The sequence below is a fragment of the Asterias amurensis genome, chromosome 4 (assembly GCF_032118995.1).
Source record: "Asterias amurensis chromosome 4, ASM3211899v1".
NCBI classification, from domain to species: Eukaryota; Metazoa; Echinodermata; class Asteroidea; order Forcipulatida; family Asteriidae; genus Asterias; species Asterias amurensis.
Window position 1 is genome coordinate 24,979,422 of NC_092651.1, and position 576,716 is coordinate 25,556,137.

Below are 576,716 nucleotides of genomic sequence, written 5' to 3' on the forward strand. Positions count from 1 at the left end.
GCATGCAGACCTTAAGATTAATCCTAAGTTAGGACGAGTTACTCGTCCTAGCTCGAGATAAGAGTCCTAACTCTTTGTGAAATCGACGGCAGTGCCTTTAAGCAAAGGCAAATCAACAACCATGTACACAGAATGACTGTAAAGTCAGTTTGATATTAGACAGTCTAACGAACCTATGTGAATGAATATATGTCGAATAACGAAAAAGTAATTATCATATTATTCGCTGCACAAACATACCGGAATATCCAAAATCCATTATTATTATTATTGAAAAAGTAACATTCATATTCGCTATCCAAACCTATTTGACTGTTCAATGTCCAACATTAAGCTACATTTCTTCGAACATGTGATGGGGAAATATGCAATACGTTGTTGCCGTCATGCAAGGTGTACATATGAGGTTTGACATTTTGGCTGTATCCAGTTGTCACTAAAATATTGACGATGATACCTTAGGATGTCACAGTGAAGGAATGCACTCATCTGTCTGGACACATCACCCGTCGCCAATTGTGTTCACTCTACCTTGTTTCCTGAACATATAGACAGAAAATGACAACACGAGTCTTGTGTTTTTGTGCGTATTCTTAAAGACAGTGGACTCTATTGGTAATTGTCAAAGACGAGTCTTCTATATTGATGTATCTCATCATATGCATGAAATAACTAACCTGTGAAAATTTTAGCTCAATTGGTCGTCGAATTTGCGAGATAATATTGAAAGAAAAAAAACACTTGTCACACGAAATTGTGTGCTTTCTGGTGCTTGATTTCGAGACCTTAAATTCTAAATTTGAGGTCTCGAAATCAAATTCGAGGTAAATTACTTCTTTCTCGAAAACTACATTACTTCAGAATGAGCCGTTTCTCTCAATGTTTTAAATAATATCAACAGCTCTCCATTCTTCGTTGCCAAGTAAGTTGTATGCTATTTTTTGTTTTAGTAACTATACCAATAGTGTCCACTGGCTTTAAGTAGGCCTACATGTGGTCCATGTTGATGAAGTGCAAGGATTAATGCAAAGTCAAGTTCGGCCGATATATTCGACTCGGATTTGAGGTAAGAAGTAGAACAAACAAGGTGGTAATGATAATGCCGGATGGTCGAACAATATCAACAAATTGATCTTACAGTACCCATTGAGCTATTATAACTTCAATCCCTCCACATCTAGCACTACATTCGGTGGCATGCCTGCTATTACTAGATGCGGGCATGTCGAGCAGCGAACAGCGAAGCATTGCAGGTAAGTCCACGCGTGTTTAGACTGGGTTGTGATGTTCATCAAAGCTGATTTGCCGGGCTGTGCACCTATTGACCGAGTTTATATATTGAACTTCTAGATAGTACATGTTATTTTTTTTTATTTATTTTTTTTTTTTTTTTTGGGGGGGGGGGGGGGGGGGTTCTGATTACTTCAGAAAATGATGGAATCAGATCAGGCGACCCACTTAGGTCCGCTAGTGAATCTCTGAGTCAATTCAGCCACAAGAGTTTAGGAAATAAAAGAGAGCGAGAGGGGGAGTCCAAACTTTGTTGTTTAAAGAACTGTCATATTCAGATTTGGTGACTAGTACCGAAAGATAAATCCCTAAGGAGGAGATGATAAGACGAAAATAGGTGACAGACTGTAGCTGACGTCATACTAATGACGTAACGTTGCCGCGAAACTCTCATTATAAATTCACGACTGTTCCAAAAGACTTTGTAAGCCTATGTGTTTTTTTGTTTCTTGTTTTACAGTTAAAGGCAGTGGACACTATTGGTAATTACTCAAAAGAATTATTAGCATAAAACCTCACTTAGTAACGATTAATGGGGAGAGGTTGATATGATAAACATTTTGAGAAACGGCTCCCTCTGAAGTGACGTACTTTCGAGAAAGAAGTAGCCTAATTTTCCACGAGTTTGATTTAGAGACCTCATATTTAGATTTTGTGGTCTCGAAATCAAGCATGTGAAAGCACACAACGTGCGACTATGGGTGTTTTTTCTTCCATATTACCTCGCAACTCCGACGACCAATCGAGCTCAAATTTTCACAGGTTTGTTATTTTGTAAATATGTTGAGACGCACCAAGTGAGAAGACTAGTCGTTGACAATTACCAATAGTGTCCACTGTCTTTAAAGGAATACCTTTAGTTTTTTAACCGTTCGATTTTTGTCGACCCTATATACAAATGAAGATGTATACATCTCCATCTTCCAGCAGCAACTTAAGACACACTTGTTCACACTTGCTTTCACTAACACTTGATAATTCACTCTTTTCCATCTTTACCGGCGCCTTTGAATGGTTTTACACCAGATTTAGTGCACCTTTATAAATGCTGTGTAATAATTGTTACTTATTGTTATTTTGTATACAACTCAACTGACATGTTACAAACTCATTTCAAAAGGTGCATGGTCTCGGTTTTTAAATACCGCCGAAAATCCGGGGCGGTTATTGTTCACGCAGTTCTCGGATTCAAATTTGTTGGGCGTAACAACAAATATCTTTAAACACTATTTGGAGGTGAAATGATTATCGAAATGCTTTATACTATCGGAAGCTATTGTACTTCTTACCAAGTACATGTTTTTTTAATCATTGTAATGTCAACCACTTGTCTTTAAAATTGCGGGTTGGTGACCGAATCCAGGATGTAAACACATTTTGGACTTTAAGGTTCTGGGTAATTTTTGTAGGACACAAAACACAATGTCAACAGATCAACATCAAACTCAAACAGTTTGAAGATAATGATAGTGAAAGCTTACATGGTGGTAAAACAAGTCACGAAAATAATTTTCGTCTCAAATTGTTGTAGCATGTAAAAGATATTTCGTAACATTGTTTTACTCATTTCTCTAAAACTATAGCACCTCAGCAACTGGTATTTTAAGGTAAGCTTTCTACTACCATCAAATATTTTCAAACGGTGTAAGTTTAAGGTAAATCTGTGGACATTGTGTTTTGTGTAAAAAAAAAAAAAAAAAAAAAAAAAAGAATCCTCTGAAATAAAACAAACATCGAGCAAAGACAAGAAGAGAGAGAACAAAAACATTCCCAGACATTCAGCTGACAACGAGCATCTTCTAAAAATAAGGTCATCATCACCATCGACAATAAATAACTGTTCCCAGGGGAGAACATGGTTTCCGGTCGAAGGAATCTGGGGCAGTAAGGTATTTAAAATAAAAACATGAATAATTAAAGACTGAATACGTTACACAATGATAATGTTGAAACTATATCAGTTCATGATCAAAGCTATGATGACTTATTGATGGCTTTTTTTATTTATTATTTTAAACAAATCGACAGAGATAGTGGTGTTTCCTTTCCTGGAATATGTTACTGGCCGTCTAAATTTACTGCGTACCTTGTGTCTAGAAACCTCTGAAAGTTGTATGAGTTTGGAAACATGCATTTCAAAAACGGCAGAGAACATTAGTGCACGTGACTCCTTACATTTTTTATTATAATGTTTTCCATTCAGTTCAAATAATTAAGAGTGATACTAAAAAAAAACTCAATTACATTCTTAATGTGGAGAGACGCAAATGAACTAATTTAAACTAATGATTAAATTAAGAATAATGACTGTGTGCAAGTTGAAGTATCATAATGTAGTGCATGTGCAAAAGCAAATTGGTTAAAAGTTAAATGTAATCTAATTCAAAACTTTAAAGCCATTCGACACTTTCGGTAAACAGTATTGTCTAAAGACCCACACTTCGTGTATCACAACTTATATATAAAATAACTAACCTGTGAAAATTTAGGCTCAATCGGTCTTCGGAGTCGGGAGAAAATAACGGGAATACCCACTCTTGTTTCCGCGCGTTTCGCCGAGTCATGACATGTGTTTAAAATAAATCCGTAACTCTCGATGTCGAGAATTGATAATTGTTTTAATGTTTTCTCAAAAAGTAAACCATTTCATGGAATAATATTTCAAGAGAGGTCTTTAACCATTACCTTCTGTAAACCCTGTTATTTGTAAAACTTTTTTTTTCTTTTTCTGTTCCGAAAGTGTGTTATGGCTTTAACGTTACAACCTGCTTGTAAAGGTGAAAAAGAATAATGAAAATTCTGACTTTTGATAACATAAGATTTATTGTGGTTATTCTAGTTATAGGCCTATTTGCAACATGGATCTGTAATGAAACCAAGAAACCCTAAACAAAAGGGGCTGTGTTACTGTTACTGGTAAGAATGAAGAAACATGTTTAGATCAGAAGATGGGGGTATGCTGCCATGCAGTTTTAGATGTGAGAGCAACAACCTAAGAAAAGAAAAAACTCCATGTAATCAGACGGAGAATGAACACATCACATAACCGCACGGAAGTTCCTACACAAGGAGGGCTTCGAACCAGAGACCATGGAGAATCCAGCATGGCAAGAAAACCCCTAAGCCCACTTGTGACCAATTTTATAGAGCTACTAAATCAACAAATATTTTTATCAGAAATTATCTGTAAAGCAAAGGCAGTGTACCAGTCATATGGTACATGTGGAATGCTATCTTGGCGAACGGTTTTATATGCTTAGCAGTTAAACTTAAATCTGGAAAGCATATTAATCGTGCTAAGCTACGTTTGTACTTCTGACCAGCAGCTCTATGAAATTGGGTACTAATATTTAGCTTTCCTACGCGAATACGCATAATATGTGAGAATAGCATCAAGACTTGCACACAAGCCCTATTGTGCTTTGTTTGAACCAACCTCACAATTTACTTTAATTCCACAAAAAAACATAAACGGACCTCTTCTTCAAACAGTCCCACACCCCCTGCGGACAGTTCAAATTGCTTAAATTGTTAACACACATTCGGAACAGAGTGTCATAAGCCTTGCTGAGGTATGGTGATCACTTTAAGAGTGCACAGTTTGGTTTGGGTGTCAACAGACAAGTGTACACAAACCAATACTGCTATAGAAATATGTCCACCATACCCCAAACTGGCTTTATGGTAATGGAATGACACTAGGGAGCGAAGTAAATAATTCACTCCATCTATTCTGCTTACTGATACTGTGTGAACTAGGGGGTTACTTTGTATGATAATGGGTGTGTTAACATCAGATGTAGACAGAAATGGCCTAGTTTGGTAATAAAACATGAACATGGCTAACGAACAAGCCGATGATGAATAATTCTGACCATATTTTGTCACCTTCGTTGACCACACACTGAGAGCAGTCATCCTAGATCCTTCTCCTGCTGCCTCGTCTGTTTTTTTATGATATGAATTTCAATTGAAACACAGTATGGAGATTGCGATGATGCTCTACATAAGGAGTACATTGGAGACCCGCATGTCATTGGATAAACGAATGGTGGCGCTATTCCGAAAAGAAACAGCCACATAACAATTTTCTTGTTATAGTCCATATCTCTGAGGTGTAATGAGAGTGTCGCAACTCGCAACACAGAGCTCCATGTTACGACTCTAGAGGGACCAATTTTCTTTGATCAGGTGGTAAAAATAGTAATTACGTTAAATGGCAGCACAACCCAATGTGCAGTCTAGTCTGGAACTTTATGTGCGCGCATTTCTTTTTTGATAATCTTTTAACCGAAAATAGCTTCTAGTCGTTAGTTATTGCAACTCATTCCACACCCAGCTCAGCCCGTCCACACTACATATATTACCGCCCTCTCTTTTCCTTTTCAAACCTTAAGATTGTGTTAATTGACTGACGTGTTCATCATTCGCAGGGGCGTAGTCTTAGCTTTCCCCACATAGGTACACAAGTGTACCGTTCTATGACCAGCAGTAGGGAGGAATTATGTTATTGGCTTAAAAAGAACAAATCAACTCAAATTTTAAACCCGACAAATGAATACATTTTCTCCAATCCCCCTCTCCTCCCCATCGTTCTCTCGGCTTTCTGTCTAGCGAGTTATCTCCGTGGTTCCTTCAAGAGCAGTCTATCATCCAAAGCGAAGACGCACAGCTGAAAGCAATACTCAATTTTCAGGTTTCGTCGACAACGAACAACCCAAAGAGTTACTGTTCGCAGAGAACGAAACCTGCAGTTTGAGCAGTGAATTTAAGAGGTCTCCTGGTGTTCATGGTCCACGGATAAGACACAAGCGCTGCCTGTAGCTATGTCGAAATAAAACAGAGTCACTTTTTCCTTAGCAGTTAGGTCATTAGCTAAAACAAAGTAAATGAGTTTTGACACGCTTAATAAAATGGTCATTTACAAATGTGAGTTCAACGTTTTTAATTTGCACCGTCGCGACGATACAACAGAGCAACTTGTCTGGTCTGTCTCTCTGTCGGTCTGTCTGTCTGTCTTCTCTGTGTAAGATACACATTTGGGGCGATTTTGTCGACATTAATGTTTTAATAATTAGGAAAAACTACCGAAAAGGAATCATAGATAACACCTGGGGAAAGCCCACAATGTCGCTCTAAAGCACGTCAGACCGTCCGCTCGTTGTATGTCTGTCTGTCTGTCTGTCCGTCTGTCTGTCTGTCTGTCTGTCTGTCTGTCTGTCTGTCTGTCTGTCTGTCTGTCTGTCTGTATACCAACGAAACATCTCATCCTAACCACCTTAATTCTGGCTACTTCAAAGTGTGGTTTGCTGTTCTTTAAGTTGCAACATCCATTTCAACCAAATTTTGAGTAACCCAAATGATGATTTACATGATCATGTTTGTGGCTTAAGATGATTTTGTTATTGAAAAACTACGCTTTGAAGGAATGAACGATGTAGTCAAAGTTAGACAATTACCAGATACATTCCCAAAATATAGATAAACCGTGGGTTTTAAACGCTGATAAACTTACCTAGAATTCATCAATTTTAGAAACCGAGAAGTACAGAAGAACCAGAAAGGGACACCAGTGCTCACCAGAAAATACTCTCGGCAGCAGCTATGATCAGGGAAGAGGACCAACCGCTGCTTTTATCTATTTCCAGAAACAATGGATTTCCCCTTCCAAGGCGAAACAACGGCGACCGGGCCCTCGCTACCGGCATCACCCCCAAGGACACCTCGGCATTGTAACGGGGGCCAACGGTCGGTTTTACGGCAGCTCATCCCATCGCCGTCCCCCTATACAACCACCACCTCCTCGCTGTATTGTCTACAAGATACACAAATTACTACCGCTTGAGTTGTGTTTTAATTACGTGTTAATGAGTTATTGAAATGAGAATAGGATGTGTTGATGGCACTTGCACATAAAATAAGAATTTTAAAGGCACTGGCTACTATTGGTAAATCCTCATAATAATTGTTATAAACTTGCTTCGTAACTAGCAATGGAGAGCTGTTGATATAGAAGTATAAAACATTGTGAGAAACGGCTCCCTCTGAAGTAACGTAGTTTTTGAGAAAGAGGTCATTTCTCACTGACATAATAATTGGAGACTTCAGCTGAAGCCTTTTATTATGCATCTAAAAACCGGAAAAGTGAGGTAAAAGGGTGTTTTTCTTGTATTATTCTCTTGGAAAATTCGACGACCAAAGAGCCAAAATGTCACAGGTTTGTTGTTTAATGCATAATATGTTGGGATACAGCAATTGAGAATACTGGTCGTTGACAATTTAGCAAACGTGTCCAGTACCTTTAAGGGTTGACATTAATTGACAGCGGTATTAACACAAACGACCTCGAGAGCAACCCCCCCCCCCCCCCCATACACACACACCTACCGTACCTACCACCACCACGTCCACAGCCCACCATTAATAAATGAAGATGTAATTAATAGCGATGTTTCAATAACAACGCTAGCTTGTCATATTTGTATTGTCCCCACCCCGGTCAATGAATGACAATCGGGAAAGATAAACAACTGGAAAAAAAAGATATGTATATTTAATATCATTAAGTGGTGTTGTTTACTAGTAAACTGTTATTAAAATTTGAGACAATTAAAACAAAGGAATATAAATATTATCGTGTGGGAACCGAGTGTGTAAATTATACAATGGAAGTAATAATATTCTGTGTTTTTAAACGACTCATGATATAGCTACCGAAGAGTTAAAGGAACACGTTGCCTTGGATCGGACGAGTTGGTTTATAAAAAGCGTTTGTAATTGTTTTTTATAAAATGCATATGGGTAGAAAGATGTTGTAAAAGTATAATACAATGATCCACACAAACATGCCTCGAAATTGCACGGTTTTCCTTTTACCTCGTCGAATAACACGTCGGCCATTTATGGGAGTCACAATGACTCCCATAAATGGCCGACCGTGTTCGTTCGCGCAGTAAAAGGAAAACCACGCAATTTCGAGGCAAACTTGTGTGGTTAATTGTATGCTACTTTTAAAACATCTTTCCAACCATATGCATTTTATAAAAAACGGTTGCAAACGCTCAGTTATAGACCAACTGGTCCGATCCAAGGCAACGTGTTCCTTTAACACTGATCTCATCGTTAATTTAAAAAGAGAAACATTAAGTAGTAGACCTATGTATCTCTAATTTTTGCTTTATACTCAATGATCAGAATATAGTGCTGTTTAGGAAAATAGTTATTTGATTTTATTTTCAGTGTCGTAAAAAATATGAAAACTTGAATCTTGAATTGGACTTTATTTATTAAATAGTCATACACAACAACTTAAAAACTGACGTAAGTTTTAACCCAATGGCCGGTATTTAACGTGTTAGCTGCCACGGAGGGACGATCGATTGATTTGTATTATAGTGCATAAAATATCTTTGTTTAAGTACTTCATGTGCCCGGTAAGGTTCCAGTGTACGCACCGGTGTTAAAGCCATTGGACACTTTCGGTAAACAGTATTGTCCAAAGGCCCACACTTCGTACATCACAACTGACATACAAAATAACAAACCTGTGAACATAAATTTTAGGCTCAATCGGTCATCGGAGTTGGGAGAAAATAACGGGGAAAACCCACCCGTTTTTCCGCACGTTTCGCCGTGTCATGACATGTGTTTAAAACAAATCCGTAATTCTCGACAACGAGGGTTGATAATTGTTTTAACGTTTTCTCGAAAAGTAAACCATTTCATGGAATAATATTTCAAGAGAAGTCTTTCACCATTACCTTCTGTAAACCCTGTAAGTTATTTGTAAAATGTGAACTTTTTTTTTCTCTGCCGAAAGTGTATAATGGCTTTAAAGGCATGGACACCTTTGGTAATTGTCAAAGACCAGTATTTTCACTGGTACATGTGCAACCCAAGTCTTTTATTATTTGATTGAAGCGTTACCTCTTTCTCAAAACCCATGTTAATTCAGAGGAAGCCGTTTCTCACAATGTATAATACTATCACAAGCTCTACATCACTCGTCACCAAGTTAGTTGTTATGCTAATAATTATTGTAAATAAGTGTCAATAGTGTACCCCTATTGTGTTTTTAAGAGAAACATTTACGGTTATGAGAGAAAAGTTTCGGATATCAAAAATTATTTTAGGAGAAGTGTTGGCTCTTAGGGGAGTTCGTATGTAGTTTCGACGTTTCGTACAGTATGCTCTGCTCGTCTGAAAGAGAATTCTCCGCTGAATTAATGTTGTGGTCAGAATAAGTGTCTTGCCAAAGGACCGGGAATCGAACCAACACCATGGTGAAAAAGAAAGGTTAATTGCATGTCCCAATTTAACCCAGGAAACAGCTGCCCATTGGTTTAACTTTACTATGCCCACAGCTTGGCACAACAAGCAAGTATATTCTTGACTTTTTGGTGCTTGCAATGTGCCATTGTGTACCCCTATTGTGTTTTCAAAGTATGCATGTAATCTCAGGAATTCTTTAGAAGATTTTAGTGGAGGGGGTGGGGGCTTCAGTGAGGAAATGGTGTGTAGGAGCACTGGGATGGGAATATCCTCTGTCTCATACAAGGCATGGTATTATTCTGGACGCGTGCAGCAATCTCCTACGAGATTTACAGTGGTTGTTTACTTCATCGTCTTCATAGAGAGATTTGCTAATGAAGCTGTTGGATTCCTTCCTAGTGGCTGAACAGCTGTAAAAGGTGAGCCATGCAACCAGCCCGTACATTATTTAGTTAATAGTGTAAGTTCAATGTCTTCTTGACTACTATCTTTTCAAGCTACGAAACTAACACTAAATAATGTTTTATCCAAATACTCTGGCTAGGGTGTCTCTGCTTAACAGACCACGTAATATTCGATCATTTGTCGGACAACCTTGCGGTATACATAATCATTATGTACGTCGGTCACGGACTAGTTTGCGTATACCATTTTGTTATTAATGCCAAAGGTAAAATGTATGGTCCTGTAGGCCACACCCACTTAACACAAACTGGATCCATCGCCTACTAGAGGCCCGTTAGAGTTGCATTATTTGATAAGGAAGAAAGAACTTGCTTACACGAAATCAGAAAAAAAAAATTCAGAAAAAGTGATTGTTGTTGTTGCTGTTGTTGTTGGTTTGTGTTTTGTTTTGTGTTGTGCAGTGTTCAGAGATGCTAGTAGATTCCAATTTGTACACTGGTCACCATCTAAAACGTTAAATGGTTTTATTGCAATACACTAAATCCGCATAGGTCCTGACCCGTGTCAGCAATACTCTGGATCTGTGTCAAAATGACCCCGACACGGGTCAGAATCCGAGTTAAATCTCTTTTGTTGATCACTTTCCTGGTCACATTGACCCATAAATGGTTTAGGCATCATGTGATTCGAAAAACGGGTCTGGATCTTGGAATTTTTAAGAGTGTAGCAAACCTTGAGTAATCATTGTCTTTAATCAAAATTCAGTCCAACCGGAGTGAAGTCGTAAAGACAACGTATGGCAATCATGTGCCTTCTTGTAGCTAGAAATTCAATTTACAGCCGGGGTTTTGATCCCAATTTAGACCCGGCGCATGCAACATGAGATTTCTGTGAAACCCAAAGTGTGTAAATATTATACTCATTAAAGGCAGTGGACACTATTGGTAATCATCAAAGACTAGCCTTCACAGTTGGTGTATCTCAACATATGCATAAAATAACAAACCTGTGAAAATTTGAACTTGCGAGATAATAATGAAAGAAAACAACACCCTTGTCACACAAAGTTGTGTGCGTTTTGGTTGATTTCGAGACCTCAAGTTCTAAATCTGAGGTCTCGAAATCAAATCCGTGGAAAATTACTTCTTTCTCGAAATTATGGCACTTCAGAGGGAGCCGTTCCTCACAATGTTTTATACCATCAACTTCTCCCCATAACTCGTCACCAAGAAAGGTTTATGCTATTAACTATTTTAAGTAATTACCAATAATATCCACTGCCTTTAACGTTCCATAATAATAAAAAAAAACGAGGCGACGTCGCCTTCGTAACTGTTGTTCCCTCTCTCTCTATCTGACACGTCATCAAGAAAGTAACATTGCTTTCGTGTACAGGAGAATTCTTGTCGACCTTGCCTCATCTGCGATTGTAACCGTTCCCGACGTGGCCTATCAAGAGCGCCATCTGCCGTCGCAAAGTTTAATGGACGCTTCGTTTTTCGAGTACGCCCTCTCGCAAAGGGTTGGTGTACGGAAATCTGATAAGTGTGGATCATGGTACAACACCGTGTCTTAGTTTTGGGGAACAAATCTCTTCATATTTCTCTTCTGTTATAATGAAAATGCTGCCGTGGTATATTGGTTGGATGGTATCAGTTCATACCAAAGCCTACACAAAATCCCCAAAATCCCCAACATCGACGATTTCTTACAAAATTATTCTCAAAAATTATTTACGGAACTTTGGAAGTGTAATCAGTGAAGAATATGTACCCTTGGAAAAAAGGGAAAAAACAACATTACAGCTCCGATGCTATTATTATATTAGTCAGATCACCGGTAGAGGGCGCAACACCAACTGGTCCGAATGCTGGTTCGGCTGAAGCGGAAAAGTCTATGAATTTGGAGCCAGAGGTTGGTGTGATATATCGGCGAATCGCCACACTCATTGGGCAGACCGCAACGTCCGACCTTTGGTTTTGATTCATGGGCATGTATCTTTAGTTTCACCTTCGTTCTAAAATTATGGAGAAAGGAAACGGAAACTAGTCTCAATTTCCTACTGCCTTTATACACTAAAAGCTCATAGTTTGACTCCGGGTCGGGGTCACAGGGGCCCGACTAAATTCTGGATTTGGATGTTGAATAAAAAAGCGCCCTCAGTGAGACTAAATAGCGCCTAGACTGGTCTCCTGTCTTTATCCGCGAGGAAAAGACAGGTCCCTGCCGCTAGATCTGTGATTCCATTGGATACAATGATATGATAAACGAACAGTGACATAGGGTGCGTTCGTTTAGCTTCCCTTGGTCGACCCCGGTGTGTGGCGGGATTTTTGCCCAGGACGGACGTGGGTAATTATCTGCACACGTTCGTCCTGGAAAAAGAAAACGCCACACACCGGGGTCGACCCGGGGAAGGTAATCGAACGCACCCATGGATGCACATTAATAGTCACTGCCGTCAAGTCCCCAATAGAATTTGACTGCGTATCTCTATGTGAAATGACTGAGGTCAAAGGTCAAACCACACGCCAGTTTTTGATGTCGGTCTCTGGCGTTATTCACGAGCCTCGAAGAATGACGTAAGACGTTCAGGCAAAAAAGGGCCCTCACTGAAGCCAACAAGCGCCCTCACCGAGGCCAAATGCATCTTCACTGGGGTCAAAAAGCGCCCCACTTAAGCCAAAGGAGGCGAAAAGACCCGCGACCTTGTTTATTCTATATCAGTTTGACGAACATGTTTAGTCAAAATGTCCCTTGCGACCCGGATACCGAATTAATTCAAACTCGAGACACTTTAAGATTGCAGAGGAAAGACTCAACGTCAATCCATTGTATTACGCTCACGGTCACCTTACAATATTGTTCTCATTTTTGTATATTTTAACGTTTCAAGGAAACCTTTGATCATAATTTGTTTTCCAGCCAAGAAATAAAACACACACTAAAAAACCCTTTGTCGGCACCTGCAATGTGCGATTCATCAGAGATGTTCTTATGAAGGACACCCATTAATGTAAATGGGGCTAGACCATGGACGAAAGAAACTCCGAAACAGTTCATCTCTTCTTGCAAGGTAAGCATTCACCAACTCTGTTTATCTTGTATCTGGTTAATGCAAAAAAAAATGAACGTACAGCTCGCGCGAGACGCACAGACTGCCCTTCCCCCTCCTCCCAACACACAAAAACATCATCTGATTATGATTAAACTGAGACTCGCCACTTCGCTGCTACATCTAAAAACGTGTTCAAGGGGAATAATGTTTGAATAATGGAGGTCAGGGTTGTGACGTTGGCTAAAATAGAGCAGTCTTTTCTGATGGTCTTTTAAACCCTTTTTGACAAATTTGCCATATGTAATAAGGTTGTTTATTAAACACGACTGGTTCTTCCCTCATAATCTGGTTAACACACACCACTAGTGTAAAGCTTTAGTGCTACATATACATTATCTTTTGCTTCCCCAAAAGGTTTTAGAAAAATATTTCAGCCATTTTTTTTATACACCCATGCAATATCGTCTATCACACATTATAATAAAATTGAAGACAATTTCGACAACACTTAAAAATAACAAAATAACAAAATAACCATGAGCAAAAAGTGCGGAAGGTTCTACAAATGAAAACAAAACCGAATCAAAAACAAACTATTTGCAAATTACTCTCAACATTTTTCTCTATTACTACTAAACCTAGTACCATTTTAGGCCAACAGATCATACGTATCAACAGCGCCCTCACTGTTCTGTTCCAATTTTATAAACGAATGTCTTTGTTTTATCATATGGGGTTTTTTTTCATGGAAACTTCCTTTTATTTCACTCGCAAAACGTTTGGAAAATAGTTCCGGAAGTAATTTTCTCCTGGTCAATAGCTGTGGACCTCAGGGTCAAATTTTAGGAAACATTTTAGGGATGGATTACTTTGTTCTTAGTTAAAGACATTGGACACTACTGGTAATTGTCTAAGACCAGTCTTCTCACTTTTTGGGTATCTCAACATAATGCATAAAATTACAAACCTGTGAAAATTTGAGCTCAATCGGTCGTTTGAGCTCAATCGGTCGTTAAAGTTGCGAGATAATAATGAAAGGAAAAACATCTTGACACGAAGTTGTGTGCTTTCAGATGCTTGATTTCGAGACCTCAAATTCTAGATCTGAGGTCTCGAAATCAATTTCGTGGAAAATTACTTCTTTCTCGAAAACTGCTTTACTTCAGAGGGAGCCGTTTCTCACAATGTTGTATAATATCAATAGCTCCCCATTACTCGTTACCAAATATGCTAATAATTATTTTGAGTAATTACCAATAGTGTCCACTGCCTTTAAACAACAATGCTGTAACCATTACATAGGATGAATGTGTCTCAATCGACCCTTTTTTTCTTTTCTTTTTTACTTTCAAAATAAATTTTAATAAGTTTTTGTTAGTATGTTAATGGTAAACGGAATTTCGTTATTCAGTCAATTCTTGGACACACCCACAACAACGTCTTGGGAAAAATTCCTTAAAATTGAATTAATTTACCTAAATGTGTGAATCCATTGCATGACTTGCAAAGCAAAGCATATAAACAAACCAACATCGCAGGAAATGTTAGACACTGCAGTGAGAGCCAATCTCAATAATATATGTGAAAAATGTGTTCCATCAATTCACATAATAATTTCCAAAAACGTGACACGTCTTAATATAAAACCCATTTATTTAATGACAGCATTATATCTCATATCCAAAATCGTAATTTAATAAGACGCAATATCAGTCCACAAACCAATTTTCACGACTAAAGGAAAAAAATCCATTCCAATCATAACGGCGCAGAGCATTAAAGGAACACTTGGATCGGTCGAGTTGGTCTTTGAAAATCGTTCTGTAACAGTTTGTTGTAAAATGTATATGGTTAGAAAGATATTGCAAAAGTAGAATACAATGATCTACACAAATATGCCTCGAAATTGCGTGGTTTTCTTTTTACCCTGTCGACTAACACGGTCGGCCATTTATGGGAGTCAAAATTTTGACTCCCATAAATGGCCGACCGTGATAGTTCGCGACGTAAAAGGAAAACCGTGCAGTTTCGAGTGATACTTGTGTGGATCATTATATTTTACTTTTAAAACATATTTCTAACCATATGCACTTCATAACAAAGGGTTTCAAACGCTTTTAATAGACCAACTCGTCCGATCCAAGGCAACGTGTTTCTTTAAATGTAAAGCTACCTCAAGGATAACATACAAGCTGATCATGGGCAGTGACCGTGTAATATGGAATTTAACTGATCAGAAGTATATGATGTGTGTATAATAGCAGGGTTGTTAACCTCAACCTTCACTGTGTTTAGTGTTGTTTTGGGTTCAACAGAAGACAACATATTAAGAATTATAAATACATAAATAAATAATGTTATCGCGTAGACGATAGTTCAGCGCAGGAACCCCGAGTCAACCTTGTTATTATTGCTAAACACACTGCTGTATGTTGTAGTTGTTGTGGATGCTGGGCAAGCTGTCCCTTTGGGTCGCAAGCTGTCTAGGAATCCGGGCTTGGTAAAATATTTTGGGGCAAGCTGCCCCTGGAATTGCCCTCTTTCAGGTACTCATTTTGCTGAGCTGGTCTTTGACCAATTTCCGTTTGTTAATTAACGCAGTTTGAATTGTGTCAAATTGGGGTCGTGTACGAATAATTTAGTAAAACATAAATAAATAAATAAACAAATAAATACTTAAATAAATATATATTAGTTTTAATTGTTTTCTTTTTTTTTTCGGTCGACTTATCATATAATACTTTTGATTAAACCTCAAGACATTGTGCTATTGAAGGCAGTGCACACTATTGGTGATTACTCAAAATAAATTAGCATAAAACCTTACTTGGTAACGATTAAGGGGGAGAGGTTGATAGTATAAAACATTGTGAGAACCGGCTCCCTCTGAAGTGAAGTAGTTTTCGAGAGAGAAGTAATTTTCCACGAGTTTCATTTCGAGAAACTCAGTTTTAGAATTTGAGGTCTCGAAATCAAGCATCTGAAAGCACACCGTGCTTCGTGTGCAGGGGTGTTTTTTCATTCATAGCTCGCAACTTTAACGACCAATTGAGCTGAAATTTTCACAAGTCTGTTATTTTACCCAGATGTTGGGATACATCAAGTGAGAAGACTGGTCTCTGGCAATTACTGGTATAGTGTCCATTGTCTTTAAATTTAAGCTCTTCATTTTCACTGCTTCATTTGCATTTTCTAATTTGTATCTGCAATATCCATTGTTGGCCGTTTACATTCTTTGAAATTTCCATTGATCTCTCTCGGAATGTTTATAGAAGGTATTACTTTTCACTGTGTTCATTATTCACAGTATGTTGAAACAAGAAGATCTAATCTTATCACGAAGGCCCCGCACAATACTAACGTTTCGTAAGACGATATTATGCAGACATTCTCAGGGACAATCCGTCTTTAGACTTGCGTTGTGTAACGATTGCTTTTGTGCATTTTGTGTAATTGGGGGAAAACAACAGTAAAATTAACAGTTAACTAAATTTTCATTGAAAATTCAAATCAATGGGAGACATTTTTGGGCCGCTTGGTAGCAGCAGACTTACCAGGTAAAATTCATTGATCTCGGTAATGTGCGCATTCTCAGAGCTACGTAAACAAATGAAATTTACCTGGTAAGTTTGCTGCCACCTAGCGTCCCAAAGTCTCCCATTAATTGTTTTTGTACATAAGTTGTAAATTTGCTTTGTCGAACATGCTCATCAAGATCAGAAGAAAAACAATACTTACACGCAAAAATCAACTGTATTTCCACAAGGGGCACAAACAAAACTACTTTGGGGGCTTTTCGCGACCAGTGCGGCATGTCAGTGACCATGAAAAGAGAATTGTGGTGCAGCCCGTGAATGCACAAAGAACTAAGACTCTTCTTCAGATGAGCTTATAATATCACAAAAGTAATTTTTATTGTGACATCACACTTTCCTTATATAGTAGGGATTGATATATGTATATATTATATACTTATATATATACATATAAGCGTGACGTCAGCCTCAACTAATCTGAACACGTCAAGTAACAGTGCAATTATACCAAAGAAATGCTAGGTGTTTTTTTTTTAAGTTTGACAAATTATAATACCACTCATCTCAGAAGAAAAAAAAGTTACTTTCATTTCAAACAACTGATTTGCACAATACAATTATCCGTACACTCTTTCAGTGAAATTTAATTTAATAAACATAAATACATTTCCACTTCCAGAAATTCCTGTAATTGCTTGACAAAAACTATAAAGCAACCACAACAGCCAATCTCAAGGTCAACGGTCAACGTCCAGCGAGGTCCGCAGACCGTGTTCTGCCGTGTACAAAAACAAAACATATGCTTCCACCTTGTTAGTCCCAGTGAATAGGTTAGTTGTTTGTCCATTTAAATTACTAAATTTCTGTCAAAATACAGTCTGGCCATTCACGGTGAATGCGTTTAATACCGTGCCTGCTTCATTAAATGGTGGGTGAATATCGTCGGTTCAACGGCCTACCCAAGGTCACAGCATCAATTGATTTTTACCGCTGCGTTGAGTGGGATGAGATACTTAGGACTATGGTATAGAAGAAGGAGTAATCTCTACGAGTTGAGGCAAATTACGTTAGGGTGTCTCCCCCCCCCCCCCCCTTGGATGGATCGGGTAATGGCAGGCTGCGCCGAGATTAGGCATACAGTTAATCCATCAAGGGCAGAGATCATTTCATTAGTGTAATTAAAATCCGATAATGAGAGTGTACTTGGGTTCAACTATGCCGTCAATCTGAGTTAAATTACGGCATGACCGGTGATGGCTCGCCGGGGACACGGAGATACGGAAAACAGGAGTGGGCACTGACCACCCCAACCACACCCCCCAAGTTCACTAAAAGTCAATGCTGACTGCTTAAAGGCGCGTGTGTGTTTTCTTCCATTATTCTCTCGCTACTTCGACGACCAATTTAGTTCAAATTTTGACAGGTTTGTCATTTTACGCATTATGTTGAGATGAGTGGTCTTTAACAATTACTAAAGATTTTCAGTGTCTCTAAAGCTTTATACTTCTGACTTCTCTTAAGGAAATTTTATTATATAATTACTTCAAGATAATAATTTCAGAAGTTTATTTTGAATCCCCGACAAGCACAGTGTTGACCACGTGACATTTTTATAACCAATAAATTACCATACAGATTAGTAATTAGTGTAATCAAATTTCACGTGCAGAGAAACCCCATGTGTACCTCAGTTTTGGCGGCCATTTTCAATTCCCATAAAGGACTTTAGATACTTCAAAAATTACAAAAAATTGTTATGAATAATAAATCCAACGTAAATAACAAATGAGTAAAAACAAAGGTACAAGGTGAACACAAAATGGTTTCCATGGTAACAGCAATCTGCACAGTCATGTTTTATATCAGATTAAAGGCAGTGGACACTATTGGTAATTACTCAAAATAATTATTAGCATAAAAACTTACTTGGTAACGAGTAATTGGGAGAGGTTGATGGTATAAAACATTGTGAGAAACGGCCCCTTTGAAGTAATGTAGTTTTCGAGAAAGAAGTAATTTTCCACGAATTTGATTTCGAGAATTTTGGGTGTCGAAATCAAGCATCTCAAAGCACACAATTTCGTGAGACAAAGGTGTTTTCTTCTTTTATTATTTTAATAATAAAAGAAAAAACACCTTTGTCGCACACTCTCAACTTCGACGACCAATTTAGCTCAAATTTTCACAGGTTTGTTATTATTTTTATGCATATGTTGAAACACACCAAATTTGAAGACTGGTCTTTGACAATTACCAATAGTGTCCAGTGTCTTTAAATTTATATTATTGCTACCGTGCTGATGGTACTTTGGATGTTGTTTTTGAAGCAAACAGCATAAATATGAGGAATCTACACACGCTCACTGGCGCTGAATAGATCTACATAAACATGGCTTATTTATAGATCTATATAAACATGGAGTTTTTGTCAAGGTTAAATAAGCTGAAAATGTTGCTTTCATAAGCCATTTGCGTGTTAGATTTGAATTGTCTCATACGATGACGTGCTTGGTCACAAGTTGCCATTTTAAATTTGAATTCCTCAGACTATCGATCGAGACAGCTGCTATGTCAGATGATAAGGGGCAAGCAAATACCCACACACAATGAACTAGTGTGTATGGCACAATGGTACCAGGGTTTGCACATCCTGGAGGTTGCGATACAGGGTGCGTTCGTTAAGCTTCCCTGGGTCGGCCCCGGTCTGCCCCGGTACGTTCGAATAGCTTTGACGGGGCTCACCCGGGTCAGCCCCCAGTGCCCTGCTTGTGGAGTGGGTCACTTGGGGTGACCTGAGGTGCATGCCGTCACCACGAGAGGGCGAGTGTGATCGTTCGATTAGCTCTTGTCAGGGGCTCACCCGAGTGAGCACCGCGGAGTACACCCAGGGAAGCTTAACGAACGCACCCACAAAAGGGTTACCCTGAACCATTTGACATAGCAAATGTCTCTATAGTCTGAGGAATTCAAATGTAAGCGGTACATTGTGATTTAGTAAGTCGATGTACCAGACATTATTGAAATCTAACTAGTGTGGGTCTTTGGACAATACTGTTTACCGAAAGTGTCCAGTGGCTTCGGTGAAATTAGTCCCAGCTATGTAAAATCGGGCCCAGATGCCCACCCCAAAACGTGTCAGCCAATTTCGAGCCAACCTTGCGGAACCTTGAGTGTTCCATATTTTCCTATAGAGAGAAACAATCGATCCTTTCTTTGTTCTCTCATCAGTTGGTTTTTATATTTCCCATTTCCAGTGTGGCATTCTATGATAAACAAGTCATTATTGAGTGGCCTCGATGCAACAAAATGAAGAGATGATGACGCGTGAAAGATCGAAGGAATATGATATTTATATTCTCTACAGATCCACATCAAGGTCTGGTGCATGGTAGCTGTAAACGAGTTGTGTTAGGAATGCGTGAATGCGAGATGGGGAACCGTGCAGGGCCATGTGTTGCCAAGCATTTTGAGCGTAATCACCGTGTATTGTGTAAGGGTTTGGTTTTGAAGGGCATAATATTGGATGTCATGTATACCATGGTCATGACAGTATGTTTATTTATATAATGTATTTTGAAAGATGTCCTTAGCTGTCTATCAACACAGGACCTTCTTCAGAGGAATAAACAAGTACAAAAATAAACATATTCATTTATAGCAAAAAGAAGAGCAACTGCATAAAGAATGATGAGCCTTTCCATCCAAAAATGGCTGGAACATTTTGGCAAAAAGACGAATTGTAGAAAAAAAAACAGTACTAAAAAAGAACATGTAATTGTTTTCTCTAATTCTTTTACTACTAATTTTTTTTTAAATTGCTCTCAGAAAAAACAAATTATTAAAAAAAAAAATTGTTTGAAGAGCTTGGTTGTAATTGCCCTTTTTGGTTGCATGCTTTTTTGTGTGTTTTTTTTTTATTAAAAGTAAAAAAAAAACAGTTGCTTTAAATGACCCAACAATTTCTAGATGATTGCTTCAGACTAGTTCTCAACACTGTTGTTTAAATATTACCGCAAACAAAAACAAGTGAACCCATTGAACGTGCTTCAAAATGACATACTGAAACCCAGTGTGACCTCCATAACTTAATCCCCATTGTTTTATCACCATCACGTTACACTGCCAAAACCGGAGTGTCAAAATTGACACCATGGTGTTGTCACATATAGATTGCAAAAAGTGAATCAAAATCTCAATTATTGTGTTAAAATTACACCAATTGGCGGAATTTGGTGTAAATTTTGATTATTTTTTCATGAAAAAAAAACCATGGTGTCAATAAATTGTTAAAGGCAGTGGACACTATTGGTAATTGTCAAAGACCAGTCTTCTCACTTGGTGTATCTCAACATATGCATAAAACAACAAACCTGTGAAAATTTGAGCTCAATTGGTCGTCAAAGTTGCGATATAATAATGACAGAAAAACAACCTTGTCACACGCAGTTGTGTGCTTTCAGACGCTTGATTTCGAGACCTCAAAATCTTATTCTGAGGTCTCGCAATCAGTTCATGGAAAATTACGTCATTCTCAAAAACTACGTTATTTAAGAGAGAGCCGTTTCTCACAAGGTTTTATACTATCAACCTCTCTCCATTACTCGTTATCAGGTAAGGTTTTATGCTAATAGTCAGTTTGATTAATTACCAATAGTCTCCACTACCTTTCAGAAAACTTAATAAATTCACGGATTGATTCAAAGCTTCTAAAAAAGGGTTGTTATAGTAGAATCTTACACGGCTATGTATTCGGTTCCATTTTAATTAACATCTTTTCAGTGAGTTATATTGTCTATAGTCAGTGGAAGGGTTTTTCTGGCACAATTTCCACAGCTGTTTTGGATTCAGGGAAAATGTCAGCCTTCCTTGCTCCGGAATTCCTCTTTCTACCCTCTGCGAACCTCAAGCGATGCTCCGATACCTGATATCATGCGTGGTATATTCATTTAAAGTGTTTTGCCTTATCAATATCAGCTGGGGAAGAAACACTGATTCCATACAAAACAAGTAACTTTGTAGATAGATACAATTTGGAATTCACAATCATGGCAATTTCGAGAATATCTAGAAGTCTTATCAATAGAAATATTCACATCAGTTACTTTGCAGAGCAGTTTTTACCGTTTTGTTTTGTCTTTGCTGGATCTGACAATTAAAGGGAATGTATCGATTGGTAATCACTACTAAAAACGAAATTGCAATAGAAAAAGTTACTTGGTAAGAAGTACAGCTCGATAGTATATTTCATATTGAGAATGATGATTCCACGCCGAAGTAAGGAAAATATATAAGATTTTCTACCCCAAATTTAAATCTGAGAAGCACCACTTCAAGATGCGTTTCTCATATTTTGTTTTCCAACTACCGGATTAGACTTCCTACATGAACATGATTTTCGGCGAACTCTCAAAATAGCTGTCACCTTTTGACATGAAATTTTCAAAGGTTATTTGTATTGCCCATAACTGTAATTATACCTAAAACCAAAGGTATAATTTATCTTTAAAGGCAGTGGACACTATTGATAATTACTCAGAATAATTGTTAGCCCAGCATAAAACCTTTCTTGGTAACGAGTTATTGGGAGAGGTTGATAGTATAAAACTTTGTGAGAAACGGCTGCCTCTGAAGTTATGTAGGTTTCGAGAAAGAAGTAATTTTCCACGAATTTGATTTCAAGACCTCAAGTTTAGAATTTGAGGTATCGAATTCAAGCATCTAAACGCACACAACTTCTTGTAACAAGGGTTTGTTTTTTCTGTCATTGTTATCTCGCAACTTCGACGACCGATTTAGCTCAAATTTCCACAGGTTTACTTTTTATGCATATGTTGAGATACATCAACTGTGTTAAGGCTAGTCTATGAAAATTACCAATAGTGTCCGGTGTCTTTAAATGTTTCTGTATTTACATCTGCTCAGGGCTTGTTCTCGAGACAGTCACTCCGAGACAGTCACCCCGCTTAAGTGACTTATTATTATTGTATTTCCAATTCATAGTTTATCCCTTGGGCCTGAGTTATTTTTAAACCAGTGTAAATTGTTCATTGAGCATGACTACAAAATTTGTGAATTCTATTGAAATAAAAATTACTATAAATTATAATTCAATAAACTGGTCATGAACTTTAAACGAGTACTTATTTTCATGACAGAAGAAAGCACTTTACACCAAAATATCGACTATTTTAATTCCAAGACATACAGTCACCCCAACCGTAAAAATAACCCGGGGACTACACCAACTCAATTATGTGCCATTTACTTACACAGACCAAGATCTTTATTAAAAAAATTCCACAGTTGTAGTGTCATACATGTCTGGTGGGCTTAAATCAATTATGCATACACGAAACAACATACCATATCCGTATTTTTAATCATATTTTGTGCATGTCACACAATTTCAAAGGAGAGTATTCAATTTCTTAAAGAAAAAAAATGGTTTTAAAACTTGTTTACTTTAAAGGGAAGGTACACGTTTGGTAATTAATACTCAAAACAAATATTAACTTAAAAACTGACTGTTGATAGTATAAAGCATTGTGGGAAACGACTGAATCTGAAGTAATGTAGTTTTTAAAAAGAGGTTATTTCTCTCTAAAATATTAAAAGACTTCTAGCATAGAAGTTATTCTTATCTGAAAGCACACAAATTCGTCCAACATGGGTGTTTTTTTCTTTCATCATTTTCTCGCAACTTCGATGACCAATTGAGCTCAATTTTTCACAGGTGTGTTATTTTACGCATATGTTGAGATTCACCAAGTGAGAACACTGGTCTTTGACAATTACCAGTAGTGTATCTTTCCCTTTAAAACAAACTGCTCGAAACCTATCCCGTTCCCTTGCGTGTTCTGTGAAACTCCATGTGGGTCTATATAATTATGATATTATTAATTACGTATTGCAAGAATGGTATCACCTTGATATCATCATTTGCGAATGAAAAAACAAAAGCACACTTTCACATTTACATATTTTATTGACCTTTAAAGAATAAACCTGCTCTTGTTAAACATTAACAAGAGAATCATTTACGAAAATAAGTTTATATTTTAACAATGATATAATACATTTTGTAAGCTCAAAATGATAATTAACATGATGTTATAAATCATTAGCATTGGACAAAACACAATTTCACACTCACATAATTCCATATCTATGCCTAACGAGTTAACATCTTCTAGTCAAACATTTAGCAAGATGATCATCCTACGATAAAAAACACCCCACACTTATACAATGTTACAAGTTAATAACATTTTAAATGATATCGCGATGATGCCATACATCATTTGCATAATGTTACTAAATAAAAAACCGAAAACACACTTTCACATACACTGACGCCTATAACAAATCAACCTTCTCTTGTCAAACATTAACAAGAGGATCATTTACGATAACCAAAAATCACCCACACTAATGCCAGTGATTGCCTCTACTCGACCAATTACCCACCACCATTCTCCACACACCTCCACGTACACTCACGTTGTCAAAGTCTGCGCAGAGCGTCAGCTTGCATATTTTATAGATTTTTGTTCTCTCCCCACCCGCTATATATTTATAAACCAGGCTGTCTAATAATCATTGTGCGAGAGTGTCGGCTTCACTGAGTGACAGAAGTATAGCGAAGAACGAAGGAGGTCGGTTGGGGTTACGCTTCCCCCGTACCATCAGATTGCGAAAGCACAGTGTTCAAACGGCCTGGCGGTATATAAAGTATAGACAACACAAGCGTCAGAAGAGGGTGATGTACTTTTCTGCACAATCTCACACAGCTGTGTCTGTAGCAAATTTATTGAGCAGCGAGTCGACGGTGTGTTTTTTTTTTTTTTTTTTTTCTCGATAACTTTCAATAGCCGGTAGAGGGAGCGCCAGCATTTGTTCATTCTACGTTTTATTGGCGGAGTTTTCTCTCGCGACGTGTGGCGTTATTAAGACAAACATCTCTTCTTTCGTTTCCCGCCAATCGACAAATTAAATGTCACACAACCCAGCCCTTCTTCGTAACCCAAGCTCTAGAACTACTCAAGAGGCTGGACATTTTTATCCAGTGGACGTCGGGTGCTTTTGCTCTGTTCTCCGGAGTCTCCATCACGATGAAAGGCTCGCGGGGCTACGCCAGAGCTGCTGCTACACTCCAACGGGTAGTAACATAGTTTTACGGATACCTTCTGCTATCTACTGAAGATAGCTACCGGCGTTGATGAGTTCGGTGACGACACGCGATTGCCGGTTTGAAGGAATCTACTTGTGCGTTGCCGTTGGTGGATCGTTTTAACTTATCCGACCCACTTCCTGAAGTAAGAGCAAGAGAGGTGTGTGGTTGCGTAGAGACACTTGAGTGACTGACTGCATCGTTTCTCATCGGTGATTTTTATGTGTAAACGTAAACGTGGATAGCGAAACGCATAGTGCAAGAGGATATATAACGCGTTACTGAACCATCTGCGGTGGTCAGTCAGTGTGCAGTGAGCATCCATGTCACAGCGTGTATGCGTCGGTTACTGACAGAGCGGAGATGTGGTGTGGTCCAGCTCTGAAACTTGAAATGCGATGGAGACTAAGATGGTCAAGCTTCTGTGTGCTCTTGACCCTGACCTTGGTGACCCATGGAGAGATATCCGACCCGATGTACACACAATCGGACAGTACAAATGACTGCTGTTACCTGACCACCCCGGCTCGCACGCTGGACGAGAGGTCCACTCACTGTGGGGCGGCCCTGCCACCAGCGATGCAGGGACCAGACGGGGAATATATGGACGCCGAGTCCTCAAAAATCATCTACATCGGAGGACTGTTTCCCCTTTCGGGAACCTCGTTCTCACGTAACGGTCGGATCGATCTCCAAGCTGCTTGTATGGCTATTGATCATGTCAACAAGCAAAACTTCATCCGAGGGCATAAATTGGTCATGTACTACAACGACACCCAGGTAATGTTAAACGATTTGCTGTAATGTTGAGTTTTTCCGGATCTTGTTAAGTTTGTCACGAAAGCTATTGTTTGGTGTGTAAGAACAGGTAGGCTTTACAAGATGAGGCATCAAAAGACCTCTGTATAGACTTTCACCATGGTGTTACCATTTCGTCACGTTCCCTGTCTGCAGTAACGGTTATGGACTCTGATTGTTTCAAACAGCGAAGGAGTCCGACTTTTGGTCTTCGGGCCTTAAATAATTGGTTAACGGGTCTTAAAATGCTTGGATAAAAAATAGAAAATGGCGCCCCAACGATAAATATATTAATCGTTGTGTGTGCGTCTCTTCCGGGTTTCCGAAAACAAATTGATGTAGCTTTCCACTCCACACAAAGGGACCAAACAATTTTTCCGTTCAGCCTCGATTTGTGCACATTTTGTATATTTTGTAATTGAAGAAAATCAAGATTTGACAGAAGTAAAAGAAACATCTTAACCGTTTGAAACAAAAATCTCGACTAACTTACATATTTTAAGTGTGAAACATGACTCAATTATGTACACAGCCTGGACGGGTCAGGAGCCCCTCCCTCCTCTCGCACATAGCTCTTGCAACCCCCCCCCCCCCCCCTTCCTCCCAGCAACCTTCCCAAAAACCTTCCCAATTACGATCCCCCTTACACGAACATGTCTTGTAACGCCACTCTCAGGATATCATGTGACGAGATAAAACGCTCTACTTTTCAAATAACACTTTGTAGTAACCAGCAGACACTCTACGGGAAGGTAGTACACCCCCCCCCCCCCCCCCGTTGTGAACTGCAGCCCCCCCCCCCTCCACCCCCAGCCCCACCCCCCCCCCCCCGTGGACTTCAGCCCCCCCCCCCCCCCTCCCCCGTTGTGAACTGCAGCAGTGGCGCTAATAAATCAACATACACGCCTCGTAGCATGTGTAGCCGAAAATTTGAGAGGAAAACCTGGCACGAGTTAATCCAATAGTTGTATTAGGTTTTTTAGTGTGTGTCAGGGGCACAAACCCAGCGTACATGATTGACTGACGACGTCGGGGCTCAGCCTCGATTATGGGGAATTACTCTTTGTTGTGGCGTTAAAAGCACTGGCCATGTTTGGTCATATTGTTTACCAGGACCCAATGTCATAGAGGTGCTTAAACACAAAAGGACCTAAAAGCAAAACAAAATTATGCTTAAGGTTTCCATCTTAACTGTCATGTCACATGTATAATTTGTTACTGTCATCCTGCTCATTTCTGCTTAAAGGCAGTGGACACTATTGGTAATAACTCAAAATAATTATTAGCATAAAACCTTACTTGGTAACGAGTAATGGGGAGAGGTTGGTAGTATAAAACATTGTGAGAAACCGCTCCCTCGGAAGTAACGTAGTTTTCGAGAAAGAAGTAATTTTCCTCTAATTTGATTTCGAGACCTCAGCTTTAGAATTTGAGGTCTCGAAATCAAGCATCTGAAAGCACACAACTTCGTGTGACAAGGGTGTTTTTTTCTTTCATTTTCACAGGTTTGTTATTTTATGCATATGTTGAGATACAGCAAGTGAGAAGACTGGTCTTTGACAATTACCAATAGTGTCCAGTGTCTTTAACAAACAAAAATGTTTAGCAATATTTTCGCATGCTTGAGCGGCTCTATGAAGTTGGGCGGGCCCTGTATTCTCACAAGGTGTATCCCAACATATGCGTAACATAACAAATTTAAACATAATTGGTCAATTAATTTTTATGAAAATAATAAAAGAACAAACACCATTGTTGCACAGATTTGTGTGCTTTCAGATGCCTAACAAAAGGCTTCTTTTAATATTTGAGTGAGAAATTACCTCTTTCCCCCAAACTGCAGAGGGAGCCGTTTCTCACAATGTTTTTTAGTATTAGCTTCCCTCCATTGCCCGCTCCAAAGTAAGTTTTTATGTTTACAGTTATTTTTGGGAAATACAAATAGTGTCCAGTGCCTTTAAGGATTTCGCTATATTCCATCAAGCTACCGTTCCTTCTTCATAAACCACGTCTGAAAACGTCCTTCCCCTCTGGAGTAGAGATGATGTAAAACTTATCAGCTGAAACGCACATGAGATACTAGCGCCAGTTCTGGAACCTCAGTTGGTGTGAGAAATTTAATTAGAAAACGATTCTGTTTTTGAAGGAATCATCCAAAGAAACATGAAAGCCTTGAATGATATTAGAGTTTTTAGAGTAGACGGTGCCTTAAATTTGTTTTTACATGTGTCGTTGGTTATTTAGTAGTAAGGTTTTGGTTTGAAAATCAGCGAAAATGTGTATTTGAAAGCATGTACACATAGACACATAGACATTAGACAATTGCGAGACATCCAACAAATTGTGTGTTTTTTGTAACACAAGGGTTTCGACAAAACCTGAAATTCATCCGTCTTGTCAATGAATTAAAAAAGTGAAGCATCAATGTCTAAGATGGAAGTAAGTTAGTTGAAGAAACATAATTGTATCGAATGTCTTTTACAAGAAGCCGTGTTCTTTGACAGCATTAGGTACAAAAACTGTTGATGTTTTTTGTGTTTTTTTTTTTTATTAGTTTACATCTGCATGGTTGTGCGCAACGTTTAACTGTTCTTACACGTTTGTATTTGATTGACTGCTCCAGTCTGTTCTGTTTTTTAACGTTGCGGGTCTAAATATCTAAAATAAATAATAAAATACCGGTAAATAAGCTATTTTAAGCCATTCATATCCGTTCAAAATTCGATCTCGGCCAGAAAATACTCCGGGTATTAATATTTTGCTGCTTTTAATTCGTACGTCTTCCGGCGCTACTTTAGTGGGTTTGCCGTTTCTTTTTTGTGTGTAAAAAAAACTGCTAACCACGTATCCGGTGCAAGTCTAATTAATTCCCATGACAAATCATCAACGGAGAGTATTTGCTTATCAGATTATCACCATGGTAACAGAGACACAATGTTCATGATTTATGACCAGTTTTATATAAAAGCAAGTTTTTTTCTCCCCCGTATCCACGAGACAAGTGGAATCGTAAAAATGTCAATGAAATATTGGAGTTATTTTGTAATCAGGAGTTGTGCACGCGAAGGGGGAGGCTGTATGCGTTGAAGGACTAATTGAAACACCTCGGATCTGAAAGACAAAAGAGAGATGTTTGTTATGCACAGTCTAGGAAACTACACTATAAACAACCTGAGTCAGAATTAACCCGGACTCCTGACCTTAATTCAGAATGTTTTACTCAAAGTAACAAAACTACAATAACACCACGTGTCACCAAATTGCAGATTCCTTATTAGGGAGGTTTAGCTGCACGTTCCGCGTGAACGTGAACGTGAACGTCAAAAAATTGTGTCGTTAAAATCTCACGTTTTTAGCATACGTGAAGTTACCATTTTGCACGTCAGGTACGTACGTGCGCGCAGACGTCATACGTGAGCATGCAATAAGCCCAAAGTGGCGACTTCACCCAGAAACAACACAATATTTTGACGTTCACGTTCACGTATTTGCTCGCGTAAACGTGCAGCTAAACATCGCTATTATCTGCCAATGTGGTACCATTACGTATGAAACTCACGTAAAAAACTACCGGTCAGAACTAACCTGGATTTCGGGTCTTAGGGGACCTATTTCTGAGTCAGGTTTACCCGGCCGGGAACTAGTTTATTTTGACTCAGCTTTGGGTAAGTTTACCATCAGTTCCTCGTCTTACTGACACAAAAATGGGTTGCTCCTTGTTACCCGGAATCAGTATCCTGACCCCGGATTAATCCTGACCCGAGAGAAAACAAATTAATGATATGTTTCATAAGTAGACTCATGCTAACATAAATATCATGCAAGTAATACATATAATATGTAGGACATGATGCTGTCTGTTCTATTGCCAATTCAAGAAAACAACATTAAACAAAAACTACAACTCTTCATTGCCTATCATTTCTCTTTATGCAATGTAATTTTGTCCCCGTCACTCACTTTTGAAGACTCTTAGTAAAAACTGAGTACATCGCAACATTGAATTTCCCTTTCTCTTTAAAGGCAGTGGACACTATTGGTACTTACTCAAAATAATTTTTAGCATAAAACCTTACTTGGTAATGAGTTATGGGGAGAGGTTGATATAAGTATAAAACATTGTGAGAAACGGCTCTCTCTAAAGTAAAGTAGTGTTCAGGAAAGATGTAATTTTCCACAAATTTGATTTCGAGACCTCAGATTCAGAATTTGAGGTCACGAAACCAAGCATCTGAAATCACACAACTTCGTGTGACAAGGGTGCTTTTCTTCCATTATTATCTCGCAACTTCGACACCCAATTGAGCTCAAATTTTCACAGGCTTGTTATTTTATGCATATGTTGAGATACACCAAGTGAGAAGACTGGTCTTTGACAATTGCCAATAGTGACCAGTGTATTTAAGTTAACTCCGATACATTTTTTTTTAATTTTACAAATCACAATCATTCTTTATCATTTGCAGTTTTTCTTCTTTTGAGTTCTAGATTTTACGCTCACATAGTTAGACAGAACGCCCATATTATCTGTGTGGTCGGAAACTGAGTATGGCCTAAATACACATACCCGTATAACCTATCACACACCCGTATAACCTATCACATACCCGTATAACCTATATCCAGTCTGACAACAAGTAGGTCTACACAAAATAAAACGGTATCAAGTTCGGTGTGTGGGTTTGAAATAGTTGAAAGCAGAATGTATTTTGGTTCTGCCCTGTGAATAAACATTAACAAATTCGCAGACGGAAACCTTTCTGGGTTATTTCTGATCCGAAGTGGGATGAGGCGAGGAGTTGAGACGATTGCATAGTTCGATCTGATGTAAAGGCACTGGACACCTTTGGTAATGATTCAAACGAATTGTTAGCTTTAAAAACTTGGTAACGAGTTATGGATAGCTGTTGATAGTCTAAAACATTGTAACAAATGGCTCCCTCTCAAGTGGTGTTTGAGAAAGAGGTAATCTCTCACTCCAGCGATCAAATACTTCAGCTGAAGCCTTTTTATGCATCTGAAAGCACGTCGTTTGATTAAAACAATCAAACAGTCCCAAAATCTAAATTTATACGTTTGCTGTGATTTTCACCAATGAAACCATACGTGACCTGTAGTCATATTACGTCTGGAACTTAAACTCAATAGCTCTATCCAGCAATTGCGTCTTTAAAAACGTTGCAGACTCACATTTTCCAAACAAATGAGGGAATATGACTATTAATTCTGATCAGTTCAACAAATAAGAGATACACAGGTGACTGTTTAGCGAATTGAAAACTACCTCCTACGATGATATCAAAATATCAACTCCCTATATAAAACAAAATAGACGTGCAAAAGCCAACCTTGTCAGCGTAAAATTAACAAGTTCGTGTACGGAGGTGTGTTGTATAAGTTCAAATTTGTATGACGTTTTCCTTCTTTATATTAGCATACGGGTTCGTGCAAGCTGACAATGCTTTAAATGAGTCCCAACTTAGAGAAGAGCTCTCTGCCAGGCTGGCTTGAAAAGGTTTACCCATTGTCAGTGACGGGAACAGCTCGGTCGTGCGCTTTGCTCAGGAGTATTTGAGTCTGAAAGGTGACATCCGACACTACTGACAGCGCAAACGTGTTATTATTACGTATAGGTTGTGGTGAAACTGATACCTTTTAGACAAGCAGGTGAAATTGACACTCTGGCTTCTGGTTTAATATCAGGTATTGCGTTTTAGACTTCGTCAAGGATACCTGTGTGTATATATATATATAAAATATATAAATACCCACCCACCCTGTGCTTTAAAGACATTGGACACGATTGGCAATTACTCAAGACAATTGTTAGCACAAAACCTTACTAGGTAGCGAGCAATGGAGAGCTGTTGATAGTATAAATTATTGTAAGAAACGGCTCTCTATGAAGTAACGTAGTTTTTGAGAATGAAGTAATTTACCACTCAAATCATAAAATACTTCAGCTGAAGCGTTTTATTATGCATATGAAAGGGCACAAAGTATTGCAACGAGGGTTTTATTTCTTTTGTTATTCTCTGGCAAAGTCGATGACCAATTCAGGCAAAATTTTCAATGGTTTGTTATTTTATGCATTTAATGTTGGGATACACCAAGTGAGAAGACTGGTCTTACTAAACGTGCCCAGTGCCTTTAAACAGGTTTAGAGTCCACCATATGCTAGTGATTTGGGGAGGGAAACATGGCTCTCTGATTTCCATTTAATCACTTTTTTTCTTTGTGGTTTTTATTTGCTGAGCTGGTTCCAAGTACCTGTAACCAATTACACCCTTTTCTCTGTCCTTTCTTTATCCTTACATTGTATCGCCTGAATGCCGAGCCCGGACGCAGCTTTACAAAGAAGCAAAATTAATTGTCATGGCCGAGGTGACGTTTATTAATGACTTTTCATCGCGTGTGAATTGATCGAATGCATTTAATCAAGTTGCAAATAATAATGAAACGTTATGAATGATATTGCACTTGTGGTATACCATTGCTGTGTTCAGCTTGAATTACAGCTATCAACACAACCTGCTTCCATGGTTATCGATTTTATTTTTAAAAAAATCGTATGTAAGGGCACGGATAGAAAGAGGTAATATAATGTATGACTTTTTCTTGTTAAGAAACACCGTGTGTATATTTAATTTAAAATTGCTCGAGATCAAGCTTGCTCTGCCTTAGCTTCCCAAAGGTAATTAAAGCCTCCGTGTTGCTTAGCTTTCATTTAGAGTAACAGTTGCCAAGTCGAGGCCGAGAGGAAAGTAATATTTTACACCGAGTATGCTTTCTTTAAACATCTGGATTTAGGTTCCGTCTGATGGTCAAAATACCCCAGAACTGGGTCATAATGACGCAGACTCCTGGGCCAAATTTCATAAAGCCCGTAAGCACAAAATGTTTTGCTTAGCATGAAGTTTCTTCCTTGATAAAAACAAGGTATCAGATTTACAAATAACTCACAGGGTTCACAGACATGAAATTTCATAAAGCCCGTAAGCACAAACTATTTTGCTTAGCATGAAGTTTCTTCCTTGATAAAAACAAGGTAACAGATTTACAAATAACTCACAGGGTTCACAGACATGACATTTCATAAAGCCCGTAAGCACAAAATATATTGCTTAGCGTGAAGTTTCTTCCTTGATAAAAACAAGGTAACAGATTTACAGGTAACTCACAGGGTTTGCAGACTTGAAAGTAATGATGAAATACTTCCCTTGAAATATTATTCCAAGTGTGGGCCTCTGGACAATACTGTTTACAGATGTTGTGCGATTGCTTAAACCTTTCAAACAAACTAATATATGTATGAAAATTTCACTTTACATATTAAAGTTTACAGAGTGACACTATCCTCCATCTTCCATGTTTTGCTGGAATGAAATGCTGTTACCGATCCGCTTCGAACTAATCAAATATACACTGAGGGCAGTCAGCAAAAAGTGAAGAAAAAAGGATGGATTATTCCGATGTGTGTCATGTTGCTAATATCTCATCGGTAATGCAACAAGCACGGCATTCTTATGCATTTCTCGAAACACCCTGGTGACTTTCACATTCCCCTTTCAATAATACACCACGGTAAATCAGCCCAGTTTTCACTGACACATTCATCCCCTCGGAGTAACCAAGGAAAGATTTCCAAAATGTTCCTTGCAATGCGATGAATTAAATTACCCCTCCCCGAAGTTGTATTTCATCGAATTGGCGCCTAAAATAGAATCCGCACGTGCCATCAAAATACAACGACTCTCTCGCGGGCTTTTAAAATTGGCCGTCGCTGATTGGCTGGAAGGCATTTTGTTTTCTTACTAGTCAGCAGTGACGTCGATTGCAGTATGACGTCATAGGCGTGTCACCTTATATGCCTTGCTCTGGAATCGTTTCTGGCACCGTTCAAGTGTAACAGTAAACTTATCATGTCATGCCACAAAAAACATGTAATTAATATGGCATTATAGTAAGGCATACTGCATCCAATTGTATAGAACAAACAGTAAAGCTTACTTTAATGAAACTGCGCTCATTTGTATGGTTATGTTATGACATGGAGGAATCTAATTTATTCCTCCATGGTTGTGATAAGATATCCACCTCTTGTTGTGCTTGCAAACACATTTTTCAATTTTGTTTGCTATAGACCTACTTTGAGAGAATCATCCACAGGTAAAACCAGTTTCTCTACCTTGCTTACAAGTAAAACTGAATAAGAATTATCTTTCTCGATTCGCAGTCTAAATCTCACATGTCAGATTCGACTCGGAATTTGGGTCCCATGAGGCCTGAGCCATTTTTGGATCAGGCACACCCGCGAAGTGGTAAATGATTTGTGTTTTTGCTTCAAATTCTGCGTACGTTTGACCCAGTTCTATGTTATAATTTTGACCAGATATGGTTCAGACCCCATGGGAACCGGATCCGGATCAACTCTGACTCAGAAATTTCTAGGGCGTCCTCATTTATGTTATAATCTAGGAATTCTTACCCCAGCTTGCTTTCGCTTTTTCTCTGTCTTCGTCTTGATGATTGTGTCTGTCATTAGTTATTTTGCTCTGCAGACTGTTGCTGGTTTTTAAAATTGTATTGTCCTTTAAAGAAATGCACAGAAGCTTTACAAGAGTAGTTTAGCAAGAGTCCCTTGCTAAAATGTAGCATGGCTGTAAAATTCTACCTCGTGTGAAATGACGAACAAATTATAACTGCCCCCTTTTAAGAATTTGTCAAACGTTGCTACATTTTACAACCATGCGTACATTAAGCAAGGGACCCCAGTTAAAGTGATGTCGTGTGAACAGCGCTTACGTTTCCATTGATGTGGAATAAATGTTCCTATACGCTAAAGTAAAACTCTGTTCGTGATACCATAATGTGCGGTCAATTTCGAAAGTGAAAGGCAACCAGGGCTGGGGTATATTGTATATTTTTTACATGATTCTGCACCTCAGTATAACTGTCAATTAATTACCCGTTACAATCCTTCCAAATGTCTTAGATCATCCACTTCGTCGTTACTGGTTGTTCCCCAATTGGGGTGACAGGGCTTTTTCTCATGCTGGTCCTTTACTTTGGAATAATCTGCCTCTTAATATCCGTAACATGTCCTCTATTCATAAGTTCAAAGAGGCCCTCAAAACCCACTTTTTTATACAGCTGCTTTTTTATTAATTTTGTGTTTCTTCCTTGCGCCATGAGCATCACATGTGGTGGATACCGGCGCACTATAAGTGTTCATATTATATTTGTTTTCAAGAAACAGTTTGTTAGTAATTGATGCGACTTTGTGTCCGGGGATCGTTTGTTTTTCCACTTGTTTGTCCGTTTGTTCATATTCTGTAATGAAGATTGCAACAAGAACGTGTTTCAAATAAAATCCGATAAAACATGAACGGTGGATATGAGGGGTTGTTGTCGGTAAACAAGGCGGCATCCAAAACTGCGACACTTTATGACTGTTGACAAGTAAAAGGTGAAATGTATAATTATTTGCATGCTGGGTCATTGTAATGGGGGTATGTGTTTGGAGAATATATAAATGGCGACTGAATGGGGAATTTTGACAATTGCGTCAGTTTAAGTGTAAATTTCAGATGGAACTGCTGAGATATTTTTGTCCGATTTAACTTCCTTTTTTTTTTACCCTGGCAGTTATTTAAAGCCTATCTGATTATGTTATCCGATAATGTTCAGAAACTAAAGATAACAATATAATGGACAGCTAAAAATTAAATTACTTTTTCTATTTGAAAAGACGGCATTAAAGGCACTGGACACTATTGGTAATTACTCAAAATAATTGTTAGCATAAAAACTTACTTTACTTGGTAACAAGCAATGGAGATCTGTTGATATTATAAAACATTGTGAGAAACGGCTCCCTCTGAAGTAACGTAGTTTTCGAGAAAAAAAAGAACTTTCCACTACAAATATTTTAACTTGATTTCGATTCCTCAGATTTAGAATTTGAGGTCTCGAAATCAAGCATCTGAAAACACACAACTTGGTAGGACAAGGGTGTTTTTCTTTCATTATTGTCTCGCAACTTCGACGATCAATATTTTCACAGGTTTGTTATTTTGTGCATAATGTTGAGATACACCAAGTGAGAAGACTGGTCTTTGACAATAACCAAAGGTCTCAAATCTAATTCAAAGTATTATTACAATATAAAATACTGGAGAATTGATACCTTGATTACTACGGATTCAAAAGTCAACGGTTTGTTGGTCCAACCAGAGTGGTCGACAAAACGAATGCAAACTGTTACAGTAAAAAGGTATTGTTTATTTGTACAATAACTATAATGTTACTTTGGCAGAAATGAAATTGTGTATTGAATGGCTTGCTTGGTTTTCTAAATATTGAAACCGGCTGGCTCCGTTCCAATAATGTTCAGAGGAAACTATTTCTACTGACTGGTGAACTTCACCACGTCGGTAAACAGGATGATTAAACGCCGTCTGAATTAAAACAGCCGCCTTGTATTGAGATCCAATAGGTGAAATACTGAGACGTATACTGGTATATGTGTACGACAAGGGTCCACCTTTGCACAACCTCTTCCGATAGTTTATTTGCAATTTCCACTGTTGTACACTTTTCAAATGGGAAATGTTGTTCTTTTGAATAGATTCAACAAGGGAATCCTTAAAATAGATATCAGAATTTTTTGTTGAGGATGGCAGTTCTAAAGTGCATAAAAAAAGAAATTGCCGGTCAGTTGGGTAATGTTCGGAAGTGTGGTAGAACGAGGGTACATCTGGGCCAAGAGCTGCTAAGCACAGAAATTTGCTTAGCGTGAAATTTCTTTCTTGATTATAACAAGATAATCAACCAAATTTCCACTGTGCATTTTTGCTTGTTTCTGGTATCACGTGGAAATTTGTTGGTAATTCTGTTTAAATTAAAGGAAGACATTTCATGCTAAGCAAATGTGTGTGCTATGACATTCTGCATGTTAAGTAAAAGAACTAAGCCTAACAAATAGACAAAATAAATAATATTGCAAAAATATCTACACACAACATTTTGCATTTTTTACAGAATTAGTTCACGGCAAAATACATGCATAGTCAATCGAGATAACTCTCTCTGCAGGAAACTTCCACAATTAATTACAAAAACGCACAGTTGCGTATCGGTCCTATGGAATGAAGTAAATAAGAAAAACCAAAACTAAACGAAGCAGGAGGAGGGGGAACAGCCACCAGGAAAACCCCCCTAAAGTAAAGGAAGACTGTTTATTGAAAAAACAAGACCTGACGGCTATCTGTTAGGGGTTGCGTATAATAACACGCTCCCTCCTGTAGCCTCAACAAGGGAATTGATTGTGTGTTCCTATTTTAGTGTCCACAGTTTGTATCCCTGCGGTCTGCTTCGGATCTTAATGAGAAAATATTCCGGAGATGGAGGGAGTTAGGGGAGAATGTTGGGAGGGGATAATGTTGAGAGAGGAGGCCGTGTCTTTGCTCCGGCGCTCCTGGTGTGCCCCGGTGGTGCTAAGTGCTCGGAATAACATTGGAGATAGTATTACACCATCAAGGCCAGGGATGAAATATCGTGACGGATTGAGGACGTAAAAGTTTGGCTTTAGCATTTATGTGGAAGTACAAAAATACTCTTGAAATGTGAGTTGCAAAAATTGATTGGATTTGATAGTTGGCTTCGAAGTTCGAACATAACACACCTAAAAATGAACTGTAAAAAGTTTGTTCCTTTTGGCTTTGTTTTTATTTCGTTTAAAATATTTATTTATTTATATATTTATTTTTAAGCATGGTATTGTCATTATAAAACAAAAATATTAAATATTTTGGTATATTGTGATTGTACACTTCACTGGATGAAGCTTAATAATTTAAAATGTCAGTTGCAATATTGGTGAAGTTGTAATAATTAAAGTGACGGCAGAAGTTAACAGTAGCTTGTTTTTCAAAACCTTGAGGTTGGGGCCTATTTTTTAATTGATAACATACCGCAAATTCAGACAAGTCAAATGATCAAAATAACAAACATTTGATAAATAAACACATTACAAACAAATCAGGGATGTAGTGCTTTCTGCTCTACCGGCCAGGCTTCGGACTGATGATACCCAAGCCTACATCCGTATGGACTGTAAAAGGGGTAACCCTGTTTCAGCGCTATAGGAGTAAGTGGCTACGGCCTCTATAGAATAAAATAATTGCAGCCAAACAATGAACAGCATCCCCGTGAAAAGAAACTCGACCAAGTAGCTGTTTAATGGACTTCCAACGATGACCAAATTAATGATAATGACACAAGTCTAGTCCGCTAAATAACTGTTTGTTCTTCTTGAGACTGAAGAGCTAAGCCATGCCCAGGGTTGTGAGAAAATAACCAGTCTTCGACCAGTCCCCGGACTAGTCTCCACCTCACTCAATGCTCCTCCTGAAGGCCACGGCCTACTATCAGGTTCGTCCTCTCCCATCGATACCGGGTAATGGTAAGGGGACCGCCCAGGGCGCAACTTGGTGATGAACCCCCGGTACTCGAAAGCTTCTCTCGTGGTGTAATGGACGAGACGCCGATAGACCGTAGCGGTGTTGTTTGTTGGTATCGCGTGTGGGTTCGCTCTGTGGGTTGAACATTCACTGTGGCTCGTGTTTCTAGTAATGATTATTATAGTTTAAAGAGAAACTGCCGTTTACACAAACGGCTTGTGATTTAGTATATGTAAAAATTTAGTAACTTTTGTGGCGTGTTAAAATACATGTATTGTGACGTCAATATCGTTGTCAAGTTCCTTGTTTGTACTTATGTAATACGTACATGTAGAAATTTGTCATTATATACAAAAAGGGAACAAGGGTCACTACTTTTGTCTTCTTGTATGCTCAGCTTCCTAGTTTGATTAAAGCACATCAACAAAAACAGCTGTTCCATGATGATAGATATTGAATATACTTATATCTCAATATTACATTGTACAACGTTACTATGGTGCGGCCATCTTGGTTTTTCTCTGATTCAACTCATTGTTCTCAAACCGAGGCTCTCTTTGTCGTTGATTATAGTAAGTTGATTATAGTAAGTTATTTCAAAAAGTTATCTAAACTCAAATGATTGATTATTCACTGCAGTATTTCCTTGAAAAAATATGGGGGAACCAACAAATCTACGAGGAAAATAGATTCCTTTTACATTTGGTAATGTTGGTATACATTTAAAGGATTTGGGTACTTTTTCAAAATGTCCATAAATTTACATTAAACTTACAGGGTTTGAAGATAATGATAGTGGAAAGCTTCCCTTCAAATATTACTTACTGAGGTGCTGTATACGTTATAGTTTTTGAGAAATGAGTAAAACAATGCCATGCAAATACGTTTGTAAATGCTTAAAAACAATTTTCGTCTCATGAGACGAAAATTATTTCCATGGACTCATTTCCCAACAACTACAGCACCTCAGCACGTAATATTTTCAGGGAAGCTTTCTACTATCATTATGTGGACATTGTGGTTTTTTGTCCTACAAAGAGTACATACACCCTTTAAATAGATACGATCAATTTTCTGCACAATTTATTGAACATCATAGCCCTCCAAATTAGATACTTTTAACGCGATGATTTGTAGTGTCATTATTCCGACGGCTTCAACCAAACAAAATTCTAGAGGCTTTCCAAATGATCCTGTCAAGCGTGTAATTGCCTAGATGTCCTCATAGGTCAGGTTGGAGTCTTCGCATTGTTGTTTGATGAATGTCTTGACAGGCCTTCCGCATCTGACACCACTTGATCTGTACTACTCTTGCTATGTCTAGCAAATGAAAGTCTAAATTTTCTGAGTCTGGTTGCGATTTGAAGAAGAGCTCCGGACATAACTATGTTGGGGATGTGATAATAACTTGCATCAAAGACTAACCTAGCAACCCGGTGTAGAAACCATCTTGGAACTGTTGAGTTCGTGCAGTTGAACGGAGTACCTTGTATAAAAGATTTCGGATTCTGGGTCCCAGTGGGTCGGCACATTTTCTGGGTCAAGGTGACGCGACAGAACCTTTTTTATAAAATAAAAAATTTGATTTTGACTTGGATTCTGCGTCAATTTGACACATATTCTGGGTCAACTTAACCGAGAAAATGGTTGTACCCCCCCCCCCGGATCCGGAACCTGGGTCAATGCTGACACATACGTTGGTTAAAAATTAGGATTTCGACTCTGATTCTGCGTCAACTTGAAACACAGTTTCCGGGTCAACCTAATCAATAAATGGGTTTGGCCCCATGGGACCGGTATGCCCTAATCTGATCTGAGTCAAATCTGACCCAAGAGTTTTTAGAGTGAGGTAAAACACGTAACGATACGGCCAACAAAAATCGTATCCATGGTCTCTTTAAATCCAATTCCAATTCCATCTCACCGACTGTGTTTGACATTCTGATGAAATACACGAGTGCTCCTGTCCTACATATCATCTCTCGATACATTATTATTGTAACTGATTTAGCTTGGACATCTTTAGCGAGGCTTTACACAATTTAGCCCCGGGACATTCCTTGTTCAACACAGATCCCAAATGTAAATAAACGGTAATGGAACCGGGGCTTGATGTATGTTGTTGGGTCCCGATCATGTCACCAATCAGTGATTTGTTGATACAGGTTTATAAAGAAAGAAACGAAGCCACATTTTGTACAATCTTGTTAGTGGCGAAGTCATGTCAAAGAGCGTCAAACATGTCGAGTGACGTTCGCTTGAGGACTCGGTTTAAAGAAAAGGTATACGTTTGGTTCTCGATCTTAAAGACAGTGGACACTATTGGTAATTACTTAAAATGAAACCTTACCTTAGCATGAAACCTTCTCCGGTAACGAGTAATCGGGAGAAGTTGATAGTATAAAACATTGTGCTAAACGGCTCCCTCTGAAGTGACGTAGTTTTTGAGAAAGAAGTAATTTTCCGCGAATTTGATTTCGAGACCTCAGATTTAGAATTTAAGGTCTCGAAATCAACCATCTGAACGCACAGGGTGTTTTTTCTTCCATTATTATCTCGCAACTTCGATGACCGATTGAGCTCAAGTTTTCACATGTTTGTTATTTTATGCATATTATATGTTGAGATAGACTGGTCTTTGACAATTACCAATAGTGACCAGTGTCTTTAAATACTATGGCAATATAAACTTACTTGGTTAGAAGTGCAGCGGCTTTCGATATTATAAAGAATCTGTCCATTTCGAATCAATGTGTTTATGGAAAAATATATAAATTTTCATTCCAAAAAACTTGATTTTTTTTTTTTGAGAAATGGAGAATAAACATTTCAAAGTTTCGGGGAAAAAGAGAAACCTATTGTTCAGCATAATTTAAAAAGTTGATATTGATTGGCTCGTCCTCACAAAGGCGTAATTCTAGAAGCAATTTTCACGACCAAAGTTGACCTTTAAGACATCCGCATTTATGTTATTTTCCCAAAGGTACGGGTGAAATGTCAATTCATTTATTTGCCCCTACAATATTTCAGAAATGATTGTATTTCAAGTCAAAGATAAAAAAAATGTCAAGTTTCAAATTACCGAGAAAAAAAGTTACTTTCTACCGATTTCTCAACGTAACCGAAAGCAATTTAAATTGTCGAAAAACACAGTCTTCAATTACTGTTCAAATGAGAATATCGCATATATTTTTTTCACACATAATAAATACACACGTACAAAAAAACTTAAAACAATAGGCAGTAATACAATTGATGTTATATAATGCCCTATTGATATTGCGCACTGTTCTATATCATAATCCGTTCAAATTGCCTGTCCAAAATGGATGTATTCAATTCAAGTAGCCTTACCCTAAAAAAATGCAATGATTAGGGAAACTCCTATATGCGTGCTTTATTAACCCCATGCTGACATCCCACTTACCGGTTACCTTTTAAAAACCCAACTCTGAAAGCCTAAGACTTTAAAGGGTTCTGAAAGATCAAGTTTTTGACCATGACATGAATCCCTACACACTGTGAATGAAGATGTTAGGCCTATATAATTTATCTGTAAACAGTTTTTGAGAGAAAAAAAATGAAAATCACAGATGTTTTCAGGAGAGTCGCGTATACAAGTACTGGTAAATACGTCGACATGCTAAAATGATTTTTTTCCCTGAAGCGAAAATTATTTTCACGAACATTATTTACTCATTAATAAAAAGAAAACTACAGCGCCTCAGCAAGTAATATTTTAAGGGAAGCTTTCTACCATCACTATCTTCAAACCGTGTAAATTTAGAGTAAAACTGTGGTCTGTATGGACAATGTGTTTTGTGTCGTACGAAAAGAACCCAAACCCTTTAAAACCCAACTCTGAAATCCTAAGCCCTTGAGTTATTGTTGCCCATCCAAGGTTTAAATTAACTTGACATTGACAAGTCTGACACATCTCGGCTACTCTCTCGTTGACATAGCATAGCTGCCCCGCGAACCTTTAGATTAAGGATTTGGTTTTAAGCCGTCCGCGGGTAGATAAGAGATAGAAAACGATTTATAATGTACGCCTTCACGCAGGGTTAAAGGGCACTGGACACTATTGGTAATTCTCAAAATAAGTGTTAGCATAAAAACTTGGTCGCGAGAATTGAGAGCTAGTGATAATATAAATCATTGTGAGAACGGCTCCCTCTGAAGTAACGTAGGTTTGAGAAAGAGGTTTTAATTTCTCAGTCAAATATTAAAGACTTTCCAGCCTCAAACGTTTTCAATGTGCAATTTTCATGTGTAAATTTAGGGGAGTGGCTTAACTATTTCACATATTTTTTATTATTTAATTTCAAATTTTAAATTTATGTAAAATTGTTGTAATTCAGCCTTTGTGCTGCGAGGACAGTTTTTTCAATAAACCATTTTATCTATCTATCTAACAATTTGGGCGACAAGGGTGTTTTTTTCTTTCATTTTTCCTTGCAACTACGATGACAAATTGAGTTAAATTTTTCAGATATTTGTTATTTTTATGCATATGATGGAACACCAAGTGGGAATACTGGTCTTTGACAATGACCAAGGGTGTCCAGTGTCTTTAAGGCTTTGGTTTGAATCCGTCCGCGGTAGCTTTGGAGTAAGAAACAATTTATAAAGTACGCCTTTAAATATGCGGTGTTTAAGTCATTCATTCAGAAGCGGAAAGGGTAAGAAAGTGCAACTGTTTAAGGATGAAGACTATTTTGAGACTTGAGGCAAGACTACGGGGGTATGGAGTTAGCTAATGCTTGACGCCTTGTTAGTCAGCTGTCACCTGCCTTTATACAGTGACCTGACACGAAACAGTCTTCGCTTCAGCCACTTATTCTCCGGTTCTCACTTACGAGGTGAGAATTGTCGACATCGACGGTAAAAACCGTTCAATAGTATTGAATTGACTGGACCCAGAGCACAATATAATTTCCTACGAAATGATTAATAGCTTGACTCGCAGAGGATATTTTAAGAAATGTTTTTAACTCAACACTTGGGTTTTGACGACTTCATAGCCTGGGGTGTGTGTTGAGAATACAGAAGACGATTTTCGGAAACATATTTCAATGCGCACAGCCTAAGGGCGCGTTTTCATATAATGCGCACAAACAACCATTTTGTTGAAAAGGGCAGATATAGATAAGTAGTATGTCGTGTGAACGAGGTTGATCAATTCAGGATTGGCGTGAAACATTAACCCATTCATTGTGCTTACATTGTCAATGTAGTCATCCAGAACAGAAAAAAAGGTTGATCGAAGAATACGTCGAACCAGACCTGTCGATTGTTTCAATGTAATTTTTGCAAAAAATAGCCAATGACCTGATATTTCGACCCTAGCAGAGATTTTATCCAACGCTTTCTCTGTCGTCCTTCGAGAAAGACTCTGTTTCGGTCGAAACCTCATGCCATTTTTTGTTTGCATTGACACCAAAAGTCATTTTTGATGGTAAGCAGTTTCGACTGATAAATATAATTTCGAATGTATTTTTAAGATGATTTTTACGTAGAAATTGAAACCTTGTGTGGTTGAAGTATAACTAAGAGAGGTTTGCGGTAAAACCGTGTGAATATTTTTTTTAGTAGTGTTGGCTCTGAAAAGAACCGGTAGTTAACGGCTCTTGTTTCCTTTAATAAAGGCAGTGGGCACTATTTGGTAATAATTGTCGAAGTTGATATAATATAATATAATATTGGTAGAAAAAACATTCTGGAATGGAATTAGAAAAAAATGTATTAACAAATAAAAACATCCTTGTCACACAAGGTCGTGTGCTTTCAGATGCTTGATTGCGAGACCCCACATTCTAAATCTGAGATCTCGAAATCAAATTCGTGGAAAATTACTTCTTTCTCGAAAACTACGCCTTATTATCAGAGGGAGCTGTTTCTCAGCTCTCCATTGCTTGTTACCAAGTAAGTTGTTATGCTAATAAATATTTTGAGTAAGTACCATAGTGTCCACTGCCTTTAAACACCTTTGAAAAAAATGCCTCTTTGAACCTGTCAACACCAAACTCTCTTATAAGAGTTTTAATGCGAACTCCATTAAAACTGTTCTGAAGGTTCGCCCATCAGGTACCCTTATATAGTATTTGGAGACTGAAGTTAGTATCTGTCCCAAGTATAGCGCCCTGGGGAAACCAATAGTTCAGATCTATCAACGTAGAAAGGTCAGATTATGCCCCAAGTTCAACACCCCCACTTCACCATGCAGCTCGATGTTCCCCCTCTAACTGCCCCGGCCTGAAGATAATGAAACTTGGGTAAGATGTATGCAAATTGTAAAGGGCTTCTATTGGATTTCGCCGGAGAGGGTTGTTTTAGGTCTGGAGTGGGGTTTAACACAGTGTGTAAACAGGTCACTATGAGACATTGTAAAGAATTTTCAAAATGCACTCGTAACCAACTGGTCTGAACTGATGTATTTTTAATAGGCCAGTTTTTACGACTTGGGATTTTTGTGAAATATTTTGTATGCAAGTTCGCCCTAACAAAGGCTAAAATCCACTCTTTGCAAGAGGCTACAAGAAGAAAAAATATAATATGTAAATATAAATCAGGGAGCTGAAGTTAGGAATTGATATTTCTCTTAAAACAGTCCTGGTTGTAGGATGGAGGGAAACATGTGTGGCTATGGCGAGTACGAAAAATAAGTAAAACCTACTGTATCCGACAAACTATATTTTTGTTATTCGACACAGTGGGTTCGACAAGCCCTGTCGGACATAGACGTTGCAGCATTTCTATATCAATTTGAACCGAAATCTCGAATCATTTTTTTCGACAAGATGAGAGTAGCGTTTTCATTCGAGAGCAATCATTTTGACTTTCGAAGATGGTTGTTTTAAATTTCGAGACTGCTGTTGTTGTTGTTTTTTTGTTGTTGTTTTTTTTTGTTTTTTTTTGGGGGGGGTCCACAATATTTTTGATGGTTATTTTAATACTTTGAGAGCAGTCATTCATTTTTTCAAGAGATTTAAATGGAAGGTTCACGTTTGGTATTTACTCAAAACAAATATTAACTTAAAAACTGACTTGGTAACGAGCATAGGAGAGCTGTTGATAGTATAAAACATTGTGGGAAACGACTACCTCTGAAGTAACGTAGATTTTGAGAAAGATGTAATTTCTCACTAAAATACTAAAACACTTCTAGCTAGAAGTCTTTTATTCCTATATCTGAAAGCACACAAATTCGTCCAACAAGGGTGTTTTTCTTTCATCATTATCTTGAAACTTCGATGACCAATTGAGCCCAAGTTTTCACAGGCTTGTTGTTTTATGGTTATGATGGGATACACCAAGTGTACAGTGCCTTTAATAATGACGTATACTGCGCTTGAGATGGTTCTTTATCATCTTCTATACACAAGTTTCTCCAGGCCTACGGATTACAGTGTGCAGGGTCCCGCAGTTTCAACACCAGAATATAAAATAATATTCATGATGTTTATCTAAATTTACTCGTAGGAGAACACATCCCACATTATTTATTCACTAGCACTAGTCAGATACTGAACTACAGACTAAAGAGCAAAAACAATATGCGATTTTTCTCAATGAAATAATAAAAATAATCGATGGTAACCATACAAAACAAACGTCTAGGTATTATTGCAAGGAAGCTGCACGCGATAATTCCCTCTTGAACACTAAACTCGCCTGACACTTCTCAGAAAACGCTCGTAATTGCCGATAAAAAAAAGGAGAGGAGAAAAAAATGTACTTTTTTTACAATAAGGCTTAAGTCTACTCCCTGTGACGTCATCTTACAATTGATTTTACGTGTCTTGCATACATGTCCAAGTCTCCCCCAATCTTGTGGCCAATTGTTTATAATGTGACAGCGTGACGGCTCCCGTAATATGGATTAGTGCGATCTTCCCGCCATTCAGCCCATCTTTCCCGCCATAAAATATTCAGATTCTTTTGCAGAGCACGATTTTGATGCTGTAAAGCTTTGAGTAATAGAAGTAGGTTTAAAGGCATCAGCTGCCAGGTGTGAGAAGGTGCTGCGCATGAATAGATCTCAAAAGGAAGGGGACATGCGAAGTCGATCAGAAAATAAAGTGTTTATCTCACTGATAACAAACTTGTTTATATGTTTTCATACAAATCTTTGTGGCAAGAGCGAGGCCGAGAGGCAGAATTGTATGGCCGGTTCTTTTAGAATGTACTCTGAGATTACAATGCTATATTCTCGATCGCTTTTATCGACAGCCGCCTTGTTTTCTGCATTACAACTTAGGCCATAGCGAGGCCGGGAGGTAAAGGAAATCTAGCCGCCCCTTTTCGTCAATGCATGCTATACGCTCAAAGCTCGATCACCGGTCTTAGTTCTAACGCATTGATGAAATTGGTTCACAATATTGGGCACTTGTTTCGCCACAAACAGTCTATCCATATTCGAATTGTGTGATAATAATACTCATTTATTGAATTAATATTGCGCGCTCCCCAGGACCAGCCTGTTCGAGCGCGCAACAGTTTTAAACAAATATGTATAAAAAAAATAAGAAAATTGCTTATACAAATTTAAAAAAAAAAAATACAAAAAAGTTCATAAACACCATGATTCTGTGTAAAACAATGCACACTTGTACATTGATTGTGAAAATGTGTGTGACAAAGTGCTTACTTTTTCATCAGCTATTATTTATTTATTTATTTTGTATGTGGGGCTTGTTCGTATCATCTGAGTCATTTTTAATTACATAAAAAACTGTCAAATATTTACGTCTTCCGAAGTCATCCGCGACCCTCCTTAAAATGGGTTTTTATAAGTAAAGAGGAATCACAAAAATGCCCTTAGGAGATTTATGCTGCTTTCGTAATCGCTGTTTTCAAATTATGTGAATCTTTATTTGGGGGATGTCCAAGATGTTACCTTTTCCTAATCATGGGAGTCTATTTGAATGTCATAAAGAACAGTCAAATATTTACGGTCTTCCGGGGTCATCCGGCATACGGTCAAAACGACCGCCGTTAAAATGGTTTTATTAGTAGTAGAAAATTAAAAAAAACACGGTGGAGATTTATGCTGCTTTCAGAATCGCTGTTTAAAAAAGTTGTGATTCCTTCGTTGGTACTGTCGTCGTGCAAGTAAATTTATGGGAGTTTGGAATGGGTTTCTAGAAAGCTCGGGACGAGTTGTTAAGCGGTCGAGACTACCTTGAAATGAGCCACACGTCTTTGATGGGTACAAACTCATTATGTGTGAGGAATATTTAAAGCCATTGGAGTCTTTCTGAACAGAACAACAATTAAAAGTTCACAGATTTACAAATAACTTACAGGGTTTACAGAAGGTGATGGTGAAAGACTTCCCTTTAAATCATTATTGTATGAATTGCTTTGCTTTTTGAGAAAACAATTACCATTCTCGATATCGAGAATAACGGATTTATTTTAAACACATGTCATGACACGGCGAAACGTGCGGAAACAAGGGTGTGTTTTCCCGTTATAGTCTCCCGACTCCGACCGATTGAGTTTAAATTTCCACAGGTTTGTTATTTTATATGTTAGTTGTGATACACGAAGTGTTGGCCTTTGGACAATACTGTTAACCGATGTTGTGCGATTGCTTTCAAGACTCTGAACACTATTGGTAATTGTCAAAGACCAGTCTTCTCACTTGCTATATCTCAACATATGCAGAAAATAACAAACCTGTGAAAATTTGAGTTCAATCAGTCGTCAAAGTTGCGAGATAATAATGAAAGAAAAAACACCCTGTCACAAGAAGTTGTGTGCTCATTATTCTTGATTTCGAGACCTCAAATTCTAAATCTGAGGTCTCGAAATCAAATTCGTGGAAAATTAATTCTTTCTCGAAAACTATATTACTTCAAAAGGGAGCCGTTTCTCACAATGTTTTGTACTATCATCAGCTCCCCATTACTCGTTATCAAGAAATGTTTTATGCTTATACTTGAGTCTTTACTAATAGTGACCACTGCCTTTAACCAATATTGTTTTTTACTCCAATTATCGAAGAAGAGACGAAATCAGTCTATAAAAACAATTTAATTGCCTGATAAATATAGATATACAATACAGCTAACCTGTGGAAATGTCAGCTCAAAAGATGGTAACGTTTTAAAGGGACACTTTAAGGCGATACGTTTAATTTTGCCTATTAAAGTCAGCATTAGTCCTACGTTGCAAAAAACAACGATGACCCTACCATTCGTTTTGTTTCGCTTTAAGCAGCCTCGAAGTGGCGAGTGTTTTTTGGCAATTACCGATTAATGTCCACATTCGGTAATCAAACTACTCATTCTGCAATTTGAGCTCTTAAACCATCAAATCTGCCAAAGAGTAAAATAAAATCAAACATGGCCTCGTCTTTTAATGGCCCTTTTTGACGCAACGTAAATTTACGCGACCTAGACAACCTTTTTGTTTCTCAGTCATCAAGTCCTTATTAATTCTATGATGGAAAGGGGTTTGGCTTCCAATCAAACTACATAGTGCGTTCTAGATGTGTCAACAGCGGCTGACTCGGAGAAACTTGTATTACCCTTATTGGCTTTCCTTTTTGGTGGCTTCAATTTGCCAAGATTAATTACAACGGTTATTTACATTGTTATAGAGGGGCAAAGTACTTTCATTTCTGACAATGTGTATCCTATTAAGGATCTGTTCACTATTGGTAATTACTCATTTACTGGGTAACGAGCGATGGAGGTCTGTTAAGAGTACAAACCATTGTGAGAAACGGCTCCCTCTGAAGTAACGTAGTTCTTGAGAGAGCGGTAATTTCTCACTAAAATATTAAAAGGCTTCAGTCCTGAAGTCTTAACATTATTTGTTGATGCATCTAAAAGCATCTAAAAGCACACATATCTGTGCAACAAGGGTGTGTTTTCATTGTTCTCTGTTCCTTCAATGACCAACTGAGTCCAACTTTTCACATGTTTGTTATTGTATGTTGGGATGCACCAAGTGGGCGTTCTGGTCTTTGACCAAATGTGTCCAGTACCTTTAAGTTTTGTACACTACGTGTCATTTAACAGTGAGAAGGTAAACTATCTTGTCAATCTATCTTTACAAAAGCTACTGTGTATTTAAATAATTTGTAATGGCTTAGTTGATGTCGTGAAGCAAAAGATAAAGAATGAGTACGGTAGGTAGTTGATGAAATTGCGCCTTTGAGGATATAGGCATACCATTTGGAACACAGTCAGGGTGACTCATGTTAGTCATGAGAAAGATCTTGGGTTAAAGGGCCACCTCAGATTTGATTTTCAAAGAAAAAAATACATGTTTGATAGATAGCATAACAAGCAATGTAGCAATTTTGAAAATTTGACTATAAGGTGTCAACATTTTCAAGCAGGGGTTCTAAAATACAATGACATATCTGCATGGGTAAGTTCACAACTGGTACTCGGTGTGGCGTGGTGTGCCTTCCCCCCCCCCTTGTATATTCATTGTATTGTTGGAATCTCAGGGAATTCATTGGATGATTTTGGCTGGTGATCTTCAGCTAAAAATTGGGTAGGTATTACACATTCAATCCGGGAACCTATAAGAAATGAGAACAAAATGGTACACGGTGGTACCAGTTGAAAAAGTTGTACAAAACCAATAGAAGCCGTTCCTGAAAAGAACAAACAAAAGAGGGTCAACATGAGGACCCTGATTGCAAAATACCCCACAAGGACACTCCGTAACCAAACGTGTGTTTGTGGTCTGGGGTGGGGATTCACCATGCAACATTTTTTATATGGTATATGAAAATGTGCTGTAAGACGTGCGGGGTCCAAAACACAAACAATTACAAAATACCCCACAAGGGTACGCTCGTATGACTACTTGTGTGTCTGTGGTTGGGGGAAGATCCCATCAGCCACATATCGGGTATGGTATATGAATTTATACTATAAATCAAAACTCACCCAGACACGTACGCATATTATTTTACCCCAACCCCCTCCTCGCCCACAAACACAAACCCCACCCCCTCGGCCAAATAATGCCCTTTTGCCGTGAGCTGCACGAAGCGAAAATATTGACTTTTTGTTTTATATGAACGGCCCTCTAATTCTATGTATCTCGTTGAGGTGGCTATAACCATACCTTTATGATCAAGTTGTAGTCTACTCAGGTCGATATAATACACATGTTGACAGAGGGGGTTATATCTATCCCTTCTACATTGCCGTCACGTCACACTGCTTTTAATGAAATTGCATTTTTCTGACGGACCCAGTTTGGGTTAGGAAGGGCTGGATGTTTGTGTTGGAAACAAAGCCTTTCAGCTGGAACTGCTGTACTAATGTTAATTTATTGACTTTCGAATCAACGTTTTATATTGAATGGCTCGATTTGAGTTGAAGTCATGTTGCTTTTCGAAACTTGCATCTTTGCTATGGTGCGCCATTTTTATGGAAGAATTTTTAAAAGATGTTTTTTGTTTTGGCATCCTACATTGTTTTAGTAAACGCACCAACCTGAGCGGCAGACCTGACTTCATGGTTGTAGTCAAACTCTCTTTAAGGTGAGCATCAATTACTACGGAGTACCAGGTGGCCGACAAGTACTCGAGTACGAGTACTGCGGTAGCTGAATCGTACTCGAATGGGTCATTGTACATGGAGTTCAAGTACATGTTTGTACTCGAGTATGAGTACAAGTACGGGTACCATCAGAACGGTACTGAAATAGTACTCGATTACGTGTACAAAGTACGAGCAGGCCTACCTTCCAAACGGTACTACAGTAGTACTCGTGTATTAGTACCGAGAACGAGTACTGAGTACGACTACCATGAAACGGCACTCGAGTAAATATCGAATATTAATACCGGAACGGGTACCGACTACAACTACCATCAAACGGCGCTCGAGTAGTTATCGAGTATAATTAGTACCGAGAACGAGTACCGAGTACGACTACCATCAAACGGCGCTCGAGTAGTTATCGAGTATAATTAGAACCGAGAACGAGTACCGAGTACGACTACCATCAAACGGCGCTCGAGTAGTTACCGAGTATTAATACCGAGAACGGGTACCGACTACAACTACCATCAAACGGCGCTCGAGTAGTTACCGAGCAGTAGTACCGAGAACGAGTACCGAGTACGACTACCATCAAACGGCACTCGAGTAGTTACCGAGAAGTAGTACCGAGAACGAGAACCGAGTACGACTACCATCAAACGGCAGTCGTGTAGTTATCGAATTCCCAAAACGAGTACATTTGAACAGTACCCTCGTATTTATACTCAAATTTATACTATCTTTCGACAGTCGGTTATAAAAGTTTCAAGTTTGAACCCATTAAATTTTGTAAATAAAATTTTACAGCGTAAGGGAAAAACTCTTAGTATTTATTCACAATGAAACACACAAACCACACATACACGATCAGGGATAACTTTTCCACAATACTCAGCATGTTGCTCGCTATACGGAGAGCAAAGTCCGAGACGTGTTGTAACCAGGGTAAGGCATTCGTGCAGTCACCCCCGTATCTCAAACAGTGTTACTCTATATTGTGACCCAGACATCATTTGTTTGTTTTCACTTTCACCTTCTATGTACGGATGATCAATAATGATAAGTGAAACAAAGCGAACAGAACTCCTTTTGTAAGTTAAATAATGCTGATAGATCTCTCTCTCTGTCGCAGGCCGGCTGTATATGAGCAGTATCAAAGGTTCACTGGGTGATATTACATTAAAGGTCTTGGAGTCTTTCTCAGTGACCATCTGCACGTTGTACGCATACGATAATGCATGGGTTACAATATGGATCACACTCTGTGGACTCATTTTTAGATACCTTTAAAACAGTGGACACTATTGGTAATTACTCAAAATAATTGTCATCATAAAACCTTTCTTGCTTACAAATACAAGTAATGGGGAGAGGTTGATAGTATAAAACATTGTGAGAAACAGCTCCACCTGAAGTGACGTAGTTTTCGAGAAAGAAGTAATTTTCCACGAGTTTGATTTCAAGACCTCAAGTTTAGAATTTGAGGTCTCGAAATCAAGCATCAGAAAGCACACAACTTCGTGTGACAAGGGTGCTTCTTCTTTCAAATTTTCACAGGTTTGTTATTTTATGCATATGTTGAGATACACTAACTGTTAGGACTAGTCTTTGACAATTACCAATAGTGTCCACTGCCTTTAAGGAGACAAGGACAAAACCAACGAACGTATCATCTTCAAACTATTAACCGTCACATATGAATGTGTGAATGAAACTTCTCCCTCGTACTTTACTGAACTTTTTCACTCCTTACCAGCCAAATCGCACACTCCGCTCCAGCTCAGATACAAGATACAAGATTCTCACTAAACATCAAACCAGATACACCTCATCCTCCAAAGGTTTTTATGCAGCAGCACCAAAAACCTTTGGAACACTCTTCCTTATCAAATACGTCATACTTATTCACTTTCCAATTTCAAAATATCACTCAAAACACACCTTTTTCTTGCTACACAAGGATACACTTTGAAGAACGTCTTGACGTGTTTATGAGTGCAGGGTGGTTTAGGGTTAAGGATGAGGATGACAAACTTATCAACATAAATTTTTGATCATAAAATTTGAGAAATTTGTTTGTTTTTTCATTATTTCTGACATTGTATGAATGCTGTATACAGTTACAATGTTGTACCGGTATAACATTAAAGTACATTTGTATTTTTTGTGGAAAACATATCGGGAGTACTCTCGATTGATTAATATTTGCAATAAAATTATATGTAATGAAATGTAATAATAATAATATAATATAATATATTAATAAATGTAATTAAGATGTCTGTCTTCTGAGACATCCAACACCGTGGAGTCAAAATCCCTTATATATTGAAGGTGGACCACGTCCGTCCCAGGAGAGTAACATAAGACATAAGGAAATTGGCAAAATAGATTACATTTCATCTGTAAGATGTTTGAAGATTTGTCCCGCCGGAAATTTAAGGGGGGAAGAAACTCAAATTTATTATTAGTTTTCTAGCCTGTGTGTTTTTGTATTAGCATCTTCTTTTTGTAACTAGGGGGCAAATGTGTTAATTGAACAGGAAACCCCCCAAACGCATTTACCATTATTGTCATATGATATAGTGCTTACTTATGCTGAGGACTGAGTTGAACTTTTCCGGTTACACCATTATTTATGCCTTGTCTTGTCTTGTCTTGTGTCTTCTGTCTTGTGTCTTGGGTGGAGAGCATGCACGGGAGCAGACCCTTAGGACGGGGTGAACTGTCGTAGCCTCGGGTAGGGGAAGGCAGTGCACAGACCGGTAGTCTTCATTATAACAGACATCCTCTTTATTCTCCTCGTGTGTTCTTCACTGCAGAAGTATTGTGTGGGGGAGGTTAAAGGAACACGTTGCCTTGGATCGGTCGAGTTGGTCTTTGAAAAGCGTTTGTAACCGTTTTTTATAAAATGCATATGGGTAGAAAGATGTTGTAAAAGTAGAATACAATGATCCACACAAACATGCCTCGAAATTGCGTGGTTTTCCTTTTACCTCGTCGACTAACACGTCGGCCATTTATGGGGGTCAAAATTTTGACTCCCATAAATGGCCGACCATGTTAGTTCGCACAGTAGAGGGAAAACCACGCAATTTCGAGGCAAACTTGTGTGGATCATTGTATTCTACTTTTAAAACATCTTTCCAACCATATGCATTTTATAAAAAACGGTTACAAACGCTTTTGTTTTGACCAACTCGTCCGATCCAAGGCAACGTGTTCCTTTAAAGGCGTGTAGTGGTCTTTAAAGGCAGTGGACACTATTGGTAATTACTCAAAATAATTATTAGCATAAAACCTTTATTGATTACGAGTAATAGGGGGAGGTTGATGGTATAAAACATTGTGAGAAACGGCTCCCTCTAAAGTAAAGTAGTTTTTGAGAAAGAAGCAATTTTCCACGAATTTGATTTCGAGACCTCAAGTTAAGAATTTGAGGTCTCGAAATCAAGCATTTGAATGCACTCAATGGTGACAAGAGTGTTTTCTTCTTTCATTATTATCTCCCAACTTTGATGACCGATTAAGCTCAAATTTTCACAGGTTTGTTATTTTATGCATATATGTTGAGATACACCAACTGTGAAGGCTAGTCTTTGACAATTACCATTAGTGTCCACTGCCTTTAACTCCGATGATGACATCAGTTTGTAGAATTTGTCTCTGACAATCGTTGATCCCATATGAAGTTTGAATGAAGACCCTTCCGTGTTTATTGCTTGAACTTTGTTAACTAGATTTGGTGCTCAATAGTGGGATGTGTTTTTCATTCTGCTCTGGGATTCCCAGGAATTATGGAGACGATTTTACTTCAGCAGATGTTCAGTAGGAAAAGACTGTGTTAGAGAATGCGGAAATTTTTTGGGGGACAGCCTCTTCAGTGTATCGGACATATTATCAGCAACATTGGAGGGGGTGTAATAAAAACAAAATTTGAATTGTAAAGTGTGTTTAGAATTATGATAAGCCCATTGCCTCTCGAATGTGCCTTTTCAAGTTATTCGAGGTCATTTGGACGTGGATGTGAAACGAGCACCGCTTGTGTTCGTATAAAATAATGTAAATATATTTCAGAGAGAAGTGTTAATTATTGTGAAGGTAATATAATTTAACCAAAAAGTCCTTATTGGTTCGACATTTTGAAAAGGGTATCTAGTCCTGCCATTAACAACGAGAAATTTTCATCAAAAAGGAAATGCTCTAGAAACCAAACCGAAAAGGGCCTTCTTTGAATATTTGAAAGGAGTTTGCCTTTCTAGTCCTCCCGTTAGCAACGTTCTCTTCCTGGTTCCCCGTCACAGTACCTTATGCATACAGACACAGTGACAAAGTCAACAATGAACCAGCGTAAAATGCCGTACTTAATGACGTGATGTCACGTGCGCTCTATGGATTATGCGTGTCTTTGGCGTTGTGTGAGAATGAGATGGAATTATAGCGCGAAGATTGTGGATTTGGCGGGAACTGGGCGATTTGGACGAATGGCATATGCGCGGTTTGTCTTTATGTTGTTGGCACGTTGAATAATTGCTTTGACTTATAGCTCCTAAAAGAAAATTAATGAGTTGAAATTAGGAAACCTAAACTATGGTTCTGATGTACTTTTGTCGTCTTATCAAATGTAAACAGATTCGTTTTAACCAGGCACAACAACACATTTTGAGTTAGCTTCCCAACTAATATATGAAACGTTCATTATAATAAACGTTTCATATGGACACGGTCATACTATGTTGATGACCCCCGAAAAGAAACTGTGAATGGTAATTTGAATCTGGAAGTTCATACTAATTGTGTAAAGTAAACTTAGATGATAAACTTAGATGATAAATGTTAAAAGCAATCTGCAATATTGTCTGAAGTGTTCCCGTTATTCAGAATTAAATGTCACAAAATAGAATTGTCAAAGATCGCCTGTGTCGACTTTTGGACATTTCCAAGACAAATGCTGCGCTAAATACGACCAGAGATTATTTTGGTACCCGCTGTGACCCTGCTAATTGTGGATGAACTAAATTCTTAATGAAAATTCCATGGCAATTTGAGATGTTATCTCAATAAATAAGGAATTGTTTTCAATCGAAACTCTCACATGTAACCTTTAGTGTATCTTTCTCAATTGTGCTTAAAGGCAGTGTATACTATTGGTAATTACTCAAAATAATTATTAGCATAAAACCTTGCTTGGTGACGAGTAATGGGGAGAGGTTTGATCTTGGGGTCTCGAAATCAATCATCTAAACGCACACAACTGCGTGTGACAAGGGTGTTTATTCTTTCATTATTATCTCGTAAACTCGATTTTCACAGGTTTGTTATTTTATGCATATGTTGAGATACACCAACCGTGAAGGCTAGTCTTTGACAATTACCAATAGTGTCCACTGCCTTTAATAAGCATTACGTTGACGAAAACCAAACGAAAACTTGACCTCAAGGTTCCTTGAATTGAAAGTTCTTCATCATTTGCTCTTTGTTGATTTACCTCCCATTTTCTACCTAAATGGCTGCCGAGTCCGAAATGAGATAAATTGACCTGTCTGACGATTTAATGAAGTCGTATAGTCTTCTCTCCAGTCGTGAAACCATCTAGATACCTCGATGGTGATCAACAAAGCATAGTCAAGTGCATCTTTAAGATAAAGTAAAAAAAACTCCTCGGGTTGAAACCGGCTGACATTGAGATCTACGGGGCGGATATTGCCTCTACACCCCCCCCCCCCCCCCCCTCTTTCCCTCTCTACCTTAGCGTCCGTGTCCGTACCTCATTATGTGAGGCTTTAAACCGAATGTCCGCAGGCTGCCCGAGATGTCTGGCGCCATGCGGTCCAGTACCGAAACACCGGCTGGAAACCAAGTCTAATCAAGGGAAGAAACACCACTGAATACATATTTTTCTTCCGAGGTATTAGCCAAGTATAACATCCCATATAGCTCGGAGGTTTGTGTGTTGTCACGTGGTCTTGTTGGGCGGGAATTGCGGGGGATGGAAAGCGGTGTTTGGTGAAGTTAGAAGTACTCCGATTGTGAATTTGATTATGGCATTTGTATATTGGTCATTGCCTGTGATTACTACAATTCACTGTGATCCGATGCATAGGACTAGCAATGGTTAGTATTGAGTATTCAAGTTGAATTATGGCAGGCCTTTGTCAGAACCAAAAGGCACAAATACAAAGGCGTGATACTTTACTAGTTGTGGCAAATGAAAATAATTATTACGTGAATGCGTTCGAATGGTCTTGTCAAATGAAGCAACTTGGAGGCAACCACTAGGCCGAGTAAAAAAGAAACATGTTTTAGCGTCCGGGTTTCTCATAAAAGGGAAGGAGGAGGGGCTTTTTTATTTATTTTTTTTTTTTATTTCAAGATGGCCGCCAATCTTTTTAAAATGTCAAATATCCAAGGGGTTTTTTTTTCTACTGATTAAACACACAATACATAAATGAAACATCTTGGTAAAGACATTCAACAAATTAAGACATTCAGATTGTTTTAGCTGAGATCGTTTGAAATAACCCTTTTTTGATAATTAAAAAGAAAATCATAAAAAAAAAAATGTGCATACAAAAATAAAGTAAAAATTAAATAAAAATAGAGGCGGCCTCTATCAAAGGAAGCGGGCGGGACGCTAAACATGTTTCTTTTTTTACTCGGCCTTATGCAATGCATGTATAAGACAACTCTGGTAACACAGTACTTTTTCAAACAATGTCTCACGATCCACAAGAAAAGTGAACATTTACGTGAAAGCATTTACTCCTTTGATACCGGTTGTCCGTAAACTGCCTCTACTCGTCTTTAGTCCGAAATTTTATGTTACCAGTATCCATTGCTGGATTAGAAGTGAATTCAATTTAAATATTATTAATCACAAAAACATAATCACAAACTTAACTTTCTGCAGATAATGTACAAAAATACTCAACAAATTTATTGAAATACCATAATAAAGAAACGGCAATAATCTGCCGGTAATTACCAATGTAAAACTTGGTCTATATTGTGTCGGTCAACGATTACGTCACTTTACCACTATCTTAGCTGAAAAGTAAAACAGACCTTACAGTCTGGTTTTCTTTTTTTTTTTTTTTTTTTTTGTATTATGATGCCGAATTGCTTCGTTAACATTGCAGAAATTAGTATCAAAAAGAGAATATGACCCCTAATTGAAAGGATGCACTTTTGGAGTTGCAGAAAGCTTAAAGGCAGTGGACACTATTGGTAATTACTCAAAATAATTATTAGCATTAAACCTCACTTCGTAAAGAGTAATGGGGAGAGGTTGGCAGTATAAAACATTGTGAGAAACAGCTCCCTCTGAGATGGAGTAGTTTTCGAGATAGAAGTAATTTTCCACGAGTTTGATATCGATACCTCAAGTTCGGAACTTGAGGTCTCGAAATCAACCATCTAAACGCACACAACTTCGTGTGACTAGGGTGTTTTCTTCTTTCATTATTATCTCGCAACTTTGATGACCGATTGAGCTCAAATTTTCACAGGTTATTTGTTTTATGCATATGTTGAGATACACCAACTGTGAAGGCTAGTCTTTGACAATTACGAATAGTGTCCACTGCTTTTAACCGCATAACTACACAACTAACAATGTCAAAGTGCCAATGTCAACAAATTATTAAAAGCTGGGTACAATTATATTTTGCAGTTAAGTAAACAAAAATAACAAGGAAGGGAATTGGCCAGCTCAGCAAAGTCCCATATACTACAATTTATTTACAATAGTCAATGGCTGCATGCTGAGATGTTTTCGAAGATGCTCGACTTTATTCCAGAGTTTCGCCCTTTCCTCTCATGCCATCGCCGGTCGTTAAAATTTAAATGGGTCCACTTTAAGAAAGCAAGCGTCGTGGACAAGAGGCTTCAACCATCTCCCTCCGTAGGATCTGGTTACGACGATCACAGTCAGTCAAAGACTTCTCAACAGGCATGTCCGCTTGTCAAACCTCAACAACAGTCAACCCCCCCCCCCCCCCCCCCGCAAGAAAAGGGAGAAAGGCACTGCATTAAGAACTATCATCGCTTGCTAGGCCATAGGCACCATCATGTCTGCCTTGCAGAGATTTTAAAGTTGTCGTCATTGTCACATCTGCTCTACTTAAAGACGAATACATTTTCTTCTTCAAGACAACTTCATTTTCTCCTCCTTTTTTATGTTCAAAATGCCTGTATTGTATTCATTCATTCATTCATTTTTTCGAAGAAAAAAAACAACTGGCAGCACAAACTTAAATTATGTGGCAAATACAAATAATACAATTATAATACAAGACAAAAAATCGCACCAGCGCAGAACGGGGTACCTAAACACATTTTTACAAAGACATTATACAAAGTTTTCGCCTCATTTTTGATCGTGTATTGTTATTACTCCTTTGTTTAAATTTGCATCGGGGATAAAGAATATTCATTTTGGTTTTTACCCATAGACACCGATGTGTGTTTGAGCACTGTATACTCAGTACTTACCCGAGTTCTGTGGAAAAAAAAACAGGCTTACTACTCGGGTGGGATTCGAGCCCACGACCCTTGCAATTCTAGAGCAGTGTCTTTCCAACTAGACCACCGAGATTGCCCAATGGCTAGAGGCAGTTCGGATCCTACGTTTTAGCAGCGGGTACTGCAAACGACTAAATATATGTTATTCCTTTGTTGTGAATAATTGCCCCCAATTAAAGCCCCTCTCGGTAAGGGTCTACGTGAAGAAAATATTTAAGACGAAAATAACTCGGTGGAAGCTAAAGATAGACTTCATATTCCTTTTAAAACAGTCTAGACCAGGTCATGAAACAAAACAATTGCATGGTTGAAGGATGCAAAAACTTAAATACATCTTAAAGATTTGATGGTATTACTATTTGATTATTGTAGTAACGGATATATTTAGAAAGTGCCGCGGCGTTATTTTGGGACATGGTTTATTTATTCAAGTCGATTTCAAGAAAAGTCAATGATTCTAAACTCTGACTAAAAATAAGGAAACGGCGTGAAATTACTTGTTTTAATTTGTTGCTTAAAGGCACCTGGAAATAGATTGTTTTTCTTTTAAACATAAGAGTATATATGTTTATTAACAATAAAACAATTTTTGGAGTAATTGTTTGTCACGATTTATATGTTAAAAAATTAGTTAAGTGCTTGGGGGTTGACTCCGCCTACCCCTTTTGTGACGTAGGAAAAGGAAGACTTTGCCTCGATGCGTAGATAGATAAACACACGTGCAAAAGTACATGTAATTCTAAGACGTGAGTTTGTACGCTGCGAAAAAAAAGTTTTTTTTTCTGGCATTTTTCCGGCAATGCCGACCAGGTGTATTGCTGCTGGATGCAGCAAAACAACTAAAGATGGGGTCAGTCTTCATCTATTTCTTGCAGATCCCAAGTATAGGCGGTTGTGGGCTGCGAAAGTCAGATTAACTAGAGCAAAGTGGTCCGGTCCGACGTCTTTTTCAGCGCTATGCAGCGAACACTTCGAGCCGTCGTGCTTCGAATCAGGGATACACCACTCATTTGACATGACGAGAAGAGCCCTTCTTAAACACGACGCCGTCCCAACAATTTGTCCAGCTAGTGGGAAATCGAAGAAGGTATCTGAAAGACGTAATGTACGGGGGCCTGACTACAAATTTTCTCTTCAAATATCGCGCCTTGAATTACGTCACGAACAGCGCCCTCTCGGGTCGGGGCCTACTCGTAAATTTGTAAATACAATCAAAACTAATATTTTTAAACCTTAGTTAACTTTTTATTCACATTCCTCTCGTAAAAACACATATTTTAGTGACAAAAGCTTTATTTTAAAAAAATACCACTTCCAGGTGACTTTAAGTATGTTGCACATACTGTATGCGTCAGTGAGTGACGTAGATTAATTTTCAAATGATGTCATTGTCAAGGAAGAAATTATTGGAACCGGATTATCTTTAAAAAAAATCGAAACAAACTTCAAATTAACATAAAGCTTTAGATAGTATAAAATTGTACATACAACTGACTTGGGAATTAATGCAAATAAACTAATACATAAAACTATGCTTCGTTTACAACCAATACGAGATGAATGGACCGATTAAATAATGTAGTCATCGCGTCATGTTTTTTATGTTTTTTTTTTTTTGTTTTTTTACCAGATTATTCTTATGACGTCATTTGATTTAGGGCGCCCTCGCCAGGAGGCAAGATGTTTTTGTTTTTTTCAATTCTGCGAGTAGCCTTGCTCAAGGCAGTCGAATTATTCACTCCGAAAAAAGACCGCCGCTGTATAAAAACCCACCCGTATTCACTGTGCGTAACATCGCACGACACGATGCCCCCGTACACTATCCGCAGGCGTCGGCCGTCAGCTGACGGCCTCCGCATGAGGTTAGTGGTACGAGTGCGGATGCCTTTTGTGCACAGTAGTTGTACGATGTGACAGTGTGTATACGGGTGGGTCATGCGGTGTGATCGCACGCACCACACACAGGGTATACGGGTGGGTTTACAGCGGCGTCTTTTCGGAGCGAATAATGCGACTGCCTTGAGCAAGGCTATTCTGAGAGTCATGCATACGAATTTATTAATATCTCATAATTTCACTTTTGGTTTACCTATACAGATGATGGATTGATGAAGTCAATGCTTAATGTCAATTGGGAACCAATAAACCTCAGGAAACGGGGAAATGGTGTTTGGTTTCAAAACTATAAGAAACCTATTTCCCTATCTTTTTTTACGGAAATCTGGATTTCGTAAAATGCCAGAGTTAGATGTAACTTCACCTTTAGTGACGCACACTTCAATCATTCCCGAAGCACGCTATTCATTCCAAAGCACGGTTTCCCAGCTCAGAAAAACCAAAAGACAAAAAAAAAAACGCTCGGAGCAATTTTCCTCGAATTAGAAAGCAGGATGTCTAAATCTTGACGAACAGTAAACCATTCATGCCCCAACTTGAAACTCACTTATAATAAAGCCACACACTACAGGCATTTATTATCCGTCATTTCCTCACGGCAATGGTGAGTTTTATCGCTTGGAAAATGGCAGTAAATCCACCCGTTGATGTCAAAAGACGAAAAGGGATTTAGAATTTCTTTGAATTCTTATAATAGCAAGTTTGTATGTGGGTCACCTAGTAAACTGGAATGCCTCAGCTTAACTGTGAGCCAACTCATCTATTTATATAAGTCTGCGTTTGATAACAAACCGTTGTCATTGGTTTTAGAGAAACTAGTTCTCACTTTTGAGTTATACAACTGTATAAGCTGTTGTAGCTCTACACGGTGATGAAGATGGAAAAGAAAATGTCGGTGCAAGTGTACTTTCTATATATTGAAATAGGCCACAATTTCGCAGACTTCTAAGATTCATCTCAAGATGAGCTTGTCAATATCGCCACGGTGATTTGTGTTGCGACGGCTCACTTTGCTTTAGTAATTAACAGGCCCTTTCGAAGCCATGACTTTGGCTTTTAGGCACCGGTTCGGGCTATGTAAGTGATTTTGGAAACGTAGACTTTCTCTAGGGAACTTTACAGGGGCCTTAGTCCGATTCGTGGTTTCGAAAGGGCCAAAGATTATTAAGAGCAGTAGATATTTGTGAAATCGTGAGCCACCTGGACGAAGAGTCATATTTCGCAAGTTAAAAGGGATGCTGCAGTGAATTCAAATAAAACAGTTAATTTTGCTGTCATTTATTTCCAATGTATGTATTAAACATCAATAAAATGTGTTTTGTTTTTTTCCCGACATATCTGACTTGCGTAATTAGCAAATAAGTCATGCCCCCCCCCTTGTGTGGATTGTTACCGCCCCCTATCATCCACGTCACGTCAGGAATTCAAACATATCGTCGGCAAAAAGAGTCTGGACCCTAACTACACGCGCCTAGGTACCAGGCCACACAGTGTACACGTCTCTATACGCACACAGCCAGGGGGGCCCGGCGGCTCGGGTTACCGACTTGACGTCACGTTTATGCAAATGAAGGCTGCCTTTTAGGGGCGGGGTGGGTTCCTCTAATCTCTTGAAAACCATTTTTTTAAATACTTTTTAAAAGCCACCCTTTAAGTATGAACCGGGTCCGATTGGGCCCTGGGTATGGCTGCGACCGCGTGTCAGACTGCAATCCATCATCTGGCTGCAACCCAGGGTTGAGCTTGAACCCGGGTTACAACTCTGGGTTAGTTGTAGCCCGGGAGTTTTTAGAGTGTAGGCACAGTTGGTGATTTTTGAATTAGGCTGTTATCAGCAATGTAGTCAAAAACTACTACGTTAGAAATATTAAAAAGGTACGAAGCGTTCAATCAGATGTAAAGTTAGTGGATAAAACAAACACCTTTATATTGCATAATTGGCATAAGTTTTAATAAAAATATTTCCCCTTACTCCTTCATAACGCTTGGCTTTAGCAATTTGAAGGAATTAACACACAAACCTTCCAAACAAACACCACTCGACATGGGTCCATCTGACTGAGTAGTTCGACTTCACCCTCCGAATCAGATTGCATTTATTTGGAACATTATTTTCTCGCCAGGAATTATTGCCAATTATTTTTTTTTTTTGCCGAATATACACAAAATTACCTGGATATTGGCACAGGAGGGGACCACGCCAGGCTCGTGGCAGCCATTAAATGGTTCAAGTGGTTGTAACAGGCGCCGGGTATCATCTGGTTTGCTATAATAATTTGAAATGGCTGGAAAATGTTGATTGATTATAATTGGTTATTGATGTTGGATATTTACACATTTATCATAATCATTTTTTGTTTCTCTTTTTTGATTTTGCACCATCATTATTTTTACAAAGCCAGCCTGTGCTTTGTTCAATTTAAAATGTGTATATATACATTGGTTACCTCAACTACTGACAATAAAACCTGTAAAAGCTTCGGGTAAATGATTAAAATATGACTATAAATCTGACTAAAGTGCCGCATTCCAGACGGTCAAAGATAAATTGTTTACGGAAATAGTACCAGTATAAATTGTATCTCAAGTTAGATATTTTTCCCCACCAATTTTATGAAAATGTAAAAATAATTATGCAGCTTTTCTTCCTCAATGGTGTAGAAGACATATGCCACAATTATTGTTCCCATCAGCATGGGGTGGGGGTCGATAACAAAGCAAGAGTTGATTGCTTTCAGTACAAACCGTGATCATGTTTAGTTTGTTATTTCTTAAAGTAACACCCTGTTTAGCGTCTGGAACAGTAACTTATATTAAATCTTAATTGCCGAAGATTATTTCAGAGTGTTTTAGACCATAATAGTCATTCTGTACCTTCTTATCGCAACAGAATGAACGTAATTATGTTATTGCATCGGGGATAAAGAATATTAATTTTGGTTTTACTCTTACTCCCGATGTGTGCTATGCACTGTATACTTTCCAGAGTTCTGAGTTCTGTGAACAAATCACAGACAAATAAAGCACAGGAATAATCTTGACAAAACAAACTATTTTGATTTATATTTAAGTTTTGTTAACATCATTTTCCGCATATTTTAGAATTACCAAAAGGCAGTGGACACTATTGGTAATTACTAAAAAAATAATTATTAGCATAACACCTGACTTGGTAACGAGTAATGGGGAGCCGCTGATAGTATAAAACATTGTGAGAAACGGCTCCCTCTGAAGGAACGTACGTAGTTTACGAGAAAGAAGTAATTTTCACGAATTTGATTTCGATACCTCAGATTTAGAACTTGAGGTCTCGAAGTCAAGCACCTGAAAACACACAACTTCGCGTGGCAAGTTTTTTTTTTTTTTTTTTTTGGTTTTTATTTATTTATTTTTTTTTTTTTTTTTTTTTGGGGGGGGGGTATTATTATATCGCAACTTCGACGACCGATTGAGCTCAAATTTTCACAGGTTTGTTATTTTATGCATATGTTGAGACACACCAAGTGAGAAGACTGGTCTTTGACAATTACCAATAGTGTCTCAGTCTTAAAGTAATGATCCAGTGACAGGAATTATTAATGAAAACTACATTTGAGAAACGAAACCAATGTCCCTTCCATTTCACGAGCCCTCATTGGTTTGTTTACCTGCGTGTCAATCCAGTAACGTTTCAAACCATTGCATCCCACTGTGTGCCCAAATTCGATTCATTAGGCTTGCTGTATTCCGCGCGACCTGCCTCAATTCAGGGGGCAGTTTACGGGTTCTGCGATCGCGAGTAGGTTTATCATTTCATCAAATTAGATTGGCGTGGTTGGCAAATGGGGAAGAGGGAGACTAAAGAGGAGTTCTTAAAGAAAGATAAAAAGGAGGCAGACAGATGATAAGGAGGGGATAACTGAGGAATATTCAAGGGTCTTCGTTTTCTGGGTCCCTCGTGACTGACTCAGAGCGTGGAGGGATGCTGCGCGTGGGCCGGGGTTGAGACACTCTGTGATTCACGGTAGACGATTTTTTTTTTCTTCTCTCTCTTCCTCGTGCCATGTAAATCAGTACAAGAACACACCGGTCTGTGTAGTGATATTATAGCTGGTGATTTTCACCGTGTCACAGGACTGCCACACGGGACACAACAAAATCTCATTCAATCAATTCGTCAGTCACGGCTTGTCAGTCATAATCGCATTTATCAAAAAGGCGGATTCTGTTCCCAAAAACCATTAACAAACATGAAAGATGTAAACCTTATAAAGGTATTACGTTTACTGATACTGTAGAAGGTGGGCGCCCGGATTGTGTCTTATGTGATTATCAGGACTCAGTCATCTTGTTATTTTTTTTTGTGTACTTAAACCCCTTGCTTTAAAGGAACACGTTGCCTTGGATCGGACGTTTCACTTGAAATTGCACGGTTTTCCTTTGACGTCGCGAACTAACACGGTCGGCCATTTTATGGAGTCAAAATTTTGACTCCACAAAATGGCACACCGTGTTTCTTCCCGACGTTAACAGAAAATGTCGAGGCATGTTTGTGTGGATCGTTGTATTCTACTTTTAAATTATCTGTCCAACCCTTTGCATTTCATAACAACGGCTTCAAATGCTTTTCAAAGATCAACTCGACCGATCCAAGGGAACGTGTTCCTTTAAAGGATGTGTCGTTTTCGGTAAGATTGATGGTATACAGATTGTTATGGTGGGCAACATTCCTTGAAAATGGTTTTGCCTAAAATGCTATAATTATTTTTTTGGAAATGAGTGAAACAATCGCGCGCGTCCGGCCAAAACCCATGTTTGAAAAAAGTAAAACCATGTTAAAGAAATTGTTACTGCTTTCCTTATGACTCGGATAATGACAATAACAAAAATCAACTTGCTTTATAGCGTCCTTAACCACCAAAGGTCCTGTGGCGCTTTACAAGTTAAAAATATAAGCAAATTAAGAACATACTGACAAATTTATGATAAACAGATAAGAATGAGTTAGAAAATTACAATCAAAGTTATTCTATGATGGCCGATTGAGCTTAAACTTGCACAGGTTTATTATTTAATGCAATGTTATGTCACAAACAGTGCAGTTACTGGTTTTCGAAAATTTTCCAATACTTGTGCTTTAAGGAAACTAGACCTCATAGTTGTTTGAAGTTCGAGTTCTCACAGCGTATGACATAGATTGCCATGGAGTGTGCCAATATCTTACATCAGATGAAAAAGATATCGCATGTCCAACAAGGGACATCTCGTCCCCGCGTATATTTGTTAACAAGAACCATCCAACCTCATTAACACGGTAGAGTGCAAATCCCTCGGAGATAAATATTTATATCAAGTGTCAATTCCCTGTTTGTCTTTTCCCAAGATTTTCTTTAAAGCATTTTTTTTTATAGCAACTCCTTTAACAGCGTGGTCCAGAGCAACTCGACGTCTCTGTAAACCTCGTTTGGCGTGTGACATTTTTTAGTCGGTTGTAAATCTGTTAGCAATAAATGAAGAAGCTGCGGCAAATGATACAATATTCAGGGGCATTATTGGTAGCTTTTTTTATTGGGTTTTGAGGCATTGCAAGGTGTTGTATATCAATGTATATTCATTTTGCTGTATTACCGTGTATTTTATTATCTTTATCCACGTTGCTGTCTAGTTTGATCTTGAGAATTTGTCTTACCAAGTTGTTTTTCTGGCGCGAAGTATACTTCTGAAATTGGAAGACTACCTATTTAAACTGTCCTGCTTATTAAAGGGAAGGTACATGTTTGGTCATTACTCAAAACAAATATTAACTCAAAAACTGACTTGGCAATGAGCATTGGAGAGCTGTTGATAGAATAAAACATTATGGGAAACGGCTCCCTCTGATTAAGCACAGATTTTGAGAAAGAGGTAATTTCTCACTAAAACAATAAAAGACTTCTAGCTAGAAGTTTTTTATTCCTATCTCTTTACATGAACAGGTATCACAAAGATGCATCTCCCAGGAATACATTTAAAAAAACTTGTAAAGACCCTTTGATGCGTTTTGCTGGGCGTTTTGTGTGGTGCGATGGTATAAAAAATAAACGTTGATAAAGTCTGACCAAAAGTGTTAAGACTTAAAAGCCGTCTGGCTTGCTCAAGTATTATACTTGACACTTAATAGTTACAGTCATGCCATGTATAACATAGCACTTATTGAGCTGTTATATAATATGAAATATTTATAAGAACACCCGATATGTGCAACCAAGTCTGTCCGAAACTTGGAAGGTACAGCGCACTACAGTCTGTGATTATATCGGATTAGCAATACCTTTATTGAATTAGATCGCATGACTGACCAATTTCCTTCTTGAAGATGTTATAAACTACGGACCATCTGGAATGTGACATTCATGTAAGATGATAAATAATTTTGCAGAAATTAAATAACAATAACAGTATGATGTAATTTTAAGACGTTTTTATTGCAAATGAGGACGTTGTTTTTTTGTGTCGAGCGGTCGTTGACTCCAGAGGAGGAAGCATTTTAATTTTGTCCGTTCTTAACCTTTTGTTTTGTGAAGATATATATATATATATTTTTGAAAGAGGTCCTTCTTAATCGTGATTTAATCAATTCTTTTTGCCACTGCCTCAAGTTTTTCTGAAATGTTATCGTCGTGGGCCCTGAAGAAGCGCACGTAACGAAAAGTTACCGTGGACAAAAAGGGCTCGAAGTGCAAACATGTTTTTGTATCAAGAAAACTGAGGGTGGAAGTTGATCAGTTTTCTGCCATTCATTTGTCAATGTAGGAAGGTTTTAATTCTGCATTCGAATGAGCCGTTATTCATTTCATCCCATTTATTAACTGGTTGTGAAGCAAGGACTCGGAGAAAAGCAAAATTATTATTTATACTTAAGCTAATAACCCATAGGAGATAAGAAAAAGAAAAAAAAAATTGGGTTTAGATGTGGAAGGCACACTACAAATAATACATAAACCCACACAATCCGGTAGGGACTAAAAACCCAACCCACATAGTACGCCCAGACGGAGACGAAGGGGGGGGGTAGATACCATCACACCTACCCGAGCTTTTTAGACTTCGACACTACTTTGGTTAAGAACAAAACGAGCTGGCATAAAATGTTCAAATACCATTAGGGCTTCCACACTTAACCTATTAATCAAAGCAACCATGTACCTATCATGTACTTTGTATCCAATCATGTTTGAAATGCATTGAGTTTTCCGAGAAACCTTTATATGAATTAGATCATGGAGGAAGGAATAGAAGGAGCTCGAACGAAGGGACTTCAAAAGTCGAACCTGCGGTACCGCGGTCGTTTAACAACACCTCGTAATCACCGACATACCTTATACAGACAATGGGCGACTTGGCGTATGTGAGTTTGCGCGTGCGCACTTGGTTCTTCACTCAACCATGGTGTCGTATGTCGTATGGATATAATACAGAAAAACAACTTTTTTGAGACCTAATAAAAATTGTGTACACTTGTGCTCACCAAATCGAAAAACACAATTGAATACCAACCACACTCGTGTGCTAATACCCAAATTTTGAACCACCGCTAGTGACCGGAAAGTCAAAAAAAATGAAAAACTATGCCATGATGTTTCAGTGAAACACCACAAACGGTAAATGAAAACGTGTATATTCACAATTCTTGTCTCCAATGATTCAACTTTACACTAAGGCAACGGTGCAGAGCGGCGGTACCGCACGTTCTGTACAAAGAAATCTAATCCTGCTTGTTTAATCGGCCGTACAGCTGGAGGTCTACTATCTTTTTCCACTGGCCAGACAGGGGCATTGTCAGGGTATTCTTTTGTTACTCTGCGGTTTTGTGGGTCGTTCGAGCTCCTTCTATTCCATCCTCCATGATTAGATCAAGTCTACATTCGAAGAGCATTTTTTTTTGTACTGTTACACGGGTATGATCATCGATTCCTTGTAAATCGTTACTTACCACCTGGAAGTGGTGCTTTACAACATTTCATTTTTCCAAGGGTGCTGTTACTGTCATAAAAGCTAGGTTTTTACATTTTTTGTAATGAGCACCAGACGTCTTTTTCCTCTAGTTTAGGCCTGGTGAAAAGGTTAAGGGTACTTAAACATAGTTGGTGGAGCTAACAATGTTCTCGCAGACAGTGTTCAGGTATTGTGTGAGCTACCAATGGTTGGCATGGTTGGATTGTGCGTAAAGCGCTCGCCTTTCACCAAGGTGACCCCGGTTCGATTCCCGGCCAGGGCCATAATATGTGAGTTGAGTTGTGCGTTGGTTCTCCGCTGTGGCTCGAGGGTTTGCCAGAACATCCGGTTTTCCTCCCTCGGGAAAAAAGTCAAACACTTTTGATCTTGGCTGTGGTTTTATGTGGCTGGCGGCTAACGGCGCCCTTGCATGCCTGCTTCTCGAACACGTTGTAGCCGCGTCCTTCGCAATTCAGCTCTTAGCTGCGAGTAAGGATGATTAGTCCCGCGAATAATTATTATTATTAATAACAATAGACATGATACACAAACCTGTGAAAACTTGGGCTTTATCTCTTTTTTATGATTTTAGTTACAAAACTCTGCAAAACCTTTCTATTTGTCAATGGATGTAAACACACTGTTCCTATTGTGAGAGTTTGTTAGAACTGAAATCGGCTGTTGCAGTGTTGTTGTTGTTGTTGTTGTTTACGGAAACAGTTCTCGGATTTGGCTTAGTTTTATTTGAAGATATTTTATAGAAACGAATAGGCTTAGTTCTACTATATAAAATTCATAAATTGTAAGCTTTCAGACTACAAATTAAACAATTATAAGTGTAAACCTTACCAATCTTTAATAATGTCTTTAACTTTTTGGGAGGCAAAAAAACATAAAACATATTTGATAATGTCAAAAGTCTGGAATCTTACGTTGCAGGAGCTTCATTTCACACTGTGAATTAGTAAGCTTGCATGGGGTTTTCATAGCATTGTGCCTCATATTCACCGTACTTTCTGGGCGCTTGAGCAGTGTACAAAACAGAATAAGATCTCAGTCAAACTGTATCCAGACTCGAAATCAACGGAGCGGAAACTTATTCAATGAATAGTCGCTAAACAAATCATTGCCGAAAGCCCTGAAGATTTCCATTCTATCACCCGTTGATATTCGCCTTAATGTTATTATAACTTCATTAACGTCCACATTGATGTATGGGTTTTTCTAACAATATATTTCAGATCTCCATAGGGATATGGTAATATAAAAATCACCATGGACCACAATCATCATGATCGGGTTTTCTGTCCTGTGAATTGGTGAAGTGAACGGATGTTTTTTTTTTAGTTTTTTTTTATACCGATGCCGGGAATTTATAGAAAAGCAATCACTTGGTTATTCGAGCGCTAATCAAAAAGCACCCTAGCGGAAACATAGCGGCATGGCTATCCCTTTAAATGGAAGAGTGACCGAAGTTTTATGACGCTGTTAAGTTCAGAAAAGAATGGAACACAAGAAACGGTGTGCAAAAATTAAATTACTACATTTTTACAGGTTTGTTACTGCTGCCCCACGCCAACCCTCCCCCACCCCAGCCCTACCCTTTTTGTTATTTCTATATAATAGCTCATTCTTGTGTATCCTTAAAGGCAGTGGACACTATTGGTAATTACTAATTCTTATCATAAAACCTTACTTGGTTACGAGTTATGGGGAGAGGTTGATGGTATAAAACATTGTGAGAACTGGCTCACTCTGAAGTGCCATAGTTTTCGAGAAAGAAGTAATTTTCCACGAATTTGATTTCGAGACCTCAGATTTAGAACTTGAGGTCTTGAAATCAACCATCTAAACGCACACAACTTCGTGTGACAAGTGTTTTTTTCTTTTCATTATTATCTCGCAAGTTTGATGACCGATTGAGCTCAAATTTTCACAGGTTTGTTATTTTATACATATGTTGAGATACACCAACTGTGAAGGCTAGACAATTACCAATAGTGTCCACTGCCTTTAATGGTGAAATAAACAGTACCATTTTTGTCTGGTACGGTAGCACTTTCAGTCACTTTAAAGACACCAGGGTCAGAATTTACCGGAATTTCGGGTCCCAACTTATGACACAGATATTGGTCCAAAAGACATAGAAGCTGTGCCCTATTCCATTGCTTTAATAACAGTTTCTGGCCAGCATGACCCAGAAATGGGTATGGGACCCGGAAGGTGGGAAACTTTAAAAGGGCTGAGGGTATTTATTACGTATGTTACATTGAATTGACAATATTACTTACAAGCTTTATTTTAATCTCATTAATTTTCGCCTCATAAGTTGATGCAGCGTTCAATTTCGATAGTGCTTTCTAATACGAGCACATGTTATGGTCCGCTGTTTCAACAGCATTTTTGTTTTACATAATTCAATACATACCAATGAAATGCAGTTCATTTCCCGTCCAGATGGTCCAAAAACATAATTCTTAATATAAAAATATTATTATTCTCTTGCCGAGGCTGCGTCATCTTGCTATTTTCCTGTATTTCCGTTACCGAAATATAAACCACTTCACTTATCGTTCCCGTGGCCAATATCAATCTATTTTACTCTCTCTCTCCATTTACCTGGAGAGAAACTGCCCTCTTCCCGCATCGTATATTCTCTACTCCCCTGTCAATTTCTTATCAATTCCTAGTTTCAATTCCTCCAAGGATTTGCCGTCTGTCTCTTTTTTTAATCTGTCAAACCCTTTTCCCTCCAACTGTCTCTATTCCTCAAGTCCTTCCATTGATTTAAACACTTAACTTGTCCAACCCACTTCCACGTCCTGTTGTTGCATCTTGTTCGCTGTGTCTCTACCCTTCCATTTTGAATTGCCCTGATTTTACTTCACTTTATCCTTCTTGTAATCTTTTTTTGTTCAACTCTATTCCATCGAACCTTTCACCTCGTCCATCCCCTCGTATAGCGATTCCCCAAGGGGTTAGTAATTAGAGACAAGCGACACATCCGATCTTGTTGCTCGCAATACAGGGCTGCAAGGATCACGCCTGGCGTCGTATAGACGAAATTTTCTCCTAGGTAGGAGCGAAATTACTTTCGCTTATCTTTCGAAAGGAGACAAATGCCACTACATTCTGTTGAAGATGTAAACCATAGAGTTAAAAGTTGTGTGGCAATTTGGCACTTCATCGTTGAGAACATTCCAAGAAAATGGCGCGTGAATCAGCTTTTTTAAACTGAACTGAAACTAGCTTTATTTCATTTACTCTATACACCAATGTGTATTAAGCACTTATAAGCACTTAATTGGTCAGGTTCTGTGGGGTTTATTTTCACAGAACTCAGGTCTCAGGAAAGTACTATTAATAATATAGTAACCAGTTTTTACTTAGCGCTTTTCACAGCCGAAGGGCGTCTCAAAGCACTTCCAATTATTACCCCTGAGAAGTGCTAAGCACCAATAGGTGTAAGTGTACAAAAAACTAAATATGGGTTATGGTTAATTTCTAGTGTTAATACACCGTTAGTTCCACATGCCTACCGTCCTGACCGTTGAATCACGAAAGGCATTCTTATTCATGAATTAGTCTGTACACTCGAACGAATTACCAATTAGCCACAATGTCTTGCTTGACCAAACGGGCAATAATTAAGTGCTGAAAGATAGTCCTCATTGAGACAAACAAATGTAATTTTAAAGAAACATACCATATAGTGTTTTAATCAGATTTTCACACCGCCAGACAATCAAATTACAGTGGAATAAACCTATTGGATACCAAAGGAAGAGGAAAGAGTGGGCGTTTTCCCTCCGGGCGAAATATCTGGCAAAACACTTAATTAGTTACCGGACATCGCTTGTATAAAATATTGGTCAAATTAAAAAACTCAATCCAGATGGTCAAGGTCCAAAGATTATTACAGAGGATGTGTATGACCGAGATTGATGGGAGCTTGCATCAATAGGTCTTAATTATCACGCAGTGCCGTTAGGTTTCCATTGGATTTCCATTGGCTGCAATGACAATGGAAGCAATCATAATATTAATTTGTCCTTCCAGCCACGGTTGATGTGCTTACATTATTCTGAAACCAAATAATTTGTAATAGATGTTAAATTGCATCGAGGATAAAGAATATTCATTTTGATTTGTACCCATATACACCGATGTGTGTTATATTGTGTATTCAGTATACTTACCCGAGTTCTGTGCATAAAAAAAATGTCACAGGCATAATTATATTACTCGGATTTTACCGACTTTGCTGCCATGATATACAACAAATAAACAGTATTCGTTATCCAATAATTTATAGGATTGGAAATGCCTCTATAGCTACCGAGCAATCTCGGTGGTCTAATTAGTGAGACACTGCTCTAGAATTACAAACGTCGTAGGTTCGAATTCCACCCGAGTAATATGCCTGTGATTTGAAGTACCACGGTCCGGATTTGCTGCTGTGGTTGGTTCCAAAAAAACTGGTATGCGACTGAAATTTAAAATAATTAAATCGGATATTGTACTTACTTCCTGCTCTTAAAAAAAATCCAGGGTAAAAAAAACCTTAATCCGGGAGCCTCACCTATTGCTGGGTCATGCTGATTCGAAAAGTTGGTCAAATGTTGAGATGTTGACTAGGATAACGTGTCAGGTTGACAACTTTAAGGGTTATTGGACACAGATTCCAAGTCAAACTGACCCAGAAATGTGTCAGGCCTGATGAGACCCGGATCCTGGTCAATTCTGACCCGGGATTTGTTAGAGTGTCTAACCTAGATACTTACAAACAGATTAACTCGCCCATTGTTTGTGGCAATGTGCTCGTCTATCCAGAATTAAGTTATTAAATAAAACAATCAATTGATTTGATTATGGAACAATAGTGAGATTGTAGTTTTCATTCACTGGCTTCAACTGTACGTTTTACAAATAAAATTACCTAGAGAGCTTTCACGAAGACAATAGAGTTAACGCTTATGATTTCTGCGGGATTTGGTTTGTTTGTGTATTTAAGTTTGCTCGCACCTTTAAACTGCAAATAAATTATTCAACATTAAGCGAAAAGATGAAATTAATACCATAGTGTAATACAATACATTCATATTTGTTAATTTCGAGATGCGTAACAGTAACAGCCGGTACTATAAGCATCGACAACCAATTATTACAACACACTTGCTCTAACTGCACAAGGAGAAAATCTCTCATTTGCTGCGAAGTGTCCCCGCTCTTGTAATTAATCAAACATTGACAACTGTCTTTCCTTGTTAAGGACTAAGCATTATAATCATTATAGTTTTGGAGGCCACGTCTTCCTATTGTGTGAGTAGAGCCGTCTGTGTATTAATTGCATTTGTAACGTAGTCTTGTCTCCAGCCGGTTTTTGTAACGAGTCAAGGTTGACCCTAAAAACACAGATTACACGTAAATTCATTTTTTTATAAGGGGCAAGCAACCTTGCTCTACTTTCTCGATGGAGAATCTCCAATGTGCCCGGCCATGAAGGATTTGTTTGACTGCAACCTTCGCAGAACGGAATGTCCGGCAAACCTTTTAGCTAAATACAATTTAATCTATTTGTTCCCCTTTCTATTGTTGTATATTACATGGTCAGTGAGTACAATGGATGTTCATATTGCGTACGAAGGATGTTTATAAATTACTTTCTCTTTTCAAAGCAAACATGACACAACTTTCTTCAAGTGTATTTGTTATTTATGTAAACCATAATGCTTTTTACTATATTATGATAGATATACTTGTATAATGACAACAGACGAATCCTCAACAACTTACATACAATTCCAGATTTACCCAAACGAAAACTAAAGTATAAAAATTGTAATTAAAATGTATGATTTATAAATTTTAAATATGAATATAAGACCCATAACAACTATTATACAATTCGAGTTTCAACCTCGAGTATCATTACAATTGACACTCCTGGTAGGCCTACACCCAAACGTTCCTTAAAAAGGCGTTCAACCAGTTCATATTAAATAGTGTACGAAAGAATACTACTTCAAGTGCTCAAGAAAAATACCTATAACTCCATTCAAATTATTATTAACAATGTGCTAGAGCTATTTCCGATTAAATTCTAAGTAAGTCCAATAATGACGAATAATTGGCCAGCACCCTTTCGCTTTCCAGAGTCCAAAGTAATAATGAAAAACTGCGGCAGTTGGGTGAAAAACAAAATCTCTCAGATAACAAAATACAGGACAGCCTCCTTAATGAAATAAATCCACTGTTGTAATTAGGTGCGCTTCACCGAGTAAAACAGTACACTTCGATGAATGTTGTTTCAATCCATTTATGTTTAAAGGTGTATTCGAAAAGCCCACGGCTGGAAAATGTCTCAACGGGAGAATTTCGAACGCTAGGTGGCAGCAGACGTTTATTACGTAGTTCTAAGCATGCGCACAATACCGACAATCTGAAAATGTGTCACCGTTCAATTAAATGTAATAAATGTATCAGGCTAACACCGAACAAATGTTTTTACAGGCAATAATAAATTGATTGCCAATACAAAAGTGCTGAAAATTACCAAGGAGAGAATGGGAGACTTTTGGGACGCTTGGTTGCAGTTAGCAGGTTACCAGGTAAAATCTATTGTTCTCAATAATGTGCGCCTGTTCAGAACTACGTAAACAATGGACATTTACCTGGTAAGTCTGCTGCCACCTAGCGTTCCAAAGTCTCCCATTGCGCTTGATTCGGGTCCCGTTGGGACTAGAGTATTCTTGGTCAGTGAACCAGAATCTGCTTCCAAATTAACCAGAAATGTGACCTAACACAGGTTATGGGTCAATGTCCCTTTTTGTTTCTACCAGACTCCGGGTCAAACCATAATCCTAAAATGTGTCAGGCCCCCTTGGGATTTGGAATACTGGTCAATTCTGACCCGTTGTTTCGGTGACTCGGTTTAACTCTGTTTTGAAACACGACAAAAACTACCCAATCGAGAACAATTTACTCCACCCACCCACAACCCATCCCTTACAAGAGCACAAATAGTTCGCACTTAAAAACAAATACTAAACTCTAAATACTAAAGAGTTTAATCTCACACTTGAAATAGCTCGGAGAGTGACTAGACTTTCAAAGTGTTGGATACAGCGTTTTGTTAGCGTTTTAAATTTTTGATCCAACGCCAAAAGGGTTAATTCAACAATTAAGGTGTTATTTCAACATTTCTCAAAAAAATTCCTTGGAATTGTTCGACCAGCTTTTTAAACGTTAAAATTGTTGACTAATTACTTTAAAATGCTGGACTTATCATAAAAAAGAGTGGATTCAACACTTTCAAAATGTTGTCACTCTCCGAACTCTTGCCAGTGTTGGATCCAACCTTAGTTTTAAGAGTGTAACAAACTAGACATTCGTGTAAAACGAACGTATACGTCATATATGTAATAACGATGAGATCCTTTAAAATAACGTTACATGTTAGTAATTGGTGAATTGAAGGGTGTTTCGAACATTAATTTATTTATTTCATTTTAAATCTTCGGACGTAAGTACCCATGTACATTTAACATTGTCCTAGTCGAGACAAACGTGTTGGTTTTATTTTTTAACTGTCATCATAGATGTGTCAGACCACATAACCAATACAAAGAAAAATCTAAATGAATAGCTAAATAAATAAATATAGCTATTAAATAAATATAAAAAAACATAGGATTCGAACTGCCTCTAGCTACCGGGCAATCTCGGTAGTCTAGCTGGTAAGACACTGCTCTAGAATTACAAGGGTCGTGGTTTCGAATCCCACCCGAGTAACATGCCTGTGATATTTTTTCACAGGACTCGGGAAAGTACTGAGTATACACTGGTAACATACATCGGTGTATGGGTAAAACAAATATATATATATTCTTTATCCCCGATTCAAACTTAACATCTCTTATAAATAAATATTATTAAATAAACAACAGGCATCTTATCGTTGGGCGAACCAAGTGATTTAGTTGTTGAAGTCAAATCAGGTTTTAAAGGGCGCGTTATGGGACTTCACCTGTATTGCAAGTAGATTGTTTGTCCCACATGAAGTGCTTATGACACCTCAGTGTAAAACGAAAATCATAATTCCTGCGTCATATTTTGCCGTCCAAAGATAACGACTAGCAACCAATGAGCTTGAACTAACGCCAGTACACAATCTCCAACCTCAACCTTGACTTGCATTTTACACGTTTGACTTCCTCCAAAAATCATTTCTGAGTATGTTTTTCCGTTTATTCCCCCTTGTCTCATTTCGATATCATCTGCCGCATTCTGTTCAACCATCTGCCAGATTCAGAATGTTTTATATTTATTGAGAGGGTTCAGCATTTCGCAAACGTGGGACACTACAGCGCAATAAATAATTGTCAAGGGTTGTTTATAGGAGGCAAATGCGAAACGATCGCCCGATAGCGCACGGTATCTTTCCCCCTGCGTGACGTCACGGGTTCACTGCCGGTAGTGGAAGGTGCTCCAGACATGTGGTTACAATGTTTTTCTTTCTTGGAAAAATATTCAAAAACAGGATGTTTTTATTTTGCTCATGTCATCCTTAGACGCGTTATGTTGTGATAGGGTCTTGTTATGTAAGCGATTATTATCTTTATTAAAACTTAGACAAAGTTAATGGCGTAGATCTTTGAAACCTTCTCATTGTTCGACATGACGTAGGTTAATTTCAAAACAGGATGCCTATCAGATCACTTATGTCACCCACGGATGCGTTATTTTGTGATGGGATCTTGTGTTTTGAGTGAATGTTTTATTTATGAAATTTAGACAAAATGAATAGCGTCATTTCTAGTAAATATGTCGGCAATGCAGGAAGAATATTCCCTATTAGGATACAGATCTGCGAAGCGTTTCTCATATTCAAATTTGTGGGCATAAAAAAAATGATATCTTTAACATGACCACATTACCTTGAAGTGGAATGTTTCTTAAAATGCTTTGTACTATCAAAACCTGCTGTACGATTCTTTCTTACCCAATGGTTCTTTGTTTATTACTTTTAAGAGTGATTACTAAATGCACACCTTCCCTTTAAAGCGGTAATGCTGGATACAATTGATATCGTAGGGAGATAGCAAATGTCTCTCGGCTAAAGTTCTACGTCTTTGCCACATCATGGACGGACCTTTGTAGGTTTACGTGAAGTGCATTGCAATTAAAATCTTACTAAATGAAAGATTGGCTTCAAACAGACCGCGACACAATGTGTTTTCTTAATCTTGACGGGCAATTGTGCTTAATCTGATTATACGCCAGCATTCTTGAATTAGCTTTGACTTCAGACAAGCTTTATCGGACAAAAGCCAATCCGGGACTCGGTATAAATCACAATGCTTTAGCTCAGATAAAATCAAAACTAAATAAAAACAGCGACCAATTTATTAAAACTGTTTATGAAGGAAATCTGTCATTTGCTAGGCAAAAATGCATTACCAGCCATTATACTTTGCAATTTACATAGTCGTGACTGGCTCCCTAAGTTTTGCTCGGCTAAGTAAAGTCTTTCAGCAACGTTCTGCTAACCAATAGTAAAATCATCATGTTATAAATTAAGCCAACATGGTTATTATTAAACGTAAAAACTTCGTGATTTAGACCATGGGCATTGTTATAGTTAAAGCCATGACATGTACAGAGCAAGCTATATGATGTTTACAAGTGCATGTAGGTTCCTTATCTTGTACATCTTTAAAATAAAAAGGTCTAGTCACGCATCCTCACTGATCATGAAGTAAAGCTTTACGCGATACAATGTTATCTGTGAGACCGCAGCGTTATGCGTATAAGCCGCTCCGTATATCTACTAATGTTCCGTTAAGTTGGAATGCCTGACAGCTCGCAGCCCACGGTGTGACGACACCACATTAGCCGGTTCCCATTTAGCCATTTAGTCGCTCTACTGCCTCGTCCTATCGCCCTGGAATCTCCAGAGGGACCTAGGGACTGTTCATTAAAGCCCAGCAGGTTTACTTCTTCTCTATGCCTCACGTCAGAGAGGTTTGAAGGAAGGTACTCATGAATTATCTAGCACACAATTCTACTATATACAATCAGAGTAATCAACCGTGAGAAAAATGACCTTGTTTTTCAGTTCACTGCGACAAAAAGGGGTCTTGCGAGTTGACGATATGTATTCTAATTAGTATTAGGGTCTAATTTCTGGACTATTAGCGGAAATGATTTGTCCGTGTCCTTTTTTTATTCTGCATCATGTCAACTTCGGACCCCCTCTAGTGTCAGCAATTAAGCGGACTCCAGTGCCGGTAATTGGTTGGCTAGCAGGGTGTAGGCAGCAGACATACGGCGAGGTCGAAATGGGCAGCCTGGACAGCGATTAGAAAACGAGGTCGGACTTGGCCACTCAATAAAAGCCATCGCATGACCTATCTGACCTCTGACCCACATCATGTATTGACGATTTGGTGCTTACTCAATGGATGTCCACTTGGTGGCTTGTCAGAATCGATACTCAGGTGTCGAGATCAAGAGGGGAATTCGTAAATCAAGCATGAACAGCACATGCTATATTATTATTTTGTACATATCTTTAAAGTGACCCTTGCCTTTCTTGGCCTCCTTTTATCATCTATTTTTAGGGTGCGTTCGTTTAGCTGCCCTGGGTCTAGCCCGGTGTGTGGCGGGTTTTTTTTCCCAGGGCGAACGTGGGTAATTATCTGCACACGTTCGTCCTTGAAAGAAAAAACGCCACACGACGGGGTTGACCTAGGGTAGCTAAACGAACGCATCCATAGTTAGAGTAGCTAGTAACAGCACACCAAATGTTATACGTGTTAACGGATCTAGCAATATGTTTTATGGATGGTAAATTTCCTTGGTACCCATGCCGTAAAAAAAACATTACGTCATAGTCCTTACGGCGTCAATTGCGTCATTTAATTTTGTCCATTTAATTTGTTGCGGGGATAAAGAATACTCATGTTTTACCCATAAACACATAAGAACTACATAATTATTCACCCAAACAATTTGAATCTTAGAAGCGCTTCGGTAGGACGCCTATAGCTCGTGCTTCTGAAAGCACACAATTTGCAACAATGATGTTTTTTCGTTCATTGTTTTTTGCGACTTTGATTACCAATTGACCCAAAACTGTCGCAGGTTTGTTAATTTATTCTGGTCTTTGACAATTACCAACAATGCACCCTGCCTTTAACGAAAATATTGTGTTTATCTTTTTATGCAGTGTCATCCAGGTATTGCAGCAGATGCCCTATTCGATCAACTGTACCGCAAACCCCAGATGACCATGCTGATGGGGAGTCAGTGCTCAGACGTCTCCAAACACATAGCGCAGATTGTTCCATATTGGAACCTTGTTATGGTAAGGAAAGACATTATACGACAGAAAATGCGGCACCAGACTATACAAATAATCTTTACCCAAATGGTTACCCAAGTGGGAATACTGGTCTTTGACCATAACCAAACGTGATAAGAGCATAAGCTATTACATCTGCCACGTTGCTTTTGTTGTTCTCATTAACATAAATTGAACAATCCAAACCAAGTTGGGTAAGTGGACCAAAAAATACAGTCTGGCCCTCTTCTTTGGCAACTGAAACTAGTAATCATTATTACCAATGGACGCTAGGAACAACACAAAGATGGTGACAACAAGGTAGCGGCCTCGAGTGACAGTCTCAATTCAACATCACATTTTTAAAACCAGTTCGTGTAGGATGAAGATGATAATATGTTTGACATTCGATCAGTGCCAGTTCCAATTTACTTTAAGTTCCGCTGGCGACCGGCGCGTCTGTTCCAATTGTCTTTTAAAATGTTGTGACTTCTGTCTGCTCTTGTCTTATACTGCAAGTCTCTATTAATCAATGAGCACTCTCTACCATGACTGTAATAGCACTAATGATAAAGTTAATGGAGCTTCTTACCGTGTCCAGTTCAATTAATAGAAGATTTGAAGACAAACTTGTCGATGGTCAGACAAAGATTTTTCTGGATTTCCTGTCTAGAGGTTCAGTTTGGCACAAACCTGATTGTACAAGTTGATTTAATCCTACTCCTGGGAGACATTTCCGTCGATCGGAAATGCAGTCAAATTTGAGGAAAGTCATGTATGGACTCGGCTTTTATATATTTGGATATCGAAAACACTCATCTCTTTAAAATATATTTTGCGTGACTCAAATTCAACCCTTCCATTTTAAAGGGAAGGTGTCCGTTTGGTGAGTATTCTTCAAAATGAATGGCAATCAAAAGTTTGGTGGAAGAACAGCTGTCGGTATTATTTTGTTTGAACGTGTTTTATGAAAAGTCAAATATTTCAAAGATGTGCGTGATGTTGTGGCAGTATTATAGAACTAAACGGATTGACGACCAACAACCGTACGATTTGCTTTTGCGAGAACTTGGTTCGGATCAGCCTGGTTCGGATAAGAACCAGTGCTTAGTGGTAGAGTCTCAAAGGATTTGGAAACCTGCTCTGGTCGTCTTTATTAAACCTTTTCAATCGAAGTAATACATGGTGTAAAAATAACGTTGGTGCCCTTTTCAGCAGCAACTTTCATTGAAGTGATTTAATCATTTCATTCTTGTTGATGTTGTTTGTTCGGTTTGTTTTGACATATGATATTTTATATTCTGATATTCTGAAATTTGTATCCTGTATATAAACAACATGGTGGCATAATTTTTTTTTTTTTTTTAATCTTGGTTTAGAATTACCGTTCGGTTTCCGGGGCCAGGGGCCCGATGGGCCATTTCAAGTGGGGATTTGAACTCGGAACCGGCGTCATTTTAACATAATACAGAAAAGATTCCAGATTATACCGACCCGGAAAGTGGTCAGGCTTCCTGATGCTACCCAGAGTCAGGGTCAATTCTGACCCCGGATGTAGATAAGTCAGCTGATACCTTTAAATGAAAGGTGGCTGCAAGTTCAGTTGCTGGCATGCACGTATCCAGCCGAGCTGCAACGATAGAATCCGACTTTGATGTCATCTGTCCCGTGTCTTTCGAAACAGCATTAGCCCCCGATGAGTAAAGCCGGTAACAAGACGGAATGCTAACTGAGAGTTTTCAGTCAATACATTGGAATTCAAGATGGTAACATTGATGCACACAGTATTCCCTAAGCCATTAGTGTTCGAATTACTCTAAAGAAAACCGAATATTAAGGTACAATGACGTAGTGGGGGTTTGGTGATTGAAGACCTTGTCGTACCGGGCAATCTTTACAGGTAACTTGGAGGCAACCGACTGTGTTACATGTAGAAAACATTATGTATAAATTTAATAACAAACTAGTCGGGTTGTTTTGGGGTTTTTTGCTGCTCCCCCTTCCTTGTTATTTTTTTAAGGGGTTGGTTTGTCTTATTTGAGATTGCCTGAAACTGGTTACATGTAAATTGTCCAGTGTGATAAGTTCTTAAAGGATGGTACAGCACAGATAAAACATTGTTCCAAAGTCATTTTGTAAATAAGGATTGTTTCATGACCAAGCATCACTGGACGGGACCGAGTGGTAACGAAATTGGTTGCCAAAGAGTATACCAAAACTCTAGATATAATGAAACACCACAAACTGCATGTTTCCAACTTTAAATAAATGTCGTAATTTAGGGCTACAAACCTTGAACCGGGACCTTTCAATCTTCGATTGACATTTTAACCGGTAACCTTTTTTAACTGGTAACCGTTTAAAGGAACACGTTGTCCTGGATCGGTCGAGTTGGTCTTTGAAACGCGTTTTTAACCGTTTGTTATAAAATGCATATGATTAGAGAGATATTTCAAAAGTAGAATACAATGATCCACACAAGTATCACTAAAAATTGCGTGGTTCTCCTTTTACCTCGTTGACTAACACGGTCGGCCGATTATGGGAGTCAAGTTTTTGACTCCCATAATTAGCCGGCCGTGTTAGTTCAATACGTAAAAGGAAAACCGTGCAGTTTCGAGTAATACCTGTGTGGATCATTGTATTCTACTTTTAAAACATCTTTCTAACCATATTAATTTTATAACAAACGGTTACAAACGCTTTTCAAAGGCCAACTCGTTCGATCCAAGGCAACGTGTTCCTTTAAAGACACTGGACACTAATGGTAATTATTAAAGACCAGTCTTCTCAGTTGGTGTCTCAACATACTATGCACAAAATAACAAACCTGTGAAACTTTGAACTCAATTGGTCGTCGAAGTTGCGAGACAATAGAAAAGAAAAACACCCTTGTCGCACGAAGTTGTAAGCTTTAACACAATTTGATTTTGGGACCTAACAATTTTATTCTGAAATCTCAAAATCGAATTCAAAAATGTTAGTGGAAAATTACTTCTTTCTCGAACACTTAAGAGGGAGCCGTTTCTTACAATGTTTTATTCTATCAACAGCTCTCCATTGCTTGTTTACCAAGTAAGTTTTTATGCTAACAATTATTTTGAGTGATTACCAATAGTGTCCACTGCCTTTAATAAAGCCTATTTAAAACGGTAACCTCTAATTGACAGGTATCTTACGGCTCCACTTCAGTGACACTCACAGACAGGGAGAATTACCCGACATTTTTTAGGACAGTGGCCCCCGATTCTTCTCACAATGCAGCCAAGGCGGCCTTTTTGGATCACTTCGGATGGCACGAGGTTTCAAGTCTGATGCAGGATGAAGAGCTGTTCTCACTGGTAAGTGACATCCCAAAGGAGGAGGGTTAAAGGCGCTGGATACCATTGGTTATTGTTGAAGACCAGTCGTCTCACTTGGTGTTTCCCAACATATGCATAAAATAACAGACATTTGAAAAAATTTGACTTAACTAGTCATCTAAGTTGCAAGAGACTAATAAAAAGAAAAAAACACGCTTGTTGCACAAATTTGTGTGCTTTCAGATGAATAATAAAACAATGGTTTCAGCTGGATATTTTATTATTTTAGTGAGAAATTACCTCATTCTAAAAAAACTACGTTACTTCAGAGGGAGACGTTTCTTACAATGTTTGAGACTATTTTTTTTTTTAGAATACATTTATTAAAGATGCTTTGTCAGATTTTCGGCCGATTTGACCCCAAAATGTTGATTTAAAATTCAATAGGTATTTTGATGGGGGTCGAGAAAGTTACAAGCTTTCATTTGAGCCATTGCTCGAAAAAAGTCCGCCAATTATTAGTAACAGTGAAATAAAGTGCTCAAAATGAGTTTTTGTCGGGATCCCGACAATATATCACGTGACCATTAAAAGTAAAAGTTTAAACTTTTTTTCGTTAGAGTGGGTGATACTCTTTGAAATACCATTCACTCAAAAAAATCTATTTTTTTAATGTTTAAGGGCAAAAAATCTGACATAGCATCTTTAACAGCTCTCCATTGCTCAATTATTTTGAGTTACCAATAGTGTATAGTGCCAATAATATGACGCATTATCTACGAACAATGTTCTTTGCCGTAATTCAATTCAATTATTCTGAAAAGGCATTTAGGGTTATTACCAGGAGATCGGGAGTTTAGGAGTTGTTGCCCAGCTAGGAAGGAATGACCAAGGGATTGTAAAGGGCACTCTTTTTGTAAACAAAGGTTTCACGGTTTATTTTGAGCCAATTAAATAACCGTATTTCAAGTTGATTTATTTGCTGTTTATTTTTAGAGTAGAGGGCATGAGGGAAAAATCTAGTAGTTTATCGCTTGATATGCTATTTCGTCTGAGCGGTACTTGCGTGTAGCCCACTATAACATGAGTCTAGCCAGACACCAAACTGGCGTATCATGGCCGAGCGGTTAAGAGCACCGGATTCAAGTGTGGGTTCTAATCCAAGTCGTGACACTTAGTACGTAAAACTGGGTAGTGCTTTCTACTCTACCGGCCAGGCTTCGGGGTAGCCCTGTTTCAGCCCTAGGAGTAGGTGGCAATGGCCTCTGGACAAAAATAATTGTAACCCACACCTTGAAGTGGCCTTCAGGCCTTGTGTGTCTGGCGACTTGCATATAAAGAAAACAAAAAGAAAAAAATGTAGCCCAGACTTTGCACCTCAATAGTCTGGAATCTAAGTGTTGCCCAAACCCAGTACACTTTCCACCGCATTGGGTGCACTGGGCAAAAATAGTGTTTGTTTTGAAATTGGTTGGAAATGTGGTTTTAAAGTAGAATACAACGACTCACACAAAATATCCCTCGAAAGTGTACGGTTTTTATTAAACTTCGACTCAACACAGTTTCGATATGATTTTGTACTAATAAAACATCTTTCCAGTCATATCGGCATCATACGCTCTGACAGCAGAAAGTGTTCAGCCCGAACGCAATGTGCCCCCTTGTAACCCGGACTAAGCTTTGATAAGCTTTGATAAGCTCTTGTACGCAAACAACCGCTCTGAATTCACCAGGACCCAATTTCATGGCTCTGCTTACCGCCGAATTCTGCGCTTACGATCGCGATTCCCCGCTTACGTGCAAGCGCCGAATTTCTGCGCTTGCCTTGTAAGCGTAGAATGCCTAGTAACGTGGAGTACGCACGCGCAGAAGCCCAAATTCGCCGCTAACCCGTGAAATACGCTTGCCGTAAACACAGAATTCCCTGCTTCCTTAAGCGCCGATTCTGTGCCTACGGTAGGCAGAGCAACGAAATTGGGCCCAGGTAGCTTGAACCACACATTGGACGACGCGTCGCGACGGACTGCAAGGTACGGTATGCAGTACCTGATATTGAGTATAGCGTGGGGTCGAAGCATGGTTGTTCAACCTCGTACAACAAAGCCGGAAAACAAATTTGCTTGTACGAAGTTGAAATACCTCGAAAAACTATGCTTCTATCCCACGGTATCAAATGCCGTGCCAGTAAATTTGGCCCTGGTAAATTTGGAGCGTTGTGCTTGCGTAAAGAGCCTTGGACAAAGCTACATGCTACTATGAGGTGGACCTACATTTTTTGCGCTACAAATAGGCTCGGACCACATTAAAAAAAAATCATATGCTCGTTTAAAGTTTCAAAGGAAACAAACAAAAAGGGACAACATCGTGTATAAAGTTAGCTTGCACTGTGACTATTTGCTGTCTCTAAGACACCGTAGCAGTCAACGGTAACGACAATGTTTGACAAGTCTCCACTTTGAGACTCGCGCCAATATTTGCTATGATTCGGTTTCTTTTGAATACTAATGGCGTGCCACGTGTTTAATAGGTGACTATGCAACTACAACATGCAGACAATATTATATGAATGATGGTTCAGGAAATGGGTTGGTGATTGCTTTCGACTCCTAACGGACGAGTTGACAGAGAAAATGAGTGTATTTCAGTCGCCTATGGTGCATCGCGAATTCGGTGGGCGAGATCCTAACGTGCCCAAAAAGCCATGCCATTAGCTAAGTGCAAGCATCTAAGGTGTTAGCTTTAGGTTTTTATTAAGCATTTTTGTTTTTTATTATCCACACTTTAAATTGAATATTTGATGTTCCAAAAATGATTGTTAAAGACTCCAGAACAGGGCAGTAGAATGTTTCAATATACAAATAAATCAAGGGGTTAAGACAACTTCAAAAAATTAAAATTGAAAACCTGTGCAATTGTATTTAAATAAAACCAGTACAGTACAACAGAAAATATTTGACAAGAATAAAACACTTACAGATTACAGCCATAACCTGCGCCCCCCCCCCCCCTCCCCACTCAAACCAACACCACAATGTTCGTGAAACTGGGCTGAAATCAATAGTTTTGTATATCTAACATTTAGCCTGGATAAACCTCTAAAAAGACAAGTTTTGACAATTTGTTTTCAAAATCATTGTAAATGTGTCAGTGCCCGTGCGAATGTTCCAGATAGGAGCAATCAACTCGCCCGAAAATTCCGTTCAATTCTTCCCCCACCTTCTGGCAAACTAAACTGATTGATTACAAAGCACACACTCATCAATAACATCAAAGAGCAAGAAGACGACAAACTACAAGTGATGTCTGATTGGTTTGGCATCAAACCGCTTCCTTTGAGCTTCAGATGTAATTTCTCTGCCTTCTTGATTGGTACCATTTCTCGGTGCGAGGGTACGGGGAAACCACACAAAACAACGACTGTGTATTCACCGATGGCCCAATGGCTAAATCGACCCCGGAAACTGTTAGCGCTTAGTATTCCCACGACGAACGGGTAACCAATATTAACCAAAAATACATCTCTGCCAAAAAAAAAACTTACGACGCAATCATATCAGTTTCTCAATTAAGTCTTAGCCCTTTTTCCAATCTCGAGGGGAGGGAAACAAGGCATCTGTTGGCTTACATACGAGTCGAGTAAAGGAAAGATGAGATCAATCTTTCATTCCCGTTTTGACCCCTGTAGGTATGAAGCTGACGATAGAGGCAATCTGATACAGCTAGCGATCCGTATTCAGAATGGAATTACATGTTGGCTTTCAGTCCTTTAGCGTCGATTCGCGGCCAGTTTCTTCTTCTACTTCGTTTGCAAATTTTTCCTTCTTCAGTCTTCCGTTTTCCTCTTATGTATTTGTCAGAACATCGCATCCCCCTTAGTTTGCTCTCGGGGTGTACTTATTTCGTACCCGACGTGGTGTACATTGCATCTTATCACTCTAAAGCGTGATCTCATTTTGGGCGGGAAAAAAAACGCTGTGTTCTTGTAATAGGGGGTAATAATTTGATCAACATCTTGTTCGAGCTATCAATGTTGTAACAGCATCGTCTGCTATTCAATTGCGTAGTCCCGCTAGACAATCTGAAAGTGAAAGGTGAAATGGAGATTAGAAAGAGGTCATTTTATCCTTTCCACTAGTCTCTGATAATCTTGTGCTAGTGAGAGGGAGAAAGATCTCGGAAATTAGCCTTTTCTAAAGAAGGCACGACGAGTTTGAAACTCGAAACGTGCGCCTTTTTTTATTTGATGGTTGTCTGAGCGTCTCGAACCCGTTGAAACCGTGGATTTTAACAAAAGGGATACTACGGGTGTTTTGACTGAGCGATGACTTGCCTGCTTGGTTATTTTTGTGTACAAACCTAAGAAGGAATTTTATAACAAAAACGTCGGGAGACCAATAAGAAAGCCTTGATATTTGTTATTAATAGGGCCTATTAGATTTTATTAAAAGATTCAACCGTGCCAGACACTTGTCAAAATTTAACTTACTTTCAAATTTAAGTTGATGGATCTTCGTCGTGTTTTAGGTGTCTTCTTATTTTAAGTTTTAATATGAAGAACTATGTCAAAAGCCCAAATTTTGACAACAGATCAAGGCTCAAAGTATCTGGAAGTTATCGTGAAAAGGGCAAGAACTAGTTTATCACCATAAAAAAGTGTATTATTTATTATATTTCCGTTTTTTAAAAGAACCACCGAATCCAAAGTACACTTCCAAACGGTTGGTACACAGGCCAAGTAGAGTTTGGACTGCACGTTAATTGGTACAACTCAATGGGAGACTTTGAAACGCTTGGTGGCAGCAGACTTACCAGGTAAATTTCCATTGTTTACGTAGTTCTGCGCATGCGCACATTTCCAAGAACAATGGATTTTACCTGGTAAGTCCGCTGCCACCAAGCGTCCCAAAAGTCTCCCATAGTATTGTTCTTTTATTTCGAAGAGTTCCTATTGAAACAGATAAGTAAGTTATACCGGTGTCAGATGCAATCGTGTCCGCCATGCCACACTGTCCGCTCCAGACACTTTTGCATATGCAATCGTGTCCGGGGCTATGCAAAACCGTCCGGTGGACATGTACATGACTGTATGTGCGCGCGTAAGCGAGCGTGCATGCACTGAACCTACGTATATGCAGCATGAATATTCACATATTTTATGATTGCAGCGAATACCCAACGGCCGAACATTTCCCATGTCATTCATAACATGCACTCAGCTTGTAAAAAAAATGGCGAACGTGTTCCGTCGACCAAGGGCGTTTAATTTAATGCAAGGACGGTTTTGCACGGGGGCGGACACAGCTGCATATGCAAATGTGTCCGGGCGGACACAATTGCATTATGCAGCAGCGTCCGTGCGGACATGATTGCATATGCAAAACCATCCGGCGGACATTATTGCATATGCAATACTGTCCTCCGGAGAGTATTGCATAGAGGACATAATTGCAAGCGACACTGGTGTTCCCATTGCGTTCTGCTTTAAAGGCAGTGGACACTATTGGTAACTACTCAAAATAATTATTATCATAAAACCTTTTTTGATTACGAGTAATGGGGAGAGGTCGATAGTATAAAATATTTTGCGAAACAGCTCCCTCTGAAGTGACGTAGTTTTTGAGAAAGAACTAATTTTCCACGAATTTGATTTCGAGACCTCAGATTTAGAACTTGAGGTCTCGAAATCAAGTACCTGGAAGCACACAACTTCGTGTGACCATGATGCGACAAGGGTGTTTTTCTTTCATTAATATCTCGCAACTTCGACGACCGATTCAGCTCAAATTTTCACAGGTTTGCTATTTTGTGCATATGTTGAGATACACCAACTGTGAAGACTAGTCTTTGACAATTACCAATAGTGTTTACTGCCTTTAAACAACCACAGCAAATATCGCGTAAAGCCTTCAGTTTTTTAAGAAACATTTCCTCCGGGCTGAAGTATTTGCATGACGTAATATTGAGCCTTACCAGGTGATTTGTTGTGTTATATTTATACATATTATTGTTGTTCAGTATAGGTGTAAGACCATTTGATTGATGTCATCGATTCAGTGAGAGTTGACGATATATATTATTTAGCCCCCAGGATTTTGACTCTTCACACTCTTTTCCGTCGCGATGGTTGTACTTCATCATCTTCGTTTTGACGAAGTGACAAAATGTGTCAAAATCGTCAGAATTTTGCAATTCGCTCGTGGGTAAGCATTGTGCGAAGTGTGGAACCGATAACAGAAGAGGTCCATACAACAATACAGGGTTTTGAAACACTCAGTGGACTTGCATTCGTCCACACGGTGTTTTCCCTGGTGTTTAAAGGGAAGGTACACTATTGTAAAATTGTCAAAGACCAGTGTTCTCAGTTAGTGTATCTCAATATATGCATAAAAATAACAAACCTGTGGAAATTTGAGCTCAGTTGGTCATCAGTGTTGGGAGAAAATGATGAAAGAAAAACACCCTTGTTGGACGAATTTGTTTGCTTTCAGATAGGAATAAAAGACTTATTATTTTAGTGAGAAATAACCTTTTTCTCAAATCTATGCTACTTTAGAGGGAGCTGTTTCTCACAGTGAGAAATTTCCTCTTTCTCAAAATCTGTGTTACTTTAGAGGGAGCTGTTTCTCACAATGGTTTATACTATCAACAACTCTCCAATGCTCGTTACCAAGTCAGTTTTAAAGTTAATATTTGTTTTAAGTAATTACCAAACGTGTACCTTCCCTTTAATAATGTTTTCTGTGTACAGAGGATGTCTACAGAGGGAAACACAGAGCTATGTGTGTGTGGGAGGGAGAGCTTTCGGAGGGCCAATGTAGGGTATTTTTAATAGTGTATTAGATCCAAAGATGTCCTTTGTTCAACTTTGACTCCCAAATTGTTCCAAATATTAGGCTATAGTGTTAAGAAATGGGTTAACTATTTCTGAAAGCATGTATTTTTTTGCAGCAAAAATTTCGCTTCGTAAAAACGAGGGAGGATGGATTCTAAGTAATCTTGACCCCAACTTGGTCAATCTGACACACCTTCTGGTTTAAACTGACCCTAAATGGATCCGGACCCAAAAGAGTCATAACCGGCTCACTTCTGATACGTTTTGTTTTTAAGAGTAGACCTTACTACAACATTTAATGAAAAAAATCATTATTGGTATCTCCATGTGTTACTTCCAGACCAACGGGAATCCGAGCTTGGGACTCGAACAAATACCTCATGGTTGTGTAAATACAAGTGGCCTATAAATAATAAAATATCAACACCAAATCAAAAAAATAACTGCATGTGCAGCACATGAATATAGTATCTACACGGATGTATGCTCTCATGCTGCTGCTTCGGCAGTTATTTCAAGGCGGCATAAATCTCTCGACAAAAAGTCATCCGGAATTCCCGCCGTAACTACGGATTCCCGCGTGCACGAAAGCGGCAACATAAATATCGTCTGCTCATCACACATCTACCTGCGAGAATAGCATACTTGAGTAGGTGCTTTTGGTCGGACCAATCAACCGGTTCACTGGGCAATAAATTACTTCAAGTACCTTCAAATCTAGCCAGGAGACGGTGAAAAATCCACAGAGCTCTCTGAGATGAGCAAGACCCCAAAACAACAAAACATCACAGACATTTATTTCACTTCTGGCGCCGAGAACTCGGTGAAATAGTATTTTGATAAGGGACAGTGTTTTATCCATACACCGACGGGGGAAAAGGGGAATGAGAGAAAGGGAGAATTTATTAGCTGACCTTGACGTAGGATCGCTCAATAATTGTTATGACACGCTGCGGGATCGACGTGTTGGAATCTATAAAATAAAATAAAATAAAAAAAGGATTTCAGAATATATTTTAGGTATTGATTTTCTTGTTTGTTTCTAATTCCCTTGGACTTTCATTTAATGTTTGTCTGTAGTGCTGGTGCAATTAAATGAAATTTCAATCCTCTTTTTGTAACTATTAATATGTAGCACTGGCTGTAACTTTGAACGACTTTGACTTTTGCTCTTCTTCACAGCATAAGCCAATATCTCAGGCGAAACCCATGAGAACTGTGTTAGCCTTTTAACGCAGTATGGTTTACATCCCTTGTAAACTCCCAGGAAACAACTGTTGTTTTTTTTTTTCGTTAAAGGCAGTGGACACTATTGGTGAATGTCAAAGACCAGTCTTCTCACTTGGTACACTGTAAAAACAAGTGTTTAGGTTCTGTAACAGATTTCGAACGCGTCAAAGGGTTTAGGTTAAACACTTAACAGTGTATAGGGCCCATGAGTTGTGTTGTAAAGCAGTGGTTTAAACATCGAAACTTAAACAGTGGTGTTTAGTCAACTTTGACCTACATGAACATACCTAAACACAATTTTAACGGCTGATGCGTCAAACTAAACGCGTCATAGTTAAAACTGTAAACATTTGGCGCGTTTAGTTTGACGCATCAGCCGTTAAAATTGTGTAACATTGTGTTTAGGAAGCGTTTAAAGGTCCTCAGTGCATCAAAGTTTGCTAAATACAGTGTTTAAGTTTGATGTTTAAACCACTGCTTTACAACACAACTCATGGGCCCTATACACTGTTAAGTGTTTAACCTAAACCCTTTGACGCGTTCGAAATCTGTTACTGAACCTAAACACTTGTTTTTACAGTGTATATCTCAACATTTGCATAAAATAACAAACCTGTGAAAATTTGAGCTATATTGGTCGTCGGAGTTGCGAGATAACTATGAAAGAAAAAAAAACACCCTTGTCACACGAAGTTGTGTGCTTTCAGATGCTTGATTTCAATACCTCAGATTCTAAACTTGAGATCTCGAAATAAAGTTCGTGGTAAATTACTTCGTTTCTCACAAGGTTAATGCTATCAACGTCTCCCCATTACTCGTTATCAAGTGAGGTTTTATGCTGATAATTATTTTGAGTAATTACCAATAGTGTCCACTGCCTTTAACAATTTTTTGTTCTGGTTGTTTAGCCAATTAGAAAAACTAAGTTAAAATCACTAAAAATGCTTTGCCACCATAAAAAATTATAATTGTTCTTCTTCAGCCAAAACCCTCATATGGCTCTTTTTTATGTTAACCCATATTTGTAAGTAAACATTCATGTGGGAATGTTTTTTTCTCAGTTGCTACCCCTCTGTCTCTGGAATGCATTGCATTCACAGGTCAAATCATGTTTATCAGAATCTCAATTCTATATTGTTTTGATGGCCCAGTTATTAAAGCTTGTTAAATTAACTTGTACTCAACAGTTTGGCGTTCTCTCTAATGCAGCTTAATCACATCTTGGTGGAACAATGAACGTACCACTGTAATTAGTATTAGTAATGTTAATGAGTTGTTGATACCAATGGTTCATTCGTGAATAAATACAACAAGCGTGAAACGACGAACATGAATGTTAAAATTCACGGGGTTTTGTTTCTGTTTGAATAATGTGTACCTAATTTCGTGCTCTAAAACCAGTTCACAAAATGTTACCATAAATTATGTATCCAATTTCATAGAGCTGCTTAAGCAAAAAACGAGCAGCTAAGCGCAAAATATTGATACTTACCAGTATAAGGCTACCAGCCAAAATACCATGTCGCATGTACAATTTATGACTGGTGTCATGCTCATTTCTGCTAAGCAGATCATTGTCAAGCAATTATTTTCTGCAATAGGCAGCTGCATGAAATCAGGCCATGGTGATCTCCGCATTTTACATTGTTGTGGTTTTGATTCTGAGAAGTTAAATTTAAGAAAATGCTTTTGTGTTTCTTCATGTTTCTTTTAGGCACTGTCTGAGTTTACAAGATATCTACAATCCTACAGTAACATAACGATTCTGACGTCACTCAACATCGAAGATGACCTGCCGTCTAAGATGCAGCAGCTTCAAGTAAGTTTTTTTTTTTCAATTCTCATAATTTGTGTTGTTTAGCAATCTTTGAATTTTAAGGGTGTGTATACGTTTTGTAATGAATCTGAAAATGTATGACACATAAGCTAAAGTAGCAGCCGCAGGCAATTTCCTATACCTTCCGTCTAGGTAGTAGGTTAAAAAGCAGGGCAGTTCTTTTCAGAACTGAGAAGTCTACCGAACAATTCGATAAATTTACTCTGCAGTAGTAGAATGTATAGCAAGACAGTTCTCTAAAGAACAAACTCTACCTGGCAAGTAGAAAAACACATGGTGTTACCGTAAAACAAGAATATATTAAAACAAACTTACTGCAAGAAGTACATCAGCTTTGGATGGTATGAAGCATGTTGTGAAAGTCTTCACAAAAGAACTCCGATTATGAAAACATGTTTACTTTTTTTATAAAAAAAAAGTTGAAAAATGCACAAAAAAAAAGTTAATGGCCTGACGTTTCGACCCTAGCAGAGTCTTTCTCGAAGGCTAAATGACAACACAACAAACAGGAACAGGTGACTTAAGTGAAACTTAAGCAGTGAAGTGGAAATACACGAATGAGGTTAGAAAACATGTAAAAAAAGCAAGGGGTAACAATGAATAGGGGGACAAAAGGGGTGTGAACGGAAGGGAATGGCTTGACCACAAGAAGATGGAAACACTAAGTACAAGATCAAGTGTGGGGAGGTGGAGGAAAAAAGTAATTAATTCGTGAATGAAAACAAAGTGAGGCTGAGAAGCTTTAAGGTTCTTTAAATTTTTCAGGTTCAAATTGTGTACAAATTGTACATCGTATGAAATTCAGATACAAGAAGTATAACGATGTGTTGCGTTTGCCGATGGAATGATGAGTTTATATTTCACACAAAATTCTGAAAATTAACAGAATCTGGTTCACAAAATTGTTCAATCGTCAGTAAATGACGTTGTAGTACGTTTGGGAACAAGTGTTATTTTCACATTTCCTCCTTCGGGGAACTAGGGATGAAAGTTACCGTCATCACGCGTCATCACGCGTCCACTCAAAAAGCTAATCATTCACTGCGGGTAAGTGCTCTCTTCACATCGGGCTACCGTGTTATCAGGGCGATGGTTCCAGGCTGTAGTCAAGTTTAAAGGTACTGGCAGTAATGGACACTATTGGCACCTACTCAAAATAATTGTTAGCATAAAAACGTACTTGGTAACGAACTGTTGATAGTATAGTTAAAACATTGTGAGAAACGGCTCCCTAATGACTTCAACCGAAGCCTTTCACCAAACACCTGAAAGCACACAAAGTAACGCAACAAGAGTGTGTTTGTGTCATTATTCTCTTGCAAATTCGATGACCAAATGAGACCAAATTTTCACGGGTTTGTTATTTTATGAATTATGTTGGGATACACCAAGTGAGAATACTGGTACAATTACTAAACGTATCAAGCAGCCGATTTCGCGAAACGCTCGGAATAATTCTATCGAGTTAGGACGAGTATAACTAGTCCTCACTGAGGATTATTCTTAAGGTTTACATGTTACCGTGCAAGGCTGGGATTCATCCTAGGTCCTAAAATTAATCCTAAGTTAGGAAGAGTTTGGTGAAATTGACAGCAGTGCCTTTAAAGCCATTATACACTTTCTGAAACGAAAAAAAAGTTCACAGATTTACAAACAACTTACAGGGTTTACAGAAGGTAATGGTAAAAGACTTCTCTTGAAGTATTATTCCATGAAATGCTTTACTTTTTGAGAAAACACTGAAAGAATTATCACTTCTCGACATCGAGAATTACGGATTTATAGTAAACACATGTCATGACACGGCGAAACGTGCAAAAACAAGAGTGGGTTTCCCCGTTATTTTCTCCCGATGTGGCGTTTTGTATGTTATTATCTACATTTTTAAAGTTCATGCTTTTATTTTTTGTATTTTTATAAACATGTATGTTTTTTGTTGGAGGGGTCTCGGAGGGCACATCGCTTTGATGACAGTTTTTAAAACTTTTGCCTTACCCTGGACGGCTCCTACCAACAAAGAATTATGTCCGAAGATTTAAAATAAATAAATAAATAAATAAATAATAAAAATATAAGTTGTGATACACGAAGTGTGGGCCTTTGGACAATACTGTTTACCAAAAGTGTCCAATGGCTTTAACAAAAAGGTTGCGTGGTATCTCCGTAAGATCTTATCACGCCGTAGAGAAGCACTGTGTAGCCCGGGAGAGAGTAGTTCCTGTGCACGGTGAATAACCGATCTGCTGTCATTGACGCTCAAATGATTACAAATCTTGCCAGGACATCGACGGAAAATTAAGTACAAACTCAAGGGCCAACATACTCCTGGAGTCAATCGTTTACTTGCAAGCAATTTTCCTTTTTTTACCCGGTACTTTCATCTTAGGCAATTCATCACATTGAATGACTCGAGAGTGCAATTTTGGTTCGGGTTAGTAAGCACATTAGCTCGATCGATTCAAATGTGTCTGAACGTTATCATGTCAATTCTGAGTGTTCTTAAGTGCAATGCATGGAAACATTTTTTACGGGTGTGGATTTAAAAGAGAAAAGTAAAACCTATTAAGAAAGTCGCATGCAATGTTGGCTTTGGTTAGCGGATGTTTTAGACTCAGACCGGGAACGCAAACAACATAGGTCTGGATCCCTGACCGCAATATGCTGTCAGAGGGGAATGTTAAATGAAACTGTTTGTAGTCGGAGAATCAATTTCTTCATCCTGAATTCAGAAGCATTGAACTGGTGATGTATTGTGTGAGGAGGTTACTCCCAAACTTCAAGGGGTCAGAATTCAGCACAACCTAGTTTAGTTCTATTATCATTCCTTGATGAGGAAACAAAGTGACTACCAACCGGAGTTGAAACCAACGGTTCTTTTCAGAACCAACTCATTAGAGATGGTCATTATATGGTGTTACCGCTTACCTTTCCATATTGTATTTCCACCACGCAAAGTTTCAAATCTTACTTAAAGTGACAATAGGTCTCGTTGAATAATTGGACACGGTTGAAAGCAGACCCGTGGTTTGGGACTATGGGATCAGAGTGAAGGTACAATTTAAAAACAGGGGTGTCGAAATTCGACACCATGGTGTTTTCACATATACATGTAGATACTGAAGAGAGAATCCAAATTAACGTCATATGATTTGTAAGGTATTATACAAAACCAGTGTTACAATTTTGGCATAAATAGGGGTTAATTTAACACCCTGTAATAAAAAATCCAGTTGGTATCTACATGTGACACAAAAAAAAAAAAAAACAGTTTTGGCAGTGCAATTCTTTGTTCGGGATTTCTATTTTACAATTTTGCGAGACTGCATAATGGAACAAAGAGAGAGAGAGGGGAGTGGGGGTTAAAGTTGCATTGCACAATATACAAAATACACAGAATCTTTATTGTGTTATTACATTTTTTGCAGGACCTCGATGCCCGTGTGATAATTGGGAGTTTTCAGGAGAGCACAGCCAGGGCTGTTTTCTGTCAGGTAAGTTTGTTCCTTCAACTAAACTCTAAAGACTCGTGGGTCAAAGTTGAACCGGATTCCAAACCTGACCCATGTCTGGGTCAGTATGACCCAGAATCCGGTCAAAACAAGAAACAGATCAAACTTACACAAGATCCGGGTTAAAATCACATTAACACGTTTCCGGGTCATGATCCTGTTCCGGAACCTAGTCAGGAATCATTGATCCGGAATCCGGGTCAATTCTTACCCGGGAGTATTCAAAGTGTGGCACACTCTTATCGTAACATTCTTTGGTCAAATATGAGCAATACAGATATCGGGACCTGTGTCAAAATGACAACAAAAAACGGATCGAACTGACACAGAACCAGAGTTTAAATCACATTCCTATAACGCGTTTACGGGTCAGCCTGTTCCGGAAACGAGTCAAGAATCATTGAATTAGAAATCCGGGTAATTTACGAGTGTAGCCCCCTCAAAGCATTCCGCGGAATCCTTCATCTTGCTCTTGCTCTTCGTGGTCATTCACTTTCTTCCTCTGATGTTAAAGACCTTTTCATTGAACTATGGAACTACACAAAGGTCTAACGAATCAATAAATTGCTGTATTTTCACTGGCAGACTCTTGAGTCTTTTTCAATAATGCCGTTTTCCTCGGAGCATTCAATATTTTAATACAAAGACTTATCGTTCCGTCCTATTGACTTTATACTGTATATCACAATACTGAGATGTGTACCTTTCCAGGGTCAAGTTATTTGCGTCGGATGGGGAAGAATTTGTTTGTATATGACTTTATAAATATGAATAAGGGAAAATCCACTTCAAGTAAACTGGCGCTGTGTTTTACGCCAACTGAAATAACATCTACACTACCACAATTCTTTGATAAGTAGGATTTGAAACTTTGCATGGTAGAAATACGATATGGGAAGGTTTGCGGTAACACCATGTAATGACTATCTCTTAATAAGTTGGGGTGGTTCTGAAAAGAACCGTTGGGTTCAACTCGACGTTTCGATCAGTATGCTCTGATCGTCTTCTGGAGAAAGATTCTTGGAGCTACTTTATTTAGCAGAAATGTTGTTTGTCGAGAAATCAAAATGCAAGAAACCAGAAACGGTACTTGTGATACGATATGCATGGTTACCTTATTCTAGAAAGAACAATTGGTCTGTGCTCTCTATAAAACGTTGCCCTCACGTTGCATAACTTAATCAAGTGATACTGAAAACTTGTATGGTAAAAGCTTTTGGGGTGATTTGATGACTTGGTTACACATGACAGGTTTTATAAGCAACTTTTAGATCACCAACTCCATTGTGTACAAAAGGAATACTGGTGGCATTGTTGTAACAGTTCACCAACAAAACGATTTTAAGTTGAAACGCAAATGATTATTTATTCTAGTTTGAGAATGCCCAGAGAACTGAGAATTGCCTCCTTTGCCTTGGCACTTAGCTCAAACACAATTATTTTGTGGAAGTCGTAAAATATAATTCACATATAACACAAGAAAGGGAATAGTCGTTCAACAAATAAAACAGTGAAGATGAAAATAACTACAGCTCGAAGGTTAAGTCTTGACTTCGTACAGAACAATAAAGCTATTTTGGGGCTGGACTGACGAATATTAACAATTGTGTTGAACTGAATCAGATAACTTACAGTGCGATCTGTTACTAACAGGGTTCTTATCGTGTATATATTATGGATCCATATTTTGCTTTTTGATCCATCTCACCAGGCCTACAAGAGTGACATGTACGGCTCTAAGTACGTCTGGCTACTACCAGGTTGGTTTCAGAGAGAGTGGTGGCGTGCCGAAGACGATACGGATTGTACGACCGATGAATTAGCCAAGACGGTAGCCGGTTACTTCGCCATCGATAGCTTGGACATTAATATAGATAACAGAAGCTCCATCTCGGGTCTTGTAAGTGATGGAATTCAACTATATCCTCAATAACCACCCCACCCCCTTCCCTGCCTGTAATGATGTGGCAAAGTACTGTCTTTAATAATGCAGGCGTTTTGGTCAAACTGTACGGCGTACTTTTGAGATGATGAGGCGACAGAATTTGCAGGAAAAGAGGACTTGCTTGTCAGTTCAAATTGATGCCGAAAATGTGACTTAAAAGATGAATTGCAATGATTAGTCGGGGATCGTCTGCAAAATGAACTATGTAGAAAGGGTAGACCGGCACTAACTTACACTGACATTCTCAAAATCGACACGGGACTTGAATCAGCAGATTTCAAGTCAGCAATGGGGGACAGGAAGGCTTGGGGAACCATCGTGATTCGAGGACATCACTCGACTTAAGCAAGCAAGCAAGCAAAAAAATGGTGTGCTACGGGGCAGGTTACTTCCAATCAACACGGTTTACTATCGATAAACATGATTTACCCATCAATAAAACATGGTTAACCCATCAATAAAACATGGTTTACAAACAATGCAAGTCAACATGGTTTACCAATAATGGTTCACCAGTTATGGTTCAGCATAATTGCAACATGGTTTACTATACTTGCAAAATGACTTCCCATCAACACAACAACATGGTTTGCCAGCAATGGAACATGCTTTACTATCATTACAACATGGTTTACCACCAATCACCATGGATTACTATCAATACAATATGGTTTACTTTCATTGCAACATGTTTTACGATCAGTGCACATCAATACGAAGTTTAGCATTTTTGTTTTTACATGTACATGAGTTCATGTCGTCTGGATTCGAATCTATCTGCATCCCACGTCTATTAAACATAACCAGTTTTTCACGGGTTTCTTGCAGGCAGTGGACACTATTGGTAATTACTCAAAATAATTATTAGCACAAAACCTTACTTGGATAACGAGTAATGGGGAGAGGTTGAGAAACTGCTCCCTCTGAAGTGACATAGTTTTCGAGAAAGAAGTAATTTTCCACGAATTTGATGTCGAGACCTCAGATTTAGAATTTGAGGTCTCGAAATCAACCATCGAATAGCACACAACTTCTTGTGACAAGGGTGTTTTTCTCTTTCATTTTCTCTTTCATTATTATCTCGCAACTTCAACGACCAATTGAGTTTAAATTTTCACAGGTTTGTATTTTATGCATATGTTGAGATACACAAAGTGAGAGGACTTGTCTTTGACAGTTACCAATAGTGTCCAGTGTCTTTAATTAAAATAAGAAACCATTACATACAGAAGAAATTAACACAATTTTTCGTAAACGAGGCTGATTCATGTTTAATGTCATTCAAATTAACTCACATATTAAATAATGCAAATTGACGTATGTTCTTTCTGCATACTCCTAAGTACTGGCAAAGATTAGCACAAAATATAAAACAAAAATTGTTACATCTGGGTTTTTTTTTTTCACTGTAAAACAGTATAGATAAACACACAAGCCTTGTTTACTCACTGTTTTTTCTCAAACATCAGCATGAAACAAAAACACAACCATCTCGACATAAACAAAATACCGTCTTAAGAAACTCTCCAGAGTTAGCACAGGCCTTTGTTTCCACCGAGTCCAATCATGGCATACATTTTTTGAATATTGCTATTTTTCTTTAAGAGCCCAACTCATGCACCAGTTAGCTGCGCCTCGCTCAATACAGCTTATCAAATATTCACTACCCATCGCTCCCAATCCATATTTTACCATGAAAGTGTGAATGCCTTTTCCCCATCACTGGGTCCCGGTTTTTTTAAAGGCATTTCTGTAACGTTATATGACAGGGTTGAGATAATAATATGAAAGAATATGTGCCCTCCGTTTCTACTTGGGCTAACTGTGGCCAAACACTTCCCGCGTTGAAATAAAGTTCCCGCCATAATTTGACGGCACTTTGAATTCGTAGACACTCTAATTAGATAGCCCCGAACGCTATTAAAATGTTTGCCAAATAGAATCACAATGCAGATTTGTGTATACTCAAAGTATATATAATAATATGCCACTATATTTTCCCTCAGTTTCTCCTTATGACAACTGTGGCCCTACACACTTCCCCGTTTAAATAAAGTTCCGCCATAATTTGACGGCACTTTTGAACTCGTCCAATGTACACAGTAAGCATTCTAATTAGATAGCCCAAACACTATTACAATATTCAAATAGAATCACATTGCAGTTTTGTGTTTTCTCAAAGTATAGATAATAATAAACCACTATATTTGCCCTCAGTTTATCCAGTGGCCCTACACACTTCCCTGTTTAAATAAAGTTCCGCCATAATTTGACGGCACTTTTGAACTCGTCCAATCTACAGTAGAAGTGTACCGCTAAACAGAATCACATTTCAGTTTTGATGTATACTCAAAGTATTTGAGTTATATTAAGTATCACATCTAACATGTAAGTTGAGAACTATTTTCGCGTTCTGATTACTACCATTATTGAACTTGGTATAATTAGTATACACTACACGCTATTGACCGATATATTAAACAAACGTGCCGGCAATACCGCATGGTTGACCCACTTTTTAAAACGTCTCGAAGTAGTTTTTGAGATGCCGACTTAATTTTGCTCAGTTGCATTTTATTTTAGTAGACAATTCAATCAATCAATCAATAAAAAGAAATTTATAAAGCGCCAAAATCAAAAGTTTGCTCTAAGGTGCTGATGTATGGGCACAAACAGGAGACACGTTATTGATGATACACCTCCTGAAACAGGTGAGCTTTCAGGAGTGTCATGAACGTATGCAGTGAGGTGGTATCTCTTATAATTGTGGAAGTTGGTCACAGATTCTGGGTCCGTACACAGAAAACGATCAATTACAAGAGGACTGGCTAGCATTGTGGTCTAGTGGTAAGACATCTGCCATAGCATAACCAATTCCATGGGTTCGAATCCCGCCCAAATGAATTGCCTTTGAATTTTTCTTTTCACAGAATTTTTCTTTTCACAAAGCTCAGGAAAAAACTTAACATACAGTTATAAATTGGTTTATTTGTTTAAAAATGCCATCGCAGCATACCGCTGAATTGCGGCATAATTTACAATAATTAAAAATATTACATTAGTTATTAACAAGATTTACAATAGAAAAGAAATAGTGAACATTTGATTAAAAAAATCACAAAAGCAAATGGCCTGCCAGAAACGTACAAACAGGTTCACTACATTTGTATACATTTAAGACCAGAAATGTCATACAGTGCTAAATACGCATCGGTTAAAGGATTTGGGTACTTTTTGTAACACAAAACACAATGTCCACAGATATACGCTAAACTTACACTGTTTAAAAATGATGATAGTAGAAAGCGTACCTTAAAATATTAGTTGCTGAGGTGCTGTAGTTTTTGAGAAATGAGTAAAACAATGTCATGAAAATGTGTTTTTACATGCTAAAATAATTTTTGTCTCATGATCACTGAGACGAAAATTATTTTCTTGACATTGTTTTACTCATTTCTCGAAAACTACAGCACCCCAGCAAGTAATATTTTCAGGGAAGCTTTCTACTACCATTTTCTTCAAACTGTGTAAGTTTAATGTAAATCTGTGGACATCAAGTTGTTTGTCCTACAAAAAGTACATAGACCCTTTAAGGGTAAAACCCAAACTGTATGCGTCTCAGAAGCTCAAAATACTTAGCAACCGAACTCGGTAGTCAAGTGGTAAGACATCTGCTCTGCAATGCAAAGGTCACGGGTTCGAATCCCGCCCGAGTGATTTGCCCGTTGATTTGTGTGCAAATAACTCAGGGAAAATATACACAGCTTAATACACATCGGTTTAAGGGTGAACAAAAAACAAATTGTGTTCGTCACAGAAGTTCAAAATACTTGAAAGTCTGGTGGAAAAGATTTTTAAAACTTTACTGCGTCCAATTTTTTGTTATCATAGACATCCAACGCCTTCGAGCTAGAGATGCTGCGAAGGGGCGTGTCCACAGCTGGTAGTTACGCCCCTCACTCGTACGATGCCGTCTGGACAATAGCACTCACTATCAAGTCGGCCATGGATCATTTAAATAGAACGGAGGGAGCCAATTGGAACTCGAGTTGGATGCACGTGGGGCATCGTGGGAGTGGCTTCACGTATGATAACCAACCAATGAGGGACCTGTATACGGAAATCGTGTCCGATCTACGTTTTACGGGAGTATCGGTTAGTATAGATAATACAGATTCTATTTCTCAACAATTTTAGAACTCTGTTTTTTGACGCTTTTTGGTTCCAGCTAATCCCTTTGTTGGTTGGGGTGTTTAAGCTACATACGAAGTGTGGGCCTGGGAACAAAAGAGGTCTACATCCACACAGTGATATATACTGTGCGGAGAAATACGATTCTCCTAAGTGTATAGAGAAAAAATGAATGTTCACATAGTGACTGCAACACAGATAAGAGCTGTGGGTGTATGTGTGTGTTTGTATTGCCTTACGTCCGAGAACATTTAGCAAAAGGGACAATAGGTCCTCACTAGTCGGTACTTTGTTTTTAGGTGTCCTCACTGGTCCTTTGTGTACAAAACGAATGGGGATTGCTTCAATACAGGACAACAGAAAGTACAATAGGTGTCCTCTAACGTATAAGAGTGCTGTACCTGCGTGAGGGTGTAGGGGGTTACAGGGTATGTGTGGGGACAGACATTCAATTCGTCAAAGGGCCATTTTGAAATGTGATCATCAAACTTTTGACTTCGGCAAACTACGGTAGGGTTAAAAGGGGAACTTTACTGACCTAAGTTTTTTTTAATGTCCAACGCATAACTCCTTGTGTCATTTCATTTTGTTTTGAAGGGACCTGTGAGATTTAAGGGACCGGACCGTTATGGAGTGACGACCTTTCGACAAAATCAGGGTGAGGGACTTGTAATGTTTTGGAGTCCAATATGGATAATTATTGGACGCTTAGCAGCGTCGATAACATGGACAAGCAATGCTTACCAAGTGTAGACCTGAGAACAAAAAGAGGTCCAAGCAATGTAGGTAACTCGAAACACTATGGGTAAATTCGTTTAGCTTCCCTGGGTCGACCCCGCAGTGCTCACTCGGGTGAACCCCTGACAAGAGCTAAACGAACGATCACACTCGCCGTCTCGTGGTGACGACATGCACCTCAGGTCACCCCAAGTGACCCACTCCACAAGCAGGGCACTGGGGGCTGACCCGGGTGAGCCCGTCAAAGCTATTCGAACGTACCGGGGCAGACCGGGGTCGACCCAGAGAAGCTAAACGAACGCATCCATTGTGGATTTACACACGTCCACAAAGTGTTTTTCGCCAATATTGAAGGTCAATTAAATGTCCCCAGAGTGTATGTACACAGAGCTGTCGGATTCTATAAATTTGGATCAATTTAAGGTAATGGAAATTCAGTATCTTAAGCTAATTCATCTGCATTGCTGTGTGTGTTTCTTCCAGGAGGAGAGATGAAACTAGTCGGTTTATACTTCCCAGAGGAAGCAAAGTTAGTCTTCGAGGGAAAAGACCTCACACCCGTTTTCTGGGAAGGTAAGGATAATTTTACTTTAAAATGCTCTTTCTTTACGTTGCGTTCACCGAGCCAGACCTAGAACTCTAGTTGCGTGATAGGTTTGCGGTAACACCATGTAATATGTAGGTTTGTTGTCGATATAGAGTGGAGAATCCAGCTTTTGGTTCATGTGTGTTGCTCTTTAAAACTTCACTGAGAGCTTGGAGGAAGGGCCCTCAACGCTGAGAGTATAGTAAGGTGAACTACTCATGGTGCAACAAAAAGGATCATTCTGTGGAGATGAATGTATGATATTCCTCAATACGGAACCACATAGTTCTGCTTTGGGTCTCATGTGACAAATGATAACTTTTCCAAATTCGTAGTAATTGGCCAAAGTGATTTTCGTGTGTAAACTGTTTGCGTTACCTCCAATTTTCTCTCATGTGTTTTTGTTCGATTTCTTGATAAAATTTATACTTGACTAAATTCCCAAGGGCACTGTCAATAGCCAATTCAAGTTTGTGTGTTTGGCCAAATGCAATTCCAGATTGATATCAGTCTAAAGTTGACTGAGGGAAATTGTTCAGTCTTCCTGTCCCTATAATGTACACGAGTACCCAGCTGCCGTTGTGTTGTCTTAGCATCGGAGTCAGTTTGGTTTGTCTATACGCTCAATCGATTCGTAGGCCGTGCAAACTCGCTAAGTGACGGCGCAATTTCTGGACAGAGCGGCCAGGTGATTGTAGAAAATGTCGGTGTATATATATTATAACAAATTGTGAATGGGGTAAATGTAACCGATGCTCGACCGTGTGTTGGTACTATCACCTGCAGATGGGTGGGGACGAGCTGTTGTATCAAGTTTTGTCCACACATCGTGTTGTATCGGTCAACTTAATATTTTCTTTTACTTTCAAGGCTTTTCAGCATGTTTGTAAAGTGAGAAGAAAACAACAATTAAATAATAAAAAAAAAAAAATCAAAATATTTCAGTAGGATTTGAAACTTTGCATGTTGGAAATACGACTTAGTAAAGTTTTGCGGTAACACCTGGTAATGACAATCTCTAAATGACTTGGGGTGGTTCTGAAAAAAGGTTTATGTCCACACATGCTCATCAACAACGATAACATGACTGAGTCAGTAGAATAACAAAATTAAATAAGTGGGATTTCAACTTTTGTATGGTGGAAGTATAATTAAGAAAGGTTTTCAGTAACACCGTACGAAAAGATCTATTTTGAGTTGTGTTTGTTCTGAAAAGAACCGATGGTTAACGAACAACTTGACTAAGTGTTATCTTCGTAAAGCCCACGACAATTTTATCAAGAAAAACACTTCGCTTGATTTTACCATTTGCCACTCATCCTCTCACTCTGAGTCGGTTTCCGACTGAAAAACAAACAATTAAAATTATTTTTACCAGTAAACAAAACCATGGATTAGGAAATATGTGTTAAATTTCCCAAACAAAATTAGAAGAAAACTCCACTCTGCAGTTTATCATAAAAATGTGACCTTTAAATTCCAAAGTTCTACTCACAACGTAAGGATTGAGGTAATTAATTCAGGTCAGCCAATTTTCGTCATATACAAAATGTTTTGTATGTTTGTATGCGAAGCGCAATGATCATATTTGGGGATTGCGCTGTAAAATTAGAGTTGTTATTATTCATATATTCTCACCTTCATGTTAATTTTTTGTACAGAAATAATACATTCTTGAAATGATATCATAACTGACTTTTCTTTGTCATGGTAGCAAATAATTGAGATCTTAAAGCAGACCTAAAAACACGGTAACACTTTTGTCCATTTAAACAAAACAACTCTATTTAACTCTGTAAGGAACATCTTTTGTATGTCCATCAATTCAGCTAGCGGCAAAAACAATTCACCTCTCAAGGGTTCGTTCGGTATTTGTTTCTTGAAGCCATTTCTGTCTCCACCATCCCCGGGGGAATTGTGAGGACTCTCCCCTTGTAGCTAAGTGTTAACCTCGTACCCATCGCTTACTCAAACACCAAGCTGTTTATATCCAACTCACTTTTCAGCTTCGATTTCTCCCTCTCTTCTTTTGCGTTTTGCTTTACCGAATATAGAACACCCCTCTAGAGAGAGTCGGACAACCCATCGCAGGTATCGATTAATGACACCAAGTGGTTGTTTTCACATTGCACGGGGGTCATGTCCTCGACTCGTAATAGAAACCCTCCAATAACATCGAAAACTGGTTCATTTCATCCCCTCTCTCCAATTACATCGAAAACTGGTTCATTTTAGCACTGGTTTTTTTTTTATTGTTTTGCTTTATTTTAAGTAATGGAAATATTACACGAGGATACGAATGTATGTTAAAAACGTGTTTATTATTACTGTGTGAAATGAGATACCCCACTCTCGTGTGTCTGGATCCCTATGGGGTCAACTCAATGCTTATTTGTTATGAGTAAATATTAGTGCTGGATATTGGGGGAAACTAGCACCAATCTATTCAACTTGTGTGTTTTTGTTATATGCTAAAAACGCTAAGGAGGGTTTTTTTTTTACCGCGTCACGTAAAACAAGATACGCTGATATCACATTGCGCATTCAATATTAAATGAATGCCGTGCCTCGCCCGCAATATAATGAGAATACGGCACGTAAATTAAACGTTCCTTTATTTGCAATAACATGGTTGGTTGCAAATACAATATATGTGCAAATTGCATCTTTTTGCAATATGGTTCTTACAAAATCTCACAGAAGGCAGGTGAGACTTGGCTGGAGGGTGAGAACAAAACGACCTTTAAGCACAAATCACATTATTGATAGTGCAACACAAATAGGAACACAATCTTGTTTTGCGAATGGGTCAAACATTAAAGTAACCAAACGAAGACATACTTAAAGGTAAAGGCTTCAATATAATTGTTTGCATTAAAGGCACTGGAAACTATTGGTAATTAATCAAAATAATTGTAAGCTTAAAACATTACTTGGCATTAAACGAGTAATGAAGAGTTGTTGTTCACAACATTGTCAGAAACGGCTCCCTCTGAAAAATTAGTTTTGAGACTAAAAAGTGGTATTTTCTCACTCAAATGGTATCGACTTCAGGCTTTTGGGCTGTCAAAAGCGTTGGAAGTGCCCGTCTGGATGAATGGTTGGAAATATGTTTTTTTTTTAAATATCCACACAAACATGTCTCACAATTGCGTGGCTGTCCTATTTACTTTGGGTTTGTTTGTTTGTTTGTTTTTTTATTTCCAAATATCACAATAAATAATCATGAAACATACAAGAAATAAGAACAACGAGTGATAAGAGGAGGGCACCAGGAAAAAGCCTAGGCTTGTACAGAGCCTGGACCCTTTATAATGTAAATTAATAGGTTTTAGTTTATAACAATAACAATATTGATTATTGAAATTAAGGTACGGTGAAAGGTATAGTGCAAACAGCAAAAATAACACAATGATTGTTTGTAATTAAACTGTTTTGAAAAAATTTGTTTGCTATGCAGCCATAAATACATATTGAGAGTTGATAACAAAAAGGAAAATTAACAGAACATTATTTAGGAAATTACAAAACTTGATAATTTGGAATGGATAATCATGGTACGCGTGTAGTTACAGGTGGTGTCATTTTAGACGATACTGGTTATAAGTAGGTTTTTCATGTATTTTTTGAAGCTGTGCACAGTTCTAAATGAAGGTATTGGGGTGAGCTGATTCCAGAGTAGGGGGCCTTGATGTCTGACTGTTTTCATAAATAAAGTGGTCCAAACCTTTTCCAATATGATTGGGTTGAAGTAACATGGTCCGCCATTTTGTGGCATCAAACATTTTTGTTTATCAAAATGGTGGACCGTACTAGTTTCCGAAGTAAAAATAAAAAACACACACAATGTTATTGCGAAACGTACTTGTGTCTGGATCATTATATTTTACTTTTAAAACATCTTTTCACCCATATTCGTTTTATTGCAAACGCTTTTTAAAGCCCAAAGAGCCCAATTCGAGGGCCACGTGTTCCTTGAAGAGACGAATCTAGTTTGGCATCGAGCTTGTTATACGATAACTGTTCGTGATTGTTTATAGAGAAACAGATTGGTTCAAAGCGATTTGAGCTGGAGACTGGCAGCTTGTATCTAACCTTCTTCCATTGAAGTAGTGTTAGCTTTTTCTCCAGCAACGATATCTAACAAAAGTATGTTGTTAAAAGGAAACGCATTTGGCAGAACTTCTTGTGTCCGTACTTGAATCGCCACAAAATAAGAATACTTGAGTGACATCTTTCGGCGGTGTTTCCTCAGGTTGTTATTTTACTGTGTTATTTTCCCGCGCAACAGCAACAAAAGACGTGTGGTTATAGTGTGCGTGCTGTGGGCAACGGATTCGTAACAGTTTATGCTTTGGGCGCCAAGTTGCTCAAAAGCTCTTTAGTCTTCGATCAAGCAATTTCACCTGTTACATCGCGGTAGATTGACAAACAAACGTAATAACCTAGTTTTTTTTTTGTTTAAAGGCACTGAACACCTTTTGTCAATGAGCAGTATTCTCACTTGGGCCCAATTTCATAGAGCTGCTTAAGCAAAAAATTCATTGCTTAGTAAATTCAAATTACCGGACAAGACTCCACTCAATTGTAATGCTAAGTAAACAACACCTTAATACTAGTCATAAGCAATGTATATATGGCAGGAAATTTTGGCCAGTAACATGTGTAAAATAAGCGAGCTATTTTCGTGCTTAAGCAAATTGTTTGCTTAAGCAGCTCTATGAAATTGGCCCTTGGTGTTTTTAATATGCATACATGTACAAATCTATGGAAATTTTGGCCTGATTGGTCATCGAAGTTGCATGAAAATAATGAAAGAAAAAAACACCCCTGTTGCACATTGTGTGTTCTTTTAGATACCTATGGCTTTGGGCCTGGAGTCTTTTTCATTTGAGTGAAAAATTATCTCCTCAAAAGCTACGTACCTTCAGAGGGAGCCATTTCTCACAATATTTTATACTATCAACAGGTCTCCATCGCTCGTAACCAAGTAGGTTTTGATGCTAGCCATTATTTTGAGAAACTACCAATAGTGTCCATCCAATACCTTTAGAGCTTACATTAAAACATTGTAAAATCAGTTTCTGAAGGCCCTTTTATATGTCTATTTAAAAATCCCCAATTACATAATAATTTGTAAATCCAATTTTAGGAGATTTCCGGGCATTAAAATAACACGAATAACTATAGTTAACAGGGAGTTTTAAATCAGTATGATAGTTACTAAAACTTAATTACGACCACTCATCATTATCTATACCCACCACTTCTGGCCATTTTTAAAGGACGTTCATACGAGCACATACAAGTCACAAGGGAACCTACCCTTCTCATTAACATCAACAGCTGCAGTCAGAAAGCTCTGATGAACGGCGAGGGTGATGCTCGAACGACTCGCTCGGATAAACAGAGAGAAGCAGAACTAATCCGGATTGAAGAGAACAAATATTACTTTACAAGGAGCTTTTGAGATGGAGAGATGACTGTAATTTGATTTGGGTGTTTCACTGGGGCTTTGCTGAGGTTGATGACACTGAGTCGGTGGGTGGAATTATTGCGTAAAATATATAGAAAATGTCTCACTGAGAACGCTTTCAAAAATCAACATTCAGCAGACGAAATCGGCTGGTTTGTATATAAACTAAATGTTTTTTCTTTGTTCCACCCTAAATTATTTTATATTTACCCAGGCAGTTTCCCATGTGGTTTAGATACAAATTAAGACATAGGAAGAGAAAGCTTTATTGATCTCCAAAAAGAAGAAAATGCATTGCTCACACAAGTATTTATTAGAAGCACCACAAATATAAAACAGAAACAAACTGCAGACAAACAAATTTAATCTGCATTAAATTAGGCCTAAGCATATACATTTTCAGGAACAAATAGCGAACAAAAAAAACATGCACAAATTGTTACCATGTAATGACTTGGTCCTAGTAATTTTAGCTGAAAACCGAAATCAATTGTTGCCCTGTTTGCATGTCTTTAGATACAGTAGCTTTATAACCAGTAAGGTTTTGGACTAAAATTCAACAATTATGTTGATTATTCTTACAAATCCTGTGAAATACATTTGCTTTTAAACCAAATCTGAAAAAAATTATTTTGCACAACCAAGAGATACACAATATTATTTTACATCTTTAATAATAATGTGGCAAAAACCACCACACATTATTTTGTTTAAGTTCACAAAACCAAATTTCAAAGTGTAAAGCTTCGCATTTCTGTTTCTGAGTTATTTTTGGACTCGTGTAACCGTTCCTGCTCGAATTTTCGGTTAAGAGTTCCAAAATTGTTACCTCGCTATTATTTCAAATCATACACCTTTGGGTAGGGTAGGAAATCTAAACCTGAGCAGATAGTGTTAGAATCCACACCGTTGGGTGTCAATATTAGGCAGTCTGCCACAGATAAACACCATCAGGAAAATTAAGTGACACCACGCTCGCACTTTCACCACCCTGGAGCTTTTGCAGATTTATTTTTTAATACTTTTTTTGTCACATGAGATGTAAAGTTCACAACTTTAGACCTTTATCATGGTGCAGCCATCTTGAATTTCTCCCACTGATATCAATGTTACCAAACCGAGGCTGAAAGAACAAAATAGTCTAGTTCCTATTTGCAAAATGATTATTGGCATTCATTATCGTTATTCGATACGAGGAACATGACAAGATGGAGGCAGCATGATAAAGGTCTATATGCCAGTATCTCCAGACGTGGATTTCTTTGATGAAAGAAAATGGAACAAACACCCACTTTCAGACTGCAACGTGGGCAATAGACGCCACTACCTTACCACACACTGTTGATTTACTATTAAAAAAAGGACACCAACACTGACGGAACGCGAGGGAAATTACACTCAGAGATTTTCATCCGAATTAGGCTGAGCATTTTTTGACTTTTTTTCTTGTATGAGGAACTCTCCAGGGATAATTTATTGTCGCAATCGTAGTTTGAGTTCTGTGTTTGAACCTGATTGTACTTTGTCCCCCTTTCCATCAGGAAAGAAAAACAGAGTCCCATGCGCTCTTGCAATTACTACGCGTGTTCCACAGGGATCCGTTTTGGGTCCACCTTTGTTTATTATTTACACGTGATCTATATATTTGCGTCCTATGGGGTTTAGACTGTAACGAATGATGTGTGGGATGAGGCTACCCTTCAAAACCGGATTGCTAGGAACAAATTGGGATAGCTGGAAGGGGAAATGAGCAAATGAGGAATAAGAATATCCTAACGAAAAAGTCATGAGGGCTCTAATTAAGACTTATTGTTGGTGTTTTCGACGTCGTCGTCGTTGTCGTTGTCATTATTCACGTTGTTGTTGACGTTTTTGTTGTCGCTGTTGCAGTTCCTGTTTTTGTTGTTGTTGTGGTTGTTACTAAAGAGCAAGTTCGGGTGGGCGACTATAGACTTGACCAGAAACTGTGACTTCGATATAGTCAATCTTCTTGTGCTCTATGGCCCTTTTCGAAACCACGACTTCGGCTTTGGATTCGGCTTAGGCTAGCTTAGTGCCGCGGTTGTTTTGACAATGAATTGCGCGTGCTTTGCGTATATTTGATGATGAAAAATGGAATGGTTGCATGCGTACACGTTTCGTCAAAATGGTCGTCAATGACGTCATGTGCCATCCATCAATGGGATACTTTGGAACGCTAGGTGGCAGCAGACTTACTAGGTAAGTTTCCATAGTTTACGTAGTTCTGAGCACGACAGATTATCGAGAACAATGGAATTTACCTGGTAATCCTGCTGCCACAAAGTTTCCCAAAAGGCTGCTACTGTTGTCGTCGTTGCTGATTGCCAAGAGTTGAACAATTTACGTGTTTTACACAAAATGCAGTAAACTCATTCTGCCATTTCTCGTCATTTTTACAGGGGGACGCCTACCCGTTGATAAGCTACGGGTGTATGATCAACGTCTTCGTATTAACTATGTCGCATACATCACCACCACTGCCTTGTCAGCGTGTGGATTAATACTGGCCGGTGTCTTCTTATTCTTCAATATCAATTATCGCAAAACAAAGTAAGAATTAAAAGGTCTTCATAAGTTGTTAAATTCCAAGGCAAAGAAAATGGCATGTGTAGTTCGATGATTATTGGTTTTGACAGTGAGGCAGATGATTTGGGGTCTGAGCCATTCTGACCCGGTGTGGCAGGAGATTCTGTCGCCCCCCCCCCCGCCCCCCCCCCCACCTCCCCCATATGGCAAACTGTGTACAAACTTTTGTTTGATAGCGCCCTCTTTTTAATAACCCTTCTCAAACCCACGTTAATCATTTCCCGTACGGGGCCAAACCTCCGGTGGACAGAGTTCACTGGGACACCGGACACTAGTCTAGCTCAAATTCCTCGTTAGTTTGACGACTCATTTCTGGGGCATTTCGACACCTATTTCGGGTCAGCCTGACCAAGCAATGGGTCAGGCTCCGTTGGACCCTGAACCGGGTCAATATTGAATCATTATAACTCAGTTTGGTGGGAAGAGTTAGATGTATTTCGATTTTAGTTTTTACAGTATTGAAAATTAACACGAAAAATGTTTTACGTGTACAACTCAATAGAAAGAGTTTTGACAGTAAAGTGTTTGACTACTTTGATTAATATTTTTTAATTTCAAATTTTTTGTTTTACCAATGATTCCACTCAGGTTTATCAAGTTATCTAGCCCCAATCTGAATAACATAACGATAGTCGGGTGCATCATGGTGTACGTCGCAGTCATCATGCTGGGTCTTGAGTCGGAGAGAGTCGGGTTACCAGTTTTTACACCGCTTTGCACGGTAAGCATATCGGCCGTTTGGGAAATCAAGGCATCAGCTTCGTCTCTAGCTTGACATGATTGGTAGAGCCGACCAAGTAGTTGCAGATAGTATTGCAAATGATGTTTTGTGTGATCAATTCTTTATGTACGTGACGTTACAAACCTGTGAAACTTTGGACTTAAAAGGCAGTGGACACTATTGGTAAATACTCAAAATAATTATTAGCATAAAACCTTTCTTGGTGACAAGTAATGGGGAGAGGTTGGTGGTATAAAACATTGTGAGAAACAGCTCCCTCTGAAGTGTCATAGTTTTGGAGAAAGAAGTAATTTTCCACCAATTTGATTTCGAGACCTCAAGTTTAATACTTGAGGTCTCGAAATCAACTATTAAACGCACACAACTTGGTGTTTTTTCTTTCATTATTATCTCGCAACTTTGATGACCGATTGAGCTCAAATTTTCACAGGTTTGTTATTTTATGCATATGTTGAGACACACCAACTGTGAATGCTAGTCTTTGACAATTACCAATAGTGTACACTGCCTTTAATCCATTGTGTGCAGGGGAAAGCAGGGGCAAGAGAAAAGAGCGAAAACAAGGCACAATTTTCCTTAATTTTTGGTTGTAACAATCGGAATCTTCTCTCGTGTTTTTGTTATGGTTGTCAGACAAAATGTCTTGATCATGACTAAACTTCATTTGAAAATATTTCACCGGGAAAAAAAACGGTTTTACTATTAAGTTCATAATCGGTAAGCCTTCAGACATAAATTTAGCAATGATCGTTTCTTACTAACTAATCATGTACGACGATGATCAAATTTCCAAGCCGAAAGTTTTTATCGTTTGCACATTTTGATGAAAAAGAAATAGAGGCATAAAGGAAACAACTTGTTGATGTGTCAAAATCGCTTAGTTGATTCACAAATTATTTTTAATTTAATTGTATACGCACTTCGGATGAAACGTTCGTTAAAACCAGGCTATGGCCGTGTCCGAAACGGCGACTTCGGCTACAGGCTACGGCGAGAAGCATCGCGTCTGCTAGTGTTGAAGAACAGGCCGACGCGCGCGATCTAAGCCGTAGCTGTAGCCGAAGTTGACGTTTCAGGGACACAGCTTGACTTTGAGACAATACTATGAACCTTTTGGAAACTACGGATTTGGCTTTGGATTCGGCTTGAGGCTCCGTTCTCGTGTCTGAAACACTGGTCGCGTATACGCAAAGCACGCGCCATTGTAAAAACAGCCGAGGGGCCAAACTAGCCTGAGCCGAATCCAAAGCCAAATCCAGTCGTTTCGAAAAGGACCCCCATGACCGTATCTGAAGCGGCTATTATTATTATTATTATTAATTATTCGGCCATTTACAAAGAACAATAACAATACATGTAATTGCAAATAAGATTATAGTTATAAGACAAAAATAAAATAAATGTGCTGAACAGAATACATGAATGCATACATGCTAAATATTGGCAACTAAAGCACTGGTCCTGAATGAAGATGACTGACATAAGGTTTGGATACATCAAGGAACATGTGAAGAATAGATGAGAGATGAGTGTGGATTGGGAAAGGACAGAAAATAGGGTGGGAGAGAGGCAACAGCATGGACCTATAGGGACAAAGCCGCCAATTCGAACACGGTCTCAACGACCCATTTTTAAGAAGCATAGTATGAACAAGTTCGGGTGAGTGACTAGACTTGACCAGAGCCGTATATTTGGAACCAGAAACTGTGACGTAGCTCTCAAATTGACCATATAGTCGACCATGCTCCGGTGCATGGTTCGATATGGTCAATCTCTCCCTCCCCCCCTCGAATTTGCTCTAAAGCACGAATAACACAAAACAAAGAAAGTACCAACCATTGAAGTTAACATTATAAGATCATCACTGAACAACTTCCGAAAGATCATGGGGTAGTCGTTCGAGCATTTGCCGCCCTGTGCTTTTGGAAAAAACTCCCCCAACTCAGGGAAGACATGTGGGACTATTGATAAGTTCAATATCAAATAAAAAAAACTCACCTTTATGACACAACATTTTTAATATATAATTTGCCTTTTTGTTTAGCGCCTTAAGCACCCCTTGTTTGGATTTGCTTTGTGCAATATACATGTCTTTATTATTAATTTTCCCTTGTATTTACGAGTATCAATTAACTGCAGAAATATTTGTGTTCTTCCACAGATACGTGCAGCCTTTTTAATGATTGGGTTCTCATTCGCATTTGGGTCAATGTTCGTCAAAACCTATCGTGTCTACCACATCATTACCCACGCTACCAGCAGGGTTATCAAACGAAAGGTATACCGTGTTCTCTTCATTTATACCCACCCGTTCCCTCGGGCTCCTCCCTCCCCCTCCCAAGTACTCTCTCCAAAAACACAAAAGCCAGCACAACGTTTTATAAAATATCTATATCAAAATGTGTTGTAATTTCGAATTTTGTTATGAGAATAATAGACCTTTCCCGTTAACTATATTAATGGGAGACTTTTGGGACGCTTGGTGGCAGCAGACTTACCAGGTAAAATCCATTGTTCTCGGTCATGTGCGCACGCTCAGAACTACGTAAACAATGGTAATTTACCTGGTAAGTCTGCTGCCACCTACGTCCCAAAGTCTCTCATTGCACATACCACGTCTTGCCCCAAGACGATATTGCTCGCTGGATAGTGTACTGCGCTCTGTAACTCGCTAAAGCGCGCGAGTTAGCGAGTAACAACTAAGCGCAGTACACTGCCCAATATTGCGCAATATCGTCTCGGGGCAAGACTAGTGTGCGCACTATACTAACATCACTCCTTGGTGGGTCTGACGGTGGCATGACGCATACGCGTTTCTGCGTCTGCCTGGGGCACAACTCTATTGCTTTTGCCGACCAATAAGCACTTACAAAATGACGGAGAACGCATTGGTTATGCATTGATATTATGGCTTATTTCCCTAAGCACTTTGATTTCCAACTTCCGATTGTCGGACCACTGCACTCCGAGTAACTTTATTATTAGACAACACATACGTCAAACCTTTACTCCCTGCCGTTTCGCCCTCAGCAGTTAACTCGTGAGTTTTGTTGTTCGTACGTATACATTTAGTTTACTTTTATAAAATGTAATAAATGTAATATTAATACATTTTGTTAAAACCTTTTGTTTCCGCTCTGATGCAGATGCTGCACGAGTCAACCTTGTTCCTCATGATAGGAATGTTATTACTCATAGACGTTATTATATTGACGGTCTGGAGCATCCTCGACCCCATGATTAGAGTGGAGGAAAGACTACCAAAAGAGGTATTGTACACTTTGATAAAATACATCAAACCTTGCCTCGTGAATACGCCTTCAAACACTATGTGGACTTAAAGGCAGTGGACACTATTGGTAATTACTCAAAATAATTATTAACATAAACCTTACTTGGTTCCGAGTAATGAGTAGAGGTTGATGGTATAAAGACACTCCTGGCAGAGATGCCAAGTCCAGAGGCCAGCTATGCGTAAGATTTTTCAAAGCCCAACCCCCCCCCCCCCCGCCCCCGAAAAAAATTGCCAGTTTTAGAAGGCCTTTCGAAATCGCCGCCCAACTTTTTTTTACTATTATTATTATTTTCTTTTTAAATCAGAAATTTAATTGTGGACAAAAAAGTGTTCCAAGATGCATCAAAACTATTATGAGGTACACAGAATATGTTGATGGTTAATGTGGAGGTACTATTGTGTCAGATGATTTCCTTCCAAACTAAAAAAAATGACTAAAAATGATGTCCAAAATCCTCCGCTCACTTCCAATAAGCGTTTTGCGCTCTGCCGAATGTTAGTTGAACCTTCTGGATGAGCAAAAGCGTGCGCATTCTGCAAATTGTACTCTGTTTGTACAAAGTTTGTACAAAAAAATAATGATTCTAATATTAACTGCGTGCAATCTGAAGATTGTGCAAAATTGAAGAATGCGTTTTTTGTACGCACGAGCGCGATTTGGCAATGCATGACGTTAATTTTTTTTTTTTTTTTCCCGGTCTGGCCCCAAGGTGTGAGAAAATGGTTGCTGTGCATGTGAGCGTGAGACAGAGCCCAAATGCGTGAGTTTCACGCCTAATGCGTGAGACTAAGGTCTGCGGTAGGTCTGCATTCCAAATGAGACACTACACAACCATACACACACAAATGGGAAACTACACAACCATACACAAATAACGGGTAACTACACAACCATACACATGTCAATGGGAAACTACACAACCATACACAAGTCAATGGGTAACTACACAACCATACACATGTCAATGGGAAACTACACAACCATACACAAGTCAATGGGACACTTCACAACCATACACATGTCAATGGGAATCGACACAACCATACACCAGTCAATGGGAAACTACACAACCATACACAAATAACGGGTAACTACACAACCATACACATGTCAATGGGAAACTACACAACCATACACAAGTCAATGGGACACTTCACAACCATACACATGTCAATGGGAATCGACACAACCATACACCAGTCAATGGGAAACTACACAACCATACACAAGTCAATGGGTAACTACACAACCATACACAAGTCAATGGGTAACTACACAACCATACACAAGTCAATGGGACACTTCACAACCATACACATGTCAATGGGAATCGACACAACCATACACCAGTCAATGGGAAACTATACAACCATACACAAGTCAATGGGTAACTACACAACCATACACATGTCAATGGGAAACTACACAACCATACACAAGTCAATGGGACACTTCACAACCATACACATGTCAATGGGAATCGACACAACCATACACCAGTCAATGGGAAACTACACAACCATACACAAGTCAATGGGAAACTATACAACCATACACAAGTCAATGGGAAACTACACAACCATACACAAGTCAATGGGAAAATACACAACCATACACATGTCAATGGGAATATACACAACCATACACAATTCCAGAGATGCCAAGTCCAGAGGCCAGCAATGCGTGCGATTTTCAAAGCTCAACCCCCCCCCCCCCCCCAGAAAACAAATTGCCAGTTTGAGAAGGCCTTTCGAAATCGCCCCCGCCCCCCCCCCCCCAACTTTTCTTTTGTATTTTTTTTTTATGGAAAAAAATCAGAAATTTAATTGTGGACAAAAAAGTGTTCCGAAATGCATCAAAAACCTCTTCAGAATAATTAAAACTAACGTGAGTTACACAGAATATGTTGATGGTTAATGTGGAGGTACGATTGTGTCAGATTATTTCCTTCCAAACTAAAAACAAAATTGACTCAAAATGATGTCCAAAATCCTCCACTCACTTCCTCTGCCTGTTGTGTCTTCGCTAGTGGAGCGCATTTAACGAGTTTGCTAAAACGAATCGGGAAAAACTTGTGCGCAATAAGCGTTTTGCGCTCTGCCGAATTTTTGTTGAACCTGCTGGATGAGCAAAAGCGTGCGCAATCTGCAAATTTGTGCTCTGTTTATACAAAACAAATGATGATTCTGATAAACTGCGTGCAATCTGAAGATTGTTCAAACATTGAAGATCGTGTTTTTTTGTACACACGAGCGCGATTTGGCAATGCATGACGTTAATTTTTATTTTATTGTTTTCCCGGTCTGGCCCCAATATGTGAGAAAATGGTTGATGTGCGTGTGAGCGTGAGACAGAGCCCAAATGCGTGAGTCTCACGCCTAATGCTTGAGACTTGGTAGGTCTGTCTTGGCCCATAGAAAAAGAACTTTCCTATTAAGACGGTACCTAAAGCCAAGACAAAACAAGTGTGTTTTTTGGTTAGTTTTGAAGCTGTATTGTCTACTAGTCTGGGGTTCAGTGGAAGAGCATTCCCAAGAGATGGTCCAAAGTGTGTTTAGAATTAGAAATGTTTAGAAGCATATAGTGTTTGATGAGCGAAGCCATCTGGCAGACATAAACAATATCGTATCGAGGATATCTGTACTGTTAGTGTTACCGCATTATTTATTGCAAGCAGTATTTCTGTCATCCAAAACCACGTATTTTGTTATGCTCAGCATCATGCGGCACTATTAAAGGAACACGTTGCCTTGGATCGGACGAGTTGGTCTTTGAAAGCGTACTGATTAGAAAGATGTTTTAAAGTAGAATACAATGATCCACGCAAGTATCACTCGACAATGCGTGGGTTTCCTTTTACCTCGTCGACTAACACGGTCGGCCATTTATGGAAGTCAAATAGTTGACTTCCATAAATGGCCGACCGTGTAAGGTTCGCAAAGTAAAAGGAAAACCACACAATTTCGAGGCAAATTCGTCTGGATCATTGTATTCTACTTTTTAAACCTCTTTCTAACGATATGCATTTAATAACAAACGGTAACAAACGCTTTTCAAAGACCAACTCGACCGATCCAAGGCAACTTGTTCCTTAAATGAGAACAAAAAAAATAAAGTTTAAGTTAAAAAACAAAAAAAACATTTCAACGGAGTCCCTCGTCCTCGTCAAAACAATGACGTCATAGATTGATCTTTGTTGTTCGTTGCGAAGTTTGAATTAGAGTTTAATGGCGCGGAAACTCAAGCCTAAATCCGATTGGGTTTCAACATGTCAAGGCGAGATTGTTTTGTGAAGACAAATTGACAGCATCGTAATCAAACGCTCAACCAATCATGGTAATTGCTCCGTTTGATCTTCCGCTTCAACAGCCGACTTAGTAGTGAAGTGACAAGCTTTGCGTTCGGTACTGATAAAAGGAACACGTTGCCTTGGATCGGTCGAGTTGGTCTTTGAAAAGCGTTTGTTATAATATGCATATGGGTAGAAAGATGCTGTAAAAGTAGAATACAATGATCCACACAAACATGCCTCGAAATTGCACGGTTTTCCTTTTACCTCATCGGCTAACACGGTCGGCCATTTATGGGAGTCAAATTTTTGACTCGTGTTCGTTCGCACAGTAAAAGGAAAACCACGCAATTTCGAGGCAAACTTGTGTGGATCATTGTATTCTACTTTAAAAATTATCTTTCCAACCATATGCATTTCATAAAAAACGGTTACAAACGCCTTTTATATACCAACTCGTCCGATCCAAGGCAACGTGTTTCTTTAAGGACTTAAAGTGAATATACCACTGATTGATGACGTCAGGGCACCATTTCAGTATTCGTTTCAGACGTATTTCACGAAGTAAATAATATTGTCTTAAAGTTGAACACTCAAAAGTATCTTCAATATGGGGACAATGTAGGGAACATTACATACGTGGGCCGAGAGCAAAAAGCGTTGGAACTAAAACACTATGTTGACTTAAAGACACTGGACACTATTGGTAATTACTAAAAATAATTATTAACATGAACCTTACTTGGTTACGAGTAATGAGTAGAGGTTGATGGTATAAAAAATTGTGAGAAACGGCTCCCTCTAGAGTGGAGTTGTTTTTGAGAAAGAAGTAATTTTCCACGAATTTGATTTCGAGACCTCAGATTTAGAACTTGAGGTCTCAAAATCAAGCATCTGAAAGCACCTGACAAGGGTGTTTTTTTCTTTCATTATTATCTCGCAACTTCGATGACCGATCTAGCTCAAATTTCACAGGTTTGTTATTTAATGCATACGTTGAGATACACCTGGTGAGAAGACTGGTCTTTGACAAATACCCGTAGTGTCCAGTGTTTAATAAACACAGTCTATTGCACACAAAGTTGTTCTGTAATGAAAAATAAAAAAATGTACTCCGTCGAACAAAGACAAAGGTCGTTTTGAAACTTTGTTCCACGCACCCAGCTTTGTGTTTCAGACACTCATTTTTAGTTCTACTCTTCAACACTGTAAAAAAAAATAGTGTGTGGACACGTGTTAGTCCACATTGTCTGTCAAACCCCTATGGGGATTTGTTTGTTCACAAATATACACTCGAGATCTCAAGTTCTAAATATGAGGTCTCGAAATCATATTCGTGGAAAATTACTTCTAGTCGAAAACTACGTTACTTCAGAGGGAGCCGTTTCTCACAAAGTTTAAGATTATAAACCTCTCCCCATTACTCGTTACCAAGTAAGGTTTTATGCTAATAATTATTTGGAGTAATCACCAATAGTGTCAAATGCCTTTAAAACTGACACTTTCTCTTGTCCTCTTACCGTCAGTCATCAAACGATACCGTAGCTTTCGTTCCAATCGTCGAGGTGTGTCGCTCTAAGAATCTCTCCATCTGGCTAGGATTGGTCTACGCTTACAAGGGACTTCTTCTTCTATTCGGGCTGTTCTTAGCTTGGGAAACGAGGAAAGTCAAAATTCCAGCTTTAAATGACTCTCATTATATAGCGGTAAGTATCTATGGATTGCGAATCACGTCATTGACCATCATCTGTGGTGTAGAACAGTTGGATAAGCACATTACCTCAGCCAATGTTTGCCTTTCACGCGAGTATGTTTCATCAAAGATAGTGGTCTATTGAAATATTCTAGCCATTTACCGTATACCTTTGTATGCACACAAGCATGTGAAAAATAAGCAGACACTCATTTTTAAAATAGTTCTCGATGATTTTTTTTTCAAATAAGGAAGGTTCTGTAAGCATTTAAGACTGACTAATTACATAACAAACTGCGTGAGCTTTCGTAGCAACAAAAACTTAGTTTGCGTTTAATTCATTGTGTGGGCCAGCTGTTGTGGTTTTTCTTGTTTGTTTTTCAGATAAAATTTAATCGAATATGGTCTCATTTCAGAGGGAAATATTTAACTGACAAAAAATTGTTGTATGAACTTCATACTCAGTAAACGTTAGGACTAAAATTAAACAATGATGTTTTTTTACTTACCAATCCTGCACCTTAAGAGCATTTAGTTGAGATAATGAACTAAAACAACAATAAACCCTTTGGTAGTTTTTTACTTTAAAGGTAGAAATAAAAGTACCGCTTTAACCTCGAAAGAGTACTTCGTTGACAATCAGAATAGGACAAAGCTTTAGTAAAAGCTAACATCCAAAGTGCACATTTGGCAACGACTAGCTATTCACACATAAAACTAATACAATTAAATAAATCAAATAAGTCTTACTGTGTATTGGGTTTTTATTGTTATCAAAAAGGTAGCAGAGTGCAAGTGAGTTTCCGAACCCCAAAAGGGTGCTTGGTTCGAAATCCGGACAGTCCAAAACAAATAATTCTAGTTAGGGCTTTTTATTTTTTACCAAGACCAGATATTATATTTTGTGTCTGTTTTTGGTCATAAATAAAACGGTATACTCGACACATAATTGTTAACCATTCAGAAGGTCACGATTTTAAAAAGGTAATCTAGTGATGGCGTGCCTTTTATTCAAAAAAAAAGATGAAATACGTCACAAAAACTGAGTCATAACACAATGACAAAAACAACAATATAGAAGAATGGCACTTCATCCAAATCGATAAATTGAAGCTTGACTTTTTTTATAACATCTAACGCAAAACATGGACACTACTAGTGGGCAAGAGCAATCCTTGATAGAAAAAAAACGTAATAAATTAATAAATGATATCTTATTTAAAGTAACAGTTAATGGATAAATGTACTAAAGCGTGACTAGAACAAATAACCTCTGTACAAGCGCTCAACCAACTGAGCTATCCAGGCCTATGTTGGCGGTCTCCCTATCAGTCAATATCTAATAGCCACTTCACGTCATTGTTTAAAGACACTGGGTTGGATTTCACAAAGGTAGTCCTAACTTAGGACTAGTCCTAGGCAATGCTAAGAGATAGGACCAGTCCTAAGTTAGGATGAGTTACTGGTCCTTACTTATGACCAGTCCTGTCTATTAGCATTGCCTAGGACTAGTCCTAAGTTAGGACTACCTTTGTGAAATCCACCCCAGGACACCTTTGGTACTTGTCATAGACCAGTCTTTTCACTTTGTGTATCTCAACATATGCACAAAATAACAAGCCTGTGAAAAACTGAACTTATTTGGTCGTCGAAAAAAAAACACCCGAAGTTGAGTGCTTTCAGATTCTTGATTTCGAGACCTCGAAATATATTCTTAGGTCTCGAAATCAGATTCAAATATTTAAGTGGAAAATTACTTCTTTCTCGAAAACTACGTTACTTCAGAGGGCACCGTTTCTCACAGTGTTTTATACTATCAACAGCTCTCCATTGCTCGTTACCAAGTCAGTTTTTATGCTAACAATTGTTTTGAGCACGTACCTATAGTGTCCAGTGTCTTTAAACCCAAACTAATCGATATATTGATCCATTGGCAGGTCTGCGTCTACAACGTGACAATAATGAGCATCCTAGCCGTGGTGGTATCAAACCTAGTCACTCGGGGTGATCAACTCACCACATCCTTCGTTCTAGTCACCGTCTGTATATGTATCACCACCACCATGACATTGTGCTTCCTCTTTGTTCCAAAGGTCGAGTATACTTAACTTCTTTATAATAATAATAATAATAATAATAATAATAATAATAATAATAATAATAATAATAATAATAATAATAATAATAATAATAATAATAATAATAATAATAATAATAATAATAATAATAATAATAATAATAATAATAATAATAATAATAATAATAATAATAATAATAATAATAATAATAATAATAATAATAATAATAATAATAATAATAATAATAATAATAATAATAATAATAATAATAATAATAATAATAATAATAATAATAATAATAATAATAATAATAATAATAATAATAATAATAATAATAATAATAATAATAATAATAATAATAATAATAATAATAATAATAATAATAATAATAATAATAATATTAATAACCAGTTTTTACATAACGGCTTTCACACCCGAAGGGCGTCTCAAAGCGCGTCCAACATTATTACCCCTGGTCACTGTGCCTTAATTAATTCGTTAAACCATCTCAGCTCCTTGCAACATTTATATGCGCTACTTGACTTAATCAATTCCAAGAATCATCTCTGCCCTCACAGGTACCCATTTATCCCGGGTTGGGAGAAGCAATGGTTAAAAGTGCCTTGCTCAAGGACAAAAGTGTCACGACCGCGGTCGAACGGGACTCGAACCCACACTCTCTGCTGAACAGAAACACCAGTGCTCTTATCCATTCGACCACGACACCCTACAACCCGCATAAATCCTGAGCGGCTTTTTGCGATGTTCAAACCTCACTTTGTGAGCAAAGTACAGTTGTCATCGTCTAGGGTAAATGGTTAATCTAAACTAGACAGATTACTAATTATAAAACTCCTACCTGTACAAATCCTCAATGGAAGCATTCCTTCTCAAATGCTGGCATGGTCGAGCAAAAAGTATTTGAATACCCTAGAAATTACCGTGGCTTAGAAGTGCCGCAGTCAGAATGAGGCCGATATGTGAACAAGCTCAAAAACCCAACCAAATCATCAACACGTTCTCGTTAACGGCACTGGCACTGGACACTAATGGCAATTACTCAAAATCATTGTAAGCATAAACACTGACTTGGAAACCAGCAATGGCGAGCTGTTTTTAGTTACAACACATTGTGAGAAAAAGCTCCCTCTAAATTTGTTGAGAAATATAAAATTGTGCAGCAAGGGTGTTTTTTCTTTTGTTATTCTCTCACAACTTCGATGACCAATCCAGCCCAAATATATTCACGGATTTGTTATTTTACACATTTTGAGATACATCAAGTGAGAATAGTGGTATTTTACAATTAACAAACGTGTCCAGGGTTCGATTTCATAAAGAGTTAGGACTGGTTCTAACTTGAGACTCAGGACCAGTCCTAACTTAGGACTAGTCCATATATAAAAACGTATGGCTAGTCCTAAGATAGGACGAGTAACTCGTCCTAACTCGAGATAGGAGCAGTCTTAGCTCTTTGTGAAATCCACCCCAATGCCTTTAAAGGTCGATCATTAACTAACCTTCCTCGACTAATATTTTCATTACCCACTCCTTCTACAGGTGTACACTATTCACGCTGTTCGTCTTGGTGCTGACCCCGTGACGAAATCAGTAGGGTTAGAGATCAAAGGTCGTACGAGACGCTTCGTAACGGACGAGACAACCGAGATGAAAGAGAGTATATACAGAGCTGAAGTACAGATGAGGGCGTTTAGAAAAGAAAGGAATAAGGTGCGTTGGGGCTAGACTGGTGCCCTTTCTTTACAGGCACTGGTCTTACATAACCATTGATTTAATTGGAAAAACGAAATAAATCTTTTTAGTGCACACATGGAAAGCAATTTTCACTTTTTACTTGTAATCTGTGATGAAATAAATAAATTGAATTGAATTGAATTGAAATGTGTGTACAGGGGTAGGGCCCAATTTCATAGAGCTGCTTAGCACATAAATTTGCTTTGCGTATTACATTCTTCGTATATAAATTATGATGACCAACCGAATTCCCCTTTGTTGCATATTGCATGTTACAGGTATTCAGCTGTTGTTTTCTTATCCTGAAAATCAAGTGGAAATTTGGTTGGAAATCCTGTTTTTATCTAGGCAAGAATTTCATGCTGAGCAAATTTTTGTGCTTGGCAGCTATTTGAAACTGGGCTCAGCACCGAACTGTAGCCAGATAAGTTAATGTGGCCCCTGTCCTGTACAACCATAATCTTGATTGGCCAAGTGCGTGTTTTTTTTTCTCGAGACGACAGGTCCAACCTTATACAAACTCATTTTTATTTAAACAATCACCCAAGCCGAAGTTCTAAAGTAAGAGGATAATGATGTGAGTTTTCTCAATTGTGAAAAAAAAACATGCCAAAAAGGCACAACTATTGTATATGATCACATTTTACTCACCTTATAGAAATCCTGAGCAAATATAATCATGAAAAATAAAATTACCTGCTGCAAACTAATTACCACCCAAAGGGTGTCTTTTTCGACAGCAAAATGACATTCATTATTCAACCATTTTTGACAAATATAATCATGGTACGGAGTGCGTTAATTTGTATTTGTAAACTACTTTGCAGTTGGACCAGCGCATTGCTGATCTGGAAGCTCGATTACGCATGGTCAGTAAGCCTGACTATGCGGACAGTAGCAGCGGGGACGAGGTTGAATGGATGGGTGACCTCTGTCAAGAGAAGGACATGTACATGCTTTTGCATCTCCCGGAGACGAGTATACAGGACACCGGACCGTCAGAGCGTCCTTATCAGAACCACGTGAAAACGTTTGAGCACGAGGCAGAATTGCAGAGAGACGATTCCGGTCGCCATTCTTTGGACTCTAGGAGCGTCAGTAATTATACGACAGAACTTCCTGAGAATCACTGTTCGAACGTGGGTGATGACCCAGACTCGAACACCCCGTCACCCTCCCGGTCAGCTAAGCAGCAACACGCTGAACTGTGTCTTCAGAACTCCAACAAATACCAGTATCATTTACAGGAGAACCCGGTAGTAGCGCGCTCGATGAGGAAACACCCGCCATTGATTAAGAGCTTATCCTCGGGGAGTGTCCCTCGGAGGCACACGCTGGTGTCGTCAATCGACGGACCAAACAGATGCATAAAAAATGACGCAATATGCCGGTACTCGTCGCCCGCTCGTACCGTTGGGGGCGGGCCTGCCAGGCGTTCACATAGCAACAGCGAGAGGCGGGAAAGTGCCCGTTTCCATAACGAGGTGAGGCGCCTCGTTGTGGAGATGCGGAGTGTACAGATGAGGTTGCTACAACTGAATGAGAAGCCGGAAATGATTTACTACGTCTGACAAAGGTCAACCCTTAGAATTCACGTCTTCGAGGTCTACCTGTTTGTATGAGCGTCATCGCCAATCTCCAATCTTATCAACCATTAGTCCCTGTTTACGGATCTTCGGGAAAATCACCATTTAAAGCCCGGTTAATTTTCTTGCAAATGACAATTGGCCGACATAAAAAAATTTTTTAAAGTTCCACTTAATTATAAAAATATCAGATTGCCTGATCACCATAATCAAATTGCAACTTGATAATGCCATAAAAAAGAACCATGAACAGAACTCAACTACACAAGTTTGCTATGTTGCTGAATATACGAACAGCGGAACACATTATTCAAAATGATTTGGTTTTGCAGTACTTTTGCGTAACAAATAACATGCGTTTTTTTACTTTATTTTGTTATAGACATGGACACTTTTGGTATTGTCAAAGACAGTCTTCTCACTTGGTGTATCTCTGATGCATGAAATAACCAACCTGTGAAATTTGAGCTCAATCGGTCGTCGAAGTTGCGAGATAATAATTAAAGGAAAAAACATCCTTGTCGCACGAAGTTGTGCTTTCAGATGCTTAATTTCGAGACCTACAGTTCATAAACTGAGGTCTCGAAACCAAATTCTTGTAAATATACTTCTGTCTCGAAAACGATGTTATTTCATCAGAGGTCGCCGTTTCTCACAGTGTATTTTACTATCAACAGCTAAAGGTTTTATGCTAAATAATTATTTTGAGTAATTACCAACAGTGTACACTGCCTTTAGTTTCCAATCCAAAACCTCTAGCTCAAAATTCTTCACTTTTAGTTCTTATACTCTACAGCTTCAGGTCAGGATTTACCCGGATGTTCCGTGAGTCTTGACCCCTCTCTGGGTCAGTCTGATTCTGTACTGGGTCACATCCCCTGAGATTTGGAATCTGGGTCAGGGTGTAGTTTGATTCTATATTCCTTATACATTTTCTCCTTGCATAATTATGTATAGTTAATATTAATGTTATAAAAGCCATTACAATGGGCCAGAATTTTAGAATCTTTTGCGAATTTTCATATTTTTATATTTTTAATTCCAATTTTCATTAAGAACATTGAAGCCTTTATTATTCACGTGCAATTATTACCCTTTGTGATTTGTTTAAAGACAAATCGCAAAACAAATAGAAATATCGATAGTCGAACATAAAGTTGTCTTGATCTTTCAAAATTTTAATCTTTTCTGAATAGTGTGCCTTTTGAAGTATATCTGGCTTAATACACTAGACCGTTATCATACTAACCAGTCTTTGTCTTTCCCTCTTTTCGCAGCTGCAACAATAATTCCGAGTTCCATGAACAATAAGGACAATGCCAAACAAACATGGCTGAGTAATAAACGCAAGCTATAGCTTCAGTAAAAACTGGCTTTTTACAAAATCACGGTAAAACAGTAGCAGTAAATGTTGCTACTCTAGTAGACGATATGCCCTCTGACGTCACTCGAAAACCATAACATGATTCACGCGCAAATCGCCGGGCAAAAACCTTTGTGTTTTGGCAGCCAGATAGAAAGTACACGCAATCTTACCACGACTACGCGTCTTTTTGCCCGGCGAAACATGACGCGTACAGTGTTTTGTCAACGGAGGGCGGTTTGAATGTAAACATAGGTCACATCATCTATTCTGTTATTGCTAATAAGCCTAAAAACCAATGATGTAGACAAGAACGATTTTTTTTCTTCTTCGGGTCACAATTACTTACTAAAAAATCTGTGGATGGTTAGTTTGATATTTACATTTCTAAAGCTATTGCACGAAGTGTATCTCAGATTATGACAGTTTTAATGTAATTACAATAAAATAAAGGTGATGAACACTTTTCAAACTAAATGAATGACCCGTTGATTTATTTATGCCTCATATTATGTTATAGGACCATTGACCCCTTTGAAATTCATGTACGAGTAACACCATTTAGAATACCCCATTGTGTCAAAACAGTCCCGCAATTCGGTCCCCCTGATTTGATATGTCTCATGTTGCCGGTTGCCTTGTAATGTTTCAACCCTAACCCTAACCCTGGTCCTAACCCTATAATCCTTGCTTTAACCCTTAATCCCAACCACAACCATAACCTAAAACGTAGCCCTAACCCTTACCCTAACCCTAAATCATAACCAAATCTTAACCCTAGCCCTAACACATAACCAAACATTACCCTTACATTAACCCTAAACCCCAACCCTAACCATAACTATTAAACCATTACCCTAACCCTAACCATAGCCTAATTCCTAAACTTTTCCCTTAACCATAACCATAACCCTAATTTGTGTGCTCTTGTGTATTATTATTAGGACCAAGGACAAAACAACAAGAAATAACCTTAACCATAGCACTAACTTTAGCCATAACCATAGCTCTAATAACCCTAACCATCACCATAGCACTAAACTCTAACCCTAACCATAACCAAAATCCTAACTTCTGTGCTCTTTTGTACATTATGGAGACCGAGGACAAAAACAACAATTGAAAACAAAAGTACGCCATAGTACATTCTAAAGACCGGAGTGCTCCACATGGAAGTTTTTGTATACAAAGTCTATGTGAAATTGTAAAAGGAACACGTTGCCTTGGATCGGTCGAGTTGGTCTTTGAAAAGCGTTTGTATTCGTTTATTATAAAATGCATAGGGCCTATGATTAGAAAGATGTTGTAAAAGTAGAATACAATGATCCACACAAGTATCACTCGAAATTGCATGGTTTTTATTTTACCTCGTCGACTACCGTGGTCGGCCATTCATGGGAGTCAAATGTTTGACTCCCATAAATTAATGGCCGACCGTGTTAGTCCGCAAAGTAGAAGGAAAACCACGCAATTTCGAGGCAAATGTGTTTGGATCATTGTATTCTACTCTTAAAACAACTTTCTGACCATATTTGCATTTTATAGCAAACGGTGTCAAACGTTTTCAAATACCAACTCGAACGATCCAAGGCAACGTGTTCCTTTAAGTGCAGGGACAAAGGAAAGATGCAATTTTGAGAATGTGGATCCTCTTTTGTTCTTAGGTGCAAAGATTCACGCAGTGTTCAGTCAACACGAATTGTTTGTTTTTTCCACAGTACATGTAACCAGTGAACTAGTAATATAAAAATTAATCAGGTTCGCATTGACATAATATATGGGAACGGCTCAAAAAGGCGTTTCGTTATTTTAGAAAATTTAAAGTGTACAATTTTGCAGTGTAGAACTACCGTATCAAACATGGGCATAAGACGGTTCATTAAAACATACACGAGACTCACATTTCAACCATATAAATGAATTCCTTTATTATCTATAATCCGCAAACTAAAAGTATACACCATTCATGTTCAGTTAAAAAACATATTCTGCAGAAAAACATACACATTGGGTCCGTGTCGGAAAAGCCCATATGCACAACCGCCATCTTAAAAATATACCGCAATGCATCTTAGGAAACCGAGTAAACAGTTTTAAAAGGTTAAACTGCTACCATGCATGCCAAAATCCACTAATCACACAACCCCGGTAACGACTGCAAGATTAGTACAACAAACCGTGTTCGGGTCGGCTTTAAAGACACTGGACACTATTGGTAATTGTCAAAGACTAAGTCTTCATACTTAGTGTATCTCAACATATGCATAAAATAACAAACCTGTGGAAATTTTAGCTCAATCGGTCGTCGAAGTTGCGAGATAATAGTGAAAGAAAAATACCCTTGTCACACGAAGTTGTGTGCTCTCAGATGCTTGATTTCGAGACCTAAAATTCTAAATCTGAGGACTCGAAATCAAAATCATGGAAAATTACTTCTTTCTCAAAAACTACGTCACTTCAGAGGGAGCTGTTTCTCACATTGTTTTATACTATCAACAGCTCCCCGTTACTCGTTACCAAGTAAGGTTTTATGCTAATAATTATTTTGAGTAATTACAAATAGTGTCAACTGCCTTTAAAAAAAAACAATTCAATAAACGAACACTTTTACACTACGACTACTTATCGTATCTACATTATTATTTGTATACGTCATAATATTACAAAGTGTAATAAACAAACAATTTGGAATGTTATCATATCCCAGAAAGACAGTTTGTAAAATACGCGTACACTGCATCTGCAGTAAGGCCGGTTTATAGTCGGTCGCGCGATGGTCGCGCGACGGAAATATTGCGCGCAATCCTAAGACTGAGGCCTAAAAACCGTGTCTTTTTATGATCGCGCGTCAAGATTTCCGACGCCCGACCATAGATATAGAATAGAATAACTAGATCGGCCGCGCGTACATACGCGGGTTCTGGCATGGGGGCTGCCATTTCCTATCTCCCGTGTACATTTTCTGTGCGTTGCCGTCAGCACGTGACTTTTTGCCGTCAGCACGTGACATTTAGCGCGTCAAAGGCCTATCTCTCGTGTTCATTTTTGCGCGTCGCCTTTCGAACGTAAAATTTTTACCGCGTCCATGGCGAACAATTTTATTTTCTACACAGGTAATGGCGCGTATGTACGCGCGGCTGATCTAGTTATTTAATTCTATATCTATGCGCCCGACCATCGCGCGACCGACTATAACTCGGCCTGTAGATTAAAGTGACCTCATGAAATTATTACATAACTTGGTTAATAATGTGGAATGTTATTGAAGAGAGTAAACTCTTAGAATAAAGGTTAGGAATCACCGAATGTGAATACTTTGTCTTGGTTCCAAGACCATTGGTGTTGCGCGGTCACACACAACTAACGTTCCGATCTACGCACGGCAAAAACTGTACACGCTTGTAATGAACGAACGTAGAGGGCGCTCTGTATTTCTGATTTCAGGATCCCACATCGGAACGTTGGTTGTGTGTGACCGCGCAACACCCTTGGAACCAAGGGTCTTGGAACCAAGACTAGTGAATGCTGAGGCTGGGAATCATAAAAAAGTCCAACCGAGACCATGCAAATCGTGTCGTCCGTGTTGGTGGAAGGTTTCACCGACAGTGCCCAACGAAAGGCTTATTGCATGAACACAGAACTATGGAAAAACACATCTACACTTTTTAGAGTTCGAACAAAATAATGTCTATGCTTACGTACAAGCTTTCTTCAAAAGTATAACCTAAAATTTGTTTAGATTCTCGTGTGTTTGCTACAAATCATTTGAGCAGATGTCGAATTGATACGCATGTCTATCCTTTAAACATGTTTGAAGACACTGGACACTATTGGTAATTGTCAAAGACAAGTCTTCTCACTTGGTGTATCTCAACATAATATGAATAAAATAACAAGCCTGTGAAAATGTGAGCTCAATTGGTCGTCGAAGTTGCGGGATAATAATGAAAGAAAAAACACCCTTGTCACACGAAGTTGTGTGCTTTCAGATGCTTGATTTAGAGACCTTAAATTCTGAATCTGCTGTCTCAAAATCAAATTCGTGGAAAATTACTTCTTTCTCGAAAACTTCTCCACTTCAGAGGGAGCCGTTTCTCATAATGTTTTATACTATCAACTCGTAACCAAGTAAGGTTTTATGATAATAATTTATTTGAGTAATTACCAATAAAGTCCACTGCCTTTAAAAGGTGGGAGCAACATATTATGTGTTAAACTCTAAACAGAGTTTGTACAGTGTTAGCATTCACTGGTAGAAAATACTAAATTCGGATTCTCTAACTTAACCCCGCACCTGAAATAAAATCCAATTCAAGTCTAGTGTATCTTTCTAAGTTATAAAATATAAATGTACAGTATATAGTTTTAACTTTGAAATTTGCACTATTATGCTAACGTCAACGATAAGGGCATTTGGTAAAGGCACACTAACCAGTAGACTTGATGACAAATCGTTAGGCGCTGCCTATTTGTCTGCCATTCATGCAACAGTCACAGTGCGATGTTACACATGCAACAGTCGTAGGTAGCGCGAGGCAGGACTGACTCACACACACATACTGGGATCGAGGGTGTGTGTATCGTCCCCGTAGCTACACCGCGTTGTAACTACACACCGCGCTTAACAATTACCGTCTTGACTTCAAGACTTACTAACCAGCGGCTATGAGAACAATTAACACCCGCCGAGGAAGGCCTTGTGAGTTGGCATTAGCACAATGAGGCCCAGAGATGTTAATTCATATAATGCGCTATATAAATGTAAATTATTATTATATTATCTACAAACTACATGTTATTACATTTCGATTGTCATAACACTCATGATCTTCATGATCCAGAATTGGAAAGTTGTATAGTTCAGCTGTATCACCTTTAATAAAAAAAAAAAAGTACGTTCCCTGAATAGTATTAGTGACTTGAAAAGTGCGCTTTTAAAACAATTTACTTTTGTGATATTTCAGTATTGAAACATCACCGCCGACAAAGGGCGATGTTGTTATTTAAGTAGCTCTGCGTAGATATTGAGGAGACTGTGTTGGAAAAGAAATGAAAACAAACTTTTTCTTGAGTACCATATTATTCTTTTAATACAATAATGAATTCCTATGCAAGCCGTACGTTCTGGACTCTGGTTTTGTGTTGAATGACGTTTTTCCGGGGAATAGGACATGTAACAAAAATCACAATGTCTTCCTTTTTTGTGGGGGGTCAGTCTTTGCTATAAAGCACACACAGAATTGCCGTTGAATCAAAATTGCAAGTCGCACTTTGCTTTTCACATTTATACATTTCTGAATATAAAGACCTGGGCCCAATTTCATAGAGCTGCTTAAGCAAAAAAATTGCTTAAGCACGAAAAAATAGCTTGCTTATTTTACACATGTTACTGGCAAAAATTTCCTGCCATGTCAATGCTTGTGACTAATATTTAGGTGTTGTTTACTTAGCATCACAATTGAGTGGAGTCTTAGCCGGTAATCTGATTTTACAAAGCAAAGATTTTTTTGCTTAAGCAAAATTTTTGCTTAAGCAGCTCTATGAAATTGGGCCCTGCTTGAACGAATATGTCAAGTCGTAAGCTTTGCTGAAATTCACTTAAAATGTTTTCAAAGAATAGGGAAATCGAGTCATATGACTATAAAAAGATTTCAATTGTGTAAAAAAAACAATCATTTTGAATGCCCTTATCCAGGGCTTTTCTGAGAGATTTGCGAAAAGCCCTGTTACATAATCACTCTCAAAACGTTATAATGGGAGCTCCAATTTGTAAAACCGCTTTGTTGCAGCGTGGAGGCATAACAAAGCAAGCTCCCAGAGATGACGTCAGCGGCATTGTCCATTGACGCGTGCTCTCAACGGCATAAGTGTTTTTAGTTTGTCAAAACCTTTCGGTTGGGGCCTGATTTTTTAATCGATAATTACGAAAAATTCAGAAATGTACACATATCAAAAATACATTGAAATGGTGAAAAAGTGCATTATAAACAAGTTAAAATACCATTTCCAATGAAAACTTTCCGCTCAGGTAGCTGTTTAATTGTTAAGTCAATGTTTCCCTCAACAATCATATCATTTGACGTTTTCAAGAGGAACTTTAAACTCTTCGAAATTGCCCCTGAAAAAGGGAAACTGGCGAACTTGAGATTCGGTAACAGTAATGAACCTGTGGAAACTTGGGCTCAATTGGTCATCGAATTTGCAAGAGAGATTAATGAAGGAAAAAACACCCTTGTTGCATTACTTTGTGTGCTTAAAGGCTTCAGCTTAAGTGAACAATTACCTCTTTCTCGAAAACTACGTTACTTCAGAGGGCGCCGTTTCTCTCAATGTTTTATAATATCAACTGCTATCAATTGCTCGGTACCAAAGTACGTTTTTATGCTAAAAATTATGCAAGTAGTTACCAATCGTGTCCAGTGTCTTTACATTGACGCGTCTGTGGTGTTCAACCAAGGCGGGACATTTCCCACGTCAAATATCAACACGCCAAGAGTGTTCACGCTAGCATTGGCAACCAACACACAGATGATGTTCAACACGAAGCCGGTCTTTACCTGTGGGAGAGAGGTTGAAGAACGAGGAAAATTATTAGAAATAAGTTGTGTTCTCTGACTGCAATTTCGACCTAAGTATTTTTTTTTTAAGATTCCGATTATTACAATAAGGTCATTATTGCATTCCATATTCGTGGTGATCAAAAGGTCTTTAAATTGAAAATGAGAAAATAGAATTAGCTGTTGCAAACAACTAGCCTTCGAGAAAGACTCTGCTAGGGTCGAAATGTCAGGCCATTAACTAAATTGAAAATGCTTACAAAAATAACATGTAAAACAGTAACCAAACTCAACAAATGAATGTTTTACTTAAGAAACGAGTTTTCTTTTTGCAGTAACTTTATATCCAGTTAACGTCAGATTGAAACAAATCATGCACTCAACAAGCTCCTGATTCTAGGTCCAAGAGTTCTGATATTAGCGGCTGATATTGTACTTACTGCGCGAGTTTCCATTTCATAGCGCTGCTAACCGTAAGCACACGAAAATGCATGCTAACCTTCCGGTGCTTACTGCACGAAAAAAAATGACGTCACAATGCAAATCCATGGTAAACGCGCACTATGGCCGCCTTATTTTGCTGCTTACCTGTGAAATACGCTGCACCATAGCAAACTTTTCTGCAACAGTAAGCACGAAAATTTGCTTATGGTTAAGCAGCGCTATAAAAAAACTATACTCGGATTTTGCATCAATTCCTGGGTCATTTTGATACGCATTCCGGGTCATGATTACCCCGAAATGGGTCAGGCCCCAATGGACCTAGATGCACGTCAAGTTTGACACGGTGTCATGACAAAAAGTGTCCGCTCGCAATAAGTGTCCGCTCATTAGCATACTGCGTTCTGATTGGTCATGCGTCTATGACATCACATTGTTTACGGAAGCTTGCTAAATAGTGCCCGCGGTCATAGCGTGCATCATCATTGCGTGCCTTGCTTCTCAGCTGTCAAGACGGGAGCTTTTTAGAGTTTTTGTCTTAGAAAACATTGTCCATCTTTTACGGTGACCTTCAATGGAAAACAAGGACCCGGCGAAAAGGATCAACAATAAAACGTCAACAAAACGTAGGATTCGGACTGCCTCTAGCTACCGGGCAATCTCGGTGGTCTAGTTGGTATGACATTGCCCTAGAAATACAAAGGTCGTGGATTCAAACCTCATTAAACACATATACCCGTGATTTTTGTTCACAGAAATCGAGAAAGAACTGAGAATACATGTGTTTCACGTCATTGTAAGGCTAAAACCGAAAGAAAACAAACATTTACAAAAACACATAAAACGTCAACAACTTACCATATCCATAACTGATATCTGGCCATTGGCGAATGCAATGGCGTTAGGGGGCGTGGCCACAGGAAGCATAAATGCAAATGAGCAGGCAACCGTCGCTGGTATCATGAGGAGTAGTGGGTTGATACCGATGCTTTCTCCCTAGTAATCAAACAAGAGGAATACTTCAGGTCAATTTCAAAGTTTTTATTTAAGTTCATTGTTCATTGATCTTACTAGATTTAATTGTGTAATATCTGGAGACTTTTGAGACGATAGGTGGCAGCAAACTTACCAAGTGAAATCCATTGTTCTCGATAACGTGCGCATGCTCAGAACTATGCCAACAATGGAAATTTACCTGCTAAGTCTGCTTCCACCTAACGTCCAAAATTCCTTCCAGTTATAAATTCATTCAATTTCGTTGTTGTTTGCTTATTTATCTTTCATTGAGTATTTTTACTTTAAAAGTTGGAGTGCCATGTCAGTTAAATTTAACATCAATCACAGTGAAAATCGATTTAGTTTTCCCCTTCCCCTTTACACTCTTAACTTGTTTTACTCCCGCAAGATTCGTGCTTTTATTAATATTATTTAAATGTTTAACCTATACATGATTTTTATTTATAGGTCATTTGTGTATCTGTTATTTTTTACATAGTTCATCATTTGTATGTAGACCTACTCTATTTAATTAACAACCAGAATTAGGGCAGCTGGTTTGTGGATCACAGGAATCGCCTTAATTGTGTTTCTCAAAGCCCCTCTGAAAGTGTTGATGTGCTGTTTTGTATTGATGTGATGGCTGGATAAATATAAATTATAACATTAACTGGTAATTAAAGCAGACTAAATCAAAAACGTCCCTTCCTATGTGCAAACTATTGGTGGCGCACTTTATTCTCTCATTTTGCCCATGTCTTACCAAGCTTCCAAGAATGGGTAGAAAGATTGTTGCTGTAGCCGTGTTACTGGTGACTTCAGTAAAGGCAGCTATGATGATAGACACGACGAGGGCGATGGCATATGGCGGTAGGACCTTAAGAACAATAAACTGATCACCTATCCACTCTGAAAGACCAGATACCTTAACATAGAGATAAGAAACGGACAATAAGAACTTGCATGTAATGTTGATTTATATGTACGTATAGGATTTGACGCAATTCTCTATGTGGAATTAAATAGGTGAAAGGTGATTATGGACATAGATTGACGTAGGCTCAACGGCAGATCTCTGGCGTAATTCACGAGCTTCGAAGTGTGACGTCAGGTGTTACAGGCTAAGAGAGATACCAACAAGGGCTTCCCTCTATGGAACGCCACAAAGGATCGCTGGATAGGCAATGCTTATCTCGGTAGTTAGAGCAACAAGCTATGACTTTGGGATTTAAACCTAGAACCATTTGATTGCAAGGCCACAGCATACGTATACTTATTTTAATGCAACAATACTGCATTAAATCGTTTGGGCTGGTTTGACCAACACTGATATGAACTCATGTACTATAGACGAAGTCCATCGGTAGCAGCTTCCCAATAAGCATTTTATCAAGGCCTGAAAACTCCTTTTACGAAGCTTAAATGTCATTGAAGTCGTGGACATTGGCAAAATTAACAATCGTTTTTACTTAAACAATCCCCTAGACACAGCACGGACGAGGCAATAAAGCATTGGGCCGTACTTTGAGAACACAGTGCTGCATTTAATACACCTCTCTTAATATTTATGCATGACGTCATAATTCATACCCAAAATGAGGCTATGGGCGCACGTTCCCCATAACTTGCAGTGGCTGCGCCAATCACCTCGTTTTGAGTTAGCATTGTGACGTACCTCATGCATAAATATTAAGAAATGCGTATACAACCGGTCAACGACAAGCAAGAACTCAAACTCATCATTCAATCATACACCATAAAGTAAAGTATGTCCCGAGTCAGTATGGCTCACCAGGCTGGTGTTTATAGCCAGTTTCCTTGGTATTAACCGACTGAAAATACTTCTACCCCCCTGGTTACTACCCAGCTCTTGCCAGTGCCCATTTGTACTCCTGAGTGGAGAGATGCAATTATGATATTAAAGTACCTTGCTCAAGGTCACAATTGTCACAACTGACCAGGCAAGGATTCGAACCCACATTCTGAAAATTACAAAACTTGAGTCCAGCACCCTAAACCATCCAGCTAGCACACCCCACATAAACCTTTAACTTTAACTTTAACCTTTTTACCTTGCATGCCTCTGCCAGGGCGAACCCTCCACCAAGAAGTATAATGACCAGCCAGGCCATTTTTTCATTGATAATTTTCCACTCAAGGAGAGCTGGACACGGACCTTTCTGCTCTTTCTCATCCTCTGAAAAAAATCAAGTTTTTAAGAACAGGCTGTGAGCGTGCGTTCTGTCATGTCACGAAAACATCTTTTGTAGTTTAAAGGCACTGGGCACCTTTGGTATTTTTCAAAGACCAGTCTTTTCAATTGGTGTATCCCAACATAAAATTATGCATAAAATAACGAATGGTCGTCGAAGTTGCGAGAGAATAATGGAAGAAAAGCACCCTTGTCGCACATGCTGTGTACTTTCAGATGCTTGAATTCGAGACCTCACCTGAGGTCTCAAACTCAATTAAAATGTTTTAGTGAGAAATAACTTCTGTCTCAAAAAACTATGTTACTTCAGAAGGAGCCGTTTCTCACAATAAAACCCTACAATTTTTCAACTGGCAATGCTTATCTCAATATACTAAACCATTTACAGAGGGATAAACTAATTACTGATATCAATCCAACAGTCTTCCAGATTGTCTATAGACCATTCCAGGGACAGACCATGAAAATCTGCACGAAGGGGTCAGGTGTGTCAACCAATATTTTACTACACGACAGACTAAAGCTCGTTTGTGTACAAATCAATGGGGAATTCACTTGAGACAGCGGACTAGTCTAAGTTGTGAACAAGTCCAGCGGGTAAAAAACCTTAACTTTAAATGTTAAAATATGTTTCTCAAGCATTTTCTCTTAGAAACTAAGGAAAAATGTTAACCGAATGCAATGAATAAGTAGAATTTGAAACTTTGCATGCATGGTGGAAATACGATATGGAAAGGTTTGCGGTAACACCATGTAATGATAATCTCTGAATGAGTTGGGGTGGTTCTGAAAGGAACCGTTGGTTTCAACTCGACGTTTCGATCAGTATGCTCTGATCGTCTTCTGGAGAAAGCTGGACTACATGCCCTGCTTTAGTACTGCTGGTGTCGATTAAGGACAACCCTCCCTTTAAAGGCATTGGACACTATTGGTAATTGTCAAAGACCAGTGTTCTCACTTGATGTATCTCAACATATGCATAAAATAACAAACCTGTGAAAATTTGAGCTCAATTGGTCGTCGAAGTTGCGTGATAATAATGAAAGAAAAAAACACCCTAATTGTCTCACACGAAGTTGTGTGCTTTCATATGCTTGATTTCGAGACCTCAAGTTCTAAATCTGAGGTCTCGAAACCAAATTCGTGGAAAAATACTTCTTTCTCAAAAACTATGTCACTTCAGAGGGAGCCGTTTCTCACAATGTTTTATACTGTCAACTTCTCTCCATTACTCGTTACCAAGTAAGGTTTTATACCAACAATTATTTTGAGTAATTACCAATAGTGTTCACTGCCTTTAAAAGGGGGTCATAATAGTACGAACATGTAGCGAGAGAACTCGGATTTACTTTGTCACAATTTGAATAAAAGTGAAAATACCCAAACATTGTTTTATTTTGTTTACCTTCTGTACTGTGGCCGCACATGAATTTGGGCATGCGAGATGGAAACATACAGAGCATGAGGGAGATTAACATTGCAGTTGTAGCATCGGACACGTATCTGGAATTGATTGGATATTAATACCATTACTGTTTGTATGTATTGGTCATCTTGCTATTCTGCTAAGCAAATAAATATAGCAAAATAATAACAAGAATAATAATAATATAAAAATAATAATAAAATTCGGTTTTTCAAAAAGCGCTTTATACAACCCAAGGGCGCCTCAAAGCACTTCCGCATTATTATCCCTGGTAACTCTGGCCTTATATCATTCCTTAAAGGAAGGTACACGTTTGGTAATTAGCAAAGACCAGTCTTTTCACTTGGTGTTTCCCAACATAAGCATAAAACAACAAGACTGTGGACGTTTGAGCTCAATTGGTCATCGAAGTTGCGAGAAAATGATGAGAGAGAAAACACCCTTGTTGGACGAATTTGTGTGATTTCAAATAGGACTAAAAGACTTCTGGCTAGAAGTCTTTTATTATTTTAGTGAGAAATTACCTCTTTCTCAAAATCTATGCTACTTCAGAGGGAGCCGTTTCTCACAATGTTTCATACTATCAACAGCTCTCCAATGCTCGTTACCAAGTCAGTTTTTAAGTTAATATTTGTTTTGAGTAATTACCAAACGTGTACCTTCCCTTTAAACCATCTGAGCTCCCTGGATGGGGAGTATAGAGCCCATGCTGTCAAATTATGTAGCGCACTACCACAAGAACCATCTCTCCCTGGATGGAGAGAAGCAATTATAGTTTCTTGCTCAAGGACACAAATATCAAGACCGGGATTCGAACCCACACTCTGCTGAACAAAAACTTCAGAGCTTGAATTCGGTGCTCTTAATCGTTCGGCCACGACACCCCTTAATCCAAACTTATGATACAGGGACAAAACGCACACAAACAAAACCCTTACCCTTCCTCGAATAGTACTGACCATCCAGTAACGAAACCCGGTTTTCGCGTTATCCACAGAGCAATTAAGAGAAGAAAGTGAACAAGAACTCCCTTTTCCGCGAACCTATAAGTGATTAGTGAAGAGAAAATGTATCGTAGTTATCAAACATTTATGAACAACTGATAAATGTTACAAGAAACATCGAACAGGAAAACTTTGCTGAGGCTGGGTCCAGAGACGCTTCCGATAGTTGACGTATAAATCGATTACAGACAACTGTTACACGCTGCGGTAACTTCACACTTCTTTTTATTAAAGTTTACAAGTATGTTTATTGTATAACTTCTAAGATATAAGACACAGTTGTCCATGGCAGACCAACATACATGTAGATTAGTCGTCAAGCGGGACGTGTATTTGAACCAAAAAGCTGCTATACTTAAATCTGCTGGCTATGTATTCACGTATTTTTTCTTTCTTTTTTTAACCGTTTTTTTTTTTTTTTGAGTTGGTATCCCGTCTAGTTTTGTTGCTGGAAAATGTGCATCCTTTGTGGGAGAGGGCTGTTTAGGAATTTTGTTATGGTTTAAAAACCACGTTCAGCTACTTTGAAAGTTACTTTCTAATACTACTAGCTTTTCCTGTGAGAGTGATCTTGGTTTGTTTTGCTTCTAATCGGTTTAATGTACCACCTCCACTGGAGGTTGTTTCCTACACGCATCAGGGCCCAATTTCATAGAGCTGCTAAGCACAAAAATTTGCTTAGCATGAAATTTCTTCCTTGATAAAAACATGATTACCAACCAAATTTCAACGTGATTTTCAGGATAAGCAAACAACAGCTGAATACCAGTAACAAGGAATATGCAACAAATTGAAATTTGGTTGGTAATCCTGTTTTTACCAAGGAAGAAATTTCATGCTTAGCAATTTTTTTTGCTTAGCAGCTCTAAGAAATTTGGCCCTGACCGCCGGTGCATAGGTGTTTTTATATTGTTGTTTTCTTCTTAAAACTGTTGTACTGTTTGTTGTTGTGTTTCCTTTGAGTTGCAGATGTTCAATGTTTTTAATTAATATTTGCTGGCGAATAAAACGAAACGAAAAGAAATGTAACTTAGTCACAACACGTGTATTACGCTGAGTGGATTTGCAGGTCTCACTACCCTTTATGTTATATAACACACATCATTTTGTGATACGCAAAAATGATTCTAAATAAAGAATTTCTTACGACATAGGGCCCAGATTATCATACTCCTTTCTGATGACCTTTGATGCATTTTTATGGTCGATTTCATCGCCTGTCGTCGTACAGCACCTTTAAAGAAAACAACAAATAATAACAAACTTTGACTAAAACACAAATCATGCTTGATTAAAGGAAAAATTATTGGGTGCAATAATTGTGCTACAAATATGCAATAATAATGGCAAAAAGAATGGTATACCTTTGGTCACCTTTGGTCATTACTACAAAAATTAACAATCACAAAAACTTACTTGGTATATAATAAAAAGCACCGCAGCTGTTGGTAATGTACAATATTTTGAAGAAAAATTTCCTTCAATCTATTAAGGTTTTGACCCGATCTGTGTATCACTGTTTACTCAGTAGTTTACTGTATTCCGTGAACAAAATCACAGGCACAATACTCGGGTGGGGTTCGACCCATGACCTTTGCCAATCTAGAGCACTTACTTCATTCGAATAAGGTTTTAGAGAAAAGGGTTCGAAAACATTTCAACCTTGTTTTTAAGACTGTGTATTCCAAGTTTCAAAATATCCCTTCTTGGACATAAACCGCTAACGATTTGCGTCCATGCGTGCTTCACCAGTGATGAAGGATACGTTTTGTTTCCAGAGTGAACAGAAAAGAAGGAATGTTCACCGCGTGTATGTAATGCAGAGCTGTGTGTGCCTTTGAAAGACCGTTCTTCACAGACATGTGGAAAATTTTGCCATCATAGATTTGCAGAGTTCTTTAAACTGGTACAAGACAAAGGGTTGTGGAAATTCGATCGAGTCTCATTTTTACAGAATCGGTTTATATGCACGTTGTAGGTAACGAATTTTCATAACTGTGGCTTTGACAATTTTCCTAAATGCAGACCTTAAACTTTCACGTGTCTGTGTCTGTGTTGTGATGGATGTCTTTTTGACCTCTCTAGAGCAGACTATTGGAGGCGCACTTTATCGTGAATCTCTGGCGGTAAATACATGGTGTCAAATTCGCAAAATGAAAATATTCTCGGGAGATATCAACTGATACTCGTGCTTAAATACTCAGCTATAAGGCAATATCAACCAACTTGAAATTGGCAAATGGTCTGCGCGCGAACTTGGCATGGGATGCAGGCAAAAAGTAACATTATCTAGTCTAAAACTATTTCTGTGACGTCACTCTACTGATGAAAGTGTAGATAATATTTTTCCCTCAACTGTAGATTCGTTACGAACCTACACTTGAATTTAAGTATAGTTTAACTTGAAAATTAAAGTCAGAAGGTAAACTCTAAAGTGTAGGTTCGTGTCAACCATTGTACTCAACTTCGGCTCGTACATTCTGCTCAAGAATCTACACTTTCTCGTCCATTCTCCTCAACAAATAGCCAAACAACAATTACCAAACTACGCCAGGAACTGTCACGTCACTGTTCAAAAAACAAGGATGGCTGACACTCGAAACCAGGAGGAAAGCCAGCAGACTAACTATGATGTACAAAATTCTCAATAAATTAGTAGACATCCCAATTGTGGACTGTCTGACTCCTAATAATCTCTCATCACGGGGACATAAACAAAAACCCCACCCACGCGACGCGCAAGCTAAACAAAAGTTTGTGTGATGTTTCCTTGAAGGATATTTGCCGACTATACAGGGTGTCTCAAAAAAAGGTAATCCTACTTTAAAGGTTTTTTTTATGGCCAGACTACATGTTTACCAGCAGAAAGCATGGCATCATCTTAAAGCTAAAACCTTGTGCTTTCCAATGATACATTTGGTTACATTCAAGGGTCACGCATCAGCGAGCACCATTGTCTTGAAGTTGTGGTTAAAAAATGCAGTTGGTTCACTTTTAAACCCTTGTTATTCTGGCCTTCAGACTGAGTCTGTAAACCTCAGGTTGTCACAATGGTTCAGCTAACGGAAGAACAGAGAATCTTTGTGGTCAAGAAACGGTATGAAACCAGAAGTTTGCAGGCTACACGGGATGTCTTTGGAGAAGCATTCCCAGATCGAGAACCACCAGCAAAGAAAACAATCTGAGCCAATGTGAGAAAGTATGAAGCACACGGAAACAGCTTCAACTGCAACAAAGGAAGTTCAGGAAAGCCAGGACAGCGAGATCTCATGAAAACATCGCTACCCTACGACAGCAATGATTGACCACACCCACAGGAGACAAGTGCAAGACGGAATGAGCCACACCACTTTTAATCGGATCACTCATCTGGACCTTCACTTCCATCTGTTCCACATCTTCACATCCGTCAAGAACTTCTGCTTCCTGATCTTGCAAGAAGACATACTTTCTGTGAGCATGGCTTCTTGAGTGGTGTGAGAGAAATCCCAGCAAACTTCTGGTTTCATACCTTTTTTTGATCACTCTGCTGTTATAAGCTGAACCGTTTGTGACAACCCGAGGTTTACACTCTGTCTGAAGGCCAAAATGACATGGGTTCAAAAGTGAACCAACTGCATTTATGCACCACAACTTCAAGACAATGGTGCTCGCTGATGCGTGACCCTTGAATGTAACCAAATGTATCATTAGAAAGCACAAGGTCTCAGCTTTAAGATGATGCCATGCTTTCTGCTGGTAAACATATAGTCTGGATTAAAGTAGGATTACCTTTTTTTTTGAGACACCCTGTATAATTCAGATTCAAATTCAGAAACATGTATATTGGCTAAGACTTTACCATCGATCGATGTAGAAGATCTGAAGCCATATCCAAGTGAAGAGAAGACAAATCAGCATGCCAGGTGTAGCGTAGATAATCCACTCTCCAAAGCTTATCTCAGCCTCAGATCCGAACAAGCTACGAAAAAAGAAAAATCATCACACAATTCGATTAGTTTCTCTGCTGGGTCGACCCCGGTCTGCCCTTGGTACGTTCGTATAGCTTTGACGTCATTCTAGGGGCTCACCCGGATCAGCTCCAAGTGCCCTGCTTGTGGAGTGGGTCACTTGGGGCTGGCCCCAGGTGGATGACGTCACTGCGAGGGCGGTGAGTGATCGTTCGATTAGCTCTTGTCATGGGCTCACTCGAGTGAGCACCGCGGGTCCGCGGGGTCGACACAGGGAAGCTAATCGAACGCACACAATATTCATCACTGGAATTATGTTCCTCATGGGCAAAAATGTTCAGATTTCGTTCACTTTATGAAAACAGCTACTTGAAACAATCCGTCTTAAAGACACTCAACACCTTTTGCAGCTGTCAAAGACAAGTCTTCTTACTTGGTGTGTCTCAACATATGCACAAAACAACAAACCTGTGAAAATTTGAGCTCAATTGGTCGTCGAAGTTGCGATATAATATTGGAAGAACAAACACCCTTGTCACACGAAGTTGTGTGCTTTCAGATGCTTTATTTCGAGACCTCAAATTCAAGTTCTTGTGTCTCGAAATCAAATTCAAATATTTAATGGAAAATTACTCCTTTCTCGGAAACTACGTTACTTCAGAGGGAGCCGTTTCTCGCAATGTTTTATACTATCAACCACTCTCCATTGATCGTAAACAAGTAAATGTTTATGATATTCAGTGACTACCAAAAGTGTTTAGTGCCTTTATAGTCAAAATAAAAAATAAATGAAAAATCTGTTCAAAGGGACTCATAATAACTTGCTGTTTCCACCTTACATGTCGATCTCACCATTTATACAAAAAAAATATAAGAGACATTGTATGAACTTACCTTTCGACCTGACCTGCCAGTACAAGGTTGGGTGCCGTCCCTGTCAGCGTGGCGGTACCTCCAATGTTAGCCGCGTAGGGAACACAAAGAATAATACCTTTGCACATGAGATCGTACCTTGCTGACTTGTCTTCTAACAGGGAACTCTTCGAGGTTGATGATGTTAATCGCTTTACAGAACTGAAAGTCACAGAGGGTAAAACTACCTTTAGGAAAAGTGTGAGGATTGTGAAGAAAAAATGAAGGAATTTTCCTTTATTATATATAGTTGGTATGTTTAGTTTTAAGGACAACTTTAAGATTGACAACAACAATTTTTTCCCAATCAAAAGAACCTATGGAGTAAATACAAAATAGTCAATGGCCTGACGATTGGACCCTAGCAGAGGCTTTCTCGGAGGCTCTTTAGACTTTGAGTTAAACTCTACTAGGGTCGAACCGTCAGGGCCTTGACAAAATTGGTTGCAATCTGATAAGACAACCATCATTTTAATGTACGTGCATAGAAGGAACGAATAGTCAATTAGTTTTCAAACCAACTGTCAGAACCAATTCCCCCCCCAAAAAAAAAAAATAAATAAATACTAATAATAATAATAATAATTTCAAATTTTTTCACTCTCCAAAAGTTTGCCGATAAGAATTGACCTGGATTCTAGATCCCCAGGAGCCTGATCCGTGTGTGGGTCAGAATGACAAGAAATGTGTCAATGTGACCCATCTAGTGATTAACAGGTAGGTTCCGTACGTGTAACAAGCAGGATATCAGTGTCGTCTGCACGTTTAGCGGATATGCGAGTAGCGTATGACGCCATAATGATGACGTATCCGTCGCATTAACCGTATCCGTTCGCATGCGAAACCTCCCTATAAGATCTAAACCATTGACCCAGATTCCGGATTATTTTGACACGGACTCTGGGTCAAACTGACCAATTATGACTAACAGGCTAAAACTGACACACATAATGGTGCATCAGGCCCAATTGGACTCGGAATTCGGGTCAAATCTGCCCTTGGGTTTTTCTTGAGAGGCCTTTATCGATTAAACCTGATAAGAAAGTGGACAATATTTTCCGTTGTCTTAACTGTTACAAAATTACCCATTTTAAAGGCAGTGGACACTATTGGTAATTACTCAAAAATAATTATTAGCACAAAACCTATCTTGGTAACGAGTAATGGGGAGAGGTTGATGGTATAAAACAATGTGAGAAACGGCTCCCTCTGAAGTGCCATAGTTTTTGAGAAAGAAGTAATTTTCCACGAATTTGATTTCAAGATCTCAAGTTTAGAACTTGAGGTCTCGAAATCAACCATCTAAACGCACACAACTTCGTGTGACAAGGGTGTTTTTTCTTTCATTATTATCTCGCAAGTTCGACGACCAATTGAGCTCAAATTTTTCACAGCTTTGTTATTTTATGCATATGTTGAGGTACACTAACTGTGAGGGCTAGTCTTTGACAATTACCAATAGTGTCCTCTGCCTTTAATGCGATTTCAATATTTACGGTCGGCGGTATTTTGCTGGTTATTAGGAACTGGAAGCTGAAACTAAATTTGCTTTTCAAAATAATTATATGTTATTCCTCATAGTACCATAGTAACAATACCAATATCTCTTTTGTAGGGGTGTGAATTGGTTATTTTTGTTGTGACGCCAATGACTCTCGGAAAAGCAAACTTAAAGGATTTAGTTACTTTTTCAAAATGTCCATAGATTAACATTAAACTTACAGGGTTTGAAGATAATGATAGTGGAAAGCTTCCCTTCAAATATTACTTACTGAGGTGCTGTAGTTTTTGAGAAATGAGTAAAACAATGTCATGAAAATTCGTTTGTACATACTTAAAATAATTTTCGTCTCGTGAGACGAAAATTATTTTCATGACATTGTTTTACTCATTTCCCCAAAACTACAGCACCTCAGCACGTAATATTTTCAGGGAAGCTTTCTAGCTTTCGAACTGCGAAGTTTAGTGTAAATCTGTGGACATTGTGTTTTTTGTCCTACAAAAAGTACACCCTATAATTGCTGTCCTATAGTCAAGAACCTAATGGAAGGAAGTTTGAGATTTAGATATGGGAGGAAAACCCCAGAGAAAATTTTCCTGGGAAAACTCGCGCAGCGCGAAAATAGGGACTTATGAAACATTAAAAAGTTATACCCTTTCTCCACTTTAATCTCTTCCATTTCGAGGGCATCCGACTTCTCCCCAACACGACTTCCATTTCTCTCATGTTCCTCGCCAGCTTCCCCGTCCTCATCGTCCAGCTGTGAAATGACAACATATTCTGCAATAATGGACTGTGTAAGTCTCGCGCGTATCGTAAAGAAAGAAAACAACTCGAACGAGCGCAATCTTTCGAGGAAATCAAATAGTATTTTAATATAACACCAATATAGCACAACCATTATAGCGCCACCAACCGAGTGGTGGTGCTTCGTTCTGAAGATGACAAGTGAGACTGGTCGAAACGTAAACAAAACTGTAAGTAATTGGCTGTGTTTTCTAGAAAACGCATTTACAAAGCAATATAGAATTTTTTTAAGATGGCTACCTGTAGGTTATCTGCTTTGAGTTGGTCCAGCACAGCCTGGGCGATTGGCAACATCATGGCGGTGGTGGCGGTATTACTAATCCACATGGACAGGAAGGCTGTGATTAGCATGAAACCAAACATCATCCTAACATAGACAAGAATTACAGAGGATTAGTATGAATTGCCCGTATGAAGTTTTATTCCTCACCTTTGACCTCTATAAGCATCTGGATTCGAGTATGTGTTGGGCATTTTAACCACCAAATAAAATAAAACAATACTTGATGTTCTTCATGGTTAGACATTTGTTTGTTTAATAAATAAAACACTTAATTTAGTACACTGTTAAAATTTGGTTTTACCCCAAAAGCTTTTTAAGTAGGGGCAATGCTTTTGAACTAATAATAATAATAATATCGAAGTCTTATATAGCGCACGTATCTACCAAACAAGGTACTCAAGGCGCTGAAGTATAAAGAATGTGATGCAAACATTCTCAACCACAGTTCATAAGACCAAAGTTTGCAAAAACTTAGAAGAAAATATTATAGAAATATATATATATATATATATATGAAATAATAAACCACATATATATATCTATGAGATTTAAAGCTTATGGGGTTTAAGGCACTGCGGTAACAACATGTGTTTTCTCTATTGGCTATATTTTACTACTGCGGAGTAGACTTCTGGAATTCAGGAGACTTCTCAGTTCTGACAAGAACTGCCCTGCTTACTAACTACTACATGGGTGCAAGGTATAAGATCGGCCGGGACTACTACTTTAGCTTTGATGGATCAAGGGGACTTCTCGTTATTAACTTCTCTACCGCGGAGAGAGTTCTTAATTGGTCTCAACGTTTCGCCTAGCTTGCTAATTTGCTCGAGTCATTGTCAAAGCTTACCATCTCGGTTTCGATCCTACTAGGACCAGCACTGCAAGAGCTATCCTCCGATGTAGGTTACAATTCTCGATGGCTAGCGCCACCAATAGACCACCAAAGAATAGAAAGTTGGTATCCTTTAAGTATTGGACGGAGACGACCTTGGCTGACATCACTCCGAACAGTGGGAAGAGAACGAGTGGAAGTAGGGCTGTAATGGCGATGGAGATCGCTTCAGTACACCAGAAGATGGCCATGATCATAATGCTGTATGCAGTGTAACCAATCTAAGAACAAAACATCCGTATAGGAAGTTAGGGTAAGGGGTAACAGAGTTAGGGTGAGGGGTGACAGAGTTAGGGTGAGGGTGGCAGAGTTAGGGTGAGGGGTGACAGAGTTAGGGTGAGGGTGGCAGAGTTAGGGTGAGGGGTGACAGAGTTAGGGTGAGGGGTGACAGAGTTAGGGTGAGGGGTGACAGAGTTAGGGTGAGGGGTGACAGAGTTAGGGTGAGGGTGGCAGAGTTAGGGTGAGGGTGACAGAGTTAGGGTGAGGGGTGACAGAGTAAGGGTAAGGGTTGGCAGAGTTAGGGTGAGGGTGGCAGAGTAAGGGTAAGGGTTGGCAGAGTTAGGGTAGGGGGTGACAGAGTTAGGGTGAGGGGGTGACAGAGTTAGGGTGAGGGGGTGACAGAGTTAGGGTGAGGGGTGACAGAGTAAGGGTAAGGGGTGGCAGAGTTAGGGTGAGGGTGGCAGAGTTAGGGTGAGGGTGACAGAGTTAGGGTGAGGGGTGACAGAGTTAGGGTAAGGGTTGGCAGAGTTAGGGTAAGGGTTGGCAGAGTTAGGGTGAGGGTGTCAGAGTTAGGGTGAGGGGTGACAGAGTTAGGGTGAGGGTGGCAGAGTTAGGGTAGGGGGTGACAGAGTTAGGGTGAGGGGGTGACAGAGTTAGGGTGAGGGGGTGACAGAGTTAGGGTGAGGGTGGCAGAGTTAGGGTGAGGGTGACAGAGTTAGGGTGAGGGGTGACAGAGTTAGGGTGAGGGGTGACAGAGTTAGGGTAAGGGTTGGCAGAGTTAGGGTGAGGGTGGCAGAGTTAGGTTGAGGGTGACAGAGTTAGGGTGAGGGGTGACAGAGTAAGGGTAAGGGTTGGCAGAGTTAGGGTGAGGGTGGCAGAGTAAGGGTAAGGGTTGGCAGAGTTAGGGTAGGGGGTGACAGAGTTAGGGTAGGGGTGACAGAGTTAGGGTGAGGGGGTGACAGAGTTAGGGTGAGGGGTGACAGAGTAAGGGTAAGGGGTGGCAGAGTTAGGGTGAGGGGTGACAGAGTTAGAGTGAGGGGTGACAGAGTTAGGGTGAGGGGTGACAGAGTTAGGGTGAGGGGGTGACAGAGTTAGGGTGAGGGTGGCAGAGTTAGGGTGAGGGTGACAGAGTTAGGGTGAGGGTGGCAGAGTTAGGGTGAGGGGTGACAGAGTTAGGGTAAGGGTTGGCAGAGTTAGGGTAAGGGTTGGCAGAGTTAGGGTGAGGGTGGCAGAGTAAGGGTGAGGGGTGACAGAGTAAGGGTAAGGGTTGGCAGAGTTAGGGTAGGGGTGACAGAGTTAGGGTGAGGGGGTGACAGAGTTAGGGTGAGGGGGTGACAGAGTTAGGTTGAGGGGTGACAGAGTAAGGGTAAGGGTTGGCAGAGTTAGGGTAGGGGGTGACAGAGTTAGGGTGAGGGTGGCAGAGGAAGGGTAAGGGTGACATAGTTAGGCTGAGGGGTGACAGGGTTAAGGTAAGGGGTGACAGGGTTAGGGTAAGGGTGACAAAGGAAGGGTAAGGGTGACAGAGTTAGGGTAAGGGGTGACAGGGTTAGGGTAAGGGGTAACAGGGTTAGGGTAAGGGGTGACAGGGGTAGGGTAAGGGGTGACAGAGGAAGGGTAAGGGGTGACAGAGTTAGGGTAAGGGGTTACAGAGGATATGGTAAGGGGTGACAGAGTTAGGGTAAGAGGTGACAGAGTTAGGGTAAAATTTGTGACAGGGATATGTGTGTGTGGGGGGTAATAATGTTACTTACCCCGAGGAACTGTGAGAATGAGGGAAATGTTTACGGTATCGAAGGCTGAGGGTGCCCCCCCCCCCTTTTGGTAACCAACTGGCCCGATAATTATACAAAAATGTGTCTTCTGTGGAGCGTGCCTTGATCACGGCTGTATATTTGGGGTGTGGGTGTGGCACTGGGGGATGGTTAGAGTACTGTGCATAGTATTGAATTTTCTTTTGGAGCAAGCCATGTTTTACAATATTTTAAATTATGCCTGTGAACTCGCTGGATGTGATGTGTTAAGGGTAATGTCACACGCGCCAACAGGCAACCTGTTCAAGGCAATCTAAAAAAATAAAAAGACATTCACATTTCAATGTTCATCTTTTCTTCTAGTGGATCGTAAGACATTGTTTAAAAACTGACTCATGTGCTACCAAAGTGGTCCACTAGCAAGCACTGCAGGTTGGGTGCCTCCAGGTAGCCTGTAAAAGTTGTCTCATGTGTCACAGCCTTAACGGCACTTTACAAGTAATTGTCAAAGACCAGTCTTCTCCATGGTGTATCCCAACACTATGCATAAAAACAAACCTGTTAAAATGTTGGCTCAATTGGTCATCGAAGTTGCAAGAGAATAATGAAAGAAAAAAAAACACAATTGTTGCTTTGCTTTGTGTGCTTTCAGAGGGAGCCGTTTATCACAATGTTTTATACTATCAACAGCTCTGCATTGCTTGTTAGCAAATAATTGTGTACGCTAGCAGTTATTTTTAGTAATTACCAATATTGTCCAGTGCCTTTAAAAGTACTCACCGGGTTGTTAATGATGATTGGAACCGGACACAGGAGCAATGGTGTCAAGACCACGATGAAATAACGTCGGTTTCTCAGAGCCAAGGCTAGGCGGCTCTCGGTATGAGGCGGTCGATCATCGGTGGGGCGAGACCCTCCGTTTATCCCCACGTGGGGCAGAGGTGGAGCTTCGCTTATGTCTGCCATTTCTGTTGGGTTTTTGAAAGGTTGTTATCAGAAAACTGATGATTCAATTCAATTCAACTACACATTAATTGCCATACTTCCATGACAAACATCGAAAAGGACGTGTAACTATGAGCAAAAACCACATTAAAATGAGCAGTGAACAGGACAACCATGCAGAGTATGGGGCTGTTTTGATAGGCAGAAGCTTGTGGAAAAAACAGCCAGAAAATGATCAACACAAATAGAGCTGTGTATTAAACCTGCTCCTGATGTGACCTCAATTAAATGCAGTTTTAAGGTTATGTTCATTCAACCATTTTGCAGGGTTGATAAAAATCATAGGATGGGGGCATTTTGAAGTATTATCTGGATACTCAAAAGACAATAGCTTTTGATATTGTGGCATAACAACTTTGGTAGTTTGAGTTCAGTGAACACTTAAAACCTATTTAATGGGTGCGTTCGTTTAGCTTCCATGGGTCTACCCCGCGGTGCTCACTCGGGTGAGCCCCTGACAAGAGCTAAACGAACGACCACTCGCCGCTCTTGTAGTGACGTCGTTTACCTGGGGTCAGCCCCCAAGTGACCCACTCCACAAGCAGGGCACTGGGGGCTGACCTGGGTGAGCCCCTGGAGTGACGTCAAAAGCTATTCGAACGCACCGGGGCAGACCGGGGTCGACCCAGGGAAGCTAAACGAACGCACCCATTGTCACCAAGACGTCACTTAACTTAGTGACTTAGTTTTATGTTGCTCCACAGGGGGAGTCAGGACATCATTAGAAACAGCCTATTTTTTTTTTGCAAAATGGATGTTGTTGCAAAGATTTTTCGAAGCAGGCTGTTCCATTATTAAGAACACTTTTGATTGGTTATATAAAAAATGTGTCACGTTTCACGTCCAATCAGGACTCGGGTTTTATGACGTTAAAATAAAATCCTTCCTTTGTGGCGATTAGACGCTTGAACGATTGCAACGACCTACTACAACAAAGCAAAAGGGTTATACACACGTCATAGAAAAGAAAAAAGTTCAAATATCATAGAGTATAAATATTGACTAGTCTGTAAAACTTGAATATGCCTATTCATAAACTTTGGGCGCCATTAAAGACATATCGACACCAAACATCGTATGATCACTCAAACAAACGTCGCTTCAACGTCTGTAACGCGGAGCTGCATTATAATTTATTTATGGTATGTCATCACCAGCGAACTATTTTTTTTTTTTGGCTGGATATGCGCGGTTTTGTATTTTTCACTAAAACCAATTAAAGACAGTGGACACTATTGGTAATTGTCAAAGACCAGTCTTCTCACTTGGTGTATCTCAACATATGCATAAAATAACAAACCTGTGAAAAATTTAGCTCAATCGGTCGTAGAAGTTGCGTGATAATAATGAAAGAAAAAACACCCTAATTGTCTCACACAAAGTTGTGTGCTTTCAGATGCTTGATTTCGAGACCTCAAATTCTAAATCTGAGGTCTCGAAATCAATTTTATGGAAAAATACTCAAAAACTATGTCACTTCAGAGGGAGCCATTTCTCACAATGTTTTATACTATCAACTTCTCTCCATTACTCGTTACTAAGTAAGGTTTTATACTAATAATTATTTTGAGTAATTACCAATAGTGTCCACTGCCTTTAAAAGGGGGTCATAACAGTACGAACAGGTAGCGAAATCAAATTCGTGGAAAATTACTTCTTTCTCAAAAACTATGTCACTTCAGAGGGAGCCGTTTCTCACAACGTTTTATACCATCAACCTCTCCCCATTACTCGTTACCAAGTGAGGTTTTATGCTAATAATTATTTTGAGTAATTACCAATAGTGTCCACTGCCTTTAACTCTTTACTCGTCAGATTTTAAGACTTTGACCAATATGTTCTTTATTTGAATGTACCAAAGGTTGTGAGTGTATCAAATATTATATCATTTGGTAAAAACAAACATATCAATTTTAACGGCAAAGATGCCTATGCTTTTTATAACCGTTCGATTGTCTTAATACTTTAAATGGAGATGGATACAATAAAACGAACATTTGAGAGTTATTAAAAGGTGATCGCAGTTTTAATTTTTTTTTCTTTTTTTTTCAGATGATACATTTTTTTTTGTAGAATTGTGAGTATTTGAAATATTAGATCATTGGTAGGTAAAAACAAACATATAATTGTTAACGGCGAAGATGCCCATGGCTTTTATAACCGTTCGGTTGTCTTAATCCTTTAAATGGAGCAATAACAACATTTTGAGAGTTTGATCTCAAAAGGTGATCGCGGTTTTAAAATGTTGTTTTATTTTATTTTTTGCAGGTGATACATTAACATTTATTTTGTAGGCTTTAAAAAATCAAACGGTTCCCGCAACCAAAGGTAAACATATATTGACTTTGCCTCCTGTTCAAACTAGCCTGGCTTTTACGACCTATGCAAAGTTGCAAACAAATATTGAAAGAAATACAACCTTAATGCACTTTGTATACTTTCAGATACCTGAGAAAGGCTGCGCGCCCGAAGTCTTTCTCAGAGTCAAATATTTCAGTGAGAAATTAACTTATTCTCAAAAACTACATTACTTCAGAGAGAGTCGTTTTCACAATGTTTTCTACTATCAACAGCTCACCATTGCTCATCACGAAGTAAGTTTTAAGTTATATAGATTTTGAAGAAAGAAAAAAAAATAGAATGAACAAAACCACCTCAGCTATTTTTGTTTTGTATTGCACGATTAACGCCGTTGTGGTGACTCGAAGGCCCCTATAGGTGTACGCGAATTAGCCTACATTCGTCACAAGTGGACCTAGTTTCCACACTCGACTGAGTCAATGAGCCGATGCTGTGAACACAATCTTCAAGTCAACTTGTGGAACTTTTAACATGCCACAACAACACCCACGCCTGGTACTTCACAGAGGCAACGAAAGCATTTTCCTCTATGTGCCCTTGTCAATGCCTTCGTGCCCTTGAAATGCTCCAATAGAAAATTTTAAAAATTCCCCGTTTTAGGGTGCCACTTTACCGAGGAGTAAATGCTTTGGTATTACCCTAGTTTGCACTTTCACGAAACGCAGCATGCATACCTGAACACCCTACCCTGACGCAATGCTATTGTAGTAATGGTTTTAAAAGCTATAGCCTTGACATGGGCAAGCTACCATGGTGACATCCCGGACAAAAATTCTTTTCATTGCATAGCTATCGGTTACAAATTCGTCTGAGAACCAAGGTTGATTACGGGGACAATGGGCCCACCGTCTGGATGCAGGTTCGCAATCAGTTGGAAAGTACGGAAACCATGATATTGCCGAGATGTTCAAGTTCAAACAAAAGAGGGCTTAATAGGTCCCCGGTGGCAATTTTCTTTTCTGTGCAGTATAGAATTGTTATCCTTATGCTTTCCTTGTATTTTTTTAAAGGTTCCCTTTTTGAATCGGTTTACAAGAAAAAAAAGTCCCCGTTAAAAAAAACAGTGCCAATTTTGGAGCTCGGGAAAAAATTGCTTCTCGTTTCTGCGGTAACCACACACATGCTTGTATATTCCTGCAACCGTGTACCTCATATTGTCCCTCTTTTGTTTAAACTCATCATTTTTTGCAATAGCTCTCATTGGTTTTGTACACGTTTTCCAACTGTGGACCTTTCCCGAACCGTGGACCCTATTGTTCTCTTTTGTTATAAGTCCCCGATTTGAAGGTGTATACACCTACTCAACAGCACGTTCATTTATAGCTACATTTTTGGCGTGGCATTGGTTTTAACTTAATAAAAATTGGTATACCCAGTTTTTGAACCCCACTCGTAATAATGGATGATTTTTTTTTTTTTCCAATCAGTAAAAATTACGAGCAAATCCTACGTGCCTTTATACACGGCTCTCGCTGCACAAACATTACTATGTCCTCCATGTTTACTGTCAACACAGCCCAACAGTTTACTTTAGATTAAAATATCTCTATTCCACGTATACGTATTACTGATGTGTTTGTATAGTGTGAAGCCCAAACGAAAGATATCAGTAAAATGGTGCTGTACACTGAACTCTGATAACCTATAGGAACAGTGTAATTAGATGGCCACATGGCGTTTCCTTTTTTTACTAGTTTGACCTCGATGTTTCACTATATGCTCCCATTGATTGCCAAACTAGATTGATTTTATACTACGTCACTATAAAACTCCAATGGATAATTTAAGTTACGCTAACTACCTGCAGTAGCCGTTGACTCCTATAGGTTAACTCTGTTGTTCTAGCTGTACTTCAGGCTGCAGCAGACGGCGATTAGAACTCAACGCGAAATGAAAACTTCAGGCTGTCGTTAATCGACGTGATGAGACTCCAATCAAAAGATATGTGCGATTATTTCCCTCCAAATCACGGATCAGACAACCCGTTTGAATGTGTTGATACTGCTCTATGTACGAGTATCAAGACAAGTCAAGTTAAGTTTCATTCAGTCTCCATGGTACAACGCTGCGGGCAGCATCGGCTACGCGGTAGACTTGTTGACAAGTCGTTAATGGTCTGTCGCAGTCAGATAGTCGAGTCATGGTGGATGCGTAATGATTCAGGTATCCACGATCAAATACTTCTCTCGCGAGATCACTGCTCTCTCGCGCGAAGCTGCTGGCTGCCGACACTAGGCTACTCCCATGCACAGCACGAGAGCAATAGTCTCGCGAAAATATCGCGGAAATTCGAGGAAATTCGCGGAGAGAAACGGAACGATATCATCGGGACAGACATTTTAACGACTTGTCCACAAGTCTAGCGGCGGTGTGTGTCCCTTCGGTGGTACCACTACCATTCCCTTGCAGTTAACTTCCAGTGTTTTGGGGCGTCTCTCGCATACCAGTTGCCTTGAATTGAGTGTGTCACGCCCATGTTTCAACACTTTTTACTGGTCATAAACAAAGGTTTATACACACCCACGTGACGCACTCGACTCCACCAATAGGAATAGAGAAACTGTCTGAGGTATTTATGAACGTGAAATAAAGAAACAAACTGACTATTATAATATAGTTTAATTCGTTGAATGACTGTTTGCCTATCAATGATGAACATAATTGGAATGACAATTTTCAATTTAGCCTACTTGTACTTTTGCCATTAGTATCAGTATGCACACCATTAGTACAGCGACCGTTTGCTCTATAGAACACCATGCAGGTAAAACATTACACGTGTTTTACAATACATTTTACGTTAACTTGAAGGAATTGTAAAACAACGCATAGATCGTTGTCCTTCGTCTGGCGAAACTTTATTTGTCATGTTTATTGTTCCGACACTCCAAAATTAGTTATTGGGGTCATTTAATTGTCCACTTGGGACGCTTAGAACCCACCCGTTGGTCCAAACGAGGCAATATCCTGTTGTGTGGAAAAGGTTATATCATTAAGACGGTGGGTAACGTGTAAGTTCAACACTCGTTTTCCCAAGTTATAAGCACAATGCTACACAAAGGCCGCAAACACGGGCCTGATGGCCAGCATCCGATTTCACGAAACTTTACTTAACTGCGTAAGTCCACTTGCGCAACGTATGGCGATACCTAAACGTTGCGCACTTGGACTTTACGCAGCTGCGTAGTAAAGTTTCGTGAAATCGGCCGCTGAACATCTGACATAATTCTACCTTTCCCCCTCCCTAATTAAGAACTTTACACAGTACATATTGACGCCTCATACGCTTTTTTGATCCTTGGATTCCAATATAATGTCTCTCCAGCATGTAATAGGGAATAATTATATAATAACCTATAGCTTTTTGAACGTGTTGAGTGCGCTCCGGTTTCACCATTTTCTGTGCTTGTCCTCAAAAATCATTCATATGATGCGCATATGTTTTTCTTCCTTCAAAACGTTTGGGTTTTTTTTTTTGGGGGGGGGGGGGTTGTCATAATGATCTCATCTCCAGGTCTGTATGACTTTTCCCTTTACACACATAGGACACTTCATGCAAACGACCGAAAGCAGGCTTCCATATATGTGTTTTGATTGGTCCGAGATTATGTTTGCCAGCTGAACCCACATCACCTCGGACCAATCAAAGCACTATGTAAAGCTCACGTCACTGCACGTTTAACCAATGACATCATTAATTCAAATGAAAGGGTTTTGGTTTAGGTTTTGGTTTATTTATTTAAAAATGCCATCGCAGCATACCGCTGAAGTGCGGTATAATTTACAATAATTCAAAAATATTACATTAGTTATTAAAAAGCTTTACAATAGAAAATACATAGTGAACATTTGATAAAAAAAAAATCACAAAAGCAATGGCCTTCCAGATATGTACAAACAGGTTCACTACAATTTGTATACATTTAAGACCAGAAAATTAAGCAATTATATTACCATGGTTTTAGGAGGGAAAAGTTTCCGTATGGCGCCACCACTTTTTCATTCGAAATAAAATAATATAGTATCTAATTTACCTGATTAATATATCCCTTTTTGTAAAATTGAGTGAAAAAGTGGTGGCGCCATACGGAAAGTTATCCAAGCGCTTGCCTTCTCTGCAAATTGGTGGCAGAGTTTGTTTCTTCGAGACTGGAGGGAGTCCAATTGAGGAATAGACAAAGCATTATGGTATGTTGTGTAGTCCTTAGAGAGGATGTAGTGACACACGCTTCTGGATCTTCTCGAGGTGGTTCACCTGCTTCTGGGTAAGGCCAGCATTCCAAACAGGGGCTGCATATTCAAGGACTGGGCGAATATAGCCTTTGTATACTGTGAGGAGTTCTTCGGCGTCTAGTCCAGCATCCTTCAACTTCCTTAGCATGAACAGCTTTCTGATGGCCTTACTATACATCCAATTAAACCATTGGTTCTGTGGGTGCGTTCGTTTAGCTTCCCCGGCCTGCCTCGGTGCGTTCGAATAGCTTTGACGTCATTCCAGGGGCTCACCCGGGTCAGCCCCCAGTGCCCTGCTTGTGGAGTGGGTCACTTGGGGGCTGGCCCCAGTTTCTTGACGTCACTACAAACGGTGAGTGGTCGTTCGGTTAGCTATTGTCAAGGGCTCACCCGAGTGAGCATCGCGGGGTAGACCCAGGGAAGCTAATCGAACGCACCCTGTATAACAAACCATGTATCTAACCATGGAGGAATAATTAGCCCTCCATGATCTAACACAGACATAGTCGTGAGTGTCATCCTCGTTGCTGTCACCGGTAGAGGGCGCAAAATCGACTGGAGGGATTTGGCTGCTTGATCCATATAATGATCTCTGGCAAATCGGGGTGCAATGTTAAAAATCAATGTCTCCAATCAATATTAAAACGAACATAGTCATCTAGCCACTTGTCACAATGATTATGTCAATCCGTGTTTTCCTTGAGCTCACTGATGTCGAACTGTAGAGAAGTATGCGGTTCGTGTAGTAAAACAAGTTCGTCAACTCCAATAGGTTCATCGAGCGGCTAAACGACTGTCCGCATTGTTATAGTTCTGTATGGGCGTATCGTAGAGCAAGTGACTAATGACAATTACATTATTGTGTTTTTGTTCCAGTGAAGGTCGGCCGTCCTTCGCCAGCAGCAAACGACAATGGCATATGCTCAGTATACAGTAACAATAAGCCAATTCGGAATGTCAGTGGCGCATGTCTGTTACTGCTGACAACGGACTTTGTCTATCTGCCGTTACCATTGTCAAAAGGTTACCTGTGATAGACAAGGTCCGTTGTCAGCAGTAACAGACATGCGCAGCTGGAACTCCGAAGTGGCTTATTACAGTTATAGTGTAAAGTGGGCCTTCGAGTTGCAGTACTTTCTAAGCTTCCCCACACACTGAATCTTGTTGGTCACTTTAAAGGCAGTGGCCACTATTGGTAATCACTCCAAAATAATAATTATTAGCATTAAAACCTAACTTGGTAACGAGTAATGGGGAGATGTTGGTAGTATAAAACATTGTGAGAAATGGCTCCCTCTGAAGTGGTGTAGTTTTCGAGACCTCAGATTTAGAATTGGAGGTCTCGAAACCAAGCATCTGAAAGCACACAACTCCGTGTAACAAGGGTGTTTTTTCTTTCATTATTATCTAGCAACTTCGACAACCGATTGAGCTCAAATTTTCACAGGTTTGTTATTTTATGCATATGATGAGATACACCAAGTGAGAAGACTGGTCTTTGACAATTGCCAATAGTGTCCAGTGTCTTTAAGAGACAGCTGTATGGGAATATCTTTTCACCCCGACTAAGTAGAGATTATTACATGGTGTTGCCGCAAACATTACTATATCGTATTTCCAGCATGCAAAGTTTCAAATCCAACTTGCATGTAGCTTTTATTTAGTTCCTTAAAGGCAGTGGACACCAATGGTAATTGTCAAAGACTAGCCTTCACAGTTGGTGTATCTCAACATATGCATAAAATAACAAACCTGTGAAAATTTGAGCTCAATCGGTCATCGAAGTTGCGAGATAATAATGAAAGAAAAAAATACCCTTGTCACACGAAGTTGTGTGCGTTTAGATGGTTGATGTCGAGACCTCAAGTTCTAAATCTGAGGTCTCGAAATCAAATTCGTGGAAAATTACTTCTTTCTCGAAAACTATGGCACTTCAGAGGGAGCCGTTTCTCACAATGTTTAATACCATCAACCTCTCCCCATTACTCGTCTTCAAGAAAGGTTTTATGCTGATAACTATTTTGAGTAATAACCAATAGTGTCCACTGCCTTTACAGGGAAGGTACACTTTTTGCTAATTGTCAAAGACCAGTCTTCTCACTTGGTGTATCCCAACACAATCATAAAATAACAAGCAAGTGTAAATTATAGCTCAATTGGTCATCGAAGTTGCGAGAAAATGATGAGAGAAAAGTCACCCTTGTTGCCGAATTTGTGTGTTTTCAGATAAGAATAAAATACTTCTGGCTAGAAGTATTTTATTATTTTAGTGAGAAATTTTATACTATCAACAGCTCTCCAATGCTCATTACCAAGTCAGTTTTTATAAGTTAATATTTGTTTTGAGTAATTACCAAACGTGTGCCTTCCCTTGAATTATGGATATGTGCGCCCTAAACAAAAAAATTCATACATATTTATATTTATACATAGTTTTTAATGATTCCTGTAAGTGGCGTCTATCCGCTGTTGGATATCAATAATAAATAAATAAATAATAACACAAAGTGTGTATTATTATTATTCAGTATCATTAGTATTTATCACTATTATTAATGGACATATTAGACGTACGTTTCTTCAGCAGGAAAGAAGCTAAACATGCTCTAATAACAATGTATAAACGTACCTTTTATTGGAGAGTAATTAGCATCCATCTTTTGATGACGGTCCTTTGGATAACAGCTGATTTCAACTCCCAAGATCTAAAAAGTCTGGTTCCAAACTTTAGTGAAGAGAATTACCAGCTCTTGTTTAGCTTTTGCAGGTCATTCGGGGTTTATACTTGTCGCCCGGGTGTGGAAAGGTGGACAAGTTCTGGTCCGATTTGGCAAAACGGTTAAGAAGTTATAGGCCCTACAGCTAAAGTGCATAATGGCTTTTTGTATCTAACGATACCCGTTCTTCATTCACTTGCCTGAAAGTACGATAAATAACAATTGTATAGGTTGTGCATTTCAATGGTCTGTGCATAAAAGCAAGGACTTACGGTTAGTGCATGGAGGAATTTTCTTCCTCCATGGTTTGTGTTGCACCGCACATGTGTTGTATTGGGGCATGGTGCGTTGGGGCATGGTGCATGAGAACTACTGCGGTAGCGCGGTTGAATGTGTTCCACTGCTCGGCACCTACTTTACTCTAAGCTGGATGCGTTCGTTTTAGCTTCCCTGGGTCTACCCCGCGGTGCTCACTCGGGTGAGCCCCTGACAAGAGCTAAACGAACGACCACTCACCGCTCTCGTAGTGACGTCGTTTACCTAGGGCCAGCCCCCAAGTGACCCACTCCACAAACATGGCACCGAGGCAGACCGGGGATGACCCAGGGAAGCTAAACGAACGCGCCCATTACCTAACCCCGTTCCGCTTCGCGGCTCACCAGTTGGAGCATGCCAGGCAATGGGTGCGTTCGTTTAGCTTCCCTGGGTCGACCCTAGGGATAAATGCTAGCGAATGTGCTTACGAACGGAAATATTTAACAATCGCTCAAACTTCGCAACATTCGCCACAAATTCATTACGTTCACAAGTCATTCTCCACCTCCTTATACGAAGATCGGTCACTTTATGCTGAGTACGTATTATGCGTAAGATATTGATAACGAGAGGTTTAAGGACGACAGGGAACATTATTCACTGTCAAATCGCAACTTTTGGGCGAATTCATCACGAGTTTCAAACATTCGTATTCAACAGGTCTCCCAAAAATATTTTACGGAGAAAACAGCATAATTTCAACACTTTGAAAACTTGCTATATATTACCGAAAAAGGCAAAAAATAAAAAATCGTAACTAATTATGAACCTGTTATTCGCAAGATATTCGCCCAAGTGTGAGAGAAACATTAGTTAGCACGACGGGGTAGACCCTGGGAAGCTAAACGAACACACCCAGTGAAAGCCAAGTCTCAGGCCCTCCGCTAAAAAAGGCCAGTGGTGGATTTCACATAGATTTGAGACTTTATAGTCTTATCTCGAGTTGGGACGAGTTACTATAGGACGTCCTAACTTAGGACTAGCCTTAAAGGAACACGTTGCCTTGGATCGGACGAGTTGGTCAAAACAGAAGCGTTCGTAACCGTTTTTTTTATAAAATGCATATGGTTGGAAAGATGTTTTAAAAGTAGCATACAATTATCCACACAAGTTTGCCTCGAAATTGCGTGGTTTTACTTCTACTATTTTATATAGTGTGTTTGCTTCCCTATGTGACTGGATTAACAGGCTTTCGAGCTACAGTGTTTAATTATACTTTTGTTGATCCTGGCCATCACATTAGGGTTGTTTTATAATTTCCTGTGCCCTTATTGTTTTTCTTGCTTTGTATTTACTTTTGAACATGTACTTATAATTATCTATTTGACATACTGTCTGCTTGTATTTGTAATTGTTTATTGGCCAAATAAAGAATAAGAATAAGAATACTGTGCGAACTAACATGGTCGGCCATTTATAGTGTCAAAATTTTGACCCCATTAAATGGCCGACGTGTTAGTCGACGAGGTAAAAGTAAAACCACGCAATTTCGAGGCATGTTTGTGTGGATCATTGTATTCTACTTTTACAACATCTTTCTACCCATATGCATTTTATAAAAAACGGTTACAAACGCTTTTCAAAGACCAACTCGACCGATCCAAGGCAACGTGTTCCTTTAAGTTTCAAATATCTCTTAGGACTGGTCTTAACTCTTTGTGTAATCGATCCCAGTCCTTCTATAGATGTCACACCATGCATATACTGTATTTTGTTGTTCTTCAAAGAACTTTTAAAAAACTTTAGGTCTCGAAATCAAGCATCTGAACGCACACAATTTCGTGTGACAAGGGTGTTTTTTTATTTCATTATTATCTCGCAACTTCGACGACCGATTGAGCTCAAATTTTCACAGGTTTGTTATTTTATGCATATGTTGAGGTACACCAAGTGTGAAGCCTAGTCTTTGACAATACCAATAGTGTCCACTGCCTTTAATGTATGATACAGTTTGTATCTACCATTCTTCATTATTTATCTGATGTATGAAAGTACGAATGGAAATAAAACAAACACCAGACAAACAAACAAACATTGAACGGGGGCATGGGCGGGGCCATACAAAACAATGGCTGTGGTTCTCTGAAATTGTTGACTATGGATTTTTTAATTTTTGTTATAAAAACAACAACAAAAGGCTTTAAACAAACTAAAATGTTCACATGCAATGAACATAGCTTGCAGAGTGAGACGTAGAAAGTGCGTACGAATTGCAACCAAGACAAACTCATAAAAACATAGGTAATACTTTTCCTATACAACAATTTAATTTCTTAGTTTCACATCACATATAAGTACACTTTCAAACTTCCATTTCAGAAATGAACCGTACTCTGGTCCCGTGTGGTATAATGCTGGGTCCGTGTGACCTGAAATGACCTGAAATGTTTGCTTAAAAATGACCCAGGGAGGATCAAATTTACGCCGAATTTGGGGTAAAAATATCTGTTTGTGTTTTTTTAAACCACTTTCTGGATCAGCTTGATCCGGATGTGTGTCATGCTCCTTGAATAAGGACCCGGATCCCGGGTAAATATTTTGGAGTTTTAAGAGTTTAACTGACAGTAAACGTGTGACTATGCTGTTTCGAATCAGCAGGGTGTGGGTTTGAGTCCCAGTTGTGACTGTGTCCTTGAGCAAGACACTTAACCAATGCATCATTGCTTCGTCCTTCGGATGGAACGTAAAGCCGCTGGTCACGTGTCTTGTGTAACGGACGTAAAATAACCCAGTGCACCTTTCGAAAAGAGAAGGGGTTCGCTCCGGTGTTTCATTGCGCAACAACTCCTTGTGTTAACCCATTACATGGTGCTTACAAAGGAGTATGGTCTCATAATTCAAACGTATAGTCACACATGTATACCTTGCATGAAAATACAGAATGTTGAAGCGCCCTGAGCGTCACTGAGTGATGGCTTTTGAGCGATATGTAAGAAGCCACACAATGGGAGACTTTGAGGCGCTAGGTGGCAGCAGACTTACCAGGTAAATTTCCATTGTTTACGTAGGTCTGAGCACGCGCACATTACCGAGAACAATGGATTTTACCTGGTAAGTCTGCTGCCACCAAGCGTCCTGAAAGTCTTCTATAGTTACAACCTTGAGCAAATCTTCTTTGGGGAGAGTGTTGGCTATGAAAATAGCTGTTGGTATAATACCATGCAATTTTCAGAAGCCCGGTTCATACTTCATGCGAGTGCGAATACGAAGCGATGTTGACGTGAATTTGAGGTCACAACCCTCCTTTCGCAGCGATATTCGCAAGTGAGTTACCCAAAGTTGAACTGCTGCGAATTTTTCGTTGCGAATTTGTGACGTCAACATTCGTATCGCATTTGCATTCGCAGGAAGTATGAACCGGGCTTTAGTTCTCCTGAAGACAAGCTAAACAATTTATGCAATATGTTAGAAACAGCTCTTTTCAGAGTCAACACTACTTTCTAAAGGAAATGTAGGGTGTGCCCGAGTTCGCGGCTACGGCTATGGCTACGGCTACGACTACGGCTACGGCTACGGCTACGGCTAGATGTCTGCGTCATTATGCGTTGAGGTATAGGACATCCTCAGCAACATCTTTGGCAAGAGTCGTAGCTGAAGCAGCCATTTCGGATACAGTCTTTTTATAAGTGATTTTACAAATATCAGTACAACTGCAACTTTTATTATATGGCAATCTTCAAACTGCATTTTTCAATTTTATGACACCCATTTAAATATCTGCTTTCTCATGACATAAGTCGTGGCAAAGTGTTCAAACTTAAAGAACACACCTTCATGTGTTCCATGTTCAATAGTAATAGCGATTCATTGCTGCATCATATTCTTTTCAAGCCTATAGTTTGTATCCTCTGATATCAACAGCAGAAAGCCAAAATAGCAGCATCGGGAACAACATTACTTTACCCTGCTGTCACCTTATTGGTCATGTTCCCCGTATCCAATCACAGTAATGTATGCTAACTTTCATTAGTTGATCCAGACTATTTGTCTAAAGCCGCTGTTTGGTTTACAGCGATTTGGATTGGATGAAAAACAAAACGGCCGCACTATGAAAGGTCAATACAGACAAATAAGCCGACCAATACCACAGCTCCGAGTATAAAAAGGTTGAATGTCATGGCGCCTGCGCTGTTGCAGAGATTGTTGCGGCAACAGTGCTGGCTGAGAAAGCCACCGTAACTGAGCTTGAAGCGGTCTAATTCGACACAGTCGCCCTCTTGGAGAGTGTGGCAGTTTCGAGAGATGGTAGGAACGTCGCCCTCTAAAGTGTGTTTCTGAAAATGAAAGAGAGAACAAGAATTATATATTTTTGGGTTTGCGGTAACACCATGCATGGAGGAAGAATGTGTGTGTCTACTTTTCAGGTAGACTTGTACGTTAAGAGAACGGTTTTGCTATATGCTATACAACCGCGGCGTAGATTTTCGGGTTTTGGACGACTTCTCAGTTATGAAAAGGACTGTCCTGCTTTTTAACTTGTACCTATGGGCGGAAAGTGAACATCGGCTGGGACTATTACTTCAGCTTACAGGACAAAAATGTTTAACATTAGACTGGTGCCCTGTAAAGACATGCAATAGTCTTACAGGCACAATGATTGCATTGGATCCAATGATACATTGGATAAACGTGGTGTGATTGGTCCAAAGTGAATAGTTTGTCAGCGTGCACTTCCGATCGTCTGCAGACAGTGTGTGCTTAATTGTTGTACATCAAGTAGCGTTGATTTATGCACTATGTACATGTAAATGTGTAGGCCCCTAGGTCAAAGGTACATGTTGCAACATCTGTCCAGCTGGTATCTGTCATTATTCATTAGCACTCAAAGTGTGACGTTAGACGATCATGCTATGTTAACGAGAGAAAAAAATTGAAGATCAATTCTACTGTATCCAACAAACTAGTATCGATTGGTGACGTTCATTTTGTTTTAGTCACGATATCACAACACAAGTTAGTGACGAAGAGATATCTGTGGCACACAAACATCTGTCTCAAAAGGAGCTGTTTTTAATCTAGACTGTGCTCTTGTCTTAATCCGCAAGCATAAAGACAGGTACCAGCTACAAAGATCCAGTGGCTCCATTGGATACAACGATTTGGATAAAACGTGCGGTGCCTTTAGCTTTCCATAGATGCCCAAACAGTACACCTATCACGTCTGCGATAGAATTTGACTGCGTATTTCTATGTGGAATGAATGTAGGTCAAAGGTGAATGTACAAGCCGGTCTGGAGGCAGGTCACTGGCGTTGTTCACGAGCCTTGAAGTGTGACGTCAGATGTTCAGGCTGTTTTTAATCCAGTTTCGTAGACGGGGACAGTCCCTCAGAGCCAGCATAATGAGACAGAAATGTTGCACCTTTAGATAGTGATTTTTGTTGTTGTTTGGTTATCCGCAGGCTTGTTCGCCGTGTAGTCTTATTTTCTATTGCCTATTCTTTGTATGTACCGTTTGCCTGGAAATAAATAAATAATTAGTGTTTCGCCAATTAAGACTAACTATAACACAAAGCACGTAGGGCCTAAATGAAGCTGATAGTCAATGGCACACTAAAGAGTTTCTGTTATATTCGCCTTTATCCAGGAATTAATTGTCGTGTCCGAGGTGTGGCAGCTACGACTCGGCTTAAGAATTGCCGCGTCATCATGGAATGAAGCAAATTAGACGATCCTTACCAACACACTTAGCAATATCATAGCCGATAGCTATAACAGCCGCCACGGATACGTCTTTGTTTTCAAAGGTAAACCCTAACCATGAACTGACAAAAATGACATCTTGGTGGCGCACTCTGTTGTGGAGCGCTTAAATTGAAATTCGCGTAAACTTAACGTGTGGCCATGAATTTAAATTATTTTGTTAAAATCATCTTCCCATATCGTTTCGTGACCAAGCGGATAAGAACACCGGACTCAAGCTTTGGTGTTCCACATTAGAGGAGCGTGGATTGAGTTCCGGTCGCATTTTTTACTGCACTTTTTAATTGCCACCGTTGTAGTGCTTTTCAATTAGTTTTTTGTAATCGATCCATAAAAGGGAATAGGCCTACTTAAAAGAAAGTCATGAACATTTTCAGGGTGGCAAATTTAAACTGCAGAAAAAATTGCGCCCGGTCTTAACACTTTATCAATTGTGTGTCCTTTGGATGGGACGTAAAGCCGTTGGTCCCGTGTGCTGTGTAATGCACACGTAAATTAACCTTGTGCTTTTTTCGGTAAATAAACGCTTGGTAATTACTCACAGTAATTATTGGCATAAAAACTTACTTGGTAAACGAGTAATGGGGAGAGGTTTTAGCCGTTTATCACAATGTTTTGTTCTATTAAAATAGAACAAAACATTGTGATAAACGGCTCCCTCTGATGAAATGACGTAGTTTTCGGAGAAAGAAATAATTTTCCACGAACTTGATTTCGAGGCCTCAGATTGGATTTTGAGGTCTCGAAATCAAGCATCTAAAAGCCCACAAGTTGGTGTGACAAGGGTGTCTTTTTCTTACGTAGTTATCTCGCAACTTCGACGACCAATTGAGCTTAAATTTTCACAGGTTTGTTACAATGCATTATATTAAGATACTCCAAGTGAGAAGTCTGGTCTTTGACAATTACCAATAATGTCTAGTGTCTTTAAGAGAAGGCTCGCCCCGGCGTTTAGTGGCTCCACAATACATTGCTATGGAAAGGGAAGGTCTCATACTTCAAAACTGTAGCTCCGCATACTCACCATCGCTATAAACAATATAGCACTTTGAGGTGCCCATCGGTTGTGATGAAAAGCTATATAAGGACTCAGTGTTAATATTAATTCGTGGAGCCAAGCTCCCTACCGTTCAGTTATACTGAAGTTCATGAGCAGGAGAACTATAGTCAATTCAGCGATTTGTCAGGATTTTAAATCAAAATTTTAAAAACTTTTAGACTAAATTACGTCAACTTACCACACACAAGCCGTTGCATTTAATCTTATTGATCCCATTATTGGCAAAAGGGTCCTTGCAATTCATCTCTCCCACGTCCACCCCTTGTGCGTACGAATGGGAGCAGTTGTAACACATTAGATCATTTGTCTTCTGAGCACCAACCACAGCAAAGCTGTACACTGCTGAAAAAGGGGGACAACGTCGATGCAGTTGTCTTGCTTTGTCTTGCAAAATGTTTGTTCAAAACAAGCCACAGAAGTAAGGTCAATAAATACTTTCAAAAGAATGGTAAATCCTATCTGAAAGCTCAGTGATTATTACGGTTTAATGTCAATCTCAAGTCAACAGTTCGTTGATTTGGACGGCGCCATCAAGTTTGTACGTATGTCACAGTAGTGGATTTTTTTCCCCACGTGTGTGTGTCTACCAAGCACCGGATGCGAAGACCATGTAGGAAATGAAGTATGCTGGGGTTGGTAATGAAAAATGTACTAGGGTGGCGCTTGAACCTGATGTGAACTCCAGATTAACGCGCCGGTGCGCTACCAACTGAGCTATCTAGCCCTATGTTGGCGGTCTCCCTATTTTGTCAATATCTTTGTTCAGGGGTGCCAGTCAGAACTAAGCCATACAACCTGTAACTTCATGTAGCCAGAGATCACACCCAAGTTTACAATACAACATTGGAAGTGGCAGCCAGCAACTTTTTTTTCTTCAAATATCAGGTAAATGGAAACTGACTGGGTATACTTCTAAATAATTTGAGGTTGAACAAAAACAGACTGGCTAGGGCGGGATTTGAACCAACCTCCGAAGACGTGCTAAATTCTTTAAAGGAACACGTTGCCTTGGATCGGTCAAATTGGTCTTGGAAAAGCGTTTGTAACCGTTTGTTATAATATACATATGGGTAGAAAGATGTTGTTAAAGTAGAATACAATGATCCACACAAACATGCCTTGAAATTGCACGGGTTTAATTTTACCTCGTCGACTAACACGGTCGGCCATTAATGGGAGTCAAATTTTTGACTCCCATAAATGGCCGACCGTGTTAGTTCGCAAAATAAAAGGAAAACCGCACAATTTCGGGGCAAATTTGTGTGGATCATTGTATTCTACTTTTAAAACATCTTTCTAACCGTATGCATTTTAAAACAAACGGTTACAAACGCTTTTTATAGACCAACTCGTCCGACTCAATGCAACGTGTTACTTTAACAATTTATCCATTCAGTCGTTGTGGTTTATTACTTGAAATGAAATATTAGCAAAAATATAGCAAGAGTCATATTTTCTGCGAATGTAAATACGATACGAATTTTGACGTCACAAACTTGCAACGAATAATTCGCAAGATTTGGAATGTGCTCAACTCCTGCGAAACATTTACTGCAAAAACGTGGCTGTGACGTCAAAATTAGTATCACATTCACATTCGCAGGAAGTATGAACCGGGCTCTAGTGAAAACTTACCGGTGACAATCCAGACGAGGGCAAGTCGAGTCATGACGACAATGACGTCACACACTTTCCACGGGGCAATTAAACCTGGAAAGGGACGAGCAATGTTTATTGATATTCAATCTTCGGCATTGACAGGTGCAAGTTTGACAATTATTACAGACTTGTAGTAAAAACTTCAGATAACCAACTCACTTATTGATTGTTATGGGTCGAGCTTTGATAACCCATCACCCGATATAATAAGTTTGTAATGTTAAAGGAGAGGTATACGTTTGGTGATCACTTTTAAAATTAATGGCAATTATAAAATTTTGGGTAGAAGCCTACACCAGCTTTCATAAAGTATAAAACACTTAGAGAAACATTTAATTTTAAGAAGTATTGTGGTTGGTAAAGATATCAGTTTGTATGCCTCAAAGTTTAAATCTGAGAAGCGTTTTACCGGTATTTGAGCGTTTATTAAAACCCTGCAGCAAGGACTGTCGCAAACTGAAAAATTATTTCCGAATTCGTCTTGCATTTAGCATCCTTTTTTTTTTCTTCTTCGTCTTTTTTACCTAAGTGTGTTGTTGACATCTTCGGGTATTGTCTTGTTTAATTTAATCATGCTAATAGTTAGTTGAGTTTTATCATTTGGTTTTGTCTACCATTAACATCTGACAGATCAATTTAGTACTTAAATTGACACTGTCAGAGTTTTGTCCTGCCCCTTCTAATCATACCACAATCCCATGGTGATTGACACCCCCTCCAGCTTAGGATATCATGGCATATGACCTGTGTGTGCGATGTGGTTAAGACAATGGAAATATTAAAATATGTATGAGCTGACAACGTACCTAATTTCAATTAAAGGTGTTAGAAGTGGTTTTGTCACTTTGTTAGTAAATGTTGTTTTCTTCATTCTTTGATTGCGTGATCGTTTAAAATTGAAACGAATACCGTACGTCATTAACACGAATAAAGTCGACTCTCATTATAGCAGATTCTGGGAATGGCCAGATTACGTATTTGAACGTTCTACAAGGACAGCGAAACAAAGAAACTCAAAGCAGAAATGCGTTTCTTGACTTCAGAATGTACTGACAGAACCTCTTTACATAGTTATATCCAGACGAAGGTTTACTGTCGTCTATTGGCCATGATTATGAGAAATTACAAAATAACATACATGCTCTAAATAAGGTGGCATCATACGAAGTAGATCTTCAGTACACAATTTGCATTTTGACTGATACACGTAGACCTACTTGACCAGTTTGGTTATACTTGCAAGATACTCATGTACGTACTATGTGCTGTAACACTATACACTTAAAAAATATATATCCGTAAAACTTATAGCACTTACCTGGCAGCTAGGGTGCCAGGTAAAGTGGCGTAACTTTCACAGTGCAAAATACCCCTTCAAGGCACAATTTACAAAACTTCCACCGTTAAATTTACGGCACTTTACCTGCCACCCTAGCTGCCAGATAATGTGCTGTAAACTTTACGGATCTTTTTTACAGTGTAGCCTATTACGCTGTATTTCGAATCCGAGCTCTGATCGATAGTCGAACAATTTGGGAGCAGCATATTTCGTTCAGACTCCAAAAGATCCTTTTTAATTTTGGGGTCAGGAAAAGTTTTGATAATTTTTTTTTCGAAAATCACAATCAGCAGCATCAGAAGTAGGAATTGCACACCTTTGTCCGTTATTTACACAGATGTTCATTGTCCTGAGCAAGGGAGTGCTTCACCTGTTTGAGGACTCCCTAAGCGTGGAGGCTTCATTGATTCCAATTGAAATATTTCCCGTGAAAGCAAAGTTCATTTCGGGAAACAAATTCACTGGGGATTTCACTCGTACGCGACCAAAAGTGTTTTGCCAGGGTGGCCTTTATGAACGGCGGTATATGGAATGGCCCTATGGTGACCGGCGATCGGTTTTTGTCGATCACGTCCGTCCCTGTTCACACTAAATACAACGAATTCCTTAAAACCTTAAAGGCACTGGACACCTTTGGTAATTGTCAAAGACCAGTTTTCTTACTTGGTGTATATGAACATATGCATAAAATAACGAACCTGTGAAAATTTGAACTAAGTTGGTCGTCGAATTTACGCGAGAATAATGGAAGGAAAAAACATCCTTGTCGCACAAGTGGTGTGCTTGAGATGCCTTGAATTCAATTGAACTCGAATTCAATTCAAATATTTTAGTGATGAGAAATTACTACTTTCTCAAAAATACGTTACTTCACAGGGAGCCGTTTTCTCGCAATGTATTATACTATCAACAGCTTTCCATTGCTCGTTACAAAGTAAGTTTTTATGCTTACAGGTATTTTGAGTAATTACCGATAGTGTCACGTGCCTTTAAATCTATTGTCTTTCGTGTGGATGTTTTAGCCCCACCGACAACACCATGTTCGTTTCACACTTTCCCGGTGTTTGCTGCAATTTCCCGGGGTACAATGTAAACTAACGTAAGGAGGGATGTTTAAATGCCGTACGAATGAATAACTTCCTCTTGTAATACCACAGTCGTGTTGTCTGTTATATTTGTCTATTAACTCTGAGCTCTACACAGCCAAGTAAAGTGCCGTAAATTTCACAGTAGAAGCTTTGCAAACTACCCCTTTAAGGCACAATTTACAAAACTTCCAATGTAAAATTTACGACACTTTACCTGGCAGCTAGAGGGTGCCAGGTAAAGTGCCGTAAATATTACGGATATTTTTTACAGTGCAATGAGCAATCATTTAGCTCATAAGAAGTCTTCTTTGGCCTTCATTCTGTTCATAGACCTCGCTTAAGTATGTTGGTCTAATAATCACATTTGCATCCTAACTATTAAAAACATATAATTTATTAATAAAAACAAATAAAAACGGGGTTCTATTGTCTAACCGTTCGCTGAGGAAGTGGAGGCTTTCTCGTGGCTGTAGCAGATGAAAAGCCAATAATATTATTTTAAGAGTTCCTCTGTTGTGAAGAGACTTGAAATGTACAAAAGAAGAAACAAATTGTACCTTAAAAAATATTACTTTCTTAACCAGCGGCAGCATAAGCACTACAATTAAAGTATATAAACTCTATAAACAGAGTAATCAAAATCTTACCACGCCCGGCTGTACAAAAGGTAAACATTGCATCGCAAAATGTCTCTCCAATAATTAACTTCAATGTGCTTCAACAACAAAAAGCATCAGCAAGTTAATAATATAATTCCAAAACTGTAACCATTTGCTCACCTAATCCAGTTCCTCGCTTGAATTCAAGACGCCCTGTCGGCACAATTCTCCCGTCGAGTGTATCTCTCCACAGCACGCACGAACTGCACGCAGACCCTCTCCTCTCCCTGACAATTCAAATTCGTTGTGTGTGATTGGTTCTTAATAACGATGGTTGAGAGAGAAAAAAAAGGTGTGTAAAATCACGGACAGTCTTTTGTATTACCTGTTAGGATTTCCCTTAGGTTATACGAGCAACCAAGACAGCCGTAGAATCCAGGATATATATTTTCTTCAAAGAAGTTCTTATTACTGACATATGGCTGCTTATGATAACAATACTTATGGATTTTCAATGGGATTTTCAAGCAATGAATGGCTCCTAGCTCTCAGGGCGACTATTGGTCGTCGTTTTAAAGGCGGTGGACACTATTGGTTTTCGAGAAAGAAGTAATTTTCCACGAATTTGATTTCGAGACCTCAGATTTAGAACTTGAGGTCTCGAAATCAAGCATCTGAAAGCACACACCTTCATGTGACAAGGGTGTTTTTTTTTTCTTTCATTATTATCTCGCAACTTCGACGACGGATCGAGCTCAAATGTTCACAGGTTTGTAACTTGATGCATATGTTGAGATACACCAAGAGAGAAGACTGGTCTTTGGCAATTACCAATAGTGTCCATTGTCTTTAAGTTAAAAATGTGTCCAAAACACAACATTTTACAATTTTTTTTTCATTATTTGTTTTTATTCTTCTGTAATTACTTTTACCGTTGTCACCGAGTTTCATAATCAAAGTAATACATAGAATTAGAAATTTGCATGTGTTGGTTCTGGATAAAAAACAGAAAATCTTCGTTCGAAGGAAAACAATAATTTGCTCGAAAGGTCATCGATGACAAAGTGAGTTAAATAAGACTGCTCAAGTCTAGTGTCTGTTTGAATGTCAAGGCTCGTAGTAGTGTGCAACTTCGGCCATAATTATTTTCGAAACCACGGCTTCGGCTTCTGGATTCGGCTTCAGGCTCCATTCTCGTCCAAAGCCCGAGCGCGTATCACAAAACACGCGCAACTGTCAAAACAACCGCAGGGCCAAGCAAGCCCAAGCTAGCCTGGATTCGAAAATGGCAATTGAAAAAAAAATGTAAATGGATTGTACACAGTTCTTTGAATAACCTGGGCAATCTAGACTCGTGGACAAGTCGTTAGATGCATGTCGCAGTGATGACCCAAAGGCATTTACGTGACTCTCGCTGCACTGTTGCTCCCGAATGACTTCTGCTCTAGCGACTACGACCACAGTTAAAAGTGCCCATAGGGTGCACCCCACTACAATGTATTCAATAAACTCCCATAGCAGTGTGCTAAATGATCAATATTCAAAATACACGAGAAAAAAAGAAAACAAATGTCTTACCGCTTTTCATTTTCATTTTGTCCCCAGCCCTTCGCCTTGTTCCTTTAAGGTGACTTGCTGTGCATTTTTTTGTTTTATCTAATTTGTTACTGGCACTAGCCAGTTTGCCCTTTTAATGTATAAAAACAGATTGTAATTCTTAATGGGTTTTTTTGTAATTTTTAAACATTTCGATTTTTTATGAATCTCTTTATTTTAAACTCAATTCAGCTTGTAGCTGCAATGTTTGAATGTGTTTTAATAAACCAATAATAATAATAAAATAGGAAAGGGGGGATTATCCATTGACTCATGAACTCCACTGCTCAATTTTATTCCCAGTGCATAATGAACTATTCTCCCTCCAAATTAAAATACCCCTACATCAGCGAAATTTCCAAAACGTCGACTGAGCATAATTCTTATGCCTATGTCATCCAAAATACCTCAACTTGGAAGTCAACTACCCCACCCCAGGTCACAAGTGCAATTGTTTAACACTTACGCATTTTATTTTAGCTCCAAAAAAGTGATATTATGTAAATATTTTTGTCTGATTGAAACTTTTGAATCAACTTTCTGACACCGTTGCGCAGTGCAATCGCACAATGTAAGTAAACAGTTGAGCGCTTTGGAAGTTTCCACAAACATCTCAACAATAAAAACGATATAGAAAGGTTTGCGGTAACACCATGTAATAACTATCTCTAATGGGTTGGGGTGGTTCTGAAAAGAACCGTTGGTTTCAACTCAGAAAAAAACCCAACTCAAACCAACGGTTCTTTTCAGAACCACCCTATCTCATTACGAGATAGTCATTACATGGCGTTACCGCAAACCTTTCTATATCGTATTTCCACCATGCAAAGTTTCAAATCCTACTTAACAATAAAAACGATAAATTATTCAACCAAAGTTATCTCAGTGCAAATAAGCATGTCTTCATTTTAATTAACACTCACAGGGAAAGAACAAGTATAATTATTTACATTTATATACTTTTTATACAGATGAGAAGTGTTACAAGGCAGATGGGTTTGGCAGTAACAACCTAACCAAACACTAATGACTTTTATTTAAAGATATAAAAACTAGAAAATCTTTCAATATCTAAGATTTCATTCGAATTAATTGTTTCCTCTTTTCAGATGGTAAGAGATTATTTTGTGGCACACTTTTTTCTTTTAACTAAGCCCAACCAATCTGAATCATTTTAAAAATGAAAAAAAAAAAAAATGAAAAAATTAACTAAATTTGGTGTGAAATCAACAGCAGATCTTGTCCAAATTAAATGAACAAAATAGCCCCCAAACATGATTTATTTTTCTCTCTCTCTGTAAATCGGTTGTTCATTTGTATTTCATCAAATATTCAAATACTAAATATTGAAATGTTTACAGCAATAAATTAAAATTTGATTGACTCTAATCAGTAACTATTTATATACTGTGACATAATTTTTCACAATATTGCAAGTTTCTTAAAATTGTAAAACACTTAAAACCAAAACATGAAACAAAGATTTTGTGAGGATACAGCAACTTCTCCTTTTTATTTTATTTTTGCTGTGATTGATTTTGTTTGTTGGTGCGTCATGCACAAGTTTACTTTATCTGACTTGAATCGGAGCTTGAATCCTCGCAGTGTGGGTTCACATCCTGGTCATGACACTTGGGTCTCTGAGCAAGGCACTTAACCATAATTGCTTCTCTTAATCCAGGTGTATAAAAGGGAGGTGGTTTTGTGTTGGAATAACCCTTTAGGGCTTATTTAAGCAGCTTTGGGGTTGTATGCTCCGCCAGGGAGCTGAGAAATAAAAGTGGAAATACACATTTTGTGGCATGTCTTGGCCAAGCGATCTAGTTCAACAACCCAAGCTCTGGTGTGGTCAGCAGCAGAGCATGAGTTTGATACCGGGTCATGACACTTGTGCCCTTGAGCAAGGCACTTAACCATAATTGCTTCGTAAATAGTCTGGAAGGTAGTGCATTCTGCTCTACCAACCAGACTCTTATAGTGGATGATACCATCCCTACACTCTTTCTGGACTGTGATTTGGGGGGGGGGGGGAGTTAACCCTGTTTAAGCGCACCACCCGAGTGCCAGTTGATTTGGGTCTTTGCAGTTGGATTTAGCCCTCACCTTAAAGTGTGGCCGTCCCGCCTTGTGATGTTAGGCGATCCCTCAAAATAGTTTGTGTTGTGTAAGATCATTTATCTTCACTAAGGAAAAATATTGAAAGATTTGAAAAAACTACAGTGATGTTTTATTTCCATCAGTGACTCCCTTCAGACACTACTTTCTGTCCCCCCCCCCCCCCCCGTATCCATTACTTATTCCCCCTATCCCCCCCTTTTCCCCTCCCCCCTTCTATTTCTGTTTAAACCTCATCTTCATGTGCAGGTGGAAACATACATAGACCATTTACGTTCCTTCATAAGAAAGATTTGATTTGCTCTGAGCACAACTACTGATTTGCTCCATTAACGACTACAATGATGTTTTGTGTCCCATCAAGCACAAGTCACTGTAATTCAATCTCTAAATCCCCCTTTTCCGCCAAACTCCTTTCTATCTTCCTGCTTCCTGTCTACTCCTCAGCTCCATCATCAGGGTGAAGATACATTGAGGGGTCGTTGATCTTTCTCAGCGATGCCGATTTGATTCGCTCTGAGCACATCGGACATGAATCCTCTGACTCCAGTAAACTGCAATAAAAAAAGACAGGTGTATTATCAGGAAAGATGCAAGACAGACTCTTTTGGGCAAACACAGACTTCGCAACTTTAAGTCAACCAACAAACTTAAGTCGCCAGACACACAAGGCCTGAAGGCCACTTCAAGGTGTGGGCTACAATTTTTTTTTTCCAGAGGCTGTTGCCACTATACTTCTAGGGCTGAAACAGGGTGACCCCTTTTTCAGTCAATACGGATGTAGGACTGGGTATCATCAGTCCGAAGCCTGGTTGGTAGAGCAGAAAGCACTACCTCCCCAATTGTATAATATAGTGAATAGACACACAGTCAATACAAATATTGTAATAAACACAAAGATATTGACAAAATATGGAGCTGCCAGCAGTATGGCTAGAAGGTTCAATTGGTGGTAGAGTGCCGACAGTTAATCCAAAGGTCACAGGGTCAAGTCCTTCTCTCGTAAATTTTTCTTTTGCTCAGCCCAAAACTTGACTAAAATCTGTTCAAATTTGTTGATAACTTTTCATACCTTGTGAATTCTGAATGAAGAGCAGGGAAGTCACAGTTTGGACAGGATGCGAAATCATCTCTCACCATGTGTTGACCCTGAAGAGAAAAAAACATCAGTTTATTATTTGTGTTTAAAGACAGTGGACACTATTGGTAATTGTCAAAGACCAGTCTTCTCACCTAGTGTATCTCAACATATACATAAAATAATAACCTATGAAAATTTGCGCTCAATCGGTCGTCAACGTGCGAGATAATAATGAAAGAAAAAACACCCTTGTCACACGAAGTTGTTTGCTTTCAGATGCTTAATTTCCAGACCTCAAATTCTAAATCTGAGGTCACTAAATCAAATTTGTAGAAAATTACTTCTTTCTCGTAAACTATGTTACTTCAGAGGGAGCCATTTCTCACAAGGTTTTATACTATCAACAGCTCCCCATTACCCGTTACCAAATTAGGTTTTATGCTAACAATTATTTTGAGTAATTACCAATTGTGTCCACTGCCTTTAACACCTGTTTCAGAGGAGCGCCGAACCAAATGTTTATATAAGTACATGATAGTTTGATGTCTGAAACAGTTAGGAGTGACTGGACGTGCAGGAAGTCAAAAGATCGATTGTAGCAGTCGTATGGAATGACCCTGGAGCGCCTTGGTTTCAGACGTAGATCAGATCTACGGATCATAGTATGTATTTGCTTTTGTTGTCCCTTGCCCATCTCAGGGTATATTGTCAATGTATTTTGTTTTGTACTGTTATGTTAAATAAAATAATAATAATTATCTTCAAGTACACGCTAATCCTCCAATCAGATTCGCAGAATGGAGTGTTGATAAAAACCTATATTGCACAGCTAATATCACTACCTGCGTCTTGTGTGTTCTCTGTCACGTGCCAAGTTTGCTTGAAGATAAATACGTTATCACACGCGCGCATATGGAACCGGAAAATATAGCGCTTCTGCATCCCATATCCAACTCGGCCTTCGCCTCGTTGGATATGGGACGCACAAGCGCTTTATTTTTCCATATTCCACTCGCGCTTGTGTGATAACCTATATTGTCATGAGCCATTGAGAAAGACTCGCTAGGGTCGAAACGTCAGGCCCATTATTCCATAGTAGGTCCTTTTGGTTGGTAAGCAGTTTGCAACAGCTAATTCTTATTTTCTCAACAATAAAATCACATTAAAACATTTTCTTACTTCTAAGGAAAAAATGTATACCGCATTCTAAACAAGAACTATATCTTTGAAATAAGGTACTCCTTTTTCAAGAAAACCATGTATATAAGGGTAGCCTGGCAATCATTAATACTCACTGTAACCACACAGTAGGGAATGTTGTTTTTACACTCAGGGCAGACAAGCTCAGTGTTTTCCAGGCTATATTTGCAATACGGACAAGGAGACGTGTCTTCATCCTGCTCTGATTTATCTGGTTTTCTAGAGGGAAAAAAGAAAGAGATTACATGAATTAAACAAATGAAAAACTATGTGTTTCATCTGGTTTTCCAATGGGGGAAATTAAAATAAATGAATTAAACAGTATCAAAAAATCTCTGTTTTATCTGTTTTTCTAGTGGGGGAAAAATGAAAATAAATCAGAGCAATCTGGTTTTTCAGTCGGGGGTGTGGTTAAATTTAAATCAACTAAACAAATACATAAAATATGTTTTATCTTGTTTTCCATTCAGTACATTTTAAATAAAACATGTTAAACAAATAAAAATAAAAATGTTTTATGTGGCTTTCTAATGGGGAAAAATTAAATTGAATGAGTTAATATACATGTGTGTAAGCACTGTATACTCCGTACTTTCCTGAGCTCTGTGAAAAAAAATTAGAAGCAGTTCTAGCCAACAGCACTCTCGGTGGTCTAGTTGGTAAGACATTGCTCTAGAATTGCAAGGGCCGTGAGTTTGAATCCCACCCGAGTAATACGCCTGTGACACTTTTTTAACAGGACTCGGGAAAGTACTGTGTATACAGTGTTAACACACATCAGTTTTTTTTTCTAACCTGACGATAGCTTCAATCTTCTTCTTGTATTTGAGATCAATCTTATTTCGATACTCCGGCCGCATCAACATCGCCGCGTAACTAAACGAGGAATTCTTCAGCCCTGACCGATGGCACTCGATCACCGTCGAGGTCAGGATGGGAACAATATCTGAAATAATACATCAAATAATAATAATAATTATTATTTTTCCTTTTAGCGTTTTACATAAAAATCTCAAAACGCTGTACAGGAAATCACAGCAAAATATACAGTTAACCATTAAATCAGTAAACAAATAGTTCATTAAATATCATAGATTAAAAGCACACAGTGAAAAAGTAAAAAACCTACGTCACTAAAACAAAAACATTATACATTTAAAATAGCATAAACACCATAAAAGTATAAACACAGTTTAAAAACATTATTTTTTCATGAAAGGGAACGGGCTTGTTTGACCACAAGAAGTTCGAAACACAAACAACAAGATCAAAGGTTGAAAGGGGAGAAAAAATAATAAGTTTGTTATTTTAAGAGACACCACTGCAAATACAAAAAATTTAAATACTTCAATTAAATTGTATGAAAAATGGTTTTGACTTACGAGCAGGAAACTTGCTGATGTTATTGGCGACTCTGATCAGCATCCGTGCTCCTTTCTTGTGATCACCTCGCTTCACATGAATCTGGTAATCAAGGAAGAAACACAGATCAGTTTCTTGACAAACAGAACCGATATCAGGAAATAAATAGGCAAGGATTTGAACCCACATTCTTGGCCCAATTTCATAGAGCTTCTAAAACAGAAATTACTGCTTAAAAATCCCCTGCTTAGCAGTAATGAGCTGGATACCAGTCAGAAATTGTACATAAGACACTGTATTTTGGCTACCTTATTCTGGTAATCGTAATTTTTGTACGATGAGTTACTAATGATGTTAAAGGCATTGGAAACTATTGGTAATTACTCAAAATAATTATTAACATAAAACCTTTCTTGGTGACGAGTAATGGGGAGAGGTTGATAGTATAAAACATTGTGAGAAACAGCTCCCTCTGAAGTGCCATAGTTTTTGAGAAAGAAGTAATTTTCCATGAATTTGACTTCGAGACCTCAGATTTAGAACTTGAGGTCTCGAAATCAACCATCTAAACGCACACAACTTTGTGTGACAAGGGTGGTTTTTTCTTTCATTATTATCTCGCAAGTTCGATGACCGATTGAGCTCAAATTTTCAAAGGTTTGTTGATTTATGCATATGTTGAGATACACCAACTGTGAAGGGTAGTCTTTGACAATTACCAAAAGTGTCCACTGCCTTTAAAGCAGCTATATGAAATTAGGGCCTATTAGCTACAGAGCTTGAGTCCACAACCCTAGACCACTCGACCATGACAGCAAATGTAAGTATAATACCTTGACCAAGATGTAGCTATGGAGGATCATAAGATTGGTCGCCATCTCAGTTGGAATCTTGATCTTTTGATTCTTCAGTTCACGGTACATGCTCAGAAGGACGTCGTGGGCGTTACGGTAATTACCTAATATCAAATCATACATAAAAATATTGAAATAGTCACAGAATAAAATTATGAAGTGAAATCAAAGCCAAGTGAAATGGAAAAACAGATTTCACCGACATCAGTTAATTTACCAGACATCAAATCAACAAACAAAATATCCAAATTGTCACAGAATACAATCACAAAGTAAAATCTTTACTATTCTGCTTCAATAGGAGAAGCCGAGTGAAATTTCAAGAAATATTTCACAGGTATTATTGTCTGCAACAACGCCAGAAGGAAATGCATTTGATGTCTTTTTGTTATAAATCACACAGTAAAAAACATTGCACAATAACAGATGACACAGGACGCATGTTCTACCAACAGGGCCAAATTTCATAGCGCTGCTTAACGGTAAGCATATTTGCGTGCTTACTGTAGCAGAAAAATTTGCTTAAGCCTAGCGTATTTCACAGGTAAGCAGAAAAATTGGGCGGCCATGTTGCGTGCTTACCGCGGATTTGCATTGTGGCGTCATTTATTTTCGTTGTTCGGTAAGCACCGGAAGGTTAGCATGCCTTTTCGTGTGCTTACGGCTAACAGCGCTATGAAATAGAAATTGCACAGTAAGCACAAAACTGTCCGCTAAGCAGCGCTATGAAATTGGGCCCTGATAGCGGCCTAGCTCAATGGTGCACAAAGGCGGGAACAGGAACAGGATAAGCTTGGCTTAGCTCAATGAAGTGTGTAGGCTGGAGCTAGAAGAAGATTCACCCATGGTGCTACCGCAAACCTCACCAATTTATACTCCCACCATGCAAAGTTTCAAATACTACTTACCAGCTATCTGTTCTTCTCTTGCGATAATGATAGCTGTCCTGGCCGCCTCCCGGTGCTGCTTGAGGGCCATGTAGAGACGGAATAAGTACTTGGCATCCTTGGGCATCCCGTCCGTCTCTCCCATCAAGTAATCAATCAGCTGATGGGTTAACTGCTCATCCTTAGCGCGACCAACCTGGAAAGATATAAAGGTAGTAGTTAATACGACATGTAGTAACAAAAATAATCGGTTTTTAAATCACGCTTTTCACTAGCGCAGGGCTTTTAAAAGCGCTCCAACATCATTACCCCTGGTCACTGGGCCATTAAATTCATTCCTTTATAACCATGTAAAGCTCCCTGTGGAGTGGGGAGCCTGTGCAAAATTATGCGCTACTAAGCTAAATCAATAAAAAGAACCGATTCTGCCCTCACAGGTACCCATTTACCTCTGTGTGGAGAGAAGCAATTTTAGTGATAAGTGTCTTGCTTAGGGACACAAGTGTCAAGACCGGGACTCGAACCAACACTCTGCTGAACAGAAACACCAGTCAGCAGGACAGTTTTTCAGAACTGAGAAGTCTCTGAATTCCAACAAAAATCTACTTTGCAGCAGTAGAGAAGTCACCCAAGTACAAACAGAATCTACTCCGCAGTAGTAAAATATGAAGCAAGACAAGTTCTCAAAAGAATATAATCTGCACAACAAGTTAGATACACACATGGTATTACCGCAACCCAAATATACATTGATACCTCATCATGCAGTGCGTTGAATCCCATAGATAAAGTTGTCCTTTCTAAGATGTGAGTAAGCATTACATAAAAAATGTGGACATTAGAACAGAAGAGGTCGACACAAAGGCACGGAGAAAAGAATTATATAGAGACACCTGATTCTCTGATTCACGATTTAAAACTTACCGTCTCGATGGCCATTTCCACAGCCTGGTTGTCTTCATTCGTAGTGGGGCACCTCAAGAAGTGCTTGAGGGCTCGGCCGTACTGCTGGCACAGAAGGAAGAACTTCCCTGCCATGAGATGATTCTTCTCATTCTCAAAGTACAACGCGATGCTCTGGTAATCTTCCTGGGTGGCATCTTCACCTGCGCAGAATAATAATGAAAATAATAATAATAATCCAGAGACCAATCCAAGAACTGACTCCTGATCCTATAAGCTAAAGTAGTAGTCCCAGCCAATTTTCTATACCTTCCGCCCATTTATTTCCAAATTCACATCACAGAGAGGCATCATCCTAAAAGCCGCGGCTTGTGGAAGATGTGCCCGTTACAAGATTACAGAACAAAACAGGATATACAGCACTAAATAGACGAATAAATAAATACTAACTGCTACGGTAGATAACTACATAAAGGTCTAACCATGGTTAAACAACGTATATATAACTATATGTATGTGAAGTAAACAAACGGACAGCAATTAAACAAACAATACAAATTAGAAAACATAGACTTGATAGTTTTAAGATTCTAAAATGATTTTTTAATTATGTAACGTGACACATTAGTATATCATGTGACCTGTACTCACCTTCGTTACCCTCTGTGTGATGTGTAACCATGGTGATGGAAATCACAATGATGATGATGATGATGACGATGATTATTGATGATGAGGGGGGGAGGGATTGAGTCAAGTGCGATGTTAAGATGAAAGTAAAAAAAACAAATAATCAATTAGTAATCAATTAAAATCTAAAAATGTTAACAATGGTGTACTGTAAGTTTGTTAGACATCAAATCTGAAGCCTCATGCCAAAATCAAGAAATTAGTAAATACAAAAAATTCAATCAGATATTGCCCAACATCACAAAGCTAGACAGCCAACTTTAAGGTGGGGGCTACTTCACTTAAATAACTTCTGAAAGTTTGCCACACATGAAATGGGACACCCCATGCCAAAATCAAGCACAGTACTGCAAATCAACTTGCCACTAGGGGCACATTGCCAGCAACTCATGAGGCTGAAACAGGGTTACAGTCTGTAAGGATGTAGGCAGTGTTGTCTAGAAGCACCGGTAAATTACAGGATTTGAATACACCGCCCTAGACTACTCAGCCACGATGTACCACATTCCGTGGTAAGCAGAGCCATGAAATGAGAATGAGGTGAGCCATGAAACGGGGCCCGGATGAGAGAGTGAAGCCACATACCGATTATCTCAGCATAGATCTCCATCTGGTTGTGCTGTTGAGCAAGCTGGAAGGCTTCGTCGTTGCACTTGGACATCACCAGGAACTGGATCGCTGAACCAAAGTCATTCAACTTCTGGAAAAACCTGGGGATTAAAATGGCAGCATTCCAGGTAAAAGGCAATCTATAGACCCTTTGTACATCACTGAATGCACCTCCGAACAATGCATGTCTACCATTTCTGCCTTTTTGGTAGTCACTTCCTTTGTGCATATTTAGACTGCTAAAACGGTGGATATAGTGGGCCCATGTAGGTGCATTGCGTGTTGTACGCAGGGTCTATCGACTACTTGCTCCAATGAATTTCTACTGACGACAATACACACCAATATCAGGCATGCAACTGCCCGTTGAAAAAAAAAAGAGGAAAAGTGCAGAGCGAGGCAGCCGAAACGCCACGGGACACGAGACACACAATGGTACCCTAGAAAATGTTGAGTTTTATTATATTGAGGTGCATTGTTAGCATGTACTAGGCTCATTTTACATTGTTGTTGCCAGGCATATATTAGGCTAACAAAAAAACAACAAAAAAAGTTTTATATTACACTGAATATGAAAGGGTATTTCATAGGTTAAAGCTTAGCAATTACCTGAGCCCTTGTTCTTTGTTACATTTTGTCTTGTTTGGTATAGGTTATTTGTTACAGGCTGTACAACTTCAACCTGTTTATGTGGGTTGTCATGAGCCTTCGAGAAAGACTCTGCTAGGGTCGAAATGTCAGGCCATTAATTTTGTTTTGCATGTAAACCATGGGTCCTTTTGGTTGGCAGCAGTTTGCAACAGCTGTAAGTATTTTCTCATTTTGATCCTCTCTGTTGCAGTATCCCTTTGGTGATCCTCTTTACCGCCCTTGTTCTTTTTTTACATTTTGTCTTCTTTGTCACATTTTGTTTTAACTTTTACCTGTTCATGTTTGTTGTGTTGTCATTTAGCCTTCGAGAAAGACTCTGCTAGGGTCGAAACATCAGACAATTTAAACTATTTGTTGCAATTAATGAGCTTCTTACCTAGCCACCATCTTGGCTCCTTCAACAGATCCAGTGTCTCTGACAATACGCACTGCCTCCTCTGGATTGCGCAGAAAGTCCAACTGGATTCTGAAAAACACAAAGAAATCTCAAAGGTTTATTTCTAATCCTTGCAAAAGGAGGGTCAGGGTTGAATAACCAAGTAAGATGTGTATCTGCAATAACTAGTTCTAAAGAAGGACATTTCTTTCCAGAACTGAGAAGTCTCCCGAAAAATCGAAATTGGGTAGTAGAATATAAAGCAAAACAAGTTCTCAAAAGAACATAATCTAACCAGCAAGTAGATTTACACATTGTGTTAACCGAAAACCAAATTTACCTTCATTCATTACCATGCAATGCCTCAAATCTCATATAATTCTAAAGAAGCTGAAAACAAAACTCCAAGGTCAATTTAAACAATAACTCCTTCGTCTTGCTCCAAGTGTTGTACTAGGAGTTTGATCAAATTTAAGACATAAAAAAGGAATTTAGAAGAGCATTTTCAGACCAGAAGGGCCATGTCACACGAGGCAACTTACAGGCAACCAATTCCAGGCAATCTCCGACCCGACTATTCATTACATTCATGTTTCAACTACCACATAATGTTCTTGGGGATAGTATTAAGGGGCCATTCAAAATAATGACAATTTCTTGGGCATATTCTGGAGGAGGTGGAGGGGGCCTTTTACCTGATAACATTGTCCCAGTCTTTGGCATTCTCGTAAGCCAAAGCGGCGTCTTTGTGACGACCATCTGCTTCCTTAGCTTTAGCATACTGAATGTGGATCTTGGGCGATGTGACGTTAGGCAACAACTCACCCACTTTGGCCCTGTAAGGCAAAAATAGAAATAATATTAAAACTAACCATCTTAGCTTATGACTTGCACAAATCACGAAAATGTGATTCTGTATAGACGACAATGCTTTTTGAAGGCTTTGTGAAAGTTAAGTTCTAGGCCCCATTTCATATAACTGCTTAAGCACAACATTTTGCTTAAGCAAAACAATCCTGGCTTAGTAAAATCAGATTACCAACCAAGACTCCACTCGATTGTTATGCTAAGTAAACAAAATCAAAATCTTAGTCACAAGCAATGTGTATGGCATGAATTTTTTGCCAGTTACATGTGAAAAATAAGCGAGCTATATTCGTGCTTAAGCAAATTTTTTGCTTAAGCAGCTCTATGAAATTGGACCCTGCTGTCTATCCGCTTAAAGAGGCTATGATGAAACAACTGACCTATCAGTAGGACGGTTAGATGAATCATGGACTTTCCTTCTTCCATGGATGAATAGATTCAACTGCTATAATCTGTCACCAACACACTATTAATACACACAATTCTACTAACCATGAATGTGATATGCTTACAGATTTGATAACAGCATGAAGAACATCCGATAAACCTACTCCGCGGTAGAATAAAGAAAGACAGTTCTCTAAAAACAAACTCTACCTGGCAAGTAGATACACATGGCGTTACCGCAAACCAAATATATATTGATACCTCACCATGCAATGCCTCAAATCCTAAATGAAAAAAATTATTTTGTATTGATTATTAATTTATAAATTTTGTTTGTGGAGGGGGCAACAGCTCCCATTGTTTGTGTACATACAATCTCACCGATGCCTCTACCCACCGGGAAACAAAGACAAACTGACTAGAACTAGTTTTATACTACCAACAGCTCTCACTTGTTCGTTCCAGGTGAATTTTTATGCTATCAATTATTTTGAGTAATTACCAATAGCGTCCAGTGCCTTTAATCAAAGCTGTACCTACAAGTTAACGTTTTGTTTATTTATTTATTTATTTATTTATTTATTGATAGTTGCTTCTTATATTTTACACCACCTACCAGTTCTTGCTGCGAATGTAGACCGACGCAGCCTTATCGTAGTATTGACCTTTCTCATACAGCTGGGCTGACTCTGAGTATTGCTTCATGTTTTCCAAGATGGCGGCGCAATCACGCTTCAATGTACGACTCGGCATCTTACTGGCCATGCTGACACCGCGTCTGATGTCTCCCATGCGTAGGGACATACGGGCAACCCCGGCAGCACACGACTCATCGTGCTCTCGTTGCTAAACAAAGAAAATCAAAAGCCAAAATCTTTTAAAACTACAATTCTAGATATCATACCATTGATTTTGTAAGCAACCTAGGGAACAAAGTCTTGAAAGAGATCATTTTGTTGGTTTTTATTGAGGACAAATTTCACTAAAAAACTAACACTGGAAAGCAGATCCGAGTCCAGTGACTTTAGCATTGGGCCACTTACGACTGTTCAAGTTTGGCGACTGTTCAAGTTTGGCGGTTTTCTGTTTTTGAATATTAACATCTCACTGCATTTGTATTTTAATTTGATAACAACAACTATCTTTCAATTCTGTTGGGTATTGAAATGTTACCTATAAGACATATTATGGAAACAAAATTCTTTAAGTACCAAAATCAACTGAAATGGGAAACTGTGTAGATATTGTTCTTCTCGTTTTGATTCCAGTCTTGCAACAAATTCTCTGGTCCAGTAGAAGTTTAAAGCTACAAGCCCTGAAAACTTTAGCAAATTCTACAAGTCATATCTACCCTACCTCTTTATCTCTTGTCACTCCCTTCTCAAAGTGGGACAGAGCACTCCCATAATCACCGCTGCATGAAAGAAGAACAAGGAAGATGATTAGGGTAAAGTTTGGGAACACCATCAGTTTTTATGTTAGTCAAAAATACATGGGGTTTTTGGTGTGCCAGATAGCTCAGTCACAACACTCCACAAAAGTTGGGAAATCATCCCAGATCGTTGCACCACAAGTTGGCAAACAGAGTGACAGAAAAGACTGGCTAAATCATGTGCGGATACTGAATCTAAAACAAGACAAGGCTTGACAACAAGAGGGCGCTCAATCATGCACAAGGCCGCCATGATGTGATAATCTTTGAGGTTGAGGGGCACTTACGTAAACTCCAACTGCTGAGCGTATTCCTTGGAGATGTAAGGGATCTGGCCTGGGGATAGAGTCTTGGCCAACTTGAGGGCTTGGTCCCAGTGAAGCAAGTCTCTCCTCATCTGAATACCAGGAACAACGAGAATGAATTAACTATAGATCACGGTATTTTACATGATTGGTAAAAATAACCATCATAATAGGTCATTTTTCGATGCAGGACCAACACTCTGGAATGATTTACCTCTTCAAATCCGCAATATTTTTAACATCAATACTTTCAAGACTAAGTTAAAAACCACATTGTTTAATGTCGCCTATGTGTAATTGGTCTATTTGTCTTATTTTCCTTGCTGTGTGCGGTTTCCCCTCTTGTGCGCCTTGAGCACCTCATTTTGGTGGATTTTTGCGCCTTATAAATATTCTTTATTTATTTATTTATTTATTTATAATAATGGGTATTGAATGATATTAGCAATGTCTGGTTGTTTTGTGATAATTATACACAACGAGTGGTCTCTAAAGGGTCAAGTACAAGGGTTAAAGGTGAAGGGTTAAAGGTGAATGGTATTTATAGAGCGCTCTTACACTGGGTACCAAAGAACTGTACAAGAAACTATGCAATAAGCAGATAAATAAAGGCACTAATATACACATGTTGACTGGCAATGAGGTAACTAGTGTACGTCTATTCCCCCGAGGGACTTTGAGTGACCAGAAGAGGGACCTATTTCCCGAGGCCAAAGGTCGGGGGAAATAGTCCCCTCTTCTAGTTACCTTATTGCTATAAAGCGCTATATAAAAAATAAATATTATTAAATAATGAATAGGGTAGATGGCCTTAGCTTTCGATCCAATCCGGACCTTCTTCAGAGGCATAAAACAAGTACAAACAAATACATATCCATTTATAGAAAAAGAGAGGGGGAAAGGGATTAAGGAAAGGATCCAGAAAGAAGCGGGAAAATAACAGCCAATCAAAGTTTCTATTACAGAGACAATATTGGTGGCTATGAACCAATAGGAGTGAAGTGGCGAGGACAAAGGATGTTTAGAATGAAAGGATGGGTTACTGGACCATAAAAGTGGTAAATGTATTGTTCGACAACAATGCAGGGAGACATGAAAGGGTAGGATTAGAGAGCAAGTTGCATCATGATGAAACTAACAATGGTCAATTAATAAGAATAGCAAGATCAAAGGTATGATGATATTACTAAATATTATTAATATTATTATTATTATATGTAGGAGTGGTACTGTGAAGACATTTCTATACAATGGTGAGGATTCAAATTAGTCGTAGACATTAATAGAAAAATGTCTGTTGTGCTACCTCAGTTTTTCCTCTTGCAGACAGTGCAGTTGGTTGCGTCCACATTACATGTAAAAATGCCCTGCGTGACAAGGCCTTCAAGGCAGTGGACACTATTGATAATTACTCAAAATAATTATTAGCATAAAACCTTACTTGGTAATGAGTAATGGGTAGAGGTTGAAAGTATAAAAACATTGTAAGAAACGGCTCCTTCTGAAATGGAGTGTTTTCGAGAAAGAAGTAATTTTCCAAGAATTTGATTTCGAGACCTCAGATTTAGAACTGGAGGTCTCGAAATCAAGCATCTGAAAGCAGACAACTTCGTGTGACAAGGGTGTTTTTTCTTTCATTATTATCTCACAACTTCGACGACCGATTGAACTCAAATTTTCACAGGTTTGTTATTTTATGCATATGTTGAGATACACCAAGTGAGAAGACTGGTCTCTGACAACTACCAAAGGTCTCCAGTGTCTTTAAGCTTACCTCGAGTGCAGTGATTGGTCTACTGGAGGCTAAGAAGAGGTCTTGAGCCAGATTACAATCTCCCTGGAACATTGCTAGATGACCTGCCAGAAGATTACGGTCATCAATTCCCTGTTCAAACAAAGAAATTATCCAAATTATGAAAAAGCTATAAAATAACCCCAACCATCCCAAATCTTTCATTAACCTATTTGATTCAAGTAAACCTTTTAAAAAACTCACTCATTTAACCCAAAGTCTAGAACTATTTACCATAATTTGCTGTAGTGGCATGACCATGCCGGCCTCACCAACGTTACGGTAAACACGAACAGCTGAAAGAAGAGACAATAAAGCTGGTTAATTTCTACATTTGGAAACAATGGAAAATAATGTTTGCCAACCAAAGTGGAAAATTACTCGGCCAGTCAGCAGCACTCAGACAAGAGTAGAGAGTCTAGCTAAAGCTTTGACGAGCTTGCGCCTGCAAAGCCAGGCAGCGACAGTCAAGTTCACTTGTTTGATCTGTATTTACAGATCAAACAAGTGTGTCTTTAATGACCCTTTGAAGTTGACCACAGAGCTAGAATTCTCAATGTAGTGTGGAAGGAATTCCGAATGCTAGGGCCTGCAATTGAAAATGCTCTGTCTCCAAATTTTCTTGTGGTTTGCGAAATGTAAAAGTAACCTTGAGAACATTGTTGCTTCTATGCATTATAATAATAATAATAATAATAGTAATAAAGAGAAATTTATAAAACGCAAAAACAATAGCAGAAAGAATCCGCCTCAAGGCACTGGAAAAGAACAACAATAAAAGTAATGCACAGAAAAATAATTTTAAGGAATCTAGATACAGAAAGCTGGCAAAAAGTTAAAGTGTTATACAACCAGTTTAAAAAGATGAGATTTACAAAAGTTAAAAACAATGTCAATGTCATAAATACTGATCAAAAAAAAGAACAATACCAACAAGATTTTCGTTTTACAATGTAACAAGTATGAACAATTAAATGACATTTCAAATTTTACAATGTTAAAAAATACTGCTTAAAAAGATGAGTCTTAAGGCGCGACTTAAACAGCTCGATGGTAGACGACTCTTTGCTGGTCGGTGGCAAAATGTTACAGAGTGAAGGGGCTACAACGATGAACATGTACACCCGGAGAACACGCACCACTACTGGGGAAAAAAACTTCCACGCTGCTGCCCCCAAACTCTGGAATAATTTACCTTAGAGCATCCGCCACTCTAGCTCACTAGCAGTCTTCAAGAAATCTCTCAAAACCCACTTGTTCAACTGATTTGCTTGCTTTTTGTTTATTCTATGCTTTTTGTTAAAATTGTGTGTATAGCGCTGTGGTACTTTCCCCTGTTATTAGAGCGCTTTATAAATACGTTGTATTATTATTATTACATGTTTTATAATTTTTTTTGTCTACAGGGAGCCAGTGCAGCTGTTGGATCAGTTGAGAAATGGGAGCATGGTTTGGGTAGGAGAAGATGACACAAGATGTTTTACGTACCAAATTCCAGTTCCATGTGTGTGGCAGCAGCCTTAGCCAAGTCCATCCAAGACTCTCTATTATTGGCCAATTGACACAACATCCAAGCTTCCTTGAATCTCTTTAGATTAATACACTTCATGATGGCATCCTTCAACTGTGGATTGAAATGTTAAAGACTTTGGTGCTCAAAAGCCCTGTATTGAATAACCCCTTTGTTGCTATGAAAGTGGCCCAATGTGCATCTAAACATGTACATAAATTAAGCACGTAGCGCAAGCAGCGTTCCTGGTTTGATTTCTATGGCACAGGCACGCACACCATGTTGTGGGACAGGTATTTGAGTGTTAACGTCATATTCGATACGTTCTAGAAATTACAGGGTGTGCACAGCAATGGTAAGATTGAAAATATGAATTTTCACATGTAACCTACATGCTAAACTATGGTCATGTGGAACACTTCCCTTGAAATATTTTTGCATGAAATGCATTAGTTTTATTTAATGAGTAAGCCGTGTAGTTTTGATCTTGCATGACCGTAAAAAAAAACCACAAGTTTGAAGGCAGTGACCATGGAGCTTTTAGTTTCAAAGGTTTGTATATGTTGGGTGACATTAAGTGTGGAGACTGGTCTTTGACTATTACCATTTTTGGCTTTGTGCTTTAAGTTGTATTCATTCACACTTGTAATCACGTTATATGCAAGTGGCAACATTGAATATACAGTATGAATGAACACAAATAATCTTAACTAAACACAAGACTTCAAAATCCAATGGCATGATTTTGTTTGATACTGTTGGACCGAAGACTGCAGTAGTAAAGTGATTATGCCACACAAGGTATCAGATATAGCACCACAAACATTGAGGGTAAATGATGTTTGATGCTTTGCAGGGTGTAAATAATAAGAATTTACTCTGAAGATAAGCAGAGTATACTGTTCGAAACGTCGAGACCACACCGGCTCTTTGCAGAGCCAACATGCCAACACTCCCTCAGAAGAGATGTTTTACATGGTTTTACCCGCAAGTTTACTAGTGTTAGGATAACCCAATTGAAGAGGAAAAGGTTGAAGCTGGCATCATAACTGTAAAACTTGCACCATCTCGTTGACAAACTTTCATGAAAATGTATATTTGTTTTATTAGTGATTTTATAAAACTGTTCACCATCTAAGAGCATGTTTTTACAGATAGATGATTTACTCTTCATTACAATCACTGACCTGTTCAGGTTGAAGGTCATGAGGCCTCTCAATGAAGTTATGAGAGTTGAGCTGGACCATTGCAGTTTTACCACTCTGAGTCTGACACGTCATCTCACCATTGTACAACATCAGAGGCTTCTGGGCAAACGGTAGCTTGGTGGTAGCTGCTAAAGTTACCGAAGGACCTTAGGGTGAAAATAAACATTGTTGAGATTTTTATCCCCAAATCACACAAGCAATACCATCATCATTAACATCACCAGGGCCAATTTCATAGAGCTGCTTAAGCAAAAAATAAAATTTGCGTAAGCATGAAAATAGCTCGCTTATTTTTCACATGTTACTGGCAAAAATTTCATGCCATACACATTGCTTGTGACTGGTATTTAGCTGTTGTTTACTTAGCATAGCAATTGAGTGGAGTCTTGGCTGGTAATCTGATTTTACTAAGCAAGGATTTTTTTTGCTTAAGCAAAATTTTGTGCTTAAGCAGCTCTATGAAATTGGGCCAAAAAACATGCTAACCACAAAAAAATCATGCTTGGCAGAAACATGTAGCCAGCTGACATTCCATACAGTTTACATTGTAGTGACTGGTACCCCAAAGAAAGATGCTGAGCAGTATTTGTGGCTAAACAGCTTTAAGAAAATGGGCCAAGGATGCGCTCACTTGTTGCAAGTGTGACATGGTATTTTGGCTGGTAACCTTATTCTTGTAAGCATAATTTGTTGGGGCTGAACTACTTTTGTGTGCTTAAGCAGCTCTATGAATAGATTGCAAAACAGCCCAGCTCAAAAATATTGTCCTTATATTTTCTATAAGATAATTTTTTGGTGAATTTAGGGCGCTCTTTTTATATAATTCCAAAAGTTTTAAAGGCATACCATGTATGGTTTGGAGTATCATGTCCTATCTCTGTCTCTTTTTACACTTTCGTCCTGGTTTTTATGGCAAAAACAGCTTATCTTTGTACTTGCCTTTGTCAAAATGTCATTTTTTAGTGAAACTGTTTTGCCATGGCACAGCCGCTTGGCTTCTGCCAAACAACAATATCCTCCTGACAATGACTAGAGCAAGCTAGTCGAAACGTTGAGACCAATTCAGAACTGACTCCGCGGCAGTACAGTTAATTACGATCCTATAAGCTAAAGTAGTAGTCCAGTCTATTTTCTATACCATCTGCCCTAGTAATAGTTAAAAAGCAGGACAGTTCTTTTCAGAACTGAGAAGTCTCCCGAACCCCTGATTATCTACTCCGCGGCAGTAGAACAAAGCAAGACAGTTCTCTTTGAGAACAAACTTTACCTGACAAGAAGATACACACATGGTGTTACCACAAACCAAATATACAACAACATTCTTAAATTGGAAATTATTCTTAAAGTTTCAACAACAAAAATTATGAACAGAGACATGATAACCTTACCTCTAACAGTTTCCCTAGAGTACATGTAAGTATAGAGTTTATCGTCATCATAGGCTACAAAGACACCCTTGTCATAGGGCCAGTTCTCCCACAGGACTCCCTTCACGGTCGGTGAAAAGTCAGGAATCTCCAGGATCTGATCATTGACCTATGACACAAGGAAGTAATGTCAAAGGTTAGCTAAGAATGAATGAACTTCAGGCTACTTAGTACTAAGCAGTCTTTATCTCTACAGCTAGCGCAGAAATTTTGGGCTGAATTTTGGGCACAAAATCCCTAAGTAAGCATGAGAAATGGACTCTGCTTAGAGAAAGACATAATTATGTCAATATTTTGTAAGTTAACAGGGGCACATTTATTTTGAAATGATTATGGTTGGCACATTTTTTTTTTAATTATATTTTAATCTTGATTCACACACATATCCCTTGAAATTTTGTGTTTTTTGCTCAACTTCATGACAGTGCACAGTCCACTATTTTAAAGAGCTTCATTTTTGACACTATAAAATGGTAGTTAAACTGTTTTTTCTATTATTATATTGCTCACTAAATGCAACACACTATGTGTGTGTTCCGGCGCATTAACAACTCTTAAAAAAGGATAAAAAGTTCTAAACAGCAAAAAATATGGATGTACAAAAAGTCAATCTCTAATGAAGAGATGGATTTGTTTTGTTAGTGAAAATAAAGTTCTTACCGGGTTGTAGACAAAGCCATCGCTCTTGTCATCAATGAACACTAGTCTGGTGCCACTGGGGTCTGGGTACACTTTCCTGATGCCCACCAGGTGTCTAAACTCATTGACAAATTGCCAATCCTCAACGTAGAAAAAGATTAACTCTCCATTCTGTAGTGCATAGAGAAAATAATAATTTGTGCTACTTTTTATTTTGTTTTCACCAGATATAGAAAACAAGAATGACTTCAGATATGTTTATCTCAAATTTGTCATCCTGGAAAGCCTCTCGAACACATTCTGAAAGGTATTATGCATGATTGGTAGAGCTTACAAAATAGTTGCAGCAATGTTCATGTTTTGTGTAATAACAAACCTGTGAAACTAAGGGCTTAGTCTGTTGTGTGAGTCAGGAGAAATAGTGAAAAACAAGGCAGAATTTTCAGCCTGCTAGAAAAATAACAATTGTCCTTATTTATGGTTATAAAGACATGAATCAGCTGTTGCGGTTTTTCTTAGGTTTCTACATTGTTTTCTCAAAACTTCAGAAGGAAGTATTTCACAGAAAAAAAAATGTTTTGATATGACTCCATAATCAGTAAGGTTTCAGAATAAAAATAAACAATGGTTTTTTTTCCCCCTTTCCAGCCCTTTATAATACCTTTAAGGGATAGAAAAATAGCAAAACAGTTACAATACCGAAGTTTTTGGTGCCAACATTGAATGTAGGTTTATACTTAAACCAATGTATGAAAGGTATCCTTACACTGGTTCCATAGATGAGGAAATCCGATGTAAGGGCGTGGCATGTGATTCCACCTTGGCCATCCTCAGGAAAAAGTCTGGTTTCTCTCTCCTCGTTATCGCCTGAACCTTCAGTTTCAATCTGTAGGAAAGAGAAAAAACACACGATGTAGTCAAAGAGGGGTGTGTTTTGCCGACGGCGACAAGAAAACAGTTTCTACTTTAATGTAAGATTCTCACTGTTTAAACAATTTTGGAGAGCTTCATGAAAACAGTTCGACAACGACAGACTTCTTGTGACATGTGTACATCTCTCGAAATCAATGTTTGCAGAATAAACAACCTTTATAGACCACAAACAAGTATCCACCAACGTAAAATTAACTGATCAAACAATTTTTGTAAATGAAAAAGTTTTTCTGTGCTGTGGGTACATCTCTCGAAAAACCAATGGACTCAGAATAGACAGCCTCTATTTCATTTTAATTGCAAGGGTCGTGGGTTCGAATCCCACCCGAGTAACATGCCTGTTCATTCATTACTTTAAAAGCAGCCCTATGAAATCGGGCGGGCCCTGAATAAGTGAACTTAAATGTCTCTTGACATCATCGATGTCAGGATGCACTGATTAGATATTTCTCTATATATCATTGTAACTTCATCTTAAACTCACCAGATGTAACTGAACCTTGTTCTCAAAGTAGACGGCGGCATAGTCAGCGTTGACGCACATGTTGATGATTGTACCCAAGTACTCCCTGTCCTTCAGCTTCTCTAACCCTGATGGAATAAAGATGTCATGAAAAATATCACTGATTGATCGATTGATTAATTAATTCATTAGTTAATAAATTGATTGATTTATTATGACAGGTGTCCTTTTGATCCATGAGGATTTGTTTCTAGATGAACAAATGCAGAGAACGAATTTAAAGGGAAGGTATACATTTGGTAATCACTTTTAAAGAGGCGGGTACTTTTTCAAAATGTGTACAGATTTACAATAAACCTACAGGTTTGAAGATAATGAAGTAGAAAGCTTCACTTAAAATATTACTTGCTTGGGTGCTGTAGTTTTTGAGAAATGAGTGAAACAAGTCACAAAATAATTTCCGTCTCAGTGAGATGAAAATTGTTTTACCAGTTATGTTATTATATCATAACATACCATAACTGGTTAACACGTTTTACATGCTAAAACTGAGACAAAAATTATTTTTGTGACATTATTTTACTCATTTCTCAAAGACTACAGCACCTCAGTAAGTAATATTTAAAGGGAAGCTTTCTACTATCATTATCTTCAAACTGTGAAAGTTTAATGTAAATCTCTTGACATTGTGTTTTGTGTTAGAAAAAAGTACATAGACCCTTTAAAAGAACACATTGCCTTGGATCGGACGAGTTGGTCTATAAAATGCATTTGTAACCGTTTGTTATGAAATGCATATGGTTGGAAAGATGGTTAAATTGCGTTGTTTTCTTTTGACTGTGCGAACTAACTCGGTCAGCCATTTATGGATTTGACTCCATAAATGGCCGACCGTGTTAGTCGACAAGGCAAAAGGAAAACCATGCAATTTCGAGGCATGTTTGTGTGGATCATTGTATTCAACTTTTACAATATCTGTCTACCCATATGCATGTTATAACAAACAGTTACAAACCCTTTTCAAAGACCAACTCGACCGATCCAAGGCATCGTTCCTTAAAAGTTAATGGTAATAGAAGCTATTGGTTAGAAGCCTAGAGCAGCATTTGATAATAATATCAAGCATTTTGAGAAACATTTCACTCCAAATATTGTGGTTATGTAAAAAGATATCAATTTTGATGCCACAAAATATGAATCTGAGCATGACACTTCTTTGATTGTGAATTCCTATTGGGGATCATTTTTCCTACGCGGACATATTCGCTTCACATTTGTGGCTGATATCTGAAAAAACGGGACCACCTTTTACTATTGTATACATTTATATTTAATAATTGTTAAATTTGCACCGTGGAAAAAGAATATTAATTTTGGTTTCACCCATATACACTGATGTGTGTTAGCACTGTACTCAGTACCCCCCCCCCCCCCCCCCCCCGAGTTCAGTGGGGAAAAAATCGCTGCCATAGGCTTCTTACCATTGCCAATCATTTTAAGAGTGATTTCCATTTCTACTTTCCCTTTAATTGCAACGCAACGATTGTAGCGTTTCTTATTTAAATTGAATACAGATGCCAGCTGAATAGTTAAGTGACATTAAGTGGGTACATGTGATGGAATGCACCTGGGGTTCACCGAATTCAACCTACATTACGGTGGAATTGTTTTTCCATGACTGAAAAGGGTTTCCATTCCATTCTAGGAAACATTAAATTCAAAGGGATACGTTGCGTTGGATCGAGCGAGTTGATCTATAAAAAGCATTTGAAACTGTTTGGTATAAAATGCATGGTTAGAAAGATGTTTTAAAAGTAACTGAATATAATTATGATGCCTTGTAAAAGCGTGGTTTTCCTTTTACTTTACGAATTAACACGGTCGGTCATTTTGTAGAGTCGAGAAAACTTCACTCCACAAATTGGAGTGCCGTGTTAGTTCATGACATATTAAGGAAAACCATGCAATTTCGAGGCATAGTTCTGTGGATCATAATATTCTACTTTTAAAACATCTTCTAACTTATGCATTTCATAGCAAAAGGTTACAAACGCTTATCATAGACCAACTCGCTCGATCCAAGGCAAAATATATTTATTGTCTTTATTTCTCACTCTTGCTTTGCAGTTGAACACTGATCGACAGCTCTTTTGTTTGAATGAATAAACAAGAACTAAATATATAACTCAATGTTTAGTAGCAAAACCTTGGCTGAAAATTTTTTTGATAGACCGATGTGAAGCAAGCGACCTAAAATTCTAAAAAACCTTGAAAATTATTAATTTAATGAGATGGGTCAAATAGTTATCTCATTGTTTATTTGAACTAAATAGAATAGCAATCTAACGGGAAATTATGTTGCAAATAACCTTGTGCAAAGAAACAATTAAAGAACACATTAGATAACAAACAATCAAGTTTAAGATTGAAACAAAATTATTTCAACATCGTATTTCATAAGGCATGATTTAAATGAGGCATGATTTGAACAACAGGGCCCAATTTCATAAAGCTGCTTAAGCACAACATTATGCTTACCAGAAAAAGGTTACCAACAAGTTTAAGATTGAAACAAAATTATTTCAACATCATATTTCATAAGGCATGATTTAAATAAGGCATGATTTGAACAACAGGGCCCAATTTCATAAAGCTGCTTAAGCACAAAAATTACCTAAGCACAACATTATGCTTACCAGAAAAAGGTTACCAGCTAAAATACCATGTTACGTATAGCATCTGTGACTGGTATATTGTTAAAGAAATTGTGAAAGCAATGTTTTTTGCTTCAGCAGCTCTATAAAATTGGGCTCTTATTAGTGACAACAAATAAAAAACAAATTAAACATTTCCAATATGTAACGAAGAAAATTCAACAAAATGTTTTGAACAACTTATTATTTTGCAGAACTTACACTCGTTGTCTCCAGATTCAACTTCAGTGAATTCATGACCTACAACAGCAAGGACTCTGATTTTATTTGATTTCCAAAATGGTGCTAACCCATCTTGGTAACATTAAAGGCAGTGGACACTACTGGTGATTACTCAAAATATTCAATTTGTGTGACAGGTGTGTTTTTTCTTTCATTGTTATCTCGCTACTTCGATGACCAATTGAGTCCAAATTGTCACAGGTTTGTTATTTTATGCATATGTTGAGATACACCAAGTGAGAAGACTGTTCTTTGACAATTACCAATAGTGTCCAGTGCCTTTAAACCTTCTTTTCATTCTCTCTCTAGTCGTCGCGACTAGAGAGGTCAGAATCATGTCGATATTTGCGCATTCCTGTCTACCTTTATCATGGTGTGGCCATCTTGATTTTACTCCATTCCAACTCATTGTAACCAAACTGAGGCTGGCCGAAATATTAGTCTGGTGCCATGTTTACACAATGAATGTTAGCATTCATTACTGTTATTGGAAACAGGGAACACGACCAAGATGGTGACAGCGTGATAAAGGTCGATACCTCATAAAGTTAGGAAGATCAGTTGGAAGCACCCCGATGTCCCTGGCAACTATTGCTACTTTTTTAACTGCTGTGTATTTTTTTTTAAAACCATATCGCTATTTTTGCTCATGTTTTTTAATCCTGCATTTTAATGTTTTTCTTGACTGTACAGCGCTTTGAAACAGTGTTAAAGCGCTTTATAAATGCATTTAAGTTAAGTTAAGTTAAGTTAAGTTAACTACATCTCCATAATGACTAAGCTTTTTTGTTCCCCTAGTTCTCCTTCCATGGTTTGGAGAAAGCTCAGAGACAGATTCTTTGATTTGTATACACATGGTGCAGGCTTTAAAGGCAGTGGACTCTATTGGTAATTACTCAAAATAATTAGCATAAAAACTTAATTAGCATAAAAATTACTTTGTATAGGGGAAGGGGGAGAGGTTGATAGTATAAAACATTGTGAGAAACAGCTCCCTCTGAAGTAACGTAGTTTTCGAGAAAGAAGTAATTTTCCACAAATTCGATTTCAAGACCTCAGATTTAGAATTTGAGGTCTCAAAATCAACCATCCAAATGCACACATCTTCGTGTGACAAGGGTGTTTTTTCTTTCATTATTTTTCTCGCAACTTCAACGACCGATTCAGCTCAAATTTTCACAGGTTTGTTATTTTATGTATATGTTGAGATGCACCAAGTGAGAAGACTGGTCTTTGACAATTACTAATAGTATCCACTGTCTTTTCAAGCAATTGAATAAAACTTTTCTGATTATTTGGAAGGAAAAAAAATATTAGGATTGATCCATAGCATGCATGCCATACAGTGTTATTTTTATATATTTTTTTTCTATAACTACCGAGCACAACAAAAAAAACTACCTTTTTCTCCGAGCATGTAGAACCAGGCCCTGTTGTTCATCCCTACGGCCAAGTGGTACGGTCCAAGTGCAACGAATGTGGGCTCCACTTCTATGTTGACTTGTAAGGAAGGCTCCTGTGTTTAAAATGGAACAATCTTAAAAGGGATTCCTTCCATACACAAATTCTAGGGTCAATTGAATACATGGTGGATCCAGGCACGAAGCTCATCAAAACAAAGTAGAGAAAAAAATTCCCTAGGTCTCAAGAAAATGTTGGTCATCTTTGGACAACAAACTTCACACCTTCATTGTAAGCACAGCATGCCGTGAAACTGAATTTTGGTCGGCGCACTGCTATAAGGGCGTAAATTGCAGTGAAGCGCAGAACAAAGTCGTGCTTCTATTAATGATCTTTTTAAATTTAAATAAAAATAAAAATATATAAACAAATAGTAGTACTTAACAGAGTTTTTAGCAAGAGGTGTGTTATGCCTGCCTAGTGGAAAGTATTTTGTATTTTAGTGTTTGAATATCTTAATGTCTTTCTGTAATTTTAAAAATAGTATATAATATATATTATCTTATGCTCTGTAATTTAAAACGCAATTCAGCTTCTGGCTGCCAAGTTTGAAAGTTTTTTAATAAACCAATAATAATAATAATAATAATCTCCAGGGGCGGTTGAATTTACATAATAGCCGACATTTATAAAGGACAAAGTAGCTGCTTTAAATTTTCACCCAGGAAAAGTCAAAGGATGGCATGGCCTGTAGGTTGGTTCAAGTTCCCAGGATTTTCCTGGATTGTTTTCCTGTAAAAAGAGCTCATGAAATTCTCTTGCCCTAAAAAAAGAAAACTACGAACTAACATCTATTAAATACACAGTTTGTCTACAGAATGAAGATGGTAGTATGAAAGCTACAATGACACCTCAGCAAGATCAAGAGACGTATTGTGGAGAATATGATGCATGCCTTGCGCAAGGCAAGATTCGACAGTCAATTCAAGTCTATAGAGATGTCTTTAAACCAGCAGCCAATTTCATGAACCTGCTTACCATATAAAGCCTGGTTCATACTAGACTTGTGGACAAGTCGTTAAATCGGCCCCACGCACAAAATTTGGTCGAGTTTTAGCGGTGCTCTCACGAGATCACTGCTCTCGTGCAAACTGCTGGCTCCCCGATTTCTACTCCTCATTAGTAGAAATCGGGGAGCCAGCAGTTCGCGCGAGAGCACCGCTACAACTCGACTATCTTTACCGCGTGTGGCCGATTTACTGACTTGTCCACAAGTCTAGGTTCATACTTCCTACGAAAGCGTTCCGATAAGAATTTTGCCGCACAGAACTGTTTTCACAGTGATTGTTTCGCAGGAAGTGAGCACATTTCATTGCAAACTTTTGACGCCAAAAATTGCTTCACCTTCGCATTTGCAGGAATTATGAACCAGGTTTAAATCAGTGTGTACAGTAACCAGTAAAGGGTGTGAATCTATGCCCTGTAAAGCGCAGAATTAAATGGTAAGCAGAGCCATGAAATTGCAATAGGCCTAAAGCCTGAAAGCACTGTATTACATGAACATGCTAATGCTATAAAATGAAAATACTCAATACGTCACAACATTTGCTCTAAAAGTTTCTGGCATTCGTCTCCCACAGGAAAAGTGTAAAAGGCTATTACAGCAACGCAGAGTTAATGTACATTGAGCTTTTGATAGTACAGCAGATACATGTAGGTGGAGGGATTGTGCCTTTGATGATACAAGCATAGAATTTTGCACACAGTCAAAGTATGTCATGAGAAAGATATTTGGCTATAAGGCCACTGGAGATTGTTGTGTAAAAAAAAAGGCAGCCATTTTGAAAATTTTGAAAACTGTTGTTGTACCCTTTTCTTTTTGTGAAGGACAAATCTGCGATGGTCAAAATGACCCATTTTACAACGCCTGGTGCATTAAGCCTGGGTTATAATGTACTTCCTGCGAATGCGAATGCCATCAAATTTTGATGTCACGAATTTGCAATGAATAGGTCGCAACAGTTGAGATGTGCTCAACTCTTGCAAATTATTCACAGCAGAAACAGAGCTATTATGTAACTATTCGCTTTGCATTCATATTTGCAGAAAGTATAAACCAAGCTTCAATTAGGACAAATGCTAAATTAAACTAGTGGGAACTTGAGGTGAGCATCAAAGATTTTGAGGTTTTCCAAGGGTTACACGCTTAATTCTGCACTTCTCTCTTACATGCACCAATCCTGTCCGCCATTTTAATTCAAAATGTACAGAAAGAAAAGTACTTCCAAAATGGCGGAAATGGTAGACATGCATTTGCGGAAGTGAGTTCGGCAACATGCAAAGGGTCATCAGCCAAATATCTTTCTAAATGTCGCCAAATCCCATGCTTTTAACATCAACGGCACAATCCCCCAAAATATTTGCACTTTCTGCCCCCCAGTACTGAGGCAGTTTCCACAGCAAGAAGGACTGCATGTCATGTGAGCTTCGATATATGCACTTAGAAGCCAAGCATGCAAGATTGAAAGAGCACACGTGATAGCAGCAGATCAATGGGGAAAACAGTTTTTTTTAGAAGATAAAACTTGACGACCGTACTCAAAGAGCTACTTTACTACTCAGGAAAAGCATGAGAAGGAAATCTACATGAATCGATTTCAAGATGAGATGTAAAGAATGAGAGATTAGGGGAAAAAGCTGAACGATGGAGTTGATAATAATCAAGGGAAAATGGGAGGAAAACTTGCCTTCCGGCGACCGACTCGGCGCTAAGGTTTTTTGGCAAATGCAATGCGAGACATGGAGATAATGTTATCGGTATAAAATTAGTTTGATGCAAGGAAGTGTACAGTATCACGTCCCAAAGTGGCAAAACTGGAGCCTCCTTATGGTTTGTTCAAGAATAAGAAATCATACGTTACAATTATGATAAAGAAAATGGTGTTAATGGAAAAGAAATTGCTTGTTTCGTACAAATTATTATATACAGTATTAAAGTTTAAGTAACATAATGTGTTAATATACTGTGCTTGAGGAATGAGGCATGAAGAATGGTAAGTGTTTGTTAAAGACACTGGTCACGTTTGGTAACTGTCAAAGAACGGTGTTCTCACTCGGTGTATCCAAACATGCATAAAATCACAAGTCTGTGAAAAGTTTGCTCAATTGGTCATCAATTTGCAAGAGAATAATGAAAGAAAACTCACCCTTGATTGCATTACATTGTTTGCTCTCAAATGCCTCAAAAGGGCTTCAGCTGAAGTCTTTTAATATTTGAGTGAGAAATAACATCTTTCTCAAAAACTACGTACTTCAGAGGGAGCCATTTCTCACAATGTTTTATACTGTCAACAGCTCTCCATTGCTATCTACCGAGTACGTTTTTATGCTACAATTATTTTGAGTAATAATGCGATCAAAATACTGAAATTTTCATGAAATTGTCACAGACTGATTTCATGTGTTTCTTAAAGACTAGAGAATTAGAAGAAATTTATTCTTCCAAGGACCTGTGAGATAAATTGTACATTTCCAAGAAAGAAAAAAATGTGATCCATACCTGTTCAACTTGATTCACCACCGTGACCTCCAGCAGAGAGGTCAGGAAGGCCAGCCGTGTACCCTGGGCGTCTCCGAGGACAGGTAGCTTAGTAAGGTGGACATACAGAGTCCCTCTCGTTGAGCTGACCGCCATGAGTTGACCGTCGTCTGTCCAGCCGATCTGACCCAGTCCTTTGGACTCCTCCTCCAAGGTCACGACGGAGTACACCTCTTTCAGGTCTGACAGGTCGTGAATTTTGATACTGAAACGGAAAAAAAAAAGATCCTCCATCAGTGTCTTAGCCAGGAATTTGGAAAGTGGGAGTGCAAACTGAAAAAGTGGGAGTGCAACCTAAACTCACTACAAAAAATAGAAACATTGTGTGCGTAGCACACAACACGAGCGCGCAGCGCCAAGTCTGTCTCATTTGAACTTGTAACGAATACACATTATTAAACTCTATCAAACAAAGCAGTTACTTGGACCATGGAGCTTGGACCCATTTAGCCCGAAATGATTTAAAAGCGATACAAATAATGCAGTACAAGTTTGCTGTCAACAAAATATTTTTGGGCACGTGTTACTCTTGATACAATTTTTTGCTTAAAGACTAAAAAAAAAAATGAAGAGGTATTGAAGAAATTAAGAGTTATCAATAACTAATAATAATTTTTTATCGATTTCAGAACTATAGGCCTAAGGTCAAGAAGCTGATAATAGTTTTTGAATTTATTTTAAACAAATCAATTAATTATTCATGTAAAATAATGATTCACACAAGTATTGCAACCAATCAAAATGTCAAGAGTGATTTACATGTACCATAATTGTTTGCTTTTAAATTGAAACTGACTGATCATGGTAATTAATATTTTCCTTCGTATTTGTTTAGGTTTCATAACGTTTAAGTCTTATAGGTTGTTTAATTGTTGAAACTGGGTCAAAGGCAATTTGTAAACAGTCTGCGAAGAATAAAGAACAAACAGTTATGAAAGACAGTGCCATTTAAGTAGTTCCACTGGGCAAAAAAACGTACTTGCATTGAAAAATAAATTTGGGAGGTCTACAGCAAAACTGACTTGAGATTTGAAAAGAAATATGAACCAGTTTTTGAACCTTTCGTGCGGAAATAAACATTGTTTGTCAACTGCATTAACACCCAAGAATTGCAAACATTGAAATCCAAAAAAGTCTTGATGTTTTAAACAAACTCTACAACGAACAAACGATGTGCCCTTGAATTTCTAGAAGGAAAAAAAGATTGTCATGTTTGCCGCCGTCAGGTTGGGAAAAACTGCGGAACCAATCTACAAAGCAACTGCAGAATGTATGCGGTAAAAGGTGCACTGAACCGCGTGTCACTCAGTTACCGATACTGACGCCATAGTAGAAAAATCCAGAGCGCGATGGTTTGTAGGATCCTGGAGATGAGATTGGTACCTAAAATAATCTGAACGAAAACACGTGTGAATTCGCCTCTATCACACCACGCGTGCATGGAGTTCATGCTGCCTGCTGATGACGGTCGATGACGACGACTGACCGTTAAAACGAAGTCTGCGTGTCTCGCTTGCGTTGTGTAATTTGCACTTGAGTTGTGTAATGTGTGGTTTGTGCGTTGTGTTTTGTGTGGTCGCAATGTGGTCAGCGTTTTCGAGGCAACTTCGAGTGATTGTTTTATGGTTGCGTCGTTGAAATTTTGATTCAAAATAAAGAAGGCAATCTGGTAAAACCAAATCTAATTTTACTCACTGCTGTTTTAAACTGTTCAACAACCAAAAAATAATAAAAGAAGTTCAGTAATTTCACTGAAATTATTAGACAGCACGGCTTCAACCAAGCCGTGCATCAAAATTTTGCCCGTGGTTTCAGCCCAACTGGTCGTGTTAGCTAGCTAACACGTTGTCATCCATGCTCATGAATTTGTATTTTGGGAACAGAAGTGGGAGGGCCTGCGCCAAATTCCAATGATCTGCTTACTGCAGAATTCTGCGCTTACAGCAACCTTTAAATCACATATTTTATGGCGCAGAATTCTAGGGTAAGAAGTGCAATGAAGTTAGGCCCATGGCCCAATTTCATAAAGCTGTTGAGCAGAAAAAAATATTGCTAAGCAAATTTGTTTGCTAATTGCTAAGCACATAATGAATTGGGAATCAGTGGCAACAATGTAATTTCAATGAAAGTTTTGCTGGTTACCTGTTTCTTCCAAGTACATTATTCCGTGCTTAGCAAGTTTTTTGCTTACATGCTTTATGAAATTGGGCCCAGAGCCTTTTACCAGACCTCTGCTTGAGCTTCACCTCTGGCTAGAACTCCATGATAAATTTTTGAGAGAGCACTTTTTGTACGATGTTTCCAAGCCCCGACACTAGTGTCCTTAAGCAAGACACTTAACCATTGCTTCGTCCTTAGGATGGGACATTTAGCCATTGGTCCCATGTGTTATGTAATGCATGTAAAAGAACCCAGTGCACTTATTGAAAAGGGAAGGGGTTCGCCCCAGTGTTCCTGGTCCGATCGGCAGCAAATTGCGCCGCAGCACCTTGTAAAGCATTACATGGTGCTATCAGAATAGGTCTCATAATTCAAACATAGTCCAACATCTGGCAGGAAATACTGTATGTTACAGCGCCAGGAGGTCACTGGGTGACGGCTATGTGCGCTATATAAGACGCCACAATTGTTATTATTATTATTAAAATCAAACAAAGCCCAGAGTCGGAGACGTAGCCTTAGCCAAGGTTTGGAAGAAGCCCCAGGTTTTCAATATCCTCTCTTTAGGCAGGTATATGAATTTACTTGAAATACCTGTTTTCAGTAACTTTTAAACTAAAAAAAAATTTATAATTTAAATCACGTACAAAACATTATAATAATTTTGTAATAAAATTATTGGCAACGTATCAACCCCCTACTCTACCAGGGCTAGGGTCTACACTATCTATAAAGATCAAAAGAAGAACTAGTACATCAATCAGGCGACAGTGGTCGATTTCACAAAGAGTTACGACTCGTCTTATCTCGAGTTAGGATGAGTAACTCGTCCTAACTTAGGGATAACCTTAAGGTCTGCATGCTACAGTGCAGGGTTGGGACTTGTCCTAAGTCCTTAGATTAGTCTTAAGTTTTAGAAAGAGTTTTGTGAAATCGACGGCGGATTTCTTACCAATTATCACCACAAGAAGCAGCTTTGTTCAGAGACAGCGATATGGCGATGGACGTCAGGTTGTCTTTGTGATTTCTAGCTTGGAACAGCTCCTGACCGATCTCCTTGAGGTGGGTCGAGATGACGATGAAATAACCGTTGGAAAAACCGAGCATGATGTATCCGTCACCATACCTGTGAGGAATATATTAGCACAAAAACGTAACATCTTACCAATCAAACATGGAATCGCATTAAAGGGAAAGTATACCTTTGGTTGTTGGAACCGTTTGAATTCTTTTAATCCTACATAAATGTAGAAGTATACAATTAAACTGACATGTAAAAATTTCATTTCAAAACGTTGCATTTTTTAGATAGCGCCGACAATTCTGAGTGAATATACATGTAACCATGCCGGAAAAATAGGCTCTAATAGGAATACACAGTCTGAGAAGTGTTACGGCAGTAAGTCTCAAATTTCAATTTGGGGGCATAAACATTATATATTTTTACATAACCATATCTGCTCTAGAAAAGGGTCATGGGTTAGAATCCCACCGAGTGATTTGCCTATGGATTTTGTTCACATAACTCGAGAAAGTACCGAGTAAACAAAGCTTAAAGTCACCTGGAAGTGGTATTTTGTCAAAATAAAGATTTTGTCACTAATATATGTGTTTTGATGAATGGAATGTGAATAAACAGTTGACTAAGGTTCTAAAAAATTACTTCTTATCTTATTTACAAATTTAAGAGTAGGCCCTGACCCGAGAGGTTGCTGTTCGTGACGTCAATCGAGAGGCGTTATTCGAAGAGAAAATGCTGCACAGCGCTGAAAAAGACGTCGGAGCGGACCACTAGGCACTATTGCTCTTGTGAGTCTGACCAGCCATGCAGACTGACCCAATCTTTAGTTGTTTTGCTGCATCCAGAAGCAATACACTTGGTCGGCATTGCCAAAAAAATGCAAGAAAAAAACTCTACGCATCAAGGCAAAGTCTGCCTCGATTGACGTCACAAAAGGGGTAGGCGGAGTCAACCCCCAAACAACTTTATCTATTTTATTTTTTAAACATATAAATCGTTACAAACAATTACTGAAAAAATTGTTTTATTGTTACTAAACATATACTCTTATGTTTGAACAAAAACAAATTCTATTTCCAGGTGACTTTAATACATAGGTGTAAGGGTATAAACAAATTATAGTAGTGGAGCAGTTGCGACTTTTTGAAAAAGTGTCAGGGCTTAGTCTACGCACCATTTGTAGGCAATGATGGCGCCATATCGCTGTTGGAAGGCAAGCTCTATCGGATTATCAGGATCCTCCAAATTGAACAGGAATAACGTTTTCTTCCCAACACTGGCACTGACCTGAGAAACAAAGAAAACAACAGAAGCAATTATGATAAAGTGCCTTGATTTAAAAGGCTTCAAGTGTCGCAACTGACCAGGCCAGGATTCAAACCCACATAATGTAATAAAAGACACTGGACACTATTGGTAATTGTCAAAGACCAGTCTTCTCACTTGGTGTATATACACATATATGCATAAAATAACAAACCTGTGAAAATTTGAGCTCAATTGGTCGTCGAAGTTGCGAGATAACTATGAAAGAAAAAAACACCCTTGTCACACGAAGTTGTGTGCTTTCAGCCGCTTGATTTCAAGACCTCAAATTCTAATTCTGAGGTCTCAAAATCAAATTAGTGGAAAATTACTTCTTTCTCGAAAACCACGTCACTTCAGAGGGAGCTGTTTGTCACAATGTTTTATACTATCAACCTCTCCCCATTACTCTTTACCAAGTGAGGTTTTATGATAACAATTATTTTGAGTTATTACCAATAGTGTCCACTTCCTTTAACAGAACTTCATTATAAAGATATGATTGGCAGCATATTGCGCCACAACACCTTGTAAACCATAACATGTTGCTATGTAAAAGGAGTAGGTTTCATAATTAAAACGTAGTCCCACATACCTTGCAGGAAAATACTGTATGTTAAAGCGCCTTGAGCCTCACTGAGTGATGGCTAAGCGTGCTCTACAAGAAGCCACTATTATTAATATTATTATTAAGACAGCTGAATGAAATATTGTTTTCTTGAAAGTAGCAACTCACCGTCGTATCTCCTCCTGGATTCCTCTCATCTGTCTTCATCTCAGAGAACTGCAGATCAGATGGATCCATTCTCAACGATGTCTGCAGAATGAAACCAACAACACTTCAATAAGTCATTTGCATGTTAGATTTGACTATGATTCGGGGCAAGACTATGATTTGGGCCGTGAACACCCACACACAATTGTGAATGGATGTGTATGGTACTGTAAGAAACCGATAATAAATCATACCGCGCATGTGCACAATTTTGACTTTAATCACCTCGCTGTGAGGACAGCGTGCGTTCATGCCAAAAACTAGTTCTGCCTCAAAAGTCACTGGTGTCAAAGACAGCATTGTGTTGTCTGAGCAATCCCTTACCCCTGAAACACTTCAGGACCCCACATGGGCTTATCCCCCCTGTACTAGACGGTCGTCAGCGTCTGTACCACTACAGTACAATGTTACTAGGGTTTGCTCATCTGGAGGTTGCTATACAAACGTTTGCCCCAAATCATTTGACATAGCAACTGTCTCTATAGTCTGAGGAATTCAAATGTAAGCGGTACATTGTGACTAAGCAAGTCATTGTACCAGACATTATTCAAATCTAACTCGCAAATGGCTTGTTCTGGATATTAATCATATGGCATTATAATGCACACATCTCCAGAAAACCAATCAAGGCACATTAAATTAAAAAAGTTATGTTCAGAACAAGTGAAGAAAAAAAATAGCTAACAAATGGGACTTCAAGTCTCTCTTGGAGATATCCACTGTTGTTTGAGGTAGTGTGGCAAGGAGCTTGATCCAAATGGCAGGTGCAGCATTGACAAAGGCACGGATAGAAGTCAATGGAAAGGAGGGAAGTTTCAGTTTTAGATGTGGGAGGAAAACCCCAGAGAATTTTTCCAGTGTTGTAACCCGCATAGTCATGTAGGGACGGAAAACCCAATCCACATAGTGCCCCAGCATGATTTGAGGAAAGATACTACTTTGCCCATAACCCATGAAGAATTACTTTTAGTGATAAAGCAACTTCTTTTTAAAGGCAGTGGACACTATTGGTAATTACTCAAAATAATTATTAGCATTAGTCGTTACTTGGTGATGAGTAATGGGGAGAGGTTGATGGTACAAAACATTGTGAGAATTGGCTCCCTCTGAAGTGACATAGTTCTTGAGAAAGAAGTAATTTTCCACAAATTTGATTTCGAGACCTCAGATTTAGAATTTGAGGTCTCGAAATCAAGCATCTGAAAGCAAACAACATCATGTGTCTTTTCTTTCATTATTATCTCGCAACTTCGATGACCAATTGAGCTCAACTTTTCACAGGTTTGTTATTGTATGCATATGTTGAGAAAAACCAAGTGAGAAGACTGGTCTTTGACAATTACCAATAGTGTCCAGTGTCTTTAAAGCCAATACTAATTTTGTGTTGCCATTTAAACTTTGTTTGGACAGCTAGTTCATTACCTGTTTGATGGTATCACCATCGGCATTACTGATGGTAATATTCTTATCCTCACTGCCCAACGCCAGCAGGTTCTGTGAACTCCATGCACCACATATGATCTTCTTGGTGTGCTTTCCCAGTATTGGAACTTTCCTGTTGGATAAGAGTTTGATAAGTGTAAAAGATGCGAGCTTTCTTTTCTTTCAGCAAAAATCAGGACATGCAACTCTAAAGACCGAGTACAAAAAATTCAAAATTAAAATCTATTTAACCATTGCAGTACCCTCTGATATGGATTGAACTGCCTCTAAGGCTTACTCGGTGGTCTACTGCTTTTGCGTTTCAAAGGTTGTGGGTTCGAATTCCACCAAAGTGATTTGGGATTTCTTTTTTACAGAATACGGAAAGTACTCAGAGAGTATACAGTGTTTAATACCCATCAGTAAACAAAAATGAATAAATAAAATAAAAATTGTAGTCATGGTAGTTTTTAAAAATGTTGAACGATAGCCTGCAAAATGATACAAAGAAACTGCAGAAGTCTTTACCTTGATGTTTGATGGTTATATATCAGCAAGCTTCCTTTACTGGTCCCGATGGCCAACTGCGGACCGATCTTGGACCACAGGAGATAGCATAAGGTATCCTTAAAGCCACTCTCCACCTGGAGTGAGCGATGGGTGTTAGCGTCCCATAGGAACACCACGCTGCTACGGTCACATATCATGGCCAGTGTGTCACCATCTTTGTCCCATCCGAGCCCAGTGCAATACCTGTAGAGAAAGTCAAATGTTGTTCAGCTAATCCGCCTTGATACTGAAAAACGTCTTGATCAAACATTACGAGTCTGACTTTAACCAGGGCTCGAAATTTGGGAGAAAAATCCACAAGATCTCAGGGAATTTTTACTTGACTGGGATTTCATTTTCAAGACCAGAATCAAAATGAAAAGAGACTAGAATCAAAATGAGAACACGGTTTTATCATCTACATGTACATGTAAACTGTTTCATTTGAACAAAACAGAAAAGATTGATCTCTTCTGTTTTTATGGGTGATATTCAGCAGGATTGAAAGATATTTGTGAGATTCAAACTCCACATTTGAACATCATTCTTTTGAGACAAAGATATTGAATTGAGGGAAAACCCAAGACCACTTGACTCGTCCGAGCTTACTGGCCCGACACTGTAATCACTTGCCACAGGCCAGTTGTTCAGAGTAAAATTTGAGCATTGCTTTAACCAATGCCTTGAAACAACCAACAGCACCAACAGCAATTGTCGTGGTGCCCTGTGTTTTTGCTGTGGTGCCCTGTGTGATGCCCTGTGTTTTTGCTGTGATGCCCTGTGTTTTTGCTGTGGTGCCCTGTGTTTTTGCTGTGGTGCCCTGTGTTTTTGCTGTGGTGCCCTGTGTTTTTGCTGTGGTGCCCTGTGTTTTTTTGCTGTGGTGCCCTGTGTTTTTGCTGTGGTGCCCTGTGTTTTTTTGCTGTGGTGCCCTGTGTTTTTGCTGTGGTGCCCTGTGTTTTTGCTGTGGTGCCCTGTGTTTTTGCTGTGGTGCCCTGTGTTTTTGCTGTGGTGCCCTGTGTTTTTTTGCTGTGGTGCCCTGTGTTTTTGCTGTGGTGCCCTGTGTTTTTTTGCTGTGGTGCCCTGTGTTTTTGCCGTGGTGCCCTGTGTTTTTGCTGTGGTGCCCTGTGTTTTTGCTGTGGTGCCCTGTGTTTTTTTGCTGTGGTGCCCTGTGTTTTTGCTGTGGTGCCCTGTGTTTTTTTGCTGTGATGCCCTGTGTTTTTGCTGTGGTGCCCTATGTTTTTGCTGTGGTGCCCTGTGTTTTTGCTGTGGTGCCCTGTGTTTTTGCTGTGGTGCCCTGTGTTTTTTTGCTGTGGTGCCCTGTGTTTTTGCTGTGGTGCCCTGTGTTTTTTTGCTGTGGTGCCCTGTGTTTTTGCCGTGGTGCCCTGTGTTTTTGCTGTGGTGCCCTGTGTTTTTGCTGTGGTGCCCTGTGTTTTTGCTGTGGTGCCCTCTGCAAGGTTCCAATACAAATTTAAATGTTGGAAGTTCCCCTTACCAGAGGAAAAAGGACTTTTGCCCCTTCAAAAGCGATGCTCAATGCCCATTAACCCTAATCAAAACTTACCCTGGTAAACTGATTTCATCTTTTAACTCCCCGTGTCTGTCGTACAGATGCACTGTGTTGTTCTGCCCGGTTGTCGCCAAGTAGTTACCAAGCATTGTTTGCCAGGCAAATAGTATCTGCCCTGGTCCATGCGTCCTCTCTGACAGGGTGAAAACCCGCTGTGAAAAATAAAGAGAAAAATTATATCAGAAAATGACAAACGGACGTTGGATAGCTAGAGCCAATCTGATGCCGGCAAGTGGTATTTGTTTGTTTCTTTTTTTATACTACATTGATTGGAGAATAATAAACTTTTTTTAAATAAATTTGATAATTTTTCAATTTGTGGGAAATCCATTCATCATGGCAGCGAAAAATTGACTGATAGTGATAGTAACTAGTATACACACACATCGTGCAACAAATGTTATTATTGCATTTTAGTGTCTGCACTGTCATCAAAATCCAGAAAGATTGATTGTGACAACTGGTGAAATTCTTCAAACACTGTTTTCTTGATTTTGACAATATTTTGAAAAGAATTATTTTTGTTACTGTTTGTGGATACAAAAAAAAAATACAAATGCTGGAGTTGTAGTTGCGATAACGTAACCCTCCTCCCAAGTGTTACGTTAAGAGTTGAGGATTGGTAATTGGTACAGCCTACGTACTGTGCTCAGCTAACCTTTTTATTTATTACAAATCTTTGAATCAATATGACTCAGTCAGGGAACCTTAAATTAAAAAGAAAGTACAACAAAAGTCAAAACAATACAAAAAAATACAATTGACAATTTAGTCTTTGTTAGTTAGATCAATTTCAAATTATTGTAATTTATTTATGAATCTAATCAATATTTTAATTTTAGCAAATACAACCAATATTTATGCTGAATCAAATACAAAATCACAATACATTTAATTCAAATCTGTGTGTGATTAAAATAATACAACCACCCATATGTCGGAAATACAATCCTCAGTGTATTTGCCGTTCACAATACGTGGTTGTTTACCGTTGCTAGACACACTGACAAGTGAATTTGTTTGCCCCAAATTTCGATCGTGACGAGCCAACGACGCATTGACACGTTTGGAAAGTTGCAGCATACTATAGAAAATGTCATGGATAATTCTTACCTTCATGGTGGATGTTAGAGGTTGTTTTATTCAAGAACGACCGATCATGACTTTGACAGAAATACGGTATTAAATTCCAGAGCTAAGTCGCTTTTGCAAGTATGTGCTCCCATCATGCATTGCGCGCGGTCTATTTATTAACCATTGGCCAGTCAGATAGGTTATTCTGTTTACGGTCCACACACTACCTTTATTTTTGAGTGCGTTGACCCCAACCAGAAACATGTTTGATTTTGTCACTGGTTGGGTATTTTTGGCGGGTTCGGTTGTGACCGCGGTGACGAGGCTAGTTCCGACCAAACGTTAGCCGACTTGTTGGCTCGGTTGGGCCCCAGTCGATGAAATTCCGATTATTATAAATTAAAATAGGCTTACTATACCCTGGAGCATAAGACAAAATAATAGTGTTGATAAAAGACTATAGGTTACACTACTTCAAAATAAAATGAAAGCTTTTCATTTCAGATACACATTTATTTTATGTCAACATCAATCAATACATTGTGATAACATTGTTCAGGAAATCTTGTACTAAGGAAAACTTAATCCAGTTAATGAACAATAAATAGAAAATAGTTTGACAATTGACATTAACATGTAGGAAATTTAAGCAGCAAAAGCTTTTTTCCCTCTTCCTTAAAGACAAGGACAATTTACTCAAAACTGTTTATTTCAAGAACATGACTCTTTTCAAGAGAAGTTACCTGCGTTATGAAGTGTTTCTGGTTACACGTTTTCGCGTAACTCTGTTTCGGTCAGTGAATTTTACTTCTGACTGAAACTTCCGGGTCAATTTGACCCTGATCCGGGAACCGTTGAGCCTGACCCATTTCCGGGTCATGACCCGGAAACTGTGTCAAGATGAACCAAAAGTTTGTCAAACTGACACAGAATCCGATTTAGGATTCCACAGGTTCCTGTGCCAGAACTGGGTCAGGCGGCGACGGGAATCCGGGTCAATTATAACCCACTTAGAGTGCAAACTTAGCGCAAGGGATAGCAGAATATATACCATTTAGCTTCATGGGAACTGGTTGGGCCTAAAGTTGATTTATTCAGAAATGATTTATGAATTTGAAAGAAATACCATCTTTAAAATCTGATGGGGTACATGGACCGACACCAGCAATGCTTCAAACAAGGACCGTCAAAAACGTTGCAGCTGTTGATAATAATTGTGTAACGTTTTCGAACAATATTCCATTCAAAGGTGGTTTTAGAGAAAGGGGTTCAACAACCTTTGTTCAATCTGTGAATTAGAAACGTTTCATATAATATGAGAAGTTCTCAGACAAAACTGCTTCAGATCTTCGGCAATATCTTTTAAAACAAAAAACAATAGGCCTATACCACGTTCTGAAGAGTATTATGTTCAGAGGTTGGTTTATGAACTGTATACAATCGAGCGGTTCCCAAAAAATATAGGCCTATTAATCGGTTCGCATTCAAAAGGTCGGGCTCAACAGAAGAAAATATTTATTTCAATGGCAAGCTCGTCTTCCCTTTTGGTTTCAACCAAAGGCGGTCGTGTTTCAATAATATCCGCAGTCACGCTTCTTGTTTCAGCTTCATTTCACGAGACGTGACCGTCTCAGAGAAAGACATTGGGTGGTTCTCTTTTCGAATCCACGGCTTACGGCTTTGCTTTCAGCTTCAGGCTCCGGTCTCTCGTCTGAAGCCCTTATAGCACGTACGCAAAGCACGCGCGATTGTCAAAACAACCGCGGGGCCAAGCTATAGCCTGAGCCTAGTCTAGAGCCGAAGCCGTGGTTTCGAAAAGGGCCTAGGTTGTTAAAACAATCGCAATGTTTTGAATGATAAACAGGCGCCTGAAAAATAGACTAGCCATGAGCTCCAACCATGGCAACATAAATTGATTAACCCTCAATGGCAACTTCATTGCCACTCACGATTACTTTACCCTGTACAAAACATTTAAATTAATCAATAGTGTTCGTCCTTAATGTAACCTTTATTGCGGTGAGAATCAGAACGACACGCTGTTTGTTTAAAGTTCAAGGCACGATTTTTAGCAAAAAGAAATTTGTTTGAAGATTGTTGTTTCTGCACGCCACTTTGACAGACGATGCTATTGTCAAAACGAAAAACATACACAAACTCTTGCATTTGCTGTGCCCATACCATGCATTTTATTTGGTAGGGCATTGAAGAGCAATTAGAGATATGATTTTGGGAGGGGGCTATATTGAGCCAATTTATTATTTTATGCGGCATTTTTGCGATTTAATTTTTGGGGAGAGGTGTCATTATGGGATGGGCGAGGGTTCTGAGGCGAGGCAATCGACATTAGACATTTTTATAGGCGAGACGACATTGAAGAGTCACTTGCCAAAAGTGCACTAGAGTGTGAACGCAGCTGCAGACAGTGAGAGCTCACAAGACACTATGGTCCCCAACATCTCACCTTCACTGCGGCACTTGACACCTTTGACAATTGTCAAAGACCAGTATTCTCACATATCAATATATAACATATAAATATAACATAACATATCAATAATATGTGCAAATTTCGACTCAATTATTGTTGTCATCGAAGTGGCAAGATAACAAGAAAAACACCATTGTTACATAAACTAATGTGTGTGCCTTCAGATGCCTAAAAGTCCTCCAATTTATGTTTAATTTAACATTCGTCACAACCTCCTTCTAATAACATTGTATGGTTTCCAGTCACGACAAAGCAGACATGCATTATTCTATCTCCATCTCCATTGGTTAAGTCAGCAAAATGTCCTGCAGAACATCAACGCTAACTGGCGCACTGCGTGTGGAATTAGACTACTTATAGTCTATTGATACAAGAAATTGCCGGAAGTATTAAAGCCTCAATATAGAACCATCTCAATGTCGACATTGGATTTTTGTTCTTTCTCTCCATGTTTAATCAAGCAGCACAAACATGGAAAGGCTATATTTTTTCATGTTAGGGGCCTATACGGATTTCAATCCGCCATCTGGGGGCTAGGATAATTTTATCCAACAAGAATTTGTCGAATAGGTCAAGTCACGACTCTGTAATTCTCCTCAAACAGCAAGGCGGCACGACGTTTGCTGCATGTTCACAACTATAATGGAGACCCATTTTCTGATGGCATTTAATGTTTATAATAAGACCCCCACGTCAATGAACCACATTTTGTTGACAACAATTATTATGATTTCCCGAGAATAATGAAAAATGGATAACATAGGACATGACGTCAACCCCTCCATTACCCACATTACCAACATCCAAACAATCAAAATTTTAATAACAATAGAATTGTAAATTTCATGTAGTTTTACATACATGAAATAAACCATTCAATTTAATTCAATTCAATTAACTGCAATACGCTATATTTTGGCTAAGACCCCAGTTGAATAGTGTTGTTGTGCTTTGAGACTGTTGTTGATTTCCGGCCTTTTCCATTTCTCCATTTGTGTTTCTCTTCTCTTTCTTCGTCAAGCTTCTTATTGATGTTTTCTTCACATCTTCAATGTTTCTTTCACGCCATATCAAAATAGATTCGGCAATGCTCCCGGGAAAACTCGTTTTTATTAACATATTATACATTTCTACAAAAATAAACAGTTCCGTGTCAAACGGAAAATGGACTGTCCTCGTAAAGGTTCTGGCGATTCACAGAGAGTCAAACGATGGAAATATACATGTACAGGGGAAATCGTGCTCAAATTAAGAAGAAATTTCAACAGTATCACGTCTAATCATCATGATCCACGTTCGGGGACAAAAAAAATGCACACACTACGCCAGACTTGCCGCAGGCTTACCAGGGCCCATTTCATTAAAGGCAGTGGACACTATTGTAATTGTCAAAGGCAATTGTTCTCACTTTGTGTATCTCAGCATATGCATAAAATAACAAACCTGTGAAAATTTAAGCACAATTGGTCATCGAAGTTGCGAGATAATAATGAAAGAAAAAACACCTTTGTCACACAAAGTTGTGTGCTTTCAGATGCTCGATTTCGAGACTTCAAACTCTAAACTTGAGGTCTCGAAATCAAAATAATTCGTATTACTTCCTTCTCGAAAACTACGTCACTTCGGAGGGAGCCGTTTCTCACAATGTTTTATACTATCAATCTCTCCCCATTACTCACTAAGATTTTATGCCAATAATTATTTTGAGTAATTACCAATAGTGTCCACCGCCTTTAAAGCTGCTCAATCACAAGATGTAGCTTAGCAGGAAAATTCTGCTTACTAGAATAAGGCAGCCACAATACCATGTCTCATGTAAAACTTTTGGCTGGTATCCTACTCATTTCTGCTAAGCAAACATTGCCTGCTGAAGCAGCTCTATGGAATAGGGCCCAGCTGATAGAGACGGCACTGTTCAAGTCAATATGAGCCATTTTCGAAATCACGGCTTTGGGCTTGGACTCCGGCTCAGCCTCCGTCGGTCATTTTGAAAACGTGTGCTCTAGTAACAGGCAGTCTTAGCCTAAGTCGGAGCCATAACCAATCAAGTCGATGTTTCGAAAAGGGTCATAATCTCATCGTTTATAGGGTGTATGTTCGAAAATAAAGAGAACATTATCCTTGTTTGTCAAAGGCAATATATTTTTGTTGTTGGCTTGCCGAGTGACTGTGGCTTTGGTCAGGGGATCGAACAGGGCCCTAGGGCCAAATTTCATAAAGCCTGTATACAAAATTGCTAAGCACAACTATATATTAACAGAAACTTGTTACCAGCCGAAATTCCATAAAGTTTACATTTTTGCGACTGGTGCCCATGTCAGATGCAATTGTGTTCGCCATGCAATACTGTCCGCTCCGGACACTTTTGCATATGCAATCGTGTCCGGGGTATATGCAAAAACCTACTTATACGCAGCATGAATATCCACGTGTATTATGATTGCAGCGGCCGAAAATTTCCCATGTCATTCATGACATGCACTTAGCTTGTAAAAAAGGGGCGAACGTGTTCCGTCGACCAAGGGCGTTTAATTTACTGCAAGGACGGTTTTGCACGGGGGCGGACACAACTGCATATGCAAATGTGTCCGGGCGGACACAATTGCATTATGCAGCAGCGCCCGGGCGGACAGTATTGCATATGCACAACCGTCCGGCAGACATTATTGCATATGCAATAATGTCCTCCGGATAGTATTGCATAGATGACATAGACGACACCCACTCATTTTAAGTATAGCAAAGAAGTTTGCCAATTGGGCCAAGTATGATATAAAATGTATGACATGAAGTATACTTATGCAAAGTAAAATAACTTATACCGACTTACCGTCCTATCTTATTAGAATCTGCAAATGAGTTGCCGTGGATGCATTTTTTGTATTAATTAAAAATCTTTAGACATTATTACAACAAATTCAAGTTGAACTATGAGGGCTGTCCATGTTTTATAAACGTATAAATAATTATATCGAAATGTGTTTACAACCATAAAACGAGGGTACAACAAGCCCGCTGTCAACGATACAAATGTATTGGTCCGCGCGACCCATGACTAAATTTCAATTCCTCCCGCGTGTTATTCTACCAAGTAAACAAAAACATCCATAAGTACCTTGACTGATGTCACCATAGCCCCATCTGCCTTCTGACACTCCGATTCGGCCCGGGTGGGGAGCGTGATTCCACAGCTCCGAACCGCCTGCAATCGGTGCTCCCATCCCCGTCGCTCCCCTCCTCTCTCCTCCGCTGCTGGAACATGGTTCTCGTCCTTTAAGGAGGAGGGTATACGCGGTGATGAAGACGGGGTCAGCAAGATGGTGCTGGCGACATTCTTAGTGGATTTATTAGGCGACGATGTGGAAGACGAGAGTGAAGAACTGGATGTGGAATTCTTATTGCGGAAACGGAATAAAGAGCCCGCGGTCGTGCTGATGTGTCTGCCAGCCATCTTGTTGTTAGCGTCTCTTAGGTTCAGTCACCCCTGATTACGTTGTCTTTGACTCCATCAACTGCATTGTGATTCTTTTCATAGGGTTTCACCTACAAAGCTTAAATTAGATTATAGATGACTTAAATTGGGTCTTCTTCGACAGATGTTTTCCGTCCAGATGGGCAGCAGCAGTGAGGGTCAAGAAATCACAGTATTCCTTTTCATCATTCAGTAATTGCTTTGAGATGCATCATTCACGAGCAGGGGTTGTGTCCTCGCTGAACACAACACTGGAGATGTATGAGGTTATCTATCATATCTTTACTCTATGGTTATACTAAGACCAAAATAAATATTGGAACTGATGATGAATGTTGGGAATCCAGTGTCATTGAAATCATAATATTATTCTAAAAGGTCTTTCATAATGGTTCAAAAGATCGTGTCAAGTGTTGGCCTGAACGCAATGCTGTTACCAAAGGTGCCCACTATGCATTACAAGCATGTTCGTGGCTTAGAATGCCGCTCCTCATCACTTTTTGTTATACCTGACCGTAAAGCTCTCGTGTTAAATGCATGTAATGCTTTACAAAGGAGGAAAATTAATGCATTTTCCCAAAGGAATAAGCACACAACCATGCGCGGCTATAGGTGAATCGGGTCGACTCTGAGACTGTGTATTATTCAGCAATTATGAGCCAAGCAGTGATAGAAATGCTACGTACTGATGACGTCACTGCTGCAGAGAATGAGTAGTCAACGTAGCCGTTTATGATCGCATTGATTGGGGGGGGGGGGGACTCTGGTGATAGTGAGTGCAGAGCACACTTACTGGCGGGCCGTCTGAGCTAAAAATAGGCTCGGGCCCTTGGGTATTTTGCATACAAGGAACGGGTATAGGAAAAGCATGAACGTGTTCGATGTGGCAGCTCGTTGTTTTCATAATGGCCTGAAATTGACACTGCATTGCTAATTATCTTGGAAATTGGATGCATAACTCTGTGTGCTTATGCTTCTGCCGCTTTTATTAAATTAATTAATTTACTCAAATCTGAGAAACATGGCGGTGCAAAGTCACACCTGGAATTACCTGAATCTAAAACAGACATGTTAAACACAAACTGTACAAATTCACTTTTCCAAAATAATTTTTCTCCCACATCTAAAACTGGACTTTTTCATCATAAACGTAAAGCTGTAACAAAATAATAAACGGCGGGCTATACGGATCCAAATATTTTTTTTTTTAAACACTAGCAATTTTGTGAGCTCTATCAACAGATGGAGCGGCTTTATATAATGCATAAAAAACAAGTATAGTATAGGTTCAGCTCAGACTGAAAATTAGGCCTACAACTAATAACATCTCTATTGTGGGGCTGGAGATATCTGCCACCCCCCCCCCCCCCCGCCCTCAAGATGAACTATTTCCATAGCTCTATGACTGTTTCATAACTTCTTCTGACAGTGCCTTCGGTTAATTTCCTAGAACATAATCGCCAGGGACCAATTATTTTCCAATGACGAAAATGGATTCGGTTGATCTTTGCAGTATTGTGGGAGCGAAATTAATAAACAAATACCTAGGGTATAAATGGGTAGGCCTACCTGCGAGGGTAGAGGTTAAAGGAACACGTTGCCTTGGATCGGACGAGTTGGTCTATAAAAAGTGTTTGTAACCCTTTGATATAAAAAGCATATGGTTAGAAAGATGTTTTAAAAGTAGAATACAATGATCTACACAAGTATGCCTCGAAATTGCACGGTTTTCCTTTTACCTCGTCGACTAACACGGTCGGCCATTATGGGAGTCAAATTGTTGACTCCCATAAATGGCCGACCGTGTTATTCGCAAAGTAAAAGGACGACCACGCAATTTCGAGGCAAATGTGTGTAGATCATTATATTCTACTTTTGAATTATCTATCTAACCATTATGCATTTCATAACAAACGGTTTCACACGCTTTTCAAAGACCAACTCGTCCGATCCAAGGCAACGTGTTCCTTTGATATTGTGTATGAAAAAGCCATCGTAGCGCTACGGCAGCTCGGGCGGGCTGTGTACTCCCTATAGTAGGGAGATGAGAAACATTTAAACGGGATGTTTTTGGCCCAATGACCAGGGCACTAATGTAAAGCGCATTGAGACATGTTATTGTGAAATGCGCGATATAAGAATTTGTTATTATTTTTATTTTATAATCTTGCCTACACTAATTTGAAGTGATATACAATCATGTACAGCCTAGGCTACTTAATGGGAAGCAGCCGTTGTCCTAGTGAACGCCGCCGGAATGGGCTGTTTGGGAGGATGATTAAAAAGGGGGGCGCTATCAGAATAAATTTGTACACGGTTCACCGTATAAGGGGACAGAGTGACAGATTCTCCCGGGGGGGGGGGTGCATATTAAGTCTCCTGCCAAGACCGCCCTTGCTTTAGCTTGTGGCATGGTATCATCAGGGGATCCAACTTTTTTTCAACCTCATGGGGTTTCCCAAGTATTTTTTTTTAACTTCATGATGAATCATATTTACAGACACCATTGTGGACATTTTAGTGTCTTGATAAACAGATCATACGACATCATGAGGGAAACAAGAAACCATTTTTTGTTCTAGCAGACGACGCTGCGTAAAATACTTTGTGAACTACAGAGGGCGCAGTTCAGGAAGTAGGGTAAACATCACGCACGATGGCGAAGGACAAAGTCTTGGAGTTTGTTACATTTTCTATTGTTTTTATGGTGCTTTCCTGTCAACTTGCCTCCAGTACTTCATCGATTGAAGACAATTTTAACCAGTTCATCTTAAAATATGAGAGGTCGTACGTGAACGGATCTTCAGAATACCAGAAACGCCTTGGATATTTTAAGGTTAGTTGTCTAAACTATTCGATTTTTTTTCACATCATAAACTATAAAAAGAATGGAAACGTAATGTGTGACAGAAATCGCTTCTGCTGTGGCCAAGGTGAATCACAGTCGTGGGGCAGCAGCTATCATTTTGTTTATAAGGTTAAAATAAACTAAAGTTTAGTATTATTTATAGGTATGGTTGTATCATTAGTTTAATCAATCATTCTTAAAATGTAAACTATTTTAATTTATTCTCTTTGGGTTTTGTAGTTTTGGTCTTGCCAATGAATGAAGCACTTATGGAATTTCCTTTGCCCCTTTTGGAAGTTTGGGCATGAGTGCGTGAGGCTGAAAGTTCAAGCCAGGCGATGAGATGTACGCCTGGATTTGTTTTGAATGGTCAATACAGTTAATGTTTTAGCTACCAGATCCTCAAGTCAAGGATCTAGTAGCAAAGAGGAATAATTATTTTTAAAGAGAAATAAACTCCAACATCCATTAAAACTCCTTATTTTAACTTATTTAACGGCAGTCATATAGAAAATTTTCCTCCATTTCTTGTATTTATTTTTTACTAAGCTATTTCGCCTTAAATACCCCTGATTAATAACAGGCTAGTCTTGGTCGTCATGAACAGCTAAACTCTCTTCGAGTTCATCCTGAAGATGCGATCTTCGGAGTCACGAGATACTCTGATCTTAGCCCAGAGGAGTTTGCTGCCACTGTACTGGGAAAACGATCCAACAACTTTGCTTCCAGAGCGGCACGACCCGACTTCGGATTGGTTAATTTCAGAGGTAGTGATGGTAGTCTCCGAGCGAACAAGCTTCCACTCAAATATAGTTTGTGAGTAAATAACAACAACAAAAATTCTCCATTATGACATTAATAATAATAATAATACCGATCGTCTTATATAGCACACATATCTGCCATAAAGGTAGTCATGGCGCTGAGTTTATTACAAACTTCTAGAAAGATAGGTTATTGAAGTGATGAATTCTGAGACCCAATTATGTATAGCACCTTATACTAATGGTCTTCAAGGTGCTACGGCATTCAGCAGCCTTCTCTAACTCCGTCTCTAACTGGGTTATTATTATGGATGCTAAATGTGGTCTCTTAAGGGTTAACTCAAGATTGTCTGTGGTAGATTTGTTTCAGTGTCAATAATCTCAGTTTTTAATTGATAATAAATTGTTAGGGCATATTATTGGGATTAAAAAAAATCTACCGATACACAGATGCTATTTTACTTATATTTTACTAGTTGTACTAAAAATCCGAAGCTAAGAGTCTGTTATTTTCTTTCCCCTCTGCAGGCTTGACAAAAAACCTTCTGTATTGACGCCAGTCAAGAACCAAGGATCTGTAAGTTTGATCTAAAAACCAAAGTGGAGACCAATCTTGGTTTAAGACAGTGATAAACAATTATTTTGTTGTATTTGTTTTTTACCCTTTCTCACCGATGTTTATAAAGCACTGTATACTCAGCACTTTTCCGAGTTCTGTAAACAAAAAATCCACATGCAAATCACTCGGGTGTGATTCGAATCCACTACCTTTGCATTGCTAGAGCAGATGTCTTACCACTAAAACCCCGAGCTAGCCTGGTGGCTAGAGGCTAGGAATAATTTCACATAAAGTATTGGTCTCTGAATCATCGGATCAAATTTGTTCTGTTCTTAATTTCTTTGTATTTTCTCTATCTTCTCTTTTACATGATTGTATTTGCTTGGCCGTATCTTCACATCCGTTTGTCTGTTAATAGTGTGGAGGATGCTGGTGAGAATTTAAACAGTTGTTTAGACTTAAAGGCACTGGACACTATTGGTTATTACTCAAAATAATTGTTGGCATAAAAACTTCATAATGAGCTATGGAGAGCTGTTGTGAGAAACGGCTCCCTCGGAAGTAACATAGTTTTGGGGAAAAGTAATTTTTGTTCAAAATATTTGAATTTAATAAGAGACCTCAGCTGAGGTCTCAAATCCAAGGCATCTGAAAGCACACAACTTGTGCGTCAAGGGTGTTTTTCTTCCATTATTCTCTCACAACTTTGACGACCAGTTGAATCCAAATTTTCACAGGTTTGTTATTTTGTGCATATATGGTGAGATACACCAAGTGAGAAGACTGGTCTTTGACAATTACCAAAAGTGTCCAGGGGTCGATTTCACAAAGAGTTAGGACTATTCCTAACTTAGGACTAGTCCTAGGAGATATACAAATTGCATGGATAGTCCTAAGTTAGGACGAGTAACTGGTCCTAACTCGAGATAAGACTAGACCTAACTCTTTGTGAAATCCACCCCAGTGCTTTTAACCATAGCCGATCTAGGTGTCACTCGAAGGCTGCATGGTTTAACTAGCTAGTCCAACTGGATCAACCAAACCTTGGCCGGAGCACTAATTCTCTAGTAAATTCATGAAGTAATGTCACCTTTTCAAGATGGCAGTTTACCGTGACGGAAAAAGTTTGCAATCCCACACAAATCTCCTAGAGTAATAATTATAATAATAATTGTGGCTTCTTATATAGCGCACATGTCCGTCACCCAGTAGTGGTTAGAGTAGTGGTTAGAATTATGCTATAACTTAAGTGGTAGTAAGTTTTTGACAGTAAATTATGCCAGTCATAAAGCAAATAATCATTATTGCAGAATTATGCTGGTTATTTGTTACGGGCCAATACATTGGTGGCCGAGCGGATAAGAGCACCGAATTCAAGCTCTGGTGCTTCTGTTCATCAGAGTGTGGGTTCGAATCCCAGTCGTGACACTTGTGTCCCTAAGCAAGACACTTAAGTATAATTGCTTCTCTCCACCCAGGTAAATGGGTACCTGTGAGGGCAGAGGTGGTTCTTGTGATTGATTTAGCCGAGTAGCGCATATTATTGTTGCACAGGCTGCATGCTCCCCACCAGGGAGCTGAGATGGTTTAAGGAGTGGTTTAAGGCCCAGTGACCAGGTGTAATTATGTGAAGCGCTTTGGGACGCCCTCCGGGTGTGAAAAGCGCTATATAAAAACGGGTTAATATTATTATTATTATTGTTTCTGTTTATCAATTACGCTGCGATATTTGACAAATCATATTCAATAGAAGCAGTCAAGTGAAACATAGAAAAAGCAGGGCAAACTGACTAAAGATTCTTTCTCCCGATCATGTAACCCCACAGGGCCTTCACTATTGTAGAGTGCCTGGAGACTCAGCATGCCCTCAAGTCTGGCACCCTGTATGACCTAAGCACCCAGCAGGTGATGGATTGCAACAATGTCACCGGTGATCATGGATGCACGGGTGGCAGTCTATGCGGTACCCTAGACTGGCTCCAAGAGTCGAAGGAGAAGATCGTACTAGAGAAGGATTATCCCTATAAGGGAAAGACAGAGACTTGTAAACACTTGGAAGAGTAAGTCAATAGGAGACGCTGACGGCAGCAAACATAATGGTTTTTTTTTTTTGCGGTTCTGAGCGCGCGTGTGGCATGCTCAGTATTGCGCTCATAGGTCTGAGCATGCACACTACTGTGAAAAAGGACTGTCTACAAGTCTCCAAGCATGCAGGCCTGTATGCTTTGTTTTTGAAAGGGCAAGGGCACCAAGGCATTTGCTCCTTGGTAAAGGACAACCCATGAGGGTATTGTAAATTTCTACTTGAGCATTTCAAGGGCACCAAGGCAATGACCATGGAGGCAATTACCTTCTTTGCCTCTGTAAAGTATCAGACCTTTGTGAGATGTTAAAGAACGAAGAGTTCTTGTGGGGGGATATCTTGAGATGATGTCAGTAATGTTGATCGGTGAAGTGCCATGTAGAGATTGTAAGACAAGAAGGAGAATCTTGAAGGAAATGCGGTCGATGATGGAAAGCCAAGGAACTTCAGTATCGGGGTTATGTGGGTCGTGGGCTTGGATAATGTGACCAGACGAGCAGATCCTTTCTGTAGTCGTTGAAGTTTATCAATTAGATTGTGTGGCAAGTTGTAACAGAGTGAATTGAAAAAATCTAGACGGAATGATATGAATGCATAAACCAGTTGCTCTGTAGCTTCGTGGTCTAGGCGTTAGGCTCCACAGAGGTAAAATTCAGGAAGGGAAACAACGGAGCCAGTCTGATACTTAACTGTTTTGTCTTTTCAGAAGCGGCTTGGTTTATCAGAAAAACTACACATGTCAATCGTAAGTAAATTCTGTCTAACACAGACCAGTAGAGCAGAATGTATTGTAATTGATTAAATTTCGGGTTCAAGTAAAATACTGAAATTCTGACAAAATACCTCGCCAGTGTAATGCATTTTAGCGACTATTATGCAGTTTCTGCGTCTTGACCCCTAATTCGCCTAAGACAGCACCCTTTTCAAGATGATTCGGCTTATGTTTTGTTGCAAATATTTGTGATCTACATTGGTATATCATGATGTCCTGTTAAGGAAATTGTGTTATTCGTTGAGGAAAACATTTAATTTCCATAAAGAGTAAAAAGAAACATGATTTCCTCATGTCTTTGTGCACAAAACTAGACACATGTACACCTCAGCAATGGCGCACGGTGCTAAACACCTGTGTGCCTGGTGCGCGTCGGATCGGTCTATACCCTATATCATCTTTCTCTTTGTCTTCCTCTTTTCTTTTTCCGTGTCCTAGGTTGCCAATCCATTATTCTTGTTGTCCATCTATTGTCATTTCTTTAGGCAGTGTGTCCAGCCCATCTCCATTTAGCTGGTTTTATTGTCCTTATGATGTCTCTTACTCCAGTTTTCTTGTGTATTTATCTGTATTTATTCCTGCCATCAATTTAACCAAACTCTTCCTAACTTAAGACTTATCTTAGGACGTAGGACGAGTCCGTACCCTGCACTGTAGCATGCAGACCTTAAGATTAATCCTAAGTTAGGACGAGTTACTCGTCCTAACGTCCTAACTTGAGATAAGATGAGTCCTAACTCTTTGTGAAATCGACCCCTGCCTCTTATTGCGATTTGTCTCTCCATTGGTCTGTGTGCTGTGTAAAGTTTTTGTTCAATTTGATCCCTTACTCCCTTGTTTCAGATATAAAGATAACGAAGGGGAGATGGTAGCTAAGTTGTACAATCACGGTCCGTTAGTAGCGGCCGTAGACGCCACATCATTCCAAGACTACATGGGTGGAATAATACAGCACCATTGCACTGACAGATACGACAACCATGCTGTGCAAATCATTGGCTACGACAGATCTGGTAAGTCTTAACGGAACGCTACAGAATTGGTAAGAAAACAAAATCGTCACGGTCTAATGATGATGATAAAACATCCCTTGAATAATTCTGCCTGAAATGTCATATTTGATGAGAGATAAATAATTTAACTTTGCGTTTGGAGTTTATCGCTCTGTGAGCTTTTTTTTTCATTTCATTTTTTTGCATCAATGTCATGCAAAATGTGTAATCGGTTTTTCACTATTTTCTCGTGACCCAGATGGCTGATCCATCTCAAACTGCTACAGGTTTTTCAGTTTATATATATGGTGGATTACATAAAGTGCTTACACTGCCAGCAACTGTTTTCTTTAAACAGGCCTATTTATTTGCCTGGATTTTTGAAATGATTTGAGGTTATTTTCACAGAACTCCCCTCGCCCATTGTACTTTCTTGAGACAGGTGAGAAAGATGCCTTGTTTCAAATCCATTATTAGATGTGATTAGATTAGTTTTGGGTTTGAACAAAGGAAAATCGGATTACTGTACCGGCGCTCTTCCAACTGAGCTATCCAGCTCTATGTTCAATATCTTTGTTCGGAGTCGCATCTCCTTAAGGTGATCCCCTGGCTGCCGCTTCCCAGGTTGTATCGTAAAGTCGGTAACGGAAGGACGCCAATGCCCATTATGTTAAAAAATACTCTTTATTTGTTCATGTTGTAGAGGATCTCTCTCTCTCTTTCATTGTGCTTTTTTCTCTCTTCGCAACCAGGAGACATTCCCTACTACATTATCCGTAACTCCTGGGGAACCAGCTGGGGCCTTGACGGGTACCTGTACATAAAGATTGGTGGTAATCTCTGCGGAATCGCTAACAGTGTAGGGAGTCTGGACACCAACTAAGTGCCACATTTGTAGAGTGGTTAAGAGCATCAAATTCAAGTTCTGGTGCTAAGTCACCAGATTGTGGGTTCGAATCCCGGTCGTGACACTTGTGTCCTTGAGCAAGATACTTAACTATAATTGCTTCTCTTCACCCAGGGGTATAAATGGGTACCTGCAAGGGTAGAGGTTGATATTGTGAATGAAAAAGCCTTTGGAGCAGTATAAACTGTTGCCCAGGTTGTATACTCCCAAGGGAGCTGAGAAACATTACAGGGATGTTATTGGCCCTATGACACTATATGTAAAGCGCATTGATACGGTTATTGTGAAATGCGCTTATATAAGAGTTATTGTTACAATTAAATAACATAAAAAGAGCAATTTACTTTAAGAGAGTTTTATGTACATAGTGGCTCCGCAAAGCTCACCAGACTTTTGTTGTTTTAATTTACCTTCAAAATCTCACCTTCAAGCGATAACGAGAGCAACTGCACTAAACTTTCATCCCTGATGCAAATATTCAATCTAGCTTTTATAAAAAAAGAGCAATTTGCAGGCAAATATTCCAAGCAATCTCCTAGAGGAAATGTCCTGTTCCCTTTGTTTCTGTTTGTGATACCAATACGCTACTAACCAGAAAAAATACATGTGTTTCAGGTGACCACTAACCAGAAAAAAAACCTGTGTTCCAGTTTTCATAGAACTTCCTTGGGGGATGTGTAAAATTTTGGTAGGAAACTGTCTCTTGTGCCACCAAAGTTTTCCTTTTGCCTCCACATTGCCTTGTGCTACAAGAAACAAGGACTTCAGAACAGTTCTTCTCAGTAGCAGGTTGCACCAGATCGTAATACCCAAGCCACGGTCTATAATCTTTTAGATTTGAAAGTGTTTGTATCTACTTATTAATAATTTTTTGTTTCTTATTTTTCTATGCAAAATCAACTTGTTAATAATAAAAAAAACTGTGCTTAAAGGCAGTGGATACTATTGGTAATTACTCAAAATAATTATCAGCATAAAACCTCACTTGGTAACAAGTAATGGGGATAGGTTGATAGTATCAAACATTGTGAGAAACGGCTCCCTCTGAAGTAACGTAGTTTTCGAGTTTAGAATTTGAAGTCTCGAAATCAAGCAACTGAAAGCAAGCAACCCCGACGACCAATCAAGCTCATATTTTCACAGGTTTGTTATTTAACGCATATGTGAGATACACCAAGTGAGAAGACTGGTCTTTGACAACTACCAATAGTGTTTTTGTCTTTAACAGTTGTATGAAATCAATAGCACTCTGCACTAATGCTAAAAATAGAAGCTGTGTACCCGGATCTCAGATAAATTTGTAAAAATTTCACAAACATGTTCAAGTTTTATGTTAAATTGTGTGTACTGCCGTCGATTTCACAAAGAGTTAGGACTCGTCTTATCTCGAGTTAGGACGAGTAACTCGTCCTGACTTAGGATTAATCTTAAGGTCTGCATGCTACAGTGCATGGTTAGGACTTGTCCTAAGTCCTAAGATTAGTCTTAAGTTAGGAAGAGTTTTGTGAAATCGATGGCAGACTGTACTACTAGTGCGGATTGACACATTGATGACAAGGTGATCACGAAAGTGGTGGAATTTTTGTTTGGCAACCAGGTTTTTTTTGCAAAAATTATGGAATTAGTGAGGAGTATTATTTTGTGCCAAGTGATTATTATAGTAAACAGATTACTTTGATTTTTAGAATAAATTATGACTGCTAATTTTTATTTTACTGGCCAATTGTTGCCACTATGGGAGGGGGGGAGGGGGGTTGATTTAACTACGAGATAAATAGCCATAAAAAAACACTTTCAAAAGCAGAAATTCAAATGTACTATTTCCAACCTTTGAAAATCCAACTGCATGTTTTGTTTCCGGAGAAGCTTGCAATATATTTTTGTTTGCCTCAACAGACTTAAAAGTATGAAATTCAGATAAAAATCTAATATCACTGTTTGCTATTTCTGTAAATGGAAAACAAATCCACAGTTTTGTTCTACTTAACTTTAAACAATCCATTTAACTCAACTTTGTCTCACTTGGATGCAATCTACGTGTTAAATTATAAACTTAGATACACATTTGAAAAATATTTGTATTTTTATATAAAAAATGATTTAGTTTACAAAACTGAACAAGTGTAATCAACTCTAAACGAAATTTTTGAAATAAGTAAAACTGTTTATTTGTTCATGGTGGAAATAAAAAAATTATAATTTTGGAATTGTATTATTTGTCTGAATGTTTGTAAAGAAAGACTGGGTTAAGGGTTGGCATTAACATTAGTAAGATTGAAAACATAGAATCTCACAGACTTGCACACATAGTATGGTGTAAAGATCATCGGTCATGGTGAAAAACCAACCTTGACGTATTTAAGCCTGAAATACTAGAGTTTTTTTTAACAAGAAAGAAGTAAGAAGTAAAAGAATTGGTTTGATCTTGCGAGTGCAAAACTTCCGATATTTGACAACAGTATAAACAGATTGAGGTTTTTTTATGTCCACCCAGATCTAAATTGCAGTTGAACCCAGTTAACTTGGGTCAACTGGTTCAACTGGATAGTGACCAAACTCGTCCATTTTCCATATTAACCAACTGGTTTGGACTAGGTTTAACTGTGTTCAACTAGGTTTAAATTATAAACCAGTTGGTGTCTGTCCATTTTCCATCTTAAACCAACTGGTTTTAACTGTGTTTAACTAGTTTATCAACTGGTTTTCAACTAGTTCCAGTTAAACTAACTAGGTTAAACTAGAATTTTGACCAGGGCAACTGAGCTTAAATTTTCACAGGTTTGATATTTCATGTATGTGGTCACTCAGAGTGTTTGAGGCAAAGCCCATTTTCATTCCATAGTTGAGTTCTCTTTTGGTTTTGAGACTCCAGCCCGAGCTCCCTGTACTGGGGCCAATTTCATAGAGCTGCTTAAGCAAAAAATTTGGTTAAGCGCGAAAATAGCTTGCTAATTTTACACATGTTACTGGCCAAAATGTCATGCCATATACATTGCTTGTGACTGGTATTGAGCTATTGTTTACTAATCATAACAACTGAGTGTAGTCTTGGCCAGTATTCTGATTTTACTAAGCATGGACTATTTTGCTTAAGCAGCTCTATGAAATTGGGCCCTGCTCTCAATTCTAATGTGCAATTTCCAAGTTGCACACCATTGTTGTCTATATACAGAAAAACATTATATAATGTTTTTTTGTATACATAATTATGTGTGCACAAAACACTACCACACTACTAGCCCTTGCGGCCTTACACTTTTGTTTTGTACTACTCTCGCCCGCAGACGAGTCGGTCATCGGGAAGTGGTTATCGGGTCCTTTCACCGGTGGCCCACAGTAGGCCAAGGGGGGCTAGGTTAGGGTTAGGTCTTTGCCGCCTCTGTATCTGTGTACAGAGGAAGAGTCCTATATAGGGCTACCACACTACCAGATTTCCCTCCCCCTCATTTTCAACCGATCACATTTAGATAATCACAGACAAGGCTGGTGTTTTTTTTTGCAAAGTTTATTTTATTTGCAAATGTCAAAAAATATATATTTATATTTACTGCACACAAAAAGCAAAGCATTAGAGACATGAAACAAGTTTGGTTTTTGCTAAGTATCTTACAAACTAACAGTAAAATTCTCAGCAAACAGAAAATCACATAATGCTGTTGAAATGATTTGGGGTTGAACAAAGAGAAAGTTACTAGAGCAGGATTTGAACCAACGACCTTGATATTAAGTGCCAAAACTTTATAAGCCGAATATATTGACAGAAGTACTGATTAGTAGTCTGATTGCTTTTGGAGATAAGAGGTGGTGAATACACTTGTTAATAGCTCAACTAAAAAAGGCCCAGTACCATTGATAAACTCTAAAACGAAACTTTTAAAGATAAACAAGCAAACCAGTTTTGAGTACCAACATATGAAAGTACCAAATAAAAAAAAATAAAAAAATAGAAAACGAGCATAATACTTCAGTTATGAAACACTTCTAAACAAAATTATAATACTATTAAACTGGCATGAAGATAAATGGATTTAATAGATGTTAAACTTGCTTTTGGTAAATAATAAGCTACCAGGTTTTACCAAACATGGGTGTGTAACAAGTACTGCTGATTTGAGGACTCTTTAAAGGAACACTTTGCCTTGGATCGGCTGAGTTGGTCTATAAAAAGCGTCTTGTAACCGTTTTCTATAAAATGCATATGGTTGGACAGATGTTGTAAAAGTACAATACAATGATCAGCACAAATTTGCCTCGAAATTGCGTGGTTTTCCTTTTACTGTGCGAACTAACACGGTCAGACATTTATGGGAGTCAAAAGCACAGAGTTCACACAGTATTTAACACATCAATGTACGATTTACCCCTAAACACAACTATTTATACTAAAAACCCTTATTGATCTTCCATAAAAAATGAATACCCTGTACGTAAATTATCACAACATACAGCACAACACTGACCGAGTAAGCTTTGACCTTAATAACTGACCAATCACAACTGCAAATGTTGTCGCCAAAAAAGGACAGTTTCTTTGTGTTTTGTAACTGCTTCATTTTATTTACTGTACTGTGCTTTGCACATTCATAGAGTCGAGGCCTAGTGACCTTGCCAGTAACCAAACATACACTTTTTTTATTATTATTTTTTTTATGCAAGTCACCAAACACACAAGGCCTGAAGGCCACTTCAAGGTGTGGGCTACAATTATTTTTGGGCAGTTTTAGAGGCAGTTGCCACCTACTCCTAGGGCTGAAACAGGGTTACACCCTTTTACAGTCCATACGGATGTAGGCTTGGTAATCGTCAATCCGAAGCCTGGCCAGTAGAGCAGAAAGCACTACCTCCCCAACATTATGTTGCAAGTGTCACGACCGGGACTCGAACCCACACTCAGCTGATCGAACACCAGGGTTTAATCAGGTGCTCTTGACCGCTCGGCCACGACAAGCCACATAGGTTCCATTGCTAGGCAGTTGCTATGGTAGTAGAAGTTAATGGATCAGTCAAGTTCACAGCATAAAAAGCAAACACTAATTTTTACATTTCGGTTATACATGTATACCAAGCAGTATCTTTATGTACACACATCCTCAGAATCTTCAGAAATTATACTGCAAAACACACAGTTTACACATAAACACAAAGAGACAAACTTTTAAAACCTGTAAGCAAACTGGAATCTTGGATATGTACAAGGTCTTCTTAACCACTTTATGTCGGATGAAGAGTTATAGGCCACATGTTCCAAACTGGCTCACAAAAACCCTTTTTCCAGGGTAGTTGTATAATCTCAGAATCCAGACTTTGGTTATTTTGTTATACAAATGAGGATTACAAGAATGAACAGGCAAGCCACCATTGCTATAGAAAGTATTGAATATGATGTCACCATTCAAACATCTGACCTACAAGATGGCCTCTGTGCGCATGTGCGCGCATGTGCCATATAAATCAAACAGGAAATGCTGCGCGCTGCGTGCTTCCTTGATGTATGCGTTTGGACGCGCATACGGTTTGCCCTACAAGGCGACTATCATAGCCAAAAAGCGGTTATCCAATACAGTCTATTGTATTTGATTCAATTGGAGGTACATCCAATACTCCTAGAACTATGAAGTTTGTTCCACTATCGTCTTCACAAACGATGATGTTCGAACAAACCTCATAGTTCTAGAAGTACATACAAGTGGTCTGAGATACGAGCATAGCATAGAAGCTTATTCGGCCGAGGTTTCAGTTGTTATTGCTTGGCAAAGTATACACTTGTTCCAGTCAGTCTTTACCTCTATCTCTTTGTAAGGAGCAGGTTGCTGTGGACTCACAAGCTGAAGGCTGCGAGACATCATTTCTGTTACTAGATAATCTGGTCACATCAAAAACAGCCAGGCTTACAAAAGCATCTATGATTTTATCAAGCAAGGTTGGACAAGATAACATGCAAATAGTCAGCTAAAGCGAAGTCAAGAGCCCACTGGCAATGTCCATACTGACTGACAAATTACACAAGAATAGTAGAGAATAGCTGCAGTGTAGAGAGTGGTAAAATGTTGCACCTGGACCCAAATAATACAACTGCATACAAATGTAACAATTTAATATAAATGTATCAACTAAATGTAATACATGTAACAAACTTGGCCTCCTTACTTTTACACTGAGATTAACACCAGAATTCTCTATACAAATGTAGAGGTCATTACAGGTGACAAGATCAGTGAGTATTTATTTGGCTTCCTGGTTAAGGTTTAAATAAATGAGCAGTGCATGTTTTCTGCCAATTTCCAAGAATATTTTAAGCATTTACTAAAAATTGTCATGCAATATACACATACTTCCCGCAAATTCAGGGAAAAGTTACATTTTTCCACATATAAATCAAATTTTCCAAAAATTGCGGATTTAACCATGCCCCTTTTTTTACCATTCTTGAGTTAATTCTGGGTTTTCTGATATATTTACAGTCCTAAGTTTCTTTGAATCTTAATCGTAAATGCAATTTTCTATGTTAAATTTGAGTTTTTGCGATTTTTTTTTAAACGGTCGCCATGGCAACCATTTCACCCTTTTTCAGGTGGCTCCCAATTTTAAAATATTCCATGAGAGATGACCTACAACTGCCCCAAATTTCATGCTTGTACGTCAAAACCCACAATTCTTTGCTCTAAATGCACATATCTGCCTAACTACAAGTCACGGTATAATTTTATCAAAAGAGAACAACAAATTTTGGTGCTCTCTATGAGAGCCTTTTTCTTCTTCTCTTTTTTCAAGTCAGGGTTTTATTGTAAAACATCCATATTCTCTGTCTATGGTTCACTTCTTAACTTTGTATTTAGGCCCACTATTTCTCTGTGGTACGGTTTAACCCCTTTTTAACGTTGTTTCTTTTCATTGAAGCGTTTTTATGTGAGCAAAAGGTCAAGGAAATTTCCCATGCAGGGACAATACAGTTTTATTGTATAGCATTGTATTATATTGTATTCTCAAAGAAAAATTATTATTACAGAAACTCAAAAATGTATACGGTTTTCAACACCAATGTGAAGTGCTTAAATCCTAACTCTTATTATTTCAAATATTTTCATTTTACTACCACAAAACCTGCCGTCTGAACCCTTTCGACAGGGTGAAAGCCTCCGCTGCACTTACATATCACAGCTTATAGACGACCTCAAGGCCATCAGCCTACAATACGATCAAGCTATTCAAGCTCTCCTGGATCAGCCTGGATGGCAGAGACGAACTTCTAACAATGGACAAACCCATGGTCACAACGTCTCAAATTGATAGCATAAAACATTGTGAGAATTGGCTCCCTCTGAAGTAACATGGTTTTCGATTTTGAGACCCCAGAATTAGATTTTGAGGTCCTGAAAGCACACAATTTCGTCCATCAATATCTCGCAACTTCGACCACCAATTGAGTTACGATTTTCAAAGGTTTTTGATTTTGTTGTGCATATGTTGAGATACACAAAGTGAGAAGACGGGTCTTTGACAATTACCAGAGGTGTCCAGTGTCTTTAAGTCTGCTAAATGTACACTGATTCAAACCACAGCAATGCTAATACATGTAGATGTTAATTTTGCATCAGGATAAAGAATATTCATTTTGGTTTTTACCCATATACACCAATGTGTGTTAGTACTGTATACTCAGTACTTTTCCGAGTTCTATAAAAAAAAAATCACAGGCATATATTATTACACGGTCAAAATTATGTACAGTGGTTTTGAACTATGCAATTTGAAAACATGTGGTGAATGCATCTACACATTACACACGTGTACGCACACATTCTATTTGTGAATCCCTGTGGGGAAATCTTTTGTTCTTTTCTTTGTCCCTAAATTTAAGAACCTCTCTTATACTGTGTACACAAATTTCCATAGAGCACCCTAAAATTGTGGACACCTCGTTAAATATCTGTTGCTGTGATACATGTAGCATTCAGTGTCTCACCACAATTCCCGCAACACTAGCGATATTCTCGCGAGACTGCTGGCCCACGCAAGACTACTACTCTCACGCGGTGCTGTCTCTGCAGCCAGCAGCTTTGGGTAAGAGCAGAGATCTCGCGAGACCAGTATTTGATCGCAGAGACCTGAATCATTATGCCACCACGACTTGACTATCACCGCGACAAACCATTAATGACTTATCCACAAGTTTAGGAGCACCCAAGTCTTTCAAATTTTCCAATTGAGACCTTTTGTGCTCTCTTTTCGGTTTATTATTAGTACTTGGTTTCCATAAGGTAGTGAGTATGTAATCAGTATATCATTCCTTATGGTTTTGAATGATACATCAACTACATAAAGGCCCCCAAACAAAACACGTTAAGCGTCCTGCCTTTTGAAAAAAAGGGAGCGCCTTTTTCTTCTTTATTTAAGTGGCCCCCAACACATTTTTTAAGACAATCGGCTGGGGCTATTTTGTCAAAATTTATGTTTTTTCATCTGAGATCGTTAAAATAAATCCTTTTTTTTCTTCTTTAAAAAAAAAGGCAAAAAAAGGGAAAAAAGGAGGCAGCCTCTAAAAGGAAGCGGATGGGGATGCTAAACATGTTTTTGTTTTACTTGGCCTAAAAGCTAGCCTTAACTTTTCTCACACTTTAGGGGAGTCTGTCAATTTTGTTCGTGACAAAGTTTCTAGAACTTCATCTGTCCTGTCGACCCCCTCGTGAACAACATCTGGAATTTGACCTTGAATATTTCCGCTATTCACGAAGGCCTTGCCGAATGGAATGGACAGTTTTCGCTTCATGTCGTTGCTCAGGGCCGGAATGTACTTCCGAGGCAGCAGAAACGTGGACAGGTTGAAGAGGTCCACAAACACCTTATAGCGATCGCTGGTCAAAGGAAAAAACAATTTGGAATTTTATTTTTAAATTCTAACTAACCTGGGCCAATTTTCATAAAGCTGTTTAAGGCAGTGGACACTATTGGTAATTGTCAAGGACTAGCCTTCACTGTTGGTGTATCTCAACATGTGCATAAAATAACTAACCTGTGAAAATTTGAGCTCAATCGGTTATCGGACTAGCGAGATAATAATGAAAGAAAAAAACACCCTTGTCCCAGGAAGTTGTGTGCGCTAAGATGGTTGATTTTGAGACCTCAAGTTCTAAATTTGAGGTCTCTAAATCAAATTCGTGGAAAATTACTTCTTTCACGAAAAACTATGGCACTTCAGAGGGAGCCGTTTCTCACAATACTTTATACCATCAACCTCTCCCCATTACTCGTCACCAAGAAAGGTTTTATGCTAATAATTATTTTGAGTAATTACCAATAGTGTCCACTGCCTTTAAGCATAAGTTACAGCTCAGCAAACTTCTGTTCTAAGCAAAAAATTAAGGGGGGCACTAATCACAACAATGTAAAATTGATGGAATTGTGGCGGAGGGTAACCTTTTTCTGCTTAGCAATACTTTTCTGTTTCATGAAATTAGGCCCTGGACTACAAATCTCGGCTTACAACTGGCTTCAGGCCTCATTTAAACGCACTGGACACAAATGGTAATTACTTCAAATAAAACCTTACTTGGTAATGAGTAATGAAGAGCTGTTGTAAGAAACGGCTCTCTCTGAAATAATGTAGTTTTAGAGTTAGTTTTTCACCAAAATATTTGAATTTGATTTTTAGACCTCAGAATTAGATTTTGAGGTCTCAAAATCAAGCATCTGAAAAAACACAACTTGTGCAACAAGGGCGTTTTTTTATCCATTACTCTCTCACAACTTTGAAGACCAATTGAGCTCAAATTTTCAACGGTTTGTTATTTTTTGCATATGTTGAGATACACCAAGTGAGAAAACTGGTCTATGACAATTACCAATAATGCCCGGTGTCTTTAATGATAAATCATCGTGCAAAATGCACACTGCTCCAAAATTGATGACGGAGCAAAAGCCGGAGACAGAGCCCCAGGCCTAGAATTTCATTTTTGAGAGGGCAAGGCCATTTTCATTTTGCAAAGGGCATTTCTAATAGGAAATCTTCAAATCTATGGGAACCTTTTGAAGAGGCACAAAGGCAAAGACCAGCGGGATTTTTGAAAAGGCCGAAAGTATAAAGAGAACTTGGTTACCAACCTTGATGTAGCTTTTAGGTACATGTAACCAGACGAGCCACCGGTACCCGGCCTGGAGCCAATCATCCGCTGCACCAGTTGCACGTGGTTCACTGAAAATACACATGATTAAAACATGATTAGGCCATGTCCGAAACAGCGGCTTCGGCTAGAGTTACGGCTAGATCAGCAAGTGTTGAAGAAAAGACAGACGCGCACGATCTAGCCGTAGCTGTAGCTAAAGTCTCCATTTTGAACCTGGCCTCGATAAACTGGTCATGCGTGAGTTAACAACTGATACACAGTTTGTAAACTAGCTATTTACTGACCCCAAACAAACATATTGTTGTGCAAACAGTGACAAATGTTTGGTCTTGTCTTTATTTACGATTCTAAAAGAATAAAACCAATACTCACATCTCCATCTCATAATAAGCGAGTCCAGATCCATTAGAAGGGTGAGAAATTGGAACGGCTGACTGAACCGACACTGATCACGGTACAAAGAGATAAACAGCGCCCCCTGTAGGGCTTTGTGGGAGAACCTCCTGTCCCCTGGGAAACCAAACACGAGGGTTAACAATTCAGTGAGATGACAAAAATAGAACACAAGCAGGGAGTATTTATGCACTCTGCACAAAGAAAGTAGTGTGAGGATTTATTATTTACGCAATAGTTTTAATGGCCTGAGATACTGCGAGAGTCGACTGAAATGTCAGTCCATTAACTATTTTTTTTGCATTTATTGGTTGGTAAGTTGTTTGCAACAACTAATTCCGTTTTTTTATTCATTATTTTATCACAAAACTTTGACATGGCATATGGACAAAGCAGAATGGCAAACTTTCCACTTAATAAGAAGGTCAATTTTCTGCAAAATTGATTTTAACTCTTCCCTGTCAATTGACATGTATACTGGTATACACACAAAACTTAAACTTGCATCAACAATGGCACTACTTTAAGGAGCAACTAACACTTAACATTAAAGGCAGTGGACACTATTGGTAATTGTCAAAGACTAGCCTTCACAGTTGGTGTATCTCAACATTATGCAAGAAATAACTAACATGTGAAAATTTGAGCTCAATCGGTCATGGAAGTTGCGAGGTAATAATGAAAGAAAAAAACACCCTTGTCACACGAAGTTGTGTGCGTTCAGATGATTGATTTCGAGACCTCAAGTTCTAAATCTGAGGTCTCGAAAATTACTTCTTTCTCAAAAACTATGGCACTTCAGAGGGAGCCGTTTCTCACAATGTTGTATACCATCAACCTCTCCCCATTACTAGTCACCAAGAAAAGTTTTTACGATAGTAATTATTTTGAGTAATTACCAATAGTGTCCACTGCCTCTAATAGCAACTTATTAATGATGTCAGAAATGTTTGGAAACTTGACAAAATGACAATGGTTCAGACTTGTATGTTAATGCAACATTGGAAACGCACGTCCAAGAAACTAGCGGCATTATGCATTCTTATTTCTACAAATGACAAATTAGTTTGATGACTTGTCTCATAAAACAGGCATCTTTGGTCCTTGTAAAAAAGTAACAATAATAATAATAATAATATTGTAGTATTATATAGCGCACCCTTCTACCAAACAAGGTACTCAAAGCGCTGAGTATACACAGAAGTTTCAGAAAGATAGGTTATTGCAGTAATGGATTCTGAGACCCAATTAGGAACATTTTATTAGAAACATTTTATCAAGTACAAGGGCTAATCTACTTGTACACAAGGTGTAGGCTCTAATAGACTTTTCCAGACTTATTAAACACTAATTTTCAGATTTTTCTGAGTGAAAACAAAAAAATGGAAAACAGACTTATTAAGTAGGAAAAATATCATGCCTGATAAAATGAGTATCTTTATGTGGGACTGAAAATTAAACAATGTTTATCCATTTCAACCAAAAATACACCAAGATCTGGATAAAACTGTGTGATTGCTTGATTCACTTCTCAGGCATGCAACTGCCCGTTAAAAAAAAAGAAGAACATATTCAAAGGCACAGCACAAGTGCAGAGCGAGGCAGCCGAAACGCCACGGGACATGATACCCACAATGGTACCCTAGAAAATGTTGAGGTTTATTATGCTCTAAGGTGCATTGTTAGCATGTACAATGATTATTTTATTTTACATGATTATAGTTGTACACTGTTAATGCCAGGCATATATAACGGTAGGAGGGTAAGTAAAAAAAAAAAAAAAAAAAGGGTTTTTTTTACGTTGTTTTTCTTCTTCTTTGTTTTTTCTTTTTTTTCACATTTAAAAAAACAACAACAACAACAACGTGGAATTCCGCGGAAACGCAGAAGAGTTGCATGCCTGAGTTCTTCCGACAAAAATATTTTGGAAACATACTGCAATTTTGTTTTTAAAGAATATATATATATACCACTGGTCCTGTGTATGTATGAAGACATGGGAAACATTGAAAAAGGCACCATGAGATCAATCACCTTTCTACATGAATACATGAAGTTTTAACTAAACCCATGGTAATGCCACATTACACTCATCTACATGTATATGAAATATGGGCGACTTAAAAGTCTGTCTTGTTCCATGAAAATAGAACGCGGGAATTTGACAAAAATGCCAATGGTTCAGACATGACTTTGGAAACACACTTTCATGTATCTCGAGAAGCTAATAGCGAGAACTTTGAAAAGCTCTTCTTGTCAATAGGAGTTACTGCAACAATGGAAATGGGCACATTTCACCTGTAATGACTTACCGCGACAACAATACTTGACTGATTGTAACAAACGAGGTGTCAAAATTGCCGTAATTAAATTTGATGTCTCCTGGTATTTTCATTTTTAGAATACGAGTGACAATTTTAAAATTATAGGCGCTTTTCTAACAGCCACGTTAATTTTTTGCTGTCTTTAGTTCTTTTGGTATCTTTGTCACAAAAAGAGTACCCATGATTGTGATAAGTCTTATGCATTGACATCGTCATCCAGCCACCATCTTAGAGGTAAAGCGCACAGGTTTGTGCGCAATGCGTACAGGACTGGCCAATTAACAATGCCTTTTGACCTCTAGGCAAGGGCTCCCTACTCAAATGACATCATATGCGTAAGGTTTATTGTATACACCCCTTGCAATATGCGCAGCTTACTGACGTGTGCCTATCCTGGGTGTCATTTCGGTGCAAAACGTATACAAACATGCACAAAAGCGAGTTGACACCCACAATTACCGTACGCGCATTGTTCGGAGGCGCTTTTTGTATGGTGTAAGAAATCAATAGCTCCCCCTTGCATAGCGCAAATCACCACAGGTTCGATGAGGTCACGCGCACGTTTTTACGCACAGAGAACAGCTTTTGTCACATGATCTGCCTCCTTTTTGAGAGTGTGACATCATATGCAATGGGTCTATATACAGGGAATTTGACAGAAGTCGGTGGTAACATGATGAAAGTCATGAAGTAGGAAATGTCTTTGCAAACTTTGCGTGAATGAGGCAAGCTGTGTTGCAATGGTTCAATACTGACCTCTCACAGTTACACTGCTCAAACTCCAAGTCCTGTGCCTTGCGGACAACGCTTCAAGTTACATACTCAGCTTTCACAGCAAAAAGCATTAGATTGAAACCAAAGTTAAGACAATTATGTGGCACAGAAAATAACACAAGTATATCAAGTCCACTCAACACGTGGCGTGTCATGGCCGAGCGGATAAGAACCGGAATTAACTCTGGTGTTTTATCAGCAGAGTATGGGTTTGAGTCTTGGTCGTGACTCTTGTGTCCTTAACCAAGACACTTCATGGATTGCTTCATAAAGTTGGGTAGGTAGTGCTTTCTGCTCTATCAGCCAAGCTTCTGATGGATGATATCCAAGCCTACACCCTAATGGCCTGTAAAGGGAGTAAAAGCCCAGTCCCACTGCAGAGATATATAACTTTGTGATGCCTCTTGATGTTCTCAAATCACCAATGTTTTGGTGGCGTGTCATGGCCCAGTGGTTAAGAGCACCCGATTCAAGCTCTGGTTTTTTATCAGCAGAGTATGGGTTTCTTGGGTTCTGGTCGTGACTCTTGTGTCCTTAACCAAGACACTTCATGGATTGCTTCGTAAAGTTGGGGAGGTAGTGCTTTCTGCTCTACCAGCCAGGCTTCAGACTGATGATACCCAAGCCTACATCCATATGGACTGTAAAAGGGGGATAACCCTGTTTCAGCCCTAGGAGTAGGTGGTAACGACCTCTGGAATAAAATAATTGTAGCCCACACCTTGAAGTGGCCTTCAGGCCTTGTGTGTCTGGCGACTTGCATAAAAACAAATTAAAAACTGTCCATCAATTTCATGATATTTGGCCCTTGGAAAGTAGGAACATTTTATCATGTACAAGGGCAGACCTACATGTACTGTAAGCTTAAAAAGACTTTTCAGGCTATTTAATAAAAAAAATTATGGCACCTGCAAAACAAAGATTTTGAGATAATAATCGTACTTTATATGCTTTATAATAAAAAGAACAATCAAGAAAATAAAACACACTCTTGAGTACTGTTCAACGAGAGTTTCTGAGTGAAGTAACTTACCTCTGCTAACGAGCATGTTATGAGTGTCGACATCAAATACTGTCTGGAATGTCTGTTGAGCCAACTCATATTCCTGCATTATGGCCGCCTTCTCCTCATCAGACTCTGACCCCTGAGTTTTAACAAATATAATATAATATTGAAGTCTCAAATAGAAACTTTCTCAAATAAAAACTTGTTTCTCAAGTAAAAACTTGTTTCTCAAATAGAAACTTAGATTGGCTATAATTTTCCCGCTCTTTTCTGGATCCTTCCCTTAATCCTTTTAGAACAATTTGTTTTATACATTGTAAATATTTGTCTCTCCTTAAATGTGTAATAGTGTGATTTTTTCCAATTTTTAGCCTCTGTATATTTTCCTGTAATTCAACCTCCGGTCGCCATGGGAATTTGTTTTTAAAAATAATTAATCAATAATGAATGAATGAATGAATGAATGAATGAATCCCTTTCCCTTCTTTTTTCCTATAAATGGATATAATGCAATTGTTTGTGCTTGTTTATGCCTCTGAAGAAAGTCCAGTTTGGATCAAAAGCTAAGGCCATCTACCCTACTCATTATATAATATTGAAGTCTTACATAGCGCACATGTCTACCAACAAGGTACTCACGGAGCTAAGTATATACACATTTTCAGAAAGATAGGATGAATCACTGAGACCCAGTTATGTAGTACCTTACAAGGGTTTACAAGGTGCTACGGCGCATACATCAGCCACAGCCAGGAACACCGGGGCGAACAACTTCTCTTTTTGATAAGTGCACTGGGTTATTTTACATGCGTTACACAATACATGGGACCACTGTTTTATGTCCCATCCGAAGGATGAATCAATGGTGAAGTGTCTTGCTTAAGGACACAAGTGTCACGGCTTGGGATTCGAACCCATACTCTGCTGATCAGAAACACCAGAGTTTGAATTCGGTGCTTCGCCCGGCCACGACACTTCCATATAACAAATAATAAATGCTAATCGACAAACAATGTGTGTGGTGGGTAAATGTTTTATGAAGTATTATAACAACAAAAATATTAATTTGAGAGGCTAATCATCCTTACTCGCAGCTAAGAGTTGAATTCCAAAGGACGCAGCTACAACGTGTTTGAGAAGCAGGCATGCAAGGGCGCCTTTGGCAGCCAGCCACATCAACCCATTATGACAACGGAGCACTGCCAGAGATCGAAAGTGTTTGATTTTTCCAAAGGGAGGTAAACCGGATGGTCTGGAAAACCCTTGTGGCACAGCACAGAACCAACGCAGAACTCAACTCACATATGACCCTGCCCGGGTATCGAACCAGGGTCACCTTGGTGAGAGGCGAGCGCTTTACGCATAAGCCAACCATGCCCCCCTTAAATAGAAGACTGACAGTGACGAGTTAACTCGGGACTCGACTAGGTAATAAAGGCCCAAGCCTGGGGTATTTATGAATATATTTTGAACAATATATTAATTTTGTATTATGAAAAAAAAACATTCAGCTATGTGAAAAAAGTACTGAATATACATCAGTGAAGGGTAAAAACAAATTTTATTCTTCATCACTGATGCAAAATTAACTTCTCTTATCAAATCGCTGTGGTACATGTACATACTCCTAACACATAGGATTTGAACTGACTCCTAGCCAACGGGCCAGCTCGGTGGTCTAGTGGTAAGACGTCTGCTCCAGCAATTCAAGGGTCGTGTATGCGAATCCCACCCGAGTGATTCGCATGTGGGTTTTTTTTCACAGAACTCAGCATATAAGTACTTGTGATACAAAGTTGTGTGCTTTCAGATGCTTGATTTCGAGACCTCAAGTTCCAAATCTGAGGTCTCGAAATCTCGAGTAATTACCAATAGTGTCCACTGCCTTTACATTGGTGTATAAAGGGTAAAAATAAATTATAAATTATTATATTTTTCTGTCATAATTATTACCTCTGCACTTCGACGGATATCATCAATCATCGCCTGTGCCGCGTCTTGAAACTTCTTCCAGAAGTTAAAGCAATCGCTATCCAAACCTGGTGTCCTCTCCAGCCATTTCTTCAAAATAACAAACAAAATTCAGTAAAATTATGCCATTCAAAACTCCTGATCGTAGTCCCTTGCCTTACCATAGCTAAGAATGTCTATGTTTTGATATTAAATTGAGTGGCTTGTCTATTTTCCATTTTTGACTCTGTTTGGCAAAAATGGCCGTTTAGAAAACCATGGCGAAGACATCAGCTCTAGCCAAGGCACTAGCCTGTTTAAAGTAAAAATTCAAGTGTCAATTTTAAATTTCAAAACTTCGGCTAGGGCGTTTATCACACGCCAATTCGACCTTGCCTGTCCTAAGCGGCCTTTAAAGAACTCGTCGCTACCCTATTATTCCCCTATTGCTTTATACCTCTACAATTGACAGCAATGATGGTTCCTCCTCTGCTTGTAGGATTCCCTCCAGTTGCTCTCCCTGATGTGCATGCTTGTAGTTCTTCTGGGCATACTTCACTCTCCATTCCTATTCAAAGACACAGTAGGATAACAATTATTTAGCAAAGTACACACAATTTGTTTACAAACAGACTGTTCAAAATAGTACAATCATTGAGTGTTTATACATGTCTTTAGAAAAACAAACACACTGTGTCTCCAAAAAGACTGTGTTTATTTAAAACAACAATTAAAAGCCTCCACTCACAGACCGGAAATCATAACAATCCAATTATCGGAAAAAAATCCATTTACGCTTCATTGATTATCAATTAACCAGTATCAATAAAGCCATCTGGAACTGGTCATGTGGTATAAGTGCTTTTGAATAATGTGGTTATCAAGATTGTTTAATAAGAAAATGCTTCAAATGAAACAACGGACTCTTGCTAACTGTTTTGTCAGAGAACTCCAGTTAAAAAAAAAGCAAGAAAATAAACATAAATGAATATAGCGTAGTTTTTGTCTCTGCGAATCTATGGGTGCGTTCGGTTAGCTTCCCTGGGTCTACCCCGCGTTGCTCACTCGGCTGAGCCCCTGACAAGAGCTAAACGAACGACCACTCACCACTCTCAGAGTGACAGCGTTTAGTGACGACCCACTCCACAAGCAGGGCACTTGGGGCTGTCCTGGGCAGACTGGGGATGACCCAGGGAAGCTAAACGAACGCATCCTATATTTAACTTGTCTAACTGTCAGACTATTCAATATTATTCACTATAGTTTTGAATTCGTTGCTCGTACAACAGAAAAAAAGAAAAGAAAAAAAATGTTTGGAGAAAATCAAGATTTAACTTGTACTACTTTTCAAACTGCTGTTTAGGAGTGTGGTTACTAATGTTATTTGGGGTTTTTAATAAGCCTACTACTTTATAAGTACTGAACTGTCAATGTGTTTTTATTCCTCCAACTATTTGAATTCAAAATGAATTCCTAAACACAGACATCACTTTGTGAAAATGAAGGAAAATAAGTTGGCCCCAGAGCGCTGTGTACAAACCAATGCAAATTGAGACCTATGGACTGCATGCTCTGCCCGCAGGGCATTGAAAAGAAGCTTTTCAAGTTTGAAAATTCCACACAGGCTTCAGTTTGGATTATATTCAAAGCACTTGGTTTTCATTTCAAATCTCCATCAAAATGACTGATCATTGGAAATGAAGCAACAATGTGACACTTCTTTTCCGAACAAAGGCACTCCCTTTCAAATTTTTAACTCACTGGTTTCAAACCGAGCCTGTTCTCTAAGATCCTAAACTGTTGACTTTCAAAGCCAGAGGCTGGAGCAAGAAACGTACGGAACTCCAAGAAGTCCATCGGGGTCATCGTCTCCAAGATGTGAATCTGCTCCACTTGAATCTGGAAAAAAAAATAAAAATATTGTTTTCCTTTTATTTTTGCTACTGTTCGATTTTATTAACCATATATAAATGTAGATAATATACAATACACCCATAACTAACATGTGACAATTTCATTTAAAAAGGTGGTAGTGTTTTTTGAGTTTGCCGAAACTCTGGAGCGGTTTAGTAATGCAGGCTGAATATTTCATTATTGGAATACACAATCTAAGACACAGTTCTCAAATTCAAATTTTAGGGGATAAGAAATGCAATGAGACTTCTTTTTGTAAACTGTCGTTTCTGCTTTTAGCCGCTGAATTGCAGTATTTTAACAAACCATGAATAAAATGCTTTTTCGAAAGGTGCAGTACTTCTAACCATGGAGGAAGGAAGAGAAGGAGTTCGAACAACCCGCACAACCGCAGAGTAACAAAGGAATACCCTGACAATGCCCCTGTCTAACTGGTAAAAGATAGCAGACTTCCTGCTGGGCGGGCGCAAACTCACACACAGCAGGTCGCCCATGATTTGTATAAGGTATGTGGGTGATTACAAGGTGTCGTTAAACGACCGCGGTACCACGGGTTCGGCTTTTGAAGTCCCTTCGTTCGAGCTCCTTCTCTTCCTTCGAGCTCCTTCTCTTCCGTCCTCCATGCTATAACCATGTCGGTTTTTATTGCCTTTAATGTTAGGAGTGGTCACCAAACATGTACCTTTCCTGCAGCCCGAACATGTTAAAGCTGCGTCCTTTGCAATTCAGCTTCAAATTTATTTTTATTAAAATAATTATATCAATATAAACCACAAGGGAAACTGACTGGGTAAATTTGTAAATGATTTTGGGGTTGAACAAAGATTTGACTAGAGTGGGATTCGAACCAACGACCTCCGGATTAACGTGCCGGCGCTCTACCAACTGAGCTATCTAGCCCTATATTGGCAGTGTCCCTATTTTGTCAATATCTTTGTTCGGGGGTGCCAGTCAGAAGCCATACAACAGTCAACTGCCGTGTAGCCAGGTTTAACCCTAAAATAATTATAATTACAACTGACCTTTGCGATCCCAACGACGCGTCCCATTCGCTGGTTGATCACTAGTTGTTTCCTTTCATCAAAAGGCACTTCGCTTAGGAGGCTGCGGACCGAGTCGATTTCGTACAGCATTTGCTTAAACCATAGCTCATACACTGTATCATTCATAGGAAAACATTAATCTAGTTTAAAGTTTTTTAAAGTTTTTTAAATTCACCACTGTTTTCAAGTTTTTTAAATTCACCACTGTAACCATCTGATGTAAGTAACCCCCCCCCTTTTTTCCACAGGTCCCTCATACCTATTTTTAAAATCATCATACCTTTGATCTTGCTATTCTTATTAGTTGACCATTGTTAGTTGCATCATGATGCAACTTGCTCTCTAATCCTACCCTTTCATGTCTCCCTGCATTGTTGTCGAACAATACTTTCACACTTTTATGGTCCAGTAACCCATCTTTTCATTCTAAACATCCTTTGTCCTCGCCACTTCACTACTATTGGTTCATAGCCACCTACATTGTCTCTGAAATAAAAACTTTGATTGGCTGTTATTTTCTCGCTTCTTTCTGGATCCTTCCCTTAATCCCCTTCCCCCTCTCTTTCTCTATAAATGGATATGTATTTGTTTGTACTTGTTTAATGCCTCTGAAGAAGGTCCGGATTGGATCGAAAGCTAAGGCCGTCTACCCTATTCATTATTCATAGGAAAACAAAATTGGCTTATTGCAATATTTAGATAAACAAAGGAAAATTTACTAGAACAGCAAGGAAAAATTTCGCCCAGCGATTTTGCTTAACAACATTAAAACATGTCAAGTACTGACTGAGTTCTAATATTGAGTAACATGTGATGATTTTTGAGTAGCAACTGAGACATTTTATGTTGGATTTTGGGATGCCTCGGTTAGGCTTGGTTTCAAAATTGCAGAATTTTTCAAACAGATGAAAACTTTTGCCAAAGCTTACTGACAGGAACCATGTTGAAAAAATGTTCACGACTATCTCATTACTTGGAAAGAACGGCTGTTTATGTTGAGAGCATTCATTTTCAAGAGATGCAGGTACCTATTAAACTGTTTCTGGGCTGACCTTGACCCTATCGGAATTAGTTTGGAGAAAATAAAATTAGCTGTTGAAGACTGCTACCGTATAAATCCACAAAAATAATATTTCAACCCTAGCGGGGTTTTTCTCAAAGGCTGATTTTGGTCGGTGAATTTTACTTCACTAAAAATACCCTTGTTTCCGATCGATGTTGCCAAAAGATGCTCAGTGCTTACCCTGGTGAACCACGATAAATAGATGCTCATCATGCACTTTACTGCCCTCCTTCTCAGACTGAAGATGCTGTGAACCCAGTACCTTCTCTAAATGAAGGTACTTGTGGTAATGCATGGCTGGGTCGTCATCCTCAGCATCACCTATGGTCTTGGCAGCAGCCCTGTTGTGAAAAATAATAATAGCTACTGTGGGGTGAAAAAAAAACTTGTAGACCCTTCCCATGAAATATGTAAATTCAACCTCGTTCCCAGGGTTGATCGATCTCGCGGCGCCATTTTTTCCAGCATGCCTTGCTGGATCATAACCCCCAAAAGTGTAACTCCAAAATATCCAAATATAAGGTATATCCGTTGATCCGTTCTGTGTTAGGTGTTAGTAGTGCATATGCTGAGTGCGCTGTGTGTAATAAAAGTCAAAAGTCATAAACTTGCCTTGGCGTTCAGTGTTGGGGGACAAAAAACCCTTTACCCTTTACTGCCTACCCTTTACCAAACTGAGCTATCTAGGGGTAAGCCCTGTGTTGGTGGCCGCCATATTTTGTAAAGACTGCCAACATAGGGTTAGATACTTCAGTTGGTAGAGAACCGGCATATTTAATCTGGAAGTATTTGGTTCATATTCCACTCTAGTAACAAATAAAATTACAAAACACAATCATTTAAAATTATCCAATCAGTTTGCCTTGTGGTTTATTATTTGATAACAAAAGTAACAATAACAAGGTCGCATAGGGCATGTATCCACCACTAGGCCCCTTGCGTCACAAGCAAAAACAGCGCCCTCACTGAGATCAATAGATATCATTGGCTGAGAGTCGTTTTAATTTTGGCCAATACAAGGGGTCTATAAAATACTCAAAGAGCTTGAACAAAGGGAAACACTAATTTTCAAGACAAATTTGTAATTTTTAGAGGGTTAATTTTGATGAATTCTGAGACTGATTTATGTAGCCATTTCAACCAGTTTACAAGGTGCTTGGATTGTCAACCAGCAATCCACTCTTGCTTAATCTTGCTGAAGGAAACAAGTGTCAAGACCTGGGCCCAATTTCACATAGAGCTGCTTCAGCCAAAAATTTGCTCAAGCAAGAAAATAGCTAGCTTGTTGTTACTCGCCAAAATGTCATGCCATATACATTGCTTGTGACTGGTATTTAGCTGTTGTTTACTTAGCATAACAATTGAGTGGAGTCTTGGCCGGTCATCTGATTTTACTAAGAAAGGATTTTTTTGCTTTTAAGCAGAAAATTTGCTTAAAATTATTAAAAAGTTTCTTCCAAGTAAATTATTTGTAGGATACAAGTCACAGACTGTACATGAGAAATTGCGTTTTGGCCAGTAACAAAATTCTGGTGAGCATAGTTTTCAGTTTTGTTGTGCTTGGCTACTTTCTCTACTTTTAAAAGCAGCTCTGTCTGTCATTGGGTTCTGGACCCAAACCCACACTCTGCTGGTGAGAAACACTAAAGCTTGAGTCAAGTGCGCTTGACCACATAACCAAAGTGAATCTTTAAAGACAGGATTGGTACTGTTGGACTTTTTCAAATAATCCAACTCCATATTTTGTACTGACCTTTGACCTTGCATAAATGGGCAACTCATGATGTCTGGTTGAATGTCACAGCGGATTTAGCAGAGTGTCTCCTGTGTGTTTGGAATCAAGGGGAAAGAGGAAACAAACGATGAATGGCTCCGTAACAGTCGTCTCCTGAGTCCTAGTCCTATGGATAGAGTTTTAATTTAATTAACATATTCAAGAACAACGTCTGCATTGTTATCACTTAGTTAATATTATTTATAACAATTGCATTTATTGCATTCTATGTTTTTGGCTTTATTAATCAGATAACCTCCATCATTGGTAGGCTTGCTGATTGTCATTAAATAAGGGAATAAAAGGGTAGCAACGAGTTCTTTAACAGCCGGTCGCTGCCGTGTGATAAAGGCCTGAGCCGAAGTCAAGGGCCTTAATCGCACGGCAACGATCCTGCAAGGTTTTAAACGGACGTTAAAGAATGAGTCAGTACTCTTTTATTCCCATTCATAAATGCCCTTTAGTTAAAAAACTTTAACAAAATACAATTATAGACACTTTGATAATTGAAAACTCGAAGTTTGAAGTATTTTTTCAAAAACTTGTGAAGATTCTGTTTGATGCACATGGATTGTGTGTCTGCGTGCGCGTGCTTAGAAATAGATTACGCGCTGTTACTAATAGCTATGAATCGGCATTCCGTGTGATAATATTGGCGTATGACCTATGTTTACATTCAAACAAATCACCCTCTGTTGACAAAACACTGTACACGTCATGTTTTGCCAGGCAAAAAGACGCGTTGAAGTTCTAGCTGGCTGCCAAAACACAAAGGTTTTGCCCGGCGGTTTTTGTGACGTCAGAGGTCACATCCCACATGGTCTATACTTTCATGAAATTATAAAAATTGCGTCACTACGAAATGTAAACAAAAAGTTACGTGTCGGGAAAGGTGCTTGCGGGACTATTTGTGACGCGTGAATTTGAGGTTCGGGAAGATATATTAAACAACAACAAAAAATTTAATAACAGATAAAGAGTAAAATTAATTCAGAATAAGCATAAATTTCTGTATGGCGCCGAGTAGGACAATGATTAAAATAAAAATATTAATTTGGGTTCACACGGATGGGACGATGTGTGTGCACTACAGTATACTCAGTACTTTCCAGAGTCCTGTAAACAAAAATCACAAGCATATTAATTTAGGCCTTCTCGGTTGGGTCCCAACTTGGGATTTGAACCCACGGCATAAAAGTTTTAAATTAAAGAATGTGCAAAATTTAGTTTGTTCATTACCAGTTCTTGGGCGCAAAGTAGAAATCTGCACAGGTTTGCGCGCGCAAGTTTCAATATTGCCCGGGAAAGTAACACAACTTGAACGGGCATGTTTGAAGTTTGCGCGAGTTTCAACTTTGCGCTCATTTAACCACAAACATTGGCAGCGTTGCCAAAAGTAAACTAGTCTGTTTTTTGTTTAGTGATGAATTGGCAGCATTGCTTGTTGATTTTATGTTAGAATAAATCTAATCTTCACTTATTTTGTTATCTAAATTTAAATTATGTTTATCTTATAATTGATTGACTCACCTGTTACTTCGAACCCGAGCATGCAGCGCTAGATGATCAAAACAAACAGACACTTGGACAACTTGGTACGTGACGACTGCGCCATCAATCTAGTCATATCCTGTTAACGACCGTCTTTCGGGTCCGTACGCTGCATGACGGTCGTTGACACAGTTTTGATATTTGATGCTTTTACATATTGATGTTGAGCCTATGTTTAGTGCTCAATGTACACCCTGCGAGAATTTTATGAGTCAATTTGCGATACTGGCAAAAATCACGAAAAAGTAAGTACGGTTTGTATTGAATAATGTTGTACATTCTGGTTTTGTAAATCACATGAATTTATAAATGACAGGACGGAAAACCCAACAGGAGTGGAAGTTTGTACGATTGTGGAACGTAAATGGTTGAATTTATTATTATTTACTGAGTGACAGACGACGGTCGTTCCTAGTCCTACGTATTGCATACCATGGCATGATGCACATTCGAGCTCTGACTGGTTGCCAAGTCAGTGATGCAATTTATACATTACATATCCTTCCCAACCCACAATTTCTCTGGTCGGGAAGTTGAGATTTTATACTCTATTCTGCACCTTTTATTAATGTTGTTTCATTTAAAAAGTAGACTGCAATTAAATTATCTTAAATATTTTGGATAACAGGATTTAATTGAAATTGAATTGAAAACTATTATAAATATAACAACTTGGTTGGGGTTGGCCTTAAGAAAATTAAATGAAATCAAAATATTGGTTTAAAAAAAAGGCAAAAGTTTCTGCATGGTGGCACCAATTTCTCATTCGCTGTGAAATAATATAGTATCTAGTTTACCTCAATGAGATATCCTTTTGTTGTAACCAAACATGCGTGAAAAAGTGGTGGCGCCATACGTAAAGTTATCCCCCCAAAAAACTACCTTATGTTTTTAATTTCCCAAACTTATTTTATTACACTTTGGTTGAAAAAGGCGATAAAGAACTAAAACCTAAAGGGCGCAGCGGACACAAATTGAAGAGGAGATCAGAACTTCTCATGAATTTTTTATCAATCGTAACTTATTCCACCAACAAATAGAAGAAAAATAGTCGCTGAACGCAGTTTGTTGACAATACAGAGACAGAGCGACTAACATACCTTTATTTCTGTTGTTTTTATATTTTTCAACAGCATTAAGTCATCATACGTGGCACCTCTTGTAATATTTGGCCTTAATATGGAACCATGGCAAGCGTAGCCAATACCCATGCTACATTGCGAACACAGCTACGGCTAGACTCCAAGTGGCTCAAGACAGATCCACAAGTAAGTACAAAGGCCAAGTCTGAATTGGTGGCTACGGCTATGGCTACGGCTGTATCGCCGCATCATCATGTGTTAGAGTATCGGATGTCCTTAGTAGACATCCTTAGCAGCAGGGCCCAATTTCATGGCTCTGCTTACCGTAGAATTCTGCGCTTAGTATCTATCATAGAATTGTGTGCTACAGTACAAGGGTTCTGTAAGCGCAGAATTCTGTGGTAAGCAGATCCATGAAAATGGGCCCTCTTGTGGTCTGATACGACCAAACGTTTTTTACTAAGGGAGAGCTGTGATTTGAAGGTTTCCAAGGTGAAAGTACAATAAACCGATCATGTAGGCTCCGCACACAACGCACGTGTGAGCAAGAACACGTGGGGCTCTCCTATGCCTTTCTGCACAACTCTGCCGCTCGCGCCAAGATAGGCGCACGCATGTCGGACCTTATTTGTCGTTGTGATTGGTCAATACTAGGCCTGGGCGAATAATTTGAATATCCGGTTTAATAGCGCCCTCTATTGGTGGAAAAACTATTTTAATATCCGGTTAATTTCGGATAGTTGGCCAGCGGTAACCGAATACCAAAATGTCACTATTTGCCCAGCACTAGTCTGCTAGTCAATACGCAATGGGGCGGAGCTTAGTGGATCGGTCTATTAAGACGAAGGATTATAATTGAACACAACGTAAACAAAATGCCAATGAGTTTTACTGAAAAGAACTGGTGGTGTAACGACTCACAAGCCTTGAATTAAGCAGCTCCAAGAAATTTGACCTTGGTTGTAAAGACATAGGGCAAATTTCTTAGAGCGGCTTAAAGTGAAAATATTGGTTAGTTAGAAATTGTCTGATAAACAAAAATGAGCAGGATACCAGTCATGGATACTACATGTGGCATGGTATTTTGGCTGGTAACTTAATCTAACTGTTGCTGCATATAAAATTGAGAGATGGTAAATAGTTCATTGGTAACTCAATTTTGCATACTCCACATTAATAGGTGATTTTCAATTACACCGCTAGCACAGAAACTGGATGCTTGCACAGTAAGCGGAGAATGGTGATTGCAAGGGCAGAAATCTGCGGTAAGCAGAGCCATGAAATTGGGCCCTAAAGTAGAGTGACACGAGGTAACTGCTGTTTTTGTTATTGTTTGACAGGTTGCATTCTCTAAGGATGGCCTGAGCAGCTTGTGGAATGAACTGGTCAAGGATGGAGAGTTGGTCATCGGTAGACCCAGACAGATTGTCAACTCTGCTGGGGCTACCGCTACCAAAGGTATTTTGTTGATTCTTAACCTTAGCACAGGATTTGTGACAGAGGCGTCTCGGGCTGCCCTGCGCCACTCACATTAGACAGGGTGTAGCCATCTTATTTTAAAGGTTAAACAGAGCTGATAGTAAAACACAAAAAATTTGTTTTCTTAAAAATGTCAGCCCTAGATCTTATTTTAAAGGTTAAACAGAGCTGATAGTAAAACACAAAAAAAATTGTTTTCTTAAAAATGTCAGCCCTAGATGCTTTGTTATCCGTGAAAAATGAAGCACATCTTGTTTGTTGAAGGAATAACTGCTGTAAATCTTAATCCCCTACATATGTAGGACATTATTTTCAATCCTCTACAACTATATGTGATTTGAGGCATTGCATGGTGAGGTATCAATAAAAACTTGGTTTGCGTTATCGCCATGTGTGTATCTATTTGCCAGGTAGATTTTGTTCTTTAGAGAACTGTCTTGCTTTATATTCTACTACTGCAGGGTAGATTTTTTGTAATTCTGCGGTAGTAGAATAGACAGTTCTCTATAGTACAATTCGTGATGGTTTTGTGACTGTCAAGACAGCGTATAGTGTTCTATTTTTTAATCCTGATCGTTGCTGAATTCATTTTGGCAAACAGATGATCATAAATCACTTATGTTAACGCTTTGCTCATATTTCCCCTCATCCAGGTGAAACAGGCAAGTACTACTGCGGTATGAACGTCCTGACATGTGGTTGCTGTGAGGGGCGTTGCGGACCGACCAACGGCTGCAACTGTCCACCATGTCAGAAACTTGATGAGGAAGAGAAGAAAGAAGACGCAAAGGAGGCGTCGTCTTCCGTCAGTCTCATCGAGTCATGGACTTGGGGTAAACAGCCCGGTGAGTTTGAGTTTGAAGTGGAGTGTCATGGCTAAGGGCACAGGACTCAAGCTTTGGGCATAATTTCATAGAGCTGCTAAAGCAAAAAAATATTGCTTACATGTAACAATTGTCTGCTAAGCGAAATGAGCAGGATATACCAGTCATAAAGTGTACCTTTGGGTTTTAAACTTGTTCTGATAAGCATAAGCCTAGAAAAAGTATCGTCGTCTAGTTACTAAAACGCAACTTCTGGATGTTTGCAATTCATAATCATAGATGTTAAACCAATGGTTGTATGAGAGAGATTGGCTGTTGCCAGCTTGGCATTTATAACCAGTTACCAGGCTCTCTTGACTGGAAGATAATCTAAACATAAACAAACAGACAAATTTTGAAGAAATTATTTTCTTTCTGCAGATGCTTCCCAGCTGAAAGAATGCCTGCACCTGTTGCTTCAGGAACAGAATCAGCTTCTTCGCGAAGCAGCTCTCTCAACTCTGTCATCTGTCCGTCTGCGCCAGCGACTCGTCGTACTGGAGCGTTACTTCATCGCCCTCTCCAGGCACTGTCCAGAGCAGAAGGTTGTGACGAGGAAAAAGAAGGAAGGAGATTCCTCGCCCGTCAAGAGTAGAAGGTGAGTCATGTCCCAAAGAGTGTCACAATAGGGATTGCTGTAAGAACCGGGCATTGACACCTGACTGTTTTATGGGGTGTCGTGCCCAAGCAGTCTAGGGCTGTGGACTCAGTTCTGTTAATTTACAGAATGTGGGTTAGCATCCTGGCCTGGTCAGTTGTGACACATGTTTCCTTGAGCAAGGCACTTTATCATTATTGCTTCCCTCCACCAAGGAATACAAATGAGTACTGGCAAGAAATTTGGAGTAGCCTGCAATGGACTGACATCCTGAACAGGGGAATAGAATTATTCTCAGTCGTTTAATCTCAAGCAAACGAGAGATAAACACCGGCCTGATAAGCTATATTTGCTCGGGACAGACTTTACTTTTACCTGACCGATTTGACCAAAAGACTCTTTCTGGTGTGTAATGGATGATCGGTTTAGCCATAGAGTTATATATAAGAACTAGAGGGCTCACTGGTGATGCTGCTTGCACAAATGCGACAGGACCGCAAGATGACAAGCGCGCTATTATGTACGCGCGTTGAATATGAAATACACGTTTGAGGTTTTTTTATTGAACGCTCAGGCGATGCTGTTCGTTCAACTTACAAAATGGCCGCACAAACACATGCTGTGAGATGGCTGTTTTGTCAACTTAGAAAATGGCCGCCTGTGCACATGCCGGGGCGCGTATATAGGCCAGTGTGCCCTCTAGTTCTTATATATAACTCTATGGGTTTAGCGCAGTGAATTTCAAGTTTTGGTTGTGAAGTCATCAACAAGGTGTGTCTTCTGTGAGAGTAGAGGTTGATATTGTGTTTCAAAAAGCTTTTGGGGCGCCACAGCAATTAGTCCCTGGCAAACACTTAAATTTCAAACTCAATGCTTAACACTTAAAGCCATTGGACACTTTCGGTAAACAGTATTATCCAAGGCCCACACTTCTTGTATCACAATTTATATATAAAATAATAAACCTGTGAACATTTAGGCTCAATCGGTCATCGGAGTCGGGAGAAAAAAACGGGAAAACCCACCCCTGTTTCCGCACATTTCGCCGTGTCATTAAATGTGTTTAAAATAAATCCGTAGTTCTCGATATCGAGAATTGATAATTGTACTAATGTTTTCTCAAAAAGTAAAGCATTTCATGGAATAATATTTCAAGATAAGTCTTTCACCACTACCTTCTGTAAACCCTGTAAGTTATTTTTATTTTTGTTCTGTTCCGAAAGTGTCCAATGGCTTTAACACATGGATCTCAGGACTGAATAGAAATAAGATACGATATACTATTTTATCAGGTATTTTCCTCTCATGAACAGCCCTCAGAAACCGACAGAGAAAGCGACAACATCCCTGGCTCGTGTCGGTGCCCGTACTGCCCTCTCATTTGCCTTCGCTTTCCTGCGTAGAGCGTGGAGGTCAGGTGAAGATTCTGACCTCTGTGCCGAGCTCCTTCATGACGCCCTCGAGGCTCTGCGCTCCCTCCCTGAAGCCACGCTGTTCGATGAATCGTCAATCTCTAACGTCTGGGCGGAGGTGGTGCAGAAGGCTACGGATTTCCTCACTTCGGTTGTGGTTGGGTGAGTTTTTAGTATGACTATCAGTTTTAAGTGTGAGTTTTGAGTGTGAGTTTTGAGTATTGGTTTCAAGAATGGGTTTATAATATGTGTTTCGAGTTTCAGTATTGAGTGTCTGTTTTTGAGTGTGAGTTTCGAGCAAAGTTTTGGCAAGGATTTGGTAGAAGGGTGTCCATATTTGCTTGAAATTTATAAACTGGATGTCCAAATTGTTCACTTACAACACATTATACATGTAAATGTCGTCTTCTTATATAATGTTCCTTTGTTACCTCGCGGTGGTGCAATTTTGTGTGTTTTATCTATGCTATTTTTATCAATATTGTTATCTTGTAATGCCACATTATTCAGCTTCATGCTGCCAGTTGGTTTTTTAATAAAAATGAATGAAATGAACTAATGAAATGAATGACAGATAAAAAAGTGTGTACAAATTTAAAACCGGTTGTCCAACCTACACCCAGAGGCCCCTCTGACTAATACGATGGCTTAAAGTAAGACTTTCGAGTATGATTTTCAAGTACGAGTTTTGAGTATCAGTTTTGAGTGTCAAGTTTTAGTGTGAGTTTCAAGTTCGAGATTTGAGTACAAATTCCACCACCTGTGCTTTGTGAGTTCTTTTTCTGGATTTTATATTTCATTTCCAAATTTATCTTTACAAGGGACCTGAATGCTTGTGCAAGTGCCAAGGGAAACAACGACACCATCCCGATTCCAGACCAGCACAGTGCCCTCGCTCTACTATTAGAGCTCGCTGTCCAGCGCGGCACACTGAGCCAACTACTGAATGTGGTGCTGCTTCTCCTACAGCTGTGGGACAGCGGGAGGCTGGAACCAGACAACAGAACCAGCCCGCGGGGTACGACCGCGCCGCTCATGCCACTGCTGAGACGCTTCCAGGAGATTCCAAGTCCGAAGGGGAAGTTTACGATCGAGGGCAGCAACCAGGATGATGTGAGTAAATTCTGCACAGATTGATTAATATAAACACTAGCAGAGCTGCTAAAAAACTCTCCCTGACTCGGCAGAAGGTTCCCTGAAAATAAACCAATCTTTCCATGTTTTGATGAGCAAATTCTAAAATCTCCCTGAAACTTTTTCTATATTATGTTGAATGTAATTCTAAATATCTCCCTGATTGTTGAACTAAATCTCCCTGATTGCAAGATGTAAATGGTGGAAGCTCTGAACTAGTTACTGCCACCCAAGCAAGCCACAAAGTTTGATTGGCAGGGGGAGGGGTGTTGGAACTTCAGAACCTAGCACAGGCTATCGGCAAGACATCTGAAAGCCTGTTACAGCGCCGGATAGCTCCACTTTATCAGAGGATATAGATCTGGGTATGTCTGTACATTGTGCACATTTGAGTGGGGAAAAAAACCCAATTAGCCTCCGTGGCCTCTGTGTAGTTCAAGACCTGCAATGACCTTTTGAGGGACGCAGCAATAGACCCTTCCCATAAAATATGTAAATTGCACATAGCGCGTGCGCACTAATGTTTTGTTTGGCAAAATGAGGGAACATCGCGCTGTTTTGTACACGGCTAATGGCTGCGTGACGTAGACGCGATTGTGTGTATGCTTAGTGCACAACTATATGGCGTTTGCCAACCAATAGGGTATGTACGCATGCGTGAATGTGATTAGCATATTTCATGGGAAGGGTCCATTTTCCTCTGGTAAGGGCACCTCTATGAGAAAAATATAAATTTGTACAGGAACCTTGCAGAAGGCACCACAGTAAAAGCACATGGCACCATGGCAATTTCTGTGAATGTTGTGGGTTACTTCAAGGCCTGTTCAACATACCTGTAGAGTTACAGCAATATATTTGATTCCTTGTGTGTTTGATTCTTTATCTCTAGTACCTGACCACGTCTGGCGTCAGTTCCACGGAGTGTTTCCTTCGTTACTTGACTCTGCCGGATGACGATGATGCTTCTATAGATCTAAGACAGGCTGCTGTCATCATCATGTCGCACTTAGACCGACTCGCTGCTGCGTATATGCCAAGCCCAATATGCCAAAAGGTAAGCTCAAAAGTTTTCTGTTTGAATTCACATTTAAAAACATTCTTGTTTGTTTTTACGAATTCATGAAAGTAACTAATAGGAACACTCTTTGTTGTAAAAAAAAAAACAATCATTGCAGTTTCTCCAGTTTCACAATTTTAATATTTTGATTCTGGGCATAAGTTGAATAATAATAATAGTAATATTGAACATTTCTAGTCCACCATGTTTGTCAATGATGACACTGACACAAAAATAAGGACTCTGCTATACACAAAGACGACCAAAGGTCTAAAGCTACATGAATGATCCCTTTTTCCGAGTTGAAGTGGGACGCTACTCCATAATTACATAATTTAACAGGTTATTTATTTGAGTTATTTGTAAAGCGTTTAGAAATAGCTTTTTATTAGGCGCTATATAAACTGCAAGAAGATGGCCCGGCACGTGAAAAACAATGATCACCCAAAAGTTTATGAAATTTATACATAATGTAAAGATTATCTCAATTTGACATAAAGTAGTGTTAAATATTCTTAAACCACTAAGTATAGTGAGACGCTTGTTTTGGGGCTTACATTAATTATTTCTTGTCATTTTCTGAGATAAAACATTTTTACTCTGACACCATGTGGGGTGTCGTGGCCGAGCGGTTAAGAGCACCGAATTCAAGCTCTGCTGATTCTGTTCAGCAGAGTGTGGGTTCGAATCCCAGTCGTGACACTTGTGTCCCTGAGCAAGACACTTAACTATTATTGCTTCTGTCCACCCAGCATGCCCAGGGGTAAATGGGAACCTGTGAAGGCAGAGATGGTTCTTGTGATTGATTTAGCCGAGTAGCGCATTTGTTGCACGAGGCTGTATACTCCCCAGGGAGCTGAGATGGTTTAAGGAGTGAATTAAGGCCCAGTGACCAGGGGTAATATCTTGAAGCGCTTTGAGACACCCGTTCTGGAGTGAAAAAGTGCTATATAAACTCAAATATTATTATTATTATGTTATCTCACTAAACAGGGTCCAGTCATACCAATCGGCCAGGAGGTATGGTCCAGCAAGTCACTCCCTCACACTAAGAACCCACCCAGTGGGTTCCAGAATGCAGTCAGCCCGCCGGTACCCATGCCGTCAATCAGTAACCTGGGTGTCGTTCAGATCGCTTGTGGAGAGATCGCAACCTTGATTCTGACTCGCACGGGAAAAGTTTACGTACAGAAGAAAGAAGAAGAGCAGGTGAGAGGTTTTCTTTTTGTCTTTAAAGGCACTGGACACTGTTGGTTATTACTCAAAATAATTGTCGGCATAAAAACTTACTCGGTACAAGTAATGGAGAGCTGCTGATAGTATAAAACATTGTGAGAAACCGCTCCCTCTAAAGTACAAGTGTTTGTAACAGTAGTAATTTCCCACTCGAATATTGAAGACTTTAAGCCAAAGCCTTTTTTAGGGGGAATCTGAAAGCACAACAAATTGTGCATAAAGGGTGGTTTTTCTTTCCTTGTTCTCTTGCAACTTCGATGACCAATTGAGTCCAAATATTTACAGGTTGGTTATTTGATGTATATGATGGGATACACCAAGTGAGATTACTGGTCTTTGACAATAACCAAAGGTATCCTGTGCCTTTTAAAAATTAAAAATGAAAAACAACAGTTCTTCATTTATTTTCTTTTTGAAAATATCTGAAAATCTGCTGTTAAATTAACCCTCCTACTGTTTGACCAGTCATTATCATCCTCTACAGTTTTGAACAATAAAGATTCCATGCACAACGTCACGCCAGAGGTGTTTATCCCTCATCATGTTTGGAAGATCCACGATTTCAGCCTTCGTATCTCTCCCGATCATGTCGATGTAGTTGAGTGGTCTAGGTCCTCTATTAGGGCACAGCAGTCTCCAATATAACACGTCAGGAATGACAAGGGCCCAATTTCATGGCTCTGCTCACCGTAAGCACAGAATCGGCGCTTACGGAAGCAGGGAATTCTGTGCTTACGGCAAGCATATTTCACGGGTTAGCGGTGAATTTGGGCTTCTGCGCATGCGTACTTCACGCTTACTAGGCATTCTACGCTTACAAGGCTAGCACAGAAGTTCGGCGCTTGCACCTAAGCGGGGAATCGTGGTCGTAAGCGCAGAATTCGGGGGTAAGCAGAGCCATGAAATTGGGCCCTGGTCTTTGGCACGAAAGCAGTGACCTGATAAAAATAAACTAACAAGCGTTGTGCCCTGACTTCATTTCTAATTTCAGTTCCTGGAACTCATTGAGAACCTGACTAACAAGGACGTGATCCAGTTGGCTGCCAACCCAGCCGGCAAGCACTACTTGGCACTGACAGCAAACGGCGAGGTGTACTCCTGGGGAAATGGGGAGAATGGCGAGCTCGGACATGGAGACAAAACGTATGAATAACTTGTCAATTCTTCTTGAAACATACAGGAGACTTTTGGGGACTTTGGGTGGCAGATTTGCCTGATAAAAATCATGAAGAAATAATAATATTATGACTTTACCCATACACTGATGTGCAAGTGCACTGTATACTTGGTACTTTTCAGAGTTCTGTGAGCAAATTACAGGCATATTACTTAATGGGATTCGAACCCATTGCCTTTGCCATCTATTCAATAATAAAAAACAGACCGTTATTATTACGACCTCTTTTATAGCACCGGCATCACATAATCAGCAAAAATGCTCCCTTGCAATATTTGCATTTTAATTACTATAGTTTTGAGAAATGAGTTAAAAAATTAGTTTTCATCTCGCAAGTCAAAATTTTGATGTTTGAAAATAGGAAAGCGTAAGTATTTTTAATATTCTTTTTCATGACCCTGATGATCGATTATAGCTTAAACTTTCACAGGTTTGTTATTTCATGTAGATACTGGTCTTTGATAACATTGATCATGCTTTTTAAGATGTCTATGCTTTTAGTGGTATAAACTAGAACCTCAGACTGGAAGTATACGTAAGAGGTATGCCGTAGCACCATGTGAAAATCTCTCCAGAGGATTTTTGGTTCTAAAAAAGAACTGGTGGTTGATAACTCAACCACTGGTTTCTTTTAGAACCAACACTTCTCAAAAGAGATTTTGTCATGGTGCTACCGCAATCCTCTCTTATTTGTTCTAATTGCTCTCGTCGATTCTTTGTTCAACCCCCAAAATAATATTATCAATGTTAAATTATTCCTATTTTGCCACTAGTTCTTGCGAGGAGCCCACGTTAATCAAGAGTCTGCTTAGCACTAAGGAATCATCTCGCCGTGTTGTGTACATAGCTGCAGGCAGCGGCTACAGTGCTGCTATCACCAATCTGGGTGTGCTGTATACATGGGGTGCAGGAAGCTATGGACGACTCGGACATGGTATGTAAAGATTAACTTTAGGTTTGAAAATAGTTCTTAAGGAGACAAGCAGAGTATACTTTTTGAAACAGTCGAGACCACAACGGCTCTTTTCAGAGCCAACACTCCAACAAAAGAGATTATGATTGTACCCGCAAGTTTACTATTTATTTATAGTTAATTCTTATTTTAGGTTTGTTGTTTTCCCCTTCTCTGAAGTTTGTTGAGAAGTAATAGTAATAATAATAATAATAATAATAATAATAATAATAATAATAATGGAGTCTTATAAAGTGCTGGTAAAATAAAGGAACAGAAAACACCGGTCAACATTTACTTCAAAAGGGTGATTTTTTAGATCAGTTTCAAATGAAGATGTTGTATCAGCAGTCCTGATGTGGTAAGGAAAACTATTCTACACTTTTCCCGCATGTACTGTATACTCTAGGAAAACATTCACGCCCACCATGATTGATTGATTGATTGATTGATTGATTGATTGATTGTTTGTTTGATTGATTGATTGATTGATTGATTTTGATCCTTGTTTTGGTTCTTCAGGTAACAACGATGCTCGTCTAACGCCAACTCAAGTATCACCATTGAAGGGACAGCTCATCAAACAGGTTGCCTGTGGTTCTCAAGACGGACAGACACTTGCTGTAACAGACACAGGTCAGATGTTTTTTCCAATTACTTTTCAACAGGCCTATCAGTAACTATTGTTACTGATTTCAGTCCAAGATTAGTCATCATTAACAACAATGGGGGAAGGTTAAGTAAGGGAATTTCTAACTTACGGAACTTTAGGAATGTCGGGCTCTGAAGTTAGACTTTGTCTATTTGTGCCCCCTTGAAGTGTCACACCAGTTCTCAAGTTTCATTGGAATGTTGGCCCAATGTTTGTTGAGCAAACTCTTGAAAATGTTCAATGACTTAGCATTATCTAATTGAGAGGGTAAGCTGTTCCAGTCATTTACTACACGCTGGGAGAAGAACTCATTTCTTACTCTAAGACGTGACCTGCTCTTGAAGCTATGACCCCTGGTTTTTGATACTGAAGTTCAAAGAATTGTGTGGTGTCATTGTTATCAACGCCTGATAGCATGCGAAAAACCTGTATCACATCTGCTCTCCTCCTCCTGAAGAATTCTGAGAACATCAGAGAAAAAATTCCAAGCAGTAACTGCCAAGGGCATAAATATGCTAAGTGACAACAAACAGGGCAGTTAGGTTGGTTTAGTGGTTTCTGTCCCTGCTTTTTGTGGACCCCGGTTCAAGCCCGGACCGGAGCCTTGCATGTGGATTGGTTTTTCAGTCTTCATTGTCATTGTCTTTTGACAGGGATGTGATTTCTCTATTTTTAAGGGTGTTGTTTTTGGGAGGGGGGGGGGTTAAAAGTCAAATTCGTAAAAATTGATAAAACCATATAATAACGCCCCAGATTGCAGAATAGGGCTTTTGAAACCAAAAGATAAATGTTTATATTGGGCTTCATGCTCGCAAATTTTCAAGCTCGCATGCTTTCGTCCTTTGCACTCAGAGTTCAGGTTTTGTTTCTCAACAGCCTATCACATCCTTCTCTACAAAAAGTTGGTGTGATGTTTCCATTAGGGTGCTTTGCTGAGTATATAATTCAGATTCGGATTCAGAAACTTGCTGAGCAGAAACAGGTTACCAGTGAGAAGTCCATATGATTAACTTAGTCTTTGACTGGTTCCTTACAATTGTTGCTATTCAAATTGGTCCAGCCATGTGATTTTTATTTCTGTCCTTATCTTTGAACCCCCTAGGTCTTGTGTATTCGTGGGGCAATATGGATTATGGGCAGTTGGGGCAGAAGGAACGAGAAGCGCCCAAGTCGCCCAGAGTCGTGTACAAGCTCCAGGATCAGAATGTCTGCAAGGTGAGCTGCGGAGCTCGTTTCTCCCTGGCCTTGACCGAGACTGGAACGGTCTGGATATGGTGAGTTGCAACAGTCAGCTTAAGCTGTCTTGTTTTTGGTTTTTGATTCTTACATGCATTAAATACTGGCTTTAGCTACAGCTATGGCTAGTGCATCTTCTTTAAGATCATCCCTGCTAGCCAATAGACAAAGACGTAGTCAGAGTCACTGAATAAAAGACTATAAGACTGTCCAAAGATACACATTTCTCACTTGCAAGAAATGCTGGCTTTAGCTACTGCTCTGGTTGGTGCATTTTTATTTTACCTTAAAGGCACTGGACACTATTGTCAAAGACTAGCCTTCATAGTTGGTGTATCTCAACATATGCATAAAATAACAAACATGTGAAAATTTGAGCTCAATCGATCATCGAACTTGCGAGATAATAATGAAAGAAAAAACACCCTTGTCACTTGAAGTTGTGTGCATTTAGATGGTTGATTTCGAAACGTCAAGTTCTAAATTTGAGGTCTCAAAATCAAGTTCGTGGTAAATTACTTCTTTCTCGAAAACTAAGGCACTTCAGAGGGAGCCGCTTCTCACAATGTTTTGTACCATCAACCTCTCCCCATTAATCTTTACCAAGTGAGGTTTTATGCTAATAATTATTTTGAGTAATTACCAATAGTGTCCACTGCCTTTAACATCAACTCTGCTAGCCAGTAGCCTCATTCATAGCACAATGCACTCCAAGTCTGACTATTGGATATCTAACGGACATGTTTATTCACTTCTTCAATCACAGGGGACGTGGTGACGACAATCGACTAGGCCAACCCACCGATGACTCCTACCGCTTACCCAAGCTAGTCGAAGGTCTCCAGAGCAAGAAGGTCGTGGACATAGCAGCGGGCCAGAGGAACTTCCTGCTGCTGACGGATACCGGGGAGTTATACTACGGCCTGATTACTCAATCTAGTGTAGCGGCCAAGGGCAGCAAGGCGGAAATCTTTGCAGTTTCTGCACTAGAGGGAAAGGCAATTAGCGGGATTGCTTGCAGCTACACCAATGTAAGAGAGGGATTTTTGTATGATTTGTTTGTTTACATGTTTGCTAGGTTGATTTTCCCTTTAAGGGAACTCGGCACACTCCCACAAAGGGATATAAACACCAAGCTGGCAACAGCCAATTTCTCTTCGAACCCACAAGTTGTGATTGAAAGTCCTGCAGTCTAACCATTGGACCACAGTTGATCTTGGGGGGTTTGTTACACAATGCAAGTTTTACAGGCAACTCAGAAGCAACAAGGGAGAGTTTAATATCATGAGTGTGACTTTTTTAGCCAATCACTCTTTCTTTTTTTATGTTCATCCTGGATAAAGTGTAGAGGGTGCTCTATAAAGTGAACCACGCATTAAGTCCATCCTAAGTATATATTTAGGTTAGTATAAATTGAAGATACTTTTTTATTTGAACAGAGTTTTACTTGGACGTCCAGCGGTAACTGGTCAGTCGGACTGAGTGTTCCGTTCAGTGTCCACGTAACAAAGTCAACCTTTGAGCAGCTGGACGGCCTCCTGGAGCGTGTTTGCGAGGGTCTGGATGGACTGAGCGACTGGCCACCACCTCAAGAGAAAGAATGTATGGCCGTAGCTGGCCTTAACCTCCTCAGACTTCAGGTAATAGTGCAGTAACTGCGTCCCTTAAAGGGAAGGTATTTGTTTGGTAATCGCTCTAAAAATGAATAGCATTAAAAAGTTTCTTTTGAGAAACGTTTCTCAGATTGTGTATTCCAATCAAGGATTTATTCTTCCTTTGTGGACATAACCAGTTACAAAAAACCAAAGGTGTACGTTCCCTTTAGCAAATAAGCAAATAGTGCTAGCAGTGTACATGTACATCATATCACAGTTTGGTTGGTTTACATGATGAGTACAATGTGTTAGGTGTTTGTATCAATCTTATAATTTGTTCTGTACCTTTTTGCATAAAGGTGTACACCCCAGGGAGGCAACTGCCCTCCCTAATTCAGGCCAAACAAAGGGGGCAAGTATGATCACAACAAGAAGACAAAGAAAAGAATGGGGAAAGCAAAACAACTTTTTACCCAGTATTAAAAATTTGTATTTATATTTTTATCTGTGTCAAATATAAAGGCAAATCAACCCCTTGGCATAAAGCATGCCTTTTAATAGTTCGTTGGGAAAAACTCTGAGCCTTTCTGCGAGTAAAAATTCATGTCTCTGATACAAATACAGTCTGGCTTGATTAATTTTGAACTTACTGGAAATTGTAAAACTAAGAGTAGAAGGATTTTAAAAATAAATTTAATTGAAAGCATGTGTGATTTCTCATCAGCTCCATGCTGCCATAGCTCACGGAGAAAACGCCGAGAAGTTAGGACTTGGTCTCGGCGGCACACTTCTCTCCAACCTCAAGCAGCGGGTAGTGGACTTGGCCAGCAATGCCGGTGTCATACCTACAGTACAGGTAGCGGCACAGTCCACTCTGCAGACGGGATGGTCCATGCTTCTGCCTACGGCTGAGGAGAGAGCAAGGGCGCTGTCTGCGTTGCTGCCGAGTGGTGGTAAGTGGAATGAGCGATTTGTGTCTTTGAAGATCTCCTGTTGCTCTTTTTAGGAGTAGGATTTTTTTTTTTTTTTAATGGGGGTTGCTTTTTAGAATTACGTTTTGGTGAAAAGAATTGTTATTTAACCCTCCTACTGTCAATAGTGTCCACCATTTTTTTGAATGGTAGGCAAACTATGCCACTATGCTGGCCTGCAATCCTGTATCATGTAGACAGTCAACCCTTCTACTGTTTGACCATTCAATAACATACATTGTGTTTTTGAATGATGGACAAATACTGACAACCTGTAGTGGTTTGGTGATTGACGACACAGTACACAGTCAACCCACCTACTGTTTGACCATTTAATATCGTCCACTGTGGTTTTGAATGATAGATAAACTATGCTAGCCTACACATGAAATGATGTGGTAAATGCATCCACACAGTACAAAGTCAACCATCCTACTATTGACCATTCAATATCATCAACTGTGGTTTTGAATGACAGATAAACTATGCTGTCTTACAAAATGAAATGATGTGGTAAATGCATCCACACAGTACACAGTCAACCCTCCTACTTTCTGACCTTTCAATATCGTCCACTGTATTTTTGAATGATAGACAAACTATGCTACGTAGCCTACAAAATGAAATGGTGTGCTGAATACATCCACTCAGCGCATGTACACAGCTGATTCTTTGCAGTTTTGCAACCATTGTAGGTCATTAGCTTGTCATAAACGACTGACGTCCTAAATGACCACTTGAACCAGTAATCAAGTTCTTTATAGGTAATAGGCTATTATAGAAGTCCTAGGTCCTATTGACCACTGGGAACTCATGATCATGACATTGGTCCTAGGCCAAGGTCTCACAACTGGGTTGACTGTAATTAATCCTCAATCAAAAGTCTCTCTCTTTAGCTACGTACCTCAATTATTACTTTGACCAAACAATATGATGAAGTCGCCAGGGTTTGAAGTAATTTCAACACAAGTTATTTTTCTTTAGGAGGTGAGAGTGTCTCCATGACCCCTGGTCGACGCTTCATGATGGACCTCTTAGTTGGGAGTCTCATGGCCGACGGAGGTCTTGAATCGGCTCTGGATGCTGCCGTTCACTCCGAAGTCAGAGAACTGGAAAGTCAGAAGGAGAAGGACATCGCCGAACCTCCTGGCGGCTTGGAGGCAGTGAAAGGAGGGGGAGGAGTGGACGGGGAACAGCGGGACAAGAGGACAGAGGATAGTGGGAGCAAGGACATCAGTTCCAGTATCCCACTTCTGCAACTAGTCCAACAACTACTCAAGTATGCTATATCCTGTGTAACATATTGCACTGCAATGTTTCAAATTTGATTCTGTTTGTTATTTTTAAAAATAATTTCACGACTTTTTGACAAGCCTTTGGGACTACCTAGAAAGGAAGTAAGACTCACCTACAAAACTACTTTGTTTTTTATTTGGGTTGTGACTAAATCAAGGCCTTGGTGGTCGAGTTGGCCTCATGCTTTCTTACCTCCCGGGTTGAATCCCACCGAGGGCACTATGTGGATTGGGTTTTCAGTCTCTACCTGACTGCATAATTTTCCAGGGTTTTCCTCCCACATCTAAATATGAAACTTCCTTCCTTGTCTTCTCTCCTTGGGGGTTCTTGGATAGTACAGTGATTAAGTTTGCTTTTCTGAGAATCCTCGGCTTCACAACCAGAAAAAAATAAAAATGAAACACCTGTTTTTCTAATCTTACAGGAATGCCTCTTCCATCACCTTGTCCAAGCTTCACGAGTTGTCAGTGGATTTCAGTAAGAGCGACCCGCCACCCAGCATGGTCAAGAATGAGAAGTCCACATCCATGGAGCTGCTGCTCAAGTTCCAACGGCTGCTGATTTGCTTTCTCTTTCCATTTGACACTCAGCGTCGTAAATCTGCTTGCGGCCAAGCAACATGTAGGTTCAGATTATTGAAACTTTGCTTAAAGGGTCTATGCACTTTTTGTAGGACAAAAAACACAATGCCCACAGATTTACACTAAACTTACACAGTTCGAATATAATGATAGTAGAAAGCTTCCCTGAAAATATTACTTGCTGAGGTGCTGTAGTTTTTGAAAAATGAGTAAAACAATGTCATTAAAATACTTTTTGTCTCAGTGATCATGAGACGAAAATTACTTTAGCATGTAAAAACGTATTTTCATGACTTTTTTTACTCATTTCTCAAAAAACTACAGCACCTCAGCAACTAATATTTTAAGCAACGCTTTCTACTATCATTATCTTCAAACGGTGTGAGTTTAATGTAAATCTGTGGACATTGTGTTTTGTGTTACAAAAAGTACCAAAATCCTTTAAACTCTTCTCAACAAAGTTCTGACTTTTTTCCAATAGACCTTTTTCTTTGATCAACCCCAAATGATTTCAAATTTGCAACTTTAGTTTCCCTTGTGGTTTACTATTTGATGTCATCCTACTTAAGGTACATCAACAATTTGCATTGTGAAAAAAATAGTGCAAAGGTCATGGTTTTGAATCCCATCTGAGTAATTTTCCTGTACATTGGTGTACGGGGAAAAACAAATTGTATTCAACAAAATTGTTTTGATGTTGTGCTAAAAATTACAACAATTTGTTGTGTTTTTTTTTCCTTTAAGCTGCGGAGACACTTGGCGCCATTTCTCTTCTGAAGAAGTACATCAGTCTACTCTCTGCTCACATCCATGACGTCCTCCCGGCTGCATCAGACCTTGCATCCCGTAGTCCCAAACAATTCTCCACTGTGGCTAGCATCATTGAGTCTGATCTATCAGGTAATACTAATTAAAGTTCTATTAAAAACGTCAACAAAAAACTGTGAAAATTGAAAACAAATCAGACAGTTTAGCCCCTCAGCTCACCTACACTTAATTTCTCTGCATGTGTTGAGCAAATAGTAGCTTCTCGTGTCAGTTTCAAACTTGCACAATCCAAATTTGGATTCTTCTATGTCATTACACAACACACGGGACCAACGTCCCATCCGAAGGACGAAGCAATGGTTAAGTGTCTTGCTTAAGGACACAAATGTCACGACAGGGACTTGAACCCACACTCTGCTGATCAGAAACACCAGAGTTTGAACTCCCACTTGTTTAATAATCACTTATAACTGTGTTTACATCGCATGTTTAAACAGTGCCATGTGATGTAAGAATGGAGAAATTGTCCCCGGCTATTATGAATGTCATTATCATTATCTTCCTTGCAGGTGTTCTTTTCCCTGAACTCATCACTAGTCTAGTTCTTCTCCAAGTCAAGCATCGTTCTGTCCCGCTTAGTGAACTCTCTAGTCTAATCGATCTACTGGAAGCCTTTAACCGACTAGCACCAGGCATGGATAAGGAGGATGCTGAAGACCTGGCGTGGTCAGGTTTGAGAGGTTAGTTACCACACCTTTTCTCAAGTATAACTAGGCGGAAAAGTTGGACTGCTCTGAAATTTGATGAAAATAGTGAATCTTGCTGTTTTATGATTTTGTGAAAAATATTGAAAGATTTTGTCATCAAACAAAATGAAAATTTCATCGTAATTACTTCCATATTAATGAAATTTTTTACTCTTTTCTTGCCTCATGAAAAAATTGCAGTAGATGCAGTTTTGTACTACATTTATACCATTTATAAATGTATCAGTAATTTAAAATGTGAAATAATTTGCACCATTTCGAAAAAGTCAAACTTTGATAAAAGTTAGACTGAATATACCAACTTTTTTGTAACAACATTATTTTTCATTTGGGATAAACAAATTTTGTTTGTGTTATCCCTACAGTTCAGCACCGATACTCAGTACTTTCCCATATTGCTATAGACCATATTGAATAACCCCTTTTTGCTATAAAAAGTCGCCATCTTGTAAGGCAAACCGTATGCGCGTCCAAAAGCGTACATCATCGAAGCACGCAGCACGCAACATTCCCGGTTTGATTTCTACAGCACATGCACGCACACACACGCACGGTCACAGACGCCATCTTGTTGGTCGGATATTTGAGCCGCGTGACGTCATACTAAAAACGGTTTATTGTGGGATTCAAACCCGCGATGTGAAGACACGTCCGATGCAGGACATATCCAAATGACCTTTTGATTGGTTTGTTTGGAATCATTTTATCTCAGCAGGACTATCTGGTATAGCAACGTCCAACGATGCTGGTTCCAACGTCCCCCAGACTCCTGATGATGTCCCACTGATACGCAAAGCAGACCTTGAGAACCATAATAAGGATGGTGGGCTGTGGGTGGTCATCAATGGCAAGGTGTACGATCTGAAAGACTTCCACTGTAGTGCGCCGTGCGGCAAAGATAAACTGCAACAATATGCAGGTTAGTTGATTGGAGACCTTTTCACACTACTCTATTCCCCTGGGAAATAACGACTGGCCTTTTCACAGTATGATCACTTTACCACCGGTCTGCCCCGACAAATGGGCATACCCCGGGGGATAGGCACCCCTGGGCCGGAGTAGGGGTAAGCGGTAAAACCTTAGGGTATTCTTGAGACGTACAACCGGAACCCTGTGGACGGCCACCTATGCAAGGGGTCTGTTTGTAAATATCTTTCTCCTGAAGACGAGTGTCGCGGCCACACCAGTTTTTTTTTTTTTTTTTTTTTTTTCAGAGCCAAAAAAAAAAAAAATGTTTTATACTTAGTTGTACCCGCAAGTTTACTATTCATAGTTAATTTGTTTCTTATTTGCCACGCCATGCAAAGCTTCAAAAACCACTTTAAATTGTTGTTGTTTTCAACAATTTCCGCCTATTTTCCCTCACAGCCAAGGATGCAACGGAGGAGTTCCAGAGTGTGGGCCATTCTGCTGAAGCCATTCTCATGATGGAAAGTTTCTTCGTTGGGATCTATGTTGGGGTAAGTTAAGTTTCAAATCCTAAAGTCACTCTGCTTGACAGAAGTACCAAAGCTTGAGTCCAGTACGCTTGACACTCGGCTTGACTGTTGAAATTGACATGTTGCTGATCAGAGACACACGGGCCCAATTTCAAAGATCTTTCAAAAATTCTATGCTTATGATTACCATTCTCCGCGCCTAATTTCTGCTCTAGCTGTGTAAGCGACTAATGCCTAGTAATGTGAAGTATGCGTGTGCAAAAGCTAAAATTCCCTGCTTACCTGTGATAAAAAGGCTGGACTTAAGCATGGAGTTACCTACATGTACTTCCGTAAGCGCTGATTCTTTACTTATGGTAAAGCAGAAACATGAGATTGGGCCCAGAGCTTGAGTCCAATGCTCGGCTATGCTACACTGTTATTTGATTAACTAACTGTTCTCCCATCTTTTTACTACCAGCCTGAAGAGGACATCATCATCCCATCGATCAACACCAGTTGCTCCTCGTCTCCTCTCATCGATGCTGAGCGTGCCTTGGGTCTACTCATCGGTCTCAACTCCTGCCACCAGGCCTGCGGACACTCCCTCCACCCACTAGAGGTGGACTACAAGAACTGGCTCCAATCGCCTCTCTTCAGCGGAGGGCTCCAGCTGAGTCAGCGCCCCAACGCCTTAGACCGCGACGACCGTGGATCCAACACTTCTACTCCCGCGACGACCCCCGTCCAAGCACTGAAATACGAAGACAACCAAAAGTACTTTGCCCGGTCGGCGTCGTTAGCGGATGCCGCCCGCCCGTTTCTGCAAGCTTTAGCGGACGGACGGCTTCAGGATAGTGGAGTGAAGGCGTTTCTGAGTCAGTGCGATCGCTATTGTCGTCTTCACCATATGATCGCGCCGCTAGAGTTCCCGATGTCCCACCCCATCGAGGTGGCCGGTAGGTTGCTGATGGCGTGTATCTTGAAGCATCACGACCTGGGGCATGCTGCGTTGGGGCTGGTGGAACACGGCGGACAGGGGGACGGTCTGGGTCATGTACGACATGCTGCCATGCCGAAGTCCATCTCTGAAGTGTGCAGAGTGGTCTACCAAACGAAACGCTCACTCATTAAGGTATGACTAATTAGTATCAATTCAACTTTATCCATAAATATTGCATAGTCTTGAGATGGCAGCACCATGGCTTTGGAACTCCCTACATGAAACTATGAAACTTATAAATTCCCTTGGCATTTTCGGGAACAGTTTAAAATCCTGTCTGCATTTTATTTACTCTATTTTTTCTACTTATGTGATCCTACTTTATTTATTAATTTTTGCTCCTTTTTGCTGGTGCTTTAAAAGTTTTCATTATTATTTTCATTATTATGAGAAATCTTTTTTGACAATCACTAGAGCACACTAGTCAAATATTGAGAATAACCAACCATGCCCAATTTTATAGAGCTCCTTAAAGACACTGGACACTATTGGTAATTGTCAAAGAAAACAGCCATGTGAAGTCAAAATTTGATTCGCATTCACAGGAATTGTGAACCGGGCTTTAGGCAATTTCTCAGAAAAACATGATATTTTGTTATTAATTTTAATTTTAACTTATTAACAGACTCGTCAAGATCTTTGCCACTCCTACGAGGAAGTCTGTACTCCAGTCATCCAGCGTTGCCGTTTCTTGTTCAATGAGCTCCGCCCAGCGATCGGCAACGAAGTGTCCGCTCTGTCTAGACTTAAGATCCTCAGTACCCCACCAAGATGGAAGCAAGTCGTCACCAAGATGATCCGACAACGCCGGGCTGCTGCAGCTGCTGCAGTTAATGGTAAAACATTTTTCAATTCATTAAATAATAAACAACAAGGGAAATTGAGTGGGAAATTTTTAAATTAAATTTGGTTTAAAGGCAGTGGACACTATTGGTAATTACTCAAAATAATTATATCTTGGTAACGAGTAATGGGGAGAGGTTGATAAAATAAAACATTGTGAGAAACGGCTCCCTCTGAAGTAATATAGTTTTCGAGAACGAAGCAATTTTCCATGAATTTGATTTCGAGACCTCTGATTTAGAATTTGAGGTCCCAAAATCAAGCATCTAAAGGCACACAACTTCGTGTGACAAGGGATTTTTTCTTTCATTATTATCTCGCAACTTCTACAACTGATTGAGCTCAAATTTTCAAAAAACTGTGAAGACTGGTCTTTGACAATTACCAATAGTGTCCAGTGTCTTTAAACAAAGACAAATTGACTAAAGCAGGATTTTGTTCAACCAGAAAATTATTTTAAATATGCAAGATGATCATACAGCACCGTGCTGCTGTAATACACTGCTGTCGAGGGTAAAATATTCCTTAAATTACCATGTAACAGATAATAATGGTTAAATTTATTAATTTTTGTTTAGAAAAGGGAAAAAATATGTAACCCAAAATAAATTTTGATATTCACTGCTCTAGTAAATTTTTATTGTTTGATACCTGCTCTTGTAAATTTGTCTTGTTCAAATCTTGCTCTAGTCAATTTTACCTGTTCAACCCTTAATAATTTATTGGTGGAGTTTCAGTAAAATTTCACCACTGGAAGGAGTTGTGTTTAAACTTTCCTTGCTTGGAGTGGCCGAGCAGTCTAGTGCACTGTTTTCAATATGTGTCATTCACAGAGTGTGGGTTTGAATCCTGGTCAGGCTGGTCACAATGCTTGTTGTTCTTGGGCATGTTGTTCATACTTTACCAAAATTGCTTTGTCCTTTGGATGGGACGTGCCCCATAAGTCACATGCACTGAATCAGATAGAACCTGTAAACTTAACGCTGAAGTGTAGGGTTTAGTAGGAAATTAAAGGAACACGTTGCCTTGGATCGGACGAGTTGGTCAAAACAAAAGCGTTTGTAACCGTTTTTTATATAATGCATATGGTTGGAAAGATGTTTTAAAAGTAGAATACAATGATCCACACAAGTTTGCCTCGAAATTGCGTGGTTTTTCTTCTACTGTGCGAACTAACACGGTCAGCCATTTATGGGAGTCAAAATTTTGACCCCCATAAATGGCCGACGTGTTAGTCGACGAGGTAAAAGGAAAACCACGTAATTTCGAGGCATGTTTGTGTGGATCATTGTATTCTACTTTTACAACATCTTTCTACCCATATGCATTTTATAAAAAACTGTTACAAACGCTTTTCAAAGACCAACTCGACCGATCCAAGGCAATGTGTCCCTTTAAGACTGGGCCCTAATTGGCGATCAAGGTTGTGGCTGTTGCTAATGCTGTTCCATGCATGTTCACATCACAATCCATTAGTAGCCGCAGCCACCAATTTACGCAAGGCCTGAGAAACAACGCTAATGCTCTGACGCTATGGTTTTCATAATGTAAAAACTAAAATTATGGGGGTTTTTGTCTTTATTTAAGCTTCTGCTAAGGAAGAGAAGGGAACGAGGGATATAAAAGTCAAGACAGAAGGAGGAGAGATGGAGGGTGAGGAGGCTGGAGCCGTTGGTGGAGTGGGCGTGGTTCGAATCTTTGCCAAGCAGCAGCCAAAGTCAGAGAAGAAGTCGGCCAAGGAAAAGGTTTGTTCCAAAACTGTGCAAAAAAATATTTAAAAAAAAATGACATTGAATTTGACCTTATGACTAGCGCAAAAATTTGTATTTGTTTATGTTGTCCGGTGACGTCATTTTTCAAGTTGCGGTCTGAAAGAGTATAAAGTAAAATGACTCAGACACTTTTTAATGTCAGGTTAGAGACTTTTTCTCCCACTTAATTAGTCTATCTGTTTGAAAATGAGTATATCGCAAAATTTAAAAAGACTCTTTTCTGGCCTTGAACTTTGCTCTTGAAGAGGCAAACAATCTTCCTCTGGTAAGGGGCATTTCTATGAGGAAAATGTAATTTTGTTTTGGAACTTTGCATAAGGGTAGCACAGCAAAAGCACTGCTATTGTGCCATGGGTTATTTTGAGACATGCCTCTTTAATTTCTTGGACTTGTTTCTTGTGTAGGATTCATGGCGAGCTGTCGTCAGTGCAATCACCAGCGCTCGTAAGTTCAAGTGGTTACGCCAACGTATGACGGGGGCTTCCACACAGACAGCCCTGATGAGTCAGATCGTAGAGTTTGCTGTCAATGATACCAACATGGACTTGGAGAAACTCAGGAGGATGCTGTATTGTCAGGTAAGCCAGGGGTATAAATTGGTACCTGCAGGGGTAGAGGTTGATATTGTGTTTGAAACAGCCTTGGGATGCCTCAGTAGCCAGGGCTGTTTACTCCCCTAGGGAGCTGAGAAATACTGAAGGAATGTTATTGGCCCAAAGACCAGGGCACTAATGTAAAGATAGATCTATAGACAGATAAAATGGTTTATTAAAAAAAACTGTCCTCGCAGCACAAAGGCTGAATTACAACAATTTTACATGTATGGGCCTGTTTCTTGCCTAGGATTCTTGGCCAGCTGTCGTCAGTGCAATCACCACCAATGATTGTATCTTGATGATTGTTTCCCTGTTTACTAGATGCTATCCCTACAAACGTTCTTGACGAAAAACGGGAGCACTAAATTGCAAAGCTTATATGTATACTTTTTGATTAAAGCTTGTAGCCTGGGAGAATCTTAATCACTTAAATATTTATTTATTTGTTAACTTCAACAGCTTGAGAGAGCTGAGAATCGTCTCCACGGAGCCGAAGCAATTCTAACCCAACTCAAAAAAGACCAGCTGATCCCATCGGTCCGCTACGCCATGCTCTGTGGCTGGCAGGGTCTAGTTGACCACCACAGCAACGACACCACTCCACAAAGCCCCCTCTTCAACGACTCAACAGCCAACTGCCTTAACAACATCAATCTAATCCCACCGTACGATCGCGTCATCCTGCAGACCACCTACGCTAAGTTGAGTCGCTGGGCCGTGGACGCCCTCCGTCGTCTGGTCATCTCGGCCAACGAGACGTTGAGCTGCTCGGCCCAGGCGGCTATCGATGAGGATGAGGAGGATAGTGGGTTGACATTGGGGGTTTTACCCCAGGCGAGGTTCATTCTAGCTACCCTGGGGATATTGACTAAGGAGCAGCTGGCGTGTGGAGTGAGCTTGTTGTTGAACTCTGGCGTACTGGGTCTGATGCAAACTGTGCTCAGACTAACAGGTGAGAGACTCTGCAGTTTTGTTTTTGTTTTTTTATCCCTTCGGATACAAAACATCCAGGTAAGATGTGTTTTTTCCTTCTTTTTTTCTTTATTTTCTCGATTGACTTCAAGCAAACTTGGTCAGTCTATATTAACAACAGTGTGATTTTACATCTTCACTTACCATGCATATTGCACTGTTCTAATTTTACATATTGCGCTCTTTGAAGCCGTGGTAAATTTTGCTTGAAAATTAATTAAGTCTTGTTGGATATGAGATGCAGAAGCGCTTTATTTTGCCATATTCCATTTCGCTTGTATGATAAATAATAATGTTATAGAAGTTAAAGGACTATGGGTTAGATTTGTTCATTTTCAGTTTCTTTTTCAATTTCCACGGATACAAAATACCAAATTGATCAGTCTTAAATCTTTTTTATTACATCCATGGTTCAGGCCCAGACCATGACTGTAACAACGACGACGATGCCCCACTCCCATCCACTGTGTTTGAAGAGACACGTAACATCCCAACGCCTGCCCCGATGCCAACCAGCGGACCTGAGCTGGCTGGGATGATGAAGATCGGTACCAGAGTAGTGCGAGGGCAGGACTGGAAATGGGGAGATCAGGTTAGTCGTAATAAAAAACCTTTTCACACTACTCTATTCCCTGGGGGGGGGGATGTAGGGCAACCCTTGGGAATAAAGGCCAGCCCGTTCACACTTGGATTGCTTTACCCCTGATCTACCCCGGCAAATGGGAAAAGTCAACCCTGCTCAATGGTATGGGTAAACGGTAAAACCCTGGGGTATTCTTGAGACATACTGCAGCCGTGTTGAATACGCCTCTCTTAATATTTATGCAGGACGTCATAATTCTTACCCAAAATGAGGCTATGGGCCCACGTTCCCCATCACTTGCAGTGGCTGCGCCCATCGCCTCGTTTTGGATTAGCATTGTGACGTACTTCATGCATAAATATTAAGAAAGGCAGAGGTAATAGTGTTAGGGGTTAAATACAATGTGAAAAGGACTTAAGATGACAAACTAAACCAACAATTTTAGTCCTTAAAAAAACTTTGGCTTTAAAAGGATTTCAGTCGGGAATAACAGCTCTGATATATCCCGGCTAATGGGCATACCCCACAAATAGCCACCCCTGCTCTTGAGTAGGAGTAAATGGTAAAACCCTGGGGTATTCTTGAAACGTGCAACCAAAACCCTGTGGGATAGGGACACAATGTGAAAGTGCGCAGGGGTAAAGCAAATCCTGGGGCATCTCCAGGGCTGAATTTTACAGGGAGTTTAGTTGCCCTCTGTGCCCCTTTAAAAGATTTTTATGTATTTCCAATGGAAGTGCCCTTTGCAAATTGAAAATGGCCTTGCCCTTTCAAAGAAAAAATTCCAAGCCTGTACAATACATTTGCACATTGAAGACAACCCAACCATATCAGTCTCCAAATAATAATAGATATAATGAAAAAAATAAACAAGTTGTTATAGCTGTTTCACAATAGCTCAAAGGACTTTTGGTGCCCTGGTCATTGGGCTAATAACATTCCTGTTATCTTTTTCAGCTCCCGTGGGAGTATACAACCCCGGGGAACCGTTGTACTCCTAGGCTTTTTCATACTCAATACCAAACTCTACCCTAGCTGGTACCCACTTATGCCTCTGGCTAACTTATTTCATTTACTTTTCCAGGATGGTCCACCACCGAGTGAGGGTCGAGTCATTGGCGAATTAGGGGAGGACGGTTGGATACGTGTTCAATGGGACACAGGCAGCACCAACTCCTACCGCATGGGGAAAGAGGGGAAGTATGATCTCAAGTTAGCAGGACCCCTACCTGTAGTGGAACAGGCCGAGGATGAGAAGGAATGTATCATTGATCCAGGTAGGAAATCAGTTTTCAATGTTGACTTGATTTCAATAATTTACGTCTTTGTTGTGGCATGTCAAGGTTGAACTGTGTAGCACAGCAGACTCTGGTGTTTTTGAATAGCAGAGTGTGGGTTCGAGGCCCGGTCTTTACACTTCAAGCAATACACCTCACCATTATTGCTTTATCCTGTAGATGGAATATAAAGATGTAGATCTATATGTTGTGTTTTGCACAAAATATAACCTCGTAAAATAATCATTATTGTGATTGATTTAGCCGCATATTTGTTGGACAAGGCTGTATACTCCCCAGGGAGCTGAGATGGTTTGAGGAATAATTTAAGGCCCAGTGACCAGGGGTAATAATGTTGGAGCGCCGTGAGGGTCACTTCGTGCAGACTAGCCTGAGCGCTATATAAGAAGCCATTATAATTATTATTTGTCACTTTGTGTTAATTGTTTTCATAATTCAAAAACTAAGCGCACCTTTTGGTTAAAGGGAAGGTACACATTTGGTAATGGTCAAAGACCAGTCTTCTCACTTGGTGTATCCCAACATATGCATAAAATAACAAACCTGTGAAAATTTGAGCTAAATTGGTCATCGAAGTTGCGAGAAATTGATGAGAGAAAAAAACACCCTTGTTGGACGAATTTGTTTGCTTTCAGATAGGAACAAAAGACTTCTGGCTAGAAGTCTTTTATTATTTTAGTGAGAAAATACCTCTTTCTCAAAATCTATGCTACTTCAGAGGGAGCCGTTTCTCACTTGTTATTTGAAATATAAAATTGCATCCCCCAAAGGCCCAGTTTCAAAGAGCTGCTAAGCGGAAAAATCTGCTGTAGTCAACTTTCTTTTTTCAACTCAATAAAACCAATTCATTCAGTAGTATTTTGAATAAGTTTTAACAAATATATTTTGAAAGTACATTCCTACTGATTTGCCAATGTGATCTGATTTAATCCAATCAGCTTCCAAGAAGAGACAAGAAAGCAGTCACCCAACAGTGCTAATCAGAAGGTCTAGCATCTGCCTCCTTCAACTCCTTACACTGAGCTGTGGTATACATGCAGAGAATATGCAACGAGATGCAACCAAGACGTTGTGCGGTCTGCTCAGGACATTGGTTGAAGCCGGCAGCTCTAAGCCATCAGAAGGTAACAATCAAAGTAAATGTCTAGGGCCTGAAAAAAAGAAAAAGATAATTGAAACTTTTATTTTGTCTACAGAACTTGTTTTTTTTAGAAGAGGAGCGAAAATAAAAGTAAAATTACAAACATTCATACAAGGATTGTTAGCAAAAAAAATTTAGGATAGAAATAATCGACCCCTTGAATGCGACGTTACCTACATCTACATCTACGCTGGTACTCAGCAAAGTCCACTTCTGGATGTAAAAGCTGAGGTGAAGAAACAGTTGGAAAGTTGGGTGTAGATGTGTGACCTGAAGACGGTCACCGATGGAGCGGTGGTGACGTCTGCATGGAGTGCGTTCCATAGTCCGACTGCTGTGGGCATGAAGGAGAACTTGTTGATATCTTTAGAGAAATGGGTTGTGAGGAGCTGGTAATTTGCTGGGTGGCATTTTTCTGAATTGGATTTTATCTGCCACTTTGCTGACCACAAGTGCAAAGAATCCAGGTCTTTTTGTAGAGCTTTGCCCATAACCAGTCCATAACAGTCCCCTTACTGAGATCAATGAAGAGTTATCATTGGCTGAGATCGGTGCACAGCTTTTACATGCAAGCACGTTTCCATTGTTTGACATGTATCGTAGTTTACAGCACTTGCTACATTTTTTAATTTTTTTTTTAACCAAAATGTGATTACAAGAATACCTATAGGACGCATTCTACAGATTTACACGATCTGCAGATTGCGCCCAATTTTGCCAAATCATTACTAGATTGAGCTGCCATACTTAAAGAGCGCAACAGTGTAAATGCCGAGTGGCAGACATGTCGGACTACGAGATCAACACCAGCAGTAAATTACCGCTCAACACGAGTTATACACAGGATTACAAAAATTTTACGCAAAATACCCTCTGAGTTTCATAATTTTTGTCACTGAAACCGATCCTCCTCGGTCAACGTCATGGAACAGTTCTGTGATTGTTGCTAACCATCACTATAGAAGTGTTGTGGCAGAGCGGTTAAGAGCACCAAATTCAAACTCTGGTGTTTCTGATCAGCAGAGTGTTGGTTTTAGACCCCAGTCGTGACACTTGTGTCCTTAAGCAAGACACTTAACCATTGCTTCGTCCTTCGGATGGGAAAAAAAGCCGTACAAGACTTCAATATTATTATTATTATGTCTTGTTATTATCTTTAGTTTTTAGTATTCAATCCATATTAATATTTTTTTCCACAATAGGTGAGCTGTCTCCATCACGACTCGTAGCAAGGCAACAGTATTGTGAGTGGTCGACGCTAGGATTCATCACCAGCGTTGCCAATGCCCCTAGTCTCTGCCGTGCCCTCAGCACTCCGGACTGGATGGATCTACTCCTAGGGATGGTCAAGAAACCAGATGTCACTCCAGAGTCCATCACAACCCAGGTAATATTCTGTTTTTCTTAAGATTCCTTAAACTGTATTTTACAAATCTTAATAAAATCTTAGTTTTTGCACCCATACACCGATGGGTACTAAGCACTGCATACTCAATAGACATCTGCTCTAGCACTATTAAAGCAAAGTTTGTGGGTCCATTTCATTTAATCATTAAATTGAGTCTGGTTGTGAAGTCAAGGACTCTCAGAAAAGCGAACTTAATAACTGTACTACATGTAGCCAAGAACCGAATGGAAAGAAGACAAGGAAGGAAGTTTCAGTTTTAGATGTGGGAGGAAACACCAAAGATTTATATTCTAGAGAAAACCCACGCAGTAAGATAGGGACTGAAAACCCAATCCACATAGTGCCCCCTGCGATATTTAAACCTGGGTTCTAGAGGTGGGAGGCAAGGAAAGATAGCACTACGCCAACCTGAGTCCCACCCGAGTGATCTACTTTTGTAATTTCCTGAATATGTTATGTTTAATCTTCCTTTTTGTTATCAACTCTCAATATGTATTTAAGGCTGCATAGCAAACAAATTGTTAAAAACAGTTTAATTACAAATAAACATTGTTTTGTGCTATTTTTGCTGTATGTGTTATACCTTTCACTGTACTTTCATTTCATCAATTAACATTGTTATTGTTATAAACTAAAACCAATTAACTTATATCATAAAGGGTCCAGGCTCTGTACAAGCATAGGCTTTTTTTCTGGTTGCCCTCCTCTTATCACCTTTTGTTCTTTTTTCTTGTATGTTTTATGATAATAATTGTAATATTTGGAAATAAAAAACAAACAAACAAACAATCTGCCCGAGGATTTTTTCGCAGAACTTGGGGAAATTACTAAATATACACGTAAGTGTAAGAGTAAAAAACAAAGTCTATTCTTTATCCCCAATGCAAAAAAAATTACATCTATAGGAACAAGTCTTACTTCAAAAAAACATTGACTTTGTAACTTTTGAACCTGCATTGACGATGTCGTCATTGTCGCGATTTTGTAGATCTTGGCATTACGTCTATTGAGGGCAGTGTTACCAGCCTGGGAGGAGACGGATGTATCAGTTCGTACCAATGACCTTGTTAAGAAACTCTTCACTCTGCTGGGGTCAGTTCTGCTGAACTGCTCTGCCGATATACCATACTCTTATTCCGGTAAGTCCAGTGAAAGCTATATCTGTATTCTCGTAACTTACTCACTTTACCGCATAGGCATCTTGGGTCCATTGGTAGCTAGGTTCAAGAGTCTGTCAGCCTTGCTTGGTGGACCCAGTTGGATTTGACATAGCATCTTTAAAACCTGTCAAAAAATCAGGATGTATCGTACATCAAGTTGGTCTTCAGATACATAGACATTTTGGTCTATAGTTCCTGGGGCTACCAAAAGGCACATGCCTCCTTGAAATTAAATCCTATTTTCATACCATTTTGTCATCAGCGACTGTCACCCGTGCTCTAACATGACGACTGGATAATGTCATTTACTATTACGTTGTCACCAATTCCTAATTATCAATTTCTCCCCACAGGTGTCGGAGGTCGGAGGAACATGAAGCAATCCCGCTGCAAGGTTTCCCTGACCGCCTCCCTGGGTAGTACGGTAGCCGAAGAGGTCATCATCCTCATATGTCGTCTGCACACTCTACCGGCCTGGAACCAGACCATCAATGATTACGTCACTCAGCAGCTCAGCACTGTGACTGATATACTCCTGGAGGATGGACTTGCTGAGGTCAGATATGAATATGTATATGAGTATTCAAGCTTTGTTATGCATATTCATTGGATTAAGAACAGAAAATCTGTTGGATACGGAAATCACACCCATTCTTAAGGATCTACATTGGCTACCAATGCGGGCTAGAATTGATTTTAAAGTTTTGGTTCTGACTTATCAGTGTATTCACTGTATTGCCCCTGTTTATCTTCAAAGCTTACATGTAGTTCAGGAGTACAAAACAACCAGGAATCTACGATCTTCAAATAAATCCCTTCTGACCCACCCAGTTATCAAAACCAAGTCGTACGGTTCCCGCTCTTTCCAATATTCAGCAGTTCAGTTATGGAACAGTCTCCCAGAGGTTGTTAAACAGGCTGAGACATCAGAACAATTCAAAACCCGGTTAAAAACATATCTGTTTACTTTGCACAACAATTGTTGATTTCCTTTTACAGCGCATAGGGACCTCACGGTGATATGCGCTATATATGAATAATTTTATTATTAATATTATTATTATTATTATTCATTGGATTTTTGGTTGAACTTAATTTCAACTAGGGCGAGACTTGAACCTGTTACCTCTAGAAGCACCCAAACAAAGTTATTGACAGAATAGACAGATTGCCAACATTGTCCTGCTCTTGTCATTTTGTCATTTTTTTTGGCCCAAAATGGTTTATAAGTTACGAAATCAGTTCCCCTTGTGGTTTCATTACTTGAAGTTTTAATTTCGAAAACAAATTTTTATTTTCAACTAGACAGTTTTAGAGTTTACTATATGTAATAGGCGTGTCATTGCAATTGTACTTTTTTAGTACCATTTATTTCTTGCCTGTATATACTAATCATTATCTTTCAGTGAAGTATTTCAACAGACTTTTATACCTGAGAAATTCACAAATTATTTAAATATTTCAGAAACTCCAACATTAATGTTCATTTCATGAATATACTTTCTTGATTTCTTCCTTCAGCCGCGAAATGTAAGCCAAGAAGACACTCTTGCCAAAGAGGGTGCCGTCATGTCAGCGCTGGCCGTGATTGGCCACCTCGATGGGCGCCCGCGTCTCGGGGGTTTGGTGAGACATGAGGAGTTTGGTCAAGGGACAGTGGCCAACATCGCTGCTAACGGACGACTGACCGTTCAGTTTGAAGACCAGAAAGTGTTGAGGGTGTGTCGCTTGTCGTCTCTCACTTCAGTAAGTCTTTCCATTATTATTTTTTTTTTTCATTTCATTTGTTCTGGTTGTAAAGCCATGGAGTTTTAAAAAAAGTGAATTTACTCACTGTGCTAGCCAAGAATCCAATGAAAAGAAGACAGTGAAGAAAGTTTTGGTTTGAGATGCGGGAGGAAAACCCCAGAGAAACATTCTAGGGAAAACTAATGCAGTCGGGTAGAGACTGGCACCCAATTCATGTAGTGCGATGGCGTGATTTCCCAGGGCTCTTGCAATCCAAGGTTGTGGGTAGGTCAAATCCTACGAAGCTAGGCGCTGATTTCACAATGACTATAATCAGTATTGTCCTCAAGTTACTGGAGCAAAATTTCTTGATTTGTGCAATTCATAATCATAGACGTTAAACCAATGTTTGTACACTGTATGAGAGAGATTGGCTATTGCCAGCTTGGTGTTTATATCCCCCTTGTAAGAGTTTGCCAAGTTCCCTTGATGGGAAGATCATCTTAACAAACAAAACAAACGATAAGTGATTTTTTCTGGCTTCTACCTGCCTCCTTTTTTCTCGCATCTTTTTCCTCCCTTGTCCTCTTTTCTTTTAACCCCTGTCTCCTCATACCTCTTTTCTCCCGCCTCCCGTTTCCTCCTGTTTCCTCCTCCTTCCCCCTGTTCTGCATCTAGGTACCTGTGGTGACCTTTGAGGTTGAGAAGCTTCCCCTGACGCCATCGGTGTTACATGCATGGGTGCAGTTGATTAGTTTAGCTGGGTCAGGCTTCAGAGCTCTCAAGGTGCTATCTTCAAGAAACAGCAGCATGTTATCAGATCCAGGTAATCCACACACGCAAGTGTGTAAACACCTGCAATCGGGGACCCTCCTTTGTTCAACTCTTTGTGATAGCAACCGGGAACCACAATGATTTCCTTTGTGATAGCAACCGTGGACCTATTGTCCCTTTTGTTATACATGTAGGTCCCCGGTTTGAATGTGAATACCTACCCACACATGTACATGTTTTTATTTACAGTTTTTTGTTCATATCTTTTGTCTACATAATTTTTGTATATCTATTATATATCTAGTTTTTGTGCTGTTGAGTGTTGTAGTATAGTTTTCCGTAGTCTTTATTTAAATTTGGCTGTTTTTCTATTTTTAATATTAATTAATGTTTTTATAAACATATTTTTATAATAATGCAATTATAAAATTTGAATGTGTATGTAGTTGCTGGGCACCTCTAAAAAACAGTGTTTCACTGAGAGGTTTCCCCAGGGTAAATAAGAAATAAATACAGTCTATTACTCTACTAGTTTTACAACCAGTTGTGAAAAGGCAGGTCTACAGACCACAGTAATTACTTTGCTGTTGTTTCTCCATGCCCATCTGGAACTAATTTTGTTTTGTCTTGTATCATCGAATTGGCTGGATAAATAATAATAATACTAATGATAATAATAATAGAAAGAGCTGTCAGCCCTTCTCCTCTGCAGAAAGTTACCTGCCAAAACACCATACATTTATCATTGCTGCAACCAGTACCCCACCAATTTCAAAGCCACGGTGTTTTTGTATTCTAGACGCAGTCAATCTGAACCGTCTCCACAAGCAGCAGATCCGACTGGCCCTCCTGCGCGCCACCCGCGTCATGTTCAGTCACCAACACAACCTGCGCAAAGTCCTTTCCCTCAACGCGGCCACTGAACCACCCCCGTCATCCGGGGAAGATGGTAACAGCCCAGACGCCATGATAACGAATGTCACATTGCTACAACAGTTAATGAATGCAGCCACACAGCCATCACCGATCAAAGCATTATTTGAGAGGAAAGAGTTGGAGGTGAGAGGGGATTGATTTTCCTATTACATTTTTTTGTGTGTAAGAGTACATGTGTAAAGCATTGTTTCTTTTTCAGCTTTTTATTTTAATATATTTCTTGTATGGAAACTTTCATTATGTGCTTAAAGACACTGGACACTATTGGTAATTGTCAAAGACCAGTCCTCTCACTTGGTGTATCTCAACACATGCATAAAATAACAAACTTTTGAGCTCAATTGGTCGTTGAAGTTGCAATTTGAAAGAAAAAACACCCCTGTCACACGAAGTTGTGTGCTTTCAGATGCTTGAATTCAAGACTTCAAAACCTAATTTTGACGTCTCGAAATCAAATTCGTGGAAAATTACTTCTTTCTCGAAAACTACGTTACTTCAGAGGGAGCCGTTTCTCACAATGCTTATACTATCAACAGCTCCCCATTACCTGTTACCACGTAAGGTTTTATGCTAATAATTATTTTGAGTAATTACCAATAGTGTCCACTGTCTTTTAAAATAAAACGAGCTGTATTTTTGCATTGGGTTTTGTGTTCTTTACTTTTCTAGACAAGCTTTTGTGTTTAGACAGAAGCTTTGGTAATCTTTTGTATAGTACTTCAAGTTTTTCACTTATTGATACTTGAGGGCGTGTGTTCATATATAGCTGTAGGTTTTTAGATACAGTTTTCTTTGGTATGATTTCACTGCACGCCTTTCACAGGTTGCCTTTGGTTATAGCGGTCCCTACCTATTGAACAAACTCCCTCCAGAAGTCCGCCAGTCTGACTCAATGGTGGAATTCAAGATTCGCTCAAGACTGTTCAACTGTTCAGAGCTTATTAATTTGTTGATTGTTAAAGGAACATTACAGAATTGGTTTTTGCTAACAAAACAGTTGCTGGCAGTGTAAGCACTTTATGTAATCCACCATATACATAAACTGAAAAACCTGTAGAAGTTTGAGATCGATCGGTCATCTGGGTCACGAGAGAATAGTGAAAAACCTATTACAAATTTTGCATTGCATCGATGCCGAAATAAAAATGAATAAAACGCTCACTGAGTGATAAACTCCAAACGCGAAGTTGGATTATTTCTTTTTCATCAAATATGACATTTCAGACAGAAATATTTCAAGGGATGTTTTCAACTATCATCATCATTAGACCGTGTAAGTTTTATGTAATTCTGTGATCTTCACGATTTTTGTTTCTTACCAATTCTGTAACGTTCCTTTAATTCTTTATTTTGTTCAGCGCCTTGATCTAATGTCTAGGATATGTGCGCTTTATAAGAACTCAGTGTTGCTAATTTCAGAGGGAAACATTTTACAGAAAAATAATGGTTCTGGTTTAAACTTTATAATCAGTAAGGTTTCAGACTAAAAAAAAAAAATGATAGATTTCTTACTTAGTAATCCTGTTTATTCAATTAAATTCAATTCAAGTAGGTTTATAATTAACATCTCAAAAATTACACAATAGAAGTTAGAAAGACTTACATTGTTAAAAATTGCAAAATGACATTTGTTTAAAATGATTGAAACAGAAAACCTGAAAAGCGATATGACCACAAATGCAAGATACTAGACTTCTTAAAAGCCTTCAATTGACCCAATTCACCTGACGTCATCATCAAATAATCTTGGATGCACCATATTGGTGGGCAATGTCACTGTGCGTTATTCAGTGAAGTGCGCATTTTAGGCGACGCGGCGTTGATATTGAATAAAATGACTCACGTAATGTTTTTATTTTATTACCGTGATTCCGTAGGCAGCGGCACTCGCCCTGAGCCAATACCTGATTGCTGAGACTAAATCCCCACCGCCGGGCTACATCAATGAGGAAGTCCACATCGCTCAACCGGTACGTGAAATGGCCAGTCCATCCGATGCGGCCATAGCCAGACCGATCAAGCAGCGTCGGGTCAAGCCGACAGAGAGCCCTCCATCCCCACTGGTCAGTCAGCTGGTGGAGATGGGCTTCAACAGGAAGAATGTAGAGTTTGCCATCAAAGCACTGAGTAAGTACTGCCTCGGCTCTAGAGCGGAAAATAATAACTGTTCCACAAAACAAAACAACAAGATTTGAGAAAGCTTCAAGCATGTCGTGTCCGAGCAGTCTAGTTCACTAGACCCAAGCTTTGGTGTTTTCAGCAGAGCAGCAGACTGTGGGTTCAAATTCCGATTCATGAAGCAATACACTTAACCATAATAGACCCTTCCCATGAAATATGTAAACTGCACATAGCGCGTGCGCACTAACGTTTTGGTTGGCAAAATGAGGGAACATCGCGCTGTTTTGTACACGGCTAACGGGTGCGTGACACAGACGCGATTGCGCGTGTGCTTAGTGCACAACTCTATGGTGTTTGCCTCCCAACAGGGTCTGTACGCATGCGTGAATGTAATTAGCACATTACATGGGAAGGTTCCATTGCTTCCTGTTTCAGCTGGAGGTGTAGGTGGCAATGTGCCCCTTGTGGCAGTTAATTTGGGTCGATGGCCCAAATTAGTTAAGTATAGCCCTCACCTTGCCGTTCATGGCCTTGTGATGTTAGTGTTTATTAAAGGTACTGCTAGAAAAATTGCTAATAATTAGTGTTAGTTACTTAAAATAAATGTACCACAATTTTTCATGTGACATGTATTTTGTGCTTTGTCTGTGGCATGTGCAAAAGGTTTTATATTTTTCGTTTTGAAACGGCATTTTCTAACAAAATTTGTACAGAAAAACAAATAATTCTGCAAAAACTGGGCCTTGCAACTAGGCCTGGGCGAATTATTCGAATATCCGGTTAATGGCGAAGAGGTTTTCCTATCCGTAACCGCGAATGCCTTTTTTTTCTTAACCGGATATCCGCATAGGGCGCGAATAGCTATTCACAAACCGGATAATTCTGTAATTACAACCGAGTAACCGGATTATTCTTTAATATCCGAATATCCGCGGACGTCGGGCGACAACTGATATGAATGTTTTGTCTGAATCCTTATGAAACTTCTATTAAGACAGCATAAAACAGCATATATTAAGTATTTAACTATGCTTACCTCCGTGAAGAGTTCTAAAACAATGACATTTCTGACGTAATTTGTTCAAAGATTACAAAAGTTTTCCTTCACGTAGAGTCAATCACGATCAAAAGAAAAAGCAAAACGCCATCTTTAAGTTAGATCCGGTCATTTTTATGAATGAACCGAGTGACACTGTCTAAAACTAATATCAATCCGCCCATAAGATCTCATTCATAAACGAACAGCGCCCTCTAGAGGCAAAAAAAACTATTCGAATATCCGGTTAATTTCGGATAGTTGGCCAGCGGTATCCGAATAACAAAATTTCACTATTCGCCCAGCACTACTTGCAACTTAAATGAATGTTGTATGTACAGTTTTGGGGATTAGTAAGGACCACATCAAATGGATCTTAATTGTTTACTTTTCAAAGTCTAAAATATTTCAATTCAACTCCTCCATTCTTTAAGGTGGTGGTTCAGACTCCAAGCCTAGTGCTGAAGTCGTTGTCAGCTGGTTGGTGGACCATCCAGATATAGATTTTGTGGAGCTATCGGACTCTGAGAGCGAACTGTCGTCAGAGTTCATTCCCGACTCCGAGAACGACGACGACGACTTTGAAGATCTGGAAGGAGACTACGAGCAGGTACGCTTCAACCCTTGTCATTATTTTCCAAAGTTCCTGCAAGAACTATCGTTGACTGAATTTCAACTACGCTAGCCCAAACTCTGTCTAGTACATGATAGTCTGACTACCCTAGTCGACTATTTGGAACCAGCCTACCTGGCATGGTCGCATCACTGGTGTCAATAGCCGCTAATACTGCTTAGTGCAGAGAGGACCAGTTCTCAGGAAATTAAACTGTACGGCAGGCGGCGGTCGCCAAATTCCCGGAAGAACTGTTTTTGACTATAGTTGGACTACGTTAGCAGAGAAACCAACTCTCGGCACCTTGTAAACCATTACATGGTGCTATGTAAATGGAGTAGGTCTCATACTTCAAAAGGTAGTCACACACTGTACCTTCCAGAAAAAAACGGACTGTTAAAGCGCCTTGAGTGTCACTGAGTGATGGATATGAGTGCTATATAAGAAGCCACTATTTTTATTTCTAATTTTTGTTCAGATGCTGGCAGCAGAAGGCACACCATATAAGAAGAGAAGTGATTTCTTGAGTAACGATGAGTACGCGATCTACATCAGAGATAACATCCAGATTGGCATGACAGTGAGATGCTGCCGAACCTACGAGGAAGTCCAAGAGGGAGATATCGGGAAAGTCGTCAAGGTAAGTTTGTTAACATCGTTAGACATTTTCTGGCAACTCTTTTTCGATAAAGGATTTTAAGCACTTGAGGCATGGGTTTCCAAAATGTTTCATGGTTACGCATGAACTTTTTTTGAGGAAATAGAAATAGCTGTTGCAAACTACTTACCAACCAAAAGAACCTATGGTCTGACCTTTCGACTGTAGCAGTGTCTTTCTCGAAGAGGATAAAACGTAGCACAAAAAGGGCATGCATACACCAATTTCGACCTTGTTAAAAAAAAAAGGGCAAACTCAAGACAGGTTTATTAAACTTCCATTTGTGTGTCCAGAAAAGTTGCCTTTAATCTAGACAAGTCTTAGTGCTTTTACTTGATAATGTAAATTGGAGGCATGGATGGTGGAGATTGATATTGTTGTAAGTTCCTTTTTAGGGGATGTGCTCCTCTCATTGCTAAACTTGAAGTATGTACTGCCTCCTACATAAAATTGTCATCTCTTTAATTAAAAACTTTGATCCAAACCGTTAAATTCTAGGTATTTTTTCTCAATCTTACACCCTAGCTTGATCGTGACGGTCTCCATGACCTGAATGTACAAGGAGAATGGCAGATAAAGACAGGTACCTACTGGGTGCGTTACATCCATGTAGAGCTCCTAGGGTTCACCCCACAGTGTGCCCCTGGGTCTAACATCAAGGTTGGAGATAGGGTACGAGTGAAGGTCAATGTCTCATCACCAAAGTACAAGTGGGGATCCGTGACGCATCAGAGTGTAGGAACAGTCACTGGTGAGTAGAGTTAACAAAACCATGATTTATATTTTGGTATAATAATGATAAAAGTAATAATGTTACTTAAACCGAGCATTTCCAATATTAAAAATTATCAAATGCACCTTAAAATAAGACAAATTATAATTCTTAGAAAATACGTACAGATAAGAAAGGAAACAAAAACGGGTGCAAACGAGGGCATACAAAAGTTTTTTCCCATATAGCCAACATGGGGTAAAAAAAACACAAAACCAGACCTTTATTTCTAGACCTTTATTTCCAGACCTTTATTCTTCTGAAAATAAAGGTCTTAAAGAAATTGGAAATCTGAACTCTTTCTCTTTTTAATATTGAAGTTTCATTAGTTTGATCAGGATTTAAATTTGAAAGATGCTAAAAATTCCTTTCTGATTTCACTGATGTCAGGTTTCAACGCTAACGGCAAAGATGTCACAGTCAACTTCCCTCAGCAACCACATTGGACCGGACTGGTGTCTGAGATGGAACTGGTGCCCAGCACCCACATCAATGTCACGTGAGTGCTTTAGAAAAGTCCTTGAAGGCTAAAGAAAGAGTTTGTTATATTTCATAAAAATCATATAATCTTTAACCATTTATCAGAAATGTTCGTACTAGATCAATTAAAAGCACCAGATTCAAGCTCAGTTGTTTCTGAAAAACAGAGTGTGGGTTCAAGTCACATTCTCTGCACCTGTGTCGTTGAGCAAGATACTTTACCAAAGTTTCTTTGTCTTTATGGGACATTAAGCCATAGGTCTCGTGTACATGTACAAGGATTGGTAGTGCACGTAAAAGAACCCAGAACACATGTTGTGGAAGAGAAGTGGTAAACCACAGTGTTAGTGGTTCACACAAGCAACCTTGTTTACAGGTTTCCTCAGGCTTGCGAGGTACAGTGATTAAGTTCACTTAAGAGGCATCCTTGTTTTCATTATTAGTAATATATAATAATTATAATAGTAACAATAATTAAACAATTTACTAAGTCCGATCTGAAAAAAATGGAGTTCACTCAACGATTACAATTCATGAAATAGGATTACTAATCACACTCAGTGGGCTTAACTCTATTCAACTCTGTTACCATGTTTGTTTATTAAACTTTGTCCTATAGATGCGATGGGTGCCAGACCACGCCTATTAATGGTCCGCGCTTCAAATGTAAAAGCTGTGAGGATTTTGATTTCTGTGAGACCTGTTTCCGTACACGACGTAACCATCGCCACCCTTTCGTACGCATATCTGAACCTGGTAAGTATACTTTATACTTAACAAAACATAACTAATTGACAAATAAGAAAGTAAAAATTCAATACTAAAACGGTATTTGAAACACCAAGCAAGTGAGTGGCAAAGAGAAACACATCACCAGTGCTTAAATTCACATTTAGTCCACCTCCATCCCCAAAAAAAGAGAACACAGTTGTACGTTAAAGTGGGACAGTAAAGTTACATAATAAAAATAGAAACAATAGACAACTAAACTGAGATGCCAAGTCTACCAAGCAGAGTAAGTTTTCCAGGGGGTATTTTTACTTTTCTAGGATTTAGTATTTCGCCTTTTTTATATACGTTTATTTTATTGTTGTGTTTTGTATTCATGTTTTTCAAATATGTATTTTTTTTTTATTTGATGTAGCCAGTGTAATTGGTGTTAAAAGCTTCCAGGTCGCAGTTAGACAGTTAACTTTTTTCAACATCAGGCATGTGTCATTGGCTAGATGTCCTTGTTGAATTGCTTTGTTCATTTTTTTTTATTGTTCTTTTTGTATGCTAAATAAATAATAAACATTTGAAAAAAAATTGTACTTGAATCTCTATTAACCCCACACCTAATTTTGAAATCTTGTAAAGGGAGTGCTCCAGTCAACGTAGGTCGTCCAGGGCGAGGGCGCCGTCGCACTGGCCCCGTAGCTGGGGCTCTGATCGAGGAGTGGTCTCGCTGCGTCCGTAACATTGAGGTATCGTCAAAGGAGGGCCACATCTCGAGACTCGTTGATGGGAATCAGAGCACCTGCTGGCAATCGTCAGGATCACAAGGAAAGGTAAGTTCTTACCTCTTATAGATAAAATGTTTAAAAATAACTTAGATTTAAAGACAGTGGACACTATTGGTGGATGTCAAAGACCAGTCTTCTCACTTGGTGTATCTCAACATATACATAAAATAAAAAACCTGTGAAAATTTGAGCTCAATCGGTCGTTGAATTTGCGAGATAATAGTGAAAGAAAAAACATTATTGTTACACAAAGTTGTGTGCTTTCTGATGCTTGATTTCGAGACCTCAAATTCTAAACTTGAGGTCTCAAAATCAAATTCATGGAAAATTACTTCTTTCTCGAAAACTATGTCACTTCAGAGGGAGCCGTTTCTCACATCGGTTTATACTGTCAACCTCTCCCCATTACTCGTTACAAAGGCGGGTTTTATGCTAATAATTATATTGAGTAATTACCAATAGTGTCCACTGCCTTTAAAGGTGTTTGACACAACTGGTAATTGTCAAAGACCAATAGTCTCACTTGGTGTATCTCAACATATGCATAAAAATAAAAAACCTCTGAAAATTTGGACTCAACTGGTGATTGAAGTTGCAAGAGAAAGATTTAAGAAAAAAACACCCATGTTGCATTACTCTATCACCCTAACTTACCTGGGGTTAAGTAAAATTTAAGAATATTACTTCAAAGTTTTATATAAGTATTAAATTTTTTGCAGAATTTGATACAGTTTTTTACAAGATTAAACGATGATGCAGAAAATTTAAAATCAATGTATTTTAATAGATTTAAGTCATCTGAAGGCACTTCATGGATTTGGTTTTCAGTTCCTACCTGATTGCATGGGTTTTCCAAAGAAAAACTCCTTTTGAGGTTTTCTTTCCACATTTAAAACTGAAACTTCCTTCCATTTTTTCTCTTCATGAAATTCTTGGCTAGTACAGTGATTAAGTTCACTTTCCTGAGAATCACAACCAGAATAGAAATGAAATGAAAATAAAACGGAGTGTCTTATTTTATTTCCCCACCAGCATTTCATTCGTCTTGCCATGCAACCAAACATCTTGGTTCACAGGCTACGTATGACAGTAGATCCTAACGACAGTAGCTATCAACCCTCGCTAGTTATTGTGTCTGGTGGGAACGGCGCCTCTGACCTTAGGGAGCTAAAGACAGTCAGGATTGGTCCCACGGAGTCATTGGTGACGCTGCTGCAAGACATGACAGAGGTAAGTAAGAAGATTCTGAGTGCAAAACGCAGCAATGAATAAAAACAGTGTTTAGGCAGTTAGCTCTGTAATAAACCATTAAAGAAGCGATCTGTAGCCATGGATTCTCATCTTCTTAAAAGGTGATGAAACTCTGATTATAGAAGACGATGATGTTTAGACCCTGTTTAGTTTTCACTAAATTGTGAAAGTTTGATCAATTCTGTTTAAAGGAACACATTGCCTTGGATCGGACGAGTTGGTCCATAAAAAGCGTTTGTAACCGTTTGTTATGAAATGCATATGGTTGGAAAGATAATTTAAAAGTAGAATACAATGATCCACACAAACATGCCTCGAAAATACGTGGTTTTCTTTTTACCTCGTCGACTAACACGTCGGCCATTTATGGGGGTCAAAATTTTGACTCCCATAAATGGCCGACCATGTTAGTTCGCACAGTAGAAGGAAAACCACGCAATTTTGAGGCAAACTTGTGTGGATCATTGTATTCTACTTTTTAAACATCTTTCCAACCATATGCATTTTATTAAAAACGGTTACAAACGCTTTTGTTTTGACCAACTTGCCGATCCAAGGCAACGTGTTCCTTTAAATATGATTTACTGTTCAGTTTTCTTCTCGTTACACAGTTGAGCATCTAGATTTTGGATTGATTGATTGATTGATTGAATAGTTGAGGAATTATTATTATTATTATTATTTTTTTCAAATCTTAATTTTATTCAACAACCAAATATACAGAATTTACGAAAACAAAATTACAAGTACAACTACATATGGCAACTCAACTTCATTATCAGTGACTTGGAGTATGTTGGAGGGACCCCATTTCTTGAAGAACATTGTGAACATTGTACTGGAGCTGGTCATAGCAGTATTCTGTTGATTGATTGATGTTTATTGATTGATTGATTGATTGATTGATTGATTGATTGATTGATTGATTGATTGATTGATTGATTGATTGATTGATTGATTGATTGATTGATTGATTGATTGATTGATTGATTGATTGATTGATTGATTGATTGATTGACTGATTGATTGATTGACTGATTGATTGATTGACTGATTGATTATTAAGTCTATAGGAGGATTATGTTGGGGGTATTTCTGTACAAGAGGAATAGAGTGTTATTTAATGATCGATTAATTGATTGATTGATTGATTGATTGATTGAGTAATTGATTGGTTGATTGGTTACTGATTTATTAATTCATTGATTAAGTTATTGATTGGTTGAGTTATTTATCATTTGATTGATTATACATGTAGCACCACCGTCTGATTGAAATCAGCATCAAGCAGTGTAAATCCAGCGGTATCGACTGCAAGGTCCACGGCTTGTCCATCATTGGCCGCCTCTGCCCCGACGAAGACGACATTGCTGCTTCCTTCTCGTTCCTTGCTTCGGAGAACGAGGACGAGGACGATCGGAGCAATGCGAGGGCGCTAGCACGACACCGCTCGGCCGAGGGGATCAATGGTCGAGACATTCAGACTAAGGTGTTTGTGTGGGGATTAAACGACAAGGATCAACTGGGTGGGCCGAAAGGATCAAAGGTTAGTAAAAACTTGACATTGCTGCCTTCCTCCCAGGTAGTAGTAGTAGTAAAAAAAAACAGAACTGAGAAGTCTACCGAAATTCTGAAAATCTACTCCAGGGTAGTAGAATATAAAGCAACACAAGTTTTCAAAAGAATATAGTAACCCTAGCAAGTAGGTATTGGACATGGTGTTACCGCAAACCAAATATATAAGTTAAAACTCCTTCTACTAGATTACCTAAATCTAGTCCTTCATTTTTAGAAATACTTGGAGAATTGTAAACTGCTTCTTTTTTTTCTTTTATTCAGGAGAGATCTTACGAAATATTTATAGAGATGGTAAAAATGGTATTTTAAAATCATCCAGCAAAATTATTTTGTCTGAAATGCCCATTTGGTTAGATATCAGTAAGAAATCAGTAAATACGTTAACTCCCAAAACTCCCCCTTAAGCGAAGATCAGGCTCGTAATGGATTTGATATTTTAAATATGATAGGGTAAAAAAAACAAATTATATCTTCCTATTTTCTTACAAAATCTCCCTGATTGCAAGATGCAATTGTTGACAGCTCTAGTTTGAAAAAGCAGTTTCATGGCTCTGCTTACCATTAGCAAAGAATCAGCGCTTACAGAGGCAGGGAGTTTTCGCTTGTGCTTGTGCGTACTCCACGTTATAAGGCATTCTTCCCTTACACAGCCAGCGCAGAAATTGGACGCTCGAACAGTAGGCGGAGTATGGATATTGTATGTAAGCGCAGAATTCGACTATGAAATTGGGCCCGAAATATCTACAGTCATTGAGTTGTTAGAACTGTTTGTTTGTATGATTGCTTCATTTTCTGCCCAGGGTACATTGTTATTTTTGTTCACAATCACCGCAGCCAGAGATCCCCTTTTTCCTGCAGATCAAAACGCCAGTGTTGAACGAGTTCTTATCCGGCCTGAAGGTCGTCCAAGTCGCCGGCGGATCAAAGAGCCTCTTTGTCGGTAAGAACCCCAAATCACTCTATTTAACTTTTTTTCAGAGTTTTCCTGGGAGAGCAAGCCCATCTTTAACACCATGCACAAACTAGCTTATCGGGCTGATACGCGCATATTTATAACGCTCCAGATTTTACATTAGTGTGTATTTCTGTCCTTTTAGTCTGTGTATCGTTATTTTTAACTCATAATAGTTTTTTTCCTTGTATATGCCAATATAAACTAAGTTTCTATGTCTTTGCAATGCGGACAATAAAACATTCTAAAACTAATTTTAATTCTAGTTTAAAACAAAGATCAACACAAGCAGACAACTTTCCAGAGACCTCGTTTCAATGTCAGCATCCTTTGTCCAACTTCCAAAACTTAGATCCAGAAGGCACAACAGTTTTGAAAGAGTCCTGAAGAAAGCCCTTTTATTACACCTGTTTTTTTTAAAGTTATTCTCAATGTAATGTAATGACAATGAACACTTCAATCCCCTACTCATGGGCATTGAGGGCACTCGTATTCACTCAATCTTTTTTTACAGAAATTAAATTTTTCCTTCTTATGTGTGATTTTTTTAAAAATTTTATGGGGGCCCGAAGAAAAATTAGAAGAACTTTGTGTTTGTTTTTGTGAAGACACTTAGTAAAATAAGATGCTATTGTGTTGTGTTTCTAGTGACGGCAGAAGGCCGAGTGTTCGGCTGCGGTGAAGGAACTAACGGACGTCTTGGACTAGGTTCCTCGGCCAACATCTCCAATCCTAAACTACTACAGACACTACAGCAGCATACAGTCAAGAAGATTGCTGTACATTCAGGTATGAGCAGCCATTGTTGTCTTAATCCCAATGTTTGTATAGCTTTATGAATAGCAATCACTGTGGAACGAAGAGGGGCCAGACTAATTTCATGGCGTCATGTCAGTGCAAAAACTTCAAAACTCCTGGAATAGCATTTACCGTACACACAAGTTTAAAAGTGCCAAATTGTTGTATCTCGCTTAAAATAACCTAATAACCAAGTATACACGTTATGAGAATGATGTTATTAAACAAAACAACATTATTACATAGACGCAACGATTTTTTTCTTTCTTTAGGTGGACGACATGCCATGGCGCTGACCATCGATGGCAAAGTCTTCTCCTGGGGCGAAGGAGATGATGGGAAACTCGGACACTTCAGTCGGATGTAAGTCACTAAAATAATAACAATGGACATTAATAAATACCTTGGACAGTTTCCTGTCTCTGATTACAGATTGGTCAAAACACGATCAAGCGGGGATGTATTAACGGATGATAAAGGACCGGCTTTGGAAAATAGCGAATAAATGACCCCCACAAAACAAAAAAACACCATCATGACATCACACTTTGCTTAGCAATGAAAATTGACACACAATCTAAGTTCAAAATTAGCTTGTGAGCCCTGAACTTGACTATGGTGCGTTAGACGTGAATGAACAAAGGTTTTAGTTTGGCTTGAGCAATCTAATATCGTGTCAATCTACATGTACTTATGTATCACAAACAAATTACATTTCTCTTGAAGTCTCAATTATCAACATTTTGTTTTGACAGGAATTGTGACAAGCCCCGTCTGATCGAAGCGTTGAAGACCAAACGTATCCGAGACATTGCCTGTGGGAGCTCTCATAGTGCAGCAGTGACATCCAGTGGGGAGCTGTACACCTGGGGACTAGGGGAGTATGGGAGGCTAGGCCATGGGGATAATACCACCCAGCTCAGACCAAAACTGGTGAGTCATTTAGAACTAAGAAGATAGAAAACTACTAGCCAACCCAAAAGGACCTATTGTATAAGTGCAAACAAAAGTTAATGGCCTGACGTTTCGACCCAAGCAGAGTCTTTCTGGATGGATAAATGACAACACAACAAATATGAACGGATATATAAAGTGTAACATAAGTAATCAAGTGGAAATGTATGAATAGAGAGACATTCAGAAAACACACATTAAAAAGCAATAGGTAAATAATGAATAAGGAGACATAGTGGGGTGAAGGGAAGGGGTTTGTTTGACCAAAAGAAGTTGGAAAAACATAGGACTTTGACCTGTTATTTATCAAGGTTTTCCAAAATTCAGAATTTGTTTGATCTATTTGTCTCCAAACTGTCTTATGAGATATTGAAGATAGACGGTCATAATTTGAACTTGTCAAATCCTCTTTAATTGTTACAAATAAAACATTTCTAGTGACCACTCCTTTTGTATCTTCTAAGGTGAAGGAAATTCATTCTATTATTAGTTTAAAATAACTGCTCTTAGCTAACTCTTCAGTCATGATGTAAGCTTTCTTAGTTTTATTTAGAAAATTGCTAAGAAAATAGTGTGAGCTGTTGCAAACTACTTACCAATGAAAAAGACCTGCAATACAAATGCTGTTACCACAAACTGAATATACATTGATAACGCACCATGCCATGCCTCAAAACCCCTGTACAGCATTAACTGTATCTCTTTGTCTCCAGGTAAAAGCTCTAGCCGGCCAGCGAGTGATGATGGTAGCCTGTGGTAGCCGTGATGCCCAGACCCTAGCCCTGACTGACGAGGGGCTGGTGTACTCCTGGGGTGATGGAGACTTTGGCAAGCTCGGCCGGGGAGGAAGCGAGGGGTGCAGCGTACCTCACAACGTAGAGAGGCTGAACGGGCAGAACATTATTCAGATTGAGTGTGGGGCGCAATTCTCACTGGCGCTGACTAAGTCTGGTTCAGTCTGGACATGGTGAGGCAATTTGTTTTAAATGAGGACTGGGAAGGAAATACACACAATAAAGTTTGATCTTTTAGATATTTTTTTTTACTGTGAGATTAAAAGTTCTTAGAATGTAGTGGCCCTGATTGCAAATCGCAAAACTGGGAATGGAAGTGTTAAAGTAACATTTTATTAACGCCATTTCACTATTTCACTGCATTATATTGGCAGGGAGCCCCGCCAATGGTTGTAAAAAAAATAATTAAATTCAAAATTAATTTCCTTCATAATTTGTTTTCACACGTTGGCCCTGAGTGGTAGCAATTATGAACACAATTATGACGCAAGTTTCCATCTGTTAAATTATAAACACATTTGACCACACTACTAGATCACGCAGGATTTGACAACATGGCCTTGAAAGGAACAGGTTTAAAAATTCCTTCCTACCAAGTGCCATCCATAGTGGCGTGTCATGGCCAAGCGGTTTAGAGCACCAGATTCTGGTGTTTGATCAGCAGAGGGTGGGTTTGAATCCACATAATATATAAAATTAGGGAGGTAGTGCTTTCTGCTCTACCGACCAGGCTTTGGATTGATGATACCCAAGCCTACATCTGTATGGACTGTAAAAGGGGTAACCCTGTTTCAGCCCGAGGAGTAGGTGGCAACGGCCTCTGGAAAATAATAATTGTAGCCAACACCTTGAAGTGGCCTTCAGGCCTTGTGTGTCTGGCGACTTTCATAAAAAAAAATGCAAAATAATGTTTTGTTTACGTCTTGACCTGCCTATTTTTATGACTCTCTCTGTTTTACATTGTGTAAATAATTGTCTTATTTTGCTGTACTTTTGTTTAAGGTTTTTTATATAATGTTTTTTTTATGCAGCGCAATGGATACCAAGTTTTGTGTATTTTCAAACGATAGATAAATAAATTGAATTGAAATGAATTGTTGTTCTACATGTGCTTTTGGGACGACATCATTTCAATCAAAACGAAATTAAAAAGTGACATTTTCAGTATAATCTCAAGATGGATTCTATGTTTTTTTCCACTTTACCGTAGGGGGAAGGGTGATTATTACCGTCTCGGTCACGGCGCCGATTCCCACGTCCGTAAGCCGCAGATCGTGGAAGGTCTGAAGGGCAAGAAGATCATCCACGTTGCTGCAGGTGCCTTGCATTGCCTTGCTGTTACTGATACAGGACAGGTCTTTGCATGGGGAGATAACGATCATGGACAACAGGGAAATGGTGAGTGTTCTTGTTTTAATTCATTCTTGTTCTACCTCAGGGTATTTGTATTGCGCCAAATCCACCGAGGTGCATGAGAGTGAATCCTCATATCATCAATCGTTAAATTTATAAGGCGCCAATACAAAAGTCGTTGCTCATAGCGCCATACAGTAGGCGTTTGAAAAAAGGTGAGATTAAAACAAAGTTTTTAAATTTGCTAATGAAGTAGATTGCCTGGTGTTCTGAGGAAGATGATTCCACATCCTTGGTTCTGCAATAGAAAAGGCATGATCCCACAATTGTGTTAGGTTCTTTGAATGTGAAAAATTGAAGTTAGAACACATAAACAGAAAACAATTACAGAAAAGCCATATTGGATAAGTAAGATTTCAAACTAATCTGAAGCATTTCAACATTAGATATATTACAAATTTGTATTGCTAAGTCATTCCAAAGACAATCAGATTTCCCGTCTTCAACGCCTCCAAAATACTGCTGCCCGCATTGTGACAATGTCTAAGAAATCCTGTTCCATCATCCCCATTCTGAAACAACTACACTGGCTCCCTATCTCTCAACGAATCATCTTTAAGCTGATGCTCATTGTCCACAAAGCACTTAATGGCAAGGCTCCCCTCTATATTTCTGAACTTCTCCACGTTTACACTCCATCAAGAATCAATGGGTAGCCAGTGAAGTGACTTCATCAGTACTGGCGTAATATGAGTGTGTTGCATGGCAAATGTGACATTGCGTGCAGCTGCATTTTGTATTTTTATGTAATGTGAAATAATTCATGTATTTCCACTTCACTGCTGCTTATGTTTCACTCAGTTACCTGTTCATGTTTGTTGTGTTGTCATTTAGCCTTCGAGAAAGACTCTGCTAGGGTCGAAACGTCAGGCCATTAACTATTTTTGGGGTGAAATAATTAGCACAAAAGGCATTTAGAAATTGCACTACCCGAAAGACAGCACTGCAGAAAGAAAAGAACAACATGTAAAACCAAGAAGAAGACACATTCACATTGATGTAAGGCACTTTGAGGGGCATACTTTGCTTGAATAAATTTGTATTAAACACACATAATGATTTTCTCAGGTACAGTCACCGTAGACAAGAAACCCACCCTTGTTACAGGTCTTGAAGGAGTCCGAATCACCAACGTGGCCTGTGGGTCGTCCCATAGCATAGCATGGTCTACCACTGACGCGGCTGTCCCATGTATGCATGAACCGGTGCTCTTCACTACACCAAGAGATTCACTCGGCGCTACCGAGCTAGGTAAGAAGTGCTTCTCGGGGATGAGAAATGACTGATCTTATCTGAATTCTGACATTTTGTTTGTCTGCAGGGTCGAAAAAGGTCGTTTTTATTTTCCTCAGATGGAAAAATATATGCTCTTTCATACAATTCCCTAGTGCTGAGGATACCCTCATTCCCTCTTCGGCCATGTCAGACGGCTCCCAGAGGAAACATCTGCCAATGTGGCCCTCAAAATCTGTAAAACACAAACAAAAACAATTAATTTAAAGTTTGGGCAGACAACTCAAATTTTCATTCAGATTTCTTACATCACTTCTTGAAAATTTCACTCTTTTCTAATTTGATGTAAACTATGACTATTATGCACTTAGGTGTGACAGGAGAGCCAGGACATGATCCTGGCGATAAAGGAAACAACTCCCAGGGATCCAAACAGCGACCATCTTTGGCTAAAGTCATGTTGTCATTGGAGACCAACGCTTCTAGACAGATGGCCCTCGGTCAGATACTAACAGCTTTGCAGATCATCTACGCTAGGTGAGACATTTTGGGGGAAAAATTCCTTTCAGATATAAAAAAAATATAAGTTGTTTTTACCCTTACACCGATTTATTTATGCTTACACAGACTCAGTTGTTTCTCGAGTTCTGTGGGGGAATGAGCACATGCAAATCACTCGGGTGGGATTGGAACCCTTGGCCTTTGTATTGCTAGATTAGATGTCTTACCACTAGACCACTGAGCTAGCCCGATGGCTGAGGCAGTGAAATGGAATTGTGTCTAAACGAGTTATACGTCATCAAAAGTTTCATTGTTTCTTATCCCAAGTCAAATATTTTATGGGCAGAATTTGTGGAGAAACTACCAAAAGTATACCCTCTCTTTAATCTCATGGAATTAATCTTTTGAATTTAAATGTGAAATTCATGGATCAAACAATTTCTTGAATTCCTATTTCAGAAATGCTGTAGTAGGTTCCTTGATGTCCAGCACCCATTTGAACCGATCTGAGTCATGCCAGACTTCAGCTGCAGTAACGCCCAATGAGAGTCCAATGTCAACTGCTACTCACCCTCTTGATCTTGCTGATATTGCATTGACCACTGAAGTACATGAGGTAAGTATATTATAATTAATAGATGTTAAAATTGCACTAGGGATAAAGAATATTAAAAAGGGAATCAATGTGTGGTGAAAAGGTTTTCAACTAGTGGTTTCAACCCGTTCTTGATTTCTTTATCGAGACGTAGTAGTCTAGGTAAATTATCAAGAACCAGGCCTCGGCAGGTTTAAACAACTAGTTAAAAACCGATTCAACACACTTTGATTCCCATTCATAAATACCTGTTCGGTCAAAAAACATCAACACTTTCTGGTCAAAAAGTAAAATAAATGCAAAAATTTGAACTGTTCTATGATTTCTTTCAACACAACACCCCTCCAGCTATGAAATGGTAAGGCCCTCGGGTAAACAACTCCTTATAAGGAGATTGCTGTGTGCGTCACGCGTATCGCGTGATATGGCACAACTGTTCCAGCTGTTGCTCTCGACCAATAGGAATGAATAAACTGAAAGTACAAGTGCAAGCTCGCTTGTCACGCCCATGTTTCAACACTTTTTTACTGGTGTTATAACGTCCGTTCAAACACCCCCGGGTGATGCCCTCTCGACCAATCAGAATTGATAAACTGTCTTAGGTGTTTATGAATGTTGGTTTTTACCCTTACACCGATGTGTGTTTGCACTGTATACTCAGTTCTAGCAGTGTCTAGTTGGTAAGACACCGCTCTAGAATTGCAAGGGCCATGGGTTCGAATCCCACCCGAGTAATATGCCTGTGATATTTTTTCACAGAACTCTGGAAAGTACTGGGTATACAGTGCTAACACACATTGGTGTAGCAGTGTAAGGGTTAAAACCAAGTGCAATTAGGATCCTGATGTCAAGTCTTGTTTGGTTCCTTGATTAAAATCTAGAAACTTGGCCCAATTTCTTTAGAAGAATTTACATGTACAACTTTATTCATTTCATTCAGTCGATGCGAAGCATCGGGTGATGGCCCTCTAAACACGTTGGTTCTCCATTGCTGTACGCAGCTCTTCTCGTCGTAGGCCAGAGTCCCGGCACAAGGTGTACAACTTACTGAAGCATATTGCTGCTGAGCAAAAAAGGGCAGGATACCAGTCATAAATTGTGCCTATAACATTGTATTTTGGCTGATTACCTTAATCTGATAATTTGGGACTTGTATCTTCTTTATCTTCCACAGCCTGTCATGGATGCTGATGGTGATGCACCAAGCTCATCGACGCATACCTTCACATCAACTAACGCTACCGTCGTACCTGAGACTATCACGAGTGCTGATCAGGTACAGTATAGCTTTCCCCCTCTTTGCTGTTTGTTTACTTGTTCAAAGAGTCTTTCTCTCTAAGTATACAATATTTTAAAAAAAGCTGTATTAGTCTAATAGATAAAACAATGAAGGTAGTGGTAGCACTTGCATACTTACAGACTAATTAATTACAATGTACATTAAAAACTGCATGAGCTTTCATAGCAACAACTACTTTATCAGATCTCTAAAACCGCGTCCCCACTGGATCCACAATTGCGAGATCAGGATCCTGCAACAAGATTAGTAGCAAGCGTGTCGGGAATGGAAGTGGGATCAAAAGAACAATGTTTTGCTTGCAAATTGCGGGGTCTGATCGCCCTTTGCGTTCCCACTAGACTTTTGATCGCCCATTAATCCAAAAGGGCGATCAGATCCCGCTTTAATCCTACTCCCGAGGAGGATCAAAATTGCACAGTCAGATCCTGATCGCCCTCGCGTTCCCACTGGAGCTTATTTCTCTTGGATCGCCCTTTGATCGCCCTTTCGGGGTCTTGTTCGCCCTTTTCTTGAATTGGGAGATCAATGCAGGTCTAGTGAGAACAGGGTCTTAGAATGTAAAAAAGCTTCAGACCTGGAATTACAAAGAGATCATGGAGGTATGTGGCCCCTTCAAAAGATATTGACAAAATATAGAGACTGTCAACTTTAAGGGCTAGATGGCTCAGTTGGTAGAGCGCTGATACATTTCTGAAATGTCACAGGCCCGAATCCTACTGTAGTCAATTTTCTTTTTTTCAACCTAAAATTGAATTTTTGCCATAAGCAAAATGAAAATGGCATTGGTGTCTCATAGATGAAGTTCTAGCCCCGTTGCTACATCTAGCTCATTTGGTAGAGCGTCGGCATGTTAATCTAGAGGTCGCAGCTTCAAGTCTCACCCTAGTAAAGTTTTCTTTGTTCAGTCCAACAACATTTTTAAATTTACCCAGTCAGTTTCCCTTTTGGTTTATTCAATCGATCGTGCACCCTATCTCACATGATCCATATGAATTTTCACTCTCCAATTTTTTGCATATCTTGTGCTCCAGGTAGGAGGTGCTGTTAGCGATGAAATACTTTTCCCATCTCTTCTCTCCCACCTCGTCTTTTTTTCCTCAGTGATTACTTCAAGTAGGTTTTATTATTTTTTACTTACTTATTTGTTACTTACGAAAAACATTATTGTTCCTGTAGGTAACAAGTCCTGATGATAAGGGACCTGTAAGCCCCCTACCCTCCTTGGATGATTTTACCAGCACCTTACAGCCGGACGATGCTCGCATCCTCGTCGACCTCCTCAAGCTAGCTGTCGCCAACAGAGCAGGGCATCATGGGAAACGTGCCATCTCGGATACACTCACAGCTATGGCCAAGTTCTACCCTGAGGTAATTGGAGTTTTTTTGCTAAATTTTAAATTTGATTAACTTAATTTTTGTCTTTGACAATACATGTAAAAATCCTGTTTGTTGTAAAGCACTGATGTTGACAGTGTAAGAGCGCTCTATAAATGCCCGTTATTATTAATAAAACCTAAAGTTTTAACTGAAGCTTTGCTAAGTAACTATTAAACAGTGTATGTCAATTTGTAAAACTGTTATTAGGATACTCAAAATTTAAGACAAACTTTGTAGTGTCACCTGTTATAACGTGTGGCAGACCGATCAATAAATGAAGTATTTACAGTAACGTTGGCATGCTCAGAATATTTTTTCGTCGACGCCTTCGCTCCTCTGACACAAACCTTCTCCGAGTACCCCTCTCTCATCACTCCTGGGGAAACCGCTCTTTCTCTCTCGGTCTGGTCCTTCCCTATGGAACTCACTCCCCATCAAACTCAGAAAGGAAACTTCCTTCAACACGTTCAAGAACCAACTCAAGACCCACCTCTTCACACAAGCTGCTTCTCCTTCTGTTTATTTTATTTAATTAGTTCCTTCAGTTGTTAGCTTTGTTAGGGTTCCTGCGCCAGGAGTGTCGCCTGTGACAGACATGGCGCATTACAAGTTTCCTTTATTATTATTATTAAAGAGAGTCAGCACTAACCCAAGATATGTCTTCTTAACCCAATTTCAATTTAAAAAAAATCTTTCTCCAAGGTTGCCGACATGTTGCTGGAGTTGTGCGTAACAGAGTTGGAGGACGTTGCGTTGGACACAGAGTGTGGCCGGTCAGCCATGCAGCCTGTTATACAAGAGAGCGCTCACCCGTACGCTGACGATACTATCAACAGTGGACACGTCAAGATTCCAGGTAGGGCAACTAAAGCCCGGTTCATACTGAATGTGAATGTGATACGAGTTTTGATGTCACAAACTCGTAACAAATAATTTGCATCAGTTGACTTGGGCTTGACTCCTGCGGAACATTCGCTGCAAAAACAACCATTTGTATCGCATTCGCAAAAAGTGTGCACCTGGCTTAACTCATAGAAAATATTTTTACATACAGTAAAAACTCTGTATTGATCATTTCATAATGTGCAGAATACTTACACACGCTTAACAATTGTCTGCTAAGCAAAAATGAGCAGGACACCAATCATGGTAGTCTGGCTGGTTGCTTTATTTTGGTAAGCGTCATTTTGTTGTGCAAAGCTACTTCTTGTGCTTAAGCAACTCTATGAAATTGGGCCCTGGTTATGTCGAAGGTGTGGCCCAAGAACTAGAGCTGACGAGATCTGAACGTGCTAATGATTGGCTAGCTGTTTGTCATGTCATAGATGATGTCATCAATATTAAGCCATCTTTTCTATAAAAAGTAATTAATTAAAAACACATAATGTCATTACATCATTCTTGACCTGGTTTTGTATTACTCCTTCTGTTTGTAGGAGCGGAGGCCTTACGTGTTGAGTTTGATCGCCAGTGCTCTACTGAGAGACGTCATGACCCACTGACCATCATGGATGGAGCTGTACGAACAATATCTGTCAGATCAGGTTAGTACTTAAAGCCATTGGACACTTTCGGTAAACAGTATTGTCCAAGGACCACACTTCATGTATCACAACTTCTATATAAAATAGCAAATCTGTGAAAATTTAGGCTCAATCGGTCATCGGAGTCAGGAGAAAATAACCCACCCTTGTTTAAATCAGTAACTCTCGATATCGAGAATTGATATTGATGTTATGTTTTCTCAAAAAGTAAAGCATTTCATGGAACAATATTTCAAGAGAAGTCTTTCACCATTACCTTCTATAAACCCTCACACAATTCTAAGCTCAAAATTTGGGGACATAAAAAGTGATATGTTTTTACATAACCACATAACTTCAAAGTGAAATGTTTCTCACAATGCGTTATACTATAGAAAGCTGCCGTAGACTTCTAACCAAAGGTTTTTACTGCCATTAACTTTAAAAGTGACTACCAAACGTAAACCTTCCCTTTAATATCTGTCAGAATAGGTTAGTATCGGTATATGTCTGCCTAAATCAAGTTTTCTTTTGAAAGACAAAGTCTTCTAACGAATGTTTTCTGGATTCGCTATTCGCAACTTGTTAAATTTTACCTGCCGTTTAACGCCCTTTTCTAGGGTAAATAGCTGCTGCAGGTGAAGTTATCTCTGCCAGGAAAGAAAGAACCATTAAGAAGCACTGACATCTTAATTACAATTCAAATATTTTATGCTATTTTTTTGCCAGGGAGAGAATGGGCAGATTGGTCCGCTGAGCTCCGCATCGCCGGAGAGGAACTCAAGTGGAAGTTCACCAGCGACGGTTCGGTCAACGGATGGGGCTGGCGTTTCACCGTCTTCCCCATCATGCCAGCTGCTGCTCCTAAGGATCTGCTCTCTGACCGGGCAGTGCTGGCCAGACCCTCCATTGACCTGGTCACGTGTCTACTGGACTTCAGACTGGAATCGTCTACTGATAGAAAGATTATGCCCAGGCTGGCTGCAGCGTTGGCTGCTTGTGCTCAGCTTGGCTCGCTAGGTATGTAAATATTATTATTATTATTTATTTGGCAATTTCACACAAAAATACAATATACACTTGATCTTGCTATTCTTTATTAATTGACCATTGTTAGTTTCATCATGATGCAACTTGCTCTCTAATCCTACCCTTTCATGTCTCCCTGCATTGTTGTCGAACAAAACATTTACCACTTTTATGGTCCAGTTATCCATCCTTTCATACTAAACATCCTTTATCCTTGCCACTTTACTCCTATTGGTTCATAGCCACCAATTGTTTCTGAAATAGAAACTTTGATTGGCTGTTATTTTCCCGCTTCTTTCTGGATCCTTCCCTTAATCCCTTTCCCCTCTCTTTTTCTATAAATAGATATGTATTTGTTTGTACTTGTTTTATGCCTCTAAAGAAGGTCCGGTTTGGATCGAAAGCTAAGGCATCTACCCTATTCATTATATACATTGTATGTATATATAAATAGGACAAAACTCTTTTAAAAAACATTTGTCATTAAAAGGAAACCATCAAGAATAGCAGACAACGGGAATACATCTAGATTAAAAAGTGGGCAGGCAGTCAAAAGTGGATACAGCAAAGTACTAACAAGACTGATGAACAAAATTCAAATATTCCAGCTTTGCGAGGACTGACAAAAGTGCTTACACTGCCCACCAAGCTCAGTAGGCCCAATGAACAAGAGTAATGGCAGAGTACGGCACATGTTTTGATTTTCCTCAGCACTACTTTCTGCCTAACAGGTTTATGAAATTGGCCCAGAATGTAAGACGTTTGAAACCTGTAACATTGTGAAAAAAAGATTTTGTGAATGTCTGTGTCTTGATTCGTTGTAGCTGCCTCCCAGCGTATGTGGGCCTTGCAGCGACTCCGTAAGCTGATTTCAACTGAGTTTCACCATAGTCTGAATGTCGAGGCAATCTTGGGCCTGGAGGTCAGCGATGAGTCGGCTACTACATACAACGTAAGATCCTCCTCACTGTTTATTCTTTCACAATCTCCTTCATACAATTTGTCAAGACCAATGCCTAGTTTGCAAAAACTGATTATAGTCATCTCATCTTCTTTCTCTTTGCTTTTATTTGTTTTAAATATTTTCTATCTTCTGTACACTCATTCTTGTTTTAAAATTGTTATATTTAAAGATGCTATGTACATGTGTGTGTCAGATTTTTGGCCGATTTGACCCAAAAATTTTGATTTAAAATTCAATAGGTATTTTGATTGGGGTCGAGAAAGTTACAAGCTTTCATTTGAGCCATTGCTCGAAAAAGTCCGCCAATTATTAGTAGCAGTGAAATAAAGTGCTCAAAATTAGTTTTTGTCGGGATCCCGACAATTATATATCACGTGACCAATTCTTATGTGTTTTAAATTTTTGTCATGGTTCCTGACCATTAAAAGTAAAAGTTAAACTTTTTTTCGTTAGAGCGGGTGATACTCTTCAAAAAAAAAATATTTTTTAATGTTTGGGGCAAAAAATCTGACAGCATCTTTAAGTTGCAATTTGGTCTTTCAGCTGCAAATTCTTGAATGTTTTTTAATAATCCATGAATCATTAACCATATTCAGGCACTGTTAATTTTATAAATCAATACAAATTATATAGTTCAGTAAACATTTTATTTAATCTTTTTATGTTGGATGCTTGTAGAGAACTATTTCTAAATTATTGAACCAAAATAATAATTTATGGACAGAATTCAATATGGTTCATTAAATAAACTATTGATCAGTCTCTCGTAAATTTTGGTTTTATTTCAAATAAAATAATAACAAACAATTATGAATAATAATAATTAATAAATAAATAACAAAGTAATTAAACAGAATTAAAAAGAAAATGCAAGTCATCAAAGCCCCCACAATTTGAAAACAATTATACAAATTTAACAGGTGAATAATATTTATTAAAGATAAACTAAATAAACAAGAACAAAAACCATGTTGTGGAGTCACCCGTTCAATATAAAACCTGATTGGTTAATTACTTAAATTGTTAAAAATTTTCTCCCAGTAAGCACTTCAAACTTTAGGAATACATACATTGCATTATTTCTTCATTTCCCCAGGCTTTCAACGGCACAGCTCTGGCCGCCTTAGTCAAGGGTCTACCCGAAGCCCTCCAGCGTCAGTACGAGTATGAAGACCCGATAGTCAGGGGCGGGAAACACCTCCTCCACAGTCCCTTCTTCAAGGTTCTCGTGGCTTTGGCGTGTGACCTGTCACTGGATGCACTGAGCTGCTGTGCTGAGTCTCATCGCTGGGCGTGGTTCAGACGGTACTGCACAGCGGCCCGCGTTGCTAAGTCACTGGAGAGCCGTGTTCATTTGCCAGATGCGTTTTGCGATGAGGTATAATTATTGCTGTTTAAAAATCATGAATGTAAAATTTTGGGAAAATGGTTCTTTTACCATGCTTGTTTGAGATTGTATTGCCTGAAAAAATAATGATATCCATAATATCCATACCCTAGATATACACACAAAACCGTTGTGCTGAATGTTCCATGTATTGACATGAAGTCTTTCTCAATAAGATAATGTTATTGCATGTGCCCCCACAAAGAAAGAGAAGAAATAAAAACTCACTCCCCTGCTGTGAAGTGAATATCAAGAAGTCCCCTCGATCCACTGAAAAAGTAGTAGTCCTGGCCGATTTCCTAACCTTCCACCCAGGTAGTAGCAGGTAGCAGGATATCCCTGGCGGCCTTACAATTTCGTATTATACTACAGTGACGTCCTGGATATCAGGGTCCATTTCTGGAGGGAAAATTTCCAAAGCTTCATAACTCAAATCTTACCTGCAAGATGCCACTAATTTCAACGTATTCACATTCCATGGCAGCATATATTTTTCTGCGGTGGGTTTTGGTTGTCAAATATTCTTCACAAATCCGTCATTTTCGTGAAATACAGCAGCTCCCATCATTACAAAATTTCCGTTTCCAAAGAACTTAATCTACACAGCAAATATAAACATGGTGTTACAGCAAACCAAATACACATACAAAATGTTATTAATCAATAACCATCAATATGTATTGAACAATTTATTGTGTGTTAATTGATCGATCAGGTGATGAAGAAGATACGAGAGATCAGTGCCGAGGGCGACTCAACAATCCAGCGTGAACATGAGAACCATAAGGAGTTCAAGCGAGAACACGACGAACAGATCCTGATGTGGATGAACAGGTAAGTGCAGGGATGAGATTGTTCAGACTTTTGCCTGATATCAGACTTTTTATGTCGGCCTGGTGAAGAAAATCAGACAAGATTTGTTTCCACAAATAAAGAAATCGTGCCCATTGGTCTACTTCACTTGTGCTTTGGATACTGTTTCCAAAAGCTCCTTTGAATCTATAACCCCAGGGGCTACCAAACAGTAGAAATGGCATCATTTCAACCTATCTTTGAATTTGTATACAAGTTTCAGACTTTTTTGTTTGTTATGACTCTCGATTAGCTTACACAAGTTGTTGAACTAGCCATCAAGTTGTGATACTTGTGTCTGGCCTGGGTGTCAGCCACCACAGCCCCAGCTCACCAGCGGATCTCTGGTGACTACCGCGAGTATAAACCCCTGGTACACACGGGGACGCTAATCAAACATATCCTCTGGATATCAAATGGTATCAGCTAGTTAGTTGATCAACTAACTTTTATTTTCCACAACCTTCCAGGCGGCCGGACGATTGGACCCTCTCCTGGGGAGGTAGCGGAACCATCTACGGCTGGGGTCACAACCACAGAGGTCAACTGGGTGGCATCGAGGGGGCAAAAGTCAAAGTGCCGACCTCTATCGAGTCGCTGACTTCGTTGAGACCGGTGCAGATAGTCGGCGGTGAGCAGACGCTGTTTGCTGTAACTGCAGATGGGAAGGTATGGGAAACTTGACCACTAGGTGGCGCTATTGTCATTGTACAATATATGATGATGCAGATTTGAAAATGATGAATTTTTATTGAGTTTAACATGTTTTTTGTTAAATCATTTCTGAATCATGTTTTTGGTGTGTGATGTTTTGGGATTGTACAAAATTATTTTTAGGATAAACGCATCATACTTGACTTGAATTTTTCTTTTTTAATTTCCAATCTTATTTAGTAAAGATATACAGTACTGAGGCACTCATTTGCACAGTTGATTCTGATAGACAGAAACGCAAGCTCTTCAGCTGATTTCCTCTCTTCTTTTTCAGTGGCATAGCAATCTGCTGAAAAACACTGTTCAAAGATTTGTATTGTATTGGGCATGTTCCTCTTTCCACAGAATATTTTTGTGTACATGTTTGTATAGAAATGTGTCGAAATAACGATTCAAAGAGGTCTCCCAACCTTTTTTCTCTGTATTCTGTCAGGTTTATGGCACTGGTTACGGAGCTGGTGGACGTCTCGGTATCGGAGGAACTGATTCAGTCTCCACACCGACTCTCTTGGAGTCCATTCAACACGTTCACATCAAGCGCGTCGCTGTCAACTCAGGCGGGAAACACACCCTGGCGCTCTCCGTCGAGGGAGAAGTGTACTCGTGGGGTGAGGGAGAGGACGGGAAACTAGGCCATGGAAACAGAACGTAAGTTGAGCTGGTCAAGACGACAGGGTACAGTTTCATAAAGCTGCTTAACGGCCGATTTTGTGCTTACTGTACAATTTCCATTTCATAGTGCTGCTAACCGTAAGCACATAAAAAGGTATGCTAACTTTCTGGTGCTTCAGGTATGAAAATGAATGACGTAACAATGTGAATCCATGGTGAACGCGCAAGATGGCCGCATAATTTTCTTGTTAACCTGTGAAATATGCTTACGCTTAAGCAAACTTTTCTGCTACAGTTGAAAGAAAAATTGCTTACCGTTAAGCAGCACTAGGGCCCAATTTATTTTGCACAAAAACAGCCAAGAACTGATCGTAAGTTTAGTCGGTCAAGGTTGTCACTGTACCTTTTGCCGATGTTACTTTGTGCGTCAGACACACAAGTTATGTTGGGAGGCCACCATCTTGTTTGTTGCCAAAGAGTGGAATGTGGCCCAACTCAGAATAAAGGCCCAACTTCAGTATACATACCTAGTGAGCCATTATTACATTGTACAACATTTGAAGTTGGGACAGATTTTGGCTTGATTGTATTCAAACATACACAGAGTAATTTTTCAGGAATGATGACAGCTGTCCAAACTTCTATCCCTGTTGTAACTACTGGATTCTTTGCACACGGTTTCACCTTCAATTTATTCTAGGTTTTTTTCTCTTTATTCATTTCTCAGTTTAAAAAAAATTAATTTAAGTGACATTCACTGAAATTTCCTTAGCTTTATTTTATGTTCTTAGCATTTTACAAATACAAGTGTTTTACTCAAATTTTTATTCTGACAAATCAATTAAGGTAAATTCCTCTTTGTTTTTATTGAAGGCAATGTGATCGTCCCCGCGTTATTGAAAGCCTCCGCGGGAAGGAGGTTGTAAACATTGCTTGCGGTGGTGCTCACAGTGCCTGTATGACATCCAGCGGAGAGCTATTTACCTGGGGTAAAGGTCGCTACGGACGACTCGGCCATGGGGATAGCGAGGACCAGCTGAGACCTAAGCTGGTAGGTTTAAGAAAATTCTTTTTAAAGGCAGTGGACACTATTGTTAATTACTCAAAATAATTATTAGCATAAAACCTTACTTGATTACGAGTAATGGGGAGAGGTAAATAGTATAAAACATCGTGAGAAACGGCTCCCTCTAAAGTAATGTAGTTTTCGAGAAAGAAGTAATTTTCCACGAATTTGATTTCGAGACCTCAGATTTAGAATTTGAGGTCTCGAAATCAAGCATCTGAAAGCACACAACTTCGTTTGACAAGGGTGTTTTTTTTTTTTTTTTTTCATTATTATCTCGCAACTTCGACGACCGATTGAGCTCAAATTTTCACAGGTTTGTTATTGTATGCATATGCTGAGATACACAAAGTGAGAAGACTGGTCTTTGATAATTACCAATAGTGTCCACTGTCTTTAAGTCATTTAAGTCTATTTTAAATTTAATCATTTAACCTGAAGTCGTTCCCACAAACACTCATTGATGCATTACAATAATTATGCGTTACTTACTGACTTGCAAATAAAAATATCCCAGAAAAATGTTGTACTGTTGAAAAGAACACATATAAAGAGTTCTACATATATGGCAGCACAGGCTGAACTCTCCCCTGGGAGCTAAGATGGTTTGATGAGTGAAATAAATGGCTCAGTGACCACCCAGGGTCCAATATCATAGAGCTGCTAAGCACACAAATTTGCTTAGCATGAAATTTCTTCCTTGAAAAAACAACAGGATTACCAACCAAATTTCCATTTGTTGCATATCGCTTGTTACTTGTGTGCAGCTGTTGTTGACTTATCCTGAAAATCAAGTGGAAATTTGTTTGGTAATCCTGTTTTTATTAAGGCAACAATTTCATGCTTAGCAAATTCTTGTGCTTAGCAGCTCTATGAAATTGGGCCCAGAAGTTACAGTTTGGAGCACCATGTGCGTCGCTGAGTGACAGATTTGGAGCTAAGCGTTTAAAAGAATCCATTGTTATTATCATTATATATTTTTTTCCTTCGTAGTTGGAAGCCCTCAAGAGCTACCGCGTCATCGATGTTGCCTGCGGCAGCGGAGATGCCCAGACTCTCTGCATCACAGATGATGATAACGTCTGGTCGTGGGGAGATGGGGACTACGGGAAGCTCGGCCGTGGGGGAAGTGATGGCTGCAAGGTACCCCAGAAGATTGATATCCTGAGCGGGGCTGGTGTCTGTACGGTGGAGTGCGGGTCACAGTTCTCCATTGCACTTACAAAGTCTGGTGCTGTGTATACATGGTAGGTATTTATTTTGCAATTCATAAAATTAAAAATGAACTCTTGAGAGTTTACAACCTGTATTCTTTTCCATCAGCCATTAGTACCTAAAAGTTTTCAGTGTTAAATTTTACTTTTGTCTTGTTGTTTTCCTTAATGTTTTTGCAGACAATTTTGGTATTTTTTTTAAGACCAGTATCACCACTTGATGTGACCCAACACATACTTGTGAATTTTTAAAGCTCTATCGGTTGTTGAATTTTCAAGGAAATAGAGAAAAACCTATGTTGACAATATGTTCAAACATCAGGTTTTTGACTCATAGCTATAAAAAAAATTACTCAAAGCTATATATTTTACACATTTCTCAAAAACTGTTGCATTTCAAGCAAAATTTTTCAAAGTAAGTTTTCCCCAATGACCATCTTTAAAGACACTGGACACCTTCGGTAATTGTCAAAGACCAGTCTTCTCACTTGGTGTATCTCAACATAGGTGCAAAATAACAAACCTCGTCAAAATTGCAAGATAATAATGGAAGAAAATACATCCTTGTCACACGAGGTTGTGTGCTTTCAGATGCTTGATTTTGGGACCTCAAAACTTAATTATGAGGTCTCAAAATCAAATTTGTGGGAAATTACTTTGAAAACTGCGCTACTTCAGAGGGGGTCGTTTCTCATAATGTTTTATACTATCAACAGCTCTCCATTGCTTGTTACCAAGTAAGTTTTTATGCTAATAAATATCTTAAGTAATTACCGATAGTGTTCCAGTGTCTTTAAATCATGTCACTTATGTGGAAATTGTGGGGACAAAAATATTTTTCATATTTGCCAATGTTGGGCAAACCCTTAGTAATAGTAATAACTGTATTTATAACAGCCATTTGCCAAAGGATACAAAGTGCCAGGTATTATTACTGCAAGGAGTGGGGCGAATTTTTGAGATATAAGACCTAATCCTTAAGCACCATGTAATGGTATACAAGATGCTGTGGTGCAATATGCTGCCAATCCAGCCAGGAACACCGGGCGAACCCCTTTTCTTTTCGATAAGTGCACTGGGTTCTTTTACATGTGTTTACACAACACATGGGACCAAAGGCTTTACGTCCCATCCGAAGGACGAAGCAATGGTTATGTGTCTTGCTTAAGGACACAAGTGTCACGGCTGGGTATTCGAACCCACACTCTGTCGATCAGAAACACCAGAGTTTGAATTCGGTGCTCTTAACCGCTCGGCCACGACACTCCCATGTATTATTAGTGTAAATCAGATTTCATGACTGATTTTCTTAATCTTTTATAGGGGTAAGGGAGATTACCACCGCTTGGGACACGGTACTGATGATCATGTACGGCGCCCTCGCAAGGTGGCTGCACTCCAGGGCAAGAAAGTCATCTGTGTAGCAACAGGGTCGTTGCACTGTGTGGCGTGTACAGACCAAGGTCAGTAGATTCCAACAAGTTCTCAACGACAGCAAATAACTGCAGGCCTGGAATATCATCTTTGAGATGACAAGGTCCTTTTCAGTCTATGGGAAACTTCTAAATGGGCACCAAGGACAGGACCAGGGGCAACAGAGCCCATGGTCTCTGTGGCTTCCAATATTTCCAGGCCTGTAACTGGTGACATAATTGTGTTTAAAGCCATTGGACCCTTTCGGTACAGAAACAAAAAAAAAAGTTCACAGATTTACAAATAATTTACAGGGTTTACAGAAGGTAATGGTGAAAGACATCTCTTGAAATATTAGTCCATGAAATGCTTTACTTTTTGAGAAAACGGTAAAACAATATAAATTCTCGTTAGCGAGAATTACGGATTTGTTATAAACACATGTCATGACACGGCGAAACGCGGGAAAACAGGAGTGGGTTTTCCCGTTATTTTCTCCCGACTCCGATGTCCGATTGAGCCTAAATTTCTACAGGATTGTTATTTTATATATAAGTTGTGATACACAAAGTGTGGGACTTGGACAATACTGTTTACCGAAAGCGTATAATGGCTTTAACAACTTGAGATTGTTGTCCTTCTTTAACTTACCTGCTCTGGTTTGTTTCTATTTTTCTGTCTTTTGTACCAGTCTTTTGTACGTTGTACTAGAACCCTGAAAAAGTTCCCTTCCACACATTTGTTTGATGATAATAGTTCTCTAAAATTAATTTTCACGAATGAGCTTAAAAATAAACATTATTAATTTTGAGTGACATCACTCAAAAACATTGGTAAGAACACTTTACAGGGACTCTTCATGCAATGGGAAATGCATATCGGAAATGTAGGTCTCGAGTATACCCACAACACCCACAGCAATTGCCTTGGTGCCCTGTGTTTTTGCTGCATTGCCCTTTGCAAAGTTCCAATACAAATTTATATTTTCCTCATAGAGGTGCCCCTTACCAGAGGGAAATTGCTTTGCCCCTTCAAGAACGAAGTTCAAGGCCTGGAAATGTAAGAAATCTTAATATGTCAGTGATATAGTTTGATTTGCTTTGATTTGATTTGATTTTACCAGGTGAGGTCCACACATGGGGAGACAACGACGAGGGTCAGCTAGGAGACGGAACGACCAACGCCATTCAGCGGCCAAGGATGGTCACTGCACTGCAAGGTACTCGGACAGCACTGGCTCTCTTTGAAGAATAGTGTCCTCTCAAATGTTGAAGAAACATCCATAAATACCTCAGTTAGTTTAGGCTGTCCTAGTTGAAGGGGAAGTAATGAGCGCTTTGAGATGCCCGCGGCAGTGATAAAGCGCTATATAATGATTACTTTTATTATGAAATGTGTACCCATTTTTTGAGCTACATATGAAGTAAAACAAATAGCTGTAAAGAATGCAACATCGCTTAGATAACATAACTAGGGCCCAATTTCATTGCTCTACTTACCGCCGATTTCTGCACTTATGATCACTTTTCTCCGCTTACTGTGCAAGTGCCGAATTTCTGCCTAGCTGTGTAAGCGCAGAATGCCTAATTACCCGGTGTATGCTTTTTTAAGTCGTAAGATTAATCCTAAGTCGGGAAGAGTTTGGTGAAATCCACCCTGATCTTATAACATGCTCATGTTTCCTTTCTCACCCCCAGACAAAAAGATTACTAATGTAGCGTGTGGCTCAGCGCACACCATCGCATGGTCCACCAGCAAGCCGGTCAACGCCGGCAAGCTCCCTAGGGCCATCCCCATGGAGTACAACCTCCTTAGGGAGGTATCTATCCCAGTCATCCGCAACCGCTTGGTGCTTCTTCATCACTTCTCGGAGCTCTTCTGTCCGTCCATTCCCATGTTTGATCTCCACTCAGACGATGAGGACGGCAAGGCTGGGGCGGGGAACTTGGTCGGGATCGACGCCCTGAGAGGTTTGCTGGTGTCATCGGGGAAGGTGAGATTCCATCAAAATCCATCACCCATTAATGCTTACAGCAGGCTTGTGAATTGTCAGGATTTTTCATTAATCTCCCCTTTGCCGTCAGATTTTGTTGGAAGAGGCGAACAAACATAGATGGAACAGTTAGCTCTCATTATCAAACTTACAGATAATATTTGTGCTAATAGAAAGAGTCTGTAAACCGCTGAAATATAGCATACTCAGGGAGCTTCATCACCATACCAAGAAGCTATACATGCAGTTATCCAATTTTCAGGAGTTGGAATTTTGGGGGCTTGAACAAAGACAAATTTATAGTGGGATTTATACTGTTTAACTTTTACTGTTTAATTTTGTCTTCACCCTAGCACTGCGTGGGTGAATAAATTGGACAAGTTTTTCAAATTTTGTAGACTGTGGCAGGGCCGATGAAATGAGCCATATGTAAAGTGCAAAAAAGAGAAGTAAATTGCTGCTTAAAAATGCATGGCATTTAACTTCATGCAAGGCACTGCTAGGGGTAAAAACAAATACTTGGATATTTATTTTATTAATTTTTTTTTAATCACATTTTTATTTTCAGGAAGCTGCCTTTCGTAAAGTTGTCCAGGCCACCATGGTCCGTGACCGACAGCACGGCCCGGTCATCGAGCTCAACCGTATCCAAGTGAAGAGATCCCGCAGTAAAGGTGGCCTTGCCGGCCCCGATGGGACCAAGTCTGTCTTTGGTCAGGCGTGCGCCAAGCTCGGTCAGTTTGCATCCGAAAGCTTACTGTTGCCTCATCGAGTCTGGAAGGTCAAGTTTATTGGTGAGTTTTGCCTCTAAAATGTTTTTTTCAGAAATAATTGCAAGTTTTCTATGAATACGTAAGTATTTAAACAATGTTAACGCTAGGCATTTAACAGAAAAATATCAAACATATTTCAGAATTACAAGTAGGCTTTTACTTTGCGTTTAAGTGTGGATGAGCTGTTGAGGTCACTTGGAAGCTTGTTCAAATTGGCTGCACCAGAGTATCGAACAGTGTGTTTAAAAAATGGTGTGAATATGAATATTTGTTGAAGATGTTATGGTCGTGAATGTTGTTACTAAGTTCAGAGAGCGATTGGAGGTCAGTGAGAAGTTCTTTGATGAAGAATTTGTACATGAAGATGTTCTGATGATATTTGTTGATGTTATCGAGGTTGAGCTCTTTGAATAGAGGGTTCCGATACGTATGAGCAGAGTAATGAGCTTTTGAGACGAGGCGATTGACTAGACGCAAGTCATTGTACCAGGCATTATTCAAATCTAACTCTCAAATGGCGTATCAGTTATTTTGTATCAGTTATCAGTTATAAATGTTCCAGGCTTTTTATTGTTTTGTTTTGAGATGTGTTTTTGTTTTGTTTTTTCTTGGGGGGGGGGGAGGGCCTGGCTGTATTAAGGAAGGAGATTGTAGTCTTTTTCTTCAAGCTCTCTAAAGCTTTCAATGAGTTCAAATTAAAAAAAAAACTTGGATTGTTCCAAATTTAAACACCCCTCGATTGTTCCATTTGTGTCTGACAGGGGAGAGTGTAGATGACTGTGGAGGGGGCTACAGTGAATCCATAGCGGAGATGTGCGATGAACTACAGAATGGTTCGACCCCTCTCTTGGTTCTCACCCCTAATGGGCGAGATGAAGCAGGCGCCAATCGCGACTGTTTCCTGCTGAACCCTGCGGCGAAGTCTGCGACGCACCAGAACATGTTTAGATTCTTGGGTAAGTGTTGACCAATTATTTTCTTCCAGCTGGCGTAAAAACCAGTGGAGAACAGTGGATTTACCTGGTACGCCGTCTACTGCTACCTAGCGTCAACAAAAGTCTCCCATTAGAATGGATAAACTGTCCCCGGTATTTATGAATGTATTTTACGTATAACCTGTCTACATGTATTTGTCTGGAACAGCTAGCTGGGATACCTCTGACTGTCATACACAATCTCGTTCTGATTCATCATGGACTAATCGTTCTATTTGTTCTCCTTTGATGCTATTCCAGGTATATTGATAGGTATCGCTATCCGTACCGGTAGTCCACTCAGCCTGTCTCTGGCCGAGCCTGTCTGGAAGCAGCTAGCTGGAATGCCGCTGACTGTCACCGATCTCACCGAGGTAGACAAAGACTACATGCCAGGTAGGCTATAATTGTCATACGGCTGCCTATCTGGCAACCTACAGTATGTAGTGCTGAAGCGCTCATTATTTGTTTATCAACAATATAAACAGAGCTACATGTATGTATCCCTGCGATGCCCCGCCCCTATCGGATTTACACAAATGCCATGGTGTTACTGCAGACAGTGGACCGTCTAGAAACGTGAATAACTCATATGTGTTAAAGACACTGGACACTATTGGTAATTGTCAAAGACTAGCCTAAACATATATCTCATCATACATTGCATAAAGTAACATACCTGTGAAAATTTGAGCTTGGTAAAACGTTCTCATTTTTGTAATTGTTTCTTTGATTTATTCAGGATTGATTTGCATCCGTGACATGGAGCCTGAGGCCTTCTTATCCATGGACATGCCATTCAGTACACCAAGCGCAACGGGTCTAGACAGCCCACTGAGCACCAAACACTCGCATATTACACTGGAAAATCGAAATGAGTACGTCAGGGCTGCCCTCAACTACAGGTGAGCTCCCCCCCCCCAAAAAAAAAAAAAAATTAAAAAAATAATAATAATAATAATAATAATAATAATAATAATAATCCTCTGGGACTTCATGTTATCAGAACATAGGCGTCCGGATGTTGTAGTCTTAGATAAGGCAAAGAAGATGTGTCATCTCATTGACGTAGCTGTGCCGGGAGATTTAAGGGTAGCTTCGAAGGAGATGGACAAGATCCAAATGTACCAAGACCTGGCAAGGGAACTTCGAAAGATTTGACAGGTGAAAGTGAAAGTAGTTCCTGTGGTGGTTGGAGCGCTCGGCACCATTCCGAAAGCACTGGGGAAACATCTGGACGAAATAGGGACAGATTTGAGAATAGATCTGTTGCAAAAGGCGGCGCTGTTGGGAACAGCGAGGATCCTAAGAAAGACCCTCGAGATCTAAGGATACGGGAAGTAGCCCGACTCGAGGAGTTACCAGCACAAATGAAATATGATCTTTCTTTTGCATGCTGTGATAACATGAAAAATTAATAATAATAATAATAATAATAATAATAATAATAATAATAATAATAATAATAATAATAATAATAATAATAAAATAAAAAAACAATCATCAACATTTTTATAAATTTCTCTTGTCATCTGTAGGTGAGACAATGACCATTTCTAACAGACTTATTGCATGTTTTGTGGCTGAGTTTATATGAGACAACAAATACAGGCATGTGATTTTATCAAAATTTTCTTGAGCCTTCAAAATTTCTTGAAAGAAATATTAAGCAGTCACTACATGGAGGAAAAAATAGTCTGCATGTCGTCCAAAGCTGTAGTGTTGTATTTCTTGTGACGCACAGAATCCGTAAACCTCCTGGGCCCAATTTCATGGCTCTGCTTACCGTAAGCACAGAATCGGCGCTTACGGAAGCAGGGAATTCTGTGCTTACGGCAAGCATATTTCACGGGTTAGCTGCGAATTTTGGCTTCTGCGCGTGCGTACTCCGGGTTACTAGGCATTCTACGCTTACAAGGCTAGCGCAGAAATTCGGCACCTTTCACGTAAGCGGAGAATCGTGATCGTAAGCGCAGAATTCGGCGGTAAGCAGAGCCATGAAATTGGGCCCAGAATTGTAACGACTCGGAGGCATTGTGTCTAGAATAAGGGGGACCAAGGCTCCCAGTCCCTTTGAGAAATTTTCACAATTCCCCCCGCAAACGATATTTTGAATAATGTTTGTTTTATTCACGCGTTCATTTCCAGGTTACATGAGTTTGATGAGCAGGTGCAATGGGTACGAGAAGGCATGGCGAGGGTCATCCCTGTACCCCTCCTGTCCCTCTTCACTGGGTCTGAATTAGACACCATGGTAAGAACCACGCCCTTTTCTTCTTTGCCTCAGCTGTGCAAGGATAAGAAAGGACAAACTTTTTATTTGAAGAGAGACCTTTTAAAATTTGCTTCGGGGGAAAATGTAGCTGTTATTTTTCTCCAGATATGAAGAAATCATGGTCTCTGATCTTAGCATACGGTCTAGGTCACCAGGCCCAAGCTCTGGTGTTGTCAGAAAAAAGAGTGTCAGTTCAATACCCGGTCATGACACTTGAACCCTTGTAATTGCTTTGATGAGGGTGGCATGGTTGGCTTGTGCGTAAAGCGCTCGCCTTTCACCATGGTGACCCCGGTTCCATTCCCGGCCAGGGCCATATGTGAGTTGAGTTGTGCGTTGGTTCTCTGCTGTGCCACGATGGTTTTCCAGACCATCCGGTTTTCCTCCCTCGGGAAAAATCAAACACTTTCGATCTTGGCTGTGCTCCGTGGTTATAATGGGTTGATGTGGCTGGCAGCCTAAGGCGCCCTTGCATGCCAGCTTCTCGAACATGTTGTAGCCGCGTCCTTCACAATTCAGCTCTTAGCTGCGAGTAAGGATGATTAGCCCCCCAAATTATTATTATTAAAAGATGGGCATGTTGTACCCCAAAACTCCTTGGAATCTATAACTCCTGGGCTCCTTTTTACAAAGATTACAATCCAGATGCAGTCTTTCAAAGCAAGATGCCGCTTGCCTTGTCTTATTTTGACTTACCTTCCAGGTTACGTTATTTTAATTTGGTATACTTTACTGGGTCAAAATGTTAGCAAGCAACTCTGGGTTATATGTTGTGCTTTGATTATTAGAGGAAAAGATATTCCTTTGAAATGAATTGACCTATGAATTTGATTTTCCGTGATAAACTATAATGTTTTACCCCTACCTACACCCTTACCTAGGTCTGCGGCAGCCCCGATATTCCTCTCCACCTTCTCAAGTCTGTAGCTACCTACAAGGGAATAGACACGGGAGCCCCCTTGGTGCAGTGGTTCTGGGAGGTGATGGAGGACTTCAGTAACACGGAGCGATCGTTATTCCTCAGATTCGTCTGGGGCAGGACTCGTCTCCCCCGAACAATCGCAGACTTCAGAGGAAGGGACTTTGTTCTGCAGGTGGGTGCAGTTTGGAACACAGGGCCGAATAAATATTGACCCAATTCATTTGATGTCATCATCAGAATAATCTTGGATGCACCATATTGGTGGGCAATGTCACTGTGCGTTATTCAGTGAAGGGCGCATTTTAGGCAACGCGGCGATTACACGTAAACCTATGTGTCCACCAAAATGGTGAGCATGGCACAGTCGCCGCATCTGACGCATGTGCAAGAGGTCAATATTGCTATTAAAACCACTTGATAAAAGTGCCATTGGTAGCCTGAACAAGGCACCAGAGCGCAAACTTGATGCATTTATTAACCACTTTACATCTGGTAACATGTATACACATGCTGTGTCTTGGCCTAACGTTTAAGAGCACAGGACTCAAGCTCTGATGTTTCGGATCAGCAGAGTGTGGGTTCGAGTCCTGGTCTTGACTTGGTGTGTTGTGGCTGAGTGGTTCAGCACACTGGACTCAAGCTCTGATGTTTCTGATTAGCAGAGTGTGGGTTCAGGTCACAGTCGTCACACCTTTGTCCTTAAGCAAGACATTTAACCAGGATGCTTTGTCCTTGGGATGGGACGTAAAGCCCTTGGATGGCACGTAAAAGAACCCAGTGCACTTATCGAAAAGAGAAGGGGTTCGCCCTGGTGTTCCAGGTTTAATCGGCAGCATATTGTGCCACAGCACCTTGTAAACCATTACATGGTGCTTTAAAGGAATATGTCTCATACTTAAAACCGTAGCTCCATATACCTTGCAGGAAATAATACTGAGTGCTTTGATACGCCCCTAGAGGTGTTATAAAGCGATATGTAAGAATCAAGTATTATTATACACATCAGAAGTTTGGGATGGACTTATGGCAGATTGTTCATGCGGTGTTTAAAACTCTGTATAGGGTTAAAGGAACACGTTGCCTTGGATCGGACGAGTTGGTCTATAAAAAGCATTTGTAACCGTTTTTTGTAAAATGCATATGGTAGGAAAAATGTTTTAAAAGTAGAATACAATGATCGTCACAAATTTGCCTCGAAATTGCGAGGTTTTCCTTATAATGTGCAAACTAACACGGTCGGCTATTTATGGGAGTCCAAAATTTGACTCCCATAAATGGCCGGCCGTGTTAGTCGACGAGGTAAAAGGAAAACCGTGCATGTTCGAGGCATGTTTGTGTGGATCATTGTATTATGCTTTTACAACATTTTTCTAACCATATGCATTTCATAACAAACGGTTACAAACGCTTTTCATAGACCAACTCGACCGATCCAAGGCAACGTGTTCCTTTAAGCCTTGATGGAGTTATTTTATTCATTATTTATGTTTCATTGAAGAGTTGTGCATTAATTAAACAAACCCGCAATTCTGATACGTTCACAGGTCCTTGACAAATACAGCCCACCGGATTACTTCCTACCAGAGTCCTACACATGTTTCTTCCTTCTTAAACTCCCGCGCTACTCCTGCCGAGAAATCCTACGCGAGAAACTCAAGTACGCCATCTACTTTTGCAAGTCCATCGACACCGACGACTATGCGCGCATCGCCCTGACCGGGGAACCAGCCGGAGGGGACACCAGTGACGATGACAGCGATGAGGACGACGACGTGGATAGCACAGGATTCGAGACGGAATAAGTTCAACTTAAAAAGGTCGCAAAGGTCGTCGGTTCGAATCCCACCCGAGTAATATGCCTGTGATTTGTGTTCACAGAACTCGGGTAAGTACTGAGTATACAGTGCTAACACACATCGGTGTATATGGATAAAAACCAAGATTAATATAAATTCGACTTAGTGTTGATGAAAGTGGTGTTTTTAGCCTTAAAGGCACTGGACAGGTCTGGTTATTACTCAAAATAGTTGTTTTCATAAAAACTTACTTGGTACGAGCAACGGAGAGCTGTTGATAGTTTAACACATTGTGAGAAACGACTCCCTCTGAAGTATCGTAATTTTTGAGAATAAGTATTTCTTACTAGAGATTCTGAGAACAACTACAGGCCTGAAGCCTTTCTCAGGCATCTGAAAGCACACACATTTGGGTGTTTTTTCTTTCATTATTCTCTTGCAACTTTGATGACCAATTGACCAAACTTTCACAGATTTGTTATGTTATGCACCCCCAAACAAAGATATTGACAAAATAGGGACACCGCCAATATAGGGCTAGATAGCTCAGTTGGTAGAGCGCCGGCACGTTAATCCGGAGGTCGTTGGTTCGAATCCCACTCTAGTAAATTCTTTGTTCAACCCCAAAAATCTTATGCATAAAAAAAGTGAAATACTTTTCTCAAAATGCATTACACTATCCAATTCAGCTGATTTTCTTACCAAGTAAGTTTTTATTACCATACATTTTCAGAGTCATTACCAAACAAATACAGACCTTTTAAATAACAAAACCATCTCAGTGAAAATAGTGCTTTCAGTGGTTGGATTGCTGGAATCAATGTTAATAAGGCTGATTAAAGTTATATTTAGATGTGTGGCTTGGGGAAAAAAACGGACCAAAAAACCCTTGCCACTTGAGTTCAGTAGACTCATTCCCAAGTACCGTACTTATCTCTGTGCTAGCGTTATGCCCTAAAATTTAGGTGCATGCTGGTCAAGATGATGATGACAAGACCAGCATGTACCTCATTTTATGGGTACACACCTTAAAAATGTATTTGTGATTCAGTCCATGTAGGTGCTTGTAGAATTTCTGCCCATTTACCTCAGGAAGAAATTAAGCATAGATCGATTTTACAGCGAAGCTGAGAGTATAAAATCCAATTCAGCACTTCTGCGATTGGGATTTAAGTGCTGGTTTACCTTTAACTTAAATATTCATATACCTTGTCTGTGTGGAGCATGTTTGGCTTTGGCTAGTCATAAGCCATTATAGTGTCTGTGACTGTTGGCTGCCCCAGTCGTGTGCAAGTGTATACTGTGATCTATCCAAAAACTTGAGCTCATTTGCATAAATCACGCAATTTTGCTCTGGTAAGTTACTTCTTTATAGCTGAGTACCTGTTACGGCGTGTGAGAGTCGTGGCAGTTTGGCTGGTAACTTGCCTCTGCTGAACAAAGTTTAATCTGGGCTAAGCAAATCAACTAACTGTAAAAATGAATGGTGATGAAGGCTGCATGTTTGTCTCTCTGTTTGTCTTTCTGTCTGTGAAAATAATATGCATTGTGGGGGTGTATAGAACAAAAGAAGCTGTACATTAGTCTTTGTTGTACGACATGCTCAAAAGCATGGTATAGATTTTGTGATTATTACCTGAATCAGCGCCATCACTGAGGTCAAATGGAGGTACTTCATTGGCTGGCAGTTGCGTAATATATATACGTGCGTTCATTTTCATGTGTGCTATGGTAAGAGCGACTTCTACAATGGGGTATATTTGCAAGACTGCAAAATAACTCCAGGCTTAAAAAAATAACCAATGGTATGTCAGCTTTTCATGCTTGACATCAAGAATATGAGTGACTCTTCACTGTTTGGAAATGCACTCAGCTCACCTACAAAGACCAATTTAGCTGCTGAACTTGAAGCTTTTGCTTCATCAAAATAATTGTTAGCATAAAAACTTGTAACTGGTAACGAGCAATGGAGAGTTGTTGATAGTATACATGTAAAACAGTTTTGAGAACCGGCTCCCTCTGAAGTAACGCAGTTTTTGAGAAAGAAGTAATATCTCACTAAAATATTTGAATTGCACACAACTTGTATTACAAGGGTGTTTTTTCTTAAATTATTCTCTCGCAAATTTGACGACCAATTCAGAATTGTTATTTTATGCATATGTTGAGATTCACCAAGTGAGAAGACTGGTCTTTGACAATTACCAATAGTGTCCAGTGTCTTTAGGTACCTCTTTATCCATGATGTGTACTTATCCATAAAACAATGTTGTACCTCTCTGTTAAAGTGCTGTGACTGTTATAAACCAAGATAATGCAAAAGATGTTAAACGACAAAGCTTTTTTTATAAGTGAGCTCCTGTAATGTTTAATGTTGTGATGATATTTTAAGAAAGACAGAAAAAAAGGTATTAATTTTTAAATAGCTCCTCGTAGATTTATCCAGTTAGACTGGAGTGCATCTTGAATTTGTCCGAAAAATATAAGATGCACTAGTTATGACAAATCTTATTATTTTTTTTCAAAACTACAACGATTTGTAAAGCTGAACAGAAATATATTTGTGAATTTGTGCAATCATTTATTTATAACTGGCTGTAAATATTAAATGGCTTATCATTCCAGTTGTAAATGACACTAATTGTTTGCGTAAATAGTGACTATATTAATGTAAGGGCCAGTGATTTTCTGTTTTGACAAAAAGCAGAACTCATTCTTGCAAATCACGAAGTAGCCCATAGCAAGAAACACTCTGTATCCAGATTTAAGTGGCACCACTGAAATCTTTAAACAGACAATTTTGAAGTCTGAAAAGAAATTGACAACATTTTGAGGAATCACTAGCACAACTTTAGGGGGTGTAAGCATACATTTTTATATAAATACTTCAGTATCTGTGTCGACACAGGAAGAGTCCTGATATCACATGCATCAAAAGTGTATCAAGGCATGGAGGAAAAATTTTCTTCCTCCATGATCAAGGCTAGCTCTCTTATGAAGTGATTGGAATGCGCCTTTTTTTTAACCACATGAGGGCGCTCTCAATAGTATTTGTATCACTTCCGGGGTGTACGCGATTTGTCCTGCACAGTTTTAATGGGCGTTCTGTCAATTTTGTTGCGCCGTAGTTTTAAGTTGCATTAGAGGTGGATTATTACGGCTTCTTCAAAAGTCTTATTGTCCGTGATGGATTATGTCTGTGGTGGAAATGTGTTCCAGTCTTTAATAACTGTTTTATGAAAGAACGTACCCCTGGAAGTGATTGAGATCTTCCTCACACGGTAAAAAATATGGCGCATTTCGAGTTGGTTGTGGTTAAAAATGGTTGCTTATCGCACTTTGTACTACTGCTCAAAATAGAACCTATATACGGGATAGCTTCATTAAGGAAAGAGGCTAGAACAAAAACATCCATTTCATCTGACAACTAACACCTGTTATCTTTATGTAATTCCTTTTCCAAACAGTGGACTTAATTGGATCATCTTAAACCATCAGTGCGAAGGACTATAGACCTTTATCACGGTGTGGTCATCTTGATTTTACTCCATTCCAACTCATTGTAACCAAACTGATGAGGCTGGATGAAATAATAGTCTGGTGTCATGCGCAATGAATGTTAGCATTCCACATTCATCAATGTTTTTGTAAACAGGGAACATGACCAAGATGGTGACAGCGTGATAAAGGTCTATTGTTTAGTTTAGGTATTGAACTTTCTGATGGGTTATGACCTCAATGAGGTATGACCTTTGTGGAGCCATGGAGAAACATGACCTTACAACCATTTTGTTTTGTGACGGTCTTTTGTCTTAAGAAATAAAAATCATATAAATCGTTACTTATTTAGCTTGATATTTAGTAAGCCTTTTTTTTATATGATAAGCTGTGAAATGTTTTATGAAAAACTTCAACCAGACCATGATCTGTGCCTGTAATATCAGGCAAGATGGTGAGTGCAGTTGAATTAGAAGAATTCGATATACGTTTTCTGTTTAGGTTTTATTTTTTTGTGATGTGTTCTTTTGGCGTTTGTTTTTGTTTTGTTGGAAGAAACAATCTGCAAAAAGCCAAAGTATAACAGCAGCTGAATATTGATGCAGAGAAAGGAGTAAGTTTTTTTGCAAATCACTTAATTGTCTGAAAAATTACTCAAAAAAGCAAAAGACTACTATTTTAACTGAGTTTAAAGGGGGTTTGGGGTCTGGTTTTTTTTATAAAGGGACTCATTTGAGTATTTTGGGAGTAAAAATGTACGCAAAGGAATTGACTTCCAAAATAGTGGAATTTTGTTAGCATTCATTGTGCAGAGGTGTGTTCCGCGCCGAACATAACTTTCTTATGGTGCAGCCATTTTTTTGTGTCCTCCGTGCATCTCTTTGTAACCATCTGAGGCTAAGAGGTGAAAATAGTATGGTGCCTTTGATGAAGTTAAAAATTGAGGTATCTTTATCATTGAGCATGCTGGGGATGAGATTCAGGTTCAAGTTTGATAATGGTCTTCTGCAGTTTTTTATATTCAAACATGATTTTTGTTGGGGGAAGATGTTTTATGAAAAAGCCTTATAAAATGTACAATTGTTAAAATGTGGTAAATTAATTTTTGAGAACCTGAGAAGCTGTTTGTATTATTGTGTGTATAATCCATTGTTATAAAACAACATTATTTGTGAATTGCAAGAAAATATGCAGAGCATAAAGTGTGCACATTAAAAATGTATAAGTGAGAAACTAAAAAAAAAAATCAGAATTGGTGATCATTTTATTTGTGTCTACAATTTGGTTTGTAAGTCTGATCATGACGTCTAGTTTCTTTGTTTGTTTTTTGTTTGAGTGTTGTGAGTGTTTTTTTTTTTTTTTTATTATTATAGATTATCTTCCCAACAAGGGAACTCGACACCCAACAAGAGGATATAAACGCCAAAAGCTGGCAACCTAGTAGACCTATAGCCAATCTCTCTCTCTCGCAATGTTTCCTATAGTGGGGTTACGTGTATGATTGTGAATTGCACGAATAAATGATTCAGAACAAGATGACAATAATTGTGTTAGCCATTGTTATTATCAGTTAGCTTGGCTGGATTCGAACCCAGAACCTTGTGATTACAAATCCTGCAGTCACCACTTGACTTGACCCATTGTGGAACAAATCTAATTGTTCCTCCATATAGTATAGTGATATACTTTATTGGATAAGTGTGGTTTCTTTTTTCCCGAAGCTTAATTTGTGAAAGCGAATTTCATTGTGTTCTTATTGGGTTTTCTTTTTTAGCTCTATGAAGTTGGGCCACTCGCAAAAGAAGTTGCCTGGGTTTTTGGCAATGCACATGGGACCCACTCAAAAAAAGTTTCAAGACCCCCAGATGTGTTCCAATGGAAATAATAAAGTTCGGCGCCTTTTCCAGGGGTCCCCTGAGTGCTTCTAGAAATTCCACTGGCCTGATGTCCTGTCTTTCATAGTTGTAAATAGCCTATTGCGGGGTACAGCGCCAGACTTAAAGAGCGCACGTGCGACGGCAATGGTACAAGGGAAAGAGACTCCCTAGCTGCTGAAAATTTGTAGGTCACTTTTGTGTACGGTTTTGTGTATAACGGTAATTTCTCATTGCTCGCTCTCGCTTCGAAAGCGTGCCTTGATAACGTTGGCGACTGCTGACGAGAATTTTTGCTGTGAAAGTGTCCATCAAGAATTCCTGAAAACATGGATAAGGCGAGTTTGGAACAACTGCAGGCCTTCGTTCAGCTTTGTCAGGCCAACCCTACCATCTTGTACTCTCCAAAGTTGACTTTCTACAAAGAGTGGTTGGAAAGGTGGTTGTTGTTTTTTGTTGTCAAATATGTTGAATCTATTTCGTGATAAAATATCTGGAATATCTTGCACCCAAAAAATCAAAATATTTTTATTTTTAGCACATTATATAATATATGGTGTACAATTAAACTTGAGGGATGAGGATTGTTTACTGTGTGAGTGTTAGTTAGGATATTCGGAACAGAACTCGGGAGGTCTACTAGGAGAAAACTAGAAGTTCTTAATCTTAGAACTATTTCATTCACTTTCACTTTCAATTTAGAGAGATTTGCGATTCCAAAATTGAACCAGTAATGATAATATAGAAGAGATGTACCCTTAAGAGTCCTATGAGGTTAAGGGAGATGATAGCAGAACGAAACCGAGATAATTCTAGAACTCGTTCTCTACATCTAAATCATAAATGAGTGTGCCAAAAAAATGCGCAAAGGTACCAATAAATTCCCTGGGGTAGGCCAAGTACGGTAACTGAGACACTGTACTATTTTTTTTTCTAAATTTTGACAAACTAGTGGCCCAGTGATCCATTGTATTTTTTGTAGTTACGATTGAATTCAGGTAAAATGGATAACTTTTTGCATGGCGCCACCACTTTTTCACTCATTTTTACAAAAAGGGATATCTCATTGAGGTAAATTTGATACTATTTTGTTTCATATTGAATGAAAAAGTGGTGGCGCCATAGGGAAACTTTTCCGGGTCAAAACCTTGCTTGAGCATAACAATAATTGCAACTAGAAAACCGCCTAACTGCTGGTTCCTAATTATGTCAAAGATGCTATATCAGGCATTTTATTTTACTCGCAATAACTTGTGTGCTTGTAATTGATGACAAGGAATGAACCCAATTTTGCTAAACAAGAACTCAGCTTGGGCTCCATGTAGGTTTGGCTAAATTGACTAGAGAAACTGTAATGCGACTGACCGCGGTTTTGCTATACCTAAAAGTTCAAGCTGCCGACCATTTATAAGTATCTTGTTGGAGACTCATACTGGAGGGTTACTTTTGAACCGTAAGAATTAGTTCTAGAAACTATCTAGAAGTACGTAAGAATGACCATACAATGTTAAATTTCGACCATTTTTGTCAGATGAGTGACTAGATTTGCCAAATTATTATTTAAAATTTCGAAAAATCATGCACACATTCTAAGAACATGAATTTGATGGAAGCTTGCAAGATGTAAGACATTAAGATGGAAGGTTGCAAGCATGTATGAGATACGAGGAGGAGATGTTGATTTGTGAGAAGACAGTGGTCTTTGTTACTCACAAAAATGGCAAAGATCTTGTCCGTAATCCTCGATATGAAGGCAGGCCTCTTTGTGTCAAAGCAGTGATAGAACAATTTCCTTGGTATAGCAGAGCAAAATGCTATGCAAATTGTGTCAGTTGCTACTCAAAAATCATCATTTTTGCTTCTCAATATTAGCATTCAGTTTGCATTATTTTGCTATGCAAAATTGCTGGATGAAATCGTTTCCCGCTAAGGCATTCAGTTATTGTTCTAGCTCGATGGAGAGGGCAGACATGCAATTTTTTCTTTTAGAGGCTCGTCCATTTTCATTTTGCAAAGGAAACTCTTTTTTTTATAGGAAAATCTTTAAGTTTTTGGGAAACTTCTTTTGAAAAGACACCAAGGCCATGACATAGGTCAATGGGAGACTTTGGAACGCTAGGTGGCAGCAGACTTGCCAGGTAAAAAGTCTGCTGCCACCAAGCGTCCCAAAAGTCTCCCATTAAAGGCAGTGGACACTATTGGTAATTATTCAAAATAATTATTAGCATAAAACCTTTCTTGGTGACGAGTAATGGGGAGAGGTTAATGGTATAAAACATCGTGAGAAATGGCTCTTTGAAGTGCCATATTTTTCGAGAACACGAATTTGATTTTTAGACGTCAGATTTAGAACTTGAGGTCTCGAAATCAACCATCTAAACGCACACATCTTTGTGTGCCAAGGGTGTTTTTTTCTTTCATTATTATCTCGCAAGTTCGATGAACGATTGAGCTCAAATTTCCACAGGTTAGTTATTTGATGCATATGTTGAGATACACCAAATGTGAAGGCTAGTCTTTGACAATTACCAATAGTGTCCACTGCCTTTAAGGCCAAGGTTTCCGTGTAATTTCGGGCATGGAGGGTCAGTGTCTATGGAGAAAAAAAAGTCTTCTTGTCTCAAATCATTCTTAATACAGTCTTATGTTTTAGGGGGAAAACTCACTTTTTTTTCTCTTAAACTTCCAGCATTGGAGCCAAGCTCCCCCCTGCTCCCGAACCACAAACTGGTGCAAGTGGAGACGGAACTCAGGTAAGTCTAGAACAAAAACAAGTGATTTTTTATTTTACCACTCTAAGTTTTTACCAACTCTTAACTTTATGGCATATAGTGAACAACTTCAGATTTTTCTTTCAATTTGAAAAAGGCTCTAAAAATTGACTTATTCTGATTATTGTGGGAAATTTTTATGTATTCTAAATTATTGTACAATAACATTCTGCATCGATTGATAGTGATACCATGTATTATAGATTTTGAAAAAGAAAAAGCTTTGATAATTCATGCATTTTTATAAAAATGAAATTAACTTATCTTGTTAATTTTGTTATTTTGACTAGTAAAAGAAAATGAATTGTGAAACAACAACATTTAGATGATCCTGGTTAGAAGAAATCTTTCATTTTTGTGCAGGATGCTGCTGGCCAGTCGGAACCCGAAGCGGAACCAGAGATGGAGCAGGAACCGGAACCAAAACCGGAACCAAAACCAGAACCAGAACCAAGTAGTAGTGATGAGAGTGACATTGGTAAGTATTTAACAATAAAGTCCGTTTCGCATGAGGCAATTTACAGGCAATCTCCATGAAGAGAAACAATTCCTCTTGGGGATTGTTAAAGACACTGGACACTATTGGTAATTGTCAAAGACCAGTCTTCTCACTTGGTGTATCTCAACATATGCACAAAATAACAAATCTGTGAAAATTTGAGCTCAGTTGTTTGTCGAAGTTGCAAGATATTACTGAAAGAAAAACACCCTTGTCACACAAAGTTGTGGGCTTTCAGATGTTTGATTTCGGGACCTCAAAATCTAATTCTGAGGTCTCGAAATCAAATTCAAATATCTCGGTGGAAATTTACTTCTTTCTCAAAAACTACGTTACTTCAGAGGGAGCTGTTTCTCACAATGTTTTATACTATCAACAGTTCTCCATTGCTTGTTACCAAGTAAGTTTTTATGCAAACAATTATTTTTGAGTAATAGGCAATTTACAGGCAATCTCTATGAAGAGAAACAATTCCTCTTGGGGATTGTTAAAGCATTGCTTGAAATGTTACTCTTTTACTACCAAAGTGGTCCTGCAGCATGCACTGCAGTTAGTTGCCGCTAAGCTGCCTGCAAAAGCTGCCTGCAAAAGTTACCCAATGCGTATGATGATGATGCAAAAGAAAGGAGTTGAGGGAGTTGGCTTGGGTGTAAAGAGACGCTCTTAGGTTAAATTTAAGGCAGTGGACACTATTGATAATTACTCAAAATAATTATTTGCATAAAACCTTTCATGGTAACGAGTAATGGGGAGAGGATGATAGTATAAAACATTGTGAGAAATGGCATCGTCTGAAGTAATGTAGTTTTCGAGAAAGAAGTAATTTTCCACGAATTTTATTTTGAGACCTCTGATTTAGAATTTGAGGTCTCGAAATCAAGCATCTCAAACCACACAACTTCGTGTGACAAGGGTGTTTTTTCTTTCATTAGTATCTCGCAACTTCGACGACTGCTTGAGCTCAAATTTTCACAGGTTTGTTATTTTATGCATATAATGTTGAGATATACCAAGTGAGAACACTGGTCTTTGACAATTACCAATAGTGTCCACTGTCTTTAACTTTTCAATAAAATCTTTCTGAAAATGGGGAGAACTTAAAAGTATCTAACCTCACACTAAAAGGGTGCAAAATGCTTCTGTGTTTGATATCTTTTAAAGGCAGGGGACACTATTGGTAATTACTCAAAACAATTATTGGCATAAAACCTTACTTGGTAACGAGTAATGGGGAGAGGTTGATGGTATAAAACATTGTGAGAAACGGCTCCCTCTGAAGTGCCATAGTTTTTGAGAAAGAAGTAATTTTCCACGAATTTGATTTCGAGACCTCAAATTTAGAACTTGAGGTCTCGAAATCAACCATCTAAACGCACACAACTTCATGTGACAAGGGTTATTTTTCTTTCATTATTATCTCGCACATTCGATGACCGATTGAGCTCAAATTTTCACATGTTTGTTATTTTATGCAGATGTTGAGATACACCAAATGTGAAGGCTAGTCTTTGACAATTACCAATAGTGTCCTCTCCCTTTAAGTGCAATATTTGTTAAAACTTTAAACATGTCACATTTCAAATGGTTTGTACATATGGTACAGATAATTCAAGCTCATTTGTGATGTGAAATTAGAACAGCATTGGGTTTGACCCTTTGACTGGCACCAAAATTGTCTTGGTCCATTTGTTCCCTTGTTTTTTATGCTTGATGGCGTCGCATTTTGAAATTTGCGTTGAAAGATTATGACATGAAAACTACGTTTTACAACACTTAAATGCCCTCATAGTAGCCGTCCATACTTTTGGAGATGTGTCGGACACAATGTTACAACGCTGTAAGGTTTGGGTAAATTTTTGTGTATACACTCCTATGATGTCCGCCATACCTCAAAAAGGCTTATGGCCTTGTGGTGTTATAAGCAATCTCTCATAAAAAAATACGCTGTCTTCTCTCCTCATCGCAGAACTGGACATGGAGGGGGTGATCGAGGGGGACAACGACGAACCTCAGCACATGGGAGATGACTCCTTAGAGGTTACTGAGGAGATGATAGATGAGGCTACTGCCAAGAGGTCTGAAGCTATGGCAGCTGTCTCTGATGGGAACCTCGAGGAGGCTATGAAGTTATTCACTGAGGCTATAGAGAAGAACCCTCACTCTGCGTTGCTGTACGCAAAGCGAGCAAGGTAGAGACATTTTACCTACCTCTTAAACTCAGGGTGTAAATGAACCCTCAGTCCCCCCTCACTCTGCGTTGCTGTACGCAAAGAGAGCAAGGTAGAGACATTTTACCTACCTCTTAAACTTGGGGTGTCAATGACCCTCAGTCCCCCAACCCCATCAGTCCCCCCCTCACTCTGCGTTGCTGTACGCAAAGCGAGCAAGTAGAGACATTTTACCTACCTCTTAAACTTGGGGTGTCAATGACCCTCAGTCCCCCAACCCCATCAGTCCCCCCCTCACTCTGCGTTGCTGTACGCAAAGCGAGCAAGTAGAGACATTTTACCTACCTCTTAAACTTGGGGTGTCAATGACCCTCAGTCCCTCAACCCCCCCTCACTCTTCATTGCTGTATGCAAAGAGAGCCAGGTAGCTAAATTTTACCTACTCCTTAGACTTGGTTCACCCTGTACCCTCAGTCCCCCCTCACTCTGCGTTGCCTTACGCAAAGCGAGAAAGGTAGAGAAATTTTTACTTACTCCTTGAATTTGATTCATCTATATTCTCTATTTCCTTCTAGGATGTTCAGATTATGAGGTTGAATGGTCTGAAGAAGCCTCTTCCACAGTTTTTACCTACTCATATGAACAATCTGTCTGTGGAGAACATATTATTATTGTTAGCTCAGTTGGTAGAGCACCGATATGTTATTCCTCTGGTCATTTGTTCAAGTCCCACTCTAGTCAATCTTTCTTTGTTGAACCAAAATCTTTTTAAATTTACCGTCAGTTTCCCTGGTGGTTTCTTACTTGATACTTAATAATAATAACTCGCATCGCCTTAAGGTGATTCCCTGACTGCCGCTTCCCAGGTTGTTTTTTGTAAAATTGGATGTGATCCCTGGCTCATAGCAGCCAACAGATTGTATGGCGTGGAACTGGCACCCTAAACAAAGATATTGAGAGAAAAAGGGACACTGCCAACAAAGGACTCAATAGTTCAGTTGGAAGAAGGCTTGTACCTTAATCCGGAGGTCAATGGTTCAACTCCCACTCCAGTCAATTTATCTTTCTTCCAACCAAATAGTTTCAAACATCCCAGTTTCCCTGGTGGTTTGTTACTTGATAATATTATTATTAATACGAAGTTGACCCAGTTCCATTACAAAGACTAAACTCATTAAATATTTTTTTAACAAACTCTACCCCTTCAGTGTGTTCATCAAACAGCAGAAGCCCAACGCAGCAATCCGAGACTGCGACAAGGCCATCAAGCTGAACCCGGATTCTGCCCAGGGTTACAAGTGGAAGGGTATCGGCCATCGGTTGCTTGGACAGTGGGAGCTAGCCTGCAAGAATCTTCAGAATGCTTGCAAGCTGGACTTTGATGAAGTGGCAAACGCCATGCTGAAGGAGGTTGAGCCGAGGGTAAGTGAAGCGTCGGGTGGCATGTTTTTTCGATTTCGCTCTGTTTTACTTGCATTCTCAGGAGAGAACTGGGCACAATTTCATGGCTCTGCTTACGGCCGTACTCTGAGCTTATGATCACCATTCTTCATTTACTGTGCAAGTGCCATGTTTCTGCGCTAAGCTAGTAATATGGAGTACACATGAACACAGGCATTCGGCAATAATCTTGGTGATCGGTGAAATATGCTTGATGTACATGTAAGCGTGGAATTCTCTGCTTCCATAAGTGCCATTTCTTTGCTTATGGTAAGCAGAGCCATGAAATTAGACCCCAGAGAGCAGGCCTGACGCTACGTTCTTGTATGGTTGTATGCCAAGGCAGCTCCTCATTTTAAATGATTTGGGTACTTTTTGTAACACAAAACATAACGTCAACAGATTTACATTAAACTTAATCAGTTTGAAGGAAATGGTTGTAGAAAGCTTCCCTTAAAATATTACTTGCTGAGGTGCTGTAGTTTTTGAGAAATAAGTAAAACAAGTCACATAAATAATTTTCAGAAAATTATTTTAGCATGTGAAACGTACTAACCAGGTAAAATACCATAACTGGTTAATACGTTGTCACATGCTAAAACTGAGACTTGAATAATAATCGGCCCATTGTTTTACTCATTTCTCAAAAACTACAGCACCTCAGCAGGTAATATTTTAAGCGGAGCTTTCTACTATCATTATCTTAAAACTGTTTTAGTTTTATGTAAATCTGTGGACATTGTGTTTTATGTTACACAAAGTACCCAGACCCTAGGGGACCTCAATGAGGGAGATGTACAATTCTATTGTTTCTATCGGGACATTACAAGGGGCACCAAGGCAACAACCAAGGGGCCGGAGGCCAGCGCCTCATTTTTACCTCTTAAATACCTACATGTACCTACCGTCTTTTTTTACAGTATCTTTTAAGAAACAACAAATATATTTTTGTTAGGTCTCATTATGATAAGGAAAATATTTTTGGACTCTAATCATTGACAAATCAATACAAGCAAAAAAAATTTTTCCTATTCAATGCTTTTCAGCAATTTTTGAACTTTATTTAAAGTACTGAGTTTCACAATTACAGCATCCCAAATACCATGCATCAAATGAAATATTTAAATACAATCAACGTCGTCATATCCACAGGAATATCAAATACCACAGCAGTGTTTTTGTCTTTATTTGAAAGTGTTATGACCAAATAAACCCACTGTTGAGTTTTGTCAAAAGGTTTCTAGGTGTTTAGGCATGGAGGACACAACATTCAAGACATTAGTTTTTTTTACGTAAACAAGAGTTAAATTCTCCAATGATCTCACACACATAAATTTTTCTTTAATATTTCAAGCTATATGTATATTGCACATCAAAAGTTTTACACAATTCTTAGAAAATGTTCAGGTTTTTTTTCCCAGCAATTGTTATGTGAACAAAGTCTATTTGGTTTTAAATGTTCAATTAAAAAAATCACTTTGATTCAGAGAAGTGCATTTAAAAAAGGGAAGAAAAAAGTGGCAACAAGGTCTTAAAAGGACTTATTGTTCTAGCCTACACAGCTGAAGGTGCTTTATAACACGGCTGCTTAATACTGAAGCAACACACTTTTATTCACATCCCTAAACAGCTTTCTGTTAAAAAACATTTTTAAAATACTTACAAAGTTGAGAACAAATCTAACATGTTAGCCTCAGCTGTCTTTTTTGTGCATTAAACGGTAGAACTTGTGGATATGTAACTCCTTGCACAAGTTTTGAACTTGCGAGCTCAAGTTGCAAAGTAGTGTAAGAAAGTTTTCAACTTATGCTAGTCAAATATGCAACCTACAAATTTTGTAATGTGGGCGCTTTTCGCAATCATCTGATAGGGTCTTCTTTTTTTGACTCAATTTCCTGCGGCCATGGGTAAACAGTCTTTAGCGTGCATAGATACTCGACTGAGAATTATAATCTTATGTCAATATTGTTGCAGAATTTGTGTAGATGTAAATATATAATTTTAAGAAAAAGAGTTGACTTACTTAAAGATTTATGTAAAAAATGAAGCCACAATTAAAAATTGGATGAATTAAGGTATTCTATTTATGTCAAACCAGTTACTTTTTGACAGATTTTCTCTGGAAAAAGTAACAAATCCATCCGAGTACTGAAAGTGACTTAAGTATTTCCTATTTGAAATAATAATTTTCCTTTCATCAACCATTTTCAACACATTCACAACAATCAACATGCAGCTCAACTAGTTTTACGGTTTTGCGTACAAGTTTTTCTTGGGCTCGTTGCATCGTCCCCCTTTGCTACACTCCCCACTCAAATCTGAAGCATTCTGGATTTCTTCAAGTAGTTTCGGTAGATCGGTAGAAATAGCTTTCTCAATGTTTTCCATCAAGCAGCCTGAGAAGTACCCACACTGGGACTCCATGGGCTTGAAAACATCGATGGGATTAATGGCAAAGAAGTTCTTAAATTCTTCCGGATCGGGGAGGTCATATTTACTGATATTGGCCCTTGCCAGGACTGTCTTAAATATGTTATATTTCCCCGGGTTCTGGACAATATCACGCATTGTGTCCTCCGGGTTTCCTAGTAGAGACATGGGTCTATTGCGGTTGAACTTCTGAAGGTATTCGTTAACGATAAAAGCATGAGTGCGGACCGCCTTGGCGTGACGGCGCAACATGGCTATCTTGTTGTGCAGTTGATTTTCTATCATGTTGTTAAGATCCATCAGGAGTGACTTTTCCTCTTCAAGGAAGAGATCTTGGTAGGTGTTTGGCTGAAACTTCTTATTCCAAAAAGAACCCACGTAGACTCGTGGGGGTTCCGTAACGTTTATGAGAGGGGCAAGGTTCCAGAAGAGGGCGCCATACACTCGCATCAGCTCGTTTGGCGCGATGGTGTCAGCTTTATTCAAGATGATACGAATCTGCGATTCTCGTCCTTTCAAGCGTTTGAACGTTGACTCCAGCTCGGTGCCAACGTCAAGCTTCGTCGGGTCAAAGAAAACGAAGATCAAGTCGGCGCGATCCATGAACCATTCCAAGACCTCGTTGAACGGGTAGCCACGCTCTTGTTGTTTGCGGTTCTCGATGATTCCAGGGGTGTCGACAAGGGTCACCTTCTGAAGCAGCTTGTGCGGGTACTCAATGCCGAAGAAACGCTCCAGGAATACATTGCCAAACATCTCCAGGCTGCCGAAGGATCTCTTGCCGTCAGTGGCCAGGACAAGTCCTTCCACTGTACGGTACTGCTTCCCGTGCATCACAACAGTGAAGTCAGCTGTAACTGGCTCAGCTCCTAAAATATTTACACACAAAATTAATTAAAAAACAAACAGTCAATTTAACTTTTGCTTTAAAGGCAGAGTATAGGGGCCTACCAAATACCAATCACTCCAAGTATAAATGATCATAAAAACTCAACTGCAGCAGTTGATAATGATACAATTTTGAGAAATAATTCCCTTGTGGTGTTAAAGAAAGGTATTTTTAAGTACAGTGTTAACTTTATGGTATTTTGTCATGTATCTGTTTTTTTCTTAGCAGGTTTTTTTCTGTGCTAAGCAAGCTTTTATGCTTACAGGCTTAATGAAATTAGGTCCTATCATAAGTTGATTGATTTGGCAGTGCAGCTCTTCAGAAGTAACTCAATAAAACCATTAGTTTACTTAAAATGAGTTGTAGTTAGTGGGTTTGAGACAAGATACTTTAAATCATACCTGTGGGTAGTTTTTGTTCATCTTCCAATCCGACCAAGTAGTTAATCATTGTTGATTTACCAGCACTCCAAGGTCCAAGGAATAAAACCATCGGCTTGGCTTCCAGCTCTCCGTCTGAAAAAAATAAATAAAAAATTATACATATTGAAAAATATAACGCCACCGATATAGGGTATAAACAATTTGTATTATAAGTAATGTTCATACGAAAAAGTATGTGTAGTTATGCTACTCTGTTTATTCAACAACAAACAGCAGCAACAGCATACATCAACAAAACAAGCTCCAATAAATACTGCTAGTTATCTTTTTATTTATTTATTTATTTATTTTAAATCTATATATATACACAGGGCTGTCAAGGTTAAAACAAGGTCAAAAGATGTGTAAAACCAAACCCCTGCCAACGATAAAAATATAACTTTAATATAAAAACGGAGATTGCACTCAATCATTTAAAAATCACACATTAGAAAACAACTTAAGGAAATCCAGATAATTGCAAAACAGCACCCACAACAAAACACAATAACAACAGGAGGAAGGGACAACAATTTAAAAAAAAAAAACACAAAAAAACAACAGCCAAAATGGACTAAAACCCTCAAAAGTCAAAATAAAACTGGTACAGAGAACAATTTTTAAAACAATGAAGCAGGAGCTAAAACATTTAAAATGAAAAAAACATAAAATAAAAAAAAAAAACACAGTAACAAACAAAAGAGGTCCGTCCACCCTCAGCAATATTCAAAAGGATAATTGCTCAAAACATGTCATGAAACAAAGTGCAAAAATTGGTGAATAACTACAAAAGTACCTGAAAGTGTTGAGTCCCCCATATCCTGAAATTTGTACGCCTCTGCCATCGGCTCGATCGCTTTATGATAAATCTTCTTCATCTTCTCGATGCTTCTCTTTACGAAATCCCCGTCCAGGAGAATTCCCTCCCGGTGTAGATTCAAGGTGTCGTAGATGTGGTCGCGGTCTCGACTGCTGGCCTCCGTTGCGACGCTAGGTTTGTCGGTGACGGCTGTATCAGCCAGTGGTAGAGGCTGCTTTTTCGGTTTGGGTTGAGGCGCCTTTTGGGGCGTGGCAGGTTTCTGAGATGCATCTATCAAATATAAGAGAGAAAATTTTGTGTTGATTTGGGATTGAACAAACAAAAATACTAGGGCGAGATTTGAACCAACGGCCCCAGGTGCTCTACTTACTGAGCTATCTATCTAGCCCTATGTTGGCGGTCTCCCTATTTTGTCAATATCTTTGTCTTGGTAAAACTAAAAGGAGTCTGTGCACCCGCATAGAGGGTTTCTTTTCTGCAGTTCATCGAGCATTGCAGTTTATGGTGTATCCTCCTCTTACCATGGAGCTCCATGCTCTTACCAACCAGTTTTCACACTATTATGCCTTTTTCTTTGAATTGGGAAAAAAATGATGGTGCCATATATTAACCGATGCTCTAATTATCTTTATTTGTTAATTATGAAGTATGCAAACATATTTATTAAAACTTGATGGACATTGAAATGTTCACACTACACATAGATCTTCGATGACTTCAACTGGCCCCATTTGTTTTGAGTTTTTCCTGTTTTCACGGCAAACAAGAAAGTATGGTTTCCCGGTGAAGCCACAAATGGAAGAAACATCTGCAGTGACTACAAGTGTACAAGTGTATGACTCTATAGCCAGCAGTTGTCTTCGTTTTATTCAAAATATTTTTTAATGAAATTAAAAAAATTACCATGGTAATTTGCAAAAAAAATAAAAAAATAAAAAAATTAATAAAAAGTGTGAATAATTATTGGCTTTCAAATCTGATTTTTTTTTTTTTTTCCTTTTTTTTTCTTAAAATTTATAATAAAGCGTATAAATAAACAGTGATAATTGAATCAACAAGCTGATGTTTAAATTTTAATAATAATAATATTGCTATGAGGGTTAAAAAAATAAAAATCTCCAAACATATTAGAAAATTATATAAGGCACATGGCTTCTTTAAGCCTCTGTAATTTTTTTCCAGAATGCTCAGCAAAATATTCAGTCACATGATTTGATCATCATGAATTGTGAATTGAAATAGCGTTTGATGAAACTTTTTGGGTGGGCAAATATTTGTATATGGCCTCAAAATTATGACATATTTTTGTACCTTGTAGAAATGCCTAAAATACCAACCTTTTTGCATTTACTAGTGCAAATAACCAGTGAAGCCTTAAGGTGTTTCTAAGTTTTGGTCAAGGGAGAGGAGACTCTTTGCTTGGCAAATAAAACCAAAATTTTTATCTAGGGACTGTTTACATTGCGCACAGAGAGGTAAAAGATTTGCTACGATTTTAGGGACACCTTGAAAAAAGGACCTCCTACGATACAACCTGCACTCATCATGCCAGATTACAGTTTAGATTATTATTTAGTTCATTGTGTAAGTGGTCTGAAGTGTGCAAAAAAAAAAGATTTCTACATGCAATTTAGGACATCAAGAAATTCCTGTTCTCATTTTACACCAATATAACTTTAACCGTAGTATAGTCGGTTTATGTGCGTTGGCGGTTTGGTTAGCTTTAAAGTGGGTTCTTTTCTCCACCTCTTAGAACCCTCTGGGGCACTACCAGTATGACATTGGTTTTTCAGTTGGTACCTGATTACCGGATTTCCTCTCAAATATGGGGTTTCCCCTCTGACATAACTGAAATTTATGTCTTTGTCTTCTCTCCATCCATGGAGTTCTTGGCCATGGCTACTCCATTATAATTATTAAGGTTGCTTTTCTGAGAATCCTTGCCCAATTGGCTTCACAACAAACATTAATAAATTCCTTAATAAGTACTCAATTGATTTAACAATTACAGTCCAAAAATGCAGACAACCAATTTGGTACACTACTGTGTAGCCTACACTACAGACCCTTAAACCTACATGTTCATATGTAGCATGTATCGTAACCCTGTGTCATGTCGGTCTAAATCTAAATCATTCACATTTGAGTGCAATCTACAATTAGATTATCTCACCGTTGCAGTCAACTGCTACAAAAAGAACCATGCAGATTAGTAAAACCCCTACCAAGACACGTTTGGGTGGAATGCCCACAGCTTGTTTCATGCTATTTTGTCCTGTATTGGGCCGGCCATTGTGAGCAACGGAGAAGCATTCTCTATCAATGTATGCAGCCATATTGAAAGTGACCCCCTAAGCTATTAAAAATGTTTACGGTTTCGGTTTAGCTAATTGGGGATCATCTCAGATTCTAGTTTTGAAGTGTTTTCAGCTCAACTTGTTAATTAAATTACTTTTAAATTTCTATTTGATTTTCAAATTATTCTTTCTACACTCTTTTTTGTTTGTTAGCAGATTTCCTTTGTCTTTTACTAATAATTATGTGTTTGTTTCACAATTAGGCGAGGGCAATCGCCGAGCACAAACGCAAGTATGAGAGGAAACGTGAGGAGAAGGAGATCAAGGAGAAACTGGATCGCATCAAGAAAGCCAAAGCAGCTCAGGAAAAAGCCAGAAAAGTAAGACAAAGTATTTAAATGAGTTACTGCACTGGTCCTATGAGAGATTTCTGTGGTGATAATTTCACATAAATTTTAGAGTTATAACAAGTAACAACTGTGCAAAGTTCATTTTAAAAGTTGGTAAAAAAATCAGGCAGTGTGATTGTTATTACTGTCAGATTAGATATTTGCTTGAATTGAACGGTGTACAAATAATACCTGTACAGGATGTCCAGGCGCTGTTTTTTTTAAACATTTTGTTTTAAATTTGTTTTGTCAAACGTTACGTCGTGCATGGGCTCTAGGTGTGTGTCAATTTCAAAGCCTTGATTGGCAATGAAAACTTAGTTTTGAGTTTTGAGTTTCAGAGTAAAATGCCACAGCTGGGAGCTTAAAATGTTTATTGGACCAGAATTTATTCTACAAGACCAGCAGCCAATTTCACGAACCGCTAGGATTAATCCTATCTCGAGTTAGGACAAGAAACTCATCCTTACTTAGGATGGGTTCAATGCGTCCTATTGCTATGGATACAGAACTTAACACATGCTAAGACCCAAGATTAATCCTAAGTTATGAAGAGTTTTGGTGAAGTCGACAGCTGAAGTTTTAACATGGGTATTTTTTTTTTTTTTTTTTAAACATGCTTAAAGAGAAGATTATCTTGATTGTGTTATGGGTTAGTAAAGTTTGATACTTTAGTAAAGTTTGATACTTTAGTAAAGTTTGATACTTAAGTAAAGTTTGATACTTTAGTAAAGTTTGATACTTTAGTAAAGTTTGATACTTTAGTAAAGTTTGATACTTTAGTAAAGTTTGATACTTTAGTAAAGTTTGATACTTTACAGATTTGTATTACCAGACTCAGAGTCAACATTCAAACAGTGTTTTTTCTCGGAAAGACATTAAACAGTGATATACTATTATATGATTCAATTGAAAAATGCAAGACTGCATGCCTTGTCGGGTCATGAGTTTTCTGTTCTTGGTCTAAAATCTTTGACCTTTGACATGCAGTCCAATGTGGAATCGAGCCCATATGATTAGCAAGCTCTCTCTCTCTCTTGTTTGTTACTTTTTCAGGAAGAAGAAGAGCGCCAAAAGAACAGTGGAGGTTTCCCTGGTGGTTTCCCGGGTGGATTCCCAGGTGGATTCCCGGGTGGATTCCCGGGTGGCATGGGTGGCGGGATGCCTGGAGGTATGGGTGGGATGGGTGGCGGCATGCCTGGAGGTATGCCCGGTGGTGCAGGGGGCATGCCCGGCGGTGCTGGGGGCATGCCCGGCGGTGCTGGGGGCATGCCGGGCGGAATCAACATGAATGACATTCAAGGACTCATGAGTGATCCAGAGATAATGGCAGCATTCCAGGTAGGTTTTCTTTTTCAATTTACAGTTTACAATTTTTTAAGTACAAAGCTTAATAAAAGGTTCCCTTAACTAACACAACAATCTTCATTTATTTGATGTTGAACAAAGACAAATTTACTACCGTGTGACTTAAACCAACGACCTGATGAATAGCGTGCCGTCACTCGACCAAATCAGCTATCTAGCCCTATGTTGGTGATCTTCCTATTTTGTCAACATCTTTGTTCAGGGGTGCCAGTCAGAAGCCATACAACCGTTAACGTGTAGTTAGGAATCACACTCAAGTTTATGATACAACCTGAAAATCAACATCCAGGGGATCACCTTAAGGGGATGCAACTTTTATTGAACTTAATGAAAAACTTCTAAAAATGGGGAATTCACCTGTTTTTGTCGTAAGATGTTAAAATTCAGACCAAATATTACTTCCTACCCTAATAAATGAAATTTGCTGTTGTTATTTCATGTTCTTCTTCCTTGACCCACATAGGATCCTGAAGTGATGGCAGCATTCAGTGATGTCAGTCAGCATCCAGAGAACATTAAGAACTACCAGAGTAACCCCAAGATTACTAGGCTCATCGCTAAGATGCAGGGCAAGTTTAGCGGAGCTCCCGGCTCGCAGCCAGCTGATGGCGACGTAGACTAAAAACCACCTCCCCCGACCCTCTGTCATCCTTTTGGGTAAGGAAGTCTTTGTTCGTGTCCAGGAGATGATTGGAAAGTCATTTGTGATTATGTAAATCAGTCGGGGAGTTGTTTGGGTAGAAAACACTGGAGAGGGTGTCGTTGTTTAAGTTAAGGGATTTTACATATCTAGTATGTTACAGAGGGGTATCAGCAGACTACCAGGGGCCAAGTTCACATAGAGCTATGGCCCTTTTCGAATTGACGGCTTTGACTTTAGATTTGACTCAGGCTGGCTTGGCCCCGTGGTTGTTTTAACAATTGCGCAGGCTTTGCAAATACGCGCCCAGGGTTTTAAGACCAGAGCACAGAGCCTCAAGCCGAATCCAAAGCTGAAGCCGTGGTTTCGAAAAGGGCCTATGATTGATCTTAACTGCAAATCAATTGTGACGTCACAATACAAATCACTATGGCGATACTGACAACTCATCTTAGTGCTTTGTGAAATCGAGCCCTGGGCCCACGTTCATAGAGCTACTTTAGCACAAAAAGTAGCTGAGCATAACAAAATTACGCTTACAAGAATAAGGTTGCCAGCCTAAGTACTATGTTCACAAGTACAAGTTGTGACTTCTCATTCCTGCTAATTTCTGCTAAGCAGAGGAGAAAATTGTTAAGCAATATTCTCTGCTTAAGTAACTCTATGAAATTGGGCCCGGTACGTAGATAGACATTAGGCATTGGCTTCATCACACCTCCCATCTTAAAGGTAACAAAATGATGAAAAAGTAGAAACGCTCATTCTTGTGTGCGCAGCGCACAGGGTGAGCATTTTTCTTTTGACCTTTAGACGGGGGTGCCCTACTCTAAACATCATGTGCCTAAGTTCTATAATGTCCAACAACGATTGGACGAAGGATGAAGTGTGTACACTGCAGGCTGTGTTTGCAATGGCTGCATTGTTTGGTAACAGGTTTTGCAAGTGGTGTATAACTGCCATGCAAGAACAACTCTGTAACTACTCCATTCGTAACCATATTTACATCAGTGTTTTGATGCAAGATGAGTTCTTTAAATGGGGAGCAATTTGTATTACTAATTTTGTTTCAAATGAAAATTTATGCAATGTCTGGATTTACAGTTGGTGTCTTTATTAGCATGTGATAGAGAGTGGCTATAAGTCTTGTTTAAATTAAAACAAGTTTTTAAAAACAGCTGCAACAACCAATTCAGATTCTACCTACTGTGTGTTAACACGCAACACTAATGTTTTTGTACACTTTTTTTCTCTTTTTTTTTAAAATAGGTTTTCCAGAATAGGTCAATTTCAGCAAAAATAAAATTAGTTTCTAATAACAAACATTCAAATTCATATGTTTCCCTATACTCATCAAATCTAGGGATTCCTTTGAAGCTACTACTGCATTCAATTATGGCACACTTCGTTAATATTCTTATTCAGGTTTATTTCAGCAAGTCTAATACACTTATAGACATTTCTAAATACATTTTCACCATTCTTGAGTTGAATTTCTAGTTCTACTGCCTGTTTACAATTGAGTGGATGGAATGGTTTGGCCAGCCTGATGCTGTGGCTTTTGTGAAATTTATTGAATTGGAACAAGTTGGAACAAGTTGGTGTTAATGATTGAATGATTGTTTTGTTGAAATTGGCTGGGAAAACCGTATAATTGTTTTTTAGTTGAAACTACATTGTATCTCAATTATTTGTGTTGGTACATGTCATGGAATGTATATTAACTACTACACATTTTTCACTACAATTTTTGGGGGTTTTCTTGGGGGGAAAACTGTTAAAAGATGAAATTGTGTGAATTGGTGATTGATGTTTCATAAGAATTGTCATCATTTGATCTTGTTTAATAAAATGATATGAATACAATTACCCATGACAACAAATCATAATTGAATAAATGATGCAAATCATAAGCACCATGTGCCCCTAAAGGCTAATTCAATGCCTATTGGATTTGGGGTTTTTTTTGGGGGGGGGAAATGGATTTGTTTTCCCTTAAAAATGCCATCAGAAATAGATGACCAAAGTGGCAAATTAAAATGGCACCATGCACGGAAAGAGTAGCACTAATTTCATAGAGTGGTTTTGTGGAGAAAATATTGTTTAACATGTTTCTGCTAAGGGGGCTACAGCCTGGGGGCTACAGCCTGGGGGCTATCAGAATATCATTGCTTTAGAATTGTAAAGGTTGTGGGTTTGAGTACCATCCGAGTAATATGCCTGTGATTTTTTTTACTTGGGAAAGTACCGAGTGCTATACAGTGCCAACAAACATCGGTGTATATGGGTTAAACCAAAATGAATATTCAGAATAATCAGTGTTTACAAGTTTGATTTTTTTATGTTTTATAATGGCCTCAGATGAAAAAATTAGCAGGAAACAAGGGCCTGTATTCATAAAGCTGTTACCGGTAAGCAATTTGTTTTTGCCAACAATAGCAGGAAAACACGCTTAAGCATTTCAAGAACGATGAAGAACATTTGACACAATGGATTTACATTGTTTTAATTGTCATCGGCTGCTAAGGAGCATAAAACATCTGCTTACAGGCTTTATGAAATAGAAACATTATGAATGGCTTGTAACTTCTTCATTTTTTAAGCAAAGCTGTAAAATGCTTATATTATTTCTGTTCCGTAAGCAGCCCTTTGAAACGGACCCTGTGAGTCTGGTGCAGATTTAAAAAACATTTGAACCTGGCATTTTCATGTATATTAGTTTAGCATGTAAAAGGAATCAAATCGCACACGTCCAATCTGTTTGTCTTGGTGCGAGTGGTTTGCTTTATATTATCCAGTTACCAATTGGGTGTGCCCAGATACCAATTGGGTGTGTCCAGTTACCAATTGGGTCGTCCAGTTACCAATTGGGTGTGGCCAGTTACCGATTGGATGTGGCCAGTTACTGATTGGGTAGCTACATGTGCTATGGTCATCTTGCATGCACCAAGACTTATCTGAATATGCACCAGACTACAGAGTTTATTGAGTCCAGATTTGTTGTGTCGGGTCTAAATATCTGACAGATAACATATTGCATCTCTGACTGCATGTTACTTGATTATTAAAAGTCCAAACATATATATAAACTCAACATTCGGTTTTTGTCTTCAATCATTAAGTATCTGAATGTATTTTGGCTCCTCCATTAAAGTGTTGTGGCCGAGCGATTAAGAGCACTGAATTCAAACTCTGGTGTTTCTGATCAGCAGAGTGTGGGTTCGAATCCCCAGCCATGACACTTATGTCCTTAAGCAAGACACTTGACCATTGCTTCGTCCTTCGGATGGGATGTAAAGCCATTGGTCCCATGTGTTGTGTAACGCATGTAAAAGAACCCAGTGCACTTATCGAAAAGAGAAGGGGGTTCGCTCCGGTGTTCCTGGCTGTGGCTGCTGTATGCGCCGTAGCACCTTGTAAACCCTTATAAGGTGCTAAGTAATAGGGTCTCAGACTTCACCACTGCAATAACCTACCTTTCTGAAAGTTTGTTTATACTAAGCGCCTTGAGTACCTTGTTTGGTAGATACGTGTGCTACAATGTATATAAGACTTTGATATTATTATTGTTTGTACTATAAATAGACATGGACTCAACTTCATAGAGCTGCTTAGCTCACAATGTTTGCTTGGCTTGAAACAATGTTCTGTTTTTGTGAAAATGAGCAGGATACCAGTCACAGATAGTACAGTTGTTTTCGTGAGATGGTATATTTTTTGCAAGTGACCTAATTATGGTAAGCATAAATTTGTTGTGCTTAGCTACGTTCAGCTCTCATCAAGTTCCAACAGAGCCATGAATAACTATCACAACTTTTATTTAGTTAACCCTGTTTAGCACAATTAAATTTAGGGATAAATTGATCATATTGACACACTAATTTTTAACTTGTATTCTACAACTGGCAACCCCCCCCCCCCTCTCAATAGTGAAAATTTTGTGGCCATGCGATGTTTAATTTTGTCTTACAACTGTGTTTCTGAAGGGGTTTAAATGGGTCACTAGTGACTGGTCAGCGCTTGATCGAATACACAACCTTAAAAACAAAACACAAACACAACACCACAGTTATGTAAAATACTGTTCGCAAAATTTTAATTTAAACATGGAACCTCTACACAAGTGCTACAAACATCTAACAATACTTGTTGCATATTGACTACTGACAGACTGTTACAAGTTTAACACTTTGAAGTACATGCTTTTTTGTTTAAGAAAACCTTTATGTCAAAATGAGAGACTGTACATTCAGCATTTCAACCAAAGCGATGAAGTTACCACAAATGTTGTCGTCAAGGCCCTGTTTGACCTCAGGGGTCAAGTAACAGGGTCCAATTTATAGAGCTGCTTAAGCAAAAAATTATGCTTAAAAAATACTGCTAAGCAGAATTGAGCAGGATACTAGTCACAAGTTGCACATGTGACATGGTAGTTGATGCCGGCAACTCTATTCTGGGAAGCATGTTTTGTTGTTGTGGTTAGCTACTTTGTGTGCTTAAGCTGCTCTATGAAATTGGGCCCTGCTGTGACTGGTTACCTGCCCATTTTTGCTTAGCAGGAAATTGTTTAGCAGTACTTGATGCTTAACACTATGAAATATACCTTGCAAGTTGTGCGCATGTAAGCCACTTCGTAATTGCAGCTGCGCATGTCTGTTACTGTTGACAGCACACTTTGTCTATCTCCCGTGACCATTGGACAATACTAGCGGGTATTGTCGAAAGGACCATTGAATTAGACAAAATCTGTTGTCAGCAGTAACAGACATGCCTAGCAGTAATTCTGAAGTGGCTTATTTAAACATTTTGGACCACTTTGGTCCCACGTACATTGCTTTAACACATGAAGGAAGCAATTTTGCACACTTTATCAGGTCCAAATGTTCGGAGACACAAGAGATTTGCACAGTCTGTTGGGCCCCATGGGCCCCATACCAATAGACCCTTCCCATGAAATATGTAAATTGCACGTAGCGCGTTCGCACTAACGTTTTGGTTGGCAAAATGAGGGAACATCGCGCTGTTTTGTACACGGCTAATGGGTGCGTGACGCAGACGCGATTGCGCGACTGCTTAGTGCACAACTCTATGGCATTTGCCAACCAACAGGGTCTGTACGCATGCATGAATGTAATTAGCATATTTCATGGGAAGGGTCCATTGCCCAGTACCACTTACTAACACTTATCTGCACTACACTTTTGTCACATTTCTAACCAAAGCTAGCAGACTATTTAAGCTTTTACTATAACACCTATTAAATTCTCCAAACTTGGCTAAATGACATTCACATAAAATGTTTTCCTTTGGCAGTGATAGTCTTTCAAATGTTGTAGACATTTTAATAAAGAAAATGCACCATACAAAAAACAAACAAAGGGAAGGTACACGTTTGGTAATTACTCAAAACAAATATTAACTTAAAAACTGACTTGGTCACAAGCATTGGAGAGCTGTTGGTAGTATTAAACATTGCGATAAAACAACTCCCTCTGAAGTAACGTAGTTTTTGAGAAAGGTAATTTCTCACTAAAATAATAAAAGCCTTCTATCTAGAAGTCTTTTATTCCTATATGAAAGCACACAAATTCGTCCAAGTGTGTTTTTTCTTTCATCATTTTCTCGCAACTTCAATGACCGATTGAGCCCAAATTTTCCCGGCTTGTGATTTTATGCTTATGATGGGATACACCAAGTGAGAAGACTCGTCTTTGACAATTTCCAAACGTGTACCTTCCCTTTAAACTTTGGGGGAAAAGCAGCAATATTTTTATGAAGTAGCCTGACAAAGCATTATGTACATGCAGGTCAGCCTTTGTACTCGATGAAATACTATGCCAGAACACAAGTATGAAAGTGATACAATTTTTTTTTCATTAGACTTGTATTTCAGCCAGTTGTGATCTGCCATTTTCTGACAAAACTGAGACTAACACTCATTGTCACATGTCGTTGTACTGGATTTTTGGTGGGAAATTAAATAATTTATTCTGATCTCCAACTCCATGGATAAGTAAACCGAATCAACTCAGAATACTGGTCTAATTTTGCCCCTCTCCAATGGACTGTGCGTGCGCCAAACTTCTTCGAACAGAATTTGAGTTTAGTAGCATTGCATCTCATTGTGAGCAAGGCTTATTGCTGACTTGTCGTCAGATATCATTTCTCTTTTTAAAAGCAGTGGACACTATTGGTAATTACTCAAAATAGTTGTTAGCATAAAAACTAACTCGGTAACAAGCAATGGAGAGCTGTTGATAGTATAAAACATTGTGAGAATGAAGGAATTTTCCACAGATTTCATTTTGAGACCTCAGAATTGGATTTCAAAGTCCTGAAATCAAGCATCTGAAAGCACACAACTTTGTGAGACAAGGGTGTTTTTTCTTCCATACTCACAACTACGACAACCAAATGAGCTCAAATTTTCACAGGTTTGTGATTTTGTGCATATATTTAGATAGACCAAGTGTGAAGACTGGTCTTTGACAATAACCAATAGTGTCCAGTGTCTTTTACAAAAGTCACCCGGTACTAGGGTTGGTGAACCCAGAGAACTGTATGCAGTCTGTAGCATTACAGTTACATTGGTGAGGGTGGAATGAAAAATTATATTTAAATATTTAATAATACTGTAGTTTTAATACTAAAGATTGTTTTATACAATTTGTATACACTTCTGTAAAATTTTCCTACAGTCATTGAACACACAATAACACAAGTGCATATATTAACAGTGCCCTTGTCGCATGCAATTATGTCCTCTGTGCAATACTATCCGGAGGACATTGTTGCATAAATGCAATAATGTCCACTGGACAGTTTTGCATATGCCATCGTGTCCGCCCGGACGCTGCTGCATAATGCAATTGTGTCCGCCCGGACACATTTGCATGTGCAGTTGTGTCCGCCCCCGTGCAAAACTGTCCTTACAGTAAATTAAACGCCCTTGGTCAACGTAACACGTTCTTCACCGTTTTTTTACAAGTTAAGTGCATGTTATGAATGATATGGTAAATGTTCGGCCGTTGGGTATTCGCTGCAATCATAAAATACGTGATTATTCATGCTGCATATACGTAGGTTCAGTGCATGCACACTCGCTTAAGCGCGCACATACATGCACATGTCGACCGGACAGTTTTGCATAGCCCCGGACACGATTGCATATGCAGTGTCCGCAGCAGACAGTATTGCATGGCGGACACAATTGCATCTGACACCCTCCCTATGTGAAGTTTGTAATTTAATACAATCATTTGCAATTTTACAGCAAGGCTAGAAACAGTTATTTACAAAAGTTAGTTGACTCTAACAAACATTTGGACAATCACATTTTCAAGCAAAACTAAATATATTAAACAATAATAATGAAATGAATAATAAAAACTGCTACATCGGTGAAATACTTGCTTCAAAAAATACTTCAAAAAGGTGAGCAAGAATTTGCACAATATTTTTAGTTACTGCTGCAGTACACTGTTAAATTATGGCTTGGATTTTACATTTGTTGTCATTATCTGAAGAACTAAGATTTCATTTAGTATCACTAGGACTAATTTGACACAGGAGCCATTTGTTCATTTATAAATTGGTACTAAAACAAAAATAATTTGATACTCTTGATTTAATTCATTTTTTTATGATTGCACAAAATTTCTTTAAATATATTACACATTTAAACGTCAAAACTCCATTTTTTTTCTCAAATTGCACAATTCATTCATTCCAGCATTTATCTTGTTTGATTTGGCAATCTGTATTATTTAAATTTGCTTAATCATCAACAACCTATAAGACACTTGTTTTCAAAAAGACAAAAATTTCCAAAAATGTTTCGTCTAGAGTACCATTATGCTTCAGTCTTTGGTTGAACAAACTCCATTGTATGTAAAAAGAACTATGGGTTGTTTATAAACACTGTAGATAAACACGCTACCATGACAGAGCTTTCTCTGTTGCAGCTCCCAAATTATGGAACACTCTCCCTCCCAAAATTCAAAGTGCTTCTTCCTTACAGACATTTAAAACTATGTTGAAAACTCACTTGTTAAATCTTTGTAGTTACCCCAATCTGCAGCTTGTTATTTTCTGCTAATTGTGTTTATTTCTCATGTTTATTTCTGCTTTGTTCTGCTTATTTTGTTTATATGTATATTGTTCTTTATTTTGGTGCTGTTGCCCTGGTTTACTATAGTGTTCACCAGGACACCAGCGCCATGCATTTAGAAACATAGTATTAAGCGCGGTATACATTTGTATTATTATTATTAAACGTTATATTGCACTTAAAATGTTCTTGAATGGATTTTCCTGGACCTTAAAACCATGTTAAAAAGTTTTAAAAAAACCTCCTCATTTGGAAAAATGTATTTACAGTAGGCCTACATAGCTTAAAATAACAACAACATTGTAATACTATTTCTACGTTTCCTAAAACACTAAGAGACAACATTTGACCAATAATAAAAATTATTAATTTCTTTGTTCCAACAAGTGGACCAATAAAACAATAAACTGTTTCAAAGTACTGACTTTTGAATTAAAATCTTGATATGGTCAGGATTATCGTAAAGATTAAAAATATGAGGCTCCCAACTAACAGGCTTACACTTTTCTTTTCTTTTTAAAATTGGGTTTGGCTTGTAATTAGGATTGGTGTTAGGTCAGGGTATGAGTTAGCCTAGCCCTTATTAAAAAAAAAATGGAAAACTTTATTTTGACCCAAATTTAACAAGAGTCACACGGTGTAAGCCTTGCATTATGTGTTCTGCGCCTTTGATCATTTTTTATGTAAGAGGCCAAATATAAATTTTATTATACTATTATTATCAGGGTTAAAGAGAAACCATAACCATATATATTCAAATTTGACAAAACTTCACCAAACATCAGAGGGTGTGAGTCTTGTTTATTAACAGATAACTGTTAAAGTGTTACCTCAAACCGCTTCCCCCAAACCCTTACTCTAAACTATACACACTGTAAAGGCCCCTCCTACATGATAATGACAGTGGAAGGCATTTTTAGTAATCATCATATACACATTTTTGAACAAAAAAACACATTCAGACAACAATTTTAGACTCTTTATTTCGTCTTCAGATGACTGGAAAAAAAAAGGAATGCATATTTACAAAACGTTAGCTACTTAAGCTATGCAGGTCCAAAACTCCCACTAACAAAAATCTAAGTACAAAAATTCCATCAGGATTCCAGTTGTGAATTATCCCACTGGGATCCCGCAGGGAAATTTCCAGTTCTTCTGAATGACCTAAACCGAATTTTCTCGATTTTCTTTTTCTATGGGGAAGGCATGTTTTGTAATCATCCTCCTTTTTTTGTTTCTCTTTTTTGTAATTTTTTTTTTTTACTTATTTCAGACCAAGGTTCAGGCTCTTAATCTCGTTTTCAGAAAAATTGGAATGGATATTATTTACAAAACTTGTGGGCGCATATAAGCTATGCAACAATAGGTGTTAGGATAAATACTAAACTGAATAAATACAGGGGGCAGTTAGCCAGCACCGCCCACCCCCACCGAAGTTTGGGGTTTTGCAAGGACGCTTTCAAATCATTGGCAGTACCAGAAATCTTTGCAGTCTTTGCATTATCATGAGACTATCTTGGAGGAAGAAATTAGCCTCACAGCATGTCCGTTTTGTAGTTGCCTGACCTATTCAGTATGTACATTCATCATCGTCAGGCGTGTACTCTGCCCCATCGGCGCCCTCTCTTGGCCGGCGACCTTGGAAGTACTTACCATCTTTGTCAAGAGCAGTTGCCTACAGGAAGAAAGAAAATCAAGATTGCATTTAAGAAACAATTGTATTAGCAGTTTAGTTGATAGCTTTTATTTCATTTGGTGCTTTGGCCTCACAGTCTTATGGGCTATGGGTTTATGGGGTCGTTCACACGCCGTACTAAAGTTGGTCTAAGTCCACTTAGACCGGTTCGGGTTCAACTTTTGTGCGTGTGAACGCAAATAAAGTTAGACCGGATCGGGTTTAAACCCCAAAACTTAAACCGTCCAGCGAGGCGGTCTAAGTCTAAACCGGTTCGGGTTTATCTTTTAACACTGCGTGTGGACAGAATGACATCCGGTTTTAACTCACAACGGACGACCCATTGTGTGGTTCAATGCACACGCCCAGGACCCGGAGTGCTTGTATACGGTTTCTGTTGCCTCTGATGCTGAAAAGCACCGAGTATTTATATTACTTTCTTGCCGCTTACCGAGTTGGCGAAACCCTCTCGATCGCATCGGTGTATGCAGTTTAACACAGGCCCACGCCCATGATTTATTAAATTCTGAAACAAAATTATATTTTCCAAGCTTTTTTTGTTGAGTGTCCTACAATAAATTGAAACTGTTTTTCATGCGTATACTACAAGCGCAGCGAAGAAGCATATTTTGTATTGCTTCTCACATGTACAGTGCTGCCATCCCATAGTGATCACTCTCTGATATCCCATAGTTATCATCACCGATCCCGTGGATGTGCCTTTCTATTGCCGTTACCGTTACTAGCGTGCTGTACTTTCAATCTAGGAGAATGAACTGCAGTGGGCGCGAGGCTGTGTGTAGGGGAAATTCCCTACGCCAGCAATATCACCACGTTGTTGGGAAGTTGGGAAAATACTGCAAAGTACATGTCGTAACTTGCACGTGTGTAGTTGTGTTTATGAACGAATCGGAATAAAAATCGCGGCACCAGCTTTTGAGAGATCGCAACTTCCAATCGATTGAAGTACAAACTAAAAGTATTTATTAAATCGGAAACAGTGGTATAAAACAAAACACAAAAATGAAACGTGTTCTGTTTCATGGAATATGGACAATATTTTGGTGAGTTTTTTCGGCGGTTTGTATCAATATTTTGTTTGTTTAAAAAAATAATTTCGAGTCGTGTTCATGTTTGTTTTAAGTGCCCATATCCTCCTAACGGTAAAACTGTTACCGCGTTCGATTGAGCCATTTGTATCATCCAGGGTATGGGGCACTCAGTATATCGGCATACTCGGTGCGTGAATCTGATGAATAAAACCGGATGTTAGAGCAACGGGGTCGCGTCTACTTTGACCTCTTAAAACCGAAGATAAACCGGATCGGGTTTAACTCTGTGCTGTCTGAACGCAATGGGTTTTTATTTTTACGACCACCCCCCGCTGCTCGTAAAAGTTAGACCGGTTCGGGTCTAAGTTAGTACGCTGTCTGAACATACCCTATGTATTACAAAGACTTAAGAGAATAAAGGATTTCCACAGAGTGAATGCAGTACAGAGTTATGTTTGTGTTGGTTGGGGGAAGGGGGTAGGGCTCCCAGAGCTTTGTACTGAGTGAATGCATGGCAAGAGATTTGGTGGACTATCTTTGAGTCTTTTGAGTGGCTTGGGTTACACCACATTAAGGCAGCTGGCCCCTAATTTAGTAACGCAAAGCTATAGCACAGCCTTGACATATACAGGCTAAGTTGGGCTTCTGAATTAATTTCAAATTTTACTTTTTTTTATTGAGGGAAAAAGCTTCTTGAAGATAGATACCTATTGCTCTTTGAACATTAACTGGAAGCAAAGTCTCACTTTACTGTTTTGATAGAAAACACAAGATTGTGTTGTTGTTATGATTGCCTTCAGTCGAGGCCTCTTGTTGGGAAGTGGGTTGTGTTATACTCACAGCTATCAGTGCAATTCCAGCAGCTTTGATGGAAGGCTTCGGTTTGATTTTGAAATGTGAATTCAGTTTTCTGGATAAATCGATTGGAACTTGCACTCCACCATCATCGCTCTAGAATAAGAAAAAACCAGAACAAAAGAATGAATTTAAAAAAACAACATCATTACTACAACAATGAAAAACAATCAGAAAGTCTCCTCAAGTAGGAAACAAATTTTGAAAAATAAACTTAAAGGCAGGGTATACTTTTGGTGATTGTCAAAGATCAGTACCCTCACTTGGTCTATCCATTATATGCATAAAATAACAAATCTGTGAAGATTTTGCAATTGGTCATAGAAGTTGCAAGAAATAATGAAAGGAAAAAAACACCCATGTTGCATAGAACATGTGTTTTCAGATGCCTGGGAAAGCTTGCTTCATGACTGAAGCTAGTCTTGGTTCAAGACTAAGCTTATTCAAGACTCTCCTGGATTTGTTACATGAGGGCGTTCTATCACCCCAACACGCTAACAACCACGAACCGCTATCACCCCGAGAACCACTATCACAGGAGTGATAGCGGTTTGTGGTTGATAGCCCTCGTGTGACTAATCCAGGAGAGTCTTGAAGATAGTGGTTCTTAGGGGGGTGATAGTCGTTCGTGGTTGATAGTGCCTTGGGGTGATAGCGCGCCCTCTTGTGACAAATCCAGGAGAGTCTTGAACCAAGACTAGACTGAAGCTGAAGCTTTTACCAAAAGTCAATAACCAAAAGTCAATAACCAAAAGTCAATACAAATTTGATTTAGGTTTAGTTAACGTTTGTCCTAAGGCAGCTCTATGGAATTTGTGACAACTTTTTTTTCTACCAAGTAAAACCTAGTGCATCTGTATGTGAAAAGAGAATTTGTGCACTTTTAGATCTTGCCTTCACAAGTTGTAGTGTAAGAATACTCACAGACACCCATGGGTGATCCATCACTTGTGCAGCAGTGTATCGCTTTTCTACATCCACCTCCAGCATGCAAGAAATCAGATCTTTAGCAACCTCAGAGATGGAGTCCCAGTATGGGGAGATGTACTCAAAGGTTCCAGAGATGACCTGGTCGAAGAGTTCCTCTTGGTCATTATTTTCACTGAAATCAATTTAGTTTTGTAAATTAATTAATTTAATATGAATAAGTATCTTGAAAAGAGAAGACACAGATAGCATGACAGTATTGGTTCAACGTTGACAATGTTGGCAATGTTGGCATTGTCAGGTTTACAGTTGGTCGAAGTTTGCAACAAATTATTTAGATAAATTTTCCAACAAATTTTTAAGTCTAGCATTAAAAAAAATGCGAAACATTGAAAAAAATTATGAAATGTTTACGTCATTAATACGTAAAATTAATACGACAAGCAATTTTGTTAATTTTACTTTTGCAAAATGCAATCCAGCATTTTTTTCATACTTTGCTAAAAATTGAAAAAAAATTCACAATTGTTGTGCCTTTAAGATAGGGAAAGGGGTGATAATTCAAGCGGTGGCATTACCAACCGGAAAATGAGAAAATTAAATTCATGGAATTGTCAAAGTTTACTTTCTGAATGGAGGGAATCCACAGAGTAAGATGTAGGTGATGACTCCAGCTGCCCAAACATCAACCTTCATACCATATCTGGAAAGTAATATAAAATAATATGTCAGTAATCTTCCTCCTTTAAAGGCACTGGACACTATCGGCAATTACTCAAAATATATATTAGCATAAAACCCTACTTGGAAACGAGTAATGGGGAGCTGCTGATAGTATAAAACAGTGTGAGAAACGACTCCCTCTGATGTAACGTAGTTTTTGAAAAAGGGGTAATGTCTCACTAAAATAATTTTATTCCTATCTGAAAGTATACTATTTTGTACAAGGGTGTTTTTTCTTTCATCATTTGAAAGAGGCTTGTTATGTTATGGGATACACCAAGTGAGAATACTGGTCTTTGACAATTACCGAATGTGTCCAGTGCCTTTAAGCAAATGACACTTGGACATAAGTTTTTAATGACACAAATTCCGGCTTCATAAATACATTTTTGATTCAGACTTCTTGAGAGGTTTTAATGTCTCCAGGGCAGTCATGCTGATTCTTTCACAGTCATTTGTGGAAAGATTATGGCTAGTATCTAGCTAGACTTTACTCAAGTCCCAATCCTGTGCCATCGCCAGAAAACTATACTCTGCGTTCCTCCAACCTGTTCCAGTCTCAGAACCATATTTTGACGACGAGTGGAACTGCTATATGGATTGTTTGCTATGTTTGCTAGTAGTCATGGTAGTGTAGTTGGCGGGGTATGTGTAAGGACCTCTCACACGAGAACAGGACTTGCTGTGTGAAGGCCATGACCACATCTTCCATGGCAGTGCCATCTTGTTTTTTTTATCCATTCAAATTAAAAGAAAAAAATGAAGCTGGAAGGGAATGGTCTGGTCCTTTTCATACTATAAGAATTACAACTTGTTATGCCAGTGGGTATACAGGGAACTTGAGAAAATAAATATGTCTCAAGGCCACCCAGGCCAGACACATGCAGTCAACACTTGTCAACTCAGAACTTCGTGTTCAGAGATTTTTGTATAATGAGATTGATAATTTTGTTTTGCCAGTGGATATATGGGGTGCTCTACAAATGTGTCTGAAGGATTTAGGTCTAAAAGTGGACCTAGACGATGTAGGCAACAGACCTAGGCATCAATAGAGGTTTTTGTAATGAAAATTACAACTATAAGTTTCGCCAATGGGTATTTAGAGTGTTTGAAAATGTGTCTGAAAGGCAGTCAACAAGCCTACAAGTTTCTTGATAGAGGTTTTGTATACATTAATGAGAATCATGTCAATTAGTGCAGGTTGGTTGACATGGTAACCAGATACAAGCTTCTTGTTTGTGTTTTTGTATGAGAGTTATAAACTCAGTGTATGTGCCATTTTGAAGTAAATTGTAGGTTTGGGTAAATCTGTCTGTGAACACCCAAACCAAACAGTGCACTCACAGCATGGGGATAGAAATAATGCTCAGTGTCCACCAGGGGCCCATTTCATAAAGCTGTTAAAGCCATTATACACTTTCGGTAAACAGTATTGTCCAAGTCCCACACTTCGTGTATCACAACTTATATATCAAATAACAATCCTGTGGAAATTAAGGCTCAATCGGACATCGGAGTCGGGAGAAAATAACGGGAAAACCCACTCCTGTTTTCGCGCGTTTCGCCGTGTCATGACATGTGTTTATAAAAAATCTGTAATTCTCGTTAACGAGAATTTATATTGTTTTACCGTTTTCTCAAAAAGTAAAGCATTTCATGGACTAATACTTCAAGAGAAGTCTTTCACCATTGCCTTCTGTAAACCCTGTAAATTATTTGTAAATCTGTGATTTTTTTTTTTTCTGTACCGAAAGGGTCCAATGGCTTTAAGCAAAAAATACTGCTAGACAAATTTCTTTAGCTCAGCAACAATGTAGTGGGGTACCAGTCACAACAGTTTAAACTGATTGTAAGCTTGGTTAAAAATCTATTTCTGTAAAGCAATACTTGTTTGTGCTTAGTCATTTATTTGTACTTACAGGCTTTATGGAATTGAGCACTGATCTCAACAATGGGGAGAGCTTGACAGTGACGAAGGATTTAGATTACTAGAGACAGTGTTACCAGCTACTTAGGTTTTGACTTTGACAGGAAAACTAAACCTACCCTAGGTAGTTGCAAAGGTCATGGGTTCGAATCCCATCTGAGTAATATGCCTGTGGATTTTGTTCACAGAAGTTAGGTTAAGCATGGAGGTAGCTACCTCCATACTGAGTATACACTGCTGACACACATCAGTGTATATGGGTAAACCAAAATTAGTAAACCTACCCTGTTTCCAGAATAATCTCTGGAGCCACATAAGTTGGTGTCCCACAAACAGTTCGCAGAGGACCGGTCACCTTTGTCGCCAAACCAAAGTCTCCAAGTTTCAGGGATTTGGTCCCGTCTACGTGCTCGCATACCAGGAGATTCTCAGGCTTGATGTCGCGATGAACGATATTCATGGTATGTAGGTACTTGAGGGCGCTAAACAGGTTGTGAACCATGCAGCTTGCATCGCGCTCAGTGTACTTGGTGGCAGAAGTAATTGCATCGAACAAGTCACCACCCTGGATACAAAAAAATAAAGCCTTGTAAATTAGTAATTAATGGTAAAAAAACATTCGAAACATCCTTTTTCAAGGATGTTCAATCCTGGAGGTCAATATTCAACGTTCTGTTAAAGAAGAAAATGCAAGGTCAAGAGTTTCAAAGACCCGAAACTCACAGATCAAATGACCCAGAATGCTCAAATTGGGGTTTCAAACTAATTCAGAAAATGTGAAGAAATTCAATGAGATTGACCGCGGACGGTGTGATGATTTGAAGAAAAAAAATTATCTTTTTACGTTCGGCTCAATGCCTTAAGCATGCTTTGAATCACAATACTTAAGACATTTGCTCTTTGGAGTACCACAATAATTTACACATCCATTGAAAAGACACAATTTGCATAGTGTGGAAAATGTGAACTGTGTTATAAGGCCATTTTGAACCCTTGTAGTAGGCTCCACCTTTGTATGCAATGTTTTAAGTCCCGTACCTGTAACTTCCTTCCTTGTCTCCCCATTGGGCTCTTGGCTGCTATAATAGTTTATTTTTTCCCGAGAGTCTCCGGCTTCAGCCGTACAGTCCAAAAGGGATTTCATTTGGCAGTGTACAATTCTAAACCTCCTTCCCCTCTCCTACAAACCAATGTCTGAAACCCAGACTCTTACCTTGACCAACTCCATGACAAGGAAAAGCTCATCTTGAGTATCAAAATCTTCAATGAGACGAATGATGTTTGGATGTTGAACCATGCGAAGGATGGACACTTCATTCTCTATCATTTTCTCCTTCAAAAGTAAAAAAACACCATTTGAATTACAAAATGCTTTTTAAAATATGGTAGAGGTATGTGAAGTTAAGTTTAGTGGTACATTAAGAAGTATCAGCTTAAGTACTTTGAAAACTTGTATTTTTTATTTGTAAAGCAGTTATCATAAATTCAATTTACCTTTGAAGTAAGGAGACATTTTCAAATAAGTGTCGTCGCTGTCACGCTTAAAGTGACAAACTAGGGACTCTCAATATCCTTGAAAGTGGTTCTTTCATCAGGGTATAAGTACCAATTGGGATAAGATGGGTAACAACCAACGGGTGACAATTGCAGTTAAACCTGGCAGTGTCTCTGGCCAGTTAATTCAGCCCAATTTTGGAATGTGTATGGACTGTGCATTAGTCTCGCCTGTTATTCGAGACCTAAGAGATGTTTCCTTCATGCATTGATGCAAAATGCTTGCTAAACCAAAGTAATCAAAAAAAATGTCGAATATGAGCGAGACTTGCACAGGTCTGTTTACAGGGCTGATGGAATATCTGCCCTATATTTGCATCATTGTTACAGCTCTTACAATAGTGACCTCAAATAGACCTATGTAAAAGTTCCAGTTGTGACAAAAATAAGCTTTGAGAAGTCACCCACCTTTGAGCTTGTTTATGGTTTGACTGGTCCTTTGTTGCAGAATTTGTATTTGAAATTTCCAAAGACAACAAGAATAGTGCGTGATTTACAGCTTAAATGCGTAGCAAAGCAGTGCTACAAAATCACTGATGGTGAAAAGTAAAGATGTACTTTACAGTTCTTACCTTTCCGATACATTTCTTCTTGTTGATGATTTTTAGGGCAAATTCCTCCTTGTTGATCCTGTGAATTGTTTAGTGAAACTTCCAGTTTAATCAAAAGATCAAGTCAACATTTGGTTTCCTTTTTAATTTTTTAATAAATGTCTCAAGGAATGAAATTTTGTTTGACTTTACTTTTCCAGAGTTGGTCTATAAAAAGCTATTGTAACTGGGTTTTTTTAAATATAAAATGCATGTGGTTGGAAAGATGTTTTAAAAGAAGAATACAATGATCCACACAAATTTGCCTCGAAATTGCGTGGTTTTCCTTTTACTGTGCGAACTAACACGGTCGGCCATAAATGGCCGACCGTGTTAGTCGATGAGGTAAAAGGAAAACCGTGCAATTTCGAGGCATGTTTGTGTGGATCATTGTATTCTACTTTTACAACATCTTGCTACCCATATGCATTTTATAACGAACGGTTACACACACTTTTCAAAGACCAACTTGACCGATCCAAGGCAACGTGTTCCTTTAAAGCAGCCAACCACGGCAGAAACACTGCAGTGAACCCCTTCTCTTAATGACAAGTGTGCTGGTTTGCATCCCATCCACAGGACGAAGCAATAATGGTTAAGCATCTTAAGGACACGATCAGAACTCAAACTTGCACTCTGCTGATCAGAAACACCAGAACTTGAGTCCCGTGTGCTTAAACGCTCCGCCATGACACAACATAATGTACATGTTTTTAATCTGTGTAAACCCATTTCTGCTAGATATTAAATATTTGTCCACATTTCACAAATAACTGAACTCAACTGCTTTATAAGAAATCAAGCTCAGTGTCATCAATGCAGTATAGAAAGCTATTTCCATTCTGACAAAATTCCACCCGTAAACCACGTTTCATCACCAGGGGTCTAGTTTTTTATATTAGACATTCTTTATGAAGCATGTTAAATTTAATCATGTTTGGAATCAATCTAATTTAATCAATGTGTCAAAGAGAATCTAATTTATTCACGGTCTACACCACAGCTCGGTCAATGTTTGATTTTGGTCGGGGAGCGTGTGTGTCACATCTGATAAATGTCTCCGTGGGTAATGCTCCAATTCAAATTTGCCCAGAACTGGTTTCAGGGCGATTCAATGGTATAGACAGACCCATATTCATGACACAAGAGGCATGTCTGAGTGAATGCAGCCACTATGGTGATATTCAGTATTTCAAGGGACTTCAGGGACTTATTGTCACATGAAGCAGTTTTATAGGCAACTTGAAAGCAACTAACTCCAATTTGCACATTTCTGTGCCTTGAGCATCTTTTCAGGTGGATTTCACTGTTTATTGCAGGTAGTGGCACAAAAGATGTTTTTAACTCAGCCTCACAGTCCCATGACAGTTATATAAACATTGAAAGGGTGATGTTTTCTTTTCTGAAGATAGCCCAGTATCCATTTTTTCGACTATGGATGCTAGGAGATTAAAACATCAAAATTTAGAGGAGAATGTGTTTACTTCTCGGAGATTGCCTGGGACTGGTTGCCTGTTGATTGCCTAGTGTGACACCGCCTTATAACAGTCTGTTTAAAGCAGCTTAGCTCTATTTTGGAGGTTTGCTTGCAAGTCTTTTTATATGATGGTTTCCCCCTAATAGGAACAACCACCTTAGAAATGCTGCCCAGCTCACTGTCGTTAAATGTAGAACCAGCAGATACAACAGTTGTATCCCCAAATTGACTAGTCTGCTTAATCACAAATCTTAGTGTTTTTATCTGTGGTGTTCTGTTTTCTTAACATTTCTCTGGCTGGCCACGTTTTTAGTTTTTGTTTTTAGATTTAAATTGACTGTTCGTTTTTATGTCTTTTCTCTGCGTCTTTTTGGGGTATTTGTAGTGCCTTTTTGGTTAATTTTTATACCTGCTCCCTTGTGTAATATGAATATGTTTAATGTTAAAGATTTTTTCTCGAATTTGTATAAATTTATAGTTAATAGGGCACTGAATTCGTTAAATTTGAGAATAAAATTTATCAATGTGACTTTGGAAAGAATAATGCTCATATCAAGATGGCGAATGAACCAGAAACTGGCACATCAGTAGCCATTACAAAAAAAACGTACATACATGTAAATGAATTTAGCCTTCAAGACTCTGCTAGTGTCGAAATATCAGGCCATTAACTTTTTTGTTCATAAAGGAATTTAAACCACCAGCCCCACGACTCGTATGTCTGAGTAATACATTGGGACAAGTGAAGATTAAGTTAAAATTGACAGGTGGATAAAGTCTTTCTGCCGTAGAGGAAAAAAGTTAAATGTGTGCTCAGGGAGTCTGCATAATGTACAATGAATCAGTGTTTTGTGACAATCGTCCGGCAATATTTAAGCAGAGTGGAAATAAGTGCAATGTGACAGGCCCAGGTAAGTGGATTTCATTGCAAAAATGCCTGGAGACTGAATGTGGAAATGACGCTGTGCAAAATGTAAAAACCCAAACCTCCTAGAAATAACCTCAGAGTAGGAAAAAAATATCCTTGGTCTCTCAAAGTGGTTTGCAAATGGTATGGATTGTGAATGTAATATCTGATTGCTAGCTGCAAGGGACAAGTTGATTTGAATTGTGCAAAAACCTACCATGGCGTGAGGAGGGGTGGAGAGAAGTGGTAGGTACAGACTTTAAGAAACAAAAACTGTGCCCAACGAAGAGAAAAAAAAGAAGCTACGCCAAAATAAAACCATACACAGAAAACACCATGCCACTGCCTTCACATCATGCAAACAGCACAGTTTTATTGGTATATAAAGCAACCAAGTATAATACACACTATGGACCATTGGTGCTGAAATTGAATGCATACAATACCTGGCCTCAAAGCATTTTGTGTTTCAGCTGGTATATACTGAAATAAAGATATTGTGGCTTATGAGGCTTTTGTTCGGAACCTTAAAAAAAAAGCCATGAGCAAACAACCACTGGATTATATTCTATTTGTGTTTTCAGTTTTAAATGCTCCAGGCATTGTTTCCGATGAATAAAGATGATCAAATTTATCAATATGTCTTTGAAGCCAGCCAGTGTTCTTTTCAGAATTTAAATTGTACAGAGTAACAGTAGAAATGGCAACAGTTCATATTAATATAATAATAATAATAATAACCGTCTTTATATAGCGCTTTTCACACCCGAAGCGCTTCCAACCATGGTTTTATAAATATATACTGAATACATAAAAGAAGCTTTTGTTTCCACAGAACAGTTCCATACACCTATCTCATACCTCTGACAAGCATGTGGATCAAAATACTTCAAACCCAATTATGAGGGCAGATATGCAAAGAGCAGTTTGCCACAAAGACGGGGAATAATTTGCCGATGGGGGCTCGATGGCCACTAATCCAGTCTGGTATTGGATTAATTTTGCCATGGTGGGAATTTGACTTGGGGCGGAGTGCTATGCACATTTTTGTAGGCCAGCCGAAAGGTAAAGTTTCAATGCATGAAGTTGTTCTTAGAACGATGGATGTGGTAGCACCTTTAAATGTTATTATTTTAAAATTCAGAAATTTATATTCCTTTGAAGACCTGAAAAACATTAAGGATGAGACCTGGTTCCCAAAGTTCAATAGTTCCCAGGCAAAAAAATGTAAACTGGTCTCTCTGGAAAAAGAAAAAAACAAATTTACATTTGTTGCACATGAAAATATACAATTTTGTTTAAACGTTTCATTTTGGTTAAGAAGATCTTGAAATTCAACAATGATTTTAAAACATTCCCTTGTGAAATACCTGCAAGGGAATTCAGTGGCAATACTTGGTCACTCTCAAAGTAAATATTTCAACACCGACATAATTATTTTATAAAATCAAAAATAGTAATTTTCTGAAGAAACAACATTTTAAATGTCAAAATTAATTTGGGAAACAGATCTTTTGTTATCTAGCAGTGAGCACTGAATCTACAAATATTCATTCAAGTTAATCATTCAATACATCAAAACAGATTCAAAAATTCTACGTTCCTGCGTTCCCTAAACATACATTGCACTTGACATCCACTGATTTTAGAAATAACTAAAATGTACAAACTATGAAATCTTTTCTGACAATTCATTAGTTGCTGAATACCGTTATATTTACATAGTAACTTCACATGACTGGTCTAATGCTACAATACTGAAAAACCAACAAATGTTTTACACATGACCAAAATCGTTTTTAGAAATTGCTTAATAATAAGATATTTTCCACTCTCATAGTAATCAAATAGGATTAATAAATAAATACTTTTTTAAACTTTCCAAAGTACGATCATTTCAATAAATAAAGTTTTAGAAGAGAAAGCTCAAGTAATATTTTACATATTCATGATAATTTTATAGTTTCAATCTGCGCCAAAAAAGCTTAATTTCAAAATTATTTTGTCATTTTCACCAAAACAAGCGCATTATTATAAGTCTTACATTTACTAGATGTTTAAGGTATGAAATATACAAATATTTAATATTGGATATCTTGATTTAAAATAATTTTTCTGATAGATGCCTTTAGTCTCTGTTTTCTTTTATAAAAATTAAGTTTTATAATAAATTTTGGGCTCACTGGCTCAAGCGAAAAATGTTGACCAATGACTGCATTAGCTTCTTCTTAATGCACATTTATGCTATGTAGGAAATAACATTACAATGCAATGGTTAAAAAACACATTGATTTATCCCTGCTTAGCAAAGTTGTTTCCGTGGCATTTTTCTAAAATAACGTAGAGGGCCAAATTTCATACAGCTGTTCGAAGAAAAAAACTGCTTAGTACAGAAAACACATCTGAGCAGAAAGTGGTTATCATTATCCGCCAAAATACAATGTAATGCTTGCCGTTTGTGGCTGGTTCCCTAGTCATTTTTGCTTATCAGCAAGTTTTACTTTATCAGCTTTACACAATAGGAACCTGGGTGTTGACCTTGTAACAATTTTTTGTTTTAATCAAACTTACAGATATAGACTTCTTTGCAAATACGCAGTGCGTATGCAATAGCCATAGAATGAGGTGCATGCTGGTCTGGTTAGCGACAAGCTTGATCACTAACAAGACCAGGGGTGGATTTCAAAAAGAGTTAAGACTAGTCTTATCTCGAGTTAGGACGAGTTACTAGTCCTAACTTAGGACTAGCCATATGTTTTTATATCTCCTAGGACTAGTCCTAAGATAGGACTAGTCCTAAGATAGGACTAGTCCTAATCCTAAGATAGGACTAGTCCTAACTCTTTGTGAAATCGACCCCAGCATCACAATCAAGGGCCAAGGCGCGCGTACCTAGTATTTGTGAAGTAGTCTATGGCGGGAGCGGTACCAGTGATTCAGACCTGTAATACAACTTGAGGAAGAGACTACAGGCCAATGCTTATGTCTACTAGAGAGAGCCTATGGTGTTTATCTTGCAGCAAACTGTCATTTCTCTCTAATAGCTCTAAGTGCAATCAATATTGTACAAATTTTCACTGAGTAGAGATTGTAATATTTCGAGAAGTGTGGCGCCTGTCTCGCATGGACCTGAACGGCGATCGAGTCAGTCGGGGTATGAGTGGTAAACACTTGTGGAGTGACTTGCAGGGCTTGATCGATGAAGTCATGATGCCGCATTTAGATCGTCAAGACATCCACAGAGTTTTAAAGAGGGTAACACCTTCAATATAAATGTCTAAATGGAACGTTTTGCACATGACTTCACAAGTAGGATGAAGTCACCCTCCATGCCATTGCATAAAGTCTATTGAAACTTCTGTCAGAACAGAAGCCAACTCTGAAATTTGCTAGCCATAAAGGCACCGGACATGTTTGGTAATTGTCAAAGACCCGTCTTCTTACTTGGTGTGTCTCAACTTGAATAAATCAACAAATCTGAGAAAATTTGGGACCAATTGGTCATCCAAGTTGCAAGAAAAGAATAAAAGAAAAAAACACCCTTGTTGCACAGTTGTGTGTTCTTTTTAGATGCCTATATATAAAAAGGCTTCAGGCCTGAAGTCTTTTTCAGATTTAATTTTTTTTGGTCAGAAATTACCTCTTTCTCAAAAACTACAACTCCAGAGGGAGTCGTTTCTCACATTGTTATCAACAGCTCTCCATTGCTTGTTATCAAGTAAGTCTTTATGCTAATATTTGTTTTGAGTAATTACCAAACATGTCCAGTGCCTTTAACGTGTTCTGCCAAGACTCTGATGATCTCATTTTGGGCTTCATAAATTTCTTTTGTATTGTGAGATTAGCACTTTGAGGTCGAAATTATGAGACACAATCATAAGCCTTTCTGGAACCTAAAGACCATAAAAACACAACGTGCAACACACACGTTGTCTTACAAAATCATCGACTACGCCATTCAGCTGCAGGAGGAGGGTCACTGACTCATTCTATTCAACCCTTGATATGCGACACTTCTCTTATACGACACTCCAAAAAGCTTTACATCCAACCAGAATGGTGAATGAGAAATAGTCTCAAGCAAGACAAAGTCTCAAAGAACAAAATCTACCTGGCAAGTCAATACACACATGGTGTTACTGCAAACCAAATATATATAGAAATAGTCTCGATTTCATTTCCTGAAATTTCTGACTGTTACTTTTGATTTTACTCCCCCACTAAACTGATTTGTGATTTGCACAGTATACACTTCTCTTGTCCAGTTGAAACAACATGCACAACACTCTAATGTGATTCAAATTCCTGAGCCTCGCATTTTGTGCGAGATGTCATGACCGATGGGTCATCAAGCGTGCCCAGTGACGAGAGGCCAGGGCACAATTGCATAGAGCTGCTTTAAGCACGTACAACAAAATTGTGCTTACCAGAATATGGTTACCAGCCAAGCTACCATCCATGTGTACAATTTTTGACTGGTAGCCTGCTGATATCTGTTAAGTTGAAAAGTGTTACAAATGTTTTTAATCACGCCCACTCTTCTCCCTGGACTCACTGAATAACAACTACTTATTACTTTTAAAACTTATTCAATGACAAAATATCTCGCTATATAATACATCATCATAAACAGCATAAATAAGTACTCATAGTCATAATCTTAACGAAAGATCTACTTTCGTTGCCAAATATTAAACTCTGTTAAATTGCAAAAAAGAAAAATAGATGAAAGAAAATTTGCACACAAGTGGGAAATCAAAATGTAGCATGAAAATAATACACAGCACCAAAAGCATATAAGCAACTTAAATAACAACATAGCAAAACTGCACCAGTGGGCCACAAAAGGCTTACATACACATACATTGTGCTTGAATAATGACAAATTAAATGACAGATGAATCATCCATGATTTTTTTTTCCTGGAAGAAATGTTTTGTTTACACTTTGAGAATGCTGAGAGCTTGAATTGCAAATTTGAAAAAAATATAGAAGGATAACTAAACTTAGGCTTTGAAAAATCTTGGCACTCTTACCAGATTGACCAATTTAACACGCGCCTACCCTGTCCACCATTATTTGGGAGACAAATTGTACGCACAACACAGAGAATTGACTCCAAAATGGTGGAAATGATTGATGCGCATTGCGCAGAGGTGAATTCCACATCATGGCAATGGGCCAATAGAGCTCTGATACCCTGTATGCAACAGCAGTCACTTTGTACTGATTCTCACTCGGCAAAAATGAGGGCCAGTCTCGTTTTGGTTATAATTATGGACTGGATGTCGCATATCAATCACCAGACGTCTGAGTAATATTTGGTAAAATGTTCTCATAATTTTTAGAAAATGTTGTCAATCTTCAAACATTATCTCTGAAAAAATCTTGACAATTGTCAGAAAAAGCATAGCTGATTTATCTTGAATATTCAGAAAATCTTGACCCAATTTCACAAAGAAATGTTTTGCTCTTCTGAGAAATTTGCTAAGCACTGAAAAACCTTGCTTTGCAAAAACAGGGTACCAGCCAAAACACCATGCAGTGTATGTTGTTGTGGCTGGTCCCTTCTTAATTTGTGCTTAGCAGACACATTTTATAAGCATAATTTTCTGCTTAACGGCTTTATGAAATTGGATCATGGTGATATGAACAATGACATGCAATGGTGAAAACTCTGTAATAAAAGTGATAACTATTTTACATTATGAATACAGTTTGAACAGAAGGAGGTATTGGGGCACAGACGTAGAAATATTGCTTGAATTTGTGCAATACACAACTTGCAGGAAAATTTTGCAGGAATTTTGAGGGATGTTTTTTAAAATCTTTTTTCAAAGTGGCAAATAGATGGGTAGCAGTACTGGTGGAAATGCAAATGAAATTTCACTTTCTAATTGGATTACATCAGGCAAGGGGGGAAACACATGTACGGCATTTTTTTCATAAAGCAACACCGATCAATGACGTCTGTAATTGGCTAATCATGCCTAAGCAACAGCCAATCAATGGGCAAGGATTTGTTTTGGCAGATGGTACAGCTACTAATTGAATGAAGGCAGTGGTGGGGTGATAATGCTGCTAATGATATCGATGATTTGGCAATAACAATCGATAATGCTTGTGTTTCGCTACTTATATTTTAGAATGCAAACAACCAGCTATATAATTGTTCTACTGTATAAATATTAAAGTTGGGAGGTTTTTTTTTCATACCATTTTGCACCACAGTTAAATTAAATTTAGTGTATACAATTTTCAGGGCAAGTTTGTATAAAATGCTGATATTGAGAAGGCATACTTTTGGTAATAACGCAGATTTGCGGCACTAAAACTAAAACTCCTTTTGATCGATGAATTGCTGGCTGTTGATAAAACACATTATTGACAAAAGTTTCTGAACCGTTTACTTCCGTTCAGTCTTAATCCTTTTTTGGTTTTATACTCCCACTTCGTTTCAATGATAATTTCATCAATAGAATAACTTCACCTGTTCAAACATTCCTTGACCACAGCGAAGTTGCCGTCTCCGATCACGCGTCCTACTTCGTACTTCTGGTAGAGGGCGCCCTCTCTGTCGCACACGCCATTTTCCTCTTGCGGGGAATACTCTGCATCGTGTCCTGGATGGTGGAGAAAAAAGTATCAGCATTTTATTTTAGCCTTCAAGAAAGACTCTGCTAGGGCCGAAAACATCAGGCCATTAACTATTTTTTGCCAAAATATATAAAGTTTTAGAACAAACTGACCTGAGACCTAATTCTGATAGCACCATGTAATGCTTTACAAGGTGCTGTGGCGCAATTTGCTGCTGATCGGACCAGGAACACCGGGGCGAACCCCTTCTCTTTTCGAAAAGTGCACTGGGTTCTTTTACATGCATTACACAACACATGGGACCACTGCTAAGGACAAAGCAATGGTTAAGTGTCTTGCCTAGGGACACAAGTGTCACGGCTGGGCATTCGAACCCACACTCTGCTGATCAGAAACACCAGAGTTTGAATTCGGTGCTCTTAACCGCTCGGCCACAACACTTCCACATATAAAGTGTTTAAAAATTTAATTTTTAAAGTCGCAATTTATAAGTACTAGGTCTATATGGCATTTGAAGGGAATTCTTTCTCAAAATAGTTCACACTATCAACAGCTACAGTGAGTCTTACCACAAAACTTCTTGAGGTATTTTTTTTTATAACTAAATTTATATCTAAATAAATAAATAATAAATAAATAATTTATAACGTATTTAAAATTATAACTAAATTTATTATCCTATCTTTGAAGAGTAACAAATGTACTCATTTACTCTTAGAGCTGTTGTCATGTCTTTACAATATTTCTGAAAACACTGTCGAGTTTTGTTAAGAATTGAAGTGTAAATAAATGATTGACAGTTTCGGTTTGTGAGATTTTCGCTGTTTGGTTTTCTAGAAACTGCGCATAAATCTCCTTTATTAAGCTTCTTAGGAGAATCTTCTTGCAATTATTTTGTCACAGATGTTTTCGCTCAAGCACATCGACACCCTCAATGCCCTCAGCCAATCATCACGCTTCAATGCACATGGCTTTGCATTCAGCAGCCAATCAACATGAAGCTCACAGACCGTAACGACTTGCAATTTCACCAACTTGTTTATTCTGGGACAACTGTTTTCTTACTGCGAGACAAATATAGCCAATTCTGCTCGTCTATCAGCACTAGCATGTGCTATTTTGAGCCATCAACCAACTAAATAAAAACCAGGAATGGTGTGTTTTCGGCTGAATTAATCTCATTTTTGAGTTATAGCTTAGAAAAAATTTCTTTGATTAAGCTGTAATGACATTGACATGTCCTTCTTGAGTTAACACCCAGACAAGGTTTCTTTTGTTTTAGCCATAATGACCTAGATATTTGTCATAGAAAAAACCCCAATATACTTCTGGGGGATCCCAATACCAACCAACACACCAAGCTTGTAGTTGATGTGAAAATCCTTCTTTGTATCAAAATTGCTCAGTGTAATGTCTTGCGATGTAAGTGAAGATACAAGTTCAAGAACGTTGCCCAAAAATGAAAAGAGGGAATAATTGGTACTCCTACCAGACCCTCTATCTGGTAAATATCTTTGGCACCCCAGAACGAAAAAAAATACTGACAAGATAGGGAGACCCTCAACATAGGGCTAGATAGCTTAGTAAGTAGAGCACCATTAGGTCAATCCGGATGTTGCTGGTTCAGATCCTAACCTAGTACATTTGTCTTGTTCAACCACAAAAAACAACAATAAAAAACGGGCATGACATTTTTTTTATGAAGACTTCTCAATCAATGATCAAAGTCACGTACATTATCAAACCCAAAGAAAAAGAAAGTTTCTTACCTGTATCTGTACTCGAGGTCCCTGACCCACGTCTGCTGCCCTGTTAATGAAATAAAAGAAGAAAAACAAAAAAGGTCATCATCAACTCCGGGTCACTGTCTGGGATTCAACTCTTTGAGCTTCACTGATCAACATAATTGCCCTGCTCAATAAAAAGCGCATTAAGCCCTCAGGCCGATTAATGTTTATTGCCTGTCTGCATTGTATTTAGTAGCCTTGTCACAAGAGGGGAGCCACTGGACCGCAGGCAAGAAGGTAACCGCTTTGGTGACGCAGGAATAATTTTTATGGACAGTATCTAATTCTAGCTGCTGTGAATTATATGCAAATTTAATGCAATGATGAGAAGACAAGGAAGGAAAATTTAGTTTTAGATGTGGGAGGACACAATGTGAATTATTTTGTCTTCCCTTTTGTGACTGCTTAACTTCTCCCCTCAAAATGCGAAGGCTCTAGGAGGTTTGAGAAAATCAGGAAAAACCCTGAAAAAAATCACACGCCTTGGACATTAGATGACGGAATTACCCAAGTGCCAAAGCGTGTGCCCTCTCTAGTTCTTAATATATGTCTCAGACCCACACATAATCACTCCAGACGTCCATACTGACATCCAAACCCACATCTCATTATGCACGTTCCTCAGAACAAAATTGCATTAAAGGTATATAATATTATCATCATCATCATCATCATCATCATTTAGCGGTCGCAATCAAGATTCTATTCATTACATCATGCCAGAGGTGTTTATCTCTTATCATGTTTATACAGGAATGGTAAGGATAAAACAAAAATCAATTTTGTCTATTGTTTTTGTTTTTTTGCAAGCTAACTGATTTATGAAGTTCACACTAAAACCATTTTTTCTTTCTGTGAAACATTTCCCTCCGATATGAAGTCATATTTAAAAAAAACTGTATCTGCAAACCTTTAAAAAATGCAACAAATGGTTACGGTTGTTACAACCAAAGTTTAGGATATTAAGCTTGCATACTGAAAATTATGCCTGGATGTTGACTTCTTTCTCCGACTCACACAACAGAATATGCCCAAATGTTCACAGGTTTGTTATGTCATGTACACCATTCATGATTCGCGCGCATACCGACGGGCAAAACCTTTGTGTTTTGGCAGCCAGCTAGAAAGTGTATGACATCTTACCATGACTACGTGTCTTTTTGCCCGGCGAAACATGATGTATACAGTGTTTTTTCAACAGAGGGCGGTTTAAATGTAAACACAGGTCACATTGTCTATGTGGTTGATCACAAAAATATGCACTAGTGTCTCAACAATTTGGTCAGCTTTACCATTCCTGTATTCCTTTAAGGGATCAATCACCCAAAAAACCACTGACACCGTCTGCGACTATTTTGTGAGCTCCACCAATCTTGTTTAAAGGCAGTGGACACTATTGGTAATTACTCAAAATAATTATTGGCATAGCACCTTTCTTGATGACCAGTAATGGGGAGAGGTTGATGGTATAAAACATTGTGAGAAACGGCTCCCTCAGAAGTGCCATAGTTTTCGAGAAGGAATTTTCCACAAATTTGATTTGGAGACCTCAAATTTAGAACTTGGGGTTTTAAAATCAACCATCTAATAAACGCACACAACTTCGTGTGACAAGGGTTATTGTTCTTTCATTATTATCTCGCAACTTCAATGACCGATTGAGCTCAAATTTTCACAGGTTTGTTATTTTATGCATAACAAATATGTTGAGACACACCAACTGTGAAGGCTAGTCTATGACAATTACCAATAGTGTCCACTGCCTTTAAAGTCCCTTCTACTTATGAGAGCAATTTAGTGAGGGTCCTTTGCTAAATTGTTGCGTGTTTGTACAATTTTACAAAACAATTATGGTACTGTCCATGGTCCCTTGTAAAGTCTTGTCAAATATTGCTACATGCCAAAGTTGGTGCTGCTTTTTTTATCTCTACTCAACACCTTTAAGCAAGAGAGGCAGCGCACTAAACCAACAGCAAACAGTGTCTGCTGTCCCGATCCCAAAGTGTACAGTCATAATAGCCCGATATCACATATCCAATAATAAATGCCTGCGTTTTTTATTGACTATGGTTGAAAGATCAATAGAGTAAAATGAGTGAAGCCACATCATGCGGTCCCCTATGCATTCAGGATAAATGAGGGGTTTAGACGGTGGAACAACACAGGACTTAGTGGATCGATGGAAGGAATGTAGAGAGCAAGGGGAAACGTGGGGAGAAAGGTTTCCTAGGGGATTGGACATCAGTCTGATGCGGAGAGATTTTAGAAGTTATTTGATCAGAGGTTAGGGACAACAGTATGTGAATAAAAAATAAGTGCTAACTGTCAATAGTGGAATTCTTTTCAGCAGTACATTCATCAATCATCTCTTGTTTATGATAAATGAATGAATTTCTTTGTAGCTTTTTGTGGATAAATAAAAAATAAATTAAAAAAACTAGTTTTGACACCCGCACGCTTGTTTATTCAAAGACAGCGAGTCGTGACTTGGCTCTGGCTGAGTATTCAGGTGTTATCTTGAGTTTAGGAAGATGCCGTAAGTGCCTCAGATATTCTGTCTTAGACTCTGTCTCATCTGGCCCTGGCTATTGACCTTGGTGATCCAGCTGCAGCCAAAGTCGTTTTCACAACCATAGCCATAGTCACAGGGACAGTCACAGCCAAAATCATAACCCTTTTCTAAAACCTAGTCATAGCCACATCCACACACCTCTTTTAAAGGCACTGTACACGTTTGGTAATTGTCAAAGACCAGTGTTCTCACTTGGTGTATCCCATCATAAGCATAAGATAACGAGCCTGTGAAAATTTGGGCTCAATCGGTCATCGAAGTTGCGAGAAAATGATGAAAGAAAAAAACGCCTCTGTTGGACGAATTTGTGTGCTTTCAGATAGGAATAAAAGACTCCTAGCTAGAAGTCTTTTATTATTTTAATGAGAAATTACCTCTTTCTCAAAAACTACGTGACATCAGAAGGAGCCGTTTCCCACAATGTTTTATACTACCAACAGCTATCCAATGCTTGTTACCAAGTCAGTTTTTAAGTTAATATTTGTTTTGAGTAAATACCAAACGTGTACCTTCCCTTTAATATTCATGCATGACGTCACCATTCTAACCCAAAACCAGGCCATCGGTGCAGCCACTGCATTAGTGGTGGCGTGATGGCCTCATTTCGGGTTAGAATTGTGACCTCATGCGTGAGTATTAGTCATAGCCATAACTATAGACATAGAAAGAGTCCTAGCCAAATTCATAGCCAAAGTCAAAGCATAGCAGCAGTCACAACCACAACTATAACTAAAGCCATAATTTTGGACACATCTTACATCGTATGCTCGTCTTACCTTTGACTTTGATGACGCTGATGATGTGCTCTGCTGATTCTTGGGTGTGCTCGGTTTGAGTGGGATAACGGGTCTCAGGGTGGTGGCAGTAGAGGGCTTAGGCGTTGTCGATGAAGGATAGAAGGGAACGTCCTGGCGAGGCACTGAGAGAAAAAAATTAATACAGCAACTAAATAAATATTAAAACGAACAGAAGCTACTATTCAATAATATAAATTGTATTTTCCTTGTTTACATATCAAGTTATTCTTTAGGATTGTGTAAACTGATAAACAAAGAAAAGTAGGATTTGAAACTTAGAACCGTTGGTTTCATCTCAGCGTTTCCATACTGATCAAACGTTGAGTTGAAACCAACAGTTCTTTTCAGAACCACCCCCAAATCATTTAGAGATTATCATTACATGGTGTTACCGCAAACCTTTTTACTACATAACAAACAAAGAGTTAAAAATTAAATATCAAAATCTATTTCCAAAATGGTAATTCACTTGAATTGTTGAAACCGACCTTAACTATTTTAGGTTTTAGAATTTGTTAACATTATTTAATCAAAAGTATAATTAGTTTACTGCAGTCCTGGTTCCAACACCATTCACTATAACCACCAAATCTTTTGGATTCAGATTGTGGAATGCCTGATCGCATGTAAAGCATAATCACTTAGTGTTTGGATTTTGAAGGGCTGGTGGTGTTTTGCGAAAGAGGGATAGAAATGTAGTCTCCTCTTTAAAAGATAATTTAAATTAATAGGTTATGGCCGTGTTCGACTTGGTGTCTACAGCTACAGCTATGTCTGGACTGCCACATCATCATGCGATGAAGTACAGGTCCTCCTTAACAACAGACATAGCCAAGGATGTAGCCGCCAACGCAGGTAGGGACCAACGTTTCAATGTTTAGAGAGGGCTTACTTTGTGTGGAGAGTTTTGGGGAAGCTGTCCGGCGTGGAGTCCCTGGGCTTTTCATCATCACTCGGTCTTTACGCTTGGTGTTGCGGTATGGCGACACCATCTTACATTCTGTGGATGAATAAAAAACGTCCAAAACCTTGATTGACTGGTAACAGTTACTTTACAATTTTCTCTTTTGAAAATTATCTCTATTTAGTTAAAACTCCCTCCAAGTATCTCTATCCTGCTTGGTAGTCTTCAGCTCATGCATACTATTTATTTTGTAATGCATGAATGCTGTCAGTCCACCTAGCTTTCAGTCTTCTTCCTTCCATGCACTGCCTCTCTTGATTTTGATTGACTTTTGATAACTTTTGATAACTGTGCATTTTAGTTATTCATCTACTTATCAAGAACAAATTAGTTGAAGTAATTCTCCTCATACATACAAAATAATGCAGCAAATTTTCTGGTATGACCAAACAAGCAGTGAGCATAGAAGACTTTTATGCAAAACCCCAAAATATTCATTATATCCAATACAATTATTTCATCAACTCCTTCGTACTGTTAAATATTTCCAGTAATAAGGGGACCGATCACTTCATCAGAAAACCTGGAAGATATTATAGCAATATCTTCCCACCCAGTGAACATTTCCTAAAATTGTATTGACCATATTGGTACATTTTGTTATGTTTATTTCACCCCTTTTCATCTAGGTATGAGAAATAAAGTCCAATTTGTCCTGAATATATGTTTATTGCTTACAGCTTTTTGGCATGGTTCTACATATTTATATCACATCATGAAGTCAACCACTTACTCAACCATTCCTAATTGACTAACAATTATATTTAACAATTATTCCCCTCAGTTATTTTTAATTTATATAGTCACAGCTGTCATTGAAAATACACAAATTTAACTGATAATTTAATTTGATTCTCTAATTAAATTTGCATACAAACAGCAACCCGGAAAATTCTAGCGGGGAAAAATCAGACAAACTCAAAATTAACATATTCTGTAAACGAGACTTGAAACATGAGATACATCCCAATAACAAAAACAGGAACTGGTCAGCCAAGACTTCTTGATGGATGTATCTGACCAACCTTCGATGACCTTAAATTATTTTCGAGCGACTGAAAAATGAGCAGAATATCTGCATACAAACGGCAACCGAAAAATTACCGTGGAAACAAATCTAAAAAAAACTCAAGTAAAGACATTCTGTTAACAAGACTTGAAATATGAGGTTAGAACCTAAGTCACAAACAGGTACTGGTCAGCCAAGACTTCTCGACCGATACATCTGACCAGCCTTCGATGACCTTAATCATTTTTCAAGTGACTGAAAAAAATAAGCAGAGGCAGGCGGTAACAAAATTCTCAAGCCACGCTCTCCGGTCAAGTGGAAACCTAACGACGACTGGGCCCCGGGTGGTGTGTAATAATACAGGTGTCACGAAAATGGTTAATTTAACATCGATTCCTGGCTTGAACGAAGACACGGATAACATGTTGGTTGGGAAACCCTGCGTTGGGATCCAAGTGGATCAGCCCAGTGTGCAAGGCGTGTAATACAAATAATCATCCATGCGTTGTGCGGATATATTCATAGACACTATTTTACATGTGATGCGTCATGGATGCAAATCTATGGGATGTTAATGTTAAACCGAGTAGTAGTGGTCTTGGCTATGTCAAAGCACTTTGAAGTTATTGACTGAAATTTGGGGACAGGAGACAAGCTACTAAATGGTAATCTGTCCGCTAAATGGGATGTGTATTTATTTAAAAATCTGTGGCTACGAGCATAGTAATGTCAATTAAGAAAGTGGTTTGGGAAGATTAACAATGTAAATATTCACAGGGTTGCAGATAACTTACATGTACATGGTATATCTGGTATAAAGATGGTTTAGGTGGAAAAATATCCCTTAAAATAGTTTTTACTTGAAATTATAGTCTTTTTTTTTAAATGAGTGAAACAACTAGTTTTGAAGTTGTGAAAATTGTATCCAAAAAAAAAAAATATAAAAAAAAGAAATCATTAAAAAAATAACTCAAAGAGTTTCTGTCTCATTTATATGCTCAAAAATTTCCCTTGGAAGTTTAAATTTAATATTTGGCTTACTAGAAATGGTCCCATCATAAGCACATTGAGACAAAATGCCCCAAAACATGTTTCTAACGAGTTCCTCTCTAAAAAAAAAAAAAATAATAATAATAATAATAATAATAATAAGGAAAGTGTTGTAACAATCAAAGATTCCACCAAGAAAGCATGATCCTCCCAAACTATTCGATGGAAATGAAGTCATCATTTTGTTACGTCTGCGTCTTGGATTTGTGAGTCCTCAAGCCACATGAGCCACAGTGCATAACTCGATTACGGACCGTAATTCAGCATTACGATCCGAGTGCCCAAGGTAGTGAACATGTTCTGTCCTCTGACAAGAGTAGAGAACAGATGAGCTGTTCACTGAAGATGTTTTTATACATCTTCAGACGTGTCTGTGCCAGAGGAGGCTACCCTTTAGCCCCCAGAATCTTGCAAGAGTGTGCATGCCTCAACGTCAAACAAAATGATAAGCATGTATAATTAGAAGACTTGTGTGCGTGTGGTGTGCTGTCAAGTCGCCACTGAGAAAGACTCTGCTAGATCCAAACATCAGGCATAAACATTTTTTTTTAATGATATAAACACCAAGTATTAAACCAGAAAGTTAGTGTGCCTTTTGCTTTGTTTATGGTAAAGCAGTGATTAAGGAACAAAAACTGTGCTAAGAGGCGCGCTGTGAGCCCAAAATGTTGGCTCTGCTTTACAGGCTTTATGAAATTGGCCAGGTTTTGTTTAACAGCTTCAGGGTGCTTTCAACAGAAGATTCATTGCATCACAATCACAGTTTGATCCTAATTTGACTGCCCGTATGTTACTTTCTTGTATCAACATCCAAATATGAGAAAATAGAATTAGCTGTGGCTATTACTGCTTACCAACCAAAAGGACCTATGGTATAAATGCAAAAAAAATAGTTAATGGCCTGAGAGTTCCACCCTACAAGAGCCTTCGAGAAAGACTCTGCTAAGGGTCGAAATGTCAGGCCAGTAACTTCTTTCTGCAACATTCAAATATGTAATAATATTAATATAAAGAAAACAAGTTTATTTTGTTAACTTATTTTGCATCACATCAATTTGGTTCACACTCGCCCCCTTGCGCAGTCAAAAAAATACTCCTCTCCTGTAAATTAAACACAACATGGTTTATCTTTAACAGACATACAGTATGTATCAATATTGGAGACTCTCTGCTTCTACCTCATTCAGAATACGCACTTGAAGATATCGGATATCCAGTAATTACAAAGAGAGAGATCGACTTCATTTCTGTGTCTGTTTCATCGATAGCTGGAGAATCTAATCAAGCCGTCTTCAATGAAGGCTGCGGACATTCTTGCCGCGGGGTTCTAACAGCCTTGCAGTTCCTTGGGGAACCTTCTGTGGTACACGCAAATTTAATTTCGTTAACAGGGTTTCATTGAGGTCTGTTTAATTATGAAAGAGATTGATTGAAAAATGATGAATCAAACCCAGACTGTTGTGACAGTGGCTGTTCCTTATTCACTGTCTATTTCTTATTCACTCTCTGTTCCTTGTTCAATGTCTGTTACTTATTCACTCTCTGTTCCTTGTTCAATGTCTGTTACTTATTCACACATGTTCCTTGTTCTCTACATACTCCTTATTTACTGTCTGTTGCTTATTCACTGCATGTGCCTTATTCGCGCTTGTAACTTTATTTTCACATGATCCAATAAGGTATCATGTAATAGTAAACAGATTTGTTTGAATGTGGGCATCCCTAGTTTTTCTTCAATTACACTTGAAAGTATAGTGAGCGACCAATTAGGATCCCCTAGCATATGGACACCCATTTACAAATGTTCTTTCAACTTCAGTTCTACTCAACTCAACCAGCTCTTTCTAGAACCAGTGCAACTGATAAGAGAACATAGTATCGCCAAAAACCTCCTTTTTTGTTTTATTTTATTCTAATTAATAGACGGGCCAGCACATTGCCCAAATTCATCCATTTGTTTAAGAAAAAGTCGCATCAGAGAGTCTGAGACTATCAGGGTCCTTAATTTAGAGTGCCGACTGGCAAGAAATGAAGCCTTCATTTGAATTAGCAACAGTGACTTGCCACATAACAAATATTGGGTTTATTCGTCAGCCAGACACAGTGCAAACACAATTTGAATGGAACAAGAAACATTTGAGCTGTGTTAACTCGTTTACCCAACCTAAAAAAAGTAATTTAATCTTGATTCATAAATACCTCAGACAGTTTCGCTATTCCTATTGGTGGGAGCGTGTCACGTGGGTGTGTATAAATCTTTGTTTATGACCGGTAAAAAGTGTTAATTCATGGGCATGACACGCGACCTTGCACCTGTTCTTATAAGACAGTTTCTTCATTCCTATTGGTCGAGAGCAACGGCTGAAACAGTTGTGCCACATCACGCGATACGCGCGACGCGTACAGCATTCCCTTATAAGGAGTTGTTTACCCGAGGGCGGCGGAGGGCTTTACCATTTCATAGCTGGAGGGGTGTTGTGTTGAAAGAAATCATTTAACAATTATAACTTTTGCATTTATTTTACTTTTTGACCAAAGAGTGATGATGTTTTTGACCGGAAAGGTATTTATGAATGGGAATCAAAGTGTGTTGAATCAGTTTTCTACTAGTGGTTTAAACCCGCCGAGGCCTGGTTAATTTTAATTTACCTCGACTTCGTCTCGGTAAAATTATCAAGAACCAGGCCTCGTTGGGATTAAACCACTAGTTGAAAACCTCTTCACCACACATTGATTCCCTTATTAAATTGACTAGGAGATGTTCAACTATCTTGTTTCAGATTAGATTTAGGAACATGAATGGTCCCTGTCTGTCTTTTGTCAACAGTGTGATTAAAATAGTGTTCACAAGATAGACATAGCTAGGCAACTTTTAGGCAGGAACTGGTGGAGTGTTTGACATTGTAGGGTGCGCCCGACAATTTGTTAAATATGAAAGATTTTAAAAGAAACGGGATCACATTGTAGCACTGTAAACTCATTACTCCAGACTCCTGCAAAAACAAATCCACAGGCAAAGTACCAAATGCCAATTTTAAGACAAATCCTTGCCATATATGTTGCTAAATTATACGATTCAAATAACCCTAGCTACCAGGCAAGCTCGATCTCATGATGAGACCTCTTAGCCAAGGTAGTGGGTTCGAATCCCATTTGATTTATTTTCCTGTTATTCAACTGGACTAGAGAACTCAGTATACAGTGCTTTAAAACAAACATCGGTGTTTGGGTAAACAAAACTAGTATCAGTAAAAGAATACTCTTGAAAGAACAGGGGCCAAATTTCATAAGCACTTAGGCAGTAAGCAACTTCCTATTGAGCAAAAATAAGCAGAATACCAGCCACAAATGGTACATTTCCTGGTAACCTTATTCAGGTAAGCATAATTTTGCTGTGCTTAGCAACCTTTTGTGCTTAAACAGGTGAGCCAGTCATTGGTCTCGATGACAAAGCACCTGACCCTTCTGGATGTTTCATCACAGTAAATTTACAGACTCTGCATCGATACAAATTAAGAACTACGGTTGTAGGGCTGGATCCTAGGGCAATGTACAGGCAACCTATTCCAGGCAAGGACCGACCAAGAGACATTCACCTTCCAATCCTCATAGTGGTAAGAGTAATACCACACGGCTTGTAGTTAAAAATGTTTTCTGCCAGAACAACATTTCTTTCTACTTTATTAGAATTAAATTTATAGAGTTAAAAAAGAAACAGTTTTTCTTTACGAGCACTTAATAGCAGATAATTGCATTTGCGTTATGGGTTAGGTTTTGCTCATTTTTAGTCTTGTTTCTGTCTTCTTTTCATACTTGCTTAAAATAAATACTAATGTCACACAATTTTGCCCAAAACAAGGCTAAAAGCCACTCTTGGCTAGTGGCTACAAGAAGAAAAACATTAAAGATGATGAACACAACTCAGGAGAGCTAAAGGTAGAAACTGATATTCCTCTTAAAACAGACTAGAATGTCGGATGGAGAGAAAGATGCACCAATGCTTAAAAATACCAGAAAAATGCTTTAAAATACCAGAGAAAAAAAATAAACCGGTTTGCACCAGTTACCTCAACAAAACCGGTTTGAGCCAGTTATCTCAACAGAGACCGGTATGCACCAGTTATCCCAACTAACACTCAAGTGTCAAGTTACTGTCATTATTCTGCATACCTAATGCAAAGACAATGTCAATTCCATTGACTGTATGCAGTGCTGACATTAATTGGAAATCCATATATGACTTGACAGTGAGTATGTGTGACTCATTTTGAAGCTGCGTCCAAAGTAAACATTTGCTTAAAACATTCAAAGGTAATAAACAGCATCGGATGTTTTCTTATTTTATCATCTTACCTTCGACTGCAATGTCAAAGTCATCGTGGGAGTAGCGTTCCTGTCCATACGCAATGAAGACATCGTCATCTTTGAAGAAATCTTGGAGACATGTTACCTGAAGATTAAGAAAGAGATCATGCTCAGTAAGGTCATACACCTAGGTATGATTTCATAAAGATGTTAAGCCCAACAAAATTTGCGGAGCAGAAGCAGGTTACCCGGCTGTAAATACAATGTAATGTAACTAGTTTTTGGTTGGTTACCTGCACAATTTTGCTCAGCAGACGAATTTGCTAAGCACCATGTTACTTAAAAATATCTTTAAACCACATTCATTTCATAACACATGCTTTTTACAACCCAAAGCACCCCTTTTAAGTAAACTTCATTCTGTAACGAAGCTCAATCTAAAAAAAAAGGGGAGGAAAATACAAAGTTTCAACAAAATCTTGAGTGAGATTTTATCAGAGCAGAAACATCTTTTACAATAAAATATGACTTTTCATTCTTTTTATATATTTTTTATATTTTTGTTTATGCAAGTGTGCCCAAAACAAGGCTAAAAGCCACTCTAGGTAAAGGGCTACAAGGAAGAAAACTAAGAAATGCAGAAACTCAGTGGAGCTGAAGGTAGGAATTGATATTCCCTCTTAAACATGCGTTAGGCAAGGAGTTTCAAATGGCAGTTTTGAACTGATAAGTCCAGGGCTGTATGCTTCGTTTTTGAAAGGGCAAGGGCACCAAGGCATTTTCTCTTTGCCAAAGGACACCCTATGAGGAAATTGTAAATTTCTACTGGAGCATTTCAAGGGCACCAAGGCAATGGCAAGGGGCAACGGAGGCAATTGCTTTGTAGAACTCCACTGCATGACTTCTTTAGTTGCAGGGTAAATCGGCCAAATAATTAAATTTAAGACCTAAAAATGAGGCCAGCGGTTATTTCATAAAAGCTGGGTTTTTTTTAGTGAAAAACAGATTCTGAAAAAAATAAAATAATGCATTTTCATTCAAAAGGTACCGTCATAAATCTTCAGAAAATGAGTGTTTGGAAAAACTCTAAATTGCAAAATTTATTTGGCTGCAGGGTAAATCAGCCAAATGTTAAAATTTATGACCAAAAAATGAGGCCACTGGGTATTTCACAAAGGTTTAATTTTTCCTCATGATTAAGAAACATCTTCTGGATTAAAAAAAAGTACCATTTTCATCCAAAAGGTACCGCTTCATTTCCAGACAGGTCCCAGGAGATTTTCGTTCGTCGTGCGATATTGATTTTCCAAATGAGTTATCACTGACAAACCAGCCGAAACCCTCTCTAACTAATGAGTACCATTATCACACACAGAAAAAATATTTCATTTACACAATCTGTTAATGGAACCGGCCTGGGTAATTTCTGGATATTGGAGGGGAAAAAAGAGCAGGGGCGAAACCGAAAGATTAAGCGACTCATCGATGACACTTAAAGGTCTTAATGGTGTTGGTTTTTGGTGAGAGATTTAGTGGGATGAGCGTCTTTGGGAAGATGGAGGATGAGCAATTCCATCGGCAGATGGTTCGGTGGCGAGATGGGCAGATCTGATCTGATCTCATCTGGTGTGTGACACGTCCACCTTGGTCCACCAGGAATCCTGATAATTCCGCACAAACAAAGGATTTGGAAAGCTCATCAGGGTTGGGCAGATTGGAGGTCCGCCAGGAATTCTAGATGCGAGTAATTTATCATGAATATTTTAAGGAGTGCATGGGATGGAACGGTGAAATAATTCAGAAGGGGGTCTGGAAGAGTGGGGGGGGGGGGTTGAGATGTTTGTTTTGACAGATCTCTCTGATACCTCAACCTAATTTTAACATGGTTGTCGTGGTGATTCACCACATGTCATGGTGTTGGAGGATGTATGTTGAGAACGGCAGGTGAAGAAACGTCTGGCAAGTGTAGACAGACGTCAGAAACACAAACATAGAATAGAACCATGTTTTTGAAGACCATTGCTCTAATTTCATCAAAAATAATTATTGCATGTATATATAAACAAAAGTGTGAGTCACAAGGAATGCAATGGAGCTGAAAACACAAACACAGAATAGAGTTGTATATATTTTGGAAGATCATAACTCTGACTTCATCCAATATAATTATCGCATTTATACATAAAATATGTTGTGGGTCACAAGAAATGCAAAGCAGACGAAATCTTTCTAATAAGCTAGCACAAAAACAGCTGTATCATTAAATATCTTTACTTGAGAATCCCCCCCCCCAAAAAAAAAAAAAAAACCTCAGAAACATCAATCTGAAGGGACAGAGACCAGGAAACAAAATGAGAACATCTTTCAAGTTTGCCGTCTCTGCCAAACGTGTCCTCTTTAAACCAGTACATTGTCCAAAAAGCAGATGTGCATATACGAAGAAGGCTGTTATGTGAAAACGTGAGCTGAATCACTTGGGTCAGATTTCTACAGAGAGGGTCCCAATAATCAGCGGAGACGTGATCGTTAAACAAGTACTCCTTGCACACTCCTTCCCAACTTAACAGTTTGTAATTTTAGAATGGACATTTTCAAAGCAAGTAAAGCCATGAGCTTCACGCGTGCACATGAGTCTAATCCCATCCTCTTAGTTCACAAACCTGAAGTTATGGGAACTGAAAACAACACACTTGAGTTTGTTTATGTTTTTCACTTGCATAAAGACGCTGCTTGAATAAGAATGGAGAGGTCATTTTAAATGTCCAGTACACTGACGTCACATATGGCAACTTTCGAACTATGGTCTGCCATTTTGAAGAGTCAAATTGCAATTGTAAAATGGTGCGGATTTCACCACACACACATCACCTAAAATAACACACAATAACACACAGGGGAAATGGACTCTCCACATTTATGATGGAAGATGACATCAACCAAAATGCTTTATATACTAGGTACTTTTCAGACATTGTATCGTTACTTCTTGAAGACAATCTGAAGAAAACCAATTTTGGGTCTGGCTAAATTTTGTACGCTGCTCTTTGAACATGTCTTCTTTCTATGAACTTCAGCTTTGTTTTGCACCTTCTGTTGTTGTGGTTGTGGTTGTTGTTGCAGATGTTGCTATTGCTGCTGCTGCTGACATTGCTGTTGTTGTTGTTTTATTTTTTGCAAACTAATGATCCCCCACCAAAATCCCCCAGAATCTTATCTTTTTTTCTTTCGAACCCTTCAGTTGTTGTTATTGTTGTTGTTGTTGTTGTTGTTGATGTTCTTGTTGTTGTTGTTGTTGCTGTTTCAGTTGTTGAAGTTGTTGTTTACTTTGTTAGATTTGTCAGTGCTGTTGCAGTTGTTTCAGCTGTTGAAGTTGTTGTTATATAGTGTTTACATTTGTCAGTACTGTTGCAGTTGTTGCTGCTGCTTGTTTTGCTGCTGCTCATAGTGGTGTTAGTGTTGTTTTATCTTTGAACCCTCTGATTCTTTTTCCTTTATCATTTTGAACTTTTTTTTAACCCTTCCGATCACGTACATGCACCCTCTGAAATCCACAAACCCCTACTTTTGACCAACCCCTACAAATACATTTATCCTCTTCATGCAATTCAAATAACACTTCCAGTACATCATTATTCTCCAGGTGCCTAGGTCCCATTTCCCATCAGCAGTTGGTCTAGCTGGCTAAAAGCGCAAAAGACAAAAATCCCCAATGCACGACTTCCAGACACAGGTCCATTAGGGTGAACAATGGGTTCGGTTTGGGAGGCGGTGTAGAGTTTCCTGGGCAAGTGGGTCCGAGAGAGGTGTGACCAGTGGATAGGAACCAATCTTCACACCACAATGGGGGGGGGGGGGTATTCCCAAGGGGGGGGAGGGGCGCCTAAGGATCACCCTGTCCCTCATGGTAATCCGCCCGATTGCAACCAAGATCACGATCGAAGTCTGCATCATCTCACCCCTTGATATACTTGAAGATGGACTTGGTGAACAAAAGAATCACTGACTAGCATGGTGAACTTGTAAGCTTGATTATATTGAATTGAACTTCATGTAGTTGACATGCAAACCACACTTGTGGTCTTCAAACAACATCATGTGGCTGGAACATGTTAAACTTGGTTGGAACTAAAATGATTTTAAAGTGTCGTAGCAGGGTTTAACAGCTCTCAAACCTTGGCGTTCTTTTCAAACAGGGGTCTTGTTGTTTTTTATAAGGGAATAAAAGAGTGAGCGACAAGGTCTAAGACAGCCTTTTAAAACTGGCAGGGTCGTGGCTGTGGGGCTCGGTCCTTGTTTACACAGCCATTTAAAACCAATTCACCACTCTTTTTTTTCCCCATTCATAAATGCCTTTCTGTAAAAATACATTAAAAAACAGTTAAAAGTTTAGAACTAGCACCAGCTCACCCCACGACTCTTCATTAAACTATTCATGTTGGGCACTTAGTAGCTCCTTGCACAAATTCAGAACATCTGCACCAAAGTTTCAAACTATCGCACACAAATTTTGAACTTGCTCCGTCCAACCATCTGATAGCCTCCTCTTTTTTAACTTAATTTCTTCAGGCCATTAGATACTCCTCACTGTGTTAATATTGCACACTGAAACATGATCTCATTTTGACAATCGGAATAGATGAACTGTCTCAAGCATGTCAGGGATATGACAAAAGATGGGGAAAAGTATACAGAATTCCAATTGGAGACTTTTGGGACGCTTGGTGGCAGCAGACTTACCAGGTAAAATCCATTGTTCTCGGTAATGCGCGCAGGCTCAGAACTACGTAAACAATGGAAATTTACCTGGTAAGTCTGCTGCCACCTAGTGTTCAAAAGTCTCCCATTGATTCTTGCTAACCCGGGGGGGGGGGGGGGGGGGGTAAATTTCAGACAAGGAAGTGGCTTTTGTACTTTCTGAAAAGCGTGCAATCTTTCATCTGATATATGGAGAAGAATAAACGACAGGTGTACAGGCCTAGAATCTCACCCTTGAGAGGGCAAGGCCATTCTCATTTTGCAGAGGCACTTCTATGGGTAACTTTTTAAGGGGCACCAAGGCCAAGACCAGGGCAACGAAGGCCATGGATCCAAGAGTGAGTCCTCTAACACTCTAACATGTGTGGGATGAAAGTTGGGATCAAGTTGGACCAGTGATTTCTTTCCCTGCTTTTCACCTCTGTGGACTGCGAATTCCACCTCAGATCGAAGCCTTGCAATATGGGTTAGGTTTTCAGTCCCTACCTGACTGCGTCGGTTTTCCCATTTTATTTCTTCTTCCCACATCTAAAATTAGAGATTATTTCTTGCTTCCTATTCATCCTCTTATTGACGCTAGTTGAGCTGTTGGATGTGTAATAAATCAAAAATATATAAATAAAAGGAAAGTTCACATATAAGCAAAAAGAGACTGTGTATAAAAAGCACTGGAAACTATTGGTAATTACTCGACATAATTGTTAGCATAAAAACTTACTTGGTAACAAGCAATGGAGAGCTGTTGATAGTATAAAACATTGTGAGAAACAGCTCCCTCTGAAGTAACGTAGTTTTCGAGAAAGAAGTAATTTTCAAGAAGTTTGATTTCGAGACCTCAGAATTAGATTTAGAGGTCCCGAAATCAAGCATACATACAACTTTGTGTGACAAGGGTGTTTTTTCTTCCATTATCCTCTTGCAACTTTGACAACCAATTGAGTTCAAATTTTCACAGGTCTGTTATTTTGTGCATATGTTGAGATACACCAAGTGAGAAGACTGGTCTTTGGCAATTACCAAAGATGTCCAGTGTCTTTAAAGAAATTAAAAAGAGGGGAGGGTGTTCTGACCTAAGTAGTATTAAGTGGGAGTGAAAACACCCAATGGCAGCAAAATCGCCAAATGCAAATGGCGACAAATGTATATGCCTAAGAAATGCAAATCCTGAGTCCGATCAAAGTCCAGATGAAAACAAATACATTGCTTTAATACACCATGCGTTTCGTAGTCTCTTCTTCTTCATCAGTATCATCAATCTTATGTTGATGTATTTACATCTTCTTCTCCGGAGCATTTGCCAATCAGTAAACATTTGATGTCTCATACCCTTGAGAAGTCAACCATAGCCTTTCACATCACGCAATATCTTATCATCATCATAACAGACATTGCAAAATCTTCTGTCTTTCAATGATAGCAAGCTCCTTAGTTTAAAGATACCTTCAAAAATGAGTTACCATAAAAACTTCCTTTGTTGAAGCACTGAAGCTGTTGATAATGTATATCATTTTGAGAAACAATTTCCTTTACATGACAGGGATTCAAAACATTTCAATCTGAGAAACGTCTCTTTGTGTATTTCAACTGCGGATTTATTCTTCCTGCGTGGGCTACCTCTCCTGATTTTAAGCCTCATGAAATTAAGTTTTCACAGATTATTTTTCTTGCATAAGTTACAATTAAATATAGATTTTTAAAAACAACAAAACGGTTCTTAAAGGCAAAATTTGGGCTCAATCAGTCATCGAAGTTGCAAGAAAATGATGAAAGAAAAAACACCCTTGTTGGACAAATTTCTGTGCATTCAGATAGGAATAAAAGACTTCTAGCTAGAAGTCTTTTATTATTTTAGTGAGAATTTACCTTTTTCTCAAAAACTACGTTACTTCACAGGGAGTCGTTTCCCACAATGTTTTATACTATCAATGGCTCTCTAATGTTTGTTACCAAGTCAGTTTTTTTGAGTTAATATTTGTTTTGAGTTATTACCAAACATGTACCTTCCCTTTAAACCCAAAGGCATAGTCTGCCTATAAATGGTGTGCACAATATAGGCAAATTTGAAAATATAAAATGTCCACAGATTCTCAGAAACACGTACCCATGTCACTTATGACATTATATAAAGAAATGGCGTAAACTTCCTCTTGCTTGAAATGCTACTGCTACTTTTTTTGAGCTTGGGCAGCTCTTAAAGATAGCTTTGCTAAACAGCTCCCTGCTCAGTCCAAATGAGGTTAGCAGCCACAGACAGTGCATAAAAAATGTTTGTTCAGCTGGTAACCTTATTCAGGTAAGCATAGCTGTTTTGTGCTAAGCTAGTTTTTTTGCTGAAATCAGCACTACCCAGTTCCGTTTTGAGTGTTATTACAGCTTCTTACATTGATCATTTACACACCATATTGCGCACTCCCGGCTCATGTTTTTCTTGCCACATTTAAAAGTGGCATGTGTGTCATTTCATAACTATCATAATTAGTACCTCCTCCATTTTATGGTTTTCAAAATTCCTAAAACCAATCAGTTATCTGAAGAACCTGCAACAATTTATCAACTTCAATTGTTAAGCGGGGTACAATGATATACTTTTACTGGTAAACACTTCATGAAGGCCTCTTTGATTAACAATGATTCCCATAAAAATTGCTAAAATCAATCTGTTTATAATATTTCTGAAGGACCTGCAACAATCTATCAATTGCATTCATATGGGAGGGAAAAAATGTAAAGTTTTTCACTCTTAAACACTTCATGCAAGCCGATTAAAATTTACAATGATTCTTATTTTTCAAGTGGGCTCTTGAGTGGTCAATGCATTAAAACAGGTACGAGTATCACATCTCCATATTTGTATGATAGTTTGGATCTCTATAAAAGTAGTTCATCAACCCCAGATCGACAGATGGATTTGAAACCTACAACGACAATATCGGTTAGATTCCCTGTATGCTTACACAACCTAATAGCACAACCAGTAAAAAGGCACCAGTTTAATTCCCTGCCAGCCTCAGTTTCATTGCAATCAGACATGTAGGGTACCCCATTTAATAAACCCCCATGCACACAGTGCAAAATGTTAAATATTAAACAAAAACAAGACTCACAGCTTTTTACAGTAAAGGGGGAAGTTATTCATTGACTCTAGAACTTTAACCCTCTGCTCAATTTGATATAGGGAGTCCCGTGGGGCTCGTCGAGTTATTCTCCCTACAAATAAAAACACCCCTACATTTGTGTAATTTTCCAATCGTCCAAACATAAAAAACAATGTCCCTACACCTTTCGGCATATAGGAAAACAAATTTCAGGACCTATCAAATGTCATCGAACCTGAAGTTGGAAGTCAACAACCCACAAGTCACAATTGGGCAAATAAACTTAATCAGTTTTCTTGAGCTCTCAAATCTGTCTAAAATATTAATGAGGCCGGCGCTCTGTTTTTTCCTATTTAGTGGGGTGCTCCCTTAATTCCTTGACAGCTTCGGTTTCTTTACATATGGGCTCAATGTAAGCTACGACAGCCAAATTCCCTGTATCCTCATAATGCTATTGAAGACAGATCCTCAAAGATCACAAGGGAGCCAGACTATTTCCCCTTCTGGCCTATATGCGAGAGAATAAGTTACGCACTCCATTTTCAAATTGAGGCAAAAACAGACACCCTTTTCAAAAATTCTGATCAAAGCATTCCATAAAGAAACGCATTGACATAAATAAGAGAACAGCTTGCCGAACGGTCCCTAACACATGCACGTCATGCCCAGACGCATAAATTATCCACGGATACAGTAACATGTCCTTAGGGCAAGTATATTTGGTCTGGTTCAAGCCCAATAGAATACGGCACAACGCTACAGCTGCAGCACGGACATACAAGGTTGGTTGTAGACATGCACTCCTCATATTTGACTAGAGAATATAATCTGCCAGCCTGTGGCAGCGTTGACAAGGCGCTATAAAAATGGAAAACGAATATTCCACAAGGAAAAAAAAGTCACTGTAGCATCTAGACAAGTAGCAGAAATTAGTCTGCCTTGTGCGATGAAGAACCATTTTTATTTGGTAATAAATTTTACTGGATACTGTGTTTACGTATCAGACTCCATATCAAGTTTTTACTTTGAACATCTATGTATGTAACAGAAGGGGGAAACAGAGAAATGAGAGACTAATAATTTAAGATCCATATGACACCTTCTCTGCCCTCGCCAAGGGGCCTTGTTTCATGGTGCCTCAGAACAATTTCTAGTGGAGCAATTCTTTTGTTTCATCAATCTATGGTTCCAAGTTGTGAAGTCACAAAAAAAAGCTGTAGACACAAAAAACCTTGTTGCTGCTCAAGGGTGCTATCATTCCTGTCATATAGTGTCCTCAAGGGCAAACATAAACATGTCCCGCAGTTTTTGAAAAATTTAGGTAGAACCTGGAAAATCTTCAAGTCTAAAGGAAACTTTTGAAGGTCCAGTTTTTTATTATCAAGGCCAGGGCAAGGCTGCTGTGTGGCAGGCCTGAAGTGGAGAATATAGCAACGTTATTTATCAATTAAGAACTGTTGTGTTAACTATGAATAAAAAAGTGCTTGAGGTTATCACATACAAAGAATCTGCAAAGAGAATACTCAATATTTATCTGCTGTTCATCTGGTGTCTTTATAACAAAAATTGTACATTGTGGCTGTGCACATTTATAATGATAAAGGGACTTCACCTCCCAGAAAATGTGGAAAGGTAACATTGGTTTAAACAAACTATTTTGAGAACTACTCATACAGAGCATTTTGACAATTTATGTCCTGCAAAAATCATGCAACACAATCCAGTACAAGTGGCTTCAATAATTGTTGAGAATACTAATTAGCATCCTGCCAGACCCCACTGACGACCCAAGAAACAAAATGCTTCCATGCAAAATCAACGCTTGCAATCAATGTCCATGGTCGATCGTCGGTTAAGAGATATAACGTTCCAGATCAATAAATAGAGTCTGCATCTTAGCATCGTCAGCACAACGATGACGACAGTGGCCTTTTGCGCTGGGGTCAAACAGGTTTCCAATTTATGTATCTCATCGGGTGATTTCAGTAACACTCTGCTGATCTGCTAAGATTGTACCCTTCTCATCCTAGAAGTGGAATCAGCTAATCCACAGAGCATTCTTTGGCAGAGTGGCAAAATTGTCGCTGAAATTAAGAGCTGCATTGAATGAGGAAGATTAAAGAGAAGCTCCGACGTAATGAAATAAGAACCACTTTAGGCTTGCTTTTCCGCTAGATACAAAGTTTCACATTTTTAGATTGCCTACAATTTGGCATAAGTGCCTCTTTTGACAAGGCCACTAATGGTGAGACGGTCAAGGCATTGATAGATATATATATAGAAAACACTTCAAGATTTTAAGAACCTGTTTCAGAAAAATCTTAACTGGTTGAGAAGTATGAAAGCTTTTGGATCTTCCCTTACATAAAAACCCATCAATATCTTATAGGAATCTTCTGGGAATCAAAGAAGTGACGAAAAATCTATAGGAATTCTATAGGAATCCTATTTCAATCCTATAGGATCCGATAGGTATTTCGCCTATAGATAGGACTTATTTGTAAGGTTTAAACTGCATCGACGTCTTCATACCGCCATCTCAGAAATAAAACGAAAGAAAACACACATCTATGTTTGCATGGCACATGCAACCTGCTCTGTACCCACTGAGAGCATCTAATTAAATAAAGCCAGGTGCACATGTAAATGTCTCAGCTTATTCGTTACAATTTTAGTAATTTGATATTCATTATTTCTATTGCAACAAATGAGTATGCGTATACATGTATGCTGACAATTATGCAAACCTCCTGACTCATACAATGGATTAAGCCATAATGTTCACAGGTTTATCATTTTCTTTATGGTTGATACACAAAACATGAACACTGTCTGCGACTATTTCGTCAGCTCTACCAATCCCGTATAATACCTTAAAGGGGAGGTACACGTTTGGTAATTGGTGTATCTAAACATAAGCTTAAAATAACACGCCAGTGAAAATTTGAGCTAACTTGGTCATCGAAGTTGCGAGAAAATGATGAGAGATGAATTTGTGTGCTTTCAGATAGGAATAAAAGACTTCTGGCTAGAAGTCTTTTATTATAATAGTGAGAAATTACCTCTTTCTCAAAATCTATGCTTCTTAAGAGGGAGCCGTTTCTCACAATGTTTTATACTATCAACAGCTCTCCAATGCTCGTTACCAAGTCAGTTTTTAAGTTAATATTTGTTTTGAGTATTACCAAACATGTACCTTCCCTTTAAAGGAATTATCACACACCAAATGAATACTGTCTTAGACTATTTTGTCAGCTCTACCCATCCTGTATAACACCTTTAAGAAGATGAGAATCCATGGTTACAGACTGCACTCTTCGATGGTTTACTCTTTGTACTTATTCAGTGTAATGAGGTACGGACACGAGACAGATTGACTCTGTCACGCATCCTTGCCCTATAGTCAAGCTATGGACTATAGGGATGACAATCTCCTCTGTATGCAGTATGCAGCAGATGAGATTCAGTAGCAGGTTTAGCATTTGGAAGGTTGGAGTTGAAGAAGCGGAAATATGCTTTTGACTGTTTCAGTGGCTGCATTTTTTGGGCGTTTTGAACCTTAAACTTAAAGACAGTGGACACTATTGGTAATTGTCAAAGACCAGTCTTCTAACTTGGTGTATCTCAATATAAGCATAAAGTAACAATTCTGTTAACTTGAGCTCAATTGGTCGTCGAAGTTGAGAGACAACAATGAAAGGAAAAAACACCCATGTCAGACGGTGTTTTGTTCTTTCAGATGCTTGATTTTGAGATGCTTGATTTTGAGACCTCAAAATCTAAATCTGAGGTGTCAAAATCAAATTTGTGGAAAATTACTTCTTTCTCGAAAACTATGTCTCTTCAGTTGGAGCCGTTTCTCACAATGTTTTATACTATCAACCTCGCCCCATTACTCGTTACCAAGTGAAGTTTTATGATAATCATTATTTTGAGTAATTACCAATAGTGTCCACTGCCTTTAAATGCCAAGCTCACAAGACAAACAGGATAAATATTTAAAGATGTTAAATTTGCATCGGGGATAAAGAATATTCATTTTGGTTTTTACCCATATACACAGATGTGTGTCAGAACTGTATACTCAGTACTTACCCGAGTTCTGTGGAAAAAAAAATCACAAGCATTATTACTCGGGTGGGATTCAAACCCACGACCCTTGCAATTCTAGAGCAGTGTCATACCAACTAGACCACCGTGACTGCCCCGTAGCTAGATGCTGTTGGAATCCTATGTTTTAGCAGCGGGTACTGCAAACGATTTAAAAATGTAGAATATTTTATTTTGTATTTTTACCCATATACACCGATGTGTGATGGCACTGTATACTAAGCTTAAAATTCTCTTAGTGCTTGTGCAAATAAAACCAGTTTACATGTCAAGCTTTGTGCACCATATTTATTTATTTTGTCACCGTCATTCAGGTCTTGTTAATGAAACTTCTAGTCCAGCAAACATTTTGAGCTACAAACCCGCGGTCTTGTGTACTTTCTGCCCAAAATCGAGCCAACTGAATAAACATTATGCATTAATTTATTTTCACAACCAAACACTTCAAAATCTGTAAATTGCAAATCTTCAAAATCACTAAAAGGATTTTGAAAATTAAGACGATGAGCAACTGCTGAGGAATGATCTTCATCAATCAAGGAACGACATTTGTTAATAAATGAGTCAGATTGCAAAGTCATAATTCATCAAAAGACGGTGAGCACACATGTCGCAAAAAAATTCCGAAAGTCTTCCCGACCAGTGATTATATTCTTTGTTGCATGAATTTCGACATTGGATCAACATTGTGACTCATTTGCACATGGCCAGCACATTAATGTTCAATCCCCTGAGGCATCGGCATCCTATACATGTAGGACATCTCATCATTATTAGTCAAAGCACAAAGGGTGCCGACTTGAACAGTGGCCTAGATTGCGCTGAAATTAGTATTGATTAAAAACAAGAAGGTGGGTTCTGCTGCAGCTATGGCTCTTGTACTGATTGCAGACATAAGGTTAAGTATTTATGCGCAAGGAAGCCATTCTTATTTCAAACCTGTAGTGCGCCAATTACTTGTGGGAACAAAAGTGCAACAAAATCTTAAAATTAGGCCTACAGCCCCATTGCATTTTTAACCAGCATATACGCTTGTTTGTTTGTTCAAAGATATTTTGCTTAGCAAAAGTATGCTGGACTCCAGTCACAAATGGTACGCATACTGGTATTTTGCTGGTAATTTTATTCTGGTCAGCATTTCTTTTTTCTCAGCTACTTTTTGTAAGCAGCTCAATGAAACGATACAAGTTTGTTTCATTTGTCTAAATGAAAGGGTAGGATCATTTTTTTTTTTTTTTTTGTACCAGTGTTTGTTTGTTTGTTTGTTTGTTTGTTTTTTTAGGTTTTTTTTAGATGATCTTCCCAACAAGGGAACTCGGCAAAGCTCAGACAAGGGGATGTGTACAAACGCAAAGCTGGCAACAACCAATCTGACCTCACACTTTAACAATATCAAGCACCATATGGTAACTCAGCAGCCAAATTGTTGGGCTCTGAGTCTCTCTGACTATGTTAATATACCTGCTCCCATATAAAGCACGAACAGTTTTATTGTGCAGTCCTTGACCAACACAATCAACTGAAACATGGCTTTTGAAAGGTTGGTCAGTGGATATATAGGGGTTGGTAAGGATCAAAGACATCATTGTTTAATTTTGGTCTGAAAGCTTACAGATTATGATGCTCATAATAAAGCACAATGTCTTCCTGTGACCGCAGATTTTGGTTGTTAAAACCAGAATTACAAAATTGTGCATGTTCCACTCCAGACTCGCACAACCGAAAAGGGCCAGATGTTCTTAGGTTTGTTATTTCATGTAGGCTAAATGGTTGATCACAGTAAACATAAACACTGTCCATGACAATTTTGTCTCTACTCATCCTGTATAGCACCTATAAATACTTTTTTTAAATCTCAAATTGGGCCTAAATAACCCCATTGTTGATTGTCATTAGGCTTTCCTTTGTCCAAAATGGTCAGACAAGCTGGCCTGGTTTGCTGGCACTTATTCCTTGCAATATCGGAGCGCTCCCACTAATTGTCTTTGTTCAGCGCAAGCCACCGAGGTGGCTTCACTTCCACAACCTTCCACAACATAAACGTTAATTTTAATTGTGTCAATCAGTCATGACCGAGGGATTAGTGACTGCCTTACAGTGCTTTAAAGGCACTGTACACTATTGGTAATTGTCAAAGACCCGTGTTCTCACTTGGTGTATCGGTAATTGTCAAAGACCCGTGTTCTCACTTGGTGTATCTCAACATGTTCATAAAATAACAAGCCTCTGAAAATTAAGACTAAATTGGTCATTGAAGAACAAGAAAGAAGTGAAAGAAAAAACATCCTCCTTGCACAAATCTGTGTGCATTTAAATAGCCAATAAAGTGCTTCAGGGCTGAGTATATTGTGTAAGTAAGAAATTACCTCTTTTTCTTTGTTCATAGTGCAGTGTTTTTTACTATCAACAGCTCTCAATTGTTCTCTACTAAGAAAGTTTTCATGATACAAATTATTTTGAGTAATTACCAAAAGTGTCCAATGTCTTTAAAGAAGCTTTCAGATAATGTGATACATATTTAAATCATGGTTGACTTAAATGACTGATGCTTTATCGCAAGAGGGTGTGCCCTTTAAGTAAAGATGACTGGTGTGATGGATATTTTAATAAAATGGTGCTTGAAGTATTAATTGACAAACATCATAAGGGAGGCAGGGTTTTCCGAAGAGTGAATTCATTTTCTTTATGTCTTTATTAACATTTGAGAACAGAGTTTACTTGGGGATAATATTTTTTTGCATCATCACTAGTAGTGATTTTTTATTTTTTTTTTACAATAAATATCAACAAAGGCTTGCGAACCATATTTGTACACAAAATTTTGTTGAAATAGTCACACCATTCTTTAAAAATGCCAGAGTTTTCGAGTACATTCGATACATATATCCACAATTTTGTGATCCTTCACACTTCTAAAAATACCGTCCTTAAATGAAGCGTTTTGTGACACACTCACACAAAAATGTTTTTAATTAAACAAAGGTTTGTGAATCATTTCAATTTGATGGACATCTGTTTGTAAAAAAAAAAAGTAAAAAAAATACACAAACTTTACCAGATGCCACCCACACCCTAAAATGCATGAATTAAAAACCATGTTTTAAATTAGTCATCCGCAAGTTAATAAATCACCATGCTTCACCAAAAGTGCATAAACCCCCTCCTTTGATTTTCCTCCTGGCTTGAAACTGTTTACGTTTCTACCCACTCTACCCTTGGAATAACACCTAGTGGGTTTAATCGGAAGCCACACTCAGCCGACACGCCTTCAAAAGACAGTACATGAAGTTCTCCAGAGATCAAATTCATATTTTTGTTAAACTCCCCAGAGTGATGGATCTTCTAGGATATGTTCACTCTCCCTCCCAAAATTAAAGAACGATTTCGAGCAAAACGCGTCACAAAATGTATTAATTGCTGCTCAAAAATTATAACGTATCAACATAAAGCATTCAGTGTTCCAAAACATCATCCTAACAACCTATAGTAAATTGCTATGCCAAATTGTTGAATAAAAATTGTTCCAGTGCTAAATACAACACCAACTGGTAATTCAACATCAAAATCTGATTTTAGTGGTCTGCTTTGATCCCATTCGCAATACATGAATATTTTTGGGCAATTGAGAAAATGGTGCTGACCCATTGTTTATTCCAGGTCTTGCACCTGTCTACAAAACCAACATTTAGTACATTTACGAGTGAGAGGATTGGTGGATTGATGCCTTTGGAGTAAAGGTTAGACCACGTTCCCACTGGATCCACAGTTGCGAGATCGGGATCCCGCAACAAGATTGGTTGCAGTCGTGAAACCACAGTCGTGTTCCCACTTGAGTATGATCGCACATTGATCCCCCTTTTTGGGAACAGAAGTGGGTTCAAAAGAACACTGTTCTGCTAGCAAATTGCGGGGTCTGATCGCCCATTGTGTTCCCACTAGACTTTTGATCGCCCATTAATCCAAAAGGGCGATCAGATCCTGCTTTAATCCTACTCCCGAGGAGGATCAAAATTGCACGGTCAGATCTTGATCGCCCTTGCGTTCCCACTGGAGCCTGTTTCTCGTTGATCGCCCTTTCGGGGTCTTGATCGTCCTTTTCTCGAATCGGGAGATCAATGCGGGTCTAGTTGGAACGGGTCTTAGTCAAACCAAGGTAAATATTTAGTTTTGTGATCCATTCATATTCCAATTGAAGGAGTCCATTTATATCATTTTTAAATGTGAGGTTAAAGATTTGTAATTTTCCTCTCACTTTCATGCCGACTCTTATCATTCAAATATAAAATTACAAAACTGAATTTTCCTGCAAAGCGCCTCTTTCACCGTTTCTATTCCAATAAGTGTGTAAATAAAAAACGCATTAATCGTTTCATTTTGTTTGCAGACCAGTATTATTTTACAAAACCAGCTAGCTGGACACACTTAATTATGCAAAGACCTTCAGTGACAGTGTTCAGCACAGAATATTGTGCATTTATGTTCAAAGACCGAACAAGGAGCCTACCCCAGTCTGAATATTGTCATTCATGTGGAGATGGGAGATGATTATCCCATCCCTTCATGTTTATCTTGAGGAACATATACAGCGTTAACGAGATTGCTTGGTGCAACCCCTGTTAGAGTTAATGCATTATTATGTCTGCCACTTACAGTGTGGCTGCAACAGCAGGGTGTACTGTGCACTGTCGTTGTCAACGAAGATGAATTGCCTGGAAACTACTTCACAACTACATGAGGTTGTAGAAGATGTTAATTTTCTTTTTTGAGGATGTAGAAGGGAACGGTTTGGGTAATTGAATAGGAAGATAATCACCCTGTGTTAATATAATTTGGTATAATGTCTGGATGCTAGGGTAAAGCTAAAGTGTGTATCTTTATTTTGCCTTGAAGGAAGATGGACAATCTTGGAAACTGCTTCACAGCTAAATGAGGCTGTATCCAGTATGTAGAAGGGTACCATTTAGGTAACCAAATTATCATCCAAAACCTTGTTTGATGATAATTTGGCAGTAATTGGTTCGGTAAATGTCCTGATGCTAGAAATGTTATTTCTTAACATACATGTTTCTATTCCCGTTTTAATATTGCCTATTAGATAATCAACTTTGATTATCAAAATAATGTTCATTTCATCCAAACTCCTGCTCAACAATTTTTTGGTAGTAGTCTTAAAATGCTTGTAATGGTACTCTCTTAGGTTCAATCTAAAGCTTGTCTTGTTCAGTTCAACTTAGGGGTTGAACAAAGACAAATTGGCAATCTACCAACTGAGCTACAATGTATCTAGCCCTATTGTTGACGGTCTCCCTATTTTGCCAATGTCTTTTCTCCAAGCCATTCAACCTGTAGCTGTTGTATAGCAAGGGATCACACCCACGTCTATGATACAACCTGGGAAGTGGCAGCAGAGGGATCACCTTAAGGAGATGCGACTTTTTATTTCAAATATCAAATGATAGTTTCCCTTGTGGTTTAATACTTACTTTCTTATATAATTGTTTGCATACAGCAAAGAGTGGCATGCCCTCATATTTGCAGAAATGTTTTAAGACATTTACAGTTGTCTGTTCGTAATAACAACCCTGGGGCCATTAAAAATATTATCAACTACGACAAGTGACAGGGGAATAGGGGATACTTCAGAGATCAAAATAACAAATTGGGAAACAGATTTATATTTGTTTAGAAAGCCGACTGTTTGTTTGGCAGCGATTGACTTGATGAGCTGGTTTAGTGTTTGTAGAAGTAGAAATCTCCAAGGATCATTGAGAAAGTAGAGAGTTGGCAGTTCTTCTCAGAACCGCCCACATGATGTCTCTGCAGATCTTACTAGATTGTATTCCCACAATGCAATGTTTCAAATCAGTCTTAGGATTAGAAAAGAAACACAGGTCCAGTTTACAAGGGTAGACGGAAAAGGAGACCCAGTAGAGAACGTACGTCATGGACTTTGGTCGTGTGAATAAAACATTGTATGCATAATTCATGTTTGATGTCGGGTCAGATGTCAAATCGAAATCGAGGCAAAGCGGGTTAGGGTTAGGGTTAGGGTTCGGGAATGACCTGACCTAAATGTTTTATTCATATCACGGTAATGACGTAGGGTCCTCTACTGGGTCTCCTTTTCCGTCTACCGTTTACAAGGTTGTCTCACATGACAAAAAAAGGTCTCTAAACTTTAGGAAAATTCACAAATGTTCAGGCATGCAACTGCCCATTGAAAAAAAAGAGGAAAATTTTCAAAGGCATTTAACGCAAGTGCGGAGCGAGGCAGCCGAACTGCCACGGGACATGATACCCACAATGGTACCCTAGAAAATGTTGAGGTTTATTATGCTCTAAGGTGCATTGTTAGCATGTACTAGGCTTATTTTACATGATTGTAGTTGTACACTGTTGTTGCCAGGCATATATTAGGCTTTTAAACAAAATCACGTTAAAAAAAAAAAAAAAAAAAACGTGTTGCATGCCTGAATATTATAGCATTCGTTTTGGCAGGATTGGAATTACACTAATGCCGCAAAGGCATTGGCCTTGGTACCCCTTCAAAAGCCTGATTTTTTTGCTTTTCAAATGGAAGCTCCCTTCGCAAAATGAAAATAGCCTTGCCCTCTCCAAGATAAAATTCCATGCCTGTTTCGGTAACCCCAAAAGTTATACATTTTGAAAGGCTCTTGATGACAGTAGGCCTTGGCGACTTCTTCTTCCTTGGTGACTACAGACTGCCGATGGCGTATTACCGGTATGTACTGTTCGACTAGTTGAAGCATGATGTCATAGTATATACTAAATTGCACTAGGCGCCCAGGCCTATGTAAAAGTACCCTCAGCAATACAGAACATTAAAGAGCATTTTCTTGTTATCTGGGGATAATTAACAGCTAATTTTCTTCAACAGGCAGACAACAAAAAGTCTGAATTCAGATTCAAGCCGACTAGCAGCCAATAACTTAATAAAATTTCTTTGGTAGACAATACTCGGTATACCAAACCTATTCTCCATGGCAGGCTCATTCATCGCAATGAGGCAATTCAATTTGCCTAGCTACTTTTTCAGTGTAATTATATCTTAACTTCATAATGTAATGGGATGAAAATGCTGTTATAATACAACAGGCAGAGAGTAACCCATTTACCTCTAAATATTTCATAAACTTTCACAAAACATCTTATGTTTCCTCCATATTTAATGAACACGCTGCCTTGGATTGGTCGAGTTGGTCTTTGAAAGGGTTTGAAACCGTTTGTTATTAAATGCAAATGGTAAGATAGATAACTGCATTGTTTTCCTTTACATCGCAAAGAAACACGGTCGGCCATTTTGTGGAGTCAAAATTGTGTTAGTTTGCGACGTAAAAGGAAAATCGTGTAGTTTCGAGTGATACTTGTGTGTATCATTATATTCTACATAAATATCTATCTAACCATGCATTTCATAACAAATGTTGTCAAACGCTTTTTAAAGACCAACTCGTCCGATTCAAGACAACGTGTTCCTTTAAGATCAAAGACAGCAGGACTTGAAGAGGCCATGATTTAGGTGTTGGGCCTGTAAACCCACAACAGGACAAGTCCAGAGGTCTTGTGTTTTTCAATTGAATGATAAAACTACATTTTGTAATATTTAAAAAAAAACTAAAAAATACAAGTTATGTTCAAATATTGTGTTTGAGTCTGATTAACGCCTTTCAATTCTTGAGTATCAAAGTATATTTACCAAAGAAGACAACTGAGATCAGTTTTTCTTATAGCGTTAAGCTGGCGACCATATTCTGGTAAGCAAATTTTTTGTTGTGCTTAGCTACTTTTGGGCTTAAGCAGCTCTATAATTGGGCCTTGGTCTTGGCTTGGTGCCTCTTAAAGTCTTATCAAATGAAGGTAAATGAAGACATATCATTGGCTAAGAATTGTGCGTAAATACACTTTCCCTCGTTTAACCTCGCCGAAAGCAGCCAATGCAACGGGTCTATAGAAGTGCCGAAAGCAAAATGAAAACAGCCTCATGCCCTCCTCTAAGATTAAATCCCCGGCAAGCAAAGACCACACTGTTTCATCAATTCTGCCTGGATGATTCCATGTTGAACATCCTTGCATACATAATCCATTAAGACTTGCCAGACCCCGCAAGGTTATTTCTTGATTAAAATATTTCTCACTAATAATTTTGTTCCAGTCTAATGAACTGCTTGCGAGGTCGTTTTAAGTACAACTGGTGATCAACCAAAACCAACACAGTCCACAAATTTTGAGCGCTAAAAACAATACAGCGCCATTTATTTTTAAATTACAATACTGATGATGACACACTGAACCACAGCACCTAAAAAAACTAATATCAAATGTCAAATTCATAATAAAAAGCATTATTAAAGGCAGTGGACACTATTGGTAATTACTCACAATAATTATAATAATAAAACCTTACTTGGTAACGAGTAATGGGGAGCTGTTGATAGTAAAATACATTGTAAGAAAAAGCTCAGTAGGCAGTTTTTGAGAAAGAAGTAACTTTCCACGAATTTGATTTTGAGACCTCAGATTTAGAATTGAGGTCTTGAAATCAGCCATATGAAAGCACACAACTTCGTGTGACAAGGGTGTTTCCTTTCATTATTAACTAGCAACTTCGACGACCGATTGAGCTCAAATTTTCACAGATTTATTATTTTATGCATATGTTGAGATACACCAAGTGAGAAGACTGGTCTTTGACAATTACCAATAGTGTCCAGTGTCTTTAAGGCCTTGTACCAACGACGATTGCAGCTGCCATTACGCAAAGCCTTGTCATGTACCAGTGGCTACAGCCCACAATTTCCATTTGAAAAGATACATTAGTGAAGCTTCTTAATGGACCATTAATGGGTTTATTTTTCAAATGTCACCAGACATTCAGACGATCCATGAAACGGCGATACTGTGACCAGAAATTGTATACAACTACAACTTGTATACAAAAATAAACCACTGTTTTTATGAAGGGATTTTTTCTTACTGCTAAATAGAGCGTACAAACTCACCTGTCTGCCGTCCAATGTGTAGAGTTTCCTAACAGCTCCAGAATCCAACTTGATCGCATCAGTGATGTCTGTCAGGACTTGATCAAATGAGTGTGCCGTCTTCTTATTCAGCAAGATGCGCACCGCCTTGCGTGGCTTCGCACCACTCTTAATAATTGTGACAAGTTTTGGTTTGATAAAATCTCGGTGGTCTTCAATCAGTCCTTCGGTTGAGCGTGGCATGGGGGTACCGCTGTCCCTGCTTGCAGATGTATCCTTCTCCTTTTTGGCGACGCCAACACGCCAGCTGGTGTCACTATTCTTCATGTAGTCGATCCTCTTGAAGACTTCAATGGAAGAACAAACATAGCTCTCTCCAGCTTCCAACATGTCCAGACTGGAGATTTTACGAGCGCCATCAATGGTGAGGATTTGCCTCACGCCTTGCGGCAGGTGGGATTTATCTGAAAGAGTCCGAGTCAGATCGGCGAGCAGCGACTCGAACGTGCGGAATCTTTCCGTGGAGACGGCGTATACAATCCCTTTGAAGAAGCGGTCCCCATTGCGGTAGAAGCGTACTTTCTTGGCCTTCTTCTCAAGGGTGCGCTTCTGGAGGGAGGTGCGGATGAGAAGGTTGTGGGCACTGTGGCTGGGGCTCGGCACGCCGTTACGGTAGTGGTGCTTGCGGTCGTTCTGCGGCCGGAAATGTTCAAACTCGGCCATTGATAGTGATAAGTCCGCCATGATGGTTGGTACTGCTGTGATGTTACTGCTGACCTCAGAGGGGCAAACCAGAGCCAATCACCTATAGAATTGTAAAAAATACATTGAATTAGAACAAATCCATTAAAATGCGGCTTGTCCACTGTTGGTTAAGTCAATAAAGTATGTATCCAGTCCTTGTCCACCAGCTTTTTATAATTTTCAGAGCAATTCAGTGTAATTGTATTCATTTGCTGTCTTCACAACACATAAACTTTACAATTAATCGTACAAAGCTGTTTCAATTAAATACAGGCTTAATATCCCTTAATAAAATGATAGACAACACAAACTATAAAACAAAAATATTTTCAAGACAAAATAACAGATATTTCAGCACAAAAAAACCAACCACAGACAATCCTGTTTACATACGGTAAAATGCAGTTCAAAACCAAAAGCACGTGCGAAAACAGTCCAATGCTCAACGTCTGCCGCGTGATGACCAACTGATTCAGAGAATTCTCGTCACAGCGTCATAAACACACTAGAAGGCTCTCCCTCTCCTCGAAACCGGTCTGAGTCACTGCCGACTAATATAAACCATTACGTCGTCCCAGCTTCATCAACGGCCTCCAGCCATCACAGAGACTCTGGATGAGGCATTTAATATATTCACCTGTCAGTGTTTGTGTGAAGTGGCGCACTGCGCATGGTCTCCGAGGGGATGAGTGTGGGGTGGGGGGTAGGAGTGTCATTGATTCATGCAGGATCTTAATTGCATCCTTGCGTAATATTCATGAGTCATGAGTAACTCACATTGACTACTATGTGTGGGTTGTGGGTTTGTGTAAAGAATGAGATCAAGTGTTCCTTGTATTATCTAGACGGGAATTGTTGATTGCCGAGATAATAATGAAGGGAAAATCTTATTTTCTGTACTCTGTCTGCCCCCCCCCCCCCCAAAAAAAAAAAAAAACAAAAAAAAAACTCATAGCTTTAGCCAGAGGGGTGTCTGGCCGTTATTCTGGACACCCTGTTTTATATTTGAACACCCTGTCATTTACCATGCATTGTAAGTGAACACAGTTATTGGTGTTTCCAGTCACTGATGCTTGTGTTTGGGAGGAAGGGAGTGTGAGGCCTTTGATTTAAGGTGTTTTAACCGTTCTAATGTTCTCTTGTTGTACTGCACTGTGGTTTTTTTTTTTTGTTTTTTTTTTTTTTTTTTTGGGGGGGGGGGGTGTGTTTGCAAGGTTTTCTTAACTCTTTTTATTTATTACTTTGGGTATAAAATTCCCTTGTCCTGTTAAACCAATCAATTTAAGACACAAGCAATAAATTTGTTTCTTTTTTTTTAGTGGCTGTATTGAATTTGAATTTAATTGTTTTGTGTCTCATTGTCTGGGTTGTCCGTTTTGTATAAACTCAAATGCAATGAACAAATATTAGCTTTGGTTTCTACTGCCCATGCTTTTACAAATAAACGCGTATATGATGATTGTAAGTGCTGGAAAAACAAAACAATGGTGTGGTAATTTTATGGAAATTATACAAATAACAAATTTAATAAGATGGGATTGTACAACTTTTTAAAAAATAAATCCTAGTCCTTTCTGCTTTTTTATGGCTCCTTTTTTTCCCAGGAAATTAAGTTTCAAATTGTAGAACAAAAATAAAAGTGTCCCGGATTGAATAATTAAAGGACCATGTTGCCTCGGGTCAGTCGAGTTGGTCTTTGAAAAGCGTTTGGGTAGAAAGATGTTGTAAAAGTAGTATACAGTGATCTACACAAATGTGCCTCGAAATTGCATGGTCTTCTTTTTACCTCGTCAACTAACACGGTCAGCCATTTATGGGAGTCAAATTTATGACTCCAATAAATGGCCGACCGTGTTAGTTCGCGATGTAATAGGAAAACCACGCAATTTTGATATACTACTTTTAAAACATCTTTCTAACCATATGCATTTTATAGAAAAACGGTTTCAGATGCTTTGTGTAGACCTACTCGACCGATCCAAGGCAACGTGTTCCTTAAAGGCAGTGTATGTAACTGCAACTGCTCGATCAATTCAGCTATAAATTGACCAAAAAAACCCATGTACATTGACAGGTGGCCCCTTTCAAGCAATCTTTAGACCTTACTTCACTTCCAACATTGTCTGTGCTTTCCTCTAGTGCAGCATAACAACACTACACTACTATGGAAATACTTCCTGTGAATTCGTTGAACTTTAATGTGTTACAAATACAGGTCTCATGAATATTTCTCACTGCTGTGTTCTGGTGCACGTGTTTCCATGGTACATGAGTGTATGCAGAATGGGACAGGACCCTGGGGGTCTAGCCAGCTATGAAAATAATACAGCTTATTTGGTTGCGTTATAATGGCGATAACAGAAAAAGGGACGGGAAGATAAAAATGGAGTTGAATTTCAGCCATATTTATGATTGAGGCAATCGGTTCCTGGGATCCCAAGGATTATCTTGGGGTTATTATTAAACAAACAAGTTAATTATATTTTTTTTATTTGGAAAGTAATTAACACTTGAGATATATAAATTTTCTTGGTTTCTAAAATGTTGTTTTCTGTGAATGTGTGAGAAATTGTGTTTTTTTTAATGTGTTTTGACTGCATGAGGGCGCTCTCAAACATAATTGAATAATTTCCGGGGTATTCATTCAATCGAAAACAGTTATTCATAAATACCCCACACAGTTTCTCTACTCCTATTGGTGGAGAGCGTGTCACGTGGGGGTGTTTAAACGATTGATGATGATCAGCGTTTATAACCAGCTGGCTTTCGCGTGTAACAGCACGTGCTTAGTCCGTTTCTAAGCGCGCGCGCATACACACAACCCACGCGCAACATACTCTTCACAAAGTTTTTATAAAAAATATTTCAAACCTCGAATTTTCAACTGTCAAAGTGTCTGTAATTGTATTTTTTTACAGTAAAAAAAAGGGCATTTATGAATGGGAATACAAAAGTAGTGACTCATTCTTACACGTCTGTTTAAAACCTTGCGATAACGGCAATTTGACCCTGCCTGCTTTAAACGGCCGTGTAAGAACTCGTCGCCACCCTTTTATCCCCTCATTAAAGACTAAACACATTACCACCACAGACATCAAATCAATCTTGGACAAAACAACCTTTAAAGGAGCCATTAAATACTCCACCTCTAAAGCAAATGCCTGCATGTACGGCAAACAAATTTACTAGCAGAGTAGACTCATTCAAAACCAACTTGGCTAGAATTAACCTGGACCAGATCATTTGTGGGAGGGAGGGCGGGCTAATTATAAAATTTTGTCTGTTATATATGCATCTAGCCAAGAGCCCCTGCCTACATCCTGCTCAAGGAGACTATGCATCAACACTAAGAACCCAACTTTACATTCAAAGCTTGAAGGAAGAAAACCCCCTCATGGAGTAACGGTGATAATCATCGCTCAAGGAGGTGATCTAAGTGTCTCATAAGACAATCCTATATAATGTCTACCGTCTATGGACGTCTTGACTACCCCCTCCCTCACCCCCCGTGAGACGCCTACCTGGAGGTACGATTATCTCGCTCCCTTGAGCATGGAGGTGGAGAGGGAGGGTATTGAAGATGCATTTTGTCTGGAGATCGTAGTATGAGAGGATCTGAAGACAACTTGAGGGAAGGAACTACGAGTTAAACCTTCAAAAATTCCTTTATCCAACTGCCACATTTCCACTCACTATTTGCTGTTTTAATTAGTGAACTGTTAGATGGCCATATATACTTCAAGTTGCTTAATAATTCATCATGAATGAAAAGGTGGCATTTGGATACGGAAAATGTTGCGGAAAATCAAGATAGAGTAGAGGAAAGGGTGGGGCAACTTTATTTCTAGAAACTATAAGGCTCCCCCGTGGAGGAGCCTTATAGTTTCTAGAAGTAAGGCAACTTGTTTTACTCAAAGACTTGCTGACTGTGTTAAAACAAGCTAACATTAAATATAAAACAACAGTTATGTGCGTTTTGGATTAATTTTATACATTATAATAATATAAACATAATTTCCTTAAAACAAGTAAGACCATGGAGGTAGATTTAGAAAACAATGGAACGGTACTGAAAAATTGGTAGGTAAGGGACCTGCTGAACAAGGAACATTTTGAAATAAAAGAACAATTATGTAGACTCAAGCTATACGGGTATCGAATGCTCATTTGTTTTTGTTTAAAAGCCCATTCACATTCCAGCGCAACTTTGAGCGAGTTGACCGACCGGGGCCGTCCGGCATCCGGATTTCATGATCAAACTCAAAGTGTGATCGGTTCATTCCTTCGGTGTAATGTACGAAAAGCAAATAATTACCCTACTCCGTGTGTTTCAACAAAATACTTTAATGGATTACTTACCAATCTCCAATGGTCAATATTGGCAGACACCGCTATTTTAAACAACCTTCTCTCTTTCAACCTCAAAAGCCCCACAGCGGACAGCACTTAAAACTCCCCTATCTATACACGCAGTGTGAGTGAACCCAGTGTGTTACCTGTTTGCCTTAGTGATCAACATTGCATGCCCGTCAAACCGTCAAATACATAAACAGCGCTATTAACATGGTACCCCTGCGCAGGTCCGTTCATTAACACCAAGCTATTGGAGGGTGCCAGACTTTATGCATCACCCGCCTGTTAACAGTTATTTTTTTACAGGGGCGCGTGCCGCTTATTAGCATAATTGCCCCCCCCCCCCCCGAACAGGTGCATTGTGGCTTGTGATTGGATAGGAAACTGTTATGTGCCAGTATGCAGATGACCATGAACAGGTTGTTCAACTCGCGCGAATTATAAATGCATGGAGCATGGTGCATCGCCGTAAACATTAGTTACAAAATTTTTTTTTAAAAGCCTGAAATTGTACCGAGTCTCCTAAACACGTATCATGTAGCGTGGGGTTCAGTGTGGGCCCGCAGAAGGATTCGTGGAAGAGTTTTGCCGGACAATTTTTGCCTCTTTTTTTTAGGGCCCAGGAAATATTTATAGGGTGGTCTATTGTGCAATCTAATTAGTTTCAAAGGTGCTTTACATATTAATTTCTTTTCATTTTGAGATTAGGACTCAATTATTGTTCCATTTACCATTTGATTTGCTTTTCAGTTGTCGAAAAATAAAAAAAGGGTTGGGGCGAGTCCTCGAGTAATTTTTGAAAACGTACACTTTCGATGTCCCAACATAAGGAAGTGAAGTCAAAAGAGGGCGCCGTCAGAATTTTGTTTCGATAGACCTTTCTTTTGTTGATAAACAAACCCGCGTTTGTTAGCATAGACGGCCGAATTTTAATAAAACCCTCAATCATTTAGACCATGCGAACTTTGTTTACAATAAGTGTGACCTTGTAGGGCCTACATTCTTTAGCTAGTCTGGCAGGCAAGATACTGCACTGGTCATGTAGGAAAGTTGACATTTTGTGTCTTAATTTCCACATAAAATCCAAAAGCTGGACAAGTTTTGAAATGTGCCCCCTTTCAGTTTCATCATATTAAAAGTTGATAAAAATGGTGCCTACAGAGGAAGTCCAGGCTTTGTGGCTCTTTTGTAAAAATGTAATATCACAGGTCACATCGTCTATCAACATTTATTTTAACCAAATTCAACAGTTGGTATTTATTAAAATACCTCCCACAATAAGCTCCACCACCACCAGTCTGTCCAGCATTCTCATGAAGACGAGCAGAGTATACTGTTCAAAACGTTAAGACCAAACCGGCTCTTTTCAGAGCCACCACTCCTTCAAAAGAGATTTTACTCCCACATTAGTTTGTTTTCAACAAAATGAACACAATGTTCAATATTTTTGTAACATTGTTGCATAATGCAAACAGTAGCGATCCGTTTTTGATTTGCATTAATGGCTTTCCATAGTTTTCCAACCTGGGTTGGCAACAACTTGGGCTGCGACATTGCAAAATAAAGGTCTAAACACTTCAATGGGGGGTACAAAATCTTCAGCTACACCATTTCTGATATTGTACACCTCACTGTAGAATAAAGGTCATCGACCATGTGTAATGACCTTGCAAATACCAGAAATAAACTTTATGAAGGAGAAGTTACTTTCATAGTATCACATGATTTAATTCCGCATAACTCTTTAAATTTACATGAGAAAAGAAAATTCAAATTTACAACTGTACAAGTTTAGCCTTTATAAGAGAAAGTCGCCGTAACGACAAAGAGCTATACAATATGTTAACAAGTAGGGAATGGCGGAAATTTTTCACTCTAACAAACCTAAAGGAAATCTCAGCGTGAAAAAAGGTTCTCCTTTGGGTAAAATAAGATGATTAGGGTGGGTATTTTGTTATTCTCTAAAAATACGATTCTCATCGACAAATAAGCTTCTTCCTTCAGATGGGACACAAAGCCGTTGGTCCTGTGTGTTGGGTAACCACATCAAATAACCCAGTGCACTTATCGAAAAGAGTAGGGGTTCACCCCTGAGTTCGTGGCTTGTTTGGCAGCATATTGCAATACAGCTCCTTGTTAACCACTGTATGGTGCTGTAAAAGGATTAAGTCTTAGTCCCACATACCTTGCAGGAAAACAAGTGAATGTTGAAAAGCATGGAATTTGTCACTGAATGACGATTATGAACACTATTTAAGAAGCCACATTTATTATTTCAAGCTGGTTACCGAATTACGGCAGCTTCCAAATGATTGATGTCAGTTGATGTGAGTTACTGTTGTGTTAAAAAACTTATTTCCTTCTTACTGTGAACTAAACAATGAGAATATTGTGATCATATAGACGATGTGCCTATGTTTACATTCAAACCGCCCTCTATTGACAAAATCATGTCATGTTTCGCCAGGCCCAAGACGCGTAGTCATGGTAAGATTGCATACACTTTCAAGCTGGCTGCCAAAACACAAAGGTTTTGCCCAGCCGTATGTGCGCGAATCATGTTATGGTTTTCGAGTGACGTCAGAGGTCACATCGTCTATACAGTACACCCATTTCACTTGGTGCTAAATACAAGTCAACAATTGACAAGATAAACAATACCCTGACTTGATTATAGGTTTTCGCTTTAAGAACAGAACATGTTAATCAAATTTGCATAGTTTTAAACAGAACTTCATAAGTAAAGAAAATTAATAGTTACATAAACACATATTAGTATATACCACTATAAAGTAATTTTATTAACGATTTGTATATTTTAACTATTTGATGACATCTTCTTATTACAACAAGGCACTGAACTAGTCTTTTGAATTGCTGGTTCTGCACTAAACACCAAAAGAAAGAAATTTAAAAAAAAAAGGAACAAAAAATTGCCTTTAAACAAACGTTGAAAAACTAAACAGATAAAAGACCTTTGTCGAAATAAAGACTAAAGACCTAGAAAATGCTGATTTTACCCCGAAATATTTATTTACAAGAAACTAAAATAATAATTAATACAAACTCGCAACTAAAAGTGAACTTTCTCGTCTCCTTTTTAATACAAAAACAGCTTGCATCTTGTAAAAAGGAAACACATGTTTTGCTATGTCAAAGTGATGGCTTTCAGAAGTGATTATGGCTAGATACCGATGTTGATATGGCATCCACAGCCATAGCCTTAGCTGTGTCCGAAGTCACTTGATTCAGACAGTGCCTAGGCTAGTAAGACCTTTCAACTTGCTGCAGCCATATTGTTTTCTCCTATTAAATCAATGTACTCAAACAGAGGTCAACAGGACATAAACATGTAGACTGACCTCTGTTTGACCCCAATATCCTCATTGCTACTGCACCGGGCAAGCTTGATATTGACACAAGATCCACAGTGATCAGTGGTTTATCTTTGTCTTGGACTCTACGTACAATACACTGTTGTATACTGATGGACACTGGGCCAAAGGCCAAACAGTTTCACTTCTAGTATAGGCCATGTCCAAATTGGCATCTAGACTTCCACGTCATCATACTTTGAAGTATAGTTCGTCCTTAAGCAACAAAAGCCAATTCTGGTACACCCAATAGTGTCTTAAACTACCAGCTTCAACAGTTGCTTACTATGGCCTCATTGCTGAAAAGGCCAATGCATCCAACAGTTCAGCTGCAGCAAATTCACTTGACTTGGGCATGGATACAGATAAAATACAAAATCAAAGCCAACAACCGTGAAAAAGGCATATTGACCAAATTAACAACAAAACCCATGTGTAAACAAACACTTGACCTAAACAAAGTTATTTAACATAATACAGAATTAAAGGCACTGGACACTATTGCTAATTGTAAAACACCAGTCTTCTCACGTGACTTGGTGAATTTCAACAAATGCATAAAGTAACAAACCTTTGAAAATTGTGAGAGAACAATGGGAAAAAACACCCCTGTTGCACAAATTATGTGCTCTCAGATGCTTGATTTTGAGATCAAATTCAAATATTTTAGTGAGAAATTACTTCTCTCTCAATAACTACGCTACCTCAGAGAGAGCTGTCTCTCGCATTGTGTTATACTACCATCCACCTCTCCATTACTCGTTACCAAGTAAGGTTTTATGCTAATAGTTATTTTGAGTAATTACAAATAGTGTCCCGTGCCTTTAAACAAGTACACATTTTCAGGAGTTTGAGGGCAAAAGAAGTTGCAAAATGTTACATCAAATAATGGACTCTTCCAGAAAAGGTAGTCTTACTGTCAAACTCATTTTTGCTAAAATCTTTTATAAGAAATGTGAAACTCAGACAAGTAGGCAATTATAGTAGTGTTCGACTTTGAGCCCACTGTACAGCACTATCAAAGCAATCATGCATGACAAGGTACAGTAACCACTGCAGAGTTAACCATGGTATGGTGTTTATTTAACAGTTCGACGGATTTGGAATGATTTCAAAGCAAACCATGGAAACATGTCTCAAACAACTACATTGAACTATTGCACTTAAAATTTAAAGTGGTTTTTTTTTTACGGTGGGGTTTGTTTGAGTATCATAGACATGCAGCATTTATAATTTAACACTCCCATGCCTTGCAGTTTATTCTTGAACGGGCACGATATTTCCCTCTGGTATTGGGGCACTTTTAAAACAGGTAATTTAAAATTTGGAACTTTGCAATGGACACAGGGCATTGAGGCACCCCAGAAAATTCTGTAAATTGCTTCAATGCTGGCACCTCTACTCTTTGACCATTCAATATCATCCGCATAGCTTTGAATACTATGTCAGTCAGCATCTATTTGCTCAACACACCTAAACATTACCCACTCAACCCTCCTACTGTCTGACCATTCAATATCATTCCATTGGGTTTTTAAATGATGGATAAACTATGACTGCCTGCAATATCAATAATATCATCCGCTGAATAAACAGTTCGGAGAAAGTTCAGTGCATTGCTGAGCCACCGCACACAACCCATGAAGTTGAATGCAAATGATGGGTCAACTTTTTGAAAATACTGGAAACAGTCACCAGTTGGAGGCTTTGAAATAAAAAGTGTTCATGAACTCCGTTATTTTTTGCAGTCCAATTTTGAATTTTTCCAATTTGTGAAGCTTTCACTGCACAATATGTAAACATGTATTTGGCTTTAAGGTAGGGTCATAGATTGGTACAAAATGTAAGCACTCACTAAATAACAATGAATTGTATGTTCTTGTGAAAATACCATGAGAAGTTCTTGCCCCTTTAAAGTAGACACGTTACTCAGGTGAAACTTTCCAATCATAAGCATCAAGCTGCCCAGAAGGCAATCTATGACCCTACCTCAAAGCCTGACAACATGAGATTCCTGCACCAAAACAAATAGTTAATTTGTCAACAGTTATCGAAACAAAATGTAAAATAATCACTATCAGATTTTGTTTCCACATGGTTTGCTAACGAGAATTAAAACCAACTATTTTGTAAGAAACTATTCACATTTTAATAGTAAACAAAAAATATAATCCAACTGGTTTGTGGCTTTCTAGCTGGGATAGAATTAATTTTGGCTTATATTTTGACATTTTGCTTCTCGTCAGAAATCATGATTTGTTCAACTTTTCACACGCTTGATCTGCAACTTTCTCAAGGCATTCCATCACCTCCGGCTTGGACAATAGTTCCTCAACCTTCTCGGATGAAATGTCCCCCTCAACCGCGACCTGCATCGTTCCGTCCAGGCTAGCCTTCACGACAGCCAAAGGGATGACCTCTCCAGTGTCACACGTTACGCGGACGATTCCCGCTTTAATGTTGATGGCAAGTACATTCAGTTTAACAGGTCCTTCTGAAGGACGTTCACTATTTGAGTCAAGATTTGGATTGTTTTGTTTTGCTGGGGATGTTGGGTCTATATTCTTCGCCGGATTGTTCCCACTTGGACTAGGGTCCTCATTGACCATTACTACGTCGTCAGAATCTGAGGTTTGAGTTGCAGGAGTGCTGTCCATCATTTCAACACCGTCATCCTCCGATTCTTCGTCCACGTCAATGGAGATCGGATCCTTGGGTTCATTGTCCGAGATACTTTGGTCTGGAGGTTCTTTTAGTTCTGTGTACTTTTCACTTCGATCAGCAGAACCAGGCAAAGTTTCTGGTGACTCGTCATCCCTTTGGCTGTGTTCTGAAATACCTCCAGGCATCGTAGTGTCCTTTGCGTTTGTACATAGCGAGGCAACAGAATGGCTTGGTGAGCCAGCCTCACTGTTTCCTACAAGAGCACGTTCAGAGCTAGTTTGTGGCGTAATCTCATTATCCCCTTTGATGCTTTCTGTCACATCATCAGAAGGACTAGTCGATGATTGCTCGAGAAGGTTGTTATTGGTTTGATTATTCGTTGGGTGTTCTTTAAGGACTGTTCTCTCCTCCGCATCCATTATGTTAATCTTAGAGTTCTCCGTTTCATGTTCATAATCAACAGTGTCTTGCACTCTGCTTTCTTCCTTAGCAGGACTAGCTGGAGCATCATCCTCATCTTCACTAACGGCAGCGGGGGATTTAGAGGCGGCAGTCAACTTCATCGGAAAGGCAAGGGTGGGATCATCCTGGCTAAATAAACCTGAATCCTCATAGGTATGCCTGTCTCCTGCGCCGTTATCTCTAGGTGATGCTGGAAGAGCGTTGCTGGTTCCCTCAGCCATAACCACGTCTCCGAGAGCATACCTAGAGCCAGGATAAGGCTTCATCAATGTTGCATACTCATCCTCCGCATTGCTTGACTCCACATCGACAAACTCTTCATCCCAAGTTGTGTCCCGTTCTTGCTGTTCGATTATCATCAAACCACTATTTCCCACTGCTGAGCCTTTATCGTCATCGTCCTCTAATGAACTCAAGTCAGCGCATTCCGAGTCCATATCTTGAGAGGCGGTCTCGCTAGCCGTAGCAGACACAAATCCCTGGCTGCTGTGGAGATCTTTGGAGTACTCGGCAAAGTCCTGCTCATTCTCATCCAGGAGTGGCAATGGGAAGTCCATAATGCTGTGACCTGCAAATGTTTGAAATTCAAATTAAACTCACATTTTCATACATCATGAAAGTTTAACACATAGCCAATAGACCTTTATCACGCTGTCACCATCGTGGTCATGTTCCCTGTTTCAATAACAGTAACGAATGCTAACATTCAGCGCGTAAACATGGCACCAGACTATTATTTGTCCAGCCTCAGTTTGATTACACAGAGTTGGAATAGTGTAAAATCAAGATGGCCAGACCGTGATGAAGGTCTATAACAGCTCCCCCAGCCCCAATTTGTTTTTAAGAGGCATCTTCCAGAAACCAGGGCTTATTTTGAGATGCCTGGTGGAGAGTCAAACAACATAAAGAGTGTACACAAATGATGAAAAAAATTGAAACAAATAAATATAATGAATCCCTAAATAATCTCACAAGGATAAGTTAAAGTCATTGGAGGCATGGGCCCAATTTCATGGCTCTGCTGACCGTAATCAAAGACTCAGCGCAGGGGATTACACTATTACACCAAGTATATTTAAGGCCAAATAAAAAAAAAAAAACATTTGATCGTCCCCACCTGCATCCTTTTTTTGGCGTGATTACAAGCGCAGAGTGGCAGTAAGCAGAGCATAGATATTGGGCCATGATCTTTTCACCACATTCAATGGCACTTTACTTTGAAATCGTCCAGTGGAAGGAGAGAACTTGAAAGCAAAATGCATTGCAAAAGGAGTAAGACAAAAAGTAGTTTCAGCAAATTCAAGCATCAAATAACTTGCTGCCTAGTTCAATGTCCCCTCAGGACAATAACCGATAAATTGTTTAATGGACATGTTTTTGAACAATTGTTTCGAGAGTTACATGAAACAACAAAACTATTTCGTTGTTCTGCCCAAGAACAATGCAAAATAAACATGATTAGTAAGAGTTGCACAGTGAGAGCAACACAATACTTTGTGTTGTTCTTTTTATTGACCTCTGAACCTCAACCTTTGACATTATTTTCTACCATAGTTGTCAAAACACAATACTTTACAGATGATACTGCTCAAGAAATTAAAAAATACTCACCAAGAAGAGAGGCAAGTTTGCTCCTCTTCAAGTGGTTTTCCTGCTTCAGCTTGTTACACTCCACTTCGATCTTAAAGGAATTCGCCTCCAGAAGCTTGATTTCTTTAAGAGCCTGAAAAAAAAATATAGAAATAAAAACATTAACCCAGTGGTGGACACCATAGCGGCAAAAAACGGATGGATCTAACATGCCTTTAATAGGCCTAGATTTACACAGATGCTGAGGCCTTCATTGCCCAATGCCCAATTTCATAGAGCTATCTCAGCAGAAAATAATGCTTCACAATTGGCTGCTAAGCAAAAATGAGCAGGATAACCAGTCACCAATTGTACATGTAACATGATATTTTGGCTGGTAACCATAGTCTTGTCAGCATAATTTAATTATGCTGCTCTACTCTTTGTGCTAAAGCAGATCTCAGAAAGTGGGCCCTGGTCTGCTGCCCCTTAAAAAAGTTTGTAGAATTTAAGATTTTCCAAAACAAACAACATTTCAGGATTTGTTTGTTTTTGTAAGTTTTTTTCCAAAGAGTAACTACTGCGGCAGTTGTAACTCTGGCTTCTATATTCAGCATGAGCATCTTCAGTTCACTGAACAGATCACTCTCCTCAAGAAATGCTTACATTGCTAAAAAATGGTAACTGATTCATTAAAAGTGCCTGCCATTCCTAAGATGGTGACCTTGGCCACCCGTTCTTATTAACTCAGCATGAGCATCTTGAGTTCACTGAACAGAGATCTCTGATCCAGAAATACTCACCATTGTTAACAAATGCTTAACAATTTCTTTAAAATGATTATCTTTTTATATTTGTTTCTTTTTTTTGTATGCACGTCGCCAGACACACAAGGCCTGAAGGCCACTTCAAGGTGTAGGCTACAATTGTTTTTTTCCAAGGGCCGTTGCCACCTACTCCTTGGGCTGAAACAGGGTTACCCCTTTTACAAACCATACGGATGTAGGCTTGGGTATCATCAGTCCGAAGCCTGGACGTTAAGAGCAGAAAGCACTACATCCCCAACTTTATATATAAAAAGTGCTTACCATTCCTAAGATGGTGACCTTGGCTACCCTCTGGTCGTCTTCATTCAGCATGAGCATCTTGAGTTCACTGAATAGAGACCTCTGGTCCTCTCTTCTCTGTCTCTCCTTAATCAGGTGCATTTGCTTCGGAAACAAATGGAAAATGGGAAGAAAATTGGATATAATCTTTTCATCTGCAGAATCTGCGGTACAGCAATGGTTTTCAGGCAGTGGACACCACAGTTGGTGAATCTCAACATATGCATAAAATAACAAACCTGTGAATATTTGAGCTCAATCAGTCATCGAACTTGCAAGATTATAATGGAAAAAAAACACCCTTGTCACACGAAGTTGTGTGCGTTTAGATGGTTGATTGCGATACCTCAAGTTCTATATCTGAGGTCTCAAAATCAAGTTCGTGGAAAATTACTTCAGAGGGGGTTGTTTTTCACAAGTTGTTTTATAGCATCAACCTCTCCCCATTACTCGTTACCAAGTGAGGTTTTATGCTACTCATTATTTTGAGTAATTACCAATAGTGTCCACTGCCTTTAACGAAAGGCTTAAACTCCATAAGACTTAAAAAAAGAAGAGATAAACGCAAAAACCATCAGGGTGACTGTTTTAAAAGAACATATTGCATTAGATCGGGCTCGTTGGTCTAAGAAAAACATTTGTTAACTTTTGTTAAAAAATGCATATGGTAGAAAGATGTTGTAAAGGAGAATTTTATTGATTCACCCAAAAATGCCTTGAATTTGCATGGTTTTCCTTTGACTTTGCAAACTGACACGGTCATCCGATTTGTGGAATAAAAAATGTGAACAAATGAAAAAAATGTAACCCCAGGCGCTGTGAATTTACCAATTTAAAACTAGGTTTTGACAGCATGTACAAAACCTTGTCCTAGATAGCACTTATCTGACCCTGGTTGTCCTGGACTAAATTTGACAAGCAGATTGGTCCCCCAAAAGAATTTCTATCTCTGATTTCAACTATTTTTAAATTCTATTTGGTCATGGTATTTTTGGAAAACAGTAGTTTGGAGGATAGATAGCCTGCTCAAATTCTAAAATGACTGATGTCCAAAACATAAAATCAAACTGAAAGTTCTTCAAACCTTGTTTGGTTTATCCCGAGTAGCCCTTCTCTGCTCTTCTGTAGATTCTTCTTCCTCCTCTTCCGACGTCAGCTCAAAATATGCCTCGGTAAACTCCGGCTCATCCAGCGCCAAAACAGATGGCTTTTGAATGACTGGCGACTTGCGTTTCCTCTTCCCTTTACTGCTAGTTGGAGGCTGCGAAATGCCCACAGGTGAAGCTGTCCCATACTGCTGTGCAACCATTTTGATATCATAATTCCTATGCGGGGTTTTATAACTGTTCCCTGCCTCATCAACTTCTGACAAAGGTTGGCGCAAGACGTGCGGAGCCTTTCGACGTGACTTTACCTGATTGGTGGAGAATGAGGACTGAGTAGAGGAAGCACTGGGAGGTGGTGTGGGTGCAGTGGCCATGATGGTGGCAGGAGCGGGATCAAAAGAATACATCAGTGAGGGGTTTAGAAGGCTGCTGGCTTCCTCTGAATCACTGAAACTCTCCACATCTACAAGACTGTCCTCATCATCATCATCCTCATCTTCATCAGCCGCAAGATCTTCTTTTTGTGTAACGATTTCGTTTTCAGATGTTTCATTTATTACAAGGTCCCCTTCTTCCCCCAATTCTGGTTGGTTTTCCTTTAAAGTTTTATCATCACCAAGTTGATTTTGGCCATTCACATTTTGTTCATTTTCTGTTGCTGTCACAGTGCTTTGGGACAAAAGGTTTCCTGTTCCACTATATGTGGAACTGTCTGAATGGCCACTGAGTTCTTGCGAGGTTGGGCAAGGTGCAATCATTGACGAAGCATCAGAGGTACTAGCTGATACTCTGGGAAGACAAGTAGTTTGTGAAGCAAACGCCTTGTCAGAGTTTGCCAAGATAGAAGGCACAAGGTTGTAGGATGGTATTGAACCTTTCTGAGAAGCAGTCATTTCAGTGGGTAGTGGCGGGCTAGTGACCAATGGATGGGTTGAACGGGTTGGCTTTGCTTGTGGTACAGATTCAACACCAGGGGTGACAATGTGTTCTTTAATTGCTGCTAATGGCACAAGATATCCAGCAGCATTCTTCCCATCCGAGAGCAAGTAACTTCCTGGAGGAAGGCTCGTCAACAAGGGCACAGTCCCATTGTGAGGGGTCGTAGTAACTGTGCCAGCATTAGCTAATGTTACAAGTTTCTGATCTAACTGTTGTCTGACAGTCGGCGGTGGCGTTTTTTCTCGTGGAAAGATCGATAGGTCTGGCAATACTTGTACATAAGGCTGGGAGAATTGACCATGTGGTCCTGTGTTCATTTCAGGATATGGAGGAAGGGTTGTGATGGGGTAATGAACCTGTGGTCTTGGTTTTGGTTCATGATATTGGGGTAGTCTTGGCGTGGAGAAGGGAAACCGTATTTTTTTGTTAAATTCAGGATATAGGGGAAGTCTCGGCATGGGGACACCAAAACGTGGTCTTGTGTTTAATTCAGGATACGGGGGTGGTTCTGGCATGGAGAAGGGAACCTGTGGTCTGTTGCTCTTTTCTGGATATGGGGGAGGTTTTGGCCTCGGGAAAGAGGGATTTCGTCTTGTATTCAGATCAGGATACGGGGGAGGTTTTGACTGTGATCGTGTTCTGATTTTATTATCAAAAGCTTTCGGTTCAGGAACAGTAGTGGAAACTTCTTTTCGCGGTTCATCACTTGCAACAAATGGTTTGAAGCTAGTTGGTTGACTCGACTGTTGAACTTTAGGTGCAGCCACCGGTTGGACCATTGCAGAGTTAACTGTTTTCATATAAACCTTTGTACTACTTGTGATCACGGGCGGTACAGAATGTGCCTGAGACTCTTTACTAAGAATCTCTACAACAAACTTGCCAACACGAACAACACCAGAACCACCTTCCGTTGAAGCTGTATGCTTAGCTATCGAAGATAGAATGTTATCTCTTTGATTGCCCCAGTTGCATTCTGACTGAATTTCAATCAGGAGAGGAGAACGGGTAGTTGGAGGGATACTTGATTTATTATTAATAGCAGACACTGATGCACCTGGCAGGAAAACTTGCGTTTTAGTCAGACTCTTTGCATTGCTTCCCTCCACTCTTGGCACATATGAGAAAGCCGGAACTTTTATAGGACCCTTAGGATCAGCAGTGTCTTTGTTTGTGGTAGATTGTGTTGAACCTGAAACCTTTATGGAGGTGAGAGCTTCAGAAGTTAATAAACTGCTTTCCAATTTGGGGCCATTTGGAGCTGCTTCACGCTTTTTACTCAGGTCTAGGACTGCATTACTTGGATTTAATGTTTGCAAAGTTGTCTTTTCAGATAAATTTAGTGAGGCTGAATCGGTCTTTTCTTGGCAAGATGAGATTTCAGGAGATGGCTGTACCTCTGCATCGTTTAACACATTTGTAGGTGGTAACTCGCAAGCTGTACCCGTTGTTTGCAAATTTGAAGGACTATCAATCCTCGTGATAAATGCACTAACTTTGCCAGCACCTTCAATTGAAGAAGCATTTTCAAGTGAATCAGAAATGGCTTCCATTGGTAACATCAGTGGAGGTTTTTGCTCAGGAGCGATGCTTTGATTTGTTTCACCACTGTCAATTGCCATTGACACATCTGAGGATACTTTGGAAGGTTCAGATTGAGGTGATACTTCTACGTTTTCAGAACAATGAACAGCTCCTTCTGCGATACCCTTTCCAGATGAAGGAGACAGGGCACCGTTCACTTGATTTCTGGTATGATTGACCAAGTTTGTGGCAGAATTTTTGCTTCCAGTAGCAGATAAATCTTCCTTATTAGAAGATGGTGCAGCAGTATGTGACAGATCCAGCGTCTCTGGCGACACACACATGTTACCAGCTGAGGCAGTACCAGATTCCTGCGTTTCTAACATTGTACCTTCCAAACTTTTGAGGGCCTCACCCGATGGGTCTTGAGTGAGTGATGCATCCAATTTCCCATCAGATCTCTCCTGGTTTGATGACTTTGCTGTAGAAGGACTTACAACAGCAACTGGCCTTACCTTGTTGTCAACTGTCCTTGACTCACTGCTGAGAGGGATTTGAGGAAGCTCACTTTCAACTGGCATGGGTTGAGACCGAGGTGTCGATCCATCTGCTTCCTTCTCAGACTGCTGTTGACAAACCACTGCAGATTTTGGCCTCTGCGTCATGCCAGGGAGGCGGTTGACAGGAGCATAGAGTACAACAGGGTTTGCCTGACCTGCAACTGGTAAATGGACTGGAGTATACAGGACTGTCTGAACAGTCTTCCTGGTTTGGCTTGCCGAGGTCCCAGTTGGAATAAAAACATTCTGTGAATTGCCACTGCTTGCTTTCGTGTTGCTTTTTATGCTTTTGGGAAGCCCTTGAGATTGTGACTGTATTGTTCCAGTAGGGGCCTGAACTTTAGGTGCTGTGCTTTGGTCAGGCAGGTACTGTTTAGTTCTTTTTGGGGCACCTGGTTTCCCTCTGTAAACTTTTGCTCGTGCACACATATTTCCACCAGTCTTCGGTTTCAATGACTGCAGGATTCCTGTCTTTTTTTCACCAGGGTTCTTCACTGGAGTGTCCGTGTATGCATTATTGCTAAACATTCCCAATCCATCATAAAAAAGCATAGATGATTCCTGGAAGATGTTTGGCCTTTTGCGGGTACGAAGAATACGAACACTATCTGTGGTACGCTGGCAGACGCATTCAAACATACAAGCAAGCTTCCTACAATGCTTAGTTAACTGGTCCACTGGTTGGCTGTGGTTAATACTAGCACAAATACAGCCTAATCGACAGAACTCCTTTGTGCATGGTATCTGATGGTCAAGTCTAAAAAATTCATTCTTGGACTTGTTCTTTTCCTTGCCTTTGTCACGGGACTTGTCTTTATATCTCTTGCCTTCAGCAGCTGAAGTGTCAGCACTTGGTTCACAGCCCTTCTCAATTTTGATTTTCTTTATCTGTGACGACGGTAACTCGTCAGACTCCTCTTGGGGTATCTGGTCATCCTTGTCCGGGTTGATAAGGTGGGCACCCTGACCTGGAGTATTCAGCTGCTGCACCAGGCGGCTATTCACTATCTTAAACTTGGTGACCCAGTTCGTTTGAGATTTACCACCGTAGGGACTCTTCTTTCTGAGAGCTGGAGTTCTCCGTAATTTATTTTTTACCGTCTCCAATCTTTCCTCCAATGCAGATTCCTTTCTCTTTGTATCAATCCTGGAGGATTGTTGTTGTGTTCGAATCTGCTTCGTCTTCAGCATAGCATTATCAAAAAGCGACCTGACACTTTCCATTCTTTCTTCGACTGAGGATTTTTCTTTCGGATTGATTTCCTTCCTACTTGCATCTGTAATTGCCTTCTCTCCTGGTGCAACTGAAGCCTCCTTGACTTCAGTCTGCAGTGCATGCTGAGAATCAGTTTCTTTATCAGTGACAGACGCTAATGGGGTATCCATATTTCCTTTTTCATTTCCACTTAAAACTGCTTGCTCATTTGTGATTTTGTTGGAGCCAGAGTAATGATGAAGCTTCTTGGCCAGTTTCTCTGCTGTCTGTGCAACTGTTGGTACAACTTTGGACTTAATTCTTGCCATCTGTCGTTGATGAAGAGCCATGTCCAAAGTCTTGAAAGAGCTCGATTGCTTGGAGGGCATCTTGAAGGTAACTGAGGAAGCTTTATTTTGTAGCAATGGGTGCACATAAGAGTTTAGTAAGGATGGCGGCTGAACTTTCTCATCCTCCAGGTACTTATCCAAGGCATCGCTGATGAAAGCTGACTTGGCTGATGTAACTTCCTTCTCAAAAGGTTTGAAGGGAATGCTTTCTTCGAGAGGCAGTTTGTTACTTGTCGTTTTAGGAGAAGTCTGTTCTTGTGTTTCCTCTGGACTAGTACTGTTGGAGATGCTCGTAAGATTAAGTTCTAGATCTTGTTTAGACGCAGTGTCAATCTTGCTTGCGAAGGAGTTGTTCGTTAAGCGCAATCCTGGGACGGAAAACTTTATCTTTAAACCCGTCGTTCTGGTAGCTGTAGGTTCCTTGCAGTTCGTACGCTTTTTTTGCACCTGTTCGTTTTTACATCTGTTTCTGCTTTCTCTTAACCGACGTTTCCTTCTTACATAGTTCATTACCTTCTTCGAATACAAACGAATACCATGATTTCTGAAGTTGATGCTTCTTGCACCAATGGAAATAAGGTTTTCTTTGATAGAAAATCGGTAATATTGAAGCACAGGACTCAATATTTCTTTGTTACTGCTGCGATGTAGGTCCTTCTTCAGTTGTCGCTCATACAGTGCAATACGGTCTCTTATTGTGGCCTGCTGAGGACTTGTTTGTTTGAAGGCAGAGTGGGGAGGTAGACTTGATACGGCTCCAGATGGTCCATTGACAGGCCTAACAGGCTTTTCATATGGGGTTTTGAGGTAGCTTTCGAGTCCGGAACGAGTTCTGAATGAAACGAACAGCAGTCCATCAACCTCATCGAAATTACCACTATCTTCCGTTTCGAACTTCAGAGGACTCAAACGAAACTCAAGTTTCTCAGTGGGAATTACTTTGACAACAGAACAGCTGTTGTTATACTTTACCCCGGCGCTGTCTGTGCTTCCTGCACCAATGTTACTAGGGCTCTTCTGTTGTGAAATACTCTGTGAGTTAGGACTACTCTGGACATTTGTATGCAACAAATTGGTGGAAGATTGTGCTTCGAGGGGCGGGACTGATTTAGGGGCAGAACTACCTTTTCTCCGCGACAAAGCCTCAATACTCAGCTGGGTCACATAATGAGGATCACGAACCCTATTAAGATTAAAATGATTGTTAGGTGCTCTTACAACAGTGTGAGTCTTCTTAGCAGTCTTTTCACGGCTAAGGTCGATGAATGGCTTACTACTTCCAGAATGTGAAATGTTTTGCTTCATTAGAGCTCGCTTGATTGCAAATCGCTTTTTCGTAGATTGTGAGACGCCTTTGTGAGGTGATCTTCCGGTACTTTTGGTGCGTACACTCTTTTGTGTTTGTGAACTGGAAAACTGGGACCACCGACGGCTAGTCTGGAATAGTGATCTATCATTTCCTGGAGCATCGGAAAGTTTACTGTTACTGGAAGACAAGTTACCCCCCAATGCTGATGACCAATTGCTTTCTTCTAAAAAAGGTCTTGAACTGAATAAGTTGTCCCTGCAGAATTTTTGACAGCTTTCAGAAGCGTTCTGTGGTCTTCTCTTAGCCCCCGAGCGAGCTTTTGGCGGGTGGGCAGTGAATCGCCGAGTCTCTGAAGAATAATTTCTGTGCTTGTTTCTTTGTCTGTTCTGACCATGTCCTGATTTTGCTGTACTTCTGGAAGTGGAAGGTTGTGATGCTCTTGAGCTAGAACTGGAAAGATGGAGTCGAGAAACTGGTGGTGGTGCCGTGGGCTTCTTGAAAACAAACTCGCTGCCGTAGAGCCTTGCAAAGTTTTTGGAAGTCTTACTGGGGTGATGTAGAATTGCTGGAGTGTGTTTTGTGGTTGTGGTTGAGGGTCTACTGTTTAAACTCCATTGGTTTTGATTGGCCAGACTGGTCTGAGGTCTTATTATAATAGTCCGTTGGATTTGATTGGCTGGATTGGTCAAGGGTCTGTTGTTTAAAGTCCTTTGGTTTTGATTGGCCAGATTGATCGGAGGTCTAATAATTAGAGTCTGTTGTTTTTGATTGGCTGGTTTGTTTGAGGGTCCAATAATTGTACTCCGCTGGTTTTGATTAATCGGATTGGTTGGAGATCGAATAACCATAATCTGTTTGCTTTGATTGGCTGGTTTGGCTGGCGGTCTAATGTTGATACTCCGCTGGTTTTGATTGGTCGGAGGTCTCATAACTACATTCTGTTGGTTTTGATTGGCTGGGTTGGTCGGCGGTCTAATGTTGATACTCCGCTGGTTTTGATTGGTTGGACTGGCCGGAGGTCTGATAACTACATTCTGTTGGTTTTGATTGGCTGGCTTGGTCGGAGGTCTAATGTTGATACTCCACTGGTTTTGATTGGTCGGGTTGGCCGGAGGTCTAATAACTACATTCTGTTGGTTTTGATTGGCTGGCTTGGTCGGAGGTCTAATGTTGATACTCCGCTGGTTTTGATTTGCCGGTGTGGCCGGGGGTTTACTATTTGAACTCCTTTGGTTTGGACTGGCTGGTTTGGTTAACGCAGAAAAAATGTTCCTGTCCGGTTTCAGTTTATTCTTGAGACTAGCAACACATCCTTTGACAACATTTCCAGGAATGGGTTTCACCAGTTTCACAGCCGGTTCTTCTGAGAGGATAATCACATCGCTGGAACTGCTGTGCCTTGTGGGTTTGGGCGCAGTGAACTCAGTATCCCAGATACTCCTTTCATGTGAATGCAGAGGAGATACTGACGGCAGATTCGAGTTCTGGTTCAAGGCGGAATGGCTGGATGTGGATTGGAAACCTTGGAATGTTGAAACGGTCTGCCGAGCTTTACCACTGTGGGTGGACTTTCGAGCGTTCCTCTTCATATTTGAGACGTACATCTTAACTGTTCTACTCAACTGATGATTTGAATAAGGCTGGAAACTGACGACTCTGCATTAAATAAAGAAGATATGCAGGGTATTGGCCAAAAACACCTAACAGAAATAACCTTAAAAGAAAAAGTGAAGCAAATCTCCCGATTTCTAGAATTCACCCCTATGTAAACAATTGGTTATGATTACAAATTTGATTATCAGAACCCAAATAAAATAATTATTTAAATTTTTGTTGTTAAATCATAATCAAGTTGCACGGGATATTGTGAATAGAAAACTTTCAGAATAAACTAAATTAAAAAATTGCACTGGATGTAATACAAGTTCCATCCATCGGATAGAGGCATTTCACATTTCCCCAATTCTAAATGAATGAACATCGATAAATTTAAAAAATTTCAAAATTTACGTAAATCTGGGAAAAAATGCCTTGGCCTTATAAGTTGTCACAAAAGGGGAAATGATTTATGAATCGTTTGAATGAGCAACTTGGGAAAATTGTAGAATAAGATGTCAAAAGCTCAAACAGCGCCCTCATTGACATTAGAAGCAGGCATGTCACTGGCTGATGATATTGCATGGCATGTGCGTTTATTGTAACCTCAAATATGGTTGCATGTATGCAAGGTGTGAATTCAAATTTGATACCTCATGTATTAAAAGAAGTTGCTTTAAAAAAAGAAGAAAGGAGATTCATATATTTTGGTTTGATCCAAGTTAATGATGTCGCCTTCAGTTATGCAAAGTTAAATTGAAAACAAAAATGTGTAAAGTTTGTCCAATATAAACCAATGCTGTACCAAACACTAAAATATAATTTCTAGCTACACATATGTATTCTTGGTTTCACTCATCAAATGAAAGATGTTCTGGGCCTGATTTTTAAAGAGCTTATTTTTAAGAAAGATTAGCCAAGCAAAATAAATTTCTGCTTAGCGAAAATGTAATTACAGCCACAATTCCCTGCAATTTGCTTGTTTTCTGTAGCCATTATTGTATGGTACACAACCAACACAAACCAAACTACCACACTATGGTTTCATTTGTTCAGGAGGTTTACAGACTGGTGTACATCACCAGTAATACATTGGTTAGGACACAATGTAGACTAATTATTTCCAGAAAATTTGAAGGTTCAAGGAGATTTCAAGAAAGTGCGGAAACCAAGACAAATTCTGAGATATCATATGCCTGTCTGATGCATGTTTAATCTGGTGATCGTGCTAAATTCCAATATAACCAGCAAAATGCTCAACTGGACAGCTCTTTGAAATCAAGGTTTTGATCCAAGTTCCATGATAATTGAAAAACAGTTTCCTCTATTGGGCTTTATTACAACAACAGGGCTTGACATATTGACCAAAAATCAATTAGGCCGCAGAACTTGGAGCTCAAAATTTTTACTGGAACAGAAATTGTTTACTTGACCAGAATCAAAATAAAAAAAAGACCGGAATCAAAATGAGGACACAGATAAACTGTTTTCGATGGAACAAAGAGACGAGATGGATACATGTATCTCTTTTGTCCAATGGGTAAGAAACCTTTGATACTTTACAGAATATAAAGATATATATCAGACTTAAACTCAAAATTTTAACATTATTTTTTTATATCCAAAGATGCTGAATTGACTTTGTGACTTTCTTTCGGTCATGAGTTTACTTGCCTGACACTAAAATCAATGGCTTCGGTCAAGTGTAATGTTGAACCCTGCCCACTACTACTTCAACACAAACACTCATCATGCACTTAGACAATGACACTTCTAATTCCCACTGCCCTAAAAGGTACTAGTGTATACTTCCCTCCAATTTCAAACGGGTCATGTTTAATTGAATGGAAGGAGTATTAAAGTGGCATCAATGAGGTAAATTTCAAACTGATATACCAACCTTCTGTTCCTCTTGCCTCATGATGTGACCATCGACCATCAAGGAGTAAGTCACAGCCTTGTTGCATTGGCCTGGTAGTTGAATTGTGCTTCTTTTTTTCCAAAAGTTTCTACACAAAATAGGGGAAAATGGAAAATTTCCTTGGTATGAGGTACATCAAGGATGACAAATTATAATGGATACAATAACATTTAAAGGCAGTGGACACTATTGGTAATTACTGAAAATAATTATTAGCATAAAACCTTACTTGGTAATGAGCAATGAGGAGCTGTTGATAGTATGAAACGTTGTGATGAGCAGCTCCCTCTGAAGTAACGTAGTTTCCGAGAAAGAAGCAACTTTTCGATAGATTTTATATATATTTATATCTGATATGGTACTTGATGTGCTATTTTCCAAATTGTTATGACGTTCTTGTCTTTGTACCCTTTTGTGCCTTTGTTATTGTTATTGTCGCCTTTAGATGGTGACTATTTTGGTTATCCGTAGGCTTGTTCTCTATGTAGTCATATTTTTATTGACTATTCTTATAAATAAATAAACTTCTCACTCAAATATTTGAATTTGATTTCGAGACCTCAAAATTAAGCATCTGAAAGCACACAACTTGTGCAACAAGTGCCTTTTTTCTTCCATCATTCTCTCACAACTTCTACAACCAATTGAGCTTAAATTTAAATATTCACAGGTTTGTTATTTTATGCAAATGTTGAGATACACCAAGTTAGAAGACTGGTCTTTGACAATTACCAATAGTGTCCAGTGTCTTTAAAGGCAAAACCGATTGGCCCAATTTCACAGAGGGACATGTTGCCTTCGGATATGACGCTTTGTGCTGTAAAAAGCATTCATGAAATGATTATGGTTTGAAAAAAGCTTTTTAAACCCTTTGGTGCACAGATTAATTCTACTAAAAAAAATATTGGTTCATCCCTGTTTTTCTCGAAATTTTTCAATAACGCCCCTATTGAACATCACATCAAACGAAAGCTCAACAATTTCTCTCAACAACCAAATGAGGGGGTCGACTGTAGTTTATAAGTTATGACCGTTTATCAAAGTTCAATTTGAATGTGTTTTGGTGGTCTCTAGCGACTGCCTTGTGCACCCAAAGAGTTAAAGTAGATTATAATGATCCACACAAGTATACCTTGACATTTTGTGGCTTTCAGCTTGCTTTGTGAATTAATATGTTACGCCATTTTATAGAACATGGTTTACTAAAAATGTTTAATGTTAGTTCACAAAGTAAACGGAAAACAACAAAATTTTGGGGAGCATAGTGAATCATTAAATCTTTGAATCTGTCTGAAGTCGCCTCCAAGAACAAGACCAAAGAGGCCATAATCTCAGAGCCCTCCATATGAATCCAAGCCTGTTTTTGGCCTGGGGTGTCGGCAATATTCAAGCTGTTTTAGGCCAAGGGCAATGGCCTCGGTTCTATTCCAAATTGATAGTGCAGATGACACATAGCATAAAGGAGAGCAAATAAAAAGAATTGAATTAATCAGTGGAGAGTAGGGAGCATTGCACCGCGTTTACACTTGATCCGGCAAGGTGAATCAGATCCACCAAGGTGAATCGAAGGTGAATCAAAGGTGAATCACCGCTAGTGTAAACGCACGGTGGATCAGGATCAGACTCACCCTTTTGATCCACCCTTACTGCTGAATCAAAGGTGAGTCTGATCCACCGAGGTGAATCAACAACCAAGTGTGAACGCATTGCTGGGTCAGACTCAGCAAATTGACCTACCGACTTCCTGTCAAACAGACAGCGCGGGCAATTTGAAAACAAAAAATGCAAAAACTAGTAGTAAGCAACCGGTTCAACAGAGCATGGATATGCAAACGTTGGTTATTCAATGCAAGCATCCCTTTGCGCTGGTTCCAACACGTCACAACAGCATTTGTGTGCACACAAAGAGGAACACACGATTTTAAAGGCTACCTGGCTTTTGCATCCCCTCGCAGGCCCATTGCTCTGCAACAAATGTGACCGAACCACGCTTTGATTTGTTTCCTTCGGTTTTTTTCCATTCATTTTTTGGCACGGTGGTAATCATTAGCTTCTTCAGTTGACCTTTGACACAAGCAGTGTTGAACTTCAACAAGCTCTGGGAAAGGTGCATCAATGCTAGATCAGACTCAAGTGTAAACGCGACATGGGATTAGCCTGATAACGGCTTGATTCACCTCGCTGGATCTGATTCACCGTGCTGGATCAAGTGTAAATACACTCTTGGAAGGAAGAATGGTAAACAAAAATTATGCAGAGGCTAATCTGTTTGCTTAATAGTTAAGTAATCCGTTCAAACCAATTAATAATCCGTTCAAACAGTTAAGTAATCGGTTCAAACCAATTAATAATCCGTTCGCACAACTAAGTAATCCGTTTGAACCAATTAAAAATCTGTTGGCATGATTGAGTATTCTGTTCAAACCAATTAATAATCTGTTTGAATGCATTGTCAAATCCATTTGCTCGATTAAGTTATCCCTTGCTCGAATGAGTCATCAGTTCGCACGAATGTGTAATCCTTTCACCTGATGTGTTATTTGTTTGAATTAATTAGTAACACAGATTCAAATGAATTAGTAATCCGTTCAAACGAATTAGTTATCTGTTCAAACGAATGAGTAATTCATTCGCATAGTTTAGCCAAGGGCATAAAATAGCACTGCATGCATGCGTACCATCAACCAACACCAACACCTACTTGCGTGGGCCCTCCACCTTCTTGAATGAGAATTGTTGGTAGTGGATGGTAGGCATGCATTTAGCAAAATTTCATGCCTTGACTAAACCGTTCGAACAGATTATTAACTCGTCCCCATGAATGACTTATCCGTGTAGACAGATAACTTACTCATTTGCACAAATTAATCGTTTGCACAAATTAATGTTGCAAACGGATTGCTACATATAGGTCGTTCCAATGGATTACTGAACAGTTCAAACGGATTACTAATGCATTTAAACAGATTACTAGGTCATCCCGACGGATAACTTAACCTTTAGAAAGGATTAAAACGAATTCAAACAGATTGCTAGTTTGTTCCAACTAATTACTAAGCTAAGCGCACAGTTCATTCAAACTGACTACAAAACCGTGCGAATGCTTACTACTAATATGTTCGCATGAATTACTAAACCGTGCGAACTGAATATTAATAAGTTCGAACAGATTAGCACCTGCATTTTTTTTTCTTTCACTGTCTCTTCCAAGGCTCCGAAGAAGAGCAGTAAAGTTGTATGACAATTTGGAAAGCTTTTTAAAAAAAAACTTTCAGAAGAAGCGAAAGTAAAAAAAACCTCTTCTGAATCTTACCTTTTTGAAATCAACTACAAGCAGCAACCTGCTATTTTTTCTTCAGGAAGAATCTGAGTCAATCTGAGGTAACAAAAAACAATACATAAATCAAATTTAATAATGATGTTATGTCCTTGTCCTAAACCCGACATGATTTTAAAAAAAGAGCTGTTTTTAAACTAAAAATGAGTTCTCCACAATCAAATCAGAGGTACCCTAAATGTATTGTATGGAAGAATACATTGCTTTTATGGGCCAACAAGTACATGCATTCACTGTGCACTTAACGTTGGTACACCAACATGTCTGCATATCCATGCATTTTTAACATTGCGCGTTATGACTAGGTGACAATAGCATATTCTCGAAAACATCAGGCCGCATCCTCGTGGAAGACTCAATTTTCCCACATTTAATTTTAACAATAATTGCATTGTTGGAAAACCAAATGAATTCAAGTCATTGTTGCCCAAGTCAAATCAAAATAATTTTTACCCAAGTCAAGTGACTCGAGTCGGACTCGAGTCGGACTAGAGTCCAAGTCAATGACTTGAGTCAACAATACTGATGATCAGCACTCCCACCCCCAGCCCCTCAAAAAAACATGAAGTGCCCCCTTCCATTGATCATTATTCTGATTGGTAGATCCACAGTAACATGGAGTGCTACATTTTGTAAAACTGTACGACTTAGGCTTCCAAACACCGCATACTGTGCTTTTTTAAGCGGACAGCAGTTCTAACTCCATGATTGCATTTATCTGCTGGTCCAGTTCGCTTGAAGACATATTAGTTATTACTTGCATACTTTTTAAATACAGAAGTTATAGTGCATCTGCATCTCATAACCAGGGCACAAAACCGCTATGTTTCTCAGTATTCCACTTGCGCTTGTGTGATAACTAATAATTTTATTAACCTTTGGAGAGCTGAGCAGTTTGAATCGCAAAATATAGCATGACACGTGACACATGTTCAACCATGACCAATCAACTGAGGATATTAAGAGCGATAATATATATAGAACATCAATTATGCAGATAATTTCAACAGTTTGAAAAGTTACTTCATGTTAGATAATACACTGCAAATGACTGCATTAATTACCATTAATTAGCAAAAGAAAAGAATAATGAAGTACGCCATTTCTTCTACGCATTAATCTGCTTTTGGTCAAATCTCATAAATTGGCGGTCAGATTTAACCTTTTACCTGCTGTTCATGTTCCCTTAATGTCCGTCGATGTCGGTTTTTTCCCATAACCGATATATCGAAAATTTAATATCGAGTATACTCGATATACCGAGTATTTCCCGCGCGCGAGATGGAAGCCTAAAAACAGCACTTGGTATACTCATGGAGGTAGAAATATATATACCGTAGACTGACAGTTTAATAGGGTTACATTTCAACCTGTTTTTGTCTGATCCCCCGAACTTGTTTGTAGTTCAAACAATTTCAAATTGCGTAGTCCAGCCCCGATTATTTCTGGTTTTACAACAAAGTATGATCGCCGCTACCGCTGGCTTGGCCAATTGGTGAACGCTCACCACAATTCTCGATTCATGATTGGCCATGATTGGCCGTCTCAAAATGGCACAGAGCCTTTGTGAGTTGCGTGACTCGCCGACATTAAGGTGTCAGTTGCCGATGCATTGACGTAGAAGTGTCAATCAAGTTGTCCGACGGGCGCGCGGACTACCTTTAAGGTTGAAAATAGTTGAAATAATCATAGAAAAAAAATCACTAGAAAGTCCCGCAAAACACAGACCTACCACTCCGCGATCACAATATACAACGCACGCAGCATGCAGTCACATAGTCTCCAATAAAGGCTCGTAGTCTTTTTACTTTGCATTCTACAACAAAGGCAAGGAACATTGAATGCTAGAACGCCCTCTATTGTCAAAATAACGCCCTCTATTGTCAAAATAACGCAGTGCATCACGCGATACCGCCTTGACCAAAGACTGCACGTGTCTGTGCATGCTTGGGCAAACGGGTTTTCCCCCCGAATTGCAATAACCATACACACTAGTGTGCACGCTTAAACCGTACAACAGCATAGTCTTCGCTGGTACGCACACAATAGCCACCGACAGCGTGGTCTGCGAAGCATAATAGTTCCTCGGAAATATTAGCTTGTTTACCGAAAACAACACAACGTGTAGGCTTTATTTGACCAAAATGACGCCATTATGATACCTTGGATTGATAGAAAGATGATTTTACTGTACAATGTAAGATTGTTTTCTTCCTTGTTTTGTTTTGTCTTGTTGATTCGGGGAAGTTTTTGCGGGGTATTTTTGCAAAGTCAATAATGCTGTGATGAAGACGCATTGATTTTGATCACATGCGCAATGGGAAGTTGCATCTTAAACAGCCGATAGGCTGGGGCAGCAGCGGCGATTTCTTTTGAGGTTTTACCGTGTGCTCGCTGCGGGGTCGTGAACTTCTGCGGCGGGCCGGCGGCTGATGGCGAAAACACAAAGAACAAGCAGACATACTTGGTTGTAAAACGTATTTTATTTAATAGGGCAACTCAAAATGATGAAAACTACATAACGACGGCTTTTCTAATACTCAAACACAGATTTCTTTTAAATAATCGGACACTCTTTTGGTATTTTCGATATCATTTAGGAACATCGAAATTTTCAAAACATCGAAATTTTCGATATATCGAAAATCCGATATTACGATATGATTATACAAGTGACATCGGCGATTTCGATGTCAACAAAATATCGAGTTTTTGAGTATTTTCGATATATCGACGGACGTTATGTTCCCTACATATTTCCCTTACAAGTAATTAATGATTTATGTTACAGCTTCCCTTGCTTGTCGTTGGGATAGCTGCAACATTATAGTGATAAACTACATGTTAGGGAAATAATGTTAGGAACATGAACAGCAGACAGAGATCAAAATGGCTAAGAATTAAAAATCAGATTGTACCATTCCACTCTGGAATCAATTTAGATCAGCCAATCAGTTTTAAAGTTTCGTTTTTATATCATTTATGAACACAAATAGTCTAGCATTGCCTTAAGGCCAAGTCAATGCCGTGATAAAAAAAATGATAGTGATCACGCTAAACAGAGAGAACACACTCTATTGGTTGAATTGCTCCATGCAGAATATGCACACACCCATTCAACCAGTTGAATGTGTTCTCTTTGCGCCGTGATTGTTATCGTTTTCATTATCACTGCAGTTGACTCTGCCTTTACCCCTGGTAGGTGTCAGTTTCTGATGTACTACACTGACGTCCTGGGTACAATGCAAACCAAACGGCAATTGTTTTTAATATATTTTCATCTGTTAAGACATTATACTCGATGTGTGAGCATGTGGTCAAAAAATGCGTCGCAACTCATCTTTCAGGTAATTTTATAAAGCGTGCGAAGGAGTGTAGTCTAGTTGCTAGATCTACTCATTATTATTTATGACAATTTTCCCCGCAAGAGGGCTTTTTTAGTCAAGCAGTTTGATGGAAGATCAAAACGAGAAAGTCTGATACCAAAACTAGTGTGATTGACTTGCTACGAATATTGTGGGTGCACGTGCGTACGGATTGTCACATAGAGTTGGTACTGAATACAACTGAGATGTCAATTTCTATTTTATTTTCAAAAATTTTGTCACCCAAGGATAACCATTCTGAACCTTGAAGGATCGGAGTTCAATACAAGGAATATGTAACAAAAACAAAAAGCTTCAGCCTTCTCCATCAAAAATATATGAAAAAAAATTGTTATAAATCTGTTCATAGTGGTACAGGACCAACCTTAGACTATTAGACTCGTCTACAATTTTATGCAATTAAATACTGCAATGAAGGAGTCCAAACCTTGGCTAGCGTTGCCTGTAAGTTTTTTACTCATTCTCTCACACACAGTGAACAGAAATCAGCAATGATTTGTGTAAAATGCAATGATATGAAAAACAAATCATTGCACTCTATGACTGGGTGGGGAAAACTGAATATTTAAAACAACACGAGCAAAATAACATATGTTTGTGAAGTGCCCAGTCAGGATCTCACACACACCGAGATAACTACGCGAACGGAACTACATCCTGGCATTCATGTTGTTATCGCACCACTCAAATAATACACACGTACATCCTATACCATGCATGTACCGTGTGTAATGAATGCACACTGGTGTGTGATGTATAGCACCACGCGGTCGGTTATTTCACGAAAACCAAAAACAATTTACGATACTTTATTTCACATATAAAATACCACAAAATACCATTTTAACCAGCCATGAATGTGAAACTGTACAAGTTAACATGTAGGTTTGCATAGTTGCGTAGTTTTCTTACTGAATCAGAGTAGGTTTCGGACCTCGTGGAGTCCAGCTTCTACACCCCTTTTTTTAAAGTATGTCAACAAATTTGACTGAACTTTCTACGTCACCTAAAACAAATCCTCGGAATGCAAGCCAAAAACGTAGGTTGTGCAAGCTATTGATACATTTATAAGCTCAGTGTGTAATACTGTATCACACACCGAACTGTCACGTTATTCCAAGCGGTCAATACGGAGGAAATCAAGGGAATTTGAAGTACACTTACCGTGCGAAGTCTGCTACTGTCGTCCGCCATTATGTTTCTATGCACTGTGTTTGTGTGCGGTACGTACGTACGTGTACAATGCATACCGCATACATTGTATGGGCTGGGTACTGTATTTAGTGACGTGACGCTTTCACGGGTGCGGATTCATGCGCTGTACATGCACACAATGCACACCACACAGGCAGCGCGAAAAGGCCTGCACGTGGTGATGTCACGTGAAATGGGTGCCACAACCGCTAAATTTTAACTCTGCCTGCCGAGGTGATTCGCGAAAAAAGCCGTGGTGAGGTTTTGTGTCGTCGGAAAATGGCTGTTTTTACTGTATTTCTGAAATGGAAAACCATGCAGCTGTATTGGCGATGGGAATAGTTGCTTATGCTCAATGTCTTTGTGTTTCGTGAGCATTTACTGCACAGTGTTTAGCAGCATGGATGGTTGTACAACAGCGTGGGAGCATGTTGACTCTGACCGTTTGACCTCTGGTGGAAAAGTAGGCCTACCATTAATAAGTTGAATAAAATATTTAAACTACTATGCTCGATGTCCAAGAAGAAAATTATATTAAATTTAGATATGGTTACGGGCCTATGGTTTTTGTTTCAAGACGACGCTCAAAACGGCCGTTCTGCCAATGCTGCCCAAGGGCGCGCATAGCCTACTTTAAAAAAATGTTAAGGAGAACACAATACATAGCGAAACCTTGTTTTCAGTCACACACACAGCGTATTTTGTTTTTTACTTATTAGTTAAGCAAGAACAGTGGAATGAGCCTTCTACCCGTATGAAAGATGGAGGTTTCAGTGGCTCAATGTCATTAAGACACATTCTCACCCTAACCCATGCAGCCTAACGTTGAAATCACTATTTTCAAAGCTAGAAGTAACTTAAAGTCAACGGGTGGACCACGTTCCAGTGATGCAGACCGAAATTCTTTGTTAATCTATCCCGGGTCAGATTGACCCGAATTACACGGGTTCAATTGACCGTAATTTAGGTCAGAATGACCCAGGGAAACAGTGTCGACCCGAAATTGTGTCACTCAAACTGATGCAGGGCCACAGTCAAAATACAACGACACCAGTTTCCCTATCACCCTGACCCGGATTATTCGTCCGTTTCCTTCTTGGTCCTGGACTCCGGGTCAATTTTCTGACCCGGAAGTGGAGGAAGGACTACTTTTTTTTGAGAAAATTTTGTTTTTCACAAGGGAGTTGTACAGGCCACCTCCCTCCCGCCCAAAGAGCCGTCACAGAGCCCTCCTAGCCTACAGGCAAGATTTGTACATCCACATTTCAGTGGATGCTTTTATGATGAACTCTTTGACGGAGCTTATGGCCTGGTTTCGACTTCGTAAAAAATTAAGGAGACACATCTCAGAAACCTTTTCAGTTAGACCTTGGACAAATAATCAGATCTACATATTCCAAAGGTATCACACAATAACCTTACTAATAAAAGCGCTGGAGATCTGCGCACTGCTCTGGAAAAGCAAACAAGAGATGGTTCAATCTGTATTCTTCTTGATTAAGGAACTTTTTTTATAACTGCCACCATCAGTGGCAAGTTGCCACCTATACTGTGGGGCTGAAAACCATTACAAACAGGATAAGCATCGGTATCATCCAATATACCTTTATCGTGGTTGCAACCATCTTGAATTTCTCCCATTCCCTCATTTGTATCAATGTTACCAAACCGAGGTTGGAAGAAAAAAATAGTCTGGTTCCTATTTGCAAAATAATTATTAGCATTCATTATTGTGATTCGATATACGAGGAACATGACCAAGATGGAAGCATCATGATAAAGGTCTAATATGAACCTGTAGAGCAGAATGATGCCCAACTATTTTACAAGCAATTATGGCAAAGTGCCTTGCTCAAGACACACGAACCAACACTCTGCTGCTGACAACACCAGAGCTTGGGTCCGGTCATGGAGGTAGAATTCCAGACTGCTCTGCCAAGACACGCCAAAGGAGCTTAAAAGAAGACAAACTGGGACGTAAAGACTAGGCCTTCCCTAGTCTTTACGTCCCAGTACATTCTAAAAACTCACGGGTCAGAACTTTGACATACGAGTATAATAATGACCCGGAATTCTTTGTCAAACTGCTCCGAAACTGTGTCAAACTGATGCATAATCAGTCTGAGGGTCTGACACATTCTTTAACCAGTTTCCTGGTCAGCCTGACTCCCCTGGAAATAAATTTTGGTTCAGGCTCTCTGGGCCCGGAATCCGCCAACAAATTCTGACCCGGGTGTTTTGAGAGTGAAGCTAGATCGTGGAGGGAAGATGGAGGCAAACGTATCAAGTGGTTAATTAGCGCAAGGGAAAATGCCACCATTAAGTCAGAACCATTAAACGGCCGTTTGTATAGATAACTCAGCACTGCTAGGTAACGTACAGGCCTAGGCCTAGGCTAATCGTTTTTATTTGTTTATGCAAGTCACCAGACACACAAGGCCTGAAGGCCACTTTAAGGTGCTGGCCACAATGTTATAGGGCTGAGACAGGGTTACCCCCTTTACAGGCCATTATGGATAGCTTGGGTTTCATCAATCCGAAGCCTGGCTGGATAGAGCAGAAAGCAACTATTCATCCAGCAGAATTAAGATGCGTTTCTGCACTCCATCTAAAGCGGCAGGCAAGCGCTGTGCTAGCTCTGGCTTACGGGCTGTATGTCCATTACGGGCTGTATATTGTAGGCCCGTACAGGTAGACAGCAACAGGTAAGATTAATTTGTATTACTGAAAAAACATTGGGTCTGTTTCAAGAAACACTAGGAATTATCTTGCAACGGGTAACAGTAATCTTGATCTCAAAAGTTTTGACTCTGCAAAATAAAAGACTCTTCATCCTAAAATGAATCTTAGGCAGGAAAATACTTCAATGCAGTGGCGAAAACAGCCAAGGAAGCAAGATGAGCCCCATTTGCCACTCACTTGTCCAAAAATGAAATCGACAAAGTCCCAAAAAATGAATAATTTGAAACATTCAATCATTGAGAATGGCTATTCTCCAAAATATCTCCTTGTCGCTGTGCCCGGATTGAAATTGCCTGCGCTTGCTTTATGGTTACACCTTGTCTGGGTGGCTCCTGAGTTTTTACTGAAATGTTCCGCCATGGTGTGGTACCCTGGGTACGAAAGGTATTACTAATACTATTAATACAGCTAGTTTTGGGGAATAGGTAAATAGCCTGTAGATCTCGAGAATCCAAAACATTGTGTCTCAAAAAGTTGTGATCGAAATCACAGGGGCTTTTGGCACTTTCTCGTGACTCTGCTGGTGACCGATTTTCATATAACTTCAGACGGTCAGGTCACCGATTGTGGAGACTGGTCTCATTGACAAAATGTCCACGTCCCTTTTAAGACTTAAATGTCCACACAGACGACGGAAGAAATCACAACTGGGTCTACAAAATCAAGTAAGTAGAGCGATTCCGCAAGTCTTGTGTGGATGGCTATCGTTTCAAATAATGTCCTCACCGTGCGCGAATTAACCGCGTGTTGTAGGCCTATTGACTTACCGTACACAACAACAGCGGATACGCTTGATCGAACAATGAACAAAATGGAGGCTACACACAGGCAAAATGATTTGGTTTACAAAAACGTGGTGGCGCTAAAGGAAGGAAGTGTACCATTGTCTGATGTGCTGTATTACGTTGCTTGCTGTGGTGTCATTTCCGTGTGGTATTTTCTTGGGGGAAGCATGGATGAAGGAATATGACTTTTCTTTCATATCTTGATCGCCACAACCTACTCCTAAAACTATGAGGTTCGTTCGGCTTTCGTGTAGATAGCCGAACGAACCTCAATAGTTCTAGGAGTAGCCACACAACCATGCCCAACCAGGGCTCAAATCGCTCAAATCCACTCGGTAGAATAAAAAGGGCTATAGACAGGGTAGGAAGAGTAGTTGTAAACAACTCATGGCAGTTGAATGTTTAAGATGGAGGGAAACTTCAACCGGGCAATGAGAGTACTGGAATGGACTTTCTGAGTCAATACACTGGGTTGTCTGGCTTATATTCCCTATAACCAGAATTGCCGACTGCCACATGTTCTGAAAATTGCCCCTGATACACGCAAAGGGTTATAGTCTAAATACCGAAGGGATGTCAGAAAATTGGGGGGGGGGGGGGGGGGGCGGGGGAGGAGGGCTTCTACTGCTCATCAAAGCAGTAGGGCCGCAGGCCCTATACCATGCTTTTGGGTGAGAAGAAGCAAAATGTCCTGTTTAAGATCACGTTCACCCTGATACAAATCCTCCTATTGAGGGACCAGGTTGGACACATGTGGCACACACCCTGCAAATATCTGAAAGAGTGCAGAGGCTGGCTATCAGAACATAGAGTAAGGACAGACCACGGACAGACAGATCTACAGTCTGAAAGAGGTTTAGTTGTCATGATCAGCCTCGTCATGATTTATAATTCCAACCCGTCATAAAGCAAGACTGAAATAACAATTCATCATAAACAAAAAACGTTTCAAGACCCGTTCTTTATTGAAGGTGCTAAAAATCTCAAAAGAATAAGAAACTTTAATTTGCAACGCCGGGTACAGCGTGCAAAAACTTTGGCAACAAAAGAACGTGATAGAAAAACAATTATAGGCCTACTAAAGTGTTATATTAAGACGATTTGGGCAATATCTGTAAAAGAATATGTAGTCCAACATCATTTGCAAACACACACCACAGTGAGTCTACATTGGTATTTAATGTCAGGTCACTCCGAGTTAAAAGCATTATACCAGGTTCTATCCATTCAAAATATTGCCCAAACACTAGGCTATGTAAATTCACTAGAATAATAAAAATAGGAATCAAGATAAAAATGTACTCAGTTAATAGGGTCATAGAAAGATTATGTAACAGTATTTCTCATTATATGGGGAAAATAATGTAAATTAAAAAAATTATTACAATAAAATATTGAAGTTTCACACATGAAAAGAATACAAAAAACAACCCAGTTGGAAACAGACTTTAGGTATAAAAACAAAGAAATAGGGACTTTAATATCCTTGTAGATAATCATTATTGGAGATTATAACACACCTCTTGCTTGTTCTGTATTCTGGTTAGCTGAAACACGGTCACGTTGTGAACTAATATAGTCTATTAGTGATCGCGCCCGCGTGTTTTGCGGGAATACGGGCACTAGTCTTTGAAAATAGTGCCTGGTAACAGCGCCCTCTCTTGACTTGAACCGTGAACAGCAACTACACAACTTCCTTTCTTTTCCAGATTTCTGTTCTACTTCACATTTAAGACTGAGCTGTGTTATATTTATAATAAAACACATATTGACTGGCATAATTCGGTAACTAGTGTACGTCTATCCCCCCCCCCTTTCGGGCCTGTGAGTGGCCAGAAGAGGGATCTATTTCCCTCTTCTGGTCACTCAATGTACCTCGGCGGGATAAACGTGCACTAGTTACAGAATTATGCCAGTCGATATGTGTATACTATTACCAGAAATATTAATAATACATATATATATTGTATGTAATAAAAAAGACACTAAAACTATTTTAAAATAAAAGGAAACTTATTTGAGTTGAAGGTTGAGAATTGTTCCCTTTTGGGAGAATTTACAGTTAGGATCTAATGCACAGGAACAACCCACAAAGTATTGTTCCCAACAAGCACACCATATTTCACATACAAGTAGTGCCATGTCTGTCAGACTGCTTTGTTCATCAAAATACTGCGCTAGTTTACTTCCCAACAAAACTTATCTACATCACTTTGAGCAGGAAAATGATTGTTCTTCTCTTTTTGTTCTTTCCTTTTGCAGTTAAAAAAGATCTGAGTTGACCACAACTAAAGCCAGAAACATAAGGTCATGCTACACAGCCTTATCATTTTGACCATAACACAGAGCCCAATTTCATAGAGCTGCTAAAGGAGACAACAGTGCTAAGCAATTAGCACAAAACCAGTTGCAAGTGGAACATACAACATGGTAGTTTGGCTGATCGTAAGCACACAATGTATATTGCTATGCGACTTCTTGTGCTAGAGCAGCTCTTTGACATTGGGCCTGTGTTCCACAAACAAACAAATGGGCTCGTTGTGTTTTTTCGGTTTAAAATAAGGCCAGGCTATAGACACCATGCTGCCATCGCTGAGGTCAAACAATAGAACAGTGCAGGTAAGCACGCACCACGCCCACCTCTCAGCCAATGATAAGTCCTCATTAATCTCAATGAGGGCGCTGTTTCTGGCTGTGTAAACAGTGAATGAAGGAAAATAACAAATTGCTTTGTAATAATAAAGATTTACAGTTATAGTAAACGAGTTGGTATAGGCCTATATCAATAGCCCTCCATGGAGGTTTTAAAGTAGGCTATGAATACAGGTTACAGGGTCCCAAAACATAAAACGGAAACCCTCAAATTGCTAGTATACATGAAAATATGCAAATCTAACATCATAATTCTCATATGGACAGATGTCCTGACAGAAACTGTCTGGACTGTAAAACCTAACCTACAGAGTGCTTTCTTATAATGTTCTTACCATAAAAACAAAAACAATCGGTGGTAATAAAAATTTACTGGTATCCGGTTAAATATAATAATATAAACAGGCCACGACTTCTGATTGCCTATAGGAATAATTAGGGCACACATATGCAACGTGGCTTCCAATAGACACCACTTGGGAAGGGGAAATATCTAAATAAATTTAAATCATTTTGGGCGTTTTTTTTTCTACAAAAGTTTACACTGATTTCCATTTCCCCCACTGTTTAACAACCATTAGATTTAATCACTTTGTACATCAATAAATTACTTACAGCACTCATGCTAGACTATCCGATTTCAGTAATAAATAATTAGTATAATTCTTTCAGTTTAGGGATAAAAACAAACACATTTTGGTATATTACCGTTTACCTTTCATGTACCATCCCAAAACTAAAACTCAATCCCAGGCAATAGCTGTCACCATCTTGGTCATGTTCCCTGTTTCCATAACAGTTATCAATGCTAACATTCATTGCGCAAACATGGCACCAGACTATTATTTCGTCCATCATCAGTTTGGTTACAATATCTAGTTGGATTGGAGTAAAACCAAGATGGCCAAACCGTGATAAAGGTCTATTGAGATGAACAACTTCTTACAAGAGGACGGTGCAGAGTTGGCTGTGCTATACAATTATCGGGTCTCTTCCATGTTGTTTAAAAAAAAGGATAGCTTTTGACTAGTAGCCATCGTTGTCTTGTTCCATTCCATTGTTATGGATCTTGAAGTGACATCAGTAAAAGGTGCCAGTCTATTTACCATTGAACTTTTTTCTAGTAAGACCACTTGGTTTGGGTAATGAACTATTCAGTGGCCAGACAATTAGGTAGGCCTAGCTTCAGAAATGTATAAGTTATCTCGACTGTAATTTATGACTAATTAGTCTTAAGCAACTCATTAGTGTGAGTTTCCGGGGCGATACAATCAGCACTAGGCTGTTTTTACAAGAACAACTTAATGGCAATGAACACGTTTGATAATTAATCAAGACTTACATATAAAAACCGACTTGGTAACAAGCAATGGAGAGCTGTTGATAGTATAAAACATTGCAGAAACAACTCCCTCTGACACAATGTAGTTTTTGAGAAAGAGGTAATTTCTCACTAAAATATTTAAATCTGAGAAAAACCTCAGGCCTGAAGCATCTAAAAGCACACACATTTGTGCGACAAGGTGTTTTCCCTTCAGTATTTTCTTGTGACGACCCATTGAACCAAAATGTTCACAGGTTTGTTATTTAATGCATAATATGTTCACCAAGTGAGAATACTGGTCTGACAATAACCAAACGTGTCCATCGCCTTTAAAAGGGCTATTCATTAGATATTGATTTAGGGTTTACACTTCACCTATAACTATTAATCAACCACCTGTGTTTGTTTGTAAACTTTCACTTTAATAACGCCGAGTGTTATTCCATCATTGTCAGTGAGTGTAGACTAGACTGGGCACCTGTCTTTATCCGCAAGGATAAACAAGCCTGGAAGTGTTTACAAGCCTCAAATTATGACTCAGGTGTTCAGATCAGGGTAGGAATAAAAAAGCAAATTTCCCAGATTGCATAGACTGGCGTATCCAGTCATCTGTGAGTTTCTATGCACAAATTAAAGAACAGTGGGGCAAATTTTCGTTGGGCTTTTGCCAAGCCTATGCTTTGTCTTGGGATCCGTCATAAATTTTAGAGCCGTGTACATTTTGCACAGTTATTTGACATGGAGTCCGGAACCCGCAACCAGAATTTGAACAGGTGACAGAGCCTATAGAGAAGGTTTAGTACAAGCCCATAAAGCTAGTAAAATCAAATACATTCCTAAGCACAGCAGATGAATATTGAGGTTACCAGCCGTGATGACATGTGATGTACAATACTTTTATCTGTATGAACAGGATACCAGTCATAGATGGTACATACGAAAATGGTAGTAACCTTATTCTCGTAGGCAAACTCTGTTGTGCTTAGCTACTCTCATGTGCCTAAGCAGCTTAACAAAATGAAGTGCAGGTCATCACAAACAATTGCTCAACACAGAAAACATTGCTTAGCAGAGATGTACTACCAGCCAAATTTGCCTGTAAGTTTATGTCAATGCCCCTGGGGTGCTCTGCTATTTTTGCTTAGCCTTTTTAAATTGGGCCCTGGTGACCAGCCAAAGGGGTATGTACATGTATTGTACATTACGGCTGGATGGTTCCCAACATGTTCTTGCTCAATTGAGATTAAAAAACAGAAATAAATTGAAGCACTAGTTTAAAAAGGGTCCAAATCACCGCACACATTAAATGGGGAGTAAGTCCAGTGATAAAAATTATTCTTACATACAGAACATTGCAACATGAAAATTACACACAATTTGTCTAAATGCCTATGTATGGTACAAAATGTAGAAGTTAGGTACACTGGTTCCCAGTCGGTCTATATACAGCTAGACATACAAAGTCTACATCAAGGAATGTAGTATAAATACAGGGTACCAGTTTAGTTAAGATATAGCTCTAATTTTTAAAAAGAACGGTAATCATACAATATTTAGGTCTTCACGATTTGGATTTTCCAAGTAAAAATTCAGCTCAAGCAAAACAAAACAAAAATCACTTATTAATATTTGGAGTCATATTATTACACATTTTCAAGGACACAGTAGTGAAAATGAAATTCCTAAGCCTAAGACGATTTCATGGCTTTAATAGGCCAACTATGTATAATCTATACATTCTTCATGCTGTCACTGCAGCATTGATTTACCAGTAGATGCACATAATTATTAACATAGTATATACATGAATTTGTTAAGTATTAGTGTTAACAATACAACGCAGTAGTAGTACAAACTTTTTCCCCTGTTCCAAAATCAGCAAGGTTTCGAGATCCAACACAAAATAGATTGGTTTTTCTACTTGGATTAAATACAAACCAAAATCCTACCGCTGGTTCTCAAAATCTCCCTCATTATTATAGAAATTATAAAAAGGGTTTTTTTTCATGTTTTTTTTCCATTTTGAGCTTTCACTTTTTTAAATATACTTGTACAACTATCTATTTTCTATTAAGTACATGACATTCCCTTTGCCAACCACCTTGCTGACCTTATGAGCGTATGCTCTTGTTGTTTGAGGGTTGGGAGTCAAACATTCTAACGGAGACACATCCCAATTGGGGATGGTTATTACTCTGACCATAAGGTATCCAGATTGGGTAAAAAGAGTTAAAGTGGAAGGATTAGCTTCTATTTGAGATAGCTTGGTTGATGTTGTCACCCAAATTATCCTGATCAGGAAAAATTACTACTTTGGAGACACAAGTTCTAATCGGGACAGCAGCTCCCAATTGGGAGAGCTTCCCAAAGGTCTCTTGTGTTGGACCAATCCTAATTGGGTGAAAGTACTCCTAATCGGGACAGCAGATTCCAATTGGGAGAGCTTCCCAAAGGTCTCTTGAGTGGGAGTAATCCTACTTGGGAGAAATGAGTCCTAATTGGGACAGCAGATCCCAATTGGGAAAGCTTCCCAAACACCTCCTGAGTGGGACCAACCCTACTAAGGAGAAAGGAGTTCTAATCGGGACAACAACTCCCAATTGGGACAGCTTGGTTCATACTGTCAACTGAGGGTTTCCTGATATGCATGTATCTATACTCCAATTGTTATGAATCTCTTTTTCAAAGTGATATGGCTGGAGTGTGGTTAGAATAAGTGTCTGACACTAACTCCACCGGTCACAGGTAAAGAACATGTATGGGACTACGACAGGTTCCCCATTTCTGCCACGCATTTTATTCTGCTGAAATAATAATTTGTGATTAGCAGATCTCTGAAATGGGGACCAATGTCCAGTCATTCATGAATGGTAGTTAATCTACTTGAGAGACTGATTGTCAGAGAAGATTATTTGAAAGTTTCCTTCAAGAGCAAGAGAACATCAAAGATATTACTTATGCTCATCCTTTCATATTATGCATCATGCACCTACCCTCTTTACCATAACAGGGTCAATTCACTCAGCACTCACAAAGCACACTTCCACATTAACCCCTAATATAGAGTAAAACGGTATCATCAACTTTGTCATGTCTTGTGAAAAAGTCTACCTCTGTCCTACAAGAACTATCCGTAACAAAACCCAACCCTTTAAAAAACAGAGCCCTATAACCAAACTCGTAAAACGTTCCTCGTATCTCTTTACAAAAAGGGAATATCTCGACAGGGGTGTACCGGACTACATTTTCACATATACGGAGATCCGTCTTACAAAATTGTATGAATTACAGTAGTTAAAATGTGGGGGGATTTATTTATACTGGTACTAACGTTTCCTAGGAGAGAACTGTCGCTAGGTGCTTGGTCCTGGTAGCATTTCTACATAGTTTTCAGGAACTAGACCTGTTTTGCCGTTCAGTGTACCTAGGAGCCAACCTTTCTCTTTCGATGCCCTAACTGTGAATTGAAAATGGAGGGAAGAAATAGTGGAAAGTGTGGTATTGTTATTAGGAACAGGTAGGAAACCAAGTTGGCTGCTTATAATAGACCGTATTTAATAACCCCTTTTCACAATGTTTTGAACTATCAACAGCTCTCCATTGCTCGTTACCAAGTAAGTTTATATGCTAAGAGTTATTTTGAGTAATTACCAATAGTGAAAGAAATACAATGCCCAGTGACTAGATATAATAATGTTGGAGCCCCATGAGTGTAATTGAGTGATGGATTTGAGCGCTATAGACCATGTGAACTGTGTTTACAATAAGTGTGACCGTGTACATTCTTTGAGTATTCTGGCAGGCACAATACTGCACAGGTCATATGGAAAAGTTAACATTTCGTGTTATATTTACGCATAAATCCAAGAGTTATGAAAGTAAAAGCTGGACAAGTTTTGAGATGTGCCCCTTTCATCATATCAAAAGTTGATAAGAATTAGACAGTGAAATCTTTATAAAATATAAGGTTTTATGATTTCTACCATTAGGCTGTGTACAAATTTTGCCTGCAGGAAGTCCAGGCTATGTGGCCCTTTTGTAAACATGTGATGTCACAGGTCACATCGTCTATATAAGAAGCCACTACCATTATTATATGTTTTTTGTTTTAAATACCCGCATCACCATGAGATATAACGGTGGAAGAGCAACCTACCCACATTTGCAAAAAGTGTGCTATGTCATTAAAATTAATGACAGAAACACAACAGGAGATGCAGGTTAAACAATTGTCAAATATTTGATCAAAATTTTCAAAAGTTCATGCCAGTAAATTGCAAACCGCTTAGAATTATAATTCTGAATAGGTTGACGGAGCTTGCACTGTTAGAGACGGCAGGCACTAGAAATATCAACTTTACTCTTTAAAAAAAAAAAGTATAAACACAGCCCTGAGGTTAAATCAGGCATAAAACAAGACAAAGAAGTGTTATGAATGGGAATTTTGTAACAATTTTTTTTTTCAAGCAGGAGGGAGACTCACCATTAATTATGATCTGATTTGGAACAAACGAGAGCTCTGATTCGTTGTCAGCATCACATGCATATAACGTCCTCACACAAATATCCCTGTTACAATAAGGATAGCAGAGAGTGGGTTTTTAGAGCAAACAACAAAGATTAGGCAAACAAGGGGGGTAGAGGCATTCATAGGTAGGATGGTTCAAACATGCTCACAAAAAATCTGAAAGTCCATGAAGCCTCTTGCTTTGACTACCTCTAGAACCCCTTAGAAAGTTGCTACCACAGAACTGCCTTAGTGACCAGAATTTGGAGGGCAAATTTATACATCGTGCAAGACTTGTGCGAATTTCGTGAACATTTTTTAGAACAATTTGCTCCCACTTACATTGCATGAAGGAGACAAACTCGCACACTTAAACACGGCCCAATTTCATAAAGTTGCTTAGCAGAAGATTCTGCTTAGCAAAGACCAGTTTGCTCCCATAAACAATGGTTTAATGCATGAAGGAGAAAAAGTCACGCACTGTCACAGGTATCAATTTCATAAAGCTGTTTAGCAGAAGATTCTGCTTAGCAAAATCCTTTAAGAAAGAAATGAGTGGGATACCAGTCACAACAATGAAAACTGTATGGTATTTGGCTGGTAACCTATTTCTTTTACTTTGCAAGAGTTTCCTGTGCTTTGTGCTCTAGGAAATTGGGCCCTGGTCCCAACAATGTTTGAATGAGCGAGACCATTGTAGTCCATTGTAGACATGCATGCCCAGTGATGCCAAAAAGCGCTTCAAATTATACCCCAAGCATTTAGCATAGGCCAACAAAAAGTGCACCTCTGCTTGGAAGAAGAACAAAGTTGCTGAACAGTGTGAGGCTGGCAACCAGCCGGGCAACCAGCCGAGGGCATGGTGGTCTACATCACACTGGTATCCACTCCACTTGGTTAAAAGTTGTGTTACAATGGCTGAAGGCTATCTTTATTATTGACCATTGACCTAAATGATAATTTCTGAAGATTTCCCGCCAGAAATTATGACTTAATGCTTAAAGGGTTTGCTTGAACCATCCTTTACAATAACCTCAAAGGTGACAATTCATTCAGATAAAAAACAACAACTTGTGATACTCCCTGCCCAAACCAGGCACTTCTTGTAAATAGTGAAGACCACTGAAATATCCGCTTTGATACCAACATTATGTGTTGAGAAACATTTACAACAGGACCTGGGGTCGATTTCACAAAGAGTTAGGACTCGTCTTATCTCGAGTTAGGACGAGTAACTCGTCTTAACTTGGGATTAATCTTAAGGTCTGCATGCTACAGTGCAGGGTTGGGACTCGTCCCAAGTCCGAAGATAAGTCTTTTAGTTAGGATGAGTTTTGTGAAATCAACAGCTGGCCTTTTGTCAAGTCCTTCATGGCTTGGAGAGCAGCAATCCAAAGCTTGGAATCGTGGCAAGCCAAGAAAAGCCTTGACAAAAGACTATATATGTCCACACTATGCGATTGAATGATTGAAGATGGAGCTCCCTAAATGTACAGATTGTTACATTTAAGGTTTACAGACTGCCTGCATCATTTCAAATAGAATCTAAAAAACTCGTAAGAACAAAGGCTGTGTTCCCTGGGGTCGATTTCACAAAGAGTTAGGACTAGTCCTAACTTAGGACTATAGTCCTAGGAGATATACAAATTGCATGGATAGTCCTAAGTTAGGACGAGTCACTGGTCCTAACTTGAGATAAGACTAGTCCTAACTCTTTGTGAAATTCACCCTTGGTTCTATTAATGTGTTCAAGAAACTGTTCAAAATAGTGTTTTCGCATGATGTTTAATTTCTCTCTTGTTTTCTATATTGTTGTTTTTGTGTCTTCTTTCCTGCCCTATGGCAGAAGACATCAATAGTGCTTAGACCCATTTGTGACAAATATATTCATGTGTGCAAGTTGTTTTCATCTCTGTGATGGCAAGTTTGCTTCTACCAAGAAAATATGAGGGTGCATCTTTAGATGTTCTAGGGGGCTAAGAGAAAAGAACAAAAAAATAAGGAAGAATCCTTACAGATCGCAAGCTGTTCTTCTCATCTATTCGATGAGCAAATCAAACCCAGTATTGGAATTCAGAAGGAAGTGCCTGGTTCCAGCATGAAGTGTCACATTCACCCAACAGTATTAGTTAACGTTTGAATCTTAAATATGTTAGCAATGTTAGTCTTCAATATCAATACCAGGGAGCTCTATATAACATTCAGTCGGAAGTAACGGCGAGAACGTCACGTGGCATTCTCTTTTCTCTAAGTGACGAGGGAATAGTTGATTTGCTCACAGGTAGAACTTAGGATTTGATTTACTTGTTTCATGCATTGCACTTTCTTCAATCATGCACACTTACTTTTTACTAGGATCTGATTCAATTAAACGTCTAATATCACTAATAGCAGGTTGGAATCCAGAAGTATCTGAACTGCTGGATCTGAAAAAATCGGAGGGTGGAATAACAACAAATACGATCAAAATATGTGGTACTTTGATACGTAACTATTTTGTTCTTTCTCGTTTAAAGTGTGCTTGGGAAGGTTTTTTTGTTTTTGGTGCATGCTGGATGGTGTGAAATCTTCAGCTTTGAACTGATGGAAATGAGATGAGGTGCAGTGCAGACACAATGTGGATGATGTACTCCATAGTTCATTATGACCCTAAATATCCCATTTGGGATACATAGATACATCGATCGGGGCCCACTTTTTACAAAATGAGAAAACCAAGTAACCCAAATCAGGGAACCCATTGGGATAATGACAGTCCATAGGGGTAGATTAGGTATACCCTGATTTGGGACTTTCTCCCAATGAGGAACTCAATTAGACATTTTGGTATGACACCTTTTTGAGATGGTGACAAGTTAATAAAAATAAGAACCTTTAAAAAAAATCTTTTAACTCAAAACCTACTCATTGGAAATGTGATGCATGACGTGATATCTCATATGAAACACAAAAGTATGTATGATGAATTTGTGCAGAACTTCATTTTATAGACCTGCTTCAGCAGAAAATTTTGCTTCACTATTTTCTGCTCAACAAAAAAACAGCAGGAAACCAGTCACAGGCGGTATGTGTGACGTGAGGCATTTTGGCTGGTTCCCTAAATCCTGGAAAGCAAAGTGCTTAAGCTCTTTTCTGCATTGAACTATTTGTTTCTTTGTTCATCGCTCCAGTCAAAAGATAACTACTTTTTGTTCTCCCATTGTTTGGACCTATATTTTGTTAGCAAAACGGTTCAGTCAGTAAGATCAATCCATTATTTCTCCTTTACTCCCTTAGCTGAAGAACTCCTCTCCAAGTAAAATCTTCAATAAAGTAAAGTTTGCGGCAAAGCATTTTCACTGTTAAGGGACCCACAAGTGCAGGTGCATAAGAAAAGAAAAAAAAAGCCTTACTAACGACAAAACTGCCACACACACTGAGCATGGAACCCCGACACAAACCAAGCATGATCACACCATAGAGCAAAGACACCACACAAATAAACACGGCCTAATTTCATAGAGCTGCTTACCCACAAACAGACAGGTAAGGTAAGCTTACCAGAATGTGGAGAATATGGTTACCAGATAAAATGCAATTTATCACGTACAATCTATGACTGGCATCCTCCTAATTTTAGCTTAGCAGAAAATGTCTAAGCAATATTTTTTAGCTTAAGCAGCTCTATAAAAATGGGCACAGGTGTCAGTTTCAGAAACGTGCTTCCCGAGAAATAACACCTATCAAGAAATAACACTTATACAATTATTATCATGAATTCTGATGCAAAAATAATGAATAAATATGAATGACCGGGGGAAGAAAACAAAAATCTACAAATGCAAGATTGAAAACAAACAATTCAGAATAAAAATATAAAAAAATCACAATAAGCATTGGCAAAAAATTGGGAACATGGACAGGATTGGTGTCAAATAAACTGGTACAACAGTGTTTGCTGGAGTTCAAATGGAAGACTTCAGAGGAGAAAACGGGCATCACACTCTCAGCTAATTTTCCATCATCCTCAGTGATGAGATGGACATGAGAAGGAGCTGCTAAGCACAAAAATTTGCTTAGCATAAGATTTCTTCCATGATAAAACAGGATTACCAACCAAATTTCCATTTGATGCATTTTAATTGTTACTGGTATACAGCTGTTGTTTGCTTATCCTGAAAATCAAGCGGAAATTTGATTGGCAATCCTGTTTTGGGCAAGGGAACATTTTCATGCTAAGCAAATTGTTGTGCTTAGCAGCTCTATGAAATTGGGGCCAGGTGAGTTGGATGCCTGCTACCATCTCCAAAGCCTCCCATTGACTGACCATAGCTGGCTTGCTGTGTAGTTGGCTGCATGGCAGTGGTCAAATCCTATGGCCAACACCCAAAGACGCAGCTTTGACATTTTTCTTATTCTTATTGGGTGATATGGAATTTGTACAAGTTTTATTTTTATTTTTTAGAATTAGGGGGTTTTCTGGTTTGAGTTTCAGTGAAAAATTAAAAAAATTCTCTATCATCGTTTTGAGTCTTCTTTGCTAAAATAATTTGAAGTAATTTTATTTGATTTGTTTTTTTTTATATTTAAAATGGAGCTCTTTTATTTGTGTTGCGATTCGACCTGAATTATCGCTAAAATGCTGATTAAAAACAATATAATAAAGATTGAATTTACAGGAAGAAATTGTGACTCCATAACTAGACGACAATCCTTATTCTAGTCATTGTGAACTTAGCGGATTAGCTTGGTGGATTCTTGTAATTGCAAGTTCTGCAGTTTAACCACTAGACCAAGCCTAACCAATGAACCAATACTTTGAAATGACGTAAGAAATTTGAAAAAAAATAGAGAAGGTAGGAAGCAAGGACGAGGGGGTGATCCAACAGAAGGAAAATAAATGAAACTTACTGAGAGGCTGAGGATGAGCTTGTATTAGAGCTAGCGGAAGCACTCTTGATTCGTGTCTGTACATCACGACAATCTCTATCAAATCTGTCAATTTGAGGCAAAAATGCTGAATTTTGATGGCGGATGAAAAATAATTATCTATCTCATTCTTATTTTCAGAATCCCATCATTCCTGCTTCCTCCAAACGATGAAATTACTGCTGAACTTGAGCAAGAGTTTGGACCACAATGACAATGGACTTGTGTATAAAGAGGGTTTCAAAGTTCAAATTGAGTTTTGTGATGCACTCATTTTTCAATATAGAGAGTCCTCATGAAAATCACAAGTCTCCAACTTCATGATAAAGTGGTGTAAATTGCTATTGTATTTGATGGTCTTTCAGACTGAAACCTGATGTCAAGCACAAGAAAAAAAACTGCATCAGCCAAATGGTGAAATTCAATCCCTTTTTAGTTGAATATCATACCATCCCAAATCAGGAATGAAAAAATTATTTATTGCACAAAAATGAACAGACAACCCAATATATTTGTGATGCATTCGATGTTTCGCGATATTGAATAAATTTACACTAGGAGGGTATCAAGTACCTTATTCTAATGGGAATGGTGATGTGTCATTGCATTCCATAATGATCCCAGCATGCAATGAATAGGATCATCAGAATAGACAGCTTCACTAGCCACGCTATCAGCCAATTTTTTATATATATGTTTTGCCAAAATAAAAAAATAACTAAAAAATACAGTTACACCCTTATGTTCCGACACTGCTTTGTTCCGACAACCTTGGTGTATATTCCGCACCCAAACCCTAACCTCTTGTTGCTGAGCGCCATGATCTAGATGGAAAGGCGCTATAGAAATCCTGTTAGTATTGGCCTTAGGGAATAGGGAATAAATCACATGGAGTTTTTGGAACATAGGATTGTCGGAACGTGATTGTTGGAACATAGGATTGTCGGAACATAGGGGTGTTGGAATACAAAGCAGTCACCAAAAGTACAGAACAACTCACATTTCATCTGCTCTTGCCAGGGGCGGTCTTATAATGGTGCTTGGTGCGCCTAGAAAGAAAAAAAAAAAAAAACCATATTCATGACTTGAAAACAGTCCATGGTGAGTCTCACATTTTCAATTATCATAATTTCTTGGATAACAATAAATTAACACACTTGCATATAGAGAGAAAATAGATAAGTGTTTGTTCGAATTCCATCATTGAACGTCAGAGATATTGAAAGTCAATGCAGCCGAAGAGATTTCTGTTGTTCTAAGCTAATAAGCATGCATCAATGTAAGCAGAGTGGGGTTAGCAGAGTATGAAACACATGCTGGAAGTGAAATTCCCCTCACCGATCAGAACATCTCAATATCAATCACTTAATCCATGGTAATAAAACAACTATAGTGAAATAAAAAAAGAAGCATCCCCCTAAAGGTGATCCCTCTGCTGCCGCTTCCTATTTTATATCGTAAACTAAGATGTGATCCCTGGCTAAACAGCAGTTACATGTTGCATGGCTTTTAACTGGCACCCCAAATAAAGATTGACAAAATAAGGAGATCGCCTACTTTAGGTAGGGCAACAATCAGGGCCATATCTCGTTGGGCCCCCTAGGCCCCCTTTCAATGTTGGTTCTCATTGCACGGTCTTCTGCATTCCAGTCACCATTGAGCGGGGGCACGGGGGACAGAATGTTAATTGTCAGGGGGAAGTGGACAGGCAATGTTTATTGTAACGCTGGGAATGGGTGGCCCAAGCATTTTGGCCAGGATTGTAGATAGGTCAGTTGGTGGAGTGTCGGCACAATAATCCGGAGGCAGCAGGTTCAAAAAAAGTTTAGTAAATGTTCTTTGTTCAACCCAAAACATTTACCCAGTTGGTTTCCCTTGTGGTTTATGACTTAAATCCATGGTAAAACAAAATACAACTAAACAACGCAAATAAATCACAACATAGAATTTTCAGTTTCAAAGAAGAAAACTAAAGTTGCATAGGACACAGTTTAGACTTGAGCTAGTCTCTCCCATCACACTACTTCAAACAATTCTGGACCACACATGTTGCCTAATGGCAGCTGATCACCATACAGCAACAGTCACCACTTATTCCATAGATGGATTGCAATACGCGTCATCGACTGCCATCTTTGATGTATTAACAAGGGAAAATAGCAGGCGCAGCGCGTATATGCATGCACTTTTCCTTTGTTAATACATCAACAATGGCCGTTGATGATGCGTATTGCAATCCATCTGTTGAAAACTCTATTTCTACAAACTTTATTTTTATTAGCAGTGATCAAGCTAAGCTTTACGTAGCCCAGCTCGCAGAAAGTTAAACTGGACTCAAAGTAAAAAGCAACTGAAGTTATTTTAAGGCTTTGTTAACATTAGCTGCTACTGCTTGATCAAGAACAAACGTTGTGGCATAGGAGGCCCATAGCAACAGCCTTAGAAACAGCCTTAGCCGGTAATTCAGACAGGGTCTAACTTAAATTGGTTTAGCAACCTGCAAAGACCCATATCATTGCCTGCATCAAACGAGAACAATGTAACAAGTTACAACGACCTATTGTAATGATACTAAAACAAAATACATGAATTAGTAGGATTTGAAACTTTGCATGGTGGAAATACGATATAGAAAGGTTTGCGGTAAAATTGCAGGCGCAGCGCGTACACGCATGCATTTTTCCTTCAATACATCAACAATGGCCGTCGATGATGCCTATTGTAATCCATCTATTGAAAAATCTATTTCTACAAACACCAAAATACATGAAATACTTAAAATACATCAAGTTGTTTAAACCAAATCATCTCTTACAATACAAGTGTTACCACAATCTCTGTAAAGTGATGGTCAGAATAATCAAAATTTCAAAAAACTGTTGATCTTTTTGCGATACTGTGGGTGGGTCGAAAGAAACAACTGAAAATGTAATTTCAGTTTTCAATTGAAATAGTGGAAATCTTAAAGGGGTCTACTGCGTCTGTTCTTTTCCAGTAATTAACAGTCAACTTCGTTTCGATGGCCGACCTCTGTGCTTGATGGGCAAATAGCTGTATTTCCTCTTCTGTTGTAACTACAAAGTTGCATATTAGAAGCCAGGAACACTGGCTTAGAAAACTCCTTGGCTGGGAGAACATTGATTTAGAATGAAGTGCCACTTTGTTCTTCATTGTTATAGCCGCTAGTATTTCAGATAGACGTCAATATTAAGAAACTAAAATTTTGTGTGAGGTGAGTATGTGGGCCAAATTTTTTTCCGAAAAAAACCCCACCCCAATTTGAAACATTGATTATTTAAAAGTACCTCAAAGCTTTTAAATATCTGTAAAAGTGTCACCTTCTACTGGAGAAATAAATCTCTAAGAGACTATGGTGAGGTGGTGTTAACTTGGTGGCAACTTCTTGGATAACAATAATATCCGACATCAAAATAAAAGCAGAAAGCGTGAATGTGATGACAACGTAGTGGTGTAACAGAATAACAAAGCAACACATGTAAGTTATTAGTTATTTATGCAGATTTGATTCTATATGTACCTGGTGTTTTTGACTAAAAACACACAACAACAACCTACTGCAAGTTTTGTAGAGTTACATAGTATACGAATCCGCTTACCGCATAAAAAGTTTGCTATCTGCTTACTGAATAAAACCTTTGATAACCAGCAAAAATACCATGTGATGTGTATTATATTTGGCTGGTGCCCCACTGATCTTTACATAGCAATTAAATTAAGAACCGCATCCAAACAGTTTTAGAACAACGCTGTTCTTGTTAGAAAAGCTTGCAACCATTTGAATATTTTAAACAACAGTTAGTGGCATGATCGGGATTGTTAAAATGTTAAGTTACATCTACCAGCAGGCAATCTGACCTTTACCTTTAAGAGGCTGTGCTAAGTCATGAGGCGGCCTCGATGATAGAGGCATTACCGATAATTGTCTAGTATCCTCGAGACTTCCTGGTAAACATAGCGGTGGTGTTTTACCTGATGAATAATAATTGTTACGAGAAGAAGGGAACAAAGGGAGACGAGATTAGGAAGAAGGTTGGCATGCTGTACACAAACTTTGGGGTCTTTGTAAATTAAACTGAAACTGATGCATAGAAACATTCATTGGAAGTGATCCTTGGACACAATCCTTGAAAGCAATCCATCAAAATATTCCTTGGAAATATTCTTTGGAAGAGATCCTTAGAACTGAATCTTGGAACTGATTCTCGAAACCGATCCAAGGAAAGGTTCCTTGTAAACATTCTTTAGAAGATCTCTTTGCAACTGATTTTTTGAACCAATCCATGGAAATATTCTTTTGAAACATTCTTTTGAACTGATTCTTGCAACTAATTCACGGAAATATTACTTACAAACATTCCATAGAAGTGTCTCTTGGAACTGGTTCTTGGAACCAATCCAAGGAAACATTCATCAGAAACATTCTTTGGAAAAGATTCTTGGAACTTATTCCTTGAGCCGGCTCTTGCAACTGATTCTCGAAACTTATTCTTGGAAACGATCGAAGGAAAGATTCCTAGGAAACATTCTTTGGAAGTGATCCTGGAACCAATCCATAGAAAGACTTTTGGAAACATGACTTTGTCTGGAAACCAATCTTTACAAAGTGTTTTTGAAAACCTGTCTTTAGAACCAATCTTTTGAACTGATCCTCAGAAGAAAAAAAATCTTGCAACAGATCCTTCAAAACATTCTTTGAAGGTAAAGCTCGGAACTGAACCTTAAAGTATTCTTTGAACCAATCTTTGGAATAAATTCTTGGACTTGTTCCAAAGAAGCGATCCTTGGAATAAAGTCAATGAAAGGTCCTGAACTCAAATCCTTAGGTACTATCCCAAATGCTTTGGAAGGTGCTCAAAGTGCAATACAAAAATAACACTATCATTGTCATGTTAGATGAATACAATAACAAAATCAAAAAGATGTTGAAAATTACAATAACAACAAAAGATGAATTCCAATATAAAAATATGTATAAATATGAAACTCATAACCAAAACTAACAAATACAACTTTCACAGGATGATTATTTTGAGACGTGCCTTTCTACAATTGTTGTTTGAAATGCTAGGTCCGATTTTTGCCAGATTTTACCCGAAAATTTAGAGTAAAGTTTGAAACAGCTCTTGTTATAGGCTAATGAAAGTTCTAAGCGTTCATTTAAGGTACTGAACAAAAAAAATCCGTCAACAAGTTGCAGTTAATTAACAGATAATGGTACTCAACTATAAACTTGGAATCACAACTTGAACACATAACATTCACTGCTAACCAGACACATTGCCTAAGCACAAATTTAACATTGCTCATTTGATGTCAGCTTAGTAAAATATTTGTGCTTAAATTTGACCACTATAGACCTTTCTTCTGCAACATCACAGACGCAAGTTATCAAAACCTTGGTTGGCAATGGGCTGCTTTCATGGCAAAGAATTGAAACTCACAACTACTATCAAAGTAGCCACATCACTGATACAACCAATGGGAGACTTTTGGGACGCTTGGTGGCAGCAGACTTACCAGGTAAAATCCAATGTTCTCGATCATGTGCGCACGCTCAGAACTACTAGACCATGGAAATTTACCTGGTTAAGTCTGCCTAGCGTCCCAAAGTCTCCCATTGTGCTACCCAATACAAAGAGTACACATATTATTTTATTCAAGAGTTTCAAGGATTTCTAAATAGGGCAAATTTATGCCAACCCAGTTATGCATTTTGTGATACTCCACAGCACCCATACAAAATGGTGGCCAAAGTTTGTAAGCAAAAGAAAGGTCTACACCAGAATGTTTCTAAAGACTTGATGAAATTACAATGAGAATATTGTATTTGCAGCAGGCTCATTTATGATTGTATCATGGAGAAGAATATGCTTCATTGATTTTGATTAGTTTTGTGATGGCAAATATCAGCAGCCGAGCTTATAGTATTCAATGCCATGCGAGTACAGTCAAATTTGAACCTGAACACAAATAATTCTCTCCTTGCACAAGCGAAGCTATAGAGGGCAGTATTTTGTGACTGTCACTACTCAAAATTGCAGGTTTCCTTTTACGTCATGAAATAACACGGTCGGCCATTTATGGGAAGCATGTTTGTGTAGATCATTGTATTCTACTTTTACACCATCTTTCTACCCATATGCATTTTATAACAAACGGTTACAAACGCTTTTCAAAGACCAACTCGACCGATCCAAGGCAATGTGTTCCTTTAACTTTTCCTCCAAGAAGACAACAAATCGGATTAAAGGCAGTGGATACTATTGGTTATTGTCAAAGTCTAGCCTTTACAGATGGTGTACCTCAACATATCAAAAAATAACAAACCTGTGAAAATTTGAGCTTTCGGTCATCAAACTTGCGAGATAATAATGAAAGGAAAACACACCTGTTTCACACGAAATTGTGTGCGCTTAGATGGTTGATTTCGAGACCTCAAGTTCTATATCTGAGGTCTCGAAATCAAATTCAGTGAAAATTACTTCTTTCTCGAAAACTATGGCACTTCAGAAGGAGCCGTTTCTCACAATGTTTTATACCATCAACCTCTCCCCATTACTCGTCACCAAGAAAGGTTTTATGCTAATAATTATTTTGAGTAATTACCAATAGTGTCCACTGCCTTTAGTTTTTCTGACAATCACAGATAAATGTGAATGTTATTCTATTTAGTTTAGAACCAAGTTCAACAATGGTTTTTAAATGGATGAGATTGTCACACTACACAGAATATTCTGTAGCAAGGAATAAGGGTAACTCTGTGCAAGGAGTGATTAGTTCATTCAGATTTGTTTTCTCTGTGACATTCTGTACACCACCGTGCAGCAGAATACTTTACATACAAGATTAGTCAATTGCAGCAGAACGCATACAGAGCAACATCAATGTTAGAAACAGATAAAGCAACATCAACATGCATGCAGTATCACAAATAAACGAGCTGTTATTAATTTCATGTGAAATGCATCTTCGGGGGGTAATTTCATCTTAAAATATTGATGGGGATGTACATTTTTGTTTCCCTTATTTTAAAACTGTTTTAGAAATGAACCACTGCTGCTGGACAAAAACACAATGTCCACAGACTTACATTAAACTTACACAGTTTGTAGATAATGATGGTAGAAAGCTTCCTTGAAAATATTACTTGCTGAGGTGCTGTAGTTTTTGAGAAATGAGTAAAACAATGTCATGAAAATAATTTTCGTCTCAGTGATCATGAGACAAAAATTATTTTAGCATCTAAAAACGTATTTTCATGACATTGTTTACTCATTTCTCAAAAACTACATCACCTCAGCAAGTAATATTTCAAGGTACGCTTTCTACTACCATTATCTTCAAACGGTGTAAGTTTAAAGTAAATCTATGGACATTGTGTTTTGCGTTACAAAAAGTAACCAAATCCATTGGATCCAGAGTCCACATTGCATGGCGGCTAAAGATTCCAAATGGGGGTATGCTGTTTTCTAAACGAGGACAATTCTGCTAGTTATTGTTCTTTGGGGATTCCTGATTAATAACTAAAGAATGGTAAAAAAAGGTTCTGATTGGGGTATGTTAAATCTGAAATAGGGTAAAATTGCTATTTATTGCTCTTTGAGGATTCCTGATTAGTAACTAAAGACATCTTCAGTTGTAGAAAAGGGTTCCAAACAGTATATGTTATCTCAAAATTTTGCTATTATTGCTCTTTGAGGATTCCTAATAAGGAACCAAAGAATTGTAAAAAAGGTTCTGATTGGGGTATGTTAAATCTGAAATAGGGTGAAATTGCTATTTATTGTTCTTTGGGGATTCCTGATTAGGATCTAAAGATATCTTCAGTTGTAGAAAAGGGTTCCAAACAGTATATATTATCTCAAAATGGGATAATTTTGCTGTTGTTGCTCTTTGAGGATTCCTAATAAGGAACCAAAGAATTGTAAAAAAGGTTCTGATTGGGGTATGTTAAATCTGAAATAGGGTGAAATTGCTATTTATTGCTCTTTGAGGATTCCTGATTAGTAACTAAAGACATCTTCAGTTGTAGAAAAGGGTTCCAAACAGTATATGTTATCTCAAAATTTTGCTATTATTGCTCTTTGAGGATTTCTAATAAGGAACCAAAGAATGGTTTTAAAAAAGGGTTCTGATTGGGGTATGTTAAATCTGAAATAGGGTGAAATTGCTATTTATTATTCTTTGGGGATTCCTGATTAGGAACTTAAGAATGGTTTTTAAAAAAAGGGTTTTGATTGGGGTATGTTAAATCTGAAATAGGGTGAAATTGCTATTTTTTGCTCTTTAGGGATTCCTGATTAGTAACTAAAGATATCTTCAGTTGTAGAAAAGGGTTCCAAACAGTTTTTTATCTCAGAATGGGTCAATTTTGCTATTATTGCTCTTTGAGGTTTCCTGATATGGAACTAAGAATGGTAAAAAAAGGTTCTGATTGGGGTATGTTAAATCTGAAATAGGGTGAAATTGCTTTTTTTTTTGCTCTTTGAGGATTCCTGATTAAGAACAAAAGATATCCTTAATGGTAGAAACAGGGTTCTCAACAAAGCAGGTTATATATCAAAAAGATAAAACCTTAGCTACAGTGTATAACTGTACTTTGGGGATTCCTGATTAAGACCTAAAGCATTTAAAGGCCAATTTAGTATCAGGTGACAAGTCTGTATATCAAAATGACATCATTCGACACACGTATGGCTAAATGACATCAGGTGACATGCGGTGGTAAAATAACGACGTGCTATGAGGTTCCACTTTTTAAGTACGGCAAATTCTGCCACACACACATTATGTGCACGCGATCCTGTTTTGTTATACATGCGTGCAAACTCAGCCTCATGAAAAAGGGGCAGGAGTTCATTCCGTTGTCTCACAACTGCATCACTTTAGCGTCTTACACGTTCTCTCTCTATGGTTTATAACTAATTCAGTTATAATTCTAATCAAACAATATATCTCTCTAAATCTGGTAGATGCCTGATACTAATGAATATACAAGTACAAAATAAAGAAAAGAAAAATAAAGAAAAATACTAGCAAAATTACACAAAATAGCCAATGCAACAAAATACAAGGTGCCATGCCATGCAAAAAGACCATTTAAACTGGTACAGTAAAAGGCAAATGAAAGAAAACCAGCAATTACCAACGCAGTCAATACCCAGCCTTAAGCAAACTGTAAACAACATCTTCCAAACAATGGAAGGAAGGCAAAGTAAAAAAGAACAAAAAAAGCAAATGGACAAAACAATTCTTGACATACTAGCGTGGCACACAGTGTCGTCTTCTTCATTTTTACCGTGGTATGTGTGGTACTTTGGGTATTTCCGCATTTGTATGGACCTCCAGAAGACTGATGTCAATAGCAGCATTAATGGAGAAGGAATGAGTGGATGGGGGTTAGGGGAGAGGGGGGTTAGGGGAGAGAGGGTTATGAGGGGTAAGATGAGGTTATACGGAGGGGAAGATGGGGTTATGGGGAGGGGAAAGATGGGGGTTTAGTTGAGGGGGATGTGGAAGAGATGATTAGTAGGAGTTGATCATGAAAGCGGTGGAGAGATGGGTGGGAAGGGTTGGTGAAATGGGTGCGGTAGGGAGGGGTGGGGTTAGTGAGATGGGTGGTCAGGGGTTGGTAAGATGGTGAGATGAGTTTGGAGGTGAAAGGGGTTGTGAGATGGGGGGTCATAGGTAGGAAAGGTGAGTGGATTATATTATTAGTAAGGAAGAAGGTGAAAATGAAACATTTGACAAATGAGCGCACGGTAGATTTGGAGGTAGATTGGAGTTTGCAAAAGATCAGGGTAACGGACAGGTTGGAAAGCAGCAATTTTTAGTGGAAACAAGATTGAACAGGAGAGGAAGAGATGGCACAGTTGATGCACAAGGAAGATGACACCCAAGAAGAGGTACCCGAAGAAAGAAGGATGAAGGAAGAGAAGAATGGAGTGTGTAGTGACAAAATGAAGAACCGGACATAGGGCCAATAAGAACAATTGGGATTCAATCAGTGGGTCACAAAGATTCATGAAACAGTGAAGCAAACATGAAAATAAACGAATGATACGACAGCCAAAAGATCAGTGACACGGAGCAAGTAGACAAACAGTGAAACACAAGCACCAGAACGCCATGAGATACAGACAGATACAGACAAACACGAAAGTGAAGATCAAAGGTCAAGGTTGCCGAGGTCAAAGTTCGTGTTTGAGGGGAAAGAGTATAGGTCGTAATTGATTAGGAAAGGAAATGGGCCATTCAGAATGTGGGCAAAGATTGGTGGGATGAAAGAAAAGAGATGACAAGTGTTAGTAAATGATAAGTCACCAATGCACACTGTGATCAATACAAGCTAAAATTGAAATGTTTTCGCTCGATGATATTGCAAATTTTAACTTTCGGTTAATCTTTTACCTTCACCGCTCCGTGCTAAACAAGTATTTCAAAACAAATCACAATTTTCTTAATTTAAGATGTTTTGAAGCGAATTTAAAAGCAAAAAAATGTAAGCATGAAACCCGGTTGACTGGGTACCAGTTGAAATGGTTTTAATGGACGACGTCACTTGTTAATTTTTGTTTTTGCCATTTCATGCACGGAGCAGGAGAGCTACATGCTGGAAATTTAATTTTTTTGCAGAGCCAAATCTTTGAAAACAACATGCAGCAATTTAGTATAAAGAAAACATTGGGGTTTTTTTTCTTTCAATTTGTCACAATTGCTTTCAAACAAACTGGTGATGTACAATAGGAGAGAAAAACAGGTAATATTATCAATAACTGTTTACAGCCTGTGCAATAAATAATGGAATATATATAAATAGTTAAATGTTGAAGGGTGTTTCAACGAAGAGGGAATAACATTATAAAATATTATTTGACACCCAGAGAAAAAAGAACTTTGAGTCATGATTGCCTTAGTGTGACAAATTCAATTCATTGTGAAGTACATTCCCACCTAGGTCTTTCAGTAAGAACAACATTCTTTTGAACTTTAAAGCTAGGGTCAAAGGTTGGTTTTTGACACTGGAAGGCTTATTTACAGGCAAATTTATACATACAGATACAGTTAAAGTCCAATGTGAAAGTTTAAGCCGAATACAGTGTCTACTTGATGATAAAAATGGCAAAACACTGTCAGAGTAACTTCGCAATAATGTTGAATGCATCCATAATTAGCGAAGTGACAGGTCGCAGCGTCAACAGACACAGACCATCAGAAATGAATTGTTTCTCAGATTCAATTGTTTTGAGTGACAAATTATCCAAACCATATTACTTCAAAGCGAACAATTTCTCAAATTAATTTATACTACCACCAGCTTTAGAGCGCTACTCATTAAATCAAGTTTTTACAATAATTTTAGAATAGTTACCACTCTATGACCCTACCTTTAAATCCAGACCTTAAAAAACTTAAAAACTCAAAATAAAATACCCCAAATTATATCAAAAGACCAATCATGCTCATTCGTTAATAATATCATTCCATTCGGACTTAATCCTTCTGTTGATTTTGTTTTGTTTACCAAGAGGGGAAGGCTGTCTTTCCTGCAGACGATTCCCAAAGAAAAAAGTGTAAATTTTCCTGATGGAGGGAGGAGTTCCAGTTGGCAAAGAGTCTATTCCTAGGGTGGAGGTTGAAAACAAACCAGACAAACATTTCATGTCTGTATACTACAATATCAACAACTGTTTCATGAATCATCTACTATAACCATGAAGGGAACTAGGTTTTCTTTGCGCAGCACTGGAAAGAATGGAATTTGCTTTGTTTTAAATATTAATGAGAAAATTTCTTTATATAGGTCTAAGATAGATTGTAATGGCTCATATTTTAATTTTGTTAATGGTTGAGTTTTAGAAATGCAATGAGACCCTTTGAAAGATGTTAGGTAATAGTCGAGTCATCAACCCACGTTCGGTGAAACGAAGAGCATCCTGGAGAGAGATGAAAGGCCTCATGACAAAACTTTGCTGCGGCTGATTTCACGAAACGCCTGGATTGATCCTTTCTCGAGTTAGGACGAGTAACCCGTCCTAACTTAGGATGGGTTCAATGTACCTACGTCTTCAGATAGGGAACATAACTCGTCCTAAGTCCTAAGATTGTTCCTAAGTAAGAATGAGTTTGGTGAAATCGACGGCTGGTGTGTGAAAGGAACAAGTCTTTGATAAAGACATTGGGCGCAAAACCTTCCAAAGAATTAATCGGATAATTGATGGCAGTGCATTTGACCAAACCAGCGAACAACCACAGCCGCAATAAACTCTGTGAAACAGTTGCTTGTGGATGCATCTCCTACAGTGTCGAACCACACACGATGTGTTGACATGAGCACTGCCAAACACGCAGACACTCAGATATCAGACCATCACGGTGTGTTGCGGAATACTTTTATACATTATTGCAACCTCTGAAGTAACTGGCTACAAAAAACTTCCTCTCCCAGCAAGCAGCAACACCGACATCAACAAATTGTACACTTCTTCCCCAGAGAGCCAAGTCAGAGAAGACAAATCACTCCAACTACTGAACCAAAATTAAACTTTGACTGTGTCAGAATAAATGCTAGCACCCGGTCACATATAACATTTGTAAGTTAAAGTGTCTAAGTAAGTAAAATTAACTGTGACACCATTTAAAAAAAAACCTCTTCTGTGTGAAGTGGTGGCTCTGCGAAGAGCCGGTTTCTGCTCGACATTTCGATCAGTGTGCTCTGTCTCCAGGAGAAAGTGTCCACTACAAATTTGAAGTCATTGTTAATATTATTGCTCCGTTACGTAGCAGTAAAACTATACCTGGAGAAAGTGTCCCATACAAATTTGACGTTATTGTTAATATTATTGATTCCTTACAGAGCACGCATATTTGTTACTGACCCCTTACCTGTAGAAAGTGAGTTTGCTTTCTTATTGGAGGGCGGTGATGAGCTGGAGGAGTGAGTTGAGATGGAGGACTGGGAGCTGATCGACTCTCGACTGCTGCTGGAACTGTACTGGGGCTCCACTACTAGCGAGAAGGGACAAAGAACACGACAAAAAAGAATCCTGACATTCAGAGACGGTCTGGGAAAAACATTGCATCAAACATTTTGGGGGGAATAAATTTGGGTTGTGATTTTAATGGATGTTAAAAATGCATCGGGAAAAAGAGTAGTATTTGGTTTCAAACGATGTGTGTAAGCACTTTATACTTTCCGAGTTCTTTGAACAAAATCACTTGTTTGTTACTTGGGTGGGATTCGAACCCATGGCAGATGCAAATGATCCTGACATGCAGAGACTGTGTGGAAAAACATTGCATCAAACGTTTTTGGGGAAATCAATTTGGGTTTTGGTGTTAATAGATGTAGAATTTTCATCAGGAATAAAGAATATTATTTGGTTTTAGTTTTACACGTTACACTGGTGTGTGTTAGTCTGTAAACTCTTCCTGAGTTCTGTGAACAAAATCATAGGCGCATTACTTGGGTGGGATCAATGACCTATGCCAATGGTTTTGATGTTAATTGGGATATTAGGAATTGTTAAGTAAACTTTTCTGTGGCAAGATTCCTGACACTTTAGTTTGATTTGTTTGAATGTAAAAAGTAAATCATAGCACAACACAGAACTTAAAAAACATAAAACGATTCTTATTGACAAATAAACAACAGAGAACGGCACTTCTCAAAACAAACATCAAAACGTCAAATGATCTTAATTCTCCATCATTTTGGTACGAAATTGGCATAGTACAGACAATTTTAATAAACATGTCAATGAAAATGGAAAAAAAGGCAAACAATAGTAAAACAATAAAACAAATATAAAACAAAATGGGATCGGAAACACAAACGAAACAAACACTTAAGTTATTCCTGCAAAAATAAAACAAATTAATTGTTAGCAAACTCAACATGCTGTGATGTAGATTTGATAAGAAGAAAATCCTCCCCAGTTTGACAATTATTACAACTGAACATATTCAGTTCAGCGTCAGTTTCACCGTGGAGTCTCTCTCGAGTCGACCATTAATATTCTCTCTCACCTGAAGTACCTCCTGCAAAAAATGTCCTTGGAGAATTGTCCGGAAAGCAAGAATGAATTGCAAAGGAATTGAACAAAAGTAAAGCCTAGAGCAACATCTGGCAGTTTCATGTCCTTGAACGAGAGCATCTTGGAAAAAAGAGCTTTAACAACTTCTTCAGAAATCACATCCGTAAAAACATGTACATGTAACTTGCAAATGGCTATCATTTTGACCACTCTTTTCGCTCCATGAAATTCTGCGGTAATTAAAGAAAGTGATACCGTTTTTTTATGAGTATTTTCTACAAATACTGTATTTTTTCGACCTGTCTGATATTTCATTGTTGATTGCTGTTGATCTGTCATCCTGTGAACAAGAAATTAAAGAGTTGATTTTACAATCTAGGCCTCATTCCATAGAGCTGCTTCAAGTATAAACAGTCGCTAAGCACAACAAAATTATGCTTACCATAAGCGCCTTTGAGCTTGTTTTTCACGAATTTTGATTACTATACAAATACTGTATTGTTATTACCAGATAACGCTACCAGCTAAATTACCATTTTATGTGTATACATTGTAACTGGTATCTTGCTTGCTTAGTTTTGCTGAGCAGAAAAATGTGAAGCAATATTTTAATGCTTAAGCAGCTCTACGATACTTGGTCGGGGGGGGGGGGGGTGTACTGGGATGTTCTGGATTAAAATTCTAATAAAATAATATACAATGATTCTCAAATTATCTAAACACAGAGAACAAAACACTTCAAGGCATAACACATCACGAAACAAATTTGCTTTTTTTTGCTTTTACCCAAGAAACTCTTTATTGCATTCACACACAAAAAGTTACAGGCAAGACATACAGCTCCCTGCATGCATAAAAACGATCCATGCTGGCCACCAAATGCAATGCAAAGACATGCACTAAATACCCACACCACATGCTCACCATTAGAAATTCACACCACATTGGAAGATGCAAAGTAGTGCATGACAAAGCTCATAAAAAACTACTTGTTCAAATATGTAACTGTTTGGATACGCTTCATCTACCCAAATGATTGACCTGTTGCAGAACGCACAGCACACGGCGCACTTAGGCGTGCCTATCCTATCCGCCATTTTGGAAGTCAAAATGAAACAACGGCATTGACTCCCAAAATGTTGGAATGGGTAGACACGCATTTTAATTTTGTGGTAAGGTCGTGGGTGCAAATCCCACTCGAGTGATTCATCCTCTCTTTTTTTTTAAACAGACCTTGGGAGAGTACTGAGTATACAGTACTTGATTCAAATCCGTGCAAGTGTACAACAAAGTATATTCTTTATCCCTTATGCAAAATTAACATCTCTTTATCAAATATTAGCGATAATATTACTTGAAAGATTTTCATTTGGTACATTTTTTGTAGAGAAAGTATGGGGTTTGTCATTTGACCACCTCGCATTAATTTCGATGGGTATTGTTAATCGAAAAAAAGGAGACCAACCTTGGCTACATTTGTCATATCATTTTAAAAAATATATACATTTGATCCCTTTCAATAATTATGACCTTTGAAAAATTTATTGATGGATATATTTTCTTATAATCTATAAAATGTTAGTCATAGTAACCAATCTTAGTGTTTCAAAATATGTAACAGTGTTTCTGGCCCTTTTTCAAACTGTCCTTTATATATACACAACCTAATTATAAATGTCTTTACTGCTATGCTAACCTTCGCGCTTACCTTGGTACTAAAAGCAGTGGACACCGTTGGTAATTGTTAAAGACCAGTCTTCTCACTTGGTATAATATAATAACAAACCTGTGAAAACTTGAGCTCAATTGAGAAGAATGGTCTTTGACATTAACCAAAAGTGTCCAGTGCTTTAAAGGATTTGAGTACTTTTTCAAAATGTCCATAGATATACATTAAACTTACAGGGTTTAAAGATAATGATAGTGGAAAGCTTCCCTTCAAATATTATTTACTGAGGTGCTGTAGTTTTTGAGGAGTGAGTAAAACAATGTCATGAAAATACGTTTGTAAATGCTTAAAATATTTTTCGTCCCATGAGACGAAAATTATTTTCATGACATTGTTTTACTCATTTCCCAAAAACTACAGCACCTCAGCACGTAGTATTTTCAGGGAAGCTTTCTACTATCATTATCTTCAAACTGTGTAAGTTTAGTGTAAGTCTGTCGACATTGTGTTTTTGTCCTACAAAAAGTACATACACCCATTAAACAAACACAAAACAGCTTAGACAAAAAACAATTTTTTTTTCAGCATCACCATCAGTCCGATGCCTCTGTCACACAAAGTCAGTTTTTGTGCGAAAGCTGCACTTAAGGGTTGTCATTTCTTCACACTTGTATTTGAGATTTAAAAGTTGTAGAATCCAAACATTGGGATCCCCCGGAGGTCATCCATCTGGAGGGGAAACAGCTTCATCGCTGAAGTACAGTTCTCTCTTTGCAAGTAATATTCCATCAAAAAGTTCCCTCATTGATCCAGGTTGTTGGTTTAAGATCCTGCTCAAGTTAATTTTTCTTTATCAAAGTTTACCCAGTCAGTTTTCCTTACGAATTATTACTTGATATTTGAAATAAAAAGTTGCATCCCTTTAAGGTGATCCCCTGGCTGCCTCTTCCCAGGTTGTATTATAAACTTGGGTGTGATCCCTGGCTACACGGCAGGCTTCTGACTGGCACCCCCGAAAAAAAAGTTATTGACAAAATAGGGAGACCCCAACATGGGGCAAGATAGCAGAGTTGGTGGAGCAGGCAATGGCACGTTAATCCGGAGGTCGTTGATTCAGATTTTTCTTTGTTCACCCCCAAATTATTTAAAAGTTTACTGAGGCAGTTTTCTGTGTGATTTATTATTTGATATTATAATTTCTTTTTTTCCCTGAAAATATGGGACATTGGTTGATGGGATAGTTTCACACATTGTAAAAACAACTTGAGGGAAAGATATCCTTTTTGAGCTTTAACTTCAAGAACATTGTTCCTTGAAAATCTTTTTAAAATATTCTATTTTATTCAAGAAAAAAACTTTTTTTTTTCTCAAGAATTGTTTGCAATTTCTTTTTAATAAAATAAGTGGAAAAAGGAGAGAATAAAGTATACCATTTAAGAAAGATGGATGTGGGTGGCAAGAACATGACAACAGTAATAAAGCTGGAGGGACTGAAGGGAGAAAATATCAACAATAAACAACACTTGACGAGCAAAAAAACAGGCAAGAACACTGACTGAACGTGACAATTGGAATGAGAGATTTGTACTTTCTGATTTTTGTAAGGCGAAGTGAGTCTGTGAGAATGACAGTGTGGTAGAAACGATGGAGTGTTGGTGATGCAAAAACGTTCAGAATTCAGGTGCAATAATACTATCTTAATGCCGCCCCAACCATTTACAGATCATGCATTATTGGATAATTATCAATCAACCTATGCTCAGACATGAAGGTTTTTGATAATTTGTTTAATTTAATTACTTAAGCGGACACTATTGGTAATTACTCAAAATAATTGTTAGCATAAAAACTTATTTTGTAACAAGCAATGGAGAGCTGTTGATAACATAAAACATTGTGAGAAGCGGCTCCCTCTAATGTAACGCAGTTTTTGTGAAAGAAGTAATTTTACACAAAATTTATTTCAAGACCTCAGAATTAGATTCTGAGGTCCCGAAATCGAGCATCTGAAAGCACACAACTTCGTGTGACAAGGGTGATTTTTCTTCCATTATTATCTCGCAACTTCGACGACCAATTGAGTTCAAATTATCACAGTTTGTTATTTTGTGCATACGTTGAAATACACCAAGTGAGAAGACTGGTCTTTGACAATTACCAAAGGTGTCCAGTGTCTTTAAATATTGGGCCGTAGATTGGTTTTTGCTGATTTAAAGGCAACATTATCAAGAAAGATACAATACAAGTCATTTGTGAAAGTTTTGAAAATCCTACTTAACTTTGAAAAAGACTGGTTTGCTGTCATTTTTGTTCTATTTGTTTATCTGATAGTAAATTGCATAATTACTATAAACACAAGAGTGCTTTTTGGCAAGGAATTATCAGCAAGAACTAAATGGTTGCTTTACTTAAAACAGAACTTAACAAAACATGTAAACTAGGTTTCTCCAACAGTTCTTTTGGTGGTTAATAGAAACAATACTTAGTAAAAAGTATTATCTTGTTTAAATGAATCTAAAATATACTTAGCTAAAGAAACAAATAATATACCAAAATGCATGTCACAGGCAAGAACTGAACTTCAACTGACGGTTGTGTCTTTGTAAAAGTAACTTAAATAATAAAAAAAAGCCTATATGTGGCAGACTAAATATGAACATTATCTTTTCAAATGGTATAAACTGATAACATATAATGAGATATCATAGAAAATTTACAACGTCTGTGTTTAATCTTGAGGACAATTTTCAAAGAGTACTCTCTACAAATCATGCAGATTCCAATAGCATACAACAAATGCACAGCAAACATACCAAGGTACTTAGAAACTGAAAGAATAACAAATAAAACTTGTACACGACACAGCAAGGCACACACTAGCAACTCCGAATAGCAACTCCGAATAAACAAAACAGTGACATAACTGTAGCGCTGTGTAAGCTTGCCCAAAGGCACTCAAAAGTTTTTAAAAGAAATTCTTAAAAAGTAAAAGGTTTAACTCTTTAGAGACCATTCAATTCTGATATGCCAAGACATGGCAAATTTTGTTGATTTTTACTTTAAAAAAATTAAGGAAGATTGATTGGAAAAAAAACCCAGATAAATAAATGGTTTTGTTTTTGCATTACAGATTCAATGTTAACACAGGGATCATTGGAAAATGTAAATTCAGGCTATAATTTTTTTACTTTGACCTTTTTGGTTGAGTGGAAAATAGGTAAAATCTTGTGGTCGCTTGCGGCCGCTTTGGGGATTTTGTATAAGCCGCCTTTCGCTGCTATGGTCTCAGGCTAAACGTTTCTAGTATGACGTGAACTTGACTTTAAGGACTTGTGGTCGGAGGTATGAGCAAGAAAGACATAGGGCATACAACACAAGGATGTGGACAAATGAGAGCACCCAACCCCAACAAATTCAAAACACGGGGAGTAAAAACATCAGGAACAGATCATTGAGGATACAGGAATTAGTCAATAGCTGGGATGAAATTGGAGTGAATTATGTTGGTTTTTTTTTTAAGTGGGTTGGAGAGAAAATGGAATAAAAGAATCCTTAAATAAAAAAGTTTTACAAATATAAAAAATTTACTGACATTTTGTGAATGAATTTTTTTTCTTCAGTTAAATGAAAAATCCGATCTGTTATGAAAATGTAGAAAACATCCCATGACCGTTCAAGTTTGGACCATGTTCTTCAGAAAAGAAAAAAATTAGACTTATTTATCCATCTTATCTGAGAAAAATATGGACCAAGTTTTTCAGGAAAGTATTGATTTCCAAATAAAAAAAAAAAAAAACAGTAGATTTATACGTCCGTTTTATCGGTGAAAAATGCACCAGGGACCCTCGATAGGACCGGAGGCGCCATCTTCCTACCATCCCTCCGCTTCATTAATATAAGCTCAGATGGTGAGGTCTTTTCATTTCCTTTAGAAGCCCCCTGGTCCTGCACCCCTGACGCCTTAGCCCGGCTCAAACCTTCCCCCTCTCCTTTCTCTACCCGGGCACCCTGACCGCCATTTGCCTGTTTCTGGTCGCCATTTTTAACCCCCCGATCAAGTGGGCTACTTTGTCCAGATTTCCCATCTCTGTTGTCGACCAGAGGTGCGACCCCCGTCCCTATCCCGATCACCCCATGGGTACCCATTTGAAGGGCTTTTGCAATGCCACCCCGTCCCTTACTGGGCGTATCTGAACTATTAAAAGCGCATTCGTCTAGTCCTTCAACATCTGTCATGTTCATGACAACGTAATCTTCTTCGTCATTATCTGGCGATGAAACCACCCTCCTTGGAGGAGTTTTACCCACGATAAGAAAGTCAGGTTTCTTATTTGGGGGAGGTTTCTTCCCAATTCCAGATTCAAGACTTACATCAATCATCTCAGCTGGACAACTTACTGCCCTACTCTTAGTTAACCTACCAGGCCGTTTGATCACCGAACAACTCATATCAACGTAATCGAGCGATTCATCGTCAATGCTTTTTCTCTTGTATTCGAATTTCCCTCTCAGCTCACTTACCGTTGGCGAGGTGGGCGGGAGAGTAAGAGAGGCCTTGCGGTCTCGTCCGTCATTACCTGTGGTGAATTTCTTGGGGGAGGGGGGAAGAAGGGGGCGTGGAGGAGGGGTGACTTTCTCACCTGTTCGTCTCGGCGACTGGTCCCGCCCTGTCGACGGCATCTGCGAGTGCGGGATGTAGCGCTGGGTGGACATCGGGTCGGTCTTTGGCGTCTGAGGCAGCTGCTTTCCGTTTCTTGGCGACATCTGGGAGGAGGAGACACTGGAGACGGACGAGGCAGATGAATTGGAGAGGATAGAGGCCGAGGACGGGGCGACATTACGGAACTGAGATCCTCCTCCGCTGTCTGGGTTGGATTTGAATATCTACAAGGCAATTAAACAAAGAAAAATTAGAGCACAATTTCAGAGGAAAACAGATTATCTGGGCTTACTTCCATAGAGCTGCTTAAGCATCAAAATCAGCTAAGCACAATCAAAGGTTTGCTTACCAGAATACATGTAAGGTTACCATCCAAGATACCATGTAATGTGTACAATCTGTGACTGGTATAAGCAGATCACCTTTAAGCATGATAATATTAATAATAATAATAGCAATGGCCATTTGTAACTAGCCATTACTGTCAATTTGACAATCCGAATCAAAGGACACAGAAATTATAAAAAGCATCTTCCACAAGGAAGTTGCTGATTGCTTAAATATTATTGTTGTAAAGCGTTGTAGTACCTTTTCTTTGTAAGATTGCTATATAAATGCTTAGATAATTATTAATACAGTACCGATTGAAATTAAGTAGATGCCGTGCGATAAAACCCATGCACAAACGCGCGTGGAGGTTGGCGCGATAACATGTTTTGAAAAAAAGTGAAATAGCCGTCAGTATATTAACGCGTGGCTCACGCGTGGAGTTTATAAGAATACAAGTGTCAAGACCAGGACTCGAACCCGCGCTCTGATGATCAGAAACACCAGAGCTTGAGTCCAGTGCTCAACCATAACTAAAACCATAACTATAACTATAACCATAACCATAACCATTATCATAACTGCTTGGCCACACCACGATATGATGGCTTTATGAAACTTTATGAAACTTGTCCCACATCGCAAGGTGCCCTGTCCCACTTACCTTCTGATTTTTTTCAAGGGCAAACAATTTATAAATAAGACTGAATATCATGCCTTCACTTTACCTTCTGATAGTGCCTGATCAGAATCTCAATGACAATATTAGAGAACTTGATGTCCATGATGGCTTTCATCGTCTCCTCCTCTGGACGCATCAGTGTCGGTCCAAAGCACACCCCGAGATTGGTCACCGTCATCAGGTTCTTCTCTGCCTGATCAGCGACCCTAGTTTGGGGGAAGGGAGGAAGAAATAGATGAGGGATAAGGTAGAATGGAAAGAAAGGAAACAAAACTATAATGCGTAACAAATATTGCAGGTTTGAAAGAATTCACTTCGAGGTAAAATGGTTGGGATTACTCTTCTCAAAAAAACAAAAACATTTGAATCTGGGAAACCAATCATGCGCACTCAATGAGCACGATATAAGTTTGTGAAGGACTATTGCCGAAATACAAGTCCTAGTCACATCAACAACTATCATGGTGCCCTGACTCGGATGCAATGAAATACACAACTAACATCGTTTCACAAATACAGCATATTTTTAAGATGACGTTCATGCATATGGCTTATTTATATTCCTGAAGATATCAAAACAAAGCATAAGACAAGATCAAGAGCGGCTGAGTACCTTCTTAAGTGTGATATAAGGAAATCCAACATCTCAAAGTTAGGCTCCTCCAGTTGATGGACCAATGCGTGGATGTCGTTCACTCGTAATGTTTTTGTTTCTTGTTCTGCAATAAATAACAAACAGTTAATATCGGGGCTTTAAGGCAGTGGAAACTATATGTAATCACTCAAAATAATTGTTTGCATAAAAACTTACTTGGTTAGAAGCAATGGAGAGCTGTTGATAGTCTAAAACATTATGAAACACGGCTCCCTCTGAAGTAACAGAGTTTGCGAGAAAGACGTAATTTTCCACTAAATTATTTCAATTTGATTTTGAGACCTCAAAAACTAGATTTTTAGGTCCCGAAATCAAGCATCTGAAAGCACACAACTTCGTGTGACAAGGTTTTTTTATTTCTTCCGTTATTATCTCGCAACTTCGACAACCAATTGAGTTCAAATGTTCACAGATTTGTTACTTTGTGCATATGTTGAGAAATACAAAGTGAGAAGACTGGTCTTTGACAATTCCCAATAGTGTCCAGTGTCTTTAATCCACTACAATAATCATTCCAGCTTTTTCTTGAAGACATGTGTACGGCAGGAGACATACTAATGTGTATCACTTATCTACTGTAAGCAGTTTTTCTAATTCTTGTCACATTTTTGTAAGTACTGAAACCACCAAAAACATTCAACTACGGAATCCTTCACAAAGTTAAATTGAAGTCAGGTTTCTCTCAAGCAGACAAAGTTCAGATGAGTCTAAAATGTCTAATCCCTGTCATTTGTCACGAATTCAAACCAACACAAACTACACTCTGATGAATGCATGTTGTTGATGTTGTTTGTTGTTGTTGTCGTCGTTGTTGTTGTTTGTTGTTGTTGATGTTGTAGATATACTTACTCGCTGCAGCAATGAATTGATCATGAAGCCTGAATGACATCAATGGCTCAGGCAGGTTCCTGATAACAAAAGATACACACACAATAAAAACTCAATAAAAACTCATCGAGTACAAGGTACCAGAGTTTAATCCTGATAGAGCAACCTTTATGGGCAACTTTGAATTTCGCTTTGGGCTGCATCATCATTCATAATTTTCTATACAGCCAAGTGGTTCACCAACCAATCATAAAACGAATTTGTGAACCTCTCGAGTGCCGCTCACATTTTATACATAATAACGCATATTCCTGCATGCCAATGACCAATTATATTCATAATGGCTATGTTATTTCAGGAAATATGTTCCATTGTGGTTGAATATAATTTGAGCAGGTTTGTTATTGTCCTACCTGAAGTAGTTCTTGAGGGCGCTAGTGATAGTCTTAATCTCCCATTCACCGGAGTCTGATAAATTGACGTTCTGTGGTTTCCTCTTGTCTGCTTCACATAAGGGCAAGAATCAATCATAAAGAAGTCAGTATCATGAAGTATAGACCTGGGAATCATATTGCCCAAGTATAGACCCCTGGGGGACTCATGTTGCCACAAAACAGAGCTCTTGGGAATCCAACCATGTTGCCCAAACATAGAGCTCTTGGGTTAAATTCAAAGTAATTATAATATTATATGGGATTTGAGGCATTGCATGGTGAGGTATCAATATATATTTAGTTTGCGGTAACACCATGTGTGTATCTACTTGCCAGGTAGAGTTTGTTCTTTAGAGAACTGTATTGACCGCGAAGTAGATTTTTCGGGAGACTTTTCAGTTCTGAAAAGTACTGTTCTGCTTTTTAACTACTACCTGGGCGGAAGGTATAGCAAATTGGCTGGGATTACTACTTTAGCTTAAAGTGAGCTCTTAATTGGTCTCAACATTTTCAATGATAATATTGAATTGCCCTTTTTTAGTACAAGGAAGGTGATGGTTATGGTAAAATACATGTACCATAAATGGTAAATAAGTTTTACATGCTAAAACTGAGACAAAATTATTTTTGTGACTATGTTTTACTTACTTCTCAAAAACTACAGCTCCTCAGCAAGTAATATTTTCTGGGGAGCTTTCTAATCATTATCTTCAAACTGTGTAAGTTTAATGTGAAATCTGTGGCTATTGTCTTTTGTGTTACAAAAAGTACCCAAACCCTTTAAAGACACTATTGGTAATTGTCAAAGACCAGTCTTCTTACTTAGTGTATCTCAACATTTGAGCTCAAGAAAATTTGAGCTCAATTACTCGTCGAAGTGCGAGATAATAATGAAAGAAAAAACACCCTTGTCACACAAAGTTTTGTGCGTTTAGATGGTTGATTTCGAGACCTCAAATTCTAAATCTGATGTCTCAAAATCAAATTTGTGGAAAATTAATACTTTCTAAAAAACTATGTCACTTTAGAGGGAGCTGTTTCTCAGTGTTTTATACTATCAACCTCTCCCCATTACTCATGACCAAGGATTTTATGCTAATAATTATTTTGAGAAATTACCAAAAGTGTCCACTGCCTTTAAAAGCAGAGAATGTTTTCTCTATTCTGACCTTAACAACCCATTCACTTGATTCACACGTCATGATTAACCGATTAACTACTGTAAGAACTACAAGAAGGTATGATTCAAGAGTAGAGACTTACCCAGGCAGAGAGAAGTCAGTCTCATGACTTTGGAGTTGACACCAACTACTCTGTACAAGCCTTGATCTTCCAACCCTAAAAAAAGAGAAAAACAAGTAGTTTGTGTCAAAACTGGCAAATAAATGGCAAGAACTACAAAGAACAGGGCAAGTATACAAGACAATTCTTTTATCTAAAAACAGGAGTTGAACCCTCAGAATCTGAGGACAATAACAAATTAATGGTCTTATCTAAGCCGTTAATTGACTGAGAAGTAATTCTGGACTACTTACCTCGACTTTCAATAGCTTCTATACACTTCTTGATGAAATGGAAACCAATGTCGTTGAGCAAATCTGTAAAATGAAAAAGAAAAAAAGAAAAAAAGAGTAGTTAAACTTTGAGAATATAGCTGAGGGTCCTGTTTAAAAAGAAATTTAAGGCCCAAAGTCATGGCGATGCTTAGCATAGGATTATGTGATTTGAGGTAACCTGTTAACCATAATGATTCTATTGGTAATAAGTTCTAAGGTAATTCTAATTTGAGAAAATAGAATTAGCTGTTGCAAACAACTTACCAACCAAATGGACCGAGAGTATAAATGCAAAAAATAGTTAATGGCCTGACGTTTCGACCCTAGCATAATCTTTCTCGAAGGCTAAAAAAAAAAAAAATAATAAAAAAAATAAAGCCTTCGAGAAAGACTCTGCTAGGGTCGAAACGTCAGGCCATTAACTATTTTTTGTAATTCTAATTTCAACTCAACATGAATACAATTATAAGTGAAATTGATCAGCCAAGCTTCCATTCTTGCAATTCCAATTATTTATTACAATTAACCATGTGAAGTACCAAAGCACTGACCTGCCGATTAACTACTCAGGCATTTGAAAAACACAGGAAACAGTAAAGACTCAAGTGTCAAGGGAATTTCAAGTCAATATTCATGTTTGTGGTGAAGATTGAAGTTTAAGCTTAGTTTTACACTTAATTTAAAAATGTAGAGATAGTTTAAACTCACTGTCGTCTTTTTTAGAGATGTGCGCAGGATTTATGTAGATCTGTAGAAAGAAGAACAAAAACTCATGAAAATAGTGGATTTTTGACTGGCGCCACCCCCCCCAACCCTGAATATATTTAAACTTACTTGGTAAAAAAATGCACACCCCCCTAGTTCCATTGTGTTTTATCTCCCCTTTTCAGGTTTATTTTGGTTTTTTTAAAGTTTATTAAACACTTTTTTTTTAGAAATGTAAACCTGCCAGTCTTAGTCTTTTTTACTTCTGATGTTTTTGGGTTTTTTTTTTAGGGTTGAATAATAAACCGAAATGGATCGAACTGAAATTTTGTATTATTTTTAAATTAACAAAATTAGTCCATTGTCTGGAAGAGGCAAACTGAATCTTATCTCTCATCCCGCCAGTATTTGATTTGAGACTTACCGGTTCCTTTCCTCCCATTGCCGACATCCATTGTGTCCTCTCCTTCTCTGAGATTGCTTGTAATGTGAGAATGTGAGGCCTAAACGAAAAAAAAAAAATAAAAAAATAAATTATCAGACAACCGTTGTTAATTCTTTGAAGGTACCAGTTCAGGAATGAGATAAAACAAATAAAAACATTGGATGACAATTACTTCTTGATCAGTAAATGAGGGTCCCTTAATGTACATATTATTAAATGTTAGTGTTTTACAGACTCTCTACATCACTAAAAAATGGATATCTAAAGGTTTGGTCATTAACAGAAAGCCAAGTCTTTTCTTAATTTGTGATGGCAAGTTTGCCTCTTTCAAGAAAATCTGACAGTCATTCATTTTTGTAGTTAATACCAAAGGTATATCTTCCCTTTAACGACTGCAGTTTTTCCCTCCAGAAAATTGTTCTGTTAATCGTTCAGGTTCATGTTGGAGCTTCTCACTGGGTTTGTTAGATATCTTTCTAAGGCATAGTGTGCTCAGAGCACATTCAACCCATTATTCGCACTCTTCATTGGCTTCCAGTTCACCAATGTATTTGTTTAAAAAAATAAAAAATTATTGTGTATAAAGTTGTTTATTATTGTGCCCAGTATATCTCCCAAGATCTCTCAGCCCTTCGTTCATCTTCGCTTTCATCAGCTACCCGACTCCTTAGTTCTTCTTCCGCCGCTTATTTCAAGCTTTCCCCGGGACCCGCATCATGACGCGCTAAGCAATCATGCTTTCTCGGTCATAGCTCCAACACTTTGGAACAAGCTACCAACCCACATTCAAGCAGCACCTTCATTGGATAGTTTCAAATCATTTCTTCAAACCCATCTGTTTTGTCAATCTGATTAGTCTGGTTTTAGTGCTTAGAAACATACGTATACAGGCTCTATAAATGTTGTAACTATTACTGTTATTAATATTAAAGCAATCGCACAACATTGGGAAACAGTATCGTCCAAAGGCCCACACTTTGAGTATCACAACTTATATATAAAATAACAAACCTGTGAAAATTTAGGCTCAATCGGTCATCAGAGTTGGGAGAAAATAACGGGAAAACCCACCCTTGTTTCTGCACGTTTCGCCGTGTCATGACATGTGTTTAAATAAATCGGTTATTCTCGATATCGAGAATTGATAATTGTTTTAATGTTTTCTCAAAAAGTAAAGCATTTCATGGAATAATATCTTAAAGGAAATTTTTCACCATTACCTTCTGTAAACCGTGTTAAGTTATTTGTAAATCTGAGAACTTATAATTTTTGTTCTGTTCAGAAAGTGTCCAATGGCTTTAATGCTTGAATCATTCTCTTACTTTTCCATTGTTGTGATATCAAAGCAGAATCGTTTCTCTATTGAGTCTGTCATTCTCCTTGTGCAGGATGTAACAGTTACTTGATCTTCTGTTGTCTGAGAACGGGAACACAAAAATGAAGTCGTGAGAAAATAATCTATTAATGCTGACAGATGTACTCAACATCTTAAACAACCAGAAAGTGTTGAAACTGTTCCATGTAGTAACCAGCTCTCCACCAGAAGGATTTGTACAATCAGAACACGTTGCCTTGGATCGGTCGTCTTGGTCTTTGAAAAGCGTTTGTAACCGTTTGTTAAAAAATGCGTATGGGTGGAAAGATGTTGTGAAAGGTGAATACAATAATCCACACAAACACGCCTTAAAAATTGCCGATTTTCCTTTTACCGCGTCGACTAACACGGTTGGCCATTTATGGGAGTCAAATTTTTGACTCCCACAAATGGCCGACCATGTTAGTTCCCAAAATAAAAGTAAAACCACGCAATTTCGGGGCAAATTTGTGTGGATCATTGTGTTCTACTTTCAAACCATCTTTCTAACCATATGCATTTTATAACTAACGGTTACAAACGCTTTTTATAGACCAACTTATCCGATCCAAGGCAACGTGTTCCTTAAATACATGAAATAATTCTTGATTAGTTATCAGTTCTAAGGGGTCGTTCACAATTATCATTTTTTTCACATGTGCGCAAACTGTACATACACTGGGGAATGGGGGGCGAATACTCGCCGTGTGCTTTCATTTCGGAAAAATTGTTGAACTATAAAAGATAGGCTTCAGTGGCCCTTTTTGCACTGTTTGATAAGATGCAGTGAATTTTGTTTTCCTTTAAAAAAAAAATTAAGTTCAAAGTTCTACAGATCTGTCTAAGATATTTTATACGTTTTGTATATTTTTCTAATTTCAAGAGAATGTTGGTTATAACAAGTCCAACTTATAGGGACATAAAATAAAAAGTGCATGGAAAGTCTAGGTCCTCTTTCTTATAAACACAAAACATGTTACAATTCATGAGGTTTACAGACTTTGTGCATCACCAGAAATACAAGACTACAGGTTTGGACACGAGGATTATCTTGTTCTCCTTTGGTGACTACTTTACTTCTTTCAAGACAATTTGAAGGCTCTAGGAGATTTTTGAGAAGATCCCGAAATCAGGACAAACCCTGAAAAAACTCACAATCTGTGCTCAGTTTCAGAGAGCTGCTTAAGCACAAAAAGTAGCCAAGTACAACAAAATTATGCTTACCAGAATATGGTCACCAGCCAAAATGCTATATCTCATGTACAATCTATGACTGGTATCCTGCAACTTTATGCTCAGCAGAAAGTTTGTACTGAAGCAGCTCTATGAAATTAGGCCCTGAACTTGGCTAGAAATGAGAAGGCTAGAGTACTCACCGGTTTGGGCAGTGTTTGGACAAATGGGATGAGCTTTAGTATCTTGGTGTCTTTGCTATAGCGGCAGTAATGTTTTGCCCAGTTAGAACCAAGAGCCCCTGGTAAAGAAAATCAAATAAAAAAAATTGTAATCCGTAGGTTTTGAAACTTTGCATGGTGAGAGTAGAATAAATTGAGGTTTGAGGGAGCACCATGTGTAAATCTCTTCAGAGTCGTGTTGATTCTGAAAAGAACCGGCGGTTCTTCTTCTGAAGATGATCAGAGTACACTGATCAAATCGTTGAGTTGTCAACCACCGATTCTTTTAAGAACCACCAACACTACTCAAAAGAGAGTTTTTCACATGGTGTTACCGCAAACCTCACATAAATATTTATATTTCAGCTTCAATTCAAAGCAAAGTTGCATCCCCTTAAGGTGGTCCCTCTGCTGCCGATTCCCAAGTTGTATCATAAACTTGGGTGTGATCCTGGCTACACTGCAGCTAATTGTTGTATGGCTTCTGACTGGCACCCCGAACAAAGATAGGAAGACCCCCAATATTAGGGCTAGATAGCCAAGTTGGTAGAGCGCCTGCATATTGATCTGGAGGTCGCAAGTTCAAGTCCCACTTCAGTAAATGTTTCTTTGTTCAACATTTAAAGGCAGTGGACACTATTGGTAATTACTCAAAATAATCATTAGCATAAAACCTTACTCAGTAACGAGTAATGGGGAGAGGCTGATAGTATAAAACATTGTGAGAAACAGCTCCCTCTGAAGTAGAGTAGTTTTTGAGAAAGGAGTAATTTTCCACGAGTTTGATTTCGAGACCTCAGATTTAAAACTTGAGGTAACAAAATCAAGCATCTGAAAGCACACAACTCCGTGTGACAAGGATGTTTTTTCTTTCATTATTATCTCGCAACTTCGACGACCGATTGAGCACAAATTTTCACAGCTCCCAACTTCGACGACCGATTGAGCTCAAATTTTCACAGGTTTGTTACTTTATGTATATGTTGAGATAAACCAACTGTGAAGACTAGTCTTTGACAATTACCAATAGTGTCCACTGTCTTTACCAGTCAGTTTCCATTGTGTTTATTACTTAATGGCTTGATTGTATATAAAATACAATACAAATTTACCCAAAAACAAATAGTGTTCTAGTATTGTGTCCACCGTACATGTATCTCAAAAAGCCTTGGGAAGCTAAAACTAAAAAAATATTATTTGGGAAATAAATACCATACTTACTTTTTTCATAAATGTACAAGTATCCCTCGCTACCTTTACTAGATGTAACTTGTTCATGTGGTTTCTGAAAGGAAAGAGGGAGAGAAAAAACTTGGAACATTTTAAAAACATTTGTCTTTAACTTCTGGAAGACCTCCTCTGTATTATTCATTCGTCATCGGATTGTAAGGTTCACACATGTCCCCCCCCCCCCCCCCAAAAAAAGTGTGCGAGTTTGTTTCCTTCACGCTTTATGGCAATGTACATGTACATACATGTAGGAACCCAAACCCCAAAAACTTTAAGAAGCCTTGCAGCATTAGCCTGTTAACAGCAGGAATGTCCAGATCTTTCATTGCATTGAACACAAAAAAAATTAAAAAGGAAAAATGTGGAAAGTTTGACATAAAAAAACCCAAAAACCTTTCAACAGCCTTGCAGCATTAACCTGTTAACAGCAGTTGAGCCCACTACTTTTATCGCATTGAAAAAGTTTCTTTCAACGACAGAAAACAAATTGAAGTTTGAAAATTTAACTTGTCAAACATTAGAACACAGTCCAAAGAAAACCATTAAAACACATACAAACCAGTGTACCATACAATTACTACAAATATATGGATCATGTCACACAGGGCACTTTAACAGGCAATCAGTTCTGGAAAATTTCACAAAGAAGGCAGAGCATACATTTCTTGCAAATAAGAAGACACTGTCAGTGTAATCTTGTTCCTTTCAAAAGTATTCCCAAGTTGTAAGAAGTATCTACACATGTTAATAAGTCACTTGTAAAATTACGAGCACAACCAGGTATTAAATCTTTTGTGTGGGAGCGTTGGCTCTGAAAAGAGCTGGTGCAATCTTGATGTTTTGAAAAGTTTACTCCACCCTTCTTTTTCCTGAAGACAAACAGAGTATACTGTGCGAAACAAAGAGACCACACCAACTCTTTTCTAAGCCAACACTTCCACACAGGAGATTTAATACATGGTTGTACCCACAACTTTACTATTTATTTATTTATATGTTCAGATCTTCTAACAACTTCAACATTGGAAGTTCGCTATTTATTCATAGTCACTTATTATTTTTCACACCATGCAAAGCTTCAAACACCACTGTGTTGATTAGTTAGTAGCCTCCAAGTTGCCTGTAAAAGATCATGTGTGTGACAAGACCCAAAGGGTCACACCATTCTCCCCCAATCTTCATGCATGCATTGTGCCAAACTGTCCTACTATTACCCAGTTAACGCAATCGTTGGGGTGGGTTGCAGGCCTTCAAGTTTATCTTTGAGAGGGCAAGGCCACTTTCAATTAGCAAAGAGCACTTCCATTGGCAAATCTAAGAGTCTATTTGGCATTTTTGAATGGGCACTTGGGCCACGACCAAGACTAGGGCAACAGAGGTAATGGCTCCTTTGTACATCAACGCATGGGTTTGAGGAAATCCCAAATAAACTCATTTTGTCCTGGATTTCTCTCCTTGAGATTGTGAATTTTATGCTGTAATAAAACCGATGAATACATTTAGAGTACCACTTTAATTTCAACTTCTGTCCTCTATTCCTTTTTTTTTTTTTTTTGGGACAGGAAGAAGGTAGCAATAACTTTTAAAAAACTTCTCAACATCTGTTAAATATTTTCAGCTTTGGTAGTTAGTCTTTTGAGATCTGTACCAAAGATGAGGTAACTACTAGTGCAAGAAATTGTGCAATGTGAATATAACAGTACAGTTTCTAAAAAGACAAAGAAAAAGCGATTCACTTTTCTCCACAAGTCATTAATTTGTGACTGTCAGATACAAAATGATTTCAAACCCAATGGTGCCCAACAAATCCTCCACCACCGACAAATCTTTGAAACAATTAAATGCCCAATGATCTCAAAAACAGGTATATATTTCCATTTTTGATTTGCACAAATCGCCACAAAATGAGCATTCAAAAACAACATGTCTTGTAAAACATAGGGATGTATGTTTGAAAGCAACCCACGACCCAAAAAGAAAATTTAAGTTGTAAGTTGTAGGGAAAGAAGAGTATTTTGGTGTTGAATATCCAGCTAATTTGCGCCAACCACCACAACCTTGGAATAGCTAACGAAAGTCTTGTCAAAATATAGTGATGTATTTTTGCAAACACCCAACGAGAAAGTTTAAAGTTGAAAGTCGTATTTGAGGGAAAGAAGAGTATTTTGGTGTGGCATGCAGCATGCAGAAGACAAAGGGGAACGATCATACACACCCTCACCTCCATCATCTTATTCATCAGGGTTTCCGCCTCCTGCTTTGTGATGTCGAACCCATCTCGGATCTATTAAGAGAAACATCGCAATAAATAAAGCAGAGTATGACTTGGTTTGCTTTAAGTATGAAAGCTTTAACCTCTTGCTTTGTGATGTCGAACCCATCTCGGATCTATTAAGAAAAATATCGCAATAAATAAACCAGAGTATGAATTGGTTGGCTCTAGGTATGAAAGCTTTAACCTCTTGCTTTGTGATGTCGAACCCATCTCGGATCTATCGGAAGAAATATTGCAATATATATAGTAGAGTACGATATGGTTTTTGCTCTATGAACAAGGGTTTCTGCCTCTTGGTCTATGTATGAGTGTTTCCGCTTCTTGCTTTGTGATGTCAAACCCGTCTTGGATCTATTGAGAAAAAAATCGAATAAAACTTAGCAATATTCGATTTGGTTTTGCTCAATGTATATGAGGGTTTCCGCCTCTTGCTTTGTACTGTCGAAACTGTCTCAGATCTATTGAGAAAAAGATCACATAAAGTATCACATAAAATTTAGTATGTACAATTTGGTTTGACTCTGCAATGTAAAAGGGTACAATGTCTCTCGCTTTGTGATGTCGAACCCGTCTCGAATCGATCGAAAGAAAGAACGCATAAACTTTAGCAATAATATACGATTTGATTTTGCTCTATGTACGTAAGTTTCCGCCTCTTGCTTTGTGATGTAAAATCCGTCTTGGATTGAGAATAATAACGCATAAAATTTGGCAATAATATTTGATTTGGTTTTGCTCTATGTACAAGGGTTTCTGTCTCTTGCTATGTAAAGTCGAACCCATCTCAGATCTACGAAGAGAAAGATCGCAATAAATAAAGCAGATTACAATTGAGTTATGCTCTTTGTGTGAGAGTGTCGTCGCCTTGCTTTGTGATGTTGAAACAGTCACAGATCTATCAAAAGAAAGACTGTGTTACATAAAGTACAATATGATTTAGCTTTGCTCTTTGCAGGATGATTTGCAATGACCACAGCACACCTGATGCTCTTTCAAGTCCTTTTGGAACAAAATCCACAAACCTCTTTGGTGGGATTCGAACACAAGACCTTTGGCAATATAAAGCAGATATCTCATATGCTGACCGCAACTGTAAGAAAAATCACAATGACCTGATTCCATGGTGTTGATAACCACAAGAGCAATCCCCTTACATTAATCCTTGGTTTTGGGAGTATTTTTTAAATAAGTTTTGAAATGTTTCAACTCACATTCTGTAGCTTTAGCTGCAACTCTGTTGTGTATGGTTTGAATTCCGTCGCAACTTCATGACCTGTGAGGAAGAATTAGAAGTGTATAACTATTACAACATCACAGCCTTGAAAAAAATCTTTACAGAAACTGATTGGGAAATGTATAACTAGGCATTGTTTCACCTTTTTAATTAAAGACAGTGGACACTGTTGGTAATTACTCAAAATAGTTGTTAGTGTTATGAGCTCATTTGGTCGACAAAGTTGCGAGATAATAATGAAAGAAAAAACACCCTTGTCACACGAAGTTGTGTGCGTTTAGATGGTGGATTTCGAGACCTCGAATTCTATATCTGAGGTCTTGAAATCAAACTCGTGGAAAATTACTTCCTTCTCAAAAACTATGTCACTTCAGAGGGAGCTATTTCTCACAATGTTTTATACTATCAACCTCTCCCCATTACTTGTTACCAAGTAAGGTTTTATGCTAATAATTATTTTGAGTAATTACCAATAGTGTCCACTGCCTTAGAAGTCTAGATATAAATAGGACCCACTTACCTTGATGATAGAATGTAAGCCAGCTGTACATGAATCCCAGTAACTACAGGTGAAGAAAGGAAAAATACAACTCTCATTTAAAATCACTCAAACAGCAAGAAACGCACGATTTAAATCTGTGATGCCAATCAACATTCATGTACGCAATACACTGGGAATTCTGCGCTTACAAAGTTCCCTGTGGTGCAGAAATTTTGGGACCCTCATGGTGATCCATACAACACAAAAATCTGTAGACTATAAGCGCAGAATTAAAAAAATGCGCACTGCTTTGATTCAAACTAAGCTGCAGAGCTTAGTAACATCATGTGAATATCTCTTGAGGAGGGTTTGTTCTGAAAAGAACCGGTGGTTAATGAACACTACCCCATAACCAAGAACCAACATTTTTTAAGAACCAACACTACTCAGTAAGAGATATTCACAACGTGTTACTGCAAACCTCTTTTAATTATACTTCAACCGTGCAAAGTTTAAAATCCTACTTAGTATGTTTAACATGAAGGGGCAGGGTTTGCCATAAAAAAAAAGAATTTGTACTTGCATACCAGTGTGACACTTTTATTTCCTCAATTAATATTTAATCACATGACGACTTCATGAAGCTGATAAGCACACAAAAAATAACACAAGCAATTTACTTTGAAAACTTTTGAATACACATTGTTTGTTTCTCATAGCTGAGAAGTTCATGCTTACATGTGGCAGAAAAAGGCAACATTGGGTGCCATTTCCTGATCGCTCACCGAGCAACATTTCCTGCTTAGGAACTTTTTGAAACAGTGCCCAACTTGCAATAGTCTGTGCTTACAACGAAAGATGGTGTTTTTGTGAGACTGGTGAATGTTTCATATCTGCCATTTTAAGGCCCAAGCGGTTTCGAGTTGCAAGTGTTATCGTTTGTAGTCCACCGCTTTTTGGGAGAATGGCCTCTCTGCGGTACTCCACATTGCTAGGCATTCTACGCTTACACAGCTAGTGCAAAAATTCAGCGCTTGCCTTGCAAGCGGAGAAAGATGATCGTAAGCGCAGAATTCGGCGGCAAGGAGAAAAATGAAAAAGGCACAGGTCTGCGGTTGTGGCATGGGGAAATTCGCTTCGGTCTCCAAATTCATGTGAAGTATTAATTGGGCTTTAAAATAAAACACTTACCGTCTCTACAAACTCAAATTTCTTCTTCTCTTGTACTTCTTGAAGGATGCGAGCGTACATCAAAGACTCTCTATGGAAATCTCGTCTCTCCAGCTCTAGGGCAGCATCAGCCTGAATGCAAGGAGACAACAATATCTTATAAAAACATTGTGGTTTGTATTAACTTCTATCTTCACACAAACCAGCCATCAATTTCACAAAACTGCAACAGTGTATGTCCGCTTTTGCGCAACATTTATTGCACAAGTTGTGCACCATTAACACAAGTGGACTTCTGCAGTTGTGTTAAGTTTCATGAATTCTGCTGGGCCCAATTGCATAACGCTTTTGAGCACATAAATATGAGGATGAACCACAAGGGAAGCTGACTGGTTCTAGTTAATTTGTCTTTGGTCTACCCAAAATTGTATATATATAAATTTACAAAACTATCCAGCCAGTTTCCCTTGTGCTTTACTCTTGATATTTGAAACAAAATGTCACATTTAGTTCCTTGCTCCTACTTACTCCCAGTTTTAATCTTAAACTTGTATTGGATGTGATCCTTGGCTAATGTACATAAGCAAGGCAGTTTAGGCTTGAATGACCTCTGAACTGGCAATCCCTGCAAACAGAGAGCCAGATAGCTCAGATGATACAGCACCAGCATGTTAATCCCGAGGTAGCAAGTTTAAATCCTGTTCTTGTCAATTTGTCTTTGTCTAATCCCCAAATTTCACAGCAACTTGCTCAGCATAGAAAGTCTTCTCAAAGCAGAAACAGGTTATCAGCCAAACTACCCTGTATTGTAAATTGTTTGTGACTGATTTTTGCTCAGCAGAACATTTTTTTGCTTAACAGGTTGATTCCATTGGGGCAGAAGATGCTATCCCCCCAGAGATTCGGTCCCCCATATGGCAAACTGTGTACAAACTACTTCTGACAGCGCCATCTTTTGAATCGTCCTCCTTCAGCCCATGTTAATTTCCTGTATGGGGGACAGAATCTCCAGTGAACAGATTTCCCTTTGACAGCGGCTCTTACCTCCAGTAACGAGGTCTCCTTCTTCTTTGTTGTCAACCCGACGTGGTTGTCCAGAGACTTGCAGAACTTCTCTGTCTGCTTCTCAAATTGCTTCTTCGCTTCCTAAAATGGTTACCCAAAATAAATATTTAATAATGTCTCTGATTTTTATAACCAACCATGAGAGTCAGAGAGGATGAAATAAAAACCTCATGGTCCTCTGACTTTTATAGAAATTTGCAAAACCACAAAAACACCTTAAACCAACCCTCTTGACCTGAAAAAAAAAACCACCCCAGAAACAACAACTAGGATGCACATGTGACCCTAGCATGACAAAACGGAAAATGTTCTTGTTGCCTTCATTGTGCAATCCCACTGATAGCACATTCTGACCAACGAAATAGCCACTGAAGTTTCAAGTTGCACAAAAACATGATGACTTGCAGTTTGACAAACAAAATGTAATTTTACTCCCATTTTGCATAATCAACTACCAAGGTGTGTAGATTGTGGATACGCGTCACTGTGAGTTGGATAACAAATTGATTTGAACTTGAAGCTAAGGTTCTCTTTTTAACCAGAGCTTGTCTTAGGTATGTTTTTTTAACTTGGTGTTTATGTTTGGTTCCAGTTCTCAATTTGGGGATGTGATACTTTGCAATTTGGGGATGCGATTCCGTTGATGAAACCATGTCATTTGCCATTAATTAAAGGAACACGTTGCCTTGGATCGGACGAGTTGGTCTATACAAAGCGTTTGAAACCGTTTGTTATGAAATGGATATGGTTAGAAAGATGTTTTAAAAGTAGAGTATAATGATCCACACAAGTATCACTCAAAACTGTACGGTTTTCTTTTAACGTTGCGAACTATCACGGTCGGCCATTTATGGGAGTCAAAACTTTGACTCCCATAAATGGCCGACTGTGTTATTGGACGAGGTAAAAAGAAAACCACCCAATTTCATTGTATTCTACTTTTACAACATCTTTCGAACCATATGCATTTTATAACAAACGGTTACAAAACGCTTTTTATAGACCAACTCGTCCGATCCAAGGCAACGTGTTCCTTTAACCAGTGGCCAAAATCATCCGAAACAGTTACTAACTACGAATTTAAAAAAGCATCTACATGTAATACAGCTAAGTTCATAGTAGATGCTGTTTGCGCTAGCCTTACTACAATGGTGCTAGTCACAAGTTGTATATCTCTGACAGCCTTAAGACCATTACCATGAATAATAATCATATCTTGTTAATCCACCATGACCATACCAACCAGGCACCTGACTTTATTAGATCAGCCAAGCTCATTATCTTAAGCATGGTTCCTGGAATCGTTTCCTGGAATTCTGTCCCGACCTCCCCCTGGAGGTGTAAATAGTCCAGGCTGCTAAATATGCAACGCTTTACTGACTAAACAAACACATAAACTGTCTCCATCAACACAGGTCTTCTTGTTTCTCTCTCCCTCCCCCCCCCCCGTACTATTTTGAGATGTAATTGATGTATTGCTTCGCTTTAGGGTGCAACACATACTTTGGCAGAATCTAGACCAATTGATCTAATTTATAATCATTATTAAATATTCAACATCAACAAATGAACCATTTCCTACTTTCGTCATCAAACGAAGGAATAAGAAAATAGAGGTAGCTCTTGCAAACTGCTTACTAACAAAAAGTGCTATGGTATAACTGTATAAGTGCCAAACACTTAATAGCCTTCGTTTCGACCCTAGCAGGGTCTTTGAGAAAGCCTTCGAAAAAGACTCTGGTAGGGTCGAAACATCAGGCCGATAAATATTTGTTAGCAAAAGAAAGAAATAAAAAGCAATTTCAAGAGGGTTTCCAAGGTCAAATTCAGTTGTATGAAACACTCATTTTCAAACAGAAAATACTACAATTGAGGAACCCCCTCCCCCCCACCAATCATCACAAAAGTAGTACTCATCAATTTTGTTAAAAAAATGTATGCACATTATTTAAATATCAACATTTTGCAGACCTTTTAAAGTTGTACCTGGTCTCCTCCAGCCACCCCCCTGATCATAATCTTTGTATGACCATGAAAAATGTAGAAAATTGTGAACTCCCCCTAAATAACTAAATGCTTCTGTCCAATTAAAAAGCAGCACATCAAAGAGGGGGAAGAGACACCCCTCTGGCCGAAATGATGTCTTAATACACTAATAAGTTTAAGAGGTTTGTATTTTGTGAGGTGTTTGTACCTTTGCGGAGCCGATCTGGTCCTTCCTGAAGGCCTCCAGAGGGATAATAAGCTGATCCTTGGCATGTTCCAGCTGGATAAACAACAATCAAACATGAGAAAAGATGAGTTAATCTGACAATGAACCAAACTTAATGAACCGTTGTCAATGTACACATTAATATGAGATGTCAAATTTGCATCGGGGATAAAGAATATTAATTTTGGTTTTTACCCATACACAATGGATAAAAACCAAAATTAATATTCTTCATCCCGATGCAAATTTGTATCTCTTATTATCGATGCGGTACCCGCTGCCAAAACATAGGATTCCAACTGCCTCTAGCTACCGGGCAACTTCAGTAGTCTAGTTGGTAAGACACTGCTCTGGAATTGCGTGGGTCGTGGGTTCGAAACCCACCCGAGTAACACGCCTGTGATGTTTTTTCACAGGACTCGGGAAAAGTACTGAGTATACATTGCGAACACACATCGGTGTATGGGTAAAAAAACAAAAATTATCACACATTGTAAACATTCTGAACTGGGCATGATCCCCGACAGTTTACAACTGTTCAAAGCTTACTGGTGCCTCCCCAACCCCTCGAAGAATGATCTTGATAAAAACAATGTTCTTGACAAAAACAACGATATTGATGAACTCAACATAAAATCATTGATTGAATGTAACAACTAGATTGGGGATAAAAAACAATTATTTGGGGTTTTCTTAATTTCTCTACTGTCAGACTGTACACATATATACTAGAGGTGAAAAGCACTCAGTGTATTTTGATTCCTTAAAAAAACATCCACGCAAATTCTAGCTCAGAGCACTATTTCATGCTATGCACTTACAGCCCATAAAAGCACTCGCTCTACAGAACGCTGTATGTGCAGAAGTCTATAGCATGCCGCGCCATGAAAAATGGGCTGATGTCTTAACGACAACATGTATGCATACACACCGTACAATTGGTTGCCGCTTAGTTGCCTGTAACAAAATGCCGCACGTGACAAGAACTTTTACTAAACCTTAATATAGGCCTAACACCCCCAATAAATTTGTATTAACACACACCCCACCCTTTCCAAGCTCAACCCGAGCTCTACTTCTCAGAACCACCGCCTGTTCAATTCCCGCTTAAAAGTTCACTCATCAACCCTTCCCCTTAATTTGACCTTCCGGTAAGCTAACGGCATAGGCCTTATTGTACCACGGGACAGAACAGACCAGTTAATGTGACTCAGTTAAAATGTCAACAGCTAAAGAGGGTATGTCACGCTGACGTCACGGCCAGGAGTATCCTCATGTTCTGTCTGCAGTAGGCTAACGAGATTGCTCGACAGTGGTTATTTATCGACTTGATGAATCATTTTATGCACTTGACATCTGTGTTTCTCATGTTCGATGAATTAAAGGGACACATTGTCTTTGGAGTGGAAGCTTTGGGATACAAACAGGCATGTGCTACCACACCTGGAATTACACAGTTGCAACAGAGGCCATATTGCCTTTGTTGTCGATAATCTTGGCCTTGGTGCAGGTGCCCCTTCAAATTTGCCACACTCTTTGAACTTTTCCAGTGGAAGTGCACTTTAAAAATTACAATAGTTCACGTTAAGGAATAATATAGTGTTCGTTGTTCATTTACTTTTAGGCACAACATTCTTTTTTAAACATTTTTTGCTATTAACAAAGATAAGCAGGACACCAGTACCATATGGAAATATGTATGGGACAATGGTATATTAGCCGGTCACATTATTCTTATTCTAGAAAGCACAACTGTTTTGGCTTTTCCTTTATATAAAATCAAGCCATGGTTTTTATCCATAGAAATTCCCATTGACAGCTTTATGGTTTGTCATAAATCTACAAGACATATTTTAGTTACTATGAAACAGAAGTTTCAAAGGATCAAAGGTCATTCCGAGGTCAGACTGTGGTACTCAAGGTCATTGGTATTCTCCTAGCCTACACTTGTTTCCAGAAATAAATACCAGAGTCATTCCCACAGGTGCTCTATGAATCTCAAATATTCAGGTGTGGGCGGGAAACGATTTGGTCCATGAATTTTTACAAAATATTCAGACTGAGTATGTATTGTTCACTATGAAAGCTATTAAATATTGAGAAACAAATTATGACTTTTGAGTGGGTTGGAACTGTTTGTCTGTCTGTGTGGCACCTTGCTGGTCTATACAAGAAAAAATCCTTCTTTAGTGCGACCCTAAAAATAGGCTAGGACGCGGCTTTTCCTGGTACTACACAAGTATGTTTTGGGGTTGATAAGTTTGGGTTGCACAAAGATTTACTTACTGCATTGTATTGTACAGGGGGATTTGAAACAATGATCTCAAGTTTAAAGTGCCAGCACTCTACCAATTGAGCTATCGAGCCCTATGTTGGCGGTCTCCATATTATCTCTATATATCTTTATTTTGGGGTGCCAGCTGCCTTTCAGAAGCCACACAACTGTGTTGTTTTCTTTGATTTGTTAAACAATTGGACAATGATGCTTTTGTTTACAGGAACTGACATGTCAAATCATTTGCTAATATGAAGATTCATTCATACACAGGAAAGTAGATTTTATAAATAAGGCATCTGATGCATATCCTATTAAAATAATCATATGTGTGCTTAATTTAGTTTCTACGAATCACCCAACTGAAGTCTCACTTGGGTCATTGGTAGGTCAGGGGTAACCTTCGCATCAAGGTGCACCCCACTGAATAGGAGAAAACGAGCATCGGCCTCACTAAAAAAAGGTGTAGGCCCTCAAAATATTACATTCCAAACAGATTTGAGAGCCCTAAGAAAAGGGATACAGCGTAAAAAGTTGGCAAGATTGTGATCCGGAGGTTGTTGACTTCCAACTCGATGTATTTTGGATCGCATAGACCCTGAAATAAATAGTTCTATTTCCCAAGAGGTGTATTTAACTCGACAGGCCCTTGGAATCCTCATACCAAATTGAGATGATAAAAGTTCAAGAGTCAACAAATAATTTCCCTTTTACTGTAAAAATCTGTCTCCGACTTCTAAGCAGCAAACCTGAAAGACATACATGTAGGTTTGATCTCTTTTGCTTCGGTGACATACGACATACATGAATAAAGATCACATTCCTTGGAGAGTGGGCATTTGGTAACATAAAGCGAGTAAAATTACCACTAATACTGTCAGCGATACAATGTGAGTTGGCAAGATTCAAAAGTGATGACACAGGCAACCAGGTCCAGGAAATCAGAATAGATTTTTAAATTTGCATCATGGATAGAGAATATTAGTTGCTTTTTACCCTTACGAAATATTCTGTATTAATCACAGCATACTCATTTGCGTGTATATCACTTGGGTGGGATTCAAATGCAATAAACCATTCTCATTGTATTCTTTCCACATAATATTCTTCTGTGAAGTAAAACAGTTTTACCCCCAAAATTTGAATTTGAGAAACGTTATGTTAGAAACTTTTCTTAGATTGTCCATTCTGCCTGCGTGGACTAAATTACTTCAGGTCTCAAAAAACGCTACCCCCTTCTGAAATGAAACTTTTATGTCATCAGTTCTATTGTATTTCTACATTCATCAAATATTAAAACAATTGAATGGTTCTGAAAACCAACAAATACATTCCCTTTAAGACACAGGGTAGGCATAGTAAGTACAAGGTGCAACCAAATGTTATAATTTGATATCTGAAAACAACAGGAAAAGGGCGCGGTTGTTGCACAGTGGATTATTACATGTTCCAGGCATTAAAGAGAACTGACCACACCCTCTGGTTAGACAGGCCAGCCTGTAAGTGACTCTTGCCCTCTGTCCTTTAGGCATGATTTTAGCCCATGATTTATATCATACAATATCATGAGTAATAAACCTCTCATAGACTGAACTCTAAAAGTTATGAACAGAAATTTATCACGAAAGACCTCGTATTATGTATGAAATCCAGGATTAAAGAGGGTGTAGTGGCCAGTGGGTTCATCTAAAACTGAGACTGAAAACAATAAATTATTGAAACATATTTTCATCTTCTTCTCATCTTGACATTCTTACCATGCGATCTCTCTCGTCTTCTATTGATGCAATAAGTCGCCCAAACTCCTTCAACGATTGAGCTGCAATTCGAGACAGAAGAAAAAGAAATTTATGTTATTTATGGATGATTGTGAGGGGTGGAAGGTTTAAAAAAATAATTGTTTTCATGTATGAAAAAAATCACCCTAAAACAAGGCCAGAAGGCAGCTTGGTGTAGGACAGGATGCAAGTAAAAGAAAGACAATTTAAAAGGCGCGAAGACAAGCCCTAGTTACCCTGGTCTTTGCCTTTGTGCTCCTTCAAAAGTTTCACTTTCAGACTTTTAATTGGCAAGCCCTTTGCAAAATGAGAAACCCCCTCTCAAAGTAAAATTTTCCTTCATCAACCTAATGGTATTTAATATAAAAAAAATTGTTAAAATAACAACTCTCAGTGTCTATTTTTAGGAAAATAACTGTTATTATATCAATTTTATGTTAGATACCCATGATGAACCATCAACCATCAGTCACAAAACAATGATTTGTCTAATAAAAATATATGAATACATGATAGCTATTAAAATCTGCCCTATTTTCTTATGTTAGTATGGGGTCTGGGTACAGTGCAATAATGTTATCAAGTGGGCAAATAATTGTTATTTAAAGATTTTGTTAATTGAACTTAAGTGTAACATGATGTTAGTCACATGTAATGTCAGTCACGTGTAACGTCAGCCACGACATTGTTATGTCAGTCATTTTATTACATGAGTCAACATGGTCAATGGAAGAAATTTAGAACAGTGGATGGGCAGATTATATTTTGTCTATTACTCACAATGCACTCCATTTAAGGCACATTATTCATCATGAATATTGTCATTGATCGAAGTACAATCATGACAATGTAAAAGTAATTCTAGGCAATTGTGTTCTTTTTAAATAGTGGCATAATTATTTCAATAATCTAACACTACATATTATACAAGATAGTAAGGAGGATGTCAAAGAGAGCCAGCAGAGAGGTGAGGGCTGAGTGCAGGAAAACATCGAAAGAAAGGAGATTGTAATGTATGAGGCACAAAAGGAAAGAAATGCAGAAGTTGTATAAGACTGATCACAAGAAACTATGAACCGAGAGATGTGATGAAAATAGAAAGAGGGTTTTGAGATGTTCACAGTCTGAAGAAACAGAGAGCAGCACTAACATCTGATCCATCTCCTTCAAAGTTAGGGATACTTTAATATCGCTTTTTTGTTCTCTTTCTAAATTCACACCACAAGGCCACGGAGGGCCACGTCCAGGTGAGGGCTACACCTAATTGTTAACAGGATCACATTGCCCCTTGGGCTGAAACAGAGTTCTTCCCTTCATAGTCAGTAAGGATGTTCGCACTGGTATCGTCCACTGGTAGACAGGCCGGTAGAGCAGGATGCACTACCTTCCCAACTTTTAACGAAGTAATAATGGTCAAATGCCTTGCTCAAGGCACAAGTGTCAAGACCAGGGTTCAAACCCACACTCTGCTGCTGACAAGACCAGAGCTTGGGTATCATCCACTGGTATACAGGCTGGTAGAGCAGGATGCACTACCTTTCCAACTTTTTACAAAGCAATAATGGTTAAATGCCTTGCTCAAGGAACAAGTGTCAAGACCAGGGTTCAAACCCACACTCTGCTGCTGACAACACCAGAGCTTGGGTCCAGTGACCAAGATCACTCGGCCACAACACACATAGATGGACTCGATGGATACAGAGTGCTGTTTTGATGGGAAGGACAAGACTGTTTTGTGGAGTAGTGATTGTCAATGTCAAATTAATGAAGCTGATCAGCTACTCCACCAAGTTCTAGATTTACAAAGTAGTGTTTAGGGTGGGGTGGTTCAACCTAAAATTATGTCTAGTTTTAACATCAATGTGGTTTGGTTTACTGTGGTAACTATTTTGGTTGTTGCTAAGTACATTAGTTTGGCTCCTGAGGCTCCTGAACCACACAATTTTCTTAGCGGTAGTTTAGTAGATACCACATGGTGTATTGCAAATTGAAATAAATTGAATAAATAGAATCTTTTATACCTGACCATGAAGTTTGTTCCTCACCAGCTAGGATGGAAGAGTACATGTAAATATTTTGATTACAATAACATTGAAATATCAAAGTCTTATATAGCGCACCAAACAAGGTACTCAAGGCTCTGAGTATATAACATGTACAAACTTTCAGAAAGATAGGTTATTGTACTGATGAACTCTGAGACCCAATTATTTAGAACCTTCGGTGTTTTACAAGGTGCTACAGCGCATACAGCAGCCACAGCCAGGAACACCAGGGCGAACCCCTTGTCTTTACGATACATGTAAGTGCACTGGGTTCTTTTACATGTGTTACACAACACATGGGGCCAACGGCTTTACGTCCCATCCGAAGGAAGAAGCAATGGTTAAGTGTCTTGCTTAAGGACAGAAGTGTCGCGGCTGGGGATTCGAACCCACATTCTGCTGATCAGAAACACCAGAGTTTGAATTCGGTGCTCTTAACCGCTCTGCCATGACACACAATATGGTAGGCATGAGTTCTCAACAGTCATGATAAATATCCCAACGCTTGAACATTACGAAATAGCAGTTTTTTCTTCTCTCAATTCTTTCATGTATAAGTTTGGGGCTAGTTTTTGTTACCGTTACTACAATAGATGTTATGAAAACGAATGCGTTATGTCTGTAACAATAGTGTCAGACACAAAGGTTAATTTGCATATTTGTTAAAAAATGAGTTTATCCCATCACTACAAGTGTTAATTACCCTAATTGGACAAAATAGTCATATGGATTTAGATCTGTAGCACTTTAAAATTGAAGAGAAATTAAAAAAAACAATCACAACACATTTTTTTTGGCATCGTTTTTTTTGGGTCATGTCAGTATGTCAGTCACGACAGTATACAACCTCCCCCCCCCCCCCCAGTTGGATGGCAACTTTCTTTGTATTCGCAAAATTTGTACACTTAGCAGCTAGCTATACACGGTTTGTTATTATCAAAGATACGTGTACAAGATATATGATACGTGCATACATTAAAAACAATTTTTTTTTTTTTTTTCAAAACAAACAGACTATAAAAGCAATTCAGACTGCGCTTAACAGTTTTACGGAATCAAGTCTATTTCCAACTCCATGATTGGTTGATAATGAAAGACATCACCAAGGGCAATCAAACAAATAATCATTTTTTTGTGTCTTATTTTGTACATCTCAACTCTCCATTATTGATTTATTTTTGACACACTTTGACCACTGAACAGGACCATAGAACATCTACACAACGGGACGATATTACAAGACAGGTCCTGCACACAGTGCACAGTGCATAACGAACGATGAATAGTAATTATGTTAAAAACCTTGCACATAACGCGGTGTATTCCGAACACTCAAGTCGTACACAAATGCACAGTTGGACAAATTACAGGGACATGTACAGTCGGGAATGATTTCATCCAGCAATTTTAATTCCGACTGAACATGTTCTGTGCACACTGAATGCAACTGAGTTGCGAGTGATGATTTTAGAGTCTAGCAAAACACATTTTGCGTAGCATTTTACCACACTATGTGAATTGTACATGTTAACTAGTCTTCACAGTTGGTGTATCTCAACATATATGCATAAAATAACAAACCTGTGAAAATTCGAAGTTGCGAGATATTTATGAAAGAAAAAAAACACCCTTGTCACACCATGGTCACACGAAGTTGTGTGCTTTCAGAGGCCTGATTTCGAGACCTCAAATTCTGAAACTCTGAGGTCTCGAAACCAAATTCGCCGAAAATTACTTCTTTCTTGAAAACTACGTCACTTCAGAGGGAGCTGTTTCTTACAATGTTTTATACTATCAACCTCTCCCCATTACTCATAATCAAGAAAGGTATTATGATAATAATTATTTTGATTAATTACTAATAGTGTCCACTGCCTTTAACAACTAGACCTTGAGAATTCGGGTCAACAAGATGGCCAATTCAGGATCTGATACTCACTCTATGAATCATGGTCATATTTACATGGGTGATCATGTACTACAGTGTACCCCTGAAGTGGTTTTGACCAGGAGATTAGGCACCCACAAGCAGGGTATTAAGGCACAGAGGTTGATTCCTAATTTAGGACTAGTCCTAGGAGATATAAAAAACCGTTTGTGTCCTAAATTAGGACCAGTAACATGGGTGATAACGTACTACGGTGTACTCCTGACGTGGTTTAGACATCCACAAGCAGGGACCTAAAAACACTGGGGTGGATTTCATAAAGAGTTAAGACTAGTCTTATCTCAAGTTACTCATCTGAACTTAGAACTAGTCATACATTTCTAATATCTCCTAGGACTAGTCCTAAGTTAGGACTAGTACTAACTCTTTGTGAAATCGACCACAGGACACCTTTTGTACAATGTACATGTAAATTGTCAAAGACCAGTATTCTCGATTGGTGTATCCCAACATTGACAGTGTATGCTTAAAATAACATACTTTAAACATTTTGGCTCAATTGGTCATCGAAATTGAAAGAGAATGATGAAAGAAAAAACACCCTTGTTGCACAACTTTGTGTGCTTTCAGATGTATTTAATAAAAGGCTTCAGGCCTGAAGTTTTTCATAGTCTGAGTGAAAAACTATGTTACTTTTGCTCGTTCAAGTAAGTTTTCATGGTAACAATTATTTTGAGTAATTACCAATAGTGTCCAGTGCCTTTAACCTGCATACACTGCATACAGCACAGTAACTGGCACGAACTGTTTACTTTCATTGATTAGATCTTACTACAATATAATTTGCAGATAATGCACAGCATAATGTGCAACTGCAGAGTTCTACACGGTGCATATGACTGCACAGATAAGGTGACCATTCTGAAAAGATAGCTTAGGTTTTGGCTTTAGGTCTGGCTTAGAATCTGGCTAAGGCTCTGACTTGGGCTCTGTCTGCCTGTCTGAAGTCCCAGGTTACCAAACGTACACACTTTCATAATATCTGAATGTGCCTAAGCCTGGCCTAAGTTAGTGCCTGTCTAAAGACCCAGGTTACCAAACGTACACACTTTCATAATATCTGGTAGCGCCTAAGCCTGGCCTAAGTTAGTGCCTGTCTAAAGACCCAGGTTACCAAAAGTACACATTTTCATAATTTCTGATGGCGATAATCCTGGCCTAAGTTAGTGGTTTTGAACAACGGTCTGAACCTGTATACCTGAAGGTCTTCCTCCAAATTATATATATATTTGTTATTATTAGGCAATTCTAAAAAATTTTATCATTTTATAACTGTAACATGTAGTTTGTTTTGTTTTTGTTTACAGTTCTTGTCAAGGCCATTTTAAGGCCCCTTTTCATCATCAAAAGCTAGAAAAAATGTAGCTGCCAATTTCCATAAATAAGAAAAGGTTTGACGTGTTTTCTTCGGCTAAACTGTGTACAAATCATGCCTGCATGACGTCAAGGCTCAGTTGCTCTTTTGTAAACATGTCTGTATTGACACAATTCACCTGAAGTCTTTCCCACAACAAATCTTGATTGCCAATTTTTGAAAGTCAGATTTCCCTGTGAGTTACTGTGTAGTACATTTTAGGCTACACACACGTATGTAGTTAGACATGTACATATCTTATGCTTTTTTTAGTTTCAAAATGGCCGTCCATTTCTCCTCATGTTTTTTTTCTTCTTCTTTTTTTCTTTCTTTTTTTCCTGTGGGCAATTCTAAACCCAAATTTTTAAAAATGTGGTCTAAGCACACTCAATTGGAAAACAAATCAGCAGAATGTGTTTACTTGGGGTTTATCTTTGATTTTAAAAGTCCTTCTGAGCAATGTTTGACATTCTACATGTAAATAGTTTTATCTTGCGATCCCTGCTACAAATGTATAGGACAGTTACAGGTTATTTGACTTTAGACTGGCACTCACCAATTAAATAGGGAGACTGACAATATTAGGGCTAGATAACACTTGCAGCTCAGTCGGTGAAGCTGGAGATCATTGGAGATCAATTTCTTCTATAGTACAAGTTTCTTTGTTTAAACCAAAACAACCAACAAAGTAAAAGTAAAAATGTGGGAGGTAAAGACTTTTCCGTTCTGTGTTTGTTTTTCAAATGTGAGTTTCACTTTGAGTAAAACAAAAACAGGCTTTATCTGATTGTGTTTTTGTAACACTCCCTTATGGAGTTTTGGTATTGAGAAAAGGCCTAAACTTTACGAGGCCAGCAGACAGCTACTTCAAGGTGTGGGCTACAACACTTCCCTTTTTAGGGCTGTGGACCCAAATCAACTGACAATAGGGGCACATTGCCGCCGACTCCTAGGGCTGAAACAGGGTTACAGTCCACAGGGATGTACTATATGCGAGGCGTGGGTGTCATCCACCAGGAGCCTGTCTGTAGCACAGTATGTACTCAAACACATACTCCAACTAATGTTATTATATGTGTTGAAGAACTGTGTGCTAAAGTCCATGCTCTAGTCTGAGAATGTGACTGCAACAACATTATGATAATGTGTGGCGGGTCTGGAATTTGATTCTCCTTGGGGGGAAAGGGAATTTTATTTCTTTAGAGGAGAACACTTCCAGTAGAAATCAAAATGTCTTACGAGAATCAAGGTCAAGATCAGGAAAATGGCAGACAAGAGGCAAGGTGCAATGTAATCCCATACAGCTACATGTATTAGACCTTTATCATGCTGCCTTCATCTTGGCCATGTTCCTTGTATCGAATAACAATGAATGCTAATAATCATTATGCAAATAGGAACCAGACTGTTTTGTTCTTCCAGCCTCGGATTGGTTACATTGATATCAATGGTGGAAACCCAAGATGGCTGCATAATGATAAAAGTCTAATGGTCCTAGAACGAACTTTGGACTTGGAGTGTTCCAATTTCATGTCAAATGAAATATTAGATGTCCAACTTCCTCATCAACTATGCTTTGAGATTTAATTTGATTATAAATGGATCTTTTTTGGGGTTAAATTAGTTTGTCTGGTATGCTTCGTTAGTGTTTTAAAGGGGGTGGGGGGGAGGGGTCATGATAAAAATGCTCTGCCTGTCAAAGGGAAAGTATAAAGCAATTTGCATCACTTTTTTCGACTTGTTGACCATGTTACACTTCATTATTGTGCTTCAATAACTATAATTGATTTTGTAAACTGACAAAAATGTCAGAGAGAAAATGTTCCTGATTGCACAGTAGCGATTTTAAAACCAAAATAAACACCATGTAGAAAACATTCCAAAAGACTTGTTTCAATTTAGTGTGCTTTGTGACAGCTAAACATACAAAAATGTGGGTCCAGAATGCCTCACAGCTTTGAAAACACCTTGGGAGAACCCAGGCAATGAGTGATAAACTTTATAATCCAGGCCTGGAATTTTCATCTTTAAGAGGCAAGGCCACTTTCAATTTGCATTAAAGACACTGGACACTATTGGTTATTGTCAAAGACCAGTCTTCTCACTTGGTGTATCTCAACATATGCAAAAAATAACAAACCTGTGAAAGTAGGATTTGAAACTTTGCATGGTGGAAATACGATATAGAAAGGTTTGCGGTAACACCATGTAATGACTATCTCTAATGAGTTGGGGGTGGTTCTGAAAAGAACCGCTGGTTTCAACTCGACCTTTCGATCAGTATGCTCTGATTGTCTTCTGGAGAAAGCTATAGTTCTGCTTTCTCCAGAAGACGATCAGAGCAGAAAGCTTTCTGCTTTCTCCAGAAGACGATCAGAGCATACTGATCGAAACGTCAAGTTGAAACCAACAGTTCTTTTCAGAACCACCCCAACTCATTAGAGATAGTCATTACATGGTGTTACCGCAAACCTTTCTAAACCTGTGAAAATTTGAGCTCAATTGGTCGTCGAAGTTGCAAGATAATAATGAGAGAAAAACATCCTTGTCACACGAAGTTGTGTGCGTTCAGATGCTTGATTTTGAGACCTCAAATTCTAAATCTGAGGTCTCGAAATCAAATTCGTGGAAAATTACTTCTTTCTCGAAAAACTACTCCACTTCAGAGGGAGCCGTTTATCACAATGTTTTGTACTACCAACATCTCCTCATTACTTGTTACCAAGTAAGGTTTTATGCTAATAAATAATTTGAGTAATTACCAATAGTGTCCACTGCGGTTCAGGCACTTCTTGAAGCCTATGGGGAACTTTTGAAGGGACACCAGGGCCAAGACCAGGGGCAACAAAGGCCATGGGCCCTGTGCCCTTCGTGTTGTAATTCCAGGCCTGATAATCAGCAAGCTTGCAGATTGAACCTTAATCTAATTGTTCTTCTGAAGATTCAATCCTACATTTTTAACTGTAATTTCAGCCTTCCAGCTGTTTTACAGCAGAGACTGACTCCTACTTGACAGGCCTACATCCCTGTTGTAAACCGTACTGCCTTGGGATATGAAGTACAGGTACAAGACATGTGTGTGGGGGCGTTCATTTACTTTTTGCTTGATAAATTCTATAACCCAAATTCCGAACATTTCATTTTAGGCACATGCACGCTCCATACACGTGGAGGGTAGGTAAACAAGCACCTGAATGTTATCAGTGAATTTTTTCTAGCATCAAAACTTAACTTCAGTACTTGACTCGTTTGAGGTATGTGCGAACAAATGTGTTAGGCATGCTGAGTACATGAATATAATGTAAATTCCTTGTACTTTTCTTAGAGGAAACTCCACGTGAATGTGTGAGGCCTACCTCTTTGTAATGCCAATAGATGCACTATTCACCCATCACTCAGAAAGAAAATAAAATTTTGAACTTTGATCAATTTTTTTTGGATAGTAGATGCCGTAACTGGGCCCAATGTCATTTCTCTTCATGCAGGCAGAAAACATATATTTTGTAAAATGTCTCTTAAGCGAAAAACGGCCAGGGTACAAGTCACAGATAGCAAATGTGGTGTTTTGTTTAGTCACCTTTTTTTCTAGTAAGCTTAATTTGCCATATGCTCATGTAGCTCTGCTTTTCTATGGTCAAACAGCTCCATTAATTTTAGCTCTGCATTAATTTCTTACCATAAATCTATACAAAAACCTGTATTGACAAAAACTTAATATGAGGGAAAATGCAACCCGAATTAAAAGTACAAATAAAATGTTGCTATCTACATGTATTTCATAATTTGTTCTTATTTTTAAAATTTATGTACGTGTCATATATTTGAAAAAGAAAACAAAATTGGGGGGGGGGGCTGTACTTTAACCATAATTATTGAAATTTTCTTTGAGACTGTGTGAACTAAATTTTAAGTTTCCTTTTTTTTTTTTTTTTACCCACATAAAAATTGGAATACTGTCCATTAAAAATGCCTTTTGTACAGCTTTATATTATAAGCTTACTGTAGAAGACAAGGTCACACACTGTGTAGGCCCACATGTAATATAAATGAAGTCTGACCCCCAATATTAAACTGCAAATTTTTACTAATTTAAGTCAAGGAACACGACAACGACGATGGCGACAGAATGGCGATCTACATACAGGTTCGTGTAATTCTTGTGCAGGTATCCCAATATAGTGACAGGTTATTTACACCTGTCTATCCCCAACAAAAGAAACCCTGACACAAACTCCTAGATGAACCATTCATGTACACAGAACCCACACAGCCTCAACCAATTATTCCTCGGCCATATAAGCCTGCAACTCCTCCGCCAAGCATTTCCTGTGGTGCACCCTTTGGGCTTTCATGCCAAACATTTGTCAACCGCATACTACCCTACTGGACTGGACGCATTTAATTTCTGGCAATTTCAGGGTCAGAGGTTTTTTCTCACCGCGGGGGACGTAAAGTCAGTCTGCCAACGGCCAAATGAAATACCTTCCATGGTATATGTGGTAATGTAAATATGATAATTAGGCTGTCCTCTTACACAATTTGTTTTAATACAAATTATGAGAAAAAAATACAATTTTTGACACTGCCCTGGTTTGTGAATTATACATATATTGAATGGGTTAAACAAAAGTTTGTGAGAAACATATTGAACAAGTTAAAAAATGTACTACAAGTGTGTAAGATTTTAAATGCACTTTTATGCATAAAAGACAATATAACATTAAAGTAGTCATTAATTAGTGTTAAAGGTGGTGGCGTAATTTTTTGATGAAATAAATTACTTTCTATAATTTTTTCCCTAATGAATTTGATGGATGCTGCTATTTCATAAACAAAATAAAACATTCGAAAAATTTCACTTAAGCCACGGATAATGCACACAATACAAGTAACAAACATGCAAATGGACATCTAGCCTAATGTTTGGATTCCGACATTAATACATTTTTAGTTTACTACATCATGTACCACTTACATGTATTATTGGCAGATTTCTTTATGCAATACCTGAAGTGGAAGCTTAAATAGCTATTAAAATTCAAACCTAAATTTTCAGGTCAAATTTGCAACAACAAAAACTTACTTGTACTGCAAAATGTCATCAACCATTTCTAGAAACCAAGTTATTTTAAATTTAAACAGATATTTATAATAATTAAAACAAAACACTTTTAGCATAAATGTAACCATCCCATTCTTTTCCAATAGGAGACAAAACATTCCTTTTTTTGCGGCTCTGCACGTACTGTAGGTCTCAGAGCACATGGACATGCTGAGAACTGTATAAAAAGGACCGTCCAAAAGTCTCCCTTTTTTAACTAGCCCCTACCTTACCCCCCCCCCCCCCCAGATTCCCACTCCAGGAAAAACACTTAGAAGGCATAGTTACATTTAAGACACTCAAAATAGACACTAACAAAACATAGAAGACCTTTCAAAAAGACAGGAACTTACAAATGTCAATTTCATCATCAGTCTGGGACATTCCAATGCACTCAAAGTTGAACGTGATCAGTGTGTCTGAGAATGCTCTCTGTGCCTTCGATAGATCTGTAAAACAGAAATAGAAAATCAAAATTAGCCTCAAATGTTATCTACATACAGTAGAACAGTTGCATCACCAGAGAACCCTTCCTCCTTTACTTATAAAGGCAGTGGACACTACGGGTAATTACTCAAAGTAATTATCAGCATAAAACCTCACTTGGTAACGAGTAATGGGGAGAGGCTGGCAGTATAAAACATTGTGAGAAACGGCTCCCTCTGAAGTGACGTAGTTTTCGAGAAAGAAGTAATTATCCACAAATTTAATTTCCAGACCTCAAGTTTAGAATTTGAGGTCTTGAAATCGAGCATCTAAAAGCACACAACTTCGTGTGACAAGGGTGTTTTTTCTTTCATAGTTACTTCGCAACTCCGACGACCAATCGAGCTTAAACTTTCACATGTTATTTTATGCATATGTTGATATACACCAAGTGAGAAGACTGGTCTTTAACAATTACCAATAGTGTCCACTGTCTTTAACCACCCCCACCCCAAACGTAAGGCGCCATGAATGGTTTGAAATATACAATATTTTTTAACCTTCGGGAAAGACTCTAATAGGGTCAAAACGTCAGGCCATAAACTATTTTTTTTTTTTACCCAACATGTAGGTCCTCTTTTGCTGGTAAGCAGTTTGCCACAGCTAATTCTATTTTCTAAATATTCTTGTTTGTTTACATTTTTAAAATCGTCACTGGACCTCTATTTTGTTTTAAAATCAGTTATCCAAAAACATCCAGCTATTACTACTAATCCCTTCCAGCCTCGGGCTGTATGTACATGGTATGTATACTGAATTGGCGGCTAGAGCTATGGCTAGCCATAGACGTAACCACCACTTTGGACATGGCTGCAGGTTGATAGCATTCCTTAGCCATTGATCGGACGAGTTGGTGTATAAAAAGCGTTTTTTAACCGTTTGTTAAATGGTTAGAAAGGTGTTGTAAAAGTAGAATACAATGATCTACACAAATATTCATCGAAATTGCGTGGTCCTTTTACATCGTCGACTAACACTGTCGGCCATTTATGGGAGTCAAATTGTTGACTCCCATAAATGGCCGACCGTGTTTCTTCGCGACGTAAAAGGAAAACTGTCAAATTCTGAGGCAAGTTTGTGTGGATATTTATATTCTACTTTTAAACTATCTATCTAACCATATGCATTTCATAGCGAACGGCTTCAAACGCTTTTCAAAGACCAACTCGACCTATCCAAGGCAACGTGTTCCTTTAACTTAAAAACATCACAGCACCAACACTAGTCTACTGTATTTAAGGGGACATCATGAACCGGATGGCTTGAATACATCAGGTTTTAATGGCCCCCCAAAAAAGAAAACAAATTCTAAATACAACCGCTTTGGAAATCATGCATTCATTTGGTTTATATACATCTGTGGAAGCAGGAAATAATGTATTGAAAGCTGTCCAGTTTGTTGTTTGTTTGATTCTGAATACTTGGAGAGGAAAAGCATTTAGCAGATAATACATTACATACATTGTTAATGACAACTTGTCAGCTAATGTACAATGTGGTACTTTATAAGCACTCAGCAACAAGCACATAAGGAAGTATTTGCACACCTCAAACATCTTATTGGGCAATACCTTCATACTCAATATAACTGAATTGTATTATAAATGCAATATCATAAAAATATAAAATACAAAGATACTGCTGAAAACCCTGAAAATATGATAGATAATAAATTATTTTAAAGTTTTTGTGATGTATTTTGTAAGTTTTTGTAGTATTTCTAATAATGAATCCAACCATATGTGGTTGCAAGTAAAATTAACCTTACCTAAACAAAACTGAGAAATAAAGGATTGGGGAGGTATTATTATTCAAAAACACAAGACTGCCGGACTTGTCTGGTGTAAGTTTACTACATTGTAGCCAGACACTGGCCTCAAGCCTTCGGTCAGAGTAATTTTCTAGCCTTGAGCTTTAATTATTGTACAAACTTGTACATGTACACATATAATGCAAAATTAAATACATGTACATGTACCTTTGAGATACATACAGTTGAGTAGGATTTGAAACTGTGCATGGTTGAAATACGATATGGAAAGTTTTGCGGTAACACCATGTAATGACTACACATGTATCTCTAATGAGTTTGGGTGGTTCTGAAAACAACCGTTGGTTTCAACTCGCAGGTTTCGACATGCAGTTGGTTTGAATTGATTCGTTGTATAAGTACTGTACATCATTTATAAGCTTGTATGAATGTTGAAATTTTATCCAATTATACATTTCAAAATTATGTTTAAAATTTAAATTAGTTTACTTACAGTGTACGTGTACCTAATAAAGAGCAGGTACATGTACAAACTGTGCGTGATCTCAGAAACAAATAAACAGGACAACCTGAACACTACTTGCACTACATGTTCATAAATTCCACATCTTTTATTACATATTGTCCCCATGCTTTGTTTACTCAAATGATATGTACTGCATTGCTTACAGTATGTTTAAAAAGTAACCAGTGTGTTACTTTGACTAGCGACCTAGGGGTCCCTATACAATCACTAGGGGAGATCCAACCAGTATACGCAAACAATCTTATCCTATATTTTTAATATTGATTCAGCCCTCTATCTATGGAGGCCGCCCCCATTCAGATACCAGACGCCTTTTGCCGCCGCTGACGCTACAGCCGTGGGTCATGACGGTTGCGGACATTGTGCTCTCTTTAGTGCGTGGTGTGAAGTATTAATCAGTTATAGTGAATGTGAAATGTAGACTGTTAAATGGGTAGTGTGTTTGTTTGATTGGTCTGTGTGGAATGGGTGGTTGGGAAACTGAGTGATAACAATGTGTATTTATATAGAGGATGGTAAATGCGAGCACCACAGATGAACACTGCACACCTAAATTTATTTATAAATGTTTTTGAAAGTGCAATTTTTATTTTATTTTTGTAATATATTTGTGTTTAATTGTATTAAATTGGACACTTTCTGAACAGAACAAAAACTAAAAGTTCACAGATACAAATAACTTACAGGGTTTACAGAAAGTAATGGTGAAAGACTTCCCTTGAAATATTATTCTATGAAATGCTTTACTTTTTGAGAAAACATTAAATCAATTCTCAATATCGAGGATACGTATTTATTTTAAACACACGTCATGACAAGGTGAAACGTGTGGAAACAAGGGTGGGTTTTCCCGTTATTTTCTCCCGACTCCAATGACCGATTGAGCCTAAATTTTCACAGGTTTGTTATTTTATAATATAAGTTGTGATACACGAAGTGTGGGCCTTTGGACAATACTGTTTACCGATGTTGTGCGATTGCTTTAACCCATGCTGTAAGAAAGTCTAATTTACTTTATTTTTATCAATTTAAACCACAAGGGAAACTGACTGGGTAAATTTTGAAATATTTTTGGGGGGTTGAACAAAGAATTAACTAGGGTGGGATTCGAACTAACAACCTCCGGATTAGCGTGCCGGCGCTCTACCAACTGAGCTACATGTATCTAGCCCTATATTGGCGGTGTCCCTATTTTGTCAATTGTTCAGGGGTGCCAGTCAGAAGCCATACAACTGTTAACTGTCGTGTAGCCAGGGATCACAACCAAATTACGATACAACCTGGGAAGCGGCAACCAGGGGATCACCTTAAGGGGATGCGACTTTTTTGTTTTACTTTTATTTTTGATAAACAAACTATTTTGAAGGGTGTTTTTACTGCAAACAGTTGGGTTACATTTACATACCTTTCATGAGCATAATTTCATGCTGAATTGCTTTAAAAAATTCATTTTATTTGTACATAAAAACCAGTACATGAACATGTAGACTATAAATGTACACCTGTGAGCACCACATCAGATACATAACATGTTACTGCTTCACATCTGTCCCAATGCATAATGCACTGATTGAATTTCAACAAATAAATAATTCACCCCTTACTTCCAAAATGATACATGTATGTCAAACTCGGTTTCCAATTCCCCATCATGGCATTTAAATATGACGCTGTGTGAAAAAGGTACGCGCGACCTTGTGATTATGACTGGCCATATATACACGGCACACGTCAAAATTGTAATGACACACTGTAGATGGTCCCTGAACTCAATATGGTTCAATACTGTGCAGTGTTATTAGTGCAGAAAGAATTAACCTCCATCGGAACTCAACCACAGTTCATGGTTCCAAGACCCTCTATGGAGTCGCCGACATCGTGGTCATGTTTCCTGTCTCCAATAGTAATACTGCCTCGTGATTTCCTTTATCGGGAAAAGGGGCCAGACTGTTTTTTCATTTGTGCCTCAGTTTGGTTGTATATTGATGTCAAAAGGGTGAAAACAAAATGGCTGAGTTGTGTTAAAAATGTAATGTGGGTCTACATTATATTATATTATTAAGGATGTGCAGGTCCCTTGGCTCTTTTTTGATTTAAAGACACTGGACACTAGTGGTAATTGTCAAAGACCAGTCTTCACACTTACTGTATCTCAACATATAAATAAAATAACAAACCTGTGAAAATTTGAGCTCAATCGGTCGTCGAAGTTGCGAGATAATAATAAAAAAAATAAAAACCCTTATCACACGAAGTTGTGTGCATTCAGATGCTTGATTTCGAGACCTCAAATTCTAAACCTGAGGTCTCGAAATCAAATTGATGGAAAATTACTTCTTTCTCGAAAACTACTCCACTTCAGAGGGAGCTGTTTATCTCAATGTTTTATACTAGCTACCAACCTCTACCCATTACTTGTTACCAAGTAAGGTTTTATGCTAGTAAATATTTTGAGTAACTACCAATAGTGTCCACTGCCTTTAATGTTGCTAATATTTTATGGTACACATGTCGCTGTACAAAGTACGTGTTCCATCCCTGAATTGTTGTTTTCTTCTCCATTCTAAATGAAGCCAGGGCAAGATGCAGACTTCAGCTACACTTGATGTATATCACTCAGCATCAGGATTCACTGGCGACAGTAGAACTACACCACATGAACAATTTATAATTTTGGCTCGTCCTTTTTGCAAGCTCAGAAACCCCTGTCAGTGACATGTAGAGACATGTCTTTCCCATTCATTATGCACCATGTAGATCTGCGAGGATTGTGCAAGGTTGCCCCTCAAAATGGCGATTTAAAATTCACTGTTCAATCTTTGCTCAGCAACATGATAGAAGCGACAGATTTAGGTCAAAATAAAACACATGGATACTGTGTATATGGAATGAAATAAAAAATAGGGCATAATTCAATGCAATAAATTCTACAGATCTTCATAATCAGCATGATGCTTAATTTCTGATGGCAAGCCTCTGTTGTCATCTCCAAAATGAAGGAATACTGATGAAAGAACTAAATCAGAGATAGTAAAGAGCGGACTTCACACAAAATACACAGACCTTTGAACCTTCAATTTCAAATGGAAAAATTTTTACATCTCAAACTATTTCTTTTGATAAAATCAAATTCACAGAGATATTCTTGTTCAGTATACACGGTACATGGTTTCAGGCCTTGCAGGGCAGTTCTTTCTCAGGTACATGATACGCCCCCATCCCCCACCCCACTTTTTAAAACATGATAATTTTGGGAAATAGTTTCACCAAAAAACCCTAAAAGGAAAATCAACCAATACCAATACATAGATTGCACACAGTGTGCTTCAGCCAAACATTTAAAATAATTGGTCCAGAAATTACCTCAGTTTTGAAAAAAAACAAAAAACATGGGAGAACCCTTACTTCATCAGTTGTTTCCCAACCACCTTGACGATGCTCTTAAAGGCAGTGGACACTATTGGTAAATGTAATTACTCAAAATAATTATTAGCATAAAACCTTACTTGATAACAGAGTAATGGGGAGAAGTTGATAGTATAAAACATTGTGAGAATCAGCTTTTCCACAAATTTTCCACGAATTTTATTTCAAGACCTCAGTTTTAGATTCCGAGGTCTCGAAATCAAGCATCTGAAACTACACAACTTCGTGTGACAAGGTTTTTTTTCTTTCATTATTGTCCGACAACTTCAAATAACCAATTGAGCTCAAATTTTAACAGGTTTGTTATTTTATGCATATATGTTGAGTTACAGCGAGTGGGAAGACTGGTCTTTGACAGTTACCAAAAGTGTCCAGTGCCTTTAATGTTATCATGTGATGCACTGTTAAGTTTCGCAGTTCAATGGTTCTAACCCGTATTGTAGCGCAGATAAGTAGCTGGATAACTAAGATTATCATCCCATATGCATTCCCAGTTCGCACAACACACAACACAATGATTTTTTAAATTTTTTTTATACAACAGACACACATTTGTTGACTTTAAAAATAAGTCAAACATTCAATAAAAAAAGTGGATTTCCCAATTTTGAGGGCTCTGCTTCAAGTTATAAAAAGAATCTTAGCTCAACAAAACTGAGCCAGGCATCGAAATAATTCACGTGGCACCCGCAGCAATTGCTGTGGTACCCTTTGCTTTTGCTGTGGTACCTAATACAAACTTACAGTTTCCCAATAGAAGTGCCCTTTACCACAGAAAAGTTTCTGTGCCCTTCAAGAGTGCAGTTCAAGGGCCTGTCAAATGTAAGTACATTGATACTATATATTGTGACTGGTGTCCTGCTCATTTATGCTTAGCTGACAATTGTTAAGCAATATTTTCTGCTTAAGCGGCCCTATGAAAGTGGGCCCTGATATATTAAGTATAATTTTATATTCTAAAGCAGTGTTCGCACTGGATTCATATTTTGGGTAACTTAACCATGACGCTGGGTAACATTCTGACGGGTTAACTTTCCCACCATCCGCACTTGGATTGATTTGACTCGGGGTAAACTTACCGAGACCGTGGGTAAACTAACCGAGCTGGCCCCCTGCGTAACATTGAATAGTTCGATAATCATGAAAATCTTATTCTTCCATGACAAAACATGTCGGCTTCTTCGGGTCACGGATGGATGGAAGATTTAACCGAGTCGTCGCGTCCGCATTGGACTTTCTGGCTTGGTCAAACTGACCTGGTCAATCTTCCTGGGCACCTTTGGCTCGGTTAAACTGCCCATTCGGGTCGGGTAAGTTACCTGGGAGGAAAACTTCCTGGGCACCTTTGGCTCGGTTAAACTACCCTTCGGGTCGGGTAAGTTACCTGGGAGGAAAGCTTCCTGGGCTGCTGGCATTAGACTTAAAATGGTTAAGTTACCCATTGGCTCGGTTAGTATACCCAAATTAAGTCCAATGCGAACAGGGCTTTAGACACCAGGGGTGGATTTCACATTGATTTTACATACATTAAGACAAGCCTTATCTTGAGTAAGGACGAATTACTCATCCTACATGTAACTTACTTACTACATGTAGCATGTAGTTTTTAATATATGTTAGGACTAGTCCTAAGTTAGCGCAAAGTTCTTTGTGAAATCGACCCCTAGGCCACTTTCTTCTTTTTCTTGAATGAATGCATTTAGCGTAATTCATGTGCAGTGCATGTGTATTACATGTAAATGTGCAAGCAAATCCCTTGTGCATGATGCACATAATGCGTAATTGCACACTAAGGAGGGTAGATTCATGTACTAGTCTGAATGTAGACCCCACCATTAATTATTAATCAAACTATTACTACACAGCAGTTTCAAGGGAACTATTGAATTATTCATAACTAAATCAGGGCGTTTGTCCACTGGCTCGACCTCAGAGGAATTCTCACTTTATAATAAATTGTGGCAGCGTTACTGTATGGCAATGTCAGGGAGAAGGTAAATGGTGCAGTTAGGAAATATATGAACAAAATATGCTTAAAAATACATACAAACATAGTCCTGTCTACTTTTTCATGTTTTTTTTTTAAATGGTTAAAAATACACTTCAACCTTTTTCAACCTTTTTAACTAATTTTTTTTCTGATTGTCTGATTCTTGAAATATTGATGGAAGCATAAGTTTGTATTCTAAAATAAACACATCAAACCAAGTAAATCCTGCCTTACCAAAAACATTTAAGAATTGTTTATTTTATTACATTGACTTTGTGCATTTTGTTCTATTTTGGTTGTGGCTTTTTAAAATAAATGCAAGGTTTCAGTATTCTTACAACCACTTGTATGGAAAAAGTAAGAACATTTTACTGAGTCACAGGGCTGACACAGGCTCTAAAAAGACTTTTCGGACTATTTAATAATAACTTTCCAGATTTTTCTGAGGGCCTTGAAATCGCAAATCTGACTTAGTCATGCCTCAGGACACATGCACTGTGTTAAATTGCACAAAGTTACATAAAGATGACATATAACAGGCTGATTGCCTTGGTGCCCTTTGATAAGATAGAGTTATCCTTTACAGAGAAAAAACTGCCTTGCCCTTACAAGAAAAAAGTACTGGTTCATCACATTATCAGGTGTGACATTATCAAACTTTTGTATAAAACATTATAATGTTATGTTTAATTTTGTAAATGATACTTTTTACTTTTTAATGTGCATTGTAAAATCAGCTTCAAACGAACCTTCAGGCTACAATTTCCGGTTCGATTCAATGAAGAAGGAAAAAACTGAATAAAACAATAAATAAAATGTCTTTTAGAAAGTAATTACCTACAAGTACATGTAGGCCTACATCATAGAGCAAGGACTTGCTCAAGATGCCTACATGCACGGATGCATTAGTCACTTCGAATGGTACACTTTCATTTGTAGTATGCACATACTTTTTATAATGCAATTGCTTCCAAATATCAAACGAGGTCACCACAGGAACAATGTTATGCACTGATGAACATTGTGACAGTTAATAAATAATTGGTCATTATAATGAATTGGTCCGGGACTTGGCACATATATTCACCAGATGTCCATCTATACATGTCAGGCCTGATAGTTCACGGAGACAACGAAGGCGATTGCCTCATTGCCCCCTTGTCATTGCCTTGGTGCCCTTCAAAAGATCCAGTAGAACTTGTCAATTTCCTCATTTACATGTATTGCCCTTTGCCAAGAAGAACATGCCGTGGTGCCCTTTCAAAAACGAAGCATACAGGCCTGTCCATCTACCATGGAACAATTATGTGTGCCCAAGACAAATAAAGAGCAATTGTGTTGGAAATTAGGGGCAAAAAAAAAATTGAGGCATTGGCATCTGGGGAGTAAGGGGGCACCTTGACTGATAGCCGATCCGGTGTAATGTCAATATTCTGAGTTACTACCAAATTACTGAGCCATGGAATCTAAGGCCAAATAAAAAAACAAATCATGTTAGCGCCTGCCTGTTTGTTTGAAAAATGGAAGGCGAGGGCCCCCCCCCCCCCTTTATTTTTTAAACACTTTTTTATAGAGAACTGGCTCGGCTATTTAAAAAAAAAAAAAAAATTCGCCTGAGATCGTTTAAATGTATCCTTTCCTTTTTTGAGAAAGTAAAAGAAGGACAAAAAAAGGAGGTGGATTCTAAAAAGGAAGGGGGCGGGGTTGGTGGATTTAGTGAGGAATAGACTTTTTTGGGCAAACTGTTTTTCTCTTTATAATGCTGATTTCAACCAAATATTGATTTTGAACACATTGCATGTAATTTACAACATTTGAATTTTCGTGCCGTTTCCTTTTGCCACTCGGGCACACCCAAATTTCCAATACATTACAGACAACTGAGACGAGCAGCGAAAACTAAATAAATACAAAACAAACATAAAATATTTATTGTACAAGTGTAACAGTTCTTCCTTGCAGAGTAAAGTACAAATTCACTTAAATATATTGAGAATGATGCCCAAAAAAATTTACTGGTACTTTACAAATTATTGCTAGCTTGTTTTTCCTCAAGTCCATAGCTTTAAAAGGCTGGTTTACATTTGCTATCGTATCTTTACGACCTTATCAACTAGGACTCTAATTTATAGACAATCTGTAGTTTACATACTGTACATGTACAGCAAGGCTGTTTTCACGAACAGCAAATAAATTAAAAATTGTAATCACACATTTTGGCAAATTGGTGTAATAATTAACACATTTTGGATGTTACCATTGACCCCAATATTTTGTCAAAATTTCAATTCATGAAATGATACTGTTTCCAGATTGTTCTGTAAAAAATACACTAATTAGAGGTGTTAGCACAATGTTAATTATTATCAGATTAAGGGTTTTCTCAAAAAGCCAATCTTCGATTAACCAATTTTTGATAGTACCAAAAATGAGTGAGCTCTGTCATTTTGTGGTCTGAGACATTTGCATCATGACCTAATGTAGATATGTTTGATTTTTCTTTGAGCTACTTACCGACTAGATAAGAGCCTGTTCATACTTCCTGCGAATGTGATACAAATTTTGACAAAACAAATTCGCAACGATAATTTGCATTGCAGTTGAAATGTGCTCAACTCCTGCGAAACATTCGCTTTGAAAACAGCCATGTACGTGTAACGTCAAAATTCAAAACTGCACATTTACATTCCATGATGTACAATGAACCGGGCTTTACAAGCAATACAAAGTAGCTAAGCTAAAAAAAAATTACGCTTAAACCAGAATAAGGTCACCAGCCAAAAAACTATGTCAATGTCGCAGTGATGTCGCATGCACAATCTGTGCCCTGCAGCAATATTTGTTTCTGCTTTTTAAGCAGCTCTACGAAATAGGGCGCAGTACACATAATATTCACTGGAATGCGTACTTTTAAATAACTGATACTGGTCCCCCTCGATTTTCCTGTATGTAATCCATTATCAATCCACGGTACCCTAATACAGGGAATTAAAGCATGCATAAACATTATAGTCTGATTGACGTCACATGACCAAGGGGACGCTCTCGGCACTCCACGATCCTTTTAACTACAAATAGCACCCCAAAAAGCATGTCGCAAACACGGGCGTCTTTGGAAAATATTAAAAATGGTCTTTTTACCTCGGGGGTCACAACCAGAACATGGTGCCTTAATTAAATGAAAGGGTTTTATTCTCCGATTGCACGTAAGAAATTGTTCTGCTTATGATTTGTGTTTTTTTTTTTTTTTTTTCCCTAATTTTTTTCACTTCCATTAATTGTCTGGTATACCGATGACATCCCAAAGTACATGTAGGTTTACCTAAACAGAGAACAATTTCATCCAGCAAATTTGCATAAACAGCAAGATATTTAGAAGAAGAAAAAAACATTCACATTATTGTAACACATGGTGATTTTATCTCACCCCTGGGTCAAAATTTGATGGTTTTGCTCACCACATAGGTCTGTGCTTACGCCCAAAAAATTGCCTGCTTCACAGGGAAAAATTTTGCCGTAAAGCAGAGCCATGAAATAGGACCGCTGGTTTTTTTCAGAACAAACAACTCTTTCTCAAAAAGATTACTCTTGTTGTCATCTGCAAACTCGTAACTTTCTTATTAACTTGTCAAAAAATAGCAAGATATTTGATACTTGTATCCTTTCTTAATTAATTCAGTTATCATTATAATATAACAAGATGGCTTGTTCAAGATGGCTTGTTGGTGTTCTTAATGTATGACATGAATCTATAGATGCTTAATTTTAACATAATAAAGACTGACAGTCCAATAAAGAGTGTAACTGAGGTGTCATCACGACTACCTGTCCCACACACGACGCTAATGTGTTTTCCACACATGTGTACATTATGAGTTTGACAGCACTATTTTGTATGGTATGGTCTAATCAAAAGTCATCATGACTCTACTGAACGCACATAAACTCACTTAGCAATGACAAATAACTGTAACTGCAGAAACATGTATCATCCCTGAAACAACACTGATTGATAATTCCATGAAAACACACTTAAATGCTAAGCAAGGGAAATCACCATGTCAGTGTACATGTAGCTGGATGAGTTTATCAGCCTTTACGCCCCAACTGTGACCTATTATTTCCAAGCTAAATTTTGCAAACTAGTAATAATATAATTTTAAAAATCATCATCTTTTTTTGTCTGATTTTGGTAAGCAGCTTCACATCCTGTCCTTTGAAAGTTCTTGCAAAGCAAATATAAGTAAGAAACCATTCCTACTAGGACTACCCAAGCAAAATGGTTTTTTTTTTGTGCTTGACAAATTAGTGTGCCTGACAGAGTCTTTAAGAAAACGGCCCTTGAAGCCATAATGAATATAGAGAAGAGAATCAACTCTTCTAAAGGAATGCAGAGCAGAATTGCTTTAGGGGTCTTCTTTTTTAAGGACACACTGCACAGTGCTACGCTGTGCTGTAATCAAATACACAACACTAAAGAGAAGGTTGTCTTACTAGTCTGGGCCAGCCTGGCAAAGAAAACTGCAGGAGTCAATTGCTTGTGTTTACTGCCAGGGTCGTGGAAATACATGTTAAAAAGATCTAAGGGCTAAGATCTGCTTCTTAAAATAGATGAATAAAGCTGGCGCCTTCATCAATGGAAGGACTCGTCAAAGGATAGCAGATTATCTTTTTAAATATTGAGAGTAATTCATGCACATTGGATTAAAGTATACTTTACAGCAAGGAGAAAGGATGGCTCTAGGTTTACAGTGAACTGTCTGGTTTGGGTTTTTTTTATGGCTGAGCTTCTTCAAGTTTTATCTACATATTTTAAGATCAGAAAGAAGAAAAAAAATCTTCATGGCTGTGCGTTTTGATAATGATGTATGCATATGTAAATAACTAGTTCAGATACTGCTCTTTTACTTTTTGAGGAAGAGGGAATTGAATTAAAGCATTTTCTAGTGATACATTTGGTGAAACATTTTTTCAAAAATTAACAAAAAGTGCAGATAAATGTTTGTTTGTTATTGGATTGTCAAAGTAATCAATATCAATTTTAATCAACAGCAAAAAAGACGTATGTTTAAAAGCTAAAAACAGGAATAAAAAAAAAGAATCACAAAAAGTCAAAATAAATGTCCCATAAAACTAAAAGCTTTAATGGTGGTGATGTGCAGCCATTCAGAATGGTTAATTATAAATTTTACAGATTTAATCAATTAAAGGGGCTCTGTCATCATGATCAGAGCAAGCCTGTGGCTGTGTGTACAGTGTACATGGAAAAACCCAGTAAGTGCACAGACGCAGGACCTCACGGGGTATCTATTTATGGAGAGAGAGAGAGCATGCGAGCTGTAACTGGGTGAGAGTTCAGAACTCCATTTAGAGCCAACAGAGCTGCTTTAATTCCACAAATTGTTTCTGTTTATGTTCAATCATAAGTTCAAATAGCGTCATCTGTGTGATGTTATTGTTACTAGACTGCGTGCCACTCATCGTGCCGTTCATCGTACGTGAACGTACAGGGAGACTAGAGACTAGAGACGCTCTACCGTAATTTGAAGTACATGTGTGTATCAGTAACTTTTATTCATTAATTGATTGTACATATTTGTTGGGGTTACTGGATAAGTAAACCCATACACTGAGAAGTGGAGGCTTCGAATGAAGAAACTCAGATGATGAGGAGCCAAGCAAGTGATATGTGAAGTACTGTTTATAGATGGGACTATTGCATGATTTTTTAGATTGCTTTAGCCGACTGAATTAAGTGATTTAATTGATTGTGGGTTTAAGCAATGATTACTCCGATTTACCCACTGAATGTTGTACATGGTTGTAAATAATTGTTGTTGTAAATATATTATCTAAATTCAACATGGTCTCATGTCGTCATTTCTTCGAGTATGTTATTTAGTTTACACGGGGTCATCATCACTCATTAATTCTTTTTATATAATATTGTGGAAAGTGGTGACACCATACACAAACCCACTACCCACATTTGTGGAGGAAGAAAGACAAACAAAAATGGTCAAAACAACTATTTTCTGAACAGTCCCTTGAAGGCTCGGGACACATTTGGTAATTGTCAAAAAAACAGTATTCTCACTTGGTGTATCTCAAAATGTATGCATAAAACAACAAACCTGTGAAAATTTGAGCTCAATTGGTCGTCAAAGTTGTGAGATATAAATGGAAGAAAAAAAGGGAAAAAATGGGTGCTTTCAGATGCTTGATTTCTAGACCTCAAATTCTAAATCTGAGGTTTCAAAATCAAATTCGCGGAAAATTACTTCTTTCTCAAAAAAACTACTTCACTTCAGAGAGAGCTGTTTCTCACAATGTTTTATACTATCAACCTCTCTCCCCATTACTAGTTACCATGTAATGTTTAATGCTAGTAATTATTTTGAGTAATTACCAATAATGTCCACTGCCTTTAAAGGCTCGGGACACATTTGGTAATTGTCAAAGACCAGTCTTCTCACTTGGTGTATCCCAACATGTACATGCATACAATAACAAACCTGTGGAAATTTAGGCTCAATTGGTCATCGAAGTTGCAAGAAAATAATAAAAGAAAAATACATCCTTATTGCACAATTTTGTGTGCTTTAAGATGCATTGACAAGATTGAGTGAGAAAGTACCTTTCTCAAAAACCAAGTTACTTCAGAGGGAGCTGTTTCTTACAATGTTTTATACTATCAACAGCTCTCCCTTGCACCTGACCAACTAAGTTTTTATGCTTTCACTTAAATCTTGAGTGTAATACCAACAGTGTCCAGTGCCTTTAAAATCCCCGCTTTCTCTAAAAGATGAAAATTTGTCAGCGCACTAAAATAATAGTTTTACTTTCTCCACACAAAACAAACACTGTCTGATGTGATTACATGTATCAAAGTGAACATTGGCTTTAGCGTTATTTTGACTCCCAAAGAATGTGCGATGGAATTTGTTACGGCTCTCTCAAGCAGGGCATAGGATATTAATTGCTTGAACCATGGAGGCAAGCTTGAACTATGAAACATGCGCGGAGTGTTTTGGTGCGTCAACCTTTATAGTTTGTTACACATGCAAAGGGAATTTTTTAATAGCTGCGTTGAGGATGATGAATTGCCTCAAAGAATTTCAGTCGTTGGCCAGTTCAAAGTATCTCTATAAAGAGTATAATTTGCAATTTGTCAACTTTACATCGGAGGATTGAAGACATATTTACATGATGTTTTGTTTACTTTTCAACAGTGTAAATTCTGCCAGGGGATACACAATTACATGTTTTGAACCGCATACCTTATGAAAAATTTGGTTTAAAAAATGCTTGAAGTTTAAAAAGGTTAACTTTTGATGGAGATTCATCAATGTAGTAAGATTTGCGGCACACTGTGTAATGATAGGCTACATGTACAATGTATAATTGAGTTGGGGTGGTTCTGAAAAGAATTGTTGGTTTCAACTTGATGTTTCGATCAGTATGTTCTGATCATCTTCTAAAGCTGGCTTTCTCCAGAATATGATCAGAGCATACTGATCGGGACGTTGAGTCGAAACCCTTGGTTCTTTTCAGTATATCAGATTTCCACCATGCAAAGTTTCAACTCCTACCTGAGATTTATCTATTTGGATTCATTGTGAAAAGAATGCATACAATGCTTGAAAATTCATATGACAAAAAAAAAATGGCAATTTTGAGGGATGTTCAAGGTGAAAGACCGCATGGGGAAGCGAATGTACCTGTTCAGTGTACCTACAGGAAGGAAATGGGTCCAGTATACATGTACATACAGTATGTACAGTGTGTCATGATCACGTGTAAACCAGCTAACATTTGCATCATGCATCAGGGAGATTTTGTACAACAACCAGGGAGATAATGAATTTTGGTTTTTACCCATACACCGATGTTGTGTGTTAGCACTGTATACTCAGTACTTTCCCGAGTCCTGTGAAAAAAATATCACAGGCATGTTACTCGGGTGAGATTCGAGCCCACGACCCTTGCATTTAGAGCAGTGTCTTACCAACTAGACTACCAAGGTTGCCCAGTAGCTACGTGCAGTTCAAATACGATGTTTTGGCAGCGGGTACATACACACATCGGTGTATGGGTAAAAACCAAAATTAATATATTTTTTATCCCCAATGCAAATTTAACACCTCTTAAATCAGGGAGATATTTAGCATTCCATTCAACCATGCAGGTAGAAATGATTCTACCTAAATAATAGGGATAGGTTTCTAGAATCAGGGAGTTTTTGTACAACAATCAAGCAGGGAGAAAATTAGAATTTCCATTCAGAATGGTAGGGTAAAAGTTTCCATACTAGGGGAGTTATTCAATAATTTGTTTATAAAGAGGGTTTAGTTGGTAGCTGTGATATGCACAAGCCAGCCTATTGGAATCAGACGGTTTATCTTCTTCTTTTTCCATCAGGGGTGCTACTTTTTTGTCTTTGCTCCCATTTCAGTCATATTTTTTAATGGTTCTGTTTTTTGTACTCTGCATTTTTACCTGTAAAATAAATGAATGAAATCAATTGAAATCAAATGAAATCAAATGAAATTAAATCTACTCAAAATATACCTGAAAGTCTTTAAAAACATTTCGGTTCAAAGGGGTTCCGTATTAATTATCCAAAATAAATAGTAGGAAGGGTGGGTTATGAAACCGTTATCATTGCACAGCGATCTCCCCTCCCCCTCCTTAATTTAAATCAATATAATAAAACCATGATAATATCATAATACCAAGGCTGTATCTTACAATGGAGAAAATACACGTGTAGTCTAGCCTTTTGTTTGAGCTGTATCTAGGAATCAAAGTTCAAGATGCACAAATCTACATGAATGTGTATGTAGTGAAAACATTATGGGGATTTTAATGTTAAAAAAGTTTACACCCCAAATATAGGGCCTACATGTACATTAACATAGTTGGTTTCTTGTAAATATTTGCCTTAAAGGCAGTAGACAGTATTGGTAATTACTCAAAATATTTATTAGCATAAAACCCTACTTGGTTACGAGTAATGGGGAGAGGTAGGTAGTATAAAACATTGTGAGAAACATCTCCCTCTGAAGTGCCATAATTTTTGAGAAAAGAAGTAATTTTCAACGAATTTGATTTCGGGACCTTAGATTAAGAACGAGGTCTTGAAATCAACCATCTACTAGACACACAAAACTTTGTGAGATAAGGATGTTTTTTCTTTCTTTCATTAATATCTCGCAAGTTTGATGACTGAATGAGCTCAAATTTTCACAGGTTTGCTATTTTATGCATATGTTGAGATACACCAACTGTGCAGGCTAGTCTTTGACAATTATCAATAGTGTCGACTGCCCTTAATTATTTGTAATCGCAGGAAAACAGTTAAGGGCACCCTATGAGGAGATTGTAAATTTCTACTGGGGCATTTCAAGGGCACCAAGGCAATGATCAGGGGGCATGAAGATGCTTTATTACTAAATTGCACTCATGAATAAACATTTAGCATATCAGTGACCGGGTTAAAACAATAGATGCTTTCCATCACAAACATGATGAGTTCATTGAATTAACTTCTTGTAGCTGAAATAATTGTTTGTGTGGCATCACATCAATTAACGGTAACAAAGTGGACAGAAATACAGTCCGAGTGGCCCTGGTGAGTCACAACAGACCTTTAGCAGCTGAAGGCAACTGACTGTGAACAGGTGAAGATTGGGCTACGTGTACATGTATGGTGAATCCACAAATTATTTTGGGGGTTGGGGGCTACATACTGTACATGGTGAATTCACAAATTATTTTGGGGGTTGGGGCTACATTCTGTTCAGTACATGGTGAATTCACAAATTATTTTCGGGGTTGTTAAAGGAACACGTTGCCTTGGATCGGTCGAGTTGGTCTTTGAAAAGCGTTTGAAAACCGTTTTTTATAAAATGCATATGGGTAGAAAGATGTTGTAAAAGTAGAATACAATGATCCACACAAACATGCCTCGAAATTGCGTGGTTTTCCTTTTACCTTGTCGACTAACACGTCGGCCATTTATGGGGGTCAAAATTTTGACTCCCTTAAATGGCCGACCATGTTAGTTCGCACAGTAGAAGGAAAACCACGTAATTTCGAGGCAAACTTGTGTGGATCATTGTATTCTACTTTTAAAACATCTTTCCAACCATATGCATTTTATAAAAAACGGTTACAAACGCTTTTGTTTTGACCAACTCGTCCGATCCAAGGCAACGTGTTCCTTTAAAAAAAATACCAACTGTACATTTGATGCAAAGGTGCATGTAGACAGCCAACCAGAAGAAATTCCTTCTACATGGATGTAGATGATGTTGTCACATATATTTTAAAGTTATTTACAAGGATTTTCATAATGTTTCTCCCGAAGACGAGCAGAGTACATGTAGGCAGAGTACACGTCAGGACCAGACCAGCTCTTTTCAGAGCCAACACTCCCTCCCTCAAAAGAGTTAATATACATGGTTGTACCTACATGTACCTGCAACTGCAAGTTTACTATTTAGTATTTATAGTTACTTCTTTCGGAAATTGAGCTTCTATGGGAATTTTTATTTTGTCAGGGGTTCTTCCATCCAAATTTCAGGAAACATTTTAAAATGCATCCAGGCAAAGACCTTGCCAATGCACGTAGGCCATGTCCACACTGACTGATATCCGAAGCCTTTAGTCTGTGTAGATTTTTTTATAATTATTAGCATGAAAATCTCACTCATCAACCACTTTACATGTAACGCCAAATAGGGAAAACCCACACATTCAGGTAGGGACTAAAATCAGGAACATAACAATAGGCCTACATTTAGGGACTGAAAACCCTGTCCGCATGCAAGGCTCTGATCTTGTTCTGGGTTTGAACCAGGGGTCAGAGAGGTGAAAGACAGAGAGGAAACAGTGACCACCGAAACAAACCTGAATGAACCATCAATACAAAAGTCTATTGATATTATACAGAATGCCAACAGGATGTGTCACTGACCAGCATGAATTAACACTGTACAAATTGTACAGTATAATGACCATTGACCTTGGGATTAAAAAGTCACCTTGATTTGCACATAAATAAGACTCCATAATCAAGTGTCCTTATGAAAGGACCTGTACACTGTGCTATGAGAACAGTTGTCACAATAGATTGGTAAAACTTCTGTCATGTTGACAATATCAACTTTGTCAATGACAATTCCAGATTGCCAAGACTTATTTTGCTATTCTTCGTGCCCAATCTAATAATAGTTCTAATTACTGTGGAACATTTTGCTAACACCCAATAGATCCATGTGGTCTACAGGGCTCCGCAAGCGCAGAATTCTGTGGTAAGCTTAAAATTGAACAGAGAACACTACATGTAGACACGTTTACTCCTGTCTACAGTTGAAAGTCACAAATTTTGAAGAACAAAATGAACTTTTTGTCAATACAGAATCATCTTGCCATGATTGCCACAAATCCATATTTCTTATTTCCTGTATTGCATTGTAATATTTAGGCAAAATAAAAACTACAAGACAAAGTGTGCTTTTGTGTACAATGTCTACAAATTCGCATTTTGTAAAACCAACAATTTTTGGTTGAAGATGACCGATCTTAACAAATTTCGTCCACAAACAATACTTTTTTTGTACATGTATCAAATGCAATGCATAGTAAGGCACAGTCACCATGCGCGAAAATAAATGTCATAAATTTAGAATGGTGAATGTCGTCATTCCAAATTTGGACTGTATAGTAGATTCAAGAGTTTGCCTCTCAACAAAAAACCAAGACAAACTCTCCCCATTCGAGCCTTGAGGGGAGAGGCTTATACCGGCCAAGTCAACACAAGCCCCTAGTGTTTACATGCATTTATCAGGAGGTGATCTCCCCACACTCCTTCTCATCACCGATGAGAATGCATGATACACGATGAGAATGCACACGCGGCCATCTTGAGAGGGTAAGATGCACAAGGATGAGTCACTCAGCTACGGGTTGGTCATCATCATCATTCACGACCCATCGCCACAGGTGGAATATGGTGAGTGACACTCCTTGCATAATGGCAGGAAGGGTGTCCCAAATATTGAAAACATTGGACTATTTTTACGACAAAGAGATAATTTATACGTATAAGTGTTTGTACGTATGTGTACGTACGTAGTACATGTTTACATACATGTATATTATGTACATGTATAGGATATCAAAATTGAAAGTGAGCCTGACTTGGGAACAAAACTATGCATTCAGAGTTCTTGTCAAGTTTTTGTCAAAATCCTGCTAAACCTTTTAACAACATTATGAAAGCATCTGTGAGATAATTCACTTTTACTATTTGTTTCATTTGTCACTGTTTAAAGCCATTATACACTTTCGGTAAACAGTATTGTCCAAGTCCCACACTTCGTGTATCACAACTTATACATAAAACCACAAACCTGTGAAAATTTAGGTTCAATCGGTCATCAGAGTCAGGAGAAAATAAAAGGAAAACCCATTCTTGTTTCCGCACGTGTTTAAAATAAATCCGTAATTCTCACTTAACGAGAATTTATATTGTTTTAAAATCTTTTCTCAAAAAGTAAAGCATTTCAGGGAACAATATTTCAAGAGAAGTCTTTCACCATTACCTTCTGTAAACCCTGTAAATTATTTGTAAATCTGTTTTTTTTGTTTTTTTTCTGTACCGAAAGTGTATAATGGCTTTAAAATAACTTCTGAATAGGATAATACAACATGTACATTGTATTACATGCTTGCTTCACAGTTGGAGCAGACCTTGTGTGATGTCTTAGAGGTACAACTATATTTGGAAAACGTACAGCTACAACAAACGTATTAAAGCGAGGCGCACAGGATCAGCTACTGATCTACGTACCTTCTAACTGAGGGTGTTCTACTCAAGTGACCTCATAGGTACAAACTGTAAATTTGGTCTATATTGGTACAAGTTTCGAGTCATCGGATTAATGTTGACCCTCAAATGAGAATGATGCATCCTTAATTTTAAATCAACATAATTAAATGGTGTACAGTGTAGTATAAGTATGGTCAGAGTGGAAAACCTCCCTTGCGATATTTTTGCTTGAAATGATTTACATGTACAGTACCTAAAAGTATTTTTTTAGAGAAAATAGAAATATGTAGCTGTAGCAAACTGCTTACCAACCAAAAATACGGTACCTAATGGTATGCGAAAAATACATAGTTAATGGTTTAACGTATCAACTAGGATCAACCCTACTCAGAGTATTTCCTGAAGGCTGGTTTTGAGAGATTTGGTAAAAAAGATAAGCTCTAATCGCAAATTCAAAATCTTTTGTTTTTCTTGCGACTTATTGAAAACAGATTGTGATTTAAAAACTTTCACAGGTTTCTTTTTAAAAAAAAAAGAAGAGAATTTTAGCAAGATTTATGAGCAATCAATGCTGATGTAGTTTGGCATCAGGGAATTTGTTATAGTGCACTATAATACATTGGCATGCTGTATGCTCACACCTGAACTTAGTTATTGGTATCCCAAGAGCTACGTAATGTCTACTGTCCACTGAATACCTCAACAAATGAAAGTTACATTCACTGGATTCAACTGTTGTTTAACAATTTAAAGGTCATATTATATTTATTTATTTATTTATTTATTTATTTATTTATTTCCAGGCGAACGGTACATGCAAAGAATAGGCAATAAAAAATAAGACTACACAGAGAACAAGCCTGCGGATAACCAAAAAGCGAAAATAATCACTATCTAAAGGACAATAACAATGACAAAGGCACAAAAGGACACAAGGACAAAAAAAAAACCCATAACAATTGCACATCAAAAATAGATTGTTTTTAGTCAAAAGTAACATCTTGGGCAACTTGTTGGAAAGTCCCCAGGTTATGTATTTCAGGAAAATGGGATGGCTGTTTCAGCAGGATCAAAGCTGTTTTGAATTCCCAGAAAAGGTATGAAAGGAAATACCCTAATCAGCACCAACACATGTTTCAGGCATCCCCATGGATACCCCCAATCAGGCCCCCAATCAGGGTTGAAGTTTGCTTGAATGAAGGAAAAATACTTGCACATTTACTCATCAAAGACGGTAAGACAGGGCTAAAGAGTGTCAGAAAAAAACCTTAAATATTGGATGAGTTTTCAAAGCCTTCTTTGAAGCATCCTAGAGTAATGGAATTCCAATATGTGCCTGGAATACATGGTCGTATGTTCTGCCGGCCTGGAATTACACATGTGCCACTGAGGCCATGAACTTTGGTTGCCCTGGTATTTGCCTTGATGCCCCATCAAATTTTATCCATATATTTTAAGATTTCCAATGGTTGCAAGTGCTCTTTGCAAAATAAACATGGTCTTGCCCTATAGAAGATGAAATTTGAGGCCTGGTTCTGGGCACATGAAGAACAGTAATGTCTGAACATGAGCGGACATGACACATTGATCCAGATGATCTTTTCAGTGACCAGCCTGTGTAGTCTTATTATTTATCATCATTGCTTGTGAATTAACTCTTCTCTAAAGTCAAGTTATTGAAATTATTGATAAATCAACCATAAACAAATTTAAACTTAGTTTAAAATGTCCCCAATTATTATATAAAATGATGTTTAAAATCAGGATGTGCATAAAATCAGATTTTATACTCAGAATAAAAACATTGAAACCCATCTGTAAAGGCCTACTCCCCAGGAAGCTGAGATGGTCTAGAGAATGAATTAAAGGCCCAGTGACCAGGGGTAATAATGTTGGAAGCGCTATGTAAAAACTGGTAGTTATTTTACAACTAGTTTTATTCTTTAACAGTCAGATTCTGATGCTTAAAGGGAAGGTACACGTTTGGTAATTACTCAAAACAAATATTAACTTAAAAACTGACTTGGTACCTAGCATTGGTGAGCTGATGATAGTATAAAACATTGTGGGAAACGACTCCCTCTGAAGTAACGTAGTTTTTGAGAAAGAGGTGATTTCTCACTAAAATAATAAAATACTTCTATATTCTAGCGAGAAGTCTTTAAGTCCTATCTGAAAGCACACAAATTTATTTTCTCCCAACTCCGATGACCAATTGAGTTCAAATTTTCACATGTTTGTTATTTTATGCATATGTTGAGATACATTAAGTGAGAACACTGGTCTTTGACAATTACATGTACCAACAGTGTACCTTCCCTTTAAAGGTGAATTTCCCACCTTAGTTTTTAAACTGGCACAAACTGTATTAGCAGCGCTGTCCCATGCTATTACGTTAGTTATAAAATTAAATGTCAATTTATATGAATGATGACAATGTTCCTGCAAAATATGTTTTGGAAAGGTTTCCGTATGGCGCCACCACTTTTTCATTCGATATGAAATAATATAGTATCTAATTTACCTCAATGAGATATCCCTTTGTGTAAAAATAAGTGAAAAGGTGGTGGCGCCATACGGAAAGTTATCCTATGTTTATGTTTATTATTAATTTATTAATTAAAATACTTTTAAAATAAAAATTATTTCAACCAAAAAGTTTGGTTTAAACTTTAAAAATAAAATTAATGCCAAGGGCATGGGCTAAATTTAATGTTTTAGGCATGATTATTATGGAAAAATGAAAATTATTAAACTTAGGTAGTAACATATCACAAGCATTTTTCACTGTAAACAATTCTATTGCACTACACAACACAATGAAAATGCAAAACAATGCTTCAACAACAATGGTTTACAAATTACTGTCGCCCTCTCTCTCACTCAGTCAGTGTCTGGTGTGTGTAAATTAATACTAAAGCGTGCTCAGTCAGTGGTCACACACACAACACTGCTTGTAAAAGGTAATGTTTATTGATAATACATGTCACATTTAATATGCCAAATATTCAAAAACCCAAGAAACAATACTCACTTCTTGCGGCGGCTAATAACGCTTTACCATCCCGTATCAACTCTTTAATCGCCTTATTCGTGTGTTCAAGTTCATTTTCATGCGAGTGTAAACTATCTCGAAATTCAGGACTGTCGAGGTAGCACTCGCTAAATTCCAACGGTTGTAGCACCATCTTGGCAACTGATAAATATAGTTTTCTTCTGCTGACAGGAATCACACTGCTTCGGGCATGATGTTTACAGTAATTCTGCTTATATCCTCTGCCGGTTTAGCCGAAAAATTACACCGGATTTGAGCAACACACGTTGGCTATATTTCCATTGATGACAGCAAACTCGCACTCCCTGCCCATTTTTCCCAATATGGCGAGTCGGTGGAGTACGCATGCGTGCTTCAATCAGTGTGTCGTCATCACACGGCGGCTAGTCTCTGTCATGTCTTTTTTTTTTGACATGTAAGACCTTGGCCGGCTGGTTTATTGAAAGGAGACTACTCATTAAAGGGATTCCAGAAGAAGGTCGTGCCCCGAGAGATAAAAAGTCAATGTTGTTAATATAATAGCGGATACATTAATCCCCATCTGAAGAGATATTTGACCAGATGCACCCCCGTATTGATGAGTAGATTTGTCTTCAGTGTGTCTGGATTTTAATTTTCATGCTACCAAGAACGGTGGATTGAGAAAACAAGTATTTAGCAGTTTTAGAAACACCGACAAAATGCTTTTAATATTTAAACGATATGACGAAAAAACAATCCCCCCCCCCATCGATGTGTTTTTGTTTTTTGGTGTGTGTTTTTTCTGTTGTTGTTTTTGCTGTAGAGACTTCGGGCGGACATAATGTTGTTCTTTTGTTTTGTTTTTAATAACAATTTTGATAATAAAAAAAGCAGTTCCAGTATAAATAATTTTAATTTTATTGGGAGGTTCAGAAACAAGGGTGTCGGCAGTCAGGTATAGAGGATGGGAGATAAACAAAACTTGCACCCAGCATTTGCATTTTATCGTTTACTGCTTTTTTAAAATAAAAACTCCCATATTCAGTATTTTTTACTGCAAGAGAAGAGTGTGGACTACTCAGTCACGCCCCCATTTTCAATCTTAAGCTAGAGCCTCTAGTAGAGGGCGCCATTTGACTTATGTGTGTGAGAGAGTCGTTGAACTGAGACTAAACCATTTGAGCACCAAATTTGGTTTTTAGCACTGAACCTTAATATCTAGTCAAAAGCCGTCAAACACCCGTGGGCGGGGAACTGTGGCCCATCTACCACCACCGGCTGTCATTCACAGTAAACTCCTCCGATCCTGGCCCTCACACCCCTGCTCATGATCCTGGACTGTTTCTAAAACTAGAACTCTATTCAGCTACAATCTAGTCCAGGTTTCAAATAATGTTAATTGGTAAACCCAGTGACATTCTCGTTTATAACACCCCTTGCAAGTATTGTGCCTGCTCATTGGTTTAGAGCGCGTCACATGACATGTCTTAGTTTTGCTAGACGACGGCCGTGTGATAGAGCGTCGGTTTGCCATGCGCTAGTCCGAAGACTAGCACATGGCGCCGTGCGCTAGTCCGACAGACTAGCACACGGCGTGCAGTACCCAGACGTCCGTTGCGTGTACGAGGATTATAAATTAATAGTCTGTAACCATTTCGGATTGTCCGACACTACATGCAACACAGTAGGTAAAAGTGTTTGCAATCTGTGTTCGCGTCGTCCGTGGATTGTAGCATTCAGGTCTGTAACTTAATAATAATAATACAGGTTTTAGAAATGTTTGGGGTGTTATAAAACAAATATTGACTGCTTTTACTCGTGCAATGGTTAAAAACTATGACTCCCTCGGTGATCCCCGGAGCGTTCTATTTTCCCTCGGCTTCGCCTCGGGAAAATAGAACGCTCCGTGGATCACCTCGGGAGTCATAGTTTTAACCATAGCACTCGAAGCAGTCAATATTTGTATACTAGCTAGATGACGATAATGTATAAATTTCGAGGGAAAAAAAAGAACCTACTACTATAAGCGCCCCAGTCACAACATAGGCCCGGGCACGATTGACGGTTGTTGACGGTATGTGACAAACATTGGCTTTTAGCCGCCAAGTATTGAGTGATTACATAACCAGCACAAAGTAAGCAAAACGTCATAGAGTTATTAATAACAATCTAGATACAAATCATGTGATTCGTTTGAGTGCCGCCGCGCCGATGACCAAGCAGACCGAACGGCGAACAGGTGCATCTTTAAATTGATTTGTTATTTAACAACAATTAAATTCGAATAAAAGGATCAGAGGATAGGGATGACTGAATCTTGTTTTACATAATAAATCCACATCCAGAAAGATGGAGCTGCCGATGGAAGTAAGTTAAAATTAAAACTGTATTAAAATTATTTGATCTTGTTGTATCGAATTACACCTGTAGTCTGTTGTGTTGTGCTGTAGCACAGCAGCCTAGAAAAAGGACCGTGGTGTTTATCACTCAACTCGATATATCTGTAGGTAGTGTTGAATTTTTAGATTGTGCTTTCAATAGAATTAGAAATTTTATTATTCATTAAAAATGTTTTTTTAAATTAATAATACAACGGATGCCATGTTATCATCAATTCAGCCACATCTGAGGCGATGTGTGCAGTAAACATCAAGATCATGATCATGATCATGTCTGCATCAAAATCCTACAAAATTTTAGTCCCTTTTTTGCCTGTAAATTTAAGGTATTTATTAATATCTGGGGTGGATTTCACAAAGAGTTAGGACTAGTCTTATCCCGAGTTAAGACCAGTTACTCCTCCTAACTTAGGACTATACATGCAATTTGTATATCTCCTAGGTCTAGGACTAGTCCTAAGTTAGGACTAGTCCTAACTCTTTGTGAAATCGACCCCAGGACTCGGAAGTCACCCGAATTCCTAATCTACTCCACGCCAATAAAGATTAATATAATAGTTGGACAGTTACAAATCTTGGTTATTAGAAAAACCTACACAGCAATCGATGGTGTAGACGCAATTAATTAAAAATAAAATGGTATGTTGTTGCAAGGCAGTGTAGACAAAATCAGCGAAATGAAAGGGAAAAATATACCCAAAAAGTTTAATTATTTAACATTTAGGCCTATGCTCAATTATTCCTAAATGTTTGAATCCTTTTTCCTTCAGTTAATCTCATACATAATGAGGTTCTTGACTTCATCCGAGCGTCATGAAGCCTCTCTAACCTGCAAGAAATGGTACCATGCATCTCTGGACCCGCATCTTCATCAGAACTCCACCATCACCCTCCGAGCAAGCAGCACCACCGGAGAGACATTCCATAACCTCGGCCAACGAAAGAGCCCAAGTCTGGTCATCAGTCACATCGACGGCTCGAGCAACTGCAGTAAAGTCCTCCAGGACATCGGTCACCATCTCGGACCCCATCTGACCCATCTCAGCCTGCGTGGGTCCGACGTCACAGAGAACGTCTTCATCGGGATCATCGGCCACTGCACGGGGCTCCAGAGTCTGGATCTCAGCTGTTGCAACAGCCTCTTCATGTCTGGAAATCTCTTACAGAAGGAACAAGATTGTCAGAACATGGCGAAGCATCTTGATAAGTTAACGTCGATTAACCTTGCCAGTAACCGCTACCTGTCTGACATCCTGTTTAATCGGCTGATGAGCGCAACCCCAAATCTCACATCGCTCTCCCTAGCATCATGTAACATTGTTCATCAGACTGATCCATACATCAGTGGGGATAGAAAATCCACTTCCTTCATATCGTTGCTGAATTTCCTGATGTATCTACAGCATCAGTCCAAGAAGCTTACCTCCCTCAACCTCAGCTACACCGGAATTGGGAATGCCGCTCTCCTACAGATCGGCCACGTTATGGACTTGGTTCTTGAAGAACTGATACTCAAGAAGTGTACTAGTGTCAGCAATGAGGGGGTCATGACGCTCGTCAAGAAGCAGACGTCACTCAAGTCTCTCGATCTCAGCGGGATAGCGTCCTTAACCGGCCCCGCCCTGATAGCAATCTGTAACCATCTTCCCAATCTTGAGCATCTGAAAGCAAGTGAGTGGTCTCAGCTTGATCCAAATGCTGTGGAGCACATGTCCTCCTTGAAGCGACTCAAGTCACTTGACTTGTCCAATTGCTACCATGTTGGACTTCACTTCTTGATCAGGGGTCTTTGTAGTGGCAGCTCCTCTCGTCTGACGGCACTTTGTCTAGGCGGATGCGGATCGGTCCATGATGAGACAGTCTTGAATCTTGTGAAGAGTCTACCCCAGTTGGAGCAGCTTGATCTTAGCTCTTGCTTTGGAGTTGGAGACCCTAGTGTGCATGCAATCTCAAGGTAGTCAGATCATCTCTAAGTTCAATCAATTGATTTAATTTTAAGTTAAAGGCGGTGGACACTATTGGTAATTACTCAAAATAATTATGAGCATAAAACCTTTCTTGATTAAAAGAAATGGGGAGAGGTTGATAGTATAAAAAAAAATTGTGAAACAGCTCCCTCTGAAGTAACTGTCACATAACCATGGGATGTGGCTCCAACCAACAAATGTAAGAAAGACGAACAAGCCATGCACTCATGAAATAAATGAACAGTGAAAGAAGCACTTCTAATTTACTATATACATCAATATTTAATTATGAAATTCCTCATCGAACACTATCAATCAACATGTCCAATATTCTTTGGCTCTAATTACAATTCCTTGATTCAAATAAAATCTCCTCCAAAATTAAACCAAAATAATTTATCTATCCTTACTTCACCTAAATCAAAACTTCAAACCTCAAAACGTTCTGAACTTCACTTCACTTACTATCTTCAATGAAAATCAATAAAGAAAAACTATACTCTGTTCTCAAACTCCACAAACTTCTTTAAATGTCAATATAATAACTTGGGCTAATAGAACTCTCCACTTAACTTAAAAACAACTCCCTTAATCTCAATAGCAAAACTTCTTTCCAAAATGTATGGCTATGGAAGAAGAAAATTATTCTCCTAAATGTTAAATGTATAATGTCAGCAAATACAAAATTGCAATACACCTGGCTTTTACTGACTATCTACAAAAAGTGTCTTTACTCTCATGGAAGACAAAAATTACTTAATAAATTGCTCCCATCTTCCGATGATAAATATATATATATATACAAGCATAGAGTTTTTACATACAGAACCAGTGTTCCAAAATTATCGGGCTAGCTGTTCTTTCGACGGAATCCGTTCAGAGGATAAAAAGCTTGAAGCTATACCCAGTCTTCATTCTTGACAAAATTCCACATCAGTTGAAATGGTTAGCTCAATCATGGTTCATCCAGTGTAGGGTGGTAGGAAGATGGAGTATCCAGATTAATGTCTGTCGCAAACTGTTTAACCCGGAACCAGTGCCATGGTTAGGAGTTCCCTTTAAACTTAAACGGTGTCTGCCTGTTATAGCTTTCTGTTGAAACAGCAAAATCTTCAATTTGTCGCAATGATACAATTTATCAAACAAAATTCTGCATGAAGGTCCTGCAATATGTCTGACCTCCCTGATAGCAGATCTTGGAATGACCAACCACACCCTAATCTAAGGCTGCAAGGAATTCTTAAGCTCACCCAACCATGGCACCCACTCTACAGAACAATAGTCACCTCTCAATGCACACACATACACCCTACATCAGCCCACTCATGTCTTCCCAAATAAGGACTTGTTCACTCAACTGTAGTTCACTGACTGCATCACAGAACTAAATGAATATTCATTGTATCTCTAAACTCTTGACCAATAAAATAAATGAGGGAAATATAAAAAATACACATGGGTTATTTACAGTACTAGATCACTTGTGACAGTAACATAGTTTTTGAGGAAGAAGTTATGTTATGTTACCATAGAGATGTTGTTAGAAGTCACAGTTTAATAAGGCACGGGGAAACTGGATTTGCAGATCTCTTGTTGGTTTATTGTCGGCTCGAATCTGGATGAACAGAGATGTTGATGATAGTTCGGCCAATTTAAGAATGATGCTAACGGCGGGAAAAACAAATGAGAACATGCGCTACGCAAAACAGGAATTAACCAAAATTAAACTGGGGGTGTTATTTTATGATCACTTGGCCGTGACATCCTCCTCTCCTCCACACATTTGATTTCGATATATCAGAATTAGATTTTGAGGTCTCGAAATTAAGCATAGATCTGGATTGGGATTTGCACTGAAATTATGACATGAAAATGTGTTTCAGGTGCTGCCATGATACTGTTACAATGTATCAACCTCTTATATCTTCCATTCCTGATTTCAGGTTTCTGCCAAACTTGAGGAAGCTTCGTCTAGCGTGGTGCAAGAAGATCACCGACTTTGGTCTCCTCGGCCTGGACAAAGATGCTCCAGTCTTCATCACCGACAATGCCGAGAAGCACTACAGCGACCGCTTCACCAAGAGTCACAGCAACATGGGATTCTTCAAGCTGCCCTCGTTCAATGAGAAGATTTTGGCCGTCCCTGAGACGGAGATCCTGAGGCAGATGGAGGAACCAGATCAGATCAACCTGACCGCCCTGACGAAACTGGAATCCCTCGATCTGATGGCCTGCAACCACCTGACTGACGTCTGCATCGCGCATACCGTCCGCTTCCCGAAGCTTCGTTCTCTGAGCTTCAGCCTCTGCTCCAACATCACCGATCACAGTCTCGCTGCCATGGCGACCAATAATCCCAACCTGACTGAGCTTATGATTGGGCAATGCCATCAGATCACCGACGTGGGAATGGCGTCGTTGGCCATGCAGTGCAAAGGCCTGCGATCATTGGATGTATGTGGTTGCGATAAAATCACAGACGCGACCCTCTCGCAGCTTGGGGCCCACACCAAACATCTGCAACACCTCAACGTCTGTCAGTGTACACTGATTACTATGGAAGCAGCAGATAAACTGCAACAGCAAACTCCAAGTTTGCGCTCGCTACAGATGGCGAATACATCAAGCAATGGGTCCGCATTCTATCATTATCAACCAATCAGATTCTAATGTTTGTATCCATTCCACAGATGCCCCCGTTTACATTTCCACTGATCTGCCGAATTTTTTAATGGTGTAAATAAATTGTAACAAAGTAAAGTACTACAAATTGATGGTAAATTAAAATGTATCTAGATTGAAATACTGATGATAAAGGAACAATATTGTTATTTTAAAACCTTGGACACTGTTGGTAATTGTCAAAAAACAGTCGTCGACTTGGTGTATCTCACCATTATATGCATAAAATGGCAAACCTGTGGAAATTTTAGCTCAATTGGTTGTCTAAGTTCCGAGATAATAATGAAAGAAAAAACACCCGTGTCACACAAAGTTGTGTGAGTTTCGATGGTTGATTTCGAGACTTCAAATTCTAAATATGAGGTCTTAAAAAAATTTAATTCGTGGAAAATTACTTCTTTCTCAAAAACTTCATCAGAGGGAGCTGTTCTCACAATGTTTTCTACCATCAACCTCTCCCCATTACTCGTCACCAAGAAAGATTTTACCAATAATGTCCACTGCCTTTAACCCAACTGTTAATCAAATTTTTACAAATATTTATTGAAATTTCAAAATGTCAATAAGCTATGTGCAAATGAGTGTTACTCTCAGGAGAATGAAACTACCATTCAGTTGGTTTTCTTAGTTGTTTAGATTTCACATGATGTCATTTACCACCATCTCTGATGACAACCAATGATAACTCTTCATGCCTGCATATTTCATCAACGAGACTGACCAGTGCAAGGGATCTACATGTATTTGTTTATAATATTAAGTAACAAAAGACAAGGAAAACTCATGGATGAATTGTAAATCAATTGTGGGGTGAACAAAGACAAATTGACTGGAGAGGGATTTGAACCTTCAACCTACAAGTACATGTAGAAGTACTGGGGATGTGACTTAAAGTTGCTCTCTTAAAGCCATTGGACACTTTAGGTAAACAGTATTTTCCAAAGGCCGACACTTCGTGTATCACAACTTATACATAAAGGCTCAATCGGTCATCGGAGTTGGGAGAACATAGCGGGAAAACCAACCCTTGTTTCCGCATGTTTCGCCGTGTCATGACATGTGTTTAAAATAAATCCATCATTCTTGATATCGAGAATTGATATTGTTTTAATGTTTTCTCAAAAAGTAAAGCATTTGATGGAATAATATTTCAAGAGAAGTCTTTCACCATTACCTTTTGTAAACCTTGTAAGTTATTTTTGTAAATCTGTGAACTTTTATTAACTTTTTTTTATTTTTTACTGTACCGAAAGTGTCCAAGGGCTTTAAGTTGCTCTCCGAAAGGTAATCCCTTAACAATGGTGTTTGTCTGGTTGTATCCTAGTGTGATTTTTTGCCATACAGCAATATACAGATTGCATTGCATGACGTCTGACTGATTACCTCTGAGCAAAGACATTGACGAAATAGGGGGAGACTACCAGGATAGGGCTAGATAGCTCAGTTGGTAGAGCACTACATGTAGCTCTAAAACTGATTTATTTTTTAAGGGGGTAAATCTCACAGCGCTTTAGTCAATTTTTCAATTTCTGTTCACCCTCAAAATGTTTTATAATTAATACATTAATATGTAATTTGGTATTTAACTTAATGGATGATGTTGTGGAATTTTTTGAAAGTGTTTTTCAACTAAAAACTTGTGATGGATTGTCATTTCACGATTCAGTAAAGAAACCAAGGATGACTTAGTCACTTTTGCATTGAAGCCTGTTGTATTCCATAAACTGAGGTGCTGGCTGTAAACTCAAGAATCACTTATTTTGAACCAAGGGTAAAATTGTATATAATTGTACATCACCTCCACTTGATTATTTGTGTTGTTGAGAGTTTAATTTTAGGAGTATTTAATATTACGAGCTATGGGCAACCACTTGATGTTTCGTTGGACTGTAGCCAACGAAAGACATTTCTATTATACTATGTCATAATATGATACCCATATCCTCCATTATTTGATTGGGTTTCGTGCAAATTTTCTATTTCAAATGTTAAAAGCAGGTCTTTGTAGTCCTACATGTCTATGTAATAGTGGGTGTCAGTCAGCCGAATCAATAGTCAGTTTTGACTTCATTAAGTATTTCAAATATTTATTCTGAACCCGAGCCCATTTTCTTAAATCTGAATAATTAGTGTGCTAGGCAAATTTAAACAGTGTACCAGTCACAAGTAACACAAATTACATGGCATTTTGGCTGGTAACCTTATTTTTTTAAGGATTGTTTTTCTGCGCTAAGCAACGTTTTGGAATTTAAAAAACAACTTTTTGAAATTGGGCCTAAATAATGTACAACTTCAGATGGTCTTAAGATGCTGCATAACGTTGCTAATTGTACTAGTGTTTTATCGAGTTGTGTGTAATTATGAGAAATTATTTAATGTTATGAGAAATTATTTAATATTATAACTATGTGAACACATTGTAAACATGGTATGTCAATGTTTTTTTCACAATTCCGGTATAATAGTTATTGGCCCTTGGAAAAGAGTAGAACATTTTTTTTTAATTCAAATTTAATTTATTTCATGTCCAGAAATTGTATGGCTTTTGATAGACTTTCCATTCTATTTAAAAACAAAATTTTGCTGAATTTTCTTTATTCAAACCCCCACCCCCCCCCCCCCCCCCCACACACACAAATTGTGGCTGCAGACAAAGCCACATTCATGGTCTTTTGATTCAAAAAGTTTAATGCGATTGAAGACTGTTGGATTACAAACTGGTGAGCTTTGTACTAGCACTCCATGTAACTCGGGCATTGCAGCCGGCCACCCTACATGTACATCCGCTTTTTTATTGTGTGTCATAGAAAACTGAAAATCACTCAACAAAGGTTTGTGTTCTCTGCAGTTTTCCAATTTTAAATAATTCAAAACAAAGTTGCATGCGTTGCAACTACATGTCGATGCTTGTGCAAAACTCACATTGGTTTCCAATGGCTCATACAGGACCAGCCTCATACCTCTAAGTTCGACATGAATGAAGTATAGACTAATATACAAACAAAAAATGTTGTATTAGATACAATTTTTTATTGAAATATTCCAAAATGTAAAGTGTAATTTTATGACAATTTGAAATTATCTGTACATTTATAGTCTTATTTAAACAACAATGAAATACAGAATATAGTACGTTTTGGTCTTGGTATTCTTTAATAATAAAACACAGAATCTGGAATAGTATACACATAATGAATGTTTATGAGTGCAATGGTGCGAATATGTTCATGAGTTGAAAGATGGAATGTTCTATTCAATGAGGCGGAGCCGAGTTGAATGGAACATTCCAGCTTTCAACGAATGAACATATCCGCACCATTGCACGAATGAAAAACATTCATTATTTGTTTTATATAACATCCAAGTAGATCTTTGTCATTTTGATTGAAAGATACAACTTTCAAAACAAACAAAGCGTAGGCCTACAATTTTTAATTGTAGAAGCCGAATGCTAGTAATTTTACATAATATGCCTTGCAGTAACACTGCTGCGTTACCAAAGACGCGCGCGCAGTGATGTTTTTTTTACTCAGCGTGCAATGGTACATTTCGGATGGAACGAAAAAGCACGGTGAGTGACTCAGCGAGGAATGGTACTTTTATTTGCTATCACGTGATGGACAATCCTCCAATCAAATGGCAAGGATCTGCTTGGGTGTTATATAATCGTTCATAATTCTCCTTTATTCCATGGCGTATTTGCATTCAAGAAAATAAGTTCTTCATCATTTAGCAGTCGCATCCAAGAACCTATATATTTTCCTATCACAAACTCTGGAGATTGTGGTACGAATGATTATGATGTTTTAATAAAAAATAGATGCACAGAAAACAGAAATATATTTTGAAAGAATCATTTGTCATAACCACACAAAAAAATAGGTCACAATTGTTGAAAACAAATTGTTATATTTGGCTCCAATTTTATCAGAGTTTAAAAGTAATATTTTAACTTTTACAGTGCTTGGGGAAGAAATCTGCAAGACGGCTTGTAGCTAGAAATTTTACAGCGAGGACCGGATTTTATTTTACAAGACAAGAGGCAATCTCAAAAAACTTTGCAAACAGTTTTTAACTGTTTTTATTTGAACGAACACCTACAGAAGATTGATCTCAAAGTTATTGTTTGAACATCATTAAAGATATCACGCTCACTACTCAAATGAAAAAAAAAAAATTACCTCAGTCCTGCAATCGAGTGTGAACATGAATTTCAAACCTGGTTTTATTTTACTTCAAGAGAACAACAAATTCTCATCAAACTATTAGGTGAAAGGGAAACTAATTCCAATTCTATTTCAGAGTTGACAAATATCGAAACAAAAAAACTCAAAACAAAAAACCAACTAGAAATAATTCCCAGTAAATAAATCAACGACAATAAAAAAGTAAAGTTCCAATGCTTTGAGCATAAAGGATCTTGAGTTCCTAACTAAGCCTGGGGTGGATTTCACAAAGGTAGTCCTAACTTAGGACTAGTCCTAGGCAATGCAAAGAGATAGGAACGGTCCTAAGTTAAGACCAGTAACTCATCCTAACTTGGGACTGGTCCTATCTCTTAGCATTGCCTAGGACTAGTCCTAAGTTAGGACTACCTTTGTGAAATCCACCCCTGGTCAAATAGTGAAATTTACTACTCGACTAGTTACGCCTCAAATAGCCGCGACTACGACACCAGTCTCGCCTTATTTTTTATTCTCAAGATGCATTGCGGCTAATGTTTGCCACAAGCGCAATATAGTAAATTCATGCTAAAATGGTTGAAGGCTTGTGTCACCAATGTCTGATTTAGTTTTTTGAAGACAGTGGAAACTATTGGTAATTGTCAAAGACTAGCCTTCACAGTTGGTGTATCTCAATATATGCATAAAATAACTAACCTGTGAAAATTTGAGTTCAATCGGTCGTCAAAGTTGCGAGATAATAATGAAAGAAGAAAACACCCTTGTCACACAAAGTTGTGTGCGTTTAGATGGTTGATTTCGAGACCTCAAGTTCTATATCGGAGGTGTCGAAATCAAATTTGTGGTAAATTACTTCTTTCTCAAAAACTACCGCACTTCAGAGGGAGCCGTTTTTTGAAATGTTTTATACCATCAATTTCTCCCCATTATTCGTCACCAAGTAAGGTTTTGTGCTAATAATTATTTTGAGTCATTACCAATAGTGTCCACTGCCTTTAAGTATGTGTTGTTGGTAATAGTCGTCAGCAACACAACTGATTCACCAACCAGGTAGTCGTGATTATTTTTGTAGTAGTTGTGATTATTGTTGTAGTAGTGTAGCGGCACGATCAACCATGTTGTTTTGTAGTAGTCGTGGCGTCAGGATTAACCAAGGAGTTGAAAAACGATAGTCGCGATTCGACTCAGCCAGCATTAGTCGCACTTGTCACCCAGGCTTATCAATGAGTTCATTAAACAACTTATTGAAATCTTCAAGAATGAAGGCTCATATAAGCAGAGAAACCTGCCTCCTTATACATCTTAGCCACTTCAACAGGGTCATCTGCCTGCAAGTAAAAACACAGAGAAGAAAAAAAGTTATAGGTTGACAAGGATTTGATTTATCCTTTTTTTAAAGGGTTTTGGTACTTTTTGTAGGACAGAAAACATGATGTCCACGTGTTAACATTAAACTTACATAGTTTGAAGATAATGGTTGTAGAAAGCTCCCCTTAAAATATTACTTGCTGAGGTGTTGTAGTATTTGAAAAATGAGTAAAACAACAGGCAAGTAAAATATTACCAGTTTCGATATTTATACCAAAACTGGTATTATACCAGTTAAAAGTGCTAAAACTGAGATGGACACTAATTTTTTACTTTGTTATACTCATTTATACTTTAGGGGAAGCTTTCTACTATCACTATGTAAATCTGTGGATATTGTGTACTGTGTTACAAAAAGTACCACAGTCCTTTAAAGGAACGTTACAGAATTGGTAAGAAACAAAAAGTGCGAAGATCACAGATTTACATAAAACTTACACAGTCTAATGATGATGATAGTTGAAAACCCCTTGAAATATTTCTGTCTGAAATGCCATAATAATTTGAAGAGAAATAAATAGTCTAACTTTGCGTTGGAGTTTATCGCTCAGTGGGCGTTTATTCATTTTTGTTTTGGCATCGATGCAATGCAAAATTTGTAATTGGTTTTACACTGTTCTCTCGTGACCCAGATGGCCGATCGATCTCAAACTTCTACAGGTTTGCAAGTATATTACGTATATGGTGGATTACATGAAGTGCTTACACTGCCAGCAACTGTTTTGTTAGCAAAAACCAATTCTGTAATAGTTTGATTCATCCAAAAATCAACTGCCCAGTTAAGTTTTCGTTACACAAGTTTTCATGCCCTGCTTGATGACAGGAAATTACTCAGTTCTCCTTCAGGGGTGGTTCAACAGTTCCTGTTTAGCGATCCTTGATTCAGAAATGAATTTGTATTTAATGTTCTTATCAGGTGTTGTATGATTCTGCAAAATTTCAACTCATAAACAAGTCCCCAAATTCATACGGCACACACAAAAAAGCTCAGCACCGGAAAAACCTTCCTAATAGGAGAAACAGTTTACCAGCCAAAATACCATATAATGTTCACTGATTGTTTCTGGTTACCTGCTATTGTTTGTTTAGCAGAAACAAAATTGCTAAGCATTCTTCGGCAAAACAGCTCTATAAAATTAGGGCTGATAAATATATACTGAAGCTGAAACGCCGTCACAAAGCTTGTAAATGAATCAATTATACTGACCCAATAAATGAACGAAATCACAAATTTTATAGCAGAAAAACGTGCTTAAGCGTAATTGTATTTCACAGGTAAGCAAGAAAATTAGGCGGCCAGCTTGGGCATTCACCATGGGTTTGCATTGTGACGCCATTCTTTTTCCGTGCAGTATTCAAAGAGTTCAAAGAGGCCCTCAAAACCCACTTTTTCACAGTTGCTTTTCATTAATTTTGCGTTTCTTCCTTGCGCCATGAGCATCACTATATAAGTGTTCTAATTATTATTATTATTAGCAGAACTATGAAATAGAAATTGTAAGAGTTGAGAAAGAGGTTTTTTCAGCCGATGCCATCTCAGAAATCATACAGTAAGTACAAAATTAGCTGTCAGGCAGCTCTATGAATTTTGGCCCTGATGAGTTTAATCAAGTGGGTCGATACCAACACTCTTGTGAACTATAAGACCCAGTGCTCACTATTTTACCTGATAGATCCCTCGTCCAACGATGATGATGTCACTTCCTTGCTGTCCGATGACCTTCTCAGGGGTCAAGTATTGCTGACCTAATGAATCAGTGCCCTCTGCCAATTTGACCCCTAAGATTGACAAAAAGTAAACAAGATCAAAATAAAGCTACAGTACAAACACGCTTCATCTCAGCAAACAAAATGAGACTTTCACAACCAGAATAGAGATATTGACAAAACAGGGAGACCAACAGCATACGGCTAGATAGCTCAGTTGATAGAGCTAAGTACTAAGTAATAAACCACCAAAGGGAAACGGACTGAGTTATTTTAATGAATTCAATTCAATTCAATTTAAATTATTTTCACAAAACATTTCCACAATATTATAGAACTACATTGTAATACATACATGTATATATAAAGTACAGAAAAAGAATAAACTGGCGGGAAGTGCGTGGAGGCAAGGCCCAAAATTAGCCAGGTAGCTTTAATATTAAGGGTTGAACGAAGGAAAAATTGAAATGAGTGGGACATGAACATGCCACCTACGAATAAGAGAAACTTCATCATTGAAGAGGAAAAATTACCAACAAACCTGGTGTCATGTGAATAAATCTTGGATCAGACGACAATCCTGAGGTGCATATGAATCCTATCACAAAGTCTGCATGATCCTCCGCCATCTTTATAGTTGCTATGAAAACAGAAGTGTAAATTAAGTCAGACAAAATTACCTTTTGGAAGCCTTCTCAGAGCTCGAATTGGGTGTGAAAATCAACAAGACCGCAGAACTTGTTGCTCAAAACTTTTACCGAGACCAGAATCAAAAAAGAGAAAACACTTTCCAAACTCACTGTTTAAAGGCAGTGGACACTATTGGTAATTCTCAAATAGTTGGTAGCATAAAAAACGTACTTGGTAACGAGCAATGGAGAGCTGTTGATAGTATAAAACATTGTGAGAAACGGCTCCCTCTGAAGTAGCGTAGTTTTTAAGAATGATGTAATTTCTCACTAAAATATTTGAATTGAATAAGAGACCTCAGTTGAGCATCTGATACTGCACACAACTTGTGCGACAAGAGTCTTTTTTCTTCCATTATTCTCTCGCAACTTTTAGACGACCAATTGAGTTCAAATTTTCACAGGTTTTTTATTTTATGCATGTTGAGATACACAAAGTGAGAAGACTGGTCTTTGACAATTACCAAAGGTGTTGAGTGCCTTTAACTTGTAAACTTGATTTATATACTGAACAAGCACTAACACTGTCACTAACAGAATATTTAAATATCATTTGTCACTTGGGTACTTTAAAGGGTCTATGTACTTTTTGAAGGACAAAAAACACAATGTCCACAGATTTACATTAAAACTTACACAGTTTGAAAATAATAATCGTAGAAAGCTTCCCTGAAAATATTACTTGTGCTGATTTAGTTTTTGAGAAATGAGTAAAACGATGTCATAAAAATAATTTTCGCGTCAGTGATCATGAGACGAAAATTATTATAGCATGTAAAAACATATTTTCATGACATTGTTTTACTCATTTTTCCAAAACTACAGCACCTCAGCATCTAATATTTTCAGATACGCTTTATACTATCATTATCTTCAAACGGTGTAAGTTTAATGTAAATCTGTGAACATTGTGTATTGTGTTACAAAAAGTACCAAAATCTTTTAATACTTGGACAGAATTGAAAATATTTTTAAGAATAAAAGACGATTTTTGAACATAATTTGTTAAATTTTTTGAACAATATTATTCAATCGAAAAACACAAGTCCGCCGGCCTTGTCAGTTCATAAATTTACTGGGCCGACATCTAAATTTACTGGACTTGGGCATAATGGTCCAGTGCAATTATAAGGCCCTGGATTTGAATGAAAAATGCTAAAGTCTACAAAAGAGGGGTTTGGCATACATTCCATTTAATATTATGGCGTGAAAAATGCAATGGAACAATTTTCATTTATAAAGACTGTTTAAAATTGGCAGAGAAAAGTTTTTGAACTAGCAAACTTTTGGCCCATGACATCAACATTTATTATCTTTATGAATCTTAAAAATCTTTTGTACCTTTTGTATATTCGCCAGTCGCAAGGTTCCCGGATGAACTCATCTGCCCAAGTAGAAGACACGCCCTCCCTTTGGCCCCGCCCACTTCTTTCAGCCCCTGTATAACTCCAGGTCCTGGTACCGCATGAGCGTTAGTAATATGCGCCCAGTCGGCAATTTTGTAGAGTCCGGAACCATACTGGTATTTGACAGTGTTGCCAATGTCTGCAAACTTCCTAAACGTAGAGCACAACAACAGAGTAATTTTAACCCAGGTATGGAATGCCAATACTGAAAAATGTGTTCATCTTTTTGATTTGATACCCAGGACCCAATTTCATAAAGCCTGTAACATGGTTCAGCTCCACCCTACATACACGATCTCTTGACACCCCGTATAACTAGACAGGTCTAAGATCTATCAGCAATACGCTCCATGTTCCTTGAACTCGCCTGCTCCGACATAGCACCAAGACTCTGGAACTCACTTCCGGAATACCTCAGACAAATACACAACATCACTCTCTTCCTGCAGAAACTCAAAACACACTTGTTCTTGCTTGCTTTCCAACATCTTGACAAAACTTGACCGGCGCCTTTGAATGTTTCTCTTTCTCAGTAAAGTGCGCGTTATAAATGCTGTAGTTTATTATAGTTTATAACTTGCTTACCACAAACAAATTTTGCAAAAAAAAGCTAGGTAACCAGCCACAACACCATAGAATTACCATTGCTGCAACTGGTACCCCACTCATTTCTTGCTTAGCCAGGAAATTTGCCGTGCAGGATTTTTGTGCTTGAACAGCTCTATGAAATTTGGCCCAGGTACACATGTCTTCATGTACATGTCGTTGTTTAAATTAGCACAACGCTGTTTACACACAATGACACCCAAATGGCGCAAACAAGATTATTGTGATGATTGGTCAGGTTGATTGGACCAATAGAAACTCAAGATTTCGAGAACCCAGAGCGCTGAGAGCTAACCTGTCTTCAAATATGAGGAAGTTGTGTTTGTCAGCCAGCGCCGTTAACGATGAGACAAACTCTGCCGAGAAATCCTCAAGGATGTCAACATGCGTCTTCAGGAGGCAAATATGAGGACCGACTTTGTCTGCAAACTGAAAACATTTGTGCAAGATGAAGGATTAATAAATCAAAAGGTATATCGCTCCATCTTTTAAAATCTACAGACCGGTCTTCTGTCTTTATGTTAATAATAATAACAATAATCAAAATAATTGTAGTACTCGGGGGTCGAAATTTCCACTAGCCCGCTAGCCCGGGACTACCAGATTTACAGCAGGGCTACCCATTTTTTCAGTTTGATAGCCTGGCAGGATAGTGGAAAAATTAATGTAAAAATCAATATTACAAACAATAATGAACTGTGCTAATGGTTTGTAAAATTAAATACTTTCGATGACCAATTTGTGCCATGACTCAAGCATGTCAGGATGTAATGTGTTTTTCGAGCTACCAAAATCTAATCAGGGCTACCAAAAATTCTTGGTTACTAGCCCTGCTGACTACCATGAAAATACACTTAATTTTGACCCCTGAACCAATATTTATAAAGTGGCCTAATCATGCAGGTATGCTCTAGAGTGCTGAACACAGTTATACAAAGGAATTGGCACTGGTTAAACACTAAAACTAAATGGACAAATTATACCAGCCAGGCTCCTAGTGGATGATACCCTTGTTTACATCCTTACAGACTGTAAAGAGGGTAACCCTGTTTCAGCCCCAGGAGTAGGTGGCACTGTGCCCCTGGTGGCAGTTGATTTATTTTGTTATTATTTTTAATTGGTTTATTGTTAAAAACACATTGCAGCCGAAGGCTGAATTACATGCAATTTACAAAGATAAATACAATATTAAAACTCAGGCAGTCAGAGACAAAGTTTTACAAGAAAGCACACTTAGACTAACAGTCCTTAAAAGAAGATAATGAAAAAATTATTAATTAAATTTGGGTGAACCTCCAAAAAATTGATTGGTTGATACAAAACGAGACATAAGATCCAATGGTGGACTGAGAGGACAATATTGCACTACTTTTTATTTAGTAACCCAATCATGTAAGGCAGAGGGCTTGTCCAGAATCTGGTAGTGCGACCTCTGTACAGTTTGAACTTAGGTTGATTTCTGAGCGACAGCTCTCACCTTGAAGTGGCCTTCCCTGGCATTGTGATGTTAAGCAATCTCTCATTAAAAAAAAAAATTTAAAAAATTTACTAGCTACAAAATAAAATTTCCGGGCATAACTACTAGCATTAAGCTATATATTCACAACTTTCTAGAGTTTCAAAACAAATTTCAAACATATATCGTAATCCAGGACCAACCTCAAGAACTTTCTGGCAAGATGTGAGGTCTGCTGAGAAGGCAAGGTTGGTTTTCTTGGTGGCCATGATGGAGAAGAGTTGCTTAACAACAGGATGTTGACATAACTCAGCACGATTCTCATACGTCAGTTGCTATAACAAAAAAAGGCAACATAAATTTGATAACAGATAAACAGATAACAGAATTGCAACGTGTTCCTTTAATGTTTTTAAGAGTTTTAAGAGTTTTATCCTTTATGTATAAATTATTTGTATTTTTGTATTTTTATGTGAATTGCCAAATAAATAATAATAATAATAATAATTTAAAACTTTGTTTGGGGCTTGAATACCGAGTCTTCAGAGGGTGAAGACCGAGGGTGTTTTTCCTTTCATTATTATCTCGCAACTCCGACGACCAATCAAGCTCAAATTTTCACATGTTTGTTGTTATTTTATGTATTGGTTAAGATACACCAAGTGAATAGACTGGTCTATCCCTATGACAATTACCAATAGTGTCCAGTGTCTTTAAGAAATAACTGTCAAAATTTCTAGTATGGGAGTAACCTGATGAATATTTTATTTTTCCCGTCACTGCAGCGACTGAGAAATCCTACCATGCGAGGTTTCTTGGCTGCTGCTGGTTGTACTTGGGTCGTGGTACTTGCACCATTTGTGAAAGTATTGTCAACAATAAACTGCTCTGTCTCGTCCACGACACTGGAGCTGATTTTCCCATGATGGTTTAAGACCTGAAGCACCTTAGGGAGGGTTATAACACTGAAAGAAAAATGAAGACCAAAAATATCAGGCAAAAAGTATGTATAAAATAAATTTTGCAATGCAAATTGGGTTCGCACACTTTACATGTGTAATACAAAGGTAGGGCATGTATGTGCAGTAAATTTAAAATCCATTTCCAATCGTTCAATCCTTTTTGGCTTGAATTTTACTTTAATGCACCTGTGGAAAAACATTGCCAAAATACGCCTCGAGAATTCAAAATCAGTGTCACAGTAGCGATTATTTGAAGTGCGATTAGTCGAGTAGTAAATTTCACTAGTCGCCCAAGCCCAACCAACATTAGGGCTAGATAGCTCAGTTGGTAGAGCAGACACATTAATCTGGAGGTTGCGGGTTAAAGACCGCCTCTGGTCAATTTTTCCTTGCTCAACCAAAATTACAAATATTTTTTATGAGACAAGCCCTGGAGTTTCCAACGGTACCTTTGTAAGTTGATTCCTTGTTGTTTTAGCCTGCCGTTTCCACCCTGGCCTCGATCAAGTAGCACCACTGCATCACGTACTTTCATACCAACAGCTTCTAAAGACTAGTCAGATAAATAATGTAAAAAAACGTTTGCTATTGTTATCAGAATTACATTTTTTAATATAAAGTTATTGAATAGGAAACACAACAAATGTTCTGCTTTACATGTGGTTAGAAGACAACCCCAAACGGGTAGGGACTGAGCGTATACGTAGCGATCCACACAAATAAGCCTCAAAGTTGCGGTGTTATCCTTTAACTTACACAGCCGGCCAGTTTGTGGTGTAAAGAATTTGACTCTACAAGTTGATGTGCCGTGTTAGTTCTTAAGGTAAAGTAAGGAATTCAATTTCAAGGCATTGTGTGGATCATTATTCTACTTTTAAAATATCTTTCTAATGCATTTTACGACAAAAGATTTCAATCACTTTTTCAGGCAACATGTCCCATTAAAGCCAGTGGCAATAATTTTATCTAAATGAAAAAACAAATGGCAAAATTTGAAAGTTTACATAGTCAAAACAAAATTTATGAAGACTGTGTCTCTTGTGGGAAAGCTATTTGGTCCTAGATAAAAGTAGGAACATTTTATCAAGTAAAATGGCTGACATACAATGCACATGGTTGGTTGTAGGAGTTAATATATTTAATATATAGTTTATATTTTCTCTTTTTACCGCTACCTTGGTTTAAAGCCATTATACACTTTCGGTACAGAAAAAGAAGAAAAAAAAAGTTCACAGATTTACAAATAATTTACAGGGTTTACAGAAGGTAATGGTGAAAGACTTCTCTTGAAATATTGTTCCATGAAATGCTTTACTTTTTGAAAAAACATTAAACCAAATCAATTCTCGATAGCGAGAATTACAGATTTATTTTAAACACATGTCATGACACGGCGAAACGCTCAGAAACAAGAGTGGGTTTTCCCGTTATTTTCTCCCGACTCCGACGACCGATTGAGCCTAAATTTTCACAGGTTTGTTATTTTATATATAAGTTATGATACACGAAGTGTGGGATTTGGACAATACTGTTTACCGAAAGTGTATAATGGCTTCAACCATTTCAGGCATATTGGAAATGGATTTTAATATTTTGTTTATGGTTAAAGGCAGTGGACACTATTAGTAATTACTTAAAATAATTATTAGAATGAAACCTCACTTGGTAATGAGTAATGGGGAGAGGTTGATGGTATAAAACATTGCGAAAAACGGCTCCCTCTGAAGTTCCATAGTTTTTGAGAAAGAAGAAATTTTACATGAATTTGATTTTGAGACATAGTTTTTGAGAAAGAAGTAATTTTACATGAATTTGATTTTGAGACCTAAAATTAATTTAGAAATTGAGGTCTCGAAATCAAGCATCTGAAAGCACACAAATTCGTGTGACAAGGGTGTTTTTTCTTTCATTTTTATCTTGCAACTTAGATGACTGATTGAGATCAAATTTTTACAGGTTTGTTTTTTATGCATATGTTGAGATACACCAAGTAAGAAAACTGGTCTTTGACAATTACCAATAGTATACACTGCCTTGAAGAATAGGGGTGAAAGTTTGCTGATAATTGACAAACTAACCGTACCTGAGCAGTTTCATATACACTCCCACCAGTCGTCACAACATCCTCAATAATTAGACAATAATCTCCCTGCTGGAAAGCGCCCTCTATCATCTTTTTTGTGCCGTAGTCCTTGGCCTCTTTGCGTCTGATCACCATTGGCTTCTTGTGATTTACAGCTATCAGCTGTGAGGAAGGAAAGTTTTGGAATGGGAAATGGCTTTAATGAGGAGAAATGGACTGGATACTTTTAAACTTTAGGTGGTAGCAGACAGGTCAGAAGTTTTTCTTTCCGACATGCACTTCTAACTTAGGGTAGGGCCGAAGACTTGTTTTGTTTAACTTTTGGTAAACATACACTGGTTTTCGTTAGGACAACCAAATGGTGACCTCCATTGTTTAAAGGGATTACTGAAGAGTGAAGACTTGGAAATGGGTTTTAATTATTTCTTTCAAGAAAACACTTTCCTTTGAGAGGATTTTTTACCTCCTTCCGATCTTTCAGTGTCAACAAGGTGGTACTTTGAATAAATTGGGGAGGGGGGGGGGTCATTGTTTGCAGATATCACATGGTGAGACACTGTACTAGAGCAATATTAGAGAGCCTGAGGTATTGGTTTGGTTCTAGTTGCCTAAGTGTGAAATTTCAAGTATATTCCTAGTAAGTTAAGCCCGGTTCATAATAATAAATAATGCTTATTTATATAGCGCCTTACATCCATGACTGGACCACAAGGCGCTGTACACATTAAAGATAGCTGCAAAAAAGAGGCAGAAATAGCCAAAGAGCATAAAAGATTTCTAAGAATATAAACCACAAAAATGGACCAGCCAATAAGTAAAACCACAAACCGCAAAATTAAAAAAGTTATGGAAAAGCACTACTATAAAAAGATAAGTTTAACTTACAATGCTTTAAAAAGATGTCGATCAGAAAAGACAATGCAATAATATCATATCAGGGGTTCATACTTCCTGCCAATGCGATACGAATTTTGATGTCACACAATCGCAATGAATATTTCAAAACAGATGGACTGTGCTCAATTCCTACGAAACATTCGCTGAGAAAACAGGACTGTGGCGTTAAAATTCGCTTCGCATTCACATTCGCAGGAAGTTAACTTACTGTTGCCAATGGAAGTGCTGTGTATGGCACCCCACAAACCACTTTGAAATCTGCGCCACTCTTGATTGATGCCTCCCACAGAAGCTCAGCAACCTCTGCCTGCAAATAATAATAATAATAATAATAATAATAATAATAATAATAATAATAATAATAATAATAGTAATAAGAGAAAGACTCTTGAGATCTAAGGCTACGGGACGTAGCCCGACTCGAGGAGTTACCGGCACAAAGGAAAATGACATCTTTCTTTTGCATGCTGTGATAAAATGAAATAATAATAATAATAATAATAATGCATTTATAATGCGCCATCTATCTAGTGTATGGACTCTCACTCTTGACTTTCGGAACCGGCGCCCTTGAATGCATTTTCTTTGTCAGATTATGTGCGCTTTATAAGTGCTGTATATTATTAATGTACAAGACCCTATTCCGAGGCACAGAAAACTTTATTGTCCAAGAACAAAAGAGGGTTAGAAATTTGTTATTTAAAGGCGGGTATACTTAAAATGTCAAAGGGCAAGGCTATCCCAACCCATGCATAAAATAACAAACCTGGGCAAACTTGCTGCAAGAAAGTAAAGAAAAGATTAAATAAGCTGTTGAAAACAACTTTTAATCCTACCTCCATGTTCAAATGGACCTTTGATATTTTATAATGTGCGAGTATACTCCAGAGGAGGTTTCTGCACAGTGTAACGGAAGATGAGATGATTTTCGGATGCCCGCCTAGCTGATTTTGTCGATATAGGCAGAATACTGCACTGTAAACCTTCTATAAACCCCTGTAAGTTATTTGAAAATCTGTGAACTTTTAGTGTTATTTTTTGTTCTGTTCAGAAAGTGTCCAATCGATCATTCGATGGCTTTATTAAGTTTAAAATGTTATGAATTACCTGTTGTCATGTTGACAGTTTTGTGTTGAAATTATTGACGATTACAAATAACCAAAAGTTTTAAACAATATAAGTAAATAATAACTTTTTAAGTTAAACAAAAAGGTGCACCTAGCTAAAATAATTCAGATTAACCAAATTGTTTTATTATTCACCACATTTATAACATTTAGGAAATACTGCCGCTCACATACCCCATTGAATACTTACCATTATTTCTGGGTAGGAAACCATGACTCTCAGATCAAAATACACGGGAGATTGTATGCCACTTTTCAAAGTGAACGACCCAAACTTCACAGCTTCGACATCAAACAACCTCAGTATCAACGAATCGAGACGTGTGTCCGCCATTTTTCTCAAATTCCAACCTCAGAAGTTCCACAGACGTATCAAAGAAAGTGAACTGGTACCGTCTGTAGTTTGCGGACGCCGACTGAAAACATAAGGGAAAATACATGTGGGGAACTACTGCGCGGTTCCCTACCATAATTGTAGTGTACAATGAGGGAATGGCGCCAAACTGTAGCGGGATCTGCCTACTAAACTCGTTTGTCAGTCAGTTCATTGCAAAATTTAGACTCGATTATGCGAGTGGCGGCCTTTCAATTCAGTCTACCCGCAGGTCACTAATTTGCTTTATATTATCTGCGGAGTATGCATAGTTTTCGTGCGTGACCTCTGTGTGAATATTAATTAGTCAAAAGGTCTTCTGGAATTCGGTCATTTTCACCTTTTCTGAAAAGTATCAACCAAAATAATGTACCAGTAAATAGAAACGAAGAGCATATCTGTCGTTATGTATAAAAAAATCGGTGCAACTCAAATTTTAAAAAGAAAAATTTTGTACGTAAAAAATGGCTTCAAAAACAGCAAGTCACAAAAACACGGCAAATTTTTTCGTTATGAATGTCGGCAACAGTCCCCAATTAGTATGTATGGATAGATTATTTCATATTCTACCTGGAAATGTTACAAGCGAGACCGGATCGTACCTAGTCCAGTCAGGATACAGCGATTTCCACCGTTAATCCAAAACTCCCATTACGAAAAAAAAATCAACTATAGACAGCGTGGTTTTCCTACACGGGTGATTGGCTGACGATGACATCGTCGACGAATATGGCAGCAAGCTGTTTTTCGTTGGTATGGTAAAAGCGCCTGTCTAAACCATGAGCTGAATGAGGATCAGCTCATTCATCCCATCCCATGGTATAGACCGTGGGCTCTTTTGTTATTAGTCGATGATGTCATCGTCAGCCAATCACCGCCAATCATCATCGCTGTTTCCTGACTGGACTAGGTACGATCCGGTGTGGCGGCCTCAGCGCTCCGGCGGTCTCAGAGCTCCGGGTGACGTAACGGGAGATTTCGGCACACAGTAATCACGGTCTCAGATCTCTGGTGTGCCAAGCTCTCCGGGATGACGTAGCATGCTGTCGTTGCGGCCGTGAGTCCCCGTCCACCCCTCCCCCTACCGCCACGAATAAATCTTCGAGACCTGTTTTGTTATCGTACGAGTGCTTTTCCGCGGGGGCAACCCAAAACCCTTTTCTGGCTTTCAGAAGAACCTTCTTTGTAATTCCAACTCCTCAAATACTTATTATAAACGTGATTACATTTCTCACAATACTGTCGCATATGCTCCACTCGTTCACCACACGATATGGTGACTACTACGAGCTACCTGGAGTCGGGCAGCGCAGTAGTTGCGCAACCAGCAGTTCGCGCGCGGAGAGCACCGCTGCATCTCGACTATCTCACCGCGTGGGACAATAAACGACTTGCTCCTAAGTCTACTACGAGAGTGTACTCGGCACGGCGCTAAAATCGACTACTTTCGCTTGGTGTGCGCAGCCAAGGCATGACGTAATACTACCGTATTTGGTAATCTGGAGCTCTGAGACCGCCGGAGCTCCGCCGAGCTAGACCGCCACACCGGTCTCGCTTTTAACATTTTCGGGAAGAATATGAAATAATCTATCCATAATTTTTATTTACTAATTGGCGACTGTTGCTGACATTCATAACGGGAAAATTTGCCGTGTTTTTGTGACTAAGTTGTTTTCTTTCTTTTTGAAGCCATTGTTTACGTACAACTTTGTAAAATTTGAGTTGCAACTATTTTTTCATACAAAACGACAGATATACTCTTCATTTCAATGTACTTATACATTATTTCTGTCAATACTTTTCAGATAAGGCCGAAAAAGAATGAATTTCAGAAGCCCTTTGGACTAATTATTATATTCCAACCCAGGTCACGCATGAAAAATCACGCCAACTCGTGCATGCAGATAAATCAAAAGGAAACTTATTACATCGAGTGACCTGCGGGTAGACTGCTTTTTGAAAAAATGGCCGTCAATGCTATTTCAGTGGGTGTGTTCGTTCCCTGTGTCGATCCCGCGGTGCTCACTCGGGTGAACCCCTGGCACCAGCTGAGAGCACACAAGTTAATTATGCAACAAGTGTTTTTTTCTTCTTTCATTATTCTCTTGCAAACTCGATGACCAATTGGGACAAAATTGTCTCAGGTTTGTTACGTGATGTATTTAAATGGAATACATCAGGTGGGGATACTGCTCTTTGACAATAAATATTTACCAATCTAGTCCATCACTATCCAGTTTATATAGGGTGCGTTCGTTTAGCTTGCCCTGGGTCGACCCCGGTGTGTGGCGTGGTGGCGTTTAATCAAAAATCCAACTCCACCTACTGCAGCTCCGATAGAGTTTTTCGTGGCAGAGGATGTTATTATAGTGTAGTCTTCCGACAGTTGGTTGTATTCTAATATATCACTGTGAGAAAATCGATGTTCTTGAATGCAGACAATGCTAACGCCATATTTATTTGCTGCTTCGATCATTTCTCCAGTATTATGTTGGTGTCTAAGAGTTCTGGCGTTAAAGGTGCTGACTTGGATGTAATGTTTACATCTCATGAGACCTTTTCTGGTACTTCCTCGTTCCAGTCTGTTATCAACATCTGCCCTCCTATATAGGTTTAAGGCAGCTGCGTCATTAGTCCGATCATTCGGATTGGATGTACTTAAGGAAGTGGTTGTAGCAGGGGCTCTAACCCTGGTGCTGTTAGTTGCTTCCATTATTCTTTCATGGCTAAGTTGACTCCATTGATGCGCCAAGTCTAGTGGAGTTTGAGGATGCCGTTGGCTGTTCGAGGAACAGCTCCTCCGCCTCTAGCTGAAAATACTTTCACCAGGGATCCCTCTACCCCGCTGAGGCTGCCTGAGTTGGTTGAGCTGAATAACAGCTCATAGCCTGAGCAAGCTTGGTTTGAGATCAGAGTTTTCCTTCTCCTAGGTGAGCTGCCTACCATGGCTAACGAGCCTCATCTGCCCGGGTTTAGAATCAGAGTTGTCCTTCTCATAGATAGGCTGCCTTCCAAGGCTGTCGAGCCCCATCTGCCCGGAGCTTCTGGATATGGCGCCAGATACTCGCCTTCACACCTCTGCCTTCGGTTCGCAACAGGGATCGGCACATGAAGCCAGGCAGTAGGAGTTTGGTTAGGAGAGGCTGTTAGAGACGCTGACCCTATGGGATATTTGTAGAGAGAGGCGGCTCATTTCCTCACCCTATCCCGGCCATCCTAACCCTTAGACCCCCTGACGTTTGTCATGGAAAAAGAAAACGCCACACACCGGGGTCGACCCGGGGAAGCTAATCGAACGCACCCATCGATTGTGTGCTTGGACTCTCTTCAGGGGTGCACAGGGTAGGACACCATGACAATAATGAGTATATGGCCCTCTGTCCCCATCAATTCAGCAACTCTATTGACGCAACGGGGTGCATACAACTGTTATCAATGATTTAACAAAACACAATGTTATGCTCGGCTGAATTTGGAGCTCCAGAGCCCATTAGATCACGTTTCGGGACAGATTGAACTTTGTGCCCGTTTTCTATGCTCTCTACGTACAATCTTGAACTGGCAAACAAATGCATGTACATGTACATACATTGTATGTGTTGCTTTATACCTGCAGTGTTTATGCACCTTTTTTCTTCCCCCTTAAGAAAATACTCTATACACGAAATAGTCCTAGCATTGAATACCACCATGTCTACGGCTCAAGTTAACAACCTCAAAGATCTGTCGACTGATGAAGAGTATTACCAAAGAGTCTACGATGTTTTTGAAACAGTTTGTGACAGACGGGAGAAGATGTATGAGTGGATTTGCAACGATCTACCGGCAGTTGTGGACTCGATCGAGACCGGCCCTGGACGGGCGTTAAACGTGCTGAGTGTTGGGGCAGGCAACGGTATGTTACACTATATGGTTACACAGCCCTATGTTCTGACCAAAGGTTAAAGAGCGCCGCAAGGCGCAAGATGCGGAACACGGGCTGGAATGTGAAATCCCACTGGACGCCGTTTCGGCAAGTAACTCTTTTGATACAACAGTAGTTCAGTGCAGATCAGTGCAAACAATGATCATTCCTATCAATGGGAAACAAAACATTCACTTGCTGAAAGTGGCGCCCATGCGTATTTCACGTTCCAACAATAGATAAAGCTTCAGTTCCACATCTTGCGCCTTGCGGCGCTCTATAATCTTTGGTTCTGACATATTGGGTGCATTCGTTTAGCTTCCCTCATGGGTCGACTCCGGTGTGGCGGTTTCAACTTTCCGCTGTGTTCAGTTTTCCGAATGACCAAATACGGTAGCATTACGTCATGCGATGCCTGCGCACAGCAAGCGAAAGTAGTCCATTTTAAGTGCCGTATTGAGTTATCCGTTACCCTCCGGTAGCTGTCATGGCGGCGTGCACGAGTCTAGTACAACTAGCGGCAAACGCGTGGATCGTATGAGTTGTTTTTTATGTAAGCAGAGTGTGACCTGCCTAAAGTTGTACCCATGAATACATGTAAAGATGGGGCAAGAGATTATGTGACTATACACATAAAATAATCTTAATAATAAACAATTTGGGGTCACTGCTGAGAGAGCTACAGTACTCGCCAGGGTACTCGCGGCGGTATCTGACAGGTCACCCGGAAAACTGAACACGCCGGAAAGCTAAAACCGTTCGAACAACGTGATGATATGTTCGACTACGTCACCCGGAAAACTGAACACGGCGGAAGACTGAAACCGCCACCTGCCCCGGTGCGTTCAAATAGCTTTGACGTCATTCCAGGGGCTCACCGAGGTAGCCCCCACTCCCCTGCTTGTGGAGTGGGTCACTTGGACGCTAGCCGAGAGCGGTGAGTGATCGTTCGTTTAGCTCTTGTCAGGGACTCACCCGAGTGAGCACCGCGGGTTAGACCAAGCCTGCCAAGGGAAGCTAATCGAACGCACCTATTATGGGTGCGTTCGTTTAGCTTCCCTGGGTCGACCCCGGTGTGTGGCGTTTTTTTCCCAGGACGAACGTGTGCAGATAATTACCCACCAAGGGAAGCTAAACGAACACACCCAATGTTTCGAAATCCCTATCATCCCAGTGTTTCCGCCATGTTCCGCCTCCCTGGTATTTCCGGGGGCTGGTAATCTCGATGATTGAAAAGTGATGGCGCTGTCTCATTCAGTGATTGTTAAAACCACACTTTCACGTCAGGTACGTACGCGCACACGTCATACGTGAGTATGAAAATAAGTAAGCCGTAAGTGGCGCCGTCACTTAAAAACAACTCATTTTTTGACGTTCACGTTTATGCTTTCGTTTTCAGTACGTATGTGGCCTGTTCCTCCTGTGGGGCGAGTTGGGGTTGTATCGAACATCAATATTGATGAGTATAGCTGGTGGACCATTGAGGTGGTCCATTGAGGTGGTCCGTTGTGTAATACATTGATCTTAATCTAGTTTTGTGTATTGCTCAGATTAACCGAATTTGAGGTAATCATTGAGATTCATTATGCAAATGCCTCTCCCGTTGTCGTAAGGCATAAATACGACGTCAGGACGGTTTCAGTTTGGTTTTGGCTGAAGTTTCATGTTTTGTCATACTTCTGAAAATTGGTGTTGCTTCCAAACAATTTAGCAGTGTCACCATAGCTGTGTCACCAATGTATAATTTGGACGCCATTTTGATGGTGCATTAGTAAAGCAAATGTAACTCTTCTACGGAAAACTTTTGTAATCACAACATAACTAGGATATACATGTATAACTATAATGGTTTACAATTCAATGATATCTCTATTTGGAAGATGGGTTGGTCCTGAAAAGGACCAGTTTGGTCGTTTGATGAGTTTCTATGTCTCACGTTTCCTCTTGGTACCTTTGCCCGCGGATGTCTTGGGCCGTGCAAAGAAACTGACGAGATTTACAGCCGTCCGTAGTTCATTTGCCTTGATTTCCGCTACCAGTTTTGATGCTACCTCCTCACGAGCAGCGTCTAGTTTCTCTTCGATCACTTGGGCTTGGTGCGTGTACTCCTCGATGGTCAGTCTGACGAATGCCAGCGATACTTTCGAAGATAGTCGATCCCAATTCTCTCGGAATGATGGATGGAATGTCATGCCTCGAGGTGGGTGTGGTGGATTCGTTGTGATCTTGAAGTACGTCGGCGGCTTGCTGTTTTTGATCGACTGATTGAAGACTGATAGTTGTGTTGTAATGTGACTTCTGGCGGCTGTGAGTTTGCTCAAAGGTTCAGCCAGAAGTTTTACAAGTTTGAAATCAGTTTCAGAAAGTCTTGTTCGAGCTTCAGGGGTTTCGGTTGCGAACCCGTCCCTGATGTCGAAAGAATCACACTGTGTGTCATCACTGCTAGCTGAAGATGGTGCGGGAGACGGTGGATCTTGGATCTTGGGGCTTGAAGGTAGACTCTTGGTAGTGCTGTGACGCTGAAGGGACTTGCTAAGTTGGGTAGACATGATGTCAGTGGCGTTATTTCCGTGGTGACAGTGTTAATAAACAAACAATACGGACGTGATGGGGAAGATCACTCGGGTGTGTTGGCACGCTTCATTCGAGTAGTTGATTGGCTGTGAGGTTCCTTTGTTGTTTTACAAAGAGGGTTAATGTGGTCCAGTGGTTCCGGTGGCTCTCAAACAGATGCGCGGGAAAACTGATTTTGATATTCTGGATTCCTGGGGAAGCTTGTGTTTGTTTGCTTGTAGAGATGGGAGTTTTTTCTCTCTCCAAATGTGGAGAAATGAGAAAAAAAGGCTGTTTATTACATTTCTAAAACGCAATGAGTTTTTAATGTGGGTTAGAGCCAGATTAGTGTTCTTTTCCGATTGCGAAAATGAAAAAAGGTGTCACATGTTGATGTGGTTGTGTGCGTTTCGTTGTTCTGGTTTGTTGAGCAAGTAAGTTGTAGGCTACTTTAAATTTGTACTGTCCCACCTGTGGATGTATGAAGGGGGAGTGGTTATAGTTTTGCTCGTTTTGGGGTTTTTTTTTTTTGGGGGGGGGGGGATGAGAGCTTGTGTGGAAACCATACTTCCAGAGTATTTTGTGGAAAAGTCCCGTTTGCGGGTAAATTTAGGATATGATCATATAGCTATTTAAAACACCCCTTACAAGTATTCAGCCTTTTTATTGCTTAATAGCGCGTGAAATGATTACCCACCTCGAACCCAATCAGTAATATTGTGCATCTGTGTATCTGAAACGCGCGTATACGAACGTTAACAGGTATACGAGGTTGATAAATAGTCTGACGTTATAGCACGTTACTCGTGCTAGAGTTAAAACTCCGACTCACTCGGTGATCTCTGGACCGATAACATTTTCCTCGGCTGCGCAAAATGTGGTCCAGATTTGTAGACTTGCCCAGTCCTTCTAAGTCAGCCGCAAAAGCAGTCCATGTATCGCCCTCACCCGCGTGGTTAATCCAAAAACAGGGTCACCCGACCGAGACTCTTGTTTGAATATTTGCATGTTGTGAATAGTTCTCCTGAAGACAAGCAGAGTATACTGTTCGAAATGTTGATACCGCACCCGGCTCTTTTCAGAGCCAATACCCCTTAATATTATACAAACAAATTAATAACCATGCTGGTTAGTTTCTCACAATCTCACAACTCTCCGAATGTCCATGAACTACCAGCTAATACTTACCGTCACATGAGCCACCTCCCCGGGTTGAACCTTGGGAAGTTTATATTGAGTTAAAACACGAATCTCTATTTCTAAATCTGGTGGTCCTGATAATTTCTCTGTCAGAACCCTTAAGGAGTTTGCTTTCGGGCTGAGTATTCCTGTCTTTTTGCTTGTATTAATAGTTCTGCCGACCATGTTTACAGTAAATGCTGGAATTATGTGTGGACGATCTTACACTTTAGTGAAACCAGGCTCATCAATGCTGTTAGCAAGATTCGGGATGATTTAAACTATCTCAATGACTGGTCTGTAGAAAATGAACTTTTATTGAACCCGTCGACATGTCAAATCATGCAAATTTACTTTAGGCAGGAGGGACCCCCCCCCCCTGTTTCTCAACCCTTTGAAGGTGCCCTGTTGTGTGTCACCTTCCAACACAATTTGAAATGGGATGAAAGTACTAAACATATTTGACACAGTTGAAACAGTTGATTCGTGATACCGATGGCATCGTGATATAAAAATATAGGTAAAGCCATTAGAATGTAAGTTACGTAACTACGACAGTGTGGAATGACATGTGATTACACTCTCTGACTCTCTCACAGGTGTCATCGATATAAAGATGATGTCAGTGCTCCTGGTTAACCATCCTCTCATCCACGCCACTATCCTCGAGCCCAACCCAAATGTATTGCAGCAGTACAAAGCCTTAGCATCCAAAGAGTCGGCAAAGCTCCAAGGCGTAAGCTTCGAGTGGAGAGCTGAGACGTTCGATGAGTATCAAAAGATTACTAACAAGGAAAGAAAGTTTCATTTTATCAGCTGCATGAGTTCTATTTACTACATGGGTGATTTAGAACCGGCCTTGCAGTGTCTTCATGGTGAGCTGGATACAGGAGGTATCTTGATGGTGTCACTTATGTCAGGTAAAATAACAACTTGCAATAAATCAGCTCAATAAGGGAGGTTTAGCTGCACGTTACGCGAGGGGTATATGTACGTGCAGACGTAGGTTCGCACGTCAAACGTGAGCATGAAATAAGCCCAAAGTGGTGACGTCACCTACAACCATTACATTCTTATTTGAAGTTCACGTTCGCATGTTTGCTCGCGTAACGTGCAGCTAAACCTCCCGATAGTCTAAACATCTGGCGTCAAACACCGTCTTTGGCAGTCCAATTCTAAACACGCATAATAATCTTTGTTATGAATATATAATAATGCATGTACTGTAATACATGATAAGTTGTATCCAATGCTTTCACTGGTTCTGTAAAACCATGTCTTAGGGACCGGTCTTAACAATAAGGTCCTTGCATTTGAGGCCACACGTGCACGCGCCACGCCTAACTCTCAGTCAATAGATGCACTGCACCTGACGTCATTGGCCGCCATCTTTGACTTTGTAAAGTGCTTGCGTGATACGCGCAGCGCAAGACTCCCAGCCAATGGATTCAAGAGTGCAAGTTTTGTCATTAATGGCGGCATGCGAAGGGTCGACTATATAAATATTTCTATTGCAAGGTCACAGCCCGAGTTTGCACACACCTAGGTTGGAAAACTATAGAAAGCCACAAAAGCAAAACAAACACAGAAAGGTTTGTAGCAATGTTACACAAATATTCAACCATTGAATTTGTTGACAAAGCACCAATTCAGGCAACCCAGTCTCTTTATTTGTTTAACCACTATTATTGTTATTCTGTTTTGTTTTGTTTTTTAACTAGGGGAAGGAGGATTCGGGAGTCTATGGCAGTTTCTTCATAAGAAGTTTGGCCGGAGAGGAGATCTGTTCACATCTTCAGACGTTATTGAGGTGTCACGAAAACTCAATCTCAACATTTCCGTAGTTCAAAACTTTATTTACCACTGTGACCTATCGGCTTGTTTCGGTCCCCCCGAAGAACTGTCCGAAGAGGCGAGTATTCTCCTCGACTTCTTGACTCATACCATCGGCTTTGCTCGGAATGCTTCGGCTGACTGTCGGGATGACGTAATGAGATTCCTAAGGAGTGACGCGTGCTCAGACCGAGGTCCTTTAGGTCAGGTGATTCTCAAAGGAAACAACGTTGCTGTGTTTATCCGTCATGAATGAAGTCCATGGTGATCATGTTGGGAGGCAGAAGGGGTTACCAATGTTAAGGCCCAAGTCTACATCCGTATAATGGACCGTTGTTCTTACTTCCAACCCAGGAGTAGGTGACAATGGCCTGTGTAAATAGTTGATTTTAGCCCACACGTCTTAGTGGCCTTCAAGCCGTCTGTGTCTGGCAACTTGCATACAAATAATAATAAAAAATGCATTTCGATGGCGTGGGTTCGTATCCCACCGCTGCCACCATGTAGAGTCTTCACTATTGCCTACAAACAAGGTGGAGGTTGAGACAGACTTAACTTTTATGCGCTGTGAAACTTAGCTTTTATTTCTGCCATGTTGGTGAAGTAAGTTAGTTGACAATAGAGGGCGCTTGTCGGCTGTTGATTGTTGGTTCAACAGAGCTTCATTTCAAACGAAATTTAATAGGCCGGGATGTCGTATTGAATGAGAATTGTTGAAATTTACCTAAAATAACAACAGTCTTTCATCCCTTGACGTAAAAATATAGGCCCTATGGTCAAGCAAATTTAAAGAGTCCAATTTATACCCAAATCGAAATATGCACATTAAAAATAAATCAATATGTGCATTTCACAATTGTTAATATCTGAGTGACTTAAATAATTATTGTCTAAGAATGTTGGGGCCCTTTTAGTAATTAATACATTTAGGCATATATAAAAGTATAAGTTTATATGTCATGACAATACAGTAATATATCAATGTTTAATCGGTCCCTGTTAGTGAACAGGTTTATTTATAGTGTTCAAATTCATGGCTTATGTTTCCAGTCTAAAAATTCAGTTTCAAAGAATTTTGATGCAACTAATTTTTCATTTACATATACCTACCCCATTTTAAAAAACATGCCTTACAGTTTACGGAATGATATAACTTAAGGCTAACAATTAAAAAAATCCAGTTAGATTGTTTGAAGTATAACGCAGATTTAGTCGTGTTTATACAAACACGGACAACATTCACAAGAAGACGATTAGATTAAGAAACAAAACAAAGAGCAACGTTATGCATCCCCTCTTTGGAGAAAACAATCCACACCTCTCCTTCAGCTCCCCTTTGTAATTTATTTTTAGTTTCAGCGACGGATGGCGTATTTATCTTTGGTGATCATAATTTGGAGTCATCAAAAATGTATGAATTCAAAGACTGTTATAATTTTGCTTGAAAAAACTTCAATAAAAGTCTTTAAATTTAAACCCCAAAATGAAAGCTGTAAGTTAAAAATGAACCTGTGGAAGTACAAGGTTTGTGATTGAGGTCGGATCGGACTCTGTTCATGATTTAGAATAGGGTTTCAGTTGTCGACAAAATAAAGGTTTCCGAGTCGATGTGGACTGCAAAGGATGCCATACATTGAGACGTAGATGCCTCCTTGCACATAGACTTGATTCAAGTCCCTTTCTCGTGTGAGGTCTCAAACACCATGAAACTAGACTTGTGGACAAGTCGCTAAATCGGCCCCACGCGCTGAGATAGTGCTCTCGAACTGATGGCTCCCCGATTTCGACTCCTCATTAACCATGAGGAGTCGAAGTCAGGGAGCCATCAGTTCGCGCGTAAGCAGTGATCTCGCGAGAGCACTATCTCAGCGCGTGGGGCCGATTTAAAGACTTGTCCACAAGTCTAACATGAAACATGCCAGCAGTCACTTTAGACAAGTGCGCCCCCATCGTCAAAATGTAGTTTTGCAGCAGCGATCAATATCAAGTCTACCTTGCACTCAGCTATTGTGGTATCAATGCATACAGACAAGAATGACTGTTTCATTACCAAAGTTCAACTCTTAAAGACACTGGACGCTATTGGTAATTGTCAAAGACAGCCTTCACAGTTGGTGTATCTCAACATATGCATAATATAACAAACCTGTGAAAATTTGAGCTCAATCGGTCGTCGAAGTTGCAAGACAATAATGAAAGAAAAAACACCCTTGTCACACAATGTTGTGTGCTTTCAGACGCTTGATTTCGTGACCTCAAATTCTGAATATGAGGTCTCGAAATCAAATTCGTGGAAAATTACTTCTTTCTCGAAAACATCATACTTCAGAGGGAGCCGTTTCTCACAATGTTTGATACTACAGGTGGTCAATTTCGGCAAATGAACAGCCAATTTAAGCACCAAGCTTTTCTATTTCGCGCGAAATCAAATGCTAGTGAAAAGGGTCATTCAATTTCGTTTTATGATTAGTCAAATGTAATGTTGCGTTATTCGATTTAACAAAATAGTCATTCAATTTAACAATTCATCAAAATCAGGTGAGTTGGATGGGTTATCAACTTAAAGGAACACGTTGCCTTGGATCGGACGAGTTGGTCTATATATATAATAAGCGCTTGTAACCCGTTTGTTATAAAATGTATATGGTTGGAAAGATTTTGTAAAATTAGAATACAATGATCCACACACATTTGCCTCGAACTTTGTGTGGTTTTCCTTGTACTTTGCGAACTAACACGGTCGGCCATAATGGGAGTCACAATTTTGACCCCTACGACGGTGTTTGTCGCCGAATAAAAGGAAAACCACGCAATTTCGAGTGATACTTGTGTGGATCATTATGTTCTACTTTTAAAATATCTTTCTAAACATATGCATTTGATAACAAACGGTTACAAACGCTTTTGAAAGACCAACTCGACCGATCCAAGCAACGTGTTCCTTTAAAGGCAGTGGACACTATTGGTAATTGTCAAAGACTAGCCATCACAGTTGGTGTATCTCAACATAAGCATAAAAATAACAAACCTGTGAAAATTTGAGCTCAATCAGTCATCGAACTTGCGAGATAATAATGACAGAAAAAAAACTTGTCCCACTTGATTTCGAGATCTCAAGTTCTAAATCTGAGGTCTCGAAATCAAATTCGTGAAAAGTTACTTCTTTCTCGAAAACTATGGCACTTACTTCAGAGGGAGCCGTTTCCCACAATGTTTTATACCATCAACCTCTCCCCATTACTCGTCACCAAGAAAGGTTTAATGCTTACATTTATTTTGAGTAATTACCAATAGTGTCCACTGCCTTTTACGAACTTTGTAAAATCTAGACTATAGACCTTTCTGTCGCAACGTCACAGCCCGAGTTTTTGCCAACCCAGATTGAAAAACTATGAAAAGCCAGAGGAACAAATCAAGAAAAGATCGCTATTTTTTCGGAACAATGTTTCCAAATTTGTTGATTTTGTTTAAAACAACACAACTTATCATGAGAGGTATTTTATTCAATGGGAGGCTTTTTGAAGGCTCTGCCACTAGAGGGCAGCAGACCTACCAGGTAAGGGTGCACAACTCCTACAGCAAACAATGGTAAATGCTAAAAATTCAAAAATACATTGTCATACAACTAAACTTCAGATTTCTTCTTAATTTTTGGTAGGTCAGCATTTTGGAATTTTTGCTAATTACCCTAGTCCCTAGAAGAAACACTCCTAAAAACTCATGCACACCACTTGTTATTCTTGGGGAACTCGTGTCCAGTACGTCCTGTTCCAGAACAGTTTGGTTTATACTGCTGGCATTGTGTTATGAAAAACAAAATACAGTTTGGCTAAATCTAAATTCAAAATAAACTAGAATTTAGTGTTTGTAGAAACAAACACAAGGTGTTCGGATATCGTCAAGGTCAGCGTTTGAGTCAATGAAATAAGTGTTGTTAAAAATGCAAAGATTTTTTTTTCTCAATGTGTATTATGGTTATTTAGCATCAAAAGTGTTGTTGCTCGAACAACTAACAATTAAAGGAACACGTTCCTTTATGAGGCGCCAAGTGTAAACTTATTATTTAACGCAACTATTTACAACTATCTCACCAAGTCGACTTACAGAAACTAAGAAGTTGACTTAACAGCCTGAACACGCGTTGAGATGTGTGTGTATCAAACCTTGTGCACCACTATGAGAGCACTCTATTTCCTAGTCTGTATATTGCTTTTTAACTTTACGTTTGCAGGCTAAAACTAAATGTAATACTGTAATGCCCCTTTAAATGATGTTTGACCAGGCAAAGATATAAAGTAGGTTCCAACGGTTACAAAATATTAGTATAATTAGCCCGTGCTTAGCCCGCTCATGGGGGTTCCATTGTTTGTGATTAAATTTACTTCTTTATCATTATGTTTGACAACTTGGACCGAGCACCTCTGGGTCAAAAGATGTTTTGGAGTTTTCTTAACTCTACAAAATTATGATGTCACTTAGCCATTGCTTCGTCCTTCGGATGGGACGTAAAGCCGTTGGTCCCATGTGTTATGTAACGCATATGAAAGAAACCCAGTGTACTTATCGAAAAGAGAAGGATTTCGCCCCGGTGTTCCCGGTCTGATCGGCAGCAAAATTGCGCCACAGCACCTTGTAAAGCATTACATGGTGCTACCAGAGTATTAGTATGATTAGCCCGTGCTTAGCCCGCTCATGGGGGTTCCATTGTTTGTGATTAAATTTACTTCATTATCATTATGTTTGACAACTTGGACCGAGCCACTCTGGGTCAAAAGAATTACGGATTTATTTTAAACACATGTCATGACACGGCGAAACGCGCGAATACGAGGGTGGGTTTTCCCGTTATTTTCTCCAGGCTAAATTTTCACAGGTTTGTTATTTGATATAGAAGTTTTGATACACAAAGTGTGGGCCTTGGGCAATACTGTTTACCGAAAGGGTCCAATGGCTTTAAGTCATGTTTGACGCCTTGGATCGGGCACCACTAGGGCAGGAGATGTTAAGGAGGTTCCAAACGAACCATAATTAGTATGCTTAGCCCGGTTTTGGGTTCCAGTATTTTCTTATTTTATGTAAATAACATTACATGCGTTAAAGGAACACGTTGTCTTGGATCGGACGAGTTGGTCTATAAAAAGCGTTTGTAACCGTTTGTTATAAAATACATAATGGTTGGAAAGATGTTGTAAAATGAGCCACACAAGTTTGCCTCGAAATTGCGTGGTTTTCCTTTTACTTTGCGAACTAACACGGTCGGCCATTTTCGGGAGTCATAAAAAACAGGATCTATGGAAAAGCTGAAAATAAAAACCATGTCGAAATATACCATTGTTATTCAATAGAGACGTATTGTAGTCTCTTTGGTTGGGGAGTGAGAAAACTAGTAAAACACACACATAAATCACAGTGCTGGCTGGGACATAATGTTATGCACCTGGCAAATCTATGCATGGATATTCTTTAGAAGGTTGTGTTTGTTTGAATAGATTCACATGGTTCGTTCAAATATAAGGGGGTTGGTTGTGGCGACAACAACCTTTTTATCCTTTTGACAACCATCATATAATAATGTAACTTCACGGCTGATGGTTGCACTTTGGTATTGTCACTTTTCGACTCGGCTCTACGTGCTGTCTGGTACCTTCCATACATACATTTTGTTGTGAAGATTTTAATTGGGTAAAGGCTTATAGTTTGATGGTTAATATGACGAAAACAAACTTTTATCCTTTTGAACTGAATTCATGATTTATTGTCTCATTCTTCTCACGTAGCTATTTAGTAGGGTCAGAACGTGAGGCCAGTAACACTTTTTTGCAAGTACATGTACACCATGTAATGTTAGTTGGACGCAGTTTGCTAACAGCCTATTTTCCTTTTTTAAATAAAATCAGTAAATTAATAATTTTGCTTGTTACATAAAATAAAAGTGAAGAGGATGCCTGAATTGACTAATACAATCGGAGTTGGACGAGGTGTAGACTTGGGAGTTGGACGAGGTGTAGACTTGATTCAAGTAGATCGACTTACTGACATAATCCATCTCACCAAGTCGACTAAGATAAAATGATCAGTCGACTAACTGACATAATTTATCTCACCAAGTCGACTTACAGAAACTAAGAAGTTGACTTAAAGCCATTGGACCCTTTCGGTACAGAAAAAAAAAGTTCACAGATTTATTAATAATTTACAGGGTTTACAGAAGGTAATGGTGAAAGACTTCTCTTGAAATATTAGTCCATGAAATGGTTTACTTTTTGAGAAAACGGTAAAACAATATAAATTCTCGTTAACGAGATTTACGGATTTGTTATAAACACATGTCATGGCACGGCGAAACGCGCGAAAACAGGAGTGGGTTTTCCCGTTATTTTCTTCCGACTCCGATGTCCGATTGAGCCTCAATTTCCACAGGATTGTTATTTTATATATAAGTTGTGATACACGAAGTGTGGGACTTGGACAATACTGTTTACCGAAAGTGTATAATGGCTTTAACAGCCTGAACACGCGTTGAGATGTGTGTGTATCAAACCTTGTGCACCACTGTGAGAGCACTCTATTTCCTAGTCTTTATATTGCTTTTTAACTTTACGTTTGCGGGCTAAAACTAAATGTAATACTGTAATGCCCCTTTAAATGATATTTGACCAGGCAAAGATATAAAGTAGGTTCCAACGGTTACAAAATATTAGTATGATTAGCCCGTGCTTAGCCCGCTCATGGGGGTTCCATTGTTTGTGATTAAACTTACATCATTATCATTATGTTTGACAACTTGGACCGAGCACCTCTGGGTCAAAAGATGTTTAGGAGTTTTCTTAACTTTACAAAATTATGATGTCACTTAACCATTGCTTCGTCCTTCGGATGGGACGTAAAGCCGTTGGTCCCATGTGTTATGTAACGCATATAAAAGAAACCCAGTGTACTTATCGAAAAGAGAAGGATTTCGCCCCGGTGTTCCCGGTCCGATCGGCAGCAAAATTGCGCCACAGCACCTTGTAAAGCATTACATGGTGCTACCAGAGTATTAGTATGATTAGCCCGTGCTTAGCCCGCTCATGGGGGTTCCATTGTTTGTGATTAAATTTACTTCATTATCATTATGTTTGACAACTTGGACCGAGCCACTCTGGGCCAAAAGAATTACGGATTTATTTTAAACACATGTCATGACACGGCGAAAAGCGCGGATACGAGGGTGGGTTTTCCCGTTATTTTCTCCCGACTCCGATGACCGATTGAGCCTAAATTTTCACAGGTTTGTTATAGAAGTTGTGATACACGAAGTGTGGGCCTTGGGCAATATTGTTAACCGAAAGGGTCCAATGGCTTTGAGTCATGTTTGATGCCTTGGATCGGGCACCACTAGGGCAGGAGATGTTAAGGAGGTTCCAAACGATACATAATTAGTATATGCTTAGCCCGGTTTTGGGTTCCAGTATTTTCTTATTTTATGTAAATAACATTATATGCGCTAAAGGAACACGTTGCCTTGGATCGGACGAGTTGGTCTATAAAAAGCGTTTGTAACCGTTTGTTATAGAATACATAATGGTTGGAAAGATGTTGTAAAAGTAGAATAAAATGATCCACACAAATTTGCCTCGAAATTGCGTGGTTTTCCTTTTACTTTGCGAACTAACACGGTCGGCCATTTTCGGGAGTCATAAAAAACAGGATCTATGGAAAAGCTGAAAATAAAAACCATGTCGAAATATACCATTGCTATTCAATAGAGACGTATTGTAGTCACTTGTACATGTACACCATGTAGTGTTAGTTGGACGCAGTTTGCTAACAGCCATTAACCTTTTTAAAATAAAATCAGTAAATTAATAATTTTGCTTGTTACATAAAATAAAAGTGAAGAGGATGCCTGAATTGACTTATACAATCGGAGTTGGACGAGGTGTAGACTTGATTCAAGTCTTAGATTGTGGTTATTCTTCTGCATCCCAGGCACAAAAAACGCCCCACATTATTAGCGATCACGCGGGCCCTAACTCGCAATCTCAATTTGCAACGTGTGCAGGCTGTGTATAAGTAAATTGTAAGTCGACTTGGTGAGATAAATTATGTCAGTAAGTGGACTTAACATGTTATCTAAGTCGACTTGATGAGATAAATTATGTTATTAAGTCAACTGATAGTTTTGAGTAAGTCGACTTAGCAAAATAATATGTCGGTTAGTAACTGGTTCCACGAAATAAGTCGTCTTGATGAGATAACGTATGTCGGTAACTCAATATGTTGGA

The 576,716-nt window shown here is 38.8% G+C and overlaps 16 protein-coding genes across 31 annotated transcripts; 6 read left to right on the plus strand and 10 right to left on the minus strand.

Moving 5' to 3' along the window:
* The first annotated feature begins 24,518 nt into the window (after positions 1 to 24,518).
* Positions 24,519 to 128,708, plus strand: LOC139936123 (gamma-aminobutyric acid type B receptor subunit 2-like). The gene is made up of 17 exons (XM_071930855.1): positions 24,519 to 25,510; positions 80,122 to 80,259; positions 83,406 to 83,576; positions 93,314 to 93,418; positions 96,862 to 96,927; positions 98,657 to 98,845; positions 102,782 to 103,045; positions 103,679 to 103,739; positions 104,303 to 104,392; positions 112,302 to 112,452; positions 113,077 to 113,209; positions 115,392 to 115,508; positions 116,377 to 116,499; positions 121,342 to 121,521; positions 123,446 to 123,601; positions 125,147 to 125,317; positions 126,169 to 128,708. Exons 1-17 carry the CDS (start codon positions 25,094 to 25,096, stop codon positions 126,910 to 126,912), a joined length of 3,276 nt encoding a protein of 1,091 aa, XP_071786956.1. The 5' UTR covers positions 24,519 to 25,093; the 3' UTR covers positions 126,913 to 128,708.
* A 1,512-nt stretch (positions 128,709 to 130,220) lies between these two features.
* LOC139936184 (Na(+)/citrate cotransporter-like) lies at positions 130,221 to 162,130 on the minus strand. Of its 3 annotated transcripts, XM_071930948.1 has the most exons (15): positions 162,074 to 162,130; positions 161,470 to 161,657; positions 152,022 to 152,209; positions 149,227 to 149,492; positions 148,337 to 148,463; positions 147,943 to 148,049; positions 145,771 to 145,950; positions 144,768 to 144,887; positions 142,074 to 142,160; positions 140,861 to 140,965; positions 139,902 to 139,999; positions 138,357 to 138,481; positions 137,048 to 137,209; positions 136,147 to 136,284; positions 130,221 to 134,847 (listed from the first exon to the last, which is right to left on the minus strand). In XM_071930948.1, the coding sequence occupies exons 2-15, from the start codon at positions 161,495 to 161,497 to the stop codon at positions 134,716 to 134,718; spliced, it is 1,863 nt and encodes a 620-aa protein (XP_071787049.1). In that variant the 5' UTR covers positions 161,498 to 161,657; positions 162,074 to 162,130; the 3' UTR covers positions 130,221 to 134,715. The 3 variants fall into 3 exon arrangements, with proteins under 3 accessions (XP_071787049.1, XP_071787048.1, XP_071787050.1); XM_071930947.1 differs by having other exon boundaries at positions 161,470 to 162,112; XM_071930949.1 differs by lacking the exons at positions 161,470 to 161,657; positions 162,074 to 162,130 and adding an exon at positions 156,409 to 156,659.
* Positions 162,131 to 165,663: 3,533 nt separating this feature from the next.
* On the minus strand, positions 165,664 to 173,688 carry LOC139936718 (uncharacterized). Its single transcript, XM_071931604.1, has 4 exons — positions 173,500 to 173,688; positions 170,270 to 170,344; positions 168,813 to 168,976; positions 165,664 to 166,146 (listed from the first exon to the last, which is right to left on the minus strand). The coding sequence occupies exons 2-4, from the start codon at positions 170,301 to 170,303 to the stop codon at positions 165,919 to 165,921; spliced, it is 426 nt and encodes a 141-aa protein (XP_071787705.1). The 5' UTR covers positions 170,304 to 170,344; positions 173,500 to 173,688; the 3' UTR covers positions 165,664 to 165,918.
* A 3,557-nt stretch (positions 173,689 to 177,245) lies between these two features.
* Positions 177,246 to 214,579, minus strand: LOC139936028 (WD repeat-containing protein 19-like). 4 transcript variants are annotated; one of them, XM_071930734.1, is made up of 33 exons: positions 214,454 to 214,579; positions 213,335 to 213,492; positions 211,753 to 211,977; positions 211,225 to 211,357; positions 209,764 to 209,844; positions 208,897 to 209,009; positions 207,654 to 207,827; positions 204,503 to 204,746; positions 200,944 to 201,058; positions 199,522 to 199,560; positions 196,628 to 196,734; positions 195,977 to 196,096; positions 195,232 to 195,381; positions 194,533 to 194,680; positions 193,124 to 193,290; positions 191,915 to 192,050; positions 190,661 to 190,722; positions 190,409 to 190,519; positions 188,617 to 188,726; positions 188,254 to 188,311; positions 187,514 to 187,743; positions 186,339 to 186,479; positions 185,644 to 185,733; positions 184,593 to 184,717; positions 183,969 to 183,980; positions 183,339 to 183,520; positions 182,436 to 182,610; positions 181,507 to 181,631; positions 180,694 to 180,775; positions 180,107 to 180,257; positions 179,407 to 179,530; positions 178,103 to 178,179; positions 177,246 to 177,584 (listed from the first exon to the last, which is right to left on the minus strand). In XM_071930734.1, the coding sequence occupies exons 1-33, from the start codon at positions 214,457 to 214,459 to the stop codon at positions 177,467 to 177,469; spliced, it is 4,089 nt and encodes a 1,362-aa protein (XP_071786835.1). In that variant the 5' UTR covers positions 214,460 to 214,579; the 3' UTR covers positions 177,246 to 177,466. The 4 variants fall into 4 exon arrangements, with proteins under 4 accessions (XP_071786835.1, XP_071786837.1, XP_071786836.1 ...); XM_071930736.1 differs by lacking the exon at positions 199,522 to 199,560; XM_071930735.1 differs by lacking the exon at positions 183,969 to 183,980.
* Positions 214,580 to 223,009: 8,430 nt separating this feature from the next.
* Positions 223,010 to 231,478, plus strand: LOC139936486 (cathepsin O-like). The gene is made up of 8 exons (XM_071931316.1): positions 223,010 to 223,213; positions 223,809 to 224,041; positions 224,518 to 224,566; positions 224,967 to 224,980; positions 226,375 to 226,608; positions 227,338 to 227,376; positions 228,247 to 228,416; positions 229,148 to 231,478. Exons 1-8 carry the CDS (start codon positions 223,034 to 223,036, stop codon positions 229,276 to 229,278), a joined length of 1,050 nt encoding a protein of 349 aa, XP_071787417.1. The 5' UTR covers positions 223,010 to 223,033; the 3' UTR covers positions 229,279 to 231,478.
* Positions 231,479 to 232,829: 1,351 nt separating this feature from the next.
* On the minus strand, positions 232,830 to 253,323 carry LOC139935976 (tryptophan 2,3-dioxygenase-like). The gene is made up of 11 exons (XM_071930642.1): positions 253,195 to 253,323; positions 251,644 to 251,714; positions 250,071 to 250,231; positions 248,807 to 248,940; positions 247,632 to 247,769; positions 246,328 to 246,438; positions 245,874 to 245,981; positions 243,948 to 244,059; positions 239,796 to 239,933; positions 239,401 to 239,491; positions 232,830 to 238,154 (listed from the first exon to the last, which is right to left on the minus strand). The coding sequence occupies exons 2-11, from the start codon at positions 251,670 to 251,672 to the stop codon at positions 237,911 to 237,913; spliced, it is 1,266 nt and encodes a 421-aa protein (XP_071786743.1). The 5' UTR covers positions 251,673 to 251,714; positions 253,195 to 253,323; the 3' UTR covers positions 232,830 to 237,910.
* Positions 253,324 to 253,412: 89 nt separating this feature from the next.
* Positions 253,413 to 331,872, plus strand: LOC139935653 (E3 ubiquitin-protein ligase HERC2-like). Of its 2 annotated transcripts, none has more exons than XM_071930138.1 (76): positions 253,413 to 253,460; positions 254,349 to 254,483; positions 255,638 to 255,755; positions 256,430 to 256,621; positions 257,021 to 257,237; positions 258,551 to 258,811; positions 259,471 to 259,762; positions 260,673 to 260,837; positions 261,834 to 262,049; positions 263,068 to 263,219; positions 264,027 to 264,187; positions 264,728 to 264,841; positions 265,960 to 266,131; positions 266,860 to 267,124; positions 267,533 to 267,733; positions 268,413 to 268,641; positions 269,644 to 269,938; positions 270,380 to 270,576; positions 271,281 to 271,436; positions 271,874 to 272,044; positions 272,784 to 272,990; positions 273,440 to 273,531; positions 273,971 to 274,624; positions 275,118 to 275,328; positions 276,923 to 277,080; positions 277,512 to 277,685; positions 278,163 to 278,655; positions 279,092 to 279,267; positions 280,343 to 280,535; positions 281,495 to 281,680; positions 282,900 to 283,084; positions 284,094 to 284,244; positions 284,619 to 284,821; positions 285,787 to 286,011; positions 286,672 to 286,819; positions 287,567 to 287,826; positions 289,581 to 289,830; positions 291,295 to 291,470; positions 291,952 to 292,113; positions 292,657 to 292,882; positions 293,294 to 293,402; positions 294,003 to 294,139; positions 294,743 to 294,933; positions 295,921 to 296,118; positions 297,398 to 297,685; positions 298,552 to 298,657; positions 299,318 to 299,458; positions 299,740 to 299,830; positions 300,223 to 300,400; positions 301,135 to 301,388; positions 302,426 to 302,613; positions 303,697 to 303,879; positions 304,233 to 304,398; positions 304,822 to 304,978; positions 306,132 to 306,233; positions 307,434 to 307,625; positions 308,337 to 308,490; positions 309,071 to 309,178; positions 309,887 to 310,177; positions 311,011 to 311,138; positions 312,247 to 312,528; positions 313,253 to 313,371; positions 313,860 to 314,058; positions 314,537 to 314,751; positions 315,589 to 315,766; positions 316,775 to 317,028; positions 318,319 to 318,458; positions 319,532 to 319,627; positions 320,106 to 320,401; positions 320,970 to 321,195; positions 321,936 to 322,130; positions 322,410 to 322,544; positions 322,891 to 323,053; positions 324,297 to 324,402; positions 325,305 to 325,517; positions 326,890 to 331,872. In XM_071930138.1, exons 2-76 carry the CDS (start codon positions 254,403 to 254,405, stop codon positions 327,145 to 327,147), a joined length of 14,622 nt encoding a protein of 4,873 aa, XP_071786239.1. In that variant the 5' UTR covers positions 253,413 to 253,460; positions 254,349 to 254,402; the 3' UTR covers positions 327,148 to 331,872. The 2 variants fall into 2 exon arrangements, with proteins under 2 accessions (XP_071786239.1, XP_071786240.1); XM_071930139.1 differs by having other exon boundaries at positions 298,576 to 298,657.
* Positions 331,873 to 332,734: 862 nt separating this feature from the next.
* On the plus strand, positions 332,735 to 351,737 carry LOC139936338 (hsc70-interacting protein-like). Its single transcript, XM_071931137.1, has 8 exons — positions 332,735 to 332,952; positions 335,203 to 335,266; positions 335,648 to 335,762; positions 337,750 to 337,972; positions 339,160 to 339,373; positions 346,513 to 346,629; positions 347,695 to 347,979; positions 348,470 to 351,737. Exons 1-8 carry the CDS (start codon positions 332,843 to 332,845, stop codon positions 348,626 to 348,628), a joined length of 1,287 nt encoding a protein of 428 aa, XP_071787238.1. The 5' UTR covers positions 332,735 to 332,842; the 3' UTR covers positions 348,629 to 351,737.
* LOC139936337 (sarcalumenin-like) lies at positions 340,469 to 346,341 on the minus strand. Its single transcript, XM_071931136.1, has 4 exons — positions 346,126 to 346,341; positions 343,929 to 344,222; positions 343,112 to 343,225; positions 340,469 to 342,690 (listed from the first exon to the last, which is right to left on the minus strand). Exons 1-4 carry the CDS (start codon positions 346,286 to 346,288, stop codon positions 341,639 to 341,641), a joined length of 1,623 nt encoding a protein of 540 aa, XP_071787237.1. The 5' UTR covers positions 346,289 to 346,341; the 3' UTR covers positions 340,469 to 341,638.
* A 140-nt stretch (positions 351,738 to 351,877) lies between the features above and the next one.
* LOC139936336 (serine/threonine-protein kinase DCLK1-like) lies at positions 351,878 to 413,713 on the minus strand. Of its 2 annotated transcripts, none has more exons than XM_071931133.1 (14): positions 413,584 to 413,713; positions 408,502 to 409,285; positions 387,570 to 387,666; positions 381,086 to 381,193; positions 380,173 to 380,315; positions 376,807 to 376,846; positions 374,931 to 375,063; positions 366,039 to 366,096; positions 365,126 to 365,245; positions 364,197 to 364,477; positions 361,888 to 361,965; positions 361,260 to 361,437; positions 360,321 to 360,431; positions 351,878 to 358,428 (listed from the first exon to the last, which is right to left on the minus strand). In XM_071931133.1, the coding sequence occupies exons 2-14, from the start codon at positions 409,222 to 409,224 to the stop codon at positions 358,324 to 358,326; spliced, it is 2,175 nt and encodes a 724-aa protein (XP_071787234.1). In that variant the 5' UTR covers positions 409,225 to 409,285; positions 413,584 to 413,713; the 3' UTR covers positions 351,878 to 358,323. The 2 variants fall into 2 exon arrangements, with proteins under 2 accessions (XP_071787234.1, XP_071787236.1); XM_071931135.1 differs by lacking the exon at positions 413,584 to 413,713 and adding an exon at positions 409,618 to 409,775.
* Positions 413,714 to 415,307: 1,594 nt separating this feature from the next.
* Positions 415,308 to 441,213, minus strand: LOC139935701 (uncharacterized). The gene is made up of 7 exons (XM_071930237.1): positions 441,140 to 441,213; positions 436,566 to 436,628; positions 433,232 to 433,340; positions 423,837 to 431,391; positions 422,735 to 422,857; positions 421,689 to 421,800; positions 415,308 to 420,645 (listed from the first exon to the last, which is right to left on the minus strand). The coding sequence occupies exons 4-7, from the start codon at positions 431,337 to 431,339 to the stop codon at positions 419,201 to 419,203; spliced, it is 9,183 nt and encodes a 3,060-aa protein (XP_071786338.1). The 5' UTR covers positions 431,340 to 431,391; positions 433,232 to 433,340; positions 436,566 to 436,628; positions 441,140 to 441,213; the 3' UTR covers positions 415,308 to 419,200.
* A 4,930-nt stretch (positions 441,214 to 446,143) lies between these two features.
* LOC139936453 (uncharacterized) lies at positions 446,144 to 473,241 on the minus strand. The gene is made up of 10 exons (XM_071931269.1): positions 473,173 to 473,241; positions 472,430 to 472,484; positions 470,994 to 471,116; positions 469,633 to 469,731; positions 461,970 to 462,077; positions 459,088 to 459,136; positions 458,070 to 458,153; positions 455,525 to 455,605; positions 453,156 to 453,241; positions 446,144 to 452,129 (listed from the first exon to the last, which is right to left on the minus strand). Exons 1-10 carry the CDS (start codon positions 473,239 to 473,241, stop codon positions 452,026 to 452,028), a joined length of 858 nt encoding a protein of 285 aa, XP_071787370.1. The 3' UTR covers positions 446,144 to 452,025.
* Positions 473,242 to 474,705: 1,464 nt separating this feature from the next.
* On the minus strand, positions 474,706 to 535,434 carry LOC139936743 (rho GTPase-activating protein 26-like). 6 transcript variants are annotated; one of them, XM_071931648.1, is made up of 22 exons: positions 535,093 to 535,434; positions 511,375 to 511,470; positions 502,595 to 502,621; positions 500,553 to 500,614; positions 496,503 to 496,574; positions 494,288 to 494,389; positions 493,265 to 493,375; positions 492,113 to 492,155; positions 491,570 to 491,631; positions 490,305 to 490,367; positions 488,075 to 488,138; positions 486,836 to 486,933; positions 485,428 to 485,522; positions 484,085 to 484,163; positions 483,664 to 483,703; positions 482,935 to 482,997; positions 482,663 to 482,737; positions 481,379 to 481,469; positions 480,987 to 481,045; positions 480,096 to 480,201; positions 479,529 to 479,688; positions 474,706 to 478,697 (listed from the first exon to the last, which is right to left on the minus strand). In XM_071931648.1, the coding sequence occupies exons 1-22, from the start codon at positions 535,244 to 535,246 to the stop codon at positions 477,618 to 477,620; spliced, it is 2,802 nt and encodes a 933-aa protein (XP_071787749.1). In that variant the 5' UTR covers positions 535,247 to 535,434; the 3' UTR covers positions 474,706 to 477,617. The 6 variants fall into 6 exon arrangements, with proteins under 6 accessions (XP_071787749.1, XP_071787748.1, XP_071787747.1 ...); XM_071931647.1 differs by having other exon boundaries at positions 481,379 to 481,466; positions 490,299 to 490,367; XM_071931646.1 differs by having other exon boundaries at positions 490,299 to 490,367.
* A 1,065-nt stretch (positions 535,435 to 536,499) lies between these two features.
* On the plus strand, positions 536,500 to 544,903 carry LOC139935726 (uncharacterized). 4 transcript variants are annotated; one of them, XM_071930277.1, is made up of 3 exons: positions 536,500 to 536,814; positions 538,244 to 539,427; positions 541,384 to 544,903. In XM_071930277.1, exons 2-3 carry the CDS (start codon positions 538,259 to 538,261, stop codon positions 542,108 to 542,110), a joined length of 1,896 nt encoding a protein of 631 aa, XP_071786378.1. In that variant the 5' UTR covers positions 536,500 to 536,814; positions 538,244 to 538,258; the 3' UTR covers positions 542,111 to 544,903. The 4 variants fall into 4 exon arrangements, with proteins under 4 accessions (XP_071786378.1, XP_071786377.1, XP_071786376.1 ...); XM_071930276.1 differs by lacking the exon at positions 536,500 to 536,814 and adding an exon at positions 537,173 to 537,209; XM_071930275.1 differs by lacking the exon at positions 536,500 to 536,814 and adding an exon at positions 537,228 to 537,441.
* Positions 544,904 to 545,057: 154 nt separating this feature from the next.
* Positions 545,058 to 561,332, minus strand: LOC139935727 (uridine 5'-monophosphate synthase-like). Its single transcript, XM_071930278.1, has 12 exons — positions 561,195 to 561,332; positions 558,798 to 559,023; positions 557,689 to 557,787; positions 556,584 to 556,745; positions 554,950 to 555,053; positions 554,341 to 554,503; positions 553,742 to 553,873; positions 552,378 to 552,511; positions 551,412 to 551,626; positions 549,923 to 550,021; positions 549,341 to 549,453; positions 545,058 to 547,634 (listed from the first exon to the last, which is right to left on the minus strand). Exons 2-12 carry the CDS (start codon positions 558,939 to 558,941, stop codon positions 547,560 to 547,562), a joined length of 1,440 nt encoding a protein of 479 aa, XP_071786379.1. The 5' UTR covers positions 558,942 to 559,023; positions 561,195 to 561,332; the 3' UTR covers positions 545,058 to 547,559.
* A 1,039-nt stretch (positions 561,333 to 562,371) lies between these two features.
* Positions 562,372 to 570,050, plus strand: LOC139935728 (histamine N-methyltransferase A-like). Its single transcript, XM_071930279.1, has 3 exons — positions 562,372 to 562,875; positions 567,216 to 567,536; positions 568,338 to 570,050. Exons 1-3 carry the CDS (start codon positions 562,515 to 562,517, stop codon positions 568,703 to 568,705), a joined length of 1,050 nt encoding a protein of 349 aa, XP_071786380.1. The 5' UTR covers positions 562,372 to 562,514; the 3' UTR covers positions 568,706 to 570,050.
* The last annotated feature ends 6,666 nt before the right edge of the window (positions 570,051 to 576,716 follow it).

Excerpts from the sequence above, each read along its gene's own strand:
- LOC139935701 (XM_071930237.1), bottom strand. The coding sequence starts at position 431,339 with ATGTACGTCTCAAATATGAAGAGGAACGCTCGAAAGTCCACCCACAGT. Across the intron at positions 422,858-423,836 it reads CTCGGGATAAACCAAACAAG|CAAATGCACCTGATTAAGGA; the intron begins GTTTGAAGAACT and ends TTGTTTCCGAAG. Across the intron at positions 421,801-422,734 it reads AGGTCACCATCTTAGGAATG|GCTCTTAAAGAAATCAAGCT; the intron begins GTAAGCACTTTT and ends TTTTTTTTTCAG.
- LOC139936123 (XM_071930855.1), top strand. The coding sequence starts at position 25,094 with ATGTGGTGTGGTCCAGCTCTGAAACTTGAAATGCGATGGAGACTAAGA. Across the intron at positions 83,577-93,313 it reads ATGAAGAGCTGTTCTCACTG|GCACTGTCTGAGTTTACAAG; the intron begins GTAAGTGACATC and ends TGTTTCTTTTAG. Across the intron at positions 103,046-103,678 it reads TACGTTTTACGGGAGTATCG|GGACCTGTGAGATTTAAGGG; the intron begins GTTAGTATAGAT and ends TTTGTTTTGAAG.
- LOC139936337 (XM_071931136.1), bottom strand. The coding sequence starts at position 346,288 with ATGGCTGCATACATTGATAGAGAATGCTTCTCCGTTGCTCACAATGGC. Across the intron at positions 344,223-346,125 it reads TGTAGCAGTTGACTGCAACG|ATGCATCTCAGAAACCTGCC; the intron begins GTGAGATAATCT and ends TATATTTGATAG. Across the intron at positions 343,226-343,928 it reads GGGGGACTCAACACTTTCAG|ACGGAGAGCTGGAAGCCAAG; the intron begins GTACTTTTGTAG and ends TATTTTTTTCAG.
- LOC139935976 (XM_071930642.1), bottom strand. The coding sequence starts at position 251,672 with ATGAGTTGCCCATTTATGCAAGGTCAAAG. Across the intron at positions 245,982-246,327 it reads CATTGCTGTCAATTGTAGAG|AAATGGCTGGAGAGGACACC; the intron begins GTATAAAGCAAT and ends GTTATTTTGAAG. Across the intron at positions 239,492-239,795 it reads GCTTATTATGAGATGGAGAT|TGAACCACGTGCAACTGGTG; the intron begins GTGAGTATTGGT and ends GTGTATTTTCAG.
- LOC139936486 (XM_071931316.1), top strand. The coding sequence starts at position 223,034 with ATGGCGAAGGACAAAGTCTTGGAGTTTGTTACATTTTCTATTGTTTTT. Across the intron at positions 226,609-227,337 it reads ACTTGTAAACACTTGGAAGA|AAGCGGCTTGGTTTATCAGA; the intron begins GTAAGTCAATAG and ends TTGTCTTTTCAG. Across the intron at positions 228,417-229,147 it reads CATTGGCTACGACAGATCTG|GAGACATTCCCTACTACATT; the intron begins GTAAGTCTTAAC and ends CTTCGCAACCAG.
- LOC139935727 (XM_071930278.1), bottom strand. The coding sequence starts at position 558,941 with ATGGCGGACACACGTCTCGATTCGTTGATACTGAGGTTGTTTGATGTC. Across the intron at positions 550,022-551,411 it reads GACTGGCGAATATACAAAAG|CAACTATAAAGATGGCGGAG; the intron begins GTACAAAAGATT and ends CTGTTTTCATAG. Across the intron at positions 549,454-549,922 it reads ATTTATTCACATGACACCAG|GGGTCAAATTGGCAGAGGGC; the intron begins GTTTGTTGGTAA and ends TGTCAATCTTAG.
- LOC139936028 (XM_071930734.1), bottom strand. Across the intron at positions 211,978-213,334 it reads GATGAAATCAGTTTACCAGG|GTATTGCACTGGGCTCGGAT; the intron begins GTAAGTTTTGAT and ends CTTTCTCTACAG. Across the intron at positions 179,531-180,106 it reads AAGATTGAAGCTATCGTCAG|AAAACCAGATAAATCAGAGC; the intron begins GTTAGAAAAAAA and ends TTTTCCCTCTAG.
- LOC139936336 (XM_071931133.1), bottom strand. The coding sequence starts at position 409,224 with ATGGCGGACTTATCACTATCAATGGCCGAGTTTGAACATTTCCGGCCG. Across the intron at positions 387,667-408,501 it reads ACACATTGGACGGCAGACAG|GTAACATGTCTCCAAGATTT; the intron begins GTGAGTTTGTAC and ends CTTAATCTTCAG. Across the intron at positions 376,847-380,172 it reads CAGCGTCATCAAAGTCAAAG|GGCAGCAGACGTGGGTCAGG; the intron begins GTAAGACGAGCA and ends TTTCATTAACAG.
- LOC139935653 (XM_071930138.1), top strand. The coding sequence starts at position 254,403 with ATGGCAAGCGTAGCCAATACCCATGCTACATTGCGAACACAGCTACGG. Across the intron at positions 262,050-263,067 it reads AGAAGAAAGAAGAAGAGCAG|TTCCTGGAACTCATTGAGAA; the intron begins GTGAGAGGTTTT and ends TTCTAATTTCAG. Across the intron at positions 311,139-312,246 it reads AGTCGGCTACTACATACAAC|GCTTTCAACGGCACAGCTCT; the intron begins GTAAGATCCTCC and ends TCATTTCCCCAG.
- LOC139936338 (XM_071931137.1), top strand. The coding sequence starts at position 332,843 with ATGGATAAGGCGAGTTTGGAACAACTGCAGGCCTTCGTTCAGCTTTGT. Across the intron at positions 339,374-346,512 it reads TGAAGGAGGTTGAGCCGAGG|GCGAGGGCAATCGCCGAGCA; the intron begins GTAAGTGAAGCG and ends TTTCACAATTAG. Across the intron at positions 347,980-348,469 it reads AGATAATGGCAGCATTCCAG|GATCCTGAAGTGATGGCAGC; the intron begins GTAGGTTTTCTT and ends TGACCCACATAG.
- LOC139936718 (XM_071931604.1), bottom strand. The coding sequence starts at position 170,303 with ATGACTCGACTTGCCCTCGTCTGGATTGTCACCG. Across the intron at positions 168,977-170,269 it reads CCTCGTCTGGATTGTCACCG|CAGTGTACAGCTTTGCTGTG; the intron begins GTAAGTTTTCAC and ends CCCCTTTTTCAG. Across the intron at positions 166,147-168,812 it reads AATGCAACGGCTTGTGTGTG|AAACACACTTTAGAGGGCGA; the intron begins GTAAGTTGACGT and ends TTTCATTTTCAG.
- LOC139935726 (XM_071930274.1), top strand. The coding sequence starts at position 538,220 with ATGTTTGAATCCTTTTTCCTTCAGTTAATCTCATACATAATGAGGTTC. Across the intron at positions 539,428-541,383 it reads AGTGTGCATGCAATCTCAAG|GTTTCTGCCAAACTTGAGGA; the intron begins GTAGTCAGATCA and ends TCCTGATTTCAG.
- LOC139936453 (XM_071931269.1), bottom strand. The coding sequence starts at position 473,241 with ATGGCGGATAGGATAGGCACGCCTAAGTGCGCCGTGTGCTGTGCGTTC. Across the intron at positions 472,485-473,172 it reads GCAACAGGTCAATCATTTGG|GATGACAGATCAACAGCAAT; the intron begins GTAGATGAAGCG and ends TCTTGTTCACAG. Across the intron at positions 452,130-453,155 it reads AAATCAGATCATAATTAATG|TTAGGGCATCGAAAGAGAAA; the intron begins GTGAGTCTCCCT and ends TTCAATTCACAG.
- LOC139936743 (XM_071931646.1), bottom strand. The coding sequence starts at position 535,246 with ATGGTGCTACAACCGTTGGAATTTAGCGAGTGCTACCTCGACAGTCCT. Across the intron at positions 491,632-492,112 it reads GCTTACATTCTATCATCAAG|GTCATGAAGTTGCGACGGAA; the intron begins GTAAGTGGGTCC and ends TCTTCCTCACAG. Across the intron at positions 478,698-479,528 it reads TGATCAGGCACTATCAGAAG|ATATTCAAATCCAACCCAGA; the intron begins GTAAAGTGAAGG and ends ATTGCCTTGTAG.
- LOC139935728 (XM_071930279.1), top strand. The coding sequence starts at position 562,515 with ATGCTCTCTACGTACAATCTTGAACTGGCAAACAAATGCATGTACATG. Across the intron at positions 562,876-567,215 it reads GAGTGTTGGGGCAGGCAACG|GTGTCATCGATATAAAGATG; the intron begins GTATGTTACACT and ends ACTCTCTCACAG. Across the intron at positions 567,537-568,337 it reads GATGGTGTCACTTATGTCAG|GGGAAGGAGGATTCGGGAGT; the intron begins GTAAAATAACAA and ends TTTTTTAACTAG.
- LOC139936184 (XM_071930948.1), bottom strand. The coding sequence starts at position 161,497 with ATGGATGCTAATTACTCTCCAATAAAAG. Across the intron at positions 148,464-149,226 it reads GTAGGATCGAAACCGAGATG|GATGATGTTTGGTTTCATGC; the intron begins GTAAGCTTTGAC and ends TGTCTATGTTAG. Across the intron at positions 140,966-142,073 it reads GATAATCTGGGCCCTATGTC|GTTCGCGGAAAAGGGAGTTC; the intron begins GTAAGAAATTCT and ends AATCACTTATAG.